This window comes from Tribolium castaneum, chromosome 4, assembly GCF_031307605.1.
Source record: "Tribolium castaneum strain GA2 chromosome 4, icTriCast1.1, whole genome shotgun sequence".
NCBI classification, from domain to species: domain Eukaryota; kingdom Metazoa; phylum Arthropoda; class Insecta; order Coleoptera; family Tenebrionidae; genus Tribolium; species Tribolium castaneum.
Window position 1 is genome coordinate 7,415,576 of NC_087397.1, and position 469,060 is coordinate 7,884,635.

Sequence of the window (469,060 nt, forward strand, 5' to 3'; positions counted from 1 at the left end):
AAATGGTGAACCAATCATATGTTATAAAATTATTTCATCAGCAATAAAAATAAAATTATTTTTTGAAACGGTTTCATATAGGAAATAATTCTCAGTGTTGACACATCTACAAATTGTGATTTTTTAATGAACTTTGTTTTTTTTAATTTAAAACACGGTAAGGAAATGATTATTTAGTGTGAAGCATAAAAACATTAGCAAATAATGAAAACTGAAAAAGTTAATAAAATAAATTTGTAGCTCCAGATTTTTTTTGACTTTAAGAATTTTTTGTCGCAAAAAAACAGTATTGAAAATATATTGAAATTATTCTAAGAAGATCTTGGAATAGTAGGTAAACATTACCTTGATTAAAGTATGAAAATCTTAAGTTGTTCCAAAAATGTTTGTTTTATTTTAGTTGTTTTAAAACTTCCAACACCCCACACAAAACTGTGGGAAAAAATATTCAACAATACACCACCCCAGTGCACTTTTGTCGGCATTTATGTACGCTAGCGGTCCGCCATTTCAGTGCATTTTATCGCTTGGGTTCTGAAATGTATGTACTTTATAAGGGTTGCTTACGACCATTCCTCTTCCCCAATTTATTCTTTTATTTCCCTATGTTTAGGGTAACCAATAGGAAGCGACCTCGGCCATTAAATTTTACGACTTCAGTACACATGCCGTACTAAAAATTTTTATACCGAAGGGGATATTGCTTCGCTAAGTTTCATTCGATATAACTTTCATTAATTTTACGATCTTGATGCTCTTATATGTAAGTAATATAAGCCATAAATTCGCCGATAGTTTAATATCAGCCAAGCGCTCCATCAAAAAATCTGATAATACATATAAAAATAAAATATACCGAGATTATATACCGAGATTCGAAAAATAAAGTGGCGTCAGAAGCTTCAATTTGCAGAAGCAATAAAATGTCACACAATACATTGTAATGACCTTCATGTCGCCATTACCACCCTTCAGACCAAGAACACTTTATGCATCACCTTTGCATTTTTTGTGTGGCGTCTTTTTATGGTATTTTTATGTTTACGACTAACGTGAGACGGTGTCCTAACATAAATTATCAAAGACTCAAAGGCTTCCTGGTTGGCGTTTCAAAAAGTGTTTAAATCAAAGTTGTACAAAGAAGCGCTTTGTGTGGGCTTGAAATAAAAAATAAAGATTCCTGCTCTATTTATTCAATTTGAACAAAACTACAGTTTATTATTGTTTGTTGTCCCAACCACATCTTCTAAAATAAAATTCATGGCGTCGGGATTATCCAGTGGAACCTTAAATACCATTACCATAATAAAAAAAATTGCTTGGTTAAAAATTTACCATGTGCCCAGCCCTGTTGACCCAATACATCGCAAAATTGCCCAATTTTTTGTAATATCCTTCAAGAATTCCGTTTGAAACCATTCCGTTTCGTTCGGCGTTTTTCCACTCTTCTGAACCTTCAAATTTCAATTCATCCACCCATTTCACAGTCCCAGGAGTGTCCACAATCAAGTCTAACTGTCCATTGTAGACAGCAACTTTAATATCAGTGGTATTTAATAGTAATTCAACTAAAAAACATAGTTATTTAAAGACAACAACTTAGCTGTTCTCTACCGATGTCTGTGACCGGTTTCATAAAATCCTCCGCAAGGGCACTAAAAACGGCCCCCGCTTGGTCACCCCACGTCACATTCAAGCCCAAAGCCTCCCTCACTTGAGTGTTCATAAGCAATGCAATTTTATCATCGAGATAATCACGAGTTGCTGGTTTTATTACGTCTCCTATAACACTGAAGTAATCAAAAATTCCTTCATTTAGCCCGCCTTACGAGCTTTCCATACTGATGGCACTTTAGTCAGAATGTTATAAAAATCGATATTTTCAGTCAGGGAGGCGATCGTCCCTTCGGTTTCAGCCCAAAGTTGCGTGGCTTCGATAAAATGGCCACGATCAAGGGCTGATCTAGTGAGCTGGGCCAACTCATTGATTTGTTCATAGCCACTTTGGTCAACCGCGCCCTGAAATTTACTTAATTTTTTTGAAATAAATAGAGTTTAAAAATTGTACCACGTGGAGTAAATAAGGGGCCCAGGATGACACCAGATCTATTGGGGAAATCCAGGCGTCGCCAAGCCCCACTCCGGCCAACTCTATATCGAGAAAACCCTCCTTAACCGCCTGAAAAACTAAATTATTTGGGAATCAATCAAACAAACTTTTACTTGATCGACGAGGAGCGCAATTTCCGCGGCCATTTTCCCGCCGTAAGACTCCGAAAAAATGTACACAGGGGTGTCCCTCAGTTCGGGTAAAACCGCGTAAAAGCCTTTCAACAACTCGACAAAATCCTGAGCGATTTGTTTATTGTTGGTTGCGAAATAATTGCCGGAGTCCACATGACTGTACCCTGTTCCCACAGGACTATCAACAAACAGGACGTTGTAGTTGTTAATCCAGGTGAAGTTTCGAGGCTTAAGGTCGGCGTCTAAAGGCCCAAGTTCGGCGAAATTCCCATATCCTGTAGACGAAGCTCCCGGACCTCCTTGCAGCCAAATAATAAGGGGGCGTTCTGTGTAATTTTCGGTCGCGAGAGTTCGCTGAAGCCACCAAAAAATGTGGGCTCCTTTGCGAACTGTGACAAAGCCCCAGTCCTGGTCGCTAGGGCCGAAGCCCTTTCGAGCTAAATTTGTGTTAATTGATAATAAAGTTATTGTTAGTTACCAGAAATTGAGAGGATGGTTGAAAGGACACACAAAATAATAACTTTCATGTTTGGGACAAGAATGCAAAAATTGGGAAAAACGCACTTTTATATTCAACGCTAGTAGTGAAACGACCCGCATTTTTCAAATTTCCCAATTAGTACAAATTATGATTTAAAATTGTAATTTGCATGCAGGCGTGATAATAAAACACAGTTATGGTTATTATAATGTAATTGATTTCGTGCAACAAATTGACATTGAAGTGATAAGTGGAGATATCGATCACAATCCCTAATTTTCTTATCACTGTCACATACTCACACACTTGAACTATTTTTTGAGAACGAATTCTAAAAGTAAAAAATATATTCACTAGTTTATACAGGGTGGTCTCGCTCAGCTACCATCTTCTGTACCTCAGTTATTAATAAAGTTTTGCTTTTAATATTATTTTTTTATTAATATTTTAATAAATAAACTGTTATTATTATTATTATTATTATTATTATTATTATTATTATTATTATTATTATTATTATTATTATTATTATTATTATTATTGATATTAATAAAGTTATTTGATAATAACTTGTTTTGTCAACTTGACAATGTCCAGTATTTTCATAACAAATTTAATGAATAAAAGTATAGAATAGTTATAACTCTGTTTATTTTTATATCACCGAATGCAGAATTAAATAACGAAAATTTTTTATTATCACAACTCCAACGTAAATCCTAACACATTTGAAGTCGTTTGCTGTAAACTAATTATGGCAAGTATTTTTACAACAAATTTAATAAATAAATATCGAAAATAATTACAACACAGTTTATTTTAATGTGGACCGATGCGAAATAAACACTCAAAATTTTTGTTATCACAACCTTATTACAAATCTTAATACATTCAAAATTATTTGCTGAAAACTCATTCTATCAATAAAAAATGTCTTTAATAATGGTGGTTAATGTTGATTTTTAATAAAAAATAGTATATTTTTTATTTTAATTTCTTTTAATATTATTTTTCATTTTACAAAAACAACAAAATTTTTTATAACGTCATACTTCTTTTGTCACACTCTGTATAAAAAAATAGTTTCTTGAAAAGTGTCCTAAAATATAAATAGTAACTATCGACAAAATATTAAAACTCCAAGTTAAGTAGTAGCTGAGATACAGAAGACGGAAGCTGGGCTGGACACTCTGTAGATTATAATAATAATATAATAATATACCTACTTATAAATTAAGGGCCGGTTTACAAAGTCATTTTTTAAAATTTAATTCATTGTTAAAAGTTAACAACGCGAATGAAGCAATAAAATTTGGTCACGTGATCAGTTAATCACTCATTTAATTGCAGATTAACTTAATGACGCTTCTATAAACCACCCTTATAAGGTCGGTTTATAAAAAAGTTCATTAAATTTTAATTCGTTGTTAAAAGTTAACATCGTGAATGGACTAACCAAACTGCTTCAATTTGGTCACGTGAGCATCGGTTAATCACGCGTTTAATTGCGGATTAAATTATTAACACTTTTATAAACCGGTTCTAAATGTCACAAAATAGTCGTAGCTTCGCTAACAACAAAAATTGAAATAACTGTCCTTTATTTTCCATACAATCACATTCCGCTTATCATGTTTCCATTGTTACCACAAGTGGTACTTACACTTTTCCCAAATTGTAAGCTTAGTTGCTTAATCCGCCAGCACAATGAAAACATTCCTATTTGTTCTCCTTGTTTTGACCTCCGTTTTCGGTAACTAATTTCACTTTGAATTTTTCTTTCTAACTTTTTTCAAAGCTCGCAAGGGCTTTGGCCCGACGGAGCAAGAATGGGGCTTCGTCCAGGTCCGAGCCGGGGCTAAAATGTTCTGGTGGTTGCAACAAACCAGCGCCAATGTAACAAATTACACCGAACGTCCGCTCGTTATCTGGCTACAAGGAGGTCCCGGATCCTCGTCCACAGGATATGGAAATTTTGCCGAGCTTGGGCCTCTAGACGCTGATTTAAATCCGCGAAACACGACCTGGATTAACGAATATAACGTGCTTTTCGTCGATAATCCCGTCGGGACGGGTTTCAGTAAAGTGGACGATCCCAAATATTTCGCTACTAATAATGTGCAGATCGCGTCCGATTTTGTTGTTTTCTTGCAAGGCTTTTACAAGGCTGTGCCCGACTTGAAGAAAACTCCGTTGTATATTTTTTCGGAGTCGTATGGCGGGAAAATGACCGCGGAAATTGCACTCGAAGTAGATGCGGTGAGTGAGATTAATTTCAATACGAAAAATTTACAATAATAAATTGAAGGCGATCAAAAGTGGTTTATTGGATGTTGACTTAATTGGGGTTGGACTTGGTGATTCGTGGATTTCGCCAGTTGATTCAGTCTTAACTTGGGCCCCTTATTTACTAACTGTGGTATTATATTCTCCATTTTCAAACTGTTTTTCTTTAAATACTTTTATAGGGCGCCATTGATCAAAATCAGTACGAACGGCTGCAAGAAACAGCCGAAGATGCGAAAAAAGCCATTGATGACGGTAAATATGGAGAAGCCACTGATCTTTTCCATCAAGGTCTGATGCTTATTGAAATATCAACCGCAAGTATCGACGTTTATAATATTTTAACCAGAGTGTCGTCCGAATGGAATTTCAAAAGTAATTTCACGTCAGATTTGGTTGTTTTTATTTAATTTTTTTTAGATAAATTAATAAAGTCAGTAAATGACGATGTTGATGATAAAATTTCGGTTATAATGAATAATCAAGTGAAGGAAGCTTTAGGTCTTGATGTTAATTGGGGAGACCAATCAGATGGCGTCAATAGTGCTTTGCACGTAGATTTCATGAAACCAGTCATTGATGCTGGTACGTACCACAACAAATTAATTTTTAATTAGTTATTTTTTAATTGTAGTTGAAAGTCTGTTAAATAATACCAATATTCAAGTGGCTATTTACAACGGCCAATTGGACCTAATTGTAGACACGCCAGGTAAATAACTGTTTAGCAAAACAAACATGTTTTATTTATTTTCTAGGACAAATGCAATGGTTGGACAATTTGCAGTTTAGTGGTTCCAAAGACTGGAAAACTGCTGAACGCAAAACTATTGCAGTAAATGACATTGTTGAAGGTTACTACAAAAAAGTGGGAAATCTTGCAATGTATTGGGTTGATAGGGCAGGTCATATGGTACGTGTTTTGATAAATTCAGTCAGAAAACGCAAAATTTTGGTTTATTTAGGTGCCAAGAGATAATCCAGCCGCAATGAGCTTTATTCTGCAAGACATGACCAGTGGATCTTGGACAAAGAATTAATTGAATAAAATATGTAAATTACGTAAATAAATTTTTAGAAACAATTTGTTTTGTATTTTTGTTTTCTCGTTCACATCCTAAGTAAACTCGGTTTACAGAACAATAAAAACTGCTGCAAATTAAGTTTTACAACATAATTATTTAACAAAACAAAATAATTATTCACATTAGTTAAATTTATTTCATTTTTTAAAAGTACATTTTTTATTATTTAGGGTAAGAAGAAGATGCCATAAAGGTAAGTGTATTTTTTTTGTTTATTCTACAATAAAAAGTTAATGACAGTTAGTGCTAAATTTTTAAAACACAGTAAGTACGTACTTCATAAAATTTTAAAATTTAATTTCATTAAGACCTAGCTGCACCGGTGTGGGTTAAAATATAAGCTCTGCTTAAGTGTGTCAATTAAACTGTACCGTAAAAAATGCTACTTAAAAGTGTTTAAAGCTTGGTTAAACTAAATCCACTTAAATATCCCTTAACATCAAAAAAGCAATTTAAATGCACAATTTGAAAACGGAAACGGATTGATAAGAAATTGCGTTATTCTTGATTTGTATAATAAAAAAATTGGTTCAAATTCTTTAAAAAACATTTTAACATAGTTATTTATTAAAGATTTTGAGTGTAAATCGGATTTATTTCACCTCGTGGATGATAAACCTCTCGTTATCACTCGACGTTTAAAAATCCACGCGTCCGATTTACACTTAAACTAAAATTTTGTAGCGGAAAGTTTCAAATTTATTGGCTTATACTCGTAGTGCCTGTAATTTATCCTATTTTTAACTACACCTATTAAAAATGTTGTGATGTAGATGGTACCTAAAGATGAAAATTCTAAGACATTGCTTTTTCGTCTTCGAAATCGGAAGTTCTTTACTTTTTTATTGAAATTATAAGTTGATGTGTTTTTTTCGTTTTATTCTGAAATTATTACGTTTGCACCTCCGTTTACACCCCAAAATATAGACTTTTGTTGGTACATTATAATATAAATTTACACATCTAGCTTTTTCTCTGGCTTCTGTCGTCTTTTCAGCAAAACTTTTTTTTAATAAAATTGACTCAAAGTTAAGAAGTTAAGAAGCCAGTATTCACTAATTTTATTTTCATTAAATAATTTTTCTCTTTATAGCAGAAATAAAAAAGCATTTGGCAAATTAAATTAACTATTAATTTAAAATGCCACGACTCAATTTATTTAAACTCCCCTTAACCATAGCTTTGTTAAGTGCAGTTAGGTCTAAATAATTCACGATTTTACAATAAATACTTGCCAAATTTAATATTTAAAGTTATACAGTTGTAAATGACAGGTACAATTTATCTGATTTACAATATCTTCCGTTTAATCTAGGTACTTATTAAAAAAATAATCTTTATCACGATTGTTTACCCCATTGTTACCTAGAAAAGTACTTATACTTTACTCTTCTTTTAAGCATAGTTAATTTCAATTGCGCCAGCAAAATGAAAACGTTCCTGTTTGGTCTCCTCTTTGTGACCGCCGTTTTGGGTAAATCAACCCCACTTTGACATAATTTTTTTCTAACACTTCTGAAAGCTCGTAAGGGTTTCGGTCCGACGGAGCAGGAATGGGGCTTCGTCCAGGTCCGAGCTGGGGCTAAAATCTTCTGGTGGTTGCACCAAACCAGCGCCAACGTAACGAACTACACCGAGCGTCCTCTCGTTATCTGGCTACAAGGAGGTCCAGGAGCTTCATCGACCGGATACGGCAATTTCGCCGAACTTGGACCTCTAGACGCTGATTTAAATCCGAGAAACACGACCTGGATTAACGAATATAACGTCCTTTTTGTCGATAATCCCGTCGGTTGTGGTTTCAGCAAAGTCGACGATCCTAAATATTTTGTGACCACGAATGTGCAAATAGCTGCCGATTTTGTTGTTTTTCTGAAAGGGTTTTTCGAGGCCGTGCCTGACTTGAAGAAAACGCCGTTTTATATTTTTTCAGAGTCGTACGGTGGCAAAATGACCACGGACATTGCCCTCGAAATTGATGCGGTATGTAGACTAAGTGAAATTTTACGTTAATTATTCAGAATTGAAGGCGATTAAAAGTGGTGAGTTGGATGCTAACTTGGTTGGGATTGGACTTGGCGATTCGTGGATTTCTCCGATTGATTCAGTCCCAAGCTGGGGCCCTTATTTACTAAGTGTGGTATTATTTTTTCTAATTTCACGTTTCGTTTTTTCAATTAATTGTGTTAGGGAGCAATTGATCAAAACCAATACGAACAACTACAGGAAGCAGCCGAAAAAGCCACTAAAGCCATGGAAGAGGGCAGGTATTCAGATGCTACAAACCTTGTCAATCAAGTCGAAATGCTAATTCAAGTGGTGACCGCAAATATTGACGTTTATAACATTTTAACCAAAATTCCGTCCAGTTGGAGTTTCAAAAGTATTTTATCTTGTTCCGTTTTTATTTGTGAACAATATTTAATTTGTAGAAAATTTAATAATGCCTGTTAATGACGATGTGGACGACAAAATCTCGATTATAATGAATAATCAAGTGAAAGAAGCCCTAGGTCTTAACGTTACTTGGGGAGACCAATCAGAAGGCGTTTCTGATGCGTTGCATGACGATATCATGAAGCCGGTTGTTGAAGCCGGTATGCATTAACAATTTTTTTCATTACAACTAATATAAATTAAATTTTAGTTGAAACAATATTGAACACTACCAACATTCAAATAGCCGTTTACAATGGGCAATTAGACATGATTGTGGACACTCCAGGTATTTCAAGTAGTTTAAAAAAACAAGATTTATTCTTTTTTAGGAACAATGAAGTGGTTGAATAATTTGCAGTTCAGTGGCTCCAAAGACTGGAAAACCGCTGAACGAAAAACTATTGCTGTAAATGACATTGTTGAAGGTTACTACAAAAAAGTGGGAAATCTTGCAATGTACTGGGTTGACAGAGCTGGTCATATGGTACGAAATTTTCGAAATATAGTCAAACAAGATAAAAACAAAATATTGGTTTTATTTAGGTGCCAAGAGACAATCCAGCTGGAATGAGCTTCATTTTGCAAGACATGACCAGTGGACCTTGGACAAACAATTAATAAAGTCCATTGTTGAATAAATAAATTGTTTAAAGCAATGTTCGTATTTTTGTTCCACCATTTCATTCACCAAATAACTAAATTATTTAAAAACCGATGTACAAAAGTTTTATTCAAAATCAAATTAAAAAAGACTTATTTTACGATAATAAAATTTCCGAAATTAGCTACAACACAAGCGTATGTTTTTTTAAATAAAACTACCTATATTTTTAGATGTATATAATTTAATTTTTTTGACAAAAACATGCTTTTTTAAAAAAATCATTTCATAGAAACTAAAAATCTCAGAAAAATAAAACTAACAAGTTTAAAAAAAGAAAGTTCGAACTTAGAGAATATTTGATTTTTTTTAGCTTACTACAAATGTTAAATAGAATACCCAATTTTTAATTTTTGCATCTAAAAAAACTTTAAATTATCTCTCTAAAAACATTAACGGTTGAGTCTTTTGCCGATTACTCAAAAAATATTTAACTTTAAACATTAAAAAAATTACTACCTAATTATTGTTTCAGTAGTAGAAAAGTAAAATTTTCAGCTAATAATAACTTCAATGTTACCCTTAGGCCATTATTAATCATTTATTACAATGAGTAAAGTAACTAAAATTTTAATATTTATGGCGACTTTTTAAATAGCCGTATAAACTCCAACAAATGGTTTGTGATGGAGTTGCTAGAATTATGGTTAGGGTATGGTTTACTATAGTAAAAAAAGTACTCAAAATACTGTACATTGTTGCTGAGATTAACTTTTAAAGTGAAATATTTTGTAGTTATTAGTTTTAGGCAATTAAAATTTTATATTTTTAGATAGACAATTTCATAATCTTTGAGAAGTAAGAAGAAAAAATAAGGTGTTCCATTTAACTTTTTCAAGTAACTTAACTTTTGACAAACTTCTTAATTTTTCTATGTTTCTAATTGCAATACAATTTAAAAACTAAACAGAATCGACCAATACAAATTTATAGATTAAAATCATCAGTATTAAAAGTACGTCAAAAAATGCAATAAAATTTATAGCGTGCCATTTGGAAAAACATAACTTTAGTGTTTTTTTAATTTTGAGACACTCTGTATATATTGTAAAATATGCAGCAAAAACGCAAAGATAATTAAAAAAGTCAATATCTTTAATAATAAACAAGTTATAAGGCTTTTTCAGATCGTTGGGACAGCCAGTATATTGACATAAATTCCCATCCAAAAAACTGCTCGAAAATGACTATTTTGAGCACAATATCTGTACAAATACCGCTTACGTCGCCTATCGTCTCAAGTACCTTTCAAGACCGTTTATATTGTATTACTTATCAAAAAATCGGTCCACTTTTGTTCGAATTCCACCGAAAATGAAACCGCTAATCATCGTCCTCCTTGCAATAACAGCCACTTTGGGTAAGTCCAGGCCTTGAAAACCCACTTTACAGAAATTTCCAGCCCGGAAAGGCTTCGGCCCCACTGACCAAGAATGGGGCTTTGTCGATGTGCGCGAAGGCGCCCATATGTTTTGGTGGTTACACAAAACGGCTGCTAATGTTGACAAATATACGGACAAACCACTGGTTGTCTGGCTACAAGGAGGTCCTGGAGCTTCGTCCACAGGTTATGGAAATTTCGGCGAACTTGGGCCTCTAGACGCTGATTTGAATCCGCGAAATACGACGTGGATTAACGATTACAACGTCCTGTTTGTCGATAATCCGGTCGGGACAGGGTATAGCTACGTGAACGATTCGAAATATTTCGCCACCAATAACAGCCAAATTGCGAGCGATTTTGTTACGCTATTGAAAGGGTTTTACGAGGCTGTGCCTGATTTGAAGCAAACTCCTTTGCATATTTTTTCGGAGTCGTACGGTGGGAAAATGACGGCGGAAATTGGGTTACAAATTTATCTGGTACCTAAGTTAGTTACAACTAATTCAGCTGTTAATTTGGTTTGTTTCAGGCCACTAAAAGTGGCGATTTAGACTGTCATTTGGTAAGTGTAGGTCTTGGAGACTCGTGGATTTCTCCAATTGATTCCGTCTTGACTTGGGGTCCTTATTTACTCACTGTGGTACGTAAATCGCCCCAAATTATGTGTTTTGTCTCAAATGTTATTCGAATGTTAGGGTGCGGTTGACCAAAATCAATACGAACAAGTACAGGCCAAAGCCGAAGAAACTAAAGCAGCCCTCGAAGCTGGTAAATTTTCGGAAGCTACTAATTTGTGGGGCCAGGCTGAACAAGTCATTGAGACTGTTACTGCCGGCATTGATTTTTATAATATCTTGAAGAAAATTACCGCCAGTTGGGTTAAAAGTAAGTAATGAGATTATTAAAACCGATGTAATTTTGACCATCAAACAGAAGAAAAAGCACTGCCTGGCTTAAAAGACGATGATGTGGATACAAAAATAGCAATTTTGATGAATAACGACGTGAAAAAAGCTTTAGGACTTGAAGTTGACTGGGGTTTTCAAGCAGGGGCAGTTTTTGATGCTTTGTACGAAGATTTCATGAAACCAGTCACCAATATTGGTAATTAAAACAACTAAGTTAATTGCAATTAAAATGAAAACTTTTTTTGTAGTTGAACGTTTGTTAAACGAGACCGATGTTCGCGTCGCTGTTTATAACGGACAGTTGGATTTAATTGTGGACACGCCTGGTATAACTAAATAAAATAAAACTTTAAATTAAATTTTTTTTCAGGGACAACCCAATGGGTCGATAAGCTGCAATTTCCAGGTTCGGACGAATGGAAAACGGCGAGTAAATTGGCAATAAAAGTGGATAAAATTGTAGAAGGTTATTACAAGAATTTGGGAAATTTGACCATGTTTTGGGTGGACAGAGCCGGCCACATGGTGCCTGCTGATAATCCGGCTGCTATGAGCTACATTTTGCAATATATGACCAAAAATGTGTAATAAATAATAAATAAATTGTTTTCGTCAATCGGATTTATTTGTGTTTTCTTGTCTTTGACAAAAATAACACATTACATCAAAATTAGTCTACATAATTGAATCTTCAATTGTTTAAAATTACGTAATTCTAACGTAATTTGAAAACTTTTTGGACCTACTTTTTTATAAAATTTCGAGAAATAAGTGCAAAATAAGTTAGAATTGGCCGAAATCACATAACATAATATAACCGGATATCAGCCGTCTCTAATGCTCTAAACCTCCACGTGGTTGTTGCTGCCGGCTGGACAAATAAGTTAATAATTTGACTAATTAGAGCAATTCTTAAATGTAATACGTATTGCTGATTGCACTTTACAGTGGTATAATGTGCAATACGACTTCTTTCGCTATAGCATTATCAGCAAAATTTAATAATGTGAGAACGCATGCCAATGAGCATACGGAAGCAAATGCACTTTGCTGTTTTTGGAGGCTTGTCTTTATAGTCTTCCAGCATACTATCGATTTTCATGGAATTTCAAAATACGCAAGTATTTTTCTTTTTATTTTAATTAATATCATTACCCAAAGAAATAAAAATAAAAAATGCGCAAATTAAAAAATCTCGAAGCAGACGAGCATATGCCGCATACTATCTACATACCGGGTGCTCAAAAACCGGCGCACCAACTCATTGGAGTGTGGTAGAGAATTGTTTACATATAAAGGTAAAAATAGAAAAAAAATTCTTTGGATTAAAGTTATTGATAAATAACGCATTTTAATTAAATGATATGTGGCAACGTTGTCTAACAGTCGTGATCGCAATAGAACTTGATCAACAATAAAAATAAAACCGTTTCCTAGGAAATAATTCCCAGTGTCGACACATCTACAAATTGTGATTTTTTTGATGAATATAATTTTTTTAAAATTCAAAATACTGCTAAAGTCTGATAGCAAATTTAAAAATAATTATTCATTGTTGTGTTAGGGAACGATTACTTAGTGTGAAACATAAAACCATTAAAAAATAATGAAAACTGAAGAAGTTTACAAAATAAGTTTGTAGCTCCATATTTTTTAAAATATGACTTTAGGAATTTTTTCAAGATTTTTTCCGTGATCTACACATGCTTCTTAACAGCGTACCACTGAGTTGGTGCGCCAGTTTTTGAGCACCTGTATACAGGTTGAGTCAATAGAGGGTTATTTTTAAGTTTCCTTAGATATGCAACCAATAATACTGTTTCTAGCTCTCGGTAATCGTTAAAGAATAAAATTTAATCTATGATTACAATGTTATAGGTAGTGTCAAGTTTGTTTTAAAAATTTTGCTAAAATTTCATTATAGATTATTATTATTTATAAGATAAAAATCGGTGTTGATTTAATTAATGTTTTTAAAAATTAAACGAAGTAGTCAAGTGGTAAGACTAATTAGTATTTTTGATTGCATCTTAAAACATGTCACAAGTAACGCACTATTCTCACCCTGTATTAATATGGTTTGATTTACGATATTTTAATTATTGTCAATTTGACTAGTAGATAGATAATAATAATATCAGTCATGCAAACTATGCAAAAAGCTGACGTGTTTCCTAAGAAACACCACAAAATTATTAAATTAATATGGAAGTAGGAAGTAGGAAATTTTAGAAGTAATGTGGTAGCAATAATACCAACAATGGATGTAAAAATAGCTTTATTATAAAAAAAATTATACAACTAGGTGTTTAAGCAATACACTTCACTAAATCAATTAATTAATAAATTACGAAGTGTAAACTAAACTGGACAGCTGTAAACATTTATACTCTTATCTTCAGACACTGAAACAATTTTGGTACTATCTGGACTAAACCTAACACCCCAAACCTGCAACAAACGATTGAAAATAACAAATAAAAAAAATACAATCAAAAAAATTACTTGATCATTATGTTCCTTGAACGTATGAACACATTGTTTAGAGGCCAATTCCCAAACTTTAACAGTTTTATCGGAACTTCCTGACACGAAATATTTACCATCTGGAGAAAATGCAACGCTTACGACCCAAGAAGCGTGCCCTGACAAGGTACCAACAACATTAGTATGTTGCCTAAAAAACACCAAAATTATTTTATCTTCCGTGACTGCGACTTTGAAATTAAGTTGGCACCACTTAATTCAAAATCATAGCCTACTTACACGTCGTAAAGTTTCATATGGCCGTCATCTGACGCAGTCAAAAGTAGTTGAGAATCTGGAGAAAAACAAAGAGATCTGATTGGCATAGCATGGCCTTCAAGGGTTTGCCATAGTTTATTTCCCGCCACGTCAAAAATATTAACAATGCCGTCAATAGCCCCACTAGCTATGTATTTACCGTCAGGACTCTACAAATTTTAATTAAAAAAATAAACGTAAAAAATAAATAATTACATAAGCTATGCTCAAAATGTATTTGCCTCTCGTATCTAAAGTTTGTTCAGCTTTGGCCGTTTCCACGTTATAAACCGTGATTTTTCCAGCGTGTGAGCCGGAAATAATGTACTTGTCGTCAGGACTGAACGCTACAGTCCACAGTTCAACCGGACCCACATCAACATGCGCGATTTTTTTCCCCCTTTCCAAGTCCCAAATCCTCATACTTGAGTCTAACGAACTGGAAGCACACACTAATCAAACAATTACCCAGATGCTCAAATGCGCCCCACACATTTCCCGTTGTTGCTAACGGCAACGGAGACAACCCCCAACGAATGCCCTTCTAAGTTATGTTTCAAAACAAGTCTATCGTCTTGCAATTCCCACACTTTTACCAGATCGTCTAGAGCTCCCGTTATGATGTAATCAACGGGAGGCTCGTCCGACATCACCGAATCTCTAAAAAGCACCTTGTTATGTTTTTTAGAGTTTTTTTACGGAAAAACAAACCGGGACTTTTCCTCTTCATTCTGGTCTTTTTTCTTTTTTTCAGTGGTGTACCGGCCCCACGCACAACTCCAAATGCTTTCCTCGTGCGCATTCTCCTTCTTGTGTAAAACAGAATACTGGAAAATATGGTTTTAATTTAGAAAATTGGTTATGAAAAAATACCATTGCGCGAGTAAATGTGAGGTTATAGCGTGGTTTTTGCCGCTTTGCCAACCCGAAACACCAAATTCCCCAAATTATTGAATATATATTTTGAATTTCCCAAATCAGTGAGAGTTTTTATGCAAGTTTTCGCCTCCCAAGGGCCTCAGGGAGTCGTCTTTGTTTCAAAAAATCAATTCCTGATATAAATCACTGCTAAATAATACGCAGACCACAGTGGAAGATATTGGAACCAGTTGGCACCATCTTTGGTCCACTGTCACAGACAAGTTGACAGTTTTGTTTTTTAGGTTACGTTTTTAGGTAAAAAAATGTCTGCAACGTTTAAAAATTCAAAAAAGAAGCTTGTGCAGACGGAATTCCGCCGTTTAATAAGCGAGAAAAGCAAGTTGCAAAAAGACGTCAAAAAGATAGAGTCGCCTCTTGCAAAATATCCTTTCACGACCTACCCCTTGTTTTATTTTTATTTATCGTTCTTTTTGTATTTTCTTTAATATTAGTTTAAGTATAACGATTCAGGCCAGCTTACATGTGTGCTGTGTAAGTCCGTTGTCAAATCGGAAGCCGTATGGACAGTCCACATAAATTCGAAACAACACCGCGAAAATGTAGAACTCGCCAAAAAACTCAAAGAAAAAACGAACAACTTCACAACTCCCTTGAAACGGCCCTTGACGCCGCCTATGGAAGTGCCCCAGAAGAAAATCAAGGGAATTTTGAAAAACTCTAATTCAAGTAAAAGTGAAGAGAAGGAAATTCCCGATGATTTCTTTGACGCTAAGTCACAAAACGGTGCCCCAATCTTACCGGTGAAAAAACCTCGGGAAGAGAAAATGGAAGTTGATGACAATACTGAAACGATACCTGAAGGTTTTTTCGATGACCCGAAGTTAGACGCCAAAGCCAGGAATCAGGAATACAAAGATCCAGTTGAAGAAGAATGGGAGAAATTTCAGAAGGAAATTCGCGAAGCTGACAGTAAAAGTGCCGCGATTATTGCTGAAGATCAAGAGGAGGCGACCAATGAGCGACAAATTGATGAAATCGAAGAACAAATGAAGAAATTATCGAGGTATGGTCGTTTGAGTTGCAGAAATTGTGGTGTTTGAACGGCGTTTGTAGGGTTTTAGATTTAGAAAAGAAGAAAGAAACGATTATAACACACACTAGTGGGGACAAAGTAGATCAAGAGGATGATTCCAATGAAGACGATAATGAAGATTTTGATGAGTATTTGGACTGGCGGTGTAAAAAAGCGTTCAAATAATTTGTATTCATTTTATTTATATCAATAAATTTTTCTTTAGTATTTTATGTGCTGTTTTTATTCACCTTCGAGCCAAATTTTCGTAATTTATTTGTGATTTTTTTGTTAAGCAGATTTTTTTAACCAGTACAATGGAATAAAGCTCAGAACGCTTGATATTAATTTTTTAACTAGTTCACTAATTACTTGAAAAAAAGGCTAGAATCCGAGAAAAAACTGCCGACCAAAATTTTCACGACAAACAGAAAAAAATGTGCTCCGTTTCATATTTTTCCAAATGATGTGTGTGAATGTGTCAAAGATACAAGAAAAATGTGAGAAAGAAAGTTATAACGAATTAAAATCCATGCAAAAAGTTTTGGAGAGTATACGTCTGTCTTTATCGGTTTCCTCATTAAGCGATGAATTCGTTTATTTTTTAGTGGTAGGAAACACTTTAAAGCAATTTACATCGAAACGGTTGAAGTTGGAGATATGGTTCGCAGTTTCGAAGGAAATTTCCTCAAAAACAACTATTCACAGAGAAATAATTTAAATATTTTTTATAGCTATAGTTTCCGTTAAATTTTATTAAAATGGGGGAATGAATAATTTTGTCTTTAATAGCGTTTTATTAAAAGTATTGGCAAGTATATAGGATATAGTCGTGAAAATACAGTATACAGTACAAGAGTATAAAGATATAAGCTTATAATAGATTGATAAAAATGCTTTAATATACATTAGTTTTATAATAATTCAACTCGTATTATATTTTAAAGCAAGCAGAGCTAAGCTCGTGTGTAATATCAATATATCATCAATGAATAAATCTTAGTCTACGATTACAACCGAGTAGCTTCTCACATCTAGATTGGAACCTAAATCTACATTCTCCTAAAATAATAAAATTTCTATTTGTTTTTGAAGAAGAACCTACGAGAGGTATATATTCTCAATGAGCATGAACTGTACTGTATGTCTGCTTTCGAACTGTACAAGAATGTTGAATAAAACCTAATTCGATGACAGTGTAAGTCTGCAAATGGCAAAAAGTTTTCCCAGTACTTTTTGTCACCCGCAGTGCCTAAAAGCTACCAACATACAATCACAGCTTGATTTTGGTAGTATCACAAAATATTCCCAGTATTTTTTGTACCACCAAACTTAATTTAGTGAAATAAATTAAGTAAAGCAGATAAGTTTTAGATATATCATCAACCTTAACTCCTAATATCTCTCTAAATAACTCTATAAGTGCTTGAACGTTTGAGAAACCCGTGCTTGAAAGAAACCTTTACAGAATAATATCTTACAATAAATAACCTGACTAATGAATTGAACGTGATGAATGGACAAATTTAACCTTTCCTGGTCCCTAACATCACTATTACTACCGAAGTAAGTAAAGAGATTGTAGATTCTTAAAGAGCGAACATTGCGAAGCTGATTACGCTTTGGGCTCTTGCACCTCGACGGTGACGCTCTCCAGCATGGGCGTCGTCGCCGAACTCAAATTGGCCGCTTGGGGCGGACTCTTGTTCGATCGGTTCGAAGTCGCTGACGCGTTGCTGCTGCCTCGGGATCCGCGACGAGATCCTAGAAACAAACGCCCTGTCGTAGGGTCCCGGTGATTCATCAGGCAGTGCAGCAGGACCTGGTGATTCTCTACTCTCTACCGTATTCACACACAGAAATGCAAAGATGCGAAAGCAAGAGGTGCAAAGTGCAAAGTAGCCAAAACTAATAACCTTCTATCGTGTCCCAGAAGGCATTAAACAAAGGCAGCGCTCATCAGATTAATCGGCAAATTCACATATTTACAGCATTTTTATTGTACAAGTTTGAAGATTAGTTAGAAAGGAAGAGGAAGAAGAGAAGATACCTTGAGAGTTTGGGGAGTGAGCTCTTAGAGATGCCATACTTGGCTGCCTGCTGGGGCCCCTGGCACTGCTCCGAGACCCTCGCCGGTCCGTGTGTAAAAGCTTGTTTTCACGAAGCAGAGAGACGTTCATCAAGCGCGGGTTGGGCGTGTTAAATATGGTTCGGTTCTCCCTCCAACGTGCCCTGAAAAGGGAAATAAACCGAAATTTGAAAACTCGTTTTTGAAATTTTTGTTTAGAAAAGAAATACCCTTTTGTATGCATCATTTCTCCACTATTTTGCGACCAAAGAGTAAAATTGAAGTAATTCATTGAATTCTAGAATTTACATACTATGCCTTTTAGGCAATAACATAAATACTGACGTAATATCACTGATGAATATTTTTGAAGAGTATTTTTCTAGTTTCTGTTAGTTTAGAAAATGGAAATCTATAATTAAATTAATTAGTAATATTTCTTATTTATCCTTATAACTTTTGATGTCCCGTCCGTTATCGCAAACATAAAATGTTCTTATTTCTTACGTTGTTAAACAAAACCAAAAATTTTGAATTTCCACTGTCTAATTTTAATATTGTTTAAGTCTTTATTAATTAAAACCTGTCTGAATATTTTTTTTAAAGTTTTTTTCACACACAAAATTGTTTTGTCCCGTCCGTCATGTGTAAACAAAAAGCAAATAAATCAGAAGTCGTTGTACATTGCATTATTCTTCGGCTTTCTGGTTTCTAAACTTTCAACAGGTTCCACTTTATTACTTTAAAATAGTTCGAATTAGTGCCTTTTAACTTAAGAGAATTTTAAAATGAATGTTCAAAAAAATGTGAGATTTTTTTGTGTCGCGTCCGTCATTATTTTGTATTTCTTTTTTCTGTTCGTATTTTAGATTTAAAAAATGTGGCTCTAATTGTAGGTTGCGAATAGTTTGACTGGTACTAAGTTCCTATAAAGAAAAATTCACTTCTACTGACAATGTTCGTAAAAACTGAAAATAAAATAAAAAAAATTTTGTAAAGTGTCCCGTCCGTTAAAATGGAATGGCTGAAAAATAGTTTAATACGTTTCAAAATAATTACTCTGAATTATTAATTAATACACTACACAGGTGCTAAAACCCGGTTTGTCTCAGTGACATTTTAAAAATAACTCGCTATTTGCATAGTGTATAATTTTCCCTTGCAAATCCTCCTCAAGTACAGCAGCTCATTAAGTTTCATGTTTGTGCAAGAAATTTAGTCACCGCGGGATAATGACTTGGACAAACTTTTTCGTTTAATGAATAAACATATCGTGTTCCTTTGAATCAACAGCGGGGTATTGATTTTTCGATGCACTCCAGATATCGATTGGAATTTATAATTCCTCAATGGAGGGTTGACGAACAACAGGCACTTTGTCGGAACCTGTTAGCCGATAAACGATTTAATTGAAACGGAATTGTTCCATTCAAGGCCCGATTGTGGTTTTATTTGAGCTAATCTACAAATTCGGTTGTTACGGCCACATAAATCTTTCCAGTTAAAGCGGAAAATAACTCGGTTTATGGCTTTTTTACCCGTTATCTCCTATGGTTACCGACCTGTGTACACGTTCTCACCTTTATTTTGTATTAAATGTGCACAAAATTTGAAGGATGACTCATTTAATCGCAGATGATGACTGTTATGGCATGTCGGCAAACAAAGAATTAACGAAAAATCATTATCAAAGCACTTGTGTGCGTGTACGTTGGACACGCTCAGGTCACGTCGGTACTTTTCGCAAATTATCTTCAATAAAAAGGCTTAAACTTGTAATTTCCTAGAAGTTTCGTGAAGTCAAGTAAAGCGTGTCCTTGTTTCCACACAATAAATAACTGGGACACAATCACACTTACCCTCATTTAATTTCAAGAAAAAACAAAAGGGTGCATACGTAATTTTTATTACTTACCTGCTGAACAATCGCAAAACGACACAAATTGTAATAAACATGAGAAACATAGCGACCAAGATCCCAATCATTGCCGGATCGACGTACTTTTTCGGGTAGTAGGCATTTTGGACGACTGAAAATCAAAAATTTGGGTCAATTCCTCCTGAAAATCCCTTTCCTTACCGATGCATTCCACCGACCCGTCTGGCTTGGTACTTGGTTCCTTTTCGAACCGGCATTTGCAGATATCGTCCTTGCATTCCGTCTCGGGAGTTTGAGCCTCGCATTGCTCATTGAAAAAACAGGACTTATTTACCGCAACGGCTGAAACGTTTAGGAATTTTGATTATTAGAGGGATTCCAGAGATATTGCGGAGCCAGGACTGGTAAACGATTTTTTCACAATAAATTAATTAAGACACTAGGGCGCAAAGTGATATTTATTGCTTGTATCGGCGTTTGAAAGCGACACGCAACGTGCGAAAAAAGCACTTTAAGGCATTATATTTTCATCAGGTGGGTGCACACAAAGGAAAATTTATAACGCGCATAAAATTTGGCTCCGTTTCATTGAGCAGGAATCAGTTGTACGCTGATATGCCCAATTTGTCTGTGTCAGGGAAAAATGGGCCGTAATAAAGAAAACGGGTGAAATATGGGCTGTAATTACGCGACTGTAAATTTGAAAATAATAATCGTGACAAGGTTAAGTCTGAACAAATGCCTGAAACGTCTGAATTGTAGGACGCAATAAAACGAGATTGGTCCATTCAGTCTCGCCGTTCGAGAGCAGACAAACAATCCTTTTATCATCGCCCGTAATGGCACTCAATTAAATCGACGCGGAAAGCTTGAATGTGTTGCGATAATTTCATTTTCTTGTTTTCTTAGCAAAACTCTGAGTGTCTTGAAGAATTTATGAAGAGAGCACCTACGGGTCTGACCTTTCTGAGGCGTAACCGAATTATTCAGAGCCCGATTGGAGCTTTTAGCGCAATATCGGTAGCGAAGTGACACCTAATCAGATAAAGCCTGACCATCCTATCATGTTTTACCCGTAAATTATCCCGCTTTGCATAGAATGACGCACGCAAACAGAGCCCCAAAATTAGCTCATTTCCAGTCCAGGTTTTTGGATTTTTACCTTCGCCACACTTGTCAATGTGGTTGGTAACTGGAACGTCCGGGCCGCACTGACATTTGCCGTTTCCGTTTCCGTGAACTTCGCATACTGCTCCCACGAACTCGCAGTCGCCGTCCACCGTGCATTTATCTCCAAAAAGGTTCTTATCCTTGTTACCTGAAACAATGAAAAAGGTAGTAACAGGTTGCTTGTTAATTTTCCACGAGATCCGTCACAAACAGGGAATTCATGAATACAAATAGAGCCGTCAAGTGCCTGAAATGAGATCCTCCATCTCCAAAGACCATGAATCAAGCGGATGCTAGTTCACGTAATGACAAATTAACATTCATGACGCCTGAAAGTTGCAGCGAGCTTTCGACACGCGTGATCTTTCCAAGAATGTCAAAAACGATTCCGACTCGGGTTCCGAATTATGGAACAAACCGTGGGTTTAATCAATAACACTTCACTTTGTACAATTCTCTGTCAATTGTCGGACTTATCGATTCAGGTCAAAAGCGTCATTTTTCAGGATTTTCCAAGATGTCCTGCATTGATCACTAATTATAAGTTTAATTGTTTACTACTTTATCTTCGTATAAACCTTAAAAAATAAACCCTAAGTATTGTAGTTTTCATTTTGAATTTTCCTAATAAAATTAAAAAATACTTATTTTTCTATTATTCTTGTTTTAATATAATACATTTTTAAAAAACTCGGTTTTCGTCAAATTTAACTATTTCAAAAACTAAGCAAAATCAATAAATCTCAAAATCATTAGTATTGAGGGAAAGAATACCCACGCTAAAAAACGTCAAAGTTCAGCCATTTTCCTTGTTGTTTTACAGCCGTTGTAAGTATCGTTTTTGTAAGTTATTTACAAGATACATTTTTCTACACGGGCTGTACAGACGAAAGTGTTTTAAAATAATAGCAGTGCTTTATTTACTTCAGAAAAAAATCCTGAAAGCTGTTAAAAAAATTAGTGTTTTTTGAACATTATTTCCTTCCATAAGTGAGTGTTAAAGAAAAAATGCAATACTTTTGGCCCTGTAGTGGACTCTTAAGGATAAAGTGGTTTTTGTTTTAACTTGAAATTGCTAACTCGTAAAACTCTTGAAACGAACTTGTGGTACTGGCCTATGACTCGCTCCAACTCAGAGTCGCACATTCATATGGGAAATCTTTTACCTTAAAAACGGGCTCGTTTACTGAACACTTATTTTTATAAGAAAAATTCTACTAAATTCAAACCCGAAGTTAGTTTTTCGATTTGGAACTGCCTTCATACTAGAAAAGCCTTTTTGTGGCAATTTTTGAAAAACTTAAAATTGGACAATTTACATCGAGATATCTTCTTTCAGGATAATGTTGGAAATTTAAAGTGTTAAAGATATCGAAATGATTCCTGCACCAAAAATGTATTAAGCTATTAGCTTTATTTCATCTCCATTATGTACAGGTCTATCTTTTAAGATAAAAAAAATTCTCGCATCTCGAAAATGTCACAACACAAATATGAAACGTTCCAAGAAAAATGTTATTTTCTCAGTTTTCTTTTGTCCAACTAAAACTTTTGTCTATTCGTTAGAATCCACATTCATTGATTAATCGTTTGTAACAAAAATAAAGTTACTAGCTTTAAGTAGAAGAAAGATATGACGATGTAAACACAAGTTTTTAAAAAATTTTCACAGAAACATCTTTTTCATAATTATGGCAATTCCAAAAAAAAACTAACTACGGATTCGAAAACAGCAGAAAATTTTTCATAAGAATCAATTTAAAAATACCTGTGTTCTCCAACCTTGAGGAACAAATAAATTATTAACTATAGGGCGCTACTGATGGACCAGCTGACGGCAAATGATTTGTGGACAGTTTGAAACACAGGAATTCTCCCCCTTAAAAGCGGCTGCGTTAAAAAATGGTGTTTCTTTTACTTGAGAAAAATTTTAGCTGATGCAAGGATTAATATCTATTCACAAATTTTGTATAATTTTTTTAATATATGATATTTAAAAATTAATAATGTACTTTACTAGATCGCATGAATAAGCGATTGTTTTAAGGTAGAGATGTAAAATAATTTTTAATTGCTACCGGACTTGCTAGAAAATAAGAAAAATCTATGTATGAACCTACATCTTTCTAAGAAAAGATTGGAGATGGCCACTACTTGTGAAACGAAAAAAAGCGAGCAGATCTTACAAATCGGTTGAAATAAAAAATGGACACGTAATGACAAATTAACATTCATGAAGCCTGAAAGTTGTATCAAGCTTTCCACACGCGTGATCTTTCCAAGAATGTCAAAAATGATTCCGACTGAGTTCCGGAATTATGGAATAAACCGTCGGTTTAATCGATAACACTTGACTTTGTACAATTCCCTGTCAATTGCCGGACTTATCGATTCAGGTTTATACCAAACCGTCAATTTTCCTCAAACACGTCGATAAGTATCATTTTTCGAGATAAATTTCCTTCATGCAAAACAGCGATTAAATTTATGTTTGCTGAAATTACTAAATCTAATACAATCGTAAAAATACAAACTAATTTAATCTGTTCAAACATTTCCAAGATCGTTTTATTACCCCATGACCCAAATTTTAAGCTCTCCATCAAACAAATGGCACGCCAAATGTTTAGACAAAATTGTCGCAAATCAACAGACTGCTCGTGCAACTTTGTTGCGAAATCTCGTGTAATTTTTGCGACCACATTTAACAAAATTGACAAGCAAATAAACGGATAGATAAGTACAAACATTGTTGGCCATTATATTGATTAACCCAATTCCTGCACAAGCTTCTATTTAGGGCTCGAATTGAAAAGTTCACAAGCGGACAGTGCAAACACCCAAATAGAAAAAAGGGTTGTTTTATCTTTCCATTTTCATCCACTGAGACCTCTTATATCATTACAAATTCATTTTGCACATCCCTGTCGATTCGTTGCGCGATTTGGATGTAATTTCTCCAGTGTACAACTGCGCTTGATTTAACTAGATTAGGCGTTTGTTGGGTTATAAATTGGGTAAAAAATGACCGACTGCGTACATATCCATTTAAATAATTCAAAAGTAAATTCAGCCGTTTCATCAATAATTTATAGTGTGTGGTAGAATTTCAAAATAAGCCCCGCTCTCGCAACACTAAATAAGACCCGTTACCGGTTTACTAGTCTTTTAGGAATAATTGGAAAAAGAATTGAACCCGCTCTCGGATTTCTCAATGTTTTAGTAAATACGGGGGAAATTGGAGCTCGAAGGGAGATTTAGAGACGCCAGCAATCTTGGAAAAATCGTCATTAAGGCAGAAAGGGTTGGGTTAATTCGCGTCTTTGTGTCTTCGGCTCGAGGGCTCTTGGCTCATTGTTAAGCCATTGAAAGCAACGACATTGCGTGTTGGCACAATGACCTGGCATGTGCCGCAACATATCGAACGGGAAAAGATCCCAAGCATTGCACGAGGGCGTCGCGGCGCCAACCTAGGCACTATAACACTCCAGACGCTCGTAAATGGTGCAATTTTGCTCCCAGTAATCATGATCGGACATGGGGCGATTAGCGCGAAAAACTCGAGGAGATTAAACCGATATTAACCCGCATCCCGAAAGGTGCGCAAACGCGCCACTTAATCGTTCTAATTGTGCTAATTCCGAACAATATTCTCTATTGATTTTTCCCAGAGAAATAGTTGTAATAAAGTCTCTAAGCCACTGGTGCAACAAAACGAAATCTGCTGACTCGTCGTAACACAGAATTTTCCAGAAAAACTGCCACATATCCTTGGTAAAACTCCCAGGAACAAGGGAGTTTGTTTGTTTCTTCACCTAAATTTTCTCGTTACTTTTAAGTCCCAAATAATAAAAGCAAATGTTTGGCTAAATGGTCACAAAGAACCCCGTTCCATTCCTCCTGCAATATGAAATCCCCAGAGCGAGAAATTTAATATGTTAGGTAGTTATGAACAGTTTTCGGAGATGTTTTTAGTGCTTTTCCGAGCTGCTGAAGCGGATGAAAACTCTTACAGTCTTACATCACTCGTGTACATATTTGTCGAAGGTTTAAAGCGATTGTAGGCAGTGGAGCTCGCAAAAATAAAGTAAATAAAAGTTAGGACAACAATAACAAACAGCAAGATACGTATTAAGAACAGCTTGCCATGAATAATGTATTCATTCGTCTCATATTTTTTAAAGTAGGAGAATGAAAAAATCTCGGAAAAAATATTAAATAGAACACCCAATAATATTTTGTGCACTTTGGATGCAGCTTTTAATGGTTTGTATTGTAGCAACATTTTCTTTGTACACCATTAAATTTTTGTTATGATTAGCCCAAACCGCAAGAGCCCTTCAAGCTAATCACTCAGGCAAGCTTATTGTGCGATTTATTGCAGACAGGCTGTAATGTTTTAGACGAAACAATCGGTATCGTAAATATTTTCGAGTCACCCTTGTCTTACTGTGAGGGTTGCTTGCCTTAAACACCAATATCTGTTGAAAAACATTATGGTGTTCAAAGAAAACATTGCTACAATAAGCTAAACTTTTATTGCTCTTTAAAGTGTAGGAAACATTATTTCTCTAGTTTTCTTAGTTTTTGTATAATACATTTTTTAAAAACTCGTTTTTCGTCACGAAATAGTTATTTATTTACCAAGTTTGAATCTAAATCGGACGCTTTATTGCCGAGTAGAATTTTAAACGTCTAGTGGTAACGAGAGGTTTATTATCCACGAGGTGAAATAAATGAACCGATTTACACGAAAACGAATTGAATACAAGATTTTATTCTTCAAATTAGGCAAAACAAGACTTAGAATTGCTTTAAATTTGTTAAAAATAATCTGACGATTCGTATTGAGAAATGCCAAGAGTTGTCAAAACTTTCTTACACAGGAGAAAAACCATAAATTTTGACAACGTTGAAGAATAAATTTTATTATTTCAAAAACAAAATCAATAAAAGTTTAAGTCAAAATTATTAGTTTTAAAGGCAGCGACGTTGAAAAATGGTGTTTCATTTACTTGAAAATAATTTTAGCTGATGCAAGGGTTGATATCTATTATTTTGTATATTTTTTTTTAATATTTTAGCATTTAAAGGTCAATATGTACTTTATTAACTTGCTGGGACACCTTGAATAAGTATTGAAAATAAGAAGATGAAAAATACACAAACTGTACCTAGGTAGCTTTCTAATTTCTTCTACTTGCTAGAAAATTAGAAAAAACTATGTATGTACTTCTTTCTAAAAAAATATTATAGACGGCCACTAATTGAGAAGCAAAAGAAAAGCGAGCAGATTTTACAAATCGGTTGGAACAAAAAATGGACAACCTAAAACTCGCTCCATTAAAAGAAAGTGCATTACAAGTTGTCTATTTCGATCCAGGGAATTTATTACCGGTACAATTATCGATTTTAAGTCTTTCCTGGTGATAATTTGATCGAAGGGTGTCACGCTACATTACCTGAATGTGCATGCAAAAAAATAAAAGTATAATATTGCAGACATGAAAACACGTTGTACACACATCGGGGAAATTAGCTGTACTCCCTTTTGGTTTCTAAATTAAATTTTTCAATTAGTTTAATATATTTATTTTAATCGACAGTTAATTTGAAATGTCATCACTTTTTTTATTCTATCGATTTTGGGGCAATACAATTATAGAAAAGGTAAACAGGTAGTTTAGAGTTCGTGATAAATAATTCAGACATTTTTTCCCGTGGTGGCATGTACCGGGAAATATGAAAAAATAAAGAGAAATATTCTCACGATTCAGCCGGTTATAAAATAAGATTTGAGAATCCCTTTGAAATTGTGCAATAAATTGGACATGGCTCGGTCATGTCAAACATCGACCGCATATTAGTTACCCTTTATGGAGTCGCTTGCAAATAAAGCCCCACGTCACCCCTCATTTATCAACCTGACAGATCGCTGAATCATACTGTCTTTATGTGTACATATAATCGAAATATTTCATAAAAATAAGAGATAAACCTCTTGGAACGCGAGACACGTCGCGTCGATTTATATTTCCAGCGGTGTAAATTGCGGGATTTTGCACCAAAAGCTGGAGCGATTTTTCCAGTGCATTAGCGAACTTTGGCCAAAAATAAAAGATTAATTTGTTGTTTTAATTAAAAGCGACCTCATGCGTGAGGGGACGATTAATCCTCCATAAAGAATCCTTTGTTTATTAATTAATTTTTCATTAAATTCCGGCCACTTCAAGCCGAAACTCGAGATGAACTCACTGCCAGATTATGATGTTTTCTTACGTAATTTCGGTACTTTCTCGACCGTTGACCTGATTGGAACTGGTCTCTTGAGATGTGTTCATACTTTCAAACAATCGATATAATAACTTGTCTCTGCGCTCCAATTTTCAGATCAGCACATCCTGTACAAGCAGACTAGCACTAATTTCATTAAAACGAGACGCTCATTAAGTTTGGAAAGGCTTGTCTAGCAGTTTCTTTACCTCTGGAGCTATTTACTCGGATAGAGAGCTCCGGAAATGGTACTTTTATGGCAAATCCGGGAAAGGGTCATGCACGATTAACCCGAGGCTTTTAGCTGCCCAATATTTCACGCCAAAACAAATAAAAATTTGGGACAAAAGTCTCCTTGATTTATCTAAATATTCAATTTGGGGTTTAGTCACACAAAGCGCAAGAAGAATTCTCATTTTATGCTTGCGTCTGATTATGCTCGTGGCAGCATTGTGAGAAATAATGGCGTTTCAGTCTTCAGACTTGATTTATGTTCAAAATGAACAGATTTTGCTTTCAGATGCGGAGAAATGAGACAATGGTAGTTTCACGCAAAATTAAAAACGCCAGAGACTCGGGGCAACTTTAAGGAGGTTTTTTCCTAAATTCTGTAGTTAAAAGTTATTAAAAACTTTTTTCCTAAAGTGGAGTTAATCGAACTCGTTGTGACGAAATCTTTAAATAGGAAAACTTTTCCAATCCAGAGCTTTTGTGCACGTTAATTGACACGCAACAGTTGTCGCAGATTGTAGGAGTTTTCCGAAATTTTTCTACAAACCTACGGAACGGACAACTTGTTCCAGGATAAAATGCCTTTTAACCGGAATTATTCAACCAATTTCGGAACATTCGCATTCATGAAACTTTGCTAAGTTGCTACGCCCGTTGAACAAATTCCAAGAATAATTCATCAGTTTCAGATATTACTAGGAGAGTTTCATTAAAGCTTTATTGTTGGGTTTTTCTGTTTTGCGTTTCTATTCATCCCTTCGATCCAATATTTAGTACAATTGCTCGAGGGTTTTGAAAAGTGTGACGGTATTAAAGGACGACACTTGCAAACAGTCGGGCACCTGAAAAATTTATTTTTTCGTCTATAATTCAGGCTTTGGTTCTGTCTCAGTTCCACCAACTCATGCTAAAATTGGGAGGTGATTTATTAATTAAGTTCTGGCTGTGAAATGATAATTCCCAAATGAGGTTTCAGTTAGTGATGTCACGAAAAACGTTGTTGAAAACGAGACTGTGTAATGAGATCTGAAAGTGGTGGACCGAGATAAGGTGAAGAACGAAATTGAGATAAAATCTCCGCAAAGTGACATTCGATTGCGAGGCAAATGTGCTTGACATTTTGACAAAACAACTTGAAAGTATCTGAAACTGTGATAAATCAACAGTGAAAACTTGAAACTAAGATAAGCGGAAGTTTTCCGGCCCGGAACTCACCGGAATCCGACGCGACGGAGCTCCGGGATCCGAGGAGTAGCAGGAGCAGGAGTAGCCCCCGCAGGAGCGTCTCCTGCCAGCCCTGCCTCATGGTCACTCAACACTTTCACATGGCGCGGACGCGGCCCTCACGCTCATCATGCAGGAACGCACTGCCGCCGCTGACGAGTCGCCGATTCCTGCTGCCACCGCCGCCGCCTTCCTGCAGGGGCGCGGACGCGCAGCGCACAGATGCGAGCACCATTCGGATTTACAGGGGTTCGCTGAAGACCAGCAGGAAGGCGGAAAACTTTATAGCGGGATTTTTTACTGCAGGAATTCGGCCAGTGTCAACCATTCATCATCCGCCAGACAAACAACAGTATCAATCAAAATGGATTATCACAACTTGATCGAAAGTTATGTGATGAGAGAATTTCAACTCGGGGCGAGAACTCATCTCAGCATACGCTTAAATATTTCACTGATGGGAAATTGTAGTTTCGGGAGATTGCGTTGAAATTTTCTATTCCCCACGAAGCCATGTAGCTGTGAAAGTGCGATATAATGGTGTTCCTGCAAATGTGGTTTTCTAATTTTTTTAGTTGGGTGTTTGATTGAAGGGTAGACTTCTAGTGCATTTGTTGTACAGCTGGTGTTCGATCAATATGCGCCACCGTGTCACTGCCGCAGTGAACCCGTTCATTCAGGAATTTGAAATCATTACTAGTAGCGCCCCACTTCGAGGGCGGTAAATCAAATATTATCACAGAAAATACGGAAAAGTGGATATTTGTGTCAATTTTCAGCTAAATCAACACAGAGAGTAAATAAAAACAAATTTTTTATTCGAAGCACTTTGTTAAATATTTCTCAAAACAAACAAAACTAAGCAAAGCAATTAAAATTTTAATTAAGCTCAGTTATTTTTATTTGTCGGCGGCTCTTATTAAATTTTTCCATTTTATTTGCCTCAAGACGAGAGCTGGTAAAATTGTCCCGACTTCAGAGACAAATCTCGCCTGCGATCTAATTAACCAATTCATTGAGCAAATCGATTACCCAAGAGATCAAATGTCGCGATGCCTCACGTGAGACCCCCATTAGTCATTATAAAGAAGTTGAATGAAACCACTCGTTATATCACTATAATCTAGGCAAGCAAGACTAAGTGAAAGTGGTTCAGAGATTTAGCCCAACCTACATTTCCTGGGTCCTAAGTGCTGTTTTTACCAGTATTCAATCGCCATTCGCAAAGTGCAATTCTTCGAGAAGGCACTTGGAGATGAAACGTTTATCACTTTTCCTGGTGCTAGTGACCGGAGTTTTCACTGTGGTAGGCTTCCCAGACGGAGCCCCGGTCGATGCCTGCGTGAAACCCAGGCCCAACCAGCCCTACCATGGCCAGGCCAGGCCCCAACCCCCGTCAACCAACCCCTTCCAGGTCATACAGAGCAGTGCCCAGTACGGACCTGGCACCCAAATCACAGGTAAAAATTTGCTTAAGGGTGCCCACCCCCAAATTCTGGCAAGAGATGGCATTACTTGGACGAGTTCTACTTGACCTCTTTTAGATCTATTTTAATTATTCCTAATTATGTAATTTGTTTTTTCGGCTCAGTTCTTTTGTAATCCAAAGCATGCAAGAACGCTCTCGTCACCCTTTGGTATTTCCTTTAATAGCCGCTTTATCGATGTTTCTACTTAAGCAAGAATGTAAATAAACGACCTTGATTGTAATTAATTACAGTTCTTTTCAAACCCTGCATACAAATCCACTTAATTTATTCAAAAAGTAATTCCTGTAATTGGCAAAGAAAACTTAATTTTGAATTCCAGTGACTATCCAGGGCGCTGACTACTTCAAGGGCTTCTTCATCCAGGCGCGCGATGTCGCCTCGAACGGTTGGCTAGGCGAATGGGTAGAAACCCCTAACACAAAAATTCACCCTGAATGTAGCGCCATCACCCACGCTGACCCTAAACCAAAGCAGCAGGCAGTTTTAGTCTGGCAAGCACCTCATAACGTTCAGCCCGGCCAAGTCTACTTTACGTAAAAGCTGCTGAAAATTTAATATTTCAGGAAATGTGATTGATTTGTTTCAGGGGAACGGTGCTGAAGGAATATACCATGTTTTGGTCGAACATCGTGTCGCAGGTGGCCCAGTAAATTATTTATTTCCAGCTTTTTACAGTATTTTTTTAAATAAAAGATTATCTCCAAATGTGTGTGTTATTCAGCGAAATAAAATATGAGGCTTGCACGCGACTGATGAAAATCTATTTTACCGATTTAAATAAAATGTTGGAGTTTTGAAAAGTGTGGCCTTAATTAATGTTTGGCGATTTTGGCCGATAACATGCGCCATAAATCAAAAATTCAGGAGGCAATTTAAATATTAAACTTTATTGGTTTTCGCAAAATAAATTATTAAAGCAAACCCGCAGGAATTTTTCAATAAAATTCCTGCCACAACAAGTTATAACAATGAATCGACGACTTAGTATTCAAATTGCCCCCGAAACCGAAAAATTATTCCGCCCTCCCGAATTTCGCGCTGTTGAATTAGCAAAACGACCACAATTTCTTATTTATAATTGGAATTTCGGGACGCTGTTTATTTATGGTAGGGTTTAGCTAATATGGGCGGCCACAAGATGGGGTTAAGCCCAGAGCGATCGACGCGGGGGCGGCAGCGTCGCGACGCTCCACTTTGAATCCGTGTGTGGTCCTGTGCAGTTGTCCGCGATCCTGCAGGATTCGTACGTTTAGGCGCGTGCTTTGCAACAGCTGTGACACTTTGGTAAGGAAAAATCCCTCCCCAATTTGCCATAAACGAATTAAAAAACCAAGAAAAAAATATTGAACAGTTCAGTTGGCCATAAGTAAGTTTTCGTGTTTATTCTGCGTTATTAATTTTTTTGTCATAACACTAGCAAATATTTTTGCGTTATTAAAACGATTATGCTCATGCTAATGGAGCTTTTAAGTGTACTGTGCGCTATACATCCGGTAATTCTATTATGTTGTAATTGCAAAATGGAATAAAAGTTTTGATTTATTTCCAATATTGTATAAATTATTTTGTTTCATTGTTGTCAACAACAATAATAAAAGTCGTCGATAAAATATAGATTTATTTGTTCCCGCAAATTCAGCTTTAACAACTGTCACTGCAGGATCAGTGTGCCTCTAAAAAAATTAAAATGTCTATCTCTCGGGTCTGCCAGTGCCCATTGTGCAATTTTCCATTTATTTGACAGGAGACAAGTTAATATCGGCCTCTTGATACCGAATTAAAACATGGACGTAGGTGCGAATTGATCGTGACACCTGAATAGGTCCAGACTTCGATCCATTTTGATAAGATTTATCTATTTTTATGCTTTGTTGTTTATCTCTGATAAACACTTGTTGTTTACGTCGCTTCTCTTTTTGCAAAATTGACACATGACGATGTAACAATGTTAGGAGAATTAAATTTAGTCGGAAAATAATTTCCCTCTTTCCTCGGGGAATACGAGAAAGGATTTCTTGTGTATCTAGGAAGACTCCGAGCCAATTACTTGCTATTTTTAGAAGTCTTTTAAATATCGCACCTTGTGATTGGAAAGGCAATCCCGCGAGAGGCTTTAGCGGTTCAATCATTTGACTATTTCGCGAAATTGGCTAAAGTGCGGTTAATTGCTTCGAGTGTATTCGAGTGAGTAAATATTGTTAAAAGGGAATTGTGGTAGAAAAAGTCGGCAAAGTTGGGAAAAACCGTCTGAAGAGGTGCTGAAAGGCGGACCTAAGAAGTTAAGGAAATAAAAGAAAATGTAGAAAAACCCTTCCGGAATTGAATCGAGACGGGACTTTTCTAATCAGTCAATATAATAGAAATAAAAATAGATTCTTATTTATTGTCTTGGCACGTATCTCGTCGCATTGATCCGCTCGACGAGTCCTTATGACACAATTGCCCTCAATTGCATATTTGAATGGAAAAATACAAATATCGCGATAAAATGTAAGCATTTATAAGTTTCGGCGTATTATGTTTTCAAAGCTCTTTTCATCCTGTTATTGTCTGTCACACTCCTCTTTAGTTGCACTTCAAATAACACAATTTCGAGCAAATTCAATAAAACTCGACACATTTCTGAAGGACTCCGGATTCAAAGAGCATTAAAAATTTACAGGGGGATGAAACGCGCGTCCATTTCTGAAACGAGGAGACCTCTAATTGCCATCGCGTGTCCCGAGCCTCTTATCATTTACCAACAAAAAATTTATAAAAATAATCGCAACTCCATTTAGACACTCGCTCATTAAAATTCCAGCGACAAGCAAATAGTAGAATACCACAAAACGTCCAACAATAAATAAGTAATTAATTTCAATTAAATCAGACAAAACCCGGCGAAAGTCGGACTAAAGCTCATTAAAACTAAGTGAGGCTTATTACAAGCTCGCGTCTTTTTAATGAACTCTTCCCGTTTTTCCAAAAGTATTAAAATAACTAAAATTGCAACGCTTTGAAGTATCGAGATAATTTACCCGGGCTTACAAATTAGTCCCTTTGTTCGACCTTCTGTATACATATACAACCTCCTTTAATCAGCGAAGCTACCCCGACTCTCATAAGAACCCGAAAATTACGGCGGGGTGTTTCAGCACAAACGCGAAAAATTAAAATTCGAGCAAACTTCAATTAACGATTCGTGAAAGAATTTGGGCCACATTTCGCGCATTTCTTTAATTAAATATCGACTTCCAGGAAGTCGCAACTCAGGTAAAGAGGCCGAAAGATTGTTTCGCGACAAGACAGATAGCGAGATAGGGGCTTTATTGCATTTAGGGCGGTCGGCCATAAAAGATGGTCTTTACTACAGGATGAAAATTATTCCAGAGTTAAAGTAAATTCAGTTTCTGAAAAACTCGCTTTGGGAATAAATTTCCCTTGCCTACAAGATTTAAATGCCGCGCTGTAATAGATGTTTCGTCGCTTGTTTTTGCGAATACATGCCGTGTTTACCAGCGGGCAAAATCAACAATTTTATGTATTTTTCAATTTTATTCCTTCTGGCCCGAGTCAAATAAGTTTGGATTGACGCCGTCCCCTGGAAATTTATTCCACAGACCTCGAAATCATGATTTATGGCTTTCCAGCTCCTGTAGTACAATTCATAAATCACTTCGACCTGATTACCGAAACCAAATAATAAATAATTTATTTACGGTAATATCGTGACTGAAGGCTCTCATCGCAAGGATTACAATGTAGCCCCGGATCTAATACTGTGTGACATCTGAAAAATTTTCTACGAAATGCAACAGATCGATACCGGAGTAGTTATCTGCAATATAGCCCCGCTATTTGCATGAATCGTGTCATATTCGTGTCATTTCCAGAATTTAAATATAAAGTAGGGCACGTGTCAGCCGTTTATAGCGAAATGTTTGCAAAAAATAGGATTCCGCGGGTCGGTTTAATTAAACGCGTCTTGATTGCTGAAAAAATATGTTAACAAAGCCCCGATCCGATGACAGTCATTATGTTCCATGCTAACGACAGAAGCACAAAGGCGAGGGTTCAAAATTCTGATAAAGAGTAACGACCCCGACCCAAAGCCTAGAAAAGCAATAAAAGAGCGAATTTATCTCGGTGAAAAAGTTTCGCTCTATTTTAATATAATGTGTAATAAATAATGAAATTTAACGTGCGCGCAGCCAATTATTGTGAAATTGATGAGCGTGTTTCAAAATGCAAATACAATTTGCTCGTTTTTCGGGGGCGGAAATATCGAGGGTGTGGTCCATTATTTCTTAGATGTGACCGTTTAAGTTTTATAAATGATTTTCGCCACGGGTCAAAGGATTAAAGTGGCACCATTTATCACTGAAATTTCCTGCTCTTGTCTTACTCTACCTCCATGCAACATTAAGCAGAATTTCGGCAAGGAAATTGTTTCGCGACTATTTAACCTTGTGGCAAATTGATGCGGCTGCGACTTTTCAGCTTGTTATTTGTTAGAGTTCGTTACCCAAGTCATTTTTTACGGCGGATTTAGACGGTATCATAATTAAAATCTGGATCAAATTTCCATGCTTCGACACATAATAAAGGAATAAAATAAAGTATGGAGTTTTATTGCATCCGTCATCCTTTTAGAACCGAGTAAAGTTTTAAGAGCCTCATCAAAGCTCCTTATTGATGTTTAGTTTTTGTTGTGGGTTGGTGAAATCTGCCAATGCCGGTGATTTATCGCACAAATATTTTATACCACTTTCTCGCGCACGATCGAAAAGTTACTCAAATAAAAACAAGCCGATTTTCCAATTAATTGCTGCTAAATAAAGGACAAACCTTGTAACATGTAGAATCGCGACAAGCCCCGTCTGTGTCTATCGATTTTGCTGCAAATACCCGGATTTTTCGAAAATAGCTACACAAAACCCGGACTTTGGGTTCCGGTTGCGTCGCGAAGACGATCGCACTGAGAATTTATTACTGCTTTTTCATAGTCAAGTTGTTTTTGTTGATCTTGATGAATGGGGTGGGCTTGCGATGCCCGGATTACTCCGGCAACAGTAAGAAATCGTTATGAAGGGCTTTCATTAAATCAGTGAAACTGTGTCGCCAGAAATGGATTTTGACCACCTGCAGCTGGGCCTTGCAATAATTCCAACTTAAGCACTCCTTTACGGAGAAAAACGGAATGGATTTGAGGCGGGTTTAAATTTATCCTGCGGCCTTGTCCTTCAGTCAGTATGTAAATTTCCACCTGCTTGGAAGTAAACATCTTTGCACGTGTTTAACCCTCTTGTCTTGGTTTACTACTTCCGTGGCACTGGTGATAAGTGAGGCTAAAATTCAATTTGGAAAACCGTACAAATTGAGATATTGATTGATGACGGTGAGTAATGTTTGCGAAAAATCAAGATAGAAGCCCGGTCAGCTTATTCATTTATTTTGTATCGAACTAGATAGCGATTTAATTTCCGCTCGGCTGAAAAAATCCAGGATTAAAATTGCAACCAATTTTCGCCTGAAATTAGTTCGCAACTTGACTTACATTTTCATAATTACGTTGCGAATAAATGCACTTGTTGCTGACACGAATGCAAATGACTTTAGCATTGATGGAGCTCCTTTCAATCTGGGAAATTATTTCTGCACGGGATTTGCCCACAAAGCCCATCATTACAAAACATAACCCAGCTTGAAACAGAATTTCAATTCGGCACTTAAGCCGCTTTGTTCGAACACATGTACAAAAAGCCAATATCATTGCAAGTCGTTTTTCCCTCTTGTTGGCTAATTGAACCTTAGGCTATCATCTCCACCGACAAGTTCATTAGCACTTGCCTGGAATCGACAAGTTGAAGGAACGAAATGTAAATGAATTCGACACCTCAATCCAATTTCCGATCGCGCTTTCAGCACACAACAGCCAACTAAAATCAGTGTCGCAATTACAAGGCAAAAATTGGCTTTCATGCCCGGTTCATTTAGCCATTGTGCAGAAGGGAGCCACCAAAGTCGTCGCTGGGACCTTTACGATATATAGGATATTTCATGCACGAGTGCCGTGCATACAAATGTACCTTAAGTAGACCGCAGTTCCGCCAACCTTAGAATTGCTCTAATAGAAGAGGCATTTATTGCACGAAGGGTGGAATAGGTTCAAATTGCTTATTAAATCACTGCCAACTTAACCAAAGCTCTCAAACACTAGTCTTGCAAGAGTTACGAGCCGACTTTTTTAAATGCTTAACAAACACTGCCAGAAAATTTATACGGCTTTGCCTTCATAAACCTTCAAAATATATTACAATACGTTCTCCCCCTTAATCCCGATTTTATTATCCCGCAGGATTATGCAGTATCGAGTTGTTAACGAAGCCCTGAACCAACAAAGAATAGGAACTCGCTAATTATCCGTACTAGAAACTCGAAACCCACTTCGCCTTTCATCACAAGATGGAAGCTTACATCAGAAAAATACCTTGTTGCGGAAGCTAAATTCTAATTGACTGGCCTATTAGCCATTTACAAGACGCGTACACATGTGCTCCGCGAATGTTATGAAGAGCTTTTGCTAAATCTTGCAAATCCGAACTTTACTTTGTACTTAGAGCCGAGTCAGCGAAATAGGTTTAAACCCGCGGCTTTGCCAAACATTAAACTTTGAAACAGAACGCACTGCTGCATACATTTACGACTGGTTCAGTCAAGTTTTCAATAAGATCGAATAATTCGGGATTTAACCCAATCGCACCTCAATTTAGTCCCAATTACACGTACAGAGGGAATAACTGACCGAAACGTGCGTTTCAATTATTGTTAAAATAAATTTCGAATTATATCACGTTTTTGTCCAATCTGATGGCAATCGAGCGGTTTTATTTGTTTGGTCTTTACTTTTATATTTTTCCATCTGCGGCCGCAGCTATCAAACGATAATAAAAATATTTGTGTTGGATCCGGCGATCTTCCAAACTTTACCATCGATAAATCAATAATTGTGCTGGAAACATCGGTAAAAGCGTCGACAGTGATTGGCCGTCTTGTTCCGGTTGCGACACAACGTGATTTTTTTAACAATGTAAAGCAGCTTTCAGCCCGAACTTTACGACGCATAAAAACTAATTTCATTTTACGCTTTACTCAAACGTGAATTATTTTTAAGCTGACACGCGTTTTTCATTTAAATTGTGAACAAGCTCCCCAAAGTTGAAACTTTGATTTATACATAATCCTGCAACAATACTCGGCCCAAGTTTCGCCTACTTCTATAGGGACTATTACTATAGCCATTATGTGCGTTTAATTGAGTCAAACTTTCCTTGGACATAAATCTATGAGCCGACAAGATCATTCTGAATTCTGTAGTAAACACCTGCCCTGTTTTGCACAGGCTTAAGTTTTAATGAAGCTGCTCTCAGGCAGGAACAATCAACTTAAAATTCAACAAAAAACATTCGTATAACTTAAATATCAACTCTGCTTTCCTCGCCATAAATATTTAAGTGTTAAACTTCCTCGAATCCTGAGCTTTACGATACACATTTTTACAAGTATAATGCGAGCAGTTCCTCACATAAAACAAATCCGCAGAGACAGTTTTTAATAGCATTTTTTCCGAATTAGGGAAAAGTGAATGATTTATCTTTGTTTCTGTTTCAGGACTGCGGCATGGCTGTGATTGTAATTCTGGCTCTGTTTTTAACGGTGGCATCCCGACAAAGTTTCGTAGATACGGCTCCTTTGAACGAAGGTAATTGAAATCTTTTGAACGTTTACCCCAATTTAGCGTTCCGCGCTTGGAAATTAAAATTTGGCGATGTTTTGTTAATCGATTGGGTGTCATGGAACGCCCATAGATTATCCATATCGGGGTCCAACACGGCCACAATTAGTTATTTATGTCCTTAATTAGGAGGAAACATCAATTCGCGGCCACATTATTTACTCTGATGACAAATGCCGTTTCCCAAACTTCCCAAATCGATTTGAAAATTCCCTGAACTTGAATGAAAACGCTGATCGGATTGGGAGCCTCACATTCTTATTTGCTGGATTCAAAAGGGCGCATTCCGTTTGATCAATCGTCCCGAAATAAATAAATAAAATCCTCACTGGCAATTTCCCCAAATTTGCCGTTAATTAGCGATGATTTAGCCATGATTTTCCGGCAAGTTCGTTGACACCCCACGTTTAATTGAACTTTGTAGTTCGGAGGCAAATAGGAAACGTCTTGCGCTAACAGGCGCCTCTCCATTAACATTTTCATTAACTTTGTTCAAAAGTCAATAAAACAGTTTAGATAAAAATTCGGCACGCGATGCAATCTGCTAAAATATTACTGCAGCGAAACACTGCAAACGTATTTTGGGGTAAAAGCAGGACTGCAGGTTGTTTATATAAATGTTGGTTCAGTTCCACAGCAGGAACTAAAATGTTGGCCTTGTCCCGAGAAAATCGTTAAAAGCTTATGCACATTCGTTTAATTGGTTTAAAAGATTTCACGAAATTGGATCGGCTTGTTGTTTCTTGCAAAGTTGGGGGTTGAAAGAATGCAATTACGCGATAAACGTAGCAGTTCTAATCTCCATGTTTAGCGCCGATTGAAAATTTCTTGGAGTCGGTTGCAAAATAATTTCTTAATTCCCTCCGAGTCAACACAATCAGAGCTAGATAAACAAAGCAGTCCCAAAGCAACGTTGCAGAGTGTGTTGGAAGGGTAAACAGATTGAAATATCCGACTCGAAGCTTTTCACACCTTTCAGCATAATCTCCTGCAATTTTCCCATGCAAATTTACTTTGATATCCTTATTAAAGCCGTCAAAGTTTTCTAGCTCATTAGAATTTTTTTAATTTGTTTTCTCCGCGCGAAACTTCTAATGAAATATCCCTTAATCAATACTATAGCTCAAGGATTAAAACTTTGTCTCTGGTTATAAATAATCTCGAATTTTGAGATGTCATCTTCAGATGGCTGCGTTTCCCCTCCGGGAATTATATTTCAAACTCTTTAGAAAGCAACCGCGAAACGGTGTTGGAGGCGCAAACTGTGAAATTAAGTGCATGAATTTACAACGCAGTTTTAACTTTTAATGGATATATTTTGTTCAAAGTTAATAACCTACGCTGTCAATTACACGCTAAGCCACTATGTTTGAAACAACACTCTTAGGTGATATTTCACGTTTTTCGCACAACTTCTAAATTCAACTCGCTCGATAGTCAAAAACCGTGTATGCACAAAGACAGAGATTTGTGGAGGGGCTTAGTTCCGGCTTTAACAAGTCGCGAGAATTTGTATAAGCTTTATTTAAATTGCCAGAAGCGATTTTTAGTTTTTAACTAAAAGCGGGTTTAGCTGTCTCAAGCTTTTTCATCTGTTTATACCAATACCAGTCCGATGCACCTGCACTGCATTAGTATTCATCAAATAGCTCGGCCTCTATTAGTATGCAAGCTGCACTAATAACAGTGCAGTTGGCACATTTGCATCTACTTTGCAAAAATGTAATCCCGTAATAAAATCCGGAACTTTATTTCTTGCCTGCTTTAAAAATCTATTTCCAAGTCGGCTTCTTTTTGCTCCAGTTGTGAGAATATTAAGCGCTTTTTTAAACGGTTGTATTAGCTTTGTATTTTCTCTCATGTTTCACCAAAATTGACCGGGCAACAATAAGCCCGCACTGCCTGATTATCAGTTAATTAGAATTTGTTCTACCGATATAAAGACAAACTTTGCTCAACCAGAATTTCAAAGAAAAATAAGCTTGTAACGTTTTGTTGAAAACTGACAACTGAGAAAATAATAACACAGCAATGAACCAAAAAATAAATGAAAGCGTGTTTTACGACCACTAACTCTATTAAAGTTTTCTCTGAAATAAAATTCCTGTTGGTTGTCGCCCGGCGCATCCACCATTTTTGCACCAATTATACAATTTTTTTTCCTTGCCGGTTAATTACAAATCGGCTACCTTTTGTGAATTCTAAAATAAAGAGACTTGCTATTACTAAATCAAGTGCTGATAGGGAGCATCGTTTCTCGCTTTGAACGTCATTACGTATTCAGGCGGCATAGTTCTTTAGGGAACGATGTAACGCACCGAAAGACGCCCAATATGTTTATAAATTTTTGAAAGAATAGTGACAAGTGTTGGTGTTAGTTATTAGAGTGGAAAGTTATTTATTAAAGCGGGGTTGAAAGTTTGCTAACAAGACTACTGAAAGTTTAAATCACGGGTTGATTTTAGGTGAAAATAAACGTTTCAGCAAGTTTCGAACGAAACAACAGACACCTATCAAAACACGGAGTCGGGTAAGATAACACGCAATGTGGGCAGTTTTTAATTATAGAATAACTTGTTCTAGTTTAAATTCCGAACCCGCTCACACCCAAATAAACCACGTAGCTCGCTTAGCCAAATCGAGCAAAACTCCACCTTGAAAATCCTATAAAAATAAATCAATTGGCCTCAACCCTCATTCCTATGAATATCATCAATTTTTTCAGTATTTTGTATCCCAGCCGCTTTCTTATAAATCTTTCACATGGTAAAATATTCCCTCCGCGTCCAGTTTTGTTTCCTTTTTGGACTTAGTATTGCAGTGGAGAAATATTTCGTGTTAAACCCAAAGTAGAGATAAATAGTGTCACGCAACGGTTGACCAAGGCCGCAGTAAATGTCGCGAAATATCGACCTTTGGAAAGCTACGCCATTACTGAATTTTCTCGTTTGATGATATGCAGCTTGTGATCTTGCGGGATAAGACACAAGAGCTTTCAAGCAATAAACTTAGTCTTAACGGTGGAATCTTGCTTCACTACCTTAGACTGTCAAATCGATAAAGTGTACACATTCCTGCTGCAAAGTTCATGTACGTGGTCGTATGTTATCAGCCACAGGAAGTAATTAGGGCTTAAGACGGATTTCTGCAACACAAAGGGAGAGGAAAAGTGCACGGCTCAACGTTCTGATTAGAAACCGGATTTCTGGCCAGCGAGCAAAGCTGCCTCACTGAGCATATTTAAGTACCGCCGACTCCTGATTGGCCCATTTGTTAATAAAAAATTATTTTCTCTTTGCAAATTTACTTCAACAAAAAAGAGAAAAATAAAATCCAACTGTGCAAATAAATTGCAATATGTTTTGCAATTCCAGGAACAGTGAGCTCGAATCAGCGCTCCTTTTCCCATCGCCGACGAAATCCAACTTTATGAAACTTTAAATAATTAAAATCCTCGTGCACGTCTTAAACATTACAAGTTTAATTAGCTTTTCAATACACAATTTAAAGCTATTGATAAGCTAAGCTCGGCTTTTAGGTGAAACGTTGCCGTTAATTTCCCATCTGTTATTAATTCTAAATTGGCTAATTCCAGCCTAATTCAATAATAACGCGTTATAGTCGCCCCAGGCCTTAGATGCGCCCCAATGATAATAATAGTGACCTTCTGACTCAAATATTCTATTACGATTCGTTGCGAGAATTCAATTATCTCGAACCCCATTTCGGATATTTACAAAACAGAGGGTCATGTATTCTAAATACATTTTCCAAATAAGATGCCGTTTCAACATAATCTGTAATATGTCGCATATTGGAAAAGTTCCGCCGAACTTGGAAACCACTCCGAAGTTGGTACACAAGTCATGCCGCCCTTGTATCGGGCCAATATCGTAAATTCATATACAGGTGTGCGATATCGACTGTTAAACCTACTCTCAAAGTTATAAAATTGTTATAAAGCGCGGTATTTTTGTTGCAGGAACGCCGGGAGATTCCCCTTCATCGCAGGTAATTTGTTTTAAATTGTTAATGGGCTTGGGGATAAAACGGTAATTAAAGTAATTTCAATCTGTGGTAAATTCAGCACGAGATTAGAAGACTTTTTGCCCGTTTTTAATTTTGCATGTTTCAGGATACGAGCGTGCGAGAGCTTGAAAGTCTTAAACATTCAATAGGTAAAGTTTTTGCCACTCAGGACTTTGCTTGATTATTTATTTTAGGCAAAACTTTGGAAATGATAAAAAGCCAGTCGGCGGTGTACACGAATAACAACGGGCAAAAACAAGCCCACGCTGAGAGGAAAGAGCAAGGTAAGGTCGCGCTAACCACATTTGAAACTAGCGCTGACTTTGAAGTAGTTTCTACGTATGTAGAAGTCCCAAATTAGTTTGGCTCGGATCGAAGAAAGTCTCCACTTTGTTATCATTTGCTTGGCTCTCCTGCCAATAAAAATGCCCCCACATACATCATCCCAATCTGAATAGATATTGAACTTGGATGCGAGTCACAAAAACCAAAACTGCTTACTCGACACAAAGCCAGCCGAATTATTGTAGTCCTAAATTAATTAAACCCACTGCGACTTAAGAATTACCATTGAAACTTTGGATCACAAAATAAACAGTGTCGTGTTATACAAATAGATATTTCCCCACAAAGCCTCTTGCCTGTTGTTAGTTATCCAGCCTTACATGTCACTTAGATAAGCGCAAAATAAATGTCATCTACAGCGCTGAATAAATTGCTCGATGCATGTTTCTCTCCAACATGGAGTTGTAAATTAGACTTTATCTGTGTTTATGTTGAGAACGGGATTTTATAGCGGAGAATTGCTGATAGGGTTCGGTTATTTGTTTGCAAAGCACTAACTTTAGAACAGACATTGATATTGGCTGTGGGCTAGAAATCGCCCGGCGCATCCACCAATTTATTAAAACAACCAAATAAACGTGGCGTCATTGCATACAACATTTTCCTCTACTTCTTATAATCATTTTCAGCAATCAAATGCAAATAAAATTATTGTGTTTAATTAATGCAGCAATGTCCAGCTCTCTCTGTTTAATGAACAGAAATCAATATTTCAATTTCAAAAATTAATTAAAGTAATTAATAAAACGGGCTCAAATGTTGTGATAAAAATGTCCGATAATTGACAAAAAATAAAGTAATATTGGTAATATAAAAATAAACTCATCGAAACTAACATGAGTAGTTGTTAGAATTTAAAACAATTTAATTATAACTACATTAAAACTACATTAGTAAATAACGTGAATGCAGTTTATGACAGGCAGAAACCAATTATTTGAATTGTCAAGTCAATAGACAATGATTTAGAATTTATTATAATAATACGGATGTGTTTGAAGCGTTTCGAGTAAGAATTCTGCTATCTTTGAGCTGCTGTAGCACAATCAGTTCCTCTCCTCGAGTTCATGAAACACTCGAATGAGCACTACTCGTCGTACCCTCGTCTGTAATTCCCTCCGAAATGGGAGCGAACGAATAAAATTGATTATTAGGTGCCTTTAAAAGACTTTTATAAGGTTTCAGTTTCGCCCGAAGCCTTTCCGTTAACTCCCACTCCAAATATTTTTTCCTTCAATTAAATAAAAATAATCTAGCGGAACTCGCCAAAGTTTTTTCTCCAAAAATCATTAAGGCGAGATTTGGAGTGCATTCATGGGCCGTAAATGAATTCAAAGTTGGCACGTCTTTTATAATTAAGTTTTCTAGACATAAGCGCTGAATAAAATTCAATTTGTTTGTCGGGCGTTAGGATGTAAGGCACGATTTGCTGTCATGGGTTTAATTTTTCCAACCCAAATTGCAGGGAAACTGAATTATTATTGAACACCTAATGTGTAATTATTTCCCGGCCATTAATCTTCCAGGGAATATCAATCATGCTGCAATCAAATAAAAATTCGCGCTTGATTCATTTATCTAAAACAGGGTTTTGATGAAATTGTAGTAAATGAAAATGGGAAGTTAGTATCGAAAATTGATCAGCACATCGACATGGAAGGGAAGGACTCGGCGAGGCCTCAAGGTAAAATACAGACTGAGATTGACGTGCCGGCGAAAGGAATTCACAAAAGTGTCGTCCAACAACTACCAGAATATCAAACGTTGACAGAAAATGGAAACAGACGCTCTGAGAGCCTTTCAGAGCCTGGGAATGGCGTAAGAGGAGCCTTTAGACGCGCCAGTGACTTGAATTTTAAAATTCCACGTATTTTGCAGATAGACAAGTTTAACGCCTTCTCAGGCATACAATACTCCCCCCTCGATATGGCCGAGTATGTGTTCTGGACAGGCGACGAGAAAGGCGTTACTCTCGCCATCGAAGAATTCCTACAAGAGGGTTTGGTAAGAGGAAAATTATTAAACAAGCACTTCAGCCAACTTGAGGTGTTTCAGATGACTCGAGAAGAAGCCATTTCGTTCCTCCAAGAAATCAAATATAACTTGGACTATCTCAAGAACCATTACACTCAACTTGGCCTAAATGCCAAGGAACGCTCCAGAGTAAGCGCTCTATTAATCTAAGTGACCAATTATCCCACCCAACTACCATTGGCCGACACTTTTAAATCTCGAGAAAGAAATGCCCAACAACTAATTAAAAGCCGCTTCCAACTTTTCCACAACTTTGCCTCCGTTATTACAAAACTCCAATTTTAATGTTATTAAAATTCTTCTTAAACTTTGTCTATTGTGATTTTTCCAGACTCAGGACACGCAATTAAAATATTCCGACAAACCGGAATTGAAGAGCTCGTTCGACTTAAACCTACTGAGACAGGAAGCCACGAAAAAAAGAGAACCAGAAGTACCACACTCGATTCCCATGATGAAATCAAACGGTGAGTAAGTTCGTGTCTCTCTAGAGCCTCGAGATTTATACATAAATAGCGCGTAAAAGGGCCGAGAATAAATAACAATGAACTGAGTGGCTTCAATTCGTCTAGTCAGACTTTTTAAGTACCACCTAATACCTACATTTTATTTATTTTTATTAGTGGTTAAAGCAATTTAAACCCAAAAAAAAAATTCTCCACAACTTTGTCCATACCGCTTTTTTGCAGCTTCAACCACATAAAATACAGTATTCGATTAATTTTTTTGTCTGTAATTTGAAAATTAAAAATAAGAGATTAGAATTTATTATTCAGAATAATGTTATGGATACATAATATTACGAATAATTTTAGAATACGTGTGGGTATTTGCTAGTTTGTTTTTATGGCAGCTATTCTTCCCGCATAATGAATAATTGTTTCAGCAAAGAACGTAAGTTTCTGGTTTATTTTCCGTTTATTACAGTCGTGTCCATTAATTTAATTTTAATGGAAATGAAAATGTATGATAATGGCCGAGGTGTGCCACTATTCGCAGAAAATAAATGTACAAAATTTTAATTAGTTAAAGTGCAATTAGTCACTAAAAACGATTTAATAAAACAGTAGCAAATGGGTTTGCTGTTTTGTTTACTTTACAAAATTTCAGCTACACTTTCGGGATTAAAAGCCGATCTCTTCTTCCAAATTTCAAATCGTGACAAAGGAATGAATTCGGCCACTGAAATATTCTCTCCCGGGTTTTCGCAATGTCCAAAAAGCTTTGAATTGAATTACGCTCCTCAAATAACATAAAAATTCCCTGCTCAGCACGGAGCGAATTTAATATTGGCGTATACGTATGCAAATTGGCAAATGTAAGTGAGGAATTACCACTCCCGCGACAATAATAGTATCATGTCGTCGTAATAATAATATCAATCCAGTCTTGAGCGAACTCTTGGGAAATTACAATATTGAACCTCATGTTAAACATAATTGAGTGGAAATTTCGAGCGGTCGTAAATTTGCCAGTCCCACTTAAACAACACCGAAAACACAGTCGCTTTTAATTTCCTCATTAACATTTCCATAATTCGGCTACGGTTGCACCCTTCTCACTGTCACGGCGTATTTCTCCGTCATTCCGTGATTGATCGCGCACCCAATTTAGGGCTTGGCAAAGACACCAGGAATGTAATTTTAGTCAAATAAATTGTGTTTTGTCAGAAGGTGACAAGAGTCAAGACGAAGACTACGACGAGCTCCTCGAGCGTCTCCGAGTCGCCGACTTCCTATACACCGAGTACTCATTAGAAGAGGTCATCTATCAGCTCGCTAAAGTCATGTTTACACAGTCTCTCACGCGGGGAAGTGCCGAGGCTCAACAGGCACTCCAGAAATTCACCAACTTTCTTGAAATCGAGGCCGAACAAGGGCACATTTCCAGGACCCTCGAAAAGAAAGTTCTAGGTGAGCGACGCGGAAATAAACACAACGCGTGGCCTATTGATTTATTATCGGCTGTTTTAATTGCGAACGCCAAAACTTAATCGGCAAAACACCTGTTACAGGCTTTTTGTCAATGATGTCTGCATTAAACCGCAATTTCTATCATGTTTCACCAATTAATTAAGTCGGAAACTCAATCCGTGCAATCTGAATTTCTCAAATTTTCCGATTTGTTTACAGACGTGCTGATTGCTTCTTTGTCAGACACACTCACGGAACATCCGGAACTTCTCTCGGCGGCTAGAGAAAGTTTAGGAGCGACGGCCACTAATGCAGATGGACAGCATTTCCTGAGACAAATCCTCGAAATTAGTCCGGACGATAAAGCTGCAGTTAGAGCTTACAAAGGACAAGCGGAACGGAATATTCCGGTGCAGAAAATCACCAACCATGTTCCCCTAGGGCTCGGCAAATACAAAAACCCATAAATATATCTATGATAATCTACTTAATAAAGTGTACCTATATATGTTTCAATGTAAGCCGTTTTTGTCTATGTCGTATGGCCCAAACTAAATACAATCAAATTTTTTGTAAGTCTTGCTTAGAATCAAACGAGACAGGGTTGGTGCAAATGTTTTATTTTACCCGATTTTCGCCATATGGCATAAACAAAAGCCGATTCAATTCAAATATTTTAATAAGCTCATACCAATACAGTACAACTAATGGAATTTGTATTGAGATTGTGGCGTCACTGCAATTTTAATTGATAGTTCCTATCGACGTACCTTTAATAGTCATTTAATTTCCACAAAAATAAATCTTGTAAATGTGTTTAAAATTAAAATTGCAGTCGTTTCGACGAAACAATTTTCTTTCGCTGCTTTTGTTCTCGCTCACCACTTCAATCGTATGCAACCAACAGTTCCGATTCTTTAAAATCGTCTTCTGTGAAAGAAAAGTCTGGGATATAGTGACTATAAACTAGTAGGTAAAACGGAATGAAAGTCGAGCATGTGAACATCATAATCAAATTTTTTCACAAAAAGAACTGGACCAACAAACACTGTAATAACTTTGTTTTCTTTTGGCTCTTTTAGGGTGAAAGGTAGTAGGAGGGATGGATGTAGTGGCTGGCTACATAATGTTAGATTGTACATAGAATTACTGTAAGAACAAAAATAAAGACTATATACTGAAAACTATTTATTAATAACAAAATCAGACTTGGAACTCTTCCTCAATGGCACTCTATTTTTTCGGGACGATGTCACCGATCCACTTCAAATAAGCCTCATTTCCATTCTCAATTGGCAGAGAAATGACCTCACAAACGGTGTAAGGATGATTAGACTTGACATACTGGGTCAAAGCATCAATTTTGGAAGTTCTGGTCTTAATCATCATCAAAACTTCAGCATCTTCATTAATCTTATCCTCCCATTCATAAACCGACGTGATTTTCGGAATTATGTTCACACAGGCTGCCAGCTTCTGTTTGACCAACCCATGTGCTAACTTCTTTGCAACTTCCTCGCTGGGAGTTGTGACATAAGCCACTGAATGAGTCCCAGGCACGTATGAATCTACTTCACCCGACATTTCCTTCCCAACTGAAAATCTTCGACTGATGCTGAAAAAAGCGACTGTTGTGACAACTGTCAGTGGTTTTACATGAAAACGGTTTTTCAGAAAGGTTAAGTAGGTGTGTAAGAAAATACTTACCCTAAAAGTAATGTTGAGATTAAGACTCTCTGAGAAAAATACATTCGTGTATTAAAGTTAATTAGCACCGGCTTTTAAAGGATAAATTCATTGCAACTCTAATTATGTTGTTCCATTGATGTGAGTAGTCCACGCATGTGCTTTCAACAGTTAAAGGTTCCGCGGCGAAATTTAAATTCGAGCTCTAAGCCTTACGATATTATTCATTTCCAGGTCGTTGACCCACTACCAACATTGCAAAAATTAAACATATTAAAGACTTTGTTTATACAAAAATTTCGTATTGCGTTTTTTCTTTAACCTAGTATTTGCTATCGGTAATAATACCTTACCACAAAAACAACAGATAGGTAAAGGCAATATAAGTAAAAATTTACGTTGTTGGCTTCATAATAGTCCTTTAAGCGACAATGAAGCTCGTTTCTTTTTTTCTGGTGGCAACTCTTTTTCACACTCATTTTGGAGGTAGGTATTCGGTTAATTTAACTTATTCTCATTATAATAAATAAACTGTAACTCTACAAGATAAAGGACCCCAAGGTCATGCTTGCATCTTAATAACAAACCAATTATCATAATTATCGAATTTACATAACTGGGAATTCCCGTATTTAGTTATGTGTATAAATAAAAAAATTACGCTGTTCATTCAGTCGAGCTTGAAACACACCTAGCATGAAGTTCTGTTTTACCTTAGCAATACTGCTGTCAGTGTTGTTCCTGGTGTTTGCAAAAAGCCTAGCACCAGGTTAGTCAAGTAGTTAGAAAGCAACTTATTGAGTATTTTTTAGGTTCAATTCCCATTAAATGTACGCGTCCCCATGAACATTACGCCTGTGGTAGCGCTTGTCAGGTAGAATGTGCAACTTTAAATCAAACTTGCCACATTGTTAACATCAAATGTACAGACGCTTGTTATTGCGATGACAAATACGCAAGGGATGAAAGTGGGGTCTGTATCCCTGTCTCACAGTGTGGAAAATAAAACACTTACAAAGAAAAAATAGTTTTAATTATTAAACAGTATATCTACAGTCTTTTTCATGGTGGTGTAGAAACCATTACAGTGGCAATACTTCCGCAAAATCGGGTCTTTGACACAGGCACTGGTATTTCCGTATCTATCGACACGACTGATAATCCCTTGCAAAGTAAATAGCGGGATGAAATTTTGATAAGAAACACTGACAGTCGCTTCAAACACGGCCTTCGGAAAAGTCTCAAACACTATAAGTAAATAATTGACAGATTCGTGCTTTTTGTTGTAAAAAGTATCGGTTATTCCCGACGAGATAATATGTTTCAAGTCGTAGGAAGCACACATACTTGGCCCGTCATGAAACGAGTTTATCGTACTTTTTAACTTATCTAAAGCAAAGAAAGTCGCTTTTTTCACAATTTTCGAATTCGGATCAATCGGGGAATGGCCCATGCACGTGCACAAGTGTTGCGAAATTGAAGCATCGTCACACGACCGTTCCTCGTTGATCCTTTGGAACAAAGAGCGGCAATTTGGACATGCAAGACTTGGCTGTATCACATAACTATTATTGGAGCGGTGCAAAATATCCTGAAGGGTCATATAAAGGTCATACGGGGTGGTCAGTCTATTCGCATTAACCTTTAGATTTTTGTAAGCTTCAGGATACTTGCTTTGAAACGGTCTCGGCACCCAAATGTAGTTGAAAGGAAGCCGTTCTTCCAGCCAACCGCTGTACGTGTACCTGATTTTCCCAAACCTGAAACCGTGGTCGCTGAAAAACACCACAATCGTGGTTTCAGCGGCCGGACTTGCCATAAAGTCGGTCAGAAAATTCTCAAACACGTCGTCCATCCCCGAGGCCGTGTTTATGTTATTGTGGCTGAAAGTGTTCATCCAGAACAAGCCGAATTTTAATTTGTCGACGAAGACGGTACAGAAATCCTTGATAAGGCTCAAAATGCGTTCGCCTGAAGTTTCAGGACCGGTACAATACGAGGACAGGTATTGTGTCACGACTGTCAGTGTTTCAGCCGCAAGGAAATAAGGCCGGAAATAGAAACTGGTGGGAGTATTATTAAACCCTTTCATTAAATAACTGAAAGTATTCAACTTTGTCTCATCCTCTGCGTACGCAGTGACATAATCAAATTGTCTGAATCTTTTCCAGATCAGATCACAGCCATCGAGAAAATTGCTCTCAGGATTACAAATCCTCATCACTTGAGATAAATTCATTCCGCTTAAAATCGCCATCAAATTCGGAAAAGTGTTGTCGTCGATCTTGTTATACCCTTTCAGGTTAACCCAACCGTTTTTTTCCAAAAGGCGTTGCGTCTTTGGCATCGTTCGGATTAAATTCAATTGCGACATTGTGTCGATACCAATGAGTAAAACACTGAAATCGCTCGAAGAGTCCCGCTTCGTTTGCGTCTCTAGGTTTTTTCGGACGATGCTGTGGACGTTTGAGTAAATCTCGGTGTATTCCGTCTTGCAAGTGACTTTGACCAAGTCGCAGAAAATTTCAACACAATCTTGAAACTCCCGGCAGTCTGAAAAACTGTTTTCCTTGAAATTATTTGTTCTAGACTCAAGTATCATGTGATTTTTGCCAATTTTTTTTATTATATTCGGTAAACGTTACTTTATCAGCCGATTCATACCTTATGTCATCGTCTAAATCATTTCCGTTTCCTCGAGTCACGTTCGAGTAGCAACAAGTGATCGGGTAAAGACTATACACATCTAATAGCGTATAATCGATCTTCAGGAAGACTTTGTCGTCGATTTTGTCAACGTACGTTAATAAATCATTAGTTCTGCAATTGACATAGTCTTGTTTTTTGTAATAGGGCCAAACGTCGCTGTTCAGGGGGTCAATATCAGGGATTTTACAGTTTTTTGTGTCGACTAAATATTTTGATAGATCTATAAACAATGATTTAGTTTTAGTTTGAGCGGTATTAGTGTTACCTGTGTACGCTGTATCGGCCCTTTCTACGTTCTTAAAAAGTATAATGCCGTTTTGGTCCTTAATATAATTTTCGTAGTAGCCGAAAAGTATCATAATGTTTGGAATGAGGCATATCAGTAAATATTTGTGTCTTGAAAGAAAGTGTTGTTCCATTTAAATGGTTTGTAAAAACGCATTTATGCACTCAACTGTTAGATTATTGCTATTGAGAGATAATATTACGGCCAACAAAACTCTCATATGGAATTTGTAATCGATAAGAGATTACTCTTATCAGTTTAGTCATCGTATAACGACACCTGCGCAGTTGGTTAAGATCCACCCGCCTGATAAGAATGAAAACCGGAGGTATTGAAAATATAAAACAAACTTTATTAACATTGAAAATATAACTCTTGTAAATACAACAAATATAAAATTAAATACAATTCAAAAAATGACATATGGCACTTTTAATTGAAGTGAATAGTCCATCACAGTAGCAATATTTCTGCAACCAATTCTTGATGCATTTGCTATTGTCTCCATACCTATTTGTACGACTAATATCACCTAACAAACGAAAATCCGGCTTGTTACCCTTTGCCCCAATTTCGATCGTGGCCTCAAACTTGGCCGGTGGCCTTGTCTCGATCATAATCAGGAGAAAACTCACACTCTGGTTCGCCTCATTCTGGTACTCGTCGGACAGTCCCGACGAAGTGACCTTTTTCAAATAATAGTGTGCACATAAGTTGCCTCCATCGCCTGATCTCACAATCGCGTTTATTTTCCCGACCATAAAATCGGCGGCCTTTTGTACGATCGGGGTCAAGGGGTTAATGTAAGCGTGACCCTTGCATACGCACCAGTGTTGATCAATAGCAGCGTCTTCGCAAGTGCGAGACTCTTGAATTTCTTGGAACAAGGAGTGGCATTTGGGGCAAGCCTGACTAGGACGCACTTTGTAACTTTGATTCGCGAGAAGCAGAACGTCTTGGAGAGTCATGTGGAGGTCGAAGGGGGTAGTGAGACGTTTGGTATTAATGAGGAAGTTTAGGTACTCCTTGGAATACTGTTGCTTGAAAGTTGGGGGGAAGTGGAGATAGATGAAGGGAAGGCGTTCCTCCAGCCATCCGGTGTGAGTGTTGCGGATGTCTCCGAACCTGAAGCCGTGATCGCTGAAGAACACGAGGATGGTGTTATCCAAGCGATCGTAAATGTCTTTTAGGAAAGAGACTATTTTCTCGTCCATTGAGGAAGGCAAGTTTATGTTGTCGTGACTGAAGCTGTTCATCCAAAACAGTCCGAATTTCGGGTAGTGTTTAATAGTTAGAAAGTCTTTGGCTAGATTCATTATTCTCTCACCGGTGTTTTCCGGTCCGGAACATGTGTGGGACCTCCGAATTGAAGGCAACCGTTCACTGGCTATCATGTAATGTCGGAAATAAAAGTCGGTCGGTGGAGCCCCGAACCCTAACCTATTATTGTAATTAAACGTTCCAATCTCTGTCATATCCTCAACATAGGCCGTTATAAATCCTAAATCGTTAAATTTATCCCATATTATATCACAGTTATTCATCGTATTCTTATCGGGGGCGCAGTGTTTGTACACTTCTTCCCACCGTTTCCCCGTCAAAATGGCCATCAAATTGGGAAAAGTATTGTCGTCGATTTTGGTGTATCCTCTCAGATTTAGAAAATCGTGCCCTTCTAAGAAAGTGTACGTTTTTGGCATCGTACGAACTAGATTCAGTTTCGAAATACTGTCGATTCCCACTAAGACAACACCGGTGAAGTTTGAGGTTTGAGGAAGTTGCTTTTTTCGCGGGGGGAGGTCCCGAGGAGTCACCACAGCATGGACGTTTTTGTAGATCTCAGAACCTAGCGAGTTTTTGCAAAGGACTAGAACCACATTATCGGTTATCTCCACACTGCCTTCGAAGGGAACGCATTCTGAAACGCTACACAAAAATCATCACACTATTGAACCCCAAGTAGGTGGTACCTAATCCCATCGTCGGACCTGTTCTTTTGAACGATTCGATTAATAGAAGAGTAACAACACGAAATCTTGAGAACACTGTATGCTGTTACCAAGCTTTGGTTTATATGCAAAGTAGTGAGAGAGTCCGTTATTTCAACGTAAGATAACAGTTCTTTATTGGAACAAGGAACATAGTTTTCGCGATGGTAATACTTCTTTACTTCCTCATTAAAAGGATCAATGTTCCGAATTCGACACTTTGAGGTGTTTATTAAGTATCTTTCCTCTCCCCATAGTTTGGTTCGGGAATCTGGAAACACAACTTGTAAGTAGTGGCTCCCCACAAATGAGGGTCTTTACAATTTAGTACAAATTCTTCATCAAAGGCGTGAATACTAAACTGGGTGTAATAAAAAAACATAATTATTAAAGTTAGAACCATACACAAAAGTAGGCATTTCCGCGCTCCTCCGTTTTTTCTCATAGGCCATTCCTGGAAAAACATCACGTTAGAAAATACACAAACCTATTTTTAATCTACTTCGCATAAGCTATTCATGCATTGCCAATTTCTAAAGTAATCAATAAGTGATGCCATTCAGTTTAATTAAAAATTACGTGAGTTGTGGGTTGGTTTTTACAACAGGAAATATCGACTGATAACAGCTAAATTACAAGTTCGATTCCAAATTAAACAATGCCGACATAAATGATGGATTTGAGTTTGTCGTTCTTGTTTGAGGTAAATTAAGGCAATTACGGTCTAAAAATAGGTGGCATCAAAGAAATTACGTAAGGCTCCACCGAAATTGGAGAGTAGGTCATCGTAAAAGTTTGCACACAAAGAGGCGCTTAAACGTCGAGTTACTCGATTTACTCAAGTGGATCAATGAATTTGCGGACGAAGTCTTAATTACAACGACACGAGCAATTTTATTTTTTTTAACTGGTGACATTGTCAAAACCGTGTCAAAAGTTTGGAATGATCATGGCGACGTGATAAGTCCTAAGCCTCCAATACGCGCTATCAGTGTGACGTAGACATTTGAGGTAGGTCAGCACCTTAAAGCTAAACAATCGCCATTTTCAATGCTTTTCTTATGGGCATTTAAAAGTTTTTCGTATTTCTTTAATGCTAGAAGTGTAGGAACATTACTTTTACAGAGAAATGATAGCTATGAAAAATGCAATGTCGTTTCTTAAAGATTTTAGCAACTGAGCTAATATTTCTGTAAGTTGAACACATAAATCCTTTTCTAACCTAACTTTTTTCAAACTTCAAAATTCAGTTTTTCTTAATTTGGACATCATATTGATGTAAATTATTATGTGGCCTTTTAAAACTGAGGGAAAAATGGTTTGCCACACTAATGACATTGGATTTCTTCTGAATGACGAATTCATGGGGTGCAACCGGCGCAACCCCAATAAACGGGTTGTTTTCTGTCCCCCTCCCCCATCACGAGGGATGAATAGCAGGTATACGAGGGTAGAGGGTTCAGGCACATACATGGTTGAAAGTAGTACGGGTTGTGAGTTCTGTGCTTCTTTCGTGAGTGTCTTTTGTTATCGTGTTTTTTCCGATCGTTCTCCATATCTTCGTGTTCTTGAATTTTTAAAATTCTGTTTTTCCAAGACATTATCTCATTTTTGTGGTACATCATTAGGTATGATTTGTGAATAATATTTTGTTGCGATACTTTGATAGTTCATGTGTAGTAGGTTTTTACATCACAACTATGGGAATGTGTTGGGCTCCAGATTGCAAACACTATAGTACTCGCGATAAATGCCATTTTTTTAGTTTTCCTAAGTCGGGAAAAGAACGAGCACTATGGAAAAAATTGTTGAGGTAATTTTTAATAGATGTTTTGATATTAATTTTTAATTGCTTGTTTCATTGTTAAATGTAGAAGAGATGTAGAACCCGGACCAGGAGCCTACGTTTGCAGCTGCCATTTTCGGGATGGAAGAAAGGAAAATGGTCCTGAATTATTTTTGCACAATATCGCAAAAAGAGCCTATTTTCAAGTGGAATCTCCAGAAAAAAAAAAGATGAAAAAACAAGGACTCCCTTCTTGTTCTAGTTCCGCTGAATCATTAAGGTAAAAAGTGAATCCTAGTTTTAAATTGATTTACAATTTGATCATTTGAATAGTGTTGATATACCGGAAGAAACAGTACCATCGACAATGAATTTAGAGGAAGTGCCATCGACGTCTACAGCCGTAGTTGCAGCACCAGCAGATATAATTCAAGATGCTCCGTTAGAATCTATGGGTGTGCAAGCACCCTTGGTGTCACATGCGGCTCTTGAAGCAGAAATGTATTTTCTCAAAAAGGAAAATGCTGAACTTAAAGCAAAAATACAATATCTGACAGTACGATTTTGCTATGAAAATGTTCAAGGAAATGACAAACTCATTGTTTTATATACCGGTCTTCCCAATAGCCAGATTTTCGAAGCATTGTTTCACTTAATCGAAAAGTTGGACATAAAATATTACCACAAATGGACAGTCCAAAAGTTAACTAGAATTGACCAACTCTTTTTAACCCTAGTAAAATTACGACTCAATTTCCCTCAACTTGATTTGGCGCAACGCTTTGGGGTTGCCCAAAGCACAGTTTCTAATATTATTTTAACATTTGTCCATGTAATATATGAAATTTTATATAAACAGTTTATGACGACAATGCCTTCGCGCGAAAAAAATAAATCTTGCTTGCCAACATGTTTTAGCAATTTTACTAATTGTAGAGCAGTTCTAGATTGTACCGAAATTTTCACTGTGGTATCACGTAAGTCTATGTCAACACAGAAATTAACATATAGTACTTACAAACATCATAATACTTTCAAAGGGCTAATTGGAGTTGCACCCAATGGTGTCATCACATTTGTAAGTGATTTATACGTGGGATCAACTTCTGATCAAAAAGTTGTTTTAAATTGTGGAATAATCGACATGTTAAAAACTGGAGATATGATTTTAGCCGATAAGGGATTTTTGATCCAAAATATTCTGCCACCAGGGGTCACTTTGAATATTCCACCTTTTTTATCAAATGTCCAATTTACACCAGAGCAAGTTAAGTGTACCGAAAATATTGCACGTGCAAGAATACACGTCGAAAGGGCAATACGCCGATTAAAATGTTATCATATTTTAAATTTTTTGCCAGAGTCTTTGTGCCACTATGGAGATATTGTTTTTAAAGCGACTGCCGCTTTAACAAACCTCCAATTTCCATTAATTAAAGAGGTAGCAGAATTGTTTCAGGATTGTGATGATTAAAATAATGTAAAATAAAAACCATCTATTTATATACAGTTTATTATTGTGAAATAAAGGAAATATATTGGTCAAGATAAAATTCTTTTAAAATATTGATATTTTCTGACCACCCCGGATCTTTTTCAATTTGAAATATCTCTGTGCACTTTGGTGTCCACACGACAAAGTAGCAGATACTTCGACCAGTGATGTGCATTTGCCCCTGTACTTGGTGGTAATAATTGTGATTGCTGTTAAGATTAATGTCCTCATTTTCATCCCTCCAATAAAAATATTTTTTATCCTTCAGGGCTTCAGACAAACTGTCAGTGTCCCTATATTTATATGGGCATTTAATTTCGAGAATCCCATCTTCTTCCACTAATCCATCAGGACTTGCTCCCAAAAAGCCTGATTCTTCCAACCTACAAAAAAAAGTAATATTACATTATTCATCTAAGTTATACGTGTTAATTATTTTCGACCTACCAAAATCCCGTCTCTTGGACTTTAAGATTCGTCGCTTCTTCAAATTCTCTGAGCGCTGTCTTCTCGTGGGTCTTACCCCACTGCACAGCAGCAACCCTGTCAAGCGAATAGCCTTCCGCCAAATTTTTAAATAAAGAGGGTGGGAATCTTCGTCTACTGCAAGCAGATAGTACCATGCCAAACCTGCTGGCCGTTAAACGATGTTTCCTTGCTACATGCCAATTTTCGTTAACATGTTGGCCCCGAGTGCACGCCTCAACCAGTTTAATGCGTGCCTCATCTATTCTGCACTTCTCCAAAAGAAACTTTTGTTTGTCTATGGCCTGCACGTATTCTAAGCTTTGTAGAATTTCTTCGATATCTGCAATAATTTTTCTGGCTTCTTCACTTGCTTCTGGTCTTAGGAGCCAAGTGAAGCCCACCACATTCGTGACGCCTATTTCGGCACGGAACTGAATAATTTCGTCCTCAGTAGAGGACCTAGACAGTGCCGTATAGTTTGATAATTTCGGCTTGTAAACATCAGCTAACTTAATGACTTCTGTTTGTGGTGTTGTTTTTGATGGGGCACTCCACTGACACTCAATGTCAGTAGCACTTACATTATAATGAGCATAATATAATGCTGCAGCCATATGATGGCAAGCCACGTTGCCCCTTGGGCAGGTACAATGTGCCGTCTTAACCCCTTCTTCTAGGTCATATGAAATCTAAAACACACTTTGTAGAAGAAATGTCTAACAGTTAAATAAATACAAACCTCCACAGTATAATTTAGCTTTTTCATGCTCGGTAGAACTTCTGCAGAAATTCTCATCGGTTGTACTGTGCCATCAAACCTAAATTTGGTGACGTGACCGCTGGTAAAAGCATTTTCTCCCCGAACTAAAAAGCGATTACCGTCCCCAAAAAATTTCGCAATAAAGTGAAACTTAACAATGTGCTTTTCTGCCACTAAAATGCATAAATATAATAGTTTCTCAAAGTATAATTAAAGCTTACTCACTTTCTCACCGACAACGTGGTTCCCTGTATTCTTTTATAAAGTTCGTATTTTCACAAAAAGTCACTTCTAAATTAAATTAAAGTCTCTAGTGGCACAAATTACACCCGCTGCAGCTATTTGACACGTTATTAACGCACAAACACAACCAAAAAACCGAAAAACGTATTACACCACATGTAAAAGACTGGTTGTTTAGCTTTGAGCAACTGACCTACCGTAATAAGAGTGGGGAGGTGACGTCACGACTGATAGCGCGTATTATTATCTAAATTGCCTTAAATTACCAAAATTACAAGAGGACTCTAATGCCAACCACTGCGGTCATAAACAAGCACAATAGTCGCGACCTTTATTGCAAGACTGCAAAATCGGTAGTAAATCCTGCAATAATATTTATCATCGGCCTTCAAACAATAGCCATGTGTTGAACACATTTTTATCATCTCGATTTCTCACAAATTTCAGGAATTAAAATTCCGGTAAACATTGATTACACTTGAGTAAATTACTTAGTAACTTGTTAAAACAATAAATATTAGCTTTCGCTACTGTAAAATTCCACGGTTTTTTCTTTAAAAAAATTATGAATCAAAGGAGTGTGGGTTTGCGTTGCAAATTTCGATTGCAACCACCCTTGGAGCGATAATGTCAAGGGTGAATGGACAGCAGACACGAACGTCGCAAACTGGTGCAACAAAACAAAAAAATGGGAGGAGGGTATGACGTCAGTTAATCGCAATAGGTAGTTTACCCTCAAATTTCGGGTAAGTCCCGAGCACGCCACCGCGACGGAATTCTTTGCACGTACTTGAATTAAATATAGATTTGCGTCGAATGCAAATGCGTGGAAACAAGTTTCGTTGGCCGGTCTGCAAAATATCAGAGTACTCACAATTCGAGCAGGTTGATGTTTGAGCGTTGCTCCCATTGTGGTTAATATCACATTTTCTACCTCACAATCATGTTGAACAATGTCAAGGACGTTTGGGGTTCTACCTTGGTGTCTATTTTAGCAGAAGGCACTTGTCTCGTTCCGTGGTCCGTGCTGCTCTAACCCACAGCAAGCAATTCTCCCCCAGACTGACGCCAAACGTTGAAAGAGGCGGGAGAAAATGTTATATCGATCAACTGAGCAACGCTCGACATGGACCATTCATCGGGAATATTTGCTTAAATTAATAATGAGACGGCAATGACAATTTTATTGACGACAGGTCGATAAATGACGAATGAGACGAGAAGGTCGGATGCTCAAAGATCCAGAATTCCAGCCAAGACTGATGTTTTAATGGCTGAGGGGAAAGTAGGTCGGGAGAATTATCTCCAAACATGCAAGGGGTTGGGGGTAATCCCGGATATGTTTTACTGGTTGCAGCAGCAACCAAAAATTTGCAGGATTTCGCAGGAAATGCTTCACTCATTTTTGGAATTTTAAAACATTGTTTCGTTGCGTTCGTTTTATAGCTTCATATCGATCTTCCGTCACCTATTTTGCGGGAATTAGTGCCAGGTGCAAGATGGTAGGCAGAATACGATTTTGTCCAAAACTATCTTGTTACATCAACAATCAAACAACAAGAAAGTGGAATAAAATTTAGATTGTGTCCAAACTCCCGGCACCGGTATTCACACCAACTTCCTTAACAGGTTTTAAATAAAACGACAAGTTGCAACGTTTCGTTTATATAATAAATATTATCAGGCTTTTAACTCGTTAAATTCTTGGAAGTAAACACTTATAGATGAAATTGACAGCGACTTAGTAACACATCATCGCGTCTTGACACCAACTGATTTCAATTAAATACTATTAGATATTTCTGTAATTTGTTTATTTGTTCATTATAATTATAAATTATAAATTGAAATCTATAGAAAAATCTAGATAAAATGTAAGTACTGGCAAAACCCACAAATTCTTTGCCGGAAGCAGATTCGTGTGCTCTCGCAATGTCAATACGTCCTCAATTCTTATCATTTATCAATATCAGTGTCGAAAGGATACTTCCGTCAAGTTTGGCATTAGTTGACTTTATGCCGAAACGCAAATAACTGACTAATTAATTAAGGCTGTAGAATCTCAAATCGCGTATCGCTATCGCCTGAATTTTAGAAGATCCAACCACGTGTTATCTGGTTCACAAAATTTCACTTTTTATCTGTTGCCGCAAAATTAACATGATTCTATATAATCTTGGAGTGTCGATTTCACCATCATTTCGAGTTTCCATTTTAGAGCTTATGAAAAATGCCGCTACGACCTACCTATATCTTAAAAACTAAAGCTGGTAGAAAAAAATCTGTTGCAAGGTTTTGAAATCAGCGTTCAACAATAATTCAACAACAGCAAAAAAATCGGAGGCAACAGGAAAGTAAATGAAGTTGTGTCCTTATCTTAAAGAAATGTGTAGGGCCATTTTTGAAACGCAAAATAACAGCTAATTTGAACACGTGCAAAATCCATCACAATGGCCTTTGATGAACCGATTTTTGTACAGAAGCGTAATTATCGCAAATTACAAACATATGCTTATCAAATATCAGGAAAATCTTTGGACCGGCGGCAATTTTAGCAACTCACTACTTTACTAACTTTGAAAGTACTCAACCACTTTAAATAATCCTGTCAGGAGAGCTGGTGCCGAGGTGTCGGGGTCAGGTCATCAATTTTAGTTAAGACAACGTCTGAAAAATATAAAATGGGGGTGTGAGTAATCCAGTCCATCAGAGTGAGACGTCCACAATCGCAATTTGTGAACCAATAAATGTAACAGTCGTTAACCCAAAATAATTATGCAAATCTACCATCAATAAAATATGTAATTCGAATAGAATCGGTTGAGCTCTGTCCAAGGGGTTCAAAAGGTTAACAGTCGCAGTCCTGGTCAATAGGACTCCAGGAGCATAGGGGAAACCAGGCAAAGGGTTACCCCTTTGCTCATAGATACCATCCAGCCCGCTTGTCTCTGGATCAGCAGCAATCGAGAGACCACCTCGCGGTTCTGACGTGCAATAGGCAACGCTGCCTTGTCATCCACCACTTGTCTTAGGTTGTGCAATGAGTACCCCGGTAATATCCGTCCAGCGTCTACTTCGAGACCCGCAGGTCATTCAACACCAAGCGTGCAATGGATATTATGTTCATGGTACTCGCCTATGACCAACATAAAAAGGGGGCGGTTCCGGGCAGTGCAATGATCACCTTTTTGGCCAACCTGCTCAGCCGCTAATCAAACATAGCCCTAAGCGTGCAATGGAGGCCCTCTTCATAGTGCAGGTGGTGAACAAGTCCCTATAAACCTCATGGCCGCAGCCGTATCTCAGGGGCGGTTCCGGGCAGTGCAATGAACACCTTTTTGGCTAACCTGCTCAACTGCTAATCACACATAGCCCTGAGCGTGCAATGGAAGCCCTCTTCATAGTGCAGGTGGTGAACAAGTCCCTTAACCTCATAGCCGAAGCCGTCTCACGGACCAACGAGCAAGTGCAATGATCACCTTCCAGCGCTCTCCCCACGACCTATTCTGCAACCTAGACCTGGGGGTGCAATGAACGCGGCTGCCTAGTGATCCCCCGCGTCCACAAATAAACATAAACCAGACCTGGAGGCCTCGCGACGCCGCGACCCTCCAGCGTCCCCTGTTGGGTTAATCTCGGCGTGCAATGGGCATTTTCGAGCGCCGCCCCGCCTCAAGCTTAACCGTGGATTAATTAAGGATAGACAGACTAACAAAGTTTAGCTCGACATGTCGGGGCTCAACTCAATCTTATTCATAGTTCGTCAACTCTCAATTCAATATCATTCTCATCAAATATCACCAACTTTAGTATCAACCAATTAAATAAACTATCAACTGATGAATAGCGCATTGATTCAACTTCAGTTTGATATTGTACTCAATACTCACGCAGGTTTTTGATGAACGTTATCAATAATTATAAATATCAACACCGCAGCAATTAAAATAATGGTTGAACGACTCACCCTACCGTTGATATGGTAATTATCATAAATCTCTACACCTTATTGGATTGAAAAACCTCACACACCAACAAACTGGGATTACTCAGTGATAACTCACCTTGATTCACTTAAGCAATTACTTTAAGTCACTCTAACTTGGAACTGACTCTAGCTCACACTACCTCTCTAAAGTGTGGGTGAAAACTAAAAACTCATATGCAAAATTGCATATTCGAAGGCGTCTTTCTCACGGTCGACTTGGGGTGGTCTGCTTGTCACCCTGACTAGCTAATAAATTAGGCTCAAGTGTTTATGTTTCTCGAAATAAAAGTCTCGGGGTCTTTTCGGAGCTTTACTGACTAATTACCCTAATTATCTACATGCTAATCTATGACGAAAAGTAAAAAAACCACAAATTACCATTAAATTAAAATATAAAATAAAAAAAAAATTATGACCGCTCGGACTCCATCCTACAACTTCGGCCATCCTGCAATTCACCTCGTCCCGAGGTGACATTACTCGTCTGTCACTTCCGGGTCCTCGTCAGATGGGACAATCTCGTCTTCCCCACTTTCACTGTCGGTGTCATCTGACACTCCTCCTGGCACGCGCCATGGTCGCATCCGATCGACAGCAACTACGCGTTCGTAATTGGTCTTTATCGAAGTTCTGTGTGACCCTTTCATGTCGGTTACGACGTAGCGATCATTAGGTAATACTGTTTTTACCACCATCGGGCCGCTGTAAGGGGGTATTAATTTTCGGCTGGTACCTGTGTTTGAAGCGACGTTCTTTTCCACCAACACTAGGTCACCCTGTTTGTAGCGCCGTGGTCGTTTTCGTCGCTTGTCAAAATTCTTTTTCTGATTATCTTGTGCCTGGGACATCTTTGCGAGTGCTTCCTCTCGAGTAGCTACTAAATCCTCTACAACGGAAGATACTTGGGTGATTTCATCGCGAAGTACGACATCAGTTCCGTTGCGCGGTACATATCCCAGTAACAATTGGGATGGTGTTTTCCGGGTGGACTTATTTGCAACGTTATTAATTGCGAACTGCACATTCCTGATGTGCTCGTCCCACCGTTCCTCCTCAAGGGTCGAAGATAAAAGGGCCGCTAAAATCGTCCGATTTAGGCGCTCAACTTGGCCGTTCGCCCTTGGCGTCGCGACTGCGTTCATCACGTGACGAATATTATTTTGTCGGCAAAATTGTTTGAAGCGTTTTGAAGTAAAACAGCTTCCTTGATCTGATATTAAAATCTTTGGTTTGCCATACGTGGCGAAAATATCACGGAAATATTCGGTTACGTATTTTACTTTGGTCGACTTGACTGCACGGAGAAAAACGAATTTTGTAAACGCGTCGATTCCGGCGATGATGTGCGTGTGACCTCGACGACTTTTGGGGAATGGTCCTAAATGATCAACATGGAACACATTTAGCGGTTCCGCGGTCTTCTTGATGGGATGAAGAAACCCTTCTTTTCTACCCGATGCGCGCTTATTGTACAAACACGCAATGCAGCAAGCGGTGTATTGCTCTACGTACTTACGCATCCTAGGGAACCAATAATGCTCGCACAGTCGGGACAATGTCTTTTCCACCGCAAAATGCCCGAAATCGTCGTGTGCGGCTCGCACCACCTGGTGTCTCATCCCTCTAGGGACAACCCATTGGATTCCTCGCACGGTAATGCGATAGACGCGTCGATCGCGTAGGGCGTAATTTTTATAAATTTTCCGTTCTTCGTCATTTGTCGGCGGTTTCGACAAAATTTGGCGGATGCGCTTTATTTTGTCGTCGGTTAGTTGCCCCGATAGGACCCAATCCGCCTCTTCGATGTGAAGTACTTCGCCGATTTCTCCCGATTCCACCGGATTTCTGCTTAACGCATCGACATGTTTCATACGATTTCCGGGTCTGTACTTCACCTCAAATGTAAATTCTTGCAGTTGGAGCCACCATCTGGCAATGCGCGGGATTATTTGTTTTTTAACGCTCGTCGCTCGTAATGCATTACAGTCGGTCACGACGGTAAATTTTATACCGAGCAGGTAAGATCGAAATTTCTTTAAGCTTTCCACGACGGCTAGTGTCTCGAGCTCGTACGAATGATATTTTTGCTCAGTATCGGTCGTTTGCCGGCTGTAGTACGCCACTGGATGTAATCGCTCGTCGGGTTGTTTTTGCAATAAAATTCCGGCCAGCCCTAACGCACTGGCGTCGGTGTGAACTTCGGTCTCTAGCTCGGCATTAAATAATACTAACGTCGGGCGCGTCACAAGTGCCGCCTGTAATTTGCGGAACGCCTCTTCCTCTTTGTCGCCCCAATTCCAGGCAGTACTTTTCTTCGTCAGATTTGTCAAAGGTTTAGCGATCAACGCGTAATCTTTGACGAAGTGACGGAAATATCCCGTCAACCCGATGAATTGTCTAATTTGGTGTACTGATTTCGGAGCGGTATATGCCTCTATGGCTTTGGTTTTATCTTGACCGGGTTTGATTTTTCCGTCCTCGATATCAAATCCCAAAAATGTCACGGAGGTCATCAGAAACGAACACTTTTTCAAGTTAAGTGTTAATCCTTCGCTTCTGAGAATCTCGAACACTTTTTGTAGATTTTGTAACGCTTCGTTGACGTCTTTTGCGTGTAAAAGGACGTCATCCAAATACACGGCGGCGTTTTCTCGCGCTGGTTTCAAGATCTTATTCATGAATCGCTGAAACGTTCGCGGCGCATTCGTCAGTCCGAATGGCACTCTGTTGTACTCATATTGACCGAAGGGGGTAACAAATGAAGTATACTTCTTCGACTCTTCACTTAGCGGGATTTGATGGTAACCCGACCGCAAATCGAGACTCGTGAAATACACGCCACCCTGCAGCCGATCAATTTGATCATCCACTCGAGGTAGGGGATGGTTGTCCTTAACCGTTTGTGCATTTAACTTCCGGTAATCGATGCACAATCTTTGTTCGCCATTTTTCTTTTTGACTAATAATACCGGTGAGCAGTAATTTGACTCACTTTCTCTGACGATATTATTGTCCAAAAGCTCTTGCACAATATCTTTGACTGTGTCCTGCTCCGATCTCGCCATTCGATACGGCCGATAAGTGAAGGGTTTATCCTCGGAGAGCCTTATTTCCATTTCCGCCGATTTTGCACATCCGAGTTCATCTATCGTGAGTGCAAAACAATCTCGATAATCCATCAATAATCGAAAAAGGCGATCCCTTTCGTTCTCATTGATGGGCCCGACTTTTACCTGATCGAGCGGTAGATCGGTTGGGGGTGAGTTATTTACCCGCAAGACCATCTCAGTGGGTGGTTCTTCTTCAATGCAGGGCCAGGCCCTTGCAATTGTCTGTCCCTTTCTAAAGTTTAAATTGTTGTCCGATAGGTTGATACATGGTAAAAAGGCGGTATCATTTGCCTTGACGTGAATAATTGTACGCGGTAGACAGTATTCATGACCTTCTTGAGGTCTTATCGCAGCTTCAATGAGGACATCACCCTCATACTCGTCTCCGGAAACTGCAATATGACCGGCGTGATTTTGCGGGATGATGGTGTTTTGCGCGACTCGAAGTTTGATTTTTGATAATGCCGGTTCAGGTGTGATTTTTGACAGTGTTGATTCTGCGTCGGTTGCGATTATATTTAACGAGGTCTGGTCCTTTACGATGACAATGTGGGGCATCTCGGTGAAATTGCGACCGATTAGGACAGGTACTTCCTGGACAGAATTTGGGACCACGTGGGCCCGAACGGTTGCCGTTGCCCGATCAGCTGTTAGCTCGAAGGTCGTAGACCCTAACGTCGCAACAACCCCGTTCCCAAAAGCTTTTAGTGCGGTTTTTTGATTGGAATCGTGATCCAACCCTAATTTTTGTACCTCCGCTAAACGTATTGTGGTACATGAACTACCTAAATCTACATACGCCGTTGATTCTACACCGTTTATTAAGATTGATTTGTAATATTTTTGATTAGCCAGATCGCGCGTTTTGCTAGATAGTCATGCTATCGTCTTCGGGTCTTTGTTTTTCTTGTTACAATATTTCTCGGTGTGACCGGTACCACGACAGTAGTTGCATCGCAGCTCCGATTTCCGGCTGTTTTCCGGTGCTGGCTTCCGGCACTGTCGGCGATAGTGCCCTTCTTTTCCGCAATCGTAGCAGACCGGCACCGAAGGCCGTTTCTCGTCGAATTGTCTTCCTCGGTGATGGGTTTTTGCCACCTGGGACGCTCGTGAGAACGACGAAGTGGTCGCTGTAGCTGGTTTCGGGAGCGCTTTTGTGTCGCTGATCGTCGCGAGGTATGCGAAAAGCGATTCCGGGGTTTGGTGATTGCCTGCTCTCGCGCCCGTTTTTTACAACGACGTCGTCAATGCCCCCGATTAAGCATGAAACGGCGTCGGTTCCTATGATGCGGCAAGCGTTTATGAGCGAAAGCTTTTCATAAAAGTACCGAGCGTAGCTTTCATCCCGACGTTTCTGCCGCTGCATCATTCTCGAGAGATCGTCATTGAAATCGCGAGTGGATGGGAACGCAGTCCTTAATTTTTCCTTCCATTCCGCCCAAGACATGTTTACGGAGGGTAACCCTTTGTACCACACCTCGGCGAGTCCCCGCAATTTCGCCAAAGCATAATAAATTGTGGCATCTTCCGTCCAACGGAAAATACCCCTTAACTCGTCCACCTTGCGACACCAGGCCTCGGCGCTTTGGTCGCGGTCCTCTGGGTTGAAGGGTGGTACCACCTCCTCCTTTGTGGCAAACGCGGTAGGGCGGTTGTTTGACCGCTCGAGAAAATCTGCCATCACTTCGGTGAGGCGGTCGATCGAAGAGACGGTTTGATCAGACCCGTCGGTGCTGCCTCTAACCCTTCGCGCGTTAATTGGCGATTCGCCACGAGTTTGCTTCCTCTTATTATTTCCGCTCATCTTATTAAAGAGAAACAAAACCCAAAAGTCAACAATTGTTTAAACAAAATCACCTCCGACACCTGCCAGCTGGATTATTTCTGTCGCCAATGTTATTTTAAGTTAATGGAAAAAGCACATTTAAAATGGCAATTTATTTGGGGGTGGTTTTAAGTGGTCATAAATTTGTCAAATTTTAACATGTGGTATGAGTTAGCCTGGCCAGACATGTGGTTGTGCGTCTTTGATCCCACTCCTGAAATAAATTATGTAGGGCCATTTTTGAAACGCAAAATAACAGCTAATTTGAACACGTGCAAAATCCATCACAATGGCCTTTGATGAACCGATTTTTGTACAGAAGCGTAATTATCGCAAATTACAAACATATGCTTATCAAATATCAGGAAAATCTTTGGACCGGCGGCAATTTTAGCAACTCACTACTTTACTAACTTTGAAAGTACTCAACCACTTTAAATAATCCTGTCAGGAGAGCTGGTGCCGAGGTGTCGGGGTCAGGTCATCAATTTTAGTTAAGACAACGTCTGAAAAATATAAAATGGGGGTGTGAGTAATCCAGTCCATCAGAGTGAGACGTCCACAATCGCAATTTGTGAACCAATAAATGTAACAGTCGTTAACCCAAAATAATTATGCAAATCTACCATCAATAAAATATGTAATTCGAATAGAATCGGTTGAGCTCTGTCCAAGGGGTTCAAAAGGTTAACAGTCGCAGTCCTGGTCAATAGGACTCCAGGAGCATAGGGGAAACCAGGCAAAGGGTTACCCCTTTGCTCATAGATACCATCCAGCCCGCTTGTCTCTGGATCAGCAGCAATCGAGAGACCACCTCGCGGTTCTGACGTGCAATAGGCAACGCTGCCTTGTCATCCACCACTTGTCTTAGGTTGTGCAATGAGTACCCCGGTAATATCCGTCCAGCGTCTACTTCGAGACCCGCAGGTCATTCAACACCAAGCGTGCAATGGATATTATGTTCATGGTACTCGCCTATGACCAACATAAAAAGGGGGCGGTTCCGGGCAGTGCAATGATCACCTTTTTGGCCAACCTGCTCAGCCGCTAATCAAACATAGCCCTAAGCGTGCAATGGAGGCCCTCTTCATAGTGCAGGTGGTGAACAAGTCCCTATAAACCTCATGGCCGCAGCCGTATCTCAGGGGCGGTTCCGGGCAGTGCAATGAACACCTTTTTGGCTAACCTGCTCAACTGCTAATCACACATAGCCCTGAGCGTGCAATGGAAGCCCTCTTCATAGTGCAGGTGGTGAACAAGTCCCTTAACCTCATAGCCGAAGCCGTCTCACGGACCAACGAGCAAGTGCAATGATCACCTTCCAGCGCTCTCCCCACGACCTATTCTGCAACCTAGACCTGGGGGTGCAATGAACGCGGCTGCCTAGTGATCCCCCGCGTCCACAAATAAACATAAACCAGACCTGGAGGCCTCGCGACGCCGCGACCCTCCAGCGTCCCCTGTTGGGTTAATCTCGGCGTGCAATGGGCATTTTCGAGCGCCGCCCCGCCTCAAGCTTAACCGTGGATTAATTAAGGATAGACAGACTAACAAAGTTTAGCTCGACATGTCGGGGCTCAACTCAATCTTATTCATAGTTCGTCAACTCTCAATTCAATATCATTCTCATCAAATATCACCAACTTTAGTATCAACCAATTAAATAAACTATCAACTGATGAATAGCGCATTGATTCAACTTCAGTTTGATATTGTACTCAATACTCACGCAGGTTTTTGATGAACGTTATCAATAATTATAAATATCAACACCGCAGCAATTAAAATAATGGTTGAACGACTCACCCTACCGTTGATATGGTAATTATCATAAATCTCTACACCTTATTGGATTGAAAAACCTCACACACCAACAAACTGGGATTACTCAGTGATAACTCACCTTGATTCACTTAAGCAATTACTTTAAGTCACTCTAACTTGGAACTGACTCTAGCTCACACTACCTCTCTAAAGTGTGGGTGAAAACTAAAAACTCATATGCAAAATTGCATATTCGAAGGCGTCTTTCTCACGGTCGACTTGGGGTGGTCTGCTTGTCACCCTGACTAGCTAATAAATTAGGCTCAAGTGTTTATGTTTCTCGAAATAAAAGTCTCGGGGTCTTTTCGGAGCTTTACTGACTAATTACCCTAATTATCTACATGCTAATCTATGACGAAAAGTAAAAAAACCACAAATTACCATTAAATTAAAATATAAAATAAAAAAAAAATTATGACCGCTCGGACTCCATCCTACAAATGCTACCTTGAAATACCCATATCTCAAAAACTAGAGCTGATAGAAAAAAATCTATTGACAGTTTTGAAATCAGCGCCCAACAATTACTTAACAACAGCAACAGATATTCTGTAAACTAGTGTTATTTAGCATCATATCAGCTTTATGTTACAATTGTTACAGGGTTCATAAAGTACATTATGGTTCTTAAATAGACCGACAAAATTTTTTGTCGAAGGGTAAATAAAGACGGTTTTGATTTTTTCGTAGAACTATGACCTCAAATATTTTCCACTAACTGTAGTAATACTACTTACAAGCACACCAGTGGCAAATGATATTCCTCGAACAAAGATAACTTTAAAAAACTTTATTCCGAAAATGCTTACAGAAACTTTTTTACTATTTTTTCCAGCAAGCACTCATTCGATATTACCATACAATAGTTAAAATTTTGTCGGTCAATTAAAAAATAAAAATATGTGAGAAATTCTAAAAAATTAAATACTTACTGGTAAAAATACCTTAACATCTTTATTACGCTTATGAGGTATGAAACTCATTTTACTTTTTCGTAAATATCTAAACGATAAATCTCAGTTTAGCACTTCACGTCTGATAAAAACGTCAAACTGAAAAAAATCAATGTAGAGTAGTGGAGTCACCAAATACTTATCAATGTTTTAATAAAGCCGACAAGATTAATGTATTAAATAACTAGATAGGTATAACTTTGGTATTGATCAGTTGCAGGTAAAGCGCTCCTCTATATCTATCGTTACGTTATTTGCGAAAAATATTGAAGGTAATAGGTATTACCTTTTAATTAATTGTGGTATTTCTCCAAAAACACTAAGCGTAAAATATCACCTGAGGATGACCAATTTGTGGCCGAAACGCGTTACGTAGCAAATTTTTATAAAACACGATATCTGTATGAATTCAATATATGGGTTAGATATTATCTACAAATATTATCTCAGCTTTTCACATAATAGTGACTTGCAGTAATGATCAGTTGATCAGTTCCTACAAGGAACACGTGTATTTTTTGAAAAAAAAAATTATTTAGTTTAAAGATGTAGACGTATTTTGCACAGGTTGAGTTACGAAAAAGCTGTTGTATCCCCATTTGTTAGTTTTGTTTTAGTAGTAAGTTACGTTACTTCTTAATTATTATTATTCATATCTTATAATTAATAATCGAATTTTATAGATTTTTCTTTTTCTAACTTGGGTTAGTCTCAAAAGTGAACAACCCTCTTGTCACTTCTTAAAAATAAGACGGTTCTGTTGCATTTTTGCTAGCTTTTTGAAACGTTTGTGAACCCATTATGTAATGTGATTTTCATTTTTCAACGCACGGGCAAATTTGTTACAATGAATGAATTGACAAATCGGAGAATGATTCCATAATTTTGTTAATCATCGTGAATGGGTTTTATCTCTTATTTATTGATAATAGCCATTCTGAGGTGGCTTTTTTAATCCTTTCTACAGAATAAGTTTTATAAATGGCACTTACCTGTTTACGACACTGTGTGTGGGTGATGTGGCAAAAAAGGGGAGTAAAATAAAAAATAAAAAGAGAAATTATAAGTATTAAAACTATCAGTCTACATTTTATTCATTGCACAAAACACTGATAATAAAATAGGATAACACAAAGTCAAAATTTGAAATAAAATATACAGGACTAATTTAGAAAATACTAAAAATAAATTTCCATTTGTACTGAACAATATAATAAAACACAATAAGTGTAGTAAATAATAATCCCCATAAAATACTAGAACGTAAATAGAAAAACAAATAGTCAATTATGCGTAGACATAATATTTCCTTAAACGAATGTACAATATATTTACAGTAATTAGCAAAATTCATATTACACAGTTTTGTTTTTCTACATAATAATTTAGATCTATATCATTCATAAGAAACAAATATAAAATTGCCAATAATCAGCTTGCTTTAAAAAAATTGCGTCACGTTATAAAATTGACAATTTTATCATAATTTCACAAATCACGCTCAAAGAGAAATTATTCGAGAAACGAAATTATCTTACGATATTGGTCCAAATCGGCGAATAAAAAACGGACAGGTGTACAAAAATGAAGTATTTAAAATGATATGTTAAACATTGGTCTAAACGATGGAATATCACCTTCAGAAAAGAATCGTTACATAATTTTATGTAATTGGTCCATTGTCGAAAATAATTTACAAAAGTCCCTTTTCTGAAAATGAAGCTAATGAAAAACAATAAATTATTGGCAAAATTTATACTGAACTTATTAAAAGTTTACACCGCGTGATTGGATAAACTTTTGTATGTTGTCATGTGCCTGTAAACTTTCAATAATTTGATAAAAATTCTCTACTTTGGCTAGTTACATACAACTTATTGACATCTATTCTGCCTACCTTTTAGAATGAGTTATTCTTGGCAATAAGAATTGCGCAATTCGAGTGAACCTGATATAATTTGTATCAATACAAAGTGAATACATTTTTGCTTTTAGGAACTTGGACCCTACTTAAATCAATACAAGTGACAAACACGTATAAGGATTTGGGAATAAAACTCAAATTGTATTTAACCAAAATATATTTTATCACATCAAATTAACTTTAGTGAAAACACACACAAACAGCAGCCACACTATAACATAATATTTTTGTTTAATACAAATTCAAACGACGCTAAAGAACCACGATTATAAATATATAATTATCAAATATGTTAAAATTACTTATAATTAAAGTTTTATCACAGTCTCAGAGTTCTCAATTAATAATAATATTATATGTGGATGCTTGTGCAGATATTTAAGCCTGAAACAAATAATACAATCAAAATACAATTTGAAATTTCTACTGTCATGTGGTTGTGTGGAATCGTTACACGTGTTGTCTGCGTTATATTAGGTTCACTGAATCGAATACAGCAGATAATACTTGAAGCCTATGCACATCGAGATGCAAAAAGACCGACAACTCGGCCGTTTCTAGAAGTACTAGATCGTTTGGTTCCAACTTCTATACTATAGTAAGTATATTCATGTAGTTAATAATATTATACTAAACTGGCCGTCACGAGTCGCTTTTTATTCCACTGGTCTCTCATATAATACAATAAAATTTTGGCATTAAAATCAAAATAGACCTTCTCAATAATTTAAATATATCTCAATAGACTTTATCCAACCAATGAAATAAAAACTCACGCCATTCTTTTAAGTAGTTATGTACAAATAATACAGTGAAAATAGTTTGATTTAGACCTTTACTTCAATAATTAACACGTTTAGATTGTTTTATCACACTTTGTTCACTCACATGTCCACCACGAGACGTGGTCGTGAGCTCAGGAACTCATCTTATTCGAACAGAGCAAGGAGGTCATCACTCGCCGAGGTGTTGGCATGCCCTGCACTGCTACCACTAGATGGGGGCGTATTCAGGTCAGGAGGGTCCAAGTACGACAACAACTCCATCGGATCCACGCTGTCCGGCAACAACTGCAAAACCAAAACCATTTTATAACACAAGCCACTTTTTCATTAAAAAAACTCACATTAAGTGCTTCCTGGCCTGTGCCTTCACCGTCAATAACCGCAGCTGGGTCAAAGTTCAAGTCTGAGGGGATTTCGGGAACGGCCTCGTTGTTCCCACTGTTATTATTACTACTACTATTTGAACTGTTGCTATTGTTGTGGTGGTCCGTCGCTGGAGGAACACTAGGGGGGCCGGTCCCTCCCGGAGTGTGTGCCGATCCGGGCGTTCCTCCGGGAGTGTGCGGCGTGTGAGGGGTGTGCGGCGTATGGGGCGTGTGTGGCATCTGAAACGAATAAAACCATAACAAATGTATTAATTGACAAGGAGTTGCAATTACCTGTTCGTTCAAACTCTTCTCCATGGCGTTTAACGGATCGAGCGAATTGACCGAATCGCTCAGATGGGACAGGGGGCCATTTCCGGCCGAATACTCATTGTTTCCTGAGTTGGTTGACGATCCGAAGTCGTACTGACCGTTCCGAGTGTTGTTGTAGGAAGGAGGGCCGTTCATCATCGACCCGCTTGCAATACTGTTCATGTCGGGAGGTATATAGGGGGACATTGCTTGCGACATGTCCCAGTTGTTCATCGTCGGCAGCGTCATACTACCCGGAGACATTGCCTTGTTCAGCCGTTTGGCTCCACAGGAGTCATTATCGTCCTCCATCTGAAATTAAAATTAAAACAAACTGTAGGTTTGCGCATGTGAGAGGCTGTCTTTGTCGCGCCCTAATAACAGGCGATAGGTCGCACTCAGACTGGGGATTATGGATACTTGCACGATCTTTCAGGAAAAAACAGCAAAAGACTAGCACTGACCGGTGTTAAAATACTAAATTCGGATCAAACCCTTACCGCATAGGCCGGCCTGTTATGGTCAAGAGGGCAAATTATGAATGCCAAGTGTAAAAGAGAAACATGCATTATCCGAGTCGCAGGCGATGTGTTGGAGGATGGAGGAGAGAGGTTGCGCCGCAAGCGAGGTCTTGGGGTTGGAGGAGGAAAGTTGCGCCGCAGGCGAGGAGTTGGGAGGATGGAGGAGGGAGGTTGCGCCACAATATTGCTTAGCAGCGGTACAAGAATGGCACCATCGAGGCTGTAGCCGAGGTGGTAAACCGCGCGGAAAGCGGGCGCGGGCGCGGTAGGCCCGCTTGAACTAATCTTGTTCTGCACTATTAAAAAATGCTGATAGTGTCTTTGTCGCACCTTAATAAAACGCAATTCTCGCACTCAGTCCTGGGTTTGGGGAACTTCGCACGATCTATACCAAAAAAACCGCAAAATGCAGACACTGAATGGCCACAAAAAACCAAAACTGAATCAAACCTCTACCGCATAAGTCAATTTATTTTGTTCAAAAAGATGAAGTGTCAGAAATACGAAAACGAAATGTAAACGGGGAAATCGTATTAAATGATAAAAAAACGGTCAGGTCAAGTCACTCACCTTGATAGTCGCGCCCAGGCCTTTGGCCGCCTTCCAGTTGGCCGAGCTGTCAATCGTGACTTCGTCGACTTCGCTGTTGCTTAACGTGTTCAAAATTCCCCACATGTACTGATCTACTTCCAGGCCTTCCAGCTGCGCTGGCTTATTACAGACCGGACACCTCCAAGCGCCCCTCTCGCAGTTCATTTGGAGGTAAGACTCCAAATCGAAGCACTGGATGTGTTTACAGTCGTGTCCTCTCGCTGGCAGTGTTATCCTCTTGTAGGTGATTGGACACTTGAGGGAGACTTTGAGAGCGGTTTGTTCGACAGGATCCCGGTCTCGGTCCATGTTCGGGCCAGAGTTGGTATTGCCGAAGTTTCGTTTAATTTTCGCTATACAATGATCGGCCGTAAGGAGCCGTTTCCGGAGGAGGCCTTGAAGCACTGATCTAACACTGGGTCTATGTACAAGTTGTAGGACGAAGAGGTGCGACTGGAATTGATCAATTAGTTGCGTTTTGGGGTGATTTGGCGGGACTTACACAACAACAAGCCGAAACTGTGATTTGGATAGTGTTTCGTCCGGGCTGGCAGACATCTTTAAGGTACAGAGGTTTATGCGATGTCTTGTTCTCGCCCCGGTCTATAATGAGAGGTGTTGCGTTTACTGAGACTTGCACGGAAGCCGGCCAATTCGTGTTCATTTGTCTATCTTCGTGGTGGAAGCACTTGAGTTGTAATTCTAAGTCAGAACGCCACATTAAAGTCTGATGGACCGTCGGTTTTAACTGAAAAACGTGATTGCTAACCGCGAGATTGTGTTCTAACCGAAAGGGGGGCAAAATGATGCCGTCTCGGACGGGGAAAGTTAACCGGAGCTCGTCATCTTCTGAAACAAGCGATTTAGTTTACAAAACTCCCAAACAGGATTCTACCATACTTTGACTGGGAATTATGGGTTTCATTTCGTTGAAGTTGGGCTTGACGTCCGGATTGGGGCTAATGTAGGGTGGCATGCTACTCGCGGGGGTGAGCGGCGGGGTGGGGTTGCCCGGGATGGGGCTGTGCTGGTAGTTCATGTTGCCCCTCATGGCCACATCTTGCTGGAACTGGTTGGTATTGCCATATTGCCCATTCCGCGTCATGTACTGCGAGTCATTCGAAAACTGGTTCATGGGTCCGTTGGGGAAATACTGGCCTTGGTTGGTGTACGGCGGGGTGGTTTGCCGCAGCGCCGCCGCCCCCCGCACCACGGGCCCCATCCCCGCCGGGCCGAAGTTCCCGCTGGGCCCCAGCGTCTGCTGGGAGGGGTACTGGTTGAAGTTGGGCTGCCGCGTCCCATAGTACTGGCCGTTGGGGTTGAAGTTGGGGTTCATGGTGGGGCAAGGGCCCGAGTTGGTGTACTGCTGCCCCCGTTTCTGCGACATGTGCATGGCGGGGGACGGGTATGGGGTCATTCGGCGCGGGTACATGGAGTTGTTGGTAGGCCCCGGCGATTGCATGCCCATTTTCGGGCCCATGTTGCCCATCATGTTGTTGTGCATATTGCCCATGCCCATATTGGCCATGTTCGACATGGGGTTCATGGTGTTCATGCCGTTCATGCTGCTCATCCCGTTCATGGGCATCATGCGTTGCTGATAACCCTGAGAATACTGCTGGGTGGAGAATTGACTGTTGTCTTGGAGTGCCACCACGCTCGCGGTGGCGGTGGCCGTTGCTGTCGCAGCCGCTACCATCGCAGCTGTTGACAGGGCATTACCACCTCCGTAACCTCCCTCACTACCGTTCATTCCATTACCACCACCATAATTTCCAACCCTGAGAACACAAAATCCTCGAATAAAGACAATAAAAAACAGATTATATTACTATCATTTTGCACCCACTGCATTTTAGAAATTACAAATTCCAATAATGAAACCAAAAAGTGTTTTTTCGTGACTCGCAACAAAACCTACTTATCAACTACCAAAAAATAATATAATTAAAAAAATACTAGCACGTTAATTTACCAGTATACGTATTTAAAACAAAAAGGTCCAATTGTATATTTAAATATATCTTTTTAAAGGCATTTTTAAATGAATCTTTGTGCTTTTTAACCGCTCTGTGCAGGAAAAGTTGGAATAAACCGTAGATAAACACTATTTGCATTGTAAACAGGTGGTAAAAAACAGCAGGTGATCACGTTAATTTGCTTAGATAAGATTAGATTAAGATGGCCAGTGATACCAGCTTTAAAATTTCTTAAAAATTGGTAGAAGTTTTGTAGAATAAAAGAAAAAAACACATTGTCAAACAACAAAAGCATGGCAAGGATGAAATCCTCACTTTTCTATCAATGAAAATGTGGCGTGAGATTCGTTTAGATAAAAGAGAGGTATTTATCACATATCACGTGAACAAATCTTCAGAGTGAATGTCAAATAGAAATTTACGACAATAATTGAGTTTTGTTTCTCATCTCGTTTCGTGCAAATTTTATTACTGTTTATCAACAGCGTGATAATATGCTTGGCTTAGAATGAAACTGATAATGTTTTCCATATTTTTTATAATAAAGAGCCGTTAATGTTTGTATGGTTTTGTCCATGGTCATAAAATTACAAAAATCAGGCCTATACACTAAGAAGCAATTAAATTAAACGTTAAACGCCGTTGAAACATTTCGGGAGAATTCGTTGCCCCAAAAAAATCTTTATTGCTGTATTCAAACCGGTGACATTTTTTCTATTCTTATCTGCGACCAGTTTTAGGGGGAAATCTGAGGGTTGTATTTACCCATCACAAATACACTTCGTGTTTTCAATACCTGACGAAACGTCATCCCCTAACAATTTCAAGAATTGTTGTCAAGGACTAGTACCAACTTTCTACACATATATTTGAAGGCCAAATAAAACAAGAAACAGCCACAGTTTTAATTAAGAGCTCAATTTCTCCAAACACGTGATAGAAAGGAGATTTTTCGAGAAGCTTCAAGTGAATTGAACAAATTGAATATTTAGTTACAACCCTCGAGATATTGACCCCTCTGTGTATGTTTTGGGGACGTAATTGTGGTGGTTCGAGGAGTGTTTGGGAAAAAAATCCGAAGCTTTCAATTTATTGGATTTTATATTTTGATTTTTTGGTTAACACGAACATATATTCAATTTTCTGCAAATACTAGAACTCGAATAATTTATCTACACTAACTCGAATCCAGCCAATCGGTCTATTGTTTGTCACATAGCGTGCAACTCCCCCTTGTAACCCCGACAATCTCCCTTCTGTTGCATTGTTTAGCTTTACCCACCGGTTAAATGTACAGCCATATTTCCTCACCATCGAAAAATATAACCGACCAGACGCTAATGTTACGAAAACATACAGGGTGTGAAATGTTATCAGCTCATTATTTCTGTTATCTTTACAGGTGCGATTTTTGGTTACAGAGGTGTTATATGTTTTTATTGAAAACAATAACTGCAAAGTGTGGTGAACCATTTAAAACGCTAATGAAATTTTTTCACGTTTATACAAACGGATTTGACGAATGCTTCCACCGCTCGTAAGCTTTAATTTATTATTGTCTTGAAAGATAACAATGCGCGTGGGCGTGCCATAATTGATTTTTCAAAAAGCAAGTAATGATTTCTTATAGAATTATCGGACAGAATATTTTAGTATCGTATTTTCTTGGCCCAGATTGTGACTCAAATCAATGTCTTTTAATATTTAAAGCTCAACTCGGCTCGTCAATATTCTTTTATTTTAAACCATAAATAGATTCAATATTTAGGATTTCATAATTTCTAAGTGAATATTTTAAGCTTATCGAGCTTAGAGAGGAAAACAGAACGAACTTGAAATTGTTTACAACACGTGCGCTCCTAGTATGTAAACAATGCGAAAATTGCTCCGATTAGCACTCACACATCCTTTTCAGTTCCACCAAAATTATGTAACTGGTTTTCAGAGAAAACGAAATAACATCAACAATAAACGACTCAACAAAGCCAAATTTTATTTTTGTTTTTTTTTAAGTTCTAAAGCAGACCATCGTAATTGAGCATCTTTTTATCCAAGTGGTGGGTGTTTATCGTCTGTCAATCTTCATAAAAAATTAAAAGTTTCGGCTTGTAATTAATTATTTTCAATGTGGGTCGTATTGCAATGATAAAAATGAGAATCAAGGTGATTTCGGAGCACAATGTTCCCACTATTAATTTTTTTTCTTCTAAAGCCCGACCAGGTCGATCAAATTCTAGTCTAGTTTTGGCGGGTGATTTGAATTGGGGGACTCACCCAGGCCCGGTCTGCCTGTAGGCCGTTTGATAGGAAGTCTGCTGCTGTTTGAGGGTGTTTCCGTAGTTGGGATTTCCTGCAGGTGTCGGGCCACCCGAGTAGCCTCCGTGGGGGCCCGACTGAGTAGACGTGGTGACTCCCCACACCGTGGTCACGACTGACAACTGCTGCTGGGCCGTGGCGCCCGCTGGCGACCAGTCCCTGAAACAGGCCATGCTGGTTACATCGAAGGCCTCATCCACGTGGTGATTAGTCAATCTGCAGAGCGCTTATGTGACACACGGCTGCATAAAATCCAAACATCACGCACGATTATCCAATTTTGATAACACTCCAATCACTCAAACACAAATTTTTCGAAAATTTTGAACCACACTAAGCAAGTCCAAAAGTTGGTTGGTGGAGGGTACGGTCCTCATTGGGGCACTTTTGATAAAAAAATCCAATTTGAGGAGTCCAGTCCAAAATTTGACACTAATCCCAAAAATTCAAGTCATTTTTTTTTTCAATCACACACTGAATTTTTTAATTTTCGGTGATAAAATATCCAAAAAAAGGCACACATTGGGCACACTTCACTTTAGTTCACAGTCACTCAAAATCCAAAATTTCGTGGCGCGCTTTCGACCTGTAAAATTTTCAAAAATTTTGGAAAAATTATATGTACCTGTAGGAAGTATATCCCAGCATTTGAGGGTAAACATAAAGATAGTCAATGTTTGAGACACTTTTACACGACCATAATATTTTGTTAACACAGTTTTACCGGAGCGAGCGTTTTAACGCGCGCGTACTACACAACCGGAACGCGACGTTCAACTGTCTGCCTGTGAGAGAAACAACGGCACGTAGTCAGCTATGGAGGGGTTCAGGGGAAGTTGACCCGAGCTCATTCTCCTCCATTCCATGCGGCCACAATATCGGTTATAGCGGGCGGTGTTGCCAGCTCACTGCGACCGATACCGTGGGTGGATAATTTTCCGTCTCTTTCTATGCACGCAACGCGAGAACAGAGCCGGAATCGCCCAAATCACAGCCCGAAAAATCGCGGAAAGAAGGAAAAAGAGACCATCTGGCAACACCGCTTTCAAAAAATTTTGAAAATCTATAGTAATCGTCTCTTGTACAACCAAATTATTACCAAAGAATTACCAAAAACTATATATCGACTCCAGAAAACAGGGACATCGAATGTGTAATTAAATTTCGCGCAGTTAATAGAGGTGGGTATGTCCATAGGGTAACAAGAGGTGGGCTACGTTAGAAAGAGGCAAAGAGTGTCTGTTTTTTAGATAGGTTGTCACACTTTTGTAATTCCTGATCTCAGAATCTCTGAATGAATACTAAAAATTTGCCATTAAAAACAATGTTTCCAGCTTCTGGATTTTTTAAAATGGTACTAGACAAATCATTTTTAGAAGAGCACAGTTATGACTGAAAACAAAAAATTCTATTAAATCATTCTAATAGACTCCAAACAACATCATGGTATATGTCTAATTTAAATTTACCACACGTCATAGAGGTGGGTACGTACGGCATAGAAGTGGGTACGTACGGTATAGAGGTGGGTACGTACGGCATACAGGTGGGTACGTACGGCATAGAGATGGGTACGTACACCTTAGAGATGGGCTTCACTAGAAAGAGACAGGGAGTGTCGAAACGAAATATTATCATCTCAGAATGTCTTTTCTTAAGGAATTTAAAAAAAAGGAAGGATAAAAAAATTTGGCATTAAAAACCATCTGAAAACAAACTAACCATCTAAATAAGCCAAAATTTGAACTAAGCTCCTAAAAGTTTGGGAGGAGAGATAGTGACCAAATGCTGGAGTTTGAGGTAGTTTTTTATTTGGAGTCCGCCCCTGGCGTCCAGTGGCTCCCAGTCCCTCGGCACGCATCTCGGCGAGGAGTTAGTTTTAGAGCGTCGATGGGTAGGTGTGTAGTGTCTGCTCCGTGCCCAAATTCTCAAAATTTGTTCCTTTTCCCTAGCCTTGGTCAGGGTGCGATCGCGTCGAAAATTCGCAGTAGGCCGTGTAAACATCGTGTAAATCCAGGCATTGTGATTTGTCGCCGACCTGGCACAATAGTGGAAATTGGCCGGTGTCGGGCGATCTCGTGTCACTTCGCTTCTGTTCGGTGCACGTTCAATTACTCCGCCTAATTATCAGCTAAACAGCAAACGTACGCTACCCGCTGGCGCTCTCGCCCATCTCTAACGTGGCACCCGTCATTGTTTACCTCTTTATCTAAAGCACATGCTGCGACGGTTAACACCACGTGTACGAGCTAAAGGTGGGACGACTCGTAATCATGCATTAATAACATTTTACGAGGCGAGGTTTCACCTAAATGTCAATCTTCGCGACCCGTTTCGACGCTTTTCACGCAACTTCGGAGATTCGAGCCCCGATGGAGGCTATCGGGATTGCATTGTAAATCGCTACTTTCCCCTTTTTCTTTTGTATAATGGATCGACACTCCCTCGTTCCTACCCTACTTTATATACACCAGATGTCAACCTGAGAAAAAATAAAACTAATGCTCGATATGTATTTTTATTATGTATGAATGTTGGGGCGGGAAATACATTGAGTACACCGAGGAATCAATTGGCAACACTGGCTCGTTTAAGCCTTCTTGCTAAGCCCTCTCTTAATCACTTGGAACATTTCTATGAATTGGGACCAAAGAGCAGGAAAAACCCACCATTTTTAGATGTGTTTGACAATCACAGGTCATTAACACCGTTACCAACCTAAAACACTAAATGCCCAAACGAGTGCTTTAATGGGTGTATTACAGAACGCTAAACTTTTGGTCCTTTACACCCATCGTAGGTACAGAGAAAGTCATGATGTATGACAAATTGGAAAAATCTCTCCCAAACGTGACTCCTAGCACCACTTTCTTGTTTCATTTATGTAAAAGCGTTTCAATATTGGTGCCTGCATGTCGTTGTGTGGATGAGTTATCACCAAGCCATTATCTTCCCAGTGGGCTATCAGTTGAAAATCTCTCGGAACTTATTGCAGGAAATTCCAGCAAGTTTAAAAAAATGTTCGATTTGTAATTCGACACTGAACTAGTTTAATAACTCAAATGAGATTGAAAACCGCATTCACCTGTGCATTTCCTTAACCCATATAGAAAATGTGGTGTATATTTCATTGCTCGGAAATAGACGAGAACAGCTTATTGTCACGTTAAGATACAATTTATTGTTTTGTGGTAATTCTTAACGAAATGAATTTTTTATCAGTCATTGCGTGAGAAATTACAGGGAACGTATTTATCATAGTTTCAATGTTACCAGCCGGGTCTCTAGGCCGTGAAAATTATTGCTGAGCTGGTAAATTTATTCATGTTATGTAAATGCTCGAAATTATTCCAAGTCAAATCGTCTTTCGGCCAGATATGGGTAATATTCGAACATAATTCGTACACACGGATCAATATTTTACTGAACTGTCGAGCTTCAGTAAGTGAAATTTGCCTACTTGTCCAGTAAAACGTCGCTTTCCGGCCTGGTTACGCAAATGATTGTTTCGAATTTGGAATTCTTCCGATAAGTTCGGATTAGTTTTGCACTTTGGGATTAAAAAATCTTGAAAATTCGCACGTCAGAGTATGATTTGGCTAAACTCGAATTGTTTATTATAATGTAACAATGTAAATATTCGGCTTTAGATAGCATAAGCCACAATTTAGATTTTGTTGCGATAATTGTTATCGCCGCATCTAATCGAATGAATTTTTGGAGAAATTGGTGCACTTCCAATCGAGTGAATTAGCAAAAACAGTACAGTTTCGCAACGTTAGGCGGTGACGTAGAGAATCAGTGCAGAGCTGGTGAAATGACACGATTGTTTAACTCCGTTATAAGGAACAGAATTACGATGCCGTTAAGAGCAAAGTCATCGACTCACCTCAAGCTCATCTAAACGATATTAATATAGTTTTGCAATTCGAACTTTTCCAAAAATCCACTGTCCCAGTTCGATTCAGCGTAATTTATCGCCGGGTTTCGCTGAGTTATTGCCAAGATAACGATAATTAAGTACAAAAGTAAGGACGAACTAAAAGGAGCGAAAATTAAAATATCGAGTGGTAGAAAATACCTTTAAGCTAATCCACGGGTACATAGTACAAATTGATTATTGGTTATCAGTGATAATAGCCAAGGACGAAAATATTTTGTGCAATATTAATGTTTAGGTGTTTGCCAGTTTTACAATGTTTGATAATCAAATTTGGGCCACTTTATAATGCGAGAATTAAATTGTCGTCCCAAGGAGACACTGAAATATTGATGGTTTAATAACGATCCCTCCCGATCAATTGTTTTAAATAAAATTGTGGCTGTCATGCTTTAATTTTCAAACTACTCTCACTGAGAAAAACCTTATCATTGTTGTTAAAAGTAAAAGCATTTCGAAAGTTTATTAGAAATTGGTGCTGAATTTTTTATTTTTGCCATTCTTGAAATTATTAATTTTTAGTTTCTAGGAAATAGTTGCGCATTAATTACCGTTACGTCGGTGCAAATTTACCATTTTTCTTACATAAAGCGATTTTTTGAACCGTTCAAAGTTGGATTGCTTTCAAGGCACCGTGACAAGGCTTTGCTAATAGAATAACATCAATAATGCTTATCATTCGACACTACATGTGCATTATATTAATAATTATTGGAACTGATTGTGTGGTCTTTGGCCTTGCAAAAACGCTGAATCTTTTCTGTGTGAATGACAGGAGGATCAAGGGATTAAACTGCGAATGTAAATCTGAAAAACCCTTGCTGAATCTTGCTCAATTAATCATTTCGGCACACGATTCAGCCTTATTTTCCACTTTTTATCTTATCGCCTAACCCCATTTGAGTGCGGGTTCTGCAACAAAATCGATGGTCTTGTTGTGTTAATGACAGTCATTTTCTTATAATTATGCACGTAGATCCGCAACAATGTCGGACTTTGACAATTTTCCAGAAAAAATCGCTCTGTCCAATAAAATACGCGGACATGCGGCACCGACTATCATACCAAAAGCAACACCATTTTAATTATTCATAGCTTTATCAAGGCTTAATTGAAATGAACTCTAATTGCTAATAAAACCTTAACAAAATGAGTTATGGGCTGTTATCATGTGTTATCGACGTTTCGGCTATATGCCGCAAATCGCCTCAAATTGAGAAAAATCCCAAACGCTGATGGTAAAACAAACATTTTTTTACAGTGCGACCGCGAAAAAGTGTGTCAATGAGATAACCTCATTTGACATTTCTTACTTTGAACAATTACGTTCTTCAATGCTCGTAGATTTTCCGATTTCCTGCCTTGCAAAAATTTTTCTCCCCAACTCACCTCAAAAAGCTTGAAAACCCTTGTTACGAAAGGAAAGGTAGATCAATTTAAACAACAATTATTATCAAAACAATCGTTAGCTCAGGTCAAGGCTCGGATTTTTTAGGTCAGATACTAGTGTTTTGCTCTCAAATCGGAATAAACAAAACTCGAAATAATTAAAGAGAAAATAAAAATGAGCAGCGCGACTTCTTCAAAAATATTTTTAACTCTGGCACCGAATGTGCGGCTGTCTTGTTTATTCCGCCCGAGAGACTTACAAATTTCTTTGGCACTTATTTGTCAAAATAAAGTGCGAATAATTATGATTTTATTGTAATTTTGTGGCCAATCATTTTGTACATGGAGATAAGTGATAAACATTTGGCCTCATGCCAGAATTGCGAAAATTGTTTTATTTTGAACCACGACCTACCATAGAAAAAATGCTGAACCGAGTTGAATGTCCCCGAATGTGAAAATGCACTTCTATTTTTGGAGATTTAAGCGTGTTTAACTATTTTATGGTGCATCGTTATGTGGTAATCATGCGATAAGGATATTTTTCGTCGATGAAAATAGAATTCGCGCCCAAAGCAACAATCGCTTATAAAAATATTTAATTAATGATTAAATCCTTTGTAGCTTAATAATAAAAGGAAGTTATGTTCGTGATAACAGAGTTAGATTGCATAATTTCACACTAGATTGCTTAGTTCAAACAAAACTCGATTGAATTTTTGGAACGACAAATCCAGTATCATGTCATTTGAGTCAGGTATTTTAACCACAAAGTTCCCAGAAAAAGGATTATCGCTAATTACAAATAGGAAACACGTACAGGTCTCGGAATTTCACAGATAAGGAACCAATGACTAATTGATGCAAGAATGAACCCGAAATTTATCTCAGTTTTTGACCGAAGGGAACATAGGAATAAGGATCGATAAGCCTAGATTAGATTAAAACACCTCGTCCCCTCACAATATCACTGCACGCAACCATCATAAGCAAAATACGTCATATTTTCCAAACACAACCTTGATTTATTTAATAACACAATATTTTTCGCTGCGTCGCTCGGTGACAATTATCATCAAGGTCTCGGACTGTATTTGGAACACTCTGTATAGAACGATAAGTGATTTGCATTCGCGTCATTGTTCTAATCCCAATTGATAAAATATTTCAGACGGAAAAAACATTTTTATCTCAGTGTTAGGTTTTTTAATTACGATTAATTAGAATAAATTCTGCATTTTATCTCTTGCTGTTAACATTGCAATGTTATTTCACACGTTGTTTTTTCTAGTGGCTATGTCCGCATGCTTGTAAATATTAAATAGACTTCCCATAATAGCACATTGTTGTCTACTACAGTTTACTTTGAATCATTACAACTATTGATTAGTTGCATTCAATGTTCTCTCACACTGAGAATAAATTATATGCAGTTTTTCGCGAAAGCAAGAGTTAATAGACTGATAAACGATAGACTGTACACGATTCTTGTCATTAAATGCTCTTGATGGGTCAATAGAAAGACTTGAAGGAAGCTAATAGAGCTCGGATTTGATGGCTCTTCCAGGAACTAACATATGAATAACATTTTTATAAATTGTGTTTGACTTTTCACCTTCATAGAAGTCCCATTTACTGTTATTCTCGTAGTTTCTAACTAAACTTGTATTTCTATTTGCTATTTTTTCGTAAAACTGATGTTTTATGTCCAAAAATTACATCATCGAAGAGACAATCCTTGTCCTTTTTTCTTTGTTAACTATGTCTATCTTACTTCGGGTTCGTCATAAAAGTCTTCAAAACCAAATTATTCTTCATCTAATTTGACAGAGACTTCTCTAAGCTGTTCCTTCTGAAAGTCTAAACCTTTTTTTCATCTTCGAAATCTTGACCAAAACAGGCTACAGCTCTTTTGAAACTTTCTGCTAATCCTACAGCTCCTAGACTAGCTCCTGTAACTCCAACAGCTCCAGTTCCTGTTTCTACAGCTTCAAGACCCTTTAGTTCAGTTCCAGAAGCTGTTCCTTCAAATTCAGTACCTACACCAACACTCTTTAAAATTTTTCTGAGCTATCATATTTTTGTCGTTCGAACTTGTCCTTAAATTTTTCGTAAGATTTTTTCCGTCATATCTTGAAGTCTTATTTCTGACTGCCTAATTTTTATTAGGATTAGTTCTCGGATCTTTAGAAATCTTGAAAGCCACTTTATGCCTCAATTTTGTAAACATTTTCGTTTGTTTGACAACAGTGAGAGGAAACAATAAAAATAACAACAGTCTTGAACTTGATCCGCCAGGAATGTGTCAATGTGAGTGATCATTACAATATTGACTAAGCAAGATTGAGAAACGATAAAAAGAGTCTCAAAGATAACAAATCTCTTGTTTGCGTTTTTAGTAAACAATAAATTCACTTTTTGGAATTTGAAACCGCAATCTCTCGTACTGGGTCATCTCGGAACCGACGTCTAAATCCAGCGCGTGTCCCTAACTAGTGTTATAAATTAATACTTGGTGTTTACGATTCTGATGGTCCATAGGCGCTCACGTGGAAGCCATATTACTGCATCACCAGATCGTTAACCCGTGAAATATCACAATTAAATTTCGAGAAATCCAGTCGCGCGATTTTGGGCACTAGCACATTTGTTAACAAAAGTATTTATGTTCAATTTGTGCCGCTTTAGTATCTCCTTTATGGTTGAGCCATTAGTTTGTGGTTATTTATGTAAATATTATTGGGGGTCTTATTTATGTCGAAAATAACTCATAAAATCGGAAATTTAAGGACATTTAAAATAGTTTTATTATGCCATTCCACTATTTTTAACGGCCGATTCTAATTAAATCAAGATTTACTCACGTGGCGCACTTGCACCTATAAAAGTAGAAAAGGCCGTTTTAATTAATGTCGAAAATAGGCCGACGAAACTACTCGGCGTCGTCATTATTGTTTTTGCTCAGGTAATTTAAGTTAATTCGTAAAATGATTAATGACATGCAAAAACTGCAAATAATTGCTTCTAATTACCCCACCGGGCAAAAATCATATTTTCAACGCTTGCAGCCCGATTGAAAATTTTTTACGACTCCGCCGAATCATTTACCGCTTCAAACATTCTAATTGATTTTTTTCCTGTGTAATGAATGCTTTTTAATTTACAGGAAGCGATATTTTCCCTTTCACTTATTGTCTACACTCGAAAACAATCCATTTTTGACTTAGGAAATTTCTCTAAACAATTACGACAAAATCCGATCGCACTGTTACACTTATCCTGCTAAGAAGAGCATGAAAATGAATATTTTCAGTATCAGATCGGGCGCTTTCCTTTTGCAGATGACATACGCGCTGTTACAATTTCACCTGCACTTTCCTGTTCGATTTCTAGCAATTTCTCTTGTATTGTGAGACTATATTTTAATTTTGAACAATTGTAACCGTTGCATAACTTCGTTGCGTAACTGCAATGTTTGGAAAAATAGCGGAGGTGATGAAGTTTAACAATTATTACGCCCACGCAGGAGCTTGATCCAGAAACATTATCACTTAGATTTCGCAAAAATGGCACTACTCCTGTCCTTAAGCAGCCAGTCCTGAAAAAGTTGCCTTGTTTCAGGAACCATTTATGGTCGGTGCATCCTTGTAACTGTCGTGTACGAAAGCTGCGATTCATATTTACAACAGAGACAAGTTGTTTTGTATCAGTAATGATTATTTTTATGATGCTTTTATGGAGTTGGGATCAAAAAGACGTAACTTGTTGGATAAGAATGGTTGTAACCTTTCACTAGTAGCTGCAATAACAAAAAGTTGAAGCGAATATACTGAATGGATTAGCGCTTGAATGGACAAGGTGCTTTTATTACCTTTTTAATATTTGTGCGATAAGAAATCGGAGGAAAAAAACACCAATTTGTTTTGCTCCATATAATCTTAAATAACGTTCAGATAGCATCAAACTCCTCCATTATTGGGCCTGTCAGGAGTCGAAACTATCCCAGGAATTAATTGAAATCGAGTCATTTCCTCAAAAGCCTCTGATCTGATATGAGTCTTGTGCTCAGTTTTGGTCTTTTGTAAGCGATTAAGTGATTATTTACCCTCAATTTACGCGTCCCAAATCGGTACGTAAGAAATTAAGTAGTGTGGTACTATCGTGGAACTAATAATTACCTACGGTTTAAAATCACGAGCCGTAGAAAATTCGTGGGATTTCTCACAATGCACGTCTTCCAGTAATCATATTAAGTCTGAGAAACATCATTAGAAAATGTAGAAAATTTAAATACAATTTACAAAACATGCAAACAAACATCTCCGGACTAATAGTTAGCATTTGGCGCGAGGAGCTACAAAATATCAATTTGTTTACGCTTGTCAGACGCTTTGTTCCTAAAAATTTCCAACTATGCTAAAAATGGCCATCGGAATTACTTAATCTCTCATTGATATCGTATCACTGTTTATGTTAAACTCGGGCTTCAAAGACACATTTTAATTTTAAATGACAGGGGTGTAATGTATGCTCGTTTGGTGCCCGAGTACTCCATATGCAGAAAGCCACTCAGCAACTTTCTGATGCCAAAGAGGAATGAATGCATAATTCGAATTTTGGGCCTCGGGTTCTTGGCTCAGCAGTGTTGAAAAGTATTATCCAAAACTGCTTTGGAACATTTCGCTATTCTAATACTGGTACTGGCGTGCGTTCAAAAATTGAATTACTGAATTAACAGAGTGTTAAAATCTAAAAGCAATTGCGGAAAGTATTTTGCTTTGAATTGACTTTCAGCCAATTTGAGGCTTTGTAAAAAATCCCGCAGATTTATAAATAGTTTGCTATATTTTCATTCAATAGTCGGTTTATTTCTAGATCTAGTAAAACTTTCATTTGTGAATAATTAATTTGTGTAACAATCGTTATAGGGGACAAGAATGATAAACACTGGTTTAAAAAAATGAATGGGCCCTCGAGGTGCGAATCGAAAGTAAAGGTACAATAAATAAATTTAATTTCAACGATTATTTAATTAATTTAGATTTATTGTAGACGTTGTTGAGATAAATTAATTGTTGTGTAAACCAGTGTGTAAAATAAAATTCGGGCGAATCCCGTATTAAATACGTTTCAGCGCAATAAATCCATTTTAATAATAATTTGTAAACAAGAAACGAACCGGAATAGAACGCTATTTATCACTTTAGCTGAAAGTGTCTTCACGTCGTTGCCTTGATTAGTGTCGTTCACAAATCAAAGAAGGAAGGTAATATCCCGACGCCAACAGCATAAACGTAGACTCGCGATGTATAAAATTAAGTAGCGACAGGAACGCGGAGTTGTCCTAAAAATATCGCCGGTGGCGCACCAATCAAGAAATGCTTACTGAAATTGTAGTTTAAACAATTATGAAGGAGTGCGCCGAGAAAAGGACCGACCGAGGATGGCAGACGGAGGAAAAAAGGACGAAAGTCGTCAAGGATCGCGTGCTGCAACCGTGAGATATACTATTCCTGGCGAGTGCCCTCTTTCAGGCAGCTATTTCAGTCGATGGAAGGGCGCAGCGCAGCTTCGGCGTTAAATTTGGCGTCTCTGCCGCGACCAGACCAGAAAATCTAAACAAATGTCGCGGCTCTAACCGCAAACTCACTTACAACCAACTATTTATTTCCACCTTGATTCGGACGCGATTTATCGAACGGATAAATTGGCAAAAATTTATGCCTTCGGACGACTTTGCCCGAAATGCAGACGGCGGGACGCGATTTACGGTTTAAAAAATAAAAACCATGACGGTGCAGGAATTAAAAAATCGCACGAAAAATGCCCAAAATTACACCAAAAAAAAAAACACAAAAAATAAGTTTCGTATTTGGTTAGAGACAGTTGGACACGGCTTTTGGTATCGATCTTTCTGAATTTTTTTTTACTAAATTGGGTCAAAATATTTTCCGTTTTGGCAAAGAAAGTGGATTCTCGAGATGATATCCTACAAGCTGATGAAGGACCGGAGAAGACCGGTGTTGCAGATTCAGAAAGAAACGCGACTTTTGACGATCGATTTAAAAGTTTCTCCCTAATTGAAGTTTTAAACTAAAAAATTCTGAAAATAAAAACTTCTTACGTGTTTTCCTTACAAACTATACTAGAATAAAGGTTGTTTCGGAATCAACAGTCGATCGGAACCATTCAATTAAGAATCGACAATTGGAAGTTTATTCAAAAATCAGCGCACCAACTCAATAATATGTGGTAGAGAAATGCTTACATAAAAAGGTAAAAGTAGTTGAAAAATCCATGTATTAAAGGTATTAAAATAAAAACACATTTTAAAAATTTTAATATGTCTTGTGGCAACGTTGTGAAACAATCGCGATCTCAATAACAATAAAAATGAATTATTTTTGGAACAGTTTCCTAGGAAACAATACCCAGTGTTGACACATACACAAGTTTAAAATGATAAAAAGTGCTAAGGACTAATAGTAAATGATATAATTACTCATCATTATTTTAGGGGGCAATTATTTCGTAAGAAATATACAAACTTAAAGAAATAGAAATTGAAGAAGTTAACAAAATAATTTTTGGGCTCCAGATTTTTTAAAATATGACGTTTTTTGATTTTTTTCATGTTCGAACAGGTTTCAGACTTGTAGTCCTGATGACGATGTTCAGTAGTGAACGAAACTAGTCGACTTGAAACAATTTTGTCCCCCGTAGTCCTTTTTTTAACTCTAAACATATGCCTTATTCCCTAGGTTCATTTTGAGAAAAAACATATCAATACTCATTCCCCTAAAAACTCCTACTTAGTTGCTTTCTTACAAAAAATTAGAGAACGGTGTTTTTTATAATTTAATAATAAATAATTTCAACAATACTTTGAAATACACATAGAAAGCAAAAATGGAATGATAACCTGTCATTACTCAATGAATGATTTGCAAATTTGGTCAAACTGGAGCGCTCCGGTCGTCCGGACTAATAAAAAATTACTCAAAAAAAAATGCTAGAAAACAATGAAGTCTCTTTTGGTATTTAACTTTAAAGATTGTATCCACTGAACGTTGACTGATTTTTGGAAAATTTTGTGACAATTTTTGACGATCTCACATAAAAATCCTCATGAATTGTGTATGTGTAAAATTAAATGTTTGGTAGTTATTGGTTTTAAAATGCTTCGGTTTAATAAATTTTGAATTTTTTCCATGCTTTTTAAAAATAAGCCACTTTAAAGTCACCCTTCCATCTAAATCTCGCCAAATGGTGTTAGAGATAACTCCAGACTCCTGTAGAGCGATATATTATACTTCCAAAAAATATTGTTCGTAATGTTATTCTAATGTTAATTTTACGCGTATTTACATTTTACGGCAACAGTTACACGCAACTGAAAAAATAAAACCAGCAACTGACACGTCTATTTTGACGAGTAGAACATTTCGAATCACTTTGTACAAGTGTTGAACAAGATTGAAGACTCAATATATCTCTAAATGTTAGAGTTGGAGAACGGTTGTTCAGAGGAGGAATTAGGAAAAGAATTAAAATTCTTGAAATGTCTATTGTTAACCTGTTATACAATAACATGTCAATCAGTGCGTTGTGAAAGCGGTCTTCGCGTAGATTTCCACTGAAAAAGCGCGTCACCGTATTGTCTTTGAGCTTTCTTCTGACGAAATCAATAATCCACTTTATCTTAACGAGGCGACCAACAGGATGTAGAGTTCATTTGTATCAGTTGACCTTACCCAATTCACTCATCGTTTACACCACGAAGTCTCACATCGAGGAAGATAAAACCTTCCCTTGTCATCTTCGACGCCCAACCAAAATGAACAACAGTTGTACGTAATTAATTCCGTGTCGAAGAAAGGGGTTGAAACGCAAAGAAACTCCCCGAGTTATCAGTAAGTGTAATTAAGTGACGGCGTTGGAAAGCGGCGGCGGAGAGTATTTTTATGCGCCTGTCAAACTATTAATAGGGACACATCCATTCCAGATCCAGACGTGTTCGATGCCGGCAGACTGCTCCGCCGCAATCTATTTCGAATTAGACCTGCTTTTATGTTAAGCGCAACTTATCATGTTTTTCATAACAATGTTTGAACTGAATAAATAGGCAATGATTTACGGCCGTGCGAACTCGCCGTACTTTGTCACAACACAGCGATTCGGTGATTTTTCATCTGCTTTCCTCGGATACCGTTTTTTCTAACAGACAAAAACTTTACAATTTATCGATTGTAAACTAAGCGCGCAGCGCAAGTTCGGAGGGAAATACAACTTTCACACTCACATTTTCAGACTTCGGATAATTTCAAAAATTATCAATCTAAAGCGAAATAAATAAGTTAGTACCTGTTAATACCCACGCAAAATTTTCAGCCATTTTCCTCGTTGTTTTACAGGCGATATAAGTAACGTTTTTGTAAGTTATTTACAGGATACATTCTTCTACTCGGGCTGTAAGGGAGAAAGTATTTTAACATGTTATCAGTGCTTTGTTTTATTCAGAAAAAAAATCCTAGAAACTGAAAAAAAAAATTGTTTTTTGAACATTATTTCCCTTCAACAATGAGTTTTAAAGAGAAAATGAAATACTTTTGGTCCTGTGGTGGACTCTTAGGAACAAAATGCCTTTTATTTTAACTTGAAATTGTCAATGGTTAATTCGTAAAACTCTTAAAACGAACTTGCAGTACTGGCCTATAATAACAGCGATCCTTCTATTATGAGCTCGCTTCAATTCACTGTCGTACGTTCATATTCGTTTTTGTCGGGGATCACATACCTCAAAAACGGACTCGTTACTGAACATTTATTTTTACGCAAAATTTTCTAATAAATTTGACAAATAAATTATTAATTATTGCGCGCTGCTGAAAGTGCCTGTTGACGTAGAGTACACAAAATATGTGACGGCAAATGACTTGTGGACACTCTTATCTTGGAAAGACAGGAATTCTCCTCTTAAGGAACAGAAGGATTAAATGAGTAGAACAGGAGAAATGAATCATCTTGATTTGATCTAGTCTTATCTAACATCAAATTGAATAAAAACGAAAGAAAATAAGTTACGTATTGTGTAGGAGTATCTTTATCTGATTTTATTACTTTCACTCTACGTAATGTTTGTGAGTTACGAAACAAATTTTTCGTTCATTTTCGAGCAATTTGGTTTGAAAATAGAGACTGCGGTGTTGTCTAAAATCGGGAGACAACTTTCTCGCGAGTTAGAATTTTTGAAAAGTTCAATTGCATGTTTCAGTTTTCCAGTTGACAGGTCAATCTATTCAAAGTACACATTTGGTAATTGCAATGAATTCCTGCAAACTTTAGTACTTTCTACTTTTACAAAATAACTCATCCAGAGAAGTGGTTGAGTGATCCGTGCTAAAACTGATTTGTTGTTCGTGGAAAAGAGTCACGAGTACGTGAAAGGAAATGTCGTTTTCGTTTATAAATAAGCCAGAAATGTATAGCCAATTATGTCGAATGTGTATCGATAAGGTCTGCATTGGATTGAAGAATAATAACAAGCGTACGACATTGGTTGCACTCGAGGAGCTGCGAGTTCGCTTGGTACGAAGGTAAATGATTCCCAGGGAATGTGTGTAGGTACTTTGGTCGCATTAGCCGTGGAAGTCAACAGTTGAACATCGATTTATAATAGTGACAATTGATTTACGGCGCCGCCTGGGATTGGTTGTTAGATACGATACAAATAGTCGACCGGTACAACAAGTTTTGAACGTTCACGAGGTTTCAAATCTAAATATTATTGCACATGCGTGCCTTGAGAATCCTGGCGATATTTCACTCGTTTGACAGGACGAAGATTTTGTTGAATTATGCGAATCGAGTTGCTCCCTAAGCGGTAGTGTTTATTTTGAGTAATCAACCAATTAGCGAGTGGTATTCGGAGAGTGTTTAACGCGAGTCATTAGCGACTAACGACTTACTAGCCGCAGATAACAGACAGCTTGAAATAATAAGCGCGCGTTATCGCCTGTCAAATACATCAACAAAATATTATGTCTTTTGTACTCGACTAATTCGACCAGATTTTCCACAAGCGCTTCCAATTTCACGTCCAAAAATGCAGAGACATCAATGTCATCAGCGCACACGAACCTTCGAAACTGGGTTAGAAATGTAAACCTACATTGCCAAACAATTATTGCTTAAACACTTCGACGCCGGTCTTGCTCTACACTACCACATACTACAAACTACATACTTGTGCCGACTTTTTTAATAAATTCAATGAAAAATAACACTTTTTTTGAATACCATCACTTTTGTGTAACGCCAAAAAACACGATTTTTTCTCTTTACTCTCGCAAAATTTAATATTTTGGAGTATTTGTGAAATAATATTTCGTCCACTTAGGACCTGTTTACAAAACATTTTAACGCAATTAAATTTTAATTCGAGATTAACTCGATATTTGTCAATGCAAAATAAATGGCAACTTAATTCGAATTAGTTTAATCCTGAATTAAAGCGTCCGCAAGATAGAGGCTTGTCAAGTAACTCATCAAGTGATGTTAGGTCAAAATGCTATGGTCTACTGGATTGCTCTTCAAGATGTGGCTCAAAATCAAGAAAATAAACTCATGCCTACACAATTTTAAAAGAATTAATAAGAAAAGAAACATTAGGTGTCGGTTTACAGAAGCGTCATTAATTTAAACCGCAATTAAATGCGTGATTAACTGCTCACATGATCAAAGTGAAGCAATCTGGTTGGTCCATTCGCGTTGTTAACTATTAACAGCGCAATTAACTTTAACTTTAGCTTAACATTTAACAACGCATTAAATTTTAATTGAGTGTTTTATAAACTGGGCCTAGGTATAAAAACAATAATTTTTTAAATAAAACTTCATTATTATTATTAGCCATTTTTCGGGCAAAGTTGCACAAAGCTATTACTAAATTTTAGAAAACGATAAATAGATAATTGTGTCCTGATTGAATTCCAGAAATATTTTTTATGGTGGTCTAGTTTTGCCGAGAATTTGACCTTGGCGTCCATAGCAATTTGGAACACATTTTAGTAACGTATCAAATATTTCTATGTTTTAATAACAGGAATACTAACGGAGAAAGTCGAATCTATGGCTGGACTAGACTAGATTTTTGATTTTTGCAAAGTTAACAGTTGGGAAATGTTCGTTTGCGTGAGCAAGAAAAATCGACTTTCAAAGATTTCGTCGAGAGGACTTATTAGAATTGCAAAGCCAATCCGAGCACTAAATACCGGAAGACCAAACAATACAGTTATGTTAATGAAACTGTCGCAAAACTGACCCAGAAAATGTACAAACGTGGGTCAGAGAAAGACTTTTTCCTACATTACGATGTTAATTGCAATTTTTGCGTTCATGCGAGTTTGACATAAAAATTCTGAACCGATAGAGAGAAAAATTCCGTTTCCCTTGACCCTCGGTTATTGTTCGTGTCCTTGAATATCAATAAGACATACATATTAATGCTTCTTCTTTTAAATATTGAAGCTATGAAATATTTTAGTTAGTCGAGTCAAAATAACATTTGTGTTATTGCTAATTAGCAGCTAGGCGTTTCAAAATTAATCCGATGTTTGGGTTACAATACACTTTCAATGTTATAGAGGATGTTGCAAATATTACATAAGCATCACTTGACCTGGATTTTTTCGCGTTGGAGTCCAATTCGAATCGAGCTTCTCCTAATTACCACCAATGCCTATTTGGCTCAAATTTCAGGCACAATAGTGTGTCAATGACGGCTCCCACTCCGCCGGGCCTTGACCTGCCCTAGTATGACTCGAGTAATTCGACTTTGCAACGTTCCATGTCCAAATTTTCGCAGGATAAGCGCCTCGATTGAGCCTTTACTGTATCCTTATGGGAATAAAACCTACGCTTGGTCTGAATTAACTCCCACAGTGTTGTTAGTCGATGAATTATAGCCACAAGCTTTACATTTCTATTTACACTCATAATCGCTTTATTGATCACTTCGGCGTTTTCCCGAAGAAATCGCAATGCAGGTCATCTCTGGCCCCAAACGGCGCAATTTCGAAACTGCGATATTAGATCATCTCATTGTCTTTCTAACTGGTTTTGGAACTTATTAAATCATATCTCACCGCGTTGCTTTCTCTCGATTGAGGCTCGCCTCAAGGTGCAGACCTGGGTCCACTACTATTGCAAAACAGCCAGGGACATTAAATTGCAAATAATGTTGGCAAGTATGGGTCTAGACGGGCAGAGACGCAATGACTCATGAAGCTTCTTGCCCCTTTGGTGCCACAAGCCGTAAATAGAGAGCGATTTGATCGGAGTAAAAGGAGGAATAAATCGATGAAAAGAAAAATTTCCTCATTGAAAGTAGCAACGATTGTAGTCAGATGTAAGTAGTGTTGAAGTAAGTGGTAAGGTAACCTCTATAACTGACCGTGTCAGGCGTGACAGCACTGCTCGTTAGACCGGATATGCATTCTAGAAGTCTCGGCGCATTCTTTATGACATACCTATTTATTCAAAATTGTTCCACAGCTCGATTATCTTAAGTGTTTAGGTTTCCAGCAGCTCGGATGTGTTTATTAGTAAACAAAACAGTTTTAGATAAAGCCAGCTCGAGATAAACGATACAACTATCGCATTGCGTATTCAAAATACCACTACTTGGCGCCGATTCGCCTCAAAAATGCAGCCACTGAGAAAATTACCAACGCGAATTCGGCAAACGCGTCGATATTTCCTCTAGCCCAGCACCTCCACCATTTTCGGCGCGCTCGCCGGGGATCGAAATAAATTATTTATGAAAGAAGATATTTTTTATCGAGAATCGATACGGAAAAGTGTAAACTGTATGCGTTGGCGTGCCGGTGCATTGTCATATTTTAGATTCCAAGCGTTTGTTTCCGTCTTAATTAAATTAATTTTTTATGTTTTGTTTACGATGTGGTATCCTTGGTTGAATTCTTAAGGAATGACAGTGAGTCAATTTTCTCGTCTTGGTTCAGCATAACAGAGTATGAGGAGAGAAAAACCATTCTCAATAACACCGTTAAGCTAAATTGGTTAATTAAGTTGATTAGGCGTTTAAAATTGTATTAACCCATGAACCACTCTGCTGGTTGTTGTTGGATTAATTGCCGTCTTAATTGTGAATTTCACGTTACTCATCCGCAATTACTATTGATTTAAATTTTGAACAGTTTAAAATTCAGGCTAGTTCGACTAGAGCATCGATCAAATTGAATGTATTATTTAAGAGCGAGTTACGATCGAGTCGGCCGAACTATAATTAAAAACGAATCTATTTTTGTAGATTCTCATCACGATTTTCGTTGTCGGTATGTGAACCCAATTGTTGAAAAATTAATTCCTCAGTTATGCTCTGTTAGATGTAGTAATAGAAAAAGCATCCGAGAATACCACCTACAAGAAGTACAAGAGGTTATTGTATCCTGCTTGGCGTGAAAACGTGAAGCTATAGCTAGTATAAATATGTATCTTGACTCGTAATTTACTATTATAGTTCTGTATAATTCCAGACAAGTATGTATGGTTATTTGTTTTATATTTATCTTATGACTAAAAAAGCCGTACGGGGAACGATAACCGGGCATAAATACAGGTTTAAAGTGTCACTAATTGTTGTTTTGGACGCCGCTTTGTTTATCAAACCGTTCACTTGCTTTTCTCGCAAGTGCGACCTTTGCGAAGCCACAGTGTGTGATTAGAGAAGTGTCGCTGGGCCTTGAACGGTTTCACTATCCTCCCTCGCCTGCTTTCCTACGCACGAAATCGCCAATTTCAGTCCGATTCAATGATGGTCGATACTTTTACTTTCACCGGACCAGAAGAATGCGAAGAAAAAGCCCACCAAAACACTCAAGAGCGTTGCACCGATTCCGATAAATTATTTATAGCTGCCAAACACGCTGACATTGACATGCCCTAACATTTAAATGATGAAAATTTTTTAGATCACTTTATTGCACTTTTTTACTTATCAGGGTCGACCACAATGCGTTAAATGTTACGCTGAGCGAACTAGAACTTGTTAGTATTGAGATAAGTGGCGCGAAAATTTTCAAATCGTGATGTGCGAAGGTGAGAAGCCTTCGCTTGCCCCAATTTGTTGCACATTTTGCCGATGGTTCTTATTTACGTTCGGTGTTTTCACAATAGTATACACACTTTAATAGGTTAATGGAGCAGTTTTATGTATTTGTTGTCGTTAAGTAGGATCGTGCAATCTGCAAGCACGTGTTACACAGGATTCAATTATTATTTTACTGGCCTGGTCGTCCGATTAGCTAATTTAAAAACAACGCTATTTAGAGCTAATGTGATAATTGATGTGTTTTGTAATTTAAATGAGCAATCATAATTTATTATGTCACTCGTGTTGGAGCAATGCAAAGTTTATGATACTGGACGTCTTGTAAATTCATGGTGAACTGAGAAAGACCTACCAGGCATGAGGTAGATGATTATAGAGTATGGTAGATTTGGTTTAGGTTTTTGTTGTTCTTGGAGCGTTTGTCGCAAAGTGAGAGGTTCTGGAAAGGTAGATTTGAAATGGTGGTATCAGTCTATTAATTGATGAGATGGCGAACTGGAACGTTTGTGGAAGAAAGGCGGAAGAGCGTTGCGCAAGAATGGGTTGCGTTCGTTGTAGCAAAGTGGGTTAGAACTGTGTGGTACCCCTGGAGGAAGTTTGGTCCTTCGTTCCTCCGCAAGGAAGAAGCGTCAAGTTGTGCGTTTTGTTTTGCTTGGCCTCTGGCCGGCGAGTCAGCGACCTCTGTGAGAACGCAACTTGTATCAGTACAAGTGTGACAAAGAGGCGAGCAGCAATTCCACAATCCGCGCGAGCGAGACGAGCGATTTGGGACCTTCCAGGAGTGACGAGGAAGTAAGAACAAAAGCAGACACGAGACACGGTAAAGCTGAGCAAAGCGATCGAATCCAACAAGAGCGAGAAAAGAATAAAAGAATGCACCGGCGAGGATCTGAGCGTTGAGCCGTTTCTGTCTCTCTCCGACCGAATTCGAGCGACAAAGCTGGAGTTTGTGGCGTATTACTAATGAATGCGTAAACTGTTTGTTGCTGGCAACACTGGTTGGAATGCGGTCGCAGGCGGCGGGGGTAGACTTCAACTGTTCGGTGTCGTCTCTTGTTCTGTTCTGGCGCGGACCCATTGAATCAATCGACGCGGCCTAGACAAAGACACTCTCAATGAGGCACTGCCTCATCCGCGAGGGGATGCCGCCTCAAACACCCGAACACGTGCTCTAATCGCTGAAATATGGACAAGCGATAATCGAGAACATCTAGGTAAAGAGGTTAGCTAGCGAATATTCGCACAGTGTGGCCTAAAGCCGTCATTAGAAATGGATGCCCTGTTACTAAAAAGAAAAGATGGTGAAAGCTGAAATTTTGCGCAGAAACGATTTCGTTACCACTTACCTACAGTGTTTCGACAAAGCTTTTACTCAAGTGAGACAAGTCGGAGGTCAGATCTTTTAACGCTAATTGTTTGTTAATTTCCAAATCGTTTGGCCTGACCTGTTTAGGTCCCCTAGGTGCGAGACGCAAGGCCTCTAGAATGAGTGGGCAATCTGGACGCGGGTCACCACACATCTCAAGTCAAGTTCACTCCACTGACAAGTAACGGACATCAGCTAGTCTTCACTCACGAATTCCATTGTATCTTCATGTGAAATCTCTATTTGTGTTTGCTTTTCTAAGCATTCCAACTATAAATACCTTTTAAAATCCGTATGTTAACAGCGTGTTTTGGCTTAATTATACAGCCTCTGTTTTGAAAGTGTACAAATTATATTTACAAACAATATTTATGTAACAGCAGAAAATCGTGGAAAGCACACGAAAAATCGGAGCTAATTTATCGAGACGTTGAATCGTAAATGCCGGCTAACACACTATTAGCCAGGAATTTACATTTATGTTATGGTTTGCCTTGTCAATAGGACGTTAGACGAAGAGCTGGTTTTAATTAAATTTATTACCGACGTAAATCTAGCCTAGCTGAAGATTCCGTGAGTTACTTCTAACGGAACCATGGTACCCCTTAAGCGTCAAGCATAGTTCCTGTAACCCGACAAGGGGCTCTTCATTACTACCAAAACAGCGTGTAACAATCCCACCTGATAAAACCCCTATCCCGTCTATTCTAATTTTGAAGGGAGTAGCTACCTCCTGATCCAAAAAAAATTAGATGGCATAGCCTCCATAACAGAGGTTTCTTGTGTATTTTGATAAGGTGAGAAGGATTATCGCCGAGGGACCTCGAGTTCGTCATTGGACGTTATCTTTCAAGGTTAGGGAATATTAATTAGCCCACGTTCCCAATTTTAATATTAATTTTATTCCGAAATTGTCCATTGTCGGCGTGCCAAAAACCGGTACTCCTTCGGAGCGTGTGATTACATCACCGGTACTAAAATCCGTCGTTTGGCCACGTTCCATTGATTAGAAAGTTCCGGCTGGTGCTATACCAAGAGGTAGAAGATCAGTTCGGTTGCGCGGTAATCGCGTTATTTCCATATCCATATCAGGCAGGTCTCGTTGAGAGTGAGGTCAAGCGTCCCCCACTCGAGTACTTGTTGTAGCAGCCTTGTCACGGCCGCCTCTGACACCCCGCAAGCCTCGCGAGCCGGTGCCGGTCTTTGGCCGTTCAGAGAGCATGTCTCATTCATCCTCACGACCATTGTGTTCGGCTTTTTATACCCCGCTAATAAGGACTCGAGCTTGTACACTATTATTTACTTAGAACATTACACGTTTTAACAACTAACGTAAATAATACACTTTTAATCTCTTAACGAATTGACAAACCAATGTGACAATAAAAAAGAAATAAAAAATTCAACGCTTCTTTGTTAGGGAAATTATACCTTCCTATTACTTTTCAATCACCGCCCACTTTAAACCGCCACTTGATAAGGAGTTATACGTTTGCATGAACTTGCTCTGACTCATGTCATTTACTTCAAATTGATGCTTTTTACAACCAATGACAAATGCACCAGAACATTTATGCTACTTCCAGGAAACTAAACCGATAACAGTTAAATTTAATTAATTTTTACTTAAGTGGAACGGAGCTAATTAAACATTTAACCTAGTAGGTGGTAACGCTATCTTTCACAAAAATCACAGCTTTGCCTCAAGATGAACGAATTACGCGAGGAATCGCGAAAATTCCACTGATTTAGAGTCAACAGTTCTTCGACTCCATCAACACCGATTTATTGTACTAGAGCGATAACCTTCGAAAATATTCAATTAAAATCTTCCAGAGTCATCTTAATGGCTCTTGTAACCTATCGGAATTAAGTAATCCAAAACCTATCACTTATACAATGACATCTTGTTTCTTAATGCCACAAAAAATTACATCACTGATGAGCGGTTTTCATTTCTCACTTGTCGCTGACAAATACAAATGTTTCTCTTACACCCAGGACCCAGGACCAGCTACATTTTTTGGCCTAATTTAGAGTTAAAAAACTTAACAAATTTAAGGTGTTTAGCGAACACCTGTTTAGATTTTTAGTTACCAAATAATTAGATTTGTTCTTAGAATAATAGGTCTGTCACGAACCCTTAGTACCAAATTATTACAAAAGATCTATAAATTTATGTACAGTAATGTTCGGATTACGGAAACGTTCGGATTATAGAATTTATGATAAATGACTTAATATTAATGCATTAATTAATATAAAAAATATAAATAAATATATAAATATAAAATATAATATAAAATGAAAAAATAAAAAATAGAAGTGCAGAAAAATTCTGAAATAAAAGCAGATAATACATAAAAAATAAAGCACTTAAAAGCATATGCTCTTTTCTGTGAACTTAGTTTATGAGGTACTTTATTGTACTTTTAATAGACTCACCCTGTTTGCTACTGAATATTTGCCATTAATTTTGAAGAGAAAACTACAAAAATATATTAAACTTTCGGAATGTTAGTTGATATCTAAAAAATAATTTTAGAGTTTTGTTTTAATATGAGATTTATTTATTATAGTGCTAATTAATAATTATTTGGTTAATAATAATTTCCTTAATTTATCAAGCATTACGCACGACTGCATTAAAAATATAGTTGCACCAGGCGTGGTGGATTTAGCCATTTATAGTAGTGGTCAGAGAAAAAGTATCGATTTTTGCAAAAGCACGAATGGCTGGTTTTGGGCTTTAAATTTTTGCAGTTGATTTGAACTTTAGTGTTGTCTAGCTGTGAGTGAGAGACATGCCCATAAAAGCTCTTGCCGTTTCGAGCGTTATCCGTATGAAATCGCATCGCGTTTAAATAAATAAAGTTATTTTTCGCTTTTTACGGAGGTCCTTAAAAAGGCAACGCTTACCGGTCTGGCCAGAGATAGAAACCGTGTGGATGCCATATTAATGTAAATATGTGGTCTGCAGCAGGTGATGTGTGGTAGTCTATAATCAGCCATCAGTCTCGATATGCCGGCAAGCGACTGTAAAAAACCGATCGCAGGCACAGGCCACCACATCTGCCCCAAACCACGACCTGGTAATTCTTTCCCCGTATTTCTTTCAAACTGAATAAAATCAAAAGATGCTCCGAAATATTTTACCTGGATTTTCGTCAGATTCTGTCCTTGAGTGGATCGAACCAGACCGACAATAAAACATTTTTGTTGCCCTATCAACACGTCGGTGGAATATGGAAATGGGTGATTTCTTCAAGGATGGTCACTTGGTAACTTCTATTTATAATATGATAATAATATCGTAGAAAGTATAAATAAGACACGTGACACCTGCTCAGATCCGTTTTAGTTTTTCGCGATCGCACCTCAGATACTAGCTTTTACAGTTACAACAATTTTGTTTATTTATAATGAGGAAACTGGCTTTATTGCCCCGATGTCGTAAAATATTTGGGTAAATAATTGTCCAATGTTTGCTTTTTTACGGATTTATTAATTATGACCACCGATTAATTTTTCAACCGGGATGTTTAGTTTTGTAGCTTATGCACCAGGTCCAAGCCATTAAAACACTTTTAGTTACTAAATAAATAACAAAGTGTTGGTCGGTTTGTAAAAACTCGGGGATAATCCAGAATGATAGGATCAGCCTAATAAAATAATCACATTACAAGCCTTAAGATGCTCACAATTAACTTAACCTTTTAATCCCGGTAAAAACGTTGTAAACTTATAATTGAGCCTACTTAATAAATAATTCGATGTAATCGATTCATGAAAAGATAATTGTGGCGTGCAGGCATGCAGTATACCTCGACCGCCACACTTGTTTCCCGCATACTCCTGAATCTCTCCTCTCTTCCTTGCAAGCTACTGAAACAACGGCGCCAACAAGGACGAAGCCTCAAAACACGAGCACAAGAGATAAAAGAACGAAGAGATTGTCTGAAGAACCTGTTCATTTCTTTGCAAAGATGCAGCAGCGTTTGATCGCGGTTACCACGGATTAATTTAATTGTCACTAAACTGCAAAAATCGCGTGAAATATTGTACGAGTTCGCACAAAGCATAGAGACCGGCGTCGGTCCTTGCGGGACGCACCCACGACGGATCTTGACCTTCAAAAAGTACTCACGTGTGTCGGTCCTAGATGTCAAACCATTTACGGTTGTCGCAAATCACTTTTTATGCGAATCTCAGTTGAGATGCCCATATGTGTGTCCTGCTTAAGCAAGTGAAATGGCTGGTCAAAGCGTGATGAGGTTTTCAAATGAGTTGCTTTTTATGCCAATGTTTGTCTGGCCACAGTCTGATGCATATATGTTTATATATCCTCGTTGATTATCGCTCTGGCACGGAATTTTAAACAATCAAAGGCACAGTTCTTGGCAGCTAGGCCTTGTTTGCGAAAATTCGAGCCCATTGTCGTAAATTTTCAAACACAAATCAAACTTCGCTCAATTAACTATTCAGTGGAGACTTGAGGAGGTAAAAGGGTCAACTCACAATATGTTGATAGGGATAGCTTTTATCTTATTAGGAATTTATGTGTCAAGGACAAGGGTTGGGCTTGTAACTAGACACGGTACACAGATATCCAATAACTTATTCTCTTTGGAAAATGTCTCTTATTAAGTTATCCAATAGACGAAATAATTAAAGAAACTATCGATCGTTTAATCGCGTCACCACAACATCTTATTTATTTAATTCAATTAACTTTCTTATGTGGCGTCCTTAAATCTGCGGGTATTTTATGATTTTTTTATTGGTCACATAAATTTTGTCTCTCCATTTTCCTATTTGACATAAAATGTGTTTAAAAATTTTATGAGAGAACCTTCGGTTCAAAAAACTTGATTGACTCATATGTTTATTGAAATAATTCCGGAAATGTTATAGGGAGCTTCGAGTACAGAAAAATATTGACAGAATAAGATATTAAGAATGAACCTTTTGATTTTTTTATTAAGATGCTTTCTATCTAATGTCTAATATACTAGTAGTTCTTGAATATTTCTCCTTTTTTTCAAAACGAAAAACAACCCTATAATCTATACAGATTTCAAAAATCAAAAATGAGCCCATCAGAAATGTTTTTTTTGCTTCTTATTTTGTGGAAACACAGACAAAATAGAAGATTATTATGAAAAAATAAACTTTCAACCCCTTTTCATTAATTAATCAAATGAAATTTTAAACACTTCATTGATTAGAAATTGAAATAAATTTTTTATTCAGGAATTTAAGGAAAATTAAATACGTAACCCAAAAACCGAAACAAAATTTTTCAATCAGATTTGCTGATTTGCAAAAAAGCATCCTTCATCTTTTTTTGTTCTCTCCACTCTATTTTAAAAGTTAATGAATGATTCAGAAAGGAATCACGAGCAGATAATGCCAACTTTTCTTTACGTGTATAATACAACGTTTTCTCTTTCTCGTTTTTCTCTAGAAATGTTTGTTAAATTTTCACCGATAGAATAGAAAAATCACCAATGGCCACTTTATTCTATCGACTAAGATAAAAAAATAACTAAATCAAATAATAAATTAAAAAAACTTTCGTAATAATAAAAAATTCGAATTTAATAATAAGGACTAAATAAATCTAAACTTATTTCAAGAGGTACAGAGGTATTTGACTTTTTAATTTCTTAAATATTTTTGGCTTTCTTTTCTTAAATCTTATAAAAAATGTTTCATCACACCAAAATCCTGAAAAAATATACTGAAAATCCTGAAAAATACTGAAAAAATTGAATAGCGGCATCGTTATTAGCCTTTATCTTTTTCTATCCTTTTGCCTGATCTTTTGGGCAAAAGGATCATTCCTCTAACTTTTTCAATTTTTAAAAAACTTTGTCCAAATCTAATATACCTACATGTACAAATAAATTGATTTCAAAATCAAACAAAAATTAGATATACCTCTCAACAACGGACACCGTTGTGAAGAGGTGTCCGTTATTCGGAGGTGTCCATAAAGGGAGGTTTTACTATAATTGATTTTGGACCCTTTTAGACGAATTTATTGTCATTTGTGAATTTTCACCGTATAAATGCAAACTTTTGGCGAAATGGGGGAAATTTTCATGACAAGGATAATGTCCTTAAATGTGTGATTTTTATCCAGAGTTCGATAAGGACAAAGCAAAGCTTTAATCCAGAGCTGGATGAGGAATGTCAGTAAGGTCTCGCAAGGCATCATCAGTTTGTTTAGTCGTTGCTTGGTTGTCTCCTTCGATTTAGTATTTTTTCTTGGATCTCCTTTATTCCAACGTGACAACATCGCACTCCTACGAGCTTGATATCTGTAGTCAGGTTCAAAAAACAACAAGCTTGAGTTATGCAGTGATCAGCTCTGGCCGTGCTCGCTTCTGCTTTTCTCTGTATCGATCCCAACCTCACTTACTGCCTTTAGCCTCACCTTCCCTCACACAGTGTGGATGTTCTCTTTTCAACCAAAGCGTGAGGATTAAGAGCGTCAGTGGCGTGCAGAAAGTCGAGTCATTGCTCCAAATACTTACGTGACGGCAGAAGACATCCTTGTTTAATTCTCGGCCATTGGTATATTTGAAGAAAAGAGAGAGCCGTAGGTGTAAATGTCTAGCGCAAAGGAGATACATGGAAACTTGTTACCTTTTTCAAAGGCCGCCCAGACGCACGTTTATTGTCTCTTGGATTTACGTGCTTAAAATACTGAGCATTCGCGCTTATTAGATACAAGTACTCGAATAAAGGATAAACTACTTGAAAAATGCATAATTCGAGAAAATGCCGGGGCTACCTGTGAAGGAACGAACAACCGGCTATAAATCATGCCAGGTAACATCTATCTATCATCTATAATCTACGATTAGATATGGGCGTGCTCTTGCCCATCCCTGCCTCAAGTTAACTGAATTAAACCGCTCAATTCAAACAATCTCCGTTACCAAATAATATTAAATGTAATAACATCATTGAATAGGGGTTTTCACTGATTGTATGGAAATTTCGGATCATTGTCAGGAATCGTAATAAATTGCTTCTTTCAATAAATTTTGACACTTTTCTCAACACCAGTTCTACTGGTTCACACATACATAAATTTTACCACTTGCGTTTTTGATTTATGACTTTGACTCACTATCAAGTTCAAGATTATCATGTCATTAAAATTCCAAAGAGAAATGCTAATAATACTTTACATCTTGATTTGAGGAAACGACGTTTAAAAAAATTAATACTCGTTGCGCGGATTACCACTTAATCACTCTCATCATGGTCTAATTAATAATTACTATAATCTTGTTAAGCCAACTAACATTAGTTCTGACAGATCAATCCGACAATTTTGCAACCTTTCAGCAGACGCCGCCGCTGTTTCTGCAATTGTGCAATGCCTAATATGTATCACAAGGGCTTCTCTAATGTACCACTACGTGTTTATTCATCGACGTTCTCTGACCTCCTTCCACCCTCCTTTCACCATATACTTTCTCTCGTGGCTTATTACTAAATTCATTGTTCTTTTCTAACTCTACTATGTTTATGATCCTGTATCGACAACACCAACTTGCTCCTCGAACAACAAACCTGTCATTATTATTCGACATTGAACGTAATTACCTCTTTATTGAATACTTGCCGATTATCATGCTTATTAGAGAAGGTGGGAAGAGTTTTGAGTCATTCTTTTTGTTTACCGTATAAGCAACAACAAACTCCTGCCCCAAAAAGGACAATTAGATTCATTCATTATCCACATAAAAGGATATTAGGATTATAACGCTCCTATTACGTCTCTAAATAATAAATGTTTTCTTAGGATTTTATACGAGCGATAGAATAATACACGGCGAGACAAAAAAATCATACTGATTGTTGATACGTATTCTTCAGTACTGTCAGTATATGACTGTTACAAAATTTAAAGAAATTTTGGCAAAACGTTTATTAATTTATTTTATTATTTCTCTTTTACTAATAATTAAAAAAGGCGAAAATCCAAAATTATTATTATTATCATTAAATAATTGTACCTGTCTGTCTACTAATATTCAGTTAAGTGATTAAAATTGTTTGTTGACTAAAACAAACTTGGAAAAACACACCAGAACATTCAAATTTCATACTTGCGAGCTAGAGTTTCCATTGTCCAGCTCCTCTCATTGTCGCAAGAACATTTTTGCAAATTATACAGGCTATTTCGACTAAACCCCATATTAAAATATTGAATATTTTGATAATGGTATCTATCTAAAAAATAGTGTACGGCCATAATTCGTTGGGCCTAGTTGAAGGAAAATATTTTCAACATGGCGGCACTTCCGGTTATACCGGAAGTCAGCATCAACTTTTTATTTTAAATGGAAAGATATGTTTTTTACTGCGTTTTTGGATTTCCTGAGTTATTTCAAGGGGAGTTTTATCAGCTTTCCCTATACCTATATTTAGACTTTTCCGAAATATTTAGAGTTTTTTGAAAATTTTTGGATTTGCACCTTTCACTTCAAAAATAGTATTTGGAAAATCAAAAAAAGCTTATATCTTTCCTTCAGTGTGTTCAAAATTGAAAAAAAAAGTTTACAAACTCCAAATCTTCACGTTATTTTTGGACAACTTCTACAGAAAACAGATCGATGAAGAACTAAATTCTTTACCATCTAGTCAAACAAAAATTTTGACATTTAATTTAAAAATTTTGATTCATGAGTGTTTGAATTTCTGCAAACATAATCTTAAAAAATTGGGATTTTGTTAATGTTTTCAAAAATTTGAAAATACCAAAAAAAATCTTAAACCTTCTCTTTCAAATAAGCCAAAAAACATAGCAGGATTTTAAAAAACGGTAGAATTATCGATATAAGTCAATGATGCAAATTCAAAAATGTCTTAATATTTCAAAAACGATTACATTTAGTTATAAGGAAAGCTGATAAAAACTCACTTAAAATAACTCGAGTAATCAAAAAATGTATTAAAAAACATAGCTTTCCGTTTAAAGTAAGAAAGTTGATAACGACTTCCGGTATAACTGGAAGTGCCGCCATGTTGAAAATAATTTCATTGATCAGGACCTAATGGGTTATGGTTGTATATAAATTTTCAGATGACTATCGTTATTAGAACTTCCAATAATTCTAATGTGGGGTTTAGACAGAACAGCCTATATAAGGTCTAATTTGTTGCGTTTTTACACGTTTTTAAGTAAACACCCAAATAATCGCAGTACATGCCATAATCACCATTTCCTTCCAACCTCAAGACAAAATGAAGATCGAAAAAAAAACATTTTTTTTTGATAAAATCAAGACAAAACTTTCTTGATTTTGCTCTCGAAGAGTCTGGAATTCTTCCTTAGTCGTGTCTCGCCATGTCCTGGCAAGACGAAGATTTTTAGCAAGACCAGTCTACATTTTACAAAATTTTCGAAAAGCCTTTTGTTCTTTTCAACCAAACTAAAGCATCAAAGTCTTGTGAAGTGCCGTTGGTGGTTTTGTGGTAATTGTATTCAAGAATGTGTCGCCAGGAGCCACGGGAATTTTACCTCAAGGCAATGTTCAGGTGCATTTATGCACACTTGCTGAGTTAAAATAGGTAGGTAACTGATAAACTGTAAAGCGTTTTTTAGGACTCAAAAGCCTTATAAAACAGGAATTAACTTTTGAAGAGTCAAAAATCAAAAAGAGAGCAAAAATACGAGCATGCACCTACATGATGACAAAAGGTCAACGAAATGTTTTTTAATTACGAAAACAGTCTATTTTCGTTTTCTGCAGCAAATAATTTTTGCTTTATATAATGTTGGCGTGCGTGTCCGTGGAATTTCCAATCCATTCTTCTCTTCGTCACGTTTGATGTCACTTGTTAGATAAAATAGGTTTTAGTCATAATGTAGTTTATGTTAATGAGTGTGACTGACGTAAACGCGTGCAGTTTTTTCGTCTTGATGTACGTTATTGCAATTTATGGTTAAACTTGTTTGTTGAAATTACAAAACTAAAGATATTTAAAACTGACGCTTTGGTGTCAACAAAATAAAAATTTCAACGCTAATACGTCCAAGGCGCGGCGCAACAGCGGCACGATCGAGTTAGGTAGTTTTGTAATCGAACGTTTCAATTACAGGAAACGTTGATCCTTGCAAATATCGTTGCGACAGATCCGTCGATTGTTGCTCGAGGGCTGCCAAAAACGTTTCGCCATCTCTCCATTGCCCAAGAAGAAGCGCTTTCAATTACCGATTGATTAAACGCAACTTGCTCCCCATTAAATTACGGGTTTGATACACAACCATGAATACCACCCGGATTGTTAACCAAAGATCAAAGATGAATACACAAACGGCTGTCAGAGTTACACTCGAGTTGGGCTCTTCATCGGCGCAAATTGGCTCAGGAGGGCCTCGCTCTCTCCTTCTCCCCGGACCAAATCCGGCGAGTGTGACGGAGAGCGAGCTGCTCGTGTTGGCGAAATTGCGGCAGTTTTGTGCTTCCAACAATTGCGGTTCGGGTGTACTTTTAGGTATGAGATTGTGTGGTCGGACGGAGAAGGATATACTCAGCGTGGTGTCAAAGGGATCTAACCTTGTTGGAGATCAATACGGCCTGTGGCGTTTAGCCAGGCGAGGCAGGACTTCGGGACTTGATACAAAGTTTATATAGTCCTTCCATTTACAAACAGAGCTGCGCAAGTTCGCGCCTTCTAGAAGGGTTGTTTATCAATTACTTAATTGCTTTATCTAGCACGTTCCGGCACCACACTCATAATTATCAGCTCTAAACGCCTCTTATTGTTCTTTGATCCTGCTGGATGCGCGAGGATCCGATGCAAGCGCCTCGACAGCCAGCCCCAAAGGACGTGGCTATAGATTTTCACCCAATTAAGCAACGAAATGACCAATTAAAACGCAAAAGAATGGGTCAAATGACTTTCACGTGTAGTTTTATTTGGCGAATTACAACGAACTTATAAAACATCAATGGAAAATTTAAATGACTTTACATTTGCAATCGTAATTTCACCTTGACGGTATTTTTACCTTTAAGGACTAGAATATTACTGATTACATAAAACATGAAGTAATATTACATCTCTATAAATTTGCAAATGTAGCACCACACATTATGTTTTCGGAGTGGAAACCTTTGTTACTTTAAGAATACCGAAATATTTACATATGGCTGGTTTTTGGTGGCCTCCGTAACCCGAAACTCTCCCTGAAACATTCACAAGCCCATGCAAAGTTTCTTGGACGTTTCTTGCTCGCGAATAAATTTTTCATGCGATAATGTAAACATTGTGTTTCTCCTGAAACGAAAATGAGGAAGGACATACAGAATGTAAATGTTTTAATCCACTTTCTCGTCTGAAAAATGAGTAAACAAGTACCGATGATCACGACATTTACACAATAATAATTTATTTCTTAGATTGTTGAAAGTGTCATGTCGTTGTGAGTACAAGGAAACTTTCGTTTAAAAAAGGAATTGCATGGTTGCGTAAAAACCAGCAATAAATTTGATAAGCACAGTGGGAATCAAGGGTGTGAGTGGTGGAAATGTTAATTAATTAAAGTAATAAGTCGCGGAGACTTCAACGTTGCGATAAGACGGGAGATTGCGTTCGACCCGAAACCAGTGGAAATTTTTTTGGTTAATATTAAATATTTATTATCGTCGTTAAATGGCTAATAACAGGTAGGCTAAAGTGATAATATTGTGCGAAATAAATTATCGCAGTTGTTCCATTAAAGCGTGCACGATAAGAGTTGGAAATGTGCGAAAGCAACGTTCAGCCTATCACAATTTAAAATATTCATTGATACCGCACTCACGGTATATTTTAATTGTTAAAAAAATGAACGTTGCGAAGGTAAATGACCGCCACACTTCCGAATTAGTATTCCTATGCACTTACCACGCGAAAATTTCATAAAAAGCGATAAGTGGTTTAATATGACATCCACTTGCTGCATACACCGTGTGATTTATTATAAAGCATTCATTGAAGCCAATGAACCGGACGATCAGATTTTAACGCGCGTTAAGCGAGATATGTTACTCAATATATTTAAAGCTTCTGCATCGATCTATGCAGGTAGGAAGAAAATACGCGGAGGAAAATACAAGACGGTCGGATAAATCGCTTCGACGTATTCGCAAGTGTAATTTTACACTTCACTTAAGTTACTTTATTGGGTTTTGAAAGAAGTGCGCATGCAATTATGCACCGAGGCTACGCCATGCAAAATCTGCGACTTTAACCACTTTATGGCTTATAAGGAGAACCGAGATTAACAACGCAAATAATTAACACTCCAGAAGAAAATGTTTCTAACTTAATATTTTTTAACAAATTGCACTTAATTCATTTTCGAACTCACTTGAGTCCGGTAATAATATATATCCATGATTATAAATGGAAAACAAACCAAACTATCAGTAGAAGTGAATTTTCCTTTTTGGAAACGGTACCAGTCAAACTGTCTAATCACATTTTTAAAATTTGAAGTAGGAGCAGAAAAAAGAAATACAAATTGATGACGGACGGGACACAAAAAATCGTAGAACATTCGTGTTAAAATTCTGGTAATTTAAAAGACACTAATTCCAATAATTATTTTTGAAGTAAAAGGTGGAACTTGTTGAAACTTTTGAAACCACAAAACCGATGCATAAGACAATGTGCAACCACTTCTAATTAATTTAATTTTTGTTTAGACATGACGGACGGGACAAAAAATCGTGTGTGTGAAAATTGCTTTAAAAAATTTAATCAGACAGGTTTAGATTGTTAAAGACTAACAATATTAAAATTACACAGTGGAAATAAAAAATTCTTAGTTTTGTTTAATGACGTAAGAAATAAGAACAACGTTTTATGTTTGCGATAACGGACGTGACATTAAAAGGTATAAAGATAAAAAAGTAATATTGCCAATCAATTTACTTACCGATTTCCATTTTATAAATTACCAGAAACTAGAAAAATATACTCTTAAAAAAATCAACTATTGTATTACGTCAGCAATTTATCGCCTAATATAAAAGGTATAGTATGTAAAATTTTAAAATAAAATTTTACATACAAAAACATTAAATATAACCCGAATTGTATATTTTGAAAGAAACTTAACATTACTAAAATCATTTTGAAATGTTGGGCTCAGGTTGCATTTTTCCTAGGATCCAGGATTGTCTATAATTTTTTATTTTTTTTTTTTTTTCACAGTTTTCATCCTTACTCAGTGACTAGTTTTAAATCGCAGTAGCTTCGAGACTAAAGTTATTTCAGATAAAGTATCAAGCCATAGAATTAATTTGCTATATTTTTAATTAGTGGCCACAGCAGTTGTTAAGAAGTATAGAGTCGATGTTACGTAATAAAATTTTAAAATCCATAAAAGTGAGTCCACCAACGCGATACTATAGTTTCAGGATGGATTATTATCAAATCTTCGGTCTCCTTAACGTCAGCGTAAGGATGTTGCTATTTGTGTGAGCTAGGCTGAGTGGGTGCTATTTATCTTCACCCCCGCAGAGGTCACGTGAATCGATATTTGTCCAGGGTGGTTAATTTGCCGAATTTAATTAATGCATTACTAAAATTGAGCGAAAAAGTATTGCGTTGGTAGCATTGTTGAAAATAATAAATCAAGCCCCTTTTGTCCTTTTGTGTGGACGCTATTATGTAAATCATCGAAATAAAATAAATGAAAAAATAATTTTATTGGTTTATTTTAGCACCTCGCTCTATAAATCACGCACCTAGTATATATTAATTTAGCGTTTTGAGCTCGCAGAAAGACATCTTGAAATATTCGGTCAAGTGATTTATAGCGGAATAATTAATAGCATAATAAACCCGTCACGGCTTAATAATAATAAATATAATACGTTGTTCAATCCCGCGCGATAGATAGCGCGCCGAATTTTCCTTTTTCCACTTGCCGTAATGGCACTATTGCGTTTTTCCCGTGCATCAAGTTAATCTGGCCGTCCGTCTTTCGCTCCGAGCAAACATCTTCTCTCCCGCTCCCGAATCCCATCAGAGCTCGGCTCTCGCCCATTCCCATCATCCTTTTCCTTTCTCATTTTCGCTATTCCCTTTCGCACCGTTCGTCTGATTTACCGGCTGCTACAATCTGCTCGACCCACACTCTGTGACGTCTATCCTTGCTACTCCTACGTCACCTGCCTACTCAACCTTAAAATATTGTGACGTAAATGTAAATATGAAGATGTTGGATTTACGACCTGCTCCTGACTTTACGCGAACTTTCGACATTATTTAATTAATCTTTTACACGAGGAGGCGCCAATAAATTTCGCCCGGAGTCATTAAAGAGAGAATTGACCACTACAGCGAAATTTCCGATGTCGAATAACAGGGGGATCGGGCATGGGTGCATTTGAATCATGGGGAGGTTTTTATTTAGTCAGATGAACAGTCGGGTGATGAGATGGAAGAAAAACGCGCAAATCAATAGTTGCTCTATCAGACACTGTCAGTGGCATATTATCCTTTTTTATCTTCAAAATTCAACATTACATATTTGTAGCTTTTTAGGCTTAGGATTAGTTGAATTTGTTTTCACGGTCTCTTTTCTCTTCATCTGCCCATAGCTAAAGCTATCTAACACATTCTGCTTAATCTTTTAATAATTTTCCACCTTGTTATCCTTTCGCATATTTTTAATATTTAATTTTTTTGTTGGTACACACTATTCTCCTTTAGTCACTACGCTGACCTAGGCTCAGTTGTCTATGCCCAGTCATTACAGGATCAATTAAAAGAAAAAATTAAAAGACTGATCTGTTTATACTTTTTTAAACATCTTTAACTATGAATATCAAATTATTAAAAAAAATTATACATAAACATTGAACAAAGATTTTCTCTAAGGTGTGAATAAAAAAATAAATACAAACTTAACTGATAGTTGGTACACTAATAAATGAAAGAACTAATCACGTCCCTTAAATGCATCCACATAATAAAGGATAATTAATTAGAATAGAGAATTGTCCTTTCAAATAAAGGATGGTCAGCCTTAGCAACCCAAAGGCAAATTCTTCTTGTCTTCTTGTTTTTCTTTCGTTCTTAATTTATATATCTAAGGACCGGTTTAAAGAAAGCTCAATTAAAGTTAATTGCGTTGTTAAAAGTTAACAATGCGAATGAATGAACCAATCAGGTTTGTTTAACTTGGTCAGGTGACCAGTTAATCACGCATTTAATTGTGAATTAAATTAATGACGTTTCTATAAATAGACCCTAGCTTTATAGAAAGCTTTGTTAAAATTTAGTTCGTTGTTAAAAGTTAAAAACGCGAATGGACCAATCAGATTTGTTTAATTTGGTCACGTGATCAGTTAATGACGCATTTAATTCCAGATTAACTTAATGACGCTTCTATAGACCGGCTCTAATAAGATTAATAAATAATTAAAATTAATAATCAAAATGATTAAAAATGAGGCCACCCTTATTCTATTGCAATCTCTACGTTTTGTAGTAATTTCAGTGTTTTAATATTATGGTTCCTATAATTTCCACAAGTTTCTTTGAAGTTGCGGATTCCAAAAATTAAAATAGATATTCCAAAAAGATTTCTAATTTGTGGACCTTTGTATTTTTGAGAAAAAGTCGATGCTTACAGGTACTAACAAAAAAAGCCGAGACCTTGTTTTTTGGAAAACTTGAGTTTCTCTGGTGGGCTTACAATCGAGAGATCAATTCTGGTGTCCTTTGTAAAACAGCAAAAGCAGAGACAAGATCTGCAACGAAGCTTTGAGCGTCCTTTCACTATGATATGTACAACTTTGAAAAGCTTCCTAGACTATAAACTTTTCTTTTACGCTTTCATTGCAGCGGCTTGGGTTACATCCTCATGTAGTACCACGTGAAAAGTCTCTAATTCTATCATTACAGCCATTTGGTAGGAGGAAAAATTGCAGAGACGGCAATAAACTAGCCACAAAGTGACTTTAACTTGCAATAAGTACCAAACTACAATTATTTAAAAGAATAGAATGTTGTATTTTCACCACTTGGAGTATTTGTAAATGCGTTTATATGCTTGTCGGTGCTATAAATGCATATAAAGTGTGTAATTTTATTACGAGCATCTTTCACAATTAATCCCTCGTCCTTATGGGTTCAAGTAAGGGCAAGCTAGTTAATAAATAACAGTACTGCTGTAGTACCAAACTCTTGGTTGAAATGATTTACGCAACTGTAAAATCACACTTTAGTCTTTATAAGCCCGTTGGATTTAATGATTGCACTTTATGCTGGATGGATATTATGGTGGTATAGGAAGATAACTGATACCTGAGAATATGGTGCGCGACTATCAAGTACTGTGTAGCGGTCTTTTCTTGACGTTTCCGCGTTCGTTCACTGACAGTCACATTGAATAACGTTAGTTAATAGTAATATACGAATACACAATTAAGTGAAGGAGTCGCAGGGGTACCACCAGGCTGATAGGCGACCTTTGCTTGACACGCGACATTGAAACGGCGTTTTGCGCGACAAACAAATTACGAGACCTCTAATTAAATTACCGAAAAAAATCGCATTTCATCTCAGAAAAGTCCGGCGAAATCGCCCAAGGCCGCGCAGTTTAATCTACATTTTACTGCTGCTTTGCCGATTTGATTGCTAATAAGTTGGTCAAATTTCAACAATTCCTTCGCCTTGATTAGCGAGATACGGGATGACCTCGGGTGTGGGTGCACCGTGGGCGGATGTTAATGCAATATCCGGCGGAAAAATCGGCGTGATTTCGCTGGGATGAAAAAGGATTCAGACAAGAGTATCGGGACATATTTGTCACACTTGTTTATAAAAGTATAAATAAAAAATGTGTTTTTAGACTTGCGGGGAGACAGAAATAAAAGGTTTTTTATGTTTGAACCCGAAAAAGAAGAAGCGGAATATTTTGCTTGGCTGAGTCTTTGCCAACAAATAAAGCCAAAAATTTTGCTCAACGATTCCATTCTTTCTTTAAAATGCCAAAGGCGACAGTTGGGTTTCATCACCGCGCTAATCAGAACAATGGCACCTATTTCGCAAGTGAAACTTTCAAATGCTGCCAATGAAGATTTCTATAACATATCGTCATGTAATTACATCAATTACTGCGATTCCTGAAAGTTTCCATCGCCTGATACGTAATGATATTAAATACAATATCGAATCCATTAGTATAATTAGATGCAGTGTTTTATATTATAAAACACGTGTCAGATAATCATAATAAATGAGACGGTGCACGCAAGACAAGCTCACTTTAACGTATTTGTAACTGATTCGCTTTCTCCGCTATTGTGTCTGGCGTGAGTAGGCGCCTCTTGTATGTTAAACTCAATAAATAAATTGAGCTTAAAGCATCTGCATCCTTTTTGGGAGGGAGCTTAAGTGGCTTTTGATAAACGGAATAAAAGGACAATGCTTTTTCGATATCTTTCTGGTTTTCACTGGACGTCTTAATTAAAAATGAAATATTCCGTCAAGTTTTTTCGTGGCCTTCTGACAGTGCTACTAGTTGAAGGTGTTGCTGTTGAATTAATTTGAAGTCTTCCATCACCACGCGATTTTCGGGCAATTAGCTGCCATAAACAAATCACGCAATTATCTTCGGAAATTAGTTATTTATTATTGCATTGTTCAAAAACCCACGATTTTGATCAAAACCAAGATGTCCAGAAGTGTAGGAGGAAATTGAACGGAATATTTTTTTCATTCACAAGGTCGCGCAATTCCTTGCTTTTCAAAATACCAACTTTCGCAGATTTGTGTGTCGTTGTGATTTAATTAACATGAGATGATATTTAAAACACAAAAAAAGTGAAGGTAAAACCCATTTTGTCTTTCAACGCTGAAAAATTGACGAGATGATCGTGATTGCTTGTGATATTTCTAATTAATTAATTCTGAAGTGTTTGACATTTGGCGAAGACTGCAGGTAGTACGCATCATGCAATGTTGATTGTAATTATTTGCAATATGTTTACGCCCACTTGAGATAACAATCTGGGTCAAACGCTCATACTATCGAAAATTCTGTGGAGAACTGAAAATGAATTTAAACAAATCCCAGTTTACTGTCAAATAGGGAAAAAATGAACGGAATCTGGACCTTCAATTGCTATTTCTGCTCAATACCAGATGAATAAAGTAGTAACTCTTTTTTTTTTCAATATTTCAATATTCGTCGTCAGAATTTCGTTTTCTCGTTCTTTCGGTGTCCACTTTTTTATTTGTTCTAAATTTCTGGACGTAATTTCAATAAAAGTTGTCGTCTTGTCGACTTTCTCCGGTGGCAAATTGTTTTTGTTTTCCTGGGTGTTGTTACCTTTGTGCCCGATATCCGCACACGTGAATAAATAATTCACAGTCTATTTCCCAAACGTTCCAATTTGTCCGAGTCTCCAGTTGTAAAATAATTGAATAAGTCATCATGAAGATGGTAAATAACAGTGATGTGAAGAAAGTAGGTGCATGCTCTTAATAACATCACATTTTATGACTGAAAATGGGTTTGTCAAGGTTTTAGAAATATCAAGTCTTGAAGTAGATTGAAACAATTCAGCCATCGCTCAGGAATGCATTATTCTAGTTTCAAGCGTAAAGAGTTGTCCGAAATATGGGCCGGTTTTCGTAAAATATGCTCACGTAGTGTCTTCGTCTTTGTTCGGTAAATTGCCAACACATCAACGTATTCAGGAGTGGAAGGTTATTCTATTCTACCGTAACCAAACATTATCTCATTTGCATGTAGATGAGGTGTCGTAGTAACTCGGTTCCGGGCCTACCGGAATTAAATCCGATAAAATGTTATTTTGTACCAGGCTGAAGGTGAGTCGTCCTGAAAATTTTTTCAGGCGATCGATTCGGACGTAGGCGCGCTCCCAAAACCTTTATTTATTAATCAGCTTCATGATTCTGTTTTTCGACAATACTGGCTCATTTCGTTCAGACAGAACCACCCACGATAGCGCTCCCACTTCATGTGCGAGTAAGCCCACACGCACCTTCCCGTCTGGATTAAATTACGAAGCTCTTCGCGTCCTCAAGGACTCCGCGTTTGTTTACAAGAATTGCTGGATACAATTACCGTTTCATAACGACATTCTTGCCACGTTTTGCGAGTGGACGAGTTTTTGCAGTTGTTGAATTATGGGTGGTCCAGAGATCGATGAGCGAACTTCGTCCTGGAGCTTTGGCGTTGCCTGGTTTCTTCGACTTCCTCAACACTTCATAAATTACGTTTCCCAATGGGTTGTACGGTTACCTTAAAAGGTGTTTTACACGGGAATAATTACGTTGATTAAGAGGTTCAATTAGGTTTACAACAGGCGGTATTTAAGTCATTTTTGAGATTAGTGACCTAAGCTAAGTGACCTCTTTTCCCTTTTTGCGGGGGGAGAGAAACACACTTGAACGAATTGAAGATGCGGCGAGAGAAGCATTTTCCCAGCAATAAACACGTACAAGAACAAAGTTATTAAAGTGGCAATAAATGTACAGAAGTAATGATATCGATATAATATTGTGTTGTCCTCATTATTTCTAAACATTTGCAAGCACCTACTTTTACTTTTCCTTGTAAATATTTACCTTGTGGTGTTGGGAGCAACATGGCAAATGCCTTATAAGGGCAGCATGATATTTATTAGAAAACCTCGGTGTGCAATTTTCATAATTAAATAAATAGTTGAGATATTTAGATCAATCGAATGATACCTTCAAGCATTTAAATGTTATAAGTTTTCGTGACATTTTCCATTCTTGTGATTTACTTGAGCAATACGTTTAATTATTTACAGTTAAGTAACAGACTATTACACGCTTGCTAACTCTTTCGAGTGTTAAAACACTGGTGATGACCGAATCAAATGGCTTTTCTACGATCGAAAGTCCTTTCAAATGGAAATTATTGAAATAAAAACTAACACGACTTCTTTATGACTTATTCTACTTACTTGTAAGTACTAATTGAACCTGTCGCTACAAAACGTACTGTTACTGCTCCATTGCGATTTGCACGGACAAATAAAAACTCAAACATCTTGTTAGTCATAAAAGAGAACAACGAGAATTACATTAAGAAAACATGAGATTACAAGTTTGCTGAGTGACTACCACCATACTGGAAATATTCAGCGGTTTTTCAGCAACTGGAATTGACAAAGCATCACTGAAACAAAAGTCTGGAAGCACGGTTCTTGCAGGAATCCTGACATGATTATTAGAATTAGTCAGGGAGATGATTGCAAAGCGGATATTACTAATCACTCGCCGGCATAAAGGCCTATATGAGCAATTAGACATGGAAACTCGAGTTATTTATTAACATTAGAATTGGCGGTAATAGCGTTTCTCATGTAGTGGAATTCAAGACACAACGCCTTGAAAAAATCCCAACAATAGAAGCACTGTTGCTTGCCTCTTCTGGAAATTAATATTTATAAGAATCTTTACTTTACACATCAGGAGCAACGTTTTTTGAGCTAGCTTTCTTGACCGTTCGGTAATTGCGTGGTAAACCAATCGCTGCAGTAATTGGTTTTGTGATGCATAAAGAAGGTGTAAAAATGTGTTTGGTGGATCGCATCAAAGTTTTCGTTTTAATGCGCTAATTATCCTTCAACAATAATAATTAATAGCGACCTCAAAAACAATTACACAATACTGACCTCACTTGAGTCGCTCGATATAGAATCGAGACTTCCTTAATTCTATAATTAGAAGCAGATCGCTGAATGTTCAAATATTCATATCAGCGTTTCCTCGTTGTATAAAATCCACCGAGAGGAAGTGAACGTGTTAGTATTTTTAATTTTATTCAACTGTATGTCGCAAATACCATCTTCGGGTCCTCATGGTAACATGTGATTAGTATTGCGGAGAGACGATAAATCTAACACGGATATTTATCATCCGGATAATTATATAGCGTATTTACACCATTAGGTGAAAATGTTCGTTTCTTGACAAGGGGAGTGGCGAACTAATAGAATTATAAGCTTTTTTCTCTAATACCTTAATTGATTTATTATCAAAGAAATGCAAATAGATAGTTATTGCATATTTTACTGCTGAATTATGATCCCAGTCACTCGGTATTCACGCTATTGATGAATTGCGGCCAGTCCGTCACAAATTAGTCGCCAATCCCCTTCATTAGTCAACAATTTCGATAAAATCTCTTCGATAATTACCGTTCCCAAGCAATCTATTAACGAATTCACCAGCAAGCGCATCTCAGATTTACAGCCGCTAAAACAGGCGGAAAATTGCAATAATATCATCATCACATGCCTGTCTATATTCGTAACGCGGATGTTAGTCAACAAAATCAGCAAATTACTACTTTACTCATTAAGACTAACGACAAATAGCGCTCTCCCGAAACAGTTACGTCTTAAATTAATTGTTTTTCAGGGGACTATAAATTTCCGTCAGCATCCTCTTGTCCACGATGAATGATAAAAATTCTTGCGAAACCGTGTCATAATTAGCATTCACATCGGAAAAATCACAATCGTAGGACTATCCTTGTAAATATCTTCTCTAATTAGAAGGCCAGGCCTCGAGTAACTGGGTAACAATCAAACAATCCCCGCTGAACTGTCACAAGTTCACCAGCTTTCGATTGTAACTCCGCTGCGGGCGCGGTGGCGATCGACCGCGCACACTCGCGATCCCGGCGGTGTTTCGCCGCTTCCTCCCGCGTCTAGTCTCCGAGAGCGGTCCCGCGTACAAGGTTGCCCGCGACTTCACGCAATGACCGAATCCGAGCGAATAATCGAGTTGGTGCGCCAGCACCCAATCCTGTACAACACGCACCACCAAGAGTACAAAAATCTGAAAACCAAGGACAAACTCTGGAACGAGCTCGCCGAATCCACGGGCGCATATGAAAATGGTAATCAGTAACACTAATAACGCTTCCGATTTGAAAATCTGAAATTGTTTTCAAAGGCGAGGAGTTGAAGAAGAAGTGGAAGAATTTGAGGGATTCCTACAGCAAACACTTGCGATGGGAGAACTCCGAACACAAATCGAAAACTCTCGACAAGTATAAAACGTGGCCTTGGGTGAAACAGATGGAGTTCCTTCGGCCGTTTTTCCCCTACGTCGAACCAAAAGAAGGCAAGGTTTCCCAAGACAGTGTGGAAGAGACGGATGTCGAGGAACAGAAACCACGACGTGAAAAAACTTCAACACCTGTGCCTCCACCCAAGAAGAAAAAACTCGAAACGCCTGATCTCAATAATTCCGACAATTTTCCGATTTTTGATGTTTCGGGGTTCGACGATATCGACCTGATTTGTCTGGGCTTTGCCAAGACGATCAAGAAATTTTCCCCGAAAAGACGGACTTTGGTCAAGTTCAGGTTCTCGCAAATTTTGATGCAGGAGGAGCTGGCACAGCAGGAGGAAAATGAACAGTCCAGAGAGGAGGATCCTCTAGTTATGTCGACACCAAAAATCGAAAAGGAGTACTAGTTTGTAGTTATAGTTGTATTTTTTTATTAAACAATTACCGAGTGAAGTATTGTGTTTTAATGCCAGTAGAAAATTTGCATACGCGATAAAATATGAGTTGTTTATTTAATCGAGAAAGCGTCCAATAAATCACTTTTATGCAAAGAGCGTTGTACGCGAATGTGACGCCTCAAATTGGCAAAAATTCCATAATTTGGCCCTAATGACACTGTCGAAGTGTCGAGCTTGTGGTGTGGCAGGTGCTCATCACCTGGAGCACCACGAACAGGAGGGCCAGGTGAGCCCCACACGGCACGAGCCGGGCCACAGCTGCCATCCAGTTGTGTTCCGCGGACCACTTTTTGACATTTGTGTACCGGAACCGCCACTTTTTATGCCCGTTATTGATATATTTAATTTGTTACTGGTCTATTGTTACGCAGTACGCATCAGTACCCCATTAACACTGACACTTTTGCCTCACATATTACACAATTTTGAGGCATTTTATTCAGTGTAACCGGTTTCGGTACCGCGAGATTTCTAACAAGCAATGATTTATTGGAGGATGCAATTAACGCGATGTTTGGGTTTACAACATTTGAATAAACCAATAAATTATATTTAAATCACTTCTGGGTTCGTGAGCAGTACCAGCAATTTGGTCAAAAATGGTACTTGCTGAGTACTTGATCCGGTTATAAGTATCGACTTAAGTGCTAATGAATTGTGTGGTCTGCTTAAACAACGCCACCTGTCTTTCAGCTGGACTACCTGCACCTGTATTCTTTTGATCGCCTTTGTGGCCGATGTCTGCACTTGTTCCATCGGTGTATCTCCTCTACCTCCTTAAAACCTAAATTAACAACTACATTACAAGGAGCACAGCCTTTGGCGACGATATTTGCACATAAATGAAAACTCCGACACCCATACATTAATGCCACAACATTTTTTCAAATAATAATTAAGTAGAAATATATCTCAACTTGTCCACTAGTTAACACCTAGACATAAATCTGTATTTTTTCCACCACCGGCACATCTATCATCTATTACAGTTTAATTACGAGTGCAATAATTGTTAATTTGAATCCATTTCGAATTTCCAGATTAACGCTGAATTATGATTATTTTATTAGCCTTTGACACATATTGATTTGAATTGTAATTATCACGTGTATCAAGGTTACCGTTATGATTGATTAACGCCAATTAATCAATTTTTTAATCACTGGTCACTTAATTTGTCGATCATTCATCACGCCAACAATCATTTTGTGCAACATAAAACACTGGCGGCTTCTTTGATTTTTGAAGAAAAAACCCTTGATAACAAGAATTAAGACATTGCAACCGCTGCCGTGAATATTTATATTTTCTCTTCACTTAATCTCATTTGTTTGTTAATAGACAAATGCAAATATTTAGCGCACAAATTTATTTATTTATTAAACAGCGAACTTGTTTCCAAGCGAATCATATCTTGTAGGTGTTGATTGGCAACATTTAGCGCCTAAAACAACGAAAAAAGATGCTTTTAGCGTTTCGAAAGCCATACCAGGCCAATTTGCCGAAAATGATACGGTAAGAATCGAGAGTGACTAGTCCCAAGTTTAGAATTCCGAGAAGTAGGGTGGCAAGCAAGCTGTTTCTTGAGCATTTTGTGTCCGACGACACGAGGATGGAAGTAAAACTGTCGGCATATGGATATTATTTATGTTTGCGGTTAGTCCTCGGACGAAAATCATTGTTTGAGAGCTTCTTCAGGAAGGTCAGGTGATGTCTGGCCGACTGGGTTATTAGCTACGGTAGACTTGCAGCACATTTGGCAAAATTTCCATAAATCATCCGGTTTTCAGGGGGAAAAATCGTAATGCTTCAATTGGAATAAGTAGAGTTTTTGATTAATGATTTGTTTATTGGACAGGTTTGATTATTTATAAGTTGCCACCAGCGATTTTTTGATTGATTGCGTGCCTCAAAAGTGTGATAACTAAATTAGTAGCGACACAAATTTTGAAGGAAAAAAATTAACAAGTAATTAGTCAGTTTCTGTATGTGAGTTTTTTTACTCAAGCATGAAGACGATCCCGATGTTAATTACAGAAGAAAGTGATAATAGCTAATTAACCAAATTAGCGCTATTATCTCGAGTCTAGCAACTGATTGAGATAAATCAGTGAAAAATCTGACGCGGATTTGCATAATACATTATGCATGTCGTGAATATAGAATAATTAATTTATGTTGACGCTAATTATTTGTTTACAGAAGCTCTCGTGTAATTTTTTTTCGAATAAATTCACTCCCAGTCGCAGCAAATTTGTCTTTCAGGCATTCGACAAAAGGTACAGATGTGACAAGGCCTGTCGGAAAATTTACAACAAGATCAATCGAATTCATTGTTGGAGTTTGGTCGGTAGTGGTGTCCCTGGGGTACATTTTGACAAGAACTCCGCCCGCGCATTCTACCAGCACTTCTTCAGTGACCTTGTACATCCGGCACCCGGTTCTTGTTAGAACTTATCAACACATCGTTGCATTCTTCTCGGGGCATTTTTACGGCACTCGCCTTTTTCTTTTATGAATGAAATAGCCGAATTAAGCCAGTCGGGGCCAATTATCAACAGCACGAGTAAACAGGTGTGACAAGATTTGATTGTGGAGTGATAACATCCGAGAGCTTAGGTTACCTTCAACCACCAAAAAGCTCATAAGCGGTTACGCCACTGGCCACTGGCTGGATTTTTGATAGCTTTGTTGGTAATGAGTTGAAGATTGCGAGCAACCGAATGTTCTGCTGTATCCTATTCCTTTCTAAGACAAGTTGCTCTCGGCATATTTATGACCAAGTAAAGTGAATGTGCGGTGGCAACACGTGATACTATTTATATTTATTGTTCTATTCCCACGTTATTGTGTTCTTTCTTTTTCGCCGGTTTCATTTCCCGCTAATGCCTCAACGACACGAAACAATCGTACCGAAAAAGTGTTTGCAAATAGCATTTTTGTGCCCGAATTGAAAATTCTTGCTGCATATCGACCGTTTCTCACGATTTCATCTTTTCAAGACGCTTCTTTTGTACGCCTAGAAAGAACTTTTCACAAAACAGTTACCCTGCCTCTGCTACCTACGGTTTACTGCCGGTTGCATCTATAGCAAAAAATTGTTTTGTTCGATTATTAGAATTCACCTCCGCATACCGACGTAATTACCCAACTGATAGCAAATAAATATCTTGCGAGCGGTTAATTATTATCTCAATTTTTCACGGTTGTTCTTGGAGGGACGGATTTTTCAGACCCACAACACAAAAAAACACGTCCCGGCCGCCTCTTGTGCATTCAAATCAAATCCAATTATTCATCGTTTTTACGATTCACTCGAAAAATGACATATACCTGGTCCTGTAAGCACGTATGGACATGCGGAAAAACGTAAATTTCAATACAATTGACAATATCATGTCAGTCTGTGTTTCTTCAATTCATTTGTGACATGAATAATCAATTGTTCTGTGATTGGGGAACACTCCGCAAATTTTATCTCATATTTCCTTATCATTCGCCTACCCTCGAATCTAACACGTTTTAACTAGGGTTCCCAAGGTTGATGGGAACTTAGCGCCTCCCACAGTCACAGTAAAATAAGGGATACAAATCATAACAACCCTTGGCGAGGCAGGGGCGGCTCGTGGCACAATTTAGATGCATATTTTATTGTAATCGGGGAAAAGAAAAGGTGACTGAACCTTGCAAAAACTTCCTTCCAGAGTCTTGTATTGTAAACTGCTCCAAGATGTAAGAATAGCATCGGTGGACATTGATGGATAGGTGCCGCCAAACGCCCCAGTATAAATCAGCACCACCCCGTAATAACAACCCCAAACTCTGGTGAATCACCGAATAAAACACCATAATCGATGTATATTTGATTATGAAACCGGATTTTAGGAAACTTTCCTAAGACGCAATTTTTAAAGGCTGTTTGTATCACTCTTTAATTTGAAGATAAAAAATATTTTACGTAGAAATGTGAAAATCCTACTTTTCTAGGATTCTTAGCTTTTATGTAATAATATTCTGAAAAAATGAAAAATAAAATAAAAAAAAATAAAAAAAATCGACCATTTTCCCTAAAACCAGTTTGCGAATGTTTCATTTGTTCTTGGAGTGAGTAATTTAACCAATAATAATATAAAAATCACCTCCTACTTTTATCTGGTGCACAAAAAATTGTAAGACGATTGAAGCGTTCGTTATTGGCTATGGGTGGGGTATTGCACTCCCAACTGTAAAACAGACCAATCATACGGCGATTAAAACTGAGCAAAAAATTGTTGTTTTATTATTTCGTAAATGTCGGCTAAACCAACTAGAATTTTGCTGTTTTCTAAGAAAATTTCGCGATTTCTATTACATCTGGGTTCAAAAATCGTGGATCGATTTGATTTTAATATCTACTTTCTGTTTTTCGACACCTAAATAAGATTTTTAACTTCCTAAAATCCGGTGTCTATTGATTACGTATCCGTTACAAATGCCAACGCGCTCAAGTTATTCAAATGGTCCAGAGCTTTGGCCGCCGAATTAATGCATTTAATTTAAAAAATCCTAATCGAAAAAATACGATTAAAACACAGAGAGATAGGTGCGAGCTTTGCGTCATAAACGCGAGTAGTTGTAGCGAAAATTAAATTTCCGACAGCATTGTACTCTCACCGCATGTTACCGTCAAATTTCAGTGAAAAGTGGAAAACTGTAAGTTAACGCGCTCCTCTCTCTCGGTGTTGTTTAAGGATTGTTTAATTCTGGGCGATGCTCAGATGTCGAGGATTCCGGTGCAGTTGCCATGACGACGGTGTATATCCGGTGATGCGGTAGCGGAATCACTTTACCGGTTTGAACTCGAACGCGAGAACGAGTTACCCTAAATAGCGACTGATATTATAATCCACCAATCTCCAACACAAGAGACGCCAATGATCTTTTTGTTCGATTCAGGGGGATTTTTCAAGTTTTCAGCAGGATTAACCCAATTTGGTGGTGGAACAGCATAGGGCCGAATGGAGAACCTTGTGGGAAACCCAAGTTTTTGCGATTTGTCCGAAAATGACTTATTTTGCTGTCCACGTGTCGTCATAGGTGCGATAAATCAGGGGCAACCCTTTCTGGGTGATTCGCCCTGGTCCATAAATATTTACGTCATAATTCCGGCGAGTGTCGGTAAGAAAGTGTCGGCCTTTTCTCGCTTGGCCTCCCGTTAATGCTCCATTATTCGGGCGCCTCGGCGTCGATTCGGCGTCGAGTGACGTCGTTTCAAGTCTAACCACGTGTCCCATATTTCATCATCACCCCGCCTGTCAACGCTCGCACGACCGATGAGATCCGAATTCGGCCGACCCAAAAGGGATAATGGAGGATAATAAATAAAAAAATATCCTTCTTTTCCCTGTGTTGGCCAGATTGACTTCGGTTGCCGGGCAACAGCCAGGCACCGATCGATATGCGGAAGATTTCCTCAGTCGCGGTGGCTGTGACTGGAACAAAGCAGCGCATCACTGAACTTCGATACAAAAGTTTTGCAACTTCAACAAACAACTTTTCCAACAACAAACTGCCAATTTATTCCCGAATTTTTCAAAAGTTCTCCGAAAATCACAAGTCGCGCCTTTGACCATCCCTTGCAGGATTTTTTGCAAAATTCTGCGGAATCGGGGTCAAATTAAAGCTAAAACGCTAAATAATAAAGCAGATCCAGGCGCAAATTGAGCTTCACTGCGCAGGAGCAAAACATTAAAGCTCCATTTTTAAAACTTAGAAAGTTGGACATGTAGTTGCAAGCAGCTTTAGAGCTTTTAAGCTGGAAAATTGCACAAAATTGGTTTGTTTGTAAAAATTCAGTAATATAAATGAGTTTTGTTATAGTACTACAAAACTTTATCAGACATTGAAGAACTACTATCCTGAGCTTTAAATCAGGAAATTAAATAAGAGTGAGATTGTTTGCTGAAAGCTTGTAAACAGGAAATTTGCTTTGGCAAAATATTGTAGGAAAGCTCACTAAAAACTATTTTGAACCTAATAAAGCACAAACATTTTTAGTGCTTTGAAAAGTTGAGAGCCCGAATCCTGAATGATGATAATTTCTGAAGTTAGAAAACACAAAAATGTACTTTATGTGACCTACATGTCATTTATATCAACTACGGTCGTTAAATTAGCACTTGTTACTACAGGACTATTTGAATTTATGCGGCAATATTTAAACCACAAAAATTGCCTACAAAATGATGCTAATTTAAATAATAAGCAATATGTGTCCTATCGCTATTTATAAGAATGTTACAGTTCTCGAAATAAAGGAATATTTGTTATTATTTATTATTTATTACATATTTAAATGATTATCATTACCGAATTTAAGCGAATAACCCTGTAAAAATGCCAGTCAAATTATTATTTAACGTTTGTAGAGACCGAATTTTAGAAAAATTTTCTAACACGCAATTTTTAAGGGCTTTACTCAACACTCGAAATAAATAAAAAAAATGGAAATATTTGACACATTTTGAATTTTTCCTATATTTCTAAATTGATTTGTTATATCCTAAATGAATTTTGATATTGCACTCCCGACAGTAAAACGAACCAATCATAAGCCGATTAAACTTGAGCAAAAAATTTTTGTTTGATTATTTTGTAAATGTCGACCAAACCATTGGAATTTCGAAGTTTTCTAAGAAAATTTTAAGTCTTCTATTACACAGGAGTTCAAAAATCGTGGTTTAATTGTGGACCGATTTGTTTTTGATAAACTAATTCTGACAATTAGTTCGTGTTCAAACTCAAACATTTCGCAAGTTTTTCAGCAGAAACTCAATTGTTTTGCCAGATTCCATCACAAAACTCATAAATGTACCAAATTAGGTCAAAAGTCGTTATATCTTTTTAGTCATTAACTTAGGCATTTGAAATTTGTGCGTCCTTTTTTAAAACAATTTTATGATTTTTGAGAAACAAAAACCAAATTATAGGTGTTCCATTTAACTTTTTTAATTTAAGTTATTAAATTTTTATCTAACTTCTTACATTTTTTATGTTTTCAGGCTTCCAGTCTTTAATCTCCTAGTTTCTTTGTGTTTCAATCAGATAGTTTTTATGTTTATTCTCAGCATTTCAGCTTTTTAGATTCTTAGTTTTTCATATTTCATATTAATGTCATAATTTTTTCAGTTTTCCTTTTATACTCTTATAGTTTCAGTTTCCTAATTTTTTTATGTTTTTACTTTGCAGTTCTATAGTTTTTTAATTTTTCACTCTTTCAGTCACTTAAGATCTTTGGAATTTTAATCTTCCTGTTTTTTTTAGGAAAAGGGTTTCGTTTTGAAAGATATAAGTAAATTTTTTTAAACAATTTTATTTTTGATTACAGCCTACACTAGCCTTATGAGGCACTGAAAAAAGTATAGTAGCTTGATTTTTCTGCTTCAGCTCGTGCGAAATCCTCCAGATCCTTCGAAAAATCTCTTAACCTGTCGTCGTTAGCATTCTGGAGTCAGTCTATGTTTGCAGCCAACGCGATTACAAGGCCAATTACAATTTTTTCTTTTGCAGCGTCCTCCTTGTGGTTTATGGTGTCTGCTCTCCGTCGTGTGGTCTTTGAAACAAAGCCAATTTTTCCTGCATTCCGCTTATGATTTACACATTTACATTATCGTTAACAAGTCACGGTTATGGTCTTGCTTTATTCTTGAGCGAAGCTCTCCGTTGGCCCGTGCCGTTTATTGTAAGGTGATGGTCAAAGACCCGCGAAGACATTCAACAGGAAATATCGACATGCGGTGTGCGACGATTCTTAACTGCTCTCATTTCAGGTGTAATTCTAAGTATCGTTTTCCGAAAACACCATTATTCTAAAAGCTGTTGTTCCCATCAACTTTTCTCACATTTGGAATGGCCGGCCGTTTTAATAGTTCTCTCTGAAATTACATACTATTGTTCGTAAGGCTGACAATGATATTGGAGTTAGCAGTATTGGCTCGCGTGAGATTTGTTTGCGCGGGAAATGACACTAAATGAACACTTTTTAGAATAAACTGTGAGAAAATCAGCGCGCAATTTTTTAAACCGCCCAGCACTAAATTCAAATAAGAGAAATTATCATACAGTTAAGACTACATGAAGACGTTTTGTTCTCCTGCAGTTTATGGCCCATAACTTTCTTTCGCGTTTTATGTCATAATTCATGAAGATGTGAAAAAATGAGGAAAAATTTTCATTGCATGTTTAATAAATATTGATGTTAATTAGCACCTATAAAATTAATATTCATAGTTATGACTAAACTTGTCGGAAACGAAAGTGAGTATCGGGATTAAATCTGTATCAGCCTAATCCATTTAAGGCCAATTCAAATAAAATTAAAAAGGCGCGCTAATTTATTTAAACACTGGGACCATATTATTTGCATAATAAGGACGAAATTGAAGAGTATAAGAACGTGGAGAAAATAAATTTGATCGTTCCGCCAATTACTGTTGACAAAGAGATGGCAGGTAGGCAAATTTCGGTAAGGATGCATCTGCCTGAAATATAAAACAAGATAAGAGAATATCATTATTTATTTATTTTTGAACAAGACTTTACAGATGGGTATGCACCTGTGTCCTGTGCGCGTTACCTCAACATTTTGTTAAAATACCAGCAAATTAGCTTAACAGGTGGTTTTATAAATAGTTCACGAGGCGCACATGTTAAGTCAATACTTAGAAAGGCATCACAAAAATTGCTAAAAATTGTCGTCCAGATTTCGCCGGTTATTGTATCGGCTTGAAAGTAAACGGTTAGACTCCTGGTATGTAATTATCGTCATCGACGTTTATGCTCCGCTTTTGTTGTGGGGAAGTTTATTGTGTGAAAGGTTTTTCTCTTTGAAGAAATCAAGTAGAGCAACAATCGTCTGAATTAATAAAAGACGCTTTGTGTACGACTTTATTTCTAATCTATACCATCAACAATCTGATCGGTTAGACGAGGGTGAGCAGGTACGCTGAACGGAAGTGAGGAGAAAGGAGTCGGGGGGTTCAGTCGGTAACTAACATTTCTTTATAACGAGCCGAAAATTCCACCAGATCGTCTCTCTATCAGACCCTTTCATTAAAATTAATTCAATATAACTGTAATGTGGGCACTGTAATGAGCGAACTAATTGATTTCAATTGACAATTGTTAATTGAATTATTCTTAATAAATACCTAAATTACTCTTTGTCGCAATCGAATTCGAGACGCGTCACAGATCAGCCACACGTTATCTTCCAATCACAATTTGCAATGGTAATGAAATTGAATTGAAGCAACAAGAGAGGTAAACATATTAGAGAATGATTACCGGCCGAAGGGAGCAGCTGCAAGTGGAAAAGCTGCAGATGCAAATCAAATACGCGGGGTTTACTAATTGTCTTTCGAAGGGGCGATAAAACGGTTATAAACTTTGCCGAAAATCCACTTCGCAGCGGACAAGAAAATCAAATGTTTTGCACATAATCGCACAGTGCGTCCGTCCCCTTCTACAAACCACAACACAAAACCCAAATGTAAAGAGCTTCTTTTACGTAGTTAAATCATTTATATAAAAAAACAAAAACACTGCTATTTTTTTAACTGCCTAAATAGTTCACAAAAATTCCCCTTCGAGGAGGATTTCTTTCAGTTTAGTGTATTTCTGGACTGTGCTTTTGAACTAAATTAAAAATGGAAAACAATATTTAGAAAATATAGTATAAATATTTTGAGTAGAAGCCGAATTAGAGCTTAAATGTGAGACAATAGACAAAACCTCCCTTTCTTGAGCTTTAGACAATTTGCTGTGTGAGAAGTATACCTTGGAAGTAAGTATACGACCATGTCTTCCAGAAGAGCTTCAAATTAAAATTTAAAAGTTTAAGTTTAAACATTACACACAATTGATTTGTTTCTGAAGGATCAAAAAATGTTCTGAGCTTTTCTTACATTACTAATTTTCTTCAAGCCAAATTAGAACTTCTAAGTATCCAGAGTACTACAATAGGTCTATCCATGTCTATGGTTGCAAAATAATGTCACAGAAAAGACAGAAAAGTATATGCATTAAGGTTAAAGAGAAGCACGTTTTAATGTGTTTCTCCGCGCTATTTGGCGGATTTTTTTTCTACTATCTTTTTATCCATTCACTTTTTTCAGAAACGAAAAAAGTTTTGATCATAGAATCGTAATAAGATTTGCGCAAACGTAACACTTTTTTATTTTTTGACTTATTTTTGAAAAAAAAAACATTTTTAAAATAAAAAATATTTTGAAAAACCAAAGCAGGACGACAAATTTCCATTTCTTGCTAATCAGAAATGTATTTTTGTTTTCAAAATTCGCTAACGGTAAAGTTACCAAAATGCGAATTTTGTAAAATCTTTTGTTCTGCCTCAATCATCTTATTGCTGAGCAGTGAGGAAAGCACTGCGTGGAAGCAGCTGAGTAGATATTAGCCAACAACATGATATTTTCAGAAAAATGCAATTTCAAGTCACCAATAAAAAAATTGTGGTCTCGTTATTTGAGCAGAGAAGCATTGGGTTTTACTTTTATTTTATGTTTTAGGAAAAGCGATATTAATAACCGTTACCAAAAAATCCTTAGTACCTACATTAGATTTTGAATCTATTATCTATTTAACCTCACAGTATCTAGAAGTCATTTAGTAAAGGATTGGTTTTGTCTGTCTTTTGTACATTGCCCTTCAGAGGCAATGCAAAATTTTTAGAACTATGTATTTTTTTCTGTGTCTCCATATACAAGATTTTTTCTACGATTCCTTATAGTAATTATTATCAATGAATTGAAAATATTAATAGTTGTATTAATAAAATAAAAAATATAAAAGCAATAATTAATCAAACCGTCGTTCTAAAACAAACGATGCTTAAATATTTTGTGCAAAAATATTTGAAAGAAATTCACATAGTACGAGAATACCCACATACAGAAAAAAATAAGCTTTCATTTAATAGCAAACGCTGAATTCTATATTTTTATACGAGTAGTTTCTATTTGTTTCATGGATTTGTTTAGCCCCTTTCAGTTTTTTTTTTGTTAAGCTTTTTCTTCGAATGGGAAACAGGGTATATTTGGGCTTCACTTATAGGTCCAACATCTTCCGAGAGAATCTTATGTATCTTATGTCTGCTCAGCTTTCTCAATCTCCATTACTAGAAATCTTCATTCCAAACTGATTTTTTATCGAAAATAATCAAATTAAAATCTAACCTATTGTTTTCCAAAGTAAAAAGTAGATTTTGACGTCTTTCAAACTTTGAATTTAACCACTTGTTCCTTAAATTTGATAGAAGTTATAAAGAGTTAAAGAAAGTTTCTGAAAAAATTACTTTAGTTCATAAATCCGGAAGCACTCATCGTAGTTCTTTTGGAAGTTTTGGTCTTCCTCTCTCTTCAGAAAAGCTCAGTCACAAAATGGGCATATTACATTTTTAAATCACAGAGATTTTGTCTGTTTTAACAAGAAAAAAATTCTTTGCAAGAAAAAAAGTGAATCTTGCAAGACGTTTTGCTGGACTATCCTATTCAGAAAGGATGCATCTAATACCGGCTTGTATGTCTCTTGTAATGCGGGTTTCTTTTCTTCATCAGGTTGGCAATTTGCGTCTCGTAAAAATGGTCTTGTAGCAGTAGAAGATCCAGTTTTTACAAATTCGCGATATGCAGCTAATCCCGCGTCTGAATAATTGGCTTAATGTTGAAGCCCGACCTTCGCGTCTTTAGCGCTTCTTTGTTTTGCTGTCTGTAACACTTTTTTGCTTTGTCTCCCTCAGCACCTATGCATTCTATCCGTGCTCCGAATATTAACTGCGGGAGGCAAAAAAACTGATGGCGGCGAGTGCTCGAGCTTTCGTTGTTTTTTTTTCAGTTTATTTAGTGATCAAGCAGAAGGTTTAACTTTTATTGTTTGATTACTGTTATTTTGTAAAACGTGGCACGAAGCTGGGCGGTTTCGTAAAAAGATACCTCCGATCGAGTTGTGATACTCGTTCGATATTTGTAGGCTCTGCCAGTCTCTTCGGTAAGCTCTTTTTGCTGATTTCAAGATGCTCCTTTTTGCGTCCTTCGTTTTATCGCGACGTAATGCAGGTTCTAAGGCGGTGCTTCTAACAAAGAGGTCGCTGATGGACGGGGCTGTCAATCCGACGTGCGTGTGTTAATACCCGTTAACACGCGATGCACCTTCCTTAATATTTTATACAAACTGGAAATCCCACTCGACTATAAAATTTTAATTCAATTACGACGGCATCTAATAACCTGTTTGTTTTTGCCGCGCATACACAAGACTCCGAGGACTTACACACACAGGCGGAATCCATAAAATCTAAATCCACATCATACGTTTCCAATTTTTTGCATAAGAACCAGAAACGAGCTAAATATTAAATAGTTGATGCTAAAAATACGAGCTTGCCATAATAATAAAGGCGCTAATGAGTGATTGGTTAGCACATCAGTTATCTATATCTCTGATCAGGTGGTTGGTGGCAGTAAGGAAACGCGTAGTCAAAATGAAAGCATTAACAATTGTGTGCCGAACATAAGGAAGTACCTGTTGAGGAACTTCCCATTCACATGAAGCGTTGACGAAATGAAATAACTGAAACACACAAGTCAGTCGTTTCATCTCGACAATGATTCAAATAGGTTTATTATAATTTTATTCAAGTTGTCTGTTCGTGGAATGGAATATTCATAGAGGCGATTTTTTTCGCGTCTGAAAAAGTAGACAAGAGCTGAAAGCTGATGAAAGTCAGGATCGGGACAATTTGAATACTCATCCAGGATTGAACCATTACTAAAGGTTGCACATTCACGCAATTTAACGCTCCATAAAAGTGTCAAAACAATTTATAGGCTCAATTTTACAATGTGTTGTATTAAAGTTGTGCTAGTAGTTTGACATGAATCGTTAAATTTTAATTAACATAGTTGGAGATGCTCCTTGCGAAGTTTTGAAAATTTCCGTGGAATGACCAAAAAAGTATGTGAGTCAAGGTAAAGCAGCAGACCAAGTTATTTATACCGCGTTTTATATTATGTTCACGCGCACTTACATTAATCTAAATCGATACCTATTGGTGTACCACGCAATATTAAACAAACAAAAGGTTTCGTTTAAATACGGTGGGTGGAAAATTTTAATATAGCAATATTACGCAAGCAACTCTCATTTTCCAAACACTTTTCCCAGCTTCGCATCCAAGTATACAATGATTTGCTTGGATGAATCATTTACAAGATATTCCAATACTCCTAAAAATACGAATTGTTTATAGTTAAGCTGTTATTAATAGTTTTGTCCATTAAACACCAAGTGTAAATATTACTTAAGCTCACTGCAAATTAAAAACAACTGGCGACCTTAACACCGTTTTGGCGATTTTTGGATCAAGTGACTGAATTCGAGACTACTCCACTGCTCCAACTTCCATGATCGGCTCTTCGTGTCATTTATTTCAAGAATAGGACTTGAACATGCAACCATAAAACACTGACGAAACTTTCCGAGCATTTTCAGAATCATATCATCCGGTACTAATTTTAGATTGGAATTATTTACTTCGAGCTAAATGAGAATCTTTCACTTGTACGCTGGCACCGTAATAAAACGCGTGCTTTCTGAAATATTTTTTGTTGAAAAATTCCTTGATAATTATCATGGCAAAAGGTATGCAGTATATAAGCTGAGCACGCGCGTGAAATTGAGTTATTGACACTGTCCCCTCTCAAAAGAGATTAGCACCAAAGTAAGAGTTTCTAGGTTTATGTAACGAAAAGTTCGATTTCTCCGCAATGGCAGTATTAAAAATGCAAATAATCTTAATTTTATGAATTACATCAAACAATGCGGTGAAAGTCAAGTCAAAAAATGCGACCGAAAACTGCACTCCCATTTGGTGGGTGTAGTAAATAAACTTTTGTGAATGTACGCGTAAGCGTCCTTAAAATCTAATAAAGTATATTAGATCAAATGCCAAGGGAAAGATTGTAAATTGGAAAAGCGTGTTTGTAGTAATTACATTTTTGTTGTGGTGGTGGTAGTGTGGGAAAGAAAGTGAGGTTTTTCAATGGTACCAAATCTGGTGGATAAGACGGATGTAGCCCAAGATCGTAAAATGGTCCAGATGTGAGTGGCACATTTTCGATTGGAGTTAAACCGTTTCATTAAAACTTAAAGCACTTGATTGAGGCGACAATGAGCAACATGGAACTTAAAAATAAATCTAGTTCGGCTAAATATAGTCGAACCACCCCATGTATTAATCCTCGTCCAGAGTTCAAACGAGTTTGTATTTAGCGCTTGTGAGAATGGGGGTGTATTATTAGCGCTGATCTGATCTCGTCTCGCTCCTATGTGATTGCTCACGGCCCTTCTGTCGCCCCTTCTCTTCAATCGCCGTCTAATTTTACACAAGGAAGGAAGCTGTATTTGAGCATTGGTATTATTAGACGCGTTATTTATTAGTTTATTACCGCCAGTTACCAGAACTCATGAAAGGGGCGCGCATTTTTAGGATTAAATTTAAACACTTATTCCAGACGACACCACAATACACTCGCCAAAAATACCAGCAACAAGTCTTGGCGTTTCCGGATTTGCACCCTATTGATTCGGCTTGGAGGTCGATCGATGCAGGGTGAACGGTCTCTTTATGCCGCGTTTTCGCCACAATTACAAAACTCGTGATAATCGAAGTCGGAAGAAGGTCATGCTCTGGTAATTGGGGATTGGCGTAAAATGGAGCCGTTGTTTTAAGAAACACTCTAACACACATAAAACACACCCTAGTTCAAAGTCATTCCCACGGATGGGTTTCAATTCAACAGTGAATAGTGGTGGGTTCTCACGGAGCAGGATGTGACATGCGGGGGGAAGGAGTGCAGCGGACCAGTGGACTGGTAAAGGGTACCGGAAGGAAATTACTGCCGCAAAACACCCATCGATGATGCTTCGAATGTGTGAACTAATGATAATGCGGCAGACAAGCGCGATGAAAGGGATACGTAATTCAGACCTAACATCCCGATGATTATTACTAATCGATTGGAAATTTTTGATTTGTGGCGAGTTTCTGATTGGCGGAAGACACATGTGACATGTTGTACAAACAACGGTTCGGCCGCCAGGGGGTGAAACTGGTCAACCTCCCCTCATTCATATTGTGGAAGCCTTTTTATACTCATTGTGTGAAAAGCTGTTCAATGCGTTGATTATGGTAAAAATAAATCAATATTACTGGTCTCGATAACAGGGCTTCAAATACGCTCTGGTTACAATATGCCACTCTTTCTACACCACGATCAATGAATGGACTCGTACTTCATTAATTTAACGACAGTTGATGGAAATTAATTGAGTTTTATTCGATACTTAATCACTAATTCAATGTGGGACGGAGGAAAATTATTCAAAAATCTTTAATATTCAAGGATAATGAAGATGCACACACTTTTTTTTGTTATACGTCCACAATCACGTGAAAGCACTGATTTGAATTGCTGGTATAATTGTTTTACAAGGTTGGTAGCGGTGTCAATGACCCAAAATGTCAGTTTTAAACGCAAAAAATATAGCAATCTTGACTAATAATCAAAAATATATAATTTAGAAAAATAATTGCAGCAAAAATGAAAAAAGCTTTTGAAGTGAAACTAAATATAAAAAAATTGTCCTTTATTCCCTTGAATCTACATAGTGGCCACCAGAAGTCTGGAATAATATTTATTTTTTTAAGTGAATACTGTAATAAAAGAATTTTATGACAAGTCGATTTTGGTTTTTAAGAAGCCAGGTCCCAAGATTCGGAGATAGGACAAAAGCAATGTAAAAGTTTATAAGAGATAACTTACAAACGCTTCAAAATTTTTGAATGGGGTTTTCACGACAGTAAGCATCTACGTTTCTAAAGTCACCTATCGTCGTATATTTTTTTAATTTTTTTGTTTAAAGCATTATTTTTTTATTTTTGAAACAATAGATTACAACAGCTGTTTTTGGAAATCCTTAAAAAAATATTAATTTAATTTTTATCAAATAGTTTTAAAGTTATGTCTAATAAACTTAGAAATTTTAACGGGTGTGTGTATTATCTGTCCTTCACAGTAGTTATTCTTTACTATCCAGCTAGCAGGTAGCGGTCTGCAACCGTTGAGAAAATTTGTAAATTTTTGGTAATAACGTAAACCAAGTGTCATAGCAAGATTCTTGTAAAAATAACCTAAGCTTATTGGTAATTTTTGTTTCTCAGCGGTTTCTGAGCGGAGAGGTTACATACCAAATAAATACTGTTTTCCCGACACGTTTATTAAACAAAATTTAGTAATGGTGGAATTGAAACTAGAGAAGTATCTTCATAAAAAAATTTAAAAAATTAAATTAAAAATTAAAAAAATATGCAGACGTGGTATTTATTATAAAAATAGTTATGTATAAAAAAGGTTTTCCATACAGAATCTGGAAATAAGTGAACATTTCTTTGTTTTTTCAAAAAACCATTGGCTAAACGACTGCTGGCAGTACTCTTACTAGTTTATACTAAAAAAACCGTCTTCTCGAAGGATTTCTTGTCCAGCGGCTGAAAATCAGATTTGAATAGTTTTGAGGTCTCAACTTATTTCTTTATTCTTTTTGCTATGTTAGGAAAAAAGTACTGTTACTTTTACGATTATTAAGACTATTTATTATTAAAAATTCTCTATTGGGGAGGTTTATTATGAAATAATATGTTTGTTGCTTCACTGTCTTTTAATTTCAAAAGAAATTATGTATAACACGTTTATACCTATAAAAAATGACATGTAATGATGAAATTGGAGTATTAAAAAACTTGAAAAAATGTGTACCCAGACGTAAATGAGTACATGCTGGGAAAAATCGTAAAAAAATTCTTTGGGTAACCGTTTTCAAAAGAATTTTTTTTAAGTTATTTTGAAGATAAATCATACGTCACTGATGTGTTCGTAAGTAGTATTAGCACAGTTAGTGAAACGCATAATAATTATTCGATGACAATGAACTTGATCAATGCAACAATGATCTTTGTGTACTATCGATTTTTTTGATAAAAACTGACATATTTTTTCCAATACAACTAATTTAAACTCATGAACGCCATAAATGGCACGGATTAAAGGATTTCTACCCTACCCCTACGAAATAAAAACATAAGTATGGCACAGATCGTCTCTATTTATCCTTGGAAAGTTGTGGTAAAATTTTGTCGGTCTATTTAAGAATCAGGCTTATACAAAATATTATATAAATAAAATAAACACGCAAATTATGGACACACTGTATCTAATTGTCCCAAAATTAATAAAAGTCAACTTAATTTGTCATATCATTTTATCATACTACGCTCCAAAGTATATTTTCTTTGCAATTTTTTAAATGGGACATGCCTCTTTATTTGGCTCCAAACAGAGCAATTAAAATATGAATTTCATTTCGATTTTGAAGAAATTTAATCGTGGTGAAAACCGTCTGATGGCTCTTGCCGACTCACAACCTTATGGAAAGTTATCATCGCAAGCGATGCCGCCCTCCTTGTCGTTATTAAATTACTTCCCATCGTAATTATCTGCTTTCTACTGCGAAACCTTTGTGTTTGTCATCTAGGCCAGCGTCCGAATTAATCTGCATAATCGTTGTCCTCTCCGGTTGGTTATGCGGCATCCAGTCCTCGACCGGTGAGGATTAGTCCGTCGTAATCTTCGTCCTGTCTCCTCGCAAACTATTGGTATCTTGATATCAAGTGTTGGGTACGGCAATGGTATCGATCAGCGGGTAGGCACTATGCCCACACGAGAGATGTCCCGAGGGTTGGCGTGACCTAACCCCGAGCCCGCCCTTGTACTTCGCTCACCGGCTAATTAAAGGTCATGTGACGCCACCACCGACTAAACTGCTCACATATTAGGAGCTCCTTTATGAACAAGTTTATTTCGACTGCTGGATTTATGACGAGCGACTTCCACTCACCTTATCGACATTTTTGCCACCGAAAGAGGCAATAAAACGATATTAAAGCGCCTACGCCTTGTTGATAATGAAGATAAAAGGGGTACGAGTTGCCGCAGGACAACCCACATCTTTGTTTCCAAGAAAACCCGGCTATAAATGCGCATTTTCTGTCACGGATCATATTGTACATCTATAACATGCATTTAATCAGCGGTTACATAAGTGCATGAATTACCTCTGGGTGTCCAGCCTGACCTTGGACCCCTATTTTATTTACTTGTACGTCGCGAAATTTGCAAAAGCCGTGGTCTGTGCATTAATGAGATAATTATGTGCTCGATTACGCTCCATATTAAGATGAGATATGATGCGATTGCTTATTGGCTTTTAATCGGCCTATCAGTCATTCCAAGCATGTTGCAATTAAAAAAATGAATATTCATCGAGCGTTTAACAAGAATTTCTGTTTGTCATTGATAAGACATTGTCATCCTTCAAATATTTAGCGTTTGTGCCACATTACAGTTAGAAAATTAACCAGGTTTTAATTAGAGACCTAAAGGTGTTAACTCAAGTGCCAACGCTTTTGACAAATAAGGTAGAACAAAAGTCAATATTGCGCCCTCGTTATCAACGAAAAAGGCAATTTAAACACGATCCTACGAATCGATGAACGCACTTTCTAGGTGTAACCAGTTTTCATAACTGTTTGACCTCTGACAAAAATATTAAACATATTCTAGTTTCTCGGTCTTGAACCGACTTTCCGATTGATTTCGTACCTTGCACGTTGAAAAATTCGATTGCTTACGTCCATCTGACATAATCAAATAATTAATGAGTAATTGTTAAGCACGTGTACAATAAACATCACAAATATTGTTGCAAGTTGACACGTGATGACAATTTTTATAACGTAAGGACAAGGTTAAATCTTATTCATGGCGTTACAATGCATGACAATAATAAAAATCGATCATATATCATACTGTTATGGCCAAGCTGCGAATATTTTATTACTGCGGTTTTCTAAATTAATATTGTTTTTGTTATCCAATGTCTTGTCACCTGAAGGAGAAAAAAACGCAAAACAAGAAGAAACTTAATTTATTAATTATTATACAACTGGTCATACAACATTTGTTGGACATTCATCCGGAACAACAATTTTTTGTCTTGGTCCAATTTTTTGACAAAGGGAAGCAAACTCCGAAAGAACAGTAAGTCGTCATCTTGGTCGTCCTCATTCCCTTCCGTTTGTTCCTCCTTGAACCATTTCCTCTTAACCCCTCTTTGGTCAATCTGCTCGTTTGTCGTATCGACATCACTGTCGGCATGTAGCGAGGTAACATTTTCAATAACAATGTTTGAGGCATCGTCAGTTAGGCGACTTGGCGAATAAGTGACTGAGTCTTTCTCAGTCTTGATGGTTTCATTGGCGACTTCGGTTATTTCAGGGCTAGCAGTTGGTAGTTCGGGATCTGGTGCTCGTCTTGTCCTTAGGATATCCTTAATGAAGTACATATCTTCATAATAGGCCCAAATGCACCTCGACGTCCCGTCTGAAGATCTGTACCTCTTGGTTTTCTTCAGTTCGACGCGAAATGTGTCTCTCAGGTTCTTCCATTTCTGTTTAGCTGAATAAACTGAAAGGCGTTTGAGAGATCGTTCGTTTCAAGCGAGAGTTTACCTTCGATGTCGAACATTTTCGCGATTTCGAGCCATCCGTCGTTTAAGGCATTCTTGCTGTAATAATGCCGGTTGGAATGGTCCCACAGAACTGGCCTTTTTTTAATTTCACTGATAAACAAGCGAATATTCATTGTTAAACGCGTGTATCACCGACCTTTGTTCGACGCCAACGGTCGCTCGTCTATTCGCGAGAAAGCAATGCGTGCGCATTGATTCGCTGCGAAGTGATTCTTCCATCACGTCGACTCGATGTCAACGATCGTTCGCTCGCAGACCGTTAAACCGAATAACAGACATAACTTTCGCAAATATTTTTTGGCGGAAGGTCGAGGAACCAGCGACTCTGTGTTAATTCGGGGCGATAGCCAAACAATAATCGATATAGTCTTGGTTGAGTTGTTGGCAAATGAAGGGAGCCCATATGTGAGACAATACTCGCAGGTTTCCCTTCAACCCCTGCTAAGTGAATCCCCCAATATCTGAGTTGATTACACGAAGCCAGACTGCTTTTGTTCCGTTCTATTCTTCGATTACATTTAGCCAGCGATTGTTTTATTTTATTTGGCGGAAATGGCTCTTCATCGACTGACACAACTAAAAATTCATCAGAAAATCAATTCGAATGTGACGCGCCCAAATTATTACGATTGATTGCGCTTTAGGGAAATTTGCTCCACTGCCAGAATGGTTTTTGGGACTGGAGGTTACGTCACGGGATACACCACCACGTGACCACCCTCATCCCGGTTTAGTTTTTCATTCAAATATCATTACAAAGGGATGAGAGGGCGATATTTTAATTGACTATTGTTAATATGCCCCCGATCAGATTATCCCAGGCCTTCCGGACCCGCCCCTCTCCCATTTTCGGAAACACATCTAGGCTAGTTTATTGAAAACGCAACTCCTGAGACACCCCACAATTGTCCAGAAAAATACACTCTTGTGGTGGTTTTTGATGATTTTCGCCGAATGACACAGAAATCGTCAAATTCTGGCGTGTCTTGGGAAAACTCGTGCTTTGGCCCTTTTCGCGTGGAATGTCATAGGTTAAATGAAAAAGTATAGCACACGTGCTAGGAGAAAGCACAGGTGCCGTGGTAACTGTATACTAATGTAGTTCAGTGTATTGGGCAAATATTAAGGTCGGCGGCATTAATTCGCCTCTGATTGTCGACGGTGGCAAGTCAGGAACATCACGGACGCAGTGCAGCGCCGCGACGGCCGCGCTGGCGTCTCCTTGCGCCACCACCCGCACACTCACACTTCCGTCACCTTTTCTTTCGTGATTATAACCACTGATTGTGTTATATGTTTAGCGCGCGGATGCCAGAGACGACCATTTGCATTTCAAACGGGATAACTTTCACGATTAATGCGAATTGGGACGGATCGATAACCGATTCGCACACTAGACTCAAATGGAGCACCACAAGGAGCTCCTCCAAAGCCTACGCTTTCAGAATGTACAGCAATCAGGCAAAGGTGGAATACAAAGCTTACCAAAGCCTTCAATTGCTCAAAAAAAGTAGAAATTTTTTTTTTTTAAATATAGTCATTGGTTCGTTTTTAGACGAATATTTTTTGACTTTATTTTTTTTTTTGGTTTACTCCAAATATATTGCCACTGATTCGTTTCTAAAAAGAAATTTTTTTTGGTGTTTGTACAATTTTTCAAAATTTAGCAGAAAACAAAGCTTAGCTTATTAAAAGACTTTTGATTGAAAAAAAAACCGACAATAACTTTTTAAGACTTTAGTAAATACTAAAAGTTTTCTCAAAACATTTTTTGTGAATCAATCGTAAACTTCCTCTGGCTTTTCAGAAAACAAAACTCATCTTTGATTTCAAAAAATAGTAAACCGGCAATCATTTTCAAAGGCTTAAATACATTTTTTGGTTTTCCCAAAATGTTTTGTAATTGGCTCGATTTTAGATGAATTATTTTTTGGCAAATCATCTGTTCAACTTTTCAGATTTTTGCAAAAGACAAAGATTGACAAAAAAGCCTTCGACTAGAAAAAAATAGTGCAATAACAATAATATCTAGAGTTTTACTAAATTTTTTTTATTTTCTCATTTTTGCAAACAAAAGTTCATTCATTTGACTTTCGATTGCAAAAAAACTGAACTCACAATAACTTCTGAGCTTTAGAATATTTTTTGGTTGTCTCGAAATATTTTTTCATTATTGGCTCGTATTTAAACGAATTATTTTTCGGAGAACCTTCGTCCAATTTCCCTGATTTATGCAGAAAACAAAGCTTGTTAAAAAAAGCCTTCTTGGGCTTTAATAATTCTTTGATTTTCTCAAAATATTTTGGCATTGGTTCGTTTCCAGACGAATTTTGTTTTGGCAAATCTTTTGTACATTTTTTCAAAATTTTGCAGAAAACAAAGCTTATCTTGTTAAAGAACTTTTGAGTGAGAAAAAATATAAACCAACAATAAGTTTTTAAGACTTTAGTAAATTAGTCGTAGTTTTCTGAAAACATTTTGACATTGTTTTAGACCAATTATTTTTTGGCGAATTAACCGTAAAATTTTCCTGGCTTTTGCAGAAAACAAATCTTATTCAAAAGTCCTTCGGATGTAAAAACATCACATTTTAAAGCTCCAATAATTTTTTTGGTTTTCTCAAAATATTTTCTTAGTGACTAGTTCTAGACGATTTACTTCTTGTCGTGACATCGCCAAATCTTTTCCATCTGAATATTTAATTAGTCGACAAAAGATCAAGATAAATAAATTTTAGAAACGTATGTACTGTCATGGAACAACAAAACTGAACTAAAGAACTGATTTTGCTCAGAAAGTCTAGTCTTTTCTCTGTACTCTTCAGTTGAAATATTTTTTTTATTTTTAAACGTCTACAATATTTTAGAAACAACGTGGTATTAGGTTTTACAAAGTCCTTATAAGATTTGTCTTATCTTTGTAGGTACCATTAAAACGGTCTATAAGATTCTAAGAAATTATAAAACGTTTCAGAAAGTACTGGATACTGCTAAGTACTATACTCGTACTCGTAGTCGTTGTTTCTAACAAAACATTAGAAAATTCTCAAAAATTTTCATGTCTGTAAACGTTTTTTAAAGACTGTTTTTAATGTTCTAATGCCTTGAAAAATATCTAAGGCAAGACTGCTTTTAATGTTCTAATGCCTTGAAAAATATCTAAGGCAAGTTGAAGTTGGTATTAACACAACTTGAAGATTTTTTCTGTTGCAAGAAACGGGAAAATGATATTTAGAACCCAGGGTCAGAACTTGTATCCAATCCTTGGTCCTTGGCTAAAAGAAGCACCACAATCCCGACTACCGTTAATCAAAACAAATTGGATATACTTCGTAATTTCATTCTTGGTTACATTGATTCATTAAACAGTTGTTGATTAAAGTTCGATTCTTGTATCGACCGCACGATCATGCCAAGATAAGGCCCATAAATAACTCAAAAATGAAGGGCGCTATAAACATCCTGTGGTCAATTGTGACCGGTATTAATGCACGTAGATTTTTCCCAACGCGTAATTATGAAGCCGTTATTTCGCGTCAACCCTGTTTGTTTTTCGATATAATGAAACTTTAATCTGGAGAAATACTCCCGCAGGGGACGAACCCCGAATTTCGCCGTCTCGATGATTGACATCGGATCGATTGATCGAATTTTTGCATGACAAATCGTCCTTTGTTTTGGAAGTTGACGTGTAGAAAAACGAAGGAAGGAAATATTTGTCCGGAGTTCTATGCGTCAGCTTCGCCAGCTGCCTGGCGGGTGACGAGCAGATGATTTAGGGTGGGCCACCCTGCTCTGCTTTTTCACATACTACCCCTACGCAGCCGCGGGATATCCGCACTTATCAGCGTGTTAACTTACTCCGTTTCTTGCCGATACCGAGATATGTTTGCGAAGGCATTTCAAAGATTTATTCGGCTCTCTAGACCTAGAAGCGGCTAATTACTTGCTGATCGGGGATTTTTACGCTAATTATTTCCAAGAGCTGACAAACCGTCAACGGAGAAGAATGCTACCTGCTATAAAGGGGCAATTATACTTTTATTTCTGCTGAAAAAATCGAACAGGTCCGACTCTAAACAAAAAATATTTCTCAACAACAAATAAATTTCAACACCTCGAGTGCATCCTTTCAAACTTGTAGGCGTCTTTGTTGAAACCCAAAGTTAAGTAACAGAAATCCGTTATATCTCACGCTACATCTGCAGAGCTCTTTTTTTCGGTAAATCCAAGACCGGTTAACTATCAACTGTGAAAAGTAGTAGTTAATAAGATCACATAAAGATAATATGTAGAATTTTACATTTTACAGATGTTTCTGTTTATATAACAACATATAAATAGTGTGGCTTCTGAATTGGAATCTAACTCGTCCGAGTAACTCGGTAATTACGATCAGTCCCTTTTCCCAAATTATTTAAATTAGATTCACATCATAATTACAGATACATATTAAAGCAAGTAACCATTTTGTAAAAATTAAGCAATTAGCATAACAATAAAATTATTCTGCTAACCGGATGCTTATGTAATAAAAGGTCAAAAATATAATGACAGAAATGCGAAATATTAAACAATTCGTTGACAAACAAATGAAAATAATAAAGGCCACAGGTAAACACAAAAGGATGTAATTATTCGGCCTCAAAGTCATTATCAATGAGGCACAGAGGTACTTCCCCTGAAGTTGCATTCGCATCCCGACCCTGACCTTCCACGTGCGTGACTATTTAAAAAATAGAACTCACGCATCTCACGCTAATTGACCGAAATTTGTATTTTATCAAATTCGAGAAAAACACGAAATCAATCAAGCGAACATTTTTGGCATTCCTCGGCGTTTCTTTGTTTGCAAACGATGAGGAAATTGTAATAACATATTATTTAATAATTGCATAACGCTCATTCATGAGTTGTTTGTTTTGTGAATGAAAGAATTAACAAAATTGTGTGCACCTGTTACAACTAAATTTTTGTTATCTGCATGCAACGTTGTCAATTAAACAACACTACAAGTCCAATCTTCAGGTCGATCTGTGTTATTATTTCATGCCTAGTAGATTTGGAATGACACAACACGCGTTGAGTCGCAATGCGGAAAACACTAATAGTGTCACCCAATTCATGTTTCAAGTCGTGCTTATTAATGTTCTACTTATCATTTAACTTATTATTTAGAATTAGTTGACGGTAATGAGATGGTTTTCTGCTTGTTGGCTCGGGTAATGGACGAATTAAGAAAGCTCGGAATTGTCACATATGGGACAAAAATTTGCAAGTCTCCTATTCAAGGTGATAAATTCACCCAGTCAACATAAATTAGCGTTGATGTTTGTTATTGTTTTAAATGTTGCTACTATGCAAATGAGGGAACACCCACGCGTTTTTGCTTCTTGGCTTTGTGCTTATTGCAAAAATTTTTGGACAGTGAGGAGGCGCCACAGATGCATATTTCATAAGAGAAAATCCAGATTGTATGCAAATTTGGAATCAAGACGTTTCGAATAAATCATCATCTTTCGAGTGACACAAATAATAAGCCAACCAACCCACATACATAAAATTTGTTACAGTTGCATTATGTATTCATCCACTTAAATGAAAAATCATTGTTTCTAGAAAGTGGCAAGATGTCCCAATTTTGGTTGGTTTGAGTGAAATAAAATTAGTAGTGAAATTGTTTATGGGAAGCCTGGGCATCCCAAACAGCTTTATTGGTTTGAAACCGTACGTCATAAAAAAGTAATACGATTTATAAGTGTCAAAATCCGAGATACACATGGTTTCCAGACGCATTTCCTTTGTAAAGATGAAGACCCTCAAGGCTCCCTCGCCGAGTGGTTAATACATCAGGGGTGAGCGAGCGTCCACAATACCCACACATACATCATCAATGCAGAGTTTATTGAATTTCAATGTTGCCAATATGAGACGTGATCGAAACCCTGCTTTCGACCTTCTGAATACACAAAACGCCAATTTTGCATTATTGTTTTAAAAATTCTGCCTCGGCGAGAGGAATTCTCATGGTTACACTCGGATAAAGGATGGATTTATGCTTGTATAATTCAGGTAATTTATACGGCGTTTATAGTGTAACTAGCTTGTGAACAGCAATGTAAAGAGCTATCTTATCGAACCAATTATTAATTTTTCAAGTGTGTAATGCAGACTTCGAGCTTAAACTTACCTTAATTTATGCATTCTGCATCAATAATAACTTTATAACAACTGCGAGGAAATTTATAAGCTCCATATTTTTAAAACACCGCGCCAGTTATACAGTCCATTTACTTTTAAACATATTAGAGTAATAATATTCGAATTAGCGAGATTTACAATCTGGTTCAACTAAGTGAAAATTACTTTTACTACAGCATAACAGCAAGGACGAACAATTTTATGAAGTGACTATTCAAAAAAATTGTAAAACTGCATTCCGCGCAAATCAAAATCGAACTCTAGATCACTTACAACCACTTTCTATTTTATTTAATAAAATAAAAACGCACACAAATTGAAATCTACACTAACACACTTTCAACCTGTTGCACTTCAATTTCATATGTTTCCAAATAAGGATAAAGTACAAAGCCAGTCTAGAACATTTACAAAATGCAATTTAAGCTTTTACCAATAACTGGACTTTATCTGAACGCAATTCTATGTAGTAAGTCCTGTTCTATTTAAAAGCCAGCTTAATTTTTTGGTCGATTGAGTCATAAAAATGCAAAATTGGAAAAAAATTGGTCATTTTCCAATTTTTTTGCTTAGGTGAATCCAAATTTAGTCTGGCGTGATTATTGCGCTTACTTGGCCCCCAGATATTTCTCTCACCAAAAAGTACTTTTTTACGAAAACTTTGGTCCTGTTTCTGGCTTCCATTACGTATTTTGGAAATTTTCGATGAACAAGACATGGGTAACTTCATTAATTGATTCTTTGAGAATGAGCGCTCGTCGAGTGGGAGCTGATTTGCATAGTTGTAAAATGTAAAACAGTAACAAACTCTTCAGCAATAATTTATGATGGGCAAACAAAATTTATGATCACCTTAACGGCCCAATTAAACCTGAGAGTGCATCGGCAATCTCTTAATTGACAAATTGCAGTTCTAGTGCCAACCAGGCTGTACAGTTAATAAGGTGCGTGATGACACGTTAAATGTGAAATAAAAACGCAAGCCTGAACAAACAAGAGAAGGATTTAAAAAATGAGTCGTGCGTTTCAAGTGATTCATTTTGGTGGGAGCGAAGCGCGTAAGAATTATATTTTAATCATTGAGGATCTAAAAATACCCAGCGTTTGAGTAAATCGTTTGAAAACGGAATGTAAAAATGCAAATTGTTGATGGCAAGGTCTGCTGTGTCATACGCGACCATGATCCCAAAACGCAGGATCGTTCCTGCAGCGTGAGGTCGCGCCGTTCCTGCTGGATTCCTGACTAATGTCAAAATATAAAAGAGAAACTCGACGTACATAATATTTAATTGGACTGGTAATCCAGTGACTCCCACGTGTCTATCGTGTATCTTCTCACATCTCTTACCGAATCACATACCACTGAAAAGTCTCGTTTCATTCAAGCATTTGGACGAAGACAGAGCATGTGCAACGTTTCGGGTAAGAAAATCGTTTACTCGAGTGGCGCCAGACACTATATGCATATGGTCGAAGCATACGTTGCTGACACTCTTTCCATATATGAAAGTTCTAATGAAAAACAAAACCCTAGAAAGCCGCATTCACTCGACTAATGGACTCACACTTTTTCACAAACGCTGGATTTAGCTACAGGGTTGCGCGAAAAAATCACAGCTTTTTGTCAAAAACTTAAAATCATCTATTACACAAAAGAAGTAAATTAACTGTTAAACCTAAATATTGTTGTAAAATTTGTTGCTTTTCTGTAAGAATTCATCTCAACCTTGAAAATGTATGGAACTACAAACTAGTAGGTACTAAAATAAGGCACCTCTGCATTATCAATATTTTAAAAAGTTAAATGGAACACCCAATTTCTTATTTTTACTCCTTAAGATTATTAAATTGTCTATATAAAAACGTAACTCATGTTTCAGTGTCCAAATTATTAATAACTAAAAAGATATAAAGATTTTTGACCTAATTTGGTACATTTTTGAGTTTTGTTAGGGAATCTTGGGAAATAATAGTTTTTGCTGAAAAACCTGCGAAATGTTTGAGTTTAAACACGATATAATTGCGAGAATCAATCTTTATCAAAAACAAATTTTAACCTAAGTGTAATAGAAAAATTGAAATTTTCTTAGAACACTGGAATTCCAGTGGTTTGGCCGACATTTACAAAATATCAGACAACAGTTTTTTGCTCTGTTTTAATCGCCTTAGGATTGGTCCGTTTTACAGTTGGGAGTGCAATATCCAATGACAAACGCTTCAATCGTCTTGCAATTTTTTGCGCACCAGATAAACAAGTAGGAGGTGATTTTTATAATTTTATTGGTCAATTACTCATTCGTGGAACAAATAAGATACTAGTAAACGGGTATTAGGGCTGATCTTTCCATAGATCGGAATTTCGTCTTAGATGCGAATAAAATGGTCGATTCTGTTTATAGTTTTTGAAATAATTGAATTTTTTTGACGAAAACACACTATTTTTAACTTATTACTCAAAAACTAAGAATTCTCGAAAAGTAGAACTTTCACGCAACTAATTAAATTTGCACTGTCGATTTGAAAATATTAATAATTACAATTATAATAAATCAAATAAACACATTTTCAAAATCAAAATTACGAGTAACAATTGGCAAACACTGCAATTTTGATACTTCTATGTAATTTTTTTATTGCAACATCAAGGCTGATACAAAAATTTTGTAAGATTAATTAAATTGTTAATTAAAAAATAATTTAATATAGAATTAGAGTATATATATTTTCAAAAACTGACAAAGGAACATTAACGCTGAGAGAAACTAAAAAATATTGAAACTGATATTCTGAAAGACTGAAAAACTGAGAAAGAGAAAAAACTATAAAACTCGAAAAGAGAAACATTAGATTCTGAATAAATAACTAAGAAAGTGTAAAGCTAAAAAAACTGGAATACAAAAAAACTAGAAAACAGTAAGATTAAAATTCAGTAGATCTAAGTGACTGAAAAGCTATGAGACTACAAATTAAGAACATTAATAAGATAAGAGATTAAAACCACGAAAAACTAAGAAACTGAGGAAATAAATTATATGAAATACTATGGGGAAATTAAAAACTAAAAAGCTAAAATACAGGAAACCTGAGAAACAAACAATCTTTTGATGTAAAATTAATTAAAATAAAAAAATCTGGTGAATCTATTGTTTTTAAACTAAATACTCGTACTAATGAAAAAATTGGAAAAATAGTTTATTTTAAATTAGAAAAATTAAATTAGGAAATTTAAAACCAGTCAGTTTAGAAATTTAGGAAAAATAAAAAGGGGGGGCAAATATTTTCATTTTTAACAAACCAATGTTTTCGAGTTTTAAGAAAAGTCGTTAAAATAGCGTGTCAGAAAAGTTTCCTAAAATCCGGTCTCTATTAATCAGATGCTAAATATTGATTGTGCTCTTTGAGGCTAAATCAATAAAACATTTTTTTATCACCACCCCTAATCGTCCTGCAATTGGTTATCGCCCAGTTAACCCACTTGAATCAGGGATGACGTAATGGTAATGCACGTGTCTCTTGTACAGATGGATCCATATGCCATCCAGGGTATACTATATACACAACGGAAAATGCAGGATATTTAATCATCATTGCGACTTTCCGGCAACTATGAGGGGTGGATAATCATTAGAAGTATTTATTTCCTTTATATGAGTTGATTGTGGGGCAAAAACTGTGAATAAAAATCAAATCTTTGCTAAAATTGTTAATGATTTAATTAATTGAATGGTCAAAGGGGTGTTTCCCCGAGTCCGCGTCCACAATAATAATAGTTTCATCATGCGCCCGTGAGTGGTGAGTTCAATTTCGATATAGATATGTATGTAGTCCAGTGGAGTGAGTAGATGGTAAATCGGCCATGAAGAGCTTGGTGACATTTAATCAATAGCAGCAGCTTTGTGGACACTCGACTGTTCGGTTGCTTGCGCTGTGAATGTGGCTACTCCTACTGTCAACTGTCCACGGCCTAATTATTCGCTGAAAACTATGTAAATTATCCGTCCACTCGCGCTGCAATTCCGTGCGAGAGTCGATATTTGCAGCCACCACGGGCGAAAATTTCATCAACAATTAGTCGCCGGATCAATTTTTGATTGGCGATATAATTATCGCTATCAGAAATAATACAGTTGTTTGACCAAGTTACGGTGAAAACGGCTCTAGCCGGCAGCTGCGCACGAGAACCAACAATACAAGCTTTATTCAATAAGTCCCTAACTTGCTTTTGTCTTATGGTGGTGCGCGGTGGGGAACGTGCTACCCTAAAGAGTTACGATACCGGGGTTAAACTTAATGGAAGGAGTGCATTACCGAAATAACTTTGGTTACACTAACTCAACAGTTCCTTTTACAGATAGGGGAAATGACTACAAATTATAGACGAGATGCCGCCTTTGTTCGCAAATAACACGCGTTTTTAATCACCAATTAAGCAACTGCCACTATTCCAGAACAAAAATTTTGATGAAACATACGCTAACACTAGCGAGGGTTTAACCATTTTACGACAAATTTTTCACAGAATTGTAGCCAAACTGTTTTAAATTATTTAAATCCGGCTACATCACTCATTGTTTGGAAAAAAAGCATTAAGCTAAGAACAACTGCCGACTAAAAATTACGACAAAATTTAGAAAAAAACTATATATTAAAAATTAAAGTAGGATTTCATATAACTAATTAAAATATTTTGGAAAAATCAATAATTATAATAAATATTTCTAAAATCAACATTAACAATTGGCAAACACTGCAATTTTGACCTTTCTACCTAAATTATTTTTTTATTCCCAAATCAAGGCTGATAATTTTTTATAAGACACAAAAATTGTTTAAAAATAAAAAATACTTTAATATAGAATTAGAGTATTATACAGGGTGTATCAGAAATACGTGTCTTAATTTTAACAGGTAACAGAGCTCAACAAAAAAAACATCTTTTCTATTTGTAATTTTTCAATAAAAAATTTGCAAATCTACTTAAAATTTGGAAAAACGTGTAGCCGCCTATGGATACAAAAATAAAAGAGTCGAACTATTTTCGAATAAAAAAGCCGAATTATTTTTTAGCCGAACTAAAAAACAGTAAGATTAAAATTCTGTAGATCTATGAGTGACTGAAAGAGTGATAATTAAAAAACTATGAAACTGCAAAGTAATTACTTAGTAAGGTAAGAGAGTAAAACTACGAAAAACTGAAAAAATGAGGAAATGAATAAAAAGAAATATTATGGGGAAATAAAGAAACGAAAAAGCTAAAATACAAGAAGCCTAAGAAACAAAAAATATTTAGATGTAAAATAAAATAACTATGAAATTGAAAAATGTGATGATTTTAAACCAAATACCAAAAAAAAGTTTCAAAAAAAAAATTATGAATTTACTTCCAAAGAGAAATATTAGCTGCAATTAAAAAATGAAGAAAAAACACTGAATGTTGTCGAAATAACATTATAAGACGTTCAGGCGTTCATTTTGTGGTTTCTTGTATTTACATCCAAATGAGAATTGTTGAGTTACTGTGATTATTTATTTCCAAACTTTTGTACGCCTAATTTCTCAAATTTTTTAAAATGATTAAATAATTGAAATAAAACTGTCGACTAAAAGTTTTACGATAAAAATGAGAAAACAACTATACTAAAAATTTAAAATTTGCGTTCTGTCTCATATTTTTCAAAATTTCCTACAACACTCCATTTTTTCTTTCCTTTAGAGTATAAGAAAGAATAAAACCAATTTTTTAATACATGTGATGTGTTTTGTTACACCAAAGCTTTTAGATTTTTTGGAAGCTCCTCAAAATTTAAAAACGATTTAATCGCTTGAATGGTGTTGGAGCGAAGCTATTCGAAAGATTTTGGTGGGATTTGGGTGAAATGTGTCGTGTGGGTTTTTGTGTGTATTAATTTGTGCAGGCACCTCCGGTAATTGTAACAAGACGCTCGTGTCCTGAGTGACAAGTGGTTCACATTGAAGCCAAATGTTGACAGAATGATTGATTAAGTTTACTAAATATATTATTAGTAGTGTTAGGACGTTAAGTGCGGCACCAATTTAAGCGGGCAACTGCCTGCTGTTCAACAAGGAAAGCAACAGCTGCGTAAAGTTGGAGCTTTCTATGAAGAAGCCTATTGAATGTTCTGGAGTAATTAAAAGCTTATAACTGGGTGTAGTCACCGACTACAACATACTAAACTTATATAATGAATTATTCCTATAGGTTTTAAGTAATCGGGCACTTGGCGAGTAATTAAGGCCCGGTCTGCGATGTTTGCTTTGCGGAGGGCCCGAAGGACATACAAGATTAATGAAAAGTTGAGAGGACGAAAATGATTGCGACCTTTTGAATTTTTATCGAGGATTTGGTCGGAATTCTCGATTTTATGGAAATGAAAAACACTTTCAATTTTCAATCTTGAATCTGTTTACCCTCTTAACTCTCATGCGTGGAAGATAAATAAGAATGTTTTTGTGGGCCTTAGAGGAATCGATCGGCCGTGGCAAAATAGGCCGATCATTAGGGACATCCTACCCTTGACCCGGAGCGGAAGCGCCCTCGCATTCCTCGACACCTTGGACCACCAAAGCGTTGAGATGTCTGACTGATACAACACCAGACTTGATAAATATATAATATATTCCAGTCAATCGCCTCGCTTATAATTTTCTCGCTCGCTTATTATTCTGACACGCTTCTGCTTCGTAAAATTGTATTTCAAAACAACTAACCTAATTATCATTGAAACACTATAGCCATTTTCTTATTAAGAAAATCTAAGGATCGAGTTACGAGACAATGTCACCTTGCACCGACCATAAAACGCTGTGAACTTTCTAACAGTAATTTATAATTAATTTTTATTGTGAACTTGGAACCAAGTCAGGCAACGAATGCCGTGCCACGGGTACAGAGGTCGAACACTGCACAGATTGCAAAAATACAATACTTAAACATAAATACATACAATTAAAATCAGACAAAAAATACACTTCATTATACCAATTCGCAGCCAAACGAGCTTTGTTTCGCTTAATCTCATCAAAAAAAATCCAACGGTTTCCCATTTATGCAATAAGCTGACAACTATTCGCATTATACCTTACCCATTCAGAGGTTGACAATTAATAATCTGCTGACATTTGACTCTTTAAGCAACAATTACAACCTACTCAAGGCGATTTCTTTCAGTGTGTCCCCTGATTCGTTTTCTAAACGCTGTTTCAGGCCAGTAAGGACACTCATGGTCATTTAAAAGTTGACGCTTTTACTCATGTTTACTACAAAACACAAATTTTGTACCTTCATGAGAAAAATTACAATTTTTGTTGGAGAAATTTTATGGACTGTACGAGTAATTTCCTCGGTATCGATTAAAAAAATAGCTATCTTACTGTTTGACCTAGAATTTCCATTAGGAAATGAAGCTCAGTCGAGGTCTTATTTATATTTGATGCAGAATTAAAAATGCTATTAAATCAATAAGGCAATTATTAAAATTATAAAAATTTGTATTCGACATGCAATGTCGTGTAGCTTTCTAAATATATGTATTTTGGACAAAAGCAGAGGGTGAAAGTTACATGGTAATCAAGTTTATCATAATTAATTTCGGCTATATTTAGACGCAAGTTTAATAAAGTAAGGGCTTGGACAAGTGCCGTTTTGAAGAATAAATCATTACTGAAATACAAACGACAGCAGTGAAATGGCTGTGTGTTTGTTGAAGGTGAATTATCGTGTACAGAGTCGATCTTATCGGCGTTAAATGTTGAAACAGTCGTTTTGTAGCAAACGAACGTTTGAAAATAATCAACTAATGCGCACCTGCTTAAAATATGAATGGTCATTCCGGTTAAGGTCCCCCGACTATCAAAATCGATCGATAAATTTTCATCTTTGATTATTTATAGCTACTTGAAATAATTATGGTATCACGAAATTGTTAAACTAATAGTTAAATCAGATTTTAATTGCATGATCAAGCGAAATATTTTACACCGACCTGTCAGCATTCCAACACCATTTAAGACAGGTTGGAACAGTTGGAACAGCAACTAAAATCCATATCATTAATTTATAAAATAAAACAGTTCTAGATCTTGTTAGCTACCTAATTAGATAATTTGTTAGTATTAATTGCCGAGAAGTTGGATTTATGGAAATCACACTAAGAGATTCTTTTTGTCGAATGGCTAATTGGCGCTTTATTTCGGAAAGAAATGCCAATATTCTCACGAATTAAAATAAAAATCTAATTTCGGAATTGAAGACAGATAACACAGGAACGTTGCCACAAATATGCTTACTGGAGTCTAGTTTTAAAAAATTCAAAAGGACGGAATTGGAGTGTCCTAAGCTAGAGCGTCTGTTTTTGTTTTATCGCATCTCAGCAATTCACCGCAGGCTTTTCGCGTGATTACGGTTATTGCGAGTAATTTGACAGTTTTAATTGCTCGAAAAAATTAGGAACGTAGCCTCATTATTACTGTTTGCCAATATTACATCAATGTCTAGTGAAAGCAAGCAGAAAGTATTAGAAATCAATTCCTGGTCATGTCTTGGCGTTCTAGCGCTTCATTACCTACACAATACCGGTGTTATAACACAATTACATCAGAGTTTAAACCAGATCATTCGGTTTTTCGTATCTCCGGTATTTTAATATCACTATACATAGCCGAATATAAATAGCTGTACCAATTTTAAGCGGCGTGATTGGCAAGAGGCTGTATTGACTTAAATTTGATGCTTTCCTAGTTGAAGCATATATGAATTAATAATAGAATACCTAATTTTATCTGCGCTTCGCGCGGATCCAAATTAATGTGTAAACGTCAGTTTTAAATTCTGTTACACAATTTGTAAACAGTAGGATGTTCCCGACACTTAACATTTTTAAAACTGTCCACTGCCAAACTAATTATTACCTACAAACAATCGATTATAAACCTGACAAATTTTATCGGATCTGTTGATGTTCTGGTAACTTGGTTACGATAAGGTGCTTGTTAATAATTTACTGTTACCGTGATAGGTAGTCGTTTGCTCACCCAGATCCGTATCAATTATTACTTGCTCAGTTGCAAAAGAATCTATCATATTATCTTCATAAAGTCAAGGATACACCAAACTAAATTCCTAACTGAACCACTTTCTTAATCGATTTAACAATTCTGGTAACTTAATATTGAGAAGTTATGACAGGAAACATTAACTCGTATCAACTCGTATATGAGCAAACACGGTATCATTAGCTCCTGTCACAATTCAGAGCAAAAAAACTGGACAATAATTAATTTCTCCTTTGGAAACGCAGTTATAATAAATCACTGCTTCGGTGCCTCGCTCTCATTTGAATAATAAACAAAGTATCAAGTCTTATCACGGGCCCTTCTCGATCTTATCTAACGCCGCCCCTGCCTTTGAATATTATTTAACTCTTCCCACAAGTCACGCTCTCGAGCGAAGCTCTCGAAATAATTAATAGGAAAATCATGCCTTGATCACCGAAATCGTGATGAACTGCTCTTTGGAAATTCTTTGAAATCGCGGATTTGATTGACGAAAAGGCCGTTTCACGTGATATAGATTAAATTGAAGCAAAATTGTTATTTGTGTGGCGGTAGCGGCCAAAAGCTCTCATGCTATGCAAATGTAATAAGCGTAAAAGCCGTCGCTTAATCTGGCAATCAGGACATGCTCTGAATAAATCATTTAGGCTAACCGAACACCAACAATAGAAAGAAGATACCTGGAGGACGATTTCGCAGTCCTTGCAGACATTTCTCGCGCAAGAAATGTCACATGAGACCAGGCCTCTCAGAAAAAAGTAAGGACGAAAAGCAGAATGTGACCTTAACAAATAAAAAAATACTGAATGTTTTTCAATTTTAAAGTCAAGGCTCGTTATTATTGTGTAAACCATTCCAAACAATGAAAAAATGAATGTGCATCAAACCAAATTTTTAGAGATAACATTCAATACATTCAATTTGACCGCTGTGTTTTTGCAACAACAACGTATTTTTTCGACCTCTGTGTTGAGATAAATATGTTATCCTTGAATAATGTCAACTTTTAATTAACAGTTTACTACCTCATTAATGTGATAGGCACAAATTGTATTTTTTAGATTTTACGTCTGGGGATTTCTTGAAACTAATTTGGAATAATTACAAGACTTTATTTAAATTTATACTATAATTTGTTATACTTGGAGAGGTTGCTACTTTGTTCACCTTTTGGAAGGTATTTTTAACTTTTACTTGAAATAATTGCAATGTGAACCACACTCTGAAAACGGTCAATATCTGTGTTACGAGCAGAAAAATAAAACATAAAATCTAACATAAATAAAAAGTAGAAAACCCAGTGGCGTATTTGGGTCCATTGCCGCCCTGGGCTGACAATGATAACATTTCTTTAAAAAATTTTTGGTTAATTCAGAAAATGAGGAAAAATTCACAAACTTAGAAAAAAAAATTTATTGACAGGACATTTTTTGTCGTATCTACTTTAAAAATTTGTACTTGACCCATTTGTAATACCAGTTGCCCTTCAAAATTTTAAATGGTACACTCCTCTTGTGACACCTTAAATGGACTGTTAAACTGCAAAAACTGCTCAGAAAATAAATAACATGAAAATAAATAAATAAATGGAATCTGATAGAAACAAATCAGTAAATTTCTATCTGCTTATAACTGCATTCTTTTTATCAGTTGTTTTCCTCTAAAATTCAGTAATGTCCTTAACTACTTAACAGATTATTTGAATTAAACATCAAATCCAATTCTAGCACACAAGTTTTCTAAAAATGCAAAATAGTTCTGAAAATTAAATTTAAAAAAGTGAAATAGTTTTTTATAATATCACCAAAAATGCACCAGATTTGTAACTATCTTCTTAATTTCCTAAATATTATTTAAAAATCAGTCTATATTTATTTAAAAAAGTATTGTTTTTCCAAAAACGTACTCATTTTTACGATTTTTTCCGTACCTAATATTACGTTGCCGCTGACTTTTTTCAAAGACATTTTAGTATTGTTCACAATTCAGGCTTTTTGTAGCATCAGTTTTCTATAATATGAATTGAAACTATTAAAAAGTTTTTAAAACTCATTAATCAATAACATTTAAGATCCTACGAAGTAAAAAAATACGTCGATAACTAATCCACTAATATAAAAAATGCAACCTGTCTATTGACTATTTTTTTTATCACAATAAAAATATTTTTGCCGCCTTGGGCTATAGCCCATTTAGCCCATATGAAAATATGGCACTGAGAAGACCTGTAGTTCACTTATCTGCCCTAAATTAGTCCGTTTGGGTCCTAATTTTTTATTTCTTAAATATTTTCGTTTGTAAAGCTCAATGTGGCTAACTCAAATAGAACTTTGTACTTGCAGACTTTTACCTTTTCCTGTGTCTCCTAATCACCTCCGCTTGCCAAAAAACCTTCGAATTGTCGTACTTTCGCATAATTTATTGTCTTTATATGTCAGACGTGACGTCCAAGAAACAAAGAAGTAATTACGCGTTATTAGCAAAGTCGTAACAGCACTACTGGCAAATTTTATAGTAATTTTATCGTCGATTTACTACCAGGATCAACAATGTCTTGATTGCCAATAGCGTAATTAAGGTTTAGCATTTTTGCGTCAGTTCTGAAATTGCGAGACCACCACAGGTCTTCCTGCTTAAACAGTTAGAAATGGCAGTAACTCGAATCAGGTCTAAGAGAAGTATTTGAACTTGTATTGAAAGCTACGTAGGAACCTGCTGCGAAGCAACGACAAAACTCGAGCTTGGCACATAAATCAGTAACGACCAGCTTCTTAGCAGCTTAATTTTTCAATCGGGAAGTTGTTGCACCTCCCGAGGCGACCAGCAGTGAGTTAAAATCCAGTCATAGCGATCTGGTGTATTTTTTCGTTGCGTTCCTGCTGAATCCTTAACCTTTGACCGATCCGACTTATTTTAATCAAAGCGCGGAGGTTAAGTAATCCAATTTAATGGCTGCATTATCGTCGAGGAATATTATTTTTAGTTGACACGGAAGGAGGAAACGCTTTTTTCCGAGCGAATCACGAAGAATATTGACTTTGCTAATTAATTAATTCGGAACATGGCGCTAATTACGAAGCCTGGCTATAAACAATGTACCGAGTGTACAGGACATGAGCAGCCGCCCTTTCTAACGCCGTTTTATACCACACGCCCGTGTTAACTGGACGGTAAATTAACTCGTTTCACACAATATCCGGACAAGAAGAATTTTCAAAATTCCTCTCCGTCCACTTGGAGAATCGATCGTAAATTAGTAACCAATAAAATAAGTAATTCAGCTGGTGCTAATAGATGTTGGACAAGATAAAAGATTGAGTTACAAGGTGTATTGGAAATGCTATCTCATATTCTTTTGTACGTTGCATATAAAAGCAGCCAAAATCGAGATAGATTTATGGGAATTAATCGTCTATAAAATTTCTTAATCTTGTCCTTTGCGAAGAAACAAGTTTTTAGTGAGTGGTCATTCGGTGACAAAGTCGACATTCAACAACTGTTTCTAACACGCCTGGGACGAAAATTGATGATCAAAACCGATTTTTCAACAAGTCTCAGTCGAAATTAATTAATAATTCATTATGTTTGTTTTTTGTTTGTTTGAAAGCGCCAAACCGGTGACAATTATGAAAACGAAACCTGATTCAAAAGATGAAGACAAATTTTTATCCCCTAGCTCTGCAAGTGACAGCCAACAAGTCCCACCTTATTTCATCACTAGAGACCGGATTTTTATGAAGTTAAAACCTCAGTTAGGTGTAAAGAAAGGTTGCACAAAAACAGAAATTAGTAATTAAAACCAGGTAGATACATTTTTTATTAATTTCTATTACAGGAACAAACACACAACACGAACTACGTTTCGTCAAAAACTTAAAATCAACTATTACACAAAAAATAAATAAAGAAGTTGACTAACTGTTAAACCTAAATATTGTTTTAAATTTGCTGTTGTAAAATTAATAAGAATTCATCTCAACTTAGAAAATGAACTCACTGAATGGAAATACATACTAGTACTAAAATTAGGCACTTCTGCCTTATCAATATTTTAAAAAAATAAATGGGAACATCCAGTTTCTTGTTTGCTTCTTAAAGATTATTAAATTGTCTATATAAAAACATAACTTATGTTTCAAATGCTCACTTTAATGACTAAAAAGATATAAAAATGTTTGAGTTTAAACATAAACTAATTGCGAGAATCAATCTTTATCAAAAACAAACCGATCAACAACTTATCCCCGATTTTTAACCGCAAGTGTAAAATAAAACTTAAAATTTTCTTAGAAAACAATGGAATTCCAGATGGTTTGACCGATATTTTTTTATTGGTCAATTACTCATTCCTGGGACAAATGAGAACCGGTTTAGGGCCGGTTTTTTATAGAATGGGATTTCGCCTAAGATTCTGTCGCTTCTGCTTAGTTTGAAACATTAGATTCTGAATGAAAAACTAAGAGACTTAAAAGCTAAAAAACTTAAAATCTGAAATACAAAAAACTAATAAACAGCAAGATTAAAATTCTGTAGATCTAAGTGACTGAAAGAATTATAATTAAGAACCTATGAAACTGCAATATTAAGTTATTTAGTAAAACCATTAAAAATTGAAAAATCGAGAAACAAAATATGAAATAAAAACTATGGAGAAATTAAAAAACTTAAACGCTGAAATTCTAGAAAAATCTTTTGTTTCTAATTATGTCAGGCTTCCAGTATTATCTGGTGTATTTGTAATATAAATACACGTACTAATAAAAAAATTGAGAAACGTATCTTATTTTGAATTAGGAGGCTTAAACACAACTGTGGGATGTTTAAAACTCATTTAGGATACAACAAATCAATTTAGGAATTTGGGAGAAATAAAAAAAGGGTGTTTAATATTCTCATTTTAACAAGACAAATTTATTTCGATTTTTAATAAGAAAAGCCCTTAAAAATTGCCTGGAAAGTTTCCTAAGTCCGGTCTCTATCCATCACAATTCCCTGGCCAAGCCCAATTTTTCAAAATTTGTTTACTATTTATACTTCATCCCAATTATAAAAAACACGATCCGGTGACAAAAAGCGCTTTATTAAAGCCCGTCTGGCCGTCCCTGTCTCCATTCCCAAGTCTGAAAGTAATATTTTAATGACAGCGCATCCCAAGCAATCACAGAGTAAAGAACTCAAACGCGGGCCTGATGAAACGCGAAGGCGTGAACTGGAGCGTTTTACAGAATGCGTTCCGTTGGCGGTGTCTTCACGTCGTTTGCGTCTCCTCGTGGGAGGTTTTCCTCGGTTGGAAACGGAGCGAGTGTGATGTGGTGAAGGAAATCGTGCAGGGAATCGGAGTAAATTTGCATGGGCGCGCGGCCAATGTGTCGCAATGCGCGATCAGGCAAAGGTATTAATAAATGCTTCGAATACGTGCATTTCGCCACCTTGCACTGGTATCTGTCTACCTTTCATAAACCTCGACTGTGGATTGGAATTCTAATTGGGTAATAACGATAAATAACGCCGTAATTGTACACCCTTGGGCGGAACTCCCACAGGACACGATCTGGGATTTTTGAGGACGGAGAAAGGATCGTGGAGAGAGCGAGCGCCAAATTCAGGATTTTTCATTCAAATAAAAATTTTTAAAAGCGGTTAATTTTAAATTTAGGTGCAAACACAAGATGTTCGTTTCGTTGGTCGAGTTTGTTTATGTTTTTTTATTTGGGTATTAGATACTTTTAAAAGTATAAAAACTGTAGGTGTTTCCGTTTCCGCTCTCGAACAGACAGTGGTTCGCAAGTTTTCATAATAAGTATTTTTAGTAAAATGCGTTAAAAAATTGGCATTCAACTATTGTATTGTAGCCTCTATTGTTGCATTTGCGAAGGAACTAATAATAATAATATTAATAATATAATAATCACAGAGAATTGTACACTATAAGTTTAGCTATGAAACCAAAGAAAAATGACAGAATTTTTTGTTAGTCCAGAGACAAAATTTTGTGTCACTTACTTTATGTATTACAATAATTTGAGAAAAAAATTGAGTTTTTGCGAACAGTATGAATCGAAGTGAATTTTTCTTTATAGGAACCTATTAGTATCAGTCAAATTGTTTGCAACTTAGAATTAGAACCACATTTTTAAAGTTTTAAACACGAGCAGAAAGAAGAAATATGAATTGATGACAGAGGAGACCCAAAAAAGACATTTTTATCTTTGAAAAATCGTTATAAAATTCTGTAATTTAAAAGACACTAATTCCAACAACTATTTTTGTAAAAAAAAGTAAAAGGTGGAACCTTTTGAAACTTTTGAAACCACAAAACCAAAGAATAAGTGACTTCTGACTTCACTTTTTGTTTCCACATGACGGACGGGACAAAAAATCCTTGTATGTGAAAATAGTTCTAAAAAATTTATGCAGACGGGTTAGAACTGTACATGCAGTGGAAATTTTTGGTTTTGTTTAACAACGTAAGAAATAAGAACATTTCATGTTTGCGATAACGGACGGGACAGCAAAAATTATAAAGATAAAAAAGTAATATTATTAATCAATTTACTTACCGATTTCCATTTTCTAAACTACCAGTTTAGTAAATAAAGAAAAAAAACAAAAATATAAAGCAAAAAAAACTAAAAAAAAGAAGACAAAATAAAAAAAAGTTTCGAAGACATTACGTTCAAATTATTTTCTTTCTTAAAATTTATATATTCTACTACTAACAAATTCCGATTATGAGCTTGACATTTATAATCGCCAAAAATAAGTCAATTTTTCAAAAAAAAATAGCTGTTTTAGTCACAAGCTCACAAAACTTTTGTAAAAGTATGAAATTAAAAGAGAACAATTTTTGAAAAAATCAACAAAGACGTACGAAAACTTAATGTAAAGTAGTGTAAATAAATAACAGCAAGTCTGTTCAATGTTTTATTGTGTAAAATGGCCAGAAATTATAATTTTTTTACCATTTCGTAGCAGGTATAATAATAGCACTGTAGCAATAGATTTTTTTGTGTTAGAATATGGTGCTATTCTTTTCAGTTTTTAATTATTAAATTAGGGTTCTCAGATCTCTGGGTGAAATGGTTTGAAAAGGTGGCAACCTAAACTAAGTGGATTTTTTCCTGAATTGCTTTCGTACAATCATCAATCCCAGAGTTATCGGCGCCATTTGATCAAAATTTTGAAATGATCGACATGGCCTGGAATTCAAAATTGACTCAAATTGCGGTTTTCACATTCTTAGAGGTCCTAGCTCTTGTCGCTTCAGACAAGTTTGAAAATAAAACTTCACCACAAGAATTCATTGTTAGTGCTTTTTGTAAAAACATTGTGTATCTACTTGGCAAAAAATTCAACAAATCTATTCTTTTTTTTGTAAAGTGAAATAAGGTCATAAGCATAATGACTACGTATTTTCGAAAAAAAAAATAGATTAAAATCAATTAGACGCAAAAAATAGACTTATTTGAAAAAAATAGCAGACTGAGTTAGGTAGATTTTTTTAGTATTAATTAGGAGATTGTTTCGAGAAATTATCCTTAATGACATTCCTTGAGGTTGAAATTGAAAACTTTTATCCCAAGATTCGGAAAACTACTCTTGAGTCCTGGTTAGATCCGGCCGAGTACATAATTCAGTCATAAGGAAGCACCGCTAGTGAAAGTAGAAATTTATTTCAATGTCAAATATTTATTATTTTGCTCTTGAGCATATCCGACGCCGCACTGTTGTAATGATTAATGATCATATCCAAGTCATGAATCAGCAGCAAGCGAGTAAACAAATAAATATAAACAATATCTTCAAAAGTAACTCAATCTTCGCCCTTTCTTCACCCCCTTATCTTGTTAATAGTTGAAAATCGCGTCAGATAAAAGAGCATACGAGCAAATTAGAGTGGGAGCGAGTGAGCGAGCGAGCGAGAAGCTCTCCTCTTCCTTCCTCTTCTTAACTTGACGCGGTGTATAAACATCTCGTTTGCAAATGCATACATAAAGACTGCATATAACTTACAGTGGCACTGATCCTTGTCTGTTTGCGACGTTGCCACCTCTCATCCCATCCCCTGTCTCGCTCCCACCCGCCGCAAACTCTCGCCTCTCTACTCGACCGTGATACTATTCTTATTTTTATCCCCTTCCACTTGTTTATCCGTCTTTGTCCGGCGCTTCCTTCGCAGTTTAACCTGTGATCAAAGTACGTATGAACCGCATTAGTTCCCCTCGAATTGCTCGCATCCCCTCCCATCGGTTAGGTTCGCTTTAACCGGTGCGCCCTTACATATTGCATCACTGTTGCATCACATCCCCACCGCTAGTTCTTCATTTGCGACCGAATCAATACGCTTTTCGGACGAATTCGGCCTCAGCCGACAGATAATATCGCAGGATCAGGGCAATCGCGAGTGTGACGAGTGTCACCCTTATGTTAACCCCACGCCGCCGCAAATCAAACCAATCAACACTACTTGACATGCTTCGAATCGACTTATTTCACGAAGCGAATATTACGAGCCCAAAACTATTTTAAGCTTCGGGACTGTCTAAAGGGAAACTTGAGAATAAACAATAAGGGGGATAATTGTAAAAAAATCAAGTTTTTTAGGTTAATTGGGGAAAAAAAAAAGGAGTTGGAGGAGCTGGGATTTGAACCCAGGACTTTCAGCATGCGAAGCAGACACTCTACCACTGAGTTACACCCCCGATACTACATTTTCTCTTCATACTGTATTTAATCCTGTATAATTATTAAAATTATTTTTAACAATAATTTAAACAATTTAGTTTAAAACAGTGAAGGATATTTGCAATTTCTTAAAATTTTCTCTATGGTACAAATTATTGATTATTACGATGTTTATTATAGGTGACGTCTCCTCACTTGTGTAGAAAAGGTTGCATATTTATTATTACATAATTATTTGAAACCAATATAATAATTACCTCTAATTTAGTTATAGTGCTTTAAACTTTATTGGAATTTAGGTTTTATTTACGTAAGAATTTTGAAGGTTTGAATTTTAATTAATTCCTATTTTATCCCCTATGTTTTAAGGCCAATAATTATTCCAAACAATAAAGTATCTAAAAACATATTATTACCTATTATCATTACAAAAAATTGAACTTTATAAAACTCAAAAAAGTATTATGTATTGCAAAGTAAGTAGTGTTTTACCCCACTAGTGCGGAAAGTAAACCCCATAGCCATAGCAATCTCGTACTACATAGTAACTATTATTTACATATCAAAATACTTGTTAAAAAAAATACAAGCTTAAGCAAAAGTAGCTAACACAGAAAATTCATGTTTGTTATTCGTCATTTTCCAAAAAAATCCTAGAACCGGTCGATTTTATTTTTGCAAATGCTACTTTTTGACACCATACTAACGTTTATGACGTCACTGGTTTTTCAGAAGTAACTTCATTTTTAATTAGGTGTTGCTACTGTTAATAAAAGTTTAAACATAAATAAAATAAAAAACTTAATAAGGCTTTTTCTGTGTTTATTTTACAAGGGATAATTGTTTTTTGTATTTAATTTTTTAACACTTGAAATATAAAAACAAAAACAAAAAATTAAAAACAATTACCTTTTAATAATAACGTATGAAACAGAAAGATAAAACCCTTTGAGAAAAATTATCAATAAATGTCTTGACCTTTTTGTTTTCAATTTTTCACTTAATTGACGATTATTGTCATTTAAAATTTGTGATATCAAGGGCGGATAAATTGTTATTATGAACTTAATAAAAAATTGTATCGACAAGTAATAAAAGAAAGTTGTAATTTGTTTTGTAGTTTTTTTTATTAAAAAAAAATGTGTTGTTCTTGTCAATGAAATCCAATTATTCCACAAACTTACCAAAATCTTCTAGTAAAAATCATTAAAATTAAAACTATGTATGGAATGAGTTTAAAGTAACACAAGAAATTTATATTTTTGTAATGGGTGATTTTTTATAAAAAATCCTCGAACAAGTCGATTTTATTTTTGTAAATGCTACATTTTGACATCTTAAAAAATAGAATAATAAATTTTAAACAATCGCAAAGAAAAAAATAAAGTAAAAAAGGCAGAAAGTGTATTTATAATTTAGTTTAATAATTTAATAAAAGGTTTTATCTTTTTGTTTTAGTCTTATTTTATAAAAGGCGAATCTTTTTGGCTTATTTTGAAACATTAAAATAACAATAATGTGAATTTTATGCTCTCCACGTCCAAAAATGCACAAAATATAGTGTTTTATTTAAAATATATTTATATACATTTGCATTGTAAATTTTTTTGGGAAAAAATATTCGCACAAATTTATTAAAATATTTTAAAACACCGGCAGTAAAAGTTTTATTTATAGCCTAACAGTCACCATTGTAAAAATTCTTGGAAGTCCCCCCCCCAATTAATTTCTGGATCCGCCCCTGGTGTCAAAATGTAACATTTATAAATATAACGTTAGTCCGTTTAAATATTTTTGAAGAAAATTACCAGTAACAAAGTTATTGAACCTAAACTACATAGTATATATGTAAATTAATTAAACAGTTTAATTTACCGACCAAAAAAATAATGATATATAGTGAGAACTTTTTTTTCAAAAATCTCAATTAAATCGTCACCGTTTAAATTTGAATACCGACTCGTCTAATTTCATTATTCGAAAATCAAAGCAACGAAATGAACCTTAATCTCATTTTCACTTTTCCTTTTGTTTCCATTTACGCACCAGCTTTTCCAGCTCCTCCAGACAGCGAAGTAAACTAAAGAGGGGAATACCTATCACCCTTCCACAATCCTGACGTTTATTTGCTTTCTTAGAGAGACGTGACGATCTACTTTAGATATTAACTTTAATTACTGAAAACCGGCCGATTTAGTAACATTTTTGCCCCAAGTTGAATTCCGACTCGATGCATAGGTTTGATATGAGATGTAGCATTGTGTCGTGTACACAATATAATAAAGCGAAATTAATTACGTCTTCGTTGTAATTTGCTTCGAATTTCAGTTGACAGCGTAGTAGAACATACCCCATTTATCAATCTGTCTGCAGTGGCAAGCAATGCAAACTATACGATGTCGCCATAATTTAAACTTAGTTGCTATATACAGGGCGTCCCATGGAAGCCCTTACGAACTGGTGCGCTTACGCGGCTCGAGATGGCGCCTCCAATGACAGCAGATGAGAGGGCAAGAAGAATGATGTGATAAAAACGAGCACGCATAATAAAGCTATGACGGAACTCATCATTTGACATTGAATTGCGAAATTATACGACATGAATATCATTTCTACCTAGTTCCAAGTACATAACGGCGCGAATCCCGATTTAGACGTCGTAAAATATTAAATAATGGAAAGTCGGGAAATCCGCCTCCATATGTACCGATTCGACAATGAATAGGCGCGGGTTCGCGATTTCTTTATTAAAGGTAGAGTCGCTATTTCTTGGAGAAAAACCAACACATTATCTGGATAAACAACAACAAAAGCTAGCAAAGTGCCAGGTTTGGCAGTGATATCGACCCATGGCGAGGAGTGTGGAAAACTCCAAGGGAGAGAAGGAGAGAGGCGCCTAAGAGTTGACCGCCCACAGCGTCGCGGCGCCACGACTTGTTGGATTCCGACACACTTCTCATGTCGCACCGGATTATTACTGTTTGTAGAAGCTGCATTTATTGGAGCGCAGAGTTGCTCTCTTAGCTGCGGCAGCAACTGCGACAAAGGCGGCCAAAGAAAATCTCAACAAAGATGTACAAAATAAAAATAAAATTCCTATTCTAACACTCTGTAATTTAAAATGCAAAAGCACCACCGAGTGTGAAAATATTTGATACGAAAAAAATAAACGTGGTCGAAATCATTCAAAAAGCGCGCGTAATACACCGAATTTTCGGCAAAGAAACCCCTTTAAAACACCAAGAAAATAAAAAAAATAAAATTAATTTGCTGCCATAGATAGCAATTAAAAGGTAAATCAAACAATGTTTTCTTTTTTCCCAAAACTTATTGTTTTTTAATGGTTGGGACAAATGACAAATTTGGTGGATGCGCCGAGTAAGTAGTATAATAAACTAACAGTAAGCAAATCAAACAATGCTTCCTTTGTTCCCTAAACTTATTTTTTTAAATGGTTGGGACAAATGACAAATTTGGTGGATGCGCCGAGTAAGTAGTATAATGAACTAACAGTAAGCAAATCAAACAATGTTTTCTTTTTTCCCTAAACTTATTATTTTTTAATGTTTGGAACAAATGACAAATTTGGTGGATGCGCCGAGTAAGTAGTATAATGAACTAACAGTAAGTAAATCAAACAATGTTTTCTTTTTCCCAAAACTTATTTTTTTTAATGGTTGAGACAAATGACAAATTTGGTGGATGCGCCGAGTAAGTAGTATAATGAAATAACAGTAAGTAAATCAAACAATGTTTTCTTTTCCCAAAACTTATTTTTTTAATGGTTGGGACAAATAACAAATTTAGTGGATGCGCCGAGTAAGTATTATAATGAACTAACAGTAAGTAAATCAAACAATGTTTTCTTTTTCCCCAAAACTTATTGTTTTTTAATGGTTGGGACAAATGACAAATTTGGTTGATGCGCCGAGTAAGTAGTATAATGAACTAACAGTAAGCAAATCAAACAATGTTTTCTTTTTTTCAAAACTTATTTTTTTAATGGCTGGGACAAATGACAAATTTGGTCGATGCGCCGAGTAAGTAGTATAATGAACTAACAGTAAGCAAATCAAACAATGTTTTCTTTTTTCCCTAAACTTATTATTTTTTAATGTTTGGAACAAATGACAAATTTGGTGGATGCGCCGAGTAAGTAGTATAATGAACTAACAGTAAGTAAATCAAACAATGTTTTCTTTTTCCCAAAACTTATTTTTTTTAATGGTTGAGACAAATGACAAATTTGGTGGATGCGCCGAGTAAGTAGTATAATGAAATAACAGTAAGTAAATCAAACAATGTTTTCTTTTCCCAAAACTTATTTTTTTAATGGTTGGGACAAATAACAAATTTAGTGGATGCGCCGAGTAAGTATTATAATGAACTAACAGTAAGTAAATCAAACAATGTTTTCTTTTTCCCCAAAACTTATTGTTTTTTAATGGTTGGGACAAATGACAAATTTGGTTGATGCGCCGAGTAAGTAGTATAATGAACTAACAGTAAGCAAATCAAACAATGTTTTCTTTTTTTCAAAACTTATTTTTTTAATGGCTGGGACAAATGACAAATTTGGTCGATGCGCCGAGTAAGTAGTATAATGAACTAACAGTAAGCAAATCAAACAATGTTTTCTTTTTTCCTAAACTTAGTGTTTTTTAACGTTTGGAACAAATAACAAATTTGGTGGATGCGCCAAGTAGTATAATGAACTAACAGTAAGTAAATAAATCAAACAATGTTTTCTTTTTCCCAAAACTTATTTTTTTTAATGGTTCGGACAAATGACAAATTTGGTGGATGCGCCGAGTAAGTAGTATAATGAACTAACAGCAAGCAAATCAAACAATGTTTTCTTTTTTCCCTAAACATATTGTTTTTTAATGTTTGGAACAAATGTACAAATTTGGTGGATGCGCCGAGTAAGTAGTATAATGAACTAACAGTAAGCAAATCAAACAATGTTTTCTTTTTTCCTAAACTTATTGTTTTTTAATGTTTGGAACAAACGACAAATTTGGTGGATGCGCCAAGTAGTATAATGAACTAACAGTAAGTAAATAAATCAAACAATGTTTTCTTTTTCCCAAAACTTATTTTTTTTAATGGTTGGGACAAATGACAAATTTGGTGGATGCGCCGAGTAAGTAGTATAATGAACTAACAGTAAGCAAATCAAACAATGTTTTCTTTTTTCCCAAAACATATTGTTTTTTAATGGTTGGGACAAATGACAAATTTGGTGGATGCGCCAAGTAAGTAGTATAATGAACTAACAGTAAGCAAATCAAACAATGTTTTCTTTTTTCCCTAAACTTATTATTTTTTAATGTTTGGAACAAATGACAAATTTGGTGGATGCGCCGAGTAAGTAGTATAATGAACTAACAGTAAGCAAATCAAACAATGTTTTCTTTTTTCCAAAACTTATTTTTTTAATGGCTGGGACAAATGACAAATTTGGTCGATGCGCCGAGTAAGTAGTATAATGAACTAACAGTAAGCAAATCAAACAATGTTTTCTTTTTTCCTAAACTTAGTGTTTTTTAATGTTTGGAACAAATAACAAATTTGGTGGATGCGCCAAGTAGTATAATGAACTAACAGTAAGTAAATCAAACAATGTTTTCTTTTTCCCAAAACTTATTTTTTTTAAAGGCTGGGACAAATGACAAATTTGGTGGATGCGCCGAGTAAGTGGTATAATGAACTAACAGGTTTTTCATTTATATCTCTAAAACAGTGCATGCTATATTCAAATTTGGAACCATCAAATTAAAGTAAACAAAATTTGCTACAAAAGGGTGTTTTTAATTTGTCTGTAACAGTTTTTGGGATATCCACTGGTAAAACACTCACTAACTATTTCTTCAGTTTACAGCAAAAATTAAAACTTGCTGTTATAGTAATCTTTTACGAAAAAAACAACAGACAAATACTCATTCATGCAACACTGGCAAAAAACAAAAAAAAATGTTGTTTGAAAATTTAATTATCAATTTATCGTATAATAAACAAATACAGCAAAAGACAGATACTTATTTCATTTTGTTTATTCTGACAATTTTGATATAATTTGTTGGTTTTAAAAGTTTTTTGATATTGTAAAATAAATCAGTACCTGATTCGAAAATGCACGGTAGGCGTTTGTTTAGGGACGCGTCATTTTCGTTTTGGGTTACTGTAAATTCGCCTATTTTATCTTTATGAGTGATTTTTTCTGTAACTACTAACAATGACTCAAAAAGCCAACATTTATTGTCACTGAACGCAAAAAAGTGTTTTCCGGTAATACGACCGTAAAGTAAGTAAAATGTTATTGAGTCAAGTTTGAAACAGTTTTTAAATTTTTAAAGGTTTCTTCTTCATATACTCGAAAACCATTTCTTTTAAAGTAATGCAGGATTTTGATAAGAATGTGACAACAAACTCATAAGTATAAAAGAATTATTTGTTCTAAAATTGTTCCAAAGGTCAATGCAACGCTAGCTAATAGAGGTTGAAAGTCAAGAACATTTCAATTCATTGTTAAAAATAAAATTATTAGAGTGCTTAAAAATTAATATATTTTAATGCTTTCAAACAAAAATGCACTGCATAAAACCCATAGAAAAAAATGTCCGCTGGATACAAATTTGAAACTTATTTTCATTGTTATTTTAAAGATTAAACGCCCAACTGAACGTTAATTGAACGTTTGAAATTTTTCATTTCATAGAGAAAAGCAAAAAAATTCAAATTTGGATTTTGCAAAAAAAAAATCACCCACTTTTGACCTTTCGCTTGAACATAAAAGTAATAATTAAAACGACAAAAAAGCCATTTACAAAACTTACTATAAATTCGCATTTATCACGCAAAAAAATATATAAATAAAGCAAAAAATAAGTACCTGTGGCAAGTATAAAATTATAACCTGTAAAAAATAATCTATTTCTGTTTCGCACAACAGAATGTTGGTTACAATGAGTATAATTTAGCAAATAAACTAAAGAAATGAAAAAGTTGTTTAGTTTTTTATTCATCAAAAATCAAATTAAAATGGGGTAAGTGGTCTTTGTAAAAAGTTCTACTGTAGATAAATTAAAGTGAGAGAGTTGATATGCAGCCAACAATACATCTGCAAGCGGCGTCAGATAAAGCTGCGAAAAGCAAACAGTGTGAACGCTCCAATTAGCTATAGATCTTATTTCGAGGAGCGATCCCCTTTACTTTTCGCTGCTCTATTCAGATTCGTAAGCTCCTGTTCTCCGAAAGTGGTTTCGGGCAACGCCAGATGGTGTATAAAGCAAAACTGAAGTCTGGGATTCCGGATAGGGTGCGGGAGTTGAACTCCGGAGCGATACATCACCACTCCCCCACCTACATTCACTCTGCACTCACGGAAAATTGAGTTCGCCGTATTTATTACCGCAGCTATCTAGTTTATATTATACGAAGATGTTACTGCCAACGTTCCTTGCTTATTTGCCTACGCAATGATAAATATTTCGCACTCGAATTCTCAAGAAGTAGGCTTTAAAAACTTAATCTAGTATAATAATGTTTTTGCAAAATTTAACTCCGTTATTTATTTATTAGTTCAAATGGGTTGCAAGCACTAGAGCAGTGGAAGAATGATAAATAACAAAGTTGCGCGAACGCCATCTCTCGGCAACTTATTCCCAAACTCGCGCCTTAAGAACTTTTTTTTTTGTTAACGTCTAGACGGGCTAATTGATAACTGATAATCCCAGAGGCCGCCAGACGCCGACCCGTTTATTTCGGGTTGATTAATCAACGCGTAAAAGTGTTTAATTTGACCTAGTCTGGCTTATTTAATAAAAGTCCGCCTACGTCGCTCCATCTAATTCACTCCAAGGATGTGCTGTATGTGGGTTATCCTGTTTGTTTCCCACGTAACGTCGAGATTCTGTGGCAAAACAATTCGGGAAAGCGTCACGTTTTGCACGTACGTTTCTGTAGTCCTGTTACCGTTGGCGCCGCCTCGGTGTTATCCCTGGGGAGCACGAGAGGTTAGCGAGAGTCTGCGTCATGGCAACTCGACATATCCTGTAGGATGAGTCCCTTCCTTCCACACGAAGAATATTGCTACTAGCAGCCGGGGAGAAGATAATGGAATTGGATAGGGAGTGAACTTTATTTTGTGGCGTCTTAAATAGAAACTGAGGTGTTTTTCCCTCACCAATTACGGGCGGGGGCAAAGAGTGACAATTATTGTTCTAATTACCGGCAATTAGCGATTTAAATGCAAGTTTTATGACCAAAAACAATAAAAGAAATATTTATTCACTATTTGCACATTTTTCCGAATTAATTTATGGTACAATTTATGGTAAGTGCGTTGTACACGTGTAGTGTTCCCGCTTTGCAAAAAATTTGACAAAAATTGAAAAAAAAGTGATTGTCAGAAGTGGGATTCGAACCCACGCCCACAGAGTGGACTGCGACCTGAACGCAGCGCCTTAGACCGCTCGGCCATCCTGACATTAACGGAGTTTTTGCCAATGTGTAATAAAAACAAAATATGTACTTAAATAAATTTAATAATTGTATTTTTATTTTGAATAACAAATATCTTTGTTTATATTTTTTCACTATTCCCAAATCAAAAGCGCATTCTTTTCACAATAACAAACGTGACACTTCTACATTTGCAAACAATTGGAGCAAAAATATGAACTTCATAAATTATTATTTTCTTGTAACAAACAAAAGCAAATGTGTACAGCGACGCAAATACAAAAATGCAAAAAAATAAACGATCACCTCATAAAATAAGACAAAAGCAGGACGATAAAGCCGTTAATGTAAAATTTTCAATATTGTTTGTACTTTTGTATTTTTGGCTGAAATTTATGTACTTCTTGTTTTTAATTATTTTTTCAATTTATTTTTAAAATTTATATCATTGATAAAAAAATTCGACCTGTTTGTGAATTTTTTGAAAAATGAACCGAATTTTCTTTAAGCACTTGTCTTTTTGAACATTCGGCGCCTCGGGCCTCAAATACCTCCAGAAACTTATATTTTAATATAATATTGTAATCCAAAATTTAATCCAATTACTTTATGACCTTGTGGAAAAATAATCAATACGACATCCTTATACATACAGTATAGTTGCTACTCTGTTAAAGAAAGTGCAAATCGTAAGTAGGAATAACTGTACGAGTAGAAACTAGGTACTTTGCCATTGCATTGTTTACTTATAACGAACTGAACTCTTAAGAATTTGTGTTCGTCAAGGTTAGCTTTAAATTACTACAGTATAAGACGATTAAGAAATCATCAATGGAGGTCACGGTGATCCAAAAAGTAAGTCTTAATTTCACTTTCAAAGTAGCCAAAAATTATCTTTTATGGTGAACTAGTTTTGGTTTTATCATTTTTATCACTACAAATTGCTACGAAACAATTCAGTTATCGCAAACAGTGCTCGAATGGGTTTTATCTTTTTACATAGTTTATATGCGACAGACTTCGACCCGAAATTATTAACAAATTCGGTTGGCGAAGAGATATAAACACTGAAGCGCGCATGTCTGACTTAGTTTACAGGTGGTGGTTATTTACCGATAAGTTTGAACTGTTTTAATCTAAAAGCGTGACAGTTTATTTTAAGTCCGGTCCTTACTCTGAATGCTCAGTGTATATGGTTTCAACTAAAAAATAAATTGTAAGTAATAAATTAGCAAGTAATTATGTAAAATAATAGTTAAGATATTCCTAGGCCACACTTAATTATTTAAGTACTGTGATTATAATTTTGGTTTATGGATGCACGCTCGTGTACCTAATGAAATACGAAATAATCTGCTTATAATTACAAGATTTGCAAATATATAATGTTTGTGCACTAAAGGTGGTTTTATTCTTATTTAAGACAGCCAACAAGTCAAACTAGATTTAAAGTAGTTTTAAAATACTTCCAGGTAAAAAAGTATCGCGAAAGATTCCGTCGCTGAATAAAGGAAAAAACTTTTTAAAAACAACTGCTCACAAGGTGAACCACCAATCGAAAGAATTTTTCAGATGTATCCAACGTCTGTGAAACTAGTGATATGGACCGTTAAAGCGTTCCTCGAGGTAATCTACGCCCCGCTTTTCCTCATCCGCCTGTTCAAAAAGCCGCGAAAATGCCCCCCAATCACCAACAAACTCCTCCTTTTGCCGGCAACGGAATTAGCCAAACGCATCCGCAAAAAACAGGTGAATCCCCCCAACCCAGTTTCAAGCCTTAAAAATCAATCTTGAAGATCCCCAGCACGGAAGTTGTCAAAGCTTACATCGCCCGAATCGAAGAAGTCAACCCTATCATCAACGCCGTTCTGGAAGCTCGATTCGAAAGAGCGCTCCAAGAGGCGAAGCAAGTCGATAAATTGCTGCAAGAGACCGATCTCAGCGAGGAGCAGTTGGAAGAAAAATTTCCCCTGCTAGGCGTCCCGATCAGTATTAAGGGGAGCATCGCTGTTGCAGGAATGATACATAGTGCAGGGAGAGTCGATCATAATGTGGTAGCGCCAATCGATGCAATCCCTGTTAGGCACGTCAAAGGAGCGGGGGCTATACCTCTGCTCACATCTAACGTTCCGGAGCTTTGCATGAACTGGGAGACCAAAAATAAGAGGATCGGGAGGACGGCAAACCCTTACAACAGCGGCAGGACCTGCGGAGGCTCCTCCGGAGGAGAAGTAAGAGTTAGGCGACCAGAAATGCACAAGGCGTATTTCTGGTTATCAACCACACTACTACTTACGTGCTAGGAGTACAACCTATTATTTTATGCATTATTTATGCTTTTTATAAAGCTATGTACACTCATTATTCTCAAAAACAATAATGAGTTCCAAATTAAATCCAAAGTAACGTTTTTTACCCAATTTTGAGTGATTTAATCTTTTTTTTTGAGCTCATTCATTATAAAAGGACGTTAAAATCTCAAGCCAAAGAATCGTATAATAATTAATTACTTCGAAAATTACGTTATTTTGATGATTCCCTAGATTTTGCTCCTTTGTAAGTAATAAACTATTTTCTGTGAAAATGGCATCGAAATGATAAACAATCGTATAATCGTAATTACCTAATTCAGAATTACTGTTGTTTTTCAAATACCTGAACAATATTTTTAAATTAAATTTTGCTAAGATGGAAAAGCTACCACAGAATATCACAAATTATATTATTTTTGCCTTTTCCGAACACTTTCGCAAGTTTTTCAGTTCAAAATGATACTGTTTTTTGTTGACATTTTCTTGTTTCTAAATGAAAAATAACTTATAGTTTGCGAAATTTCGTCAAAAAATGACCACTTAAATTGGAAATTGATGTTTTTTTGGCTTGTTTAGAGTTAGAGTGGGCAGAACTCGTTTTTCTAAAACGACAGACTTACTTTTCACAAAATTGCGTCAAAAATACCGAAAAATCATCAAACTACTTAAAAAATCAGGGTATTCTGATCTAAAAACTCATTTGTTTTGCTAAATTTCTTGCTAATACGTCGAAAATTTTGAAGTACAGATCAAAAATGACGGTATTTTGTTTAGATAGATTAAGCTTAAGTGAAATACAATTACTTTTTTTGTAAAATATTGTTCTATAAATGGTGAACGACTCCATAATAATTAGTTCAAAATTATTACTCTTGCGATTTACAAATACCGAAAAACATTGTTAAGCTAAAAGCTCACTTTTATTTTAGTATATTAGCATATTTTTTTAGCAAAAAACATTTATTTTGCATAGTTCTTAAAAAAATCAAATATAAAAGACAAAAACGTCATTATGCCTTTGTCTTAAAATCTTGTTTTTAAGCGAGAAACTATTTTGCGAAATTTTGACAAAAAATTACCAAATTAGATCAAATAATATAAAGGTATAATAATAATATAATAATTTATCCTTTTAGAAAGGTGTAACTCGTTCTTAGAACAAAAAAAATCTTTTTCGTGAAATTGGGCTGAAACACGTCTCAAAATCAGCTAAAATTACTACGAAATCTGTGTTATTTTAAGATAAACAGAAACGCTGAACCATTCCCTAATTAGTTAAAAATTATTATTTTAACTTTTTTTTAAATGTCAAAGCACATTTTAAAGATAAAAACTCTCTTGTCTTGCGAACTTTTACTCAAGTATACCGAACAGTTACCACAGAAGATCGAAAATGACATAGTTTTCGCCTACTTTTTTCGAAAATTGCGTCATTTTAAGCTAAAAATATTCTTCTAGTACGCCAAAAAATTCCCAGTAATGGAGCTGCAAATAACGTTGAAACAAACAAAATATTTTTTCATAACATCAAACTTGTTTTTTAATGGTAATTTATTAACATTGCTTTAGATAGGTGGGTCAAAATTTCCTTTGAATTTCTACGCTCTCTAGTTTATCCAGAAAAATAGCAAAAATGCCCATTTTCAGGCGAGCCTTATCGGCTGTGGGGCCTCTCTCCTAGGCCTGGGCTCTGACATAGCCGGCTCATTGCGATTACCAGCGCATTATTGCGGCGTCTGGGGGCACAAGCCTAGCCCTCACGTCGTTTCCTCCGAGGGCCATTACCCCGATTGTAAAAACAAAGAAGAATGGAACAAAGTTTTCACGATAGGACCTATGGCAAGATACGCCTCTGACTTGAAAATTCTCTTGAACATTGTTGCAGAACCTGACGCTCGAAATTTGCTCAAATTAAACGAAACGGTTCGAGAGTGACTCTGAGTCAGGCTTCCGCCACTGAAAATGTGTTTCAGGTAGATGTTAAGAAAATTAAAATCTATTATATGGAAGAAGTGAAGTCTCCACTACCGAATCGACTCAATTCCGCCGTGATCAGCGCTATCGAGAGAGTTCGGACGCATTTCGACATTCTCTGTGATTCAAATTGCACGAAAGTTGATTTTCCACGAATGAAGCACTGCACCGAGGCGTCTTATCTGCGACTGTTGAATATCGAAGACGTTGATAACATTTTTGAGGGCAGCAGAGGCGATGGCGTTTACTTGGAGATACTCCGGTATTTAGTTTGCCAATCGAAACACGAATTCACTTCAATCGGCTATGGTTTTCTGCGCCGCAACATCCACTTAATCCCCCCGAAAATCATGAATAAAATTTACAAATATCTAGACGATTTGCGTAACGACTTTCTCAAGATTTTGAAGGACAACGCCGTTGTGATCCTCCCAACGTGCCCCTGCGAAGCCACTCACCATGGCGACGTCCTCCGAAAAATTTTCAATCCGGGCTATTTATCGATTTTTAACGCTTTGGGCTTCCCAGTGACGAATTGTCCAGTCGGGTTTAATAAAAACGGATTACCGATCGGGATACAAGTAAGTTTTTTTTAGCAATTTTCGGGTTTTTACGCAGGATTTTAGGTCGTGGCAGCTCCGAATTGTGATAGATTGACGCTGGCCGTGGCAGAAGAGTTGGAAAAAGCCTTCGGTGGATGGAAATTCAATTAATTGTACAGAGAATAAGACTTGAAATATACAAATTATCTTGTTAAGTATTTTGTTTTCCATTGCTAGAGGTGACCCACGAAACCATTAAGAGACTCGTAAAAAATATTATGTAATGAATAAAGAAATTTTCCGCTTATTAGGAATGAACCGGACATTAGGGTGCGTTTTAATGCAGCTCTCTTGAAATTCAAATTCTTGCGATTTGATAAATAAAAATAGAAAAATATAAGCACAAGGTGAAAGAAAAATGTCCATCAAAAGTAGTTTTATAATTAACCTTTGCATTTTTATACACCACTTACGCAGCCTTGTAAGTAACTCAAATTGAGGCACAAACACTACAATTAGAGGACGACTGACAAATTGTACTGTGATTCCGCTGTTTTGAACAAAATCTATTCCAGAATTGGTAATTCGTAATTAGCATAAGCCAAACAAAACAAAGTATTTAAGACTTGAGCAAATTTGCCATTCATTGTAGCATTACTCGGCCAAATATTGATAATCGTTTTGAAACAAAGCGAGTGAAATGGCATTGTACCATCGCAAAAATTTGGTTAACATTGAATTCGGCAATTATCAATTTATAAAAATACAATCCCACCTTGCCACTCGCACGCAACTGGATAAAATGATAAGCTCGCTCTAGAGCTAGTGTTTTCTACTCAGTCCCGGCGAAGAGACTTTCTTTCAGCGGAGAGAGCAGAACCGTAAAATCACAGTTACTTTTAGCAAAATAAGACAAGTAGTTAAAATGAAAGTGAAACTAATAAACAAGTGTCTTAAACTTAACGAAAAGTAAACGGTAAGCGCAATTTATTTTTGTTTTATCAATACTTGATTGAAGTAAACATCATTTACGATATCTAATCAAACTGCGCTTTGTATTGTATTTTAGTAATTTGAGAACTAGCATTAAATTCATTAACTTGGCCAAAACGCCGAGTCAAGGTAACCCCGCACGGTCAATGCAAAGCCATTGATCTTGAAAGCACCTGAGCACCGAATTTCAGATGCGATGAATTTTCTCATCCGCTCGCTGTGCGTGCTCCTGCGGGCGCTGGACGCGCTGGCGGCCCCCATCTTCTGGCTGAAGTCCCGCGGGAAAAAGCGGGCAGTGCCCACGATCAAGGACCGCCTTTTGAAAATCAGCGCGACCGACTTGGCCGAAAAAATCCGCACCGGAGAGGTGAGTCAAAAGTGAGAGGCAGTCAAGGGCTCTTGCCAAAAAAAAATTAGTTGAGCAGCGAGCAGATTTGCGCGGCTTATGTCAAGCGGATCAAGGAAGTCAATCCTTTGCTTAACGCCGTCGTGGAGGAGCGCTTCGAAAGTGCATTGCAAGATGCACGTAATGTCGATATCTATCTGCAATCGCTGCCAGAACGCGCAGAGTTAGCCAAGACGAAGCCTTTATTAGGAGTACCGTTGACCGTAAAGGAAAGTTGCTCACTTGCAGGTAAAAAAGGAATTTTGGCCGAATTTGCCTCGGATTTTTTCAAGCTGATGCAATTGCGGTTGCAATAATCACTCGCCAGTTCTATTCTTCTTCAAATGCCAAGCGTGACGGATGAAAACCTTTTATCACCCGGTGACTAATTGCAATTAATCCGTAATTATTTCAGATTTTTTGAAACTTGATTGGGTTTTTATTTCCACAAGGAAACGCTTTGCAAATTACACCACATTTTTAATTACGTGTGAGGAGGAAGTCGCGCATATTTATTTAGCAAAAATGTCAAACGCACGCGATGTTTTGTTAAAGAAATAGCGAAAGTGCAATATACTTGTGAAATTACTACTGTTTCGCTTTTCCTTATTAGCGCTTCCCATTATTACGTTTCAATTTTTACGAACGTTATTATTTTGGATGGAAACTGACGTAAATATCTCGGAAAAAACTCGTTTAACTCAAACCCGTTTCCACCAAAATACTTTAATTAATTTGCATTACTGAGACAATTTCCAGAAATTAACCAAATAAAAAAATGGAAAGGTTTGAAGGCCTCGAATTAAAAACATTTTTTGATTGAACGACTTATAATTACTATTTTAATAAATTAAAGCGACATTTGATGTTGTGCGTAATGAACTTGCGAGTAATTATCTTGGAAAAAACTAATTAGCATGTGTTAGAGGAGGTCTAGCGTTTGCACCTTGTACTCTTGAACAATTCAAAAACTTTATTGCATTAAGGCCTCAGCCTTTGCGGGGGGACGGTGTCCAGGGCCGGAATCAAAGCAGATCAAGACGGGGAAGTGGTTGCGAAGTTGAAAGCCAGTGGGGCCATCCCCCTCCTTGTCTCCAACACCCCAGAAATTTGCCTAAGTTGGGAAAGCAGCAATTTCGTGACGGGTCAAACAAACAACCCTTACGACGTCACCCGGACTAGCAGCGGGTCATCGGGGGGCGAAGTACTAATTAACTTTTTTATTCGCGGATGTAAATGGAGAAATTATTTCAGGGGGCCCTGCTGGGGGCTGGCGCTTCGCTGATTGGGATCGGGTCAGATGTTGCCGGGTCGATTCGGCTGCCGGCAATGTTTAACTGTGTTTTTGGGCACAAGCCGACAGCAAGTAACAATTTTAAGTTTGCGTTTAGACGAGTTACGAAGGGTGTTTTTAAGGAACGATTCCGATAAAAGGGCACTTTCCGTACTGCACGGACGAGCGATACGCTGACTTTTTTGCAATAGGACCGATGACCCGGTACTCGAAGGATTTAAAACTGATGATGAAAGTGATGGCGAATGAAAAACTTTTGCCGGATTTGAGGCTGGAGGAAAAAGTTGATTTGGGGAAAATTCGCGTGTTTTTCATGGAGGAGGAAAGCAAATCGTTTGTGTCACCGCGAGTGCAAGACGAAATCAGTCAAGCGATTAGACAAAGTGTTGAATATTTGAAAGTTAAATGTAATTGTGAAATAATTAGCGACTTTAAATTCGCGGAATTAAAGAATAGTTGCGAAATTGCGGGATCGGCGCTTTACAGCTTGGATGACATTCCTAATTTATTAAAAGCTGTAAGAATATTATCTTTAACATTTTTCGAAAGAAAAAACAATTTTATTTGTAGGAGAACCAAAATCTGGCTCTCGAGCTACTCAAGAGTGTCATCGGACAGTCAAATTACACGTTTAGTTTACTTTTTTTCTACACATTGCAATACATTTTCAAAACATTTGTTACAAATGAGGGATATTTGAAAAAAAACGAATATTTAAAACAGCTTTTTACAGTATGTCAATGACGATGTAACGAGTTATTTGTTTTACTAAGTGTTTTAGGAAAAATTGGGTCAAGATGGAGTTTTTCTTTACCCAACATTTACAACATCGGCATTTCACCACGATTCGTTCTTATTTAAGTCAATGGGAGTATCTTATTTAATGATTTTTAATTCGCTCGGCTTGCCAGCAACACATGTCCCTTGCGGACTTGACAAAAATGGGTTGCCTGTGGGAATACAAGTTGTGGCAGCCCCTTATCAGGATCGATTATGTTTTGCTGTGGCGGAAGAATTAGAAAAGTGTTTTAATGGGTGGATATCACCAAATTAATTTTGTATTACAATAAAAACCGAAAAATAAAATATTGATTTTTAATAATCGAAACCCCTTTGCCCCACAGTTGCCTACACCTCTGTGTAGTTGCGCTATACGAGTCAGTGACTTTACTTTTAGTGGATTGGCAGTAAAGTCAATATTCAAGCCACAAAAATATCATTATTTTTCCATAATACGTGGACTTTTTGAAACCACTGAGGCAATAAAATTCTTGTATTTGTATTTTTGTAGCACAAAGTTACTAATTTTACCATCCACCTTGATCCTTACGATAAATTTTCGACTAGTGATTTTCATAATTTTTGTTGGCGACTATGTTATCTGACTTATCGCTTGTGTTTTTGTAACCTCCAATTTCAAGTTCATTTTTTATAACAAAAAATCTAATTTAAAGCTAGTTGTTAGAAGATAAAATTTCTAGATAAAAAATAATTGTTTACAATGGGTCGACAAAAGAACCAGCCTGCAAAATTAAAAAACACAGATGAAGATTTTGGCTTTCGAAAGCCAATAGATTACATTCCAATTAAAAAACGAAGAAATAAGAAAGGAAAAGGTTCTTCAGGACCTTGTTATAAAATAATTTTACCTTCTGGCCGAAACGAAGAGTTTTATTTGGGGGACATGCTAGTTGGAAGCACAAATAATGAACTTCCAGAAAGTTGGAAGTCTTGCAGTATTAGTTTTGTGAGTGCAGATTTACAACATTTGGTTATTAACTTGGATTCCACGTCCGTTGTAGTTCAAGTAATACCAGAACACGATATAATTAAAGGTAAAGTAGTCATCAGAGGCGGACTTATACTTTTGGGGGCCCTGGGCGCTGTTCAGTTGCAGGGCTCTCTTGCTTTTATTAAAAAAAATTAGTTATAGATTTTTTTTATCTAAAAACGTTACCACAAAATTCATTATATATTTTTTTATCTTTAAAAATATTTTCTAAAATTTGCCAGTCTTTTTTTTAATAATAATTTAACAATGCAAATTTTAAGTTGTACAACACTAAAAATTAAAAAATTGTTTCTAATCTTGTAGTACAAATGATTAGCATAATCAAAAATCTCTTTCGTTGTTTTTTGTGTGAATAAACTGTCTTGCATCTCGAATATTGTTCACGGAAAGAGTAAAAGTAAAAAAAGGGTAAAATTCTTTCGTAATTTCTAATGTTGCCAAAGATTTATCCCTGACCTTAAATAAAAAAAATAAATAAAAGCGGAGCCCCTTTCGTCCAGTGCCCCCTAGATAAATCCCCCGACAACCATTATTTCAGTGATAATTAACCAACACCTTTCATTGCAGAAATTATAATTACGAAAATTTTTGCGATCAGTGTGAGTCTTGTTGAGGGTAGTGTGTTTTTTAAGCTTTACTTCTGTAATTTACCACTGCCAAAATTTAATAAAAAAGTAGGATCTTGTGTTCAAACAGTATTAACGCTTTTGGGATACACTCCGGAGTGTCCTGAAGATGGTAGATTTTTTCTTTAAATTTAATTCATCATTAATAATTCATTCAGTAGGTGATAATGATGTAGATATGTCCAGTAATTGCACACTCACTCAATTGTATAAAAATATACGAAAAACACGCGAAACACACTTAAATCTTGGCTGTGCTGACGTTCAAGACTCGAGACTTAAGCCTCAGCTCAGGCCTTATCAGGCCGATGCGGTTCGGTGGATGTTATACAGAGAGAAGAAATTGGAGGATGCTCAAGGTGAATCCTCGAGGAAATGACAATTATTGTTTTGTAATTTTGATCTTACAGACGAGCTGCATCCTTTATATTCTGTGATAAAACTAAAATCGGGCCTCGAAATTTATTTTGATAAATATTCAGGCTTTGTTGACACCACCAAACCAATCGTAGACCCATCAAGCAGGGGCGGTATTTTAGCAGACGAGATGGGTTTAGGCAAAACTGTGGAAGTTCTCGCCTGCATCCTCCTCCACCCGAAACCTGATGGAGCCCCCAAGCCCCTTGATCTGGAGAAAACCCCAACTGTGGACCTCGTAAACCGAAAACGCCGAATCCTGACCCAAAAACCAGTTAGCACACCCCAAAAATTAAAAATCTCGGAAAGTTGCGTCAAACCCAGTGGAAGAAAATCAGAAAAGTATATTGCTCTCGAAATGTGGTACAACTCGGTTCTGCAGAGCGCCGTGCCCAAGGTCGCCCCCAGCCCGCCGGAGCCCGCCCTCCAGTGCATATGCGGGGGCGCGGACGACGAGGGCAGCGTCACTTGCACCGAGTGCGGCAAAATGCAGCACGGGGCTTGTCTGGGGTACAGCACACAGCTGGGGCCTTACATATGCCCCCAGTGTTGGCTGAGCCAGCCCCAAATCGAATGCAAAGCCACCCTCATTGTCTCGCCTATCTCTTTGCGAACGCAGTGGTGTAAGGAGATCTGCAGGCATGTGAGGGGCGATTTCAAGGTTTTGCAATATGGGGGCTCCTCAGTCACTCCGGTGTACCCAACTGCGTTGACTAGTTACGACGTTGTGATAACCACGTACAATGTTTTGCAGACTGAGTTAAAATTAACCGAAACTGAGAAAGTATGTGCAAATTTTTGGTTCGTTAAGTAAGTGTGACTTCCAGGCTTTGTCTTTGAGACATCAGCGCCGGTATTCGGCCCCTGGGAGTCCCCTAACTACGGTCAAGTGGTGGCGGCTGTGTTTGGACGAAGCACAAACTGTTGAGACGCCAACAAGCATGGTTTCAGCAATGGCCAAGAAATTAAACGCTTATTTCAGGTGGGCCGTCACTGGAACCCCCATTTCAAAGGACATTTCAGGTATTTTCCCGAACAAAATTAACGAATTACGCAATCAGCTACACAAGTTAATTGGTTTAGAATTTTTTTAATTGCCGAATTAATTAATTAATTAATTAATTAATTTCTTATTCTTCTTTTTTCTTTTTCTTCTAAACCTAGCTTAAATATCACTTAATAGGACTGAAAATGATACAGTTTCTGCATTTTCAAGTACTATCACGTTTTTTAGATATTTATTAATTTATTGTCACACACTAAAAATCATAAAAATAAATTTGTTGATAATATAGTGTTTTTTGACTAAATTTTGTAAGTATTTGAGCACGGTTTTCAATAAAAACCGCAGTTTTTTTCGAAAAAAAAAAACCTCTTGAAAGTTGGTTAAAAAATCACAAGATTGGATCGATATTGGCTTTATTTTTTGTTAAAACATGCCTAAAAATAATAAAAATAAATTGAATTCCTTGATATTTTGACTGTTTTACTCGATGCTGTTTGTTTTTGACTGAACTTTCATCAAAAAATAAAAAAAAACACAGAATTTGGCCAAAAATTCTGCTGTTTTCCCGTTTTTCGAACCTTTCAGTACATTTTTGAGTAAAAAGAGTATTTTGGCTTATTTTTAGCTTTTAGAGCTTTTCACTCGAAATTTTTTTCAGAGAGTTTCGTTAAAAATAAGCCACAAATTGCAAAATTAAACAAAAAAATTGTGGCAAATTTGTCTTTTACGACTGTCTAAGCATAGTTCTGGGGTAAACACTTTTTTTCAAAAAAATTCTTGAAAACTGGCTGATAATTAGGGAAATATATTTGCGTACTTCATTTGGTTTGGTTCGTTTTTGAGATATTTTTTTTTTTGAAAAGACGTTTACTTTAGTTCAGGGTTTTTTGCAAGATTTCCTTAAAACAGAACCAAAAATCAACAAATTAAGTCGATAATTATACAATTTTTGCATTTTTTTGGGCGTTTTAGTACGTTTTCAGTCAGAAACACTTATTTCGGAATATTAAATTTAAGGACATGCCGAAAAATCACCAAATATTCCAAAAATCTTTCATCGGATATCTTTAACTTTGGAGTTTATTCTTGACCTAAAACTCGCTATACTGACCGAAAAACTACTAAATTACTTACTAAATCCAGAAAGAAAAAATAAATAAGTACTTGTAATAATTTTTAGATTTGCACGGCCTGATCGATTACCTACAAATAGAGCCGTACAATGACAAGTTTACGTGGGAACAGTTATTATTTAAGCTGTACGTTCGGGGAAACCCCGAGCCAATGCTCAAATTTCTATCTGAAGTACTATGGCGTTCTTCTAAGGACGAAATTATTGATCAAATAAATATCCCGAAACAAACAATAATAGAGCACTGGTTGAGTTTTTCCGCTGTTGAGCAGTACTTTTATAAATGTGAGCACCAAACAAGCCGTGAGGCATTTTCGAATAAAGTCAGGACTTACGAACCGGATTTGCCTTTGACATCATTGGATAGAAGTTCATTGAAAAGTGTAAGATAAAAAATTGGTTATTTGACCAAAGGTGAGTTTGCTTGTTAGGTTCTTGCACCTTTATTGTCCCTTCGTCAAGTTTGTACGTACCCGAATTCGGCACACACCAAGTATTTAATAACGAAAAAACCAGTCAAATCGATGAAGGATCTCCTTGACGCACTTATAGCCCGTAATGTAAATGAGTGTGAAGAGCATTTGCGAGTTATTTTGAGTTCTTTAAACGGACTTGCCGGTATTTATTTGCTCCTCGAAGCTCCAGAACAAGCAATTGAGCAGTACCGTGAGGTGTTACAGTTATACACCCGTTTTACTGAAGAAGAAAAAATTTCTAAATTAAATGTTGATAAGTTACAAGTCGTCCACACTATGCATAATCTCGCGGAAATTCTCGATGCGAATCCGGGAAAATTCGCCAGGACCTTGCGAGATGAAAACCTGCGAAAGGACTGTGCAGATCTAGAGCAAAAATATATAGAGCGGTTTATCAACCAGGCAAGGATTTGTGTTGGAGTGGCCCAGAGATTAGTAATTTTTTCCTTAGAGTATGGCTGTCCTTCAGGACGTTTTATTAATTTCCGGAAACATTGAAAAACTGCAAAATAGTTTTATCCTCGCCCCCGGGAAATGGTACAGCGATTTGTTGGACTGGATCTACATCCACAGCTACGAGCAAGAACTGCACACCAAAATCATGAATTTGCACAGCGATGCCAACGTGAAATGCACCGTAGAGTGAGTTCACGTGCGTGTAAGTCGCCAAAAAAAATTACAATAATAATTTAAGGTCCCAAAGTCCCAGAACATTGATTTATTGCATTGCCACTTGGGACGAAAACATATCAGAACTGCGCGAAACCACAATCGAAGTCGTCAATGATTTATACACCCACTGTCCTGACGACGAATTTAAAATAATAATCGCTCAAGAGTTGGTACAAAAAGCCACAGACTGCCACCTCCGCCCTCAGAAAAAGTCCAAAAGTAGGAAAAAATGCCCGGTTTGTGTGGCTAACGACCACCTGAAAGCCTACGAACTCAAGTTATTCGCAATGTCGAAACGAACGGAGACTTTCGTGGATATGTCGCTTAAGGGGAGCTGGAAACCGACACCGGAAGAACTCATTTTCAAATGTAATTCAATTGCATTAATTTTCATCTTTTCAAATTCGGTTTTAGCAATACTAGCGGTCGGCCGGTCGAAGAACGCTGACGCCACTTTGTTAAAAGACGGTGAAGTTCATATAAATATTTTAGAAACCCTCAAGAAAGAGTTTAAAGAAGTGAGAAAGTTGTGGACGTACCTAGAGCAACAAATATGTGCACAGGACGAGCTGGACATGTGCAAAATTCGCTTGAGGCTCAAGGAAGCTAACGAGGAGGAGAAGCAAAACAAAATTTTGCAAAACTTGAATTACAATATTGTGAATAAGTTGGAGACTATTCACGTTTTGGACGTGCACGAGGTCGGTTACCAAAGAACCGTTTTACATTCGGAGGAGAACCGGAACAAGGCTCTCCTAGAGAAAAATTTAGGGACAAGGAGTTACTTGGAGACGTTGCGGACGCAACAGTATGAGGATCAACCGCCTGACCCTTGCCCCATCTGCAAAAATTGTTTGGAGAAGCAGTGGTCGATTTTGTCGTGTGGCCATTGCTATTGTTTGGAGTGCATCCAACTTCTGATTGATCAGGTAACACCGTGCGAGTTAAATTTGAGAGGATTTCTATTATCTATGCAAACTAACCGAAATTTTGCATACATACGTAATCTCAATAAAAAAATTATCAACAATTACCGAACGGTATAATAAATTTTATGGGCTCCTAATTAATGTGTGAAGTTGAAACCAGGGCTATTTTTTATGCTTTTATTTAATTTTTTGTCTAGACCAAGGGTCACCACGTGCAATGCTCCGTTTGTCGTTCGTATCACCTAACAAGTGAGATTTCTTATATAAAACCGGGGGAGCACCAAACCGTCCCCGAGAGTGAAAAAATCGCCGGGAATTACTCAACAAAAGTCGAAAGTATCGTCCGTTTAATTTTAAAATTGAGACTCGAAGATGAGGACGTCAAGATCTTGCTTTTTTCGACTTGGATCCCTGTTTTGTCGTACATTAGGGAAGCCTTGACTAAGAATAGTGTCACGTCCGAATTAATCACTTCTGGTAATTTGGAAAAACAGATTGAAAAATTTAAGGTAACTTTCACGTTTTACGTTGATTTTTTTAATACAGTAATTGAAAGGATGCTGATCAAAATATTACGGTCCTCCTTTTGCCTATAAATCTCGGCGGTAAGGGACTTAACTTGATTGAAGCCACTCATGTAATACTGACCGAGCCTTTGCTCAATCCGGGCGAGGAGCTTCAAGCTATTGGCCGAGTTCATCGGATTGGCCAGACCAGGTTTTTTTTTTTTTTTGGAAAAAATCAGTTGTTAGCATTGTTTTACAGACCGACTGTTGTCCACAAGTTTTTCATAAAACACACGATTGAGGAAAGTATACAGAAGGCAGTAAGCACCGATGCGAAAAATTGGGAGAAGAATAAAGTTACCCTAGGGCAGTTGGTAGATTTGTTTGTCACCGATGATGCTTCCGAAGAACAACAAAATGAAAATTCCGACTTGTAGTTTTTGTACTTATTTCAATGTTTCAATAAAGTTTTACATTTTTATTGAGTCGATTATTTACCTCCTTATTTACCGATGGCAAGGACCGGATGGATTTCGCTTTATTCAGATGGTTAACAACAATTTGAGAGAAATATTCTTTTGTAAAAACTTGAACCAAGCAGTGTTAATATTTTTAGTAATAAAATTATTACGATTAGCGTTTAGCAGAGTAAAACATAAAACAGAAATTGCATAAATGGAATTATTGTCCCTAATTAATTTAAAAACTAATATGAACCACCGATTTTTAAATACAGAGTATAAAAATAATTCCTATACGGCACAAAAAGTTTCTTTTCTGTGGAAGACGAAGAGCAAGTTTTAAGTTTTTTTGACCAATCAGTTGATACCTCTCGATATAAAAAGTACTTCATATCATCTTAATTAGTCAAAGGCAGAATTAAAGATGAAAATAAATCAAAAACAAGATATTTTTACTTCTTTTGGCTTGCGCATGCTGAAAATAACGCCCTACTGCTTTTCTCTGACCAGTTATTACCCCTGATTTCCCAAATTTTGTACACCGATTTCGACTTATTCCTCGAATGCAAATTGCGAATTGTGCTTACTTCGTTTTTAAAATTTATTCTACTTAAAATTCCATTATTATCTAGCTGTAGTCATTAAAACGTCGCACCTCGAAGTAAAATGTTCAGTTTTGTTGTTTACACACCGAGGTGTTCTTCAGGTCACTGTCCTTGAAAGATGTGCACAGTAAGCACAACCTGGTGAGTCGTGGTTGCTCAAGAACAGTGAAATCGTATTTTTTATCGAAATATTATCGTAAGTAAATAATTTTATTTGTACGTCCCTATTTATCATTTTTTCTTTAAATAAAAGTATAACAAGTAATTTACTCGTAGTTCAAGGCAATTCAGAACAATTAACTGATTATTACTTTAATAAACGTCAATCTGATGGTTCGAAACTTTCCAAATAAACTTTTTGCCACCAAAACCCGTTCATTGTTTGTAAATGTGACCTCGACCTTCCGTTCAAGACCATGACTCAACTGTTCGAACTAATCGCCGCCACACTATGGTTTTGGACGTTTTCAATCGGTTTCCTGGTCTCAATTATAAGCTCCGTCACAATTTTATTTTGCCCAACGCTGCGGTGGGTGCTCCTGGCGTACCTCCTCTGGATCTGGTACGACCGCAAGACCAGTGAACGAGGCGGCAGACCCATCCCATGGGTGCGCACGTTCCTCTGGTGGCGCCTCATGAAGAACTACTTCAGCCACAAGCTAATATCAAACGAGAACGACGAATTCGACCCCAAGAAAAACTACTTATTCGCGTGCTACCCCCATGGAATGCTCCCAGTGGGCACCTTTGCCTCGTTCGTGGACGGCTTCAGGAGCAGTTTCCCCAAACACGAAGCCTACACCACGGTACTCAACATCCAGTTCTGGATGCCGGTGATAAGAGAACTCTTCTTATCAATCGGGGCTGTCTCGGTATCAGGCCCCTCAATCAAGTATTTACTAAGTAATGAAAAAGGCGGCAATATTGTATCAATTCTAATCGGCGGTGCCGACGAATCTAAGTACAGCAAACCGGGGAAATACAAAATCATTTTAAATAAAAGGAAAGGTTTCGTGAAAATGGCCCTCCAAACGGGGGCGCCCTTGGTCCCCGTGTTTTCGTTCGGGGAAACGGACGTTTTCGACCAAGTGGACTTCCCCGGGTTTGGTTGCATCAGAGATTTGGTCAAAAACACGCTGCAGGTTGGGTTAGTTATACCAAAAGGGAAGTTTTTCATTTGTCCACAACGAGTCCCTGTCGTGACCGTCGGTAAGTCAAGCTTATGCCCAAGGGATGAAAGTAACACTTTTTCAGTTGGGTCGCCGATTAATGTCACGAAAACCGCAAATCCCACCAATGAACAAATCGATGAGCTGCACCGACAATTTGTCGATGGTATTAAGACACTTTTCGACCAATACAAGCACAGATACGTCAAAAATCCGGACAAGACTGTTTTGGAGATTGTTTAATTTTGATTTTGCAGGTTTTCGGGGGTTTTGTGGGTTAATTGATTTTGTTAATTTATTTTTTATTAAAAATGTGTTGGTATACGGTTTTTAATTTTCCCTTCTAAGTGCGACTAACAGTTAAAAACGTAAGAAACCTTAAAATAGATGAGTGAGACCCGCATGTAGGACTTCCTGTCTGTTATCGATGTGTTCAGTGTTAAAACAAATTTTGTGGTCAGTTTGATTCACTTCGTGCTGGATATAAAAAGTCAACAAAAGTGAATCATTGGTATTAAAACAGCCCACGTTTATCATCAATTAATTAAATTCTCCAAAGGCCTAAGTCCAAATTTGACGTAAATACCTCGAATCGATTAACATCAAGGGGAACGCGAAGCGCATTAACGGCACATACAGACGAATAGCCAACTCATGGATGAGCAAATTCCAGTCGATTGATCTATTACAAAAGACCTCACTTTGCTCAATTACCCCAACTATGCTTTTCCTCGAAAAACCGCGGTTATCGCAGATAAACTGAAGAAACTGATTTAGGTGTGTCGAGAGTGGGGTCCTCCTTAATTTGAAAACTTGTCGAGAAACCACGGATCAGTTTATAACCACACGTGTTTCTAGACCGATTGTTGAAATGGTTGTGCGTCTAAATATTAATAATCACACCAATAAATAATCGTATTTATAAATTCTCAATTAAGGTAGGTCGAGTGTTTGCTTTGAATCACTTTTATCTCGCCGATAAGTGTTATTATTTGGTGTTTTTCGCGAAGCATTTCAATTTTGCTTTTCGAAGATAATACCGGCTTTAACAAGGTTTGTTCCCAAATAATTGCGTTGACAATCATTGCAATACGTAAGTATAATTTTCCAAAATTTTCTGTTTCCTTGAATTACTGGAAAAACAACCATCCTTGCATGCAGCGATGTAATTACAAGTCTTGTGAAATAAACAATAATAGCTTTAATTAATTGTACAAACTTTTGGAATGCTGTGTCATTTATTTGCGGAGACAATTGATTATAAATTTTTCACTTGTATAAAAGTCAATTAAAATAAATACGTAAAGCGTGTTTTCAGTCATTACATCACTGAGTTATGTAATTCTATGGAAGGACAATAATTAAACACTCATAACAAATCGCAATAAAACAACTGTAATGCACGCAACATTTTTGAAAAAGTGGGTCGTCGAAATTATGCAGTATATCACCACAGACAACCAATGAAAAATACAAAATTGTCGTTTCATTTTTCAATTCCAGCCAGTCATTTTTTAATTTTAAACTTTGTAACCCTCATTTTGGACTTCACTCTATCTTATCTGTCGATAAAACACCTCATAATAATAAAAGTACCACTTGAAGTTTCGTTCGAACAGTTCGCCTAAACGCTGAATTTCCTCAAGATGAAGATTTTGGGGATCAAGTTCGCCCCTTTGCACATCCCCCTCGAGCGCCGCTTGCAAACCCTTGCCGCCGGATGCTGGTTCACAACCCTGGCCTTTGGTACCTTCATCGGTACCTTCATCTGGGTGTACGTCTTCTTCACCCGATTCTGGTACCTGTCCGTCCTTTACGCCACCATAATATACCTCGAGAAAAGCAAGTGTGAGAAGGGCGGCCGCCCCATCGAATGGATCAGACATTGGGGATGGTGGTACTACTTGAAAAACTACTTCCCCTGTAAGCTTGACTTTGTCCCGGGCCTAACCTTTGATCCGAAGAGGAATTATCTATTTGCCTGTTACCCCCATGGGATCCTCCCGGCGGGCCCTTTCAACACCATTGGTAGCCCTTACAGCGAATTTAGCAAGTTGTTTCCAAAGTTTCGGGTGAGGTTGGTGATTCTGCACCAACATTTCTTCATTCCGTTTCTGCGGGAGATTGCTTATGGGACAGGGGGGATTTCGGCCTCGGCCAAGTCGTTGAATCATGTTTTGGGGAGTCCGGAAGGGGGGTATATTGCGGTGTTGATGCCCGGGGGCGCAGTTGAGGCCTATAACAGCCGGCCTGGACAGTACAGAATCATCCTGAAGAACAGGAAAGGCTTCGTAAAACTGGCCTTGAGGAATGGGTCACCACTAGTACCAGTTATCTCGTTCGGGGAGCCGGAATTGTTTGATCAAGTTGAAGGGAGGACTTTGAGGAAGATTCAGGAGTCCATCAGGAAGTACCTCGGGCTGGCACCTGTGATTTTCTCAGGGAGAGGGTTCTTCCAGTACTCGTTTGGCGTTATTCCACAAAGGAGGCCTATTACGACCGTTGGTAAGTCGTTTTAGTTGGTTTGGGAATCATTTTAATGATTTTGTTTAGTCGGGCACCCGATTGAAGTTACCAAAATCGAAAAACCAACAAACGAGGAAGTGGACGAACTACATAAAAAGTACATGCAAGAGCTGGAGAACTTGTTCGAAGAGTACAAATTCAAATATTTGGAGAATCCGAAGGACATACACTTGGAGTTTGAATAAAGACTGTTTTAAATTTTGTTACATATTTTTATAAAATACTGTTATTAAATAAATTATTACTTATTTTTTAAACCGTGTCTCACTCAAACCAAAAATTCCCCCCATCAAGTAATTAACTAGGATTGCCAATTCATTAAAGCCCAATTCTTAAATTAGAAAGATAGTAAAAAGATATAATCACAATTGAGAGTTGCAAGAAATTAAGTCAATTTTCTTACCATTTAATTGTTCGACAGAGACGTCTATTAAGTAAATTACAAGTACAAAGTAAATTAACGTTCATTGTGATAATAGCACCTTCCGCGCTATCACTTCTTTGCAAAAAAACACAAACATGAGATACCTTAAACACAAAACATTGATAATCCATTACAACGAGTGCTTCAAAGTGAAGATCGTCAAAGGTTCGATATTTTAATTAACCCAATTTTTTGAAAGTTCATTTTAGATGAAGTTCTTGGGAATCGATTTTCTCCCTTTAAACACGCCCTTTGAACACATAGTTCAAAGACTGGCAGCAGCGTTGATCATTCAAATGATCGGATCTTTGGGCATCATCACAATACTATTTAACGTTTTTCTGCTTTTCACCCGTTTCTGGTGTCTACCTTTATTCTACATGTGTTGGCTATATTTCGACCGAAATGCTGGTGAAAATGGAGGCAGAGTGAACTTGTGGATCCTGAACTGGAAAATCTGGGAATATGGGGAAGCTTACTTCAAGCCAAAACTTGAATTCGCCCCAAATTGCACCCTTGACGCGAAACGAAACTATTTGTTTGCTTGCTTCCCCCATGGAATACTCCCTCATGGTACCTTCATGACCATCAGGAGCGTGACATCGCCGTTCCATCGCCTGTATCCCGCTTTCGATGTTAAAGTAGCAGTCTTGCCCTTACTTCTTTGGATTCCGGGTACGAGAGAGATCGCTTTGGGCATAAAATACATTTCGTGTTCAGCCAAGTCTTTGAGTTATGTTTTGAAAAGTCCGGAAGGCGGGAAAATCGTGCTTTTGTACCCTGGTGGTGCCCGGGAAGCTTACAACAGCAAACCCGGCCTTAACAAATTCACTATTTTGAGAAGAAAAGGTTTTGTTAAAGTGGCGCTAAAAAACGGAGTTCCGTTAGTTCCTGTTGTCACATTTCGAGAGTGTGATTTGTTTGAACAAATTGAAGGGCCGTGTATTAGGAGATTTCAAGAATTTGTGCGAGGGAAATTCGGCTTTGTGCCTATTTTAGTCAACGGTTGGGGCTTGTTTCAAAACACTTTTGGAGTGGTTCCAAGGCAAGTGCCATTGGCAACAGTTGGTAAGGCATTGATCAGATTTGGTGTTTTACTCAATTTTTAAACAGTAGGGACTCCAATAGAAGTTGAGAGAGTTGAAAATCCGAGTCAGGAACAAATCGATGCCTTACATAACAAGTTTAAACTAGAATTGAAAAACTTGTTTGAAGAGTACAAATTCAAATTTCTGGATAATCCGGAACAGACATTTTTGGAATTCGAATAAAAGTACAATAAAATACGTTTCATGTTAACAGTTTTATTTTTCCTACCCTCCCTAAGAATCCCACTGACCAAAAACTATAAATAAAACTAGTGAAAGCACAAACACGTAAACACATTGACGCATTTTCGAGATAATGCAAATGTTTTAGATTTTTATTGTTTTGCAAACTTTATTTGATTCACTTGCGTTAATTCACTGTCAGTTACCTAATAAATCTTCCACGGAAAGGTGGAACTAACTCTAGTCCCACTTGCTTTAAATTTTGAAAAAATAGAACTGTTTTAGATGAGATTTTTCGGAATCAATTTCGACCATTGGAACACCCCTTGCCGAAAACGACTTCAATTTCTAGCAGCCGGAGCTTGGATGTTTACTTTCATTTTTGGCGGAACAATCTTGCTACTTTTATGTTTCTACTTGCTATTTACTCCATTGTGGTGGTTGGTTTTGATCAACTTCTGTTGGATTTATTACGACAGACACAGCAAAGAAACAGGAGGCAAATCAATTGAATGGATACAAAACTGGAAATGGTTCAAATACACCAGCGACTATTTCCTCATAACGCTTAAACTCGCCCCTGGCTTTCAACTAGACCCTAACAGGAACTACCTGTTTGCATGTTTTCCTCACGGAGTTCTCCCCGCTGGACTTTTTCACGCAATGAGCACAAAAAACTCCCGATTTCGACAATTGTATAAAGATTTCAGTGTAAAGACGGTGATCCTTACGCTACTTTTTTATTTACCTTTCACCCGGGAACTAATATTGGCCCATGGAGCCATCTCGTCATCGACTAAATCGATAAATTACGTTTTAAGTAAACCACAAGGTGGACAAATTGTGCTGCTCTTCCCCGGAGGTGCTTTAGAAGCTACTTATACGAAACCAGGAATTTACAAATTTGTAGTCAAGAAGAGGAAAGGTTTTGTCAGGTTGGCGCTACAGAATGGGGCTCCTTTAGTTCCTGTTATAACTTTTGGCGAAAATGATTTGTATAACATCACTGGAGATAACTATTGCTGGGAAGTGTTTCAAAATATTGTCAGAAAGATGGCAGGTTTTACTCCTATTCTTTTTAATGGGCGTGGGATTTTTCAAAGATCGTTTGGGTTAGTACCACTTGAAAGACCTCTGATGACAGTTTGTAAGTTTTCCAAACTGTTACTTGTTGGTTTGCTGATTTTTTTAGTGGGTAAGCCGATTGAAGTCACCAAAGTAGAAAATCCAAGCGAAGAACAGATCAAACAGCTCCATCAAAAATTTCAGGAAGAATTGGTAAAACTCTTCGACAAGTATAAATACCAGTTTTTTGATAATCCCCAAGATAAGTGCCTCGAATTGGAATAAAAAATCGTAAAACTACTAAAACTAATTAAAAAAATAAATAAAGGTACTACCTATAGAACTACATTGCAACTGTTCTGATAACAAATAACATTTGATGCATTATTATTGACTTGTTGTGTCAATGATATTGAAAAGTTAAAATTTGTTACAAAGTTCCCTCTAGCCTCTAGAAAATTGCCTTCACAGTATTTTTTAAGTAAAAAATAACGATACCAAAATAACAGACGTTTTTTATTTTTCTCTATGTTTATCTATCGTCATAGCACATGTAATAAGCATGCTTTCTGTTAATAAACTAAAGTTTTCTTTTTTATCTTCTCTAAATTTCACCAAGGGCCATAAAGCAAATCTTGAAACTTGTTCAAAAAATTTCTTCAAAAGTCGCAAATTTTTGAAAAAAAATATAAAACCTGTGCATTTGCAATCTTGCTAAAAAACACGAGTACGATCGTTTTTTTTAAGATAATGTAAATGTTTTTGATTTTTTATTGTTAAAATCTTCATTTGCCAGTCAGTTTATGAATTTTCCTCTGACAGTTCCATTCAAAAAGTATCTTAAATCCCCCTTCGATTATTTTGTGGCAAGACGAAATTGTTTTAGATGAGAATTTTAGGCTTCAATTTTGATCCCTGGGACACCCCTTGGCGGAAAAGGCTCCACTTTCTAGCAGCCGGTGCTTGGGTGTTTGTGTTCTTGTTTGGCGGATTTGTCGTGCTACTTTTATGCATCTACTTAATATTTACTCCTTTACGGTGGTTAGTTTTGTTCTACTTCTGTTGGATTTATTACGACAGGAATACTAAAGATAGGGGAGGTAGACCTATCGAATGGATAAAAAACTTCAAGTGGTACAAATACACTGCTGAGCATTTCCTCATAACCGTAAAACTCGCACCTGGCTTCCAACTTGACTCAAATAAAAATTACTTATTTGCATGTTTTCCGCATGGAGTTATACCTATGGGGGCCTATCATGCAATCGCCTGTAATCATTCACGATTTCGGCAGTTGTATAAAAATTTTAATTTTAAAGTAGCGATCCTTTTGATTCAGCTTTTATTCCCTTTAACACGAGAATTAAACCTGGCACAAGGAGGCATCTCTGCATCGTCTGAATCGCTCAATTACGCTTTAAGTAGACCGCAAGGTGGACACATTGTGCTTCTTTTTCCTGGAGGTGCTTTAGAAGCTACTTACACAAAACCAGGATTTTACAAATTCGTTGTCAAGAAAAGGAAAGGTTTTGTCAGAGTCGCGCTACAAAATGGGGTTCCTTTGGTACCGGTTATAACTTTCGGAGAAAATGATTTGTATAATATAATTGGAGATAATTACTATTGGCGAATGTTTCAAAATATTACCAGGAAGGTAACTGGTTTTACTCCTCTTATTTTTAACGGAAGAGGGGTTTTTCAAAGTTCATTTGGATTTGTACCACTGGAGAGGCCTCTGATGACTGTTTGTAACTTTCCCAAATATCACTTATAAGTTTGCTCAGTTTTGTAGTGGGTAAGCCCATTGAAGTCACCAAGGCAGAAAATCCGACTAAGGAGCAGATCGACAAGCTTCATCAAAAATTTCAAGAAGAACTCGTAAATTTGTTCGAAAAATATAAATATCAATTTTTTGATAATCCTCAAGACAAGTGCCTCGAATTAGAATAAAAAAATCTAAGCAATGTAAGCACTTTATACACGTAAAAAGGAATTAATAATATTCATCTTTAGATTCTGTCCATCCCACTTAGAAGAACATTTAAACTAGTAAGAAATCTTGTAGAAAAAAACGTAAATCGCAAGCCTTGTAAACAAACATATTATTGACATTATATTTTCCAAGATAATATAAATGTTTTTGTTATTGTTCTTTCTTGGACTTCAATCCACCTGTCAGTAATAAATTTTCCTTATAAAGATGTAACGTAAATCCCACTTTTCTTATCTTTTGGCAAAAAAACTGTCTTCAGTAATTTCAAGAAGAATTAGAAACTGTTCGAAAACTATAAATACCGATTTTTGATAACTTGAACGAAAATGCATAACTACAACAAATTAAATTTTTTAATAATGGTACACGCTCCCTAAAATGGTTACTTTGGGAACTGCTTTGACTCCGCAAAATGTCATTTTAAAGGACAAGTACTTAAAGTCGTCACAGCAACACTTTGCGGACACTAATTTATTTATTATTCGAAACATTAATTATTGTTTCAATAAATCAGAGAGCTGGTATCAAAAAAGTTTGTATGCAACACTTCCGCAAAATAGTTTTAGCGGACTCATCTCATTAAGGACCTTCGTCACCTCGTCCTTAATCCGATTCGTCCGCTAGAACTCTATTTTGCAGACTTGTTACATAAATAACTATTAGCTTCAACCGAATATGTTTTCCTTTTTTTAACTTTAAAACTCACAGTAGCAAAAAAACTGTTACACGCATGTCCCCAAAACCCAAAAAGGTATTTCTCGTAGTTCATAGCGAAGTGCAATGTTGCGATAGTTTGAATTTTTGTTAACTGATATGGTTTAACCATGACTGCGTTGTGTTACAAAATAAACACATTAGTGGTTTTAAAACGAGAAAAACAAAAAAACAGTAATGAATAAGTAGTCAGTAGAAGATTTTAGTCCAAAGTGGGCTCAGAGATAGTGCAAAATGAAAATTTTTGGCTTAAATTTTGACCTGTGGGACACCACCCTTGAAACAAAACTTCAGATGCTATTCGCCGGTGTATCGTACTTTTTGCTAATATATGCGGGGCCCCTTTCACTAATTTTTTGCCTTGGTTTACTAATTACTCCTTTATGGTGGTTGGTTTTGCTCTACTTTTTGGGGATTTTTTACGACAAAGATACTCCAGCCCAAGGCTCACGACCTATGAAGTGGGTCCAAAATCTCCTCATTTGGAAATATAGTCACGACCATTTCCTTAACACTCTTAAGCTCACTCGTGATTTTCAACTAAACTCAAACCAGAATTATCTCTTCGCCTGCTTTCCTCACGGAGTTGTCCCGTTGGGGCTTTATTCAACTATCGTCAACTCGCATTCGAAATTTCGAAATTTATACCCAAATTTTCGAGTGAAACTCGCTATAACTCCATTTCTTTTTGTCTTCCCCTTTACTCGAGAACTTGCAATGGCTTTAGACTTCATCTCATGTTCGTTCAAATCTCTTATGAGGGTGTTAAGCAAACCAGAAGGTGGAGAAATTGTAGTGTTATTTCCCGGAGGTGCATTGGAATGTTCTTATAATCAGTACCAGCCTCAATTTTATAAGTGCGTCCTAAACCGCAGAAAAGGCTTCGTGAGAGTGGCTTTAAAAAGCGGAGCTGCGTTGGTCCCGGTTTTAACTTTCGGCGAGAACGATCTATTGACTGTTGAGAACAGTTTTTGGCAAAAATTTCGGTTCATTACAGAAAGGTATCAGACTTTTGCTTGTGGTTTTGTTCATGGGAGAGGAGTTTTCCAAAGCACTTTTGGGATGGTTCCGAGACGAAAACCGACAATGACTGTTGGTAAGTATCTTCAGTTGTAATTAATTTGTTTGAAAACAGAAATGTTTTAGTTGGTACACCAATTGCAACTGCGAAAACAGAAAATCCAAGTGATGCACAAGTCGACGCCCTCCACAAGAAATTTCAAGAAGAGTTAGAGAAACTGTTTGAAAAATACAAACACCAATTTTTTGACAATCCTCAAGATAAATGTTTAGAATTTGTGTAATTTTGACTAATAAATTTTAACCCCAACTAAGTTTTTATTTATTATAGAAAAAAAAACCTTACCTACACTATTCTTTTTTAAAGTAAATAACGTAAAGTAATTATTTACCTATTTTTTTTAATTCCGTAAACTTAAAAAACAAGAAAGAGATAGCAATAACAGCAATATTAAAAGTATTTATTGATAACAAATATGGGTAATGTGTTGGCACTACTAAGTAGTTAACCTTCAAGTATTCAAATATAGTTCCACTTCAATAGTAAAAATGAGAATTTGTGGTTTGAATTTTGACGTTTGGAACACCACCTTTGAAAAAAAAGTTCAGATAATACTCGCCGGTGGAGCATACTTTACAGTCGTATATTCGGGGATCATTTTAGTAATTTTTTGCCTTTATTTATTATTTACTCCTTTCTGGTGGTTAGTTCTACTCTACTTATCTTGGCTCTTCCTTGATAGACATACTCCTAGTAGAGGCTCACGCACGATCAAGTTTCTGGACAAGCTTATGTTTTGGAAATACATCCACAACCACTTCCTTACCAATCTACGACTCACTCCTGACTTTGAGCTAAGCCCAAATCAAAATTACCTCTTTGCCTGCTTTCCCCATGGAGTCGTTCCGATGGGACTTCACGCAACCATCGTCAATCCATATTCAAAATTTCGAAACTTATACCCAAAATTCCACGTAAAAGTCGCCACAGTTTCATTCTATTTTCTTTTTCCAATTTTACGAGATATTACAATGGCTGTGGGGTTCATATCATGTTCGTTTAAATCTCTAGTTAGTGTTTTAAGTGACCCAAAAGGTGGCGAAATTGTGGTCTTACTTCCCGGTGGCGTGTTGGAAAGTTCTTATAATCAGTATCAACCACAGCGTTACCAATGCGTTATAAAGCACAAAAAAGGCTTTGTGAAAGCAGCTTTAACAAGCGGGGCGGCTTTAGTCCCGGTCCTTACGTTTGGTGAAAATGATTTATTGGCCGTTGAAGGAAGTTTCTGGCAGAGATTTAATTTTATTACCAAGCATTTTCCGACTCTTGCCCTTGGTTTTTTCCATGGTCGAGGGATTTTCCAAAATTATTTTGGGATGGTGCCAAGGAAAACTCCTCTAATGACTGTTGGTATGTACGTATCCAGTGTTTTATTTAATTTGATTTAGAAAAAATGTAGTTGGTACACCAATCCCAGTTTCCAAAACAGAAAATCCAAGTGATGAACAAATCGACGCTCTCCATACGACTTTTCAGAAAGAGTTAGTAAAATTGTTCGAAAAATATAAATACCAATTCTTTGTACATCCTCAAGGTAAACATCTAGAGTTTGCGTAATTTTTGCCAATAAATTTAAATCCCATCAAGGTACATAGATAAAAAAAATAGTAAACAGCAGTGTAACATTGAGTGCTTAATTGATAATAAATCCGTTTTTGTATTGACATGGTTATTCTGTCGTCAACATTGTAAGACTTTTAAAGTGAGTTTCACGTTTGCCAGTTAAAATGCGAATTTTCGGTTTAAATTTCGACGCCTGGGACACCACATTTGAAAGAAAACTATACATGGTATTCGCTGGCGGAGCGTATTTTGCAACCGTATATTCGGGGAGCGTTTCAGTAATTTTTTGCATTTGTTTATTATTTACCCCTTTTTGGTGGTTAGTTCTACTCTACATATCCTGGCTTTTTCTTGACAGGCATACACCTAGTCAAGGCTCCCGCACTGTAAATTTTTTGGAAAACATTATATTTTGGAAATACGTCCACAACCACTTCCAAATTAATCTTAAACTAACTCCTGATTTTGAACTAAACCCAAGCCAAAACTACCTCTTTGCCTGCTTTCCGCACGGAGTTATGCCGATGGGATGTCACGCAACCATCGCCAATTCGTATTCAAAATTTCGTAGTTTATACCCCGATTTTCGAGTAAAAATTGCTACACTTTCATTTTTCTTTCTTTTCCCAATTCTACGAGATTTAGCAATGGGTGTGGGTTTTATATCTTGTTCGTTTAAATCCCTAGTTAGTGTTTTAAGTGATCCGAAAGGTGGCGAAATCGTGCTCTTGTTTCCCGGAGGCGCGTTGGAATGTTTTTATAATCAGAATCAACCTCAACGTTTTCGCTGTGTTGTCAAACAAAGAAAAGGTTTCGTGAAAGCGGCTTTCGTAAGCGGGGCTGCTTTAGTGCCGGTTTTAACCTTTGGGGAAAACGATTTACTAGCTGTCAGAGGGAGCTTTTGGAAACATATCAGTTTTATTACGAAAAAATTTCCTACTCTTGCTTCTGGACTTTTCTATGGAAGAGGAGTTTTCCAAGACAATTTTGGTTGGGTTCCAAGGGATATACCCTTAATGACAGTTGGTAAGCTGCTTCTGTTTTAAATGAAATTTTGGTGAAGACTGAAGTGTTTTAGTTGGAACACCTATTAAAGTTTCCAAAACAGAATATCCAACTAGTGAACAAATTGACGACCTCCACGAGAAGTTTCAAGAAGAGTTGGTGAAGTTGTTCGACAAGTATAAATACCAATACTTCGATAGCCCCCAGGATAAATGTCTTGAATTGGAGTAATTTTTTTGTTTTGATTTTGATTTCAACACTTAAAAATCCATATAGTATTGGCTTGTCAAAGAATGCTTTTGGCAAAAATTTCGTTTCTTGACCAAGAAATATACAACTCTTGCCTGTCTTTTATTTTGGGAGATGAGTTTTCCAAAGTAAAGGTAAAGGAAAGGTTTTAGAATTGGTATAAAACTATGTTTAAATATTTGTTTTATTCAGAAAAGTCTTACAATAAATTAAACTGATAAAAAACGCAAATATTTTAATACAACCAAATCCGTAATCCATATGCAAACAAAGCGCTAGTTACCAAGCCACCCGTCCAGAGAAATTTTTGAATAACCTAAAACTTGTTTCATATTGATCCCAATTACGTGTCCACAAACCTTGTTTTGCCACTTCCTGTTTTCCACACACTGCTTGTACCCGAAATTCGAAAAAGTCACCGAATTGTACAACGGAATCCACTTCTCCTTCATACACTTAAAAAGCAATTCATCGAAAAATTTTCTCAAACGGTACGAAGGCCTAGTCACAAGATCCCTCATTTCCACGTAATTATACATCGCCAACTCGCAAATAGCATAAGCATCCTCAACCCGTTCCCTACTGAACTCCTCAATAGACCCCGCGATGTCGTTACTCCTCCTTTCTAGAATGCCGTCCAAAAGGAAACAATCCTCAAACCCTGCATTCATCCCCTGCCCATAAAAGGGTACCATGGCATGTGCCGCGTCCCCAATCAGCAGAAATTTGCTCCCCACATGGTACGGTTTACACTTGACCGAGACCAGAGCCGATGGCTTCACTTTAAAAAAATCGTTCACGAGGAGATCCTCACCGATGAGGGGGACAGCGTCGGGGAAAGTCTTGTAGTAAAAATCTTTCAATTCTGCAGCATTTCTCAAACTTTCGAATTTAGCAAAAGGCATAAACAGGGTGACAGTCCAGGAATTGTCCTTGTTGGGTAACGCAATCATCATGAATTGGCCCCGGGGCCAGATGTGTAGATGATTGGGGGTCATTTTGGGCCCGTTTTCGGGAGGGATGACCAACTCGAGGTACCCGTGTTGGATGTAGGTTTGGCTGTACTCAAAAAGAGGGGTCAGCTGCATGTAACGCCGAAGGGTACTGTAGGCCCCATCGGCCCCTATTATTAAATCGGCTTGGTGGGTCGTAATTTCTTCAGTTATCAAACTATAAAAATTATTGATTTTGGGTTTTGGACATTTTTTACCTACTTCATGACCGAAATTCTCTCATCCTCAAAGCTCACACTCATTAATTTATGATTGAAATAAATTTTCACATTTGGGTACTTCTCTAATTCGGTTAACAGCACGTTATTTAAGTAATTTCTGCTGATCGAATAAATACACTAGAATTTTTTACAATAAACACAAGTTTTATGGGCAAATTAACCAGGTACTTGTCCCGTTAAAGCATCGTATGGTACACTAGTGGTTCGCCCCTTCAAGTCGTGTAAAAGCCGCCCTTTCATAGGAATCGCCGATTCAAGAATTATTTTTTCTATTCCAACAGCACGTAGCGCTTTTCTGCCACGGTTCGACAAAGCCATATTTATCGAACGGCCACGAGCAAACTTTGCCGTCCTAATATCTAAATCAAAAAGTTCGGCCCTAATCTCATTAAAAAATTAATTTACCTTCCCGATACTCAAAAAGTGTAACATGGTAGCCCCTCTTTGCCATAAAAATAGCACACAAAGAACCAACCTTAAAAAATCAATTTTATTTTTGTTTTGGTGCATTTAGGGCCATACCAAACCACCGCCCACTACAATAACCGAATTGACGTTATTACTACCCATTTTCACACAAAAACCACCAACACAGGACTGGTTCTAGTTTAAAGGCTTCGTTTCAGCCACTTGATATGTAGAATAATCGTGTTAGTGTTGTGTTACATTTCGGGGCTTGCGCCTTTTTCTTTCTCAATGCTAATCCGAGTAATTCTATGATAAGTTTCTTGTGCAATTGATGGCAAAATAAATAGAAAAATTCCACTCATTAATCTACTGTGATTTCTGAAATGTTCCTAATCATAAACAAGTTTGTTATCTCTTATTTATTTAACACATCCAAATAATCAAAAGCAGAAACAGTGTTGGTGACGATGCTGACTGGTGTCACATCAGTAGCCCATTTTTTAGTTACTCGTAGTACACGTATTCACTTTTCAAAATCACTTTCAAAAAAAGAGGATTTTGCAGAATGTACAAAAAGCGTCTTCTTCATCATCACTTTCTATTTGTTCTTCCTCACTAACGAGGAATCAACAAATTTCAAACACTTTTTTGTCTTTTGTCCAGCTTTTCCAGATTCCTGAAGTAGTATTCCAAATTTTTCACTATTTCATTTTTCTGCTTTTGGCAAAGAAGATACTATATAAGGTATAAGAAAAAAATTCTGGCTTGTAGAGCTAAAGCTAACGTCTTCTTCAGTTCTCTTCTACTGAGCTCTCCGCACTGACTACTTCTTTATCTTCGAGTGAATGAAGAAAAAAAGCTTTGGTCACCAAATAAATATAGACCGTCCGATCATCTACTGACTAGTATCAAAATCAATTTTATCAAATTGACAAAAAAGAAAATAAATAAAACATCCGAATATTATTAACCGAATACATTAAAAAAGTTGAAAAAGAAGAACAGTAACTGTGAAGAAAAATCAATTTTTATAATGGGTAACTGAAAATATTGTAGATGAAGTAGGTGATTAGTTTGCTTACGAAGACACTTTTGAGATTTCTAGAAAAAAGGGAAAGTCAATTCGAGAATATTGGATGAGATTTTGACCAAGAATACGATATTGAGTTGTAGCTTCCGTATTAGCTGATAACAGCTCTAAAAATAAAGTTTTGGATATATTTGGTTGCCTACGATTGTAGTTTTTGTGTTTCTTTTGGGCGCTCGGCGTCGGTCTGCGGTGGTTTCTCTTTGGAGGAGAGCGTGGAGCGAATAGGGAATTGTTTTGGGGCGTTATGGTGGTGTCCAGAGATAGGTCCAGGTTGCCATCCCGAGCCGGGCCTGCGGTGGTGGGAGTAGTTGGCGTCGCGACGCCGATTCCTTCACTCAGTGGACGGCAGCATGTGGTGGTGGCTGGTGCTCGTGGCGCTGGCGACGGCCAAGCGCGCCCCGTCGACCCAGGAGCCCGTCATCGAGGAGGTCACGGCCAAGCAGCTGGAGCGCGTATTGGCAGAAAAGGACTTTGTGGCCGTGTTCTGGTGTAAGTACCCTCCTGTGGAGTTGCTGTTAACTGCCCCACGAAGCGGGTCATCCAGAGTGGGGATCGTGACAGTGAGTGTAGAGTGTCGGTCCGGGAGAGGAAATGCCATATCCCGATTTGGCGCGCCTCAGTGTCCTGCTGGACGTCCACTACAGCGGATCTGCACGTGCCATCCTCCCGCACTCTGTGATGCAACCCGAATCTCTTTGCCGACCGTAAAAATAAATACAACCTGCATAATGAAGCCATTATAAATAGGAGGCGAAAGCGCGGATCGGCTAAAATTGGATCGAGATGCTTCATCTCATTCCGACACCCACTACGAAAAAGTGCTCACAAATTCGCGAAGTTGTGCTCGAATACGAAAATCGGACTATTGTTATATTTAAATTGTCACCAGACACGTATTTGTGGCTATTACAAAATATTTCACCAAGACAACAGTCTGCATATTTTTAGAATTTTTATTTCAGGCTTTCGGTTAAAAATTTTGAAATAGACGTAGGTGTGCGGACCTACCCACAAAATCCCTTGTTTTTCGAACCATTGTCACCGCATAAAAATCAAAGATTCTCCATTACACCGCTCTATTTTTAACATTCATATGGAAATTTCGTAAAAACAAAGCTTAAGTGGAAAGTAGAAAAGTCCCAAATTGTCTGAACAACCAAAATTGATTTTTTCACAAACTGTAATTACAAGTATACTAAAATAAATTTATTATTCACTTCCTTTTTCGTTTCATTAAACAAACTGTAAACATACAAGCCAAAAAACGACTTTGGCAGCTTCGTCTCTTTGAAATAAAAAAAATTAAACAAAACTAAACTTTCTGTCGCTCCCAGGAACGCAAAAATATGAATCCCATAAAGATTGATTCGCAGACTGAAAAATTATTTTTACATTTTTGATACATGTTTTCACTCAACTGAAAAATTTTGAAATAGATGTAGGTGCCCAGAACCACCCACAAAATTTGTTGTTTTCGATTCTACAATGAGATTTTGTGCATTAGATCTTCTATTTATAACGTTTCGTTTTGTAAAACAACATAATAACAAATCATAACAAACACATTAGTGAATCCCATCTTTCATTCTTCTTCTTCTTTCTTCTCATTATTAATAAGAATCTATTAAAAAAACTACATACATAGTAAATAATTGGCTCACAATTTTTAAAGAAGTCTTCACTACAGTTTGGATCAGCTATATTGTATTTTACAAATTATTTTATTTTAAGCAGTGTCGATCAGAGTTTTCCGTTTTCATTCATTAAAAGCCGCCATAAATTTTCTAATCGCGTCTTGAAATTTTTCGCAAACGCCTTCCAAATTACGCGTAGCCAACTAAAAATACGATTAATACGTGTAACTCAAACCGTCCTAATTAAATTATGTATCATGAACTAATGTTTTGGATTCGAGCGAGATCAACAAGTAGATAAATCGTTCTCCCAGCTCGAAATTGTGCAACTTCTGGCCACTTTCTTTTGGCGTTTTGTGGTTGTCAGGCAATGGCATATCGAAAAGGCGCTTCCGCGTATAAAACTCAGGTGGGCAATAGTTTGGCGGCGAGCCAAAGCTCCGACCTTCACTCAAAATTTAAATTAATATGTTGGCATAGATTCGAAATGCAGTTTCATTATTCACATTGTTTTGAGGGAAAAGGAATGATTTTTTCCAGATGCTCGTAGCTGCACCACGTGCGACCGCGTGCTGCAAGAGTTGGAGCAAATCGACGACGATACGGACTCGTTCGGAGTGGACTTCGTCAAGATTAACGATAAACGACTGGCCAAACAGTATGGCATCACCAAATTTCCTGCACTTACCTATTTTAGAGAGAAACAACCGATTATCTACGAAGGTACGCCCGCCCGAAAAGTTCCAAGCGAGAATTTTCCGAAAATCTGTCATATCGTCTTAAATTTAGAATTTATTTTTAAATAAGTAATCAAACGGATTAAAGAGCTCGGTTTGTTTATTTTACAAACATTACTGATGTGTTTAAGCGATTTTGATGGCAATCCATTATTCGTTCGTAACCAGAAAATCAAATTTATTTTACGACAATGATTCAATTGAAGCGAATCTAATGTGATTTAGGTCATTTAGAGGCGATGAAAAATTTCGGTTAGACATTAAAACTGTTTGAGATATAAATAGCTCTCTCACTTGGACTTGGGTCATGAATTCACGATGGAAATTACAAGTTGCTAAAAATACTTTAACACAAATTGAAAATATCTCCAAATTCTGTTGCAGGAGACTTGATGGATGAGGAGAATGTCTTGGACTTCTTGACGAGCTTGGAAGCGATGGACTTACCCGATCGCATAGAAGAAGTCAATTCGCGAATTTTGGACAAAATCGTCCAGGAAACCGATTTTGTAGCTGTTTTATTCTGTAAGTGTTTCCTGATTTTGTTTTCTGGAAAATAGATAATATACACGAGACACTCCTTTTGTGTTAACAATTCTGGGGAAAGATGTATAATATCTAGGAATGTGATAAATGTTTCAACCACTTTTTTATCAAGTGTGTGATGTACAGGTCCTGATGCAAGTACGTGTTCCAATAAAGGAGTCAGTAAGTAGATGTTTCCCTTTGGTTGTCTAAACAGGAACGTCTAAATCTACACTTGATTCATTAGAAGCAAAAATCTCATTAAAATTATTTGAAACTGAAAGTGGAATGATTCAGTGTAGTTGCAGACGATGTTTTGCAATATTTACGCACTACGCATGCGTCTTCGTCTTCCAGCACCGCTTTATATTATTTTATAACTTTATAAAAATAACCCCCACGTATTTGCAATCTGCAAGAATTTTCTCAGCGCCACCATGCCGTATATTATTGGCCCCCAGCATTCCTCCCCCGGTCATCTCACTTGACTTGCATGATCCTCCCGAGAGAGTGAATCCAGAAAACTGTTTTATTTTTAATTTTGTTGCCGAAATTTCACGCAAGCTCTCGGGAACTGTGACCCTTGATCTTTGCCAAATCATTTATACATAATTTAATCTAATTAGACCATTCCAAACTCGTTTTGTGTCATGGTTCCGTTGTTCTATTTCCACGCGTGGGCGTAATTAAGCCAAAATGCAACTCCAAGTCTTCAAAAATCCGCATTTCTAATCTCATCTATTGCCAACGCCCATTTCTTCAATAAATCAACTCAAGGCCCATCTCTCACCCCTGCCACACAAAAAAACTCACTTTTCTTCAACTCATGCAAGCTTCCGATCTATAGATAAACCAGAGTGCAAAAAATGCTCAAAAGTCCTCCTGGAATTGGAAAATATTGACGACGAGGCTGACCAACTTGGAATCGGATTTGTCAAAATCAATGACGAGAATCTGGCAGAAGAATATAATCTAGGACCTCTACCAGCACTGGTCTACTACAGACACCAAATCCCAATCATTTATGAAGGTTAGCTCAAATCATTTAAGAACCCAAAATGAAAAATTTCTTTCAGGTGAACTAACTAAAGAAGAAGACGTCTTGGAGTGGCTCGTGCAACACAAAAGCACCGGAGACGAAGACGACATCATCGAAGACGTAACTCTTAAAACCCTCTCAACTCTAATTTCAAGTGTGGATCATCTGGCAGTACTTTTCTGTACGCCGTCCCAGTTTTGTTTAATCCAAACTGCATAATGTATGATGTTTTAGACGATCACGGAGATGAGGAATCAATGTCGGCGTTAGAAGAACTAGAACATATTGATGACGATTGTGATAAATACGGGATCCAGTTCGTGAAAATCGACGATGGGGCGGCAGCTGACGAATACGGTTTAGACGCGCTCCCTGCAGTTGTCTACTTCGAGAAAGGAATTCCAAATGTTTATGACGGGTCCTTGGAGGAGGAGGAAGAATTTTTAGAATGGTTAGTGCAACAACTCGAAAAGGACGAAATCGAGGACGTCACTGATGAAATGTTAGACAAGCTTATAAACGAAGGGAAGAATTTGGCAGTCTTGTTTTGTATGTTTCAAATAGATTGCGTCTAATTGTCTTGATAGAAGTTTTACAGACAATGAAGATGATAGGAAGTCACAGCGAGTCCTCAACGAATTAGAAAATATTGACGACGAATGCGACCAGCTCGGAATCGTTTTCGTGAAAATTGATAACGATGAAGAAGCTCAAGAATATGGAATTGAGAAAATCCCATCTTTGGTCTATTTCGAAAATGGAATACCAACACTATACGAAGGGAATTTGGAAGAGGAGGAAAAAGTTCTAAAGTGGTTGGAACACCAGGTTAAGAGTGACGAAATTGAAGATGTTACAGACGAAATGCTTGATCTGCTCATTGACAAGAAGCAGTACGTAGCAGTACTGTTCTGTAAGTCTAATAAAAATAATAAAAAACACGCCACTATGATTTTTTACAGATGATAAGAATCAGAAAAAAAGTCAGAAAGTCTTGGCGGAACTAGAAAACATTGACGATGAATGCGACCAAAACAACATCGCATTTGTGAAGATTGACGATAGTGGAGAAGCCAAAGAATACGGGATCGACGTAATCCCCAGCTTAGTTTTCTTCGAAAAGAAAATCCCCCACCTTTACGAAGGTGATCTACTAAAAGAAGACGAACTTCTAGGGTGGCTCATCCACCAAAAAAAGCACAGCGAAATCCCTGACATCACTGACGAAATGATGGATCGTCTGATCGACAACACCAAATATCTCGCAGTCTTGTTTTGTAAGTTGTATCAAAACGAAATATCCCGATTATATCAAATTCTTCCAGACGATAAGGATGACAAACAAGACATTCGAGTGTTAAACGAGCTCGAAAATATTGACGACGATTTGGAAAAAGAGGGAATTGTGATTGTCCGCATTGACAACGATGCTGAAGCTAAGGAGTTCGGAATTGACCACCTACCAACTCTAGTTTACTTCGAAGATAAAATTCCTTCGCTCTATGAAGGAGACTTGATGAACGAAGACGAGGTTCTCCAATGGTTGATCGAGCAGAAAACTTCCGCAACAATTGAAGAAGTTACTGATGAAATCCTCGAAGATCTGATACAAGAACATGAATACGTGGTAGTCTACTTCAGTGGCAATTGTGACGAAGGGCAAAAATGTGACGATATATTGGATGAATTGGAAAATATCGACGACGAACTTGACGAAACTGGCATCATCTTCGTCACAACCGAAGATTCAGTTATGGCGAAAAAACACGGAATTAAAACGTTCCCGAAACTTGTATTCTTCCGTAACAAAGAACCGCTGATCTATTCTGGTGATATTGAAGACGAAGATGAGGTACTCGCGTGGCTTACTGACGAAGACACTCTGGAGATTCCCGACAGAATTGAAGAAGTCAACTCGAGAATGTTGGACAAGATTTTGACCGAGAATGATCACGTTGTGGTGTATTTCTGTAATAACATAAATATTGTGTTTGGGTTATTCTAACGCTCTTGCTTGCAGATAAAGAAGGTGACAAAAAGTGTCAAAAAATCTTGCAAGAGTTGGAAAACATCGACGATGAGTGTGAGGACAAAGATATCGATTTCGTCAAAATCTCCGATGAGGGTATTGAGAAAGAGTACGATTTGCCATCACTTCCGGCCTTGGCGTTCTACAGACACAGATTCAGAGATATCTATTCTGGGGATTTGATGCATGAAGAGGCTATTCTTGACTGGGTCTTGAACTTGCGTGATTCCGCACCTGACGTAATTGAAAGCGTAGATAGGAAAACACTTCAAGTAAACTGCGAGTCGTTAGTTGCGTTTGTTGGAGTAATAAATTTTCTCTAGGGGCTTATAACTGATGTGGAACATCTGGCTGTGCTATTTTACACCGACGATTGTGAAGAATGCGAAGAGATTCTGGAAGAGCTGGAAACCATCGATGATGACGCAGACAAGCACGGGATTCAGTTTGTTAAATCGAAAGATCAAAAACTGGCTTCGGAGATTGGTATATTTAGTTTTCCGGCTTTGGTTTATTATGAAACAGGAGTGCCGATAATGTATGATGGTAAGCAAAATTTGTGTGGTGTTTATTTTCTTAACAGGATTCGCAAAGTATTTTCGTAAGTAGTTCTGAGATTGGTTTAGTGATTAATTTAGGTATTTTATAGGTGATCTTAGTAACGAGGACAGAGTTCTGGAATGGCTAGTTGACCAGAAAAGTAAGAAAATTTCTCTCATTACTCTTGTTTCTAAATTTCTAAATGTTAAACTGTAAACGCGACTTAAAATTCGTTGAAAAAAATATTGGCTTATGCTTCGGTCGCGGGCGTGTGTGTTGCATGATTGCTGCATGTTGCTATGATGTCCTAGGTGATGAGGATTCGGATGAGGAGGATGATGACGACGAAGACGATGACGACGACGACGACGATGAAGACGACGACGACGATGATGACGACGATAGCGAAGAGAATAATTTGGTTAAGGGGATGTTTTCAGGTAAACGGGAAGAGAAAGTTTTGAGTACGCGGACCGAGACCGGCAGGCCTGGAACGGTGTAACAGAGCTTCTGGAGTGGGTGTCCTTGTCTGTGCATGTGTTTCCCTTTGATGCTGCATGCAGGACATAGTGTCAGACTCACTCCTCTCTACCTCTAAGTTACTAACAGCTAAATGCTCCTAATATTACCTCTATTTTGAGTGAATTCTGACATTATGTTTCCTGCTGCAGGGGATGGTTGCTTCTACATCGGAATGGGGGGAAAAGGCCAGCTTCCCAACCCTTCCTACGAACCCTACCAATGCTGTCCTAGTAAACCGGCTCAAGGAAGCAAATTTGCAAAACTAGCCGCTAAAGGAGCTAAAACCACTAAAAACCGACCCTTACCTAAAGAGATCAAAAAGCCAGAAAGATCCGTGCCGATGAAAACCGTTTCAAAGGCTAACAAACCCACCAAAACTAAGGAAATCAAAGAGAAAATTATACCGGTCAAACCGGAAAAAGGAAAGGGAAAAAAGGGCTTTTTCGGGACCGGTAAATATATATGGTGGTGGTAGGTAGCGGGTTCTAATCAACACTATTTCCATGTGAAGCGTGAACTCTTCGACGCAGACTATTTATTATTTCAAGCGATCCACGACTCAACTATTTTGTTTTCTGCTCTTGTTAAGGCTTTTTGAGTGACTTGTTTTGTGTTAAAAAAATAAGAAAAAGTAATTCGTTCTGTTAAATTGTTGATTATTACGGCTTAATTGATTCTTCAACTGTAAATATTGTTAGAATCTCATTAACATTTGTATAGAACACGTATTAGATGTAGCATTTTTGAACGCATGACTGTATAATTCTGTTCACTGTACAATAACAAACGCCCTGAATACACCTGAACGGTAACATTTCAAAACGGCTCTACGTATTTGCAGTTGCATTCGGGGATGTAACGTTATCATCGGTGTCAGCGCTAAAATCACTGCCGAACACCTCGCATGTAAATAACACCACACACATGTAAACTTTTACGTTAAAATAAATTGTTTTCTATTACTGTTACTTTATAGTTTAAATGCAAAAACACGCCCTAAAAGAATCCGCTTAAGTGTATGCATATAGCCAATAACCCGGTAAGTTACAACGAGCCATTCCATAATCTGTCTCTCTCCAAAATACGGCAAATTAAAAAATCAACAGTCATTTCCTCACAGGAAACCTGCTCGACGAAACCGAAGTCCTAGACTGGATGACCGACCAAAAGGACGACGAGAGCATTGAAGAAATCGACAGAGACATGCTTTTCAAATACATAGAGACGAAAGAGTTCCTTGCTGTCATTTTCTGTAAGTTTCCTGCTACGTCCTTCACAAATAACAAACTTGTTGTAGACAAGGAAGAAGACCCGGACAGTCCCCGAATCCTGCGACACGTCGAACTGATCGACGACGAAGCCGCCGAATACGGAATCAAAATCGTCAAAATGCGCGACCGCCTAATGGCCAAAAAATACGGCTTCCGGGACCCTCCCGGAATCACCTACTTCCGCAAAGGCAAGCCGATTAAATACGACGGCGACATTGACGATGAAGAAGAGATACTCGATTGGCTCACCGACCCTGAAAACATGGAACTAACGGACCACATCGAACGTGTGAACCGAAAAATGTTCGAAAAAATCCGCCAAAGGTCCGACTACGTCGCCGTTTTCCTCTGTAGGTATACAAAACCGGCCCCAACCCTGAACTAACTGACTTTTCCAGACAGCAACGACTGCAAACAGTGTCCGAAAGTCCTCGCCGAAGTGGAGCACATCGACGACGAAGCCGACGCTGCTGGAATCAATTTCGTCAAAATCGACGACAAGCAAATGGCGAGACAATTCGGAGTGTTTGCTCTCCCAGCTATTCTCTTCTTCAAACTAGGGTCAAAAGAACCGGTCATCTATGCCGGGGATTTGTACGACGAGCAGCAGATTTTGCAGTGGCTGTTGACACAGCAAGACCCGTCAGGTGATGTGATTGAGGCGACTGAAGGCAATGAGTTGTTACGACTGATTGAGGAAGAAGACGCGTTGGCTGTTTATTTCTGTAAGTAGTCGCGTGTTCAAAAATTTTGCTTGGCTAACCTATGGTGGCTAAAACAATGTGCAGGGAACAAGACTCTGTGTGATTTGTGCAGTGCACAGGAACAGCAACATGGGAGGAAGGCGCACAAAGTTAGGACCACTTCGGACGAGGAAGAAGATGCGAAAGACGGTACTTTTTACCCGTAGTGTTGTATTATGCCTTTTCCTTGAACAGGGACACTTTTCCTACAAGTTTTTCTTTCGACGATCAACGACTAGAGCTATTTAACACTACACGTACATTTAACACCTTTTAGCTTGTTTGTAGTAGATTTTCCCCAAACTTTTTGCTAATTTCTTGTGTCAATATAGATAACGATGAGTGTGAACAATGTGCCCACATTTTGGAAGAGTTGGAGAATATCGACGACGATTGCGAACGCCACGGAATTCTCTTCGTCAAGACGCAGGATTTGAAAATTGCCGAACAGTACGGAGCGACCGACTTCCCAGTTTTGATGTATTTCGAAAGTGGGGTTGGGGGCGTATTTGAGGGCGACCTGGAAGAGGAGGAGGAAGTCCTCCAATGGCTTATCCAGCAACGAACCGAAGACCGAATCGAGTTAATTACAAGAGTCATGTTGGAAAACCTAGTCCAAGACACACAATACTTGGCTGTCTACTTCTACAAGCAGAATTGCCACATTTGTGAGCAGATTTTGGAAGATTTGGAAAAAATCGACGATGAGTGTGATGTCTACGGAATTCATTTGGTCCGGATTCAAGACCCGCAATTAGCGAAACGCTACAGTATCAAAACATTCCCTGCACTTGTCTATTTCAGAAACGGCAATCCGTTGCTGTTTGAAGGCGACCTCCAGAACGAAGACTCAGTGCTCGAATGGCTAATAGACGACGACAACCGCGAGCTTGCTGATGAGATCGAATCAGTCAATGAAAGAATGTTAACAAGACTGCTCAACGAGTCTCCATTTCTCGCAGTCTTCTTCTGTAAGCCGTGTTTTTGCCCCTTTTTGTTTACTGTCTTTTGGCTTGTAGACGATGAAGATTGTCCCGAATGCGACGAAATTCTGGAAAATTTGGAAGAAATCGACGGGGAAGCCGACATGTTCGGAATCGACTTTGTCAAAATATGCAGCGCTGAGGCCGCAGCTGAGCAAGGGTTGCACACGCTTCCCGCACTGATGTATTTCCGGAAGAAGACCCCGATGGTGTACGAAGGCGACTTGACCCAATCCGACAAAGTGCTCGACTGGCTGACCTCTCAAGACGTTTTCGAAATCAAAAATGAGATCGAAGAAGTGAACAAAAAAATGTTGGAGAAACTCTTGGAAGAGAACGAGTTCGTCACGGTGTTTTTCTGTTGGTAGTTTAGACAGTTTAAAGGCCACAATAACCAGCTGTTTCAGATGAAATTAATTCGGAAGAGAGCAAGGCAATTATGGAAAAGCTGGAGAATATTGACAGCGAGACGGACAACTTTGATATCACGTTTGTCAAGATGGCGGATCCGCGGTACGCCAGAAAATGGGGCGTGACGAATCTTCCCGCCATCGTGTACTTCCGAAGACGTTTCCCGAGCATATACCGCGGAGATATGCATTCCGAAGCTGATGTTTTGGAATGGTTGCGAAAGAATCGTTTCCGACAACCCGAACTGAACATTTTCATGTACGCGTTATTCGCCATTAGCATCGCTTTTGTCATTTACACAGCTTTTCTCCTCCAATGTTTCAAGACTCAACCGCAAGCTGTGGTCCCCCATCCCAAGCAGTCCTAAGTCTTGTATGAAAGTCGCGTGAAAGAAGTGTGGTCTTGAAGCATTATCAGCATCCTTGTATGAAGGGAACGTTAGATCAAGTCATTCTGGTTTAGTTTTTTATTTTTACTAATTGAATTCCCTTTGTTATAAGTTGTAATCCATTTTGTCATATCCTGGACCAAAGAAAACCATGATACATCACCACTGAAATGTTCATCTAGATAATTTAATTTGTGTACAGCGACTGTACAATCATTCCCAAGAGAATTTATGGACAGGAAAGTATAGATAAACGTATTAATATAGTTATCTACTTTTAGGTGAACATTGTAAATACTCTTGTAAATAAATAAATTAAGTTTACGTAAAACGATTTTTACTCAAGACATGATGACAAGTGTCACAAGTATCAAAATTTTTAGCAAATGTCTAAATCCCAGTCCAAATTCAAGCTTTGTGACCCCGCAAAAGCCTTAAAAGTGTGGTAAATCGCCCACCAATCGAAATCTCTTTGTATTACATTCGAACTCAAGCGCTTTCCATGTTGTTTCGCTGAGACGTGCGCACTCGGCGGACATTTTAATTCCCATTTAAAAATTCTTCGCTACTCGCGGTGTGTGGAACGGAAAGAGCAAACACAAACACAGTGCTGGGTCATATGTGCGCAAGGTGTTCGTCAAGGTGGTTTTATCGCAACTTTACGGTAGTTTGTTAATAAAACTAGGAGGATTTAGCGGAAAACAGGTAATACAATTTATTCTCTGATACTAGCGCTCGCTTAATTTTCAATTAAGGCAATTTCGGTTTGTCAAATTAAAAACCGTAGCTTTATCAGTGATAAGAGCACTTATTAAATTATTATAATCACAAGCCACGTTTCAGTTCACACAACACTATCACCTGTTATCAACGTATAAACCGTGCCTAAAATAGGTATGTCGAATTTCTTTTTTAAATTAGCGCTGTTACAGCCTGATTATTTCGTCGAAAATGCGAGATTCTGACGCTTTCTAGTAAGGGAAACAAAGCAAAGCTTCATTAGTTTATCGAATTTCAAAAAGGGGTACAGTTTGGCGCAATTCCGGTGACATTATTGTTGTATAACACTTCCGGTGACAAGATTACCGGAACTACACGTCTATAACATCCCCACGTTCATAAATAATGACCTTTCAAAAGTGAGGTTTCTACCTACGATAGACAACAATAGGGCGAGACCAGAATTCGAAATTCAACTCTTCAAAGAATCATACTTTATAACCGTGACATTTCAAGTGCTGGTGTTACAATTTGTTGTCTTTATTGTTCATTGTAATATGAGTCATTGAGTAATTATTGTTGCAAGAGTCTGCGAAAAGATCTGCAACAGTGTTATCGTTTCGTAACAGCGTTGCATTTTCACTTAAACTGTTTTGATTTTTTTCGATCGTATCTAATCTTGAGCAAACTTAAGATAACTGAATTTTTTCAAAAGAGCCTTCAAGGTTTTGAAGGGAATTCCAGCAGCATTGACTGAAGGTGAAGATATATATATTCAGCCTGATAGCTTTACTGGCTTAGTTCAGTGATCCCAAACCAACTGAAACGAGACTATCACGAAATGTTAAAAACTAGCACTTGACAATGAACTTAATAATTATTCTAATTTTTATGCTTCGACTAATTGAAGGAAGATGCATAGACGTGGCTCAATTTGCATTTAAATTATGCCCCATTTGCGTCGAAAGTGTGGAAAACTGAAGCTCTTAGTAACAGGAAGCGTTTATTTACAATTTCTTCTTAGAAAGCACATGTCGTACGGTTTGTCCCTCTGTTTATTCAATTAACATAATCAAAGTTGATGTAGCAAATAAATTACCGACGTAACATCTTGTTTAACAAATCATATTCAATTAGCGAGGGAGAAATTCGTCGAAATTTGTTGTTTTGTCAATCGAAAGTGTAGGCCTAGACCTTGACTATAAACACCGTATGATTAATTTTGAAGGCCTTGAACGGATGTTCCCATATTAGTGCGGTTTTGCTACAGTTGACTATTTCTCTAATCAAAAATTATTCTTCGTGACCAATCATCTGGTTGATTAATTTCCAGCAAAATTCGACTTTCGTATTGTTTTTGTTCGACAATAAAATAACGGAGCGAAAGATCAGTCATTGTAGTTACAATCAGGTCATTCTTTGAAAGTCTGTCAAGAAAAATAAGGAAGCAACAACGGTTACAGCGATTTTATGGTGAAAAGTAGCAACAGATTTGCATCGGTGAGATCTACAAACGACGTAAATTTAAAACGGATTGTAAAAAGTACATTAACTTATTCATTTCGAACTCATCCAGCGTGAATTTTCAAGAATGTGTAATTTGAAACTCCGTTAAACGAGATGAGCCAAGATTTAAAACAAAAAAAATACCAAAAATGTTCATTTTGCGCGAAAATTATTTGATTCACAGATATTTATAGTCTTGCATATCTGTAAGATGTTATCAGTGACAAGGCTTTATCAAAGTCTATCCACACATTTCAATAAAATTTAGTATTATCGATCGCTAATCAAAAACTGTACAACCTACCAACCAAAATTATTCTAGAAAAAAGGAAATTTTCACTTTCTTTTCTAAGTTTCTCTCTTAGAAACCAAAATATTTATTCGCGAATAAAATTTTACGCTACTTGACTGACTTAAAACAAACCATTGCATTTACAAATAGAGTCTCGTAAAACATATCAGTTGGAAAAAACAAACTAGATAACGTTTAATAACACTTAACATTGCCCCAATTTGACTCGATTTTTTTCGCTTCACAAATCCACCATCTGTTTGGTGTAAAAATTAAAACAGTTCTTTTACTACTTGTGACACCGTTTCAGCAAATTCCAATTTCTGAGAACCATATTCTGTTTTCAAAATTGCAGTAACAATTCTGTGAACGTTCACGTAACCTTGCCATTATCATGTTGCAACCGCAATTGGTTATAATTCTGGAAAAACACTTCCACTTTCTTAATCCAGCGGCCGAATAATCAATCAATCACAGTAATCTCAACAAATCATGTAATAAATTGTATTTTCACAAACTTCTCAATTATTGTTCTAAAAACCAAAGTTGTTCTCCGTTTGTGTTAATAACAAAAAATCTGGTAACTGCTAAAAGACATTAACAACTACAATGAATTTAAAAAATTGATGCTGATTTATGCCTAGTTAGTATCTGCCTTGATATTTGTTACCTAATCTAATTTAACCAAAAAAAATTGACTTTTTTAAAAATTTGTAAAATGCCTAAGAGATAAGATTTTAAAAGAATGTTCTACATTTTCCGACGTTTTTGAATGCCCCAGTTAATCTAATCATAATAAAACTTGCAATTTTTATCAAATTATCGTTTATTAATTTAATATATGTTTGCTTATAAGTAGCTGATATTAATCTAGACTGACGTACGACCCGTACGATAATCAATAAAGTTAAAAATTGAATAGATAAAACTTTACCCTTTCTTTAGTATTCCAGTTAGGTGTATTTTGGTTATAGAAAATTGTGTTAATTGAGTTCAAATTTCATATTATTTGACTTATCATTTTATTCTTTCATTAAAACTAAATTGGTTGTAGTTAGTTTCGTGGTTATAGATTTTTTCTCCCGTTACAACGTAAGAAGCAGTTGAACGTCTTCTTTAGTCGATTTCGACATAACGTCGCCTCATTCTAAATAATAAAGCCGCTTAAATTAAAACTTGAGGCAAATCTGCTCTTCTGTATCATCAAGTGGGTCACGAGTACCGTATCCCTGTATAACTGTACGTGGCATATGGTCTTTACTCAACAATTTTTACCGACACCGTTTCATCGGCATTGACAAAAACGTATTTTTAGAGTGAAACATGGACTCGGTTTGGGCTCGGGACCCTACCGAAGGGTTCATCCTTGCCCGAATTTCCGAACTTTTAGTAGAGGGTGCTGAAGTAATCCCCGTCAACTCGAAATTCCCCAAACGGGTCTTGCCTTTCAGCGACATTTTCAAAGCACAAGAAGATGACGTAAATAAAGACTACGATGACAACTGCGAAATGGTTTTCCTAAACGAAGGTTCACTCCTCAACAATATCCGTATCAGATATTACCAAAATAAAATCTACGTAAGTCCTTATCGCGCGTAAGCTCGCCGATAACAGCGAATTTTAGACCTACGTGGCAAACATCCTAATCGCCGTCAACCCCTACAAAGACATCCCCCAACTCTACTCCCCCCAGACAATCAAAAACTACCAAGGCAAATCTTTGGGCCAAATGCCACCCCACGTTTTCGCGATCGCCGACAAGGCTTTTCGCGATATGAAAACCCTGAAGCAATCCCAATCGATTATAGTTTCCGGAGAGTCAGGAGCTGGCAAAACCGAATCCACCAAACATCTCCTCAAATATCTCTGTGTCAATTGGGGGGCGCAAGCGGGTCCCATTGAACAGAAAATCCTCGACGCGAATCCAGTCCTTGAAGCTTTCGGTAACGCGAAAACAACGCGGAACAACAATAGTTCCCGTTTCGGGAAATTCATGGAAGTGCACTTCGATAAAAACTTCCACGTGGCTGGAGGACACATTTCCCACTACCTTCTGGAAAAGTCGCGGATTTGTTCGCCGCAAGGCGACGAACGCAGCTATCACATTTTTTACATGATGATGGCTGGAGCTCCCGAGGGGTTAAGACAAAAACTGGCCTTGACTAAACCCGACGATTTTAATGTATGTTTATTATGATTTTTTCAATTACAAGAAAAAATAATTTTAGTATCTCAAATCGGGTTGTACGCGATATTTCACCACCGCCGCCAATGAGAAAAAGTTAACTCCGGGCCAGAAAAGCGCAGATCATTCCAAAAACGGTCCTTTGAAGGACATTTTAATCGACGATATTGCCGATTTTCTGACCCTTGATGGTGCTTTATCACGGTTGGGTTTGAGTGATTCTGACCGGTTTGACATCTACTCGACTGTGGCGGCAGTTTTGCACCTTGGCAACATCGAGTTTGAGGAAAACCCAGAAGATACAAGAGGTGGTTGCAGAGTGTCACCAAGTAAAGCTAAATCACTCGAAATTGCATCTGGGCTTTTGGGCATTGACCCAACTGAGCTTCGACAAGCCTTGGAAGCTCGAGTCATGCAAAGTAGCAGAGGTGGGGCCAAAGGAACAGTCATCATGTATTATTTTTCTGCACCAAAAATTCCCAAAAAGTTAATTGAACGATTTTAGGGTTCCGCTTAAAGTTTACGAAGCGAATAATGCTCGCGACGCTCTCGCGAAAGCTATCTACAGCAACCTTTTCGATTACATTGTGAATCGAATCAATCAGAGCATTCCGTTCCAAACCTCCAGCTACTACATCGGTGTGTTAGACATAGCCGGGTTTGAGTTTTTCACTGTTAACAGTTTTGAGCAGTTTTGTATCAACTACTGTAACGAAAAGCTCCAACAGTTCTTTAACGAAGTGATTTTGAAAAACGAGCAAGAACTGTACAAACGTGAAGGTTTGAGCGTGCCTGAGGTGAACTTCGTGGATAATCAAGACTGCATTAATTTAATTGAAACTAAGAGTAACGGAATTCTCCAAATCCTTGACGAAGAATCCAAACTGCCGAAACCTTCCTACAGTCATTTTACGTCAGAAGTGCACAAACACTGGCCTAACGAGTTCAGGATTGGTTTACCGAGATCGTCCAAACTGAAATCGCACCGTAGTCTTCGGGACGATGAAGGTTTCCTAATCCGGCATTTCGCCGGTGCTGTGTGTTATCAAACCGTAAGTAGTCAATCAGTCGTGAAATTGGGTTTATTTTTTGTTTTAGAAACAATTCATTGATAAAAACAATGACGCCTTGCACGCATCACTGGAAGGGATAGTCCAAGACAGCAAAAGCAAGCTGATCCAAACTCTTTTCGCCACATCAAATGCACAAAAGGGGAAACTCACGTTTATAAGCGTCGGCAATAAATTCAAAACGCAGTTGCTCGAACTGATGGAAAAGTTGAGGAAGAATGTAAGTAGGGCCAAACTTTTGGGCCTTGTTCCCACAACTGTGCTTCCAGGGGACCAATTTTATCCGTTGTATCAAACCGAATAATAAAATGCTCGACAATCAATTCGACGGTGCCTTGTGTTTGATGCAACTGAAGTGCCTTGGCATGACCTCAGTTTTGGAGCTCATGGAGCATGGGTACCCCAGTCGGGCCCCATTTACCGATTTGTACAACATGTACAAAGAGTATCTTCCGCCAGAATTGAAGAAACTCAACCCTAAGACGTTTTGTGAAGTACGAAGTTTGTGATTTTAGCATAATTTTTGAGTTTGATTTTTCAGGCAATGCTCCACAGTTTGAAACTAAAAGACCGGGATTTCAAATTCGGAGTCACCCGAGTGTTTTTCCGGCCGGGAAAATTCGCCGAATTTGATAAAATCATGAAATCTGATCCCGAGAATTTGAAAGCGATCATCGCTGATGTTAAGAAGTTCCTTGTCAAGTCGCGGTGGACCAAAGCACAGTTCTGTGCCCTCACTGTTATCAAATGTGAGTTTCGCTGTTTTACGACTTGAGATAATTGTTTGTTTTTAGTGAAAAACAAAATTATTTACCGGAAACGTGCCCTCGTTGTCGTACAAAAGACTGTGAAAGGTTACTTGACTCGAAAACGCCACGGCCCGAGGATTAAAGCTTTGACCAAAATTAAGAGTCTTGATGGTAATTTAAAGAAGATGGAAGCGATTGCTGGGCAATTGAAGAAAGAGAAAGAAGCAACAACTAATGAAATTAACCAACTTAAAACTGAAATAAGTGGGACGATTGGGCGTATTAAGGTATGTTTTATTTCGGTTTGGGTTTTTAACTGTGTTTTTATCTGCTAGAAGGAGGATAAAATGGCAGCTTCCGCCCTGGACGGTCTTTACAAGCAGTTGGTTGCGAAAGTTGACAAGCAAATGGATTCTTTGCAGAAGAAGTTGCTAGAACAGAAGAATGCGGAAGAGCAAGCCCGATTGAAGAAAATCCAGGAAGAAATGGAACGTGAGAAGAAGCGCAAAGAGGAGGAAGAACGTCGATTGAGGGAAGAAGAAGAGAACAGGAAGAAGAAGGCCGAAATGGAAGCCCGCCGAAAGAAGGAAGAAGAAGAACGCAAACGCCAAGAGGAAGCCGATCGAAGAACAGCCGAACTTCTTCAAGCGCAACAAGCAAAAGACGAACTGGATGAACGCCGCTATCAGGAACAATTGGAGCAAGAACGCCAAGACCACGAACTTGCTCTCCGTCTAGCACAAGAAAGTAACGGACAACTCGAAGAGAGTCCTCCCATGATTCGAAAGTATGACTTGTCTTATTTTTGTTTTTTGAGCATTGCTCAACACTTGCTTTTATTGTAAATATGTATATTGTGGTGGCAGCTCAATATCAATGCTTCTTGTTTCCATGATTCAGCGGTGGAGCGGACACGGCCCGGCAGTCTTTCAAGCTCAACAGGTATTACTTGTCGTAATTTTTCTACTAACCAAAGTTTACTAAACTTAAACTATCATGGAAGCAAAAATTGTGCTTAAGTGTTGTCTCTCGTGGCACTTGTACATCTAGCACTCTGCAATTTAGCCGTTTGGAGGCGATTCGGGAAAACCTTCACTATTTCACTAATTGACTATTTTTGCAAAAATTTAGATCAGAAGCTGTGAAGAACCAACAAGCGGCCCTCGCCAAAGGCAAGTACGACCTCACCAAGTGGAAATATTCGGAACTGCGCGACACCATCAACACTTCCTGTGATATCGAACTGCTGGAAGCTTGCCGTCACGAATTCCACCGCCGCTTGAAGGTGTACCACGCCTGGAAGGCCAAGAACCGCAAACGCACCATCATGGACGAGAACGAACGCGCCCCGCGCTCAGTCATGGAATCAGCCGCCAGGACACCAAAGATCCAACAAAAAGCACCAGTTTTGGACAATAACTCCCAACGGTACTTCCGCATTCCCTTCGTACGTCCAGGAGGGGATAACAGTAAAAGGGGTTGGTGGTATGCGCATTTCGATGGCCAGTATGTAGCAAGGCAGATCGAGCTGCATCCGGAGAAGGCGCCGATTTTGCTTGTTGCAGGTAAGAGTTGTTTTTTTTTTATTTGATTTGCTACCACTTGTAATTTTAGGTAAAGACGATATGCAAATGTGTGAACTTTCGTTGGAAGAAACGGGATTGACGAGGAAACGAGGGGCGGAAATTTTGGAAAGCGAGTTTAATAAGGAGTGGGAGAAGCACGGTGGAGCCAAGTATGTGCGACCGGCTGATCGAAAACAATAGTAAAGTAAATAAGTTTGTTAGTTAAAGGGGTTTTGATAATTTTGCAAAAGGTAGCTTTGCAGTATTAAATATACAGCTATATATTGAAATGTAAACAATGATAAGTTATTGATAATAAATTATTTATCGTTAAAATGTGTATTTCTCTGCAATTCCTTCATGATTTGATGATAATAGGAGTATAGGGGTTCTGTAGACAAAACTTGTTAATTTTTAACGACCATTTTATTACTAGATTTACAAAGACATTGGAATTACACGCTCCTAACTTTCTTCTTTTCTTTGTAGACACTTTCTTGTTGGACTAAAATTAAACGTAGCATTACATTCCAACGTTGATAACGTAGCCAAAGTTAACTTACTGTAAGGATCAAAACGAACAACTTCTAATTTATCACCTAATCGTTCTCTAATTTTATTAAAAGTATGCCCACTAATTACACTTTCCATTTGTACCATCACTCTCCTGTAAAATTGTTTATCTTTTTATTACTCTTGAAGGTATAAAGTTAATTAGAAAACCCAACACAACACAAACAAAAATTTAAAACAGGGGAACTAACAACTCATCGCAACTACACCTTTTGTTAGACTGTTATTATTTCTTGCACACACACAGAAAAAGGAAAAGGTCAAAGCTTTATTGTAAAATTAAAATATAACACGCAAAAACCGAAAAGGGTATTATATTCGACAGTTTATTACTAGAAATAAAAAAATTCAAGTGGGGGTGAGGGATTAAAACTTGACTGACCACATCACCACTAGCCACACATAAAGAGTAAAAAACAACAATAATATCACATTACACTATTGTAAGACACACATCATCTCAAAAAAAAAGGAAAAAGGGGAGTCCCCATGCCTTTTTATGTAAGTTTTTGGACGAAAATAAGGTTATATATAACATGCAAAAAGGGAAAAGGGTACTCACTTGCTTTTAACTTTCTTGAGTAGAATTCGTGTCAAAAACATGGTTGTGGCCTTTTCCGGAATATCAAAAATGCAGTTCTAAATTATTTCCACTTAAACACAATCGCGACTTATTTTTATTGAAAATAAAAACGGCAAACTTAACCTACACTCGCACGAAATTTGACATTTTGGAACGACCTTGACAGACACGTGCCAACTTCGATCACTCTTGCTGCACCTGCTGGCAGGCGGGATCTCACCTTGGCTTTGTTTGATCAAAATTATGACTTAAAGGAAACGTCATTTCACTTATCATTACAAACATTTCATAAAATAAATTGGAAATGCTCTATAAATTTCAAGTTTCAGGAATTTCGGCGTCCTTAAGACCCCGAATCGAATCACGCATCCAACGTTAATTTGCTTTCTTACGTCACGTTGCCCTATTTATTTTCACGCATTCATTCAGCCATCCCCATTACTCATTCATAAGCTATCTAATCAAAAGCGACGGGCTCAATATCCGCCAAATCCTAGTCCAAGGTGATTCGGTCAAACCTCAGTGCGACTCCGGCAGTGCAAGACCGCGAAAATGGCTTTTAAAAAAGTGACGCACGTTATTTTCGATATGGACGGCCTCCTTATCGGTAATTTCCAACCCTTGTTCGATTTTTCCCTCACAGCTGTCTTGCAGAATCGGAGTCAGCCTACGACCGAGTGATCAACGAGATCGCCCAGCCGTTCGGCAAAACGTACACGAGGGACGTCAAAATCAAAATTTTGGGAACCCCCGAGCCCGACACTGCCCGAATCGCCATCACGGAGATGGGGCTCCCATGCACAATTGACCAGTTCCTCGAAATCTACCGAAAGAAAGTCAGAGAGGAGTTGCAGAACCCGCCGCTTATGCCGGGGGCGAAGCGCCTCGTGGAGCACCTCCACAAGCACAATATCCCCATCGCGGTGGCCACCTCCTCCTCGCAGGAGTCCATGGAGATGAAGACGAAGAACCACCAGGACTTGTTCAAGCTGTTCCACCACATCGTGTGCGGGACCACCGATCCCGAAGTCAAACACGGCAAGCCCGCCCCTGATATTTTCCTAGTCTGTGCCTCAAGGTTCCCCGATAAGCCGCCCTCTGATCAGGTCATTATAATTATCGATCAAATTGTGATTCTAACGTTTGATTCATTATTAGTGTCTGGTGCTCGAGGACGCGCCCAATGGGGCTAGGGGCGCTATCGACGCAGGGATGCAGGCTGTGCTGGTACCTGCGGCCGATGTTCCCGAAGACAAGCGCAAGCCGGCAACGATTGTTCTAAACTCGCTGCTGGAGTTCAAACCGGAGCTCTTCGGACTTCCGGCTTTTGAATGAAAATTTTAGCCGAGATTTTAGGAAATAGGCGCAAATGCACCAATTGTTGAGTATTAACTTATTGCAAATTTATTTATTTTGATGTACGAGTATGTGTTACACCATTAAATGAATTATTTTACTAATGAAGGTTTTTATTGCCCCATTACGCCAGATAAAATGTATTTAGTTGGCGATAAAAACAAATGAATTTTCCACAAGGACGACGGAATTAAATTCGCATCAGTTACGCGTTCAATTGTTATTATCCAATTTGACCAAAAAATCGCTTTTTGTTTTATTTTATATTATCGGTTATCATTATCACCATACAATAATGTGATCTTCAGTTCACTTATGTTGTTTTCGGAGTGTAGTACATTGAATCCAAAAATAATCTTGTGAAGTCGGTCACAATCGACCTGTCTGGCACACTTTGGGCCACCCCGTATATTGCCATCTGGAACACAAAATTAAGAAAAATAACTGGCATTTTTCCACGTACTTTTCCCTCAACAGGGACATCCGGTTCCTTCAAAATTTCGGCGAGGCTGTTTTGGACGTCATTCAAAAATTTATCGGCGACACCCTGTTGCGTGTGCATATGCGTGACACATATGTGAATGCTAAAAATAAAATTAAGAGTTCTGATCTAAGAGAGTTCTTAGAAATATCGTTTCACAATGTCACCTAAAACCCCTTTTAAATTTGTCGGATATCAAGATCAAAATTATTATTTATAAACATGTGGTAACACAGTACACGGTCTCCCGGTCTTTAAAGTGGCAAAAAATAAATAATAAATAAAAAAGTATTTACATAAGTATTTATTTTTCGATGGAAAAAAAATGGAATAATTTAAAGTTTGATTTGTTTAAATTTGTTTTTGGGTTATTTAGTCCTCATTTGTTTACGCTATAAACATTTGTTTTACGTAACCAGAAAAAAGTAGCGTGAAACTAAATAAAAACATTTAAAAATCGCTAGCTCTTGACTTGTATTAAATTAGTCACTCATTGATTTGAAAAGGAGTTTAGTTTAGTTCAGTTCGAAACTTTTCACTTACCCCGACGGGAATTGCAAGACGTTCAAATTCCACCCAAGCTTATTTAAAGCCGATCCAAGTCGATAAATATGAAAATCATTCGACCCTAAAGCGATAACACTTGTGGCAGGTTGGCCAAAAATAAAAATGCCTTTCATTCTTCTCAGTCTGCAATTTTTTTTAGTTTTTATTTATTCTATTAAATTATTATTTTAAAAGTACCCTTTTTCGATGTATCGCGTGGTATGAATAATGTCTCTAGTAGCCTGTACATAGCCCTCTTTCCCGAAATTGAGCATTGCGGCCCAACAAACGGCTATATTACCCCCAGCACGTGACCCGGCAAGAGTCGGAGAACCATAAACACCGCCAGGCCAGTCAGTGGTGACCGTATATTGATAATGCCTGTACCTAAACCCAAAAACCATAAAAACGCCTCACCCAAACAAAATCCCTACTTTTTATCCCTGTAAAGCACCACCGAGGACCCCTTCGGTGCAAATCCATACTTGTGCGTATCAGCTGAAATACTCGTAACCCCTGGTAGCCTGAAATCGCATAACGGTACCGGATATCCGGCATCCTCCATAAACACAGTCAAAAAACCCCCAAGGCAAGAATCGACATGCACGGGAATATTATATTTCACACCTAGGGCGGAAATCGCCTCGATATCGTCCATAGTTCCGTACGGAAAATTGGGAGCGGAACCTACCAACTAAAACTGGATTAAAAAAACACAAAGGAAAAAACTCGTACTAAAATCGTGTTGCAATTAATGGCACGTTTCATAGCCTTGATGTTGGCTTTAGTCGTTTGAGGATCGACCGGAATCGACCTGACTCTCATCCGGAGATATTGGGCAGCTTTGTCAAACGCGGAATGGGCCGTAACCGGAACGATTATTTCCGGTTTCCGGATTCCACGCACTTCGCGAGCGTAGTCACGCCAGGCTTTGCAGGCCATGACGATGGATTCGGTGCCTCCGGTGGTTACCTGATTATTTACCAAAAAATGATTCTACGCTGAGGGGGCGAGTTGGACTTACTATTCCACAAGAGTTTTCGTCACCGTAAAAAAGATTGCAAGACATACGGATCACTTCAGCTTCCATTTTGCATAAACCGGGGAAAAGGTCTGGATGAAGGGGGTTGGTGTAGGACGTTAGGCCGTACACTTCAGTGACAAGCTTTATTAGAGCGGGGTTGTGGTAGTACACAGCCCCTGAGACGAGGCCCCCTTTCCAGTCATAATCACCTATATTGAGAAAATAGGAATTAATACAAGCAGGTCCACAATATCTGACAAAAAAATTCAGCACATACTGTTTCTAACAAAAAATTAATTTAGGTACTCTTTTAAATATGAATAAGCTTGCATGTAAAGGTTTTTGAAAAAACAAAAACAGCTTACGATAAATTCGTTTGGCCTTTAAACACAGGTTGCTTCACATAAAATGTTGACCCTTGTAAAAGTTGAGCTAGATAACCAACAATACACTTTTAAATTGCGATTTTTTTTTCTTGAAATTATGTAAGTTACGCAAGTCAAGCCAAGACAGCTCAATTGTTATCCATAATATGGAGCATTATTTAATTGTAATTAATTAAAAAACCTTACCCACTTTCAAATTCTCCTCAACGCAGTTCAAAATCTGCTCAGCGGTTAACTTTTTTTCAGGCAGTTTGGTGATGTAGGTCAAGTGTTTGGTCTTTTCCACTGTTTCTTTCTCAAACGATTCAGAAACTTTAGCCAATTCTGTTTCAAACTTCTGTCTAACGCTTGGTATCAACTTGACTAATTTGAAAATTGTCTTTTTCGCCCTTTGGGTAACAGCTGGAAGTGAAGTTTGAAACTGAATTCATCCAATTTAAAGACTCACTTTCTTCTTGGTTGAAAAATTCATGAAGCCAGACAAAAAACAGCACACTTGTCGTGGTGATTGTGACTATTTGCCAAGGTTCTTTCCCAGCAAAGGAGTTATTAACCCCGGTTTTTAGAATAGTTAGGTGTTGGGATATAACATCCATGGCGAAAGTTACGTAAAAGATTAACCGCTTTCATAAAAAATCACTTTAATCAAAAGTATTATCTGATAAGGGGCACCTGAAGTAAAGCACTTGAAACACGACTTATGACTCTCGGAGAAATAAAAAAGTTAAGGCTTAACGTTCGCTGGCATAATAAAACGTAACTTGTTATTGTTAACTGGTACAAATATTTATTATAAACATTTTTATGATGATTAGGAAATTTGGGGTTACAAATTTGACAGACAAGTGACAAAAGGCGGTTGTATAAATTTTTACAAGAAAATCTTACAAATTAATACCAAAAAGTACCTCAAAAGCCATTAAAATCATGAAGGATAATTATTATTTTAATAAAAGTAGAGTGGTAGTCATCCGGGCTTAAAACTGGGAACTCCCTGTATAAAACTTTTTTTATAAAAAATTTAAAAATAACCAATTATAATTGTGTTTTTAACAAATTTGCCATAATTAAAGTAATAAAAGAGAAAACAAAGGAGTTTTTAGGAGCTTTTGTTTTTATTGGTAATGAAAAACCATGGCCACCCCGATCCTAGGACATTTGGTGGCCATGGTTAAAGTGGGACTTTCCCCTGATTGGTCCCAACACTGGCGCGAAAATTTCAATTTGTCCTAATTTAAACACCTGCCTGTTTCTGGGTCCTGCAAACCCAACATGCGCCCAAGCAACTAACCTGAAAAATGCACGTGTGCTATTTGTAGCATTGCATTGGTTTTGTTTCCGTTAAAATAGCAGTATTATACGAATCTCTAGCAAGAACAAACTGGTAAAAGTAAAATTTCTAGTCAATACAAAAAAGTGAGTAAATGATGTAACACCGGCTTTCTTTTCACGATACTGTTTCAGTTACCAAAAATGCCTTCAAACAATACCAAAGTAGTGAAATCACCAACAGAAAACATGCTCCTATCACCCGCCGAAACCCCATCTCAGGTGGTGCCAGAAAAAGTCAAAATGAAGAAGCAGTTAGGCTTGCTTGAAGGAGTCGCGATTATTTTGGGGATCATATTTGGGTCAGGTGGGATTTTGCAATAAAAAAAAACTTGTATTAATTTCCGATTCAGGGATTTTTATTTCGCCAAAGGGGATAATCCAGGAAGTAAATTCAGTCGGATTCTCGCTAGTTGTGTGGGTTCTTTGTGGATTATTATCAATGATTGGGGCCCTGTGTTATGCCGAGTTGGGCACAACTATACCCAAATCAGGGGGCGACTATGCCTACATCTATGAGGCTTTCGGCCCCTTACCTTCATTTTTGTATTTGTGGGCGGCAAACTTAATTTTTGTGTATAGTGATACCTCTAATTTGTTACCACTTTTATCTCAAATTTAATTCTAGACCCACAACTAACGCAATCATGGGCCTCACGTTTGCCAAATACGTGATTCAACCTTTCTTCCGCTCGTGCGATTTACCAGAGGATGGAGCCACAGTTGTGGCCGCTTGTACAATTTGTTGGTAATCAATTTTTTTCAATTTCTTGCATAAATTTGTTTGGTTTAGGCTTCCTTACTTTTTTGAACGGTTATAACGTGAAAGCCACCACGAGGGTGCAAAATGTGTTCATGTTTTGCAAAATTGGGGCGCTTGTACTTGTCATTATTATTGGGGTCGTGTGGATGGGCTTTGGACACGTGGAGAATTTTCAGAGGCCCTTTGAGGGAACGACTACCAACGTGGGCAAAATGTCCAAAGCTTTCTACTCGGGAATTTTCTCATACTCGGGCTGGTATTCCTCATTTTTTGTTATTAATTAACTGAACTGGACAATTACAATGTTTCAGGAATTATTTGAATTTTATGACGGAGGAACTGAAGAATCCTTACGTGTAAATATTTTTTGCATTAGCTAAACAGCGCGCGATAATTTTTTTTTTCAGTAATCTTCCACGAGCAATTTATCTTTCAATACCTCTAGTTACACTGATTTATGTTTTGGCAAACATGGCCTATTTGTCAGTCCTAACACCGGACGCTATGATATCTTCAGATGCCATAGCTGTGGTATGTGCTCCTTTTATCAGTTAAAACTGTTTCAAAATCAAATTTTAGACTTTTGGTAACAATGTGTTGGGGAGCTGGGCTTGGATTATCCCAGTGATGGTCGCGATCTCGGCCTTTGGAGGCCTCAGTGTTCACATCATGACATCCTCACGCATGTTGTATGTGGGTGCCAGAAATGGCCACTTTCCCACAATGCTCTCTCATTTGAACATTCAAAAGTGTTCACCAATGCCTTCGCTCGCATTTCTTGTAAATATAATCTTAAAGTATTTACGAGACCCAATTCATCCATTTTTAGAACATCCTTTCTCTCTTCATGCTGTGCACTAACGACATCCATACACTTATCACGTACTGCACTATTGTGGAATCATTTTTCGTCATGTTGTCCGTGTCGGGACTTTTGTACTTGAGGTGGAAGAAACCAGAAATCGCAAGACCAATCAAAGTCAATATCGTAGTTCCAATTATCTTCGTCTTAATTTGTCTGTTTCTTATCATTTTACCGTGTTTTGAAGCTCCCTATGAGGTGTTAGGGGGCGTGTTAATCACCTTGTCGGGAGTACCTGTTTATTTTAGGGCCGTCAGACAAAATAAGCCTTTATTACCGCAAAGCTTCATGGGTATGTCTTTTAATTTCACTTATCTTTAATAAAAAGCAATTTTCAGCCAAAATGACTGAAATATGTCAAAAAATATTTATTTCTGCTCATGAGGATGAAGACGTGGAGGAGTAATTTTTGTATTGTTTAGGTAGTTTCGTTAAAAAAAAAAACATGATTGGATTTGGATCTCTTTATTTGTTTTGTATGTATTTTGGACACTGTGATTTTTACTTCAATAAAATTGAGACTTTTTGTTTTGTGAATAAATTTTACAAGGAATGTATTTACAATTTTCTATTTTTTCTACACCTATAATACAGAAGTAACATTACATAACAATAATTTACATCATTTCGTCAGGATTGAACATTCCCTAAAAAAAGAAAAATATTGAAATACAATTTTGTTAGAGATATAAGAAAATTTCTTGCCTTTGCGCGTCGGAGGATGGAGTCCTTGCTGGCATCATATGGATGGTCCTTTGACGGAATTTCCAAGACAGCAGGGATTGGTGAAGTGTGTCCATCAATCACATGCCTAATCAATTCAGCAATATTCTGATTAATCAAAATAATATCAATATCGTCTCTCTTCATAAATCTTTTGAAGCACTCCTCAATTTCACTGACTGGTGTGCCTAAACCCCTAATATGAACCGACAATTCAATTGATACTAGAAATTACCTTTATCAACCACCAAGAAATTGGGGTGGCGGTTCTTGTTGATTTCTCCAACTCCACCCAAAAGAAATCCAACGCAAGTATCCTAAAAATTGAGCAATTTTAACAATTTCCTTGTTTTTGAATGCTGGTGTACCTCGTCTCCGATCACGGATATCAATTTCCCTTTCATAGCAGAATGTAAAGCCATTTTAATAAATTTTTTGGAAAGAAAATAATATTCAAGACTGTCACCTGACTTAAAGCACCTGACAGCTGTGTATTTGACGTTTGTTTCAGTGGGAAAAGAAAGAAATATATAGCTTTACTTGAGCTAAACAGAGATAGTCACACTAGTTGTGTTGGTGCCCCTCAATTTCCGAAAATACCCGAACCCGAAGATACTTTTTCACACTAATATGAAAAAATTTTTGAAGCAACCACGATATAGAGACAGACAGGTAAACCAACTCGCTATTATAATTGATTCTAACGCTGGAGCAAGTTGATAGATGGCAGCACGGTAGACTGGGACTGTCACAATTTCACAAATTTTCTTTGTTTTTTATAAAAAAATGATGCGAAATTAAAAAATGTTATCTCAGCACCCAAGTTAGTCATCTTGTAACAACTTCTGCTTTTTTCGCGCTGAAATAATAATATTTTCTGAATAGTTCTAAACTTCGGTTCGATGCATTTTCGGCCGCGAAAGACATCGAAACATTGAAGTCAGAATAAATGCTTTCCAGAAAAAAAACTCCACTACCATTCGGTGCGGGCATCCTTCAGGTATTAATTGTTCTTCATAAATGTCGTATTTTTAACAACGTGATGCGTGTATCTTTTTTCTTGTAAACATTGTGACAGTCCCAGTCTACGCTGGTGCCATCTGTCAGATAAAATAAAAGCTCCAACTTGCTCCACATTTTGGTTTGCGCCCGACAATGGAAAATAAGGGAAGTTGGTTCACCAGGACTATCTATACATGGTGGAAGCAACCAACATTACATTTCCTAGATTGCGTGTTGGAATCACTAATCATAGATTGTAATTCATAGATTCTGTTGTCTACTCAAGTTTTCAGGCGGGAATTGATAAAACACTGTATAATAGGTTGCGACAAAAAAAATAGAAATATTTTGTCCCCCTGTTTGATTGTATTTTTAGGATTTACTGTTTAATTTAAAACTTATCAATAAGCAAGGAAACCATTCTTATATAACTTCTTATCACTCAATGCTTAAAATATTTATATTTTGATAAAAACATTTTTATTGCCAAGGCACTTGTGATGTAATAGCCCCAATGCTGCCATCGTGCCATGCAATTTCCCATGCGATTACATAACGCAACTCGTGATATAAGGCAACTCCTCTGGAGGGTGAATTGCAATTTTCGACCTTAAAGTTCGCGGGTCCACCTTTCATCTAGCCAAGGTTCGCGTTTGAATAAATTTGATCGGAGTCAAGTAGATGACCTCCCGGCAGCCCTATGATTGGCTTCTTGTCGTTTTATCAATCTCTGATTGGCAGGATTAGAATCGACGTCGGTCGTCGTTTTTGGGCGGTATCAACCTTATCAGCTAGGTTTAAACCACAACAATCGCGGCAGTCGTTGACAAGTAAGCGTTCCAGCTGTCACTCAACTAACCTCTTTGAATCGTCCGCGAGAATGTCTCAGAAATTAAAAAAAGTGTGCATAGTAGGCAGCGGCAACTGGTAATATATTGTTTGGTGTGCTAGTGTTAGGTTTCTAGTTGTGATGTTTTGCTCGAATTTGTACTAGTTGAGCGTTAGATAACTTAGTTTTGCTGGCACTTTATTTGCTGATGAATTTTGGGTAATGTCAAGGTGATGTTTCAGGGGCTCAGCCATCGCGAAAATTGTCGGGAGCAATGCGAAAAAACTACCCCATTTCGATGATAAGGTTACGATGTATGTTTACGAAGAAATGATAAATGGGAAAAAACTTACAGAGATCATTAATGAAACCCACGAAAATGTCAAATATCTTCCAGGTCACAAGCTTCCTCCTAATGTCGTAAGTATCATTTCATTACGCATAATTCGCTTGTACTTAATGACCTTCATCTAATGCATGAACTATGTACTGTGTTTACTAAAGTAGAATTATTATCTTGTTTACTTTCATTTCCAGGTGGCGGTTCCCGATGTAGTAGAGGCCGCCAAAGAGGCTGATATTCTTATTTTTGTAGTGCCACACCAGTTCATAAGAACTTTATGCTCAACTCTTTTAGGGAAAATCAAACCAACAGCTATTGCTTTATCTCTGATTAAGGTCAGTTTAAAATAGTAATTCTAATTACATGGTTCAAGGAAGGAGAAATGCAATAGTATTTGTTGTTAACTTGAAAACTACAAAGTGGCTAGTAATGAAGCCGTTATCGAATAAACATCTCATAATTTTTTGTCCTGTCTTCAGCAGACAAAACAATTATTTGCTTAAGTTTCCGCTTACAAGAGTTTGGAAATATCTTGAAGTGTAAATACTTTTTGGATCACACATGTCTGTTGTAAGAAGTGTGATATGTCCGGTATTACGCAAAATTGCATTGTTATCAGAGCTATGTTGATAATTAATTGAGTCACATTTTGGTATTTAAATGTTAATTACAACTAATCAGGCAATATGTGCAACAACAAATTTAGTAATTTTGGAAAAATACTTTACCTACTATTTAGAAATGTATTATATCATTTGATAATGACATTGATATGAATTGATCAACGAAAACAATTTTTACTTCTGAATTTATAAAATTCTCTACTCTACTCAACCAAATAAATATTAAATGTGTTAACGTCTTCATCACACGAAACAATTGTTTTCATTAAAGTTTCCGCCTACAAGAGTTTTTCTCACAGATATTAGCTCTTTCAAAACTATGTAAACGCCAACGTCATATTTTCTCGCAAAATTACTATAAAACATGTCTGCTGTAAACAATGTGATATCTCTAGTATTGCGCAAAATTGCATTGTTATCAGAATTATGTAATTAATCGAGTCACCTTTTGGTATTCAAATGTTAATTACAACAAAACTAATCACGCGATAAGCATGTGTAGCAACAGATTTAGTAATTTTGGAAAAATACTTCACTATTTAGAAATGGATTGCCATTTGATAAAGAATTGATAAATAAAAATTGATGTGGCTATAAATAAAACCATCTTCAGCAATCTGTTCAATTTCGTTTTATATAAAATAAAATAATAATACAAAAGATCAACGATAACACTTTTTAGTTCTGAATGTATAAATTTCTCTACCTAGAGATAATGTTTACTAAAGCAAATATTAAATGTTGAAAAAAAAGTTTCTAAAAAATTAGAGGGTTTTGTTTTTTGAAAATTTAATACTGGAGGTTGCACACTTTTCATATTAACTAATCTTCCTAGAATAATATGCAGTTTTATTAATATTTTTTTTTGCTCAAAAGACCATTTACGCATCGTTGTTCAGACAAAATTTCAAGTAATTAATTTTTTCATATTTTTTATTTCATCGATAATATTTTTTATTAATTTTAATTATAAGGAAGGGTAAAAAAATCTGAAAATTCACATATATATAGAGAAAAATATAGAGTATTTAATGCAAACCATTATTTCGTGCGACTATTAGTTTTTGAGATAATGTATTAAAAAATATAATACTTTTAACTTACCCTGCATTATGCAAATGATTGAAGAATTTACTGTTTTAAACAAAATTTCGGAAACATAATCATTGAAATCTTTGAAGTTTATGAAAGATGGTAGTTACCTAATATACATTTAGCATCTATTATCATTTGTATTAAACGTACACATAAATGGCCTTAACTGCAAGCTGTTGAGGTTAATGCTTATTGCCTAGCCTCTGGAACTGATGCGATTTTTTTAATTGTATATGTAGGACTATGTATGTATACTAATAATAAGAATAATAAATAAAAAAAAATCATGTATAAAATATCATTGCCGCAAATTTATTGCCAAATGGGAATACGATTTACGCTTTAATGATTGGCAGTTTCAAGTTAATACAAAAGCCACTTTATTCTCAAGGGTGCAGTACAGTGCCAAAAGTATTCTGTTTTCTCTTTAACACTGACTGTTAATGAGAAATAATGCTTAAAGAGCACCATAATTTTATTCAGTTTTCAAATTTTATTTTTGTATTAAATAAAGCATTGATCGGACTTTAAGACTTTCACAACTATAGTCTAGTAGAAGAATGTACCCAGTAGAAATTTCAAACGACTATAAAACTTTTAGGCAATAGCTAAAATTCCTTAATTTAGTTTATTTTATCTTAGAAGGTATTAGATAGTTAGAAACTATTTAAGTACAAAACCTGAACAGGTTCAATGATAATTTTTATGAGTGAAATTTGAGTCTCCTTGAACATTGATACGTGATTAATGAGTTTCCTTTGAACCTTGATCGGCGTTTCTCCAGGGCTTTGACCGAGCAGAGGGCGGCGGAATCGACCTCATTTCGCACATAATCACCCGCCACTTGCGCATCCCTTGCTCCGTCCTCATGGGGGCGAACCTCGCTGGTGAAGTGGCCGACGAGAATTTCTGCGAAACAACCATCGGTTGTAGAGACACCAAACAGGGACCACTGCTCCGCGATATTATCCAAACTGATTATTTCCGAGTGGTCGTAGTGGACGACGAAGACACTGTCGAGATTTGTGGGGCGTTGAAAGTAATCTCTAAAATTTTCCTTTTTTTCGGTTCTTTAATATCACTTCATGTAGAACATCGTCGCGTGTGGGGCAGGTTTCGTGGACGGTTTGGGCTTGGGTGACAACACCAAGGCCGCCGTAATCCGATTGGGGCTCATGGAGATGATCAAATTCGTCGATGTTTTCTACCCGGGAGGAAAATTGTCAACCTTCTTTGAAAGTTGCGGCGTCGCTGATTTGATCACGACGTGTTACGGGGGTAGAAATAGGAAAGTGAGCGAAGCGTTCGTCAAAACAGGAAAATCGATAAAAGTGTTGGAGGACGAGATGCTGAACGGACAGAAGTTGCAAGGGCCCTTCACGGCAGAGGAGGTCAACTATATGTTGAAAAATAAGGGCATGGAGGAAAAGTCAGTTGCTAGTAATTCGGGAGGCATTTGTTAGTTGTTTTGTTGCAGGTTCCCGTTGTTTACAGCCATTCATAAAATATGTACAGGACAGAAACCAGTCGCTGAATTTATCGACTGCATTAGGCACCATCCTGAGCACATGTAAGTGCTTTTCACAAAATAACACAGAGTACAACTTGCTAATGCATGTGCTATAAACATTATTTACCGCAAAGCAAAGTCCGTTGATGAGACCGTCTAGTAATTATTACATTAATTACCAATTATTTGTTATGTTTTTTTACTAGGTGGTCGTTTATATATTTTTATACTATACAATTGTTGCGTAGTTTTTAGCTACATTGTTATGTTTTTATCTTTACTAATATGTTTGAGATTGCGAAAATTCTATTGATTGTTATGCATGTAATTAAGTTGCTATAGAGAACAGGAATTTTACAGGGTTTTTACAATATATTTTATTTATTTTAATCTTCTAACGTGACTCAATCTAGAGTTTAATGTATTGATCATGTAGATTAGTAAGTATGGCTTCTTGCTTTTGAAATTAACCGGAACAGATTAATTCCCCGTTACATATCAGAATTTTCGTGATTTTTTTTCAAGCAATTTGTCATGTCTTGCTATTTTAATTTTTTTACCTCATGTATAAATATCATTTGCTATGCCATGCATGTATTTGTTATAACTTGTAACAATGCCAATAGAAAAGGTGTTAATTTGAAGTAGCGAGTGCCTTGAAAATCTTTGGAAAACATCATATAATACATTTCATCAAAAGTATACTAATAACAATCGTGTGTAGGTGATAATTAGTCATTCCGCCAAATTTACTTAAATATGTACTAAAACCACTTCAACTTCAGTCAATACCTAAATCATTTATTTCACGAGTGTAGATGTATACTTGTAATTTTTGATAAAAACTTCAGGTGTGTGTGTGTGATAACTGATAACATTGTGTGTGAGATTTGGACCATACGTAATTATAATATTTTCGCTAAAAGTACAAGATGTCCGGATTTGTGAATAATCGGTGAATAAAAATATTAGCAACCATTCATTCTGTTTTTAGTTTTTATTTACTGCATTAAAGTGAATAGTGACATTAATACGTTTTGCTTCATTCATGTTTCATCTATTCACTTTTTGCTGGTTTTATAATATATTAACCTTCATTTTTTCCAGATACATTCCCAGAAATATAACCTTCCTGTAAGCTCCTTGTCCTGCCCTGTTTTTGCAAATTTTGTTATTTACTTTTCGCTGAATTGTAATGTTTAAGTAATATAATTGTTGTTAAATCCACTTGTGCTGTTATTAATACATGATTTTGTTCTAGGGACAATAGTTATGACAGGCCAAAGTGTAAACTATAACTTAGTGTTGTATTTCCTTTGATTTAAACGTTATAAGCAACTAACGAAATCAAAGCTTCAAGTTAACAATTCATGTGGTTGTCGTAAAATTGGTGTTGAATAAGTTAAGACTGATTTTTTTGCTAGTTGAATAAATAGCATTTAAATGGGGCGTTTTATTAAAACATCATCCGTTTCATTGTACTAACACCTCAATAATTCAATTAGGAAAGTAATTATTACATAATTGTATTTTTCCAGGGTCAAGCAGTAACAGTGAATAAATCAAACAGCTAATTATTTTCTTCCAATAGGTGTCAATATTATAGAAAAAATAGTCACAAATAAGAAGTACAAAAAATGTGTTCTGCAAATATTGTAACTTAGGCAAAGCTAGTTTTGGATAGTATTTTTTACACTCAAAATCCAAGGGTGTATTAAGTATTATTTGTTGAACCATAAATGTACTTGAACGATTTTGTTCTTTGATTCCCCCCTCAAAAAACCAACTCCTTGCAACATATTAACTTATATTTGTTTCTTTTTTAAATCGTATAAAACGACCGGCTATTTTAGCGGTCGTTTATTTCTCTACAGCGGTTCGATCGCAGCTTGAATAGTAACATATAAAAAACATTTTATTTTAATTTACTATATTATGTAAAGTATCTACAATCAGGAGGTTCTTTTTTAACATAACCATTATTGAAGTCTTGGGAAGACATCAATTTTTTGCCTACCACTCCAACTTTTTCTACTACAATGAACCGAAAATCAGAGCATAACACCTTTAAAGCGTTTTTCTCCTTGTCATACCCGACATATCCCGGTTTTATGCTTTTATCACTGTTTAAATAATCGCCCTTTTTTATACCGATTAATTTAACTGGCATCCCTTTCCACGTCGTTTGTATCGGAAAAATACCTTCCAGGGCCCTTCCCAAATTATAGATTTGCTCAGCCGTCATTTGATCCCACTTAATGGAAGCAAAAGTGGGCTTCACTTTTGGGGCTATAATTTTACACTTTGTTAAATTAAAAAAAAGAAAAATAAACCCAACCATAGGTAATTCCTTCTGTGGGCTGCGGTTTTGCGTTGTTTAAATTGGAAGATAAATCCGCTAGAGTTTTAATTAATTGTGCAGCTCCCAGCTTCCCTAAAGTGGCAAACAGTTTACTTTGTGTCATTTCGGGGTGAATTGGCACAGATTCTTGAAGCACTATTTTCCCAATATCGAATTTTTCTGGACTTATTGTCATTATAGTGACTCCAGTTTCGGTATCGCCGTTTGCTAGAGCGTAAATGATTGGGGCTGCGCCCCTCCAGCGTGGCAGAATACTTGCGTGGACGTTCAACATTCCTCTGATAAAAAAAATGCAAAAAAAGTACAAACGTCTAGGGACAGACACTTACAAAGGAAATTGGTCGATAATAGCCTTTGGTATTAAATGCCCAAATGACACAACAATGCCGACATCAAACTCCCCAAAACCAATACAAGGGGGCCACTTATGTAACTGCAGATTTTCCTTGTCTGCGTATAATTTTACTGCATTTGCTTTGCCTTTTACAGTCGTTACAACTTCAAGTCGGCTTAATAATGCTTTTTTTCTGCTGAAATAAATCGTAACTTTTTTGGTTGTGTAGAAAATAGTACTCACTATTCTTCATTTAACTTTTTTAAACTAAAGAGCGAAAAATCGTCGGCACCGAAAAATAATACTTTCCAGGGAGGTTTTTTGGTAGTTTTACTAAATGGCCGGTGTAAGAGCGGTTTTATGTGTTTTCCTACTAAGTGGAAGGAAATAAACTTGCTCAACCCCATTGTTTTTCACCAATTTTGACTCGAGTAATTTGAGGTTATGAGCAGTTTTATCAAAAATATTGAAATAAATAGACTAAATAAAAAAATAAATATTTATTTACAATTAATTAAAATATCCTTTTGGTGTATTTCTACATAATAACATAATAAAAAAATAACCGGTTACACAGTTTATGAGGTTAGGTGTTTTTTTACAATTTTCTTTTTACAAAAAGGTCGGAAATAATTACGATAATTCGATAAGTAGCACACTTCATTTATTGGCAAACAAAAAAACTACAATTCTAGAGAAAAAATTATTCTTTTTTGCCTTCCTTATGATCACTTTCTCCTTCGTTCTGCTTCCGTTTTGACAACATTCCGGGCCTGTAGATGGCAATTGTGGGCCTATCCTTGTTCCTGATTCGCTTCTGGGATTGTGCATCACTATCCTTTGTTGTTTTTGATTTTTCGGATGACTTAGTAGATGTTTCTTGACTTGCTTCATGAACGAGCGAACTTTCTTCCTTTTTGCTTAGACTTTCTTTAGGTTGTTGCTCCGATTTGACGTTTTCTTCAGTTTTTGGGCTGTTTTCCTGTTGCTGCTCAAGTCTTTTCTGGGCTTCAATTTTTCTTTCTTCTCTCTTCTCAGTGTACTTCTTGACCTTCTTTTGGTAAACTTTGGTATCCTCTTTCTTGCTGTCGTCGTATTTTGACCTATAGTCTCTTTCTTTGTAATCTTTATAGTCGTCTCTCCTTCCTTTGTATTCCCTTTTATCCAAGTACTCCTTCTTTGGTGGATACTTGTTCTTCACATCTTTCTTCCTGTCATCATATTTCTTGTCCCTGTTTTTACTGTAGTAAGATGTTGGAGCCGGCTTTTCGTATTTCTCAGGTTCTTCTTTCTCTGGTGTTTTATCTTCAGTTGATTTATCCTCACCCTCATGTTTCTCCACTTCCTTATTATCCACATTTTTCTCTTTAGGACTCACAACTTTTGTAAATTTACTCTTGACGGGCGATTTTTCCTCATACCGTTTCCTCCGTTCATCTTCACGAAACTTCTTTCTTTCAAATTCCTTCCGTTTCCTCTCTTCTCTTCTCTCCTCACGAATCCTCATTTTTTCGACTCTTTTGTTTTTCACATACTCTAACAAAGGTGTGCTTGTTTCGTTCTTATTCTCGGTTGTAATCTGATAGGAATACTCGGGTTTTTCGTCAGGTTCTGGTGGTTTATTTATCATTTCAACGAATTCCAAGTAGTAAGGGTCTGATTCAATAGTTCCAACTTTAGGGTCAACCCTTACTTTATTTCGCCTTTTTGGAATTTTTTGAAAGGCAGCAAATTCGACCACTGCCGCATACTCATGACCAGCACTGTCTAGAAAAACGTAATTGTCGAACTTTTCCTTAAAATCGTAAATGTCATTGGGGTTGACAAAATTAATGTAGGCACGGGAAAAGGAATTTTCGCCCAAACTGGCGTCACCCTTAACCATGTACAAGTAGTCGTAGCTGGGAACAGGCGATATTTGGTTGAGAAAAGTCTCTTGATCCATATTTGGGGGCAAACGACGAATCACCACTTTCGTGAGAAGTTTCTCTTTTTTGTCCTGACCCTTGGAGTCGGGCTTTTTTTCCGAGGACTCGCTGCTCTCAGGTAATGCCATAATTGTGTAATCTGCTTCTATGTAACAAAACTGTACTAAGACTGACTGATAAGCTGTGATAAGTAAGTGGTTGACTGATTGACAATGATAACAAAATCCTAATTCTAACCTAAAATTCTTTGTCAGCTGTCATTACTTCATTAGTGTCATTTGTTATATTTCTAGAAGTGCTGGCACCATGAACATTACAGTCGACCAGACCATTTCCCCACCATTCTCGTTTTCTACAGCCATTTTCCACACCAAGAACATTATCAAAATAATCGTAAATCATTATAAAAGCATCAATAAGCTGTTACGCTGACTTGCGTTTCACATTTGTAGAGTAGAACATCTCCTGACCATTCTATTGTTTTTCTTTATTTTTTACAAACTTTATTTTTTTCACCCTATTTATATCCTGCAATTTTCTTTATTTTTGCAGGAGATTAAGCCCTTCGATAGGGCCTTCAACTGTAAAAAAATCATGTTCGGACAAACACCCCTTGGGACCTTAATGAATTTTTAAAAATTCTTTAAAAAATGCTTACGACCGAAAACATATATACCATTTTTGGTATTGCAAAATTATTTTTCAATTGTGTTGGAGGCGGCTTTATCAAATATTGTGATAAATGATTAGTTCGATTTTTATTCAATTGAATTTTAATTTGACTCACATGTTGTCCTTGTCTAATTTCGACTGAACCGACAAGCGCAGAATTGACTATGCAACTGACGCATGTGCAGTTGTTAGGTTAATTTTTTGACATGTTGCTTTCTTCAGTTTGTGTTGGTTGATATGCTGGTTCACTTACGTTTAGTTATTTTTTTAGTGCAACATTTGTGTTTTTAATTTAATTTAGTTAACTCATAAGTAGCCGTTTACCAAGTTTTTTTACTGAAGTGCCACAAATTCTGTGTTTTCTTAATTTTATACGACTGGGTAAGTTTTTATAGGTAAACAAAAAATAGAGCGTAATGTAATCTTAATCGGTAGTAAATCCCAAAATAAAAATGAGAACGTAGTAATTAAGTGCAACTTTTCAGTGCCGAATTATTGTCCTTGCGAAATAAACATTGTAATTTATAATCATGGACCCACCACAACAACGTCTGTCTCGGCACCGTATCAATAACAATACGTAAAGGGAAACGAATAAAAAATAATTACTACGGTTTACTACGACTTCCTTAGGTTTTTTGTGCTTTGTTGTTATTTTGGTTTGGGGCTACTGCCCTTCCGTACCTGCGATGAAGGTCAGGTCACATTCTTTAATGTGGCAACAGAACAGGTATCTCGGGATGCACCTGAGCTGTTAAAACCCAATTCAGTCATTTGCTCTCAAACCGGATGTACCAATTTAAAGCCGTGTTAATTAGGTTAAATAATAACTCCTTATGGCCCATCTGTTCAATGATTTAACTTACAACAATGAATTTTGCTATCATTGCTTTGTAAATGAATCTTGTTCTCGTAAACATGCGTAGGAGAGTCAGACAGACATCAACGTTTCTCGCATTATTTAATTGTGATGGCGAATTTAAATGTTTTCATTATGTAGGTTTTCGCATCACAATCATTTTGAGATACAGATAACATCATTTCATCATCTGGATATCAGTTCATTGTGACTTCTTGCCTAATGATTTAAATGAAAGAAAACCAATTTAAAACAAAGCCAAGTGCTAAAGAGTGTTCCGTGAAAGGATGTGGATGCCTGCCGTATATCATTTAAAAACGTCACTTGGTAAAGTCGATGACTCATCACCCCAGATTAATTCGCTGAGTTGATAAAAACAGCAATAATGACCAAAAGTTTCCTAAATTAATTACCTTCTGGGAATAAATCTTACAATCAGCAGTAAAATTGTGGCACTAATAACGTAATTAAATTGTGGTTTATCCAATAAAACTTGATTAGTGTTGAGATCAAAAGCTGAATTTTGTTCCGGAGAGATTTGTTAGCGAGCAAACCAAACCTATATTAGAAAATAACCATATGTGGATCGACTTTATTTATAAATCGCAAACATGTGTTTAACATTCGCATTTAGAATTAGTACTTTTTGTGTTTGAATGTAAGGTTTGCTTACGGGGCAGAAAATCTGACTCACAAAGTTCTGTGGATTCGTTTGGTTTATCATCAAATGTTTGATAAACGATCATAGTCATTGTGAACACATTTGCACAAAGGAAGTACATAAAACTATCTATTATTTTTATTTTACTCGAAAGAGTGAACTTTTCAATTGACTTCGGACGATAACTTTTATCAGATTTTGTTTGTGTTTTGATTTGCGACAATGGATGTTGTTGAAGCGCTTCACATTGTAGTTGCATTTATCTAAAACTGGTGTTGCAATTAGCAGGAAGTGAGTCCTGAGGAAAAGTGGCACAAACCTAAAAACAGAATCTTCACCAATCAATACATTCAGTTTATGACGTAACTTTCACAATTACCTAACACGTGTTGGTGTTTAATTTCAAATCAAGCGCTCATCATTTTATTGATAAGAATATAAGGGCATCAAACAGGATGTGGTGAATAATAGGGGAAATACTCGTTTCTAAATTATTTTTGATTCTACTTTAAACCCAACTTTCTATTCTGACATGCGGGCACGGGAGTCGTTATTTAGGCATATTGGTATTAATTTCTCAAGATTGTCAGCGGGGCTGGAGAAAAATAGTAATTTCACATGCTTTCTGTTATGGTATTAACTGTCTTGATTTATAGTTTGTTGACGGAATGTTAACGCTATCATTTATCAGTCAAGATGATACTTGCTGCTAATGTAGACAAAAGCGGACGACTTTGCAATTCAACAAAGATAATTACTTCAACGTCAGATCCTGTCGACTTATTATCAATTATGATTTCAGTTTTTCATTGAATGTGTGAATCAATTCAAATTAATTTTTTCGTGTGGCATCATGAGAATTTTTAAAATTGTTTGGCATAAAATAAGAAATAATTGTAAAGTTGATTTAAAGTCAAGGATTGACTGTGTAAGTATGTATAAAATGGGCATTTTTTGTCACTGATGTTTTACCACATCCCTAATTAAATAAAAAAACATAACGTATGAGTGTGAAATTTTGCGTAAAATTCAATTATTTTATCTATTCACCTGTAAATTCATAATTGTAACACAAGAGTATTTCTTTGGAAAATAAAATTTGAAATTTCAAGAATTTTATTGTTTGTCGGTGGATTGATGCAGGGGAATTTATTAGTAATTATCGCATTCCGCTATATTTGCTATTACAAAATTATGTTGAAACCAAGTGCATGCGTGCTTTATGAATCTCTTACTCTTAGCTATATTTCATAGGCTATGGTTGAAAAATATTTTCATAGTAAGACCAGATGTTTTGAAATTATAGACGACTGAAATCAAATCTACATGAACCAATAACCTAAACGCTCTTATTGCTTATACATAATTTAGAAACGGAACATTAGTTGTTTAATTGTTTTGTCTTTTATCACACAAGTGATAAGGTTTGTAAAGGTACTCTAAATAAATAGCAGTAATCTCCAAAAGTCTAGAAATTTTTTTTTAAACAATATGTGATATTTTTAACTATTCTTTGTGTGAATAAATTGCCGTTTCCGTTATTATAAGTAGCAAAGATTTAAACGTTCCCAGAATCACGGTCTTGTCATTTAACTGAGTTTTAAATTGCTGCACATTGATTAAAGCCATTGTTATGTTCCTAATTACTAGTGTGATAAATGTTAATGCTTTGCCAAATATGATTGTAAATGAAATCACAATTACTGAACACCTATTTAGTGTGATATGCTTAAACATGTACAGAAATATTTGCATTTGCGGAAGAAAGTCCAAAACTCAAGGCGACAACAAATTTTCTTGTCATTACGAATCATTTGCGACACCGGGACGATATGAATCTTTCGAAATTAGCAATGTAGGTCACTTAATACGCATTTGCAATGGCTGTAGGGTTTCCCCGGACTACACAACGATCCTTTATCAAATGATAAACAAGTGTCGTGTTCTATCATCCGTTTTGTTGCTTGAAGTTGTTGGTTCAGTTAATTATTTATTATCCTTGAATATCTATGACTCAAATTATAAAATAACCTTTCACAGACAATAAACGTCATACCTTTTAAACAACAGAAAGCTTAAGATACATCTTCAAGAACCGGAGACCATAAATTTTGTGTTTCTATGCCAATTTGTTGGAATTTTACAAGACTTCTGCGGAATTTAAATATTTTTAACGGTTATGAGCAACGCTCTCAAAAATTTTCTCCAAAATTTCGATCTTCCATAAATAATTATTGGTTGTGTTGTTGGAATGAATATTTATCAGTTTATTAATAAAACAAAGCGTCAATGACGGTCGCCATTTGAGAAGTGGAAGCACGGATATAAAAACTGTTAGAATTACTCAAATGCATCAGGAACTTTTTCAAGGCAAATTAATTTCCTGGTATAGTTTAAATTATTTGCGTTTCACACACTTTTCACTGAATTACTTATTTAAATTATCATATAACCGTTTTACGTTGCTTAAAGTTTTATTTCACGAGTGAACTATTATGGATATCCCGTTAACGAGACATTATGTCGGTCATGTTTAAAGATTAGGTTATTGATACGTCTGCTGAAGTAGTAACGCTTTATTTATAACTGCCGGAATTGCAAAAATTCTTTTGCTTGTCTCTTTCTTCCTAATGGTGTCACCAGAGTTTTGCAACTGTTGCTCGCGATTTAGCGAATTATTTTTACCCGTAGCGCTTTTACAAACTTCAAGGTTTTCGCAAGTGTAATTATGTTTGTAAGTGCATCGTACCAGTGAAAATTTGTGTTAATTTGTTACGGAACTTAATTAATTAATTAGTGCCAAATTCTTTAGTTTTTGTTTTGTATTAACATCACGTTTTCAGTGACTCTGAGTATGAATCAGTAAACTGAAACAAAGTCCATCACTATGTAGCTGTTTTCAGCATTTTAAGACATGTTTGAAACATGAAACATTTTACGTGATCATTGTTGTTTTTCAATTTAACATTGAAATATTTTTGGCAAAGGCGCCTGCTTTTGTTGACTGTGTTGCGGTTGGTGAATTTTTATTAAAATGGAAGTAAACAGCTGGAGGTCATGACTTTTTGTTTAAGTTTTTCCCCAATTTACAAGTAAAAAATTTTATAGAACATTTGCGACTGAAAACTAATTGAACAAATATTTGGAAGGTCTTAATTTATTACTAACGTGATGATTTTTAGGAAAAACAACATGTTAGTAAAGTTATAAAACATAAACATAGACTTTGTTGGGAAGTTGGGAAATTTGTCGCTAGGTTGTGTAGAAATAGTTTAAGAAACTCACAGGACCTTTATTAAAGAACAAACAACATGTAGCATAGCAATTAATTTGTCTTTATTGTTATAATTAGTAAATTACATAAACAACTTTTAGTAACGGAACATTACAATGCGGACTCAACTTTGTGTTTTCTTTTCTTATGTGAATTATAATAGTATTGAATAAATGCACTTCTCATGGTCGTTTCTAGTGAAACCACAATTACATCTTCTAATAACTACTATTGTTTACTAAAAATTTGGCGAAGTTTTACATTTATGAATACGTGGGAAGCTAAATGTTAAACTCTTCAGTTCACAAGTTTTATTTGTTACTAAAGGTTGTAGCTTCTTTAGCCGACAGTTTTAGGGGTGAGAAATGTTTCTATTTGCATATAAATGAGCAAAAGTTACAATTCGTTTTGTTAATTGATACTGGCAGACAACCGTATCTTGACCTCCAAAGTTCGTTCTACTGCCGCATTTTAAAACTAGGCGATAGTGACGCTCAACTGCTGACATCAGTTATCTTCTGTTTCAGATGGATTTGTCTTCCTTATCATGCACAAACAGGATGGGCGCAGTTTTATAACTTTTCAACAACGCTAAATGACTTTCGTCAAACTCAAACAAAATGTTACATTTGGTGTTATTACTTCCATTTTTAATTAGCCCTTTAGCAGCCCTTTTAGAAGGTCCCAATGTATGCACGACGCAAGAGTCGTAAGTTATTTATAAGGGAGATGGATACAATTTTACCGATTTTTCCAAAAGGTATACGACGACTGTTCGAGTTTCGGAACAACAACCATATCAAGTGAGAGAATACGTGTGGTGTCTGAATGTTCCACCCAGATGTTCAAAGTACAAAATCAAGTTCAAAACCGTGTACAAAACACAAAATTTAGTTAAATTTAGACCGGTGGATGAATGCTGCAAAGGATACACGAAAAGCAGCTCGGAGGATAGGTGTATACCGGTGTGTTCGCATGACTGTGTTCATGGAACATGTACAGCACCCGAACAGTGTCTTTGTGAGAGCGGCTACGGGGGACCTTACTGTGATATTAGTGAGTTGTTTTAACTTTACGACCAATTATTTTCACGTTAACGTTCGTTCGCCTCGTTCATTCAATTTATTTTAAATCAGAGGAAAATGTACTATCTTTAAAACCGTAGAGTACACACATTTAATACTGTGTATTTATGCAATGTAAATAAATACGATCGTTATAAGTTACTTTATCATGGGAAGATCAAAATGTTCTACTTTCATGAGTACACTCAACAAATAATAATTTTTACCACAATTACATTAACTTAACAGTGAAGAGACCGAGATAAATGACTAGGAAGCAACAGTTCAAGGCTGGATCAACGGATAATCTATTTTTATTGTGACATTAAAAAAAATTCCGGTAACATTTTTATTCAGAATGGCAAAGTTTTATCAAAAAAGATTTGTTAAAGTCAATTTCATTTCTCGTATAAACAAATAAGGTTATTTGTGGTATAATTACAATGGTTACAGTTGTTGCAACTATGTAGTGTTTTTCTATATTTATCTCCGGAATATCAGAAATACGTGTGTTAATTTTTACCGGTAACATAGCTCATAAATAAAAGATTTTTTTATATGTAATTTTTTAATAGGAGTTTCGACAATTTACGTAAAATATGGAAAAGATATCATCAGCTTTTTCATTTTAACGGACGGGACATTTTCTACAATTGTTTCGACGATTTTATTTTTATTTTTTACGAGTAGTATTAGTAGAAATGAATTTTTCTGTATAGGAACTTAGTACCAGTTAAATTGCAACTTACAATTAGAGCTACATTTTTAAAATTTGAAATACAAACAGAAAAAAGAAATACAAATTTCTATAGTTGAACAACTGTTATAAAATTTTGTTAATTTAAGACACTAATTCGAGTAACTATTTTTAAAGTAAAAAATAGATGTTGTTGAAATTTAAAACCACAAAACCTAAGAATAAGGCAATGTGTAACGACTAAATATGACGGACGGGACAAAAAATCTTGTGTGTAAAAATAGTTCTAAATAATTTATTCATACAGGTTTTAATTATTAAAAACTAACAATATTAAAATTCGACAGTGGAAATTAAAAATATTTGGTTTTGTTAAACAAAGTAAGGAATAAGAACAACATTTTATGTTTACGTTGACGGATGAAACAGCAAAATATATAAAAATAATTCGATATTAAAATTCGACAGTGGAAATTAAAAATATTTGGTTTTGTTAAACAAAGTAGGGAATAAGAATAACATTTTATGTTTACGTTGACGGATGAAACAGCAAAAGATATAAAAATAAAAAATGAAAAAATATTACTAATCAATTTACTTACCAATTTCCATTTTCTAAACTTCCAGAAACTAGAAAAACTCTGTTCTTAATAACTATTTTACAATTTTATATCAATCTTATATAAAAAAATAATTCGGTAAAATGCGACTTTGGCTTTCTTTTTTATAATTTTGAAAGAGCTAATACTCGTAGTACGTCAGTAGTTTATGTATCCAGTTATCGTCTACAATGTATGTAAATTTTAGAATCCAATAAATTACTTCAATTTAAATGATATTTTCTCCCTAAAACCCTTTTTTCGTAAAAAATTTCAGTGTTAGGTTGCATATTTCCTGGGATACACACGTAATTGACGTAATTAACACACCTATTTTTGGTACACCCAAAATATCGAATTGAAAAGAAATTTTATCGACTCAAAAACGTTCTCGCATTCGGCTTCGTGGATACAATTCAAATTTATTCACTTTTACCGTAAACAGCTATTAGTTTTGAGCTGTTATTACGTATTTTATGAAATGGTAATTCTTTAATTAAAAAATAAATCAATGTTGTGCACATACGTTCACACTTTGTGGATTATTTCGGCTATTTTCAAAACGATTTCAAGAGTGACATGAGTAATAATATTACGGTTTTCAAAAACGAGTTTATATTTTAGAACAGATTTTTCGCACATTTTTATCTTTCAGATAACCTACATTCATTTTTATGGCAATAGGCGATAAAAATCAAATAAACAAACAGGAAAATGTACTTCGGTTATTTACTAATACCTGAGTGCATTTATTTGCATTATTATAATACTTGTTTATTTCTGATACGTTTCCTTATTTGATCTGCATTTTTGCACAGGTGACGGATACGTTACTTATTTTTTTCCCATTTATTAGTTTTTGTTCACAACAGTTATAGTTAAATGTTATTAAAGTAATAAATGATCGGTTGTATCATTAATTCATTATATTTCTTCATTTAACACATTTACATAATAAATTTCCATTCACTTTTTTTTAAACCCCGTTTGAAAAAATAACCGCATGAAAGATGGAATTAAAAATTAAAACCCATTTTTTCATTTCGGATGATTTGCATTAAATTACTGAACGTAATTGAACACGTAACAAATCACTCGAAACATTTCTCAGTGAAATCCGCTAGCGGAACTGAGCCAAGGAATTTCTGGTATCATTGATTTCCTATAAAAGATCAAAACAACTTTACATAACGCACCATTTTTCCTCAAATTCGACGCTTTCACAAGTGAAAAAATTCCAGCATGCCCCAAAGGCTTATGGGGTCGCGAGTGCCAAAACCACTGCGAATGCCAGAATAACTCCACGTGCGACCCGTTTGATGGAACATGTCGTTGCGCTCGTGGTTGGATCGGCACACATTGCGAAATGAAATGTCATAAAGGTAGCTACGGTCAAGACTGTGCGGAGAAATGTAGGTGTGTTCACGGCGAATGTGATCACGTCTCGGGGGAATGTCGTTGCAGCTCTGGCTGGACAGGACCACTGTATTACACATAACCAATTTTCGATTTTTCGATAATCGGCGACTTTCAGTTGCGACGACTCTTGTCCTCTCGGCAAACACGGAAGCGAATGCAAGTCGGAATGTCGGTGCCAGAACGACGGAACTTGCGATCCCGAAACGGGTCAATGTTTCTGCAAACCGGGCTGGACTGGCCCCGTTTGCGCAAACAGGTGTCCTTTCGGGTTCTGGGGCGAAAATTGCGCCCAGCCTTGCGGGTGCTACAACGGCGCTTCCTGCCATCATGTCACTGGGGAGTGCGAGTGTCAACCTGGCTTTACAGGGGACAAGGTTTGGTTTCAGGAGTTGGGAATTTTTCGTGAACTGTTTTTCCAGTGCTTGGATACTTGTCCGGAGGGAACGTGGGGCTTGAACTGTAGTGAGGCTTGTGCCTGTCAGAATGGGGCTAAATGCTCGAATTTAAACGGACAGTGTGCGTGTTCGCACGGGTGGGAAGGCAAGTTTTGCGAGGCTAGGGCTTGTCCTGACGATTTTTGGGGCTACAAGTGCAAAAATCCCTGCCAGTGCAATCGCGACAACACGGAAATGTAGGTGGAAGGGTATTGTGGTTTTTGTATTATTTGTTGTACGTAGGTGTCATCCGTGGACGGGGGAATGTATTTGCAAGGCTGGGTGGAATAGTAAGGATTGTTCCAGACCGTGTCCTTTACTTACTTACGGTAAAGGGTGTCACGGTTTGTGCAAATGTAAGAACAACGCTCAATGTTCGCCTGTTAATGGCACGTGTTTGTGTCCTCCCGGGTTCACTGGGGATGATTGTGGCCAAACTTGTCCCGATAATACCTTCGGAGAGGATTGTTCACAGAAATGCGATTGTATGTTGGTAAAATGGTCACACTTGTAGGTTTTTAATTGTTATTATAGGTAAAAATGGAGCAACCTGTTCGAGCGAGACAGGACAGTGTCAGTGTACCGCTGGTTGGGAAGGTCAGCAGTGTGATCGACCCTGCAGTAACTATTCCTACGGTATACAATGTACTAAACAGTGTGCTTGCAAAAATGGAGCTTCATGTAATCCCCAAAATGGTTAGCTTCACTAATTTTTAACACTGTTTGACTAGTCAAGCACTTTAGTTGATTTGTTTTTGTTTCTTGCATGTGTGTGTTTTATCAGGAACTTGTACCTGTGGAGCAGGATTTACTGGTCAGTTTTGCGAAAATAAATGCGAGTCGGGATTTTTTGGCGTTAACTGCGAACAAAGGTGCCAATGCGAACAAGGAAATTACATTGGCTGCGATCCAGTCAGTGGCAAATGCATTTGTAAACCAGACTGGAAAGGTACAATTACTCAAGTAGTTCATTCGCTCACACGGCCGCTCATTTGATAAATCATTACATAACACTGCATGGTCTAGTAACATCTATTTTTAAAATCGCCAACTTTAAATTCAATCGCAAAGATTGAATTTAACGCTGTGAATTGTAAAACACCCTGTCGGTTTTATGTAGGTGTCCGTTGCGAAAGTCGGTGTCCGCCGGGCAAGTTCGGCCCCGATTGCAAAGAAATTTGCAATTGCAAGAACAACAGCTCGTGTGACCCAGAATCTGGGAAATGTTACTGTGCCAGAGGGTGGCAAGGGGAAGACTGTTCCCAACCGTGTGACAAGGGTTATTATGGCATCGGTTGCAAGGAAGTATGTCCCGAAGTTAGCGAAATAGCCATGGGGAACAAGACATGTGACCACATCACTGGAGAATACGTCTGTCCAGCTGGTTATATCGGGATCACATGCGAGCATCCCTGTCCACTTGGGACATTCGGCAAAAACTGCAAAAATAACTGCTCGTGCCGAAACGGCGGTGACTGCCACCATGTCACAGGTGAATTATTTTTCTACTGATTTTTTTGTTTATTTACAATTAACTGGGTTCCATTTATAATAAGTTACCTGTTTTTGGTTTTTTAATTTTTGAAAAATAAAAGAAATATACATTTTTACGTCACTTATAAAATGATGAATTCACATTTTTTTACGTATTTGGTTCGTTCATATTCAAAATAAAAAGCACAGTTTGAAAGGCCTTCTAATCATAAAAGAAAAATGATATCGTTCCATTTAAAGAATTTTTGGATGACGCCATATTGGCCGCCATGACTGATCCAGTTACGTCAAATTTGAGCTAGATTAAAATGCTAAGTTACCCGTTTTTGCATTTTTTGTACTTTTAAAAAATAAAAGATTTACGAATTTTGCGTTACTATTAAAATATTTGTTCAGGTGAGTGCCAGTGTTTGCCGGGTTGGGTGGGCAAAAACTGCACTACACCTTGTGAACCTGGAAGATTCGGAATGAACTGTAGCCAACATTGCAAGTGTTCGAATAAGGGTCAGTGTCGCCGAAACGATGGTGTTTGCAAATGTCAGCCTGGATGGACGGGAACCCAGTGCACTGAAAGTAAGTCCACATGGGTTAAATTACCGCAATTGTGACAATTTCCGTTTCAAGTTTGCCCCGAGGGATATTACGGGGATCATTGCATGGCTCCATGCGAATGCAAGAACGATAATTTCGTCTGTCACCCAGCGAAGGGTTGCGTTTGCCGTCACGGTTTCGACGGCGACGATTGTGACACACCCATTCTTTTGAGTCGAGTTCACTCGACTGAAGAAAATTCAAACATTGGTAGTGTTATCGCTGGTGTTATTGTTGCCATTATTGCAATAGTGGCCGCCGGCTGTATTTTTGTATACTACCGGAGACGCGTATCAAATCTCAAGACTGAAATTGCTCATGTACAATATATAGCTGATCCTAGCGCGTTTTCGCCGGATCGCAATCATTTCGACAATCCTGTCTATTCGTATCAAGGTGGTGCCAAACGAGACAACGAACATCTCTTGAACAATTCCAAAACAATACGTAACAATTTGCACAAACCGACGAATACGAATTTGGAACGAGCCAGATTAGGGGTGGCTTGTTGCTCGACTGACGATGATGACTTGAAGGGTAGTTACTGTTCGGATGAATTACAGTCGCTGAAAAACAGAGAGGCTGATGCTACGAATCCGAATATTTATCACAGTATTGACAAAATCGATCATGTTTATGACGAAATCAAACAGAAGGATGTTAAAGATATAGGTAAGATTTTATAAGTTTTTTTTTAAAGCTTTTAATTATCTTGGTTTATTGTCTGTCTGTATTATATTTTGCGGGAAAAATTTGGGGAGGGGGGTTTGATACCCGCACAAATTGAAATTTTTAAACATATGTACTGTCACATTATAAAATATTTTAATTTAATTAATAATTTATAAACAATTAAGTAAAAAAATAAATATCTCAATTCGGGGGTTGTTTCCAAACAAGCCGAAATTTTGCATGCACACGTAATTGTTTTGACGTTACGTGAAATACAGAGGTGGAACCAATTTCTCATAACTATTATTTTTTACTTTTTGTGTATTTTTATTACTAATAAAAAAATTTAAACGCAGGTATTTCCGTTTGGAAATAATTCCATGTAAGTTATTTGTGGTGGCTTTGCGTCATTGAATGCATGTTTTGCAATTTGTTTAACGCGATATTAATCAAAACTAATTTTTGTAGAGTTGGAGTATGATCACTTAGATTATACAAGGCCGGTAACTACGTTAAAACCTCATTATCAGAGGATGGCGAGTCCGTTTGGGTCGAGAGACTTGACGAAAGGTGATAAATCGGAGACTGAATGAAGATATTGAGATGACATATTTGTATATTAATGTGTGTGTTCGTTTTTAACATTTAAAATGCTCATTAACGGTAATAGATGTAGATCTCCCATTAAGCATTTACTTTTAACTCATGTCATTTTATATATGCAAGCGATAACGTACTATTTTATGTATAGTATGTGTAATTTTCTTAGGAGATATTCTCTAATTGATAAGTAATATTTTAAGTGAGTGTATGTTTATTATGTTTTATTTCGTTTTGCAATATGTGTATCAGAGCAATAATTTTCTTAGCATATCAAATATTAAGTAAGGTGAAGATATGTATAATGTAGGATTTAATTTTCCAACTTATTTTAAGTAATGATGTGGATTACCCACTTTTGTCATTTAATGATATGTATATATACTTTCCTTTTAATTTATGTAATACCTTCTGTGATAAGTATAAAATAAATTTTATCTTTGAACCGAGCGAGTTTGTCTGATTTTAACACCTTAATTATCTTGTGCAAGATGAAGAAAGCGAAAATTTTTTATGTAATATTTTATTCAGTCATTCTTATAAAGTATAATATGTGTACAAAACTTTCACATTCATTCCGACGCACTCTTAAACACAATAATTAAAAATAATTACATCAGCAGAAGTCTACTTAATTACAATAACTACAATAATAATTAATATTTCGATTTGTATAAAAAAGTAAAAAGACAGTTTCGTGACTATAAATAATAAGCGGATGAAGGTACGAGAATTACAAATATGTAAAATTACATCACACAACATAACTGAACATATTGTTAATATTTTACATTAATATAATTTAACAACTATGGTAGTACTTATAATAAACATATTAACAAGAAAAAATTGTTCACTAGAAATTTGTTGTGCTACTTGAGCATTTAATAAATTGCTGACCAGATTTAACTATTGACCTTCACTGTCACTGTCACTTTTATCTGGAAAATGTTAGTGTTAGTACCACTCACACTCATTACTTACTCATTACCTTTCTTGCCTGGGTAAGCATGCCGTTTAAGTCTATCGTATAAGTCGTCTTTTGTACCGTAAATACTGGCGTTCGATCTAGCTAAACTATTCATTTTCCCATTCACTCCATTGTGGAGGCTTTCCTTCATGTACGTCTCGTTGTAAAAGTTGGGCATTTCCCAGCCGTCCTCTTCGTCATCGTAATAGTGAGCGTAGGTCGAGTGGTGGCTCGGGGCTATGCTTTCAGCGTATGGGGTCGGAGCTCCGTAGTAGAAATTGACTTGAGATCCGTTCTGGTCAGTCGCGGGGGTGAGCAGTTTCTTTGGTTCTTTCCTGCGATGAGACCTGCACCGAAAATAGTAACTCTCTAATAGCACAATCAGTGTGTTTACCTTGCACAGATCATCCAAATTAGCAAAACGATGATAATTATGATAACGACAGCTAGAGCAATGCCGGTGGCAATGTACGCAAATTCGGACTTTTCGGTACAGTGACGACCGGTGAAGCTGCCAATGCAACGACACGACGGTTGACCTCTTATATCCTTGACACAGACGCCGTCGTTGTCGCAATAACCATCACAAACGTCGCTACACTCGTGGCCAGTACCATTGAACCCGGTGTTGCACTCGCAGCGGAATTCTCCCGTTTCTGGATTTAACAAACAATGGGCATTGGCGTCGCAGTGCATGCCCGACCCGCTCATGGTGCAAGGGTTAATGCATTCGGCTTTGCTGGTCTGGAATTGATGCGTATTATTAGCTTAGTCGCGGTACTTATTTAACAAACTCAAGAGGAATCAACTATTGAGTCAATCAAACTTAGTGGTACTTACCGCTGCGGTACTCTTCGTGCTTGTATTTTCCGGACAGCGAATACAAGTTGTTTGTTGCGACTCGGACTGGTAGTACCCTTTCTTGCACGGGATGCAACTGTTTAAAGTACCGTTCAGGTACGTCCCGGGAGTACAAACCGGCAGTGAACACTCTTCAATGGTCATGGCACCCGATTTGGGTGTGGTCCTTCCCAAAGGACACCCTTGACAAGCCGCTTGTATCCCTTGAGTCCTGTAAGTACCTCTGGGGCAGGCTTCACATTTACCATCCAAAGCCAACTGCATGCCACTTTCACACTCGTCTCGGCATTCCTTTTGCGAAACCGCTTCACTAGTGCGGGTGGTTTTGCCCAGCCCGCAGATTTGGCACGAGAAGGAACCTTCTTCCGGTTGATAGAAACCATGACCGCAGCTGCGGCAAAGCCCAGCATCGTGGTCGTAGTACTTTCCAGCAGGACAACGTTCTTTACAATCGGAAGCACTTCGTGCTCCTAATCCCACTGTGACTCCTGCACGTCCGGCAATGACTGGACATTGGATACATTGCAGTTGTCCGGCTTCGCTTTGGTACGTTCCTTGCGGGCAAGGAATGCAAGTCTTTGTTTTCTTATCGTAGTAAGAACCGATGGCACATTGGACGCAGTCTGGGGCCATGACGACTTGTCCCACTGGACAAGCGTAGTCGGATTCCAACACCAGGGATGATGGGTCGGGGACTGTGTTTGGTAGAATGTCGCGAACGTCGAATTGGTCTTCCTCCAAGATCAGTTTTTCGAGTAAATGTTTGACGGTTGAGCGTTCGTTAGTGTTAGAATGTATGACAGGGTCGCTAAAAATTTCATTTGGTTATACTTGAGTTTGGACTAGTTGAAAATGAGTTCACGAAGTGCATGCATGAAATAAGAGTGCTTACTTTACTGCTGGGAAGGAGATTTCTATGTTGTAGGTGTCGCTGGATGATTGCCGTCCTTGGCGGGTAGTTCTACAATACAGAGGACATGCTATGGCTACACATTCACTAACTACAAACTAAAACAGCATGCATACACAGAACTAAGTAGAATAATAATAGGTTTGATGATAAATGAAAATACCATGCTCTTTAACGTAGAACGATGCAAAAAGTCGAAATTATCCCAGTACTTACTTTTCGGCCGGTACGCTAGCTTCAACAACATAGGTACCACCGTCATCTTCATCGTTCGCTTGTCGCACTTGACGACTAGTCCTATGGTCACATTTCACATCAATATTCAACTCCTTACACTCTCGTGTGCCTTCAACCGAGAATGAACAGAAATTCCAGTCTCGGTTCAAACTGTTGACGGCGTTTCGGACCCTCTGTCTGAGTACTCCTTGCCCGGCTTCGTTGCAAAGCACCGAGCTTGGGAACAACATCGAAATTTTGAAGACGCGTTGGGCCGGTTTTGTCGCTAAAGACAATTATTTTTCTCTGATTTTTTCAAAAGAAAGATACTTACCAGAACAAGCAGGGTATACCATGGGAAGATTCGGGTTGGTTGTTGGCCGCCAGAAGCCCTCAGCTCCGCAAGTGTAGAACTTGGGGATTTCTTGCGAGAATCTCAATCCTTGATTGCACGCAATTTCGCATACTTTGAACTGACCACCGGCACCCCAGTCTTTACAGACTTGGACTCCCCCGATCGGATCAGGCAATTCCGGGCAAAATTCAGCTAAAAATCGAAAATATTGCAAATGATGTTCAAATTTAATATGGTCAATTTACATAAGACAGACACTTTGAAGTTGCAAGTGGCCGAATTTCCGGCTTCGTCCAACGCCACGTACGAAATTTGGTAGATACCCCACAGCAGGGTTTGGCCCGGCCTGTGGCCATTCTTTTCTAAAATTTTTGCAACGCCCACATTGTCACTAAAGTGAGGTTCGTCCCACGAAACCAGTGCTGATCCATTCTTTGTGATGATCCATAAATCACCAGGGCAGTATTCAACCTTCGGGGCAATTTTATCGACTTGGAGTTCCTGGCATTTAGCACCGATATAACCCGGAGGACAAACTCTATGGCCACAGTGAGAGGGTACTATTCGTTCGACACCTCCGACTGTTTCTTCGTAGCCAGCCCAAGTCAGGATTAGGCCTCTATAGAGGACGGGTTCGGTCCGACAATCCCTGACTTGTTTTTGGACTTCGTTAGTAACGTCTAAAGCGCGTCCCCAGATTTGCACTTTGGTCAAATGGCCTTGGAAGCCGGATTCGGTGTAAGCTTTGGGGTTACCGGATTGGGGTTTACCTAACGTAACCCAAGCACTAGAAACACGAAATAAATTTAAGGAAATTTTTAATAATAATTTATGTACTATTCGGGTAATTTGCGTCCGCTTCCGTAACCCTCCACTTTGCTGGCAATCAAACCCTCGGTGATTAATTTGAGTTCTCCACCGTTTTCACCATCCCATACAATCGCGATATGGTGCCATTGGGCATCATTTATGGTGGTGTAGTCTCGATAACTGAGATAAACGTCTTGGATGTCGGGGAAGAGTGACACTTGAACACCGTTTGAATGAGCTTGGATTAACGGTTTCCTGTCTTTAGGAATGTGTTTAGATCTGGAATAAAATGTGAGAGTTTGATTTAACAGTGTTACAAGACCACTTACGACACACTATACAACGTGAAGAAAATCCCATTCTCGTCTTTTTGAGTGAACTGAATCCACATTGCAATTGTCAGACTTGATTTAGAACCGGTGTAGAACGGAACGGCTTGAGAGGCTGAGCTTCGTGTCGCGTCGCTAAAGTACAAGTCATAATCCACGGAAATTGCTGGGGACACAATGATTAGGACGAGATTTACAACAATTTTTACTCACTTTTGCGGCAGTCTTCGCCAGTTAGATTGAATGGACATTGACAGTAAAACCGGTCTGTAAGATCGATACAAGTGGCGCTCGGAGGACACGAATTCTCTTTACAATCAATGATATCCTCCTCGCAGTATTTCCCGGTAAATCCTGGAGCACAAACACATTTGAATCCGAACGGATCGTTGGTGCAAGTTGCTCCATTTTTGCACGCATTTGCTTGACAAGCATCGTACTCGTACTGACACCCTATGCCGGTGAATCCATCGGAGCAAGAACAGTTAAGTCCCGATCCAAAATCTTGGCATTTGCCTCCATGCATGCAAGGGTTTCCGATACATCGCTCAGGGGCTGTTTCACACTGTTTGCCGTCAGTTCCCGAGGGACACCTAGCATTTCCCCAATTATTTTTTGCACATTTTTTCGCTAAAAACTACTTACACGCAGAAATAGTCTTGGAAGAGATTGATACATTTGGCATCGTTTTGGCACGGTTTGGAGTAACAACTTCCAATGTCTGTTTCGCAATTGGTACCCGTCCACCCTGGCTGGCAGATACATTTATACGACCCTACATCATCCCGACATGATCCTCCATTTAGACAAGGATCAGATCGGCAGTCGTCAATATTTTCTTCGCAGTACGTGCCAGAGTAGCCCTCGCGACACATGCACACGAATTTATTGTCCAAATCGACGCATCGTTCCGTACCGATGGGATTGCAAGGATCGCTCAAACATTCATCAATCTCGGCCTCACACTGCAAACCGACGAAACCCGGACGACATTTGCACGAAAAACCGTCGACTAAATCGGTGCAACTGGCACCGTTTTGGCATGGTTTCGACGAGCAAAAATCGATGGTGTGTTGGCATTTTTTCCCGGTAAATCCGGGTTCGCACGTGCAGGTGAAGTCATTGATTTCGTCGATACAATGTCCTCCATTCTCGCAAGGATTTTGGGCACAATCATTGATGTTTGATTCGCAAGATTCGCCGGCCCAACCTGGGTAACAGACGCACTCATGGTAGAACAGTTTATCAACACAAATGCCATTTTTGCAAGGATTGCGGCCGCACAGATCGATTTTCTCTTGGCATCGTTTTCCCGTGAACCCTGGAGGACAACTACAGCTAAAGTCGGCAACTAAATCAGTGCAGTTGGCGCCTAGTAGACATGGCTTTTCGGCACAGTCGTCTATGTTGATGTCGCAAGTTTGGCCGTCCCAACCAGGCAGGCATTCACACATGAATCTGCCTTGTTGCAAAGCAATGCAAGTTGCACCGTTATTACAGGGGTTTCCTGAGGCACTGCAAGGGTCAATCTAGAAAAACGGAATGTAGGAATCGGTGTCAAAATTTGATAAATGGGAGAAATACCGTAATGTCACAATCAACTCCAGTGTAACCAGAGCGGCAAAGACAAGTGTAGTTGTTATAGCCTGGTTCGTCTTTACACATTGCTCGTTCTGGGCAAGTGTCATTCCTGCAGTCTGACCTTTCTTCCTGGCAATTAATCCCAGCATAGCCGGGGGCGCATTGACACCTGTAGCCCTGCGGCAAATCGACGCAAGTACCACCGTTATAGCACGGTTGTGAGGAGCATTCGTCAATGTCAATTTCACAACGCCTTCCGGAAAATCCAGCCGGGCAAATACACTGGATGTTGTGACCCAGAGGTACGCAAAGGCCGCCGTGTTGGCAGGCGTTTTCCGTGCATTGCACCGGATGGCATTCATCGCGACCGGTCGCTGCAGGTCCTTCAGTTTTCATATTTGTTGGACATTCATTGCATGACGTTTGTCCGGGTAAGGATTGATAGAAATCGCGTGGGCAGGCGGAACACGGAGCTAGACCGGTTGGGGAGTAGTACCCTGGGCTGCACTTGGGCCTGCAGCGGTCTTTGCCGGGGGCTGCAGGTTGGTACGTAAAGGTATTAGCGGGACAAGCTTGGCAGTCTTTGAAGCCTCCGGTTGGGGGTTCACTTGTGAAACTGTTACGGGGGCACTCTAGACATGGTACTAGGCCCGTGGGGGAGTAAGTACCGTAACCACAGACGGGGATACAATCGTGAACGCTCTTTGAACCCTCTTCGCGAGTGTAGGTACCTTGAGGACAACGGTTACAAGAACCTTGACGGTCCCGATTTTGGTAGTACCCGCGTGGGCAGTATGTGCACTCTTTTTGTTTCTCTCCTGCGTAAGTTCCAGCAGGACAGTGTACTATAATTACACGATGTAATAACTAGTAAATAATTCAGAAGAATGACTTACGGCATCTCGGAACGTCATTAGTGTCCATGTTAAGTACTTCACCTACACTACAAGTGAATCCTCTGATGTTTGTCGAATTCAAAGCTTTGAGTGGCGGGCATTGGTTACCAATTGCAGACACATTTAGTAACGGTTCAATGACAGCATTTGCGTATGGTACCGACAGGTCAAACATTAAGCTCAAAGTACTGCCACAAAGGTCGTACAATTGGGGTTGCCGTACGACCGGTATAATATTCAAAATGTAATCAATTTTCACCACGTTTTCTTTAATTAACGAAGGTACAGCTTTCAAGAACGAGACAGCCATTTTTACGTTAACAGCCGAACATCTTTCTGATAAAATATTGTTAAGATTTGTGTAGTACTGAGAAATCAGCTCGGAATATTGATTGAGACAAGCTGTGGCAACGGCCCCATTTGCCCGATAGTTGACTGTAGCAGTAACGTGATAATCTGCCTGTTGAGTATCTAAAATTTAACCAAAGAAGTACATACTTAAAACGTGATTTACGAGCTTACTTTCTGACACACAGTCTGGTACTACCGATGTCGGAGTCCATGGTGTTTTAGCATCACACGAGAAAGTTTTTACCGGATCACCGTCAGTAAATCTGTAGCCAGGATTACATGTAGCAATACATTGTAACCCTTTATCCCCGGGTAAACAATTTAAAGCTCCATTAACTGGCGGCTTAAGTTCCCAATCAACACAAGGAGTTGCTTGTACCGAGACTTGGAAGTGGCAAGTAGCTCTATTCCCGTATTTGTCTGCCGCAACAACTGTTACATTTTCAAAGGTGCCAATAGCTATAGTAGCTTTATCGGGGATGAAAGTAACAAAGACTTCACCAGAATCATCAGTGGTGTTGATCCTACGGCGAGTTTCGTTGAAATTAACAACGTAACTGTCTTGCCTGTCGACTAATTCGATAACATAGCTTTGAGGACAGCTCAATTTCGGTGGAGTATGGTCTAGAAAATCATCAAGGTTAAGGTTTTCAACACAAAATTGTGGAAAATAGTACCAGGAACTGTGATGTTTATTTCACAAATGGCCACATTTCCGTCGTAATCGAACGCGACGTATTTAACTACGGTGTCTTGGAAAACATACATTGGTGTTTTAAAGTTTGCCGGTTTGACTTCAAGCCGGGCAATACTTCCGGAATTATCAACCGCGGTTGGTTCTGTGAAATTGATTGGGAGAAGTCCGCCGTTGGCATCTTTTTGTACAACAATAGGTTGTTGTGGGCAGTTTTGGAAAACAGGTGTCTCGTTATCTGAATAAATTTACTTAATACTGTAAACAGATAAGGCATTTGGATCTTACCAACGCACGGAGAGTACCCATAGTCGTAACCCAAGAGTGGTTCCGTGTCGGGTTCATCGCAACCCATCAGTTCGAATTTCAGACACGCATTGTCCATATAGCTCACAATTCCTAAAATAACGAATCTGGCTTGGACATATTTAGGGAGTGAAATCATTGCTAGTTCTCCGTAGTTTCCGGGATCTCTCATCGTGAGATTAAAATTGGGGAAATAGACTACGTAATTCTCATTTTCCGCTTGTTTGTAGAAGAATCTGATCTCAGTGGGCCGTCCGACGATATCATTAGTAACAACGCCTTTTACTAGAATGGCTTTAACGCGATACACTTTTCCCAAATCGACACTAACATAAGTAAAAGCTTCTTGTTTTCCGCACCATCCCGTGACCGAATTCAACCTAATATTCCTCGCTTCGTAATTCGGTCTTTCACTAGTTGCGTTAATAGCGGAATCTGGAATTCTCCCCGAGGCAAGTCCAAGAGGTCTCACGACTTTACACTCCGGGTCTCGCACGCAAGTTATCGGTCTGGGATTAATTAAAATATACCCAGGCCTGTTGCAACCGAAACTGACTTCAGAGCCTTGCTCGTAGCTGCGGGCGATTTGATGACCATCACTTGGACGTCCCGGGTCTTCACAAACGGGACCCTCGCAGCGTAAATCACCGAAATCCCATACGGAATTTGCTTGGCATCGGACGATATTATCATGTTTGCTACTTTGACCAGCTAGTTTGAAAGTGTTTTGACAACCGAAGAAAAAAGACGATTGGTATTTGGTATCGACGTATTTTCCATATTCGGCCCCGGGAGTAGGTGGGGGGATTCCACAGTCGGCGCGGGGGCACGATGGGGGAGCACCGCTCAACCAATAATCGGGGAAACCCTAAATTTTTATTTCAGTACTGCTTTGTGTAATAGGAAGAAAGGGGTCTTACGGGTTTAGGGTCATAGACGCATTGCCTGAAACCGGACGTATAAGTTCCTCTTAATTTCCGTCCGGTACTACCGCAAGTCAAAGTGACGTTCTCTCTAAACGGTACTAAAACGCTACTTTCGTCAGCTCTTAATATTTTTAGGCCTTCATTTTTATCATCAGGTAGTGAAACGCATTTAGCATCTGGAATTATTTCTTCGTAAAACTAAGCTAATTTAAGTAAATAAGTACTTACATGAACATTCGGGCATAGTACCGTTCCAGTTTCCGGTGGAAGTACACAAAAGTGCAGAGGATCCGGATAAAACATACCCGAAGTTGCACTGGAACCTGACTAGGTCACCAAAGTGGTACTTTTCTTTCGTTGATAAGATGACTCCGTTTTCGGGCGCTGATAAACTCGGACACATCACCGGAACACACGATTTGTTTACTTGGTACGTATCACCATCTCTTAACCCGTTTTCGGATTTTTCAATATAGTACGCAGCGGTACCGTTTCCCGCATAAAGCTCGAACCCGACATTGCAACTACACGAAAAGTCCCCGGCACTGTTAATACACTTTTGGTCGCACCCGCCGTTATCAACCGCACATTCGTTAATATCAGCACATTCCAACCTGGTACAGCCCATAACTTCGAGTTTCAAGCATGGCGCAACAACGTAATCTTGAACCTTGAACTTGATGTATTGTGCTTCAATTGGTACAGGGAGATTTAATATCGATAAAGTAGGTTCCAAAATTCTGAATTCAACTGCGGTACCATCGGGATTTCTGTAATCTTTGAACACATCAGTGAGGTCATCGGTGTATTGGATCCGAACGGCTGAAGTGAAAGCGAGACTGCCGTCAGGACGTGGTACGCTTGTTGTTCTAAATCCTCGGATTATAGTTGGGGCTTTCAAGTCGATGAGTACCCAGTTGGAACCCGGCTCGTTGGTATTTCCACACCAACCTACACCACTGTTAAGACGCACCATCTAAAAAATTCCAATACAGTTTGTTCTTATTGAGAAAAAGTGAAGAGTACCGTTTTATCGTATCCAGATTCGCTGCTTGAAACTGTAATTGCCTCATCTGGAATTCCGCCGTTAGTGAGACCGAGATCGCCAACTGGTCGGCATTCTAACGTAGGCGAGAAGCCTTTGCGACATTTGCAATGGAACGAACCGGGCGAGTTGATACATTCAGTCGAGGCACTGTCACACTGACTACTGATACATTCATTGATATCCTCACACTTCGGAGGGTTGTTGAAAATTTGGTTTTCACCACATCTCAGGATGTTGTTGCCCACAAGTTTGTAACCTTTGTAACACTGGACACGGGCTTCGTCATTAAAGAAATAAGAACGGGAAGTGTCAGTGAAAAACCCGTTTTTGATTTCGGGGAACTCGGGACATTTAGCTCCTGAAATTGAAACAGTTTTGGTACCCACATTTATCAATCATGAAAGTCGTACTTGAACATGTTGGTACTTCACCAGACCAGGTGCCATTACTCATACATAGGATTACAGGTGGTCCTGTTCTTATGTATCCAGGTTCACACTCGTATCGCACTATGGTTCCGTACGAACGGCCTTGGCCGTTTAATATCGTAACATTAGCGTGCGGTACTTCCGGAAGCGCAGCACATTGAGATGCTATAAATTCCAATTTAGAAAAAACAAACAAAACAGTTAGTTAGTGGTTTACCAAGACAGTTGGGTTTTTTCTCCCATCGGCCATCTGATAAACATGAGATTTTCTCAATTGGCTGTCCGGTAGGAAACGCAAACCCGGCATAGCACTGGTACATTGCCTGCCCCCGGTAGGTTACATTGGTAGAACCAATTGAAAATCCATTATCAATTTGCGGAACCGGTCCGCAGTAAACTTCCTGACATTTCGGGATATAACTCACAGACCAGTTACCACCAGGCAGGCACTGAGTGGTTAATCTATTACGTCCTGTTGCGAATTCTTGACCAGTCGGACAATTAAACGTGATGATGGTTCCGAAAGCCGTATCTCTACTTGACGCCATTGCACCAGCTCCCGGTTGTAATTGAGGACAATCTGAAATAAATCTCATAGAATAGTCCTTTTTTGTAATGTTGGATACGTACCGGCAGAGAAAGTCGCAAGCCAGCCTTCACTACTATGTAAAGCATCAGTCGTAAATCTGACCAACATTTCACCACTTGATGCCGTAAGCGTGATTTTGGGTTTTGAATCGGCCGTAAATCCGTTTCCTGAGTGAAGCCGCAGCCCACTAGTCGTGGCCCCATCGTAAACTTGCACAAAATCGGATTTATCAACATTAAAGTTTTCGAAATTCAGCGACAATGGCCCGCCTCCCGGATTCCTGATTTTGTACAAACAGTCCTGGTTACTTGGATACTGACTCAGACCGTAAGCGGGCGACATTAAAGTGCCATTTCGCGCAACGATTGTTGCTCTGCAACCTTGGGTGTATCTGATCCTAAAACCGCGGTTCGAATCACCCAGACTGGTCTTAAAATATAAGTAGAGTTTGCTGTTTGTTGAAATCACAACTCTTTGGTTGTTTTCCAAATCGCCGGTCAGTCGTGCAATAGCTTGACTTTTGGGAGAGTCACCATCACGGACAAGGATATAATCCCTGATGTTATCCAAATCCAAATCGTCGATTTCGAGTGTGATAATTCGCCCGTTCTGGGCCTGAATTATGTAGAGACACTCGAGTCCTCCAGGATATTGTTCCGGATATCCAGGAGACGTCAAAACTTGGGCCTGAGGAGTGGCACGTAAGGTACCGCCACAAGTCTGCGGTTCAGTTTTCCAAGACGCTCTAAAGCCTTTTCGTTCAACCGAAGCATCGGTGCTAAACTTAATAATCATGAAATTCGAAGCCGAGACAAACGATCTGTTCGTCAAGTCTTGTTTTCCAGATAACGTTGCGAGATTCACAGAGGTGTCTTCAGTTCGTCCCCCGACTAGAATTTGCACAGTATCGAAGGTCTTTTCAGTCTCAAATTCTTGGAACTGGAGGAGGATATTGTGTCCTTGCGGTCCTTCCAGGGTCCATTTGCAGTTAGTCAAGGGTGCGTATTTGTGTGGGTAGTAGGGACTTTCAACAACGTCACCACTACTTGCGAGGTAAAAATTGCAATTAGCTGCACAGTCGATTTCGTCAGAGCCGTCTTCGCAATCGTCCTCTTTGTCGCATCTGAACTTTTCGTTGATGCAGTTCCCGTTGGAACAGTGGTAGGATCCCGAGGGACATGCTTTGGATCGGCACATGAAAGGGAGCAAACTCTCGCATGTTGTCAGTTCCCACGATTCGTTTTCTTCCGTGACGGCAACATCGACGCATTCCCCGGCTTTGGGATCGGGTTGATGTTGCGACCAGAAACCTATTTTTGTGTGTTACTTAGGAAGGAAAGTAAGGCAGGTGACTCACCGGAATACTGAGAAACTAGTGTTCCGGCTGCTGATTCTAACGTATTAGTTCGGAGGTCATCTAAAGATGCCAAACCCAACCAGTAATGGTTGACCCCTCGTCGTTCTATGGGTACTGAAGCAGTTGCGATCGTTGCCGTTAAATTATTTTCTCCGTAGGATTCTACCGACATCAAGTCGCTGCCATACCTAAAGCAAAATATATTGTCCCAACTGTCCTCGATTTTATTAAATAATGTTGTGTGTAATTTTAGCATTAGGATGTAAAGTTAACGCACTAATTATCTCGACGCTTTAATCGCTAATTATGATTTAGAAATTAATTTGTTCAGCTCTGTAACTAGTACGGTACTTTAATTATTTCATATTTGAAAAATATCAATAGAGGTCTCTTCATTTGAATAATGAATCTTTAAAATCGCAACGACCTGAATATTTCACTTATCTGTCGTTTTCCATCGAACGCATTCTTCGATTCAAATTTCGGCCGGCCAAGGTATAAGTAGGTCTCATCTTTGGCTAGACTACAGGTGCAGCAACTATTTGTTTGATGATATTTACGCCTTCGGCGAGCACGCATTTTTCTTCCGATAAGTGACGTAAAATTGCCATAAATCAAAGAGATTGTAGTTACTCAGAGAAATTTCTTTTGCTTGATACTCACTGTATCCGTCTTTATGTTGTCACGAGACGACAGAAAAGATAAGTAGTTGTCATCAAGCACTACTAATTCGAGCCAAGATATTTTAATTGTGATAAATTGAAATGTTTCCGTTATTAACTATTTTAAATCAGCAACAGACTTAAATGTGCTTTATTGCTATGAAAGGAATAATTGCTTTTGTAATAACGCAACAAACAGAGCGGTTCAGAATACCTGTTTCAAAATGCTTAATTAGTGCAGATCTTTGTTGGGCAGTTGAAAGAGACGGTATTATACTCGTACCTGACCCAAAATTGCAATCTGCCCAATTTCATCGGGAACTATCGGGTGATTACTTTCTACTTCACCCAATTATTTTAAGTAAACAACAGCTAATTGAAAAATCATTAACACTGACCGCTGATGTGTTCAGCTAATTACTGCACCGGACCAACGCGATATCTAGGTTATTTGAGTCACGAAATTCTTGGATTGAAACTCGATTGCACCTTTTAAGAAAAGTTACAAAATATTTTTCACTTGAGAATATATTCGTGTGTAATGATGCATAGGACGTAAAAGTGAGCGTTTTCTTGCTTAACTAATTTTTTCCGCACAATTCTTCACGTTTCTACAAACGTGTAACAATGTGGGACCATTGAACTTAAATATTTGATTATTTAGTCTAAACTTTTTGTAAATACCGTTACAAATACACATTGGATTGTCCGCATTACATATAGCCTTCGTCACTATTGACACTGACCTTCTGCAAAGTTCCGCTGCTTTTTCCCAAGAATGTCTAATATTGAAGAACTTATAACAATGCAGTCCTCGGAGTTCCCAACCTGCAAATGGAGAAGAATCTCAATTAATAACAGAAAAAAGATAAGAGTTATAAAAGTATATCTCGAAACCAAGTGAAAGAATCAGTTCCTGTTATTATTAACTAGTTGCAAAAGTGGAAATTTGGTGTTTTAATTTTGATTGTTTTTCCAGTTGAACGACTTTTTTTCGTAAGTTCAGTCGTTAGCTGTGACAGTTATGTTGAATTACCATTACTCAACTTAATCACATTTAAACTGGGTCGTTATTTAGAGGATAATCGTGTTTTCTAATTGAACTTGTTACGACTGAAATTAAAATCGTAATTATTTTCACGCTTATACGCACCATAGTCCATAAACGTGTCACTGCTTCTGCTGAGTACACATGGTAGACATCTTAATTTACCTCTTTGATCTTCCGATTATCTAACAATGCTTTGTTCAAATCAACGTAATTTCCATCCATGATCATTGTGCAAGAATTTATGCTTATATAACTTCATGATATGGAATCATCTTCATGTCTTTTATTGAAGAAAGCCGAAAACATAAATATTTAGCAAAAGCTTTCTTATTCCACATATCAATGATTCGTGAAACTGTGACAACACATGACAAAATTAAACAATTGTGGAAAGCAAAGAGAAAACTCAGGATAGGCATGTAAATGAAATAAATGTACAAAACACCAAGACAGTTTTGCATTTGCATTCTTCACAATTACCTTAAAGAGGTTAATCAGTTTCAAGTCGAAGACGAAGGAATCCAAATTTTTACTTTTCATTCCGTCAGCAATACCGTGACATAATCGAATTATGACCGAGTCAGAAGTAAAGTTGTTCACTTTTGCGTGAAAGCCTGACAATTAGGCTTTTTAACTGTACATTTGTGAAACTGAATTTGTCGAATTCAGAAAATTATTTAACAAAGTTTGTGTTCATAAATCTGCATGCCTTCGTTACACAATCTTCGAGTTACATGAAAGCTAATTGTAGAAGAGCTTTTTTCTTCCTCTATAAGTAGTAGAATGCGGCTCAAGACAATTATGCATCTCAGGCGGAGAGGCATGTGCTTTGTATAATTATTATTATCGTTATATAAGACGAGTTTTAGCATAATTAACTAATCAGTGAAAAATGGCACTTCTGAAGCCGTGCCCTTTTTACATAACACTAGCTATGGCATTTATATGGAGCGATTGCGCAAGCACCCAGAACCTGCGGAAATACCAAAGAGGATTCTCTCTTGAAACCCGCCTCAAACTACAGGTCCTGACCTATTGATCTATGTCAGAACAAAGTATGTTTGCAACGTTTCGTGGTGCCACAGTTTGGAGTTTCCATTTTATGGCAATTTTGAGCTGGTGACACGAATTACTGCTCTTTAGCATATTGTTCCGTTAAAATAGACAATCTTACTGTCCCTGCTTGTAAGTTTAATTGTGTCTGTATATATGTAGGTGAAAGAAATTGCAAAACTGTGTACGTTGTCATAAATAAACTCTACTACACTGTCGTTTTGCCTTTCAGGGTCGAACGCATTAAGTGGCAAAAACGCGTAGAAACTCGAGGAAATGCACTCGGGAACTGGTCTTGTTGCAATTAAGCGTTCCAAAATGTAGATTATTTGGGGAAATTGTAGCATTGCTAGGCGTTTCAAGGATGTTCGAACTAACCTTTAGAGGCAGCCCGAGGTTGGAACATTAACTTGTTAATTTGTGATTTTTGATTTTGTAATCAAAAACTTGCGTTTCGTGCAATTTATGATTCACGAAACCGTCTGAGGGTCTTCAGTTTTAGAATAGACAACAACCAATGACCTTGTGGCTAAAATTATATTGTTGCCAATGTGGGAATTTCAACCGGTAAATACATTAATCCATAAGTAAAAAGTTAACTAGCCTTCTCATACACAAAATTTTTGTTCTAACGGTTCCCTTCATGACTATTGCAAACCAAAGTTGTGACACATGAACCTTCCCCACATTGATCTAAAAGGTCAACGCATTTACTTTCACATCTTGAATTCCTTCCTTGCATTTTGTCACGAAGATTATTGGCAAAAACTACTATAACTGAACTATTTCTACCTTGGTTTTGAATGCTTTACCCACACAAAAAGCCGACCACCTTTCGTTCTTTTCTCCTGGTATTGAAACACCCATAAATTCGATGGTCGACAACGGGTTGCTAAAGTGAGTCACGAGGAAAATATCTGAAGTGGGAGTTCAAGGATAGGGCGCTTGGAATTGAAAATACGGATCCAAAAAGGGGAATAAAAGAGAAGAATGTTGTTATCTGATTGTTTTAATGTGTGACTGGAAAAACACAATTTTTTTTCCGAAGAATCTATAAATACTGTACAACAAATAGAAGAAGAGTCATTTATGATATCATTCTTCAACATAGTATCTACGAGATTCTTTTAAAATCGTCGCTGACAGAGTTCTCATCAAGGTGCGGTTTTTATACAATTTCCCCCAGGCGAGCTTGAACATCTACGACAGATATCTTTTTACCGCCATGTTCAGTAAATTACAACAATTCTTTAGTGGTATATTAATACCACATATTAAAATTTTCCGAAGAAATTAATTGAAGGCTAGTTTCTCTTGACTGGAGAGAAATGATTTGCAAGTAAATTATCAATTCATCAGATTCGCACGCCATTGTACGAGATAATAAATAATACGGTTCGTTAATCATCAATTATCCCAAAGAAACGTTTGGAATTCGATAAATTTGATTTACTTTAGCAGTGACTGTAACAGAATTGTTTGAAACAGTTGGAAGCTAAGGTTTCAAATTTAGATTCGTTACGAACACTCATTTCCTTGTTTCTTTCTCCGCTATAAATTATTTATACTTAACGAAATTTTGCACAAGTGTAACAAAACTAGTCTTGGACAATTCAATAAATGGTCCGATAAACTGTCCCTGACATTTTTTGAGGTACTGCGTAGGTTAATGCAGAAATAAATCTATTCTTAATCAGATATTTAAAATTTTGAAGGTAACTGCTTAGAATAATCACGGTAAGTTGTAACGTGTTATTAATTATGTAAGATTCTCAAAGAAGGTAAATTGCATAACGAGCAGTGAATACTCTCCACATGGCTGATGGATCAACAAATGACTCAGTGTGACACTTTATTTATAAAAATTGCTATTATGCTCAATGAATTAATTAAGTATGTATCGATTTTTAATAACCTACTTACTTTCAATGGATCAAAGGAAAATTATTTGCCTTAGTTAATGAAGGCATGATTCAGCCAAACGGTTTACTGCAGTAGCCTTCTTCAGCATTACCGTTAATCAGTACGGTATATTCTTAGTTAATCGCGTTATTATTAAAATGGCTGGCAATATGAATTGTGCCATTTAGTGGCTTTTAATGCTGTTTTAATTGTTGGCAATCTATTTTTAAATTGGAAGACTTACCGTTCGGACAACTAAATAGGTTGCTAGATGAATTCTGAAACAAAAATATCATTAGAACATAAATCACACTTGAAATAGTAAAAGTGGCATAAATTTAATTGCAACTTTACGACTTAGAACATTTTTACAAAATTCAAAAACATAAATTGCTACGATCTGACATATTAGTACCAATAAGTCATTGACTAGCCTTTAAAGAAATACATTGGTGACCTCATTTACCTAAGTTCAGTATTGGAGAAATGATCAAAGGAGAATAAAATGGTGGCTTATAACGAGGGTAAAAGAAATCGGTGTACAAAATTGAGGAAACCAAAGGATATCAAGAGAAATCTTCTTATAAAACTAGCAGAAATTTTGAAAATTGAGGAAATCTTGAGGATATCAGCGAAAATCTTCTTAAAAAATTATTGGAAATCTGAGGAAATCATTATTAAATTAGAGGAAATTTTGGGGAAATCTTGTGTACAAAATTTGGGGTGCGGTTTACAACGATAGCAACAATGTTTTCGAATTTATTTTAAATAGAAGATACATTCACATGATTGCTTGTTAATGACAGAAAATTTTCGACACTCCATTAGCAGCAAAAGATAATTCTGGCGCCTTGTGTTTCACGGACTTTAAATATTTTGTTTTGATATATTTTTACCTGTCTCTAAACGTGCTATTACTAGAATCCAAACAGACAATTTTATAGCTGGTAAATTTTGTAGTGACGTTTAATTGGTTTATTAATCAATGCAAGATAGATCACATTAGGAATATTTATACCGAAATAAAACTCTTGAAAAATATCGTCGAAGTTTTCTGGTTAACACTAGTATGCCTTTCATTTTTTATTACATTCTCTTTTCCTATGACACATACATTGTTATTGGATTCCAAAGTGAATAATACGTCTTGTCTGAATGCTATTGAACTAGCCACTAGAGGATATAATAATAATTGATAAAGTGCAATGAAATTCCCTGAACCTCCTACTGCTCGGTTCAGAAGAACCAACCAATAATTATAATAACTTGTCATTTCATTTCACTTCTTTTCTAAAAACGCAGTCACTCGGTGACTTACCTGTGCTAAACTTATCCTAAAAATGGCCAAGAGGGCGACCGTAATGGTCGCCGGTATCCGAATCAGCATTCCCTGCAACAAAAGAATCAATTACAACTCTTTGTTTTAATCGTAGGCTAGTTAATCAACTTTCCAATACATTGCTATTTAATAAAACAATTATTGTCAATTCCGTAGGAATACAATATGAATTACAAATAATGGCAACAATGCTTGTGTAGTTAAGAAAATTCTTACACAACCATTGACCCACTTATCTCCTTGACTTGATCAACCACTATCTGCAACACAGATTGGCAATGGCAAGCCTTCGACATCGTTGGCGCATTTACACGTGCATACCACAACCCATACGAAACCATTGCATGAGACCATCCAGCACGCCCACGTGGTAAATTATCTTTTCCTCATCCTCGATGCCAATGACAACAACATCTTTTGTGCAATTTGGTGGCGAAATAGTTTAGAAATTCGTAAATTAATTACGTTTGTCACAAATAGTTGAGATTGTTTGTTTAAGGAAATAATTAATGCATTTGATTAACCAGTCGAAGGCCTTGGAAGGTGCATAAACTAAACTGTCATAACTTACGTAAACCAAGCGTTTATGATAAATTTCAAAAAAGGATAATAAAGATTTTACACTTGAATTAGCTTTACCTTCAGACACGAACAGGCTGCTCCAAGATGAGGATAACGGAGTAGCTCTCCTCAGTTATTTTTATGTGTAATGAAGGCTTCCACTACACATATTAATGATGTCGAGGCAAAATAAAATTTGAGTATAATTAGCATTCTGATTAGTTATTACCATATGTAATTACCCAGCTGCGCACATAGGAAAATGATATTAAAAAATTAGGATAATAAACATGTAGCAAAGTAAATGTGCAAGCTATAGTTTCGAAGACAGTCGGTGAAAAGCGCTTAATATGTTAATGAAGCTATTTATTTAATAATCATGTGTAACAAAATGTGCACAAACCCTGACTGCAATTTTAGTTCTTTAATATCTGGGCTTTGCTTTCAAATTCGCAAATTTTGTTTAACTTATGACCAGAGTCAACTGTTGAGCACATAAGTTATGTTATCCTGGCCTTAGTTGAAAAGGAAAAACACCTTCTACAAAACCTGAAATTACAGAGCGTCAAATTTTCTTATTAGAGCTATTCATCCGCAAAATTATTAATTTCGGCTAAATTTTTCAGCATGATTGCTCTAATTTTTTGTAAATGCTCAACTAACAAGACGTGGAGAAGTGAATTTTGATTGATAATTCGAGAGCAGGACTTGAGTCATCCAACATGTCAGTGGGTCAGATGATTGCTCTCCCCAGCCGGATCTTGCAGCAGTTACATTATGGGACGCTCGAGACATCACGTTGAATAATCGGTTTTATTTGTTAATAAATATTCTCACTTTGTATCGAAAGTCATCCTCTAGTAGTCATGTATGAAGAATAGTGTTTTATAAAAGAAGTCTGCGAACGCATGCAGAACCGACTAGAACTGAAGCGGAACGACCGTACTGACCAAGACAAAAATCGACTTCGGGTCGTAAACAATGCCCGTGATTTAGGAAAAGTCCCAGACAATAGTGAAAGTCTACCTGGACTACCTGCTAGCATCGGAAGAATCGCCAAAAGTATTTCCAATTTTTTAGGCAAGCTTTATGTAATAATGGATGAGACTCGACTGTTACGATACACATAGGTAATAATGTGAGAATAAATCAGAGATGGGAACCGGGATAAGCTTGCATAAGCAAAGTGGTCCCAACCACTGAACAATTACCATTCTTTAAAATCATAATGTGAGAATTATTACGACTGTCGGAACGTTTTCACTACTAGTACGATTTCAATTTCCAAAAAAAACATGAGTAGTCAATAAAATGTGGCATATTTACTCAGATACCATCTTCTGAGGTTTATGGCTTTCCTATTGACAGTACCATTCAACTACATTAGAAGTGTTATTGCAGTTGAGGTGAGTTCAGGTGCACAAGCTTTCTCTCAAATGAATTTAAAGGAGAGGGGGATAAGGAAGAAAAATCTTCGTGTGAAATTTTAGTTAGCAAAAAGAAATTGATTACGGGCAGATCACGTTTGTTTGCCTACAGAAACGACATATTCCAACTACCAAATTAACAAAACAAATAATTTTGAAGCGTTCGCCTTAACGTTTTGGGTCAATATTAACCTTCGCCTCTCTTCCAATATTTGTCGCGGGGTTCTAAACACTTTTTTGTATTTTAAACATTGCCACAAGATCGAGGCTACAAATTTGCAAAAAATTAATAACCACAATTAGTTTAATTTTCTTCGGCGTTATTTAGATCAATTAACAATAATTGCTTACAATGTGTTTAAAATTTTTCGTATCCACTCAGTGTGAAAGTTTCTACGTCACTGTGACTTTTAGGTAAAGACCTGGTCATCAATCGTAAATCTTTGTTTTCGATAATTGGCGATTACTCATTTCTATGTTATTGCATTTAGAATAAAGTGAAAGGAATATTTTTTCCGGGATCACATCATTCACCTTGTGTAAACGACTCATATTAAATTATCTGTCTAACTGCATCAACCCATTATTTCAGCGTAATGCTTGTTCTAAATACGCAAGTTTGGTGTCATTTTTCTTGAACTCATTCCTGTCAACAATGAAAACGAGCAAATCCGTTTTTCTCAATTATTTCTAATCGTCACACGATTATTATTCCCGTTTCCCATTTGCACAGTTCCGATTGCATTGTTGTCCATTAAATAGTTACTTGAGCGCAAATTCGTGTTAACCAAGTTGAATTGTAGCACAAGCAACAGTTACTTGAGCGCACTTTTATTATTGCATAGTTTTAGGTGTAATGTAATAACACTAATATGCTCCAGTTGCAGTTATGGCGTTAGGGATGTTTATGTGTTGATGACTGGTCGCTTGATCGAGCATTGAAGTCACCTCCGACTTCATGAAAAATAACACCGTTACAACGTTGTTATGCACAAATTGTATAAACATGACGGAAATACTTTAATTGTACTTCACTACTTAATAACCAAGACTGTTAAATTTATTCTTCCGGTTTTAAATATGGAGATGGTAAGTCATACCGTTGCTGCTGGATCGTGACTCTTCAGGAAGGATTAATTGTAGGTGACAATGTAATGTTACAAATATTATTATGCCAATGAAAGCACTACCATAACAAATGTTGTTTTAAAGTCATTTCTAACTGTTGTTTTAGCAATGTGGTTAAGACAAAAAAATTATCGTGTTGGTTAAACTTGAGTAAATGTTTTGATACAACCTAGTGGTCACGACACATTATTTTACCAACTATTGGATAACTTGGGAAATTAGTAACCATCTATTTTCTGCTTATGCACATTTTTCATTCAGAATAGGGTTACCCAGTGTCTTTTATTTTAGATTAATTAATGGAAATGCAGTTTGTTTTTTCTGTGCTTAAAGACAAATGCAATTCGATAGAGCTACTGTAAATTTTGAGCAGCATCCTCTATTTGTTGATGCTCTGGTAGCCAAAAAACATTAGATATTTTTATATTGATATTCTCTAACTCTTGGATTGATTGTATTTTTAATATTTTTAAATCTCCATATTTAATGTACTCATTCTAGAATTTGCAATTCTAATATTTTGTACAAGTTGAATTCTACATAGTTTTTAAAATAGCAGGTTCCGAGAATTTTTCCTTTTTATAAATCTTTCTCGTTAGCATTTCAAAGGTATAAATTTTAAATTATCTGATCCAACTTCAAACTTATTTCTAAAAGTTTACACTTATAGGTTTATACAGGTGTCGAAGCAAGTTGGTAAAGTGTAAAGATAAAAAAGGTCCCAGTGGTCTTTGTTCAAATTTTACAGTTTCAATTTTTAAAATAACAAATAAAATTTTAAGCTTTAACAATGCTTTAGGAATAATTTTGTACGAGTATGTCCGAAGGTTTAAAGATCTAGGTTTCTAGGATGAAAAACTTTTTAGATTTATGCCTGAAATTCAAACGTTATTTCAAAACATCGGTTTTTAGAATTATTTCAAACAATTCGACAAAATTTCTAGCATTTTTTAGAGTTAAAATTTTGATCTGAGATAACGTCACCTTCTTTTGGTTCTGCTTCTTCACTGAACTTAGCAGCACTACCAGGTGGGAAAAGACGATAATTTATTCAAGTTTTGCTTTGAAATATGCTATAAGATGTTGAATAATTGAAACCAGGTTTTGTTGCAATATTTGTTCATTAAATTAGTAAATTATCATATTTTTTATACGAAAAATGATGTATAGTTTTAGGTGTAACACTAATATGCTCCAGTTGCAATTACGGTGTTAAGGTTGTTTAGTGTTGATGATTGGTCGCTTGATCTAGCATTGAAGTCACCTCCGACTTTATGAAAAATAACACCGTTACAATGTTGTTATGCACAAATTGTATAATCTTTTATATGAAAAATTATGTATTGTCTGCCAGGGTAATAAAAATAATAACAATTCAATATTTTGTTTTTGTTTTCTTCCGATTCTTCTAATTTCATCCTTTAATAGAGACAACGTCTTTTATTTTCTTTTCAAAGCTTGCAACTCCAATTCTGAAGTTGCATTTTTTAATGAAATTTGTGTTAAAGCTATCAAAATTTAACGTTCTTAACACGTATATACAGGGTATTTCACACAAATTTGCAAAATATATGAAATATAATAGTCATAAATTGCTTTTTTCTGAACCGATTTTAATGTGTTATTATTCTTTTAAGAGATGAAACAAATATGATTCTAATCTATCTACATATCACTAATAAGCAGCCAAAGCACATTGAATTTTGTTTTACGGGTTACAAACTAAAAAGGACTATGCAAATTTTCAAAATTTGTAATCTAGTTAAAATAAGCTGGACTTCAGGAAGAGCTTTTTCGATAGATATCTCTAATTGAGAAGAATGTGTAAGTATTATAAAAAAATAACATTATCGTTATAAATACGTAATAGTTATTTATTTAATGAGTTTGAGTGTAAATCGGACGCTTTATTTCACGAGTGGATTTTTAAACCACGAGTGAAAACGAGTGGTTTATCATCCATGAGGCGAAATAAATGAACCGATTTACACAAAAACGAGTTGAATACAACATTTTATTCTTCGAAATAGACTCAGCAAGGCTTAAAATTGCTTTAAATTTGTTAAAAATAATCTGACGTTTCGTACTGAGAAATGCCAAACAATTGTCAAAACTACAAAAACCGTAAATTTTGACAGTGTCGAAGAATAAAGGTTTTTTCTTCTCGTTTAATTTTAATAAGATATTTAAGGCTGTACATTTATGTCATTGCAAATTATTCGTAATTAACAAATTAATTAAATGCTCCAATGACACACATTTCTAAGACCAAGATGCAAATATTTCAATTTCTGTGCATACTCACATGAATTACAACAATTTTTAAAAAATATAAATTTAGTTTCTAACTTTAATTTGCCAAAACTAGATTTATTTCAAACCCAGACTATAACAGAACTCAGTTTTAGTCTGACGATAGCAAAAAATGGTGGACGGTTATAGCCAGTTTAAGAAATGTTAATGAGAATAAACGCTCTTGACATTAGTTTATAATTTTGTAGATTTCTGGAATGGTGTTTCGTACAATAAAAAGGTCAGTGCACGTCTAGACGCAACATTTACGCTTTCTTCGACCGAAACACCAAACTTTATAAATTTTATTTATAACGTAAGAAATATCTTTAAGTTGGATAATTTTATGTAAGAGCAACAAAGTAGGCCATTCCAAAATTCCATCGTGTCCAGTTACTTGAATCACATGTTCGCGTGTGTGCGTTTGAAGTCAAATTTTTTATCAGCAAATCTTAATCGATATTTATTTTTCCCATTTCAATTAAATTAGCAAAAGCTCGTTTTGAAAATATTCCAGTTTGGTCTTCTATCTCCTCTCACGCCAGAGACGGTAAAAACTGACATCCAGCGTCGGGGTGTGGTAAACATTCCATCGTATCTTTATAATACCACCTCGGCACTATAATTTCGGGACTAAGACGCATCGTAAATAGGAAGGAAATGTGAGCGTTCCTGCTGTTTTATCAATAACCGATCTTCATTAAAAAAATATTTCTTTAAACAATACGAGGATATCCTTACAGATTAATCGAAAACTACATTTTTATGCATAATCACACCTACCTAAAAGTCTTCACCGTCGCTCAAATAAACCCTTGTTCACTATCATGAATATAGTTCACTCTTATCTCTCAAAATAAAAATTTTCGAAACTCACTCGTTTACTTAACAAAATATCACAGCACACCACACGCGTCTGTCCTTACCGTTCCCCGGCACCTCAACAGAACTGACGGCTCAGGTGCTTTCTTGGCGATCAAGTGAAGTGGGGAGAAAGAAGTTATGTCTACCTCCTCAAAGTGCGGTGTTGATTTTACCTCTATTTTAATAAGTAAAACTGATTAATAAGTCCACAGCAATGCCAGTTTTGACCATTGTCTTAACTGTACTTGCGTCAACACCGGAGACTTGAACGCTAAAATAAGCGACGAACCTGTGCAGAATTCGAGGAACGGATTCAGGTAAATAGGAAAAAGTCGATGAAAGAGATTTTACGCTTCCAGAGGCGAACTTGCAGCAGTTTCATTCAGCTTGAAAGAGTTTCCAATTTTTGTCAGCTGGCTCAATAAAGGCCAGTTTATCGGATTTTGTTGGAAAGTATGCGATAATTGAAATTGCACCCGCATTTCAGGCACCGTTAATTATAGTGATCCCGTGGAATGAATTTCTATTTTAAGTTCAAAAACCTCCGAGCTTCAACATAATTATTGAAAAATATTAATTATTACAAGGTAGTAAACACTGTGGTATGCTTGAATATCTGGAACTATCGCAATTTTGTAGCTAAATGCACTAAAAACCTAATTTACCTACCGCATTTACTCACGAGGTATTTTAACCGCAGGCTAAATAGCGCTTGTAATTATATTTTCAAATTTTTGGACACTGCAATAATTGCATGTTCTAACAGTGGCGCAGCCAGAATTCGAACTTAGGAAGAGTTTGACTGTGAAAACAGCTGAGTATTATTTGTTCTAATAATTAATAACCCTTCCTTTGTATAAACTTTGTTTTCTGCAAAATAATTTTGCGTGAAAACGACGAATTTCTCAATAGTTTTTTCAAATAAGTTGACTTCTACTGATTTCTGGTTTTCGAAAAAGCCAAATCGTTTAAAATAGCCCGAATTGCTTTGTTTTAACTAAAAACTAATATTAATGTGTTTATTGTGTTCAATAAGTTAATTTTCAGCACTTCCTTGCTTGAAAAGACCACAAATCGCTTTTGACCGAAAACTTCTGACGATTCCTGGTTTAAAAAATATATTTCACGTCGTCATATTGGCTAAGAATCGGCGAAAATGAGCGAATATTCTACACTAGTTTGATAATAAAGTTGTTTAAAAATTAAGCAAATTACTATAGAGTGGTCCTCATTGCCTTACTGCCAGAAACAACGATTTACGCTCCAGTTTTGATGTTTTGAGTAATTGGTTACGAAATTTTGTTCATGGTATTTAATATTGTCATAATAAGTAAACAATTATTTACCTATCACGCCGTGAATTGTTAGGTGTAATAACTTTACACAATATACTGTCCTTAGGGCCTAACGACCCTTATAATTTTATTAAGGCAGAAATAACTATTCATATGTTGTATTAAATTTTTATGTTAACTTATTTATATTATTATGAAGATAAGAGATATCATTCTATTCTAATCTGCGGTTTAGAACTTCGTAAACATCGAATTGTTTTTCCAGCTAACTTCAACAATACATTAAATCACACAAACAACCCAACTATGTCCTTGTTATCGACAATTTGATAAAATACAAAATATATTTTGAGATTTTTAGCTCGTCACCTAGTACTGAATCCACGAGCCGCCACTGCTTAAATATCCGTAACCAGTGCAATACTATTTGCTGATAACCGGGAAATATCTATTTAAAAGCTATGTGTATAAAAATTAATTAAAAATAATAACTAAAAATTTTTATTCAATTAGAATGCGATATTTTCTTAGGTGCGCGATAGGCGCTTCATCTGGTACTTCTTGAAAAAACATTATTTTAAAAAAATTATTTACAAAAATTAAGAATTTTTTTGGGATTTTTTTTAAATACCGCTTGGGTAGGTAATTATTGTTAGAAACTTTGTTTAATTTTTTTATAAATACAAATTAATAAAATTGTTTCGTATGTGCGGCACCACTGTCTTCAGATTCTTATATTGTGACGCAGAATAAAATTACAAATTCTGTGAAAAATTCCGTGACTAATAAAATAATTATCGTTTTACATTAGCATTATTTTTGTATTATTAATAAATTTTACGCCAAACACTTTAATAAATAACATTATCCTAAATATTAAGTGTACCACGTTCAATTCTTGTCTAACAAGGTTTATGTTTATTATTAGTGTTTAAAAATTCAACTTTTAATTAATTTTGCAAGAATAACTTCTGGTTTAGTCGAGGTAGTAGTCCACCTTGTACACCTGGAGGTGCAATATTCAAATCCCCATCATCTTGTACACCTGCAAGCTTATTATGATCACCTCCCGTTAGGGGTGCAATATTCGAATGACTTTACAAGTTAATCCCTTTTGAAAATGACACCTGTTGTGGCTAAGTACGTGCTTCTGCATAAATTAGTTTTGGGGGTATAACCCAAATCGGCGAGAAAAAAGTTTCGCGTGTGCCAAGATGGCCAAGATGTAAACGTCGACGGTCCTCCTTGACCAACATCTTGGTAAGATTCAGGGAACCGGTAGAAGACGAGTTATAGAGAGAGTATACTTCTTGCAGAACACACAGCAACATTCCTGGCCCTGGTCGCTCAACGGTTTCTCAGGTCGATGGCCGCCCAATACTCCAAGCACTGACTAAATCGGTGTGTAAATAACCCGCGTTCATAAAATGCTAATGGACATGCTCACCTGTAATGCCGAAATGTAGGCAACGTGACCGAAAAACCCACACATTTTCGGAATCAGTGCCAAATTAATAATCGGGCGAAATATCAAACAAGAGTTGCAGAGTGGGATAATTTATTAATAAATATTAGGCATAGATACTCTAAATACAATTTATGACACTCGAAAGGCTCAATAAATTTCAGGTATGGTTCATTTCCGGTCCGGAGACGCAACCTGCGTTTACTTCCTTTGCTTTGAGTCCATACGACATGGAGCCCATCTTTTACAGGCTTCAAAGCTGTAGTTTCAATAGCACGAATTGTTTGGCACTGCCGCCTACAAATCCCAGCTTTTCGCAAATTTCCTCGAACTTAGAAAACAATCAGAATGCCAAACGCCTCCGGTGTGGTGCGGTCTCGGAACATTTCTCTGTTTTTATAACTGCAAACAATGTTCAAACAAATACTTTTCTAAAGTCGTACTGAATGAATAGCAAAACTCTCGTCGTCACCGCCGGGACAGTCTCTGTGAAACGCACAGATCTGCTCTGAAAATTTATTTGAACTTATAAGTAGTGAAGAAACATTTTTAACGAGTATTGCATGAAAACACCTCGAGGATAAATACCATCCGCTTATTAAAAGCACTAGGTCCCACCTTGCAGCAATTATTTCCAGCAGAATCTGCATCGCCTATTTTCAAGGTAGATACAGAGTGGCTCAAAACTGTTGAGTATCTACACTACAAAAATCTTTAATTTAATGAAAGACCTTATGATTTTTTGCATTGTTCGATGTAGAATTCTAGAATTGCAGATGTAACAAATTGAAAAACTGCTATTTAATAAAGTAGCTAGGACAATGAGAAAGGGAGAAATTTACGAACTAGAAAGCTAAAATACGGAGAAACTAAAACACCGGATTAAGTTTATCCTGTTTACTCGCCACATTTTTCAACGGATTTAAGTTCACAGGAGCAGTTTTTTTCTTCATCAACAACTGATAGTCCCATTGCAGATTTTTTCAGGGTGAATCCTTGAAAAAAAGTTCTGCAGGAACACTCCTACGATTGATCGGACTTAATTTACAGTCATTAATATTTTCACAAGACGCAATTTTTTGAAATTAATCTTGAATTGGTATTTTTGCACCTAAATGTTCAAAATTCACTCGATTTGTGTGCTAATTAAATTAGAAAAATTGTTAGAAATCACGGTTCTGGCGCAATCTACCGGTTGAAACCAACTCTCTTGTGAGCAGGTGTAGAGAGAGCTTTAGTAACTTACATGAATACTTAGTTCAGTTGGTCGCGAGAGGACACTCTTCTAATTTTAAACATTTATTTGAATCCACATCGTCGTTTCCGCAATTTTGCAATGAAACACCGTCACAAATTTAAATCTTGTTACCAAAAAATTAAACGGCTCCAAAATTTGAAAAAACTTGACGGAGAATCTATAGTACGGGACGAAGGAGATAATTTATACAAATTCTTTTATTTACAAATATACATAAATGAAACTAAAAAAGCATCTGAACCCTGACGAAGACATAGCGTTTGAAATATCTAGATATTTTTAATAAGAAAATATTAGTTAGGTTCTTAGGATTGTCACCGAACAGTTGTAAAAATGGTGGAGGCGCGCGGGAATGCCGAATAATACGAAATAAACTGGCTTGTAATTAGAACATGTTAGTGATTTTAATGTTTTTTGAATATGTAAATGTACAATCTTTTATTATTTTTTAATCAACAATACTATTTTTTTATTATTATTTTGTTCAACGGTCTCTCAGGTCGAACTGTGACTATGTCGTTATGTATATTACCCGTGTTCATATAGTAGGTACTGATGGACACGGTCATGTGGCGTAGAATCAGGGATAACTAGGGAAAATATCAAACAAGTGCTGCAGCGTGAGATAATTTATTAAAATATTAAAGACACTCTAAATACAATTTATGACACTCGGAATCCTCAACAAATTTCACGTATGGTTCATTTCCTGTTCGGAGACGCAACCTGAGTCTACTTCCTTTGCTTTGCGTCCACACGACATCGAACCGATCTTTTACAGGTTTCAAAGCTGTAGTGTCAGGTCGTGCGAGTTGTTTGGCGCTGCCGCCAGCAAATCCCAGCTTTTCGCAAATTTCCTCGAGCTCCGAAGTGGTGTGGTTTCGTGCAAAACAACCAGAATGCCAAACGCCTGCGGTGCGTCTTAATACTTCTCCGTTATTGTAACTGCAAACTATATTAAAACAACAATTATTTATAATAAGAAAAATACTTTGCTAAAGTCGTCTTGAATGAATAGCAAACACTCTCATCCTCACCACCGGGACAGTCTCTAAACCCATCACATAGCATTTCCTGTGAAACGCAGAGACCCGTTCTGAAAATAAGTTTGAAGTAACAAGTAAATTTTAAATTTTATTGGTCGAATTAGTTTGTTTTTTTTTTGACGAAAAAAAATTGTTTTATAATGCGAGTAGATATATTCGTGCTTTCTGGTGTTGTTTGCTCAGATTTGAAGCCTTTTTACATTATCCTGATGAATCTATCACTTATGAGTCAAGGCTGCATTTACAAAGTAAACTAAGCGAACATTACATTTAACTTTTATACGTGACTTGATGGACAACCAGTTTTAAACAGTTTGTACACATCTTTGGTCCTATAATATTTTTTAGCTTTAGTACTCATTAAACATTATAAAAAAACAACTATTGCTTCAGTAACAGAAAAATGTAGAATTGAAAAGTAGAAACGTAAAAACGAAGCAGCGAAGACACTGATCCTGAAAAGCTGATAAGTGAGGAGAGGAAAAGGAAAAATACTGAAAAAATAAGTTACTCAAAGACTCAGAAATTAAGAAACTATCCCAAAAAACTGATATTCTAAATATTTAAGGTACTAAAAAGTTAAGAAACTTATGCACTAAATGGCGGAAATATTGAGAAACTAAAAGACTGGGCAATGTTTAGCCTGCAATTAATTAACTTACTCGCCACATTTTTCATTCGATTTAAGTCCACAAGAGCAGTTTTTTTCATCAGACCTGTTCCAGCAATTGACCGTCCCATCGCAAATTTTTTCGGGATGTACCCTTTCCAAGTAAGTCCTGCAGGAACACTCCTCTGGTTCATCAGACTTATCTTTGCAATCATCAATATTGTCACAAAACGCAGTTTTTGGAACACATTCGCCACTTTTGCACCTAAATTCACTTAATTTGCATGCTAGAATAAAATTTTAAATATTGGAAATCACGTTTCTGACGCGATCTAGCGGTTGAAACCAGGTCTCTGCAAAGAGAGCTTTAGCAACTTACGAGGATAGTTCGTACAGTTGGTCGCGAGAGGACACCCGTTCTCTAATTTTAAGCACTCGTTTGAATCCTCATCTTCACCGTTTCTGCAATCAGAAACACCGTCACAAATTTGCTCCGTGTTAATACAATTTCCTATAAGGCATCTGAAACCGGAACATTCGTTCGGGGAGATTTTTTCAGGCTCGTTTCCTATAAAATTAAATTCACCAATAAATACAAATAAATTAAAACCCCACCCATGGCGAAACGTATTTTATTTTTATCAATTCGCTCAAATGGTTTTATCGATGGATTACAAAATTCTTCCATGCTGGTGTAAATTGCTGTTGCGTACCAACCATTTCTAGAATTACAAGTGATTACGCCAGGTCGTGGCTCTAATTTTGTTTTGTTCTAAAGAATACACAATTAGAGGTATTTTAAACAATAGAATGGTAACAACCTTGCAAATCTCGGTTGTTTCGAAGCACCTAAACCCAAGGGTACAGTTTTTTTTGGGTTGCAGAACAATGATTTTACTCTGTTTGTTTTTAAGGCCAATCGCAACGCAATGCTCTTTGATGAAGACAGATCTGGATGAAAAAACTGTAATTGAAATAAAACCTCTTTGTTGCACATACTTTGTGGTTGTTTGTGCCGCTTTAACGTATCTATTGAAGTTGATTTTTTGTTGCGTCCGGAGCAGAATAGCTTCACTTTCGTTGACTAAAGCTACGTGTTCCACGTTTAAAATCTGTTCGTGTGGCCCCTCCACGTCGAAATGGGCTTTTCCTTTTCCCACAAGTGCAGTGACGTATCTGGGTGAATTTCTTTGTAATAAATATTCCTTTGAGATATTGATAAACTCACGGTAATTGCTTTGGGAAGCACGCTTTGGCGGTGATAATCCAGTGCGGATTGAGAATGGTTCCCGTACAACTAAATTTCCCATCCGAATAAATCACCGCGTTCCAAGGTGAAGTGTAAAGTTCCACTTGACTGGTAATGTTATCTCGATGGAGCTCGTGTACGTTGTCTCCTAAAGACACGTTCAAACAGCCGACAAACAAGCCACCGCAAACAGGGAGCTCGTCTAATGAGGAATGGTATCGTTCGAAGCCGTCGATTGTGACGTTCAGTGGCTTATCTGCGACGGATAATTTATGGAAAGCTGTGTATTCTTCAAAGCCTAACAAATTGCAAACATTTGCGGCGATGGATGCTGCGTTGTCGACGGATGCGTTGGTGCAGAGTGGTCTCCAGACACCGAAACGATTGATTGTAATTATACCTTTCATGCTCTGCTTGGGACGTAAATCACTGTCCAACACTAATGTCCTCCCATCCGTAAGGGAGACTGCAAAGATAAATCCCGACGAAATTATTTATTTTCGACACCGATTCTCTAGCTACTCATTATTCTTACAACGTGCTTTGTCATTAACGGAAGGTAAATGAAAAAGCTTTTGTGTTTTCTAATCTTGCAAAATGGAATGACTCACCACAGTCCCATTCATCTTCGCCGCTAATGCAGTCCGGTCTTCCATCACAGCGGTTCTCCAAAGGAACACACTTTTGACCAATGCGACATAAATACCGGTTTTGTGGACATTTTACTAAAGAAAACGTCAATTAAAATAGCTTGTACGTGTAATTGCCAGCCTTACCGCAATTAGACTCATCCGACATGTCCCTACAATCTGTTACACCATCACAAATTGCATCTTTATGAAACCTCCTCAGATAATCCACACACGAACAATCAGCTTCGTCTGTACCATCCTCACAGTTTACAACTTTATTACACTTCTCGTCATATGGAATCGTCTGCAACATTCTTCAAATTTAACAGTGAGAATTTCATCCAGAAGAGTATTTACTTCTCGCACGTAAAATATTCCGGAAAATGAGTTTTTATCTCAACACTTTCGGTACTATTCCCAGACACATCGTCTATTTCTTCTGAAGAATTGTTCAAATCAAGCAAATTTAACAAATCAACCATTAACCCTTGTTTGCTTCCTACAATACTTGACCGGAAGGGAGAATGAGACTGCCAACAGTTTTTCTCATCATCACCAAACAGGCAGTCCACAATTTTATCGCAACGTCTTTTCTTTGCCAAACACTTTTTCGTACCCTGACATACATACCCGGGGCATTTCTGTAAAGGCTCTCGTCCCGTAGTTTTACCATCTGAAATCATCAATCAAACAATGGCATTTTAAAAACGAAAGTTTTACTAATGTTTTCGTGAATCCATCCGATGTATTTGCTAACTTTGGTGTACACTCCTGGCTCGTTTGGTCGAGCGCAACCTTCGCCATGACTGACAATGCCAGCAAGATACCACTGGCTCCGATTTTTCTCATTCTGGCACATTAAAGGACCTCCACTGTCCCCTTGACAGGCATCTCGCCCTCCTTCCGACAATCCGGCACAAATCTCGTCTCCTTCTTTGTCCTCAATGTGCTTACAAGAGGGCAAAATTGGAACTTCCACTTCTCTTAAATGATCCGCTGGATTTTTTTATAAAGAAGGTGTTTGTATTATTTTGCAACTTACGGTCGCTTCCATGCTCGACGGTAGCTCCCCAACCCACAGCAACACAAACAGTATTTGGTTTGGGACCACGGAGAAAATCATTGCCAGCAGTCGTTTGAGATGGCAAACAAATGGGGCGAACGTATCTGTTAAATCGAACTGGTTTTGAGAGTTTCATCAAAGCTATGTCGTTTTTGAGCGATCGTTTATTATAACCTTCGTGCGGTATAGCCACTGTGGCCCAGCGATTTTGCTCCATTGGGGAATAGGAAAAACGCCTCAAAATACCGACTTGGATCTCGTAATAGAAAAACCAAAACCTGTCCACACAATGGGCCGCAGTCAAAATCCACAAATCGTTAATAAGGACGCCCCCACAGTGAAATACTCCGTTTTTGTAGATTGAAACCACCCATGGCCAGGCGGTTGGTTGACACGGTTTGCCTCCAACTACCCTAGAATCGCCAACAAGTTCATCTGTTGCTGGTCTGTTGAGGTGCATCCGTGCTAGAAGTTCTTCGGCACTTGTGTCAACTTCTGCGATACGAAAAGGGTTGGTTACGGTTAGTCTCATGCCACAAAACATGGGTGGACACTCGACAAAAACTGCCTTGTTCCTCATGCAATCATTTGATAAAATAATCCCGTTGGTTGATGAAATTCCAAGAAAAGGGCCGTTGTAATTGTCATTGCTCGTGATTAGATGAGTTTTTGGTAATCTAGAATGAAAATTTTGGGTAATGTTTATGAGAATTAGCATTTTACATGTCACTCGGTCCTGCTTCAGTTCTGCAAACGTCTAGAGAAAAAATTTCAACTCCGAAACAAGTGGGATACCACTTTCCTTTATAGTTCCTGTGGAGAAATCCCGCAGCGTTTGATACTTTATAAAAGGAATGTTGACTGAGATGGTCTGTGAGAATTGAGCAATCTTCTTCGTCCTTCCCGGTTATTTCGCATTGTTTAATACCGTCACACCTTTGTGACAGTGGTATACAAGTCCCTTTTTGGAACCTAGACCAGTCATCACAACTAAATTCATCCAGTTGGCACCCTAAAGCAATATTTTTGTATATTGTAACTTTTTTGGTAACCTACCAAAGCATCCCTGTTCGTCTTCACCGTTCGGACAGTCAAGATAACCGTCACACCAGCGTATTTCCCCAACCCTATTTTTACAAGAACAGTTCAATTCGTCACTTGCATCGTCACAGTTGACTTCGTTGTCGCAAAATTGTCGGTTGTGGATACATTTAGACCCGTCATTGCATCCCCGAGTCCCAAACGGACATTCTATAGCTTGTCGTGTTTTGTTAATGTTCAGGCCTTGTCTTTCTGTTTCTTGCACTAGATCTTGGAGGTTGAAAGCTTCCGACTTGCGTCTTATTTCCACTCCTTGCAACCCAGCAACATTATTGTTCGGAACCGAAATTGGATTACACAAATAAAATTGTCCTCCAGCTCCAGCAACTTGAATGGGATATTTGTTGGTGGGTTGCGGACTGGGATAATTACCGTATCCTTGAAAGGGCATTGCTACAGGAGGATACATCGGAGGATTGATAACATAGAGTGGTTGGTGTTGAATATTTGGCACCCGTCCGTAAATATTAGGGTCAAAATTTATGGGAGGTGAATATGGTGAGACGAAGGACCCAGGGAAAGGATAAAAACAAGGACTGACTTGTTTTGGTTGACTGGAAGTTTGGATCTCGCCGGACGGTTTTAGTTCAAATTCGTTTCCTTGACTGATTCGGGGACTACTTTTTGAATTCGGTGTTAATTTTATGTTGGTTTCGCTTAAAGCTATTTTTAAATGGCCTGGTTCCGCAGCTACGTTGCTTATGTTTGCAATTTTCGTGGTAGCGTTGATAACTGTTGGACAATTTTTGTCGTCAGCGCAGGTTTTAGGTAGGATTGTTGTAGTTGACCACGTGTTGGTTTCCACGATTGGATTCGAAGATTTGCTTGTAGGAAGAGGTTTTGTAGTTGTTAGCTGTTGTTGACTTCCAACAATTCTAGTTTTTTGATCATATTCTTCTTTTTTGTAATTCTCATCAAAATATTGATTAGTTTCTCCTGGAATGTAGCTATTGGAATAGTAAGGTTGTTGTTCATAGTCGTAGTTATAGCTTGGGTAGATATTTTCGTTATAGTAATCCGAAGGATACGTTTCTTGATAATCAAAGTTGTACTCATCATAATTCTGCCGTTTAATACGTTTGTTGGATTCCAGTTCGTATTGTAAGAAAAGGTCTAACACTTTTTGAACGCTACACTTATTGAATTCTTTCGATTTGTAAAATAAATAGCAACAGTCTTCGAAATTTTTCGATGATCGGCACGTTTTGATCATTTCTTTATTATTTAATAAACGTTTGAGAGATATTTCTTGTACTTGAGATGTTTTGTTAAGCACTTGCATGTTTCTATAAGAACCTAAAAAATCTCGATAACTAAACGAAATTTTTAGTCAAGAACAAACCTCGATATACTATTAATATTAAAATAGTGGTGCACAATCCCAGTAATATGAAAATTCCAATCCCTACCAGTAGTGACTTTACTATTTTTGTAACTTTAAATTTTTCAATTGTGGGGTGTTTTTCCTCATTTTGAATATCTATAAATAATTCGCAATATGACACTCGTTAAAAATACTGCCACTTACCGTTTGGCAAATATCCATTTTTGTTTAAATCAACCGTTGTCATATTTTCGGGCTCTGAGAATGGCTGCGGAGTGGGAGATTTTGCAAAAATTTGTTTTTGAATCGGCACTATTTTAATCATTTTTACTCATCTTAATAATCACCCAACAAATAACTGTGTTAATAAAAATGAACATCAGCAATTGCGAAAAATGCCTCCGTGTTACGTTCACGTTTACGCAAATATGATGTCTCAGTAAAATAAATTCATGGTTCAGTTTTCTCGAAATTATCAAAATCCGTCTTAAAATTAATCAAAAACAAATTTTCTTTAAAGGTGAAATAAATTCACGTGGCACCCGGTGAAGGGAAAGCAATTTTAAATGAAATGTTTTGTTGATAAATTATTCCATTGAAATATTTCTGCGGCGTTTGTGATTGACATTTTTCGATTATCTCAATATTTATGATGTCGGAAAAATCGACAGCTTATGTACTTCGATTTCATTACAACTGTATTTTCCAAGGAAAGTAACAACAACCAGTTTTAAAACAGATTTATTTGACCAGTGAAAACAGTACCGTATTGCTCCGAATGCTTCCTAGGATGCGTCAACAAAAGGACGCGTGCCACAAAAAGCAAAATCAAAAAATTAAAGATTGTAAAATACAGTGTAAGGAATAACATAACTTTAAATATTTTTTTGATCGCCACGTTATAGAAGTTTTTTAAACTTCCAATTGAGTACATTATACGAGGCGAATTTAAAAAAACGCTTTTGGCTTTGGACCAAAGACTTCTATAAGGAGGTATACCCATTTTGAAGCTACCAAAGAGGTAGGGGTAGAGGGAGAGGAAGTTATAAAGTAGTTTAAAGAGTTTTATTGCAATAAAAAGTTATAAAAAATTCCGGTCTAAATGTATTTGAACTCTCTTCGTAAAATGTGATTGTCTTTTTTTGGTCTTACATAATTACAAATCTAGTAAGATTGACGGTCTAAGTTCACAGATTCTCGCCTGATGATCTTCAGGCGCAGTGGGTTTAATAAACTTTTGGTGTTTTTAGTCAATAGGGTGTTTTTTCATTGTGTAATTTATCAAAAATAAGCTAAAAAAATGGCGAATTGGGTCGGAAATGTTGCTGGTTCTGCTTTTTCGATTAATTAATTACGTTTTTTTGTGAAACATTAAATTATTTTGAAAAACTTCTTAAAAGTTACATAAAATAGCCGAATTTTGTCGATAATTGTCCGATTTTTGTAATATTAATTGATAAATACTGAGGTATTTATAATCTGAAAGTGTACCAATAAAAAAAATAACGTAAAGTATTCGTGGATAACTGGTCCTTAAAACCACTTGCTCTATTTCAAGCACTCCGGCTACGCTGTCATGCTCGAAAGATCGCGCGGGTTTTATAGACCTCAATATCCACTTATACTTTAATATACTATTAATACATACAAAAGTAAATTTACTATTAGAAGATGGTAATATGTACAGAAGGCAAATAATAATTTGAAGAAATAAAATCAAGAAAAGCACTCAGCGGCGTTCAGTTGACAATTTTGGATTTCCAAAAAAATACCGTTGTTGGTTGATGAAGAGTTTTTATAGAACAATGAAGCCTAGAGCATCAAAAGTTTTAACCCAGCACTAGGAGAATATTTTATGTAAATTTCTATTCGTTTACGAGTTTAAAAAAAAAACAATTAGAGAGGGAATGTCAGAAGGCAATAAGTGTTCTGCCGTCTGTCGTCGTAAATAATTTGTGCCTTGGGGATGGCGCAATCTTGCGGAATCCGGGAGCAAGGCCAAGCTGACCGCTAACCGTCCCTGCTTTACCACTAACCGCCCTGGGATTGTGAGTGGATTAATTGCGGACCAGAGGGAGCATTTAGGACCGCCGCGACAATAGAGCCAGATATAAACTAGGAAGGAATTACGCCGGCGTTGCGGTCGTCAACACCTATATAAGGAAAATCCCTCCGGTGACATAAAGCATGTTAATGGTACATCCCTTCTAAGGCATTACCATTATCGGAAACGGCGCCGAACAAATTAATTATCTGAACTGGTACCAGGATCATTTTTCAAGCCGTCTGCCGTTTTTCCTCGCTATCAAAGTTAATATCGAAACTGTTTGATTTTGGCAGGGATAGATTCTTTATCAATTTAATCTCGATTATCAAGTCCCGCGCCGCCCTTGTCTGGAGGAGTCGGATGATAAACGACGTACTCATAGTAATTGCCTCCTAAGTTATGGCTCATGGCGTATATGAAATATGGTATCGCTCCGCACGCAATTACTGAGGGGTTATTTATCTTCGCGAGAGAGACATCGAGAGCTCCCGGGGCCCCCGGTGCAACTTTAAGCGGTCGCTTCCTCATTCATGGTCTCTTTATCGCGCCGGCCCGTGGCGCTGTTCTCCACCCTGATAAACGATCTAGCAACTAGCTGCCGGACAATGTGGAATTTGTTTGGAGGAGTTTATCATGTAAGCATCCCGAGCTCGCCACTGATAATACCGCACCGGACCTGATTTATCGCCGCAAACGACGTTCCTTTCGCAAGTTCAGATTACATTGCTTGCGAGGCCACGAGCCTGCTTACGCCCGATGCTATGCCCATTTATCTCGCACAGTTTAACACAATTCAAACAATACACACTATAATAGTGCTTCAATAATTGGAGAAAAAATATCCCGTCTTGTAAAACAAATTGTGGTGTGGGGTCACTTCAAGACCGGTCAGCCGCCCACGGTTATAGAAAAACCAGTGTTTTTGTTCATTACAAAGATTTTTCAATCATGACTGAAGAGGTTCTTTCATGCAGTGACAGTGACTGCGGTGACAGATCAAAATCCTATTTAAATTGTCTCATAGTTTGATGAGAGTCCATTTACAGAAAGCGAATTACAGTAATTATTTAATCCAGTATTAAAGCAATTTGAATTATGTTGCTTAATTACTTAACTTACTTAAAATCTCCGTAACGAGCTCGGAACGCAATTTTATTACGATTTAAAAAACAGTGGATTTATTTGCAGTTAAGTTACCGTAAAAATGAATCATTACTCCAATAAATAAAGGATTTTATGATGAAAACGGTTTATAGTAGATAGTAGATAGTAGTAATTTGCGGAGAATTAGTGATTTGTTTTCCATTAAAAGTATAATACCTAACTTTTTCAAGTGCAACTTAACTGTACGTTTATTTTGAAAGATTTGCAAATGAAGGGTTCGAAAAAAGCTAGGGATATTAGTCCGGGGGCAAGCTACTAAAATTCTAGATGACCGTCCGGACTCGACTGTACACGATTACTCAAAACCGATTCTTATGTAAAATTTTTTGCTGAATTCGAATCTGTAGGTCGCTTTTTGATTTTGAATTGCCTTCATTATTGAAAAGACGTTTATCTGAGAATTTTTGAAAAACTAAAATTTCGCAAATTTTGTGTTTACATCGTTATATTTTCCTTCTAAATAAAGCTAGAAACTTCATTTTTTTGCATTAGATTTCCCAACAAATGTAGATCAAATGTCTATAAACAAGCTTTAGATTTGAGAAAAGAATAGTAAGAAAATTACAATTTTCTTGTAACGTGTCATATTTGTGTAGTGGAATTTTCGAGATGCGAGAATTTTTTTTATTTTAAAAGATAGACCCCTACATAAGCGAGACGAAACGATGCCAATAGTTCAAATAAGTTTTTGGTGCAAGAATCACTTCGATATCTGTAATACTTTTTAAGTTATTGCAGTTTAAAGTTACTGCAATATGCGCGCGAGGTGGAGATCGCGGCATATATCCCACTGCAGTGACTACAGGACCCCTGGACCAAGCCAGGTGGTCAAGCGTGGCGGGCGCAGTGTCGTTCGACTTGTCTTAGTTTTTATTTTATATTTTTTTCAATTACAAACATTTCAAGGCCCAAAAAATGGTAAATAATAAAATCATCAATAATTTTTCACGTCAAAACAGTTTATTTATTAACTAAATCCCTTGCAATTGGTTAAAATCACGCATCTTATTCCTAATTCATCACTTTCTTAACTTTTTTCGTCGTTTTTTTTAATATGTGACTTTATAATTCGCGAATGAGCAAAATTATTCAATAATGCCTGAAATCACTTAAGTGCTTTTTAAATAATGAGTAATAAATTTCTTCGTTCGATCACTTTTGTGAATACGTGAAATACGATACAAAAATTATTATTAAAAAAATTTCAATTTACCAATATGCGGTGCCTGACTTATTAATCAAAAAAAAGAAAGCAATTGCAGGGTTTCGTTTTATAGGCACATCCTTAAATTGGTTAGCTGCTAGACATAAAAGGTCAAACAAGAAATGATTAAAATGTGTAATTTTAACTGATTTCAAGGGATTTCGTTTTTAAATAAACTGTTCTTTGACGTGAAAATTATTTATTATTTTTTTATGTACCATTTGTTGACCTTTGAAATGTTTGAAATAATTGAAAAAAATAGACTAAAAACTAAGAGGAGTCGAACGACACTGCACCCGCCACGCTTGACCTAGCGGGCTTGGTCCAGGGGTCCTGTAGTCACTACAGTGGGATATATGCCGCGATCTCCACCTCGAGCGCATATTCCAGTAACTTTAAACTGCAATAACTTAATAAGTATTAAAGATATCGTAATGATTCTTGTACCAAAAACTTATTTGAACTATTGTCATCATTTCATCTCGTTTATGTAGGGGTTTATCTTTTAAAATAAAAAAAAATCTCGCATCTCATAAATTCCACTACACAAATATGACATGTTACAAGAAACTTGTATTTTTCTTACTTTTTTTTAATAAAATCTAAGGCTTGTTTATATACGTTAGAATCTACATATATAGGGGAATCTAGTGCAAAAAATGAATTTTCTAGCATTATCCAGAAAAAAAATTTGACGAGGTAAACACAAAATTTGCGCAAATTTAGTTTTTCCAAAATTTTCAGAAAAACGTGTTTTTCATAATGAAGGCAATTCCAAATCAAAAAGCGACCTAGATTCGAATTCAGCAGAAAATTCTACACAAGAAACAGTTTTCAGCAATCGTGTGCAATCGAGTCCGGACCAACTTCTTAAATGAGGTGCCCGCTCCCGGACTAACACTTCTTTGAGATGAAGCTTTTTCACAGTCAATAGCAACAATCTGTTTTGATAACAATTTGAAACTGAGCGATACATTTAGAAATCATGAGTAAAAAATTTAATTTTTGACCATTTTGCGAATCAAGAGCGTGCGTTGTTTGTTTCGCTTTTGGGAGGAACAAAGAAATTTCGTTTCTTTTTGATCCGGTTTTCATAATGCCATTTTTTCCGGCCTTGTTTCCCGCCAGGGAGAACGATTGCGGTGTGTTTGGTGGCGCACCAAATCCGTGATGAAATTTTCCGGAGCATTACTACGTCTTGTTATTTCATGGTTTTGCATTAAATCAAATGTGTCATAAGCACACAGTGAAAAAGGAAAACTGTAAACACACAAAGCGTTTGGGAGTAGACGTGGTTTTCATATTACCTCAAAGCTTGATAAAAAGAGGGCGTTGATTGGTTCATTTTTACATCACATGCAAAGCTTGGGACGACGTAAAGCTTGAAAGGCAGTAAATAAGCAAGTTTTCGACAAGCTGACTGGATTTATGTCTGGATGTGGCATAGACATGGATGCTTTGAACTTTTTATACAGTGTATTTCACTTTGACTACATATTTTCCGGTTGTCACGCATTTAACGTTGTGTATGTTTCAACACGTGTCAGGTAATTTCATCCCGCCCGAATAATTATCCTGCCTTAGCCAGCTCCAAACGATTTTTTGCCGAGTTTTCATCAAAAATTCTTTTATCGTCTGAGCAATTTGTGCAACATCAAAGTTGGGTACGTTCTGGGAGACTTTTTTGCAGGGGTGGTGGCAATCCTTATGGCGTCATCGACAGGACTATAACAGAGGAAGCGGCGAGCTTTGTCGTTTTCCCTCGTGGAGAACTAAATTCGATTTTGCTTATGGGAAAATAATTTTAATGCACGTTTCAATTAAGGCTCCGTTTGAGCTTTTAATAAAACACAGATTAGCTGTCAGCCGTCTTTATTATATATTTTTTCAATTTTTTCCATTCACTTTACTGCCAAAAATCATTGCCAGTCTAAACCCTTTAGAGCAGTGTGAAAATGTTTGTAAATTGTATTTTGATTGGTACATTTGTATGAAGTGGTTCATCCATTTCCACCAACTCGGCACATCTTCGCGACCAAAGGATAATGAATTAAATTAATGGGTTCGCAAAACAGCTCCCCTTGACTCCCAACACATTAAGTACAGGAGAATGGGACAACATACTAAAATACGAGCCAGTTAAGAGAGTAAAGAAGAACCGGGAGAATATACTACTAGTTTTATAGTCGTTCGGTGACATGTATTAGCGCTTTACCTGACGACTAAACACGCTATGTTATAGCTCTATAAACCATAAAATCGCTTTATTTGTTAATTAATTTCCTTTATTATTAGACGGTATTTTACCGACGCAGTTTGAAATTTTTTCAACGCGAGGACGTGAGTGCCCGCAATATTCTTTGCTTGCTTGCATTATCCAAATTGCGCAATTATGTCGACCGTACCTGACCTGCTTGCATAGTTCAATTTTCCCATGTAGGTGTGAAATTTCCAAGAAACTTAATATTCAACCAACGCAAATTCGCGCTATCTGCAAAGCTATCAAACCGAATAGCAACATAATTTTCGAGTTTTGAGCGTCAATCTAAAACAATTTTGGCCAAATATTGACCAAGGCTTTAGCTAGTGGACTTTTTAAATCCGGCGAAAGAGAAGGCAATTTTAATTTATTTAGCGATAAGAAAGTTCCGTGTCATCAGTTTTCGCAGCAGAAGAGATGCAGGAGTGTTTGCAACGCATTTCCAGATATAATAGCGACGATAAGGGCGAGAAAATGTGACTGTTTTAAAATTTAAGTGTAATAGGTTTACTCGGCGAGAGATAATATAAAAAGTATCATAACTTTTCTCGGTTAAACAACCGCTTCTAATTTTAAAATGGCGAAGCACAGTATTTAGCACATAAAGAGTAATTTTGGAAGCGTTGATAAGGCGAAACGGCTGCAATAACCAAGCGGATACCGGCATGGCTTGCTTGAACGTCCCCCCTGTATACTTCAAGTTGATGGCTAACATGAGATAAGAATGCCATCTCCTGGTGCGATGACAAATAGGCCCAGTTTTGGATTTGAGTCTCGCCACAATCAGCGGGCTAGACGACACCGATATTGCATGACACGACACCACCACCCCCTGGAAGACAAATGAACGGCAATATCCGAGTGAGGCGGCACAGAGATGAAGCTCATAACTCCCAACACCTCCATTTCTCATGGAGGTTTCCGCTTCATTCGTTATTCGCCAAAACCTAGACGGGGTTCAACAGACTTTGACACATTCGACCAAAAATTTTTAAAATCTAATAAATCATCTGACCATCATCTGACAGTATTTCGTGAAAACGATAATCACTATGATACTGATACTATTGGGAAATTTGGGAACGTCAAAAATTTTTTCAGGCTCATTATTACTCATGGACCACCCCGTATAGCCTGTTATGTTGATTTGTTTAAAAAGTTTGTGTTAAAATATCTGCAAAAGACGGTCAGTACCTGGGGCCCGGTGGCCCAGTGGTATAAGCGCCACTTTCGACGGTGGAGGTCGGGGGTTCGAACCCGGATCAGGTGTAACAATTTTTCTATGAAAAAAAGTGTAGAAAAGGTAAGTGAAACAACACGTAAACAAAAATAAAAGACTAAGAGAACACATAGATGTATAAACGTAAAGCGGACCATAAAACTGACAGAAATAAGAAAATAATGCGGCAAAAGGTAAAAGTACGTAAAGGGGTCAAATTGTAAAAGTAAGAGCACATTCTAATAAAGGGAAAATACCTTTTGTTTTGAGAGAAAAAGAGACAAACGTAAAGGTGAAACATAACATCAAACTTTAGCGTTGAATTCTTGGATGACTTACTTCTTAAATTATAAAAAAGTTAAAGAAAAATATTTCATTTATCTCTAAAAATTTTTAGTTAACTGAGTTTGTTTAGTAAAGTCCCGAAAAACATTGTTAATAAAAATCACGGCCACTGCGAATCCGGTAGGATTTGTGCACGTCAACTATTTTTGACGAGAAAATACACAAGTTTGGTGATTTTTTGAGAAATTATGTCCATTTTCCGTCAAAACGTGCTGAAAGTCACAAAAAAAGTAAAAACAACTTTAAAATTGTTGAATCAACTTATAAACGCCCGGTAGTTTTTGATGAAATCTGGTGAAAAATTAGAAAATTAAATTGAAAAAAAGTGGAAGTAAATGTTTTTGTTTTCTCGAGCTAATTCGCCGACTTTTGAACTGAATGTATTGGCGTTTTAGGTGAATTATTGCAATTATATAGTTTACAATGTTGGTTTATTTAAAAAATTTGTGTTAAAATATCTGCAAGAGACGGTCAGTACCTGGGGCCCGGTGGCCCAGTGGTATAAGCGCCACTTTCGACGGGGGAGGTCGGGTGTTCGAACCCGGATCAGAGCAACAATTTTTCTATAAAAAAAAGTTTAGAAAAGGTAAGTGAAACAACACGTACACAAAAATAAGAGATTGAGGGAACACATAGACGTATAAATGTAAAGCGGAGCATAAAACTGACAGAAATAAGAAACTAATGCGGCAAAAGCTAAAAGTACGTAAGCCGCCAAATTGTAAACGTAAGAGCACATCCTAATAAAGGGAAAATACCTTTTGTTTTGAAAGAAAAATAGATAAACGTAAAGGTGAAACATAACTTCAAACTTTAGCGTTGAATCCTCAGATGACTTACTTCTTAAATTATAAAAAAATTAAACGAAAATATTTAATTTATCTCTAAAAATTTTTAGTTAACTGAGTTTGTTTAGTAAAGTCCCGAAAAACATTGTTAATAAAAATCACGGCCACTGCGAATCCGGTAGGATTTGCGCACGTCAACTATTTTTGACTAGAAAATACACACGTTTGGTGATTTTTTGAGAAATTATGTCTATTTTCCGTCAAAAACGTGCTGAAAGTCACAAAAAAGGTAAAAACAATTTTAAAATTGTTGAATCAACTTATACGTCCGGTAGCTTTTGATGAAATCTGGTGAAAAATTAGAGAATTAAATTGAAAAAAAGTGGAAGAAAATGTTTTCTCGAGCTAATTCGCCGACTTTTGAACTGAATGTATTTGCGTTTTAAGTGAATTATTGCAATTGTACAGTTTATAATGTTGATTTATTTAAAAAGTTTGTGTTAAAATATCTGCAAAAGACGGTCAGTACCTGGGGCCCGGTGGCCCAGTGGTATAAGCGCCACTTTCGACGGTGGAGGTCGGGGGTTCGAACCCGGATCAGGTGTAAAAATTTTTCTATGAAAAAAAGTGTAGGAAAGGTAAGTGAAACAACACGTATGCAAAAATAAGAGATGAGAGAACACTTAGACGTATAAATGTAAAGCGGAGCATAAAACTGACAGAAATAAGAAAATAATGCGACAAAAGGTAAAAGTATGTAAAGGCGCCAAATTGTAAACGTAAGAGCAGATCCTAATAAAAGGAAAATATTTTTTGTTTTGAGAGAAAAAGAGATTCTATGGTCTCGTTGTACCTATGAAGGAGTTCGACAAGTTTGATTTTATTTAACTAGGGAAGTGAATAAGTAGAGGAAACTCATCACTTTGACAAAAATGAAAACAAGTTCTGCTCTGGAAGTCGCTTGTATGTGTATCTTATCCATCTTGAATTCGTAAAGCCCTTCGGAAAGGAAATTCAAATGTGATTATGTTGGGTTTAGGTAAATCGTCGTTCGTTCTCGTCGAACATGAATCAGGTCGAGGATGAGGTAAAAACATGGCGTATTACCATTTGTAGCGTGCAATTAAAATTAATTCAGTGATTAAGCAGCGACACGAGACGGTTTGGGAGCGCGCCCGGGATGTCAAGAGTGATTTACCTGCTCTCTCCCGGGACTCGCCGCGCTACGTATTAATGAGCTGGCAATGGGCCGTCACGGACTAATTAAAGCCGCGGTAATTGAGTGGCCGATGTCAGCGAGCGGGTTAACCCTCTCCCTAAACCTCCATGATTAGTGGCTGTTGCTGCAGAGAGCAGTTAGGTCGTCGTTTACTCGCACTCCAAACTAACGCCGACAACAGCGCGCCTTATAACGATTTAATTATTATACACCACTCGCGGAAATCATTAAACTTTGATCATTGATCATCAACAACCGGAAATCGAACAGAGCGCTTTGCGCGTACGCGCTTAACATGATTATTATTTAGCAGGGAAAGAGTGGTAAAAGGCCAAATTCCCTCGAATGGTCGTAAGACCATAAGCGTGCTTGATGGACCGGGCGTAATTCCGCCTTATCCTGGTGTAATGGTTCCTGTCTTAGGTTGTAAAGTCAGGGTTCAATGCCGGCTCCTAATTTGCCCCGACACATTTTAACGTTTACCAGACGCCGTCAGATTATTTCGTGACAAGTCATAAGAGGTATTATTCATTTAGTGTAATATAGCGGTTGTGGTGATAAAAAGAAATAATAAATTGTGACAGCGTCGCTATAAAGAACAAGGGCGGATGCTGAGCTCGCCTGTCATCCGTTGACGGTGCTTTGTTTTCTTTAGAAGGGCCACTGAGCTGGCCTTTTTAGTCCCGTCCACGTTCCGCATAAGATATTCGGTAAACAAATTAAACTTAGTTGCTATCACAGTTTTCCATGCAATCGAATTTGATACCGTTTTGAAATCAAAGGAAAAAACTCATTATACCGCTGATATAATTACATTATGACATGAAAGGACGTCTGGAACAGTTATTAATTATGTCGGCCGTCAAGCTACCCTCGCTTTTCAAATAGTCTGCCTTAAGGGCTCTAGAGTGTTAGTGACAATTGTTTGATCATCATATATTCCACGGTACGATTTTAATCCAATATTTGCTCCACTGGACATTAAAATTTACATTGGATGTGACAATAGTATCGTATTTTTAAGCTACTTTGCCCCTAAATTTCTAAAGAGTAGAAGAAATAAGATCCTTATAACATCAGAAATAATGTAGACAAAATGGGTTTTAAAGTAGCTGTATATTTGACAGCGACGTGTGACATGATAACATTAAATGGCGTGTTTTATCTTTTGTCTCAGTTTCACTTCTTAATGTAAATTTGATAGAATTTGTCTTAAATAATGGCTGAGGAAATGTTCCATAATTGCGTTGCCGCTTTGGTGCATTATTACAAATAATTGCACGTAATTGAGTTGCAATACAATATTTACTATTTACTTTAGCATTCAACATGCAGTTTCTGTATTATTTGTGGCGTAAATAAATGCACGACTAAATCGATGAACAACGGGCAAATAACTATCGGGGCTTGGAGCTAATTTTAGATTTAAAAGGCCTTAGATTGGAAAATTGGGAATGTTTAGTGTCTCGTTGAAGGAGAGGGGTCTATATCCGGAGTTAAGACACTTATCAAAGGCAAGCTGCCCGGAATAATTCACGTCGTCGTCGGTAAGACCGTCATGGAAAAGTGGATTGAAGTCATTCAACACCTCAAAGTGCTCAGTTTACAATGCGACTATTGATAGCGAGCTCCGGCCAAAGTGCCATATCGGGGGAGCAGAGTGTTGTGTGAAATGGAATTTGAAATTTTGGAGACCCCAGAGTGATGTAAAAATACACTTCCAGGAGGGTAAAAACGTCGTTTTCTTTTTATTGCATTACTGAAAATATACTGAAGGTGACAAGTACTGCAATGAAGTTACGTGTTATGGAATTTTATATCCATTTTTATATCCGCGAAAGTGGGATTAAAATTTCTTGATGGTGACAGAGTAATTTAAATATATCAGGTTTTATACTGAGGAACATTTCCTGTTAATAATGCAGGCTGAAATTAACTCTTCATTTTCGACACAACTCGGTTTGTGGTGAATTATTAAAAAGGCACAAACGAACGTCCGCGCTGTGGTAGAAAACGCTCAAGGTGTTGTTACTGATTGGCGGCTAGGGATGTCTCGAATCGATCACGGGATAATCCAGGAGGGTTCTGAGTTATGTGTTTACAGTACGTTCTGCAGGCAGCTGGGATTTGGGAGATTTTGTTTAACGGTCACTTGACATTTTGTTTGAAATTGGATTGGTGCGATTGCTGGCTTAAAATCAGAAGCGAAGCAGTCTGGGGGGATATCGACAGGTCTTTGCCTTTCACTGACAATTTGTAAATATTAATTTCGATTTTTCATTGAAAATTTTTACTTATCGTAAAGACGCAATTTAGCTGCGGCTTAATAACCCGTCAGATTTGTGACAACGTTTGATGTTGGGAGGGCAATCGTTTTATGAAAGATGGAAGCAACATGATGGATGGTGAAGTGACACTGATCTCTAACACGTGACCTCGCACCCTCTTCAAAGATCCACTCACTACGTTTGCCACTTAAAACATTACCTAATAATGGCCGAGTGTGAGTTTTAAATCGGGATCGTAACATATTATCCAGCTAATAAAAGATTTATCTGCTTCGCTCCAGATTGCGGTCAACAGAGATAACTAAATATTTAATAGCAACGGCGGTTGAGTGTGGAATCATCCCCTTCCATTTTCTCATTTCTCAGTCTATTGTGGTAAACATATTGGGCTCACGCATCCCGTTGCTGTCGAGTTCTTGCTCAACAAAGCTCACGTTAATGCGAAGCTATGATCAATTTTCCGCTGCCAAACTGTCGGCTTGCCGTGATAAATTCCATTTTTGTATTGTTTTCTGAACGAAATATTCGCTATGACGAGCTGCCAACTTCACTCGCGATTCTTTTATTAGAGATCGTCGAGAATGAGGATTTATTCCATGTGTTATACCCACAATACAATCGTGTTATATAAGTTGTCTGCTTGTCTGTGGTAGTTACAAAGGAAATCATTTTTCCTGCAGCGACAAACGAGCCGCGGAAATACTGTTCCCTCGCCCTCCAATAACATATATTTCGCTCGAGACAACCGAAACCAAATCTTATACACGTTTTTAAACATCACTAATTGAAATTTCTTCCAGTTTACTGTTACGAGTAGACCGGGTGACTATAGAGATCGTGTCAAAAACATATTGAACATTGAGTATACGAGCATACCGGGTGTCTATAAAGGATTGAGTCAAAAAATACAGCGTGTCTCATTAAGACTTTCAAGCTTAATATTTCAGTTATTCGTCAAAGGATTGTTATGAAATTTAGAACTCACATATTTTGGGAGGTGGTTTTTCAATTAGGAGCAGAAAAATGACCTTAAGCAAATTACCATTTGATTACTAAACCTCGAAAAATAGATAGCCACACAAAAAATTAACCAAATCTTTCGGTTGATCCAAGGAAAAAATTAGATATTATCGTTAAAAACTTGCTTTAAATTTTAAAAGTATTTGAGCAGTCACTTCTTGAAACAATTGATGAAGCATTGCTAAGCAGCATTTTGTGGACCACAGAAAAAACTGTCAAAAGTGTGTTAGAAACGTAAAATTGTATTAATTTGATAAAATTACTTTAAAAATAGGCAACAGTGGCAGAAATTTCTGTGTAGTTGAAAAAGGAAACAACATTCGCCTGTGGAAAGTCCACTGTTGTTGGACTTCTTGTGAAGTGGTATTCAAATGAAGCTCTTATAAAATTTAAGTTAAAAAAATCGGTAACAATTTAAAGACACAGGAAGCGTACGTGAACTAAATCGAGTGAAGACAAAACACGTCGCTGGAAACGAAGAAAAAGTTGGAGCTGTAATTCAAGCTTTTGAAGAGAATCCAACTAGAATTATGCTAATGTTACAGGTGGATATTTACTTGAATTTCTTGATTTTTTTTACAATGCACCTATAAGATAAAACGTCGTATATCACTCGTGATTGAAATGCCGTAAAAGCTCGTGAGAAGTGTCCCACTCGTGCGCAAGCGCACTCGTGGATGAGAATTCTCACTCGAATATAATGATGGATTTCTATCACTTATAACTTATAATATAGTATTGTGGTTTTAGAGAAGGGGAGTATGATTTTGGCCAAGAACCGGCACATTTTGCTAATTAGCCTTATTTAGAGCAATTTATGAATTTCGTGATTAAGTGTAATTAACGTCAGCGGGTAGTGAGTGATAAAGAGTTGAAAAAAGTTGAGCTATTCCCGTCTGTTGAAACGTCACCGAGTTTTCATTCGTCTGAAAGCCATAAAATTATTTCGTGCGGAAGTTGTTTGTGGTGTTGAATAAAACTGCAAACAATCCGAAGACTAATTACCGGCGAGAGCTCGTTAAGAACGAAGAGTGGAACACAATGGAGGTTGTGGCGAAGACAGGGGCGGCTCGGGCTTGCGTTTGTCCCCGAAACGGGGTATAAATCAGTCAGGATATTAACCCCGCGTGTGCAATGTCCACATCATGGTGATTTACGCGTCTAGAGGGCCATTCTCGCCGCCTACTTGTTACAATGTACGAGCCGCGTCACGTTGCATATAAAAACGTGTTTATGGCCGCCGAGGTGATAGAATATGTCCCGCTGTCGCCGGAAATAGCCGCCATCAATCACAATTTACCGAGCGCGCATTTGACAATCGCTGCTCGGACCCCGTAATTTGATCACGGTAACGACGTCGGAGTGACAATTATGAAATTACATTACTCATTGAGATGTACGGGAAACGACGGGCCTGCTGAGACCGTCACTCATAAATCATAATGCCTGTCAGCTTGCTTTAACGGGGATGCTAAAAATACGTATTTGTCTTTTGCGTGCTTTATATCTTATGACATATGACACACCGACGCGTCCTCTCTCTTCCCTATGTATGTGTGTGTACGAAAGCCGAGGCGAATTTTTCACCGCCAGTTTTATGACTACAACTCCAAAATTCATAAATCTACACCTTTCCACAATGCCGTAATTTGCAGCCATTTACGTTCCCGACACGCGTCAATATTTTTTACGCTTTTGCTTATATTTATCTTCAAAAAAAAAAATAAATACGCAAGGAGCTTTCAAAAACCAAAGCACAGTAGAGCGCACCAAATGCAACATTATATTCTTGCCTGTGCCGACAGTTGCATATTATAGAGGACGAATTAAGTAGTTCATGAAATAAACATGACCTATATAGATTAAAACGCTAAATTAATTTATTCAAAACTTATCCAAATAGTTTATGAATAATTCGATTAATCACGACATGAAATGGCTTACTCGGTATGGACGTGAAGTTACGTGATTTCCGACTAGTACATACAACCACCATTATTTATTAAGTAGCTTGGACTTGTAAATTTTATCCACATTGTCGAAGTGAGAAGTTCTACTACTTACATTGTTAATTCTCTCTCAAATTAAGTCATATTCTATAAACACATTGATCAGTGTTGACAATTTCGTTATTTAACTCCTTATAAAAGCCTATTTTTGACTTTTGTGTAATTTTTAGATTTTCTTAACTTGGCGAAACTTATACAGAATGTTGCATTTAAACTTTAAACTCCATACAAGAAATACTTACTGTGAATTTTAATAGGTAACGATATTAATCTAAAATTTTGTACACAGCATAATCCGTAAGATCACTTAGATCCTATCCAATTACATGGTGTTTCACATACCTTTACGAGCCCTGCACCTTATATACGCACCCAAATATACAAAAGTTACAAAACACTAAATATAGCCGTTTTCAAAACATTTTGTGTTTTTTTAATTGTCTTGGATGTGCACTTGGCCTTTTCGTTAAGAGGTTTTAAAATCGTTTGAAAGAGAAAGCTCAGAATCTTCCCTTTGGTGTTTTCAAAATTATTAAAAAGTTTAACAAATCCAAAATTTTTTAATGAAATGCCCTAATGTTTATTTCACTAAATGGAAAACAAATCAAGTCGGCATCTTCTTTTTTATTAATAAGTTATAACAGATTGTCTCAAATTAAGGTGTGACAAATAGGCATGTTAAACTATTCAAATTTTATGAAACATTTGGAGGAAGTATGTAAATTATTGCCAAAACAGAAAATAAATGTCAGTGCTAATTAGAAGGGAAAATTGAATTAACTAAAACCAATAAATCAGCATTATTTTGCTGTTTTTAATTAAGAGCATTTTTTAAATAATATTTATTAGTTTTGTGTGACAAGGTAATTAATTCACAATCGTGGTAAATGATACCGATCTGACCTACTTGAGAAGGAATTAATTACCTAGTTTAAATTTGATGTTTTAATTAAGCGTGTCCTGCGTTGTGTAATTTTAAATTTGACGCTGTTGAAGAGTAATGAAAATTGGACGTTGGGGTACGTCTTGACGCTTGATGAGATTTATGTGTAAACGCACTATATATATATCGAATAAAGTTTCATATCACGAGACGAGGGCGTCGGTTCAGTAGCGCTCCAGCACCTCATGCTGGCTTGTGGACGTAAAAGTAGCGATAACGATAAGCCTTCTCACGAAATGACATTTTGTTTAGTTTATGACTGCTGCTGGAGTCATAACTCATATTAATATCGTTATGTTTTTAACATTTTGCAACAAGAGTTTATGGCGTTCTTTTGTGCTTAGCGCTAAGGATATTGCATTTTACTGGGCGATAACACATATAGGCGTTGCTGTTTTTTTTCATATCCTTACAGATAACGTTACTTTACTTTATTTGGACGGGTTGATAAAGCGTTCCGGTGAGGTGCTTGCATTTTATTCTTGACACGGAATTCATAATAGACGATGAAATATCGGCTTGATAATTAATCTACAAATTAAAATACCCACACGTAACATACGAACACAAAAATTTATTTAAAACCAAAATAACACAAATGACAATCCAATTATAGCAGGTGGACATGCCGGCATTACCATACGAACTTTATGGCACCGTAAATTATGTTTATCTTTATGAATATTCGGAAATATATGGCAACTAATGTCACAGCAGGTTGCACTTAAATCATGCGTAGTTATCAAGAATTTTTACTGCTTCATGCATTATGGCAGCAATGCACCGAACAACGCTGCAGATTGATAAATTCCACAACGCCAATAAATTATTTCACGCAGGACTATCTACATAACTAGCCGTTTCATCAATCGCTGGAAAAATATATTTGCACGGCCCTTTTTGTGCCACGAAATCGAGAAAAGTAACGTGTTTCTTTCAAATAATAAAGTACGAGCAAATACTAAATATAAATAAACACGAGCTTTTATATACACTACATAAAATGAGAAATATGTAAATACATGAGGTAACAACGTTCCTGTGGTGTCTACATTCCTAGTTTCTTCTTGATTCGTTTACAACATACTGTACTTGAATTCAATGAATTTTTCGAAACTGTACGTTGCTGAAGCCTTCGATTTCGTTACTTTTTTATTCTAAATTAATGAAAAAATTGTCTCAGCTGTAAAACTAAATTAATTTGATCAATAGAAACATATAACAGCCAGTAAAAGTTGGCTAGGGTGTGGCGAAAAATATGGGAAAATTATGGTCAATCTGATTAAACTTTAAAGGTGATTATTTTCTCGGCGAGAAAACTGTATTTACTGTTAAAATTCTAATAAAATGTGTGCAGGTCATAAGTTGTTTGCGAATTTATTTATGTACTGTTAAGTCTGGTATTTATGCCGGCGTACATTGTGCAGTTATATCTGCGAATACTTGAAACTTGCATAAACTGGTAATTTAAAAGGATATTGATGGCTCCATAAAGCCGCATTAACCGTAAACATAATACGGGGCATAATTTACTCACAACCACGCAATTAATATTAAAGTCACTTGTAATCTAATCCGATGACGCTGAAACGGCATTACACGGTGGAGTTGGTGCCATTGCATTTTTTCTTTTTCAAGTCATTTAAATTTATTGCCGTTAATCGCAGACGACGTGTTGTTAGCACACTCATCAGCTGGGTCAAGCTGTCGAAATTAAATATAATAATGGTATTATTGAGTAATTGCGGCAAATCACGAAGGTTTTTGCGGAGCGACGTGAGCACTAGAAACTCGAGAATTGGCATGTTTATGGGGCAATTACAGAAATGAGCTGGTTTAATCGCCATCAAACGGGAATGATTAGTGGCTTCATTATTTCCACCAATCACGTTCACGTAAAATACTACATGTATCCTATAATTAAAACTGCAATTTATTTCCAATTGCCCGCCAAGTCGCGCCGTTTTATTGTCATGTTCGGCCGCTATCACGTCCGATCTCCCGATTTATCCAGCTTATTTTAATTGAAAACAGGCGCACCGAGTTGATTTATTGAAGAAAATTGCCGCGGACGGGGCAGATACCTTTTTTTCCAATTTGAAAGTGCATATACTAAGGCCAACAGCGTCTTATTACGCTCAATTACACCGAAATTGCCGGGTAATGTTGATAATTAAACCGCGCCGCTAAATAAAACCAATTAGACATGCAGATTTCCGGCGTGTCGTAAATTATCGACGAAAGCATTTTAATGAAAATTTAATTGCGACCAAGTGCTGTACTGCATTTTTAATCGAACCATTCAACGTGGATTTTCAGCATACCTGGCCTCAAAAATTGCTTTTTTACACCATTCCACGGCTACCTTCACGCACTCACTCACATACTCCAAGAGCATCGCTGTACCTACGTCTCAACGACATGCCTGGCCTTAGGCCTTCAGCTCTCATACACCATCCAAATAAATAACTTCATAAAAAACGATAATAATTCTGTTCTTTTAAGTACAGTCACGATCGAAAAGAATGAAACCCCTACCAACCGGCCCGGATAGCAAAAGTCCGACTAAGATCTTTTAGGTCATACATTACAACAAACAGTTTAGTTTACAAAGTGTTCAGATAGTTTACACAATACCCAGCTAGTTTATAAACCAGCCAAACGTATACAGTAACCGTAACATATCGAAAGATTTGTGGCTGCGCTTTTAAGGGTCTCATTCTTTTTGATCGTGACTGTACGGTATACGTGGAATGGATTTTGGCTTGTACTAGGGAAAATCAGGAGTATAAGACACTAATTTTAATTTAAACCATTTTCTGCTTGGCGCAGTACATTATATCAATAATGCCATATTAGGAAGTTAACACTCCAAAGCGGACACTCCAAGCGGTCACTTGATGTGATTCACATTACGCCACAGCGGACATTAGTGCGTATTATTAGGAAAGAATATGTGTTTGCTTGATGTAATGAAGCAAAATATCTGGCGGACACCGATGTCCGCTGTGACGCCTCAATCAAAGTACTAGCGGGCATCGGTGACCGCTGTGACAGCGTAGACACAAAAATTGAAGTATTGGGAAGAAGGCCTTCCTTATTTATTATCAGAAAATTTAATATTCTTTGCGTGGTGTGGCGTCATGTTGCATGCAGTATCGGCACCTAAATGCATCAATTGTCATAACATTGCCACCCAAGCCGTTCATTTCGTATAAGCGCATTGCTTACTTAACCAGGAGCAACAAGCCTCGGTTTGTGTGGAAGCAAATGCAACATGTCCTGAATTGAAACGATGTGATTACCGAGTAGCTCGTTGAAATGCATATGCTTCACCTATGCATTATGCACGTCACTCATGGTCTGGCATTAATATGATTAACATTCACTTCTTAGGAAACACGGTTGACTGAAATAGACATTTCTGGTGTTGATTACCCGGAATCTTGCTTGTTTAAGTGCCGCTCTCGCACCAGCTCCGTTTTTTCTTGGTGAATTTATCCAAGAATTAGTTTATGATACCGGGATTAACGTGTGCACTCAGCGGTTCCCGGCCATATATATATAAAACGTGTTGATGAAGAGAAATGTTGTATGTGCGCTGGTGCAGTCGTAAAGCTGTCAGGGTCGAAGTCGGAAGCACTCCCGGCTGTTACCGAGGTGTCGGAACGAGGTACCAAATTGCCGCAACGCATCAGGGAGGCGGCTGACATCGTCGCTGAGCCTCGAGTAATGGTCCGGAGGTGAGAGTCAAATGGCGGCCTAAATAAAGAAATACGGCAAGAGGCGACAGACAAATTAGCGCACGACTCGACCGTTATATACACATATTATAGGATGTGTGGTGTGTGCCCAGAGACGGAAAGACTAGTTTGCTGCTGACAAAACAGGACTCGACACCCGTAAATTTGATTAGCTGACACGTATGAGGCGGCCGGGAGGTTGAATTATTGCCTCAATATACGCCCCCGAACGCTAAGCCATCAGCTTATTAACAAACTTGGAGAGCTTTAATGCCACGGTTTACACTACCACCTATTATTATCTTTAAGCACACAGTTTCTATAATACACCTATAACTATATATCTTTCATATTAAATCTTCACTCAAGAAACGTAAAATAACGCAGGATGGCCTCAGCAGTGCTGCATTAGCCAGCCGTACTATGTAGGCTGCAGCTTAGGGGCGCAGTGCCACAAAAGTAAAAACGAAAAAAGTTGATTCTTATGTAGAATTTCTTGCTGAATTTTAATCTGTAGGTCGATTTTTGATTTAGAATTGCCTTCATTATGAAAAACACGTTTTTCTGAAAATTTTTGAGAAACTAAAATTGCGCAAATTTTGTGTTTACATCGTCACATTTTCCTTTGGAATAAAGCTAGAAAATTCATTTTTTTGCACTAGATTCCCCTATATATGTAGATTCTAACGTATGTAAACAAGCTTTAGATTTTAAAAAAGAAAAGTAAGAAAATTACAATTTTCTTGTAACATGTCATATTTGTGTAGTGGAATTTTTGTGATGCGAGATTTTTTTTTATTTTAAAAGATAGACTCCTACATAAGCGAGACGAAATGATACCAATAGTTCAAATAAGTTTTTGGTGCAAGAATTATTTCGATATCTTTAATACCCACCAAGTTATTGCAATTTAAAAGATGCTGTAATATGCGCGCGAGGTGGAGATCGTGGCATATCTCCCTATGCGGTGACTACAGGACCACTGGACCAAGCCCGCTAGGTCAAATGCAGCGCTATGTCGTTCGATTCCTCTTGATTTTTAGTTTATTTTTTTTTTCCAATTACAAACATTTTAAAGGTTAAAAAACAGTAAATAACAAAATAATTAATAATTTTCACGTCTAAGAAAACTCTTACTCTTAACTAAAACTCTTGAAATTAGTTAAAATTACACACTTTAGTTATTTCTTTTTTGACCTTTTGAGTTCAGCACCAAACCAATTTAAATATGTTGTATCTGTAAAACGAAACTCTGCAATTGCTTTTTTTATTAATAAGCCAGTCATCGCACGATGGTAAATTGAAAATTCTGACGCGTCGTAATAAAGGAGTTCAAACTGAATTAAAAATTCCTGTAGTTAAAAGTTAAATTTTCAAGTTAAGTTTTGGTAGTTCGGATTATATATTTTTGACTTTAGTTAGCGGAAACGACAACTCTTGCAACATTAAATATATACTTGTTAAAAAAAATTACTAATTAGGTAATGTTTTATGATGTACAAAACATTTAAAAAACTTCTTTTGACAATAAATCAAAGTCGACATCATTGGAAACAAAAGAGCAACAATCAATACCGCTGCAATCCTTTACAATCTTTGCTTACATAATAATAGGTAATTTATTTTTGAAATTTTTACTTGTGGCTGTCTAACATGTACCTATAAAGGTCTCCAAGGCTTGATGGAGAATCGAGGTTTTTTGTGAATAAATTTTACTCTCAGCATTTCAATATCTGCAATTCAGTTCTTATACAGGATGTTTGAAAAAGATATTGCCAACCTTCAGGGGATTATTTTTTATTTTTTTTTTTATTTATTTAACGCATCACCCAGAGACCACTAGCGGCAACAGCAATCAATGATTTCTAACAATATACAAGTATATACAATATATTGAATTGTCAACTTTGGTGAAGAACCTCGGCTTCCACCAAGAATGCCCGGAGCGATTTCCACTACCGGCCAGGAGGTCCCGGCAGCTTGCGGTCAGCATGCCGTGCGCCCGCGCCGGGCAGCCACTGAGAGACGCTCCACTGTCAGTTCTGTGGATTATTGGCGATAGCCAACCTATAACTTTAACTTTAATTTATAGTCAAAAATGAATCGTTTTGTTTCTATGAAACTTCTGTAGACACAAAATAGGAATAGATAGGAACAAAACAAAGAGTGATGGCAGAATGTCTTTTCGATAGCAAGATCCGCAAATGCTACGATGACGAGTGCGGGATTCTATGAATTCGAAGGGCAAAATGTAACGAAGTTAGGTGTCACCATTTTGAAATGTTGTTGTAAATTTTTTGCCTTTTTAATAGAAATTAATTAAAATGACTCTACGAGCCGAGCGGCTCATTTTAGAGAAGGGGGTTAATATGCAATAATAATTACCCGCAATAACACCTCACAGTGTATCAGCATCTTTACGAAACACTCTGTATATGCTCATCTACATAAAGTGTGCATGTATCTCTGTCTCATTATTGGGCTGCTTATTTCTAATAGTGTAAGCTTGTTGTTTAAAATTTAAATGAACTGAAATTTTTTATGTAATGCAGCGAGTGCAAGAACTGTTACTTGTGCCAACTGCTGTCTGCCTGTTGATGGGCATTTGCCGTCCAGGCTGTCTGTATCATGATTTATGTGAGTGTTTTTGCCATCTCGATCCTGATTGACTTTTTTGGAATTATTCATGTATGAAGCTTTTTTGAAATATGTATTTGGCATTACACCGTCCTTGTTGCGCTTCTGGCATGCATGGTTGGTTCAGCTTCAATCAAAGAGGTAATTATTTCCTAAATAGGCGATGACACGAGGCAGGTTTTTGAGCGACACCGTTTCTGTTGGACATGACCTGGACGCGAATCGGATACAGATTCCCTGATTACCAGCCAGCGTTAATTCATGGCGCGCATCCACTCTAGAACAAAGGTCGCTTTGTGACATGGCAATCCATCAATCAAAGAATAAAGGCGAGCCGCCCGATGTAATTATATCTAGACAGCAGCACCGGCTGGGCTACTTGCTACAAGTCGACCACCGTTACTTGTTATACCAATTCATTGCCGCCGCGCCTTGAAGGTAATTGTGGCTTGTAATGGATAACATTGTCTTTTTTAAATGTCATCAGGTTGTTTCGGTGATAGATTTTATCATAAAAATCTTGATTGAGTGGTTGAGTAGGTAGGTTCGATTTCTCAATAAACTAAGTAAAAGTGTCACTAATAGATCGTAAAGTTTTTTCGTAATCCGGTGAGGTGGGAAACAAGTTTGAATTAATTTTCCTCCTTGTACTTGTCACGAAACTGGTGTTTTTTTAATTTGATCCGTCACATAAAGGGTTTACGACAGCGATATCCATATTAAACACTTTTCCGAAGCGGCATTAGCATAATATAATTTTCACTCATCTCTGCGTTGATATGATGTTGTAAAATGAAAAAATATGTTTATCGTTGGAGTTATTATGACCATTATAAAATTTACGATAATTCGAGTCCATTAAGCTTTCTATAATAAAAGTCAAAGTGGAGTTGTTTACGAGTGCTGTCCATCACACACGATAGGAACAGTGGGATTAGCGGACAAACGCTACTTTCTATGGTAGTCACTACTTTATCTCCGTATAAATTCAGACCATAAAACAAAGATACATACTGATTACTGATTAAAACCTGGCCGCTACATGCGAGCGGACGCTAACAGTTTATGACCGTCGTAAATGCCATAAACACTAGGACATTCCGGCTGTATTCTGTACATGCACGAGTCATAAAACATACCGGCGATCGCGGCCATCCACGGCCATACCGACCAATCACGATGAACTAAGCTGGATGCGAGCTTTGCGGCTCCTTAACCAGAGACGCCGTCATCTGTAATAACCCGGCTAATAGAGCTTTCCGACGACCGAAATATTATATCAATATTCAACACCATAAACAAGGCCCTCGTTACACAGCATAAACAGTGCTTTACATTCAAGCTACCTCCAAGACATTTTTTATGTTTTGAAGTTTTTCTTCCCGTTCAACACTCCAGTGATGAAGTGATGTTAAAGTGCGCGACAAAGACAAGTATGTAGCTATTGGGGGTATAATCAAAACTAGTTTTTTTGTTTTCAATCCTAATTTAAATCAAAAATTTAATTCTGTTTTTTGTCCATTATCAATTTGCGCCAAAGGACTAGAACTAGAAAAATTATTAGTTCATAAATATAATAAAATGCAAATATTCCAGTTAATCGCACACAGTTAAGTACGCTACATCTACTACTAAAGAAGTATAAAAAAACATAAAACAGAAAACAAAATAAAAAAAAATAAAAAACAGAAAAAAAAGACTTCTAGACATAAGGATTAATTGTCTTAAATATTATCCCAGCAAATCTAAAGCATAAACTGCATCAGGTGGTGTTTTCGATTAAATTTGTATAAAATATGGTAGATTGATTATCACTAATCTACAAAACCTAGGACCACACTTTTATTTGTCGGTTCCTCAAAGTTGACTTTTAAATAGTTCTAATTTTAACTTGGTTACAGGTAGTAGGTACCTAAATAGTTATTCGTACTCATTTTCTGTTTTCATTTTGTAGACTAGTGCTCTTCGGTTGTTTTTTTGCTACTCTTTTCTTATTTGTAACGATTCTTTTCTGCTTTTTTCGTTTATTTATCGTTACACTGATTCAGTTTCTTTCTTTTAGTAGTTGGTTCATTTGTGCCCGAGTTTTTCTTTTTTTTTCTTTTCGTCCACGTTTCAATTTATTGCTTCTTTTTATATACCCCTGTGTTTTGGGGGTTTTGTTTTTCGGTTCTTCAGTCGAAGGATCAATTTATAACAATTTCTTTTGCTATTTGTTTGATTTTGCAGTCATTTTGTTGGTCTGTTTGTCTTGAGTTCTGCTATTTCTAGTCGTAGTTACGACAGTTCTACCTTTGTTTTTGGTGTCTTTCTTAAAACTTTTGTGTTCTTTATTATTGTAGTAAGATTTAAATTTATATCACGATTCGAAAATTCTATGCTTTCCCGCTTTGTCTGATAAGTCTACATGAATGGTTTTTTAGAGACAAGCAGAAAGAGAAAATAGATTTGTTTCTGTTAATGTTTTGCTAATAAGTCACAAGTTGCTTAGTAGAGTCTTGAGTAAGAGTCAAGTCAAGTCTTATTCAAAATCGCCATCACATTGTTTTCTGTTTCTTTTTTGTTTCTTCTTTCTCTTCTGATTGTTTGCTACCTTTTTTAACTTTTCATGTGTATTCGCATTATGTATTGTGCATATACGAGTACAAGTAGTACACCTTTATTCTACAAAGGGTTATGGTGTTATTTGATTTAGTTATTTTTTATCTTGTTCCATATAATGAAATGGATACTTTTTATCCTATTAGCAAAAAAATTAATAAATGTTTTTTACTGTGTCTATCACATTCGCTGCCAAGGAAAATTTTGCAACATTGTTTCTTACGGCAATGCTCATTTTACTTTTGTATAACTATTTTTCGAAGGTGGATATAAGTTTAAGTATCATTTAAGGCGTTTTGTGTTTTTTAGAGCCAAAAAACTCAAGACGTCACCGCTGTCCTCCGTGGCATAGCGCTATTTTTTTTATATACCACGCCTTGGCAGTCAATCACAGCGGTCACTTTTTCTTTGCTAAAAACGCCAAAAGGGACACATTAGCGTTCACATCTAATACAGCGGACACATGCGTTTGTTTGTGTATGTAATATTGTGTCCGCTTGGCACAGTATATTATATCAATAATGTCGTATTAACAAGTCAACGCCATAGCGGACACCCCAAGCGGTCACCGAGCACGAGCGGGCACCGGTGCCCGCTGTGGCAGCGAATGTGCTATAAGAGAAAACGTTGTTTTATAGGTAACACCTAAAGAAAAGTTGGCTCTATCTGATAGTGATTTCATTCTGAAACTCGTCCTGACAGTTTTTTTGTTACTATTATTTTTTAGCTCATTTTAGTCCATTTTTGTATAACGTAGATAGAAAAAATTCCTCGCCATCTCTCGACTTATAAACACACTAAAACGTGCTTCTCTTTGATCTTAGAAGTTAAATAGAGTTGTGTGTAGACCGCAGTAGGTACCTACCATTGTTACTTAATTTAGCAGAACCAACAAGCGCTGAAGCAAATCGTCCTAAACGCCGCTAATTCAGTCAGTTTCGTGTTTGTCGTTTGTGTAAAGTCTTGAGTTGAAATTGATTTAATTATTTAGCAGTGCAGTGTTGTGCAAGAATACATTACGTGGTCCCGGAGGATTAGCGCCCGATAAGAGTGATGTATGGCGGGAAGTCGCGAAGACGTGGCGGGAGATTAGTGGGGATCGCTTGTAGAGCACGGGGTTGCTTCCGGTCGTGACAGCTGAGATAAATCACCGATCTCGTGCGTCGTCCGATTAATGGCCGAACAAATGTGGAAAACCACCTCTGCACTTTGGGGTGTTTCGCCTGAAACATCGTCCAACGCTGCCAATATTGGAGTTTATGTTGGCCGAGGCGATTTATGGCCTCCACGAAACGAATTCGCCCTCTCGGCGAAGCACTCCCAAACGATGGCCTGCCTGCAAATCGACACCCAACACAGCGCTTCCTGCATTATTCATCGATAACGGCGACGTCTGCTCACGACGCGATACACGACCCCTTTCAATTTCACAGACAAAACAATACTTTTTCTAATCACTCGCAAATTCGCACAGCATCAGCGAGAAGCAAAAACGGCGAATTTAGTTGATTTTTTCAAAAAAGTGTTCCGTTACACTTGTTTACTCTGTCGCCCCCTTCCGCCTTAATAAATATAAATTAGGAGCGCCCAATAATCGTCATCGTCGGTCATAAATCATCTCGATGGAGGGGTCATACGCCGACAGTTCAAATGGAATTATATTGTGCGTTTGAGAAAAGCGAGAATAGGGGGAGGCCGGACCTATTAACATGTTTGTGTGTTATGCGTCTCACGATGCGTCAGTGTTATCTAATAATCAGGAGGTCCCCCATATGTATGGCATTCTAATTGGTTGTCTTGTCCACAATGGGCTATCTGTGGCGGCGAGGCGTGGGCTCGCAAGGCATCCGATGTGTGTTTGTATGTGCTTCTTATGCCATTACCATTCAGTGCACCTATCGCCGTATCGACAACTTGTTAGGCCATTTACTTGAATTCTTCCTTTCATTATCGGCTCGTTAATCGACAACCATCTTGCGCCACTTAAAGTAGTAATTAGCCGAAGAGCGTTAATCAGCTCCTAACTAATATGGACTTTTACCAAAATTAACACTTTTCTGCGAGGGATTTAACAGTGTTGTTGGGAGATACCTTCACGAAAAAACTATCTCGAATAAATAATTTGTTTCGCTTGTTGCGTGTGAAGTTAGTAATTTATTATTATAATCCCAGTAACGATATATGTGTTTAGTGTTTAATGACAGATAATGGTTTCCGCTTCGCATTACATTGTCTAATAAATCTGCATGAATGTAGTTCGTTTTTAGTAAATAACTAGACTTTTGTGCTTAAATATGATAACGTCATCAATCACAGATGACAGTTCATTAAGCTTAGTCTATGTAACATTAAGAAGTATTTTTCAGTGTGAATTCGCGAGGAAAATATTAATATCTTAATCACGCTGGACAGGGAGATTGATCAACGCGTGTCAAAAAATTTAATTGAAACATCTATGTTGACGTTGGCTGACCACCAATCGTTCCAGATTATTGTCAACATCAATCATAATCAGTCAATCGGACACATGTGTAAGAAGTCATCTGGTTGCAGTTTGCACTAGTGCCATTTCTACACGTGATAGGTTGGGCAAAGAGTTTTTGGATGGGGTTCAGTTTTCGTGCAACCCATTATTATCCAGGATATGCACAACAATCGTTCGATTGTTGATCCCGGAACTCATTACATGGAGTCCAATGGGATCAGCGGGTGACTTATCCTGGCGCGATAATTAATTTCTATAGGGCTAGCGCGTAATTCAAGCTCTTTTGTCAAAGGCTTTGTAACGAGTCAGGGTGGTGTAATGTCGGTGGTCAAAGAAACAAACACGTATGACGTATTTCGATTGGCAAAGCTGTGGGCTTATTAAGCCCGTCGACCTGGAACAAATTCAATAATGCCCTCTACCTGCCGGAACAACTGAATGTTAACATATGAACTCGGCCATCGGATGTGACGTGCTCACTGAATCGCTTGCTACGATATGATCGGTTCCAAGCATAGAAATCGTGTGCAGATATATATAAAGCACTTTAATGCGCCGTAGATTTATGACTGCTTTTATCAGCACACAACCCTCCCTTAACGATGTCCGTCAGCGGAGGGCGCTTGACTCGTTTATGATGAACGGTTTCGTATAACCGACACTTGGCTAGGGGCTAGGGACGCAAGATATACAGGCCATTTGACGGGACATCTGTGCAATTTATGTGCCACTTTTCATACCGATAGAAAATGTAAATCATTTCGTGGACACGATGCAAAAACGCCGCTGGATAACACAGAAACAGACAGTCCGAAAGAACATCCATACACTCCGAGATATACCGGAAAAATACAATTTTTTCACTCAGAATGCCATTTTACAGATAATAGCCTACATGCTTTTTTCTTACGTGATTTCGCATTTCGAACAAGAAATTGCCAAATTGGCTTGAAAATTACATTTTTCTACAATCGCTATCCCAAACAAATACAGAGTGTTTCTCACAACTTTACGAGGCCTGCGCCTTATGTACGCACCCAAATATACAAAAGTCACAAAACACTAGAAATAAAAAATTCACATTCACAGCAACTCAAAAAAGTTGTAATTTTTGAAGGAGTGGAAAAACTAAAGAAGGCTATTTTCATAATTTGTAATCGAGTTCGTATCGGAATATATATTCTTAAGGCGCTGGATTTGTAAAATCCTTTTTGTAAAAACTATTACTTTGTCCCACTTTTTACTGAAATCAAATGTTTTCTGATTTATGTAACTAGTAAAAACGAGTCAACAGAAGATACATAATCTCAGATTTTAATAAATTATTATATATTTTTGTCCTGAATATTATGGTATAGTCTTAAAACCTGCGATTGAGAAAAAAAATCTTGTGTGTTGCGAGTGCAAATGTACAGTCACAATCATAAAGAATGACACCCCTATAAACCCGGCCAGCAAGCAAGGGGCTGAACTCAAACCGCAAACATTGTCGATTTCGAGAAAATGCCAACATTCACAACATTAATACAGAACACTTGAAAAGTAAAATAAAAAGTAAAAACTAAAATACAATCGTGACCAAGGTCGCACTACTATTTCTTGATTTTTGGGGGGATCATTTTACCTCAAAGGATCATTTTACCCCACTCTCCCCTACATTAATACGCAAATAACTATAACGTGTTAGTGTAGGTATATTGTTTTTAATCAAAAAGACAACAGTTTAAACAAATTACCAGCAACTAATTCTAGATATTTGTCAATAAAAATTAACAACCTAAGCCCTGATTATGCACACTGGTTTGAAATAGCATGGTTTAATTTTTTCCTCGCGTTAATCTGGAACATGTGATAGTTCACAAATCTCGTCCAACAACCCTCTGGGGTTGTATCCCTGGTATCAAATTCTCGTCTGAAAGGGTAGTGACCTAAGGATAATTGGATAACGCGGATTCGGACTTGTAGGGAGGGAAAAATTGCGAAAAAATCCATGTTTAAAGAAAGACATCAATTGATCTAGTGCAATTAGCACCGCCTCGACTTGATGATAATTGAAAACAGAGCCATATTTCAGTGATTGCATTAAGCTGTCCCACATAACACATTTGTTTCATTCGACCGTAAAAACTGAACGAAGCGGGTGGCAGTAAATGTCAGGAGCACATTCAAGTTAAAAATTAAAACCCTGGCTGGTACTCTGATTTCTCGGCCATTTACTGGCTGAATAACGGCAACGACGCGTCCCTCTCCACTAAATGAAGATATACAGACGCAGTTGCTTCCACCACATGTGGAAATATTTAATTTGTGTTTGGGTAAATGTCACGAAAATATTTGAAGTTACTACCCTGATTCTCTCTCTGTGTGTGTATGTGTAAATGCCCTACATTTTACGGGTTGCATGAACACACGAGACATAAATTACTTTATAAAATGCGCGTTATTATGTCCCTGTTTATTGGCTTATATTTTATCCATTATGCGGACGGCAACTAAAATTTAAAATCTTCTCTCCTGCTACGCGTTCCTGCCAGCGTCAAATAATAATAAGCAGCTTTGGCAAACACTGTCCAATACTTTTCTTTTCTGATAAAGTATTTGCAACAATCCGGTCGATTATTGGCCGTATCTGCATACACATTATGTTTTAAAGGGGGTACGTCACGTGTTAGGGTTATTCAGGGCTCTTTTTCACTTGCCAACAATGAGATTCTGTCGGTTCTCACCGCGCACTTTCATTATACGGCTTGACGGTGTGAAGTGGCCTCAGACGTGTCTCCGCACAGCAAAGACCCCTTTCCAGTTAATGGATATGCTTTTTTGAATGCCTTATTAAAATTTCCGAGCAGCTGGAGATGAATGGCATGCAAATTGGTCCCATTTCATCGCTCTTCGATCCATCCAACCGCAATCGTCGAGAACCTTGCGTATTTTAAATGACCAGGCTGGGTTTTTCGAATCATAACAGAGATATTCCGTTTGGCAGAAAGCGAATTGAGAGCGTGTATCGGTTTATTGTTTGTAGACAGTGCATTTTCTACATAATGGAACATATAAAATTGGGGCGGGTTTTATGGATCTTTAAATCAAAGCCGCGTCACATCAAAATAAAATATGGTATCATATTGGCTACATAGAAAAGGCAGCTCCTCAATGTTTATGGCCCGGGCCGGGAAATAAGCTGGCTGCTGGTGACGTTTATGAGATATGTATTTGCAAGCCCGTTTGCCAGTGCCGTAAATTTTGAATACGAAATAAACGACGGCACTGTTTACTAGACTTCATAAAGACGCAGACCTTTAAGAGTAAATTGCTAGGTCTAATGGTGTAATATTTTGATGCAATAAATTATAGCAGCCGTCTCGAAAAATACACACACATACTTCGTTTTTTCCTCTTTTCGTATCCCATAAGTTGGCAAGCTGAAAATTGAATCGTTTTATCACGTCTTCTATCTCTCCTCGAAAATAAACCAAAAAGCAAATTGTTGATGCTTTATCAACAGCTGCAGAAAAACGTCGGTATTTCTGGTAAAACGCTCATGTGCATGATTTTGTCATCAGTATTCATAATTGTGACAGTCATTAAAGACTTGTTTACAACTATGCGATGATGAGAAAGCAAGACAAGTAAAAATCCATTTGGGTATTAGGGTGCGAACACAGTTTTCAATTTCGGCTTCTATTTCGCAACGTATTTCTTTTCTTCACGTCGAGCTTGTTTCAGCAGGATAATTTACGGCCTCGAAGGCAATAAAAGGATCAACCACATATCGCTTATTTTTACACTCCATAATTTAACGTCTCCTTTCTTTTCGTTTCGCTGTAGACGGCAAAGCATATCTAAATCTTAATGTGGTTTATGTGGCAGAAAATTTGAAAATGCAACGCTCGCAAGGGCGATAAGTTTCCAGCAAATGAATTATCGCTTCAATTGTCGGTACAGAAAAAGTATTACATATCACTTGAGAAATATCGCCCTGAATTTTAATTTCGAGGCCTCAGCAGGACCGTAAGCTAAATTGTTCCTGGCCGAGGATGCAAATTGATTCTAAGCACTCGAGAACACGAAAAATGCTGACGGATTTAACCAACCACCCGTTGAAATTTTAGTGTGAAAAAATCACAATGACAATAAAACGTATGTCTCGTCATTTTCTTGTCAAGTGCTGATTAAATTGTTGGGTGTTCTTATAGATTTGAAACAGACGATTTACGGTCCTAGAGCTCTATTGACATGCTTACTTGACAAGGTGGTAGAAAAAATATATTTTAAGTTTTTATTTAAATTGCCGGATTTATTTAATTGCATAAAATGTGAAATAAAAGATTAAAATCGGTAACCAATGTTTTATTAAACCAGTAATTAAAACGACAGCGCATGAATTTATAAAATAATTCAGGGTACAAATGTTGCGTCCTTTTAACTAATTTCGCTATGGTGGTGTATTAAAAATTATTGATAACTTTTATTGTAATTTATAATCTATATGCAAACTCCAGTGGCGCTTCCTGTAATACCGTTTTAAAATTAATATTCATTGTAATGTGATATTTTATACCGGTGGCTATAACACAGCATCCATATGCATTAAAATTTCAATCTAATTACGAATACTGGATTATTAAAAAAATATTTGCTCACAAAATTGTCGGTTATACATCGAACCGTCAGAATTTAATTAATCTCTGATGTAGCTAATTTAACAACTTGACACTGTTGCGTGAATATTCAAAAAGTAGAGACCGGTGTCTGTGATTTTTAAATATGATGGCAAACATTATAAATGTGTTTTCAAAGGTATTAATAATTCTTCGAAGCTCTATAGCAAAAGTCACATATTTCATTTTCCCCTGACACTTTGCGTTTCGTATTGCAATGCAGCTTGTAAAGAACTTACCGAAGCAAGAAAATTAATGATGCCATTTGAGCTATTGATTGTATAGAGCTTTTAATAACATCGGGTCGTGCTTTACAACTCAGTAAATTGGTACTTGGAGTTGATATATTGTTCTCTATAAATCTCGGAGCTAAAATGTAAGCGTGCAAATACCGGTAAATTACTGCCTTGGTGTACCAAGAATTTACTCATTCATATCGATCACTTTATTTCGTAATTGAGTTTAATAGTGCAGCTATGCACACAAGCATTTAACTAATTTAAAGAAACGATTAGCAAACCCGATTGCGTTTACCTCTTTTCTCTAATTCAAAACCCCAGCTAAAAAATGATGCAAATTAGGAAAAATATATTCAATCGTCAAATCACCCAACAAAAAATTAATCTAATTTCCTCCCCTTCGTCGTAGGTAAAATTGTAATTTCTTATTCATTAGTCAATTGTTGACTGAAAAATATCGGTTGATTGAACAGAGCAATAAAACTAATAACAGCCTTCATAAATATATTCAGCGAGGGTAGTTCGACACCCTTTTCGTTCGGTATGAGCATAACGTGAAACATGCACCCTTCTCTAGTATTCAGAACGGCCTTCTAGATCAATTTCGAGCGATATATATTAAAAGAATTATTATTATGATGTATGTATTTTATTTTGCTCACGCACCGACTAACTTATAATCGGCGAGTCAAGCGACAGAGCTTGAATTGCGGCACCACATGCAATTATGGCTCGTAAATCAGCTGACACAAATGGAGTTATATTAAGACTTTTATTAGTTGCCCCGATAAAAAGAAAGTTTTACCATGTACGTGTCACAGACATATTTAATTAAAAACTCGACATCAAAATTCTTTACAGCTTAAATAGGATTTGGCCTTTCGTTTAATTTATCGCAATCGTAAAATAAATCATCAGCTTGTATGAGGACGCAGATTTTTAGCTTTCTTGAGACTAATTACCTGATTTACCAAAATAGGTTGCAAAACTCTTCTAACAAAACTAATGTTTGAGATTTAAAGAAATAAGTATATAGTTTAATACAAATGGACACAATCTTTTACCAACAAATTCGCCGTAGGAGGGTACCATTTGAAAAATGATTAACTCGAAAACTAAAAGGAATTTCGAAATAATGAATTTATTCTTGAAAAATGATCACAACGCTTGGTTCTACACAAAAAGCTCAACCTGTGAAATGTGAATACAGGGAGATTTTTTTAAAACAAGCCACCCTAAATATCTCAGAAAATAAGCAAAAAATTAGAAAATCCTGAGACAGGTCAATTTTTATTTTCAAGGGGACACCTTTTAGTATACTTTTAAAAGTTGTAACACAACCCTGTTTGTAATACAAACAATCCCTTTAAAATTTTTAAGTGACTTGACGTGGCCCCCTATTATAATACCTTAAATGAAAGATTTTTTAACCAGAAATTCGACTTTTTAAATGACCGCCTCATATATAAGTTTATTTTCCCATTGAAAAAATTTCCTAAGTACACGACTAGTTTCACCTATGTATTTAGGCTCCAAAACTAAACTTTGGGCTGTATTATGTTAGTTCAGGTTATCAACTTTACTTCAGGCATTTTTGATCAAAACAAAAAGGTGTGGAGTGAGTTAAATTTTTATGCGAAATATGAATACATCTCCAAAGAACATGAAAAGTCATCCAAACTATGTAAATTAGGAATGACTAATTCCGGTATTGGTAAAATATTTTGGTGCAGCTTGAATGCGATTTTTTGTTTCCAGTGGATAAAGTGAGAAATATTTCATAGACTGGACCAAATTAGGCCACAACTCCGGAAATTAAATTTGGTTTTGAAATGACATGAATTAACCCTCATTTCAAAAATTGATTCTATTGTGCATAAGACTGGTGCTGGGGTAAATTTAGTAGATTTTGCAAAACGCGTCGATATGTTATTATGTCTTGTAAACACTTAGAAAACGCATTGTGTTAGGGCCGTATCTACATTTAAATTGCCGTTACACGACCGCGTGTCGTGACAAATACATCCCGGATTGCATCTCCAGCCGGGGTTAAAGGTTTGGGGCGTGTTTTGTGTAGGTGTTCAGCCCACACGCCTAAGCGTTTTGTTTACATAATAACTACATCTATATGCATATGCCCACCGTGCTATGTCTTTGGTAATAATTTGGATTTGAATGGATTAGGCGAGTATGTCGCCGCATTATCACTTGATAATTCCGCGGCGCACAGAGAATGAATGTCGACAGCGACTCGTTTGCATCGCGATTTTATCTAATTAGAAAATATCTTCACTTTTCTTCGAAGAGTCTGCAGCAGTGGTGGTCGCGTCAGCCTGTCGGAGCCAAAAGGCCGACAATAATTACTGGCGCTGCCACTCAAACCACACGCTAGTATTATATCGATTAGTCTATTAAACACTTAGCTCCATTTATCAAAGTCATGTCTACCCTGCCATTACTACCCGTCACCCCATATAATTCACCCTTACAAAATCTCTTTCCTATATTTTTGAGTTGCCCGATTCTGTTTACAAAGCCGCACAAAATTATTATTCGATAATTAATGACGGCCGATCACGATGACTCATGATTGATGTTTCCGCTTGGAGAAAATTTCTGATTAACAAATATATTAGCTTGATCCCATCACATGGGATTTCTCAAGAGCTCCCTTTGAATTTTTTATCACGTGTGGATGCATTACACCGCTTGCTGCAAAATAAAAGGGGCCAATCACTGAACGAGACATCCCTTTAGCTTCCATGATATATTATGCATGATGCCCGGACATAGGGTTAGTTCCGGTTTTGTAGTTTGCAAATTGATCCCAGTCTGATTTAGTGATTATAAACGTGAACGCATTGCCTCCGTCTATTTTATATTAATAAATTCCATTATTTAAATGCAGTATATTGATGTGGTGATTCCAATGCAATCACCCTAGTGGTTGAATGTCAAAAACACACCGATATAATGCAGCTTTGATGTGTGATAATTAATCGCGGTCATAGCATCATATTTTCATTCTATCATCAAAGTCTGTCAATGCACGTTTTGATTAATCGGAAATGGAATCCAGACAAATTTGATGTTTAATATTTATATACACCGGGAGAGTTGATATATCCGATCCCTCGGGCCAGAGCCTGGAATTAACTAGATGGGCTACCGGAAGAAACAACTGGAAAAACAGCGCTGCATCAAAAATACCTTTCATAATTTAATATTAAACGATTACAGACTTTGCCCGAAGTCTTGAATGCTATTTAAAGTAAACGACAAAATAATTGCAGATGGTTCGAGAAACATGCATGAATCACAAAAACAAATAACTTTTTATGCCACAATTTAACATCACCTAACCCATTGTTAACGATAATTTTTTCGTTGATCGTTTGTCAATTTTAATTTTGTCTATAACAAAATTATGGGCACAAGAGGCTCCTGGCGACCCGTTCTACGCCATTTTTTAATGACTCACAACTGATCAATATTAGCGTATTTCCAACGTTTTTCTTGCAAATTTTAATCACAAACTTGCCAAAGTTGAAATTGCAGTCAAAAGTCGTACGATACGACGATGAAATTGGTTGTGATTTGGTATTACTTTCAAATTTTGTCACCAAAATAAAAGACTGCGGTCAACGAACATATTTTATAACCAACTCGTGTGTTAAGGGGCAAATAGTAATTTGAATAATGAAAGGCACTCACTAGCTAACGCTCGTTCGTGCTTTAAACACTGTAACTTATTAATCACCTTCATTAACAATCAGTTTTTTGATTATCAGAAACCATATCTATATATGGTCTCTGAGTGAGTAAATTGTGGTGTTTTTCTGAAATTTTCTCAGATGCAATCAAACGCACCAATTACACATACCAAAAAAGCTGGGATTAGCATAAGAAAATTTGAGTGAGGAAATTTTTTGTACTTATTCCTGTGTCTGGTCATTCGTCATTTTGGCAAACTGTAAGGGTATTTCAAAAAATTTGCTAGTTTGCACGTCCCTTCATGTTTTTCTCCGTTCCTTGGCAGCTTTTGTGCCATTCTCAGGTAATCAGTTCCACTTACGTCAAACATGGTCGGTCGGAAACTGTCATATTAGATTACGATTGGAGTATTGTCAGGCATGGACCCAACCCGTTGAAAGCATGTGAGTAATCCCGAGGAAAAATCGTCTTGTTGCGAAGGGAGGACAGATGGCGGGGCCGCTCATGAGGATGCGGTTACACGAGGTGCTTAGTTCATCACCCTGGAAAACCGCTCCTTTGTCCGCTTGTCAGCATGTTGCGCATTGACACTCGCATTCAACAAGCTGTTCCGCCGCTCAAATCTGCCGCCCGATATTGTATTACCGTCCTTTGTCAAATAAAACATGTAATCCGCTACGCGTTATAAACATGCGTCCTCCATGAGGGGCCCTAATGATAGCCGCCGAGGATTAGGGTGATTTATCTCGAGTATTTGTAAACGCGGATTACCGAGTTCTTTTCAAAACTTCTTGTTTGGATTGTCATTGTCGGCGACGACGATGACTGACAGGACTAGGGCGGCTTTTTGCATGGAACTTGATCGAAATGCCGCCTGACGACTATGAAATTAACACGGCGACGAGCGGCCTTTGTTGACTAACCATCACTGGTCTTCGAGCTTTTTAACTCAAAGAACTAACCTTCCATCAATCTTCCACCAGCCAATTGTGATGGTTTGATTGCTTGTTTGGACTGATATTTCCAAATACAAGTTAGTTAGGCTGCTGGAAGATGTGAATCAAATAGAACTCGGATTTTACTTTAGAAGATTTAAAGATTTAAAGATTTATAATACAAATTTTTCATAACATATGTTTCTGGCTTTAGAAAGTTCAAAATCAGGAAGGACACTCAACTAAAAAATGTATTTGCGCTTTAGGTGAATTATTGCAATTATATAGTTTGTAATGTTGATTTATTTAAAAAGTTTGTGTTAAAATATCTGCTAAAGACGGTCAGTACCTGGGGCACGGTGGCCCAGTGGTATAAGCGCCACTTTCGACGGTGGAGGTCGGGTGTTCGAACCCGGATCAGAGCAACAATTTTTCTATGAAAAAAAGTGTAGAAAAGGTAAGTGAAACAACACGTAAACAAAAATAAGAGATTGAAAGAACACATAGACGTATAAATATAAAGCGGAGCATAAAACAGAGAGAAATAAGAAAATAATGCGGCAAAAGGTAAAAGTACGTAAAGGCACCAAATTGTATACTTAAGAGCAAATCCTAATAAAGGGAAAATACCTTTTGTTTTGAGAGAAAAAGAAATGAAGGTAAAGCTGAAACATAACTTTTTAGCGTCGAATCCGTAGATGACTTACTTCTTAAATTATAAAAAACATTAAACAAAAACATTTAATTTATCTCTAAAAATTTTTAGTTAACTGAGTTTGTTTACCAAAGTCCCGAAAAACATTGTTAATAAAAATCACGGCCAGTGCGAATCCAGTAAGATTTGTGCACGTCCACTATTTTTGACTAGAAAATACACAAATTTGGTGATTTTTGGAGAAATTAAAGTCACAATAAAAATAAAAACGAATAAGCATTCTTCAAAGATTCTCTCAATAGTGACCAATTTAAACAAACAAGCAGACAGCTACTAATTTTTATCACTGTTTAAAAAAATTGCATCAAATGAGTAAAAGACCATCCAACACATCAAGGTTTTCTTAACTCGTCAGGGAGATCAGTTTCAACTCATACTTTAGAAACCTCAGAAAGAAATTTCTTTGGCGGTGTAGATGTTATGGCGCTGGCAGAACTTTACCGTGATGGGATAGAGATGTTAGATAATCATTCCATAGCATTTTTTAAACAATGATCAAAATCAGTAAGTGTCTCAACAAAATATAGGAAACGTCTAAGGCAGTGATGGTATTCTTACATACGTGGTTTGTTCAAGAATTTATGTGTTTTTTTTAATGTCATTAAATTACTATTACAGTAACTCGAATTTTAAATGTGCTGAAATTTCAAAATAAATAGATGGTCCTATAGTTATGCACCAGAGTGTATACTTTTTGTGTTGAATTGTTTTGTATGAAAAAGCTGTGGCTGTCAATTCTCTTTTGTTGAAAATTTGTCTCATCACTTTCGAACGGTCCCCAAGTTGAATGTAATTAATAATAGAAGTAGAACGGATCAATTTCGTACATAATCGCATTAGAGTGTATATCGAATTGAATTCAGCATTCGTTGGAGCGTCATTTCCCATCCGATTATGAGTAACTTGAGAGCAATGTCGTCGCCTAGAACAATTGACTTTCCACATATACACCACAAAGTATGTAATTTTTTTGAAGCGGTGGGACGTCGCGGTGGTAATGACGCCGGGGTGTATAATACTAATCCGGTTGCAGGCTGTTCGTTACGACCGATAGCAACAGGACGCAGTTTATTATGTTTGAATAATGAGTGAACGTTAATCACGACACCAGTGCTTGAACTATAAATATGCGCTTAACGCGTTTTATTATACTGTTTTGCATTGCTTCATATAAAACTTTCCCGCATGGCTGCTGATTTATGAGCATTATATCCGTGTAACATGTAATAAGAGCAGCGTTATAAGGCGTTCTTACACGAGAAAAGATGCTTGTCAGTCTGACGGCTGCCTACCGGTATGTTCTTGTGCAAGTGTTGAAAATTAACTCCGACCAGTTCGCTCCTTATTTATAACTTAATTGATCTCTATTATTGATTGTGTGTGTATGGCCTTACCAATAGACGTTAATTACTGCAAAGTGCAAACACACATGCTATACGATGACATCAAGGCGGTCTCGAAGCATCTACAGGCCTTTTAATGGACTCATCGCTTCTTCAAAATCTAATTAGCTTCTTTCAGCGCATTTTTTCCAATGTTTGGCATCATTTCTCAGCTTGTGCCATTTGCCCCGACAATATCGAGCCATACGATATCGTGTTTAGGAGCAGATTAACATTGCGAGTGTGGCAATTATAGGGATATATTCCGGAGCCGTTATTATCTTCGTAATAGCGCCAAGCCACAGCTTGGCCTTGCAGACAGGCGGCAGTTGGGGTAGTGGTTAACCGTTGAAACCGCAGACAAGCAATGATTATTATCAAAGCACTATTGTACGTGCTGATACTATCGATGATCTTCACGCTCGGCTTGCAATTGCTTTGACGTTTGTCGCGTAGCGTTCATTGCGAACATGAAATACCGTCCCTGGATTTTCTTAAATATAAGTGTCGGTTATCTAATTGCGGAATTTAAAACAAATTAGCTACCATGCGCTCAAGAATGTTGTTTTGATGCGATTTATGTCATCAATTACGAAGCAGATTTTAGATCTTATCGTTTACACGTTTCTACTCTTGCCGATTAGATGTCCAGGTAATTGGAATTCATGATGGTCGTTACGTAATGGGTCTACTGAAAACCATTCGAGGGCCGATTTCGTGGTTAAGTGAAAATTGATGTCTTTCCAACCACAGAAAACACAGAAATTATAAGAGGTTTTGAAGATGATATGCAAATCCACCTTCAATAATTGTTCCCGAAATCACCCAAAAATACAAATTAGATTTTTCTTTATCTGATGACCTCAGTCACTCTAAATTTAGGTGGCAAAGAGAACTGTAATTGGATAAGATCTGAATTTGTATGCCGGCGACAAGTTTTGTCAATTTTATGGTGAAGATGTAAGTACGGCGTTTCAAAAAAGATGATGGGATGATTCTTTTATTGGCAAAATTATACCAGCTTAACTTGAATCAAGCTTTTGCAATTATACAGGATGTCCGAGCGATTTAGAAACTTTTAAACTGACGTAATTTAATTTTTTTATTATTCTTGGTTTTGGTGTAGGAATGAATTTTTAAAGTGTGTCTTTTGTAAAAAAGTAAGTTAGGTACTACTTCAAAAATTAAATAAAATCGACTAAAAAGTTTAACTTAAAACGTACCTATCACTAAAAAGACATGAAAAAATGTTTCAATCAAAAAACGTATGTCTGTATTGTCGTAACTCATTTCCGAAGCATCCAGTATATTTGAACATAATTTTAAGTAATGCAAGAAGCTATACATTATAAACACATTTATTTAAATATTTAAACATTCAATGCTAAAACATTTAGCTGAAACACCTTGTATACCTAATAATTAAGAGGCTATTAAATTTTTTTTTTCTTTATGTGGATTTTTGGAATTTTGAGTTTGGGGTCGACATTCCTCTTGTACCGGTTCTAATCAAATAAATGAATTTCGATTGGATCTGATTTGGAGTGGCCGTGTCGGCGGCACTTTTCACTTTTTCGAGTAGATCCTTACGATCCAGACTTCGGCTATTGGAATAAAGAATAAAAGGCTTCAGCGCAGCGTGCAAAATGAAAAATGTGTGTGTGACTGTTCGAAGACGGCTTTCAGCTTTCTAATTACGGACTACAAATCTTAACCACGACACCTGTCACGCTCAAGCGGGGGGAGAAATGTGAATCTTAAATTGGATTTTTCCTCCTCAATTCTAAATAGCTTCCTATTTCCGCGGAACAATTATTTTAACCGGCGGCGACACATTTGCGTTATTCTTTGTGTATGAACATAATTATTACTTATCCGATTATCAAACTGGGAAAAAGAGCGACGACTTTGTGCTGAAAATATTCTATCGGCGTTATCGGCCTCGACGGTATAGTTAACGTTACCGGCGCCGAGCTGTAGTGTTGATACACCTGAAATACGGTCCTAATATCTGGAGATCGCACAGTTCTGGTGCTCCTCCAGGGAACAATCTCCCGCACCACGCCTTGACATACAGCATAGCAAATGGAATACATATCCGGATTATATCACCAAACTTTCATTCCAGCTAACAAACAATTTTTTCCTTGGGACAATTCTGATAATTAACGTATTTATTGGAGATAAACTCGTGTTGCTCGTGATTTTTATCTGATTTATGGATGTTATCTGCGGCCCAACCAATAATTAAAATGGACATTTTATCTTAATTACCTTAAAGTGACTTAGAATGGGCGCTTTCAGCCGTTTAGGGTCACTTGTAGTTTACGATACAACAATATATCACGTTCGCAAATAATATATAATTTCGATAAACCATGTCTCTTAATTACTGATGTGTGGGCTAATCGATATGTTAGTAATTAATAATCATGTTTTTGCATCATTGTATGTACAAGTCTTCAATAAATAACGTTTAATTAAGGAGCAAGATTTATGATTATATAATTTAAATGTAATTAATTTATAGGATCTGCAAAAAAATGTTGTTGATCGTAAATCACGATCACGTCAAGGCGATTGCATGACAGACTTCGAAACGCAAAAGAATAAATCAAAACCGTCTGGAGCTGATAAATTCCCTTGTAATTACCAAAAACTATAAAGATAAAAGCTTGCGTCACGACTATCGTAGGTGATGAAACGAATTGCAAAGTGTCATTACGCCAAATTTCGTAATTGGCGGTCATCGTTCGATCGACAGTCGATGGTTTTAAACCTGTAACTTGTCCATTCCCGATATATGTTCAAAATCGCGACACTATAATTTCGTGGGCAGCTAAGCTGTGATTTTAGAAAATGGCTCCACGGGGAAATACTAGTGATTTCAGCGCATACCCTGTGATTTGAAGGATATTGGCGGCCGGCAACAAGATGTAATAAAAATGCCGCAAAGGACCGAGCCACTTTACCAGCTCCAGAAACACATTAAATAACTGCAACTTCTGATTTTCTTGTTATAACTTTTATACGCCGAAACTATATGGCGGGGTTGTATTTTATGGGTTGACCGCTTATCCGCGGGTTGTTCATAAAACTGAATTATGACCGCGACGACCATAATTCGTTTTTAATTTTATGAAACGACGGCGACACGACAAAAGGATAATAGCACCGTTTTCACCGTTTTAATCGCCAGTAATTTCCAAAAACCTGACTAGACCACCTATTACCCAAAAAATAATCAGTCTTGATTTATACAATGGCTGCAACATGGTTTTGTTTCTGAATTTCTCACATTATGCCTTTTTTCATAACGTTATTTAAATTCGAAACATAAATTCAGTACAGCTCATTTCCAGAACGTGTATTTCATGTTCTCTATATTGACAAAATGACATGCCATTTCCTTTGCAAGTTTGAATCAATCGTATCCGTCAGTGCGTAAATTCACTTGTAGTGATTACTAGCTGCCTCTAATTCTAATTATTATTTAAATTATTACCTTGTTGACGGCAAACATACGCCTGATAATGATTTTATAAACATAGACACGTACAGGATACAACCACAAAAAAACTATACCTAAAAAATAATAAAATAAAAATTTTCTTGTTCTGACGCAGGATGAATTAAACTGTTGACATTTCGGTTTTGCAGCCATTGAGAAGACTTGTCGGTGCAAAAACCCCGCAGTGCGTTATTAATATCGAAATGACACTGCTAGCTACCAACTTATCGTCCTGATTATAATAAATGTGAGAACGGTTTCAATTGAGCAGCATTAGAGAATAGCTCGGGGAATACATCAAAGTCTTCCCTGCTGACAATACAATCTATTAATCCTTGTCATGAGCGACCACTACTAATTTATTATCACTGTCCTTGTCTCGAACAGTGCGCCCCGTTTTGAGCCAGTGAATGGATATAATATTAACAAAACACAATACGCATCGATCAATTTAGTTCATAATAGGAGCAATAAATAACTACAATTAGTAATAAATTGTAGCGGGCCTTAAAATTTGCAACTTGGACTAATTAATTGAATTCGAACAAAACAAATAATTGGCGAAGAAAGGCCCCCGGCGCCACAGCGGACCGCGTTATTAAAGTCCGTCTAGGCGTCGCCGCTAAATTGTAGTGATTTGCGGTGACTCGAATGGTGGTGGTGCTAATGGTATACTTTGGATAAATACATATTCGAATCCCAGCCTCTAAATTATAAGTCGTCAAACTAACGAGCGTGTTAAAACTCAGTATGGTAATGTCATACGTAAAGTTGGTTGTATAGCCACCAGGATTAGTTTTTTACTTTTTGGGTAAAGATCGGATTGCGAACGACATGCCTTTGGTTTAATGGGCTGTGTATTTCTTCGTAACCACATCTTGCATGAAACGTTTTTAGATCGGCGGTAATAGAGAATCAAGTGTTGGCACTTAATTTATTCCTGCTATGAATCGAAGGTAATAAGTTTTAAGAAAAGTTATAAGGATTGATAATTTATGCGACGATAAAAACGATAAAATACGACGACATCTAACCTTTGCTGGAAATTAACTATATAGAAAGTTCTAAAATAAATCTCGTCGGTAGTAGCTTGAGTAGTTATAGACTAATAGAAATGCCAACTTGAATAGAAATAAATTACCTTAATGTATGGTAAACATTCATATATGTAAGCGTAAGAATCATAAATATGTCACTACTGTTGTCAAGTAAATGCCGATTAATGTGTTCTTAGGAAAGTCGAAAGATTGTCATTTCAGTTCTCTGCACGTCAACTGTTGAAATGTTGACTGAATGAGTGCGACAGTGACGGAAACTGATTTGGTTGAGAAACGTGAGAAGAACACATCAACAGCTGTGGTAGCTGATCTATTTTGGGATTAGATAGATGACTCTTGCGGCTCGTTATTTTGTCCTAATTATTTTTGTTTTATGGTCGATGAAATTTTAAAATATAGCTTCTAGATTTCGAAAAAAATTCCAACAATTCGGAGAAATAAAAAACCAGTAAATTTTAGCGATTTACTCTTTTAAAATAAAGAAATAAAACAACACATCTTCATAATGGTTAACAATAAAATAGTTCCTCAAGAAAATTTTTAAAAATTATTACACAATGATATGAATAAGAACAATTTGTACAAGAAACATTATTGTACATAGACGATGAAACATATACGCGATCGCTCTAAAAAAGTCAGGGTATACGAATAATCACTGATCGTGCTAACAATGCAATAAATAATGATTGAGATCTGTACATAAATTTACAGCAATTGATGTAATTTCGGGTGAATCCCCGATCGTCAATATTTACAAAAACGAATTCAGTGTTAAAAATAATATCACACAGTCACGTCCACACAAAACACACACCTCCGAGACAAAATGACAAATCGTTCGAGTCCTTCAGGTAATCTTGTGCGACTAGTCAAAAACTCATGTCATTGTCAACATAACACAGCTTCATATTTGGCTTGGAATTAATTGTCCTTTTAGGGATGCATCCCTGGCGCTGCTCCTAGACGAGGTCCATATAGCGAGTAAGGCGACAAGTAAGGTGGCAGTCCAGGGTGGCTCAACGGGAACCCCGACAGTGAGGAACTCAAAGAGGGCGGCAAAAGGGACGGCTTGCTGTAAGGATGGTACCGAGCCGTCGCCAAAGGGCTAAGAGGCGGCGTGGGGTATGTCCGGTGCAGCAACGGATGAGTGGGCGGCAAACTTGAAGAACTCAACATTGATAACGCTGCGGAACTTTCCGACACGGCTACACTCGTGTGAGTCCTTAAATGGGCCAAAAGTTCCTCCGAACTTGAGAATCTTTTGCCACAATATGCGGCATCTCCCGAGATCCAGTTGCAGACGTATGGCAGGTGGGACGCCGCAGCCAGGGCTGCCAATTGAGCATGGGCGTAAGCTGCAGCGGCGGGATTATGGCCCAGATATCCGGTGGAAGTTGGGGGTTTGGTATGGTCGCATTGGGTGCATCCTGCAGGACATGCTGTGGACGTTTTCACAGCGGCGCCGAGGAGATGAGAACTGACCCCACAGCCGGTGCAATAGGGATCCCTGCAGACGGACGACAAGGAATCTGCGGTTTTCATCCGGCCATAATTGAGATAAGGATTCAGGCCCCCTTTAAGTGCGTGGTGTTGAGACATTAAGCTACTAGTCATCAAGTCCATGGGAAGGGGAAACCCTGCGCCAGGATAGCCAAGAAAGGCTGATGTGACTGGAACTCCAGGTTTGAAGGTTCCCAAAGGCAAGTCTTTGATGGCCGGATCGGATGACGATGTTAGAATATTGGGGGTGAAGGCAGTCTTTGCCGATGAGGAGACCGGAGTCGACGGACTACCCCTCTCACTATTTTTGTTTTGTTCACCAGCACTCGTGCTTTCACTTGCTGGTGTTTTCCGTTCGGACACCGACGGGGATGCTCGCGGAGATGTTGCGCTTTGATTGCTGGCACATCTTCCGTTCGGTGTAGCGGAAACAGTGCTCTTTGATGTTGAAGGTGTCCGGACGCGGCTTCCGGTTGATGCCGAACTGGATCTTTCTTCCGGGGAACGCGATTTTTCTCTAGGGAGATTATTCGAGGATTTGTGGTGCAAATCGCTTGAATTGGACGACTTCTCCTTTGATGAGTCTAATTTGCTTGATTTACTAGATTTGTCAGCACTTTGGAGAAGTTTGGAATTTGGGGTGTCAGAGCCGATTTGACTACAAGTCTGGGCTAAAAGAGCCAGCGGACTCTTTTTCGCATCCAACTGCAATTGAAAACCGAACTTAGGGAAAAGTTTTAGATAAAATTTGAAAAAAACTTACAGTCGTAGGTAAAGGTGTTAAATATTCCGGTCTAAGATACTGATTGCTGGGAGAACTCAACATTTTGGTAATTTTTATCACTAATAAGGTCTATTCACTGCCACTTGATAACGTAGAAAGAGAGGATACGGATGGCTAGTGCCATTCAGGTGTGAAACTCTCGCACTGTAACGGTTTACTCTCGAGCTACTCTCACGATGGAATCGCGAGCATGACTGGCGCTCTGTTGGCCATGCGACAGGCGCTCTCTCACCATCGGTGACGTCACGCGTCCCTCCATCCCCACTGCTGGGGAGCTTTGAGCTTTGACACCCTCGACCACAGATCACCATGTTATTGCTTCTTCTGTTTGCTTGTCGACACTCTTTTACCCCGGTGTGACTTTCCGGACTCCATCAACACTCGTTTCGCAACTCGGCCAACAAATACGATTTTAATTCAAATTTTGACAAAGGATAATTCTTTTTGGGGCAACCAGGACCTAATCAAAATGAAAATCAGCCCGGTTTAATTCGTACGAGTAGCTCCAATTTTACTTAAACAATCATTGACGTTTTATAGCCAATAAAACGGGCTTATAAAGTTCTAAGAGTTGGGAGATTGATGTCGAACGGAAGCACTATAACCAGAAAATTGTTGCTTGTGCTAATTTTCTATTGGGTCAGTTTGCTGGAGCAAAAATAGAAAAGTTTCTTTCTGCTCGTAACAAGAAGGGAAAAATAGACGAAAACATTTGGATTTTGTTACTATGTTTTAATATTGTTAATGACTACATTCGAATCGATATCCGTCGAGCTTTCCTTGAGTGTGATGAATGTCTAACTCTAATAATTGTTATAAATTTGATGTAGGGCGCCGTTGCAATCGATCGTCGAGTTCTGAAGCGTGAAAGTTGACCGCTGCCGGCTATAGTGTGTGTAAATTTGGAGTTCTGTAGGTCTACGTTCCATTTTTAGTGTTGGTCGGGAGTGGCGTAAATGCCATTTGGTAGAATTTAGAAAAGCACTTACTGCGCGAGCTATCAAATGAGCCGAGCATAATTTATGTCAGCCAAGCCGTATCTTTATGGCTTGTGGTGATATACAGTTCTCGGAAGTCCACGTGGTGTTAAAACTGGAGATCAACATAAACTGTTCCAAACAAATCGCTGGGGTAAACGAAACTCCTTTTAGTCACGCATTTTTGAAAACAAACAGTTCACCGCCAAAGAACAGCTGTCTGCATTCACTCAGGAAAAATCTACCGTGCATACAGAATCTGACATTGAGTCGTGCGAGATGTACGGCCTTGGATGGACGTGCCGTTGCCATAATGTGTCTGTTGCGTTAATAATTCAGTCAGGACGCTATCATGTCGGCTTTGTACACATGTTGAGTCATTAGCAGAGTCTGTACATCAGCGACTGCCATCATAAACACGTCATCGATTCGAGCGCTGCCGGTCGTTAGAGCTACCGAAGGAATACTCAAAGAAAAAATCGCTTTCATCCAAGTTTTACTTGATGTTTGTCGACTGCCTTATTACCAACATATAGCTTTGGTGAAATATATATTACCAATCCGCACCGTGGTTGCTCGCAACTAACCGCACTCACGTTCTCGATCGACCCCAAGAGACTCTTCGTAATTTCGAGATATTTATCCCAGCTTGCTCTTTGCCTTTCTTGTCGCCTGTTCTGACTTTTTTACTCGTGGTTGCTAATTTGTCTATTACTCAAGCTTTTAACATGACTTCAATTAGCAAATTTTAAAGTGTTTTTAAATTACACACCACGTGACGGCATCAATCTTTGTGTTAAATTAGCACCATTATAACCGTTGATGAAAAAAGTAAAGTCAGCGGAGATTAAAACAGCTAAAAGTTAATCAAGGATTTAGACAGGTGGCTCCACTCTGAAAGCTTGATTTTTGCTGCTAATAAATCATGACGTTTCGAAAAAATGTTGAGGAGCGCACAATGCCGTATGGATCTTGTAGTTGGCCAAAGAAAAGTGTAAAATGAGGGCATTTAATGGAAAGTGAGCGATGACTATCGACTCTGACAGTTTATTACAACGGTCTATTGGTGCAGGGTAAAAGCTCATTGTGTTAGAGACGTTGCCTGAAAGGGCCTCATCCTGTAATATATCATTAGGAGCATTCACGCAGACCATAACTAATATTAATGTATTTTCGGATTAGTCGCGCCGCTGGACAGTCAAAAGAACGGTCTAAAATGACAAACCGGACATTACTGGGGCACACATAGAGCAGCTGTCTGAAAAAAGAGGAGGAGGTTGACCTGTCACATTAATTTACGTCACATACCCTCCGCGGGATGCCGTCGCATTTTTCACGTCATGATGTCGTTGGAAAATAAGGTACTGTGTGCAATTTTGCGTGTAATTCAGAACCAGCAGGGTGACCGAGACCCCCGTTCACGAGACTCATTGTGCTCGCGAAGGCTTCGATTGATTTACTACTTCGGAAAAAATGGATATTCGGAAGAATTATGTCCTGTCGAGGTGGCGTTATGTTGTCTAACACATTTTCCCTATCTTTATTCCTATTGGACGGCACAATAGCTACAAATCGCATTCACAAAAAGGTCTAATGACGTTTGATTAATTGGCCCTGTGCCTTTCCACAGTTTCTCATCTCCTAAAAGAGTTTTACATAAAATAAATATTTCTTCTTCTAACGTCTAACGTTTTTTAAGAATAATATACTGATTGTTAGAGTAATTAATATAATGGCAACTCAGGCAGGGCCGGATTACCCAAAAGAGGCTACTTTGGTTTAGCGTAAGGGCGCCAGCAGAGAATTTGGGACGTAACAAATAAAAGAAGAAAAAAAAGAATAAGGTTTTCTGTAGGCGACAAATTAAATATAAAAAGAAATTTGTTCAGCTAGTCAGCTAGTCAGGGTGATTCAAGAATATTCGAGAACATCTTAAGATTTTAAGCAATTCTGAAGCTAAAGTTTCTTTACAAAAAAATTCTAACTTTCTACGTTTGGGAGATTAAAACGTTTGAAAATACCCAATTACAAAAGACCTTGCTCCGGAGGACTACGGGAACAAAATATGTTGCTAGGAAAACAAAAATAGGTGGAACGGACAATAAAAGTGTGCACTTGAATTATTTTTTATTCCTTTGTAAAGAATGTACTGTACCTATGCAAACCTCTGTATCTCATAAACGAAGAATAAAAGACCTACTTTTTTGCATTTTTGCCATCTTCATTGTTGTTACCACTAGCACCTTTCCGGTGGGGAGCGGGTTCTGATACACCTTGTATATCGTTTTAAATTTGTTTTTCCTAGCTACCAAATAGTGTTTTTTTTTTTGTTTTAAATGATAACAAATTTAAATTATTATCGAATTTGAGACTTTATTAAATGACTGTTACACCATAAGACACAAATTAGTGATTTTTTTCAACAGGTATTTGTTTAATTTACATTTCGTAGAAAAAGGTTTAAACAATTTTTGTCATAGGAACCTTTAACTCAGTTTGATGCTCTTTTAAAACACCCAAGAGATGGTTCGACACTTTTGTATCATCCTAAACCTTGTACTACACAAATGTTTTTCAAAAGTATTTTTTTTAATATCGTTTATTTTTTAATTTCTAGAATTTAAAAAAATGATACTATTGAATAACTGATTCTGATATAATGGCCATACTTTGGCAGTTTAACTGTATAACAGATTCTCTATAATAAAATCTGAAAATTTATTAAAGGATATTTCTCTATTTTTATAATTTATGTACCTACCTACCTATCATTTAAACACTTTGCTCCAAAATTTTGAACATAGGTAATTACATGACATCAATTTCAGCCAATTTCTTAATTTTACATGTGTCTAATAGGTATTTAACTAGTTAAGACAATTAAAACAAAAAACTATAAAGAAAATAAAATAAAAAAGTTAATGATAATAACACAAAAAAACTTTATTTTTCCCTTTTTGTCTTATTTTATGTGAAGGGATGTTATTTTTATTTTTATATATTTTTAAATGATTACCTCTTCAACTGTCACAGAAATCAAAATCAAAATCAAACATCAAAATCTAAAAAAAATACAAAAAATCACATTCACCATATTCTCTATACACCTTAGTATCGCGTATTTTATATAGAACGTTTCTATAAAAAATAAAATAAGCGGTGGCAGAAAATTAAATAGCAAGAAGTTTTTAAATAATTTGATGGAATCATGAAGGAAAAAAACAGCGTGGGTGAGGACACCCTGTATTAGATTAGCTTGGGGATTTTCACAACTGTAATCAGATCCTGGCTTTGGGCGAAGTTACACTTTTTGTCTTCCGTAGCTGCACGCAATTGAAAACTAATTGGTAAAAATGATGTGGAGGGAGCAGTTTGCAATAAGCCTTTTGCCGTTTAGTGTTGATGAAGGAGAAACGAATTGAAAGGAGGGCGCGTATGAGTTATAGAATCGGTTGGTTGTTTGCAGAATATACGAGGTCTGTAAAACTCATGGCGCTAGATAATAAATGCCCAGACGTACTTTATAGCACCCCAATAAATAAGCTGGTTATTCTATTATGAACCGCAACAGAATGGGTGCCTGAGACTTGTGAGAGGGATTGTCGTTTCGCTTGTGCGAACTCCCATAATGCCGTAGACAAATACTAGAAGCTTTGCTGTTAAAAATGTTCATCTATCCATCCATCCATTACACAAACTGTCACAGAACGACGTCATCGACGCAGGAAAATCCATCATGCTTCTCGATAATTTGTGGTGACAGGTCGATCCCGTCGAAGATGATGTATCTGCACCCCCGCCCCAATCAATCTTCATTGCTGGCGGCAGAGGTAATCCGGCAAATGCTGCACAATCCAACATAATGACCGGCACAGACCAGTTACGTGGGCCTTTGTCACCGAGTCCTTTATTGCCACAGCTGTCACTGAAACCTCCACCGATTTACCAAATCCGCTCCTGTGTATTCACGTGGGGCGCCATAAATTATATCGAATTTCGATAAAAAAAACACCACCGAGATGGTGTTGCATTGACCTTAGCCTAGCCGTCGGCTTTTACCGGGACCCATTACTATTTTATTGTGGTAATAAAAGCTCTTAGTCACAATTTATGTCGGACATATACTGCACTTCACATTCTCGCACAGCCTTAAAATGTTTACGAGTAAAATATTTGACAATTCTTATTACATTCGGGCATTGAGGCTAGAGACGCCTATGTAAACCCAGCTTGGCCTTAATCTGAATATATGATCGTCCTTATTGTCCCAACCCGACTACCGGGAGAAACGCTTAACCCTCGTCTTGGCATTGATTCACCTAACGCTCTCCAAAGTGCAACAGCACAATTCGAAGCCATCGAAAGGGACAGAGATAACCTTCCAGAGCGTGAAGAAGGAACAGACCGCGATCGTAAGAATATTAACTGCTCGCTTATGCTGTATGCTGTGATCACATTTGGGGATTTCATAAATATAACTCGTATCTATATGACTCGACTTAATGTAGCTACTGGTTTATGTCTCATAATTTCGATTTTAAAACAGATAAAATAAATTGCAGACAACTTTATTTTAATATAACTCTTGAATTTATTGTCGTAAAAACTCACATAAAATTTTATTTTTCATTACGAATACATTAACATTTAAACGTTAAACTTAGTTGTCATTAGAATCGGTAATTTATTGTCGAGGAAACATTTATTAACGCGGCTTTTAATGAATTACGACCGCAATAGAATGTGAATATTATCGCTATATTATAAGCAAAAATGCAGAAACACACCGCGAGCTTTTTCCCACAGAAAAATGAATGCCGTGTTGTTACAACTCTTCAAGTTTTCTGGCCAAGTACTACAACCAAGGTGACCGTATTTCTAACAGTGAAAATCGAGACAATTTGGCAAAATTTTTCAAAAATACTAGCGAACGTACAGGGCCGGATCCAGATAATTTTACCTGAGACAGAAATGTAAACTTTATGTCCCTTGAAAAGTTCCATTTTGTTGGTAAAGTATATCATTGACCTTTAAATGTTAAAATATTTAAAACATGTAAATACCTATACAGAAATCATAAATACTTCACGATGTTGACAGAACTACATTTCAAATTTTTCGAGCATTAAAACCACTTATTTGAAGCTAAATTTTCGGCAAAATTTTACTAAACTGAGAACTATAGCATTAGTATAGGTATTGTCTCTTCAGCTAGAAACGCATGAAGAAAAAGATTTCAATAAAGCAGTCCAAAAAAATCACAAAATTGGGTTTAAAGACGCATTGTATACGTTAAGAGAAAGTTTGAAAAAGTATCGGACTGGGTAAAAAATGTTAAGTTTCCGCGTTTTTGAACGTTTTTTGCGCAACACATTCTATTATTACGGTAAATTCCTAAAAATTACATGAAAATCTCCGAACTGAGTCAAAAATTGTTTTCTTCGAGCATTTTAACACGTTTTTGATGTAAAAACTTAAAGTGTAGGAACATTGCAGGTCAGTTCCTATGGAGGATATGTTATAGCCTTTTCTAAGTTGTTTCGGGAACAAAGAACGAAACTTTGGAGCTAAATATGCTCAAAATTGGTGAACAATGACAGAAAATATTTAACGGCAGGTGGAAATCATTTCTGTTTGTTGGACAAATAAAAATATTTTAGCATGTTGGTGTGACTCATTGTGTACCTGCCTAGCTAGTTACCTGGCAATTTCTTGTACGTAAAATTTTTATTTCTGGGAAAAGATGCTAATTTTCACGAAATGTTCCATTGTTGGAAACTGGAACTGTTAGAGGTACCTGCGTCAATAAAACGGTTTATTGGCAAAGTGGCGACGTAGATAAGCGTTAAGTAGGGAAAATTTGGAAAGGTGTCTTGGCGCACATAAAATATGACCTAACAAAATGGTTGTTGGTTGGATGAAAGGCGGCAGAGGGTTTATTAGTAGTACGGTAACAGAGGGTTATATTGCCCATAATATAAAGACACTCAGTCCTTCCCTTTGTCAAATACCTCTTCAAACGCGCCGATACAGTGTCGGCATCCTTCCTACAGCCCAATAAATCTAATAAATAACAGAAGGTATAATTGTGTTTTACTGATTTGTGAATGCCAATAAGAGTGTAGCTAGCCGTTAACGTCGCTAAAGCAATAAATAAGCCCGTTTGATATTTCCAAAGCCGCCTTTCATTAAATTTATGACTTTATACAAGCGACAATAAAAATCCATATTTCAGGGCAAGAAATATTTATATGCCAAATAAATCCCTACCACACACGTAGAAAACGAAACGCAGCTGTTGGTTTTTATGTGACAACATATCACCAATGATGACGCCACGAATATTTCATCATTTTTCATCAATAAAGATATTAATAACATCCCCCCAGATGAGTACATGTGGGTACGTCAGGCCTACAAGAAAGACCACTTTTGTTATGAAATAATGAGAGAGTGGCGATCATTTAGGGACGGTATAATGATCCTTTGTGCGAGGTCACGCCGAATTGTAAAAGTGCTGTCTAATCCAGCCCGGGAATAATTACCAGTTCTCTTATAATCATTTCCAGAGATGAGCTCCGTGTCACGCTCTAGCTCGCAACCATTGATTTCCAATCAAACAGAAGCTTGTGCTCCGAGAAAATTATTTGAGATCGTCATTTAGATGGAATCATGCAGAGTCATTTTCTGAATTAACAAGTTATTAAATGGGAGATAGGAGACAACGGTCCGTTTGAAATTTAGAAACGAAAATCTCATTATTCACCAATCACATGCATGAAATCAACAACCAATATGCTCGTCAATCGGTGACGAAGGAAAACTATTCATCACAGGTGCCGGCCTGGCTACCACAATCTCCAGGGACGGATCGTAGCAATTTACCGAAATCATATTTTATTGAAAAAAAAATATCGTGCATTATTTAATAAGTTTATAGAAAGCTCAGTTAAAGTTAATTGCGCTGTTAAAAGATAACAACGCCAACAGACCAATCAAATAGGTTCAATTTGGTCAGGTGATCAGTTAATCGCGCATCTAATTGTGGATTAAATTAATGACACGACGCTTCTATAAACCCTAAATGTTGAATGTTTGTTTTTTTATTTTGAAAGAAAGTCGACTATATTTTTGGCGGAGGAAATTGTTGTTGGTTATTTAGGGCAGGGACGTAAATAAGCTTTAGATTTTTAGCGATGTTTCGATTTTAATTAAATCATCATCAGGCTTCAATATTGATAGATCTTGCTTGAAGACTTTTTGGTTTTTGCGTTCCGGTGTCAACGTCCATTCGCTGGGCGTATTTTGAACTTCCTTCGAAAATTAGAGATCAGGAAAGTGACGAGATTCCATGCGAAAGGCCCCTCGGGTCTGTTTCCAAGCGGACGTCCACTCTGCAATAAGAACGACGATGGCCCGTCCGAGGCTCAGTAGCATCGTAAAACGTCCAGTCTCATAGCCATTGCATAACCCACAAAGGAGTTACAAACGCGAGAAATACTTCCATCTGCGAACTCGCAAATGTGTGGGGTGTAAGTAGTGTCTCGTCCATTAAAACCGGAAAGTTTTATTTAGCCCGAACTGCTCTACATTTTATTGCAACACAAAAATTTCTTAAGTGATGATATAATTTTATCTTGAAATCTCAGATGTTGAGATCCTGTTATTTTCAGATTTATGCTAATAGTTTACTAAAAGTTGCCGGTCTAGTGTCGGTTCGATGAATTATGTTTGTAGTCGGACGAAATTAATGGAAGGAATGATGGTTGACGATAGCTAGCGGTTAGATAATGAAGCCATAAAACTCTTGATTTACATAATTTATGAGGGGTTTTGGAATTTATATCATATTAACTATTAGCATTCGATTGGCAAGCTGAGGAATTTGTTCTAAATGGTGCTTTTTGTGCCGTTTCTATTGATCTGATGAAGAAATTGCCGCTAAAATTCAGTTCGTGTGTCTACAAGTATGTGCGTCAGACTGCAGGTCATTAATCAAAATAACTAATTAGAGTGGCGCGATTTTTGTGTATTTTTTCCGAAGCAAAGTAGCGGAAACAGCGTAAGTTACGAGTTGTCCACGATAACGGGGTCGAGCTAAATGTCACCGGCTATAAATTAATTTTATCACTCACATGGACTTGTCAGAGAAAGTAAGTAATTACACAGAAATAAAGCAATAAAAAAGTCTCTGGTCGTAAAATAAGTGATAATTATTTATATTTATTGCAGCCTGAAAGTCGGTTTCGTAAATATTTCATCATTAACAGACCTGGAACGATGTAATTAATTCGATAAAGAATTTTATTTTGATGTTAAGGCTGGAATAAAAAAGTGGTAGAATTTTTAAAAATTATGCTACCCGGGAAAATATTTTCGAGGGAAGGAAACAATCCGAAAACAATGGTGGCGCCAGCAGACATTAAACTGCCAAAATATTGAAAGGTCGATAATAACACGTATTGAAGAACACAAATTAAGCCTCTACAAAAGAATAATAGGACGGCTGCACCGTAGATCATCACCCTGCCGTTTCGTAAACACGTTTACGATCTTTTTCCACTCGAAACCAAAATTGCACCTAATCGCCTCGAAGCGATCGCGTACTTTGCAATTCGAGCCAAGATCGTTCCTCTTCAGGTGTGATCACTCCTAGCAACAATTCCATATTCGTTTCAAATTGAAATTAACACGGCTGTTAACCACAAAGCTCTTCCGACTATCCGTGACAGCACAATTAAATTCTCGGTTGTTGCAGGATGCAATTGGAAATTACTTTTGCATGAGATGACAAGTTCCAGAGTATCTTGTTGAAAAGTTCGGTCTTAACTGATATAATTTAAAACTTTAGTCAAACTGAACGGAAAATAAGGAACAGTCACGGCGGAACAATTATTACAATTTAGTCACGGCTGTTATTATGGACATGATGTTCAAATAATGCCGCTCCGGCACTATTTAGCCTCTGGTTGTAAATGGCGCCCTAGACAAAGGGGATCCTCTAATGGTCTTCAACCTCCTACCGAGACTCTTTCATCTCCAGAAACCGCTAGACTGTCTACAAAGTAAATTTCCTATAATAATATATTTCCAAAGACTGTGAGCAAACAGGCGGCAGGAACACAATAATAAATTTCCAAACTATTATTTATCAATCATGAATCAAAACCGGTGTACCTACACTGAAATAACATCATCAAATGACTTAATTAATAATACATTTGCACATTATTAATTTAAACATTGCAATAAAGCTGGAACAATGCCATAGCTTTTATCAGTGTGTATTGATAAAAATAATTTCAATGCAATTACACTATTTATTACGATTTTTATGTACACAATAACTGTTTGTTTTCCCATTAAATGAAAAATTTACAAACATGCTAATTTGCATTTAGATAGAGCATGAAATACAAAACACGATAGTGCAACTAATGGCTATTTAGAATATAAAGTAAAGAGTCTACCGCATAATGCTGCGACACCTGTCTTGGGCATTTTTTAAGTTCGCTTGTCTAAACAAACGAATTCAAAATAAAATATTTTTCCAGAATGTTTCTTTATATTTATTAGTTTGTGTGTCATTTGGTCGTATTCTGTTGCATTTTATTTAGCCCAGGTCCCCGTGGTCGATAAGATCAATGACACAAAGTCGTAAGAAAAGTGAGTCTTATAAATTGTGTGCGTTTTATGGTGGGCAAATGCCATTAGCGAGTGAATACTATAAATTGTGCCTTTCGTATTGGAGGAGTTCCCGTGATTAAGGGATAAAGCAACTTTAATATATTTGATACTCTTGACAGTTCATTAAGTATGAGTAGCAAGAATGTGTCGGATGTCTCCTTTAATCGGCTTTTTAATCTAGTGGTGACCGCCGAAATGCACCTTTCATGAGACACTGTCAACGCGAGCCCGACCAACCGATTATGTTTATCTTTTTAATCAGTTCAATGAAGTAGCTGTAACATGATGAGGAAAAAACTTGGAATTTTGTTTGTTGTGAGATGAAGCAGTGAATTGTTCCCGAAATAAACGCGCCGATATGCACGATAAATCTAGATGGATCGCGATGTGCCACCACATATCTTAGGATTAGAACCGTCTCGAGTCGGGCGATACATTTTTTTTCATTTCGTTCGTAATGATTTGTGGAAATGCGGGGTCTGTCGACTAAAGGGCCGTATAACTTGATATAGAGCCTGATAAATTAAAAACGTGCACTCAAATCCCCCATGTTCCGTCGAGTTATGAAATCGAAACAGTGTCATAAACATCGGAAAACAATAATTCGCCGGCCCCCGGAACATTCCTCCTGTCCCGCCCCTCGCCCATAACCATAACTCATCTGGGCGTACATAATATGTAACCGGAGTCGGAAATTTGCAGGCCCCTTAACCGTAAAACATAAAATGCGGCCTGTATCGCGAAACCGAATTCTTTTTTCCATATAAAAATATATTGCTCTGTGGCTGGGCGATGGTCCATCACGCGAAACAATATCGTCCAATAAAGGCCCCGCCGCATAAAATTTTAGACCTAGTAAAAGGTTTATGGGGAACAAGCGTTTACAATCTTTAAAATGGCCAATTACTTGCTTGTGCGGTCTTTTTAATTTTCTGCCATAACACGTCACGACAGTAAAATACAACCACTTCGTGCTCCTAAACTTAGCGTACGCAACAAAGCAAACCGATTTTATTTATTTGCTTAATTGGAAAGCCTGAGCAAAAGTTAATCTGGCACCGGCTACCGTAATTAATAGTGTTGTAATGCGTTCTTTGACGGCTACTTCACATGAAGACATTAATAGGGCGCTCGACACAACAAGACGGTTGGGTTGTTGGTGCTAAGTAGCAAGTCTGGAACTTTTAGTGGCTGCTGTAAATAGACGGAAGCACTTGGCGTCAAGTCAGTTGACATAACTTTGTTTAAACATTCAGTTAGAGCAGTCGCCGTTTTAGTAGCGGGTTCCTAGTGATTGGCGGCTAAGTGTTTATCTTCAACTTTGTTGGCCGACCACTAATGGAGCGATACATTGACATTGTACACATAACTCAGATAATTGCACAAATTCTAAAGGAAAATAACAAACTGTCACTGATTCAATTAGATAATGATAGTTTAATAAAATACACACCATCCGACTGAAGCGAATCGTAAATTTGGCTTAGCTTGGCGTTTCCATTTGAATTGGCACAAGGACCATAAATCATAATGTTATTGTTAAAAAACACGGCTCGGCTGTGTTTTGAAAAAGCAGATGTGGTTTGGATAGATCTTGATATACCGGTTGGATAAAATTATATCCTGTAAGGGTCGCAACCAAAGACTAAATTAACACTAACAAAGGAGATTGTTTTGCTTTCTCGCTCACCCGTCATTTATCTAAGCTTAACAATACCTGTCCCAGATTTGACACATCTATCAAAGCATGAAGAATGGAACAACACGGGGGGGATACACATCGATTAAAAGAGGCAAAAACAACAGTCTGACATCCACCATTAGCTTTAAAGTTCTACCGTTATACGATAAAATTTCATAAAAATATCACTATGAAATTTTATTTTTTAACGGTAGATTTGTAATTTTTTTAACTAAGTTATATGATAAATTTTAAAAATAAAATAATAAAAAAACACAAGATGTCTTAAGTAGGTGATTGAGACTTTAATTTCGTATGTTTGTACCAATGGGTTATCTCAGGAAACTTTGGGAAACTAGAGGTACAAATTTGAATTTAATCGGTTTGGAAGTATTTGGAATTAATTTTAGTTTAATTTTTTAGGTATGTAGATAAACAAGGTCAGACAAACTGATGTTTTTCAAATGCCCAATGCCAAATTTGCTGTTTGATCAATATATTATATTAGACAGACCAATCCAGTTGATGAACGAAAGTATATTATCTTCATTTGAATTAAAAGTGAATTACTATAGAACGCATAGGGTTTTTTTAGTTTCAAATTTTGAGAAATACACTTAAAAAACTAAGGTTCCAGATGATCAAATAGCGACGGTTCCGTTTGTCGTAAATCAAGCATTGTTTTTTCAGATGATTTGTTTACTTATTAAGACAAATATAAAAATAAAATTTCTATGTGATTTTGATGTCCGAATTCCCACTTTAAACATTGGAGGAATTTTTTTTGTTTTGAAAACTCGAAGTATCTATTTTCTAGCAAGTTTTAAAATTTTGAACGTCTTTGAAGAAAATATTTTTTTGATCAAAGGCCGAAAGAATCGGTCCCCAAGCACAAAAACGCCGTCAGTTGTGCCGTGCCTTCTGAAACGATAATTGATGGTTGGATGTGTCGGTTTGGGCATGCGACCTGTTTTCACTTATTAATAATAGCCCGTATATCTGGTATTATATGGGCGTAAAATGAATGACATTCACACAACAAATGATAGAACACAGTATTTGTTACTGATTTATGTCGGAGATATTCAGTTGCTCTCCTCGAAAGGTATACCGCACACCATTAATCCTCCAAGACTGGCTTCTGTTCTGTGCGAGAGAACGCTAGCCTGACTGAGCACACACATGTGCTACCGCTGACACGGCCATAAAATATGATCCTCTGAAGGATAACAAATGCATTATTACTAGTGTTAATGGTTATAATAAATAAAACACGGACAATGGATTCTTAATCCGGCAGATTTATTGGCAGCAGACTACCGAGGATAAATAAAGGATGATGAGATCTGAATAAATCACATTTACAGTTGGGGATTTTATTACTGTTATTTATTTTACACCTGCACCTTTATGTGTTATTTAATTGATGCTGGCCGGGGCTTAAAGAGACGCGCCCACCGGCACAAAATCTAACTCATAAAATAAATAACAGACGGTAAGGTAGAGAAATTAAGAAAGAGCAGTGTGTTTCTGTCACCGTATTGATCAATTCGTACTCTGAAAGGCATTTACTCATGTTTTATTTATTTTAAATGTTAGTTCAATTATTAAACCTCTTTAGAACAATATTAATCCATTTAAACATTATTCCCGACAACAAATAATGTATATCGGTGTATTTTTAACGACACTGTTTAAAAATTAAAGCGGCATAAATGTGAGTTTTGAAGGAAGCTACGTTGATTGTTATTAAGGCTTTATGAAAGTTTAATCAACCATGATGAATGATTGTGAATTAATAATGGAAATGAATATGGCCATCATTTACAAGACTTGTTTATGGGTTTGAATTATCCAAATAAAATCTATTTTTACCTTTTAATTTGAGGCGATATATGTTCATTTTTATGTGACATACTTGTCCTGAAACGGGTCTTGTAGTCTTTATCATAAATCAGCAAATGTAAGAATTTATGGTAAGATAAGGTTTTATGAGCAATTCCCGCATTTGAAATTAGATCGTAACATGGCGTGCATTTACATGTGTGAGATTATTCCTGAAGAATTTTAGCACGGCATATGTAATAAAACAGTTGCGTTATTGCGTAGCAGACACCATAGGCGTAAAGAGATTTTTTATTCTCGACTGTAATAAATGGCTTACGATAATAATTTAAAATGTGTTCATGATGCTACATCATCCGCAATTATTTCGTTATTCTTTTCATGATAAATGTCATACAGAGGTACCGCCTTTTATGCGGCCCCTAGTCCTTATAACGTACGAGTCTGCCACCGCTGCCAATATGCTGTATATCAAAGCGACTGTATAAAATAAACGTTCTCTTTATGCTGAATCGTTTCGTCGAATTTATGGCTTCAATATATTTATATGGAAGGCAATTTTGTGAGGAGAAGCTTTTCCCCTAATACGCTGCCAGCAATAGTTTGCACCGATAATAGAAACATATTACCCTCTCACGACTTCAACGACTCGTAGCCATTACGGTAAGGCTGGTTTATGGTGTTAATGCGCTCTATTACCCCAACGGCGAATTACGCAAACCTAAAACAGACAACGGATTCTATTTATTTACATTTGTCTTGCGGAAAACAGAGCTTTTTCTGTCAATGGGATAAAAAATGATCCAGACGTTCAACTATAAAAGTGAAGCGAAAATGTTCCTCTTCTTCGTATTTCCTCCAATCGTTTTATTGGAAAGGTGCGGCAAATTACATGCTATGATAGCGGTTGCATTGATTCATCCTCTTGCATGATCTTATCCTAAATATGGGTTGAGCACCTGCTCTGCAATTCCCTTTGGACGGTTATTCCCTCAGTGCTAATAAATTTCAAGCAAGTAATAAATTGCATCAGAGTGGACAATAAAAGCCTGATTAGTTTAACGATTGAGCAACCGTCATGACGTGTGATGTCGATATTCTCATCAGCAAGCAAGACCGCACGTCAGCGGCAGACTTTCTTAGTCAATACTTATTTGCACACAAACGTCTATTTCTAATATTAATTGAAGGAAAACTCTGCAGGGTGCCGTCTTTGTGTATATGCGGTCTGTTTGGAAGGCTGGAGAAACCGACTTGACAGTTTGAGAAATATGGCAAAATGATAAATGATTCGAGTGTGCCAGACAGATACAAGCCATTCCAGTGCGTTGGTCGTCTTTCGGATAGTGACAAACTGTTGAATGACGAGGGCAAACAATATGCCCACAGTCGGCATCGGATGGATAGATGACACGAGAAAACTCATCCATGTGTCCATTTAGTGTCGTTGATGAATTAGATGTCTTGTTAGCGCACTATTTAATTGATTTATGTCTCCAATTATTTTAATAAGTACAATCATAACCATGTCGTTAAAATAACAGAAATCACTAAACTGGATCGGGGAAGAATGGAAACAGATAATCGAAATAAAGCCGTAAAACGCAATAATGGCGATTTGCTTCTGATGTGCTGGATAATCATTTATAGAAAAGAGGGAATTAAGCGCGTCCTGTAACACACACAACAGTGACAAATCCACCTTCCGTGACAAACGACCACTGTTAATATTTCCTTTGCGTGTGTATATCAGACAGTTGCGTCCAATAATTACATATTGTCTCGCTCTGGCACTCACTAATATTGTTATCACCGCCTTGTTCCATTGTTCCATTTCTCCTAATTGCCGCCTGTCGTAGATAATTCACTTAACATGAATCAATTTTGAACTTAATACGTAACGAGACCAACCACTAATTTGCCAACGCAGGACGCTGATGATTTTATTGCCTTCAGTTTCTCATACGGTACAAACTTCCGCTTTTTAATTCTCGAATTACGATCTTTGACTATGTTGTTTCAAAATATTAGACCATTTTTTTAATGACTGATGCCTCCCAAATTAACTTTAGGTAAACCTGAGCTCTTCAACAACCACTAGCACAAAAAAACAACCCAAAATGGTTAGATTTTAATAGTTTGAAAAGTATTTCTGGCGCTTAGATTTACAAAAGAATATTCTGACCAATGCCAGTCATCTACACCAGGAACTAATATCTGTTATAAATTGAACGAAAAAAAGTTAGAGATCTTACTGAAATTTAGAAAAAATCAGCAGAAGCATAAAATATGGCTTTCCTCCCAGTGATAATATACAGTTGGTAAAGTCTATTGACCTTTAAATGTTGGAAAATTAATTATTTCTTCACAACAGCCGTCGCCTTAGACAGTAACCTCGTGCCTCATCTAAAATTATTTTCATATGTACAGAGTATTTTAGAAATGAACTAAACAATTTACAATTATGTTTTTTTTAATGAAACATTTTGGAACGTAATTTTTTTAATAAGTACCGTGGTGGGAAAGAATAAAGGTGTGATATATCGCCAATGTTAAGTTCTTGGTGACCTACAAACAAACACCTTTAATGGCCTATTCTGAATTTCCGGCCCAATCAGCAAATCTGATGCTGTTTCTAAAAATCAGCTAATAATATAGGCGTACCATGGATTCTATGACGTCAGATTATTTGGGTCCTCTTTGCTTTAAACAGTTTTAGTTAATAATTTATGGTAGTTTTAAGTAAAAGAACGTAATAATGTTAAATGTTTGTATTAACAGTAAGTGTCTTTAATAAAGTGTATTTTGACAATGGTGTGCTGCAAACTTTGCAAATGCCTTCAAAATTAAAATACGTTGACTACATCACTAATTTTTTACAAGTGGGGAAGAAAGCGCCCACTTTGAAATGGTTTATAAAAGAGGTTTGTGCAAGGATCACGGTTTCTCACTTATGCTCCGTCTACAAGGTACTCCCTCCCCAATAAGTACCTACTTACGATTTTGATTTTAACTTTGAATGGTCAATTCGGCATGTTTAGTTTTTGAAAAATTTGATTTTTTGACGAAAACACGCTTTTATTATGTAGCTATTTGTATACTTACCAACCAAGGGAGGAAAGACGGACTCGCAATTAGATGAATTAATCGTAATGAAGTATTTATCTAAGGGAGAGAAGAGGCTTTTGCCCAGTGTTATAAGTTACTTGTTATTTTTTCAACGTCTTCATCAAAAAATATAGTTTTTCACATTCCAAATATTCTATGACCCTCAAGAGAGGAAAATGTGTGAAGAAAGTACGTTCTTTCCTCCCGAGGGAGGAAATTAATGGCGGAGAATGAATCTCGAAAAAAATTCTACTCATCATAATTTAAAAATCAACTTAAACTCATCCTCAGTTCACATATTTTTTTGGCGTATCCAAATTGCGCACCGTGGTCAGAAAATAGTTCTTGACCAGCTGTCCTTTATCAGTAACCGAGTTGCGGACTAAAATTTTCTAATACTTATTATTTAATGAAGGAATAATGAAAAACTGTTTTTTATCAAAGTTCATAGGGTAATTTACAATCGAATAGACTACATACCTACAAATTGATTGTGTATCTTTTTTTTAATGCAATAACACGCTCATTTGATTATTGAAAAAAAATTTTTCATATATTTCTCTTATAACTACGCGCAGACCAAATTGAAAATCTAACAAATTATTTACAAAAATGTGAAAACAGTCACTAGTATTCGTGGTCTGGGAGACAGACACTTGATGAAATAGTCACCATGTGTCCACGACCATACGGAAGTCTTCAAATATTTTGTAGTCCTGCTGTTATTGAGGAAACTATTGCTTTTATTACTAATGCATGGCGGAGGTTGACAGTTTTGACAGCTGCGGTTGTAGATTTGTGCTTTTTCAATACTACTTAAGTTTTTATTTCATCGCTCTTGTATGTCGTATACCATGAAATGAAGCGAATGGATTTTTTCAAACACTACCACCACCATTCACTAAAAATTTTATTTATTGGTTCTTTATCGCGGTGCGTTTGATGTCAACTTCGGCATAATTCGGTTTTCAGTTCTTTTGTTGGCCGGATGCGCTCTGAGAATACCAAACAGCCACAAAAACAATGCCATTACCATTTTCAAAGTATGCCCGACGTGCATAATTTATAAATCGAAGATGTATGGTGAAAAAAGTGCAAGAATTTCGGTGCTACTGTGGTTAGGACTGGCATTTTCCAACCAAAACAAAACCAATAGCATTTGCTGCTTACAGAAGCGAAATTATACTAATTTAAAAAAATTAAATGAGTTGCGTGGGACATGACAATAGCCAAAGAGGGCTAGTTATTTTCTCTTTGTGAGCAGATGCTTGCATGCGCGCTTACCGCTTACTTTATCCTTTTTGAAAAGACATGTAATGTTGTTGGGAACTAGGTAATTTAATGTTATTAATGCAGAAACAACTAATTAAATAATCTTTCTCAGTCATCTGTCTTAATCAAAACGTATGATTTATTGATGTTAATATAGCGTTATTGTGGAGTGAAGGTCATCATAATTAATAATAAAACTTGAAAGATGATTAATGTTATTTTCATTTGATTATTATGCTGCTTAAAGCACCTATAAAAGTTTTTTCTAACTTCCAAACAGATTTATTGTTTAGCATTTAGATTCCAGGAGATAAACATTTTTGAATAAATTTTCAAGACTATAGCGAGCTTCTCACATTTTAATTAAGTATTACGTTACGTGTTTTGATATTCAACCAAAAATATGTATAACTTTGAACATAAAATAATGTAAAAAAGCCACTAAGTTTTCTTTATTTGAGATCTGAAGCCTTTGATTTTGATAATTCATATAACGTTAGTAGCGAGAAATTGCTTATTTAGCTTATTTAGTCCAAAACATGGAATAAAAATTATTGCTTAATTTTGGATTTTAATTAGTCGACATATTTCCTTTGGGTTTGTTGTTATTGATGCTTATCAGGACTTGAGCCTCAAGTTGTCAAAGAAGTAAATCCTAATAAAGAGACAGAAGCGAAACAGCCGTTCGCAGGCATTTGGTTTGATTCGATGCTAACGATATCTTATCAAGGAATTTAAAAATAATTATAGTGAACAACAGCAAGTCGAGTTGAAGCATGCCTGTCCATCACTGGTTGACTGTAACGAGTCGGGAGCTCTCTCGATCCACAGATAGCAAGCCGACGAGAATGCTCCGGGAATATCAAATCATAGACCGGAGGAATTCAAAAAATCTTCAAACTGTCGCGACTGGCTTTTTATCGATGTAATCCCAGTTTGTAATACTGAAAATGCCACCATATGGTGAAAGATGTAGAGAAATTTCGTCGTTGGACATAAAACTCGAAAAAAAGATTATGTTGTGGTCTCTAGTCAGACCAAAATTGACCTGGGAGTCACGACTCATTTAAATTCGGCTCCCGGAATATTAAAGGCAAATGTATGTATTCCGAAACATATAAAAAGCAGTTAAGCGGCTAAGACCCATAAAATTTTCTTTTGAAGATTTTCTAGGAGCCGACCCACATAAATTCGAAACACACACACAATGGTAGGTATAATACCTACAAAATGTCTGAATGAAATCTCTCCTGGGCGGTTTTTGTCGCATTTGAAATATTTATATTATGGGAGTGTTTTGTATGCTGTTTCAGAAGCTAAATTATTGAGATGCCCTGTCCTATAATTTCCAGCCATCAGCCAAATTGTTTAGATTCTACCAAAGGCATTTTGCTTATCTAAATCTCTCCCAGAAACACCCGAATAAATAAGAAGCTCTCATATTTATTTGCGGAGTTCTGGGAATTATTAGCTTTAGAATTTTTCGCTCAAGTATAATAAGTAAAAATTAAATGAAACATATCTCCCATACCTATGTTAAAGTCATATTTTATTATAACTGAATTGAGAACAATCAGCAATTAAATTGTGAGTGAGATGTTTATGTCGATAGTCACTTAATCATTGACACAATAAACCCACACTACAGTAACTACATATTCAACAAAGAACCTTCACTACATTAAAATTGTTAATTAGATATACGGCTTGTGTATATTTCGTATACGCTTGACGTTTCTTGTATTATAAAATGTTATAAAACCAGTTACTTTCGGTAGCATTTACTATTTTTTTGTAATGAATTCGAGCGACGCTAAATGTTGCAATAAGCAGCTTATAAGTATGTCCCACATTACTTAGATATACCTCGAGTTACCTCGTCAAATACAAAATATTTACTCATTTATAATCGTGTACTTCTTACCACATTCTCCATTTGTGACGATTATGTTAATATTTTCGTCGTTATTGTAAAAATACGAACAAAGAGACAGTGTCAAGGCTAACAAATAGCTATTGTGTATTTAAAATAATTATTTTCCATATTTTTTAATTAAAAACTGCTGCATTATGTACCTATAGGTATTCACTGGCGTCAAAAAGATATTCAGAAGTATACTTATACTCTACTCCTAAATAACTCTGTCGGTACCTATACTAATTATTAACAATTTTTTTATTGGTTTAGATAATTTAAAAATTGTTAGTAGTTTGTTATGACTTAAGGTCACATAATTTTACGAAGTCTGCGCCTGTAAAATGGCACCAAGAATACATATTCCTATTCGAACTCGATTAAAAATGAAAAATTATTCAATTTGACATTAACGCAATGGGCTTTTATCTTTTTGAAAAATTCATATACCTTCAATGCAATAAAATCTTGAACAAACCGCAGATGTAAGAATTTCATCAAAGCCCTAGATTCCTTGAAATTTTTGCTCGGGATTCAACCTACGACTCTAATATCAATAACATTCCTTACATTCTTGGTATTTTAGTAGCTATTAATTCATAGGTACATACAGTACCCACACATATCTAAGAGACAAGAGCAAAAATGTTACAAAAATCTCGCGAAGAAACGAGTATTAAGTTTTAGATAAACTTGCTTATGTTTCTCAAATTTTTTATTTTTCTGTTAGTCCAAAAAAACTGTTTTTTTTTTTGTTAAATGTGCTCCATTTAAATTTCCATGTGACGTGCTATTGGCACTTCAAGAAGGTTCATCTCAAAGAGAAGTTGCTGATATTCACAACGAACGATAACAAAGTTGTGGTCAGTCGATTTTGGTTGAAATAGCAGCACATTTACCACGTAACAACCACTGCAGGATCATGCAGTTTCTGCTGTTGCAACCTTTGAAGAATGGCAGCAGAACTCTAGTGGCATTGGCAATAGCAATAGTCTTATTATGTCAGGAACATGTAAATTGGCAGCGGCCAAACATTAGACTGAAAGTTTGGCGGCGACCTGGCAATGCAGAAGGCCTGAAATGTGTTCAGAAGAAGTCTCTTTATTTACCAAGATCTCTGTGCCGGTGGAAAGACATAACTCGTTTTTGTCGATATGATTTTAACTGCGGTTGACTATTTTGACAACATTCTTCATCCTGTTGTCCCGCTGCTGCAGAAATGGGTGGAAATTTCTTATTCAAGCACGATATTGCTCTTCTACATACAAAATTAAAATTTGATTGTGAACAAAGTCACCTAATTAAATTCCATTGAATATTGGGGAATATGATAAGTCTTTTGCAGCAAAATGTTTTGTGGCAGACAAGGGAAGAGGTAATATCGTGTCCCAAAGAGCAATGACGCACTATATTGCGAAAAAATAGACAATTCAATAACCATGCTACACGTGCACCATGGAGGACACCCATTTTCCATTTTTCGTTAGTTTAGCCTTTTTTTGTCAGATAAAGATTTTTTAAAATTTTGTAACATACCTAATGTATTGTTCAATTTTTTCTGAAAAATAAAGCTATAGTGGATTCTCTCAGCTTTTTACACATTTGTATTTTGTGTATCTCCATACCTCACCAAAAATTATGACCTCGTAATTACTGTTTATGTTTTATTTACTTTTATGTTTTCGTTTTTAAAGCACTGATGAGAAATTTGAAACGAGCGCCATGGTTGGCCTCCGCCATTGCAAAGATTTTTGATGTAGGAAAGTCGAGTTCATATCCGTGTAAATTTACGATAGTTTTACGAGCGACAGCCCCATCAAGCTGAGACGCGAAATGAGATCCTGCAGACCTTATTTATGTTAGAGCTCCTTTTAGTTTTAACACTTTGACGTGTAAACGAGCGGTGTAACGGCCGACCTGCAGACCAGCGGCTCCGGCTGCTTAGCAGGAGCGTTCTTTGTGGTGATTGCAACTCCTGCGGTGGTGCAGAGCCGCAGGACGTGCGTGTTTCCGCCATCTTTGGCAGCGACGTCACTCTTGCAGGACGGCCCACTGGCCGAGTCTCCGCCCATCCTGCTGTATGTGTATACTCGCATCCACGTATACACTCACACACAGGCCCATTTTTATTGCTCGGCTGAGAGAGATGACGACGGTTTAAAGTGGCTGAGAATGACTAGCTGACTATAAACAGGCGCTGGGAGAGCGGCTCTTCAAAGAACCCGCTGATGGTTGAAAGTGCCTTCGGTAATAAATCGACAGAATCAGCGCCGCTATTCATAAAAGTTGCCGCTATCGCATTAATTATGAACCCGCTGTTCGCTGGGTTCAGCGCTCAAACAGTTTGCATATGGGCATCATAAATTACTGTCAGTTATATCTGCAACGACGGCATTCTACAGCATTCCCAGCGAAATTTAAATCAACTCCACCGTTTACCTCATTTTTAAACATCAACGAGTTAATAGCGCCGGGAAAATGCTTAATTACCGAAGTGACACGGCTATGCCGCAACATTAACACTTTTTAACATTTCTACAGACCATACACACATTCATTACCTCAACGAGATGCTTCATTGGCTTATTAAGAGATATTTACTTACAAGAACACCGTTTGACGATATAACACGTTCCATCAACCTCCACAAGAAATCCTCTTCTATAAAAAACTCACACATTGCAGGAAAAATTACCCACAATAATAGTAATAAAGGGTGGGGCACACAATGTAAATGTACACAATGTACATGTCACAATGTAAATTGGTTGTGATTTTGTCAAAAATAAAAATAAATGGGTTCTGTTGTAAAATTGATGACGTTAAGTTGAAAAAATTATATCGGCCATATGACCACCTCCTTGATCTCGTTTTACAATATTTTGAACTGTTTCTCGCTAAATATCTGACTGCAAATTGGTGATTTCTTTTTCAATGTTGCGCGAGATTACAAAAAGTCCACAGGAAAAAATTTGGCATCGTCAGATCTGGCGATCTGATCTGTCAGTTCGTCGCCAAAACGGGAGATCACACGACCTGAAATTTGTTAAACAAGAGGTATAACAATTATCCCGCGTTCTTCAAGTGTGTATTGCTTATTGACAACAAATTCTCTATCTTTTAACAACTGTAGCATCAAAGCTCAATGAGAATAGACGCCTTTTGTAACGACTATTATAAAATAACATTATCTATAATAATACCTATAGAGGGTGCAGAAAATAAATCAATATAAGTCAAATAATAAAAAAATTACATAATTTTAAAATTGTAGGAAAATTTGTAAATGTGAAAAATAGAATCGTCATTGAAGGACTTGACTGATTGGCTTCTGAGCTCTCCATATAGTAATTTATTTTTTAAATTTGCCAATTAATGCCATCGCTTCTGGCTGAAATTAACTTTATTTGAATTTTATGTCAAGAAGCCTTAAGAAACAATATATTTTTTTAAATGAGTAAAAGCAACATATTTTTTAACGTAAGTAAGTCTAATCTCATCTTTACCAACCAAAGACAAATACGAGGAACGATACTTCTCGTCTATGTTTGTTGTTCGAAGCTTATTGGAATGGTCTCTATTGATCTTATTTGTGAGTATTGGAAAGATACTGATTTGGCAAACATGAAATGTACTGAACAGCTGAAGAAATTTTACCAAGACGAAATGATGAGGACATATGGAATGAAAAACAACGTCAAATGTTTAAATAATAATTGACAAATTCATTACATAAGGCCTAAATGATGAAATAAGGCATAAGAGTTCCCGTGAAGCCGCTAAAATGAAAAATGCCAATTTTACGCTCTCACAAAATATTTTATTTAAAAAAATTGGACAGTCGCTCAAATTAAAGCTAGACCACTACACGAAATGTATAAGAATTCTCTTATTTTGTTGACACATTTTATTTCTGGATAAAAAAAACAGGGTCCAACTTCCACACAAAATATAATGCTCTGTGGACACTGTGGACACTATCATCGATATCACCAGTTCACCACCCAATAAAAGAAAGAAGTTCAAAAAAAAATTAATTAATTTTTCCAAAATCGACAGACAAGTTGACAGTTTCCAGAATCACTGTGAGCTTGAAAGTGTCACTTTACTGGACTAGTTACTTTTGCGATTTTTACCAGACTGAACTGCCTTTACCGGACTTATTTTCGAAAATCAAACCAAAAGCAACCTAAACTTTCGAAAATTTTTGTTGTTTATTTGTTGGTTTGAATATCCTTTTTTGTCTCCAGTTAATGTTGTACTACGTATTGCTACTAAAAACAATTTGGAAAAAAATGTCGTCAGGAAAGTATCTTAGCCTGACTCGGAGGCCTTAAAGATCCTAAAATAAAAGATACTGGAAAGCCTAGCTTTACTACAAGCTTCGCTAGAAACAGTTAAAATATTTTTTTAAACTAATCACCATGAAACTGACTTGGAAAAATTTTACAAAAAGCGCTGAAATTCGTATTTGAAGGTCTTTTATTTACAGAAATCGACTTCATTCTTATTGTAACAGATCTTTACATTAATGTCATTAGTAAAATATGCAAGGATAACTACTAATGTTAACAGTTTTCAGTTTTCATAATGTTCAACGTTAAATGCCGTCATTTTTATGTCATCACATTCTCATAGTCTCTATGCAATTATGTAAATTTTCAAACTTTATGCAAATAACAAGTCTAGCCAATAATAAGCCAATAAGGTGTTATTCATTTTTAGTCGCTTGTGTCTTAAATTACGTAATTAGGTTTGATAATTTTTGGTAATATTTGCAGGTCATTTCAAAAAGTATGGTACTATAAGCTCTTGCTAGAATAATGTTCCCGTCTTCACGCAATGAAAATTGTTGTTCTGCACTTGGTTTCCAAGTATGAGAAACTCAAACAATTTATTGGTGATACGAAGAAGGTGAGGTTATTTATGGTGCAAAAATGTAATTTCGCACCCAGTCTGTCCTATCGGCTATTTGTATCTCATATGGCTGTTGCTTGCCTCAAGTAACTTTATCCACGACACGTTGTCACTATTTAAAGCCAATCCATCTTTTTTATGGTTAATATACGTCGAGGAATTTACAGGTCAAGAGTCGTGTCCACTAGTTCCAAAGTCCTTAAATCACTTGATTTCCTGTAGCTGTTGAGTAAAAGTTCCTCGTTGGGAGTCATCGTCCTGAGGAATTGAACGTTAACCTGTCTTCTTCCATACCCATCCGCAGAATATGATTGATGCGCCCGATTCATCTTCGTTATTTCCTTCCGTGACACTCTTCTAACTTTTGCTCTGTATATAATTAGCTGTGGAGAGCATCGCCGGAGACGGGAAGATGTCAGAGAAGGCGCGATTCTTGCGCATACGATTATCCCAATTTATCACTGTCGGACGGGGGCGAATTCATAATAAACTCGTGTAACGATTGGGGCATGCATGCGGTTCGGTTCGGTTGGGACAGTGGCGGCTTGCCCTGCGTGATCGATCACATGACAGCCGAGTTCATGCTCGGCAATCAATCAGGACTCGCTTCATTCTCTAGCACTCATTAACAATCCTGCTAATCACCGCTGCTCGCAAAGTAGACCGACTCCCGACATGGAAAATATTCTCACGTCTGTGTTATATAGTTTCGACGACGATCTCGGATAACTTCATTTATTAAGGTGTCACTGCGACGAAGATACGGCCAAGCTTCTAAAGATTACTCTTGCAGGACGTCGCGAGAAATTCACTTTTTGCAGAAAAGCGCATCGGGTATTTCTGGTCCACTTAACTTTAATGAGTTAATTTTAAGTCTAATTCATTTGATACAAGGAAAAACTAGAAAAAATAATCAAGGCACCATTAGGAAAGAATTTCATCTAACGAGCACTGATTGCTTCAAAGGTTATCTCATTATTATTTGCAATGGAATTTGTTACTGTCATAAATTTATTATCATTATGTTGTCAGTTGTTTCTATTAATTATAAATTTTTTTCACACGTAACGACGACCTTCAAAAATCTTAAATCACACTACATTCAAATCAAAATAAGTCGTAAATTATGGTTAACGCGATGACCTATCGCGATTAGAAGCAAATATGTTACAAATATAAATTTACGAGCGTCATAGGACATTGTATAATATTGTTTATGCACTGAATTTATTACTTATGGTGCGTGATGCGTAAAAACTAGCTTATATTCAATATTTTCATTGTATACATTATTCATTTCACAATTCGAAATTTATTTTCAAGGGTGTTCAAAATTAGTTGTTTAGGTAAATATAAATTTTTCCAGAAGGACTCATTTAATGGTCTGTGGCCAAATATTCTGTCTAGACAAAAAACCGATCAGAAAACGAAATGTTTAGGTATATTTTGCTGGAATAAATCTTTGTAATTCGATGCAACTGAACTGCTGTCTATATAAAGACTGCTTGCTTTTTTAAGAAAATATTACGCAACTAGCAAAATCATTTGTGTTAAGTGTTAAGTTAGCAGTTCTGCTTTATAAAAAAAGCTACTTAAACGTTAAAAAATTGTGTAAGACGAAAGACTATAACAGAGAAAATTTCAAACTGGAACCAGTTTATGAAAATTCGGAGAATGCGCAAGTAATGAAAAAAGAATACAAAATTATTCACGAATGGGAAAGAAAACAACGTAATAAGGGTATCTGAGGATATAAGAGTATTCGGCGAAAAAGAAGAAATGTAACATATGAATCAATTTTCAATTTATTGCAGCTAATTTTCATAATACCTTTGCTCTTATCCTCCAAAAAACAAAATTTTTTGTGTAAGCGGTCTTTTTTTAATGTCCATATGAGAAGCTCATTTTTCCAGCAATATTTTACTTAACTACTTATCGCAGACATTTTTGAAAAATATTGATCATTAACCATCGGTTTTTCTCAGAATAGTAGAGGAATAAGGCTCAACATTTCTGCCTTATTTTAAAGCAATTTAAAGAGGTTGAATTTAAATTATGTCATTTAAAAATGTTTGGGGGCAAGACGGTCTAACTCTCGAAGCGTCCTCATTTCAGTTTGTCATACAATAATAGGAGCAACATGGAAATAAGCTGCTGTCAAAACTAATTTTACTTTTTATTTTCATATTGAAATTGTTGTTCCACAAGTCTTCTTATTTAAACTCTTTTGGTAATTTACTTCATCCAAGTCTTTTAGCTGGCCAGTTTTGACCGCAAATCGCTAAACTCCTGACTATTTGAGCTTTTAATCGTCTATTAATTAAGTTCAAGGTACAGCGTTTTGAAAAATGTATACACGAGTGAACCCGGAGGCAGGTTTTGATAGTAGATAAAATGTTAAACAATAATCACTTCCTTATTAATCAAAGCCCGATTTAATCTCGTGAGCATTATTTATTGTTATCGCTGGTTGTTCTCGGATAAGTGGGACTTTAATCTATTTGCTTTGAATAATTTGCAACTACTTGGTTGAGTATGTATTTATGTCGGATAATTTTTCATGATAACGAAGTGCAGATAGAACAGCATGGCGATATAAATGTATCTTATTGTTGCAAAGTGTCGAATCAGTTGTGAAAGTAGTTTAGAGATGGCTAGATTCGAGTGTAGAGCAACTTGTTGGTCATCATTACAGCACTCCCTGTTGTGATCGAGTTAATGACATGGCAGAACACGCCACCGATCTCGTCCGGTCAGTCCGGTGAGAAGTCAATAACAGAATGATTTGTTTAATTCCCGCGACGATGGTATCGGTTCTACATGAAAGCAGCTGCATTAATCATATATATCTGTTCGGCGGCGGCGAAAGTTGAAAGAAGACATTACGGTAACGAATGGGGTCAAGTCAAGCTGAAACAACATCCCGATGTGAACAACGTTCGGTATCGCGGCACACATCTCGAATTGGCTCGCAGTTAACAGAGGGTGTGGAGCATTGATAAATGGGGCCATAAATTATAGCCGACTCCTCCCTGGAGTTGAGTGGGCAAATATCTATCACAGTTATAATTTAAAAGATCGTTTATCAAGATATTTATTGCAATCATAAAGCGTATACGGCCTGAAATATATAGTGACAGCCCGTTTCATAACGATACCTGACGGCCGAGTCCGGTTCGTAAATAACCAGAGACAGCTCCGGTGACACTGCGTGACGTTACGACACGACGCGTCCTTTTCCGCAACTCCTATCTGCGTCGGATTAATTAATGTCCGTCGTCGACACATCCCAGTGTTCGACATAAATCTCCCATCATCCCAATAAGTGTAAACTTACGCAGATAAGCGCTGAAATATTGTGGTCGACGGTGCCGCACGCTGTCTCCACCTTTACGTGCATACGCGCTAATCCGACGGTCATTTGCATTTTCGTGTCGCTTATTGCAAAAGTGCCGGCTGGGATCAAGCACTTATCTGACATTTACACTCAACTACTTGAATCTAATTATTATTTATAGACGCGTTCGCCTTACTCTAACACATTTTATTACTTCATCAGATACGACGGACAAGCCATTGTTTTAATTTATGACCGGTGGCACGTTTACATTCGTCAAGTACCGACCCAACTACCTACAGCGATATGTTTCCCAACACAAATTACCAGCGCAACTGCAGCCATTGCCTCCTATGGACTTTCATAAATTTTTATAAATACATAATACTGCCTAACTTACGACTCTTGATATAATGAATTGTCGCTACACCAGCTTTACACTCTTACACTACAGCTTTAGAAATGTAAATCGCAAATCAGTAAATCAAAATAATAAATTTATTAACTCAGTTCCTTGTTTTGTTTCATTTTCCCACTCCCTACAGCAAATAAGTGGTCACAGAAGGTCATTCATGTTTGGCATTATTTGAATTAGTCCCTTATGGTGAACGGGTCACAGATTTTGAGATGTAGATATTGGATCCTTAACTGGATCAAGAGTTACTTGAGTCTAGTTACAATGTATCCAGTTCCAGATTTATAAACTTTACAGGAAACGCGTGGAAATCGGAATATCTTCTCGGTTTTCTTGGCAAATCAAAGAACAAGTGCATATATTGGCCTCTTGCGATTAATTAACACAGGAAGTACTTTGACAGTGTAGTAAAGTCTAAAAGTTAAAAAAAAATCTGGGCTTACAATGTACATAAGTTTGCTTCAATTTTTCGTAAGAATTTTTGTGCTATAAGTAATGCATGTTTATTGATCTAGTATATTAGGTATTAGTTATAGAATAGTTTAGTATCCTTTTATTCATACAAAGTGCTCACAAACGAGCGCACCAACTCAGTGGTACGTTGTTGAGAAGCATACTTAGATTACGGAAAAAATCTTGAAAAAATTCCTGAAGAAATATTTTAAAAAATCGTAAGGTACAATAGTATATTATTTTCTGAGTTTTATAAGACGTTGTGTCACGAATGGTTTTGGAGCACGACGAAGGAGTGTTCCAACAGAATGAGTGCCCCAATATTCTTTCTAGTTTCTATTTTTGTTGTTTGTTTTTATTTAGTTTAACTTATCAAATTATGTTCAAACTATTTCAGACTCGTTAGTCTCACTTTTTAGCTGAATTTGGAGCACTGTAGGTAAAAGCATCAGCACAATTTGGCTCAAATACAATTCATTGAAACAAACTGGAAAATAAAGTTGGGGTCTAACGTAGTACATTTGCAAAAATATCTCGACTCATACGAAAGAAAAAAGACCATAAAACAATGGTGAGTGAAAAAGTACACATGAAAGTGGCAATAGAGAATTTGCTCGCACATTTTTCTCGCGCAATTTTGTAGAAAACGCCGATCGTTTGTGCAGTCTTGTGATCTTTTTATGGTAGTGTCGTTTCAAGTCATGTCCTTGATTGGATTCTGCTTTACCGGCGTGTTCATTGCAAGAAATCCGCGCCGAAAAAAGCCATGTTCACAGCAGCGGCAAATAAAGCAATCAAAGAACAATAACGGCGTAAGGAAGCGAAATAATGGATGGCTCACAGTTTTTGCGGTTGTCCAGCTCTAGGGCTGGATATTTAGAATCCCGTTGAGGATGAGAACATAGGGACAATCCGCGGTAAATGTTGATCCTTTTTTCACCCTTATGGTCGTGTCCCCTCGGGCGACATAATTTCCGTTTTATAAACGTCCTCCGTTTCTCCGGTGTGATTAATGTACCGGATTCCATTAAGCAATGATGTTTTTGTGTTTGGTGATGTGATGGGCTCCAGGCGAGATGAGTCATGGATTCGACGCCACCCCCACACCCATGTGGCTTTTTTCGAAAAGTGGAGATGTAATTCGGGCCGTAATCAGGGTAAATGCCAGCAGGTGTAGGGGGGAATAATTAATTTCCTCTTGCGAACATTGATTACGTAATTGGTAAGTTAGCAGGCTAGGAGATAAACTAATTATGAATGAACGTGTAATATATAGAGCGTTCCATTAAATCTGTTATCAGAAGCTTAATCAGTAATGCGGGTTGTCATGTACAACATTAGCGTCAGTGCCGATTTGCTGGGTTGTCAGCGTCCGCAGATGAGCTACATCACACGGACAGCTGGGGGAGGATCATTAAATTACTACTATTACACGTCACAGTTCTTGACAAATAATATCAACATCAAACTCGCTCTCTCTGCAGCTAACGCTTTAATTAGAAAATCTGCTTGTCTGTCGTTCACTCATTTCTGGTAATATCCACGAAGGATTTAATGTTACCACGTCCAATTTATCACATGATGTTAGAGAAGCTCCTTCGAAACGTGTTACAAAATTGGGCTAAGAAATGAAGAAATGTTACAATCAATACACCTTTATCAGTTTCAATAGACTATAAAAATTAGTGGCAACCATATAGGATTTTATAGAACTAGTATTTCAAGTAGAAACACAAATCCAAGTCGTAACTTTGTTCATTTTAATTTAACCATACATGATTTTGTTATGCAACACAAGAAAACGTATATCATTTTGACTTTATGGCTTTTGCACAACCGTTTGATGTTTTATGTACAAGCTCTCCATCATGACTCACTAATACTATCGGTCTAACTATAACTACAATCAATTGCACTGTAGTGGTGATGTGGGTTCAAATGCCACCTGCGTCCCCGAGTGTCTCAGTGATTGATAATCAGGATACTAAAATAGGGGCGGAGGGGAGAAGCTAACATGTAATTAGATGGAATGATTGGCAAAACGCCGAAGAAAATCATAAAGGTTTTTATGTGAGCTTTGCTAGCACTTGTCATTTAAGTTGCGTTTATTACCTCGGAGTGTAACAATTTCCGTTTGCGTCAATAGTCGTGAAGTTGCCTCCAAGGGGCGCATTTGACGTCGAGCTTCGTAGCATTTATCGCGTTGGCAAGCCGATTTTAATTACACAGTTGCCGTTATTGAATAGTCCCGCGAGCACAATCAGCAGCAGTGCAAATGCGTACTAGGTAGCGTCCAGAAATATATGTGTACAGATTAAGGATTAATTAATTACCTCGTAAACGGGTAGCGAGCGAGAGAAACACCATGATAACAGTGCTAATGAGATTAACCAACAAGCAGTGCAGCATAAGTGGCTTAATTGATAGTTCAGGGAGCAAGGCATGAGATAGCCTTGTAAGAACGCATGTAACCGGGCATTTTTACAACCGGCGGTATTTATGTCATCTGATATTGCCGTTGAGACTGTGCATGTGTGCGTGATCTTTGGCTGGAAACACACAACAAGATTCGAATGTCTGAATCCGGGACGGGATAATCCGGATCGTAAATTTCGACTATAACGATTAGTGAGGCGGCGAACTCGCGATTCTGTCCTGACCGGCGGCTCGCTTCGCCACATCCGTCGCCATTATGGAGTCAATTAAAGGAAATTGGTGAGGTCGCGGCGTTGTAAATTGGATTCGTTTCCGAAGATTACATACTGATACGGACTCTACAGCTCATATATCACTTATCTCCACCGCTAATAATTGGTTTATCGGAAATCGACGATTGCACTCCCGACCGCTTGCAGACGCATAGGAGATATAAATTGAAACGTTCCCAGAAATCCGAGAACGTCTCACGATACAAAGTTATTTAAATTCACTCACCACTACTGCAAATGGAGACTTGTTCCTTACAAACCAGCAAATCTCCAATGAAATTTTTTCATTATTAGAAAATTGGTAGAGTGAGTTCTTAGAACAAGAAATTCGTTTTTATTTAGACAGATTTGGACAAAGAGTATTCTAGTGTTGCCTGAAGAAGTAGAAAGTTCTTTAAGATCAACAGTACTTGCCTAAATATTAACCATTTTCATTAATTTTTATTTATGTTTCATTTCATTATTTGTATTTCACCATAAGAAATACTAGTATATTACATAGGCAGAAATTAATTAGAGGGGGTGGGTTTCCAAAATATTTTTTTAATAAAACATGTGTACGAAATTGCCAACTTTCATGTCTACTTAATTAAGTGGATACAGACACTTTCGCAAGGGGTCGTGGGAAAAAGAATTATGGTAACAACATGGTAGAATAATAAAATAAACATTTTTACCTCGATTTTACAGCAGATTCTCGCTGTTGACTATCCAAAATCCAAATTATCCAAAACCAAGTTTATTGTCATTCTCTCGTAAAAAGTTACCTCAAGTATTCAAGGGTTGACGTTATTTTAACGTGGATATCAAAAAGAATGTAAAAGAAGGTTTTTATAGAGACAGATTGCTAATTTCTAACATAAAGAAAATACAGATAAACAAAAATTAGGTCATTAATTGACTAAATTCATTAAATTAAATTGTTGTGTTATTTTTGCTATTTCACACGGCTTTTTGTTTATTTTATAATTGCAGCTAAAATTTTGCGTGAAATCTTCTATAAGCGAACACCGACGGTGGCATGTTTTTTGTCTGGTTAATGGAGGTGTCCTCGTAAGGGAAGTAATAACGTATACATAGACACAAACTAAAAATAATTTATTAAAGAAGTAGTGGCTTCATAATATTTTGTACAATAACAATACTTATCAATAATAATTTCTTGGGAAAAATTTTTTTTTTTCAAAGTTTGCTGCATTTTGTTCACGATTACTCGCAAATTTGCTAGAAATGTACTTAAAATTTATAAGGACGAATTCAGAACTTCCCTATCTACCCTTCTGAAGTTAACTGACCTATTTTCAATCCTTATTTCTTCAAAAAAAACTTCGTTCTTCAGAAACATTTCCACTTTCATGTCATTTCTTATTTCTTTACCAATTCATATTTATTTTTAACAATATTTGTTGTTTGGTTTTCCTATTTCACATTTCTTTCTAAATTTTGTACACTCGATTTAAATGTAGATCTATTTTTTTATTATAATGTTAACATACGAATAGGTATGCTTTTTGGTTTTATTTTTTCATGATATCGTTGTATAATGAATAAAATGTACTAACGAATGCTTATAGACAACGTAGTCCGTAGGGCTTACGGTAAACGAGATCTAGATCTAGATCCTAATCTGAATCGGTTTAATATTAAAATGCAACATGTATCCGCTTATGTGAATTCCCGAATTTTCTGACGGTTTGTCATATTAATAACAACACGTGCGGGTATGGTAAGTTGTTCGCTTAAAGAAGAGATTTTGTTTCTAAGGATTCGAATTGCACTTTCCGCGTCCCTTTATTGGAAAGTCCGTTTAAAAAGGAAACAATATCATTTGAAATACATTAGCTCAAAATGGGACTAACAAAAATGTCCGCTTATGAGAAAGTTTATAGGAGTTGTCCCTTAAGAGAGATTTGACTATATTATTTTCAAAATTCAACTCCTGTATTACTCGTATCAATGTCGTTCATTTTTTTATAAATTTCTCTAAGAAGGATAATTCGTTGAATTGTTTTTATTATGCTTTATAAAAATTAAAAAACAATGTTGGAGAAATATACGAAACTTTTGCAGTTCACACTTTTCAGTTTCAACTTTTTTTTCTAATGGTCAAATATAAAATGATTTGTAAAGTGAAAAGGAAAAGTTGCAAAGTTGTTTGGGTCTATGACTTTGACCTTTTTGAATTATCGGAAATCTACTGTTATTTTAATTTTTGGTATAGACTGAGAATGGTCTAATAAATCAAACTGTGTAAGCGAGTCATTTTCTAACGAGTCAATAAACAACGATGCTATCACGTCGCCTGCCAAATGAACTTGGCATAAAAACTTAACAATGAACAGAAAGAGCATAAAGACAATGGTTAAGACGGCCCCACATTTTGTCAACCGATATAATCTTAACACATTGCTCCTATAAACATGCGGGTACTGTTTATAGCCAAACAAATATTATGTAGAGTAAGTTGTGGCGTTTAATGTATTTCATGTCATTAGCGGTAATAGAACACATTTTATAGCCAATTTGATCTAGTTACTACAAACAATTAACTCGACGATTTATTGTTTTAATGTTTATTATAAATAAATAAAAACAGACCTATTTTTAACTTTTGACAATAATAAAATTTTATAGACACATCAGACGGGCAATAAAGATTTGCGTTTTACGATCTCTCAATAAAAACATTAAATTATTATTTATAATTTAGACTGGTGTTATGCAATAAATTAATATAAAATGAATTAGCCTACGGAAATGTCGACATCCAAAATTACACATGAGCTGTAATTTTTACGACTTTAATAAAATTTTACAAGGATCGTATTGTTTTCGTTTAAAATCAAATTAAGCGCATCGGCACGACAGTAAAAATTAATGAATTGATCAACCAACAGGAGTTCACAAATGAAGACTTCAAGTTCGGCGTCAGCTGCTTTCAGGGTGGCCACCCTCTGATAATTCACGAAACTAAATTGTTTGCTGACGTTGCCCCTGAGATCTGTCTTTATTGATGAAACGGCGAAGAACTATTGTTAAAACAGTCATCAATTTTAATCTTTCTTTATCAAATTGCTTCCAACAGTTCCCTTCAATAACAATGAATTCATTTTTATTGTCGTCCAATAAAACTGCCAACAATTCTATCAAACGTCCGTATATGGCGATCTAAGAATGGAACGCTCGTAAACGCACTTACAGCAAATTGTATCTCTGCGCTTTTGCCGACTAGCATCCAGTTACTCATCACAAATTCCTAGAGGTAAAATTCGTGTTAATTATTCCGAAACTGCAGGAGATGGTTAGGTTCCAACTGCTTTTATGGTTCTAATCCAATTCGGAAAAATTTCTCGCTGGGTTAGTACAAAGAATTCGCTTACCTGTGGGTCATGTATATAGCTTTGCCGAGCATATTTTTCCGAAAATTATGCTAATCCAATTTTGTAAGAATCTACCTCTGTAAATTTAACCGGATCAGTTATTATTGGTAATGAGCTGAAGTCCCAACAATCTTGTTATCTTTTATGGTGGGGCTATTGCAGGCTTTAATTTTCTTAAGACGACTTGAAGATTTATAGAGCCTCTTAAATAGTGACATCGGCCATTTAATAAAGGCTTTTAGTTTGTTGTTAGAGATAAAGCAGGATTTTTGCAATTCTGAATCGCGCGTAATGAGGTGTTGGACGAGTTTTTTGGGGAACGTTTACACAGCCTTACCTTTGTGGTTTGTGTGTCAATAATAATTAATAAACGTTTGGTGAAAAATGTGAGTTGGAGGTTTGGATGACGGCGCGAAATATAGCGGTTTCTATCGAAAACGACGAGCAAAGTGCAGAGAAGGATATTATTCGGGGATATATTGGGGCCATTTATAAATGTTGATAGGCAGCCGTCAAGTGCTAGGCAGCTGTCGTTTGTCATGCGGGGGTCGAGGCCGCGGAAGCCGCGGCGGGTTCACAGAGCTGGAGATTGATGATCCGACCTCGACATAATAGAAAACTGACGGGCCAACAATAAGCTATCGAATGTTATTAATGACATTCGCTGCTAATTTCCATGCAGCTTGACTTATAACAAATCTCCAACATTATTTTCCTTACGTCGAGAAAGGCATATTGTTTGTACTCGAACGCATTTATCACCCCCTGTCGTCGATCTTCATCTCAATGTCACGACCAACTTTTTCTATACACCTACATCATTTTTCAACTGTTATTATTAATCGACGATCAACTCAAGAAGATATTGCTTTGTCTATTATTTCCTCGACCTAAATCCCGTATCTAACAAGTGAACCGTGATCCAATAAACAAAAAACTCGACGGGATTAAAAGTCTAAATGATGAATTTCCAAAAGCTACACACTTCGGCATAAAATTACTGGTCTTTGCATAAACTTGAAAGCGTCCCTTTTACGACTTCAAACGTAATCTAATATTTGTCGTGAGACGATAAGATTGCTGGGAGTAATTTTCTTGACAGCTGTACATAATAAAACGAAATGGTGTTTCGTCATAAAGTCGAAGGAGTGGTCGTAAGGTGATTTTCCAAATTATCATAACAATACTGAGTTAAACACGTCTAATCCAATCTTGGAGGCAAGGGTATACAATTTGACGGACATTGAAAATAAGTGGATTAGCGGTAGGGGGTATCGGTTCGTTTACTTGGTTTTTGCCGACATTTTATAGCTCACAAATATCGGAATTGACAGGTGGAGCCTAATGATGTGTAGTTTTCTGATTTGCAAGTGTTGAGCAGGTATCGAAAAGAATTTCATATTCCGCTTGAAGCTTCATCAAGCAGATTTGTTAATAAATTCCCCAAGTGAAATCCGATTTGTAAGACTGCTTGAAACGGTTTTAATGAAATTAGGAGAGCCGGTATTAGCGAAACGTTTAGTAATTTGAATATATTATGTTTACTGGAGTTGTATTTGTAAAGAGCAAGTTGGTTGGATTGTGTCCAAAAACTAAAAGCGGCGCCAAGTCAGCTTGTAATTGGTGTAATTCCTCACGACACTTTGAATTAAGAGAGTATTAAAGTTTTGGAATCTTTGATCTTTCATAAATCGGACGTAGACGGGATTAATGAGCAAAGCAATTTGAAAAAGCAATGGCTTGCTCGAGCTTTGGTACTACTCGCGTCTCTTACATTCATTCATGCGTTCGCATTCTCAGCCTCGTCCAAAGAAACCGCCAATAATTGGCTAGAACTGGCGGCCGCCGTCGTAAAAAACAACAACAAACTCGGCGAAATAGCATAAATAATTCCCGCCGAACGTCAATGGCAAACTCTGATTTATTGAACGCTCGTCGACAGTGATGGAAGTCGCGGAGAATAAACAATCAAAGGGCCGCAAAGCCGACACAGTCGGTTTGTTGGATGCCCCTCCGATAATGAGACTGTCTGGCTGGATACACACAAAACGTTATCGGTAATATCGACATCTGCAATCAAAATGAGGGCCGCCGCACACGAAAATGTAAATCGGACGCATTCCGCCATGTCGCCGTGTGTCGCGGCATTCGACGCACAGGTGTTCCGAAAATTTCGCTCGCCATATCTGATGCAACCAGTTGCCAAACCGGGCCGCAGTCACATTGCGATCGCCAAAAAATTCCACACCAAAAAATAACCACCGAGCGTGATGCCATGACCAAACCAGGGCCGGAGACAGACCCAGAAAAGTTTTGTCAAAAAGCATTCGGTTTTTACTGTTTACTGTTTTTTTTGCAAATTTATAACAAAAAACTAAAGTTTAATATGGCACTGATAACAGTACCTAACATTACTTAGGTACAAGATGTTGCAAATGGAGAAAAAAGAATCTTCTGCACTTTTGAAGGTGTACCTAAATAAGGATGTTTGCTAAGGGGAAAGAAGAGTAACTCTCAAATTTGTAGTATCTAGAGTACGTAGTTTGGCATATTTGTGGAAAAATAGAAACAGCAACCGTTTTGAGAAAGTATTTTTTTATACAAGCTTGTTCCGATATATCCTGTCAAATAAAATCCAATAGTAATAGTAATAGTAATAGTAATAGTAATAGTAATAGTAATAGTAATAGTAATAGTAATAGTAATAGTAATAGTAATAGTAATAGTAATAGTAATAGTAATAGTAATAGTAATAGTAATAGTAATAGTAATAGTAATAGTAATAGTAATAGTAATAGTAATAGTAGACAATAGACAATCCTTTCTTTGAACTGTAATGATTTTTTTGTTTTCTCAAAATATTTTGGCCGAATTATCTATAAAAAAATTCCTGCATGATGCTGAAGATCCGTGCTGAAGACAAAGCTTTTCAAAGGGGTCATTTGTTTGACAGCTTATTTATGTTTTATAAATACCGAAATATCTACAAAACTTGAAATATTTGATGAAAAAGCACGTCGTAATTAACTTGTCTGTTGGCCGTTTCCGTGTTTGACTTAAATATCAAGTAAGAATAAATTTGAGAAATGCGGGCTATGCTGACGGTTTGTAAGTTTCAAGCAGTGGGAACATTAGCTGGCAGGTGAGGTTCGCGCGTTAATTAAATACATAATTATAAGTTGTCAAAAATCGTAAACGTGGCATGCACGCATTCGCTGTCAGAATAATATCCAGTCAGACTTGACTCCTTCATAAATCATGGAGGACAGTAGCGTGTACTGCAGCGAGATTTCAATGAGGCCTCATCGATTCTCCATCAATCCTTTTAAAATTTTTATCAGATCGGTGCATGTCATAAGTTATTTATCAAGTTTTTTCTTGTTTCATTAAATAGTCACGGCTACAAGTTTGCGAGAGATTGGCTGTTTTTTGACGGTGAATTAGACTCGTAACGTTTGAGTTATTTTTATGAACGCTTGCAACGATGTGGTCGTCATCGTTAGTGGTCGTTAATGCTTGTAGGTGCAAGAGAGACGACTCCACGACCATCATTAACGATAACCATCGCGCCTGCCACAGTCCTCTCCAAAGACAAATGAAGGTGCGAGCTGACAGCGAGCCCATTTAGTCGGGAAGTCGTAATTATAAGGCGTGGTGGTAGAAAAAGGTGATGGGGCATCGTCTAAGCACCGTTAACCAAACAAGGATGAAGGCGGCTTGTCCGATTCGACTTTTTTAATGTTTCAGGAGATTGGTTATTAAGATTTCAGTTTAATTAATAACCAACACCTTCCTACTAGAATAAATAACCTTCTTCACTATTTTATTGTCAGACTTTTTCAACATGCCTATCCACATTATTACCAAAATTACAAAACCAAAAAATATTTAATAGCACCCAACGACCACTTTAGTAGTTTATTATCGTAAATAACAAGTTTGGTACAACATTTAGGCCCACAACAACGCAATCACCGAAGGTGGAAGGTGGAAGGTGGATCGCTACTTTTTTTGTTACTCGATTTTGTCTTCAAGAAGACAGTATATGCTCTACTAGGCAACCAAGTTCGATCTAAAAAAGACAATTACCTACATATTGGTCTCACCTAATTTCAGCTTATTTGTTTTTTGCTTTTTTAGTTATGTGTGTCGAAAACTGACGGGTTTCCAAATTGATATTTATCGAACTTGTTAAATCTCGTGTTATGTCGAAATTGTTAAGCGAAGGAAGAACAACAATCTGTCAGGTGTTGTTAATTAATTATACGTCGGGTTTTTATCGAAAGGAAATAAAACACCATTTAAATTAATTAAAAAAATATATTTACGACTCGTTATAAAGGAGGCAAACATCCATTCAAATGAGATATTATTTTTAAATTATGTAGCTAATTAACAGTGATTTCTAATGGGTTTGCTACGACTATTATTAATAGAAGCCGACGTGTTTATCGGCAAATCTGTCAGGTCGATGATGAAAGGCGTGAAATGATTTATGACGTTATTAGGTAATATCCTTGGTGAGAATTCGATTGTTCTCAAAAGGCGTCTCCTAATTAGCCCCTGAGATTTTAACGTTTTCTCCAACTAGTGTTTGCGATAGCATCAAGCATAGATAAAATGTATCTTGACAAGTTTATAAAAGTTATGACAGCTGGAGTAGACGGAACCATAAAATAAATAAAGCTCAACCGTATTTTACGACCGACAGGTTGTAATAACTTCGCAGTGAACTGCGCCACCATCCATCCGTCATCATTGTGCTTTTGGTTTGTTGTTCATTTCCCGTATTTCGTTCGCTACTGCCTGTTTAAGGGCGGCTAACATCAAAGCATCCAGAAGGTCTGTCGTCGTCACCAACTTCATGGGTGGTAGAAACCGACAGGCCAGAAACGTGGCTGTATTAGCGCTTTGTCATGCTAGGACTTTCAGCAGGGCTGCAAAGCCTGGAGGGGCTGCCAAACCTGCGCAATAGCCTCTCGTTTAGAGAGCGGAGCTCTGTTGCCTTCAGACTTTCATACTGGAGTTGTCCGTCGTGTGAAAGCTAGTTTGCGCTCGTGTTCCGTCAGTTTATTAATCGTGTAATTGTTTTTATCCGCCGTAAACGTGCATTTATTCCAAATGGTTGTGTTGGAGGGTGGAGGCATGCTGTCAACGTCCGGAAATCAATATTTGCAGCCGGATTACCTATCACCGTTACCCACTACGGTAAGAGCGCTATTTGCTAACACTGAATCCTTGGTTGAATGCAAATTTATTTTTCAGTTGGATGCTAAGAAAAGTCCGTTGGCACTCCTCGCCCAAACATGCAGTCAAATAGGAGCAGACACTCCATCGTCCAAGCCTTTGATTTCTCCATTGGAGAAACCAAAGAAGTCGCAAGAGAATTCGACGCGTTCGCCTCCGGTAAAAAACGATAAGAGTGCTCAAAGAAACACACCGACTGAAAATAAGCTCGCTTTTAAACCATATGAAAATAATGTTGTTACGAAAAAAAGCGAAGACAACCGGCCTAACTCTAAATCAGGATCCACTCATCAAAATTCGACACCAAGTGACGAGAAGAAATCAGAAACGCAAAGTCCTGAACGGAAGTCAGTGTCACCAGCAACCAGCACCGCTGCGACACCGGCCCCCGAAACAGGGAAAACTTCTCCAGGTTCGAGTGAAAACAAATCTTCAACTCCGTCGGCTCGTGGTGCAAGCCCCATCATCAGATCCGGTCTGGAAATTCTGCAAGGACATCCGAAGGATACACCTTTGGGGGCGTACAAACACGGTGCTTTATCGTCCGGGTTATCGTCAGGACTGAACGGCCCTTTGGGATCGCTGTGTTGTCCTCCCGGACTCGAACACACGAATCCGGCTTTTAGGCCCCCGTTTCCCGGAGCTCCGTTTTCGCACCACCATGCCGCCATGCTCGCTGCCGGCTATCCGGGAGCCACTCCGGGACCGTACTTGAGTTACGCGCGTGTCAAAACTCCATCAGGTGGTGAAGCTTTAGTTCCAGTGTGTAAAGACCCTTATTGCACCAGTTGCCAATTCAGCATGCACAATCAGCAGTTGTTGATGAGTGGAGCATCTGGCCCTTGTCCCAGTGGCTGCACGCAATGCGACCACCAGAAGTATAATTTGGCCATGGCGATGTCGTTAGTGCCCCCGGGTCCCGTGCCGCCGTCGTCACTTGCTTACCCTCAGCTGGGACGGCCATATGTGTGTAATTGGATAGCGGGGGACACCTACTGCGGGAAGAGGTTCGTCACATCTGAAGAACTGTTGCAACATTTGAGAACACACACGAGTGGGTCTGACGGGTCGGCGGCGGTGACGTCCTCGGCATCGCCTTTACTTAACCCCCATTCGTTGTTCTCGTCGGCGGCGTCGCTCCATAGGCCTGGGTACCCCAATCCTCCACTTAGCCCGTTATCGGCAGCGAGGTATCACCCGTATGGGAAACCCACTCTACCTACCTCTTTGGGAGCTTCGCCATACAGTGCTTTTAATCCGACGGCTCTTGGAGCTTATTACTCTCCGTATTCCGTTTACGGACAACGGCTTGGCGCTGCTGCTGTGCATCCATAGTGATACTTGTAGTAATTTTTCTCATGTTTTGACTCATACAGAATGGCGTCTGTATCGGTCTGTTTGCTCCACTGTGATAACGTGTAAATAATTTTGTCGAAGCTAAAGCTGATTAAAATTAAGTGCAATCTGAAGCGGACTTAATCATAGGGCAATAAGTTATAAAACAGTCCATTTTCTTTCTAAGTTGTTCTCCCGTTTCAACGATACTTTAATCTTTAAATAATTCAATAAAAATATTTGTATAGACTTGTAAGTATTTAATGTTGAGTTTCGATATTGCTTTAATAAAATGTTTGTAGAACGATTGTTGTTATTTTATTTCATTCTCGTGGGGGGAGGAGTAGGGCGCAGGTGAATTGACGGTGCTGGCAGATGGGTGTGAAAGCCGCAATGATGGATTGCCGGCAAGTGACCTTCCCTTGGCATCTCCAATCTCTTGTGTATGATGGATCACCTGAGCACGTCACGAGCTCATTCATCATCGTGTCTTGAGGGTGACGGGCTTGCACGCCACTGCCTACTAATTGAAACCCGTACATTTCGAAATATACCACTTTCTATCAATAAATACATTATCGTCGTCTCCACAAGTTTGTTTTTGTACAGATAACAAACCGTAAAACGTTCATCAAATGACTATATTTCTTTCAAGTGAATCCGTTAACACAGAGGACGTGTTGCTAGACGGTATTGCTTGAGAGATTTACACTGTAACAGGTGTCACTTAAATGAACGAGTTGTTGGAATCGAAACAAACTTAGAAGTGGCAGCGGCCAAATTTTTATAGCACGGAGAAGGATGATCCAATGCCTGTCTGACGAATTGAATGCTAAGAGATTATTATTACTCCGTGTAACTGATTGACAATGGCAGTTCATACTTGTTCTGGGACTTGTGCCAAATGAGCAAAGTGAGTGACAAGATCTGTTGGCATTTGGCTGAAGGAGGTGGCGCTTGTCCAAAATAAACTGTTGGTATTTTTTCAAATAAATCATGTTTCAGAAACTTATTTTTCATTAAATTATAAATGTTATAAATCCGCGCTTTAGCTCTATTTTCAAGTGCGCATAAAACTGTTTGCGGTAAAGAAAGTTTAAAAAATCGCCCGAAACGACTTTAGTCATAAAATAAAATACGGCTAGAATGATTTATAGCTAGTATTATGGTAGGTATAGTTTATTGATGTTTAATTTATGACTTTATTTTATGAATATTTCGATTCTGAAAATTTTCCTGGCCTCTAAAATTAATTTTTCGAACATAAATAGGCTCCAAATAAAAATTTTACAATGTTTTTGAAATAAATTTCATTTACATACTTAATGAAATAGCATTTTAACTGATTATTTTCCCAAAGTGCTTATCTGTGATTGGCCACATATAACTTAAGTGTGTGGTATTATTCTTTTATTATAAGGAAAATTTACACCAGTTTTATTCAGGCAATGAAACAAACAATTACGTTTTATATTTTTATGGAAGTTTTATTTGCACCAAAATTACAATTAAAAATTTTAAAATTTTATTAAAAAAATATTCTGAGGTTAGTTCTATTTACGCTTCGTAGGAAATAGGTTACTTATCTTTTAATTTCTTTGTAAATATTAATATGAAATTTTATTGTACTCACTAGTAATTTAATTCAACACAAATATTTGTCTGTGCAAACAAGAGGCTGAAATTATACAGATATTTTGAAAATGTTATATGCTTTAGATGTAAAGACGTGTCAAAAGTGTCACCTTCCTTATTATTAATATCTTTAGTGGAGATGTTTTGCGGAATAATGGAATGATTATTTTTCAAAAATAGTGATGCTATGCTGTTCGATGGCCTTTTCGTTTAATTCGATGAATATTTTAGGTAGTTAATGAAGAATTCGAATAAATTAAGCGCATCTACTTAATTTCCAAATATTTAATAGATAAATTCCTCACGAAATCTTAAATCTGTTAGGTTCGTTTGATAACATAAACGCCGATGGAAAATAATTACGTGTTGAAATTTTTTATTGCCGCATTGAGAGGAAGATCAAGTAGTTTTTCGGTGTGAAGTAAAATATGTTACAAATAAATTAAAAGGCCTGTGCATAGTTTGGACACAATGTCCCTCACAATCCTCACATGCAAACTGTGTCTGGGTATAAATTGGAATAATGAAAGTTACGCGCCGCGCATGAGTTATTTTAATGTAATTATTACGAAGATTATCATGAAGAACATAGCTGTTGGAGTAACAACCATGCCATTATCAACAACGACCATCAGTTAGAAAGAGCGGCCGTCAAAGAGCGCGCTGTAACAGCATAATGATGGCCTATCATCCAATTACTTGCTATCATCAATTCTAGCCAAACTGGTTATGGGCTACTCTTCATGAAGAGCTCCTGTCATTAATCATCAGGCAGTGGCGACTCCAGGTAGGGGTCGACGTCATTCAAATCGCCATAGGCGGTTCATAAAACTGGGCTCTAATTTTCTCAAAGCACGTATACGGTTCTCTAATGACATTTACTGCGCTTATGTAAAACGAATATGTTAAGTTTTTTATTGGTTTCCTGACATTATCGTAGTGGCATTAAATGCTAGGATTTTTTATGGTCACCATTATTGTAGAACAAGTTTCTGCAAGCTTTACACGGGAATAGCAACTTTCGTTATTGGTAGATTGCCCATGGGAGAAGGCAAATAATTAAAACATACCAATGAAGACAATAATTTAAACAATGTCACGTGGAATTGCGTATATTTGACGGTAATATCGTTCCGAGCTAAAATAATACCTGCGATTGCTTTCTCAATTTACATCAACATTATCAGACAGGTTGTCAATCATACCCATTCCATTGCATTGTGTGTATTGTAATTTTTTCCTAATAAAGCTACTCAAAAATGGCAGGTTGTTTATTCTTGATCTGAATGACACATATGTGTATTTTATTATTTCAATTAAAGCTTGATTGGCATTTAATTGAGATCAGGTGCGTGTAGTGGGGAAATATAAGTTATATGCAGGTATTACATTTATTGCAATGGTATTATAGGTTTATTTCTAACCAAATTTCTTTCATACAAAGTGACCGGTTACAATAGTCAAAATAGTCGTAATTTATCACCATCATCTTTCACACATTTATGAAAACTTGCTCGTTTAATCGTTTGATCTTTGCAAATATTTGCGAAAGTTCTTATGATATTAGTTTTCCATAAACAATTTACGGTAAATAAATCATTCTGTATGTCACTAGTATTTTTCCTGAGTAATAATCACGCGAAACTGTTGGTAATAGCTAATTTAATTTTTTGTGTGTTTTGGAATTAAGAAAGCTCTAAAATTTGTGTAATCGCAGATCAAGAATAATTATTTTTATAGCGAAATAATAGCTAAATGAAAAATTCCATGTGTGACTTGTGGTTACACGAAACGTACATAATTCATCTGCTGTCATAAAAGTCTTCAGTCTTGGGACTTTAAATTATTTATGAAAAGTGAACTGCTGAGAAGAGATTTACAGTTGTTTTCCTGTAAGATTTGTTTAACACAGCAATAAACATTGCGAAAGACTTTCAGTTCGTCTACCTTTTAGTTGTTGTGACTGACATGCTAAAGTTTATTTATGTTCTTCGGGATCAAAAGGCGAATGTTTTATGTTATAATTTATGAGTAATTAGTGTAGTAAATGCGCTGGCGTAGGCTCAACTCAAATAATTATATTTAATGTGGGCTTACGAGATATAATTCTTCAGAAAAGCTCTTAACTACCTACCATTTATGTTTTATATGGGAAAATTTTAATTGCTAATTGTAAAAGAAAATTTAATTTATTGCACATACAATTCTCGGCTTATTTACGACCTTATCGCGGACATCTTAATTCCGCCCCTCGTCATACACTTCTTTTATAATGCAAAAAACGCCTGATGTCGACATATCTTTTGTCTTTGTTAAGATAACGTGACCTAAAGCATTACATCGCGAGAAAATTTAAAAGTGAGATCAAGTGGATTTATGCTTGCCGTTTTAATCAATAAACAAAAGAGCGAATTGGGGAGATCGTGCGAAGAAAATCATTTGTTCAAAGGCTGGATTTTCAGGTTGAAGAGTGTGCTTTCTCGCCGCCGCTCTTGCGAATAAAACGAGCTTTTATTGCTCCACAATCCACGGACGATTAGACATCGAATCCTGCTTTCCGCCAGCACTAGCAACAAATCCCCAATAATTCATGCATGGCACCAATAAAACCGGCTCGCAGCATAATAAAGTCGGTGTAAAAGTCGATTCTACGAGATCGTTTAGTAAATTTGTGCGTACATTCTATCAGGAATAAAGTGGATCTCAGTGGCGGAGAAGCGACTAGCAACCCTGATGGGTAACTCAGATAAACCGTCAAGAGTGTCACATGCCATCAAGAGTCTAATCTAAATCGCATTACCACCACCGCGTGCGCGTTTTCTTATTTTTCTTCTCTCCTTCGAGTCCGCTTTGACAGTCTCCCTGCCACGATTACATATTGATTTATTACATTATCTTACTTCCTCGGGCACATACACGAAACTTGATGGAAAAGAACATTAACGTTTTAACATTTTGCAACAGGCAACCATCCAACTACAGGCTTCTGGTTTTAGAAATTCTTCAATAAATTATACCAACGAAGTCCTAATGCCGCTACCAAATCATTTACATGTGTTACTTCCGCACCAGCAATCCTAAATTATTTACAGGCGAGAATTCGCAAGCTTTTATTTTTCAGCACGATGTGCGGATGACAGACCTTATTTTTTACTAAGCTTTAAATGTTAATTACACTCGGAGACGCAAAATGACTGCGTCTTCCGGTGTACACTGGACAAAAACTTTTTTCTAACCATTTTTTCGGATTATTGATATATTATAATCCAGCTGTTGAATGCATCTTTTGCATTCAGGTATTAATTTCGTAAATTATAATATCTTTACAACAACACTAGTTTACAACGTTATTTACCAATATTATCACAAAAATAACGAATGCCTAACTAGACACCATAAACAAATTTTCAAAATTTTTTAAAAAGTAGACGTGATGGAAAAATATAACATATAATTTGGTTATCAGTAAGTAAGCACCGAACAAAATAGGTATAAATTATCTCTTTGTAAAAGAAAAAAAATGTAAACTTTTATAATTTGTGCTGTTGAAAAGTTGGCTGAGCTTAATTACTATATTTCCATGGCATGATAGAGTGCGGTACAAAGCCACTTCAGTCGTCTTTGCTTATTGTACGAGTTGTCATTTGTATGGTTTCTTATTCGAGATAATCGATTGTGCATACAGGATTAGAATCAATTATCTCAACGTTGGCAATTACTCCTTATTACCATCACCATATAAACTGACAATAATTCACGAGAGATGCCTAATTACAATAATTAAATACATTACGCTTAATTATGGCAGTTGTGCAGCAAATTTTAATTAGCGCTCGCTTTAATTTATTATAAAATATTCTCGAGCCGGAGAAACAGACATATCAATTCAATTAATTATCCAAGCAATACCGGATAATAAACAAATTTATTGGCCACTAAATCTCATCCTATCACTGGTAACCGTGAGCGGTCTCGATTTATTCCAATTAAAAACGCTATTAATATTTCAAAACTACTTAAAAAACGCTCGGAGAGCCGGTCGTCCGCCATAAACAACAACTCACCTCGTCCCATTAGCAGAAAGTATCGACTACGTTCTTCTAGCAGGACATCATCCTCGACGGACTTTTACAGTGATATTACGTGCCGACACGAGAAATCCTGCTGCTGACGACATAATTATCGATCTGCTGCTGCTGCGTAATGTTACACTGACGTGTACTTAACTAAATTACAACTTTAAAAACGTTAATGGCGCGCTGATTACGATGTGGGATTCCAACTGCTTTAATGCCAAATTGCAAAGTTCTTTTTGAATACTAACTAGGCACCAGAAATACGACGATGACAATTCGGACCTGCCCGCAACGTGACGAGCGGTCACACATTTCGGCTATAAATTTCACTATCTTTACGGTTTTTATTTTGTTACACCCCACATGTGTGCAGAGGAAAAATTAAATGAAAGGTAGCTAAGTACACACTGAGCTTTCCTACAGCTGCATATAGGTTATTCCGTCTAAACCGCATATAAGCAGAAATAATATTTATCTGAAAATTGTTGTATAGATAATCCATTGGGTCCTGTTGAATGAAAATATTTTCAAGATGGTGGTACTTCCGGTTAAACCGGAAGTTGGTATTAACAGCTTTTCTTATACATAAATTCAGCCGTTCTCGAAATATTTACGGTTTTTTGAAAATTTTTGGATTTCACTTGGAAAACCAGTAATTCCGCCATTTTTAAAGTTTCTGAAATCGTATTTGGACAATCAAAACAGAAAGCTTTTCTTTGTACACCATAAAGTTTTACAGCAATTAATGCTGTTTATGATAATCAACCCTCACAACAAGATGTTTTGTCAAGGTTGACCCAAAGATATTTACGACACCGATCGGTTTGTCTGAAAGACTACAGTCTATCTGCAATAAATCACACAATAAGCTTGCCTGAGTGATTAGCTTGAAGTGACCTCGCAGTGAGGGGTAATATCAATAAAATATAATGGTGTACAAGTAAAAAGTTGTAACTGTATAGGGAATAACCCCTGGTTAGAATTAGAAATTTTTGCTTCCCCCCATATTTTTCTAAATGATACGAATATGGTTAAAGATATACAAAATGTTATGGAACAAATATGAAGAGAATAATTTTTTTTTAAATATTTTATCTTCTTTTTTTTCTTCAAATAATTTATTAACTTTCACCTGTTTCTGGCTCAGAAAGCCAGATCGTTTTGCAATGCCTTATTTACATAAAAAACTCACTGTATACCACCTATAATTTGTTTTTATCAATTTGGACTAATAACAAGCAAGGTTGATAAGTGTATTGTACCATAATTAACATAATTGCCCAATGCTCACTTGCTGTATTTGAAGCTAAAAGCGCTTGTAGCGTTGAGAATGTTCAAGTGTGGATAATGAGAGTTTTTTGGTAGGTATTGTTGTTGGTTAATTACCGAAGTCGAAATGTGGCGTTCTTCGACGTCAAAGGATGCTCCAAATTCAAGTAATCATTAGTTCACACTTTTACATTTACGTAATTGAAATTTATGGCTCTCTTTATCAAGTTTAATCAATCATAATTGCGGCATAGACATGTAAGAGTACATGCAACCAAACAACGGCGTGAAGACGAACGATCAAAGTGTCATGGTAATGAAGAGTAGTTGCATATAAATATTGATATTGATGTGTGAAGGGATGCGACCGACAGTTCCCTTGGTGCTCGCAACTTCGCGGCGGCCATTTGTTTCAATCTGCCAGACTTTAATGACTGCATTAGTCCATTGTCATCAAACATCAGGAGGTCACGCCTCGCTGACATTTCGACCCTTTCTGCTCATTTAATTTATGTGTTAGGCTATTGCATAAACCGAACGTTTTACGATGTCGTCGATTTCCGTCGTGGAAAAGACTGTCACGTCAATAATTAAGACGTGGAATGAATTCGTCGTGTTGTAATTCGTCAACGTGGCTTGGAAACTTGGGGTTATTGAGTGGAGAAGGTATGGATTGTCCGTCTTTCGTACGGGACGAAATTATGGTAATTATGGCAGTAGTTCAATTTCCTCTGGCGTCGTTATAAGAGATATCGATTTTATAATTGTACATCGAGAGGGTAATTTGAACGATATTATCTCTAGTTTGAAAAGAGGGCTTGAACCTCTTGAAAAAAATTTTAGCCTGGAGTGTATGTGGTCGAGCACAATGAACGCGGCTACGAAATTACCAGGTCCGTCAATCCTTCACCCTGTGATTTACAATGTCGCTACTTCACCCGATAAATATTGCCTCCCCGCTGGAAACGTCACTCATGCATGCAACAGAGCTTTTGTGAGTGACGTGCATGCTACTGCCACAGCAACAACTCACTTTGGTCGTATCACAAAACGTGCTAGCGCTTTAAAAACAACTTTCAACCAGCACGACATCCTCAACCCCTCCACAAAGACCGTTCCCTTAATGAGCCCGAAATTGAATCCAGTTGAGGTGAAGTCGCAACGACTTCCCAGACTTGCCCGAAACTTGGACGGGGGAAAAATAAGACTACAAGCCAGTGCATTCAAAACAAATAACGCGCCTCGACGCCAACAATAAACGAGATAAATTGCGGAGTAAATCACGATAAGCAAGCAGCGATCCGGTGGCGGCGGCGGGTCCGCTTTTTGCCTCTTTGGGGGTGGTCCTACCCCCAAATGAGTGCGAAACTTTCGACGAAGAACTTGTTATACATGTCACTTACACCGGTGAGTCACACGAGTTGGCAGCTAAGGTCAGATACCCCAGCCCCGGGTCAGGTTGTTGAATGCGTAATCACGGCCTGTCAGAGCAGAAGGGCGGAACCCGTCATGCAGATTGAATTTTCTTTTCATCCTTACATAATGGATCGCTCCAGGCCCCTCAGCAATGAGAAGAACACCCCATTGTTTATACATGCATGGGTACTTTATTCCATGTTATATTAAATAGTTTTTAATACCGGGCACAGTTCTCATCTCCCGCCGTATGTCCTCTTGTTAAATATCTTTTTGTGTTTGAACTTGTTACTGGACTCACGTCGAGCGTGAAAGATCGAAAAGGGTCAACACAAAAGAAGTCTTTCACCACCGCGATTAGAGAGTGAATACACCACAGAGAAAATTGACACTTGGCAGAACACACTGTTTACAAACTCTTCGTGTTCACATCTCAAAAGACCACTGCGTTTCACACCATTCGGGAACTTGATAGTAATTTAAACTTTAATTTTATGTTTGTAATTACAAAGTGTTTTAACAGGTTTTTTAATATACAGCGTGGGTCCTGGGCCATTAACTCATTACTTATTAGAAGTCCGAAAAACTTTTTTGTCAGATCAAAAATAATAAAGATAAGATAATTAACCCCTATCCACACACATTCAACGCTATTGTGCTTTTAGGAATGACAGTATCTAAGCAATTATACTCCCCTTTTTAAATCATTAGCACACATCAAAATTCGATCTAATTTTCAGTGATTTCTTTTTCGAAAACGAAGATTTTTAGTAGAAAAAATTGTTGTGTATGAGTTCTACTCACAGTCACCTATTATTGGATTTTTTTGGAAAATTATAACGGGACCAGCTATAAACAAATTAAAAAATTGCAAAGATGGACTCGGTTCCAAACCAAGACAGTACGATCTGCTGTGCTTTCTACTCTCCTGCAAGTGTCTCTGTTCTGTTCTTCAACAGTAAAGCTCTAAGGGGTAACTCTTAATAATAGGCATATTTGATAAAAGACGTTAATATGTTAGAATCAGTTTTTGTCAAAATGTTGAATTTTGGTTGTAATGATAATAAATATTTTTTCGTTTTTATTTTGGTTTCATAAAACTTGTTTCACAAAAAATTGTTCATTGTGAATCTGAAAGTAGAACTTGGAGTTGTATTGCCAGTGCTGGGCTGGGTGTCATCAAACATCACTGTAATTTAGTGTGATCTGATAAAGCCCGAATAATTAAGAAAATTAAGAGAAACTAGTTTGAACAAATTTTGATAAGTTAAATAAAACAAAAAAAAATAGAAAGTAGAAAAAATAGTATATTTCACTCGGTTTATAAGACTTAATTGTGGCACTCATTCTATTGGAGCACTCCTTCGTCGTGCTCGAAAACCATTCGTGCCACAATAGAACGTCACAATAAAGCTCGTATAATAATATAGTATTGTTAAATTGATACATAATTTTCGTTTGGTATATCATTTTAGGAAGTTAGATAAACGGAATACAAATACTAAAGCGGCCTCGCCCTATATATTGCCGCATAGACGTGAACCAATGTAACTGACAGACTGATCTTATAATCCGGCTGATCGTTAGTTTGACAAGTTTATGATACAGACGATATCTATTGAGCCGATTGAGGGGCATGCTCTAATTTATATTCAGGCTATATTTCGTCGAAATGATCACGATGCCCTCGTTCGAGTATTTTATTGATGCATTATCACTGTCATATTTTTCCGTATTGCTTGTCTCTCGTTTGTTTAGTGGCTGCAAATATTGATCATTGATTATTTACAACTGATAATTCTGCAACAATTCTGTTCCGAGTAAATAAATTATAAAAGTATAACAACGTATTAATACTATCTAGTGAATTTAGGGTCTGATGTCATTTATGGATGCAGTTATTGCATTAAAACATTTGTTGACACAGTTAATAAATGAATTTGTATCCTGTTTGTGTTTGGTGAAAGGAGCGAATTTTTCAGGAAAAAGTAAGCTCTAATTACGGGAGAGATTTATTTATGATTCTTTGATTTATGGTAGTTTCAGTTGATTTAAAATTGATTGGACTAATCGATGTGCAGTGTTTAATGAAATGTTGGTATGTTCAGTCTTTCACTGTTATGTAACGGATCATTTGACAGGAGAATGTAGACGCCCAGCGAAATAAACAAGCCATTTAATTAATTAATACATTCAGAGAATTTCTAGAGTATTTACAGTGTCGATGGGAGTTTTACCTTTTCGAGACAACGACTACACCTTATTGAGACAATAAAATTTATAGTCTAGAGTGGCAAATCACTCTAATTAGTTTTATGCCGACTAAAACGGAAACGTTGTTTTCCAGCTAATAAACTTGTTTTATTCCAACATGTCTGGCATATCGTGTAATTCAGTCATAAATCCTGAAATGCCACATATCAATTATGTAAAATCACTAGGATATCTATAAGTTTCGCGCAGTTGCTGCTTATTAACATAAATAGATGAAAATGAAATATTGCACATCACTCGGATAGCTCATTAATATTAATTTGTTCGCCTGTTTACGATACGAAACATAATTGTTTCCTGGTGACCGCTCAACGCGATATATTTATAATGACGTATGTATTAATTGTGTTTTTACATAGGATAAATGCTGTGTGTTTGTTGCACTAATGTTATTTATTGATGTTGTGAAATTAACATACATTGTTTGATTAATAGGTTGTAAAGACACAAGCTCATTAATTACAATTATTATTTTTCTAAAGTCTATGCAAATTATGTTTTACCTTCGCGAATTGCAAAATTTATTTTATTATCCTACACAGCTGACAATTAAAATTTTCGTAATTTTGATAATTTATGACTGGCAAATTTCACAAAAATTTTATGTAGCCGTGGGAAATTAAACAAATTAATATTAATTACCCGATTTTATTACTTGCTGCTACTACCGTGACATCTGCAAATACAGGTGTGTTGAATCAACTAAGTGTGTACCTGTGTATACAAGGTGATGACAAAATTTTTCACCATTATACAGGAAATATGCAATAAATTGTGAAATTTTGTTGTGTTGCCCAAACTTGTTATCACTGTTATTTTTGTGTTATTATTTTTAACGGACTTAGAGATTCGAATAGATAATTAAATTACACAATAATTTCATGTCGTTCCGCGTTAACTTTAGACTGGTTTTCTAAGTCGACTTGGCATAAATTAAATAATTACAATGTTTATCACAAAGTAGATATTAATTATGCATTATCAAGGTGAAAACAGATTTATCATAGGATAGACAAATTATTACAAGAATTTTTGATTAATGGATCCGTCCATTAGAATGTTGCAACCCTATAGCCATAAAAATGCTACTGTTGTTGCGTTTGCAATGCATGCATAATGAAACAATTTCATGAGTAATGACAATAATAAAAATGAATAACGATAAAGACACGCCGAACAAAATTAATTAGCAGCTCTCAAACCAAAGGCGATGTAGGATGTCACGTTGTTTGAAATGTCACAGTTGAACTGAGGGCATGATAAATTAGACATATCGCAGCTGTCAACGAGGTTATTACTACCGACTTGGAACAGCTTAATGTACGACGTCACTTCCGTTAGCCATTAATATTTTAAACGACGAAAAACGAAGTTTTTACTGTGTGTCTCCTTTGACTTAACATCCTCTAATAACTTTATCGCTTTGCCAATGCTATTCAACATCATAATTTATTGTGGTGAGAAAAGGAACCGCTTTTGCAACTTCCATAAATACGTGTTTTCTATTTTTTTCTGAAATACAAATAATTGGCAACATAATAAATTAGTCAAAAGCTGTTATGTAAATATTAACAATTAATATTCAACTAAAGAATAAAAATAAAAACGTCACACAAGAAATGGCTGCAAGCTGGCGCAACAGGATAATTAATTATATCAATTAGTGGGTTTGCGATGTAGTATGTTTGAGAATATGCTATTAATGATACCATCAGCCTACAAGACTGGAGATAAATGTAGACGCAATTGCCTTGACAAAAATTTACTCAGAAGGAACGACATGGCACGAGATGAGCCTTTTTTCATTTTGGGCAATTTGTTTGGTTGGGCGAGCGTTGGGGGATTGAATAATTATCAATAACGTGTTGGGAGGTCACCACACACTAGTATGCCATCGCCGCATTTGCTTTACATACAATGGAGTCGTGTAGTTACGTGACTCCCTTTCGAAGTAGGTCCCAAGTTTTTTATATGTGAAGCGGTTGCAAACAAACAGGACCTCGTCCCGACAATCTGACGGACTGATGAATGGAGAATATTGCCGGTGAATGGTTCCAAAGCCGGTCAAAGAATGACAATGAAGGCCGGACCGGCAAACGACACCAAACTATGAAATTACAGCAGGACAGGAGCTGCGCTTAACTTGGTCCGCATCACGTCTTTGCTGTGCTGTCACTGTTGACGAACGAAATTACCAAGATTGCGGCGAATTTGATTGACTAACGACTGACGGAGGGACAATGCAGTCGCGGATGCTCGTCCGGAATGCAGACGTGACTAGTCCGGAGACTGATTGTAAAACGGCGGCGACGTGCTTTGCACAACCGGATTTCGCCCTTTCCTGCAATGCTAATTACGGCAGGAAGACGTACCACGAAAAGATGGGGTCAATCGGACGATCCAGACGATCGTAAATTTTCGTGCAATGTCTTCGAGTTTACCACAATGCTTGGGATGACAGCAGGATTTATACATAACTCTCGGGATTGCTTCATAATTTCAGGACAAGATATGTTTAACAGTGCGGCTCTATAGAACACTGTTTCAATCATTGTTTTCAATTTGAAGTTCGACTGCGATTGCATTGTCAATAGTAATGAGTTCCTGCTGCGAATTGCACTGATTTACTGCTAGATTCAATGTACTTGCGATATTTTTATATTTCATATTGCTTGCTTAATGAGGCACAGCTGTGTTTCTATCTGTAGTAAGTTAAGGTTTTTTGATTCATGTTTTTGCAATAATACCTAGTATTGGCGAAAAGAAGAACATTTGAGTGATGATTTAACTGCTGAAGTATGTTTATTAATTTAAAAGAAAATAAAGAATTGGTAGAAAGAAAGTTATTCTTGACGACATTTAAAATTCTAGACGAAGAAATTAAAAATAAAAAAATATTTACATAAAAAGTTTATTTGCCAATAAACTCAAAATAAAAAAAAGACTTATTACAAATTATTAAAAATTTGCAAATAATTGTAAGTTGTAAAGAATATTCACAAATTTCAATGATGATGGTATAGGTACATGTAATTCTGGGTTTAGAAACGAAGAATTTAGTGTCGAAGCATGAATTTAACTGAACCACAAAAATATGGTGAAGAATTTATAATGAATAATAATGATAGTATAAAAAGTGATTATGATCGTATAACATTGTAAGAATCCAATTTGACGAAAGACTGTATTATTAAGTACAGACAGTTCAAAAATGATTGTTCATCAAGTCCACTAAGGAATTAAAAAACTCTGTGCTGCCTTGTCTAAATGAGTATTGTAGTTTCTGTCAAAATCTTTTGATTAACAATTTAATCGCTTTTTTGTATTTTATTTATAGTATTTGCGACAATTTTGTTACAAATCTAGGGTTTTTCTCATTTGGGCTTTATATATTCGTGCCTCCTTGTGTTACGTGCTCTGTGGTTTTTACTTGTTGTTTTATTTAGACGGATCTATCACTTATGACATTGTTGCGATTAATTCTATAATTCAGTAGATAATAGTCAAATAGTCACATGTGTTATTTAAGTTTTATTCTCCTCAAAATTTTGATCATTTGCAACTTCTTCTAAATTTAATTTTTAAGTTACTTAAAATCAGGCTGGAACTAAACGCATTAACTCTTTTTGTTAGTTAGAGGTCAGCTAAACTTACTATCATTCGTAAGTTGTCTGAACTTTCTTATTCCTTTCTACTCTACTCGTTGTCAATCTACGTTTTATCTCTCAAATCCTCGTACTAATATTCTTCTAAATTCACCAAAATATCTTATGTCTCAATGTTTTAAATTTTAATTCTGTTGCTAAAGAGTGTGACATTAACGCCTCTCGTCTCTCTAGCATTCAAAAAACTTATTTGGAACTTTCTTTCCGCCGTGCGTGATTTATTGGTTCTTCCGTCGAGCAATAAATTTATTATTATTATTATTATTATTATTATTATTATTATTATTATTATTATTATTTACCATTTTTTGGCCTTTGAAACGTTTGTAATTTTAAAAATATAAAATAAAAACTAAGAGAAGTCGAACGACACTGCGCCCGCTACGCTTGACCTAGCGGGCTTGGGCCAGGGGTCCTGTAGTCAGTCACTACAAGGGGAGATATGCCGCGATCTCTATCACGCGCGCATTTTGCAGTAACTTTGAATTGCAATAACTTGGTGAGTATTAGAGATATCGAAATGATTCTTGCACCAAAAACTTATCTGAACTATTGGCGTCATTTTATCTCGCTTATGTAAGAGTCTATCTTTTAAAATAAAAAAAATTCTCGCATCTCGAAAATTCCACTACAGAAATATGACACGTTACAAGAAAATTGTAATTTTCTTACTTTTCTTTTGTAAAATCTAAAGCTTGTTTATATACGTTAGAATCCACATATACTGTGGAATCTGGTGCAAAAAAAAATAATTTTGAAGCTTTATTTAGAAGAAAAATATGACGATGTAAACACAAAATTTGCACAATTTTAGTTTTTCAAATATTTTCAAATATTATTATTATTATTATTATTATTATTATTATTATTATTATTATTATTATTACTATTATTATTATTATTATTACTATTATTATTATTATTTACTATTATATTATTATTATTATTATTATTATTATTATACAGATTTTTTTTAGATCTGATTTTTGGGGCAGATCACGTGGTGACTGTAATGAAAATCCAATTTTTTGAACTAAAGTTGTAGTGGAGACAAAGTAAGGGTGCACTTTCAAAAGGACCATCTAGCATTTCTTGCTCAAACGATTAGGTTATTTAATTTTTGCATGATTAACTGTAGTATCGTGTGTTTTGATGAAGTCAGATCCAAGTTTGGTGTGTCGGGCAGGTCTCCTACTGGACCCATAAGTCATGGCAACGATGAGTGTCGTCGCCTCCCAGCAGGTGCGCTCTCGTGTCGTGCCCGTCTGACATATGTGTGTGGCCGGTTCGGCCGTCACGATTCCCAGCCACAGGTACCTAGGAGGTTAGCGGTTGATTTACGGCATTTCCCCGTAGAAATTGTCCGGCTTTTGTCCGAGCATCGGGCTAATGAGTCGACGGCGAAGCGGCGGTCGAGAGGCGGATTAATGGGTCAGGAGGGACGGCGCGGCAATAAATTCTTGCCCAAGAATTACCGGCTTGCAACTTGCGAAATATGACAGCCTCATAAATCCAAGACAGCACAGCGAGAAAGCAGGAAAGAGCTAGCAGGCGACCCGTGTAGTCGGGCAATATATCTACCAGAACCCCAAGTTGGCCGCGATCCTGGCCTTTAGCAAGTGCCATTATTTTTTCGTTTTCAAGAAGTGGGTAGTTTGGATATACCACCGCCGTCGTGCTATGGCCGTCATATTTTTCTCTCCTGGCAGCGCAAGCAGAAACTCAAGATAGTTAATGTGATTTATTCAAAGCGAGATAACTCAAAGCCGACTCCAAATGATAACGTCAACTACAGAAGCAACTTCTCCAAAGTTTATAAGCCTCAAACTCGTCTTTGCGCGCACAGTCCACTCCAAACGTTATCTGGCTTACTATCTGAATAGCTCGACACGTATAGAGCCATAATGTATCACGGAGTAAAGAATGTCTCCCCGGCCACAGTGTTCTGTCTTGTAGGCTGAGACAGCTGTACACGCCGAAGAACACGATTAAAGGAGATAAATCTAATGGTGAAACCTTGTTAAGAGTGGCGTAAATGGCAACCCGGAGAGCTGTAGATTTAACACTGCCAGTGCGAGGAGCTTGTGAAGCCGCTGACTTATTGAACAATTCCTGTCATGACGCCGAAATAAAGAAGCTTCTTTTCGGTAGCTGCCAGCGATCACAGCGTTTTGATTAATCCCACCGTTTACACCGCTTCCTACCCACTAGACCCTCCTCAGCGTAATTGCTCACCATTCTGCTCTATCAAAAATAAAGAACACTTTCTATTCGATTTGCGCGACGATCAAAAAGGATCAACGATAATTTCTTGTCGGAAGCATGTGGCAAAATCTTTGTATTTTACTTGATTTTGATTAATTCGTTCTACGGCCTAATTCCTTGAAACGGCAATTAGTTCTCATTTTCCGACAGCCAGTAATAATGTCTTGTCATTACTTATGATCAACGATACGAGTTCAATGAATAAGCATCATGATTTCAATTAAGTAGGTTGTGCAATTTAATTTACCTGTTCGGTTTGGCGTGGCATACAAACGCTCACACTTCGGTTGAGAATGTCTCATCTTTATCGCATTTTATTGTGGCAATATATTACATTATTATTATAATGAATAATGGCTCAACACCATTATATCTACAAAAGGGGACAGAGAACCGTAGCTTGAACCTCCTCGTTCATAGAAAGTGCCCGTGACGGGTATTAATGAACTCGATTGTGTTGTAACTTGTATCTGACAGATATTAACTTATTACAAGCCATAAATCACCGCCGAGTGCTGATTATCCGATTGTTTAAGCTAGTTTCGTGCGGCTTAGCCGGCTCCATATATCTACACGTCTTTTCTGCGGACCGGCACTTACACATGGTGTGAACACCACTGTACAACTTATGATAAACGGCCGATTTTAATTCAAAAAGCCGGAGAAGGGGTACCTGAACGCTGTTTGCGGAGCGTGTAAGAATTATGATATTCGTATTGTTCATGCAAGACAATACTTGCGGAGCAGTTCAGTTCACACCCATGGCCCGTTGGCACTTTCACATTAACAAACAATGCCCTTATGCCACACTGCTATAAATCAAAACTAGAGCAAACGAGCTCTCCTTACCGTCAAGACTCCGTCACCGCCAAATTTATTACATTTGGATCCGGATTCGACGCGCGCTTAATCAGAACAGAGAACAGCGATTAGCCAGTTTACTTAATCGAGAGAATCCTCTCTGAGAAACGGCTTCAAGGCACCATGAGTTCTTCTGTATAACGTCTAGTCTTGTGGCGTACTTCATTAAAGGAAGGCATGTGTGTTCTGTCAGAGCTGAGTTATGCCTTCCTCTTTCGGGTCGGACAGGACACTACAAAGAAAAATGCCGCTGAAAAGGAGCAAAATGCGGCTGTCTCCTCATAAATTTTAAGCATTGCAATGGCGCAACTCTTGCGTGCACGGTTAGCACCATTACCGCTGTCCGAGGAGATGGCTTCGAAAATTTTTCCTCGTTAAAATAATGAAGACATTGGTAGAAATTCGTTAAGATTCAGAAGAATCAATTAAAAAACTGTAACCGCGCCCACGGGGTCTCGTCGGTCGGGTCCGTTACCCGCTGAGAGGAACATCCATCTCTCTCGCAGGACCACCCGACCGTTGGTTGATAGTAGCTTACACTGGACACTGCGGGCCCCCGACGGTGAAGCTCTTGACAACCAAGATAAACTGACGGCCGTGGGTGGTGGCTTGTTGTCGCAGACTTAATGTTCATGTATTCATTATTTATTATTTTTATGTTGAAAATACCGATGTCGCACTTCGTTATGTGCCTCTGCGGTTTGAATAATCGCAGATGCTTGCAGAGCTTGCAGGACCGGATTTCACCAAAGAACTTTAATACCAAATTAGCTGCTTCAATTATACGCCATATCTGACATCTTTGCGATAAGGGGGTTTGGTGGTCTTTAGCAATAAAAACAAACAATTCAGATATTTTAATGAACCGTCGTACATTTTGAACCCACGGAATACTGTTTAGTTCAAACCATCGGGAACCGTGAGCTATACTTGTGTTTTTTTGTTTCAAAAACAATCTTTCAAGGACTTTGACTACAAACATTGAAAATAATGTTGTACGAAACGTTTCGTTGTACCCTTTTGCCGAAAATAAAAAAAAATGTTGATATAGGTACTTCTAGATCGTGCACTCTTAAAGGTTTTTGGGTAACTTAGGCAATAAACTCAATTTCATACTGGTATCTCGAAAATATAGGTAGACATTAGTCTCAGCATCAAAATCCTTAGATTTATTTTTCGGAATATGCTAAAAGTCTTTTTCTATATAAGGTATTTGTCTGTTTTCTGGTGGAACAAGCATCTGAAGTTGTGTAACGTCCATTTGCTAAATTTTTGGTGTAATTTTTGGATTTTTTTTGGTGGAAGATGTGTGAAAAATATTCAAATCCGTCATCAAGTCTTTGGTGATTGAGAGGGTTCAACGATAAGAGGATTCTATGATGAAAGGCGGTTGTAACGTTACGATTTCTTTCTTTAGAAGTGATTATTTTGCTTATTTTTCATCGTAGAAAATTTTTAAAAGAACCTACTGGTATAAAACGAACGATATTTTCAATTTATGTTAAAACATAAAACAGGTAAAATAAGTTGCCAATGCTTTTAAAAAGATGTTTTGAAATAGTTCAAGTTTCTTTATTTTGACCGAAAGCATATTTTTTTTCAATAATCAATACAAAAAATCAAAATTCAGCTTTCTATTGAGTGGTATTTGTCTTTTAGGTGATAATTACAAATATTTAATCAATGTCATTCTTAAATAGACAAAATTTTATCCAGTACTGACCACCTCTTATTGAGTAGAAGTTATTTCCGCAAATGAATGAAGTACTAGATATGTATTCGTATTTATAGGTTGTTGGTGGGCGCCAGTGAAATCTCGTTGAAAAATGGCATGGAGCCAGCGTCTTTGCCTCATTATTCTGTGGGTTTATTAATCTCCATCAAAACCATTTAATTTTTAACAAGTTTAGTACCTCTGCGGTGCTATTTATAAAGAAAAGAGGAATATGGTGCCCGGGTCAGTCATTAATTCATGCCGGCCGAGTGGTTTTTATGGCGAAGTTTAAATTTACACTCCAATATTTATATCTTCATTTCATTCAAATAATGAATAGGGCAAGTAATGGGACGTTGCGGCTTGTAGCGGAGCTCAGGTGTGAACAATGACTAATGGCCTCAACTCGGCGGGATGCACAAGTACTTACTCTTGTCCTTAAATAAATCTTACACAGCGTTCTCTCGTGGTGCTCATTTAAATACTCGTTAAAGCGAGATCAATAAAACATTAATTATTGGTTTATATACACACTAGGAATGGATGAATCGATGTGATTGTATAGACCAGTCACTGCCTGCGGCACAATTTGATTATATAGATCTCATCGCACAGTAGACATCGACAATATGTCAATGTTAGCTTTTGCATAAACAATGACCATTTGTCGCAAGTTAATGTCAAAAACTTGTAATTACCTACCCAATTTTTAGATAAACTAAAGGAGAGATAGTTTTTATCTTTACTAATTTTACTTTTACTAAATTTTCATTACAAAAAGACAGCTGTCAGCTTATTTGTTATGTTAATTAATGGTCGACAAGTTTTTCAACATTTAAGGAAGGCGACAAGCCTTTGATGCCTTGTTTAACATCGACAGAGCTGGTGAAAGCAGCCATAAATAATCCAACTGTCCATGGATTTTTCTGATTAAAAGACAGATAAACCGACCTAGTCCGATGAGCTTTGTCTTCGGATATCACCGACTCAGCTGAAAAGATAGACGAAACAGAAGCAACTGTTTTTATGATTAAGATCGGTAATAAATTCCATGCTGTTCCTCAGCCTTGATATAATTTATTTTCCACAAAAACCTAATTAATAATAATAGACCTGGTAGGGGCCAAGATTTGTTATGGTTACACTCAACAGGTTACTCCTAGATAAATAAAAATTGTGTTAAGTGATTTCGTTCTGATCACAATTAATTTAATGAACACCTTCTCAAAAGTTGTTTTACTTGCAGACAGCTGCTGTCTTGAGGTTTTACCTTCAAACAGTTGAATTATACTTTTATCAGAGAATAGCGTAACGGCCTTCAAGTTTTATAACATTTAGCGGGCGCTTTTAGTAAGTGGCCACTTAATGACTTCGTTTATTCTCTTGTCAGTTGTAATATATTATTATTATTTTAAAACTGACAACTTTAATGGTTAAATAAATTTTAACAGTTATCGTAACTCATAATGCATAAATAATTACACCTAGAATTGGGTTCTGGACGCTAAATGTTAATGAATGTATTTGTGTGGCGAATTCATTTGAAGACTAAATCCGGATCATTAGAATAACAAATTTTTCACGAACGGAATACATTTTCGTAACCAAAATATTTTTATTTATTATAATATTTGTCATGGCCTAGTAAAGGTATTTCAGGTATCACTAGCATGACTAATCCAGGTATAAAAATAAAATTTTCTGAATATTATTTACCCACTATTGTTACCTAATTATGTAATTCTAATATTGATTTTTTTTTTAAATTGTACTAGTTATTTTCAATTTCTGGATTTTATATTTTCGAAACGCATCTGTCAGAATAAGGAATATTACTGATTTTATTGCTGTAGTAAAGATGAGACAAGTTTTATTTTATTAATCATAAACGGATTTAAACAACGTCTGTGGAAACTCTTGAAGAAAGATTGATTTCACAAGCACTGCTGCAAAACTGTCCACATGTTGTAAAATGAAATTAAAACATTTATAATCTCTTGTTGATCTGCAATGCTTTGCTCGCTGTGCCAAATCTCTTAAAGTCTGTATTTCAAAATTAAGACTGTCGTAAGTTTCTGAAAATATTTTTGGATTTTGTATACATCATTTGACTTAGAAGTTGGTGAATGCAAAAAGTGTGGTAGCAGCTCGTGTTTTTATTTGGTTAGCGGAATGTGAATGTGTTTTTGATCCTGTTTTTGGATTTATCTGTCCGTGCCGGACGTTGGAATGTCGCGGGTAGGTTAGGAAGAGATTGGATGCAATTAGCCGTACAGTGTCGGAGGATGGATGCTAAGACGTCGTTGTCGTGACGTTGACAGAGCAGTTTACAATGTGCACCTTAACAACTGTCTAATTTACATATCCTCGGAGAAATCTTTTCGAAACGGCTACAGGCTTTTAATTTACACATCATTAATTACGCGCGCCTTCGGACCGCCGACATATTATACGGGCCTACTTCATAAATGTCAAGTCGCTTCTCTACAACTAATTAAAGGTGTACGATATTTGAAAGCGACGATAACTCACCATAGTTTATTGGACCTGAATTATCTTTCCTCTAATTAAGAGGTCCTTGGGTCTGCGTTGCTGAAATATCTGTTTACTTTTCCTATATATTTGATTTTTACGATGCGCCTTGTATGTCTCAGCTGTCATCGCACATAACTCTCTGCCTCTGGAACACATTAATACACGCCTACTCAATATGTTAGGCTCCGTGTTTTTGTAATGCATCTCATTTATTTTAAATTTATAGTGTGTGGCGTATCGTTTCTAATTTCGAACATCCCTCCAGAGTGCATAAATTATTTTAGACGTGGATAAATATGGCGGCGTCAGACCATAAAACGTGCTCGTAAATCACGTTCGTTTTTTTTACACAAAAACGTCAACAGCTCACAAGGCACCCGTCGTTGTTCTTGGCCACCGTGAGCAGAATCGACAAAGTCCTACTCAAACAGAGCACAGGAACTTGTTGCACTTTTCCCATAACATCAGCACTCTGATGACAGATTTATGCCAAAAGATGCCTCATAACTACCAAGAATTCTCAATTTTCAGATTCCGTTTCGCACTTGAAAACTAGAAATATGGGCGACTCACCCGAAAAGGAATATTACAAATTTTTCATTCAGACATTAAAATATTTAACTTTGATAAAAATCTTTTTTGGTAAAACGAGGCAACAAGGGTATTAAGACTTTTTTACAGAATGGTTACTGTATAAAACATATGTTTCAAATGTTTTCAAAAAATCTTAATGCCACTTCCAGTAAGAATACAAATTTTATTTACATATTTACATATTGTTGTTATTTTGTTGTTATTTGAGCATTGTTTTAAAGCATATTTTGTTTGGATTTTGTCCTCGGTCGAGGAATGTAGTATGGCTTTTTTCCAAACCGCACTTTTGCGAATAAATCACTGAAAATGCCGCCTTGAAAAAAGGCTTTTAAAAGTTTAATCTCGTAGTTCTAATTCATAATTCATGAGCGTAAATAAAGTTCGTTCATTGTTATTACTTAAAGATGTAGATTAGTTAGAATTAGAAGAAGCGATTTCTGTTAGTTGTTATCTATATGTGTAAACAGAGACATAAATTTTCAAATGGGAAATTTATAAAATTGACCACAAATTTTAACGATTACTTTACGTCCATAATTATAAGTGATTTACAACATATTAATCCGTTGATAAATGTAAACATTAATTATTGTAAAATATGGGCAATTTTAATTTTATGGCTGTATTTTAGGACATTGTGATAATAAACTTATTTTATTGACGGTTGCATTATTCATGAAGCGATATATACGATGATAAACATATTAATGACACATAAGAATGATTGGATGATCCTTGCGAAACATCACGACTTTGACTTATATTCTCGTCGGGGTTCTTTCACTTGTAAGATCCAACTCCTCTCAGTAGTTGAACGTCGAAGTACAGTTGTGATAAAATTACGGTCCAATGATGAAAAATGTTGAAACATAAAAACGTTCATACATTTTATTTACGCCGAAAATATGTTGTTGTCACGCTAAGAACTCTGCGGGTTTATAACTTATGGCCGAGTGTCAACGTGCCGACCTAGCCCTCTTTTTCATAAAACTACATGTTCAAAAGTGGTGATGAATGTGTGGCGGCAAATTGAGAAATCTTCAGCTGTGATAGTAGACAGCCCTCCTAACCCCGGAGCCCACTGGAGCCATTCATCTCCTAGGAAAATTTATTCCCTCGCTGGTCCGAGTCGCAAGTTGGGCTATACGTCTTTTCGGCGCGAATTTTTACAAGTGTTATACTGGTTTGCTTTTTGTCCGACCTCTCGTAAATATTCGCGTTTCGTTATTACACCACGGCCATTAGCTCGCAAACGACGGCAATAAGTTCCCTGAATGAAGACATTTCCGCTGGATTTACATGGCACGCCGCGTATTTCACCCAACGACAATACTGCCACCGACGAATTTTTGAAATTCTAATTAAATGCGGACTGTATGACTCCCATCAACCATCAACGTTTCCTTATCACGCATCTATTACCATAAGACAATATTAGGGGAAACCGGGGCAGAACGGACCCCTGGGGGAATGACAAAAGATCTATATTCAGTGTTTATAATCTTCATAGATTCATAGATATAAGTATAAATAAGTAAGTAGTGATTTAATTCCGCTCCAAGTTCTCCTGCGCATACCCCAGTGGCGTAGCATTCGCTCTTCAGACCGTTGTCAATAAACATGGCCGACTATGTCTACTTAACGACATAAACGAACAGCGGCGGCAGAGAGTGTATTATAACTTATGTAGATTTGTAGCTGCGTAAAACGGGTTGCGGATGACACGACGGCATATATTTTATTAAGAGTCTCACCTGTCGCGGCTCGTTTTGCTGTTCCCAAGCAGCCGAAGCAACGGATGTCGTGTCTGTCTCTCGCGGTGACGGGTAATTATACGCTGACAGTGACATAGTGTGCGGCTTGCTTCTGCATTTTTAAAATGCCCATCTCGACGGGTGCGTCGCGTCGCGACGAAACGAGTTGTCCGTCACGCGGAATTCCTTCCCCTCGCTTCCTTCCTCGCACACTGCGTTACATTTTTGGCACGATCCAAATTTGCAATCACTGCTGCCGATACAGAAAGCTTCCACCGATATGACATGCACAAGTTATCAGTACTCAGGATGAACAAGTGAAATAAATGGGCAGATTATGGGTTTAGAACATTCAAAAACACGTCCGCTGCGTGTTTGTGGCACTCTTACTCTTCAGAATATAAACTGGTTCATTCCAATTTGAAATTTAAAACATTGCAGTTGATGCTGATCAGTGCTGATCATTATTATACCTACCATTTGTAGGTAGTACCATGCGATTTTCAAAAATTTTGATCTAGTTATCCATGACAGTTACGTTAACCCGATGCCCATTGCGGAAATAAGATTCCAACATATTTTTTATGTTCTGCGGAAGATTTTGGACATATTGACAGATAAAGCGATACTGAAGTTATTTACGCAAATATGCAAAGTAGAAAAAATAGTATATTACACTCTTTTTATAAGACTTAATTGTGGCACTCCTGCCACAATAGAAAGTCTTATAAAGCTCATATAATAACATACTATTTTAAAGTAGTGGTTTTCCGAAAATAAATTATTAAATTTGCGTTCCGAGCTCATTGCGAGGGTTTTTTGAACTTGGACGAAGTGGTTGTAGTGTGGAAGTTTGGTAACATCCTATTGCATCCCGATTTAAGTCCGTGTGAGTTTAAGCCATAAATCAGTTGTTGCGCGGCATAAAAATGTTGTTTAACTTGATGTAATATAACAAAAGTATAAATCATGGAGGCGTATTAAGCGTTCGCAAACAATTGCCAGGAAAAGATAAAATTCTTAGGACAAACAGTACTAAATTCTCTTCAGTGGGAGGATTAAGAGAGTGAAAAATCGGTTGTTGAGACAATATGAAAGGCAATAAGAGGAAAAGTGAAGTCGACGTGACATTTCTGTATAATCGAGGTGCGGTCGCCGTCAAAGAGATGTTCAAATCCGAAACGATCCAGTCATCCTTAAAGAATACACATTGTGTATTACAGGTGAATGCACTAGAACGTCCGACGTCATAGCAATTAAAGTTGAATAATGGAATAGACAGTGGCTGCCATGCCATATCAGTCCTAGAGACAAGTTTATGGATTAGCTGCACTAAAGTCTGTGCAGGTCCAGCGAGGAGTCACATCAACATAAATAGTTCATCAGGGACGTGCAGGCAGCAGCTGTCGCGGACGTCAAGTGGGGCCGACGTCGCCGACGCCGTGCCAAAGAGCTTATGGTGCGGATCGCACACTTCGTCGTGTTATTCCAAGTGACGTTTTGTCGAAATGAATGTTACGCCAGCAGGAGAGCTAACGAGGCGTTTTGTCATTCTACGCGTTTCAAAGAAAACAGTCCTGAAGCGTTCAAGTGTCGAAAATCGTCGAGAGAACCGTCATCTGTTAAATTTTTCCCGCTCTCAATTTTTCGGTAACACCACAGAGGCTATAAATCAGGTGTAATTTATCGTCCGGAGATAAATTAACTTTCATACTGGCTGCAGTATAACTACATTATCTGTAAATTAACAAGTGGAAATTATTTGCTTCGCGCTGCAAGATGCATATCTAGCCAATAATCGAGGGCTTGTTATGGGGGTTAACTTATTGCGGCACATGCTTCCATTTCGTTTTATGCCGCCTCTTATCGACTCGCCAAGAAAATTTATGGCGACGCTCCTGATACGGGTATGATAAATGACTTTCCAGATAGCTTTATTTATTCATCGGGTTCTTGTGCCGCAACAAACCAACACAAGTGTTGGCTGCTGTAAAAAGTATGATTAGGGTACTACCCGGGAGGCAACCGAAACGTCCATAACTCACAAAGCTCGTCATTTTCAATATGCCCTAACCGGATCTGTCCATTGCACACGCTTTAGGCTTTATCAAATTTAAACGAAATGGGTGCAGCCCCGTCTAAAGACTAGACTTACATTTATTACGCCATTACAACATTACGAGCTTTCGGGTAGTAAAAACTTTTAATAACAAAGCTCACTGCAATAACGCGCACTGAATGTAGCCAATTTACATGATTTTTGCGTTAGGGAGCTGCTTTTTAGCAAGAAGATGTTTTTATTAAAACTACATTGTTGAGCAAATCCAATAATAAAACGTTATACCGCATGGCTAAAAAAACGAATCCTGTTTAAAGCTGAACTGTAATGAGAATGCTTAAAGAGGAACTTCAAATGAGTATCCAATTGAAAAAAATTGTTTTTTTATTTGATCGCTCGTTTAACCACTTCCAGAAAGTATAGTCTTCCAACCGAAATTGTGAAGATTGACTAAAGTAATAAATCATATACAATAATGCAACTATCCAACTATTGTTGAACTTTAAGATATAACTTCGAAACTGAATTGAATTGGGCTTGAGATTTATTTATTTACATTCTAAGTGATATGTACTAAAACCTAGATTAAAAATTATTTTGCCATATTACAAATAATCATTGAAAAAAAAACTTTAAGGTACGTTTAATTCTTTAATATGAACTAGGAAAAGCTATTACGTACACGTTGATAAATTAATAAATAATAAGTAACTCAAATCTAACGAATTTTTTGTTACCAAGTGAATTTAGTACTTCAGTCACCATCCAAAGAAATGACACCCCTAAAACGACAGACACAAATTTTTTCGATAAGTTACGGTCAGTTTATGAAAACTATGTAAGGTAAAAAAAATACCTACGGATGGACATTTTCTTTTTACAAAATTTATTGATAAATAATCCCAAGTGTACTCAGTAAAATCATTTCTCTACCAACCTGTGGTTAAAGGTTCCACTTTTGTTCATTTCAGTTTTGCTCACCGCTTTTTGCTTACTGTTTTTCGATCACTGACTTTTGCTTACGCGTTTATGTTTATTTTTCTAGCAACACCTTCTCTTGACTGTTTTTTTTTAATTCTTAATTAAAAATTCTTTGAAATCCAATTAATAGCATTTTGTTTAATTTCATGTTATTTATGTTGTACTAGTGGTAAGTAGTACCTAATTTAATGAAGTATGATTTGATACTGAATCTGTTATAAAAAAAATCGTAGAAAAGACTTTCGAAATAGTTTCCAAAGAGAATATAGTTGCTACCCGACATTTTCTGTTTCCAGAAGACGTAGTAGATCTAAGCTGTAACTGTTACAGATCAAGAACATTCATGAATAGAAAGTGCCTAGTGCCATTTTTTCAAAATAAATTAAGATAATTAGCGTTTGGCACAAAATATCACTAAAATTAATTGCAAATTTTAAGCACCTTATAACTTAATTTTTTAGCAAATAGTAAGTTGAATTACTAATGACTAATTGATTTTTTTTTACTAGTTGATACTAACAAATTCACCGTTATTTTTTAAAATATTTCTTTGGTGTATTGAAGGACAAATTTTCTAGTATTTTTCTCGATTTTTGGAGTGTTTGTCATAAGAAGCGAGGGTTTTGTGGTGTGCGGGTAAGAATCTGGATAATGGCGGAAATTGTGGAGGTATCTGAGCGGCACCTCCGGAGTAATCCGGGGCGATGTAATTGCGTGCAAGTTCGCGGGTTCGCTGGCGTGCGATCTTGAGAGGAGGGTAATATTTATTTCGCAACGAGGAAAGGACATTTATCTTGCAGTGAGTCGGCCGCTCGGCTCGTAAATCACGTTAGATTAAAAGGAAACAAGCCACAATTTCGAAATGCGCGTTATAAAATATTGGGGTAATGTACGGGTTCTTATAAAATGGATGTGTACCTCGTAAAACTGTAATAAAATATACGATGCAATAAAGCGTTCACTCGGTGGTGCTATAATTGCACTTAATGAATATTTATCGGCATCTCCTCGGCGTGTTGTGTTACATTATACGGGGCCGTGTGCATGAGCAGCGCCCATAAAGAGTCTCTTCGGCCTACACAACTCATCTGCATTCAGCTCGCTCACCTCTTGCCATTTACAGACTGCCGTTGCAGTTACATTCGACGTTAAATTATGGCCTCACTTTCCTAGAAATAAATGATTTAGTGCCGTTATGGCCCGTCGTCGATTGAACGAATGCATAAAACCGACCGGTTGGTCCATCGACGAAATCGGATGGTAAATTATTGTTAACGACGACAGAAACACCCACTTGTTTGCCCATATATCCGTCGAACCGTCACAAACAGGAAAGTCGGCGTAAAACGGTAGCAGTCCGGGTGACAATGTGTGGCTTGTAACTTTGTAGCAGGTGCGAGCCGGTCTGGAGGCGGCGGAATGCCATTCCACGCTAAACGGGATAAACGGAGCTTGTTCCAACAACGATGACTGGATTTCCACTCACTACATTGTTCTTACTAATTTAGCAAAACCACACAGGGTCGAAGGTCAATCAGGCCACGATTAGTTCCATCAGGATGAGAATGTATCGCTTCGTATAAACATCATTCCAACTAATTTATCTTTGAGGATCCTCTTAAATGAATGAGGAAGTTTTCATTAAGAAATTAGCAATTTCATTAATGTATCAGCTACACAAAAACTAAATGGTTCATGTATTTCAGCTTTATCTACTCGAAACGAATCTCATTAATTCGACCACTTAATAAGTTAAAATTTATCACACGATATATTCACACAATCCGAAATCCCTAAAACCAACAACAAAACATACGTAATGGGTTTGTGCTTTGCCACATAGTAAATAACTCTCATTTTTCGCTAAAACATGTTTTCTTCTAATTTGAAATGTATAGCTTGAGGCTTGCTGCATACTTTTACATCAATAAATTTGTTAAACCCACTTACAAGGTGGTGAGAGTGTTTATTTTTCCAAAATTAAATGAGCATGTAGCTTGAAGTTTGAGGCTTTCGATAGGAACTTGATTTGTGACGGTTTTTTTGAAACTTATCCTTTAAAGTAGTAATTTTGTTGAGCAATTGGGAAAATAAACCATTGACTTGTTTTTAAAGTTTTTAAGTAAACAAATAAATCTATTAAATAGTGAAATCGTGTAATGTATTTTATAAATTAATTATGCATTCTGATTTAATATAAACTGGGAAAATACAGTATTCGTAACAGAAGCAACTGTTAATTTGTTAACATACCGGTTTTTTGCACATGTTGTTAGATAAGAAATAATTTCCGAAGATGTATGTCAGTTAGAGTAAATTTCAGATGGTTATCAGTTGCGTCAGTAATTATGTTATTAATCTTTGCAGAAGCTTTCAGGAAAAGATCTGCGATCAAGCTTGATTAATTGACGCAATTATTTCGTTTTAAAGGTTACAAAAACACGACCACAAATCAATGTCTTTTCTGTCATGTGTAATACATTAGATATTATAAATATTTATTACTTAATTACGTAAAGACACTGAACGTTTTGAGTTCATAAAAATCATCAATCGTGGAGAAAGTCCACGCGTAATGTCACGGACGCCTTCGCAACCGCAGGAATTCCGTCTGAAAAAAATGTCAATTTCATGGTCTTCAGCAAGTCATCTGGTGCTGAAAGAGGGTTGATGTCGTTCGGTTTTGACACGAAACAATCGCCGGTGTTGGCTAACGATGACGAGATGTCGGCTTGAGCACAGCAAGAGGGTCGAGTTCAGAAGCGGTCAAATCGAGTCTGAGTGCGAGGAAGACATAACATTAACACAACACGACATGAGAGCGCCTCATTTGATGAGATCAAAGCGGCCGCTGGAGAACGCCTCTCCCGCGCCGCCCGCACGTCAACTCGGATAAACGGAACCGCCGCCATATGCGATGTGTCAATCCGTGTTGGCGCTTTATTTCTCATGTGCCCGTCCATCATCGGCTCGAATATTTTTCGATTGCTTCGGAACGAACACAAATAAATCGGCAATGTCTTAACGCCAACGACTACAAAGTCAACGGACCGTTTTACGATTCTACGCAAATATCAGGGGAAACATAAATCGTATCCGGTTAACATTTAATGAAACCATTTATTATTTTTAATTGCGTCCGTTATTAACTTTTTTAGCTTGGCAGATTTCGCGCATACGATAAAAACACTGTATCAGCTCACGTCACTGCATATTAAGAAATTAATGTACCTAATTTACTATAATTACGGTTACGCTCTGTGTTGTAAACCTGTACAGCAAACGCGTTGTTTACGACGATAATGTATGTGGATCATGAATAAGGATCGTATTTCATGGAACAATGAAATTTATTTACGGCCAATGTTAAAGAAAATTTAAACCTGTACCAGCTTTATGACGTGCAATAAAGGACACAACCACGCAGACGGAGTCTGGATGAACACCCTATTACCACCGCAAAACCAAAATCCTATTTCCAAACAAACAGCTTATACAACTGTCCTCAGATTGTACCAAAACTCGCTTTTCGATTTCGCCCAATTGTAGAAGCATGTGCTTTCAACTACACTGGTTGGCAAATCGGATTTTTCGGTCAGAATAAGGCAATTTTAGCATTTTTAAAGCGATTTTTGTCATCTTTAAGCAAAGAATTGTTTAAAATCAAGGACTTTTAACAGAACTCGTTCGCAAGTCCTCGTTTTCAGTTTCCAATAGTGAGTTGACATTCAGCTGTACTGGATTTTTGGCTGAAGCCTTATTTATTTTTTGACCTACAGAATCTTTGGTTTCTTATTGTCTTCATTTTTTCGCTGCACCCTCTATATCACTCATACTTTACAGTGGGACACTTTTACGAAAAACTGACATTGTTTTTTATAACGAGATGCTGCAGAGTAAGCTGAAGTCGAACGTTTGAATGAAACCAAGAGAATTTGTTATTAAAACTATTAAAAAATTCAAAACTTTTGTTTGAAACTGTCTGATTTAACATCGCTCTCTACATTTTTTAAATATATTCGAAAATTTAAAATGATGGCTATCCAAAAGCTCTTTCTCTATAAGAGATGAACATTTTGAATTCAAATGTGAAAATGAAATGAAATTCCGAAGACTTTTGAATTATCTTTTAAATCAATTTATTGATGAAGTTTGTTTATTTTACAGACTTTACGAATATAATAATAAATAAAGTATCAAATTTGTATTTCAATAACTGATATAGTTATTAATAATACGAGTGCTAAAACACAAGCTTGATGTTCATGGGCTGTCGTTATGCAACGAGCGTATGCGAGAACTTTAAGCGTTTTCGCAAAAGTGTTATTCAATTTTTTTTCTGTTGGACCATTTTAATTTAAAAACACGTTACTGTGGGAAGCATGTTTTAAAATAGTGAAAACAGGTTACTATCGGAAACGTGTTTTAAAATAGTGTTTATAATCTAGAATTCAGATATTAAAAAGAAGGCTTAAAATGTTACCAAAAAACTACTTTAAATGTACTAATTTTTATATCAATACATTTTTGTCTCATTTTTGTGAAATTACAAACAATAAGAGATAGATCATTACAGAGCCATGCGATACTTGCTTGTTTGTTGCCCTTTATTGGGGCCGATTGTTGTCAGAAAAGACTTGGAGCAGTAATGAAACTTCTTTTGTTAGTGCGCAGTGAAATGAAGTGGTTACAGAGAAAGTACATTTATCAACACATCATTGTATCCCAATCTGATCGACCGACAGCAGATATTGCATTGAGTAATTGGAAAGGAGATCGGTAACTCTTGTTTTTTATCTCTTTGTTGATATTTAAAAAGCAATTGGTATTTGATCTTTAACATTTAAACTGTATTCGGTCTGGTGGACCTGAGAGGTGCATATCTAAAGTATCTGTCTTGAAGACCCCACAAGACGTTTGTTTATGGTGTGGCCGCTGTGCTACCTTCCCCTAAATTAGCCACACGAAGTCTTTCGAAAGGATGTAAAGTGAAAAATTGTGTTCCAAAACATTATAATTGCATTGTGGGGATTTGTGTGTCCAGTATAACATACTCATTTCGTTTCTATACATGTCATAGTAAGTCGATAACTATCAAGCTAGATAGGAACAGCTGCAGCTGGCCGGACATTATCGCATTTCCTCGTGACACTTGACAACCATAACAATAAACACAACTAACTTTATATCTCCAACATAAATAATTTATCAGTTAATGGTCAATAACAACAACATAATGTTAATAAGTTAGTGTCGTCGTATAAGAAGGTCATAAATTGGATGTGTTACGGCGTATATTTAGCAACACTAATGTACGTGTCTGACATGTATTATAATTGAGAAAACTACTTAACAGTGACAGGAGGCTATCAACATGCAGTGCCGCTCCCTGGAGTGACCAGTCTGACAACTGTACACACACTATTTCGATGGTGGCTGTCTCTGTCGTGGTCAAGTTTTCGGTTGCTTTAAACAGAGATGTAAAGCTGCAATGTGGGGAACGTTTTATGATTGAAAAGTAAATATGCAAAGGCGGCTTACTGAAACAAAATATAGTTGATGTTTATTATTAATTATAGGCCAGTGGGATGCCGGTTAAACACAAAATATACCTCGAACTCGGCGTAATCATTATGGGAAATTTCAATAATGACCGGTTTATTTGATGTTCATGAATTTTATATTTAATTGAAGCTATCTTAGTAGTTCCTAATGGAGGTTAATGGGTGTTCAATAATCACAAGAAATGAATTACTTTCATGAATCAGGCTTCTGTTTCCCAATTACGATGAAGGATAATGTTTTTATTTATTCGTGCTGTATTTCTCTGAGAATGTTTTTATTTGACTTTTATTATTATCATCATCCTACTGGTTCGTAAAATTTTATCCTGCTGACGTCGCAGCCGCATGTTGTTTTACTCCCCGGAAACAGCCTTTGACAATATGCATCCCAGAAGATTGACTGTACCGAAGACAGTTGCTGACATCCAAGCGCGGTCTCAGCGACATTCAACTACTCCATCATTTTTACGACTGCAACCCGTTGAATGGATGGCCACGTCTTGCAGATAGCTCGAGCGGATGTCGTACATTCGAGAAAATAAGCTTATTTTATCTCGTCCATAAAGCATAATTTATAGAGGGGCCGCTCGACGATGAGATCGCGCTCGAGAATTTGTTTTACTTCATTTGGATAAAGCCGCATCAAGAGTACGTTCTATGATATTACCTCCATCCCGTGAGACATCTAGCGTCGTATAGCGTTTTTAGCCGCCACTTTCCACCCTATACACACATAGAAGAGCGCATATCCATACATCAGACACCCCGTTTATGTTATACGATACTGCTTGCCGGAATTGGCACTAGCATACATATAAAAGATAGCGATATGAGGCATTACGGCTTCGGGGATTTAAAGCTGTCAAGTGGATGCCGAGAGATATGTGGACGGCACTATTCCACACGGGGACGTCTTACAAGAATATTTTCAGATTACCTCGGCAATGTTTCACAAGCTCGAAAATGATGGAGAACTGATTTTTATTTATTATGCCGCTTAATTCATTGTTTTGAATAACAGTTATATTTATGAACGTATTCGCCTAGGTGCTATACCGGGTGCTCAAAAACTGACGCACAAATTCAGTGGTGTGTGGTATAAAAATGCTTACATATTCGTATAAAGTTAAAAATAGTAAAAAAATCTATGTAGGTATATCCAATGTTGCATAATAAGCAACATCTATTTGTATGTAGTTCACATTTTGTAAGACAATTAAAAAATGTAATTTTTAATTTTGGTGGATGCGCCAAATAGAACATGTGATTCTTCAATTTTGGTGGATGCGCCAAATCACATTAGTAAATTCTGTTAAAAAATTGCTTTATATTAAACAAAGAGTGTTAAAAATTGTTAGTTGTTAAAAATAATCTTACGTATCGTATTAAAAAATGACAAACAGTTGTCAAAACTTCCTTACACATGAGAAATGAGAAAATATTTTTCTATAATACCATCGAGGTATAAACAATATTTAGTACCTAAATCATTCAAAATCGGATTAGCAAGACAATATTTAGAATAAGTTATTAAGTTATTAAAACTTTATTCGTCGATTAAAAACTAATTTCAGATTTGAGCTTCCGATCATTTGGTTCCTCTTATCGAAAGTTAAATCTGTATACGCTTCTGGTCGCAACTTCAAATGCCCTAGGCCCCTAGGACAGTATTACTTATCATAACACTTCGTACTGGTCATATGTTTTTCAATTTTATGAAGTAACATGAAAAATCTTAGTTTGCTCGAATCTATGGTATTTGCTTTGAGAAGTTCGGTGTTTTTGATTCTTCTTTATGGATTTTAAAAGCTTAAAATAAGCGTATCCTTCGGCGTATCCAGTCGATTTTTAAATCTCAATTTATTGTCTGTTGTAAGTTATTAGTCCCCGAGTTGTGGCTGAGTTACGATGAGGTTTGGTTTAGCAAAGTCGCTTCGTGTCCGATGGCAGTGTAATGAACATGCGAGTAATAAATATCGCTTATAGTAATACATACAAACTTTTATGAGCCCATTATGGAACACCTTTTCATATTGCTTCATGCTTCAAGTTACGGCAATCTGCATACGAGATCTGTAAATATCATTTACGATTGCCAACCTCTTCGTGGAGATTTTAAGCGGTTGACAAAGTGAGACGTCAGTGGCGTAGATGTCGTAATCGTTGGATCCTCCCTTGGAATTCCATGACAAATGTCGGTAGTTGGCGCGCCGTTATCTGTCTTGTTATGAGTGGGCATCGGACAGTGTTGGTAACGCAAAGTGACAGGTCGACCACAGAGACATTCCCGGAAAGTCCGGAGATATCCTGAAGCATTCAACAAGAGAGAAGGAAGTGTGAGGGAGTGACTGGCAACTCCAATACGCACTCTGACACGTATTAATGACGACCCTGTGCGATTCATCACTCTTCCACCTCTGCTCATCCCTCTCGCACTGGAGATCAAACGCGCATCCTTGTTTATCTACCATGATCAATCACTTCTGACTGCCAGAAAGAAGCTCATTTATTATCCCCGGCTCATCGGGGAAAACATCTTTTAGAGGCATTCTTCATCAAAAATGAATCGGACCGGATTAATATGTCCAGGCAGCACAAACACAGCTCTGTCATCGGACGTTTTTTTAGGGCTTGTAATCCGAGGAAGTTGTTCATCATACAAACTCCAAGTGCATGTAGTTACCGCTCTTGGCAACCATTATCCGTAAAAGCGGCACTAAATATGAACCTACCCGTCATGCAACTAAACTCACACAGGGCATTAAAGTGCCTGTGATAAACTACCGATCCAGTGATCTCAGGACTTGCAACTGCTCACTTGCCTCTCTCTCATTTCAACCCTAATTCAACTCTATTTGACTCTACAGCACTTAACGTGAGATATTAGCAGATAAGGGAGCTCTGGTCCTGGAATTAATCTTTGATAATGAATCATCATTGTTGTGGTGTGAGCGAGGGCATTTCGAGTGCGTCGTCCTTGTTATTGAGATCATTAGCGCGAAACTGCCTGAAGGCCGACGTTGACTGACTAAGATGAACAGCGCTGTCATTTCTGATTTGGCCATCAATAACTGGCTGCACATGCCGAGCGGATGATAAACGTCCTGAAAGTTGCTGGCAAGAAGTGAAGTGAAGAACGAATGCGAGCCAGATATCTCGGTCATTAGGGACTTCCATTTCTGTCATCTATCATCTTCACCGGAGCACCTTGTTTCTTTGCCTCCAGAAGAGAATGCATAAAGCACGACACGACATCCATCATTAATTTAATTAATTGTCTTGCGAAATTTCCAACCATTTCTTGTTATTTATCGCAAGTTTTGTGGAACGAAATAAATCCACCAGAAATACCAGACTTGTTGAGTTCCTTTTAGATCAGTGCAGTCCGACTAACGGACTGTTAAAAAACTTAAAATTTTTAATGAATGTTTTGTGTGAGCAAACATTACATTATTTCATGCAACTTTAAGCGATTTAAACATTTTCGAACCAAAAACATAATTATTTTTTGAGATTTTATTGAAAAAAGCTAAAATACCCATCAAACTTATAAATCTGCATTACTCTACCTAGTTTTCAGTGACTGAACTCTTTTATGAGGCTAGAAACTCTTACTTCCAGAGGTTTCATCGAAACCAGCTGAAAACCCAAAAGTTTAGAAAAGAAAATTAACAAATTGTGGCTATTTTGAAGAATATCTGGCGTAATTTAATGGCATTTGTCTATGCACTAAAACTTGTGATGTAAAAAATTGACTTAGAAGACGTGCAAAAAGACGATTTGAATAATAAAAAACTACAAAAACTTTGGATAATAGTTATTTACAGTAAGAGTAAGGAAGGTGAAGCTTTCGTTAACGAAGCGAAGCGAGTATCTTGTTAAGCTCTCATAACCAAAGTACATTTTTACTGTTTTTAGGCTTCCACAATTTTTTAACTAAACACTGGTCACAGTAAGAGAAGTTGGCGAATCGTGTTAGAAGTATACCTATGCATACAGGAACAGGGTGTTTCAAAAGTCTCGGACCATTTTTTGGAGAGTGCTAAAAAATCCAAGTAAATTAAGAATTTCTATGGCAAATATTTTTTTGAGTTTTTCCCACGAGATATAGCTTTTCGAATGGTATATTTTTGTGATTTTGAAACCTCAGATCATGTTTTCAGTAACTAGGTTAACGTAAATGGCAAAACTTGCAACATTAAGCAGATATATTTATTAAAAAAATCACTAATGTGTGTCTTTTGGTGTACAAAATATTTAAAATTAACATATTATCAAATTAACAACGTTGCGACAAATGTGTTATAATTAAGACAGTTACTAAAGAAATAAAAAAATATGTTGAAACTTAAAAATTAAGTTTAGAAAATAATCTGAATTTATTCATATGCTTAGCTGAACGTTTTTTATCACCATTCACCCTTTTGAATACGAGAGGTACACGGCATAAAAATTTCCAAGTGTGCAGTCAACATTTTAAATTATATATTCTTATGAAATTAGAGATAAATATTTAACGACGATTGACGCACTCGTAAAATTCACGTACAAACTACAAATTGTGGTTGTACTCGTACAATACATGGACAAACATTTTAGTTGCATTATGAGCAATTATCGTTTAATTTGACAGTTTTCGAGGTGTGCGTGATTGGATAAAACGTAAATGAGTAGAATGTACGCTAAACAAATTAGCAGCTCCTTCTAAAGTGACGTTTCGAGGATTTTAATGGAAGATTTTTTCTTTTGATGTGGTTGTATGATGACAATGTGTTTTCGAGTGACACACAGAAGGGCAATAAATGCAAATGCCACATGAATCCTGTTGAAAGCAAGATAGGGAATTAAGGGAAGCTCGGTTGCATGCACATGATGAACTCCTTTAATATTTCACGATTGGGAATCTCGGAACACGTAAACAGCGCACAAGCGATTTAACAGTCATGTTTAGTACTACCGAATGCATGCACGAATGCTCGTATCAAGATACATAAGAAGGCAAGTGACATGTTTATGAGCGGTTTATGTGTTCTTTACTTAAGAAAACGCCAAGCCATTTGGAAGTAGGCGTCGCCCATAATTCACCGATAACTTTTAAAGTTCCATCGAGAAGTCGTAGACGCGATGTGTTTGAATAAAACAGCGATAAAGTCTGTTCCTCACGCGAGCATCCGACACGATCGACGGATTTGTAGTAGCGAAATCAATCATCGCCGATTAGGTGAAATCAGTTTTTTAGATTCGGGAAGGCTTAAAGCGTCGAGATTTTCGAATGACAGGGATTAGACAAGATCCGGAACGTCAATCATGCAATTAGGGCCGATTGCGCTCGCTCTGTTTAATATTTTGTGAAATATTAGCGTCAGACGCTGGTGTCGGCCAATATGATAAATTATCCGACATGTGTGTAATAGGAAAGTTTATCTGCATTCAACAGAGCTGTTCATTCATCGTTATTTTATATCTATATTCAGCGTGACAGTGATGTATGGTGTGTGCACTTATTCATTTTACGACAGGCGCGTCGGAACGGCCCCGGGTTTGCTGCTGGGGCGACGCGGCGTCACTCCCTGCTGACATACTGATTGATTGCACCCGCTACATTTACTAAATAACACAGTTTACTGCTTTATTATTGTCTGTGTGGACGCCGACTTGGCCCCCTGTCCAACTCCAGCCGCGAATTTATCATCGCAATGGACACCGATATACCTAACTGAAAAATGTACCCACTTGCACATCAAACTTTTGTACAAGTTTTTATTACGGGATTTATATCGTTTCGTTATTTCATTAGATTAAATTAATTTATTTTGTAAGCTACAATAACTGACAACGTCCAAATCTCCTATCCATCTGCTGGATAACGAATAAGTGAATAATCCATCTAGCTGTCAGGCCAAAATGACTAAATAATTTGTTTGATAGATTTAGTGGCAACGTATATGATGGGATATCAGTTAGCAGCTCGACGATTGTTTCAACAAGTTATTGTCAAAAATTATTGATGTTATTCCGCAAACTGGCCTTTTTTGAACTCGTGTCCACAAAAGTGGTAAAGATATTTCTAACGTGTTTTTAAGTAATTAACAAAGACAATGTCAAATGGAGTTTAATAAAAAAGAACACACTACTAAAAAATTCACGGAAATATGAAACAGCAGTAAAAAGCTAATTTGACAGAGATGACACTACACAGAAGCTACAGTCTTTGAGGAAGCGGCACATTGCATATTTGATTTGATGAACAACCATTTGTGAACACATTGTATTAACTTATTGTATTTATATTAGTTGAACAAGTCGCGACAACAAAAAAAGTTAAAGAATGTTTGGAAAGTAACAAACCTTTACACTGCTTCCTGACAATAGTTTTAGTTACCTGTAATTGCCACAGCCATCTATCATTTTGAAGTAACAATAGTTAATCACTTGAAGGTGTGATTTCCATAAATTTTGTATTGTTAAGTAAAGCTTGACTGTATTATTGAGAATAATTTATGGCCATGCTTGAACATTCACAGCGAAGGTTACGCCGTTAATTATTTTCTGTTATTTTTGTGTGAAGAAATGGAAGTCGTTCCTTTGTTAAATATTGATAATAATTGGAAAGTCCTAATTGAGTGTGCTTGTTGAGTGGCACCGGTCAGCTTCTGCTAATTGGAAGTAAGACCAGAAGCACTTAGGACGCATCGGCGTGTATTGAATCAGGCAAAGTTTCAGCTTTGTCGGTACTTGTCACACGATTAACAAAACACGCCTGAAAGGTTCTGAACGTTGTAGTCAAACACTTTAGGCGCTGTTTACCCATTCCATTCGTCCTGACAAACAAGACCACTGGGACTACGGCCCCACTTTACACAGCCAACAAAGCGCGAACATGGGCTCGAACCGAGCCCGGACATTAAAAGAGCAAACTACTAACTTCTCATTAAGAAAAACTCTCGAAATGACAGTCCATCAAAAGAACCCACACAACTGCAGTGTTATCCTTCGAGCTGTTTGCGTTGTTCTGCTTTGATGTGTCGCTTTTGTCGCGTTGGAAATATGAGAAATTATCAGGGAGCAAACATAATTTGAGTAAAGCGATGGGTTGTTTTGTTTGTCCTGTCAGCAGGTAACACGAGTCGACTTGAAACCCCGCGGCCCGACCTAATTGACAGGGACAAGTCAACCAGCCGGATGTAATACCGGGACCCGCTTGTCATCTCGGGTACTCTTCTCATCTCGGTGCATTTGAGACAGCCGCCAACGAGTGAAGAGGGTTCTTTTGCCTGTCACACGGTAGCACATAATAACAGTGATCTGACGCCGCCCATGTTATACCCATTCGAACAGACGGTCATCCATCGGACAACAAAGAGCCCGGGAGAAAGCGGGAGCACCTCATTATTATCAAAGCGTTAATCCACTCAAGACGAAAACCAAAGCGGCCTCGACGCGAACACCAAGCGTCGTTTTACACAGAAGACCCCGTAATCACCAAGGATTATTTATCAGATCTATTGTGACAGCTGGTCTGATTTAGGATGGATGATGTGGCATACACTGAATTATTAATGAGAACGTAAGGGGGACACAAATACGTGTAAGACAGCAACAAGAAAAAAGTACAAAATGTGAGACCGAAGTGTTTCAAAACGTGGCGTTCTTTTTTCGAAAGAAACATAAATAAATCATCACAACTATGCTTCATCCCAGATAATAAACCGTAAAAAGACAGGAAATACTCAAAACCACGAACATGCAGTTACAGATGAGCTACGAAAAGAAGAAACGTGTGATTGAAACTGATTTATGGTGTCTCTCAAGGTTGAGACGAAATTCGTCTACTGAAACCGACATAAAGCGTGAGCAAAAAATATTAATTTCAAGGTAATTTTGCGTTGAATGTGTCTGAATACACCATTGTAATAGGAGACCTGTAAAGGTTACGATTCGCTTGAAACATGAACAGTTGTAAAGATAATTTTTAAATGAATTTATTGCGACTTAAGAACACTATACGTTTTAATGGGTTTTCTTTTATCTTTTAATCACTATATTCCTACATTTACATAGGCTAAGTATTCAAATGATTAATAGCTTTCAGGTTGTAAATTGATTTATTTATGAGTGTCTTTATCAGGAATAATTTCAGTGTTTACTCGTTGATGGTTGTGTTTATGGAAGCTTAACCTAATAATAAATCTAGCAATTAAAAATTGATAAGAGGTTTATAATGTTGTGTTGTCACTGTCCCTGCATATATCGGATGTATAATAGTTTCCTGTCTTGTCTAAGTCACAACCTGTTATCATCGATTCGTATGATTGATGGCTGTCGAGTGTAGTGCAGATCTGTCAATCAGTAATAACATATTAGACTGGTTTATGTTTGCTTTCCTACTTCAGTTTAGTGAAAATGTTTTTATATCATTGATCAATGCTTTGATAGTGTCATCGCGTCAAAAATGAACGTTAACATTTACCAGGCAATCAAAATAATTGACATTGTTTGCTCAGCTTTTAATTTGTTTAGTGTTCCTGTAAAGCGACCATCAACTCTCTGGAAACCAATTATTTATTTTCCTGCCCCAGTGGGTGTATTTCTAATAACATAAACCGAATTGATCTAAATATGACAAGCGTTTATAGCTGACCTGGAAATATATACAGGATGATTCAAAAAGTCAGCTGACTCTTTTTTATTGCCAGTATTTTTACTTCGGGAAGTTTGCGTGCAATAAATAAATTTGATTTAATATAGACATCAAGATTGTGCGTTGGTTGAGCGTCAGTTGTGGGTGTTGTTGAGCAAAAGTGCCAAATGCCGAAAAACAGTTTTATGCTAGAGGCTCATGTTTCGAGCCATCTATTTCCACGTCTCGACAAAATATGACCCGCTATTAAAAACGACCCTCCATCCCACGAAACATGTAATATAACAGGTGACACGCAATAATTTGTTAAACAAAAAGCGTCAACTGTACACGGATGGGTGTCTTGAATATACAACCTCGGTTGGATTTACACCCGATGACGAACCGGCACATTATTTTCCCGGCGGCAAATGTCATCCGTGTTACTTTAAATTAACCTCGCATTAACGGCAGCTGTCGACACATTTATCGCCGCCATCAACGTGCGGCCAAATCACACCCGTGTTATCATCGTAAAAGACGCAAAGCCCTATATATGTTTTCCGTCTGTTCGGTTTTCTATAGCCGACTAAAAACCACTGTCACAACGATGAATTGCGACACATTAGTTTCCTTCCAAGCGGTCTTTCATGGCACCGCAAACCCATTCAACGAGACTAACACTTCTGGCGGTAACGATTGTCGCACCGACACTCTCCACTACCCCCGATTAGCCATTATTCCGGTGAGGTGTGCTGGAATACCTTTACGAGACAATAATGCTACCCTGGTCCTTTTGACTTGATTATGACCGTTGCTAGTTCCACCTAACGCGGTCGAAGAAAGAATAACAAGGCAGACTGAGCGATTGCAATAAATCAAAGCTAAATAACTTTATTTTTAAAAGAAAGGTAATTGTGGCAGTTGTAACAACTATAATGTGTAACACGCAGGGCATTTCATCATAAAAATGAAACATTGCCCATAAACTTTTTTGAAAAAAAAAACAACAATCACGCCATTCTTATTCAAATGATTTAGATTAAATCCTAAGAATGTGTAATTCCACTTAAATTTTGCGATACAAATTTGCATATTTTCAAATTTTACGTTATTCGAGGGGGAGTAATTGCCGTTTCTCAGGCCAAAATGCATATTTGTTTTATTAATACACTCCCCACAATCTAATCATAACACTACCATTTTGTGTCTCTCTTAAACGAAAAAGTGTCCTTTAGGTTTCTCGGGGTTTTGGATGCTGATTCGAAATCCGTTTTAATTTAATTTTTGGGGAAAATTTGTTTTTGAAATTTCGAAATTAACACTACCACTTTCTGTTCAAGAAAAAGATCAAATGAGGTGCTTCTCTTTACTGTTTTATGCAGAATCCAGATGTGAAACTCGTTTGTTTTCATCGGTTTTACTTTTTCGAAGAGCTAGTCACAATTTTCTACATTAGTTCTATACCTATTATAAAAATTTCACCTACTTGGGCTTTCAAATTATTAAAATATATTTTAATAAATGAAAAAACTGGTTTTGTTTTTGTTTTGCATGAAATATTCAGGAAATACTGTTATAGTATACTATAACAAGAAATGTGGTAAATATGGGATTCTCCGAATACTCATAATTATACAAGGTAAGTCTAGAGTAACCCATAAAATTCATATATTTGTTATTACAAAAAACAAAAACAATCGTCTCTCTTAAAACAAGGCAAAAACAATAAGATCAAGTCTTTTTTAGTTTTTATACTTTTTATTTTATTTTTGTGTTTGTTATTTTTTTTAATTTGTATTTTTTAATTCTTTCTTTTTCAAATGGTCAAATATGGTGTCAAAATATGTCATGTAGTGCACACTTATATCATCTGAAGGAGAATGTTGGTGTGGACAGTGTACTTATAATAAGAAATAAATGTTTGACTCTTTATTTTATTTTATTTTTTTAAATTAGTTTCAGTGTTCCCAACTAGACATCCTTTTGACCCTCCTACGGACCTAATAAACAAGATATGATCAAAATATGCAAGTAGTACAGACATGTTTACATATAATGACCTTTACTCAGACACATTTAAATTGCATTGGATGATATATGTTTGTAAAAGTAATTGCATTTGCATTTAAGTGGAAATTTAATTGTGTTTATAAATATCAAGTGTAGTTGTCAGATGGTTTGCAGTGATAACTTCATTTCCTTTTAGGTGAAATATAAATTGATAGCTGTCCCGCACTTGTGGTAACTAGTAGCTTTTCTCATCAACAAGCAAAACGTAATCTGATGAATTTTCGAGTAGTATTTATCTTCATGAATTTGAGATGAGATTAGTTTAGAATAAACAATACTTGATCTGAAAGAACATAATCCGAGGTATCAGAGTCGGTGCTCGTCAAAAACCCAAAAATAAAGTGGTGAAACTGTGATGCGAAGTCGTCCAAGTTAAACAATTCCTGGGTAGTAATAATGTGTTGTTTTCGCGGCTGTAGTGTTTATTTTAAGTGAGAATCTAAGAATAAAAATAATGGTAACAGTTTGTGGTCGATACATCAGACGTAAGTGTGTTTGACAAGAGCAATCCTACGTAAAGCCTTCCACGAGGCTTTAATGCTTTCCCGGAGGGCGAATGCCGTAATTATGTGGCAAGCGTCGAAACAGCGTCGGGGATTTGTTCGCTCGACGGCTGTCATTCATTATCCTACCGGACCAGTCTAACAGTCCAACACACCAACTTTATCCTGAATCCATTAGTTCCGGACGAGATTTTTTTAGCCGCTTTAGTTTTCCATTGTTTATACGCTTTTACTGCCGACCGTTAAGACGGCGACGTTGCAAATTTATGGCGTTTGAATTTAAAATGAAAATTAATGTAACGGTGTTTTCTATCCTGGCTGCGGCGAAGTTATTATAGCGAAAAATAAGCGAGCAGCTGAAGTGTTAAAGAGCCAGACAGATTTATGTGCATTGGCAAATAACATTCCACTTAAAATAAATGGGGCAGTTTTACAAATTATCATGGGAAACATTTTTCGCATTCGTTCACTCTGTCAAAGCCATAGAACAAAAACGAATGCTTGTCATACGATTTGTATGTAATCTGACGGTTTTTACTGATGAGTTGACCGCTCGTTGACAGTTTTTTCAACTGTGAAGAGTTTACCAATCACTGTTCATTTGACATATCCACGATTTCACAGAGATGTTATCTCAGAGCTTTTTGTCGCAAGGTGGAAATAACAATTCGCCAACAGTAAAATCTGCCACAATATATCTCTTGGTGGGATTACGCTCGCCGTACTTGTGTATTAACAGTACAATGGCTTTACATTATTCGGTGCTAAATACTCCTCAACCCCGTTCGGGTTTTAAACACACTACGCTCACACAAACGGTTAAGCTAAGCTAAACTAACAGACCATATCTCTCTTCTCTTTGAATTTACCTTTGTCATAAATCGTGTACTCCGCCTACAGTGAGTAATTTTTAAATAAAAACTAGACCAATACGCTATATTAACTTGTCTCTAAGTTGTCTGTAATGTCAGCTTAGATACAAGAGGATTAGTTACGATAACTTAATGGTGTCAATCGTGGATTTGTGTCTAATTCGGTGACAATAAAAGTTTCATCCAGAAGTGTAATAAAAACATACGAAGTTAGCCCTACAGCAATTACTTTTTTCTTCAAATTCATTTTCTCGTTTCTTTAAAATTAATCCGTCGCGTTGATTTCCGGCGAACCGTCGTGTAGTAGCAGATTGTAGGTGCTATTGAGGTCGGCACTTGGATAGAACTACTATAAATTTGTGAGCCGGGATTGCATTCCCGAAGACCGAGGATTAGCTGGTTGTTATCAAGGCGGGTTTAGGGGTTTTGATGAAGTCGCCGTGCTCGGAATGTCGGAGCAAGTGTCCGTAATGGAGAGGAAGCTTAAGACCAGCAGATCTCGACGGCATTAGGGAGAGACCAACTTGTGTTAAAGTCCAAAGATATTTAATAATATCGCCGCTAGATGGTAACAACACCCGTATGAAGCAAACGTGCGTTTTTATTAAAAAGTAGACGCTTATTAATTGGAGCTATTAATTATTTAATGAAACACGTTGTCTAGGGTGAACGGACATTATATTCACCTATTCACACGAATGGATTATTCAGTTTGTTCAACAACTCCTACACCTGTTATCAATCACTGATATGAATATCTAAAGTAGACAGTTCGGAGCTGATGTCGCATCGCTCTATTATGTAGGAGAAGGTTCCCGGACTCGTTAATATAATATCCACATACGTTATATATTTTTATAGAAAGACCAAACATTAAAATATCATGAGATCGAAATTGTTCTATTAGAGCAAGCTCTTTGCCTGCGGAACTTTTGCCACAGTTGAGCCGATGTTTAATATAATCATATCGTGTCATTCAGCAACATATTGCGCATTTTTTCTTCAAGTACAAAGCAGCAGACTTTTTGGACCTAACCACTCTGTCCAAAGTGTCATACATTTTGCCCGATTACCAGATTTGAAAGAAATAAACTAATTGACACATGTCTTTGTATTTTATTCTATGAGAGAGAACTTCTAAATGTTATCGTATGAAGACAAATATCTACAATTTTGTTCACCCATTTGTGAAAAGAATCCATAATAATAATTATTTAGAAAAATGTCAATGAATGGCTTCTTGAAATCAGTAGAAATGGGGAATCATTAAACGGACACCTCAACCGAAAAATAGATACTACAAATAAAAGAATTTGTTTTCCATTGGGATAATCGAAATGACAAAATCAATATTGATGGATTGGAACATAGACATGCTTTTCAATGTTTGGTTTTGTATTATTGTTGGAAATTAATGCACCTTTTTCAATATCCGTTACAATTTTTTGATTGGAATATTTGGGATGTCAATGGTATTGGAATCCATTCTGTTGCAGTGAAAATAATTTTGTATTTTTGTATTTCAGTTTATAAAGTTTTTAAAATTAAAACCACACTTGATCAATGATTATTCTCTTTCATCTTCTTCTACGGTCTTTATTCCACTTACCTTAAACTGTTTTTTACTTTGTTCTGCCCTTCATTTTTAAATAAAAACAAATACGCACCTATACGTGTATAATTTTTCAAGTTATTATTTATTTCCATTTCTTTGAAGATATTTCCATGTAACAAATTGCACGATATTTCATATGGAGCAGCGTTCAAAATGATTAATTCGTAAGCAGAATTGGACGCATCCAGAGCAAAAAGTGGTTATTTTTAAATTTTGAATCAGGAGCAATAAATCGATCTGACATGATGGCGTAAATTTGACAATTTTGGCTACAGGAGAAATTAAAATTTGTTGTTATTGCGTTCAGGATTTTCAAAAACAGCTGTTAAAGCATATTGTCTATTTGTTAAAAATACATGTTTTAATAATAGTCGACTGGGATGTGGTTTTGTGTGAAACTGGAGCGTTTTTTGGCTTTTTGGGTAAACGTGACGTGTCTTGGGTTTTGCGGACGTAATCGTTAAACTAAGGCCATGTGTTTTTATTATGAATGACCTGACAAAATGGTGGGCAAAGATGTCAGAGCTCGGCACGCTGTGATTAATAACTCGCCAGCGGCGCGACTTGCCCAGCTAGCCTACATATTAGCCGGCGAACTCGGTAATAACCACTCATGCTGGATATCCATCAATCATGTGCAAATTATACAGCCGAGCCTCACACATAAGAATTATGATTGTCATTCGGGTAATTCCATGGCACGCCACAATAGTTGGTTTATAATCAGGAGGATTTTTTTAAAGCGCATTAATAATATGCAATTCACGTAATTACACACCAAAAATGAATAGCGCCAATTTGGCCGACGGGAAAGGGGCGATGCGACGAGTCGTTATATGCCAAAGCGAAGGTAAATCGCTAATCGACATTCCCTTGGCGTTTGCGAAACGATTCGATTTTCGTTAATAATGCAAATTTTTGGGTGGCCAGACTTGCTTCGACGAGACGTCAGCGTTCATTATTGAAATCGGACGCCACCCTTCTTACACTCATTAACAATTAATTTCTCGGTGGAAAATGGGATTGATGAGGCGGCGATTGGGGCGCGCGCGACCTCTCCACAGGTCCAGCCATGTCTGATGATGGTTGGACACGCTAAAGTGTAATTATTGTTGAATTTACTCTTTCATATTCTGACAGCATTATTAATACCTTGCCTCGATCTATTCTTTACGTTTACATTAAATTAACGTTATTTTTACTGCTTTTATCTTGTACTCTGTGGATTTTTTAATGTATGGGTAGTGCTGGTTTAACTTCGGTTCGTGTTAAGGTAGCCCACGTTATGTTGGTTAACTTGAATTACGGCTCTTGTCAAAAGTTTGATGGACTGGCTCTGCGAGCTCCAGCCGGTTTGCCTTTCGGTTAGAAATAAACTATTGATGATTTATATCTTGTTTTGCCATAGGAACTTATGAAAGCAGTTCAAAACAATTGACTCGTTCAAATGTGAAATATCATCTCGTGTCCAATTTGTGACAATTCCCTATTGTTGTCCGCCAATTAATAAATAATACACTACCTGATTCATTGATTTTAATTCTTGTCTTCAATATAACCCTAATTAGAAAAGAGAGAGGACACGGGGTTTTTCTCATTCAATGTTATACTAAGTCCCAATTCTTTGAATTTAAACTTAAAATGGTACCGTCGCTATTATAGTACCTAGTTACTTCTAGTTATTTCTCAAAAGTCCACATGTTTGTAGACGTTTGAGTAAAAACATTGGTATTTCGAGGTAGGTACTAGTATTTTTATCATTTAGTAGTTCCATAGGACATCCAGTTACAAATTCGTGGCGATAACATAATTCCAAAAATTACTGCTTATTTAAAAAAAAGGCATAAGACAAAGGTTACAAAAAAAATGAGTGCAAAAGATGAATAAAAGAAATTGTCTTTTTTATATTATGATAAAATGATCCCAAAACAGACAGCAGCATCAAAAGGTCATATCTCAAACGATTCTTACCTTTGACATAAGAAAACTTTAAATATGTGTTATTATTATTATTATTATTATTATTATTATTATTATTATTATTATTATTATTATTATTATTATTATTATTATTATTATTATTTTTGCTTACAAATCAGAAAATGTTTTATTCAATGATAGAAACAACAAGATGAAAACGCTAAAAGCTGTAAGAAACAGATTGTCATAAGAAAGAGAGAATTTTTGTCATTTTGTTTCGGACCGGAGACAAATTATTTTATATTAAATGTTTTTAGAAAATGCATTTTTTATTGGGATGAAGCAACAATGAGGCAGGAAATAACAAAATTGTCAGTATTAAATTGAAATTAACTCTCGCTGGATTCGTAAAGGACACTTCCAGCCGGTTTATTCTATAAATGTTTGGGTCATGAAATAATGAGAAACAAAATTATGGCACCATATGTTTTTCTCGAAAAAGTAATTGGTTTAGTGTGTAGTGTATCTACAATTTCGGCAAAACATTCTGTCAATTTTGTTGGAGGAAATAGATTTACCTACACAGAAAACAAAATATGTAGTTGCAACTGGATGGTGCCCCCTCCCTAAATGGACAAGGTATGGGTTTGATTTATCATTGGCCCCAGAGAAGTTAGAATAATAGTAAATAATAGAATAATAACTCCATGTGATTGCTTTTTATATGGAATGGTCAAACTGTTTCAAAACCGTAGTCAGAACTGTGTAACAGTGATGATAGTTCCGTTGTGTATTTTTTGTTTTGCGCGTTGACGCACTAGGTGTGGGATGTTCCCACCTCGGATGATTAGAACAATTCAATCTTGTTGACAAAGCGGAAAAAAGGTTAAATTGCGGGTCAGCCGTCGTAGATCTCATTGTCTTCCGTCCATTTCTGGGCACACAGTGGGAACATCTCGGCCGTTTGTGTAGCACGTGAGCGATGGAGCGGGTGGTGGCGGCGCGCTGTCGAGTCGACCGGGTGAACAGATAAGGCCCAAGAAGATGAATTGACGGGGTTACGGGGCAGCGGACACGGCGGCGGAAGAGCAGACAGCACTCTCTTACCCTGGTGGCAGCAGCGATTACTCACTCGGCGACCTGGCGTGTCCTGACGGGAGCTCGGAAGTGGCTCTACCGTAGATAAGCGCTTTACATTTGTAGCCTTTCAGCTACCAAAGCTACAACACTGAAATTATACACGGAATACTCACTAAAATCACACAACGCTGACTGTTGTTAATGGGATTTCATACGTATACGCCCAAAAGGAACAAAAGTTGAAATCAGACGAAAATCTTCCTCCAAATTGGTTGCTGGATTTGCTCTGTCACTCGGCGCGTCGTTGAGAAAGAGGCAGACTTTGGAACTTTGGAACAAATCGCAAGGCTGATTCTCTTTCAGGACGTAACAAAATGTGTTGAATTGTCGCATTCACCACTTAATCAGGTGGCTGATTTTGAAATTTTGAAATGAAAATCTACGAGGATTTTCTAATCAACTTTATAAACCTTGAAATCGAAATAAGAGATTATGGAAATTTGAAGGCGACTTAGATCCATCTCTATACAATGCCGTGTAAATCAAGTGGAGGATTGGCATGTGGCGAGGCGCACCCGACAACTCGACAAAGATTGATCTACCTAACGGCAGAGCACGATATGCTCGCATTATTCACTGCCAGGGTTGGGCTACGTCATTCTCCAGCCACCTACCCTCTTTGTTTACATCTATTTAATTCCACCCTAAACAATTTTCCCCAAGACACCTTCGTAAGATTTTCAAATAACTGTGTTCTAAAGCCAAAGAACTACTTAATTAACTGACAACAATATTTGTGTTTTTGACGAGTTTCACTCCAGGAAGGAAACACGAAAGATTTAAAACCTTTTGCTCCGATTGATTTATGGGTCTATAACTAACTGCCGCAACACTTTGAATCGGTAGATCTTTATCTAAATATCTATTTCCAAACAGCTCATTAATCGCGTGATGACGATCTTCAATTTTCTTATTGAATAACAAATGGCTTTAGTTGTGCGATTTATACCAAGTTTCTGGATTTAAATTACAATAGCAGAGTTAACAATAGTCTAAAACAGTCTTTTCTTTTTATTCCACAATCGTTGAGGTACATTATTGACCTTCCTATCGGCCAATAAATGGTTATAGCAACATAACTTTAACTCACTTTATACAAGTTTTCCAATCTTATCTTTAAACATGACTTCTTTGCGGAGGATTTGGTTAAATTGAAGTTTTCAGAGTTTTATTCTGACGAGAAATCTGCAGTTGCCGCTGACCGTTTCACTATCTCACGTTAGTTTTGACACGACTATGAAACGTGCACCGAATTGTAATGTATTTGAATAGTTTTGCATCAAGATCATTCAAAACGAAATCCTCAAGCATCCAAATTACTAAACAGCTGTAAACAGGTAATTAAGAAACAAGGAATTAGTGGGTTACCTTTGTTAAAATTTTTTCTTGCTAATAAAGCTTGGATAACGAGTAGTCTGTGTTCTAATTAATTTAATGACCACCTTACCTACAACAATTTTTTACTCTGATCGCTTCTAATGGAATAATTTAAAGATCAGATACGAAATTACACCAGAAAAATGACTTTTGAGGAGGATGTTTATGACAAAATAGCTAATCCAATTAATTTATTTGATAGCTTGTTGGAAATGAAATCTTGTGATTTATGGTATTGTGTGGGAGAAAAAGGTATTTTGTAAGATGTGTTGCCAGGAAGGTTTCATTTAGAGCTCCATAATTAATTGAGATTATTAATTATAAGAAGAGAAATTGTGTGTCTAAGGTGAGCTGTCTTTGAAGTGTTCACACACACAACATGGTGTTATTAAACTGCTTACTTTTGGCAAAATTATGCTACAATAAGTGTTTTTATTCTGTGTGAAAGATCGTTTAATATGGGATTTAATGGAAAGGAATCCAACAATGGCACGTAAAATGAAGAAATCTCTTGGAGAGTGTTGTGTAAGGAAAATAATAGTTTGAATTAATATCGCGTGTTATTACGTGAACCCTTTGCATTGTTCTGTCAGCGATGGTGAAAAATGTCGGCTGTCACTTTCTGCCGTTAAGTCGTCTGTCGGATTCAATACCAGAACGTTGACCACTCGTGTTCTTTCATTTCCGACATACCTTTCATATCAGGCAATTCTGTCTGCCGCAGCGTCTCCCTGCAGCTCTATATCCTGTGATGTATGGGCAGCACACATTGCACTAGATGGAACGCAATATGTCCGTTCGAGAAAGGCAATAACCATTAGGTTTCGAGAAAACTGCCCCATTCCGCATGACACGACCGGCGAATATAGGAAAATTTATACGCTCTGGAATATCAGATAAGTGGAGTGGGTCATTTTTGCTGCCTGTCCACTTCGGTGAAGTGTTCCCTTCACAGCCACTTTCAGCGCTGAGCACGGGATTTTTTACATACGGGATCCAATTTAAAATTTTTCCTAATTTCTTAAAAAGATTCTTTTGGTTGCATGTCATCCTGCTTAACAGATGTATTCTCCGAGGTGAAGGAACGTGGAGCAGACATTTCTACTTCATATTTAATTTCGAGCTGTCAACAAAGTTTTATTGCCTCGAGAAACGTCCCATTTCTTTTTGCATCTGCTCATGTCAGAATGTAAATACCGAACGGAAATTGCACGACGCCTCCGGCAGTCCACTTAAGATGATTTGATGCTCACGAACGTTTTAATTAATATTCACCAGAAAAATGAAGCTGGAGGTAGCACAACGCAATTTACAAATCAAACCGTCACTGCTCCCCGCTAATCATTTATTTTTTGCTTTCTCAAACAACTCGCACTCCTCTAATCCAATCCGGTAATTACCCTTCTGCCTAATCTCTTCCTGAAAAAGGGGCCTCTGAATAAAATATTACTCTAGCTTGGCCGGTCATGGTGTCGGCGATTTATCACTCGTTTCAAAAGCCTACACACCGTTGTGCGATGTTCATCATGATGGCAAAGAGTTCGAGGGTCAAGCAGATAATTCATGGAACGTCTTGACCTTTCCTATTTACCTGCCAACGGCTGTGTGAATTTGATTTATTGGGAGACGTTCTCTATTGCCTTAATTGCCGCGAAAATCTCAACAATTTTGCAAGTAGTGACCGCCGTCCGAAATATCTTCAACTGTGCTGCTTGCAGCATTTTTATAGGTGGCTATTACGTCAAGCTGCTGCCTCAAGATGGCCGCTGAAAAAGCAATATCGCGACACTATGAAACAAATAAATGGGACGAGCTCTATTCGGGTCGCAGTTTGGATTCCTCAAAGATGAGCAGTTTCGACGAGTGATTTACACAACGACTCGCAATATAGGCCCCATGTAAGGAGAGGTCGAGGCTCGTATTGAAATTTTTATTTTTCAGAGGGTCGCCAGATACCATATTTATGTCCTCTTGGATTTTAGCGCAAATATTCTGACAGACTGCGTAAATAATTAAAGCTTTTAAACAATTCAGTGTTTAGTGATTTAGCAGCTGTTCAATGGTACTATTCTCATCTTGCGATATTTTCCAAAATTATTAGAGATTTAGCACTGATTAGTGTAATTTGAATAAATATATTTTTTCCAGTTAACGAAAATATCTTTTTTTCAACCGTACCGTAATGAACATTTACCTTCATAATATTTATGCCGGTTCCAATTTACCGGAATAGTCCGGTAAAAACGAAACAATGAAGTTGGAAGCTTAGGGATTTATTTATTATAAATATTAAATATACAATTATGTGAAGAAATGTTACATGAAGAATGAGGTACTGCAACTGCAGTACCTTTTGAACACTACTATATATAAGCTACCATTTACTAACTCGCCTAGTAAAACCTCACTTTCCGGACTTGATACATTAAATACTATTTTTTCACGCTTTTATAAGTCCATTTTAATTTTATAAAAACTTCTTGGCATTTTGGAAAACATATTTAAATTAAGTAGTTTGCAACACGGCAGCGACTACTGTTACCCCAAAAATTCCAGTTTTCAACAAATGTGGGAACAATGTTACCATTATTTCATTAGTAACAGTTACAAGTGAAGGACAAATTAGACATTGTTGTTTGCACAGGTAACAGAATATTTATCTTTCTGCTTCCGGAAGGGAGATATTTTAAGTAATCAGGCTTTAGTTTTAGTAGTTTCCGGTTTTTCTACGAAAAATATAGGCTTGTTATGTTTAAAAAATTGTTTTTGAATAGCTATGACTGTAATATCCGATCGTCGTTTCATCTTCTTTGGGAAATAGAACACAAGTGTCGGTGGAATGTCGGTGGTGACAGGGAATATTATTTATGCTGGTGTTCTAAAGTTGGCCGGTTTATCAAAGGCCGTTGTTCGGGCCCGTATAATTAGATTGATGTGCGGATGTTGATATCAGTCAAGCCGGCACTCGACATCAAAGACGGCGCTGTTTTAACAGAGCCACGCGGCAAATTGATGCTACATCAGTTTTATGCATTCACTATGATTCTACAGGCAATTAACTATAATTTATTTATGGCACTGTCATTTTTAATAAATGAACATGACTAACGGCCCCCATCCAACCCAAAATAGATTTTTATGTAAACGGACAGAGATTATTATGTATGGCTGGTCTGCTTAATAATTTTAATTTATTGGACAGTTCAATTTGGGTTTCCTGACGCGTTGCATTTTTTACCTTTGATATACACACAATCCGTCATCATTATTTTCAGTTCAAGGTGTTGTAGGCGTTTCTTCACAACTTGTCAGTATTTATCATTTTACAATCTCATTATTAATTATTCTTGTAAAAAATCATCATTTTCAACCGCATACGCAATTAACTTGTCACTTTCAATGAAATCGTGGCTTCATTTTTCCACTTCCTTTCTACGAAACGTCGGCATATCGTGCTGCTAAGTACTTAGCTTTATTTTATTAACACTAAGGTCACATCGCAAATTTTAATCAAATTTATTTGGTGATATTTGATAAAATCAAATCGCGATTTTCACGACTGCATGCAAACCTTATACCGGTTGTCGAAGTGTTCATTAGTACGGCTTTAATGTACATTTTCTGAGCAAGTAATAATTTAAGTTCAAAGTTGTTGTAAATATATTGATTATCTTTAAATCACAATCAAGAATTTTTAATGACCATAACTGATTAGAATCTTTCGTCGTAACGGATGTCGTAAGTTTCTACAACTTTTCCTGGTTTATTCTAATAATAAAATCAATCAATCAGCCTCTCGAGATTAATAGAAACGACATGATAAAATCCTACACATTGAATGTTAATGTTTCTGGTATTTGATTGATCCTAGTTTGATAATGCCTTGCTATAGCCATTTTTCAAAATATATAATTGTCTCGAGTGGGTAAAATTTAGTACTGATCGATAAAGTCTATAATTGTGTTTTTGTCTAAAGGTGTAACATAAAAGTAACTTTATTCCCATCAATAATAAAGGTGATTGCGTGTTGGCGCAATACGCGCAATACCAATCCATCTTTTTACTATCACGTCACAAGCGTAATAAATGACTGATGGATGTGTTTGTCGCTTGAACAGGAAGAATAATGGAATAATTCTCGTTGAATTTAACGGTAACACAATTATCATAAAATTCAATGAAAAATTAATATTTCACAATTGGAGCTGCCAGCTGTTATTAATGGTTGTAGTTTATTGATATTAGTGACGTATAGACATGTTTAATTTGATCAGACTCTTATGCTTTGATTTATACAAGTCGCTTGTAACGACGGTCGGTCAAGCTCATTTGAAAAATTGCTATTGAAAATTGAGCCTGTGAGTAAAATGCGCTCCGCATGATCACTGCAATAAAGCGTAAACAATCGTAGACCAAGCACAATCCTTTTTAGCAATACACAGCTGCAGCACTATACAAACGTTAATTGTAACTCGTTCACGGCGCGATGACTTCGCATCAGGTTCGGTTAGAAAGAGATTATTAGCTGTTTCGATGTGAAATTAGTGCCGGTCCAAACAATGTGAATGGTAATGGGGTTGAGTTTCCCCGTTGCGAAGGTGACGTTGCTACTTTTAGATCCACACCAGATACTACAAAGAGCTTTGAAGAGAGCCATTGTTTGACGACCAACTGGTAGATCCAATACCAACCACCCGCAGAGGATATCATTAGACTTATCACCGACCATGCCTACCAACCAACTAAGGGAATTAACTCTATAGAAACGTACCATTGTAGCCTCTCGGCGGTGGTTCATTATGGGCGACTTTGTCAAAACCCCACTATTATGACTTAATAAACAATATCAAAAGCATCGTCACAAGGGAAGATTTCAATTTACTCAAACCAGAAGGAGAAAAATTTTGATATAAAAAACACGCAAAATATAAGTCCCATAACATAAGGTTATCCCAATTAAACCGAAATTCTGGTTTAGGAAAAACAAAACAATTCTTTTCCACTTTTCACAAAAATGCAATAAAAATAATTGAAGAAGGCACGTATTTTTTTGGAAAAATGATTCACATGCAAAATATTGCTAAGCCATTCTTTAGCACTCTATACTCCTATGCGTTATTGTAAAATTCTCAAATCCTGCAAGAGTGCCTCCATAGGTCTAAAGAAGTGCAATAACGAGTGAAATTTGTAATGGAGCGACAAAGCGCTGATTTGCTCCGAAAGACTAATGGTCCTTCGACTTACAAGTTTCCGCCCTCACGTAGCCCCGTTAATTCAATTGCCGCCCCGGCACTTGATTAAACGTAACGCGTTAGAGATCGCCGGTATGAGAGGATGTCTGGCCGCTCCGCCCATATTTCTTCAATTCTTTTAATAAAGGCCCCCAGGATTAATGAGGCAAGCGCCGCGGGCTGCCGGCTGCCCCGACCCTATTGATCATAGTCGAGTTCTTAATTACCTCGCCACGCCGTCTTGGACGCCCTTCGCGCCCTTGTGCACGTTCCGCCGATTCAAACTCGATTCAAATTGAAATAACTATTTCCTTTTCTCATAAATTATGTCTCTATAACAAGCGCAAAGCGCCGAGTTTGCCGGGACTTTGATAAATGAGTGGGCATTCCATTAAAATAAGTGCCTCAATATATTTTAGACTGATTTATATGTTTATTCGAGGAATTAGTTCCGAATCGGGCTTTCCGCAGATTTTTCCGGACGTGGAGGCCGAGCTCTTCATTACACGTCTGCTCTTCCTTCAAGACTCGATTGGGAATATCGATGAGACAATAATCGTAAATTTAACGGAATTTTTCATTGGATGTGAAGCTGTTGTAATAAATTAGACGTTCTCTTCACATACTGCGGCGGTGTCTCGACACGATTTATGAGAGCTTTCAAGAAACCTTTGAAATGAACGCAGCAGGTAATTATATCCTGTTCTTCACCGTGAAATCGACCGCCATATAACGCGGACCTCTCGTCGGTCACTGTCAGACAACCAGCAGTTTTGGAACACCCGTCATCTGTTTCTTGCTACCATTTTCAGAGCGAGATATTTTTGTTACAGCTCTTTAACACATGTAAACGATCAATCTGACTACTTTCATAAATAAGCCAAAACGACCGACATTCATATCTTGATGACTCGGTGCCCACTTAGAAGGCTTCTTCTAATCTCTCTGCCAACGTACGTTTTTACTACCATTTAAAATATACTTTTTATTATAATCATAATTAACACAAATCATTTTTAATTAACACAAATTATTATCGTTAATTACCTATACATAATAATTATAGTAAACGATACGAGTCATTAATTTTATAGGCACTATTTTATCGTTATTGCCATTATTTACCGTTTTGTTTTGCATAATAATTATTTTCATTATTTATTGAATTCGGTCACGAGGCATAATCATTTTCACAAGATACGACAGTCATGCATAAAAAGCCAAGGTTTCTTTATGACCACAAGTTGAATTGGAACTGTCGAAAAATTTTAGCGGCATATTGACCAAGTGTCTAATAGATGCTTTCTCCTTCAAAGTATAGTATTTATAGGTAAGGTAACTACATAATTTTTAGATGCATGCAAACAGTTCTTTAAATAGTCAGGAAATTGTAATAAGCAGTTGCAAGCAACCTGAGGAAATTGTTACCATTATATCATTTCAGTATGGATTGATAGATTTTCAAATTATAGGTTATTATATTTTCAGTTTTGTTGTAGAGAATAATAAATTTTCGACCCCTCTTTAACTCAAATGACTAAGAAAGTAACAAAAAAGTGATCCTTCGATTTATGTCCTCATTTCCTTGGGATTTCACAGCCACATAAATCAATTTAAACATGATTCTTTTAATTACATTTTGATCTAGTTAAACATCCCAGTCATTTCGTCTCAAATCCCCACATCAGATGATGTATTTATGTGAGTCAGGTGTAGTTTAAAAAATCTGCTGACAGATGGATATAAAGCGATGTTTATTATTGTCAGGTGCTTTGATAGTTAGGAGTGTGTATGTGTGTGTATAACTACATCCAAGTGCTGACACCAAAGCTTTGCGATTAGATAGTGAAAGCCTTGCGTTTGTCGTCAACGGATGCGCTCTACTTTTCCAGGAGTGATTTGTTTAAAGCGTGAATGCGTGGGATCAAAAGCTCCACAGCGTGTGGTTTTTAACGTACGATAATGACAAGGTTATGGCGTACTCATGGAATAATTAACTCTCTCCAATAAACCTGGATAGAAGCGGTAGACACAGCAGTTCGAGTGTTTGTTAGCAACTGTTTTACACAGCAAAGTTCATACCCCAACAAACGTACTGTATATACACAGAGATTAACGCTGTAGTCCGTGTGCCAACAAACAGCTCACTAAAATTTTACCAAACCCAAACATGTGGGGGTATGGAGGACTTAATTTCGGTCGGTTGTGACTCGAGCTCCTAAATCTTAAATTTCGATTCTGGGTGATGGTTTACAGAAAATTAAAAAAATGTATTAACTTGACATTTGCCAATGCAGTGTATAAATGGCCACTTAATTATGAATTAATCTTAAATTAAATTTCAATTCACCTTGTATAAACCGGTCTTTATAATGCTACAAAAATAGAAAAAGGTAATGTAATTTTTAACCCAATCTAATGATTGGTCGATACAGTCGATACAGGGAAGAACAGAGGCTTTCGCGACCAGAACCTGTCCTGAGGATGTCCTTTGCAGGAACAGACGAAACGTCGACATTTTCTGGGTTTTTAGGTCAAAAACGTATTGAAACGCTATAAACAGATAAAAATCGATTGGCGCAAGTGCAGGTGTAAACAAATACTTGGTTTATCTTGTTTTTTGAGTTTTTTCTTCTTAATAAGTCTAAGGCATTAAGTAGGTACGAAATAAACATAAAGTGAAAATACCTGAAAAAATCAGTCTTTAATAATACAAATATTATTATCCGTCAGTCTATGTTTTTTGAGAGTCTAGTGGTAGGTCCTCGTCCGCCCTTGATTCCATTGTCGCTTTTCTTATCTTTTCTTTGGAGTAAAACAAAGCAAGAGCTTGAATAAACTGCAGCGACTATAAATTAATGTAACAATTTGTTTTCAGCGGGAAAGCAATTTGGTGAAACTTTTCAGTATCCTATTTTATATTTTATAAAGGAGGCGACGGGAATAATGGTGTGTTAAGTTTATTTAGCAATTACTGTTGTTTTCCCCGTTAAACTTTAACTTTATTTGAACGTTTGTCTGTTTTTTATGTTTTTGATTGTGAATACAGCGAAAATCTGGATTGTGATAATTAAACGTTTGATAGTTGGTCGTTTTGAGGTCGATGTTGAGCCTCGGTTCAAAGTTCCATTTAGGGTTAGGATAAGGAATGCAATTTTCACCTTATCTGGCGCTACCAATATGATCTTCCGCTCGCAGACATGTCTACGTTTATTGGAGCCATTTCCTGCACGACTTCGGTCGTTACCAAACACTTAATTATGATTAATGCCCCCTTCTCACCGATATTGAGCCCTATATTTCCATAAAGCCGCATTAACGTCGCAATATCACGCCTATATACAACGCTCTTTAAGAGTATCGTAAACAGTGGGAATTTAGAGAGCTAGGAAAACGCTCCAAAGAGCAATGCCATCATCGCTGTTATTTGCCAATAAAACTGGAGTTTGAAAGTTATGGTACAGGGGAGAGAAACATTAGCGATGCTAATGAAATGGAAAGGAGCCTCATGAATATATCACTTGGAGCAGTTAGTGTGACAAACTGCTTGAGACTGATGATGCCATGTTACCATCATTCCGAGGCACCCTTTCGCTGTCGCAGGAGTAAATATGGACGCCATCAACATGCACCAAGGCGATTATTAATGCAAAGACGAATCGGAATGTTAAATATAAGAGGGAGATTTAAATTTCAAAGCGACAATTCGCATTGGAATTGCCTCGTGTGTCGCATAGAGGTGTAAAAACAAGTTTTATTCAAGTTAAGGTATAAAGGATATCTATTGCCTCAACTTGTCGTATCAAGATGATTGCGACTAGACGCTGAGGATTTAGAGCGTGATTGGTGGTGCTGGATATTGCTCAATGCATTAGCGTCGTCCAATGACGGATGTTATTGCTCGTTGTGAGGGAAATGTCCGCGAGTTGGTCGCTTTTCACGCGACATTGCCTGTGAGACAATCAATTTGAGGATCGCGTCTTTTAAGCAGAAGCATCCCCCATTCGTTTTCGTCGAATATAAAAAAGACAAATGTGCCAATTTGGTCCGTTATGTCTTTCCCTAGGCGCAATCAATTATGAAATATGTGTATCCGTAAAGGCGTCGTCTGTTGTAGGGGATTTTCCCGATTCTTTGAACCGTTTGTTTTTGTTGCACGTAGGCTTACACGAAAATCTATCAATTTTGTTTTGTCAGACGATTTCGTTCGGTAAGTCGACGTGAAAATCGCTTTATATTCGTAAGTATGAAAGTAATTTAAATAAACTGCAAATAGGGATATCGCGCGGGTATAACGAGAAACGAACGTGGCCTTATAACCTCAGCTAGTCGATTTTCATGAAGTGCCACACTCTCTTCGCCACTAATCATATGCGGAAAATTTCGTCGACAGGGAGCGGCTGTCATTCAAACGCTCCCCCTGCATGTCCCGCCCAACTTGTTCATGTTAACATGTGCTAATTATTGCGCCGATATACACGGAGAGGAAAATATGACCGACGCTGACGAGTGACAGCGGACAGATGTTCTCGTGGCCGATTTCGTGCCCCACATGTTGCATGCTTAGCCCTCACCGCATTTCAACACTCTTCTGACAGCCGTTTAAATCACCTCTTCACGGACAACCCTTTCGATTCGATGCATGACGAAGGATGAAACAGATTTTGACAACCAATCCGTCGAAACACCGACGGTAGCAGTTATTTTTTAGAAGCTGCCTATCTCAAAATCCTGCTTTTCTAAGGCATAACCAACATTTCTTCCGAAGAACAATGTTTTAAAATTAATTGTCCTTTGGTTTTATGGAGGTTCTTAAAGGAAAGGACGTAATTTCTTCGTAAAATAAACATTGTTCAAAAATGATTGCTTGTCAAGTCACCTGTGGATTTTCAAATTTACTGTCCTGCTTTGTCAGTTTCTGCTTAGTACTGTTACCACAAAAAAACAGGTTACAATAAAAATGCACTTTATAATTTAATTTCAAAAAGTGAAAATTTTTAAGATTTTCGTCCAACGGCCGGTTTAAGATTCTGATTTTATTTGAGAACCAGTCCAAACGGTCCTCGGACTCGATGTAGGATTTTTATTTCTAGACTTGCTCATTTGACGAGAGTGGTTTTGTTTCTATTACTCTCGTGTCTTTGAAGCTTTCTGAGGTTGGAAATGCCTTTGAATTACAATAAAGAAAATAGTCTGTTTTGGTTATCGAGATTTATTTATAATACCTTACTAAATCAAAAATTATTTATAAAATAACGTTTGTAAATTTGAAAATGATTTGTTTTCTATAACTTGTAAATTTTCGTATCAAGGTTTTTCGAGTAACTCATTCCTAACTTGAAGATAATTTTTGAAGGCTTGTTAGTTTTTAAACATTTACTGTGTACTTGATAACGATAAATTATCGTTCGCGGTGGACGAAATTGTAACTGATTCTGAACCGCATATGCGCTTTAAATAAATCCTGGTCTAGTTCAAGATTAGTTCTAAAAATCGTCCGCAAACAAAGTTAATGATTAAAATCGAATCGTTGATTAGCGCTAGAGTTCGTATTTTTAGAGGCATTGATACATTAAAAAACGTCTTCGAAGCTTTCAAAATTTATTTTTACGAGTAAAACGACGACGTTTCAAATTATTATTAACTTAATTTCATTTCTACCGTGTAAATAATGACGCAAAATTTCCTACAGTCCAAAATTTTATTTCTGTTGGTTAAAAATGTGCAAAATAGAAAAAATACTATGTTATAGCATTTCCAGCGCAAGATTAAGCTTTTTTAAATATCCTGGAAAAAAGATAAACGTATCTACTAAAGGGGTGTTTAATGCGTACTGTTACGTTCCTGGGCTTATAATCCTTCGCCAATTTTGCACCTGCCTTGTTTTATGGTCTTGTCAAATTTGTGTTGTGTTAAAAATTTGGGATGAATTTTGTAATTATTATGGTAATAAACCACGAGCAAAGCTTCCTGATTATTTTATTCATTTACCTGTTAATTAGTGTTGCTCAAAATTGGTTTTTACTTTTCACCAATACGTTTGCGGAAAGAATTTTCTATACCTACTAACCTCGGTCATTTGAAGTCGAATCGGAATGACACTTGTATAAAATGTTATTCAGTGGTTTACTTTATGAAGTTTTTAGCTATATAAACCGAAAAAAAGCCTAAATAAAGCTATTGCTGTGATCAATAAATCTTATTTTTTTGCAAAATTTTCGGATCAGTATATAAATTTAGGAATAGCAGGAGAAAAATATAGAAAATAGGAAGGATTTGGTCAAAAGTTTTGTAATTGGAAGGATCTGTTATGGGTGTGCGAATAAAAATTAAATCACTCCGAAGTTTTATGGCTTCGGTCTGGGTGCGAAAGCATTTTTCTCGGGTGGTTAGCTTTAAATTAGGTTTGAGTTGGTATAGAAAATCGGCCCTTTGAGTGAGTGGATTTATGGTGCGGTTTGGAGCGATGTTAGCAATAAATTAGTCCGATTTACCGCCTCTCGGTCCTAATGCAACAAAATAGGCGTTTATCGGCGATAACATCGACAAACCGATAAGGGTCCAGCACCATTAACATAATTAACCAAAAATGCAAATGCCGGCATTTTCTCATGGTGGAAACTGTGGCTATCACGATGAACCGAACCGCGATTAACAAGCGAATACACGGCCTCCGTGGGTCGCAATTAGATATTCCAGTCTCATTTGGTTTAATTAAACATCGCCTCCTTGGTCGACCACTGCACACACTCTTATCCCTGGTCGGTTTCCGTAGTGTTCGCGTGATTACTGAAATTTACGGCTTTATTTGACGATGTCGACAAGATATTTAATTAGAGGTTCGTTGTAGGTGCGGACAGTGTGGCCAGGCGTGGTCAAGTCAACACAATAACATACACAGCCGGTAATTAAGGCAACACCGACAACGAGGAGAAGAAGGGAGACATTTCGGCTGCCAAACGGGCGTGTTTCCGCCAGGACCTTCGGGGAAATTTATGGGATGGAAGCGGCCGCAATCAAATTGCCCACATAAATCTTGACCGGCACCTTATTGATGCGACAACCGCAATAGTGGAACTGTGGTCTTGTTCGGGCAATCTAATCGCTTTGGGGCGACCCGAACACACCAACGATTGCCCGGAATTGATTTACTCACGGTATTCACTTTATTTTCCTGCTAGGGCGGCGGGATCGTTTCGGCGATATTGGAGCTCTTTTAGATACACAAAATTCGGCACTATTTATACTCGGAAATCCAGTTTCGAGTCATGACAAAAACGCGCTGCGAATTGAGCGACTGGTTTCGAACGAATTCGCTTCGTATTTCATACCACGTTGGGGCCATAAATCGTAAAGCTTTGACAAAATAAAACGCAAGGAATGACATTATTCTCCGAACTAATGAAATGTATCAAACGAAGTCGATAGCCATTAAATTAAAATATTAAGCACACATACTTTCCGTTATAAATGAGCCTGGCTTGAATATTAAACAGGCAAGTAGCAGCTAATTATTTCTTGTCAACAAATCAATGTGAGCCAGTCACGCATTTAGTCAAAAGCTCCGACATCCGTCCTATAAAATTATTAGTATTCACTGTATTTTTTCCTCTTAATTTGAATTTAAATATCCAATCAACTGATTCATTGAAATGCATAATATGCTTTAACATTTAGTTTCCACTTTATGGAGTTTTGACATTAAATTTTAATAAAGCAGGGACGTGGTAATTTTTTCTAATTTATTTGAACATTAACAGTTAGGAGGAAAAAACAACAATGGCACCTAGAACGATGAATAATTAAACAGAAAATGGATTATTGTTATTATAAAAGATAGGAATCGTTTCAGTTTCAATAAATTATAACGATAAGGTTGACTTTGAATCATAACTAACTGTGTTTTTATGAACACGCACGTCGCCATACACCACAAAATTTGCATAATTATTCTCTCTTTTTTTTAATTAAGATAGCAAAATGCGTCATACGAGTTTCACATGCGAGTGTCATTCCGTAATAAAGTTGTTAAACATTCCTATCATACCAAATGGTCCAACTGGCACGCAATATCCATTAGTGGGTATTTTTCTCTTTGTTGGAAAAAGCATTTCACTGCTATGCAAACAAAGTCACCGACTGTTTTGCAAGGAAAAATACCGCAAGTGAATAACTTCTCGTGTGTTCTAAAAAGTTTTGTGAATGAGATTTATATTCTTCGAGCAGCACGTACCTGTCACTCGCTGTTTTATGTAAAGCCAATACAGCAGATGACATCAGCGAAATTCGCATTGTGAATTATTCAAGCAATAGCAGGGCGTGCAGTCTTGTGTCCAGCAAAACTGAAAGTCTAATCTCAAACAATAAAGTGTGAATGTCACGGCCTAGGCATAGCAGTCACGAAAATTTGCCCCCATGAATAAGTGTTTAGTAAAGTGCAGTTTCTAGGGTACTGCAAGCTACACTTAGCATTTTAGATCCGTTTTTGCTTCTAGGAAAGCTTGCTCGTTTGCCATATGTTAGTTTTTGCAAATCATAAGGAGCTTAGGTCTAAAGAGGAGTCTCCAAGATGACATAAAATTACTATCTCAGACTCGTTATCTAACTAAACTTTCCAAAAAATATTCTTATTTAGGCAAATATGCACCATTTTTGTTTCGACTTTGATATTCTTAATATGTTGTACAGGCTGTTGAGACGCTCCTTGGAGCGTCTTGGTCCTAGATGATAGTACTGAAAACGCTTATTACAGTAGTGAAAATCGTTTTTCTGTATCTGCTCTCTAACTCTAAGTTATTTCCATTTAAAAAGTTGAATTTATGACGTCATAACCGCCCTACGAAATTTTGAAAAAACCTGCTGATATAGAACAAACGATATTTCTTTAATTTTTTTCATTTTTTTCGTCTTAATAAAATGTTTTTGATAACAGAGATAATTTCTATCTATCTGATCATCCTCAAGTAGACAGATAGGACCGGACTCATAATTTTAAAGCACAAAAGGAATGTCCGTCTAAACGGTAGTATGTATTTGTAATAAAAACAAATTTGCTGAGATTATCCTGTGCCAGAAACAGCACGGCCCTTTACTACATTAGTAGCAAATCTTTTACTCGCTTGTGTAAAGAGCATCGACTGCCGGCAGTTTAAAATTTTTGGTAAAAACTTATTCGTAACCTTGTTTTGTATTTCAAAAAATGACTATACGCTTTTTAAGACTTTGATGATTTTGGAGTGAATTCTTGAATATAAAACTTCTCTGTGGAAGCTTTAATTGTTTGTGGCAACCACACAGAACAAAGGTTTAAATTATTTCGCATTTGGGATTTCCCCTACAATGATTTAAGAAACAGTTGTCGATAATGTAGTGATTGTTGCGGCGAGCGATTGTCGTAAATCATACCGTTATAAAAGTAGATAAACACACAATGGTCGCATAAATTTAGGCATGCTATTAGAATTTATGTGTAAAAATCGCTGGGGAAATCATTATTAATGCCGGCAGGCCGAGTAATTTATCACAGGGCACTTTGGCGTGAAATGATAGATGTGAGTCAGCCATGCACGGCAATTGAAGATTCGGGCCGCTTTGGGTGCGGACACATATTTTAAAAATGATGCTTGTAATAAGGCCATATAAAGCCGCTATAAAAAACGCACGCATCACACCCACCGGGAATTTGAGCGAATGTGTTCCAATTTCTCTTGTGACGAATGGTCGCATTGAAAGCCGGCATTTGTCTTCATCGTGTAAATCAGTGCGAACGGCAAACACAAACTTGAACGGTTTCCTAAAGCGGGTCGACAAGATAGAAAGATCGCCTGACAGCGCGCCAGAGTGATGAGCCCATACGTCTTGGCTTCCCTCCCAGCTCTCCGGACGACGGAGAAAAATAACCCTCACGCTTGCAAGTCAAGAGAAACGAGGGATGTAAGCGAGCGCCTAAAAGAAAACGTTCATCTTCCCTATTTATATCTGCCAAGATGACATGTATATGTATGGCTGCAGACACATCTCATTTACAGAGAGGCATAATTCTTTAACACTTTCCGCGAGAGTGGCCGTAAATCTGAGTTTGTGCTCTCTAGTTTATAGCGAGCTGCCCGCACTGCACTGTTTCCGCACTTGATTTATCGACGGCGGTGCGAACCAGATGAAGGATAAATGTAATGGATGAACCGCTAACATTAATCTGCAAAAGCCGTCTCCCTATTGACTAATGGTCTCAGCCTCCCATCTACATAACCGAACGACAACGGCGAAAATTTCGCCTACAAACCCTTCTAGTACCCTTTGTGACAATGATAATACAAACATAGCAGCGTCTTTCTCAACATTTTTGATTTTTGCCCCATTTATTCATTGTCATCCAATTAGATCCCTAACGAGCGAGCGAGCTGGTTCCGCATTCGATTATTTAGTATAATTTAGTAGAGTTTTCAGGCCGGTGTGCCCTGCGCCGCCACCATTGACAAATCACGTCACGCGCGCCCCGACGACAATGATTAAGTGGGCGACAAGGCCCGACAAATGCGGGCAAAAATACAAGGACACGGCCCCTTTCCTAATGACGCCATTTATTCTCCTTTATGAGGCAGGCGACATCACAAAGGCCCGACGACCACCAACAATACATTTTCCGGAGCAGCGTCTGTTCGTGGTGGTGGCTTCGACGCAACTCGATTTACACTGTATCATACGGAGCTCTATCACCGGCTCAAAGAGCCATTCGTTTTTGTCTAATGACAGGTTGTCCGATTCAGAATGCCCTTTACTTTGTCCAATTTATGTTTCTTGCACAGACTGTGTAATTTATCTGTCACTGGTTTGCATAAACACAACAGTATAAAGGTGGGTGGCGTGATACCTAAAAAGCGTCGGAATTGAAACAATATAAATGCGATGTGTATAAAAGTACTGCCTTTACCTGTAGGTAGATGCCTGTTTTTGTAAAAATCATGTTAAAGAGCAGTTGTCCACCACCAGTACAACTGAATGATAAAATTTGTATATGTGTTTGTATATGCTTTCTATTTTCTGTTGTAAAATTTTTCGCTAACAGGACACCGTCATGTCCTTTAAAGGACGAATAAAAAATTGAGCGAATTGTAGTTTTAATCTACCTTATTCTGCTTGCATCCTTTCGATCTTCGATTCCTCTTTAAGCTCAAACGTTTTATCGAAGGAAAGATATTTGAAACAAACAGAGAGATAACTTCAGAGATGCTCTGTTATTTTGCAAAGCAGAGAAACGAAGAGAAACTTCCTACAATTCTAGGAGTTCGTCCAAGCGCCACATTTTTTCTTCAATTTTTTACATGCTCCACAACGTTTTTCCACTGAGATTTTGTACTGCTTCTTAAAAGAATTCTACGACGTCCTTTTATTTAAAAGTTGAAATTTTTCTTGCCACCTCTCCTTTGGTTTGTGCCCATATTAATTCAAATGGGTTTAATTTGCAGTAGTAGGGTGGAGAAATGTTTTATTTAAACTTTTTGCCATTTATGGGGGTTTATTTAATTCTCTTAACAGTAGTAATTCTGCTTTGAACAGATCCTTCGAAAAAAAAATATTCATTTGGCGAATCCATTTTTGAATATCTGCCCGTGTTTATTCCCACAATGGGCACATTAATTTTATGCTACGGTACGACGCGATATCAATAACAATAACACCGTTGTCTTCTAATTTTTCCAAGACTTTAGAGAACCTCTCTGTAATCTTACACTGTCCTTTTCTGATGGCAATCCCCCGATTTTTTGGATTCAGAAACCTCCAAACACTGATCCACAAATCCATTTTCAGATTCTATATACTGCATAATTAATCGCTTTCCTTTGCCTGAAGGATTCTTTAGTCCTGTTGATAATCCTTCGATAAAAGCGCGCCTATCCATAACCATAACCCATACTTGGTAATAGTAATAGTATTTTTAAAGTTAAAAAAAATATGAGCTATCGAAGTCAATGTAAATAATTAAAAATTTCTGAATTTACTGAACAACTGCAAAAATACAACGCGCTTTCAAGGGGGCGTTTTTATTAGGTACTATATCTCTTCGTGGACTGAACTATAGTATAATGAGCGATAAGTGAGCTAAAAATTATGGGCTTGTCATAATTGGGATCACCGAAAGCAGATGCAATCTTTAGGATTTCATTGATTTATTATGGTTTTAAGAAATACATGCGCAATGGACCATAAATCAAAAAGTCAATTTATTATGGTAATAATAAGACATATTACTCGTACATAATTCAGATTATTGAAGAGAAGAGTAATGTGTATAACTGTTGCCTCCGATTGCATTTAAATTTTGTCCTGCTTGTGTTTAGCAAGTGGCCCCATATTTGCAGACCTTTTCTGTTTGTGGCATAATGAAATGATAATACGGTGAACTAAAAAGGCAACATTTCAAATGCAAATGGGTTAACAATGCGTCGACATGTTGACATTTCGTTAAAAGACGTTCGTCATTCGACAATTGCGTTCTGGTCTCTTCGTTCGCGAAGTGCATTGCACAGATTATAGTCGCGTTGCGCCACTCGCTCGTAAATCACTGAGATTTATGTTCCTGGTGGAACGGCCGCGCCTGTATAAACGCGCGCTACGGCCGCTGTTATGTAAATAATAATTTCATTATGCTGGCATTAAAAGACCAGCTGTGATGGATAACAAATATTATACAGCAGCTTTATTAACTGCGACAAGGATTTAGATAAGAACTGCTTTAATTAAATTCATAATTGCCATTAAAATTTTCTTATCTCACTTCTCTAACCTTCACATTTCCAGAAAGATCGTTTTCTGGGATTATTTTGGTAAAAATCTCAGTTGAATCAGAAACTTGTAGTTGCAACACACTGGACTAAGCTAAATAGAAAATAGAGCGACAGATCGAGATTGCATCACGTATGAGCAGAAATGGTACCTACGGAACATGGAAAACTCGTTATTGCAAATGAGTTTTTCGCAAATTTAATTATGGAAGTAAGCAGAGAAATCTCTGAAGAGTGTAGAATAAGTTGAGTGTTGAAATATGCTCGCTCCAGTCGCCGCTCATTCGCTCCGAGTCGTTTGTGTCGGCCGTCTTGAAAATTAAATATGCAAATAGAATCCTCGCGATTATAAATAAAAAATCATTTGGTGATTAATGAGAGTCATATATTCACGTTAATGGGTGCTCGGCAGCGTTGGTTTACGGTGTGATGTAGGCGGCCGGAGAAAACCTCTCGCTGTAAACTTTAATGATTATCTGGTGGCCTCCGGGTGTGAGGTCACCGTTGGCAGCAACAAATTACATTATTATTCAGCAACACTCACACAAGCCATTTTATTAAATATATAGTATGTATCCGGGCACATTATGCATTGCCGGTCATATATCATTGACGAACACGCCCGCCAACTGGTAAACACAATGATAGAGTGAGTATAATTGCTGGTTGAGATACCATCGGCCAAGCAACTAACGATTAATAGGTTCACACGTGTATCTTTATAATTTAGCAATGCAGTCACACGCGCTTGGAAGACTCCAATTCAATTTACCACTTCCTTCAGGTGGAGCTCACCTCCGGAAACCCCCAACAGTTCTTTATTTACAGGCCGACATACAAATTAGTTTTGTCAGAAAGATGACACCTGGAATTTCTTTTTATACATTCGGGGCACATCGTACCCACAATTAATCAACTTGACAGCTTAGACAAGATACAGGGTGTCACGAAATTCCAATTAGCTTTCATTATTACACAGTGTAGTAGCTCTCGAGGTCTAATTAAATGCTCTTGACAGCGGCTTGTTTTAAAAGTTTGGAAAGTCGCTAACAATTACCACTCAAAACCCACATCCTTTATACACATAGGCGCCCAGTCCGCAGGACATCCGGAATACACCCATAGGACATCATCAAAGCCATTAGTCCACTAAATTTTTTGTTCTCATTTTTTTAAATTGTAGTTTTCATTTCCATTACGATACTTCATCGGTTTTCAATATGCTTCATGCCATCAAAAAAAGTGCCTTTACATTAAAAAAATTATGAAAAAGCTAGAAATTTTGCATCATTTTTTTTTGTCGAAGATACCAACGAAACAGATAATGATCAACTTTTCTATACAGGGTGTTAGGGAATGGCTTAGCAATATTTTTTCATGATCAGACGAGTTTAAAACCCATATTTTGAAAGCCACTGTGTGAGTTACGGTAGTTTATTAGCAGTTAATGATTTCTTTAAACAAAATAGACATAGTAGCGCATGGACGTTTTGAGAATTTTTCAAAATTTTTACTAGCATTTTTATTCGTCAAGAAATTCCGTTTCTGGTACTTTTTTTGTTTTCCATAAAATTTAATAAACAATACAAATTGAAATGCAAGAATAATGGAATTGGGAAAACTATGCATTTTTGATATACTTCTACAAATTTTACTTAATAGATTCGTTTTGCCATCCTGTATCTAGTTTCAAATTTTTGCTTAACCATTCCCTACCATGCTGTATAATAAACTAATATTTTTTTATAGTTTAAATACGAAAAACATGAAAGCGGATCTGAGGTTGTTCGGATGCGGTCTGAATTTCCGAACGGCGTTTAAACTCGGAGCTAATTTTTGTTAAGGCTGATGTTATCCAGAAGTCGCCAGTCTGACCGTAGGTCGATTAATGCCGTCAGATTGATGTCGTTTGGCGTCGTATTCGCTTGCATATATTTATAGTCGTCGGTAGTAACGAATGCGTGTCGCTAACGATTTCCCGTGGCTCTTCGTCGGTGTTGCGTGTAATTGCTCAAGCGGCTGTAGCTGTCACTCACGCCATTCAAATGATCTTAATTAGTCGTCTCGTTCTATAGGATCCGTCAGCGGTAATTATCTTGACAGCGCCGCACGTTATCGGATCCGTTATTAAGGCCAACGCGACATAGAGGGTAATTTCATAGGATTGCGCATTCCATTACGTATGCAAATCAGCAAGTTGATAAAATGCAGATCCAATTTTTGCCGGCTATCAACCGTAATCACGACGGCGGGCTCACACCCGACAGACATGTAAACCAGACAGCTAACTGACAGCTCGACTGCGCGCCGCAGACAGCTGACAGCAACAACTTGCTATTCCGCCACATTGAATATTAGCCGGTGTTGATCACGTCATAAAATTCTCTCTTTTCGCGCTCCACTTTCGCACAAAACCATCCCGACTTGCGAGAGATCCATTTGATTGCGCCGTAATTGATCCGAGGGACGATGCAAGTCGAATTTACAAGGGAAATAAAATGCTTGTTAGGATGATAAGTGTTTATTGTTTGTCAAGTTAATATGACTGCTGTTTCCATTCCGAGATTGTGTAAATGTTTAAAACACATAAACAGAAACTTAATATTTATTTCAGTGTTTCAAGCTAATGCACAACGCCCCATGAATTATTTAATTTTATTCGCTCACGTCCGGAATAACGTAATAATTGGATGCTGTGCTAACTGCAACAGCGGATAACTACCTACTTATTTTCAAGTGAATGTAAAACACTGTTGCATTTACGGGATATTATTACAACTCGCTTTAAACATATGTTATTGTTTGCTACTCCGTAGTTTATTGCGAAAATAAAACTTTATTGATTTCGCTTTAAAGGATTAGAATCGTGCTTTATTACCTATATCTTTATTTCAGCACACATTCTTAACTAAGTAATCCATTTTTTTTTAGAAATATTGTTATTACATGAAAGTGTCTTCAAGCTGAAGGCGTTAATTTCTAGCTCGTAGTGTTTACTACAATAACCAAAACAAATCTAATTGGTTTTCGCAAAATGTTTTTAGAGTATGAAGGACCTGTATCAAAGCAATTCATTCGTCATTAATCCTAACTGTACGTTTTTGTTCCAACATAAATTAAATAAATTGTATTTCAAAAACCGTTTTACAGAGATTTTTTTTACTATTCCTTCTAGCCTGTAGGCACCCGTGTAATACTACCAAGGATAAAATTTTGTCGCCCAATTTAAAAATCACACATTATATTCATAGTTGTACATATTTTGGTACTGCACCATGTGATCGGATAAACTGATCCTGTGAATTGAAGCCTTTTGGTTCATAAATCCCGATCACTTGGTATCCAAATTTTTACTTTGTGTTCTGAAATTTTTTCATTTAAAATAATTCCTGTATTATTCGAATCAGTGGTACAAAATTTGACCTCGTATCTTCATATTTATTCATATTCTTAATTATCTTTAGAAAGACTCGTATCTTCAAAACAAAATTAAAAATTTACAGAAAACAAAAATAAGTTTACTTATTAACCACAAAAACGGTTTTGGAGTTAGGTTTGATAATTAAGATAACGATTTACAATAGTGGTTGTGTTGTATATTTTTTCCTTTATTATTTTCTTATTGTTGAAAAACAGAAAGAGTGCATTTTAGTGCCTGCCCTATCTTCTACCGCCGCTTGATTAAAACATGTGGGTGTTTGGGGCAGGTCCCAAGCCCTCATTGATGTGCAAACTTATGTTGTCCCAACTGAGCGCCCCTGTAGGCCTCATGTGTGCACAAATAATGCGTAATGAATTAAAGTGTAGATTTGTTTTGTCGTTTTGTACTAGTTCTTAATTATACTGTCAAGTTGTCAGACAGTGTGCCATCTACGGTGTGCTCTTTGTGACTGTGTGACGTGCAATGACGTGGCTGTACGCGCCGTGACGGCTGCTGAAAGAGCCCGATAATAAACGCGCATTGTGTGCTTCCTTTCCGCGGCATTACGGCACACAATGGTCAATTACCTGTCGTGATACGGCACTCCATTCAGCTTTGACACGCGGACATGACGCTTAAAAGAACGCCGACGGGATCAGCTCTTAAACTAATTTCCCCCGATTATATCTCAGGTTTTTGAACAGACGTGCTGATCTTGCCGGACTATTGTTTGGTGTGATTGACTGGTCGCCATACACCCCGCATCTGAATCCTCTTAATTTATCACGCTAGCTTCCGAAATTATAGGCGACTACGCAGTTACGGGGACGTAATTACCTTGATGCGGTTTTGCTCGATTTCCGCTCAAGGATTGTCTATCAGCTGCGGTTGCATCGACATTACATAATGCCAACTGTAGATCTACTTCGAGAACCGAGATGTAATAACTATCTTAAAACTGAATTCAATATGAAAATTCAGGCACATGGTGTTGGAATGAGTACTTCTGTGGAGTACTTATAGTACCACTGGTACCACTCTCTACTAGTAAATTTCTAAAGGCAGAATTTGGTTCGCTCGGGCTGTACTAAAATACATATTCAGTAAACGAATAAAAATATCTTGAGTCACTTGTAGCGTGAATAAGTGTTTTACTTTCATTTTTTAATTTGTTGGTCGTTAATGGTTGTTCGTTGCGCATATAGACAGCTGACGTACTAGCCCCATTTTCGCCAAGTCAGCTGTTGAGCGTTTAACTAGAGTTGCGAATTGTTTATTTTCCGCCAGCTTCAAAATTCTCAACAGCTCTAAGAATGTGTGCAACAAGTAGTGCATCCAACGGCGGGGAATTGTTTCTGGGATGGTAAACGTGTAAGAAAAAATCCACGAAACGAAGCTCCACTCAAAATGCAAATGCGCCGTTATTTATGATCTAAACTACGGAAATCATTTGCAGTTCTTGACGCGTTATTAATAATTTATATAACAGCGTTTGATAAATGGATGTCTTTATCATTTGAAAGGAAATTATGACTGCCTTTCATGGAGATTAATGTGTTTGATCTGGCCCCTCAATATTACGAAATGAAACAAATTAGGGGCCGTCCAGATAGCTGTCGAAATTTAATAGGGCCACATTTTTCTTTGCTGCCTGTATTTGCGTGTCGCCCCAAATGACACACTCGAATACTCAATTATGAACCGGAAGAAAAATTAAAAGCGTTTTGTTTTGGATATTGAATCGGTTCGGAGCTGAATCCTGGCGTCCTCTTAGGTCTTACGGCGAAAGCTCTCAAGTGAAGATGCAAACCTGCGTTGAAGAAAGCTTCAAGAGACCGGTGTTTTTAAATTTCAAATTGAACAGTGATGCTTTATGCAAAAGTAATTTACAAGCACAACACCTGGGGGAATTCGAACTGACTTAACAGGGAATAAACATCAAGCAATTAGTTTCCACTTCAAGAATTCACTAAAAAGGAATTCTGACTAAGTAATAATTCTGTTTGAGACATCCAGGTTGCTCTTCTAATCCCCTCGAGGAGCACTGTTATTATTGCCATTCCTTTTGTTATATTATCTTCGCACACTTCAGTAAATTCATTGCAATTTCATTAAATTTCGGCGAAAAAATTTAAAGGCCGGGGTGTCAGCAGCAAAGTTCTTGGGGCATTTTTCATGCAAAGCGTGTACAGGCTGTAATTCAATGGCCAGTGAACTCGCACTTGCAAAAATTTATAATTTAAATTCATCTCTTTGTAACTTTACCTTTAAATAATTTTTTATTTATCTGGGATAATTCCATTGTCTTGTTTGAAACAATGTATGATGGATGTCGCAGCGAGATAGATAAACATCGAACCGGTCGAATCCGGTAGCGCATTAATTATTTTGAAAAATGATGTGATGAATATGTCCGATGTAAAATCTATATCATTTAAAATTAATTCGAACGCAGGCACATGAATAATACGATACTTGTAGAATTGGTTATAACATAATTTACGATAATTAAATCTGTTAATTAGTCTGGCTGGAATATTAATGTTATGGATATGTATACAGGCAGTGTAATTAACAGTGGGCTTGTTATGTTTTAATTAATACCTTTCTCTCATAATAGCCCCACAAGTAATAAACATGCATGTTATCAGCAATGATATACAGTTTATTTTTGATTTATAGTCAACTTCCTGTCATATATTCTCACACCTAACATGCACATATATTCTAATCAGGTCATATATTTTATTAATGTGTTTTTGTTCAATGTTCAATGCAGGGTGTGGGACACATTTGCATGACAATTATTGGTATAAAAGAAAGACTCGACACATGTTTGTGCTTTTTATGCTTCACTTCGGCCATCCCCTATATACATAATTAATGACTTATTTCACAGGCTCTGAATCTATCTCCATGGTAAATCCGAGTAAAAGTAAATACACATAAACAGTAATTGTTTCACTTATTTAGTTTTCATTTGAAACTAGGTGTAGGGTTTTCATTGTTAGGTAAGTAAATAATGCAAAATTGACCCTAACCAAGGGTTGAACGGTCATTAGCGGCAGTAAATATTGCGTGTTGAGAAAGATTTGTGGACGTATATAGATGTGCAGGAAATGAGGAAATATGTAGTACTTAATCATAGTAGGGGAAATAGGTTCGAGATATAGTTGAAATAAAGACATAACGAGGTGATGATTTATTCAGGAAATTTCAATAAATAAATTACTAGTTGTTTAAAATTTAAACATTAAACATTCAGACGGGTTATAACTAGTTTTTGAATTACGATCCAAGCTTTGTCAACAAGAGACGAGAAAATAAAATACTTAGAGAAAAACGAAAAATGCGCATTGATCTTGATACAGGTTCAGGTTTGAGCAGAGAAACCGTTTAATTAATGATCCTTCTTGCATTTACAGACATCGGACATGCAATAATTTTTTTCCAATATTGATAAAGTGTCGTTACCAAGGCAAGTATTACTTAATTAAATGCCCACCTGACAGTTAATTAACTGAATAATTTGCAATCAATACTTTTGTCTCACTCAGCACTCCTGTTATCTGTTTGAATTTAAATTTGCAATAAATTAGATTTATTTGCAAGCTTTGATGTAAAACAAAATCCCACATCCTTTGGTGAATGTGTCGGCATTTGCAGAGCAATCGACCTGCTCCCGATACAACAAAGGTAGGCACGGCATTGCCATATTTAATCTTAATGGCTTTATACACCGCAACGATGCATTGTTCATACTCGTCTTGCTATGAGTAGGCATACGAATTTTTTTATTTATTATCATTATTTATACTACATGTGGCTTTATTTGTGCTGGCAAAAAACGTCTAAATTAGTGGTCATTGTCAACAAAGCTTGGAATTGTGTACCAGCAGGTACTGCAAAGGTACTAAATTTGTTGCTTTAGAATGGTGATTTCAATTTGATAGTGCGTAAAGTTTGCATTCCGCTTTGTTCCAAGTGAAACTTTCCTGATTGTTTAGTCTTGTACCATTATGGCACTTTATAGAGCTGCCACAAAGCCATCCTGCACTGTGCAGGTGTTTGCAGTTGGAATTAATGAGAAATTCTTTGGCATTGTTGTCCATATTAGTCTTGGCCATTTGGTGGTCGAATTTTTTGCCAGTGGTGACATATCGTGTTTTTGACCACACCTAGTTGGCGGTTATCTTTAAATGGCACACGTTCGCTTATTGGTACCTAATAAACGCGCGTCGCACACGCGAAATCACTAGCATTTACATTGCTTATTACCGCCGACGACAGGACAGGGCAGGGCACATGAATGATGTTCCATTGTGATGATGGCAGTTGTCTTGACGTCAGCTATCGACGACAACCTCTGCAGAATTCGTTAAGCAAGGCGGCGCTTCTTAACATGTAAATTAGCTGGTTCGGACTGCGAGCCTTTAAACGACGCACATTCATCAATGTTAGCCGCTCTGATGCATTATTAACGCACTGTGTTGGTCGTTCGACGTTTTGGGAATACGATTTTTGTTTGTGGATTTCCGTTTGTGGTAATGCTGACTTGACGGGGAATTGATGGTTTCCTTTCGACAAGGCTCTTTCCAGCTTTTTATAACATATATGGAACGACGATAACTGCGTGATGCAGGCTTCGATAAATTATGACCGGCAGTGTTATTGGACACAAAAGAATGCTGCGATTTGTTTTCCAATTGCGTTGACAGCATACGGCAGGATATTCATGGGTAGGTATCTACTTAAACCGGCAATGGAAAGTTCCACAGCTAGTGAAAAATATTTGAACATAACTTGTATTTCCTGGGTATTGGAAGGTTCCATAAAATTTTTGAAAAAAAGTCTTCCGTGACAATTTATCCGTGTACCCAAAATTCACAATCTCTAGTTCAAGAGAGCTTTCAGCTTTTCGAATTGTCTCACCTGGAAATACGAGAACTTTAATTTAATCATAAGATCAAAAAAACATGCAGCAACACATTATTAGACACATTTTCTTGACAAAAAAGGTACCTATTCCTAAAGTCCTACTACTACATGGTCAAATGTTCATAATTTACAGTATAGTACAGTATACTACATATACAGCTGAGCAGTCTCTAGGTACAACGAAAGTTTGAACAAACTTAAAATTGGTGAATTGCACCAAAGGTACATATTTTCTCAAAAATTCAGTTTCAAAGTTTATTTTAGTATGTAGTATGCAAAATTTTATCTTTAGGAGTTCTAGTCTCATTTTGATGCCTTCATTTAGCCAGAATAAAAGATTTCACTATTGCTATACCATGGTATAAGATGTCGTCAAATTATGAATTAGACATATAAAGAGTGTATAAGAAATACGTGTGTTAATTTTAACGGGTAGGTAATAAAGCTTAACAAATAAAACATTTATTCTGTCTATAATTTTTCAATAAAAGTTTCGTAAAAAGGTGTACCTAAAAACATGAATTGCTAGGAGATTGTGTTCAATACTCGGAACCTGGAAATTGAGGCCTCAAACACGGAGACTCCGGGCGAAACCCGGAATTCTATTGTTAATTGGTTCTATTGGTGTACACTTACAAGGCAACAATCTTGTTGGGTTGCACCGCAAATATTTAGCTAGGAAACCCGCATTCGATTGCATTGTTTTTGATTGATCAAAAATTAGTTTTAAATCTTGAACTTCATAAGTAATGCTTGATCACGTGTTATTTCTTTTAGCGCAACTTTTATGACGAATACAATGTTTATAATCTTATCTTTGCTCTGTTCATATTTTTTCTTAACTTGCATCACATTTTAATTAAGATTTTGTTATACGGGGTGAGCCTCTTAAAAGTATTTTTCACTAGGTAGTATACGGAATTCTTGAAAAATTTTGAAAAAAGTCACAGGCATAGAAAAAAATATAAAATATTTAATAGCTTTCGCTGAATTCTGTGGGCTTATTTGTTTTTGAGGTATAAAATATACTTTTAATAAAAATATACAATCAGTAGACGCATCTATATTAGTTTTTGCAGCGCTATCTCATGTATACGTTCAGAGTATTTATTTACAGGTAACTATTGAGTGTATATGAAATCCAAACCTATCCTCTCTCTACAGAGCGTTTCGTTTTGAATCAATAGACTTTCGTCTTGTTTGTCTACTGTATAAAGGAGGGCGCTGGATGATGCAAAATGAAGTTGGCGCTTATTTAATTCAAAAATCTAGATAATATGCACAATAAGAGTAAATTTAATTTTCTTGCTCATACAAAAAAATATGTAACAAGAGATTCAACATTACAAGGTAACTTCAAGTGAAAGATTTTTCCTGCTTATTCTTAGCATTTATTTAGTAAGTTTTTTAGAATGCTTGGATTTATGTTTTATCATAGATCCTATACGATTTCGTGAGATTAAATACTTAACAGTGCCAAAATTCGAGTGCGAGAAGGAATTCGGATTTGATAATAAGCCTAAGCTTTGTTTATTGTTTATCACTGCATTGTTTAAAGGTTAAAGGGGTTTGATTACAAATATAGAAGTACATCACAGATATAGACTAAAAAATGTTACTAGTCTGAGTTTTATCTATTTCTCTTATTGAACGAGTTCACCTAGTGATATATGATTTTTATTTTACTATAGTACAAGTGTTCTTAATTCATCAAATTGGCCGAAGCACATGTACTCATGTCTAATTGTATTATCATAATCTGATAAATAATAGATTAGTAAAAAGACGTGTGTATTTATTTTACTCCCAGTTTCGCGGTATTATTAGTAAAGATGGGTAATCACAAAAAAAAACGTTCTCAAAACGGGAATTTAAATCGTTGGATACCAGATCCTATGGCTGTAACATGGACTGAAAAGTACAGTGACACTATTAATAATTTTTGGAAAATATTGCCAAGCACGGTCAGACAATCGTTGGCAACGATATCTATTTTTCTAGTAGGAATCTCTATTAATGGTACGTTTTTAACTCTCTAATAAGGCTTTTTATAATACTTACTATAATACTTACATTAAAATTTTGCTCAGTTTCAAATTTATTCATAAAATGCAAAATAGGAAACTAGAGTTACAAATGTAAATAAAAAATCTAAAAATTTTTTATTTGCCTTGTAGCTTAAATTCTATTTAAAAAATGACAAAACTGCAAAAGTTTGTTTCAGCAAGTGTAAACCTAATTAATCTGATTGCGAATGAGTTAAATAAAACGAGATTGTTACTAGGTTGAAGCTAATCACGTCTCAATTTTATATAGCAATAGCATTATGACTTTATTTCATAAAAAAGAAATTGTATTTTAGGAGATTGGGTGAATATTTTTGTGCATATTGCGCGGCAATTTGGATACACTGGTCGTGGAAAGAACTCAAGTGGCGACGTCCTTTTCAAGTGGTCCGAAATGTCATTGGAGTCTCTAGGACTACAAGATTTCTGGAGTTATTGGATGTATTCATGTCTTGTTTCATATCTTATGTATTTTGTTATAGGTGGATTTTTACACGTAGGTATATTCGTCATTGAGACGGAAGTGCGCTTTCCTTGTTTGTTCTCGTTTTATGCATACAAGTGCGCAGGGAATTTACATTTTTCTGTATTAAATTGAACGCTATTGACTTATTCGAATTTGATTTCCTTCTTTATGATACGACTTTCCAGCCGTTTAAAAATTGCTACATTGTCGCACTTTATTGGAATTATACAGTCTGATCGATTTGAATTGTTATCAGATTTAAGTGCTCAAGTCGGTACATGCAGGTGTTTCAGTCAAACCCCTTTAGTACTGTTGTCAATGATGTGAATTTTATCGCTTAACTATCCGCATCACGGCGTACGCCTTGCGAACAATGTTTTACAATTTTACCGCGAGTTTTATGCCGGGCTTTTCCATCAGGCTTGTAAAAGAAAACATAAACTGGAAGAGGTGCAAATTGCTTTTTATGTGCACGCATAAACATTTGTCGTTGGGTAAAGAAACAGAAGGGACTGTCATAAACTTTTAAGACTTGTTTTCCTATGCATGGTGTAATAACGTTTGACCGTTCTTTGTCTTTCTAGTGGTACTTCTATGTACGCCGACGTGACCGAGCTGAAGAATGGAAATGCCAGCCGAAGAAGTGGTTATCTCCTGAATTGGAGAGACACGAAATTATCCTCGGATCTCTGACACTTTTCTTGAATGCGTCGACTTCAGCGTTGTTAGCCTGCTACATCGCCAACGGAGGATACAGCACGGTCTATTATAACGTTGCGGACTACGGCTGGTTATGGTTTTTCCTCCAATGGCCTGTCATTTTTATCTACCAGGTTAGGGAAAACGAGCACTTTAATTGCTACTAAAACACTCTTTGTTCAACCCCGACCATACAGATCGATAACACTATTTAGTATTTACACCACCGTTCTAACGTTGCATCCGAAATGAGCTTTTATAAGCTCAGACGTGCCTAAGTCTCACTTTCAATAAAGTTTGACTGAATATTGTAACCCTCTACACACTTGTAGTGTCTTTGCTTGTGAAAAAATCAACGGATTTATGTTTCAAGGATTATGTGACGTATTGGATGCATAGGATCTACCATACACCGTTCCTTTATCGCAACTTCCACAAGCTCCATCACAAGTACAAACAACCTACGGCGTTTTCCGTCACCGCCATCCACCCGGTGGAAGCCCTCCATATTCAGTTGATGGACATTCTGCCCCTTTTCATCATTCCTACGCACTGGTGTAAGATGAATCACTTTGAAACTTGGTCCAACTGTTTCCTTCTTAATTATTTTTAGTTCCGTTCTACGTCGTGGCCTTGTACACATATTACCACGGGATCATCGATCACTCTGGTGTGAATTTTAAAGCATATTGGTGGCAACCGTGGCAACCCGATGCCATTTTTCACGACAACCACCATCAATATTTCCACGTGAATTTCGCTTTTAATATTGACTATTGGGATAAGGTCAGTTGGCGTGTTTGTTGAATTTTGAGTATATAGAAAGATTTTTGCAGCTTCACGGGACTTATCGGCGGAAGGACCGGGTATACACCGAAGACATTTTCTATGGGAAGGGCAAACGGATTGACGAAGTTAGCGCTGAAGAGCTGAAAGCGGATTTGAAGGAAAGGGAGTCGGAAAACCCGTTAGCTTACCGCGACAACAAGATGGAGTTCAAATTGTCCAACAGAGAACTGAAAGCGATGAAAAGGCCCAAAAAGTAATTCGATCCCAGAAACACTAATTCTAAATGAGATAATATACCTAACATGTGATGTAATAAAGGAACATTTCACATGCGAAATATTCTAAGATCAAATATGTGTGAAGTTCTCACAGCAGTGTTATCAATATCAATTCCCCGTATCCCGCAGAGGCCTTAAAGACGGCCGAGGCCTAGCCATCTCAATGAAATCGATAGTTTCAAACTTTACTGTCACGTTTTATGATCTATAAAGCAACAGTGATGTGCAAGGAGACCGTTTTATACGGTTATCTAGTTCAACTATCGCCGCTGTTAAAAATGTACGATGCAACATTGCAAATGGGTTTACAAGTTTTTTGTCCACAAGAGAAATAAATAAAAATCATTCGTCTTTCCCACACTACCACAAACTGCAACTAACTAGGCTGTAATTTTTTGACAAAGACTTCGGTCCAAGAATTACAACTGTCTAAATACAGTACAACCACAGCGTTTTATTAATTATTTTGCTCGTGTCTTTGCTTAAACGATTCTGTTTCATCCACATACACTGTAATATCACATTTCTGAAGACTACTGTTTTACACTAGGTACATAAATTTAATGCTTCACAAAATGTAGAACTCTCAGTAAATATGACAATACATGGCACAGAATGGCTTTATAGAGCATAGCAAAGCAAGAACACCGTTACTGCACTAGGATTAGTAGTTTACACTCTCTTGTTTACAATTCCATTGAAGTCGTAGATTCACTAACGCAACTAATACATTTTTTAAAAACGGGTTTTATAAACCCTATGATTACAACACCTGTAAGTGAAAATTTAGTGATGGTAACGCGGTATCAGGCCACGAAGCATTTCATTTAAATTTAAAGCATGGTTTTAGCGCACATTCAAAATTAATACATTCGCACGCACACGGCTGCCGTCTTTTTAATTCCACACAAAGGATGAAATTACCGTAAACAAAATTACTGAAGATCAGTTGTCACGCCTTCTCACCGTCATAATTTCATGAACTGAGAAAGAATAAGAAATTATGAGGCGTCGTTACGTCCGCCTGGCGTTCTCTGATGAATACGCACAACAGATGAACTTCCAATTCCATTCTTTCGAATCAAATCAGACCGGAACACGCAAGAAACACATCGGGAGGGCAAGACTGCACGCGACGTCGAAGGGTGACGACAACTGGGTGCCTAGCATCAGACACCTTGCACAGCAGTTGAATGACTTCCACGAATTACCGATTACCACAGTTCCAGACAGCCTGGACTTTATTCCCAGTCGATAGTTTTGTGGATGTGTTTGTTTGGCGATTAAACCGCGCAAATTTTGAATGGTTAGTGTGGAGGTGCATTTAGCAGGAAGTATCGTGACAACTCTGCTGAAGATTCGACACGAAGCGTACTTATGCAAGAAAACAAACCTCGGTTAAATCCATGTTAAGTGGTGATTTTGCCTCTTGCGTGACCAGTCCCTTATTGATTTTCTTTGTTACGTTTACGTATCAATTGTAGAAGGGAACTGCGACACATCATTAAGCCGATAATATCGTGCGGCTGTTGATTACAAATAAACATAAAAGAACTATATATCTCGTTACACGGTAATGGATGCAAACCGCTGAAGAGCAGGTGAATTAATGTGAACAGCGATTGTTTTCAATATTGTTTGGAAAAGCTGTCACCGCTCACATTTTTTACATTTACCGACGCTATTCATTTCGGTCTCGTTTACGAATTTTAAGCCGCAAATTATCCGAGCGCGTCTTCGAATGATATCCGATAACCGTTATCTCAAGTTCTTTGGTTTTGATAGGTTACGGCGCTCCTTGCAAATCAACCAAGATGCACGCCTCATTAGACCGATAACGTCGTCGATAATGAAGCATCCTCGGTTCGCGACAAATCTCCGACTCTTAAACTCAAATTACACATTTGTAGGTACAGTTTAGCAATGATTCGTAGCTTGAAATAATTAGTCGGTCCATGTATTGCAAGAGTGCTGACAGCAACCCTTCGCCCGATTTGGATCGTTTATGCAGCAGCGTGTAAGAAGTAAATGCCGCGAATCCTCGTCTCGTGAGACCTGTTACGGGCTCCCGGAGGTTGCCTATTAACCTTTTACGGCACCCTTCAGCTACGATATTTCACAAAGCTCAGTGCTCATATAATGAAGGTGTTTACATGCGGACCGCTAGTTTCCGACGAACGCCTGATAATTAGGCAGCCGCTAAATTTGCAGCACAAACTCTTCATTATCGGATTTGGGTAACAATGCCCTTAAATTATATTAAAATATATCGGAGTTATGACGCTGGCTTTTACAACTTCTTTACTGAAATAATAAAAGCGGGTAACCGCCGCGAAATGGTTCTTCTTTAATTCAGGGGCTACCTGTGCCGAAGAAGGCAATCTTTTACTGTCGGTAATTTGACTACTCAACGGATTTCCAACCAGAGAGCCCTAAATGATTCACGATTCTTTTAGGAGCGTGTTTTATCTTTTCACCCGCTTTCTCTGCATTATGAAACAGCATTTTCATGATTCAATTTTCTGCTTATCCTAATTGATTATTGACCATTTTTAATAAATAATAGCAAAAGGCCGAATGGCAGCTGCTTCATTTTCAACGTAAAAATTTTGTAAAATATTTGCTCATTAGGGATTGATGTTTTGTTCTCTGAAATAAATAGAGTTCAACCGCGTTCTTGTTCGGGGGAAAAGCAGTTTATAAAAAATCCCATTGAAAACGAATGTAAGATATTGTTTAGTTGATATTTATAAATTTTTGATGTCTTAATTTCAACTTTATACAAAGCTTATTTTCAATTTTGCTTATACGGAAAGCTCACATTATTTATTAAGGTCTTGACTTGATAGTTTCTTTTTGTTGAGAATGTGCAGATGAAGCATAACTTATAAAAAAAGTTTTTAATCATAGGTCTTGTTTGAATTGAAATAAATTATGCATTAAATAATTACACAGGCTATTTTTACTGAACGATAATGCTAGAGAGAAAAACCCTTTTGTGGGGGTTCATCCACGGAACCTGAGACGGAACCTATGTTCTATCTTGTAACGTTTGTATAGCCAGAAATGCGATTTACGTAGTTATGGGTTTAATTCAACGTCAATAACTTCCTGAATACGTTCATTTGTGTTGCAGTTAGTGAATATCCAAAAGTTAACTTATGTTCAAGATATTAAAGCAAACTAGTACTTTGCGTTCGCTGTTTAAAGGTGTCGACGTGATATTGTGACAAACACTTTCAGGTGTGAAATTAAAAATATGAAAAACTTAATGGAAGCTGAAGAAATAAGTCGTTTACAAGCTTTTCCCATTAGTTGCTTTGTGCATATAGAAAGCTCACAGCTTAAAACGTACACTTGGCTTGTAGATTCACGTTTAGACGAACGTAATTACATTTCCTGGTGGAGGTACTAGAGGAATAATTCAAAGTAACTGATGCATACAAGCTCATAACAATGTGTTCTAGTAGCTGAAAAGTGCAGGTTTGAAGCAGCAATTAAAGACTTTTTCATTCGAGTGGAACAGAAATATTTTTAAAATGAAACGAGTTTGCAGAAGTAATGAATGCAAGTACGGTGTGCTCAGATATGCAGCGAAATGGACACATTTATTTTGAGTTTTATTGCATCTGTGTGTATAAACATTCGGAGTTGGTTTAAAAGGTGAGAAAAAGCCATTCGCTTGTTTTCGCAGGAATGAGCAAGCAGAAATCGGCGAAATACGGCCCTTACTGAATTCCATCAAGCTATGTGCATTTTCGCGATGTTTTATCGAAGAAGTTACTTAAAGAGATGAGGATTTTCCATCATTTTTTAACCGCTCGGACGCAAACTTTACGCTTACTTTTACCGTTCATAAAACACTTAACTCTGAGATACGATTCCATTTCGAAAATCTCCAACCATTAATTCGGGTCATTGTCGCGTTCTCGGTGATCCAATTTTTTATTTATTATTATTAGTGTGGAGGCTAAGGACTTTTTCCTTTTCAATTTGTATAAATTGCATTTCGTGCCGCCGTCTCATTCAACTTAGTATATTGTATTCGATTTTTTCTTGTTCGTGTAGTTCCTTTTATTGTTGAAAATTATCATCGGAACGTGTAACGCTTACTCCGAACTCACCAACTTTTGAACTTAATGCGGTAAAAATTTATACTCTCAAGTACACTGAATTTGAAGTTGAAAACTGCATTTGTTAAAGTTGGTAATTACGTAATCAGAATCACATCAACTGAAATGAACTTTACTCGTAAATTATATCTTCCTTAATTGCGCTATTGAAACGACTTTATGAATGCGGGGTAACAGGGAGAAAACTTTACATTATTAGTGTGCCTATGTATAACACGAAACTAGGGACAACGGTTTTTGTCGCCTCGCCAGAACAAATTTACACATTCATTAGGCACAAGGCACGAGTAATTTACCAGCACCGTTCATAGTTTTCCTGCAGAAGCATAATAACTGTATGAAAATTATTCTCTTTTAAGATAAACTCAAAATGCACAAGTCACTAAGGGAATAATATTTCACGAAGCTTTTTGTACGACAGGTTTCCGGAAGTTTATGAGATAAACAAATTCATCTCGTAATCGCTCATTTAAAATCTTTGCACGATCGACGAATGAAAATTTCGAACAGCGACTGAAATTCAAATTACATCACTAAGCAGCATTTAAGATGGAGAAGAAAACATGGAAGTTGACCTGGTTTGTCCCAAACTTCCGTAAACATACATCCCAAACGTAATCGAATTTTCGTAATAATTGCGTTTGAGTTTGAAATTAAACGCATTTAGCCACTGCGTCCAAAGGCATGATAATCCGAGATCAATTCAGAGTCTGTCGAAATTTTTTTAAAATACTGCGCCTCGCTTGAATGACAAATGTTAATGCGCACCGAGCGGGATAAAGTTAGGATCTAAATCAAATTTTAACGCCTCAACAATTCTAAATATATTTTAACGCTGCCAGAATAAAAATTCGTTGCATTTAAAAAGGAAAAAACCGCCTCTTCGCCCAGATACAAAACCTATCCAGTAATTCATCGAACGTATTGTTCGATTCGTTTTATCCAACGTTTCGTTTACTGTGCAGTCCACATATCATAGCTGGACCACTTTGCTGTCGGAAGTCGAATAATATCATCAATAGCCATTTCCTGCGGCCACTCTCGCAGGATTCCACCTGAAATGACACACTGTATCGATTCACACAAAAATTAAAAACGCCTTGAATAACGGATTGCAGCTTTTTGATTCTGCTTGCTCATCTGAAACTACTACTTTACAAATTAAAAATCGTTCTCATTCCGCTGGAACTTCAAAACGTGAAAAACATTTGCAGCCGGCTATTCAAAAATCTTTCGCAATAATTGTGTTACATTTTAATTAAATATTTCGCATCCTTTCAAGTTTTTATTTATTAATTCGCCCTAACCGAAATGCATATTTATCAGCGCCGAAATCCCAACATATCCAATTCTACTTGAAACTAACCAACTGATGTGTTATTTAAGAGATAATGAATCAAACAAAGTTGCTCACGCATACACCAATTATGAGTCCCAATTAATACCGAGCTGAAATAGTTTAATTTCATAACTACAATTTGCCTATTTAACCACTAATTAGCGGAATGGAAATATGTTTCTCTTAACAGTTAACAACAACCACATTGTTCTTTTAACACCACCCAACACGTTCATGCTATTTATTGCTGTAATTCGAATAAAACTATTTAATTGGTAATTGATCACAAATAACACGATTTTTCGCCTGATATCATCCAAGCAGATGCAACCAACATGAAACACTGTTTCACTGGTAATTAATGATTTTTGTATTATTTTTACGCCAGATTACACTAGATTGCATTGGGTAGCGTTTTCATTTTTCTGCTTTCTAAAGGATAATGGATTGAAAACTACTTTTGCCAAATTTTGAATAATTGCAGTTGCAAGTATATGTTTATTTGTATTTTATGCTGTGTGATGCCATGGCACAGAGGTGCATTAGTCTGTGTAATTTATTTGCTTCTGCACGCCCACATCTGTTTAATTTCCGTGTAGGTGCGCGAATTATAATAATATATCTGGCGTGAAAGTTTGTTTTGACGCAAATCTTGGCGACAATCAATCACAGCGTAATATACAGCGCGGCACATTCGTCGCTATTGATTATTCAATGAACAAACACATTCAACCTGTAACTGACACAAAGTGACTACACAATCGGCGAACATTTCTCATTTGGCAGCTGACATCACTTGGCGTTCAAAGCCGTGACAGTATA

General features: G+C 37.1%; 43 protein-coding genes, 2 long non-coding RNA genes and 2 other non-coding genes across 98 annotated transcripts; 27 read left to right on the top strand and 20 right to left on the bottom strand.

Moving 5' to 3' along the window:
- Positions 1-1,171: 1,171 nt before the first annotated feature.
- LOC664210 (retinoid-inducible serine carboxypeptidase) lies at positions 1,172-2,855 on the bottom strand. The gene is made up of 7 exons (XM_008203057.3): positions 2,723-2,855; positions 2,224-2,681; positions 2,069-2,179; positions 1,830-2,019; positions 1,615-1,782; positions 1,336-1,568; positions 1,172-1,286 (listed from the first exon to the last, which is right to left on the bottom strand). Exons 1-7 carry the CDS (start codon positions 2,769-2,771, stop codon positions 1,209-1,211), a joined length of 1,287 nt encoding a protein of 428 aa, XP_008201279.1. The 5' UTR covers positions 2,772-2,855; the 3' UTR covers positions 1,172-1,208.
- A 1,506-nt stretch (positions 2,856-4,361) lies between these two features.
- Positions 4,362-12,109, top strand: LOC107399247 (uncharacterized). The gene is made up of 15 exons (XM_015985244.2): positions 4,362-4,478; positions 4,524-4,984; positions 5,034-5,144; positions 5,194-5,386; positions 5,432-5,596; positions 5,646-5,723; positions 5,770-5,924; positions 5,977-6,028; positions 10,365-10,556; positions 10,599-11,059; positions 11,110-11,220; positions 11,276-11,465; positions 11,514-11,684; positions 11,737-11,814; positions 11,859-12,109. Exons 1-15 carry the CDS (start codon positions 4,433-4,435, stop codon positions 12,074-12,076), a joined length of 2,682 nt encoding a protein of 893 aa, XP_015840730.2. The 5' UTR covers positions 4,362-4,432; the 3' UTR covers positions 12,077-12,109.
- LOC135265831 (retinoid-inducible serine carboxypeptidase-like) lies at positions 7,425-9,191 on the top strand. Its single transcript, XM_064356054.1, has 8 exons — positions 7,425-7,570; positions 7,619-8,079; positions 8,126-8,236; positions 8,287-8,479; positions 8,529-8,693; positions 8,744-8,821; positions 8,865-9,019; positions 9,079-9,191. The coding sequence occupies exons 1-8, from the start codon at positions 7,525-7,527 to the stop codon at positions 9,151-9,153; spliced, it is 1,284 nt and encodes a 427-aa protein (XP_064212124.1). The 5' UTR covers positions 7,425-7,524; the 3' UTR covers positions 9,154-9,191.
- Positions 12,110-13,749: 1,640 nt separating the features above from the next.
- On the bottom strand, positions 13,750-15,282 carry LOC664186 (uncharacterized protein). The gene is made up of 7 exons (XM_008203230.2): positions 15,146-15,282; positions 14,984-15,099; positions 14,766-14,932; positions 14,489-14,724; positions 14,255-14,442; positions 13,994-14,165; positions 13,750-13,939 (listed from the first exon to the last, which is right to left on the bottom strand). The coding sequence occupies exons 1-7, from the start codon at positions 15,146-15,148 to the stop codon at positions 13,850-13,852; spliced, it is 972 nt and encodes a 323-aa protein (XP_008201452.1). The 5' UTR covers positions 15,149-15,282; the 3' UTR covers positions 13,750-13,849.
- Positions 15,283-15,308: 26 nt separating this feature from the next.
- On the top strand, positions 15,309-16,459 carry LOC664177 (uncharacterized protein). The gene is made up of 3 exons (XM_064356055.1): positions 15,309-15,570; positions 15,646-16,217; positions 16,268-16,459. The coding sequence occupies exons 1-3, from the start codon at positions 15,457-15,459 to the stop codon at positions 16,410-16,412; spliced, it is 831 nt and encodes a 276-aa protein (XP_064212125.1). The 5' UTR covers positions 15,309-15,456; the 3' UTR covers positions 16,413-16,459.
- Positions 16,460-17,003: 544 nt separating this feature from the next.
- jus (julius seizure) lies at positions 17,004-29,253 on the bottom strand. 2 transcript variants are annotated; one of them, XM_970183.5, is made up of 6 exons: positions 29,063-29,253; positions 21,336-21,491; positions 20,375-20,515; positions 20,210-20,324; positions 18,277-18,458; positions 17,004-18,005 (listed from the first exon to the last, which is right to left on the bottom strand). In XM_970183.5, exons 1-6 carry the CDS (start codon positions 29,151-29,153, stop codon positions 17,842-17,844), a joined length of 849 nt encoding a protein of 282 aa, XP_975276.2. In that variant the 5' UTR covers positions 29,154-29,253; the 3' UTR covers positions 17,004-17,841. The 2 variants fall into 2 exon arrangements, with proteins under 2 accessions (XP_975276.2, XP_008201450.1); XM_008203228.3 differs by having other exon boundaries at positions 17,004-17,990; positions 29,063-29,252.
- A 935-nt stretch (positions 29,254-30,188) lies between these two features.
- On the top strand, positions 30,189-31,266 carry LOC664160 (uncharacterized protein). The gene is made up of 3 exons (XM_008203226.3): positions 30,189-30,531; positions 30,881-31,094; positions 31,148-31,266. The coding sequence occupies exons 1-3, from the start codon at positions 30,327-30,329 to the stop codon at positions 31,209-31,211; spliced, it is 483 nt and encodes a 160-aa protein (XP_008201448.1). The 5' UTR covers positions 30,189-30,326; the 3' UTR covers positions 31,212-31,266.
- Positions 31,267-31,716: 450 nt separating this feature from the next.
- On the top strand, positions 31,717-47,843 carry LOC664154 (uncharacterized). The gene is made up of 11 exons (XM_015985237.2): positions 31,717-31,845; positions 38,215-38,305; positions 42,321-42,349; positions 42,474-42,516; positions 42,562-42,651; positions 44,319-44,530; positions 44,591-44,716; positions 44,768-44,875; positions 45,078-45,213; positions 46,417-46,659; positions 46,879-47,843. Exons 2-11 carry the CDS (start codon positions 38,224-38,226, stop codon positions 47,124-47,126), a joined length of 1,317 nt encoding a protein of 438 aa, XP_015840723.1. The 5' UTR covers positions 31,717-31,845; positions 38,215-38,223; the 3' UTR covers positions 47,127-47,843.
- LOC664147 (uncharacterized protein) lies at positions 47,835-48,570 on the bottom strand. Its single transcript, XM_970161.4, has 2 exons — positions 48,367-48,570; positions 47,835-48,274 (listed from the first exon to the last, which is right to left on the bottom strand). Exons 1-2 carry the CDS (start codon positions 48,408-48,410, stop codon positions 47,893-47,895), a joined length of 426 nt encoding a protein of 141 aa, XP_975254.2. The 5' UTR covers positions 48,411-48,570; the 3' UTR covers positions 47,835-47,892.
- A 791-nt stretch (positions 48,571-49,361) lies between these two features.
- LOC664141 (uncharacterized) lies at positions 49,362-51,613 on the bottom strand. The gene is made up of 3 exons (XM_008203223.3): positions 51,320-51,613; positions 51,010-51,274; positions 49,362-50,906 (listed from the first exon to the last, which is right to left on the bottom strand). Exons 1-3 carry the CDS (start codon positions 51,471-51,473, stop codon positions 49,376-49,378), a joined length of 1,950 nt encoding a protein of 649 aa, XP_008201445.1. The 5' UTR covers positions 51,474-51,613; the 3' UTR covers positions 49,362-49,375.
- A 56-nt stretch (positions 51,614-51,669) lies between these two features.
- LOC664132 (uncharacterized) lies at positions 51,670-70,085 on the bottom strand. 4 transcript variants are annotated; one of them, XM_064356157.1, is made up of 4 exons: positions 70,067-70,085; positions 53,650-53,782; positions 53,311-53,599; positions 51,670-53,266 (listed from the first exon to the last, which is right to left on the bottom strand). In XM_064356157.1, the coding sequence occupies exons 2-4, from the start codon at positions 53,771-53,773 to the stop codon at positions 51,739-51,741; spliced, it is 1,941 nt and encodes a 646-aa protein (XP_064212227.1). In that variant the 5' UTR covers positions 53,774-53,782; positions 70,067-70,085; the 3' UTR covers positions 51,670-51,738. The 4 variants fall into 4 exon arrangements, with proteins under 4 accessions (XP_064212227.1, XP_008201443.1, XP_064212226.1 ...); XM_008203221.3 differs by lacking the exon at positions 70,067-70,085 and adding an exon at positions 69,760-69,886; XM_064356156.1 differs by lacking the exon at positions 70,067-70,085 and adding an exon at positions 58,955-59,332.
- Positions 54,295-56,619, top strand: LOC135265856 (uncharacterized). 4 transcript variants are annotated; one of them, XM_064356159.1, is made up of 7 exons: positions 54,332-54,520; positions 54,579-54,956; positions 55,009-55,141; positions 55,203-55,394; positions 55,448-56,091; positions 56,155-56,231; positions 56,287-56,619. In XM_064356159.1, exons 2-7 carry the CDS (start codon positions 54,617-54,619, stop codon positions 56,302-56,304), a joined length of 1,404 nt encoding a protein of 467 aa, XP_064212229.1. In that variant the 5' UTR covers positions 54,332-54,520; positions 54,579-54,616; the 3' UTR covers positions 56,305-56,619. The 4 variants fall into 4 exon arrangements, 2 of the variants coding, with proteins under 2 accessions (XP_064212228.1, XP_064212229.1); XM_064356158.1 differs by having other exon boundaries at positions 54,328-54,520; positions 56,155-56,619; XR_010333701.1 differs by lacking the exons at positions 56,155-56,231; positions 56,287-56,619 and having other exon boundaries at positions 54,295-54,339; positions 54,454-54,520; positions 54,579-55,141; positions 55,448-56,024.
- Positions 56,612-58,948, bottom strand: LOC135265857 (uncharacterized). 6 transcript variants are annotated; one of them, XR_010333704.1, is made up of 5 exons: positions 58,063-58,948; positions 57,817-58,010; positions 57,659-57,766; positions 57,057-57,417; positions 56,612-56,992 (listed from the first exon to the last, which is right to left on the bottom strand). XR_010333704.1 is itself a non-coding variant. In XM_064356163.1 (4 exons), exons 2-4 carry the CDS (start codon positions 57,871-57,873, stop codon positions 56,629-56,631), a joined length of 1,131 nt encoding a protein of 376 aa, XP_064212233.1. In that variant the 5' UTR covers positions 57,874-57,941; positions 58,071-58,948; the 3' UTR covers positions 56,612-56,628. The 6 variants fall into 6 exon arrangements, 4 of the variants coding, with proteins under 4 accessions (XP_064212233.1, XP_064212232.1, XP_064212231.1 ...); XR_010333703.1 differs by having other exon boundaries at positions 57,479-57,766; XM_064356163.1 differs by having other exon boundaries at positions 57,057-57,766; positions 57,817-57,941; positions 58,071-58,948.
- Positions 70,086-70,840: 755 nt separating the features above from the next.
- On the bottom strand, positions 70,841-79,361 carry tna (tonalli). 3 transcript variants are annotated; one of them, XM_015985230.2, is made up of 9 exons: positions 79,199-79,361; positions 78,532-78,732; positions 75,179-76,059; positions 74,781-75,127; positions 74,258-74,731; positions 73,149-73,478; positions 72,831-73,094; positions 72,593-72,774; positions 70,841-72,088 (listed from the first exon to the last, which is right to left on the bottom strand). In XM_015985230.2, the coding sequence occupies exons 1-8, from the start codon at positions 79,219-79,221 to the stop codon at positions 72,634-72,636; spliced, it is 2,661 nt and encodes an 886-aa protein (XP_015840716.1). In that variant the 5' UTR covers positions 79,222-79,361; the 3' UTR covers positions 70,841-72,088; positions 72,593-72,633. The 3 variants fall into 3 exon arrangements, with proteins under 3 accessions (XP_015840716.1, XP_008201441.1, XP_008201440.1); XM_008203219.3 differs by having other exon boundaries at positions 70,841-72,774; positions 74,781-75,124; XM_008203218.3 differs by having other exon boundaries at positions 70,841-72,774.
- A 144-nt stretch (positions 79,362-79,505) lies between these two features.
- Positions 79,506-81,084, top strand: LOC107399245 (uncharacterized). The gene is made up of 2 exons (XR_001575900.2): positions 79,506-80,467; positions 80,526-81,084. It is a non-coding gene; the product is annotated as an uncharacterized LOC107399245 (long non-coding RNA).
- Positions 81,085-83,222: 2,138 nt separating this feature from the next.
- Positions 83,223-226,251, bottom strand: mRpL33 (mitochondrial ribosomal protein L33). Of its 2 annotated transcripts, XM_064356423.1 has the most exons (4): positions 226,062-226,251; positions 225,490-225,593; positions 225,382-225,431; positions 83,223-83,233 (listed from the first exon to the last, which is right to left on the bottom strand). In XM_064356423.1, the coding sequence occupies exons 1-3, from the start codon at positions 226,100-226,102 to the stop codon at positions 225,382-225,384; spliced, it is 195 nt and encodes a 64-aa protein (XP_064212493.1). In that variant the 5' UTR covers positions 226,103-226,251; the 3' UTR covers positions 83,223-83,233. The 2 variants fall into 2 exon arrangements, with proteins under 2 accessions (XP_064212493.1, XP_008201418.1); XM_008203196.3 differs by lacking the exon at positions 83,223-83,233 and having other exon boundaries at positions 225,331-225,431.
- Positions 121,010-121,974, top strand: LOC103315182 (hypothetical protein). The gene is made up of 2 exons (XM_008203213.3): positions 121,010-121,345; positions 121,402-121,974. The coding sequence occupies exons 1-2, from the start codon at positions 121,204-121,206 to the stop codon at positions 121,926-121,928; spliced, it is 669 nt and encodes a 222-aa protein (XP_008201435.1). The 5' UTR covers positions 121,010-121,203; the 3' UTR covers positions 121,929-121,974.
- On the bottom strand, positions 141,063-142,252 carry LOC103315139 (hypothetical protein). Its single transcript, XM_008203054.3, has 2 exons — positions 141,661-142,252; positions 141,063-141,616 (listed from the first exon to the last, which is right to left on the bottom strand). The coding sequence occupies exons 1-2, from the start codon at positions 141,791-141,793 to the stop codon at positions 141,081-141,083; spliced, it is 669 nt and encodes a 222-aa protein (XP_008201276.1). The 5' UTR covers positions 141,794-142,252; the 3' UTR covers positions 141,063-141,080.
- Positions 165,583-165,654, bottom strand: TRNAA-CGC (transfer RNA alanine (anticodon CGC)). Its single transcript has one exon. It is a non-coding gene; the product is annotated as a tRNA-Ala (tRNA).
- On the bottom strand, positions 174,046-174,128 carry TRNAL-CAG (transfer RNA leucine (anticodon CAG)). Its single transcript has one exon. It is a non-coding gene; the product is annotated as a tRNA-Leu (tRNA).
- On the top strand, positions 174,714-179,146 carry LOC664062 (fatty-acid amide hydrolase 2-B). 6 transcript variants are annotated; one of them, XM_064356127.1, is made up of 7 exons: positions 175,076-175,319; positions 175,374-175,575; positions 175,676-175,852; positions 175,900-176,334; positions 178,063-178,338; positions 178,389-178,970; positions 179,016-179,146. In XM_064356127.1, exons 3-7 carry the CDS (start codon positions 175,676-175,678, stop codon positions 179,100-179,102), a joined length of 1,557 nt encoding a protein of 518 aa, XP_064212197.1. In that variant the 5' UTR covers positions 175,076-175,319; positions 175,374-175,575; the 3' UTR covers positions 179,103-179,146. The 6 variants fall into 6 exon arrangements, with proteins under 6 accessions (XP_008201434.1, XP_975174.1, XP_064212196.1 ...); XM_008203212.3 differs by lacking the exons at positions 175,076-175,319; positions 175,374-175,575 and adding an exon at positions 174,714-174,792; XM_970081.4 differs by lacking the exons at positions 175,076-175,319; positions 175,374-175,575 and adding an exon at positions 174,807-174,958.
- On the top strand, positions 179,731-182,689 carry LOC663447 (fatty-acid amide hydrolase 2-B). The gene is made up of 8 exons (XM_962777.4): positions 179,731-179,907; positions 180,001-180,291; positions 180,342-180,558; positions 181,296-181,513; positions 181,564-181,675; positions 181,726-182,120; positions 182,174-182,335; positions 182,385-182,689. Exons 2-8 carry the CDS (start codon positions 180,121-180,123, stop codon positions 182,655-182,657), a joined length of 1,548 nt encoding a protein of 515 aa, XP_967870.1. The 5' UTR covers positions 179,731-179,907; positions 180,001-180,120; the 3' UTR covers positions 182,658-182,689.
- Positions 182,967-189,640, top strand: LOC664053 (uncharacterized protein). Of its 2 annotated transcripts, none has more exons than XM_008203208.3 (13): positions 182,967-183,438; positions 183,963-184,133; positions 184,180-184,380; positions 184,432-185,222; positions 185,266-185,461; positions 186,625-186,959; positions 187,008-187,454; positions 187,504-187,694; positions 187,747-188,093; positions 188,139-188,653; positions 188,851-189,162; positions 189,210-189,370; positions 189,419-189,640. In XM_008203208.3, the coding sequence occupies exons 1-13, from the start codon at positions 183,105-183,107 to the stop codon at positions 189,594-189,596; spliced, it is 4,179 nt and encodes a 1,392-aa protein (XP_008201430.1). In that variant the 5' UTR covers positions 182,967-183,104; the 3' UTR covers positions 189,597-189,640. The 2 variants fall into 2 exon arrangements, with proteins under 2 accessions (XP_008201430.1, XP_008201431.1); XM_008203209.3 differs by having other exon boundaries at positions 184,183-184,380.
- Positions 190,222-191,716, top strand: LOC664042 (2-acylglycerol O-acyltransferase 1). 2 transcript variants are annotated; one of them, XM_970062.4, is made up of 3 exons: positions 190,222-190,366; positions 190,639-191,434; positions 191,480-191,716. In XM_970062.4, exons 2-3 carry the CDS (start codon positions 190,642-190,644, stop codon positions 191,635-191,637), a joined length of 951 nt encoding a protein of 316 aa, XP_975155.1. In that variant the 5' UTR covers positions 190,222-190,366; positions 190,639-190,641; the 3' UTR covers positions 191,638-191,716. The 2 variants fall into 2 exon arrangements, with proteins under 2 accessions (XP_975155.1, XP_008201429.1); XM_008203207.3 differs by having other exon boundaries at positions 190,245-190,421.
- Positions 191,970-194,177, top strand: LOC664032 (2-acylglycerol O-acyltransferase 2). Of its 7 annotated transcripts, none has more exons than XM_064356064.1 (3): positions 191,970-192,447; positions 193,014-193,899; positions 193,948-194,177. In XM_064356064.1, the coding sequence occupies exons 2-3, from the start codon at positions 193,041-193,043 to the stop codon at positions 194,103-194,105; spliced, it is 1,017 nt and encodes a 338-aa protein (XP_064212134.1). In that variant the 5' UTR covers positions 191,970-192,447; positions 193,014-193,040; the 3' UTR covers positions 194,106-194,177. The 7 variants fall into 7 exon arrangements, with proteins under 7 accessions (XP_064212134.1, XP_064212133.1, XP_975146.1 ...); XM_064356063.1 differs by having other exon boundaries at positions 191,970-192,332; positions 193,000-193,899; XM_970053.4 differs by having other exon boundaries at positions 191,971-192,332; positions 193,041-193,899.
- Positions 194,378-195,643, top strand: LOC664023 (2-acylglycerol O-acyltransferase 1). 2 transcript variants are annotated; one of them, XM_008203203.3, is made up of 3 exons: positions 194,378-194,509; positions 194,554-195,412; positions 195,458-195,643. In XM_008203203.3, the coding sequence occupies exons 2-3, from the start codon at positions 194,554-194,556 to the stop codon at positions 195,613-195,615; spliced, it is 1,017 nt and encodes a 338-aa protein (XP_008201425.1). In that variant the 5' UTR covers positions 194,378-194,509; the 3' UTR covers positions 195,616-195,643. The 2 variants fall into 2 exon arrangements, with proteins under 2 accessions (XP_008201425.1, XP_064212430.1); XM_064356360.1 differs by having other exon boundaries at positions 195,461-195,643.
- LOC664010 (2-acylglycerol O-acyltransferase 2) lies at positions 195,762-197,232 on the top strand. 3 transcript variants are annotated; one of them, XM_015984519.2, is made up of 3 exons: positions 195,762-195,843; positions 195,901-196,762; positions 196,808-197,230. In XM_015984519.2, exons 2-3 carry the CDS (start codon positions 195,901-195,903, stop codon positions 196,963-196,965), a joined length of 1,020 nt encoding a protein of 339 aa, XP_015840005.1. In that variant the 5' UTR covers positions 195,762-195,843; the 3' UTR covers positions 196,966-197,230. The 3 variants fall into 3 exon arrangements, with proteins under 3 accessions (XP_015840005.1, XP_015840001.1, XP_975126.3); XM_015984515.2 differs by having other exon boundaries at positions 195,792-195,843; positions 195,890-196,762; XM_970033.4 differs by lacking the exon at positions 195,762-195,843 and having other exon boundaries at positions 195,850-196,477; positions 196,526-196,762; positions 196,808-197,232.
- Positions 197,484-198,802, top strand: LOC107398867 (2-acylglycerol O-acyltransferase 2-like). The gene is made up of 3 exons (XM_064356312.1): positions 197,484-198,428; positions 198,473-198,645; positions 198,694-198,802. The coding sequence occupies exons 1-2, from the start codon at positions 197,567-197,569 to the stop codon at positions 198,628-198,630; spliced, it is 1,020 nt and encodes a 339-aa protein (XP_064212382.1). The 5' UTR covers positions 197,484-197,566; the 3' UTR covers positions 198,631-198,645; positions 198,694-198,802.
- LOC663990 (2-acylglycerol O-acyltransferase 1) lies at positions 199,452-200,710 on the top strand. Its single transcript, XM_970015.4, has 2 exons — positions 199,452-200,483; positions 200,534-200,710. Exons 1-2 carry the CDS (start codon positions 199,622-199,624, stop codon positions 200,689-200,691), a joined length of 1,020 nt encoding a protein of 339 aa, XP_975108.2. The 5' UTR covers positions 199,452-199,621; the 3' UTR covers positions 200,692-200,710.
- Positions 202,025-203,517, top strand: LOC663980 (2-acylglycerol O-acyltransferase 1). Its single transcript, XM_015985410.2, has 2 exons — positions 202,025-203,057; positions 203,110-203,517. The coding sequence occupies exons 1-2, from the start codon at positions 202,196-202,198 to the stop codon at positions 203,265-203,267; spliced, it is 1,020 nt and encodes a 339-aa protein (XP_015840896.2). The 5' UTR covers positions 202,025-202,195; the 3' UTR covers positions 203,268-203,517.
- On the bottom strand, positions 203,488-205,139 carry cn (cinnabar). The gene is given in 6 exon segments (NM_001039411.1): positions 203,488-203,601; positions 203,645-204,455; positions 204,500-204,636; positions 204,688-204,878; positions 204,925-204,994; positions 205,042-205,139. Coding segments are annotated over 6 exon segments (1,338 nt in total). The 5' UTR covers positions 205,090-205,139; the 3' UTR covers positions 203,488-203,520.
- hlk (hulk) lies at positions 206,335-217,170 on the top strand. 7 transcript variants are annotated; one of them, XM_064356410.1, is made up of 22 exons: positions 206,335-206,506; positions 208,192-208,374; positions 208,773-208,913; positions 209,061-209,096; positions 209,761-209,943; positions 209,990-210,133; positions 210,187-210,501; positions 210,551-210,865; positions 210,915-211,229; positions 211,278-211,922; positions 211,973-212,253; positions 212,305-212,527; positions 212,631-212,681; positions 212,833-212,961; positions 213,193-213,495; positions 214,164-214,295; positions 214,341-214,664; positions 214,713-215,039; positions 215,103-215,207; positions 215,390-216,028; positions 216,077-216,400; positions 216,448-217,170. In XM_064356410.1, the coding sequence occupies exons 1-22, from the start codon at positions 206,368-206,370 to the stop codon at positions 216,816-216,818; spliced, it is 5,625 nt and encodes a 1,874-aa protein (XP_064212480.1). In that variant the 5' UTR covers positions 206,335-206,367; the 3' UTR covers positions 216,819-217,170. The 7 variants fall into 7 exon arrangements, with proteins under 7 accessions (XP_064212480.1, XP_064212482.1, XP_064212483.1 ...); XM_064356412.1 differs by lacking the exon at positions 215,103-215,207; XM_064356413.1 differs by lacking the exon at positions 212,833-212,961.
- On the top strand, positions 217,299-225,262 carry jar (jaguar). Of its 3 annotated transcripts, none has more exons than XM_008203198.3 (13): positions 217,299-217,544; positions 220,673-220,935; positions 220,982-221,539; positions 221,586-221,995; positions 222,048-222,594; positions 222,641-222,832; positions 222,882-223,106; positions 223,154-223,361; positions 223,407-223,648; positions 223,697-224,148; positions 224,262-224,303; positions 224,493-224,926; positions 224,976-225,262. In XM_008203198.3, the coding sequence occupies exons 2-13, from the start codon at positions 220,681-220,683 to the stop codon at positions 225,125-225,127; spliced, it is 3,717 nt and encodes a 1,238-aa protein (XP_008201420.1). In that variant the 5' UTR covers positions 217,299-217,544; positions 220,673-220,680; the 3' UTR covers positions 225,128-225,262. The 3 variants fall into 3 exon arrangements, with proteins under 3 accessions (XP_008201420.1, XP_064212485.1, XP_008201419.1); XM_008203197.2 differs by lacking the exon at positions 217,299-217,544 and adding an exon at positions 217,677-217,733; XM_064356415.1 differs by lacking the exon at positions 224,262-224,303.
- A 233-nt stretch (positions 226,252-226,484) lies between the features above and the next one.
- Positions 226,485-227,542, top strand: LOC663913 (pseudouridine-5'-phosphatase). Its single transcript, XM_969942.5, has 3 exons — positions 226,485-226,689; positions 226,737-227,188; positions 227,241-227,542. The coding sequence occupies exons 1-3, from the start codon at positions 226,635-226,637 to the stop codon at positions 227,415-227,417; spliced, it is 684 nt and encodes a 227-aa protein (XP_975035.1). The 5' UTR covers positions 226,485-226,634; the 3' UTR covers positions 227,418-227,542.
- Positions 227,476-230,728, bottom strand: Sply (Sphingosine-1-phosphate lyase). Its single transcript, XM_962699.5, has 9 exons — positions 230,324-230,728; positions 230,062-230,277; positions 229,490-229,698; positions 229,201-229,437; positions 228,900-229,159; positions 228,664-228,852; positions 228,463-228,609; positions 227,902-228,022; positions 227,476-227,856 (listed from the first exon to the last, which is right to left on the bottom strand). Exons 1-9 carry the CDS (start codon positions 230,469-230,471, stop codon positions 227,752-227,754), a joined length of 1,632 nt encoding a protein of 543 aa, XP_967792.1. The 5' UTR covers positions 230,472-230,728; the 3' UTR covers positions 227,476-227,751.
- Positions 230,729-231,108: 380 nt separating this feature from the next.
- gb (genderblind) lies at positions 231,109-233,386 on the top strand. The gene is made up of 10 exons (XM_969932.4): positions 231,109-231,291; positions 231,340-231,511; positions 231,558-231,780; positions 231,833-231,948; positions 231,998-232,223; positions 232,279-232,323; positions 232,375-232,498; positions 232,547-232,747; positions 232,797-233,121; positions 233,168-233,386. The coding sequence occupies exons 2-10, from the start codon at positions 231,349-231,351 to the stop codon at positions 233,233-233,235; spliced, it is 1,491 nt and encodes a 496-aa protein (XP_975025.1). The 5' UTR covers positions 231,109-231,291; positions 231,340-231,348; the 3' UTR covers positions 233,236-233,386.
- Positions 233,279-234,080, bottom strand: Vha14-1 (Vacuolar H[+] ATPase 14kD subunit 1). Its single transcript, XM_969923.4, has 4 exons — positions 233,921-234,080; positions 233,788-233,869; positions 233,535-233,740; positions 233,279-233,476 (listed from the first exon to the last, which is right to left on the bottom strand). Exons 1-4 carry the CDS (start codon positions 233,972-233,974, stop codon positions 233,447-233,449), a joined length of 372 nt encoding a protein of 123 aa, XP_975016.1. The 5' UTR covers positions 233,975-234,080; the 3' UTR covers positions 233,279-233,446.
- Positions 234,081-235,209: 1,129 nt separating this feature from the next.
- Gpdh1 (Glycerol-3-phosphate dehydrogenase 1) lies at positions 235,210-240,708 on the top strand. Of its 4 annotated transcripts, none has more exons than XM_008203194.3 (7): positions 235,210-235,481; positions 235,626-235,803; positions 235,921-236,061; positions 238,229-238,483; positions 238,536-238,873; positions 238,922-239,014; positions 240,216-240,416. In XM_008203194.3, the coding sequence occupies exons 1-7, from the start codon at positions 235,255-235,257 to the stop codon at positions 240,250-240,252; spliced, it is 1,269 nt and encodes a 422-aa protein (XP_008201416.1). In that variant the 5' UTR covers positions 235,210-235,254; the 3' UTR covers positions 240,253-240,416. The 4 variants fall into 4 exon arrangements, with proteins under 4 accessions (XP_008201416.1, XP_064212489.1, XP_975007.2 ...); XM_064356419.1 differs by lacking the exon at positions 240,216-240,416 and adding an exon at positions 240,062-240,181; XM_969914.5 differs by lacking the exon at positions 240,216-240,416 and adding an exon at positions 240,493-240,708 and having other exon boundaries at positions 235,213-235,481.
- LOC663872 (uncharacterized protein) lies at positions 240,414-242,125 on the bottom strand. Of its 3 annotated transcripts, XM_008203193.3 has the most exons (5): positions 241,894-242,125; positions 241,646-241,846; positions 241,293-241,594; positions 241,048-241,243; positions 240,414-240,988 (listed from the first exon to the last, which is right to left on the bottom strand). In XM_008203193.3, the coding sequence occupies exons 1-5, from the start codon at positions 242,055-242,057 to the stop codon at positions 240,934-240,936; spliced, it is 918 nt and encodes a 305-aa protein (XP_008201415.1). In that variant the 5' UTR covers positions 242,058-242,125; the 3' UTR covers positions 240,414-240,933. The 3 variants fall into 3 exon arrangements, with proteins under 3 accessions (XP_008201415.1, XP_974995.1, XP_064212491.1); XM_969902.4 differs by having other exon boundaries at positions 240,414-241,243; XM_064356421.1 differs by having other exon boundaries at positions 240,414-241,243; positions 241,646-241,843; positions 241,890-242,029.
- Positions 242,126-242,292: 167 nt separating this feature from the next.
- Upf3 lies at positions 242,293-243,857 on the bottom strand. Its single transcript, XM_064356417.1, has one exon. It carries the CDS (start codon positions 243,704-243,706, stop codon positions 242,354-242,356), a length of 1,353 nt encoding a protein of 450 aa, XP_064212487.1. The 5' UTR covers positions 243,707-243,857; the 3' UTR covers positions 242,293-242,353.
- Positions 243,858-244,451: 594 nt separating this feature from the next.
- Positions 244,452-257,064, top strand: LOC663845 (draper). Of its 4 annotated transcripts, XM_015985071.2 has the most exons (14): positions 244,452-244,631; positions 249,572-249,753; positions 249,805-250,100; positions 252,646-252,889; positions 252,939-253,197; positions 253,243-253,454; positions 253,501-253,742; positions 253,792-253,953; positions 254,042-254,206; positions 254,378-254,749; positions 255,148-255,324; positions 255,376-256,014; positions 256,371-256,396; positions 256,483-257,064. In XM_015985071.2, exons 2-13 carry the CDS (start codon positions 249,665-249,667, stop codon positions 256,388-256,390), a joined length of 2,877 nt encoding a protein of 958 aa, XP_015840557.1. In that variant the 5' UTR covers positions 244,452-244,631; positions 249,572-249,664; the 3' UTR covers positions 256,391-256,396; positions 256,483-257,064. The 4 variants fall into 4 exon arrangements, with proteins under 4 accessions (XP_015840557.1, XP_974971.2, XP_008201413.1 ...); XM_969878.5 differs by lacking the exon at positions 256,371-256,396; XM_008203191.3 differs by lacking the exons at positions 254,042-254,206; positions 256,371-256,396.
- A 65-nt stretch (positions 257,065-257,129) lies between these two features.
- On the bottom strand, positions 257,130-281,615 carry uif (uninflatable). 4 transcript variants are annotated; one of them, XM_015985069.2, is made up of 29 exons: positions 281,534-281,586; positions 281,440-281,478; positions 275,228-275,299; positions 274,154-274,187; positions 270,650-270,731; positions 269,242-269,429; positions 267,926-269,194; positions 267,513-267,875; positions 267,278-267,460; positions 266,846-267,225; positions 266,048-266,795; positions 265,814-265,995; positions 264,876-265,761; positions 264,571-264,825; positions 264,065-264,517; positions 263,543-264,013; positions 262,650-263,491; positions 261,711-262,594; positions 261,279-261,658; positions 261,066-261,231; positions 260,764-261,015; positions 260,172-260,713; positions 259,906-260,118; positions 259,572-259,857; positions 259,338-259,406; positions 258,425-259,253; positions 257,979-258,328; positions 257,606-257,931; positions 257,131-257,555 (listed from the first exon to the last, which is right to left on the bottom strand). In XM_015985069.2, exons 3-29 carry the CDS (start codon positions 275,294-275,296, stop codon positions 257,524-257,526), a joined length of 10,734 nt encoding a protein of 3,577 aa, XP_015840555.1. In that variant the 5' UTR covers positions 275,297-275,299; positions 281,440-281,478; positions 281,534-281,586; the 3' UTR covers positions 257,131-257,523. The 4 variants fall into 4 exon arrangements, with proteins under 4 accessions (XP_008201412.1, XP_015840555.1, XP_008201411.1 ...); XM_008203189.3 differs by having other exon boundaries at positions 281,440-281,615; XM_015985070.2 differs by lacking the exon at positions 281,440-281,478 and having other exon boundaries at positions 281,534-281,612.
- Positions 281,616-286,152: 4,537 nt separating this feature from the next.
- Positions 286,153-293,331, bottom strand: LOC663827 (serine protease nudel). Of its 2 annotated transcripts, none has more exons than XM_064356414.1 (17): positions 292,768-293,331; positions 292,582-292,719; positions 291,195-292,535; positions 290,862-291,150; positions 290,118-290,815; positions 289,796-290,071; positions 289,433-289,748; positions 289,220-289,389; positions 289,055-289,168; positions 288,423-288,909; positions 288,194-288,370; positions 288,016-288,145; positions 287,810-287,966; positions 287,574-287,762; positions 287,247-287,481; positions 286,530-286,634; positions 286,153-286,483 (listed from the first exon to the last, which is right to left on the bottom strand). In XM_064356414.1, exons 1-17 carry the CDS (start codon positions 292,886-292,888, stop codon positions 286,180-286,182), a joined length of 5,247 nt encoding a protein of 1,748 aa, XP_064212484.1. In that variant the 5' UTR covers positions 292,889-293,331; the 3' UTR covers positions 286,153-286,179. The 2 variants fall into 2 exon arrangements, with proteins under 2 accessions (XP_064212484.1, XP_015840900.2); XM_015985414.2 differs by having other exon boundaries at positions 286,153-286,493; positions 286,546-286,634; positions 292,768-293,330.
- A 43,868-nt stretch (positions 293,332-337,199) lies between these two features.
- Positions 337,200-339,253, bottom strand: elB (elbow B). The gene is made up of 2 exons (XM_969852.4): positions 339,017-339,253; positions 337,200-338,958 (listed from the first exon to the last, which is right to left on the bottom strand). Exons 1-2 carry the CDS (start codon positions 339,077-339,079, stop codon positions 337,687-337,689), a joined length of 1,335 nt encoding a protein of 444 aa, XP_974945.1. The 5' UTR covers positions 339,080-339,253; the 3' UTR covers positions 337,200-337,686.
- Positions 339,254-366,811: 27,558 nt separating this feature from the next.
- On the top strand, positions 366,812-368,286 carry LOC135265873 (uncharacterized). Its single transcript, XR_010333729.1, has 2 exons — positions 366,812-367,200; positions 367,999-368,286. It is a non-coding gene; the product is annotated as an uncharacterized LOC135265873 (long non-coding RNA).
- Positions 368,287-379,702: 11,416 nt separating this feature from the next.
- noc (no ocelli) lies at positions 379,703-381,622 on the top strand. The gene is made up of 2 exons (XM_969829.5): positions 379,703-379,940; positions 379,998-381,622. The coding sequence occupies exons 1-2, from the start codon at positions 379,854-379,856 to the stop codon at positions 381,312-381,314; spliced, it is 1,404 nt and encodes a 467-aa protein (XP_974922.2). The 5' UTR covers positions 379,703-379,853; the 3' UTR covers positions 381,315-381,622.
- A 78,624-nt stretch (positions 381,623-460,246) lies between these two features.
- On the top strand, positions 460,247-462,857 carry LOC103315179 (uncharacterized). The gene is made up of 6 exons (XM_008203188.2): positions 460,247-460,487; positions 460,831-461,030; positions 461,585-461,833; positions 462,073-462,256; positions 462,313-462,485; positions 462,536-462,857. The coding sequence occupies exons 1-6, from the start codon at positions 460,301-460,303 to the stop codon at positions 462,743-462,745; spliced, it is 1,203 nt and encodes a 400-aa protein (XP_008201410.1). The 5' UTR covers positions 460,247-460,300; the 3' UTR covers positions 462,746-462,857.
- The last annotated feature ends 6,203 nt before the right edge of the window (positions 462,858-469,060 follow it).

Bases quoted from the DNA above. Each gene is read 5' to 3' on its own strand.
- LOC664210 (XM_008203057.3), bottom strand. From the start codon at position 2,771: ATGAAAGTTATTATTTTGTGTGTCCTTTCAACCATCCTCTCAATTTCT. The intron at 2,682-2,722 runs GTAACTAACAAT...ACACAAATTTAG, and splicing joins AACCATCCTCTCAATTTCTG to CTCGAAAGGGCTTCGGCCCT. The intron at 1,783-1,829 runs GTAAGGCGGGCT...TCAGTGTTATAG, and splicing joins GCCATCAGTATGGAAAGCTC to GAGACGTAATAAAACCAGCA.
- LOC107399247 (XM_015985244.2), top strand. From the start codon at position 4,433: ATGAAAACATTCCTATTTGTTCTCCTTGTTTTGACCTCCGTTTTCG. The intron at 5,387-5,431 runs GTAATTTCACGT...AATTTTTTTTAG, and splicing joins GTCCGAATGGAATTTCAAAA to ATAAATTAATAAAGTCAGTA. The intron at 5,925-5,976 runs GTACGTGTTTTG...TGGTTTATTTAG, and splicing joins TTGATAGGGCAGGTCATATG to GTGCCAAGAGATAATCCAGC.
- LOC135265831 (XM_064356054.1), top strand. From the start codon at position 7,525: ATGAAAACGTTCCTGTTTGGTCTCCTCTTTGTGACCGCCGTTTTGG. The intron at 7,571-7,618 runs GTAAATCAACCC...CACTTCTGAAAG, and splicing joins CTTTGTGACCGCCGTTTTGG to CTCGTAAGGGTTTCGGTCCG. The intron at 8,080-8,125 runs GTATGTAGACTA...TCAGAATTGAAG, and splicing joins TTGCCCTCGAAATTGATGCG to GCGATTAAAAGTGGTGAGTT.
- LOC664186 (XM_008203230.2), bottom strand. The intron at 14,166-14,254 runs GTAAGTAGGCTA...GGTGTTTTTTAG, and splicing joins CATATGAAACTTTACGACGT to GCAACATACTAATGTTGTTG. The intron at 13,940-13,993 runs GTAATTTTTTTG...CGTTTGTTGCAG, and splicing joins TCAAGGAACATAATGATCAA to GTTTGGGGTGTTAGGTTTAG.
- LOC664177 (XM_064356055.1), top strand. From the start codon at position 15,457: ATGTCTGCAACGTTTAAAAATTCAAAAAAGAAGCTTGTGCAGACGGAA. The intron at 15,571-15,645 runs GCAAAATATCCT...CTTTAATATTAG, and splicing joins AAAAGATAGAGTCGCCTCTT to TTTAAGTATAACGATTCAGG. The intron at 16,218-16,267 runs GTATGGTCGTTT...CGGCGTTTGTAG, and splicing joins CAAATGAAGAAATTATCGAG to GGTTTTAGATTTAGAAAAGA.
- jus (XM_970183.5), bottom strand. From the start codon at position 29,153: ATGAGGCAGGGCTGGCAGGAGACGCTCCTGCGGGGGCTACTCCTGCTC. The intron at 21,492-29,062 runs GTGAGTTCCGGG...TCATTGTTTCAG, and splicing joins CTCCGTCGCGTCGGATTCCG to GTAACAAGGATAAGAACCTT. The intron at 20,325-20,374 runs GTAAGGAAAGGG...TTTGATTTTCAG, and splicing joins CGGGTCGGTGGAATGCATCG to TCGTCCAAAATGCCTACTAC.
- LOC664160 (XM_008203226.3), top strand. From the start codon at position 30,327: ATGAAACGTTTATCACTTTTCCTGGTGCTAGTGACCGGAGTTTTCACT. The intron at 30,532-30,880 runs GTAAAAATTTGC...TTTGAATTCCAG, and splicing joins ACCTGGCACCCAAATCACAG to TGACTATCCAGGGCGCTGAC. The intron at 31,095-31,147 runs GTAAAAGCTGCT...GATTTGTTTCAG, and splicing joins CCCGGCCAAGTCTACTTTAC to GGGAACGGTGCTGAAGGAAT.
- LOC664154 (XM_015985237.2), top strand. From the start codon at position 38,224: ATGGCTGTGATTGTAATTCTGGCTCTGTTTTTAACGGTGGCATCCCGA. The intron at 42,517-42,561 runs GTAAAGTTTTTG...TATTTATTTTAG, and splicing joins AAGTCTTAAACATTCAATAG to GCAAAACTTTGGAAATGATA. The intron at 45,214-46,416 runs GTGAGTAAGTTC...GTGTTTTGTCAG, and splicing joins TCCCATGATGAAATCAAACG to AAGGTGACAAGAGTCAAGAC.
- LOC664147 (XM_970161.4), bottom strand. From the start codon at position 48,410: ATGTATTTTTCTCAGAGAGTCTTAATCTCAACATTACTTTTAGG. The intron at 48,275-48,366 runs GTAAGTATTTTC...CGCTTTTTTCAG, and splicing joins ATCTCAACATTACTTTTAGG to CATCAGTCGAAGATTTTCAG.
- LOC664141 (XM_008203223.3), bottom strand. From the start codon at position 51,473: ATGGAACAACACTTTCTTTCAAGACACAAATATTTACTGATATGCCTC. The intron at 51,275-51,319 runs GTAACACTAATA...CATTGTTTATAG, and splicing joins GGCCGATACAGCGTACACAG to ATCTATCAAAATATTTAGTC. The intron at 50,907-51,009 runs GTATGAATCGGC...CAAGGAAAACAG, and splicing joins GATTTAGACGATGACATAAG to TTTTTCAGACTGCCGGGAGT.
- LOC664132 (XM_008203220.3), bottom strand. From the start codon at position 53,887: ATGGCATCACTTATTGATTACTTTAGAAATTGGCAATGCATGAATAGC. The intron at 53,783-53,830 runs GTAGATTAAAAA...ATGTTTTTCCAG, and splicing joins GCATGAATAGCTTATGCGAA to GAATGGCCTATGAGAAAAAA. The intron at 53,267-53,310 runs GTACCACCTACT...ATTTTTGTGTAG, and splicing joins AGGTCCGACGATGGGATTAG to CGTTTCAGAATGCGTTCCCT.
- LOC135265856 (XM_064356158.1), top strand. From the start codon at position 54,617: ATGTGGCCTTTTAAAACTGAGGGAAAAATGGTTTGCCACACTAATGAC. The intron at 54,957-55,008 runs GTATGATTTGTG...GTTCATGTGTAG, and splicing joins TTTTTGTGGTACATCATTAG to TAGGTTTTTACATCACAACT. The intron at 55,395-55,447 runs GTAAAAAGTGAA...TCATTTGAATAG, and splicing joins AGTTCCGCTGAATCATTAAG to TGTTGATATACCGGAAGAAA.
- LOC135265857 (XM_064356160.1), bottom strand. The intron at 57,767-57,816 runs GTTTGTATTTAT...AGTGTGTTTTAG, and splicing joins AGCTAAATTATACTGTGGAG to ATTTCATATGACCTAGAAGA. The intron at 56,993-57,056 runs GTAGGTCGAAAA...TTTTTTTTGTAG, and splicing joins GTCCAAGAGACGGGATTTTG to GTTGGAAGAATCAGGCTTTT.
- tna (XM_015985230.2), bottom strand. From the start codon at position 79,221: ATGCTGGGATATACTTCCTACAG. The intron at 73,095-73,148 runs GTAATTGCAACT...TATTCGTTTCAG, and splicing joins AGAAGAGTTTGAACGAACAG to ATGCCACACACGCCCCATAC. The intron at 72,775-72,830 runs GTGAGTTTTTTT...TTGGTTTTGCAG, and splicing joins CAGGCCAGGAAGCACTTAAT to TTGTTGCCGGACAGCGTGGA.
- LOC103315182 (XM_008203213.3), top strand. From the start codon at position 121,204: ATGACCGAATCCGAGCGAATAATCGAGTTGGTGCGCCAGCACCCAATC. The intron at 121,346-121,401 runs GTAATCAGTAAC...TTGTTTTCAAAG, and splicing joins CACGGGCGCATATGAAAATG to GCGAGGAGTTGAAGAAGAAG.
- LOC103315139 (XM_008203054.3), bottom strand. From the start codon at position 141,793: ATGAATATTCGCTTGTTTATCAGTGAAATTAAAAAAAGGCCAGTTCTG. The intron at 141,617-141,660 runs GTAAACTCTCGC...AACGCCTTTCAG, and splicing joins GAAAATGTTCGACATCGAAG to TTTATTCAGCTAAACAGAAA.
- LOC664062 (XM_970081.4), top strand. From the start codon at position 174,935: ATGGAGGTCACGGTGATCCAAAAA. The intron at 176,335-178,062 runs GTAAGAGTTAGG...GCCCATTTTCAG, and splicing joins GAGGCTCCTCCGGAGGAGAA to GCGAGCCTTATCGGCTGTGG. The intron at 178,971-179,015 runs GTAAGTTTTTTT...GCAGGATTTTAG, and splicing joins GATTACCGATCGGGATACAA to GTCGTGGCAGCTCCGAATTG.
- LOC663447 (XM_962777.4), top strand. From the start codon at position 180,121: ATGAATTTTCTCATCCGCTCGCTGTGCGTGCTCCTGCGGGCGCTGGAC. The intron at 181,514-181,563 runs GTACTAATTAAC...AAATTATTTCAG, and splicing joins GCGGGTCATCGGGGGGCGAA to GGGGCCCTGCTGGGGGCTGG. The intron at 181,676-181,725 runs GTAACAATTTTA...GGTGTTTTTAAG, and splicing joins TGGGCACAAGCCGACAGCAA to GAACGATTCCGATAAAAGGG.
- LOC664053 (XM_008203208.3), top strand. From the start codon at position 183,105: ATGGGTCGACAAAAGAACCAGCCTGCAAAATTAAAAAACACAGATGAA. The intron at 183,439-183,962 runs GTAAAGTAGTCA...CTTTCATTGCAG, and splicing joins AGAACACGATATAATTAAAG to AAATTATAATTACGAAAATT. The intron at 184,134-184,179 runs GTAGATTTTTTC...TAATTCATTCAG, and splicing joins TCCGGAGTGTCCTGAAGATG to TAGGTGATAATGATGTAGAT.
- LOC664042 (XM_970062.4), top strand. From the start codon at position 190,642: ATGACTCAACTGTTCGAACTAATCGCCGCCACACTATGGTTTTGGACG. The intron at 191,435-191,479 runs GTAAGTCAAGCT...ACACTTTTTCAG, and splicing joins AGTCCCTGTCGTGACCGTCG to TTGGGTCGCCGATTAATGTC.
- LOC664032 (XM_064356064.1), top strand. From the start codon at position 193,041: ATGAAGATTTTGGGGATCAAGTTCGCCCCTTTGCACATCCCCCTCGAG. The intron at 193,900-193,947 runs GTAAGTCGTTTT...GATTTTGTTTAG, and splicing joins GAGGCCTATTACGACCGTTG to TCGGGCACCCGATTGAAGTT.
- LOC664023 (XM_008203203.3), top strand. From the start codon at position 194,554: ATGAAGTTCTTGGGAATCGATTTTCTCCCTTTAAACACGCCCTTTGAA. The intron at 195,413-195,457 runs GTAAGGCATTGA...ATTTTTAAACAG, and splicing joins AGTGCCATTGGCAACAGTTG to TAGGGACTCCAATAGAAGTT.
- LOC664010 (XM_015984519.2), top strand. From the start codon at position 195,901: ATGAGATTTTTCGGAATCAATTTCGACCATTGGAACACCCCTTGCCGA. The intron at 196,763-196,807 runs GTAAGTTTTCCA...TGATTTTTTTAG, and splicing joins AAGACCTCTGATGACAGTTT to TGGGTAAGCCGATTGAAGTC.
- LOC107398867 (XM_064356312.1), top strand. From the start codon at position 197,567: ATGAGAATTTTAGGCTTCAATTTTGATCCCTGGGACACCCCTTGGCGG. The intron at 198,429-198,472 runs GTAACTTTCCCA...TCAGTTTTGTAG, and splicing joins GAGGCCTCTGATGACTGTTT to TGGGTAAGCCCATTGAAGTC.
- LOC663990 (XM_970015.4), top strand. From the start codon at position 199,622: ATGAAAATTTTTGGCTTAAATTTTGACCTGTGGGACACCACCCTTGAA. The intron at 200,484-200,533 runs GTAAGTATCTTC...GAAATGTTTTAG, and splicing joins AAAACCGACAATGACTGTTG to TTGGTACACCAATTGCAACT.
- LOC663980 (XM_015985410.2), top strand. From the start codon at position 202,196: ATGCGAATTTTCGGTTTAAATTTCGACGCCTGGGACACCACATTTGAA. The intron at 203,058-203,109 runs GTAAGCTGCTTC...GAAGTGTTTTAG, and splicing joins TATACCCTTAATGACAGTTG to TTGGAACACCTATTAAAGTT.
- hlk (XM_064356410.1), top strand. From the start codon at position 206,368: ATGTGGTGGTGGCTGGTGCTCGTGGCGCTGGCGACGGCCAAGCGCGCC. The intron at 209,097-209,760 runs GTAAGTAGATGT...TCCGATCTATAG, and splicing joins GTGTTCCAATAAAGGAGTCA to ATAAACCAGAGTGCAAAAAA. The intron at 212,962-213,192 runs GTAAACGGGAAG...TTCCTGCTGCAG, and splicing joins GGTTAAGGGGATGTTTTCAG to GGGATGGTTGCTTCTACATC.
- jar (XM_008203198.3), top strand. From the start codon at position 220,681: ATGGACTCGGTTTGGGCTCGGGACCCTACCGAAGGGTTCATCCTTGCC. The intron at 220,936-220,981 runs GTAAGTCCTTAT...AGCGAATTTTAG, and splicing joins ATTACCAAAATAAAATCTAC to ACCTACGTGGCAAACATCCT. The intron at 224,927-224,975 runs GTAAGAGTTGTT...TTGTAATTTTAG, and splicing joins GCCGATTTTGCTTGTTGCAG to GTAAAGACGATATGCAAATG.
- mRpL33 (XM_064356423.1), bottom strand. From the start codon at position 226,102: ATGTTTTTGACACGAATTCTACTCAAGAAAGTTAAAAGCAA. The intron at 225,594-226,061 runs GTGAGTACCCTT...ACAATTTTACAG, and splicing joins CTCAAGAAAGTTAAAAGCAA to GAGAGTGATGGTACAAATGG. The intron at 225,432-225,489 runs GTAAGTTAACTT...GTTTAATTTTAG, and splicing joins TGTTCGTTTTGATCCTTACA to TCCAACAAGAAAGTGTCTAC.
- LOC663913 (XM_969942.5), top strand. From the start codon at position 226,635: ATGGCTTTTAAAAAAGTGACGCACGTTATTTTCGATATGGACGGCCTC. The intron at 226,690-226,736 runs GTAATTTCCAAC...GCTGTCTTGCAG, and splicing joins TATGGACGGCCTCCTTATCG to AATCGGAGTCAGCCTACGAC. The intron at 227,189-227,240 runs GTCATTATAATT...ATTCATTATTAG, and splicing joins ATAAGCCGCCCTCTGATCAG to TGTCTGGTGCTCGAGGACGC.
- Sply (XM_962699.5), bottom strand. From the start codon at position 230,471: ATGGATGTTATATCCCAACACCTAACTATTCTAAAAACCGGGGTTAAT. The intron at 228,853-228,899 runs GTAGGGATTTTG...TTTTGGGTTTAG, and splicing joins GTGCTTTACAGGGATAAAAA to GTACAGGCATTATCAATATA. The intron at 227,857-227,901 runs GTACGTGGAAAA...TTTGTGTTCCAG, and splicing joins ATGTCCCTGTTGAGGGAAAA to ATGGCAATATACGGGGTGGC.
- gb (XM_969932.4), top strand. From the start codon at position 231,349: ATGCCTTCAAACAATACCAAAGTAGTGAAATCACCAACAGAAAACATG. The intron at 231,949-231,997 runs GTTGGTAATCAA...TGTTTGGTTTAG, and splicing joins TGTGGCCGCTTGTACAATTT to GCTTCCTTACTTTTTTGAAC. The intron at 233,122-233,167 runs GTATGTCTTTTA...AGCAATTTTCAG, and splicing joins ATTACCGCAAAGCTTCATGG to CCAAAATGACTGAAATATGT.
- Vha14-1 (XM_969923.4), bottom strand. From the start codon at position 233,974: ATGGCTTTACATTCTGCTATGAAAGGGAAATTGATATCCGTGATCGGA. The intron at 233,870-233,920 runs GTACACCAGCAT...CTCAATTTTTAG, and splicing joins TATCCGTGATCGGAGACGAG to GATACTTGCGTTGGATTTCT. The intron at 233,741-233,787 runs GTAATTTCTAGT...TTAGGGGTTTAG, and splicing joins TTTCTTGGTGGTTGATAAAG to GCACACCAGTCAGTGAAATT.
- Gpdh1 (XM_008203194.3), top strand. From the start codon at position 235,255: ATGATTGGCTTCTTGTCGTTTTATCAATCTCTGATTGGCAGGATTAGA. The intron at 236,062-238,228 runs GTCAGTTTAAAA...GCGTTTCTCCAG, and splicing joins TTGCTTTATCTCTGATTAAG to GGCTTTGACCGAGCAGAGGG. The intron at 238,484-238,535 runs GTAATCTCTAAA...CACTTCATGTAG, and splicing joins AGATTTGTGGGGCGTTGAAA to AACATCGTCGCGTGTGGGGC.
- LOC663872 (XM_969902.4), bottom strand. From the start codon at position 242,057: ATGGGGTTGAGCAAGTTTATTTCCTTCCACTTAGTAGGAAAACACATA. The intron at 241,847-241,893 runs GTGAGTACTATT...GATTTATTTCAG, and splicing joins AAAAAGTTAAATGAAGAATA to CAGAAAAAAAGCATTATTAA. The intron at 241,244-241,292 runs GTTGGGTTTATT...GTAAAATTATAG, and splicing joins CACAGAAGGAATTACCTATG to CCCCAAAAGTGAAGCCCACT.
- Upf3 (XM_064356417.1), bottom strand. From the start codon at position 243,706: ATGGCATTACCTGAGAGCAGCGAGTCCTCGGAAAAAAAGCCCGACTCC.
- LOC663845 (XM_969878.5), top strand. From the start codon at position 249,665: ATGTTACATTTGGTGTTATTACTTCCATTTTTAATTAGCCCTTTAGCA. The intron at 253,455-253,500 runs GTAGGTGGAAGG...TGTTGTACGTAG, and splicing joins AATCGCGACAACACGGAAAT to GTGTCATCCGTGGACGGGGG. The intron at 255,325-255,375 runs GTAAGTCCACAT...TTCCGTTTCAAG, and splicing joins GGGAACCCAGTGCACTGAAA to TTTGCCCCGAGGGATATTAC.
- uif (XM_008203189.3), bottom strand. From the start codon at position 275,296: ATGCTGATTCGGATACCGGCGACCATTACGGTCGCCCTCTTGGCCATT. The intron at 261,016-261,065 runs GTAAGTGGTCTT...ATTTTATTCCAG, and splicing joins TTCACGTTGTATAGTGTGTC to ATCTAAACACATTCCTAAAG. The intron at 257,932-257,978 runs GTAAACACACTG...TTTTCGGTGCAG, and splicing joins ATTTGGATGATCTGTGCAAG to GTCTCATCGCAGGAAAGAAC.
- LOC663827 (XM_064356414.1), bottom strand. From the start codon at position 292,888: ATGATTAAAATAGTGCCGATTCAAAAACAAATTTTTGCAAAATCTCCC. The intron at 292,536-292,581 runs GTTTGTTCTTGA...GAGATTTTTTAG, and splicing joins AATATTAATAGTATATCGAG to GTTCTTATAGAAACATGCAA. The intron at 289,749-289,795 runs GTAAAACTTTCG...TGATGATTTCAG, and splicing joins ATGGATTCACGAAAACATTA to ATGGTAAAACTACGGGACGA.
- elB (XM_969852.4), bottom strand. From the start codon at position 339,079: ATGTTGAGTTCTCCCAGCAATCAGTATCTTAGACCGGAATATTTAACA. The intron at 338,959-339,016 runs GTAAGTTTTTTT...TTTCAATTGCAG, and splicing joins TAACACCTTTACCTACGACT to TTGGATGCGAAAAAGAGTCC.
- noc (XM_969829.5), top strand. From the start codon at position 379,854: ATGGTTGTGTTGGAGGGTGGAGGCATGCTGTCAACGTCCGGAAATCAA. The intron at 379,941-379,997 runs GTAAGAGCGCTA...TTTATTTTTCAG, and splicing joins TATCACCGTTACCCACTACG to TTGGATGCTAAGAAAAGTCC.
- LOC103315179 (XM_008203188.2), top strand. From the start codon at position 460,301: ATGGGTAATCACAAAAAAAAACGTTCTCAAAACGGGAATTTAAATCGT. The intron at 460,488-460,830 runs GTACGTTTTTAA...ATTGTATTTTAG, and splicing joins AGTAGGAATCTCTATTAATG to GAGATTGGGTGAATATTTTT. The intron at 462,486-462,535 runs GTCAGTTGGCGT...AGATTTTTGCAG, and splicing joins ATATTGACTATTGGGATAAG to CTTCACGGGACTTATCGGCG.